Here is a 576716-nt window from a genome sequence, read left to right as displayed (position 1 = left end):
TGTTTCCTCTGCCTGGAGTGCCCTTCTCCATAACTCTGAACGCCTACTCTCTACCCATCTTTTTTTTTTTCTTTCTTTCAGTTTAAATGACCCCAAATTTCCTTGATCTTCTAGCTAGATAGAGCCTCTCCCTCTGCTGAAGCCCCATAGCATTTTCTCTCTCTGTGCTTCTCTTGTGGCACTTTTAACTTTCCCCATCCTAATTATTTTTATTTGTCAGTTCTCTTATCTCTCCTGCTTGACTCTGAATTCCCTGAAAGTATGGACCATGGATTAGTTTTCCTTCTGTCCCTACACTTGCTTGTGAACTAGGTGCTCAGCCAATATCAGATAAATGAGTGAATGAATGAATGAAACGTGGCAAAGGCAACCTCTTATTGAGTTTCACCACTTATTATGTTGTTATTTAATACTCCTTTAGTGCAACATACTATGTATATTATACAGCTTCATTGTACAGTGTGGCAACCACTAGCCACATGTGGTTATTGAGTGCTTGAAATGTGGTGTAAGTCCGTGCAGGGACTTGTACTCGGCTAGCCATGGTTGCAGACCCCAAATTGCAATTATCTGCTGATTCTGCATAAACCCATCTTTGCTAGAGAAATATCTTGTAGTCTGTTTGTTTCGGGTCAACATGTCTATGGCTACTTTCATACTACAATGGCAGAGTTGTATAGAAAGAGATAGTTGAAATAGAGACCATATGGTCTGCAAAGCTTGAAACAGTTACTATCTGGCCCTTAGCAGAAAAAGTTGGCCAATCCCTGGTTTGCACTTAAGAAAGTGATAGAGACAATGTAAATAATCCAGATTAAACTTTTTAAATGTGTCATATGTTCGGTCATTGCATTGTGAATAGTATAAAAAACTGAAGAACTATTCTTCCAGTACTCAAAGTCATTGACAAACAAGTGAGTTCCAACATACATCTTTCTTGTTTTACATAATCTTATTCATTGACTTAAATGAAAATATCTACCAACATTCAGGTAAGAGCTATATCCATTTCTCAACTGCAACTATAGATCGGCCATGGATGCAAGAGTTTGGCAAAAATCAACAAAAGTATTCTATAAGAATCATTTAATCATTTAGCTATATGGGATATAGAGTGAAGAGTATTATATATTCTATTATTATATATTCATAAATTGTGTGCTACATATTCTTTACATTTGTACAATTTATAATAAATATATGTGTGTGTGTATATATATATATATATATAGGCATCCTCCCCGGGAACCAGTTGTGAAACATTTAGCACATCACTGGCTAAATTCCTTTCCTCACCTCGTCATGTTCTTACCTCCCCTAGGAAATGAGAAACTCCCAGTTGATCCAGTGAGACGTTGACCATTTCTTCTGTAGCAGTATCATCCTGGTATTCTACAATGTACAATGACAGCAACTCAGAGATCTAGGGACAGGATGAGTCTAAAATAAAGATTGGGTCAGGGCTCCTCTGAGAGTTTTTTCCTGAAGACTGGGCTTTAAAACAGCCTATTATTCATACTTTAAACAGCATTTCTGAACTGTACCCTTGGCTTCTCATCAGAGTTTTTGGCTTAGATTATTTTCTCTTGGAATCCTTTTTTTCTTTCCACATTCTCCTTTCTCTAAATTGGCCTGGAATCCTGTCTTTCAGGACTCCTAAAACATAGAACTATCTCTCGTGATAGTCCCTGTTACAAGAAAAATTAACAAGCCGCAAACAGAATCCTTTGTTCCCAGGGACAGCACACCAAGACTTCGTTGCAGTTTCAGCCTCTTTCGAGATTATGACCTTTATACTCAATCAATCGGAAATTTTGATTAGCACTAATGAGGTAGTCTGCAAGGTAAGACCACTTACATTTCCTCCCCTCCAAGATGTCCAGGCTTAAAATAATTCTCTTTTCTTTGCTAACTTCCTTGCCCCACCCTCCTTCTGCCTCTGAAAGCCTCTCACTCTGTACAACTCCTGGGAGTCTCTCTCTACTTGCTAGATGGGATGCTCCCCGATTCATGAATCACTGAATAAACCCAATTAGATCTTCAAATTTATTTTACTCTCTGTTGAAGTTTTGTGTTCTAACATCTCGCAGGTGACTTAAAGCTTAGACATCTCCTAAACCTGCCTGGTGGAATGCTTCTTCCTTCTTTCCTTAACCTCAATCAAAGTTACATACACTGAGACCGCTGGAGCCATCACTCAAATTAAACCTAGCCTCTGGGCAAACAGTAGGTAAAAGACAACTAAAAGGATTACAAGCACTTCTTGCTCTCAGCCAAGTTTTTCTAACCAGGCAGTGAAAGCAGGACCTGTTCAAGGCCATTCAATGCAGAACTTGGGTGTTAATGCTTTCATCATTTCTTCTTCTGAAGCTGAGGTCGTTAAGGTCACTCACAGAAAATACTATTTTTTTCCTTAAGGCACAGCTAATCCATCATCAGAAACTAAGTGATACTATATTACCATGAAGGCAAATGCATCAAAGCTTTGAATGCATAGGAGACTGTATTCTCTCATTATTTTCTAAAGTGAGGGAAATGTAAGCTGTTTATTTAAAAACTGCTCACTTCACCTGAGCAAATGTGTTTTAGGCACCAATCAATGCTTTTATGTAATCATTTCAAAATTGGAGAGCCAGTTTAAATTACAACTATAATAAAAATTAATACTGTGGCTTTTTTGCAACATTAGGTGTCTGAAAAAAATCATCACTCGACTTTACCATGAGACTGTGTTACCCACTGATTTTAAAACTACCCTGACCATCTCCTGGTTAGCTCAGGCTGTCATTGACTAACAGGTCACAGCCCACCTTTCATCAGCTGACTATGCTCTTACCAAAACAATGTGAAGTCAAATCTGCTTATATTTTCTCAAACCAAGGAAATACAGAGAGTGTAATGTTTTCAATTAAGCAGGGTTGTTATTCTCTTAAGGATAGAAGAGCTTAAAAATAGTTGTACCAATCTAAAGAGCCCTGATTCGTGTATTTCACATATTAAAGTAGCACTAAATATTTTATTACATTCTTTTGGAAGTTTGGAAGTTAAGCAATTACTATGTTTTCCTTCTCATGATGACTTGCAAAAATAGCAAAAACTGTTTTTCCAATACATCGTCCAAAGCGATAAGATTTCTAATATGGAAGGAAAAGATAGATTGATTATGTTTAGTTAATGAATTGTTGCCTTGAAATGCTCCCCTAAGCTTATGAAATTCCTCCTTAAAACTGTTTATTAGAATGGAGCTCCATTTAGTAAATGGCTAATGGTCACGTCATTCAGTGCGTTGTATACAATAGCTATTGCTTGACGATGGGTTATGATTATGACTTTTATTATCTCATAGTAAGCATTTTGAATAATGTATTAATATTAATAACACTGATTAAATAAGAAGATGGGCTTGTATATCAAGGCTTTGCTATACAGGATGGAAATTTCTAATTCCAGAAAACAAAGACATATGTACATATACCTCCATATATGCATGTATATCTCTGTATATTTATAGATATGCATTCATATGTATAATCTGCAGTGACTTTGATTTGCTCAAGTATAATTCACTTTTCTTGAATTAGACAAAAAGCCAAAACAACAGCAGCAACAAAGACAATCATAGCCTCCTCCAATTGTTTAGAGTCTTGAGTTTCACGCTACCTGACATTTTCATCTTCTGGCAGCCCCATTTTCAGTTCCTCCCTCCTTTTTGGCCAGAAATGAAACCTTGACAACATGCCACATTCCCCTGAAATCTGATTATAAATCTCATCTGTGTGTTTGCTCAGCAGCAGGCAGGAGCTTTATATTGGGATGCAGAAATCTACACAGCTGGAGCTAAACTGTGATTTTATTCAAACACTGCATGAGAATTGGAGAATTATAGGCGTAGCTAATAAATAGATCTCTAGGAGAAGAGATAAAAGACAAAAGGGGGTCAAACAGAACGAAGAAACACAGGCAGAGGGATACGGTGTGATCTCTGTGGCAAATGTTGTACAGGAGACTGCTTCCTATCAAAATTCGTATCAGGGTGCCATCCTTGAGTTAAGGTTAACAAACATTGACTGTGCTTACTATGTGCTGGCAATGATCTAGCTCTGGTGATACCAAGACAAATGAGACGTGGTCCCAGTCCTGAGGGAGCTTAGAGTTTAGGAGATTTATACACAGTGTGGTGAGCTAGTGATGTACAGAATGCAACTAGGAAGGAGCGGTGGGACATGTGGCCAGAAATGCCATGGGAGAGAGAATGCATCTTGAAGGAGATGAAGCCTGAGCTGCGTCTAAAATCTCTCACGCTGATGCATAATGGGAACACTGCTGGACTTGGAACCAGAAGAAGATGGTTTGAGTCCCAGTTCTAACGTAATCGCACATTAGCTGTGGGATCTCTGGCAGGAATCACAGTAACTAATGGCTACCGCCTCTTACTGTGTGCAGGCAGCCACTATGCTATAGACGTCAGGTGTATCATCTACCTTGTGGGCGAGACCCAATTATTTTCATTACTGTTTACAGATAAGAAAACTGCATCCCAGAGGCATTAAGTTATTTGCTTGTGGTTAAGGAATGAGTGAAGTGAATGGGTTTGAGCCACTGCTGTCAACTACCATTGCAGACTTAACTCTAAACTTGCCAAGACTTGGGTTAGTTTTCTGTAAAATGGGGCTAATAATGCCTGTCCTATTTATGCTCGCAAAATCTTGTGAGGATCAAATGAGATGGCGTAGTTGAAAGTGATTTGAAAAGTGTATATACAATAAAAATGCAAGATAGTAATTCTTTTTCCAGCCAGTGTAGCATTGAATTCTCAGGCACTGTCACCCCGTTAACACATGCAGTGGCTAGTCTCTCCAGCCCAGAGCTACAAAAGCTCTGCGTGATAGGTCAGCATGTTTAACGGTCAGAGAATGTACTAATTGCTGATGCCTCCAACCACTGCACATGTATCTGTGGACACAAACCATTCTTGCCTAGATCCTCCGCTCTCACTATTGCAAATACTGTAACACCTGGGGCTCATAGTAGTTACAGGGCGCACCACGAGGTGTTGCTCAAGGAGAAGGCTTGCTGGAGGATTCCATCTGAGGCCTATCCATCCGCCCACCCCCTTAGACCCAAGCGCAGGGCTGCTCCAGGAGAAGGAGCCATGAGAGCTCCTGGATCCTGAGCTTGAGCTTTCCATAGTTTGTGGAGTTCCTTTCTCATTAAGCATCCTAGGTTGAAGTAGGGGGGCAGTCGAGTATATAGTACCATGATACGGCCAGATCTGGGATGCTTGGCTTCTTGAGTTAACGAGAGAGAGGAACGGAAGGAGGAGGGAAAAGCTTTGAGGGCCTCCCCCCATAAGCAAAGGCCTCACCCATCGTCTTCTTCTGCTACGTGGTTGTGGGATGAACATTTCAGAGCACAGGAATGATCATTATCTAGAGACTAAATGCTGACTTTTCTGTACATTCTCAGAGTTATACTGCCACATAGAGGTCATTAAGTGGTCAAAAGAGAGTGGGAGGGTGGCAGTTGCCTCCGTCTTCAAGTTCAGTGTTTGTTCCAGACGCAGGATGGAGAATCAAATAGAATATTACTTTTTAAAAATCCCACCTTAAATGTATATAAATCTTGGCTCACTGTTTATTTCTAGCAGATATGTAATGATGAGGTCTAGAGTTGACGGCAACTCTTAGAGCAAAGAAGTTGAATGCATTTATCACATCTTGTAGAGTCTAGTCTGCAAACAACAGACTAAACTCTTACATTTCTGAGTTAGGTGCTGTAGGGCAGTGCCTTTCAAACTTTAGTGTGCATGTGAATCACCTGGGTGTCTTATTAAAATTCAGGTTTAGATTCAGTAAATCCACGGTGGGATCCAAGGTCGTCCATCTCTAACAGGCTCCCCAGATGCTGCTGCTGTTGCTGACCCATGGACCACACTTTGAGCAGCAAAACAGTAGGGGATGCAAAAATCAATAAAATAGCATTTCTGCTCTTAAGGAGCTGGTATTTTCCCACAAGATGGACTATTCTTATATTCATGCTTAAAAACACCAGTGTGAAACTTCTCAGATTATATTTTTTAAATTGTGGAAAAATATATATAACATAAAATTTACCATCTTAACCACATTTAAGTGTACAGCTCAGTAGCGTTAAGTATATTTATATTGTTGCGCAACCCATCTCTAGAACCTTTTCATCTTGCAGAACTGAAGCTCTATATCTGTTAAACAACAACTCCCCCATTTCCCCTTACCAAGCCCCTGGCAACTCCTATTCTACTTTCTGTTTCTATGAATGTGACGACGCTAGATACTTCACAGAAGCGGAATCATACAGTATTTGTCTTCATGTGATGGGCTTATTTCATAACCTTAGCGTAATATCCTCAAGGTTAATCCGTGTTGTATCATGTGTCAGAGTTTCCTTTCTTTTTAAGGCTGAATAATATTCCATTGTATGTATGTACTACATTTTCTTTATCCATTCATTCAATATTTGTCAATGGACAGATAATTTTAAGAATCTTTGAATAATTTTCAAAACACAATGCCCGAAGGATTCTCCTATATATAATACTTATATTTACCTTGGGGTCTCAATTCCTCTCAAAAAGCCAGTGCCAAAGGGGTATAAATTTTTAGCATTCTATACTGTCAGACGTTAGTAATCATAACTTTAGTTTCTCCTGAATGTGATAATATAATAGAATCACTAAAAGCCTAAGAACATCTCAGACATTTTTAAGTATTCCAGAAATCCCTCTTGTGTCAATATTTAATATATAGTCAGTCACTATCTTGGTGATTTGCATTAATGGCATTTAACAGCTTACCCCCAGGGGACCCAAGGAAGACAGCTGTTGCTTGCCTGGGTGACCCCTCCTCTGTCTGGGTACCAGGGCAACAGCTATAATATCAATTGCATCTAAGCAGTTAGGAATCTTCCTTAATATAATCTGAAGGATTCTTTAAGTTCAGAACACTGAAATAATTGTATAAGACTATGAAAGAATTATACAAAATTTACTAACAGATAATTTAAACATATCTGTACAAATCAAATTATAAATAACATAGAAATTAAAATGTAGATCAGCTTGGGTAAACATTAATCCTTTTTCCCTAGGACAGCATTTCTGATCCATGTTCTTTGAAACATTAGTGTCCTTTTATTTATTTTTTTTAAAGTTGTTTTTTTTTTTTAATTAATTAATTTATTTATATTTGGCTGTGTTGGGTCCTCCTTTCTGTGAGGGCCTTCTCCAGTTGCGGCAAGCGGGGGCCACTCTTCATCGCGGTGCGCGGGCCTCTCACTATCGCGGCCTCTCTTGTTGCGGAGCACAGGCTCCAGACGCGCAGGCTCAGTAGTTGTGGCTCACGGGCCCAGTTGCTCCGCGGCATGTGGGATCTTCCCAGACCAGGGCTCGAACCCGTGTGCCCTGCATTAGCAGGCAGATTCTCAACCACTGCGCCACCAGGGAAGCCCCCATTAGTGTCCTTTTAAACACTGACAAGTTTGTGTAAAGAACATTTTCTCTAGTCAAGTACATTTGGGAAATACCGTTTATTCCTACCTCTTAGGCTTCTGGGTGAGTCTGGGGCCTCCCCAAAACAGACATCAAGACAGGAGTAGATGTGCAAGAAATTTATTGGGGGAACACACCACCTATGAGATAAAAAGGGGAGGAACTGGAGGAGGAAGGGAGAGCCTTCAGATCATGATGCTGGCCCGACCCCTGTGAAGGAGAGAAGGGAGAAAGGAGGGTTGCATATGAAGAGGCCCTGACTATGGTACGGTGCTAAGAAAGTGTTCAGAAGAGTGTTTAGGAGACTTCTCTTGTGAATCCTCTAAGGCAGATGGAGGAATATGTAAAGACAGCAGAGCCCTGGATGTGCCTCTCAGAACAGCCACTGTGTTCCCCATTCTCATCTAAGACATGCCTTTTGTTTCAAGACCCTAATGACAGTTTTCCTTTATCATCTGGTTTCTTATACTAAAATGAATGTAAGAATTATGAAGAGAGTGAACTTTGTACAATACATGGATACCATATACTCTTACCTCCAATTGCGATTTTTTCCTTTTAAACTCATTTTATCCAAATGTACTTTGAAAAGCTTTAAGCTTCCCAGCAATATCACTTTAGATTTGATTAAACTGAGGGCTAGTGATTGCCTATAAAAGGTATAATCCATTCATTCATTCAACAAAATATTATTGAATCTCTAGGCTGAAGCCAGATGCTAGGAGGACAGGGATGAAATGTGTGCTCTAGGAGGGGAGACAAGACAAGTAGCAGCCAGTTATCGTGAGAGACATTTACCCTGAGGCTGATGGGGTTGTGAGGCCAAAGACTAGATCTAAAGAATCACCTCGGAGGTTGCCAAGCAGTAAAGGGAAGTGGGAAATATTTAGAGAGAGAGATCAGCGTGTGGGAGGGAGTAAAGGAAGGCGGGACAAGGCGATCAGGGAACTAGAAGGGACTCGACACGGGTTAACTAAAGCAGAAGCTGTTAGATCGGAGTGGGCAGGGTCTGGCTCATTCAAGAGCCTGCATGCCCCCTATCTTATCCCGGTGGTGATGCGGCATTGAAGAATTAGACGCAGGAAAGAGATGCCATCAACTTCATTTCAGAAAACCCTGGAAACAGGGAAAAGGAAACTGAAGAGCCATCAGGAGGTTGCTACCGTGAGGGGTGCATATGAGAAATGACGGGAACTAAGCCAAGGCAGTGACAGCCGGAGCACGAGGACAGAGATGGATTCAGGCATCGGGAAAATAACCCCTATTACGTTTTATTTCTGTGAGACAGTCTACTTTGACGTATCATCTCAACGTTCTGCATCTTTCCCAGCCCTTCTCTAGCCCTAAATGTCAGAACTGCCACAGCAAATTATCCACTCCAAACAGATACGTCAATCTTCCCACTTCCCTGGCTCTTGCTTTCAGTGCTCGCCGGGGAGGAAAAGAGAGGAAAAATAAGGCTGAAATGAGATGCTATGCCATTATTTTAAAGGCCTAAATCCACATCATCCCTTTCTTCGAGGCAGAACACACACCGCCAGAAGGCCAGTGTGCCTCCAGGGCCTACCGATCCAGGACTACTAATCTGGAGATTAACAAAATTTCTATTCAATCCCCAGCAGCACCACTCTCCCTCAAGGCCAAGTCTACTCTTGACTTGCCTACCAATCTTTAAAAGAAAGTTGAAACAGTGTGTTTTTGCTTCAGTTTTCCTCATCTTGTGTACTATGTCAGTGCTGCTGAAAGGAGCCATATATGAATGTGTAGTGAGTTGAACTGTAGGATCGTGAATAATTTGAGTTTGAGCTGCGTTTAGCGTGGATATCTCCCAAGGGACGAATATGAGAGATTAGCTTAATTATTCTGAGGTCCCATCCTCTGGTAAAATTTTCTTTTTCTACCTCTCTGACCATCCTCTAGGGCTAAAATATATGCTTGATGGGTGACTAAATCAAAACTGGACGTTGACATAATGGTATCCCTTTACAAAGTAAGCATCATTTCCCTGACTTAGAATTAAATGTAAATTACCCCTCAGAGTTACCTGACCAATTCAGTCCTCAACCCACTGTCTTTACTGCCTAGGGTCCAGTAGGGAAACTAGAATAGACCGTGCTTGTCTACATCCTTTCACTAATCTGTTTAGGCTTGGAGTTCATCCCTTGCCAATTTATGGAGAGCTACATGAGGAGTAAAAAGACAGGAAGGAAAGAGTCTCAGAGTAGCTATTTACCACACATGAAAGTCTCTGGATTCCTCAGAACACTTCATCTTAATAGCATGCCAGATTTATAAAACCAACACAGAAGCATTCTTGAAATAAAGATGACATTTGTAATACTCTCAACTAAAATTCCAGGCAAGTGTGTCAGCCATGGTAATCAGTAAATAAGCCTAACACGTGGTCAGAAGGCAAGTTGTTTATTCTTTAGGAAGTTTAGACTATATTACAAGCTACCAATGTCTAAGAGAACCTCAATACATTTACATTCTAAAAAATATGTCATCTATATCATAGCAACACTAGTTTGACCCAACCTGCAGAAACCTATAAAAATCAAGACCAATTCTGTTGATCTGGAGATTAAGTTCTGAAAGCGCTTCGGTTCTGAAACTTATCGTAGAGGAAGGACTGCAGGTGGTTCCACGAGAGACACGTGCATGTACCTGAAATGAGACCCAAAGCAAGTTCAGCTCAAGCCAAGGACTTTGGTTTCATAAAATCTCATGTGGGCCACAGAAAACTTTCTAGTAGTTTTAACAGAAGGGAAGGAGCTAGCTGACTAGATGTACTACACGCTGACAAATTATAAATCTAGGCCCCTCCAAACTGATTTTCTTGATTTGACATGAAACCTTACTTTTCCATCCTAGCACCAGATATACAATTTGTTCTATTTTTAATTCTGAAATTACTATCACTCGTTAAAGCTTTAAATGGTGAGCCTAGATAAGAGAATTTCAGGAGCTTACTTTGAAGCCTTGTACTTCTCCCTAATCGCTTGCTGAGGTCGATGGGGTATACCCAGGCACACTTTATGCAGCTCACTCAGGCAAGGCACAATTTCACTTAATGAATAGCCTGTAAACGTAGCAAGGGTTTCTGGCTAATCAAAACAAAAGACAAAAGAAAATTGCATCATATAGCTTTATAAGATATCAGAAATCTGAAATCTTAGTAAGTATCCATGTTCATCTCAAAAGAAACTGTAATCCTTCCCTCAGAGACTTTAGAAATAAGATATTAGGAAAAACAGAGTTCTAAATTTGCTCATATTGTACAATTATAATGCTCAATTTGGGCACAGTTTATTCTCTCATGAGCAGGATTTTTTACCTGCCTCTAAAGAGCCTCTACTTACCTGTACACTTTATTTAAATAGAATATGAATGAGTCTTAGCCAAATTCAGAATAAAAAATAAGAATTCTAGAAAAATAAAAGTAGATGCCCCACTCTTGTAGCACAAAGTGAGCCTTCAGAACCAAATCTTAGGGGCCCATCTCTAATCTTGCCAACCGTCACAAGCCAAGAAGCAATGCTAACTGCCCTGTTCCTTTGAAAGCCTGATACAACCTCTGACCATCCTAATTGGACCCAGGTTATTTTACACAGAGGGGAAAAGTCAGCATCTTTTGCCTTGAAGTGGTCAATGCTTACACTACAACAGCCCTCCTTGCATAAAGGTGTGTGTTGAGGTTTCCAGACCTGCTTCCATTCAATGAGCATGCCACCACCATCCCCTTGACTTTCTGCAACCTCTGCTCCCCAGTGAGCTACGCCACTGAGTCCAAGCCATGAAGACTGACCTGCAGTACTCAGCAGCACGTTGTAGTCTGCTGGCAAGGCAACCAGTTCCTTATTAAGCTAACTAACTCTCCTTCATAAGAGGCCAGCCCATTCTAAGCCTTCAGGGTTACTGAGCAGACTTTAGATAGGCCTTGAGGTTCATCTAGAAAGAAGCAACTAGAATCTTACCCAGAAGTGCCTGTTCACAGTATAGTTTGCCAGGCAATAAGCAGCTGCAGCAATCAGTGAAGGAAGGTATTTCAAGAACGGGTCAGCTTCAAGGAGACTCAGTTCTGCTACATACTAAGCACAAGAGAGAAAATCCCATTGGAATTAGGAATTTGACTAAGGTTACAAGCAAACCTAGAAATGTCAAGGGGACAAACTGTCATCTTTGTTCAGTGTGCATCTAGTGATGAGTGCAGAAATAGATGCTCAAAATTATTCACTGGGTTAATAATTGCTATGCCTGTCCATAACCAGAATAACATTTACATTGTAATAAATTTCAAGTAAATTTCAAAATGGATAGGCAAGTATTTGGCCTAACCGTACAGTATACGTGAGGGTTATTTATACTAGTGGTGCAGGTTTATGCTGGTCAAGTAGCATTGCTCTGGCCACTGGAGCGGACTAGAGCCTTCATCCAAAGGCAAAAATATGTCCATGTTAAAGCTATTAATTTATCAGGCAAATACATGCAGTTCAGAGGCTAGAACAGTACCAGTGGGAACTTATCAAATTAAAAGAAACATATTGGGAAATTTATAGAGACATCCTTATTACTCTTTGCATAGCATATAAATACCAGATATATTAGATCATTATGGACGGAAACCAAGTTTTCCAAACCAATACTTTAGTGCCTTCAATTAAAGTTCTAGAACTCCAAATGACCAAATAGTGCTTCATTACTTAACAAGTTAGGATGAGATTAGAGCCAAATAGAGCCATATTTATCTTGTTCCCATTCTGTAAACCTAAGAGGTATTGCTTGCATGTGGTCTGTATATAACAAGAGAACAGTTTCCAAGCTTAAATTTTTTCTAAGACCTGGGTGATTAGACAACCCATGTCTGCCAAACACGATTACTAGTAATGTCTCGTAAGCAGAAGTCATGTTCTTAGAATTAGTTCTCTTCCAGTTGCCAAAAAGCTTTTCTGGGCCCAAGGCAAAGAACTGAAAAGGAAGGAAGAACTGAAGGAGGCTGCTTTTTTTATCCAGTTGGCACTGAAGTTCTTGGAAGTCACGTGGCCTACCTTGGCCAGGTTCTCAGTCCTGACACACACCCCTTGCCTCCTTAAGTACTGAAGGAGAAACTGGTTGGTGGTTGGCACTGTCAGGTCAAAAGCCAGGACCTTCAGGAGCAGGTGTTCCATTCTCAGCAGTTGTCGTTTTGTGTAGGTATCATCAGTTATATAGACAAACTCATCTACTTCAGGTGGATATATTTCTTCATATTTCCTACAAAAGGGAAAGAGTTTGGGGAAGTAAAGCTTTGACCCTGTGCTCTCCCTCTTGTGCTGTCACAACCATGCCTGTCACATGGCCCTTGCAGACTTAAGTATCACTTACAAATCACGAAATGGTACAGGTGTGAAAAGAGGAGGAGCTCGTTTCCAGAACAAGAACACGAGTATGACAAGGCTGTGTCGTACTTGCTGCTACGGGATAGTAAAGAAACAATTTCCAACTGGGAATTTTAGGTTTTGGCTTCTGATATGCTGAAAGATTCTGAATGACAGACATGTGGGTAAATTCCTCTTAATTCTATAGACTTCAAATCATCTTGTGGAAAAGAATGTTATGTTGAACACAATTGGTAGGAAAAAACTCCTTCAGTCTGGATTTTTTGAAAGATCATGTTCAGTTTTCTCTATTGAATTAGCAAAAGATGCTATGTATCTAAGAGATAGATGATGATACAATTTCACTGTTTATCAATTCTTTGGTTTTTTTTTTTTGTTTCTCCTTTCTGTAGGGAAATTTTTGCAAAATTTAAGGCATTAATAAGTATAATGTCTGAGGACCAGAAGAATAGAAAGGAAACTACATTCCGTAGCAGGTCACTTATATTTAAAAGAAGATTAGCCGCAACTAGCCCTTTCTACCCAATTAGATATTGTTATGAATGATTGATAGTAACAGGAACCAGCTAAAATAGTTTATTCACTATAACCAAATAAAACTGTGTTATTATGAGTCACTTGCTAGACCATGAAGAAGGGTTTTATATAACCAAAATCTCTTTAATAGGACATTTATCATACTAGACTACCAGCCAAAGACTACACCACAAATAGTTAATGGCCTCCTGAATTTGAGCTGATGGCTGCCTTAGTCATGATATTGAACTTCTTGTTAAGAGGATCTTAAACATCCAAATGGAAGATTGCACGAGTGAACATGTGGTAAGATTCAGATTCTCAGTAAACACTATAAAAATGATGACATTCTATCAAAGGAGGCATGGATAAGTTTACTTATCAAGCACTGCATTTCTCCAATAAATGGGAACGGAAATCAAGTGTTTTGACAGGCTGCAAGTTTCACATTATTTGGCTGAAGAACACTTACGAAGCCAGGAGAAGAGCTGCTGTCCTACAGCCTGCAGTTTCCCTCTCAGAACAGACATGCAGGAAAGAAAACTGTCCAGGAAGTTGACGGCCAGGTAGAGAGTCTCTGCCCGAAAGTTATATCTTCTCCCACCTCAACCAGCCAGTCTACCAGAATCGGTTCGCATGCCTTCTGTGATGTCTGGTTGTTTCCTCAGTAGTGCACTTGGGCCTGTGTCTTATCTGTTTGGGGAAAGAGTTTTGATATTCAAATAGTTGCTATGTTAGAAAGATTCGCCACAGAACAGTTGCTATTTTTAAAAATCTCATGAGCAAAGGTTAGCAGGAAACTCAGTCAAGAGCCAGATACATCTTACCATGGTATGGAAGAGAAAAGGTGAATTCTGGTTCTGTAATGCAATTAGTTAACAGATGACTTAAAAGGAGGGGGAAGGAAAATGGCAATAATCGTTATCCCCAAGAGTGAAATACTTAACATACAAACCCTTTGAGTCAAAGAGAAATAGTCCAAATAACTGCTACTCACCTCACAACTATTATTTTTCATAAATGTTCTCATGTTTAGATGTCACAAGAATGCCATTCACTAGTGGTTATGGCCAAGAGTGTATAACTATCTTAATATGAAGTGTTTGGGGTGCTGGAAATTGAAGGAGAAGTTGGGAAAACTCACTTCAGCTTCTCTAAGGTACTGATGAATTTCTTCAGCATATTCAGTCACATTTATCACATCTGTACCAAAATCTGATGCATCTTCAGACTGGGAGTGGAGAGATGGATCTACCAGCATAGGGGAAACTGCAGGGGGTTCAACATTATCAGGTAAGAACATTTAATTTAAAAACTAGTTCCATCCACTAACCCTCTACAGGCAGTTGTGAAAATAGTTACTACTTCAGGGTGTTCTCTTGCTAGTTATATGCTACTAAATGCTGCAGATGATTACAAAGACAGGGTACCATCAGCCACAGGTGAGTCCCATTACCTGTGTTAAAATCCAGCAGGAAGTGAAGGTCTGACTTGAGTGTGCTGGTGTGTACTTCATAGGCATCCTCAAATGCCATCCCCTCTCGCCCTGTGCAGCTGTCTCTGTCCCCTTGCTCAGGCTCGTCCATGTACATGTCAAATCCTTGCTTGGCTGGCACCTGAACCCTGCTGTCAGACAGCGCTTCCTTTCCAGCTGGAGGGAAGACATTTTCTGACCCAGAGAAACACCTGAGTGTTGTGATCCCCTAGAAAAGGGTTAAGTTTTTTGTTAGAGGCCCCCCCACCCCCGTAGCCCTCATAGGTGCTAAGAACCCATGTGACTCAAACCAGCAGGCTGGAAAGAGGAGAGGAATCTTAAATTGAAATATCTATGTCTGCAATTGAATTTCAGAAAATGAAGCTTCCAAAGGATGACTTTGCCCTTATCCTTGTCTACATTTGACATTTGGGAAAGGAGCTACCTAAAATTTGTCATCTTCCTCACGTATTTATCAAAGGGAACTCAAGATTATAGAAAAAAAGAAAAACTATAGCTCTCCTCCAAAGTGAACTAGGTACCACATGTGGGTGGAAAATTGTAAATCAGTTTTTGTGCTTGTAGCATGACAGGCTTTTATACCAACCCAGCAAGGTTCTTGACACACAGTTACTGAGTTCCTATTGTCCTCCTTAAATAGTTAACTTTTAGTCAACAGGCTCCTGTAAAGGTCCCATTTAAACCTAGTTACTTAGAAACATGATGATTTTAGAAATGCATACTACGCATAAATTCTCCTATAAGATGTAGAACCTTATTATATGACATAATGAGAATAATAAATGAGGTTCTAGACATTTTTAAAATACAGCCAATAGTATTTTCTCAGCAAATTAGATGTGAGGTGGAAGAAAAAGAAGGGTCAAGGATGACGAAGGTTTTGGGGTTGAATAACAGGAAGGATGGATATTCCGTTTACTGAGATGAGGAAGACTTTAGGAAGAGCAGTCTGGGGCCAGGGTTGGTGTTTGGTTTCGTCTAAGTTTGAGATGCCTACTGCATGATCCAAGTGGAGACATCAAGTAGGCAGCTCACCATGTGAGCCTGCAACATAGCTGAGAGGTCCAGACTGGAGATAGAAGGAGAAGTCATCAACAGATAGATGGTATTTAATGCCAGGAGACTTGAAGAGATTGCCAAGGGAGTGCGTGCAGATTCAGATCAAATACTAAGCCCTGGCACACTCTAGCTTTTAGATATTGGATGAGGAAGAACCAAGATATTGAGGAGGTGTGGCCAGTGAGCTAGGTGGGAAACCAGGAGAGAGCCGTGTTTTCCAGGCTGAGTGAGAAGAAACTATTTCAAGGAATAAAGAGTGATCAATAGTGTCAAATGCTGCCAATCAGTCACATAAGGAAAGGATTAAGAATTGAGTCAAAGACAACAAGAGAAGAATTTGAGACAGAGTATTCATTCAACAAACATTTGCATGCTACCCTGGCCAGGCACTATTCTAAACACTGGGAATACAGCAGAAAACCTGATGTCCAAAATCCTCATCCTGATGGAGTTTACAGTAGACAAACTCTCAAGAAACACTGCCATAAATGGGACAGTTGCTGCCAAGAGCTTTGTAGCTGAAAGGTTTTTAAGACTGAAAAAAAAAAAAATCACAATATATTTACATGCTTCTGGATTTAACCCAGTAGAGAAGAGAAGACTGAGAAAGAAGAGCTGATGGAATGATATCCTTGAAGAGGCAAGAGGGCATCAGGTGTGCTGCACACATGGGGGTTCACATTACATAAGAGCAGGGACACATGGGCCATGAAGCAGGAGGGGGATGGCAGAGTATATGATACATGGGAGCATGTGGAAATTCTCTTCTGATTGCATCTATATTTCTAGGAAAATAGGATATAAAGTTATTAGCTGAGAGGAAGGATGGAGATAGAGGCTTTGGAGGATAAAGAGAGACGGGAAAGTATAAAATAGAAGGTTTCTATAAGAAGGTTGTAGAGGAATAGAACCGGGAAATGTAGAGGTAGTGCCTGGCAACATAGAGGTTAGCTAATGGTTATGAATTTAAAGTGAGCATGGGAGTAACTACCAATTCATGAGAGGTTTTAGACTTCAAGTTTAAAGAAGTAAACATCGCTAAGCAAATTAAGTTTGCTAAAACCACCTTTTCTCAGTTTTTTCCAAAGCTTGTAACAGATTACTTTGGGTAATTTTCTCCCATAACCAGATGCCACCAAAACACAGATGCCTTGAACAGTCAGTAGATGAGTCAGTAGATGAGGCTTCTGATCTGGCCTCCGTCATGACTTTTTTTGGGGGGGGGGGAGGGTTCTTAAACCTCTCAAATTTTCTCACCTATACAATGGAAAGAATACCTGCCCACCTATTCCACTGTACTATTGCCAACTTCATTCCACTATAGATGTGCAGTACAGGCTTAAGGCACAGTTATGAGAAGGTTGTCTAATAACATACTTGAGGAATATTTTTTTTAATTTCAAAATTTATTCTTAAGGATCCAAACTCCTCATTCGCATTTTAAGTGTCTGAATTTGTTTACAGTCTGTTAAGGGAGGTACCTATGATCAGTTAAGCACAAGCAACTGATATCAGATGGCCCATGATCCGTTTGCCTAACTGTCCTTTGTCCTGAGGAGAAGTCGACTTTTGAAGCATGCATTTGGAAGTAATCTAGTATAGCCGGATCCAATCCTGATTCTAACACCATCACCAATGAGCTTAACAAAGGTTATCCAGGATGCTTCAGGCACAGCCTAGATCAATCTGAATACCACTCCAATCTGGAAGATCCCCAGTTCCATAGTTTATTTTGGGGCATTCACATTCCCTTTTAGCCCAGAACTTAACTGACTTTACATATACTTGACCTAAACAGTATGTGTTATTTCCTTGATATTGGCAAAATAACAAAGAAAATTATTCATGTTTCTAGTTGGAAAAGGGACCTGACAATGTGATCTTTAAAAAAAAAAAAAAAAAAAGTCAATGTCCCTATAGTCCAGATTCCATGGCTGAATACTCAAGAAGAGTTTGGAGGTAAAATTTCAAGAGAAACCCACCTCCCACCAAGACATGAGAGCCCTTCTCAACGAGTAGCCTTCCCGGCTCTTCTCAGGCATTACCTGGCCACAGGTCCTCCTGTACTGCCCATTCTCAGTTAGCACCCCTAGTACTGTTCTTTGTGGCGGATCCTGGCCAAGCTGGGCTCTGGTTATCATCTGACAGGCATCAGGACCTCGGGACACTGGAGCCAGCACTACTCCGCTCTTGGAGCTGCTGAGATGCATAGCCTCAGTCTCCACAGGCTACTGCTAGCAAGGAAGGAGAAACAGACAAGCCGGTTAGTCAACCTCTTCCACGAGGGGCTCCAGGAATGCAGCGAATCTCCAGAAGAGAGAGCACTGTGAGATATCTTCCCTGCAATTATTAGGGCTGAAAGGGCCTAAGTCACAGTGCAAGCGATCAAAGCTGCTTTGAACCAAAACAGTGATGTGAATCGCTCCAGGCTTTCTTCCAAGATCTGGTTGACGGCTGGAAGGAGAGAGAGAGAGAGAGAGAGACATCTGACAAACCTCCAAGCCGAGACACTAAGCCCCACGTTAATTGGGAGTCCAAACCTACAAGCCCGTGTCTTTCCGGGCTATGATGCTTATCCGTCACCCCACCACCCCGCTGCCTGCAAACAAATGACCCAGGATACATCACTGTGGGAAAGTACGTCCCTTTCCCAAGTGATAAGCAGGGTGCTCTTCCACGGCCCTCCTCCCACAAGACAGAAGGCCCCAAAACCTGCTTGGAACCCACAGCGGGCCTCGCTCTTCACCGTCTTATATCTTTATACATCTGTCTCCAACAATTAGCAAGTGCACACGAACACTGGGAATGAGGAGCCGCCGAAGGGGGCGGGGCGGAAGGAGACCGAGATGTTAATAGATTCCAGTCGGGGCGCCGAAGTCCCAGCTTTGGTGGCCCAGCGCTCAGAGCTATTTACTTTCAAGACCCGCTCCCGGCGTCTGTTAAATCGGCCAATCAGCGGAGCTCCCGGGCCTCGCGGGGGCCGTTTCCATGCCAACCGCAGGGGGCGTGCGCGCTCTGAGGCCGCATCGCTATGGCGTCCCCTCACCTGGCATGCTCCGGGTGGACGCACGCGACCCCTGCGCGTTCAGGGCCTGGTGGGGCCAACCGGCGACGGACCCCGGCTCCTCCTACCCGGACCTGCTCGGGCGTGCCCGGGCGGGCGGTCGCCGTGGGTACCCGCGCTTCTTGTGGCAGATGTCTGGAAGGGAGGAAGGAGGCCCGCCCCGCGATGGCCGGGGTTTGGAAGGGACTGTTTCCTTGAACCTGTTCTCCCAACAGCCGCTAACTCCTCCCGCTAACGTCTTTTCCGCGGCCCGCTCCTGAGAACCTTGGCTCGGGAGAGCGACGCAGGGCCCTCGGGGCTGCGCAGGCCGCGGCGCCTTGACGGCGCCCGCCGGAGAGCGCGGCTCGCTCCCTTTCCCCGGTTCACACACCTACACCTCCTCCCAGAGAGAGGCCAAGTAGCAGCGAGTTGGCACCTGGTTTGCTCCGGGGCCCCTTAATTCGTGGTGGCGGCGTGTCCTCGGTCATTTTGGGCCCTTGCGCACCAGAGGCCGCGCCTGGCTGGCCCGGGTTCTGGTGCATGTAACCCGGCAGGGCGGGAGAGGAGATCTGGGGTTTTAGGGTCGCACGTGGTGCTCGCAGTCCCCACGAGAGGTTTTCCCCGACGGGTTCGGCAGCCACAGCGTGAAGCTGGTCCAGGAACGCGGAGATAGTGGCCCAGGAAGAGGAAGGAACGCGGGTGGCAGCAATGGGGCCTGGGACGTTGAGGGGAACAGTGGTGAGCCTCGGAAGTAGGGGCGGGGGGGGGGGGGGGGGGGGAGGCGCCTGGCCACGGGGGGGGGGAATCCTTGGATCGGGGTCCATGGCAAGGGGGGGAGGAAGCAGGGGACATAATTTGGGGTAGAGATGAGGGTAGGGAGAAGGGACCCTGGCCAGTCAGGAAGGGAAGAGAGGTCCTTGGAAACTAGGGAGGCCTGGCACCTGCAGAGGTAACTGGCAAGACAGGTAGAAGAATCTTTATTTTTTGAAAATATTCGTGTGTGCATGCGCGCGTGCACACACACATATTACATATGTTACTGCTTTTGTCTGTTTTTATTTTTTTAAACACTCATCCCAAAGTTTCTAAAGCAGACCACTAAAACCATTCAAATGGCCGTTTTAAGAACTGGTTAGTTATCACCTTATTTTGAATGGAAATGATTGTTAATCTTACCAAAAATTTTTTCTTAAGTATTTATTAACGTGTTCACCCAGTGAGCTGGGTATGCATTAATTTAATGGGAGAATTGAAGTATTCTACAGAAAGTGAGGATGAAAGCGTTTGTTCGAGTCAGATGTTAAGGGGCAGTTGGGAAGCATCTTGGAAATCAGTGCTGGATGCAGGAGGAGAGCAGAAATGGATTTTGTTTAATATGAAACTAACTTCTATACGTTTATCACCAACTTTCATTCATTGCGAAGCAGCGATCCAATCCCTGTGCACCCTGCAATTCCTGTGCCTCTGAATATGAAGGCAACACAGGAGCTCTGGTAACATCTTGTTTGGGACAACAGATGTAGGCAGGCACCAAGTGCTGGGCTTTGCAAAAAGGTACTGCTCTCTGGGGGAGGAAAAGAGCCTTTCTGCTCCCTTCCCGCCTAGCGCCGCTTTTGAAAGTCTTCTTGGGACCCCTCCTCCATCTGACGACACTGTTGTGATTTCTGGGGACACTGAAGGCCTCAGTGGTGGGGATTCACTTTGGACTCAGGAACAAGTTTTGCCAAGAGCCGGGGTTGCTTTGGCAGGACTAGAGTTCGTGCACTCAACGTGACCTGACCCTCTGTACATCCCTTTTGATCTGATTTCCTTGACAAAAGTGACCGAGAACCTCATGCTCTGCCTTTCTTCCAAAACAAAGGAGCCAGTGCAATGTTTGTTCCTGGAGCCTGTTGTCTTGATCCTCTTTTCTGAGATTGAAGCTCAAGCAAGGAAAGGGTAGCGCTGGCCTCCTGGAGACGCAGCTCTTTGAAGCTGGGTGTCCTGACTCAAATCTGGTCAGGACCAGAAGAGGAGGCTACTAAGGTGTCTGGAGCCTCTCAGCTGTCTTTAGTCTGAAAAATACCTTTTAAAAAGAAAATAACTCTTAACCAGATGGGACCCTCGATTATTTCATACCTGTTTTCCCCTACCCTCTCTCATGTGAATAGCTGCAGCCTAATCCGGTCTTAATGAATATGAAATATTATTATTATCATTACATGTTACCATCTTTCTTCTTTCCTCCATCCACTTTGTTAAACTTGGCAAGCGAAATGATATGTGGCTTATGAGTTTATTGTTGTGCTGCCTTAGAATTCAGTATTAAATCATCAGTCCTCTGCTCAGCTCTTAAATTGGAGAGTAATTCAGGTGAACTTTTATGTATTTTTTTATATGTGCATACATATAAATTCAGATATTATATAACTGGAACTTGTGCAATACTTATGGATTTCCAGAGTTTTTTTAAAAAATCGTCACTAAATATTTGAACAAGTAATGATTGATGGCATAAAAACAAACTCACCTAATAGGTGCACAATTTTTATAAAAAATTTAAATGCAAAACTTGGCCTTATAATTAGGAAAAATAGGAGCAGAGAGAAAGAAAGGACTTTCTCACAAATTATGCAGTTTTAGTGAGATTCATAATTATATCAATAATTTTGCTATTAGTGTAACAAAATCAGGATTAGGACTCAAAGTCAAGTAGATTTTCAATGTCTGCGTAATTACATAAACTATTTGTTAATATATTGAGAAGTGAACAATACATTTTGTTATAAATACATCTTTAATGTCTAAAGTATTTGATATAACTTATATACTAATATAACAATTTCTTAGTTTAAAAATTTACTTGGTCAGCACTTCCTGCCTGATATTCAGTGCTCAGCTAGTTTTGATGCTAGGATTAATTTCCAGATATGATAGGATGACAGCTGAATTCTTTACTAGGGATTTTTAAATCCCCAAAGTCCTATTAAAACTGATTCCTCCCCCCTCCAAATTTCAATTCAAAGACAGTGTTTTCTGTTTGCCAGCAATTACCTGGCAGTTGAGAAGCTGTTATTACTTCTCTTCAATTTGCTCATTGTAGCTAGTAATTAACCTTCTGTTCAAACATTTCAGTTTTCATTCATTTGTATGAAATCAAGTTGATTTTCAGCATAGGGATGAAAAAGAGATGAAAAAGTAGAAGAGCTATTTTTTTTTAAGGACCTCTGTCCCTTTTAGGGACTTATTTTGCCTGTTCATGGTCATGCCTCTGCCATTCTCAATATACATTTAAATTTAGAACATAACTATGTGGTAAGATGAGGGACAGATGCTGGGGATGGCAGGCGATTTGTGACATTTTAGCCCACTTGACCAAAGGATCCAGTGAGTCCAGTTTGAGAAGCAGCCAAAAAATTTACCTCCTTAGGAAGCTTATATCCTTGGGTGGTGCAAAGTGGATCCCTTAATACGTAACAGGTGAAGTTAGTTTTCACTGAAGTTTGTAAAGTCACTTTCTCTGAATGAAAATAGTTTGAATACATACATGATAGTAGCCAAAGTCTACTATTCATTCACTCATTTTACAAATATTTTTTTGAGCATCCATCTTATACCAGGCAGTAGCTGGATATGGGACAATTAAAAAGGATCCCTGCTCTCAAGGAGCTTTTTGTTCAGACAAGGAGAAAGTAAATAGATTGTTATATGAGGTGCAGCAGAATTAGTGTTTATTTCATCATGGGTACACAGATGTATGAACAGAGAGCAGTAAGAACCTAGCAAAAAGGAAGAATGCATGTTGCTGTGGAGATTTGGAAGCAGTATCCAGATCTGATAATGAAGATGATTAGAGTAAACAATTTTTTTTTGCAGGACAGATGGTATAGTCTACATTTATTCTAGAAAGGGGAAACCCAAAGGACAAGAATTTTCAGCAGTGTTTATCCACTGTCTCCCAAGGGAAAGCAATAAACTGTGGTGTCTCAAAATACCCCTCAAGACTGTCTCTCCTGGTTCTGGGGCAGACTCCACAGCAACTATCTCATGAAGAAGTCCACTTCCCAGCAACTTGGGTGAGAGGAAGCTGGTTCTGGTGACTTTAGTAACCGTGAGTCAGCCCCCAGTAATGTGCTCACCTAGGGGTGCACTATTAAAATTAGATACCCATCACTGCAGACTTGAGGCCTCTGGCAGTAGCCTCCCCAAAACTCTGTACCAAGGGGAAAATAAGTTTCAGTGGGACGATGGAACCATTGTGGTTTAAATAATTTGAAAAGTTTTCAGTTGCCAGATCTTTACTGAAAATCAGTTTATTATTAGAGGAAGTCAAGAACCTGGATTTTACCCAACCTTTCCTAGATCTAAAATTCATCTGATGACCCATATGTTGTTATGAGGCCATTGCATCATTAAAGTTAGCTGTCATTTATTGGCTATATCTTTTTAATTTATAGTACTGCTTATACCAGTTTTTCTGTGAAAATCAATTATTTTACCATCAGTTCTATGACACAGTTAATTCTATAAAATAGATTTCCTGTGTTTTACATTTATCTCCAATTCTCTGAATCTCTAATTGAAAACGTTATGGAATCTTCACATCACCTGTCTGTGACTTTGTCTGGATGAATACCATATCTGAAAACAGGCTCATGTCCTGTTCACTACAGTAATCATTTATTAATATTTTCTGCATATTAATATTTTTGTTAATTAAATCCTCCTGCCAGTAAATCACAGAATATTTGTAAAATTTGTTTTGCATTACCTCAGTCCTTTTATTGCTCATCTGTAAATTAATATCAACAGTGGTCGCAACAAATGAGATTGGTTCCCATTCTGAACTTAGATTTTTAGCAAAACAAAATTTTTCATGCTAAAGACCAAAAAAATCAAAATCTTGTTGCAGGCTTCTTATGCCTTTTTTGTTACTATCAGGACTATCTAGCCTAAAGAGTTCATATAGTCCTCACTATATGAAAATTCTATCTGGATAAAAAATCTCAATCACATATAACTTTTCCTTATAGCAATGAGTCATAAAGCTGACTGCGTGTATATGTGTTCTTTCTTAGGCATCTAATATATTTTGACTAACTGAGGCAGCTTAGTGTTTTTGTCCATATTACCAGAATTAATTTTTATCATTAATGAACCTTTTGCCTAGTCAACAGTCAGTCAAAACCACTGTGTCCATATGAAGTGCATTGTGTTCTATAATGAAGAGTGCAACACATTTTAATTGTTGTGATAGACATAGGGGAGACATGGGGTTACATAAGTGAATAATAGACTTGCTCAAAGTTCAGTCTTACAGAGGAAGAAAACAAATACACAAATGATTACCCACAAGGTAGAGTGAGGCTGTTGTCTAAGAAGTCCAGAGAAAGTTCTGGTTAAGGTCCAGGTGAGTTTTCAGTTAATTAAGAAAATCAGGAAAGGTTTCCTGAAGATGGCGCTTTTGTGTTTAGCCTTGAAATTTAGATCCGGTTTTGATAAGCAGGGTTTGGGGTGATTGTTTTGGGAAGAAAATATTGCATGAGTAAAGACACTGAGAAAGAAATTGCAAAACAAGTTCTGGGGAATGCTGGTGCTTTGTGGCGCCTGAGTTTATAATATAGAATACAGGTTGGTGATAGTAGACAATCAGAATCTTTGGGATCATCATGTAGGGTCCTAAGTGCCAGAGTGAGGAGTTTGCTGTGAGACTTTTGGACAGAGGAATGACAACATTAGAACTATATTTATAGGAAAACAATCTGAGATCAATGAATAGCCCAGGATTTGGGAGTAGGAGATGCGTTAGGAAACAATTGCTGGAGGAAATGAACACCTGAACCAGGACCATGCTGTGGGCACAGAAAGGAAAAGAGGCTCAATAAAGTCACCATGAGTGTGGAATCCACATGACTTAGCAACTGACTGTATGTTTGTTTTGAAGGAGAAGATGGAGGCAAACATAATTTTGCAATTTCTAGGTCAGGTTGATGGAGCAATAGTAAGGTTGACAGAAGTAGGAATGCCAGATTAACTGGTTTCAGAGGAAAAAGGAAGTGAAGAACAAGTTTAATTTTGTACATCATAATGATAGAAGTCTTTCCTAATACTTGTCCAGGACCCTCCATCTCCATCCCTATGTATATATGAATTATGATAATATTGAATTGCACCTGTTTTCAGGGGGTGATGATGGGGATGAAGGTAATGGAGATTGTAACACATTTTTCAAGTGTTTGTCTAGTATCCCCACTGTAATTAGCAGTTACATGATTATACCAGGAAAACCCATGAAGAATAAAAGATCCACAGCTTCCCATTTGCTGTTTCAGGGTACCACTCTTCCGTTCAAGAGGCCCTCTTCCAGGACAATAAGCCCCCTGAGGTCAAGGACTGCATCTTATTCAACTTTGTAGGCTCTCCTGGCACAGTGCCCAGAACAGAGTAGGCATTTAATGTTTGCAGATTAAATGACTGAATAATAAGATGTAATTTACACTTGTTACGTAAATGAGCCAAAGATGGCCTGTGTATGTTGGCCCAATGTTGTTAACTTGTTCACAGCAGGCCAGGACCATTAGCTCAAAAGCCGGCCAGTCCTAAACTCAAATTCTGGCACATCCAATTGTTTTAAATATACCCCCAATAAGCATAGGTTTTAGTCATTTAGAGCCTGCCTGCTTTGCGTGTCCTATGAAACTGTACCCAGCATCTGTTAGCCTTAGATAAACAAACCCTGGGACTTTATTTTTTTTATTTATTTTTTTAAAAAACATTTTATTATAGAAAACAATAAAAACAATAAAATATAACCCTGGGACTTTAAAAGCCCCCAAGTCCCTGCTGCCCTTTGGAGCTCTCTGCCCCATCGTGCTGCAGAGTGACACCACTGGACATGTGACTTCCCTCTCCGTTTCCTCTCTCTCCCAGGAATGCCCTTGCTCTCTTTTTCTTTTGGGTGGTGACCCCACACCATTGTTTCCTGAAGGTCTCATGGTTGGTGGAACTTCCCATCTACCCCTCCACGCCCCCCATGCAAACCTCTCAAAGCAGCACCGAAATAAAGCTCATTGTGTGCTACTGCCACCCTGTGGTCATATCTTTTCCCTGCTCTCCCAAATCCCTGAACTCATGTAATACTGTAGGTGTCCAAGAGAGAAAACACACTGATTTCTTAAATTTGCTTTCTCAAGCCTATGTGTTTGTTTCTTTTTTCCTTTTTAGTAACTTCAGATTTTAGCACTCATTGAAAACATTCTTAGACTTGGAAAGCTGGAAGGGGATGGAAGTTATTTCATTAAATCTTGTTTTACACAGATGAGGACACTTGGGTTCAGACTTCTCTCTCTTTCAAAATTCAGCTCCTGAAAGTGAAGTTTCAGAAATAAATTAACGCACATGACTTCTAATTCCAGGATTTACCTAAGAAAGTGATCATAAATAAAAGATAGCAGAGATATCACAAAGATAGCAGTAGTCTGAATAACTATTATGCAGCCATGTAAAATAATGTAGATTTTTAAAATAACATACAGAAATGTTCATAATTTTAGGAGATATAAAAGTATAAAAACAGTGTTTAGTATGCTGCATTTAAAAAAAATTTTATATGCTTAGAAAAAGCACCAACAATAAATACCAAGTATTTAGTAGTTATCTGTGCATCATAGGATTAGCTGATTATAAGTAAATTCATTTGGCATATCTATAGTTTTTGAATTTCCTATAATAAACAATATTAATTGCTGAATAAGAAAAAAATCATTATTAATGAAGTAAATTATCCGGGTGAGTTACAGGATCAGACCAACAGCACTGTCCAGTAGAACTTTCTGCAATGACGGAAATGTTCTATATCCTCACTGTCCAATATAATAATGAGTGGCCAAGTATAGCGACTGAGCATTGAAATGTAGCCAGTTCAACTGAAGAACTGAATTTTTACCTTAATTTACATAGTTATGTCTAGCTAGCAGCTACCATATTGGTCAATGCAGGATTAGAATATTTGATGGTTGAGAACAGTCACAGAGCACTGAGGCATCATGGACAGTCTAATTCTACTGTATATGCAAATGTGAAAGTTTATCTTGTCTAGCTTCCTCCTAAGTTATTCTTATACCATAATTTGGGATAAAGTGCACAAATAAATATTGACACAAAACCATCTATTCAGTGTAGGCTCTATGAGAAGTATTGACTTCACCATGTGATTCATAAAGAAGACCCATTTATAAATGAACAAGGAAAATTCATCCAGAAATTGCATTTTTCCTTGTTAAAATGAAAAGTTCCTCCTTTTCCCCGATCAGGCAATAATCCAGAGATAGAACCAGCACAACTGAAAGATCAAGTTGGATTCTGTTCACCTGGTGAATTAAACCTTCGCCATTTCATTTTTTTTTTTTTTTAATTTACTTATTTATTTGTTTATTTTTGGCTGTGTTGGGTCTTCGTTTCTGTGCGAGGGCTTTCTCTAGTTGTGGTGAGCGGGGGCCACTCTTCATCGCGGTGCGCGGGCCTCTCACTATCGTGGCCTCTCTTGTTGGGAGCACAGGCTCCAGACGCGCAGGCTCAGCAGTTGTGGCTCACGGGCCCAGTTGCTCCGCGGCATGTGGAATCTTCCCAGACCAGGGCTCGAACCCATGTCCCCTGCATTGGCAGGCAGACTCTCAACCACTGCACCACCAGGGAAGCCCTCGCCATTTCATTTTATAGCTGTAACTATTTACTTGGATTTGCTGAATGCTGGACTTACATAATCGTTTATATAAATTTCAGCTTAAGTTTTATTTTTGTTACTAAAATTGTATGTTGAATTTTGTGACCAAATTCATACCCTCCTTCCTTGATTTGAGAACTCACCTCTCACCACTGGTACCAGTGTTTGTGAAATCTTCATCTCTCTACCAGTATTTCATCAGCACCCAAGATCCGTCCTTCTTTGGGATCTATTGTTTTGTTTCCTGCTTCCTGACGGAAGGAAGCACTTGATCTGTAGGAACGACCTTCTGCTTTCCAGAAGAAGAGTTAATTTATGCAGCAGTGTGCTCACAGTTCTGCTTCTTGATATTATGGGAAACAAATCATTTCTCTCTGTAGTCTCCTTAATTGAGTAGGATTATTTTTTAATAGATTCCATAGCGTTTTCCTTTGTATATTAATTTACTTGATAAAGCAAGAACACTCTGGTGATTAAAAATTCTAGAGATGTGCTGGGAATAACATTAGGAACATTATTAAGATGATAGGTTTTTCAAGTAGAAATTTTCTGGGAGAAATCTTTACAATTTCAATGAATATAGATGATATATAGCTAGAGTTATGAGCTATTTTTGCCTTTCAAACCCAAGAGAATTCATTTAGAACAAACTACAAATTTTTACTGAAGGTGGCAGAAACAGGTGCTAAAAAGAGAGAAATGGAGAGTTTGTAATTCAGGCTGGAGGGAGAGACAGGAAGCTGGGGAGTTAGAGAGATCGGTCTAACCAAGTGTCGCTATGCCAGCCCTTTGGGAAAATAACCAGGAAATTTATTTACCCAGTTAATGAAAACAAGTTCAAATAAACAGTGATGACGTAATGTGTACTTTATAAGTGGGATTTGGAAATAATACTCTGACCAATATCTGAGGAGATGAAAATAGTAGATATTTTCTTTGTTTCTTTTTGTTTACTTTGAATCCACAGTCAGTATTCTACCCCACTAGAACTGAACCATTTTTAAGTTGTCTGCGTTTTGTAGGAAGCTGGCTTTGTATCCTTTTACTGAAAAAATACAGAAAAAAACAAATTTCTTGTGTTGCTAAGACAAGAGGAATAAGCAAAATGAAAACTTCTGACCTTCAGATTAAAGTTTCTGTTGATTTCAAGCAGAGACCAAAGCAGTTGTGAGGAAGGAACACTTAAAAAGAATTGAATCCCACTGAGAGAAATAAAGGAGAAAAGCTTCTGAAGCTGGAGGAACAGGGCTGGGCATGTTCCCCAGATATGTTGGGGTGTAATGTTCCTCTTTCCTTCTAATAAACTGCAATCTGTTGAGGATTGACCATCTGTCAGCTCAACAATAGCAGTGATTTCTATGTGATAAATAAAATGCAAATTCTAACCCATTTGAATAAATTAATAATCTGTAGCAAAGTATTCTAAGGGTTTTTCAGGGTGGAACTGATTTAAACATATCCATTCAAATTTTGATTTAAGTCATTAATCAAAAAGACTGTTTAATCATTTTTTCCTATGAGCTGCTCTCTTCATTTTCCACTTTGAAAGTGCACTTTTGGGGAGAGATAGGGATCTGAATTATGTAAAAACAAAATTGCACACCAATTTTTTTTCTGAACATTCTTATGTTCTTTTGGGACAAAAAAAAATACACTGCATGTTACCTTTGGAAAAAGCTTATAATTTAAGAACTGAAATTCATTATATTTTACATATAATAAATAGGAATTATTTTACTATTATGAAATACTGTTTCTCAGAACAGAAATAGGCATAACTCCAAACTTCTGATTTCCTTAGTAGCTTTCTAGATATGCCTCTAAAATACTCTCAAATCCAGCCCTTACTGCTACCTTTGATTTAACATATTCGTAGAACTTTTAAAAAGTTTGAATGAATATATTCTTTCATATAATACCTTACCATGATCAGTTTGACTTGTAATTTATCAATTGATTATATTTTTGCAGTTGCTAGGATGTTTCACAAAATAATAAGTATTACCAAACATTTTAGTTTATGTTTTTATATCTGATTTCTAAAAATTAACCTGATATTTATCCATGCTGGGTGTCTATATAAGTATTTTTTAGAACGTATTTAGAATGAAAGTGAAATAGTGATTGCTATTTTCTCTCTAACAATCTTGCAGTCTTCTCCTACTGTTAAGCTGTAAACAGGCAGAATTTGGATTCATGGGAAGGCTCTCAGCTGAGAATCCGAACTGTACATAAAACTATAAAGCTTTATTGTCCCTTCCTGTTTCTGTATTCATCCCATCTATTTTCCAGCAAACATTTATTGGGCACCTACTCTGTGGCAGGAACTTTCTTAGGTATTGGGAAGCCAACAGTACACAAGAGAGACATGGGTTCCTGTCCTCAGAATTTATAATCTACTCCCTACTTTTCTAATAGTGGCTGTGAATCGATCCTACCAATTGTTTTAAATTCTGTATTAAACTCTAGATTTAAAACAGTGACATTTTCAAATACCCTCTCTTGCACAAGGGCCCAAGCTCCTCCCTCTGGAGCACAGGTCACCGGCTATGACTCTCAGTGTCACTGATAGATTCAGTGCTGACAGTTCTATTTAATGCTGTGTTATTGCTCAACCAGTGTCTAAGGATTTCAGGACCTTTATGAAAATTATATATTTATCTTTCAAGCTCTAGATGGCTGACTCTTTACCTTATGGGAACATGCACTCCTCAACAATGAAAATATTGAAAAGGTGATTAAGGTTTAATTAAGCTGCCAAGTCAATGAGATTGATATCTTTAGAGATAATTTCCCTTGCCAGATTTTAGAAATGATATAAAATTCATTTTCAGGGCTTCCCTGGTGGCGCAGTGGTTGAGAGTCTGCCTGCCGGTGCAGGGGACACGGGTTCGAGCCCTGGTCTGGGAGGATCCCGCATGCCGCGGAGCGGCTGGGCCCGTGAGCCACAACTGCTGAGCCTGCGCGTCTGGAGCCTGTGCTCCGCAACGGGAGAGGCCACGGTGGTGAGAGGCCCGCGCACCGCGATGAAGAGTGGCCCCCGCTTGCCACAGCTAGAGAAGGCCCTCGCACAGAGGCGAAGACCCAACACAGCCATAAATAAATAAATAAATAAAAATTTAAAAAAAAAAAAAATTTTCATTTTCAAACATTTATCCGCAAAGCTTTTCAGATTTACTTACACTACAGAGATTTCACAGAAGCTCTAGGAAAAATAGAGTATTTAGAGACATCAGAGATTTTTGTTGTTGTTGTTGTTATTTGTTTGCTAAGACAAAGAAAACAACTCCAGAAAAAGACCAAGTTACAAATGGCAATGCATTATCTAAAGTTACTTTGGAAAGAAAATTAAAAGGGCTGTTTTGACATTATTTCTCTTACTTATTTTGTTTTCTTGAAATTCCAAAGTCAAACACCGAACAAAAAGGTCAGCTGAGAAAACACATATATTTGGGATAAACTACTGCTCAGTAATGAACCTGATAGAATCTCTCTCAGTTTTGTTTTTAACAGTGATCTGACAGATGTGCTTATTATTGCATTTAACAAAAACTTGACAGTTACCTACTAAGAATCAAAAATAAAGGATACAAGATGGCTGGGATAGTCTGCTTCTGGCAAGAGGGTAGACAGGTGTTTTTAAATCCTCCTGCAGCAGAACACCTAGATGCCAGATAAATTTCACAAAAATTATTTAAAATGGGCTTCCCTGGTGGCGCAGTGGTTGAGAATCCGCCTGCCAACGCAGGGGACACGGGTTCCAGCCCTGGTCTGGGAAGATCCCACATGCTGCGGAGCAACTAAGCCTGTGCACCACAACTACTGAGCCCGGAGCAACTAAGCCTGTGCACCATAACTACTGAAGCCCGTGTGCCACAACTACTGAAGCCCGTGTGCCACAACTACTGAAGCCAGCGCGCCTAGAGCCCATGCTCCGCAACAAAAGAAGCCACGGCAATGAGAAGCCCGCTTAGCGCAACGAAGAGTAACCCCCACTCGCCACAACTAGAGAAAAGCCCGTGTGCAGCAAAGGAGACCCAACGCAGCCAAAAATAAATAAATTAATTGTTAAAAATTATTTAAAATATATACCCGAGGAACTTCCTGGTGATCCAGTGGTTAAGACTCCATGCTTCCAATGCAGGGGGTGCAAGTTCAATCCCTGGTCGGGGAACTAAGATCCCACATGCCACGTGGCGCAGCCAAAAGATAAGGAAAAAAAAAAAAAAGACTGTCTCCTGGGTTATAATCCTCAGGTTGGCAAGAATAAAATGTATACCCGAGAACATACAAAATAAGAGAATACCTAGGGATCTTACATAAAGAAGGGACTAATATATGAAAGCTAATCTAGCCACGAGGCCTCAGCTGACCTCAAGATGATCTGAACAGCAGGGAACTAGAGCCTTGTTTCTTTAATCATCATCATCATCATCATTATTATTATTCCGTTGCGTTCATTTATTAATAAGCACCCTAACAATCTACATGTGTTTCAGCTTTCATGTTTACAGAGAAGGAACTTTCCCCCAGGTTGTGTGAGGATTCCCCCGTAACTCCCTGGTGAGTTCTACAAATACTGAAATAGAGAAGCTGGCTCCTGAGTCTGTCTGTTCCCAGCTTCCCTTTGGCTCAATATGAATGAGTTAGTGGTTCCCCAGAGTAAATCTAAACTAGATATCTTTAAGAGATGTTCTGGTTAATCTACCGCTGGACTAGAAACTGATGGAGAGCTCCTAGAATATTAACATGAAAAGTGGCTGGTTTTCCTCCATTTAATAACAATCTGCAAAAAGTAAGTGTCAAAATCTAAAAAGTAGCATACCTTCACCGATCTGTTGGTAAGAGTGGAATTTCTATGAAACACCACAAATTTGATATTAGATGGAACTTGTACTAAATGACCTTTAAGGGACAGCTGGCTCCTTTTTAGTGGAATTCTTTTCAAGGAAGATATATGTTAGCTTCACATGGTTTAAACTAACAGTTCTACTGTGAACTACTCTCAGTGTATACATACATACTCATGGATCAAAGCCAATTTCCTTTAACAATATATAAAAAGATACATTTTTGGGGTGCTAAACCTAAAAACCTGAACACCTCAACCGAGTAATGATATTCATTAGTAAGTACCAAATTGCACTAGTAGTCTTGTGGCTATCATGTTAGAATAAACATAATATCTGTATTATCCTAAAATACAATTCTTCTCAGAATTTCATTACATACATCATCTTTTGTCATATATCAACTAGCTGATATTTTTGTTCTTTATCAAAAAATGCTAATTATTACCAGACTTTATGTGGTTCTTAAGTCATAATTCCTGATTTCTTTACATATTTAATATGAAATGGTCCAGGAGGTATGTCCACTGTCAAAGACTGTAGTTCCTTTCAGTGATATAGCACATACTGCAAAATTAACTACTCCCCTACAAAAACATCTCAAATATAGTAAAAAGAACCTTGGGTTTTAATGATTGTTCGGGAATAAGAATGAAGGCCTTAGACCTGAGCAAAGCAGAGTTAGAATTCAGGCCCCAGAAGACACTAGTGAACTCAAAAGACTTCCCCCTCATTAAAATGGTGAACTAGAAAAAAAAAAAATTTTTTTTTTTGCCCCTGGGAAAAGGGAGAAAAACAGGAAACTTTGTATTCTGACTCCTGCTCTGGGTAAAAAAGTAATATAAAACCCAGGAATTCTCACCTGAGAATTTTTAACTTTGGCCCTTTCACTTGGATTTGTGTTTCAAATCATACTACCTACAACACCCAGGAAGCACCAAACATTTAAAGGTTGGCAGTGTCTTGGAGCACCTGGCAGAAGCAAATACAGGCCTTCTATGGAGATATATACCCTCAGCTCAGAACTTAGGGTTCCCCAAATCAGCCAAATGTGACCTCCCAATGTTACCAGCCCTCCCAAGTCGGCCCCCAGCAAGGGTCCTCCTGCCCAGTGTTGTTGGAGCCAATAGAACGAGACTGATTTAGGTTCAGAAGCAAAGGAAGGCTTTAGTCTTTGATCAAAGAACGGAGAGGTGTGAGCTCTGGCTCTGGAGGACATGGTGTCCCGACAATCCGTGGGCAGGCTGCTTTACAGGGATCTCGGGGAGGGGGTGGGGTTCTTGGGGGGCTGGGGGCAGCTGCGCTACTCAGGCTCCAGATCACAGTGCTGGGTGGGCACAGCGCCTCTGCACACGCCCCACCGCCATCTTGGATTGAGTGTCATAGCTGCGCTTCTGCCCACGGAGCCGAGGTGCCTGCGCAGTCTTTGGCACCAGGACCTCGGGTCTGATGTGCCAGGTTCAAGGCTCAGCACCTATGAGCAAGTGAAACTAGACTAAGCACAAAGGAAAGGAAGGTTAGACTTTATTTTATTACCCAGATTCTATTTTTATTCCCCAGGAATTGTTAATGGGCTTTGCTGGTGACACCAACATAAAATGGCAAAAAAAAAAAAAACATGAGGAAATAAGTCACCATGAGCAAAAAGTCATGGCTGAATAAGATACCAAAGGATATATTATATATATATAAATTAGATATATATATAATATAAATATAATATAAATAAAATAATTATATATTTATAAATATATAAAAATAATTTAATATATATAATTTATAATATAATATAAATAAAAATTTTATATATATATTATTATAAAGTTATATAAATAACTTCCAAAAATTAAAAATATTGTCATTGATGAAAGCAACCTACATGTCCATGGATAGATAAATGGATAAAGAAGATGTGTACACACATATATATGTGTGTGTGTGTGTGTAATGGAGTGTTATTCAGCCATAAAAAAGAAGGAGGTCTTGCCATTTGTAACAACATGGAACTTGAGGGCATTATGCTAAGTGAAATCAGTCAGGCAGAGAAAGACAAATATTGTATAATCTTACTTATATGTGGAATCTTTAAAAAAAAAACAAAAAACTCAGATACAGAGAATAGATTGGTTGTTGCCAGAATGGGGGAGGGGGGTAAGTGAAGTGGGTAAAGGGGGTCAAAAGGTACAAACTTCCAGTTATAAAATAAATAAGTCGTGGGGGTGTAATATACAGCATGGGGACTATAGTTAATAATACTGTATTGCATATTTGAAAGTTGCTAAGAAAGTAGATCTTAAAATTTCTCATCACAAGAAAAAATATTATCTACAGCAGAATAGTCACAGCTGAAGAGACATTGAAGTCAAAGATGGAACTAAAGAAATTACACATGATATAGCACAGAGAGAGAAAATAAAAGAGAGATCAGAATCATAGATGATAGAATAAAAATATTGAAGATAGGGCTTCCCTGGTGGTGCAGTGGTTAAGAATCGTCCTGCCACTGCAGGGGACATGGGTTTGAGCCCTGGTCTGGGAAGATCCCACATACCCCGGAGCAACTAAGCCCGTGGGCCACAACTACTGAGCCTGCGCTCTAGAGCCTGCGAGCCACAACTACTGAGCCCATGTGCCACAACTACTGAAGCCTGCGTGCCTAGAGCCCATGCTCCTCAACAAGAGAAGCCACTGCAATGAGAAGCCCGCACACCGCAGCAAAGAGTAGCCCCTGCTCGCTACAACTAAAGAAAGCCCATGTGCGCAGCAACAAGGACCCAATGCAGCCAAAAATAAATAAATTAAAAAAAAAAAATTTGAAGATAACTTGGAGTTCCTGAAAGAGAATAAACAGAATAGGGCAGAGACAATATTCTAAAATATGAGTTAGGGCACTAAATCGTTCACTTTCAAATAGTTAATTTTGCTACATGAATTTCATCTCAATAAATTATTTTAATATGTACTTCTTAACATACATATAATTTCTTATATGTATAAGAAATTTAATATGTATGATACATAGTTTAACATATATATGTATGTGTATATATATCAGATTCAGAAAGCACGCTATATCCCAAGTAGGATAAGTAAAAAGAAATGTACAATTGGAGAAAAAAACAGATTATCTCTGAAACATTGACAATCAGCTGACCTCTTAAAATAATAATGGAAGTCAGAATAGGGTGAAAAGTATAATATCCTCAAGATGCTGAGAGACAGTAACATCAAAGTAGAGTACTTTACCTAGCTAAAATGTGACTCAAGAATGTGAACAAAAGAAAGACATTTTCCTTACTTCAGAAAGAAGTAAAATTATTCCACAAGGAAGAACTGAGATAAAAGAAGGAATAGTAAACAAAGAACTTTGCAAATATGGATAAATCTATATAAATATTATAACATCATAATTTAGGGGATAAAATTTGGCAGGGTTATCAAAGCATTTAATCTCCTTCATAAATTTCTCCTCCATCACATTACTTTCTCCTGTCATGGGAATCATCCTATATGTGAGCAGTCCTTGACTTCATCCTTCAAAGATTTTAACATGTGGCCTCCCTCTTTCTCCCCCCCCCCTTTTTTTTTTTTTTTGTCTCTTTCAGTACTGTAGGCTGCAAATTCATAAATTTAAGACTTTTATTCATGTTTTAAGCAAACATTGATTACTTGCTTTGCGCCAGGGTTTGTGCCAGACACTGGAGATACAAAACGGCTTGCTGTCTGGACAGATATATGAATAAGTACAGGAAGCACGATGTTAGAGATGCTGTGATTGAAATAGTCTAGACACTTAGGAGAACAAAGGAGGGAGTGATTGATTCTGAAACCCAAGGAGAATGGAGAAGACTTCATAGAAAAAGTATTTCCAAGCCAGCAGGGGAATCAAGGGCTTGCTAGAGGGAAGGATGCATGTGTGTGCAGAGAGGATCCATGTGAAATCATATAACATGTTAGAGGAACCGCAAAAAAGTTTCACATGGCCTTAGCATGAAAAAGTGGGGCTGGGGCCACTGCTAAAGACAGGGCTTGAGAGAAAGGCACGGGTCAGCTCAGGAAGCACTTGGTCAGGCATGCTAAGTTGTTTAGGCTTTAGTACATGGACAGCAGGAAATTACTGAAGTGTTTTTAAGCTGGGCAGTCACATGGTTAGATTTGCCTTTTAGATATATCTTGTGCCATCTATGTGGCAGATTAATCATAAGATGGGATTTCCACTTGAAGACGAAGATACAATTGAACACCAGTCTGTAGAGCAGTACAAGAAAACATCTAAAAAATTAGGGATAATATCAGAAAATATGGCCATCCAACATGAAAAACGTGGAGAACTAACAAAGTGCTAAAGAGATCAGCCAACCTCAAAATATTTTAAATATATATCATCAGCCAAATGAGCTTACTAGAGATGTAATGTACATGTACTGTGGAGACCAGACAGCCCTTTAGCTACCTAAGATAACAGCAGATCGATGAAAAGGAGCCAGTATCTGGATAAATGTGTCTCCAGTGTTGCAAAGAGCATTCATTGTTGGTCAACCCCTCATTCCCTTTATTCCACCTCTGCATTCAGCCTCGTATTTTCTCCTCTGAGCGGATTTCAGGACAGAGTACCCTTAACCAATGGCAGGTACCAAATTATCCTGCCTGTTATTGCTCCCATTGTAAATTAATACCTTAATTTTTAGGTTTATGAGTCTCCCTTTTGGCTAGAATAAATCAACCCCCTAGAATTCCATCAACTTCAAACCCACTGGTTATATTTATTTTTCTCAGCCTAACAAAGATGAGGACTATGGAGTCATCCAAGATAATTCTCACCTGCCAGCAATATTTCTCCTTGGCAATATTTCTATTGCAATAATAGGTATGATTATCTAATGTCCTAAGAAACATCCATCCTGCTCTGAGATCCTCCAGGCTATGTCCAACTCTGCAGCATAAAGAAAAGCATGAAGTGGTAGATCTCTGAATTTCTGTTCCTAAAGTACTGTGCTCAAATTTTGATTGGTTGAACAGCTAGGTGCCTTTTATGCAAGGAACCCTTGCTGACATTTTATAACACATTGGGAGATTTTTACAGATGCATGTTTTGGATCTGTGGGCTTTGGATCTGAGGGCTTTAAAGCCATAGAATGCTAAAATACATTAGCATTCCACAGATTTTAATAAAATATTTATGAGGCAGTTTTAGAATTTCCATTAACTTTAAACATTTTAATATTACTTTTAAATTTCCTCAAATTTGTCATATAACAAAAAACAGATTTTAAAATAATTGGAAGCATTTCAAATTGGCATTTCAAATACCAATCTCTCAAAAGAAGTTGCAAGTGTAATTACATTTCTATAGCTAAATCCACATTTCTTTTTAGTTATGTTACAAGATATTTATAGTATCAGTTATCAGCTTCGGACTGTACTTGAATCATGTCACTTTTTAAAGTTGTTAATGAGCATGATTTTGTGTAAAAAACAATGCTTAAAACAAATAATTATCATACTAGTAATTATTCTAGTAATAATTTCATGCTGAAATAATCACTAACTTGATATCACATTTTTTACTTCTTTTCTTATTTCACAGCTATCGTATTAATTAGCAAATAGCAGCTGCATAGTTGATCAATACCTCATTGTCCTTTAATTCCTTCTCCAGCCCACATACCATTTTCAATACTCACTCCCCTACCTACATGTCCTTTTGTCCCATTCTGTTACATCCACCCTCATATTTCCAAACTGGGTCAAGTGCTATTGATTTTAGAACAGTTGGCATATTGCAAAGGTGAGAACAAAATTTTTCTGGGATATCTAAGCATGTTGTGGTTTAAGTAGAAGTGAAAGGATATTTTTCCTGCTCCAACCACATCTTATAATCTTAGTGATTTCTTACCCCTGATACCTTGACTCCCCCATAGGACAGGGCTTAGTTGTAGACAAGCAGAAGATGATGTAAGAGCAAGTGGTATGAAATTCCATTCAACTGCAAGCCTCCTTCTCTGTGCAGCTTGTCCTGTCATTCTGGGCAGTGAGATGCTAGCTTATCTTTTTAAGATCAAGCACAGGCCCACACCCACCCCAACTCACTTCCTTGGTTATAACTGGTAAGAGTGTCAGGAGACTCTCCAGCTGAGAAGGAGTTGCTGTACAAGCAATACCTGCCATTTGCAACAACATGAATGAATCTAGAGGGCATTAGGCTAAGTGAAACTAGCCAGGCAGAGAAATACAAATACCGTATGACCTCACTTATATGTGGAATCTTAAAAAAAAAAGTCGAACTCACAGAAACAGACAGTAGGATGGTGGTTACTTGTTGCTGAGGAGTTGGGGAGATGGGGAAATGCTGGTCAAAGGTACAAGCCTTCAACTGTGAGAGGCTGAACTGTGAGAGGATAAATGTGTGCTATTTCAAGCCACACAATTTGTGGTAATTTGTTATAGTAGCAACAAGATAACTAATATACTTAGGAAATCTTCCTGTGTGGTATTTCCAGTGCCAGGGTAGGATTGATATGCCTGTTACTCAGCGCTTTATGGAGCTTGTACTGTTATCATCTTGCTGAAAAATCTCAAAGTTTTTACATCATCAGGTAGATGTCAAGTCCCAGTCTTTTCCTGAAGAGAATGCAAGACATCTTTGCAAACTAAATGGTTTAGAAATTTTCTTTCCTAATTCATAGCCACAAAGGGAAATTTCTCCTTTTTCAGTTGCTGAATAGGCAATCTCTTTGGGCTTGGACAAATTTTTAATTACTCCTTGACAACTTAGCATTCCTGTATTAATGATGATTAGAATTTCATAAAAATTATTTTTTTAAAAACCTCAAGTGGGATGAACTCGATAGATCCTGAAATTATCCTGCTTCTGTAAAATTTTATTTCCAGGAGGGATGATCTTGTTTTACACAGTTTCACCGAAAGTATAAACAACCAAAATATAGTCTCTGTTGTAGTTTCTTACTAATGCTCCTAATTTGATAATGATAGATTTGCCTTTTGCTAAAATCCCTTCAGCCAATTTCCAATTTATACAGCTGAGACCAAAAGAAGATTGATTTTTTTTCTGCAAGGAAGATTGTAAAGCTAATATCTCTAATGCTTTATGAGTCACATAAGCCAAAGTTAAAAATATTAAATTAAATATTAAATTTGAATATATTCAAATTTCAGAATTCTAGTGATTACTTAGGTTTCCTGATAGAGTTTCAGAAAGTGAAAAGAGCAGCCAATTCTATTTTAGGGGGCAGACACTTTGTGTTACAGTTTAAAGAAGGTGATTTTTTTTTCACAGGACTTTACCTATGGACATTGTTCAGGATGGATGTGGGACATTGTCTCAGGAGTCAGAGAAACCTCCTAAGAAAGAGAAATAGGGCTGTTTGGACTGAGAGTGGAGGAGGTTCCATTGTGTCTGGCCTTGGTGGCCATCCTCAAACAACTTCCAGAAAATTAAAGTTTTTGGAGAGCCTGGGGTCAAAAAGAACTCAAATGAAGATCAAATATAAACTCCAAGAACAGAAAGGAAAGGAAGAGAACCTCACACTTACCCTCATATGTTTGTCACTATACCCATAGGTCCTAGAACAGTGCTTGACCGGTGGTAGACACTTAGGAGTGTTTGTGGAACGCATGCACAAGTGCATGGGTGCATGAATACGAAAGGGGTTGCTTCCCTGAATAGTTTTCTAATAACTAATGACATGTCCAAATGGCACCAAGCTTATTTACTCCTTGTGGAGTCACAATCACTCTAAAAACACGTTTGAGATGTCAGGATGTATTATCAAGTCACGAATACTTTCATTATCAAAAGATTTTCCTCTCAAAGCAATGCCTTCTCCAGCTGAGCATATAATAATTTGTTGTTCTTTAGTAATGAAGAGTCACATTATGGCTTGGTATGTTTCATAATAACCAGTTATTTTTCAGACTGCATTGCAGACTCAATGGTCTAGGAGGAGAAAGAGGAGAATATCTGGATCCAGCAGTTTCCTTGCAGTAGAGATGTGTCACCACAATGGGGATATAGTTATTTCCAGCCAACATATGTCATGTAGTGTTCTTTATCATAAATGAGTTGAGATTTTTAATTAGCATTTGGTATAGATGAAGAATATGGTAAATATATAACTTCCTTCTAAATTTTAAGTATCAATATTTCTATAAAAGTCTCAATCTGTTGAAAAAAGGAGAATGCTATTTCAAGCACCACCCCAGCCAGACTTCACAGATGTAACAAATGTGTGCTGGGATCTGGGGATAGTAATGAGGCAGAGGATGTGTGTTGCACTCGCATCTGTTCTGTCAGCCCTCACTGTTGATGGTGAACAAACAGGGCAGCAAAGTTGAGGCCCTATAGGAAGGAGAGCTAAGCCAGGGGGAGAGAATAGAGCATGACATACAATCCCCCAACCACAAGCAGAGGAAAAGTTAGGGACATAAATGGAGGGTGCAAGTATTAGGCAAGGTACCATTTCAGGCACTTAGATGAAGCCAGATTAAAAGGGAGGGAGCCTGATGGTCAGGCCGTTAACGGCTCAAGCATGATTCTGGCTCATGCATGGTCAGATGGGTATGTAGAGTTCAAAACAGAGGCAAAGAAATTGACAACAAATATCAGAAAGGACATTTTAGGTGTGGAAATGGCAAGCTGATCTATAGAAAGACACACTCAAGGTTAATCTTGGTTTGTGATTTTTTTTTGTTGTGGTAAAACAGGCATAACATAAAATTTACTATTTGAACTATTTTCAGTACATAATTCAGTGGCATTAAGATCATTCACAATGATTTGACACCCAAAACAAAGGCAACAAAAACAAAAATAAGCCAGTGGGACTACATCAAACTAAAAAGCTTTGGCACAGCAAAGGAAGCCATCAACAAAATCAAAAGGCAACCTGCAAAATGGGAGAAAATATATGCAGATCATGTATCTGATAAAGGGTTACTATCCAAAATATGTTAAAAAAAACCCTCATACAACTCAATAGCAAAACAAATGTGATTAAAAAATGGGCAGAAGGTCTGAATAGACAGTTTTCCAAAGTAGACTCATAAATGGCCAATAGGTAGATGAAAAGGTGTTCGACATCACTAATCTTCAGGTAAATACAAATCAAAACCACATGAAAGATATAACCTCACACATGTTAGAGTAGCTAGTACCAAAAAGATAAGAAATGACAAGTGTTGGCGAGGACGTGGAGAAAGGGAAGGCTTGGCGGGAATATAAAGTTGTGCAGCCACTACGGAAAACACCTTTTTCATAACTATTGTTAGCACAACGTTGCATATAAGATTCGGAATGATTAAGAGATTGCCCAAGATCCTGGTATAGCTAATGAGTTCTAGAGGGGAGCTCTATTCTGTTTCTCCAGAAGCCCAGTGAAAAGTTCTTTCTAGACCACAGCAGCCTGTCTGGAACTGAGAGTTTGTGCTGCACCAGAAACACAGGAAGTCAAATAGTCGTTCTTAAGTCAAGCTTCTTCTTACAGAAGAGTAACTCATTTTAGTTTGTTCCTTGAACAATGTCATGCTGAGAGTAAGGACAGTAAAATATGATTTTGTATTATCTTCCAGATTTATACAGAGTTAAAGTTTCCCCAATTTAAATTCCGTATGTGTAGTCCAGTGTTCTGGACTATAGACCAGTGTTCTTCATCAAGAAAAATATCTCTAAGCTGTTATTTGGTGCACAGCGTGGACCTGGAACCATGCCACAGGGCTCTGTGCATAGTCAAATACTTGAAATAAAGTAGAAGCTACAAGCAATGGGATGGGAGAACAGAATTGTTGACTCTTTGATATTAGGCACCTTCTTCAATACAATGGGCATAAAAATGCAGTAGGTACAATGAGAGTAGCAGAAGATGAAATGTTTCTGCTTATGAAATACCTTCTTCAATCACACACCATCAACCACAAGTTCCCACCTGGAACACAGAATGCTTTGCCTGCTAGAAGCTCAGAGTCTGAGCAAAGCCTGACATTTGGAGCAAAGTGAGGCATCCTATGATGAATTATAAAAGAAAAAAGAACATGAATTTAAAGTAGATCTGCTCAAGAGAATGGTAGAGCTGTTGAATCTTGAGCTTTCATACCAGTTGTCTAGTAAGAGAGAATCCACATGCACCTTCAGAAAAAAAAGAGGTACTTCTTTATAGAAAATGCATGAATTGACATATGAGCACAGAAAGCTATTTTATATACTCTGATAAGTCTCCCTTCCAAACATCACACTTTCATGAAAGTTATAAAGAGCAGAATTGCTATTAAAAAGAAAAAAAAGAGAACATTTTCCTCTGAAGATACAGCCCTCAGGAAGGCTGTTTTACCACCAGCAAAAAAGGTGATTTGGGGCAGCAGAGTGAGCCTGGCTTTAAGTGTATCTTTCCTGCCTTCCTAACAATGCCACCATTCAGTTTAGCTTAGGGTCTCCATTTCCCTTGGAGAGTGAGGCTTTGAGATTTGACACAAATACCCCAAGAGAAGTCACACTTGAAATGATACCAATCTTTTATACTAGGATGACTATCCGAGTGGCCAGGTGGACCAGGGAAAGCTAGAGTCTGACATCAGAGGAAAGGGCCTCAAGGCAGGCTGAGGTCAGACTTCGCTAATTTACCACTTTGCTTGGGGCTGGCACTAGGAGTCTTGGAGGTAAACAAGCCCACAGTGCCCCCTGCAGGGCAGGAGAGCAGGGATTTGGGGTTTTGTTTTTTTGTTGGGTTTTTTGTTTGTTTTTGTTAGGCTTTGCTACCTTCAAGCATATTTTGGTAGAAACAGGAATTGTCTAAATCCACCAAAATAATGGGAGTTTTGCTTTGCCAGCTTGAATTGGAATTTGGAAAGCTTGTAGTCAGCAGAATCAGTACAATCCCAGGAATGACACTCTTTCTTTCAAACGACAAACAAAAGTCATATAAAGTTTAAATCGTCTTAGAGAAAAATATAACCCTTTTCCCTTCCCCTTAATAGACATATTTTGCAACTTTATGACTTATATGAATTTTAATTCTGTGCATGCTTAGTTTTTTTTTTTCTGCATCTTTCTTTTTTTTAATTAATTAATTAATTTATTTATTTATTCATTTATGGCTGTGTTGGGTCTTCGTTTCTGTGCGAGGGCTTTCTCCAGTTGTGGCGAGTGGGGGCCACTCTTCATCGTGGTGCGCGGGCCTCTCACTATCGCGGCCTCTCTTGTTGCGGAGCACAGGCTCCAGACGCGCAGGTTCAGTAGTTGTGGCTCACGGGCCCAGCTGCTCCGCGGCATGTGGAATCCTCCCAGACCAGGGCTCGAACCCCTGTTCCCTGCATTGGCAGGCAGACTCCCAACCACTGCGCCACCAGGGAAGCCCGCGTGCTTAGTTTTAAATGGTTATAATTGTATGTATTATAAACATCATTTAATTTTTTTTATCAATCATTATTTTGTAAGTTTCAAAGGCTACATAGGTCTGTTAGGTTGCTGGATAATGATTTACTTAATCATAGTTTTGTACCTTGACACCTTGACCAGCATTTAATCTAAATGACATACATGAATGATTTGTTTCCGTTTGAATTAATTCTTTAAGATAACAGGCATAGTGACTAGTGACAGATGCACAAAATTTGGAGGAGGAAATGTTTGAATTCAGATCTTGACTTACCTGCATTTAGGCAATGTGCTCTGGGAATATTAATTACCCTTTCAAAACCTCAGACGTCTCTTCTTTGTAACGGGGCTAGTAAAACTTAAATGATAAAACACAAATACAGCATCTGACACGTGGTTGCATTGTGGTAATAGCATAATCAAAAGTGGCTATTGTGCTGCAGCAAAAATTATCAACTATCAAAATTATTAAGTAGGATGCCTTTCCTGGTCCTCAACTTCCAAAACTAAATCCAGGAATCCAGTAAAAACAATGCCTGCCCAGGCGTCCCCTTCTCTCTTCTCCTTAAAGACCTTTTTTTTCTCTTTTTTTTTTGGATTGCTCGAATAGAAGCCAAGGTACCTACCACAACAAGAGCAGGAAAGAAGAAAAAAAAGTTCAATGTAAGGCAGAGCTGGAGGGACAGTTTTAGAGCACTGACATAGGAGAGATCCTGGAACACAGGAAAATTGGAGGGTGGAGGAAGGGGCTTTTTTTTTTTTTTAATTTATTTATTTTTGGTTGTGTTGGGTCTTTGTTGCTGCATGTGGGCTTTCTCTAGTTGCAGCGGAGCGGAGGCTACTCTTCTTTGCAGTGCGCGGGCTTCTCATTGCGGTGGCTTCTCTTGTTGAGGAGCACGGGCTCTAGGCGGTGGGCTTCAGTAGTTGTGGCACACAGGCTCGGTAGTTGTGGCGCATGGGCTTAGTTTCTCCGTGGCATGTGGGATCTTCCCAGACCCGGACTCAAACCCATGTCCCCTGCATTGGCAGGTGGATTCTTAACCACTGCGCCACCAGGGAAGTCCCGGAAGGGGCTTTTAAACGGTGCTATCCCGTGTTATAAATCATATCCATCTAATGTTCTTCAATGTATAAAAGCAAAGAACATAATCACTTTTTAAAATTTCCTTGCTGTTGATTCACTTTGTTATAGAGCAGAAACTAACACACCATTGTAAAGCAATTATACTCCAATAAAGATGTTAAAGAAAAAAAAAAATTTCCTTGCTGCTAAGTTCTGCCACTGGAATGTGTCTTTGTTCTGAAAATAGCAATGTGGATCCCTAGATATATAGGAATTAAGTTATCATCACCATCCTCATCACTATTATCAGTATTTATTTGTAGACTTGAGATTACAGGATGAAGGGGTAAAATCACTTTCATGACTAATAACATTTTTCTGTTTAGAAAGACTGCTCTGGTTTACATTGGTTTGGCTCCTTTTCAAAAGAATCAGTCTTCTTATGTGCCAGGGCCTACAGCTGTTTGAGGTACATTGGTCATCAAGCATCAGTCTCTGCAAACCTGAGTATGTGTCAGGGCTTTCCGGTGATGAGACTCACAGAATCTTTGGGGAGAAGGGAGGCAACAGGAGAAGGCTATAGTTTTTCACGAGCAGCAAAGGCAAACCAAGCCCTTGACAGCTGTTCTCTCCCCAGCCCCCTTCCTGGCCCTCTGGTAGTCATATCGTAGAGGCCAATCCTTTATGTTCACTGTCTCAGCAACTCCTCAGTATGTGTACACAACTACATCACAAATCACGAAAAAATCAAATCTAGATCAAAAAATCAAATCTAACTGATGAGAACAGCAGCTTCAGCCTTGAAGAGATACAATTCTTAGAAACTCCTCAGAGGAGCTCTGCTTTCACACAGAGTTCAAACAAACAGGAGATCTGTTATCTTCTTGACCTGAATACCTAATGAAAAGCTAAAAACAAACGACATCTGTATTAGCTCAAGGTTGCAATTAAATGGAAAGCAAAATTTAGAACAACAGCAAACCCTGATACAGATCAGTTCACAAGAGTCATGTAACATTATCAGCTCTATAAATAAATAATGCCTCTGGCCGGAGTAAATCAATAGGAAACATCTATCTTTGCATTATAAATGGCAATAGAAATGAGGATATTCACACTTACAAAAGGAGTGGCCACTCTAGTACTTCATTCTAATTAAAGAATAAAATAAAATATAAGAAATATAGAAAAATAAATGTTTTGGTCAATCTATACTGATAAAAGTCATGGAGACATACTATACCTTCTGACCACAGTAATAATTCACAACACAGCCACTAGAGCCAAGGCAATGTGTTGAATAAGTTTTGTGTGACATTGGAATCTCTTTAGTAAGATACGATAAATGTTTCTGGACATGTGAAATGTCAAGGATGTCATGAAGTGAGTGGCTTTAAAAAAAAATTATTTGACATATTTAAGTCATTTTAAAGGGAGGCTTGAAGTTCTGTTGACTAGATTAAATTTGACAGAAAGTTCTAATTCAGAAGCATTAGAGGAAAAGAATTTTGGAAGCCTAAGACAGAGGGCAACAGAAGATAGTGAATCCTGAAGCATAGTCACCCTTACCCGGACACACCACCACCACCACCACCACTACCACGTACTGCGAACATACATGCAGGTTTTTAAATATGTCATAGACAACCATGAGTGGGAGAGAAATGTTTTAGCGCCTGGGAGACCCACTGGGTGGCCTGAACTTGGAAAGCCTGTGATGAGTGGCTGGCTTCAGCAAGCTTGTTTGCAAATAAAGCTTGGCTCTTTTTAGACCTAGGGTGAAATCGTCCCAGCCCATGCAATCAGCACCAGCGGCCCCCTGCCCTCTCTGTTCCCATTGGCCTCCTCCTGAGTCACTCCTCTTCCTGCCAAATGCCAAGACCCTCTTATGGGCAGGAAGGGAAGTGGGGAAAGGGGCATACAACAGAGGAGTGGACCTTGCTTTATCATCTTGAAAGAGGGCTGCTAAATAAGCCTCTAGAATTGTCTTGTTTCATTTTGTTGAAATGCTTGCGCTCTAACGAGTCATCAGCCTTGATTCCTTATATTGGCAGATGAAAAGAGAATAGGATATGTACCCATATCTCTAGCATACAGTATCAGCTTTTTAAGAAATTAAGTCATCTAAGTACTTTTTAAAAAAATTATGGGTTTTATTTCATGCAAATAAGCACCCCTTCTTCCTCCTTCTGTGCCATACCACAAACTTCCCAGGGTAATTTATTCTCTAGATCCCTCTTAGAAGACAGGAACTGAGAACATTCATTACAAAGAAGGATTAATTGAAGAGCATTTCCTTTAGTTAGTCCTGTAGGTATAAAACTGCTTCCATGTTAGTAAGGACTATCTACCCAAATACCACAAAATAAATTTTTTAAACAGAATCCTTCCTTCTACAATCTTGGGCTCCTATCCTGCTTAAAGCAAAGATGGAAACTTGATACAAGAGACACTGTGCCTCTAGGAACATGAACTAAATGCGCTACAAACACTCTGCCTCACTACCCTGGCTTGAGTGTCCTCTCATCCTTCCATTTATTTCCTGTTCTGGGAAGCACAGGAGTTAAAAGTTTGGGACCACGATGGCTGAGGGATTAAAAACGGATATGCTTGCTAGTGGTAGTTCTTAATCTGCTGCAAAAACAAAAAAAAAAAACAAAAAAAACCAAAGGGAAAGTTTCATGCTAGATATTAAAATGCGAGCTTTACAGTGACTTGAAATCCTTTCAAGGAAATACTCAAGGGAACAGAGAAATCAGCCCGCAATCAATTAGGAATAGGTGGAAAGTGCTTTGACATGAAAAAAAACAAAAACAAAAACACCATCGTCCTCAGGACTCACTGACAATTGACAAATAGAGGGGAGAAACGATTGCCTGAGATACATCATGACTTTAAGAGATTTGAAGAGAACAGACACTGGGACTGTGTCTCCAAGGGAATTGTGCTAAATAGCAGTGGTTCTCAAAGTGTGGTCCCAGACCAGCAGCATCAGTATCACCTGGAACTTCTTAGAAACATTCATTCTAGGGCTCTGCTTTACCTACCTAGGTAGATGATTCTAATACTTGCTAAAGTTTGAGAAACACTGGAGTTACGTTCTGGTAGGGCTTTCATTTCCATATTGTATCACCCATAGTGTGTGTGTGTGTGTGTGTGTGTGTGTGTTTAAAACTTTAGAAGAGGATATTAACCTTTAAATTTTTGCTTGTTTTAATCCAGGGATGCCAGTGGAGGGAGTAATAAACTCAAAAGTGGGATCAATAAATAACAATAAGTACCTTAAAATGATAGAAAAAAGGTCAGTAGAGAAATATGCAAACTGCTTTTTTTATATTCATTTTCTTAACAGTCAATTGTGAGTCCCTTGAAATTCTGTTGATTTAAAAATCATATTTATTTTCATTTGGAAAGAACCTTAGGAACATCTGTTACCTTCTCATTTTACAGCTGAGGAACCTGATGGGGTAAGGAGTTGCTGACACGCTTGTTAAACAGAAATTCACAATCCAGGCTCTGAGGAAGAGATACAGCAGGTAAAAGTTTAAATTGAGTAGACATTCTTGACTTGGAAGAAAAATAAAATATTTACCCTCGTTCTATGAAATTAAGTGGTTCATTTAACTGTCTTCCCCACCTCCTGGCTGCTGCCAGAGGCTGGTGGCTAAGGCTGAGATCTTCAGAGGAACACATGCTCTCTCGGGAGGCCACGGGTCAGCAGAGCAGACCGTGGCCCCAGTTGCAGCGCTGCCTTTGCCAAGGGAATGGAAGAGCCTTTTCACTCCCTGCTTCTTCCCTCCTCCATGACAGGCGTAGCACTAGCAACAGCCCTCAACCTTCCTTCTGTAAATGTACGCTTCAAATCCGGAAGGAAATCTCAAGGAACTTGCCCAGAGAGGATTGCTCTTGAGTGAGTAAAGGAATAAACTTTATTATAATTATTAACCACTATTATTTTATTTATGCACGATATCCCTCCTTCTTTCATAAGGTATTTAAGGGGGGACTTGGTTTTTAAGGGCTGGGTATCTGTCCCATCCGCTACCAGACCTCAACATCTTCACAAACCAAGGGGATGGAGAGTCAGACCTGGACCCATGTCTCAGTCCTTCCTACAGTGATGAGTTCACTGCCTTGCACAGAATAAGGGATCCATGAATATTTGGTGAATTACTGAGTGAATGTGAGAGAGGAATGAGGTAATTTGGCAATGGAAAGCATACGGAAATTTTCCCATTTGTCAGATGAGAGGGATAGTTCCTAAGAGTTGAATCCTTTGTTTTTTACCTTTAGGAGTAAAGATAATAAGAGTATATAAAGTCAGGTTAGGATCACCCTGAAGTAAAGCATGACAAACCAGATCCTTATGTGTCTCTGCATCTGGGTGAAGAGATCTTCCACATTTTCAGGGAGGAAGGTACCTTGGGTTTGGAAATGTTCCAAGCCAGAGTCCATGCAATCTTCACAATTGGGATGAGTTATGGTTCCAATTGAAAATGAAAACTCAGAGCTAACAAAAAAAACAATGGTGAGATCACAATAAGATTTGGAGACAAATTATGTTATATGCCATCATATAACATATAAGGCATCTGCTAATAGTATGAAAGCTCAATACCTATTATCCTGAGGAGTATAAAACTCAAGTGTCAGATAAACTCTCCATTGCAGTACTCCTAATAATTCTGTTATTTTCCTACTACAACTTCTGTGATAGCTTTCAAGTGACTAAATGAATTAATATAAATTTTTTTTTCATTCTGCCTGGGCCTCTTGCTATTTAAAGTCTTAATAAACAGTGAAGTAGACAAGATGCTGATCGTTGGGAGAAAAAAAGATGGGAGGCAAATGACTTTGGAAGCAAATCAATAGCTGATTTAATTTAGAAAAAAAATAGAACTATTTAAAGAAAAAATTCTGCAATTTATTTTTTTAATCATTATATTTGTGCTCAAAAAACTTACAGTGCAATATATTAAGATTTTATATGTTAGCTTCAGTAATAACCGATTGGAAAATGTAAAACAAATATCTTTAATATATTAATAGCTTGGACTTCTCTAAATATTACATGTGACACATAGTAACCAACTGATTATCTTGACAAGATGTTTTAAGTTCTAACACTTTGGTTTGCAAATCTATTAGGAAAGCCATATAAATGACATTAGAAATAACTTCCTGTGGGCAAATTTTTTAAAGTAAGGACAAATAAAAATATCTTGGCTGAGAATCATGGAGATTGTGGGGAAGTAATATTCTTGAAACTGAGTCCTCCTAAAACTGAGTTCTCTTACAGAGTTTATGAGTAACCCCTTAATCCAAAACTGTATTCTCTTTCTTGTCCTGCCCTCGTTCCCCTCAGGACTGAAGTATCAAAGGATGGGGGCAGGGGGGATTGAAACCAAGCAGGACCCTCTGGGGCTTTCCCAGTAAAAAGCTTCTCCATGTCCCCCGTTTCCTGTTTGTAGAAAAAAGTCTTTAGTTTCCTAGGCCTTCCCCTAGTTGCAAAGAGCAGACTCACACAGTTAATGACTAGAAAAACAGAGTCACAAGAGGTCCTAGTTTGTCCTAAAGGGATATAGATAACAATCTGATGCATACTTTGAGTTGTTCTGGAGAAACTAAGACCCCCATCCAGGTGGAGGACGGTGGTGACTACATGCTGGTCACAAACATGTAGACCCCAGACTGGCTGGAACCAGAAGGTTGATGATTGAGATTCCGGAAACATGACGCTGTTACCAACCAATCAGAAGAGGGTCCATGAGCTGGTCACACATCCTACAACCCTCTCCCCTATCACTGTCTTTAAAAACCCTTGCCTGAAAGCCATAGGGGAGTTTGGGTCTTTTGAACATGAGTTGCCTGTTCTCCTTGCTTGACACCCTGCAAATAAACCCTTACTTTGCTGCAAACACCCACTGTCAGAGTTTGGCTTTCTTCACCGTGGGCACACGAGCCCTTGCTTGGTAGCATTCTGTTTCAGGCAGGGATTGATAAACCTGATCTGAATGCTGAAATTCTCTCTGTTCCTTTTTCTGATGGCCCTTCTTCCTCTTTGATTTCCAGATTGGTTTTTGTTTATTTGGAAGATCATATAAGCCCAGTGAGGGCAGGGGACATGTCTGTGTTGTTTATTCCTGTATCCTCAGCAGCTAATGTAGTTCCTGATGCATGTCGGTACAATGCAAGTTGGAGAAAGAAAGGGATAAAAGAAAGAATACTTTCTGTTGACATGTTTAAAATATCCTTGACTGGTCATTTCCTTGAAAGAAAAGCAATAAGCCTTAAAGATTTACAGCCACAGTCATTGACTAGTGGTCAGGGTTTATGAATAGTAATATATGTATAATATATTGAATCTTTTTCTTGTTTATGATATTTAAACCTAAACCATGTTGCAACAAGAATAGGGAATGCACTAACAAATTATGCACTGTAAATTTACAGAGGCATATGATTATTCATCCTTATTCAGAGAATGTATTTTTTTTTCTTTAATGTTCTGTTGGGCTTTTTTTTTTTTTTTTTTTTTTTTTTTTAATTTATTTATTTTTGGCTGTGTTGGGTCTTCGTTTCTGTGTGAGGGCTTTCTCCAGTTGCGGCAAGCGGGGGCCACTCTTCATCGCGGCGTGCGGGCCTCTCACTATCGCGGCCTCTCTTGTTGCGGAGCACAGGCTCCAGATGCGCAGGCTCAGTAGTTGTGGCTCACGGGCCCAGTTGCTCCGCGGCATGTGGGATCCTCCCAGACCAGGGCTCGAACCCCTGTCCCCTGCATTGGCAGGCGGACTCTCAACCACTGCACCACCAGGGAAGCCCTCTATTTTTTTTTAATCTTAAAATAATTTTTATATTTGTGTCTATTGTTGTGTTTGGACCAAAAATTCTTTAGTATATATTTAATTGGAATAGACCGCTGCACCTGATGACTGTACCATCACACTGTGAGTGAGAAGATGTCACCAGGGAACCAGAAGCTTCTCCTTTGCCTGCTTAGCTAACAAGGCTGAGCAAACACTGACATCTAACTCCCCCTTTGCTCTCAGATCCCATGATCTAAGAGGAACTCAAATTACACTATTTTAAAACAACAACAACAAAAAGTGCATGTAAGTTTTCAGCCTTTTATAAATAATATATTTTCAGAACTCAGCTGCGTTCAAAATTTCAGCTGGAAACTGAGTTGTGTATCATAAATGGAGTCAGTACTTTACACATAACAGATACTCAAATATTTGACTGATGCTTTAACATTGCTGATCCAGAATTCCTATGCAGGCAGAAAGTTGGATTGAGAAGAGAAATATAAAATTATCTTTGAAATAATGAAGAAGTGTAGAGGCTTCCAGGGTGGTGCATAAGACAAAGGTGTTAGTGGCGGTGGTAGTCCTGATGGTTGTGATAGTAGTGTGATAAATTTGTTGAAGGGATAGGATGAGCTCCCATGGTACTTGTGGCATTTGAAATAGATCTAAGAAGCAAAGAACTGTGGAATGCAGAGTCTGTTCCAGAACAGCTGCAAGTGTGGTGTGGCTGGAGCACACATGTAAAGAGAGAGAAGGAAGAGGGCTGAGGCTGAGTTGGAAAGTCAGACCACATTTTATGGAAGGTCTTGCGTGTCTTTGTCAAGAGTTTAGATTTATTCTCCAGGCAGTATTAAAGGTTTTAAGCAGGAGAGTGAAATGAACAAATTGCGTTTTAGAAAACTCTGATCGTAGCTAGAGAAAGAATTAGGTTAGAGGGACCGGAGAGAGGAGGCTATTGCAGAAATCCTGGTAAGAAATGACAACAGTCTGAACTAGGGCAGCAGTTGAGGGAGGTTTAAAGACATTTCAAAGGTAGAATTCACAGGATCTGGCTGTTGGATCTGTGCAAGGAGTAAGGAAATCAGAGGATGAGACCTTACCCCCAACACACTGGGCACTCGAAAGCAAGGTGATGTGTCTTTAGTGCACTCATTCATTCCACAAATATTCATCAACCACCTATTCTATTGCAGGCATTGTACTAGATTCTGGTACTGCAGAGATAAAAAGTAGGTAGATATTAACAGGCAATTCTCAGGAGAAGAAATACGTGAAGAGATGCTTGGCTTTCTTAGTGATCAATGAGATGTCCATTAAAACAACAACAAAAACATTTGGGGGGAGAGTCTGGCAGATTGATAAAAATAGAAAAGAATAATAATACCACAGTAACATATCCCAGTTTTATAGACGAGTGCACACACGTACACACACACACACACACACACACACTCAAACACACACTAACGTGTAGGAAATATGAAAAGTGTGTACACTACACTTGTTTATAGTGGTTCTTCTCAGATAATGAGGTTATGGTCTGGTGGCTTTTATTTAATTCCTTGTGCTTTTTTGGTACTGTATAATTTTATTTATTTTTTTAAATTTCGTTAAATTTTTTTTAATTAAAAAAAATTTTTTTTTTTTTGGCTGCGTTGGGTCTTCGTTGCTGGCTTTCTCTAGTTGTGGTGAGCAGGGGCTACTCTTCATCGTGGTGAGCGGGCTTCTCATCGCAGTGGCTTCTCTTGTTGCGGAGCACAGGATCTAGGCGCGTGGGCTTCAGTAGTTGTGGCACGCGGGCTCAGTAGTTGTGGCTCATGGGCTCTAGAGCGCAGGCTCAGTAGTTGTGGCGCTCGGGCTTAGTTGCTCCGTGGCATGTGGGATCTTCCAGGACCAGGGCTCAAACCCATGTCCCCTGCATTGGCAGGAGGATTCTTAACCACTGCGCCACCAGGGAAGTCCCTGTACTGTATAATTTAAAAATTTTTTAACTATGTATTACTCCTATAGGCTAAAAATAACTAATAATGCTATTATTTCTACTTTGGAAAAAATGATAAAGAGATAGTAGAGGGCATGGGAGAGGGAAGGGCAAATGGAAAGGAGTTGGAAGCATGGAGTGTAGAGCGAGTCACTATCCGTTCAGCATCACAAAACACCAAGTGCTAGAGACAGCCCGGAAGAGTTTAGCACTAATCCTAAAGGTAATAGGGAACTAGGTACAGCTTCCAGTCAGGAGAGAGACCTGGACCCATGCACAGATCCATTTAGGGTCAGCATGGAAAATGCACTGAAGGGGCTTGGTTAGTGGCTGGGAGATCACTTAGGAGGCCAAGAGGTGATGGGACCTCCCACGACATGAGGATCCTGGTCAAGTTAAGTGTGCAGCCTTTCTGTGCCTCAGTTTTTGTCTGTAAAATGCCAATAATAATAGTAACTGCCTCAAAGGGGGATTCATCATGCAACAACTAATGAAGGTCAGTTTTCAGGACCCCTCACTTGCACCAGTCCAAGTATTTACTTTGTAAGTACTAATTTTGGTATTTGTAATTTTCTTTCTTGTTTTTAAATTTTATTTTCTTGTGGTAAGAGCACTTAACATGAGATCTATCCTCTTAACAAAATTTTAAGTGTACAATACAGTACTGTTAACCATAGGCACAATGTTCTACAGCAGATCTTTAGAATTTACTCATCTTGCATAATTGAAACTTTATACCTGTTGATTAGCAACTCCCCATTTCTCCCTCCTGCCAGCCCCTTGTAACCGTCATTCTACTCTCTGATTCTATGAGTTTGACTATTTCAGATATCGCATATAAGTGGAATCATGCAGTATTTGTCCTTCTGTGACTGGCTTATTTCACTTAGCATAATAATGTCTTTCTTCAAGGTTCATCCATGTTGTACCATATTGCAGGGTTTCTTGGTACTTATACTTTTTTGTCCTTTTTCTTTACAAGAACCCCTAAAACCATACAAGTTTCAGGCCTCAGGAAGCTTGGAGCCATTTCTGACAAGGCTTAGGATTGCTCTCAGGATGAAATAAGCTAATCAGTTTTGGTTGGTACCTGCCATAGGAGTGTCAACTGCTTTTATTATGTGGAGGTGGAACATGGATAATGGATGCATCTAGGATGATCCCTGGGTATCCTGGCTTGGGCTACAGGGTGCTATTCACCCATATAGGGACTATTTCATTTTAAAATGAAGGAATACTGGTTCAGTTTTGGATATGTTGAAGTTTAAAGCGCAGATAAAATATTGAGTGACAGCCCAGAAGTAGGCCATGAAATGGTTGGGTAGAGAGCTCAAGAGAGAGGTTAGGGTTATCAATTTGAAAATTATCCAAATACAAAAGACAGTTAACGTCACAATTATGGATGAGAAGGTCCAGGGAGCATGGGAAAAATGAAAACTGGAAAGGGCTCGGAACAAAATTCTGGGGGATACCAATATTTAACAATGAGTCAGATTGTGATGGTGGTTACATGAATCTATATAATTTCATAGTACTGTACACTGCCCTTCCCCCCATAAGAGTGCATGTAAAAACTGGTGAAATCCGAGTAAGGTCTGTAGTTGAGTTAATAGTACTGTACTGGTATAAATTTCATTTTTGATAAAGTACTATGGTTATGTAAGATGTTATTCTGGGCGAAAGCTGGGTGAAGAGTCCACGAACCACTATTTTTGCATCTTCTTTGTCTTTATTTCAAAATAAAAAACTTTTTTATTTTTTAAAAACGAGGCTGCAGCAGAATCACTGTGGATAGCCTTGGACATGCCCATTTAGATAGGGCTGATCCAAAGTTGCTGGATTACTTGGAGTAAGATATTGTGTGCTGATATTTTATGGTTCTCTTGAGCAGCGATCTAATTTCAGGCTAATTTCAAAAGAATGCAACCAACTGCACAAGCTAAAACAAATGTGACATTCCTGCTACAGTCTGTCTCCAGCCAATAACAACCCTAAATCTTTATAGGAACAAAGAAAAGAATCAGGCAGAGGCAGAGAAGACTAGAAGGGAAAATTCTAGAAGGGGGTGAAACAAGAGGAAGTAGCCCCTGCATTTCTCTGTGGCTCTGAGTATCTAAGAGAGAAACACCTGTTCAACCCAACACCTGGTTTATTCCCAGACACTAGGAAAAAGAATTCTATTTCATTCAGACACTTCCATAGAAAAATTAACAAAGGAAAAGTAAAATCAGCTAGTTTTTCTTTTTGGTTGTTGTTGCTTTCAGAAAACATAAAAATCATTAATAATCTTTAGAGGTAGCCTAGTCTCATAGATCCTTCAGGATATAAGGATCGTTTGAAGTGATTTAGTGCCGTGCTAAATGTGGTCTGTGGACCAGAACCATTGGCATTCCCTGGGGGCTTTTGCCAGAAATGCAGAATCTCAGGCCCCACCCCAGACCTATGGAATCTGAATCTGTTTTTTAAAGCCTTCAGAGGACGTGTATGCACGTTGAAGATTGCAGAGCCCCGGTCCAGCCAATCCTGCCCTTCCACCACCTTCCTAATCATCAACAGAAGATTAATAAAGAGGTCACTTCGTGCCAGCACATGGGAAAATAACCTCCCATACACAAAAAGAGTAGTGGGAATAAAATTAATTTTTAAATTCCCCAGAAACAAAATCGCATTTTCAAAAAAAGTCTTCCTCTTCCACATTATGGTCTGCTTTCCTGCTGCTGATTTCGGGTTAGAAGCTGAGAGGCAGCAGGCCCTGGAGCTTTGTCAGGCACCAGGCAACCCCTGTGGGTGAGGGAAGGGCTCACCCTGTGGCCCCTGCAGCTTCCACCTGGCCATGGCCATGAGCCTCCTCTTCGCTTTGGTGGGGAAGCTGCCCGAAGGGGGCTGGAGCACAGAAAGAGCCCAGAGGGGAGAGAGGAGTCAGGGATTCTACATCCTGGGATGTGTCCTGTCTGACAGCAGTGCCTCCTTCAGACTGTGGTATTGGAATCCATTTTTTTCCCCCAATAACTGAGTCACTGCTGGACAGGTTGTTTAACAGAGAAGTAGCAAATATATTGCACTCAGGAGCTATGACTCCTGAGATCTGGGTTAGCCAAGCCCCTTCATGGCAGGTCACCTCACTGAGCCTCTGTTTCCTCTTCCATAAGATGTGGGTAGTATTTGCCACGTGTCTGGTGTGAGGGCTGGAGTGATAATAACAGCCACCTAAAATGAAGGGTCGTAGGGACCGCACAAGGTGATATCTGCCCAAGCATGCTGACACCCGTGAAGCATCACACAGCATAAAATATATTTATTATTGATATTCATGATATCAAGAATTGATCTTAAAATCAAAGAACAAATATATTGATTGTAAATATATCTATTGTAATCAGTATAGCTTGATTATAAGAATATCGTAATATAATTTAAAAAGTAAATAGTAGCAATAAATACTTAGTAAAGTTTAGAAAGCTTTCAGTTTTGGTTTTCCATCAGAATGAAAGAGGACTTTTGAAGGATGCAAGGATTTAAAAAATAACTATGGTAGTTAATGTTCCCTGAGATTTATGAACTATACTCTTTATGATCTATTAGGTGGAACCATATGAAAGTGCTTGTATCAGCGCTTCATGTGGTTCTACCTAATATTTGCACTATAGTAAATTTTTAAAACGAATGACAATTTCCTCTAGTGGTGCTTTTGTTTGAAAACATCAAGGGTTCTGATTCAGGACGTCTTTTTTGTTAGAAAGTTAAGAAGTATCACCCTTAAAAAGACAAATTCTTTTTACCATTTGAGGTTCTGCTTACTTTAATGCATTTTGTTCCCAAATGTTTGAGGTAATGCAGATGGCATGCATTATTCAGAAGACTGGAGTAGAAACATATATTTTGATTTGCTTTCAGCTGGAACCAATTACATTATATTAATGTTGAAATTGATACAGGTAACATTACTAAGTGAATGTGCAATATTATTACACGGTGAATTTTAGCTCCATGTTAGTATATCTGTGCCTAAAGCAAGTATTAGAGAAATACAGCAACTCCCATGACATTTCTGGGCAAAGTAATCTAACTACAGATTTCCAAGTTATTACTGAAGTTTTATAGCCTGCATCACATCTCAAAAGTTTCTTTGTCTATGGAGGTATTAAATAAAGGACTACAGGGATAATAGGAAAGGGTCGCTTTGGGTTTCAGTAGTGACTATTCCAACACAACAAAATAAATATAGATGTGAAATTTCAGAACTTAAGGGCAGGGGAGGAGGTCGGGGGGTGGTGGGGGGGGATTCTTACCACTTTACGTAAAAAACTCTTTCATTTGACAAGTTGATTCACTTGCCTATATGGCACAACACACTTCTTCAAAGATTTTCACAGATCTATAAAATGGAGAGAGTAATACCCATAGGGTGATGCTGAGTGTGAAATGGTGCAATATGTATACAAAGTGCCTAGCACGATGCTCGGCACCTGGGAGACACTAAGCAGTTGTTCGTTCTCTTATGTGCAGTCCTTCTCCAGTGTCTCCCATCTCAGTAAACAGCACTTAGAGGAACAATCAGTTGCTTAACCCCAAATCTGAAAAATATGCTTAATCCCTTCCTCTCCACCTCTCCTCCCCACTCCCCAACTCCAGGGAAATTATTAAAGTAGCTACAAGACTAATCATTCTGGGGCTGCTGGTTTAGTTTTACATGTTCCTTTAATGGCAATAAAGGAATCTTCTCCAAAGATCAAAAATGTTAATTCCAGTTTAATATATATATTAAATATATAATATATGTAATATTATAATATGTATTATATATATTGTAACATCTTTAAATTTGTTTTTTCTAATATTTATTTATTTATTTATTTTTGGCTGCATTGGGTCTCAGTTGCGGCACGCGGCATCTTTGTTGTGGCACGAGGGATCTTTCACTGCGGTGTGCGGGCTTCTCTCTCTAGTAGTGGCTCGGGCTCTCTAGTTGTGGCTCGCATGCTCAGTAGTTGTGGCACACAGGCTTATTTGCCTTGCAGCATGTGGGATCTTAGTTCCCCGACCAGGGATCGAGCCCAAGTCCCCTGCATTAGAAGGCAGATTCTTAACCACTGGACCACCAGGGAAGTCCCATTATAATATTTTATATATATATATAATATTTAAATCACCCAAGTAACTGCAAAGTAGCTACTCTGCATCTACATATACAGCATCTACTATGTTCAAAGTATTTTTAAAATTTAACAATGTCTTAAGTAGTGCTTACAATATGCCAGGCACATTTAATTTAATGGAACAATTTTTTCCTAAGCACTTTACACATACTAACCCATGAAGTAGTTATTATCATTACCTCGTTTTACCAGTGAGGAAATGGTGATACAGATGGGTAAAGTAAATTTGCCTAAGATCACAGAGCCGACATGACAGACTCAGAACTTGAACTCAGGCAGCTGGTTTTAGGGTCTCTGCTCTTAACCACTCCAAACTTCTGCCTCTTTGTAGGGTACAGAGTGTTGTGTACATTATCTTATTTAATAGCTAGCACAGTCCTCCAAAGTAGTTATTGTTATCCCAATTATATAAAGGTGAGAACTGAAGCTTTGAGGGTAAATTACCCAAGTTTATGCAGGTAGTAGGTAATACTGGTAAGGATTCTAACATGAGCCCATTTGAGAGTTCATGATTCAAGTATATGTTTATTTTTGGAGCTAAATCGAAGAAACCACCAAATTTCTAGTCTTGGTAAAATTTTCTTTAGTAGGATGTTTCAGATTCTTCCAAAGGATGTCACCTCTTGGGAACTAGATAACCAACAAGACACTGTGTTATAGTAGGAAATGCTGACGTTTTAAAGTCAAAGATTCCAGTTTAAATTATAGCTCTACCACTTACTAGCCATGAGATTTTGATCACGTTACTGAATGTAAATAAATGTCATTCCATATGGTTTTTGGAGGAATTCAAAGATATATGGAAACTACTCATACTGGACATACAGTAGTAGTTATTCAACAAAATGTTAATTTCAACAAAATAATTCTGAAAACAATCTTTGGGAATCTTGGCTTTGTCAGATAATTGCTGTATGGTTTAGAATATATTACATAAACCTTCTGAGCTTCCATTTCTTCATCTGACAATTGCCTCCTTATTGATTCATGGTTGGGGAGGTGGGGTTGAAATAAAATGGCCAGTAGAGGACCTTCCACAGAGTTGGGCTTCACAAAAATGATATTTATTACTATCACCCCAAATTTATTTTTTCAAAAAATTTAATACAAACTGTTTTTATCTAAAAGAATTAAACAAATTCCAAAAGTCCTTACTTAACTTACTCTGATGGAGTTATTTATAGACTCTGAGAGTAGGCTTAATATATACACAGTTTTCTGTGGGCTGTTCTAAACTTGATTTTGTTAGCATTTTAATTTCTGTCACTTCAGAACTGCATAAGAAGCACCCCACTGTTACAATCAAGCCTTGCGACTAAATAAAGTTCAGTGATGCTTAGTTATGCTGTGATCTGACACCATGGGACTTGTCTATATGTAAATTAAACTAAAGAAATTTTTTGGATGGCAGAACTGGCTCTTTTAAAAGAAATAGGCATTCTCAAGGTCTACTTCTGTCCTGAATGTGATTTTTTTAATAGCCAATAACTTTTTTTGTTGGTAATAACAATACTAAAGTGTTCCAGACAAACTGGGACTCTAGGAAAAAAATAAATTCAAATTTATTTGATTTCTCATCTTCATATATTAGTTATGGCACCAAGTATTTGCAGCTCTATTAGGAAGATAATAGTGCTTAAAGTTTGTATTACTTTAGGAAAAGAGACTTTATTTTTAAAGCAACATCATCAGTTAGCAATCCAAACATGCAAAAAAGACTAAGAAACACAGACTGTTCAGGAAGTAAATATGACTGAACAACAAAGAAAGAATTTCTGGATAGAATTGTTTGAAATTTTTGACTGTAAAATGTAACCCTTGGTGTATTTTTGTAAAGTTTCATAAAATAGCAGACTTTTCCTTTTTTTCCATGAATAGCATCTCTGCTTTTGAACTCTCTATGAACTGATGCATTCAGATCTGTGTCAAGTATTGTGTCATCTGCTGTAACATCAGTTTTGGGGACCATCAGGCTGGGATGCGTCAGCCCCAAGTACTGAGAGTGCTGAGGATGGAATTTCTGGACCTAGATCTTTCTATCCAAATTGCCTGAATATGCCAGAAAAGAATTAGCTGCTCTGGAAGGGGAATCCCCCCAAGACAATCGAGGCTGTCCAACAATGAATTCCTGGTGTTCAGTGGATTTTACCAGCAATTCATCACACATTTTTCTTCTTAGCTTCCCCATAGGTGATATACTCAAGAAGGGGAAGGGAGCCACGTCTAACTAGCCAACCAGCACTAAAGATACCCTCTTCCCTTGATGCTTGTAATCCCTAATTACACAGAACTTGGAAAACCTTTACAAGTATACATGGAATACTTAAATATAATCACCATTTTAATAATGCAGAAAATGAAACTGCTTTGCTGTTTTATCAAGGGGTTCTTTCACATTCCACTTACAGGTTTCTCCTACAAAAAGTCAAGCAGTGTTGAAACAGAAGTTCAAACTTCAGGTGTATTCTTGCTAGTCTTTGACTGAAGGGCATTGACATTTTCTTTGAGTCTCCATCTCCACCTCTTGTAGAAAATCTGATGCTCTCATCCAAATGTCCAGACATTCCCAAGGGGGTTACAGTCTTAAGGACACCCTGTTTCTGAGCCTTTGCTTTTCCTAATTTAGTTCAGTTCAGCGTCTTTCGCATATTTGTCTTCTTCTGGACCATGTAAGCAAGTCATACTGAGGCTCTTTCCAAAATTTCTAGCCAAAATTAAACAAAAACAAAGCACAATGCATTTTTTGGCAAACTGCACTAAAGGATTCAGGAAATTTAGGCTTCGTACATCACAATAGCAAACACAGCTTCAAATGCAAAAGGAGGCAACTTTTTTCTTCTGAGTTTTTTGTCAATCTGCCAGGTTGCCTGTCTTCTCCTCTCTTCTCACTGTGCACTGCTTTTCATTCCTCACTCCACTTGTTGCCAATCTCTGCTCATTTCTAATACAGTAACAGTATTACAAAATGCTGTGAGTGTTCTTTCATTTATTCGTCTCATTTGCCTGTGTCCTCTGGGACTCACCTTGACTATAAGTGGCTTATGTTTCCTGAAGCCAGGCAGAATAAGAAGAACTTTGGTGTCTGGTGTTAAACTCCACCTATTATGCCTACAAGTATATAGGAAATAAGGTCGTTTACTGAGCAAGTCATTAGCCTCTTTATAATATAAAAAGTATCAATTTGACCAGAACAAAGCCAAATCAGGTTAGTAAGAAATATTAAAGGAATTGTTTTCCATAGCTTAACTAATAGATTTTTTTAAAGAATATTTATGTATTTGCTAAAGAACAGACTGTATACTTTATATGGAAATATGGAATTTACAAAGACTACATATGTATCTCTAACTCTATGGGTAAGAAATTAGTTTTATCTACTTATTATTCAATTTTTATAATGCTGCATTTGTCCATCACCCACTATTTGGTCTGCAAGAGGAAAATTATACTGTACTAAGAACATCACAGTTATTGATCTTTTATCAAATGCATGCTTTTCATAGATGAACAGTTTAACAAAGGAAAATATAATATCATAGACCTAGCCTCATGTAGAACTTTTAGAATATTATCACATTAGTCCTCAACATATAATGCACTTACCAGGAGTTTTATTTTATACTGAGTCATCCTATTGATTTCAACATGAGCTTGGACCAATTAGGTTATATCACCAGTGATAAGCTAGATCAGTTCATGAGAGGGATGCACTAATAACTAACTCACTTCATGTCTAGAGTAATTTGGACACTTTTCCTTTTAATGATATTCATAATTATGTGATACACTCTCTGGGTTTTCTAACCCCCTTGACAATATCATATAACAGATGAAGAGAAAAATACAACATATTTTCAGCATGTGGATAAAACAAGCTGGACCACCTGGATGAAATTGAATCTATTATAATTTATAAAACTTTTAGCACATTCATCTAACTAAAATGCTGGCTTCTACTTAAGTCTTTTACATTATCACCCAGGAATTGTAATTATAGTGGCTATGACATGCCTAAATACTTAAATAGGCATATATCATTCCTAAAATTCACTAACAAGTATCGATAGATTTTCCTTCTGAGAACACTTGTGTTATCAAAATAATTCTATGTAATATTATTGTTTTTATTAGTGGCACTGTGACAGAGTTAAAATAGTATTCACATGTGCTTTTTTTTTTAGAATTTATACCTAAGTGATTTTCCTAACATTCTATTTATTCTTTCCTCCTTTCCAACCCCTACCTTCCCCTGATCCCTATTCTCCCTCTTTTCCTTCCCTGCCTCTCTTTCCCGCCAGGTCTTCCTTCCTTCCTTCCTTCCCTCCTTCCTTCCTTTCTTCCTTCCTTCCTTCCTTCCTTCCTTCCTTCCTTCCTTCCCTCTGAAGTAAATTCTTGATTGGAAGAAAATAACTTCATCACTCTTAATGAAGATAAAATTACATTTAAAAAATTATTCAGATTTGCTTAGGACAAAACCACTCTTGGCTAATCATTAAAGAATTTTGTAAGAGAAGAATATCAAATGTCATTATTAATATTTATTGAGCACCAACTATAAATAAGTTATTTCAGTTACTTTAGATAACTACCCTCTGAGGTAGGTCCTATTATCAAAGCTCCATATTACAGATGAGAAAACAGGCTCAGAGTGATTAAGTAATAGCAACTGTGAGATGAAGGTTGCTTCCAACCCAGGCACTCGGATTCCAGAACTAGTGGTCCTAGGCACTCAGCTACAAGTATGTGATATGTATTAACATCTTTAAAGTGGGGCAGGCACACCACTCGAGGCACACAAAGACTTTACAAGGATAAAGGAGTCTCCAGATAATCAATTTCCAGATTTTAATTTCTTATGTGTTATTTCCTAACATCTCTTTTCCTTTCATATCAAACTTTCATATTAAAACTTCTCAGCAAAACAAAACAAACTCCTCCCACTTTGCATAAAAAAACGCACAGCTCTCACCTCCCCAGATCTTATCCTGGCGCATTGCCCAGGGTGTAAAAATCTCAAGAGTGCCAAATAAAAGGACAAGTCAAAATACTATTTGAGGAGAAATCGCCTTTAAACCATCCTAAACCAACCTTAGGGCTTCTCGTCTTTCCCTGTCTTAGACATCCATATTTCAGGTAAAGGCCTTAGAAAAGGAGGAGTATTTGGCGGGGGCGGGGGGGGGGGATGTTATTAAATCAGATATAGTGTAGAGTGTGAGAAAAAAATGGTAGTTTCATTTAAAAACCTCACCTGCCTCTTCCATTTCTTCACTATTGTTAGAGAATGAATGACTTTTTTTTTAACATTTATTTATTTATTTTGGTTGTGCTGGGTCTTAGTTGTGACAGGTGGGCTCCTTAGTTGTGGCACGCAAACTCTTAGCTGCGACATGAGAACTCTCGGTAGCAGCATGCCTGTGGGATCTAGTTCCCTGACCAGGAATCAAACCCGGGCCCCCTGCATCGGGAGCACGGAGTCTTAACCACTGCACCACCAGGGAAATCCCCCGAGAATGCATGACTTTTGAGAAGAATCTGGTGAGAACAAAAGACAGGGGAAATCAATTGGAAGTTACGTATTAGCAGCTGGTCTACAACCAGTTGTTGCTAACTTTGGATGCTCAGGTGAAAATGACCAAATCAAATCATGCAAACATGCTAATTGGGCCAAGGTATACAGTGGTGCAAAGACAGTGGAGAGTCCCGTCTATGAAATGGTATGTGCAGATGGTTTAAGGTAAGTAAACCTGGAATTTATGGCTGTCCATGGAATGGCCCACTGGGCAATGTCAGTGTCAGCCATATAATTATCTAAGTATAAACTGGAGATAGTTCATAATGGAAATAGTTCCCTTTATGTGATACCTGGCATACCTTACTTGGTGACCTCAAAGGGTAGATCTGGGCCCCAGGGTGTGTTCCTAGGTGATGTGGGAAAACCCGGGGAACTGGGTTGGTGGTTTCAGAAATCTCCATTATTTGCTTGTGTCTCATAGTCACTTGTATTCTTTTAAATTATTATAATAGTAAAGTTTAATACTAGCTAAAAGCTCTGATTCTCATCAGTCTGTTTTGACTCTCTGACCTTTTTTATTTTTATCTCAGCAAGATATAATAAAATAAAAACAATTATTTTCTGCTAATCTCAAGTACCTCTTCAGCCTTAGGAGCAGGGGAAGATCCAGTTATGTGGTGCTTGCTGTTTTTATAATTTGGGTGGACTTCTGTAAGAAAAAACAAAATTAGGAACAAAAGTGAATATTTATTAAGAATATGAAAAATAAATCACCGAAGTTACAAGTTTTACACCAAAATTACGAATTTGAAAAAGGTGACAAATAGTCCAGACATCACAAAATCCAGAAAAATAACATAAATCTTTTATTAAGTACTTAACATATCCCGTGATTCTTTTTTTCTTACTTTTCTTGGCTCTATACTCATTACTTCTTCATATGAAAATGACTTTGTAATACGTTCCATAGAAAAAATAGAGAATTCGTTTTTTTCCTGTAGCATGGTTTATTAGGATAAGTTTTAAAAATATAGTAAAGGAAAGTTTATTTCATCTTCACAATTCAATATTGATACTGTCATAAATTTTTACAATTGTCAAGTTTATAAGAACCACTAATATAGTTTTTTGACTAGGCATTGATGAGAACGAAATTATTTGCTTATACTTTTACAAGTCTGATGACTGGAATAATTTTAAATAGATTAGCTTCTAACCCCATGTATTTCAAACATTGTTTCTCCTCCACCAGTCTTTTGATGCAGTGTGCTGTAGGATACATTCACAGAGCAATATGACCCTGAGCTGGCATCTTTATGTTAGGGCAACAGGTAAGCCAGCAGAGCAGGAATTTTCCTGGAAGTCAGTACTACAACAGGATGGCTAGCGATAACTTAATCATACACAGAATTGACTATAAACATATCTCATAATTAAATGTACAACCAACTCAACTTCTCCTTACCCACATCCCAGAAGTGCTACAGCCGTCAACACCAAGGACAGGAAGGGAGTTCAAGTGTAAAGAGTCAGCGGTCTTAACTGATTGTTAAAATCTTTTTTCTTTCTGTGAGTTTTACTAAAACATAGAAGTGAGCACATTTCAAGGGCTGCCTTGGAAGGAGCCTATGCAAGTCAAGGAGCCTGACAATTAACCAAGTAACGCACATTATGGTGATCATTTAAAATACAGGGGTAATGTTTTCCAGGGGGTGCCAAATTAATCAAGTTATATAGGATAAAACACAGAGATGAAAACTTCAACATGATTTTAGATTTTTGTGCATTTTCAGTAAGACGATTAAAACAGCTTATTGAGAGTTCCAATTCTGGCATAACAGCATGACGCGCTCTGCAGACCACTCCTCAAAAGATGTAAAACTCCGTAAGAACAGTGAGAGTCTGTGGTATTTGAATCAAGAGCCATTCCCTCCCTCTACCCTCCCAGCTCAGCAAGGCAGAAACTCCCCTCCAGACTGGTACAGCACAGAGCACAGGGCTCCCTTGCGCCACAGCTAGCAGTGGGAGGGCTGTCTGCCTGGGAGGGGCAGGGCACCAGCATATCTCCTCCTGCCCCCAGCGACCTATTGCTGAAGCTACGTGCTGGGTGTGTGGCAGAGAGGTGGAGGCTCCCTTCTTGTGCCCAGCCACCACTAGTGGGATGCAGTCACTACCTGGAGTGTGGCACCACTAAGGATACTGGGGCCTCAGTGGTACCAGATGGTCAATCTTAGTAAAGTCTTTTTGGTGTTCTTCCCAGAAACTGAGGAAGTGAATAACTATACCCACTTGGTGACAGATATTTTTGCAGTCAAGTGATTTCCAATTTTTTAATTTAAAAAAAATGGAAGAAGGATCTATTGGATTAAAAAACAAATTTGAATGATATATTGTAAAGTGATTCAGGGCATATGATTTGGAAGTAGTTCAAAGAATTGAGTGACAATGCAGTTATAAAATTCCTTCTGTTAATTCTGTTTTTTTTTTTAATGTGGACAGAGTTCCTCAGGCTTTACATTTTTAAATATTAAAAGGAGAATAGAATTGATGCTGAATTCTGTCCCATTCTAGAAATAAATGATAATCATCTGCAAACAGATGAACTAATTGAAAAAAAGAGTCGATTTCACCTCATCAAGATATATTTCCAATAAATATATACTCTTTGTTCAATAAATATTTATCCAAATGTAGAATACATATAATATAAATAATTATCATAGTCAATGCAGGAGATATTTTTTAAACTGTTTAAAATATAATTTATATATCATAAAATGCACTCATTTTAAGTGTGCAATTCAATGAATTTTATTATGCTTACAGAGCTGTACAACCATCATCACAATCTAATTTTAGAACATTTTCATCACCCTAAAAAGAAAACCTTGTGCCCATTTACAGTCGATTCCATTACTAACTCCAGCCCTAGGCAACCAATAATCTACTTTCTCTTTCAAAAAAAAATCATTGAAACAGAAATATATGTCTTTGTCTGGCTTCTTTCACTGAGCATAGTGTTTTTTGAGGTTCATCCATGTTGTGGTATATATCACTATTTCATTCATTTTGGGGATAGAACAATATTCCATTGTATGGATATACCACATTTTCAAAGATCCGTTCATTGGTTGATTGATATTTGGATTGTTTTCACTTTTTGGCTGTTTTAAATAATGTTGCTATGAACATTTCTATCAAGTACACTTGTGCACTTTGTGTATACAATTATTTGTATTATTGTTTGTATTATATGTACTCTATTTACAGAACAAGACAGAATTCAGCATCCATTCCATTTCAATTTTAATATTTATAGATGTGAAAACTGAGAAACTCTATCCACCTAAACAAACTAAATAAATAGGAGTGAAAAGAGTTTTATAACAGCATCATCACTTGATGTTTTGAACTAAATAAAATGGAAACATATGTCTACACAATTCCACCTATGAGAGGAGTTGCTAGGTCATATAGTAAGTCTATGTATAACTTTCCAAGAAACAAATTGTTTATCAAAAAGTGACTGCATCATTTTACTTTGCTACCAGTAATGCATGAGGGTTTGAATTTCTCCACATCTTTGTACACCACCAGTTAATATCTATCTTGTTTATTACAAACATTCTAGTGGGTAAGTAATGACATCTCACTGTGTTTTTGATTTGCATTTCCCTAAAGACCAATGACACTGAGAATCTTTTCATGTGCTTTCTGGACATTTGTATGTCTTCGGAGAATTGCCTATTCAAATCTTTTGCCCACTTAAAATTATATTACTTATCTTGTTAATTATTAGGTTATAAGAGTTCTTTGTATGTTTGAAATACAAGTAAAATATGATGATTTGAAAATATATTCTCATAGTCTATAGGTTGTATTTTCAGTTTCTTGATGGTGTCTCTTGAAGAGCAAATGGTTTTAATTCTGATGATGTACAATTTACCATTTTTTTTCTTTTATTGATTATATTTTGGGGGTCGTATCTAACCAGAATAAATAAATATTGGGATAAAATTTCATCAAGTGATATGGAGATATGAGTTTAAGAAGAAAAGGAATGATGTAAAATTTCCTATTAAAGAAAAGCTTGTTAATATAGTTTTAAAAACTGATGATGGATATAAAATTATCTGGTATTTAGGTTCCACTGGCTACAAGTCAAAGTTATGTAACTGTTTCATTTTAGAATGTCAATTTACAATAAAACAATTTGCATCCCTTGCAACTCTCTAAGTGAGATGAAAAATTTTGATGCTCAGTCTAAAAATGAGGGAGAAGGTACAGAGTCACAGTTTTTCAGAATTATTTTTAAGGTGTATAAGAGCAAAATCATCTAAAACCACTGTGTTAATGTATACACCCCTAAGAGGTTTTTCTCTTTGGAATGGCTGGCTGTTATCTTTCTGAGATTCCAGAGAACTACCAAGTGGAACTACCAGATTTTAAATTTAAAAGGCTCCCCCCCAGTAGTCATCCAATATTCCCCATCATTAATTAATTTTGATTGAGGGGAGTAACAATTCATCTGGAATTAAGTCTCTGCCATCCTTAAACAAGTCACTTAGTCTTAAGAGCTCAGGGCACATCATATATATGTATGTATATATATGTATATAGTTTTTTAAGGCAGGCCTATTCAAGAGTGTAAAATCTGACATCTGTTGACTGAAGAAAAACGTACAACCTAAAAGTTTCAAGATTAAGTTTTATTCGGGGCTCTTACTAAGGACAGTTGCCTGGGACACAGCCTCTCAGATAACTCTGAGGAACTGCTCTGAAGAGGTAAGGGAGGAACCAGGATATGTAGGAGTTCTGTGGGGTTTTCTGGTTTCGGGGGTTTTTTTGTTTTTTGTTTTTTTTGCTTTAAAAAAAGTGGTAGAACATCAAAAGATTACCGCTAATCACAAAGAACAGACATCTAAAGTTCATGATCTTAGTGCTTGTCTCTCTATGGGAAGATGCAAGAGTCTGGGCTCATTATTCCATAGATATGCATCTTTACTATCTAGGGCCAGTATCCAAAGCATAGACCGCTTTCGATTTTTCTCCATCCTAAACTCCCCTCAGGGCTCCTGGGCGGGGGGCAGGGGCTGTTGCTTTGGCTTGATCCTTGTAGGACCGGAAAAGCAGGTAGCATTCCCTGTCCACACAGCTATGCTATCTTACTAATTTTAAAGAACTTCTGAAGAAAAGTAGAGTATGTTTACTCGGATTTTCCCCTGTTAGCTTTCCATAATCATAAATGGTATCGGCACACTTGCTATTTAACCTTAGGAATCAGGAATTTAACATTTTTTGCCCTGCTGCTACAGACTTCTGGCGCACACGGCTCCCCCTAGCCGTCAGAGCCCTCACGGCCCACCGCTCTCGCCCACTCCCTCCAGCCGCCTGGGGTCCGCGGAGAGCAAGAGACTGCGCAAGCGCGGGGCCGTCGACGTGGCCGGGGGACCCTGGTTGGGGGTCCGCGCTGAGCCGCTGGCTCAAGTGGTTGTCTTCGGGCCTTCCGCCCTCCATCCTTTTCTCGCCCTAGAGTTTTACGGTGACTGGGGTTCGAAGTGGACTGACGTCTCCCCAGAGACCATTTAGAAGGTCAGAGTGGACAGAATTTAGGCTGGGCAGGCGGGGACGAGTCCCCCGGGCAAAAGCCCGAGTGGGCCTCCCGTGAAAGCCGAGTTGCGCGGGCTGCGCGCTCGCGCTTGGGTCACGCGGGAGCCGGGCTGGCGGGCCGGGCGGCGCGGCCGCGTGACGTGGTGCGCTCTGTGGCGCGCGGCTCCGGGGGTTTTGTCAGTTCCGGCGTGCGGGCGCGAGCGTGCGGGGCGCCGGGAACCGCGGGCTGGTCCCGGCTGAGCGCTCGGCGGCGGCTGCGCCGCGTCTGAGGGAGCGGGCCTTGGGCTGCGGCCGCCGGGCGGGGAGCTCTTCGGCCGGTGCCGAAGCGCCCGAGGTCTGGAAGGCACAGGTGGGGCTGCGGCCGGCGGCGGGAGGGAGTCGCCCCTGCGCGGGCCCCCAAGGCGGGTGGGTTTGTGTGAGCGCCCCGAGCCCGCGGGCTGGCCGGGCGGGAAGGGTCGAGAAGGCCGCGGCCCCCAATCCAAATCTCGGAGATGAAACTTTCCTGGAAGGGAGCAATTTCGGGAGAGAATAGTCTGAGAAGTTGTTCTTAGTTAACCCCCATCGCATAGGTTTATGGCACCTTCGAGCTCCCTACTCCCCCTCCTCTATTTACTGTTAGTGTTGCAGAGCGCCGCCTTTCTCCCTTCGGTCGCGGTCCTCCCGACGCATCTCTATTGACCAGCTTTTGCTGCCCCACCCCCGCTGTTTACGTTGGCTCTGAAAATCGATTATTCACCCTCACCCAGCGCTTACAGCTTCGTGAAAGTTCGATAGTCTTTCTTTCCAAAAAGGTCAACATTAGGAACGGATAGCTCGCGATTTTGCTCCTTCGAATACGATTGTTCGTGTTTATTAGGGATTGAGCACTGCAGAAGGTCCCTCCGATTTCATTTCTGTGTCTGCAAGAAGTTTCTCTTGGAATGCGCAGTTTCGTGACACGGCATTATTGCGTTCCTGTAGGGCTGGCCCAGTTCTGCACTCTCTAACTGTAATGAACTGCTTTACCCTGTCTCTTGAGAATGCTCGAGATTTGTTTTAGTGTATTGTAATTTAACGGATTTGCCTTCAAGATTGTTGTTGCCTGTGAAATTACGTTGCCTTAAATATTTAGGGATTCAGCAGTTTTCTTTGAAATTTCCAAAAGCAAGCCAAAAAAAGGTAATATAAGAATGCCCCTCCCCCAATTATAAATGGAGCTATTTTTTGATTCGCCCTCGTTCACATTAAAGGACCTCATCTGGTGACTTTATATGAAACGTGTTGGAAATAGGAAGCTTTTACGTGTGTCGTCTCTTACCCTATGGGGCTTTCTGAAACGTCATTGTGTGTAGTTCCTCTTGCAAGCCAGAGTAGGGTGGGATGCTACAGGAGGCAGTTACAGACAGGTCTTTGCAAGAAGTTCCCGCTCCTTTTTTTGTTTTGTTTTGTTTTGTTTTGTAAAGGGCCAGATGGGCGGGCATTAGAGCAACTTCTGCTCCTCCTTCTAGGGAGATGAGTGGTTGTATTATTAAAGACTACTAGTGATGTTGACCGTTAGCATGATTGTTACTACTTTCAGTGTTTATAGGATTGAACTAGGTCCAAGGGTTTGTTGGTTCAGAATTTAACCTTTGCTCCTCAGTATTTTTTTTAAAGCGCGCGCGCACACACGGTTATATTTGAAACAAATATATTTTAGTTCTTTTATTAGAACGTTTAAAAAATAACTTAAATGTGCCATTGGTATCTGGAGCCAGCTTTTGGTTGTGAGTGAAGATGGTAATAGTGGTGTAGGTACTGTTTTATTTAATACTGCAGATTGACATTTCAAAGGCTTTTTCTGTCCCCAACTTTAAAAATTCAAGCGTCAAATCATGTAATAGTAGTTTTTATCTTTTCAAGACACTTGGTGAGCACTTAACTATGGTTAAGGATATGATAGACATTGTTTTTTCTAAAGTCACCATCGTATAGTCCTGTTCCTGTGAAGTGCATTTTCTCAGAGGCTACTGAGAATAAAGCAAATCCCAGAACAACGACAAAATAGAAATATAATATTTTAGTACAAACTTTTTTCCTTCTGTGTTGAGATTTGCAACTGCACTTCACCGGAAAGATACACAGGCTCTTCTCCCTGCTAAATTTTTTTCTCTTCAGAGTGGAGATGCCCAGCAAGGAAGGCTGTTCAGCAGCAGCTGACCCATGGAATCACACCGCCCCCACCCCCATGCACACACGTGTGTGCACACACACGCCTGTCTTCCCTTTGAATAGCTCTCCCATTTCCTTCAGTGACACATTATTTAAGAAATCCTTCAGCACACTATGTGAAATAAGCTTTGAAATAAAGATATATGCAAGGTCATATTGCTTCTGCTTAGGGTTCCTTTATCGTGCCTTCTTTCTGCCTTTAAATGTTATCTGTTTTTTTAAGGCTTAAGACCTAAGTCTAGCATGAAACGCTCCGAGTACCCTTCACACCTCCCTCACTGTGCTAACTTGTAAGCACAGCAGGAGGTTTAGCTTTGGAATCAGACATTTCATTTCGTTTTCTTGACAAATATCTTTTGAGCCTGACTCTTTGAATCTGTCTCTTCCATTTACTAGTTCATTTACTAGTTCTTGAACAAGCTGCTCAATATTTGTAAAAGATTTTCTAAATCAGATCAGACCTCCAAGGATATGAGGAGTAAATGGAGCGTAGAACAGTGCCAAGCACATCCAAAGAGCTTAATAAGAGGTAGTAAATTATGGTGCTTCTAAGCGTCACAGACCATGTGTGTTTTGTGTTTGCAATATAATAGTGAGTGGTTTTAGAACAATGTTTTTAATTTGCTTGTGAACCCCCAAAATAATTTTTGTAAAACTATCCCCCTTGCACACTTTAGGTTGTTTTATAATGTTTTACATCATACTTTCAGGTAGTTGGAAAGGATGCAGTTTCCCACGTGGTATAGATACTGACATTTTAATATAAAATTGGTATATCCCTCTTAACTATATCTCAAGGAGTATCATATTGCACTTTTATAGCCATCACCATCAATTTTAAAAATACATGGTATTTTACACAGTTCCTTTTTCTTGAAATTGTACTTTGATTTTTACCCACCCCCACTGAATATTATCTTGTAATTTATTTATGCTTGAAAGCTTTTTGTTCTGTCATACATGTCTTTAATAAAAATATTTGTGTAAGTTGAAACTAAGTTTTAAAAATTTCCTTTAACTGTAACTCCAGGAGTTATTTTTCTTCTGGACTGAATTATTACAAGTAGTAATAGTTGGTCAGAACAGTATAATACCTGATGGATTTTGACAAAGAATAAGTAAATATGAAAAATGGAAGTTTAGTGGAAATTTATATCTTAACGTGATTGATAGTTGGAGTCGTGCCTCAATTGAAATTGACACCTCTGATTTTTTGGGGCTGTTTCATAGTACCATGCCTTTCCATTCTGGGGAATACACCATAGTAAAAATAGGAATGAGTGAGAGGTATTTTTGGTAAAGTTTTGTAAAGTGGGAAGATTGAAAGGAGCTTGGAAGAGGAAGAACAGCATGATAGCTGAACTGCAGGCATATTCCCAGGGAGGTCAGTTTTAGTGAGGAGTACTAAATGGAAGTACAGGGATCTGGAAGCCTTTTCCTTAACATTATATATGTTGTTGCAACGTGTTCCTTGACAAATCTTCATGTGCCCTAGGGGTACACATTCCCTAATTTAAAGACCATTTGAGCAGTGGTTATCAACGGGGGATGATTTTGCTGCCAGGGTACATTTGGCAATGTCTGGAGACATTTTTGATCTGTCCAAGGGGTTGGGGGGAGGGTGTGCTGCTTCTGGCATCTAGTAGATAGAGATCAGAGTGCGGTTAAACATCCTACAGTGATCAGGACAGCCTCCCATAACAAAGAATTTTCCAGCCCAAAATGTCAATCAAACCGAGGTTGAGAAACCCTGGTTTAGAGGATTAGTTTTGGAGTCAGGCTATTTAACTTTATAACCTAGGGCAGTGGGTTAGTAAACTTTCTTTGTAAAGTGCCAGACAGTAGATAGTAAAATATTTTAGGCTTGTGGGACACATATGATCTCTGTTGCATATCCTTGTTTTTATAACCCTTTAAAAATGTGAAAATAATTATTAGCTCCAAGGTCTTTCAGAAACATGTGATCTAAGGGAGTTACTGCCTTCAAACTCAATTATTTTTCCCTCTGCAAAGTACTAGTGATAGTAACAATGCCTCAGGAGTTGTTTGTAAGGATTAAATGAGGTAAACATCTAGCATAGTCTCCAGCACACATTAAACGCTCTGTAAATTGTGCGTTGGTAGTAGTGGTGTCCTGTAGCAAGTAGCAAAAAAGTGGGTGCCAGGTCACAGTGTTGTTCAAGACCCTATTCAAGTCAATTGGACAAACTTAAAAATGCTGGTTAACTTCCCAGATCAGCTCACAAAAGCCTATTTAACCTCTGCTGTCTTTGCTTTCTGAACTCTGAGCCTCCTTGTACCCTAAGGGGTGTGGAGTGCAGAATTCCTGTCCCATGGTTTCTGAGGGAAGATCTACTGACATTCTATTCTAAAGACAGAATTCCAGGGAAAGGAAATTTCATTTTGATAGGGGATTCAAGGTAGGGCAAGTGAGGTCTGATTATGGTCAACTGTATATGATGTTTTCTAAATTGGGGACTGAATATATACATTCTCTCAACTACCATGAAGTCACTGCATGATATGGCTGACCAATGGTTTGTTTCTTTTTCAGGTTAGAAAGTATGGTTAGGCCAGTTTTGGTGATGCCTTTATAATGTAAATTGTTGCAAAAACAGCCTTATCCTGTTGTTATAATTTTTAATGAGATTACAGGAAGACAGTCTCTAAAACTGCAGTATCCACAGTAGGCACATGTGGGTATTGAGCGCTTGAGATGAAGGTACTTGGAATTGAGATCCGCTTCAAGCGTAAAATACACACTAAGTTTCAAAGACTTAACGCCAAAAAATAAGTTAAACTATCTCATTAATAATTTGCATATGGGGTACATGGTGAAAAAATATTTTGGCTGTATTTGGATAAATAAATAGTATCACTGAGATTTCTTTTTACTTTTAAATGTGGCTATTAGAAAATTTAAAATTACATATGTAGTTAACATCATAATTCTGTTAGACAATCTGCTCTAAAGCTTCAGTTTACTTTTTAAAAATTAGTAATTAATTTTTTTATCCTGTACATATTATTAAGAATTAGATATTTTTATAAGACTTGCAGTGAAAATCAGAGGTCCCACCCTCCCAGCCTCATCCCTTACTCCCAAAGGCAGCATGTATCAATTTTCTTACCAATTCTTTTGGTCTTTCTGTCTAAATCTGTAAACAGGGTGCTTATATTGCTACTTTATTTTATTTTTCAGTTTTAGGCATTGTCCATTAATTTCCTAGTAGGAAAGATGAAATTTTAGATCTTCCATCCTATACCACAGGCACAGAAACTTCCTATCCATCCATCTTCCCATCTTCTCAATATGGTTGTATTATAATTTTGCTTGTATCAAGATTCATTATTTACATTATTATGACATTAATCAAAACTGAGGCAGACGGCCCTTGCAGCATGGCCGCCGGCGCTGCCGCCGCCTTGGCCTTTCTGAGTCAGGAGAGCCGAGCCCGGGCCGGGGGGATCGGCGGTCTGCGAGTCCCTACCCCAGTCACTATGGACAGTTTTTTCTTCGGCTGTGAGCTCTCAGGCCACACCCACTCTTTCACCTTCAAGGTAGAGGAAGAGGATGATGTGGAGCACGTGCTGGCTTTGACCATGCTCTGCCTCACCGAGGGGGCCAAAGATGAGTGTAATGTGGTAGAAGTCGTGGCCCGGAATCATGACCACCAGGAGATCGCAGTCCCTGTGGCCAACCTCAAGTTGTCCTGCCAACCCATGCTCAGTTTGGATGACTTCCAGCTCCAACCACCTGTAACCTTCCGCCTGAAGTCAGGTTCTGGCCCTGTGCGGATCACTGGGCGGCACCAGATTGTTACTATAAGCAATGATGTTTCTGAGGAAGAGAGCGAAGAAGAGGGCAATGAGGAGGAGGAAGCTGAGTTGTGCCCCATCCTGCCTGCCAAGAAGCAGGGGGGCAGGTTCTAACCCTCCCTGGTCAGCTAGCTGCCTGCCACATGCACATGCACCAGGTTCCTGTACAAGTTTCAAGAATTTTGTGTCTTCTCCATTGAAGAGGATGGGTAGTGGTGGGGTGGGGTGGGTGGGGTTTGGTCTGGTGCTAGGAGAGAGGGAGTCCCAGTCTCCATAGTGCCCTGGTGTTCTAATCCTGTACCACACCCGGAGCTTCCCTTTTCTTCAGGAGTGGGAGGAACTCTGAACTTCCATCCTGACCCTCTCTCCCCACTTGCTTATGAGGTTGGAGGTCAGCATCTGATGCTCAGGACTACACATTTTTAACATTTTTTTACATTTTTGGATAAAGGTTGAAATAAAGTGGTGTGGAGTTTTTCTGCAAAAAAAAAAAAAAAAAAAAAAACTGAAACATGCAGTACATGATTACTTTTCTTTCTAGCTCAGCACCTTGTTTTCCCTGGAGTTAATAATTGTCTTGATTTTTATTTCCTTAGTTTACCATGTACTTAGCACTGATTAAACCCTGAGTCCTCCCACAGTTATTTATTGGGTTGGCCAAAAGGTTAGTTTGGTTTTTTCCGTAAGATGGCTCTAGTAGCACTTAGTTGTCTTTAACTTCCTTCAAAACAATTTTGTTAGATTGTATGTGACAGCTGTCATATCAGCGTGCATTTAAAAAAAGACTTATCAAAATTGGTGAATTTTAATATTGAAGATGGGAGAAAAAAAGCAACGTTTTTGGCATATTATGGTTATTATTTTAAGGAAGGTAAAAACACAATGGAAACACACAAAAAGATTTGTGCAGTGTATGGAGAAGGTGCTGTGACTGATCGAACGTGTCAAAAGTGGTTTGCGAAGTTTCGTGCTGGAGATTTCTCGCTGGACAACACTCCACAGTCTGGTAGACGAGTTGAAGTTCATAACGATCAAATCGAGACATTAATTGAGAACAATCAATGTTATACCACACAGGAGATAGCCGACATACTCAAAATATCCAAATCAAGCATTGAAAATCATTTGTACCAGCTAGGTTATGTTCCTCGTTTTGATGTTTGGGTTCCACATAAGTTAAGCGAAAAAAACCTTGTTGATCGTATTTCCGCATGAGATTCTCTACTGAAACGTAATGAAAACGTTCCTTTTTATTTTATTTTATTTATTTATTTATTTATTTTTATTTTATTTATTTATGGCTGTGTTGGGTCTTCGTTTCTGTGTGAGGGCTTTCTCCAGTTGCGGCAAGCGGGGGCCACTCTTCATCGCGGTGTGCGGGCCTCTCACTATTGCAGCCTCTCTTGTTGCGGAGCACAGGCTCCAGACGCGCAGGCTCAGTAGTCGTGGCTCATGGGCCCAGCCGCTCCACGGCATGTGGGATCTTCCCAGACCAGGGCTCGAACCCGTGTCCCCTGCATTGGCAGGCAGACTCTCCACCACTGCGCCACCAGGCAAGCCCAAACGTTCCTTTTTAAAAACAAATTGTGAAGGGCGATGAAAAGTGGATACAGTACAACAATGTGGAATGGAAGAGATCGTGGGGCAAGCGAAATGAACCACCACCACCCACACCAAAGGCTGGTCTTCATCCAAAGAAGGTGATGTTGTGTATATGGTGGGATTGGAAGGGAGTTCTCTATTATGAGCTCCTTCTGGAAAACCAAACGATTAATTCCAACAAGTACCGCTCCTAATTACACCAACTGAAAGCAGCACTCGAAGAAAAGTGTCCAGAATTAGTCAACAGAAAACACATAATCTTCTATCAGGATAACGCAAGACCGCTTGTTTCTTTGATGACCAGGCAAAAACTGTCACAGCTTGGCTGGGAAGTTCTGATTCATCTGCCATATTCACCAGACGTTGCACCTTCGGATTTCCATTCATTTCAGTCTTTATCTCTTAATGGAAAAAAATTCAATTCCCTGGAAGACTGTAAAAGACACCTGGAACAGTTCTTTGCTCAAAAGGATAAAAAGTTTTGGGAAGATGTAATTACGAAGTTGCCTGAAAAATGGCAGAAGGTAGTGGAACAAAAGGGTGAATACGTTGTTCAATAAAGTTCTTGGTGAAAATGAAAAATGTGTGTTTTATTTTTACTTAAAAACCAGAGGCATTTTTTGGCCAACCTAATAGATCTCTTCTCAAAACTTAAGAACACATTAGGTATTCTATCAATTTTAGTTGCTTGAAGACATCTCTGGAGTTCAGTCTTCTACTCCAGTAAGAACTGGTTGCATAATTGTCATCTGTGAACTGCTGTCATCAGCCTTGTGATTCCTTTCATCAAACATGGAATCCAAGAAAAAGAAGGTAATATCTGAGCAATCACTTGGCTGGGTTTGGAAGTTATTTTCACTCAGAGTCATGAATTAATTATACTATTTTCTTCTAACTTCTGTTGGGTTTAAAAAGTTCCTTAGCAATCTTATTTCTCTTTTTATTTATTTATTTATTTATTTTTATGGATAAGCCCTTTTAAGATGGTCCCTTTGAGCCTAATGTTCTGAAATTTCATGGTTGGGGGGTTTTTTTTCATCCTTTGTTCATTGGTCTTTCTAATCTGGGATTTCGTGCTTTCCAATTCTGGGAAATTCTTTGAATTGTTTCTTCAGCTCTTCTATCCCTGATATGTTTTTTTATCTAGTCTCTATTTCTGGAAGTTTTGTTATTCAGATGTCAGACCTTCTAGACTGAGTTCTGTCTAATTTTCTTGTCTGTTCTTTCCTATTTTTCATCTCTTTGTCTTTTTGCTCTGCTTTGCAGAAATTTTCTATAATTTTTTAACCTTATCTTCTCATCCCTCTATTGAATTTTTCTTTCCAGCTGATTTATATATAATTTTTAAAAGCTCCTTTAGTTCTTTGTCCTTTTTTGTATGTGTATATTCTGTTTTTATTTCATGGATGCAGTGTTTTTTTTTCTTTATGTTGATAGAAAGGTTTTTTGGAAGTGTTCTACTCCCTGCATAGTATCCATTTTAACCAAATTGCATTGTTCTTATTTTTTTTTCTTTCATACTAGATGTTTTCCTCACCAGTTTTCTGATTCTCAGGTCTCTGCTTATGTATAAGATTGGGGCACTAAAAAGTTAATTGGAGACTCTCTGGGGTAGAACCTATCAACCATGGCTTCTCTGAAGAGTTAGTTGCTTGGACAGTTCCTGGGGGAACTCTCAGTGCCACTTTCTTTAGGTTTTTCCTCTTGGTGGTGGTCAGATTTCTCAGAGAAGACACTATAATCTTTTTTCTGGAGTGGTACCTATCTGCCTGGACTCCAAGACGCAAGTTGGGGAGAAAAGGTTGACGGTCTCAGTATTCAGTATCTAATTTTTCATTGTCCTGCTTTTGATATTTACCCTTAATCATGTCTGATAGTTCCCTGTCCTGAGACATTTTATTTTATGCTCTTTTGAATTAAAATATCCAATCTTCTTTCAGGGCTGGAGAGAAATAGTGTTTTTGGGTGCTTGGTATAGGAGAGATCTCAAGGTCTACTTTGTAAATTAGCTTTGAATCAGTCCTTTTTTCAGCTCTACCTCTACTCCCTCTTCCAGAGGAAGATTGAATCCCATCAGTTCCTGTGCCTTTTGGAGGTTCTGTGATGAGATATAATTGGGGCTGCTTCTCTGGTTTCCCGATTGATAGTGTAGGCTTCAGCTTTCTCAAATCTGTTTTGTGAGTTACTACTTGTCTTCCTCCTTTTTCAGAAACAAAGCCCTGTTGACTCTTCATCCTCCCTCTTTGTGAGTTATGGCTTTGTTACTTGTTTTATTAAAGGTTATAATGTGCAATATAGTGCACTAATCTTAAATTTACAGATTTTTTATGTATGTATACACCCATGTAATCACCACTCAGATCAAGATAGCATTTCCATATGCTGTAAGGTCTCCTTGTGTCCCTTCCAAGTCTATACCAACACCTGTAATCATTATTTTTGTTTCTATCATAATAGACTAGTTTTGCCTGTTCCTCGACTTTACCTGTAAAATCATATAGTATAGTATAGTAGTCTCAATATGAAGTCTTTTTTATGTGGCTTCTTTTGTGCAATTGGTGAGATTCATCAGCGTTACAGGCATCAATTTTTAAAAAAAAATTCCTGCATATTACTGCATAATATAAATATGCCACTATTTATCCCTTCTCCTGTGGGTGGGCATTTGGGTTGTTTAGATTTTTTGGCTTTTGTGAATAAAGCTGCTGTGAATATTATTGTACATGTTTTTGGTATGTATATTCATTCATGTCTCTTGGTTATATACCTCTAAATGGAATTGCTGGGTCATAGAGTGGGTGAATGTAGCTTTGGTAGAAATGCCAAATTTCCATAGTGGCTGTAGCATTTTTCACTTCCACCAGCAAAGTATATGAGAGTTCCAGTTGCTGTCTTCTCTAACACTTGTCAGTCTTCAGTTTCAGCCACCTGATAAGTATATATAGCCGACCCTTGAACAACAGGGGATTAGGGGCGCCAGCCCCCCCACGATCAGAAGTCCCTCTACTGCTGTCTCTGCCTCAAACACAAAGGAATCGGTAAATGACTCATCCAAGGGCAGGAAGCTGAAACAGTTTGGATAGAATCAGCACGCAGACCCTAGTTCTTTTGATTCCACGTAATGTGATCTCTAATCAAACACAAACTCTCCTCCATACTTAATTAATTTAAAGAGCTGTAAAATGAAAATACAATACTGTATTTACTGAAAAAATCCTTGTATAAGTGGATCCCCTACTGTTCAAGGGTCAGCTGTAGTCATATTATGGATTTTAGTTTCATTTCCCTGAGGGAATCATGTGTTGAACACCTTTTCACATGTCATTTAAATATCCTCTTTTGTGAAGTACCTGTTCATGCCTTTTTCTCATTGACAAGAATGATTATGCTTTTTTAATAATCTTGTAAGTCATTTTAATGGAGTTTTGGGAGGGAACAGGGCTAACTGCGTGTGAGTAACCTGCCACCTTTAAGTGGAAGTTGGGTAACTTTAAAGCTTCATTCAGATCATTTTTTTTCTCATTTCTGTCCTCTCCAATGTATGATTCAACCTCTTTTTTAATTAGCTACTATAATCTGGAATTATAATGAATTTTAGAGTAAGACTTTTTTGTTCTGACCTTAAAGATACAGGAAACTTTTATTTCTTATAAGAAACTGGAACAAGAAAATTATTCAACAGATGTGTTCTGGCTTATTCTCTTATGTTTTTTTTAATTAAAAAGATATTTATCAGAAACTAACATACCATGGTAAAGCAATTATACTCCAATAAAGATGTTAAAAAAAAAAGATATTTAGGACCAAGAGTATTATTTATTTATCCATTCAACAAATACATATTGAGTGCTTTCTCTACGTCAGATCTAATAATAGGCTTAGGGAATACATCAGTGAACAGGACAGACAAGCAAGGTTCCAGTCCTCTGAAATATATTCAGGTAGGAGAAACTGATAATAAATAAGTAAACAAAGAGCTAAATAAGGTAATTAAAGATGTATTTCCTATTTTGCAGAAATGGAACAAGAGCCACAAGATGGAGAACCTGCTGAAATTAAGATCATCAAGGAAGCATACAAGAAGGCCTTTTTATTTGTTAATAAAGGACTGAATACAGATGAATTAGGTCAGAAAGAAGAAGCAAAGAACTACTATAAGCAAGGAATAGGGCACTTGCTCAGAGGAATCAGCATTTCATCAGCAGATCCCGAACACATAGGTCCTGGGTGGGAATCTGCTAGACAGATGCAACAGAAAATGAAAGAAACACTACAGAATGTACGTACCAGGCTGGAAATTCTAGAGAAGGGTCTTGCCACTTCTCTACGGAATGATCTTCAGGAGGTGCCCAAGTTATATCCAGAATTTCCGCCTAAAGATATGTCCGAAAAGTCACTGGAGCCTCAGTCCTTTAATTCACTTCCTCAGCACCATGAAGTAAATGGAAACACTTCAACTACAAGTACAGAATCAGTTTCTACACCTCGTACTTTTTCCTTACCATCTCAAAGTCATCCATCAGAAGCACCTCCTGCATATACTCCTCAGGCTGCTGAGGGTCACTACACTGTATCCTATGGAACAGAATCTGGGGAGTTCTCATCAGTTGGGGAAAACTTTTATAGGAATCATTCTCAGCCACCTCCTCTTGAGACCTTAGGGCTAGATGCAGATGAGTTGATTCTGATACCAAATGGAGTACAGATTTTTTTTGTAAATCCTGCAGGGGAGGTTAGTGCACCTTCATATCCTGGGTACCTTCGAATCGTGAGGTTCTTGGATAATTCTCTTGATACAGTTCTAAACCGTCCTCCTGGGTTTCTTCAGGTAAGCCAAAGAAAAATGTAAACATAATTTGAAATATGTGTAGAATATATTATTTTTATTTGTAAATATTTATAATGTGTCCAAGACAGTAAGTGCAAAAAGATTATTATAAATTCTAGTTCCTTTTTAAATATATTTCATGAAATTTATGAGCCTTGAGCATCTATGTTTGTGTTTGATAGCCTTTCTTTTTCCTTTTCTTTAGATGTAAACTCTTGTTTTAGTACTAAATTTGTGAATACAGAACCTGAGGGAGATCAGAATATTCATCCTTAACTTGTAATTTTTTATCTGAGGAAGAAACGTAATAACTTTGATTTCAAAAGGGATTTATGTAACTCATGTGTGAATGTATAACTGTAAATTTCTATACATGTCAAGCCCCAGCTGAGGGGCTGAACTGGGCTAGATCCAGTGTCTGGAATAGTGGTTCTCAACTAGTAAGAATACCCCCCACCCCCAGTCTCCTCACCCTGAGGTATTTTGGCAGTAGTTGGGGACATTTTTGGTTGTCACAGCTGGGACTGGGGAGTGTGCTACTGCTACTGGCATGTATAGTGGGTAGAGGCCAGGTGTACTGCCAAACATCTAAACAGGAGAGTTCTCCTCAGTAAAACAATTAACTGAAAATTTCAGTCATGCCAAGGTTGAGAAACCCTGGTCTACAAGTAGAGACTGTGACGATCATCTAAGATGCGGTCCTAACTTTCCAAGCACATAAATTTACCAGGATGCCCTTGGTCCAAGAACAAAGACTGGTGCTAAATAAAGGTTGTTGTTAGGAAACTGTTGTGGAATTAGTAAGGTATTCTGAAGGTGATGGTCCAATATCAATCTGTTTTTAAAAGAGTGGACATTGGTACAGGGAGATGGGGTTCTAGAAGTAAGGATTCAGTATACATTGGGTGTAACAAAAGGGTTTGCATGTAAGGGAGATGACTATTTGAGCAAGGCAGGTGCTTTTATCCAGAGTCCAGATGATGTGGTTTAGTTACAGTACTAGTTACCCAGATTTATTTTCTCTCTTGGTATATTCTATTTTCAATTCTTATGCAGCTTGTACATGGAGGCAACTTGGAGCTTGTTTAAAGATAGTTGGAGACTTACTGGGGATGTATAAAGGAGATATTTTGGGGCATTGTTGAAAGGAAAACTTCATTAATGGGCAGGAAGAATAGTGTGAATCTCGTAAGTTATTTTAAAAAAGAAGCCTTGAGGTTAAAAAGAGTAGGCTTTTTGATTGGGATCGGGAGGGGGCTGATAAAAGATATAATACTTTCTGCTGATCTGTAATAGAGTAAAAGTGGAATGTAAAAAACCTTTGGGGCCTGGGCTACTGGAGGTGCGGGGAATGAACGTCAGGAACATTCTACATGTAGAATGAGCTCATGAGCTCAACCATTAAAATGACTTGTTCTCTAGTAAAAATTTGTTCTGTCTTAGTTCTTTTAATTTTGTTTTTAACCTTTCCAACATCTCCTATTTTGAGTCCTAAATAAAAAGTAAAGTTGTACCCAAAGTTTGAGTCTTTTTTTTTTTTTTTTTTTTTTTATTTATTTATTTATTTATTTATGGCTGTGTTGGGTCTTCGTTTCTGTGCGAGGACTTTCTCTAGTTGCGGCGAGCGGGGGCCACTCCTTGCCGCGGTGCGCGGACCTCTCACTGTCGCGGCCTCTCCTGTTGCGGAGCACAGGCTCCAGACGCGCAGGCTCAGTAATTGTGGCTCACGGGCCCAGTTGCTCCGCGGCATGTGGGATTCTCCCAGACCAGGGCTCGAACCCGTGTCCCCTGCATTGGCAGGCGGACTCCCAACCACTGCGCCACCAGGGAAGCCCCCAAAGTTTGAGTCTTTTTAACGGGCTCTCATTTACATGTATTCGGATATTTGTAGCAGTGTCCTTAAAGAGAGTTACCAGGCGTTCACTGAATTTTTTTGTTCTAAAAAACAAACATTGAAACAACTAAGTATTAGAAGTTAGATGTAATTTCTTATGCTGCAAAAAAAATCACTATTGCTTTATTTAGGAAATTAGAAATTAATTTGGTTTTAAATAGGCAGACTAGAATTCTATGGCTTCTAAAAACTATTTTTCTCTTCACTTTAGTTTTAATATACTTTTTAAACCTGTTAAATTTATAGTCAGTTCATAGGGAACTTGGACATGAGATTGCCCTCTGATAGTGAAACTGGGAGAAGTCAGCCTATGGTGGATGAGCTCACCAATCTGTGATAATCTACCCTAAGAAAGGTCTATAAAGTTTTATTTGAGAAGATTTGAGGATACTCCATTTCAATCAAGGTGACCAGAATGTAGTTAATCTTAGAGAAATCATGCCATAGTAAAAGAAACCTTTCCCAAACTTTAGTCATTTAAGTACAACCATTATGATTTTTTTTTGTTAAATCCAACACTTGTTATTCATATTTTTATTTAAATGTCTAATTTGTTAATTTTTTCCTAAACAATAACAACTGTGAAATTGAGGGAAAGAGACTGTATTTTTCCCTAATACATGTTAAAATATGTTGCTACTCAACTTTAGTTTGTATATTACTTGAAGTCATTTCATATACCACAGATGGTTATATATCATACTTCAGAAAATACAGTAATCAGTTTTATTGTAACTTGTCTGAAGTTTGACTTTTATAAAAGTTGGAGAGTGGCTTTTGAGATGACTAAAAAAGAGAGAATCCATTAAAAAAAAGAATTTGAAAATGTTTGTTAAGCACTTTCTAGGAAAGAGTCAGACTTGAGTGCTTGATCCCTGCACATTTGCATTTTGTTGGTCAGAGATGATGATAGTATACCAGAATTTTCCATCGTTTATATGAAATATTTAATCCCTTTGACTCATGTTTATCACACAGTATTTTGATAATCTATTGTTCTCCCAAGTTTCTTAATATTAGGAAGAGAGTGTCCTGGGTGAGGGGCGAAGTTATATTCTGGTCACTCAAAGAATAATGGAAATGCATAATTAGGGTATTCTGATTTAAACTTAGTTTCTTCTGAATTTAGATCGCTAAGAGGTGAGCTTAATTAAGTCCTATTGTGATAATCTGACGTCCCCAGATGACGTTGCAGGGCAGCATCATTGCCCTGCAACGTTGTGTCATTTTGATTTAACTTCACAATAGATAGTGAACCCATAAATGTAACTTAATCTTCTTGCTCTGTCAGATCAGGTTGGGTTTAGTTAAAAGAAAATTCAACATTTTGAATGCTGGGTTTCTAATTAAAATAATTGTTTAGTTTCTCCGGTGGCAGATAGGATGTGCTTAAACCCTAGCCCCACTTCTTGGTGTTGACTCTGAGCAACTTAACCTCTCTGTGCCTCAGTTTTCTTGTAGTTAAAATGACAGCACTAACCAAGAGGATTAAATCAGTAAATACGTGGAGTGCTCGGAAACAGTTTGATTTCATTTATTTCCACAAAGGGGTGTCTAATTTGAATAATAAAGAAAACCTTAATTTACTTTGACCATTTATTTAAAGCTAGACTCGTTGGTTAACAGTGGGCTGTTTAAGGGCACCAGCTTTAAGACTATATAATTAGTGGAGCAATAACATTTTTAGCACAGTTCCTGTGAGTGTTTTGCAGGGAGATCAGACTAGCAAATGGCTGATTTTTATTGGGGGCTTGTCGATGCTGATGGTTCTAGAAAGCCTTGTAAAATGCATTTCAAACTTTAAAATGTGTGCTTGCTAGTATAACAATATTTAAAACCTCGGTGAAAACCTAATTCTATTAATTGATTTGTTTTAAATTAACCTTTTCAGGTTTGTGACTGGTTGTATCCTCTAGTTCCTGATAGATCTCCAGTTCTTAAATGTACTGTAGGAGCCTACATGTTTCCTGATACAATGTTACAAGCATCAGGATGCTTTGTGGGGGTCGTCTTGTCTTCTGAATTACCAGAAGATGATAGAGAACTCTTTGAGGATCTATTAAGACAAATGTCTGACCTTCGGCTCCAGGTAACTTATGCAATCACCTTCAGGATGTAAACCTACTTTAACAAAAGCACTTCTGCTTTTAAAGAAACTGTAATAAGCTCTAATGTGATCATAGTTAGGAAAGTGAGAGTATATAATTTGCCTGCGTATTCACAAATACAAGCTGGGAATTGGCTGTAAATAGTGATTAAGATTGTGGTCTCTGGAGTCAGATTGCCTCTGTTGAATTTGAACTCTTCCACTTAATAGCTGTTTAACTCAAGCTGTTGATCTTCTCTATAGTTTAGTTTCTTTATCATAAAATCAGGATAATGATAACATCCACTTCATTGGGCTGTGATGAAGATTAAAAGTTAATACATTAAGGCACTTACATCAGTGCTAGCAAGTAGTAATGTTCTGTGAATATTTGCTTTTGTTATGACCACTGTCTTATTTCTCAGTTGGGAAAGTGGGCCAATGGGACTAAATGGTGAAATGAAGGTAATTTCAGCATTAGCATCTGGGTAATATTGGACATTTTAGGGGTATGACTTGAGGAACAGGTTTTGTTTGAGGGAATTGTCTTTGTTCTCATGATGAACGAAGGCAAAATAAAATGTGATTTAAAATGCGGTTGGTCATCCTGTGAACTTGCCTTATTTAGCCCATTTCCTCTGCCCACATGCTGATCTGTTATAGGGAGTTGAAATAGAGTATAATGGAGATATTTTCTTTAGGTGTTCTTGCCCATCCTAACGTAGGACAAGAGGGGAAAAATATGTTTGATTGTGAATACTGACAGTTATCTGAGGTTGAAGGAGATTGACAGCTTGGTAGTGTAATCTTTTATTTTCTCTTTCATTCAGCAGATACTTAGAATTCATTATTTAACCTGGTTCTATGTTAAATGATGGGATGGGAAGAAAGAACAGAGGAGGCTATAAAGATACATATATAACAGCTCCTATTCTTGAGCACCTTACAGTCTGTTGAATAACCACAGTACAGTATGATAGGTGATGGAAAGAAAAGTGAAAGGAGGTCAGGGAGGATTTCAAAAAATAGTTTCCTTTGAGTTCAGTCATGAAAAATTTGTTCCTTTTTTCTGAGGAAGTAGAATACACTTTTAATCCATACCTGTATTAAAAATTTAAGATCAAAGGTGGTGGGAGCAGATCACCAGCTAAGTGAAAGGTCAGAGAGTCATCTCAGCATTACGCAGTAAGAACTATATATGAGAATGACCTGGTGATCAACATGTTCTTAAAAACTAGATACTTAAGCTGTGTTAACAAAACCCACGGCCCCCATACAGAAGTGTGTGTAGCCTCGATGTGCTTAGGAGAGGAGTTTACAAAGGCAGCAACATGGTCAAATGGATATGGGTTTAAGTCTAATAAGCTTTGCTGTTTACTAGCTGAATGAAGTGGCATTCCTTAAGTATTCCAGACCTTTTATGGAGCTGTTTCTCCCTTTACCCCTACATTCATTTGGCCTATGTTACTGGGCTCTAGGAAAGAAATTAAACTGACGTTTAGGTTATATGTTTACTTCCTCTGTTCAGTTTTATTTTTTGGTTGAATGTTATTTTTAGTTTTCTGTATTGTCCTAGAACTCCAACAGTAAACAAAAGCTAGTTACTAGCTATACTTTTGATTTGCCTTTACTCTTAAGCATTCATTCAGCAAAGTGTATGCAAGCAGATTACATTTAGTGCTGAGTGCAAAAATGGAAAAACAAAATCAACCTTCCAACAATGCAGAGTAGTTAAACTGGATGTGAGGTTTGTTAATTGCCTTTATTTATTTATTTTTGAAATTTTGAATTTATTTTTTTATACAGCAGGTTCTTATTAGTTATCCATTTTATACATATTAGTATATATATGTCAATCCCAATCTCCCAATTGTTAATTGCCTTTAAACTCATTTAGTCTTGTATGTGTTTCCTAAAACTTATAATTTATTATTTAACTAAATTCAAATGTAGCTGCATCTAATTTAATGATCACTTGTACCAATTACTGCTGTAAGTTTATCTCTTGTACTTGTTTTTTTGAAATTTGCTTTAGGCTATATCCTATGAGCCAAAGAATTGAAAGGTCTGAGGTTTGGTGATGAGATAAAAGTATAGAGAAAGACTAGTAAAAGTAGTTGTAAAACACTGTCATTTGAATAGGTGTATTATTGGAGCATAGTGTACCGTAGCTTAGAGGAAATTTGAATTTGAGCTAAGCTTAGGCCTTTACTCCCTAGGCCAACTGGGACCGGGCAGAAGGAGAAAATGAATTCCAAATCCCTGGAAGATCAAGGTGCCCCTCTAACCAATTGAAGGAAGCCAGTGGCACTGATGTGAGACAGTTGGACCCAGGCAGTAAGGATGTGCGTCATAAGGGAAAACGGGGGAAGAAGGTAAGTAGAGTAAGTGAAAGATCAACAAGGTATGAGTGTGTGTTCTATTCTAATGGTACCTTTCACCAGTTTAAATTATTTATAAGATCCCCATTTACTGAAGCAGAGCAACTTGCAGATTCACAAAGTGATCACTGGTAAAATAATTATAATCAGCTTTAATATTCCCTTTCCAAGTATTTGTTATTTAAACTGTTTTAAAAGATAATCTATGTTTGGGGGGATAGTTTTTTGCAACTATTTGAAAGATTTTTATAATTACGTTAATGATGTGTATGCTTTTTTGTTTTGTGTTATTCTCCACCTTCCTATATACACCAAGATCTTGGGGCTAGGTATGCTTTTCCTTACACTACCATTCTTATTCAGTTCCTTATTTCTTCATGAGTAGTCGACAGAACAGAGAAAATGGGCTTTTAAAAAATACATTTAGTAGTTTCTTCTTTCATTTCTTAGATTTTGTGATATGTTCCAAATGGTAAATTTGGATTAGAGTTTAGGAAATATTTATTGAGTGCTAGAAAGCTGAGCATAGTGGGAAAAATTTTAAATTTCTCATCTCAGAATATTTCCCATCTAGTGGGGAGGACAGATTAGCAAAGAGATAATTTCTACCCAATGTGATCATTAGATGAAAGTACATAAGTTGTATAGAACGCTAGGTTGTACCTTCTACATAGATGAGTGGTGTGGGAAGCAGTTAAGGAGGCTCCTCCTGGAAGGCACTATGGCTAAGATGAGCCCCGAAGGTGAAATAAGCAAACCTATGGTGAAAGAAAGTAGCATTGTGTGAGCATTGAATTATAAACAGTTTGGTACTGTTCTTTGTTGTATTCCATACAATAAGTGCTCAGTAATTGTCTTTGGAATTAATGAATATCACATGAATATTCTACTTTTACTTGCCAACTGTCACTGTGGGTTATGTTGAGCATCTTAGACCAGCTTTATGAGGACATTGGGAGTCCAAAATGGAAGTTAGAACTTCATTTTTAAAAATTTAATTCCTTGGTTAAAAAAAAATCTAATTATATTAAAATATATATATACCTTTGGAAAGCTTTACTCCCATCTTTGTCCCTGTCTACACCATTCCTCCTGCCACTGTCGGTAATTACTTTTATTAGGATCTTGTGTTTCTTTCCTGGGTTTTTTGAGGCAGATAAAAGCAAACAAAATCTGTAATTATTTCTCTCCCTTTCTTATACATAAGGGAACATCATATAGAGTGTCCTATATATATATATTTTTTTTTGATAATGAAGTCTGGGGTAAATAGAGAACTTCCTCAGTCTTTTTTACCTCATATTTCATTGTATGAATATATCATAGTTTCTTTAATCAGTCTCTTATTGAGGGGTGTTTGGTGTGATTGTTTGGTATTACAAGCAGTGCTTCAATGAATAACTTTGTGGAGCCATTTATTCATACATCTGCAGGTAATTCATCAAATAAATTCTTAGAGATGGGGTTACTGTGTCAACCGGTAAATGCATTTGTAATTTTGATAGATTTTGCTACATTGCCCTCCCTAAGGAGCATACTGTTCACTGTGCCAGTAGTTGTTTGGGCATACCTGTCTCCCCACAGCCTGCTCAGCAGAGTGGGCGGTCTGTTTTTTGCCAATCCAATGATGAGAGAAATATATTGGAATATATTAATTTGCATCAATTTTATTATGAGTGAAGTTGAGCAAATGCATAAGGGTAACTTTAATTTTGTTTTCTGTGTGATGTCTAGTTATGTCCTTTGTCCATTTTTATTACTGGGTTGTTAGTCCTTTTCTTCACAATTTCTAGGAGCTCTTTATATATTAGGGACATTGGCACATTGTCAAAGATAGAAGTTGCAAATTACAATGAGGTCTGAGTTAGCCTACTCCTAAGTTTTTAGAATGAAAACAAATTTAGCTTTAGATTTTGAGTGTTGGCCCTAACTGTTAAATTAGCAAAGTACAAGTATTTCTGTGTTTCCCATTTCCATTTAAATGGATTGGTAGATTCTGTGTTTATATACTTTTATTTGCTTTTACTTGATTTCTGTCAGAACCAGTTTATTTGGATACATTCTTCCTTACTGACTGAGTCATTTAACAGAAATCTTTTAACCTTACTGAGTACTGTATGCATACATACGAATATCTAGGGGGGTGATAGCTCTATGAAGGAACTCAGAGTGGTCAAAGAAAGAAAAAAGTTAATCAATTTAAATATAATTTGATACATGCTGTATTGGAGGTATGTTGGTATTTAAATCTTACTTACCAATGGTACCTAACATAAGACCAGAACAGTTTTCACCTTCATGGTGGTTATGGTATTGCACTTTATGTAATAAAATGTACTTATAACTAGGCTGGCTGGAAATATTTTCATTAATTAGTATTTGTTGGCTTAATATTTTATTACAAAATGCTTATGATTTTTCCTCCTCTTAGTATTTATTTCACATTTTGAAATATTTTTACTGTTTAGACCAAAGGTACTTCAAGTGAAGAAGTTAATCTGAGTCACATTGTACCTTATGAGCCAGTTTCAGAAGAAAAAGCAAAGGAATTACCTGAATGGAGTGAGAAAGTGGCTCAAAACATTTTGTCAGGTATTATAGTAATGTTAACTTTTTTGCCTGTATAATGTGAAACCTTTGACTCCCATTAGAGAATACTTGGAAAGATACTATTTTATGTTTTGGTTTTAAATGATCAGTTTATAAATATTTAAAAATAGAAGGAACTAGTCTCTTTGAATGTCACATATTGTCATATTGGTGTAAGTTCTTCTTGGTCTATTATTCTCTGTTTTACTCTTGGGAAAATTGGTAGTGAAAAGCTTCAAGAATCTCCAAACTTTCAGAATAGCTCTGAACATAAAATTAGTTATTTTCCTTTCCCCTTTGAAATTCCCCCTTAATCTTTTTTTCTCCCCTCTCCTTCCTCCTTCTCCAGCAAAAAAATGACATTCATCCGTCTTTGGAAGCAAAGTAGCACTCCCCTAAACTTATAGCAATACAGGCATGAGGAGACCTGAGAATTACAGCCAAGCTGTTTGGGAAGTAGACCCTACTATTTAATTATGGTTAGAAAGGGCTTCAGATCATTTATTTTAAAAACAAAATAATCATTACTGACACATATGTTTATACTTTAATTGGTTAACAATTTAACTGCAGTAGCTCTCAGATTGAGACCTTCTATTTTGTTTTTTAGAAAACATTGCCAGTCACTGTTATTCAGTAAGTCAAATTCATGACCCAGTAAGGGGATCTTGACTAGTTATTTAAAAGACTATCAGTATAGGTTTCCATCTCTGGTTTATAGGTTTAAACTCATTAAAATAACGAAGGTGTCTAAAGCAGAGGAAATCTTTAACATGAAAAACCAGCAAACTAAAATAAGTGAAAAATGATTAAGTAGTTAGGAGCAAACAAAATATTTTGCCCAGTGTCAAAGAGCTGCTTGAGACAAGTAGAAAAGATAAAGCCAAATTTTCAAATATATGTGTAACAGTTAAAATTTAACCTTGAAAGAGATTTTTAAAGAAGTTGTAAAGGGACTTCCCTGGTGGTCCAGTGGTTAAGACTTCACCTTCCAATGCAGGTGGTGCAGGTTCAATCCCTGGTTGGAGAGCTAAGATCCCACATGCCTCCCAGCCAAAAAAAAAGTAAAATGTAAAACAGAAGCAATATTGTAACAAATTCAATAAAGACTTTAAAAATGGTGCACATCAAAAAAAAAAAGGTTGTAAAGAAAAACCTTCACTCTTACTACCTTGCCCCCTAGCTTTACAGGCTGCTAAGTTGTTTATTAGGTCAGTATTCAGAAAATTAGCCCTTATCCACACATATGTACATAACTAAATTCAAAGGTAATTAAGTTTTCGAGTTTATACTGCTATAAGACTGTATAGTATCCATGTGTAACAAACCATCCCAAACTTAATGATGTGAAACAACTACTTGTTTATGCTTAGGAATTCTGTGGGCCAGGTATTCCAAAAGGTCATATCAGGGATGGCTTGTATCTGCTTCATGATGTCAGGGCCTCAGCTAGGAAGACTCAAAGGCCGACTAGTGACTCAGTAGCTGGGGGCTGGAATCATCTGCAGACTCCTTCAGTCACACTGAAGTTGGCATCTGGGTTAGGAGAGCTCAAGATCTAGGACTGCCTACACATGACCTCTCCATGCCTCTTGACTTCCTCACAGCATGGCAGCCTTAAGCTCATCTGGCATCTGCGTGGTAGCTCAGGGTTCAAGTGTGAATGGTCCACCAAACAGGCAGAAGCTGCATTACCATTTCTGACATACTCTTGGAAATTTCCAGCATCATTAGTTATAAGCAAGTAACAAGCCTGCCCCGATTCAAGGGAATGTGACATAGACCCCACTTCTCAATGGGAAGAATGTCAAGGTCATGTTGAAAGAAGATGTGGAATAGGAGGTACTGTTTTTGACCATCTTTGGAAAATACCACATGCCACAAAATCTTAGGCCTCCTAGGCACCATACAGATTCCACACACTGGTTCTGTTCAAAGAAGTAGATCATCCTGAGAGCCAGCTAACCCTGAGGAGAGATCTCTTCAGAGATTTCAGAAGAACTGTTAGCAGTGCATCATTTGAAAATGAGCCAAAACTACCTTCTGGTAACACTTAGAGACCTTCTTTACTACTTGGGACTTCAGTGTCTTCAGGCTTGTAACTCTCTTCCTTTTCATCCTGTATCCTCAGGGCTAGAGTTCTAGCAATAGCCCTAATAGTAACATTAAAACTATTTAACTGCCAATCAGAATACCTGTCTCCTTATATACCTCCTTTTAATAGGTAGCATGAAAAACAACTAGCTCACTGACTACTTAAGGTACAAGTAACAGAGAAAGGTGTAAGAAATATCCATGATTTACTCCAGAAAAAATTATCTGATCTGTCAAGAAACTATTTCTACCTGACTCATGTAGGTTCTGTACAAATATGAGTAACCAGGGATCTAAATTGAGCTCATTCACCTTAGCCCAATGATGAGTAAAGATCAATAAAAGCTATAGTCTTATACTTTATGAATGTAAGAGGTGAAAAAAAAAAAACTGCTTAAAATTTACACTTGTAGAAAATTGGCTTGAGAAGCCTAGACTTAACACTTTAAGAAGGCAGCCGCCAAACATTTTAGATGGAGTAGAGTCTAATAAGCTACTTTGGGAGGAGGTAGAAGATTGGTGGCAATAGACTGAATAGAGTCCCCACTGGGTTAGGTTTGAATTAGGTCATTTTATGTCATCTGCCAACCTCTCATTTATTCAGCATTCATTCATTGCCTGCTATATCTCAGCATTAACTGGGTGTGTAGGATGCAGACATGGATAGAATAAATCTATATCTGGCATTACACATGCCATTTAAAAGGTCTTAATAGCTACCAATGAAATACTGTATTTCCATAGCTTCCATTGCAGCCTCTACAGTTTTAATTATCTCTTCCATGGTGATATCTTGTTTATAATTAACATCTAGTTTTTCTCTTTATTAGTCCTGTGACTTTTCATTTATCTCACTTCCACTTATTTTTCTGAAAGTCATCGATGGACTCCATCCCCCTTGTTTTTTTTTTTTTAAAGATTTAGTATCTTTTTTTTTTTTTAATTTATTATTTTTATTTTTGGCTGTGTTGGGTCTTCGTTTCTGTGTGAGGGCTTTCTCCAGTTGCGGCGAGTGGGGGCCACTCTTCATCGCGGCGCGCGGGCCTCTCACTATCGCGGCCTCTCTTGTTGCGGAGCAGAGGCTCCAGACGCTCAGGCTCAGTAGTTGTGGCTCACGGGCCCAGTTGCTCCGTGGCATGTGGGATCTTCCCAGACCAGGGCTTGAACCTGTGTCCCCTGCATTCGCAGGCAGATTCTCAACCACTGCTCCACCAGGGAAGCCCCTCCCCTTGTTTGATATAGTTTCTTTGTAGGATTATAGTCTACTTGAGCTCACCTTTGTTCATTGTCATTTATTTTATGATTTATTAGTTTTCCTTGAACTTCAAGCTGTTTTTCACCTAACACTTTTCAATCTATCAGTTAACTCTAAAAACACATAATTTTTTCTTGACTAGACATCTTCAGTCCCTTTATTGTTATGTGAACTCCTGGCTGGAACCTGTTTGCCTGGGTTTGAGCCCTGATCCTCCGCCAAGGGTAGGACAGTGGGGATAGGGTTGGAGCCAGAGGTGGACATGTTGTCTGAAACAGGAAGAGAAACACATCAATTTTTCCAATCAGTTACTACTTAGTACTTTTCATTCACATTTTAAAATAAACGGGTATGATTTTCACATTATCATTGGATGCCTGCTTACTAATGGGCTGAAGTAATTATGTAAAAACCATGGCACAGATCTTGGAAAACATACATAAGTATTTTTAAAGGCTCATTGTTTCAGGGTATAGCCAAAAAGGAGATATTTAAAATTGTAACTCTCCCCAGGGGAGGGTAACACTTTCCTCCCCCTCTTAGGGAAAACTGTTCTCCTTGTGTTTGTTTTCTTGGTTCTCCCATCTCCTTCCCACATCTCCTTTTCCCACATGCTGTCTGGCTCAAGGCCTTTTCTCTTCACTAGAGAAGTCTCTGTCACCCTGCTTTCTCTCGGACAATCTCTGCTTTCATTCTTGCTGCAAGAAGCATGAACAAGGCAAAAGGCTAGGGCCTAGTCTCATGAGAAATAGTTAGAAATAGCTCAATCTTCCTTTCTTTTAGAGTTTTTCTTCTCCTGAATTTTTTGGGAGTTCTCATGTCTTTGTCATTCAGGTTTAAAGTGCAAATTAAAAGGTGCTAAGATCAAGGGATTTGGGATTGAGGAAGGAGCAGGACCCCCTGCCTTATGTCCTTAGCCGAAAGCAAACAAGCAAAAGTTCTGCCTTGGTGTCTGAGATACAGATTGTTGGTGTATCTGTCTCCTTCAAGGCTTTGTGGGGGAAAAGTGGTGCCTGCACGAAGGCAAAAAGAACAAGGATACTGGGTCTTCTAGCCAAATACCCTCGTAATGGCACCAAAACCCAAAATTAGCCCCTAACAATAGTATACTGTGGTAAGTAATATATAGAGATGCCTACAAGTTGTAGTGACAGCACAGAGTAATACAGAACTGTTGTTGAGTGATATATGGCCTAAGTATTGAAAGACGAATTTACTTAGAAAAGGTATATATTCCAGGCAGAACACTGCAGGTACAAAGTTGGCTTGAAAATTTATGGCATGTTTGGGATTTGAATATTGAACTCCTTGGTTTTTTTTCCTGTTGATCAGTTATTTGTTAAAGGGCTTAAAGGTATAATCAGTCCTAATTTTGTGCAATTCAAAATTTTCCTTTAAAAAGGTGCTTCCTGGGTGAGTTGGGGTTTGGTCAAAGGTGCTGAGTTTACTGGCAAAGCCATCCAGAAAGGCGCTTCTAAACTCCGAGAACGGATTCAACCAGAAGAAAAACCAGTGGAAGTTAGTCCAGCTGTGACCAAGGGACTTTATATAGCAAAGCAGGCTACTGGAGGAGCAGCGAAAGTCAGTCAGTTCCTGGGTAAAGTAACTTTAGATTCCTTTACTTTTTTTCAGTTAAATTAAAAGTAATCTCTTAGTCCAGGTTAAATCTCATTTAGATGGTTTAAATTTAAGAGTAAAGAATTAGGACAAAGCAGTTTTGCCTTTCTACTCATGGTAGAATCAGTAGACCAGCAACATCAACCTGAGAGCCTTAGAAATATTTCAGGCACTTGACACACCTACTGATTCAATATCTCCATTTTTATAAGATCTCTAGGTGATTCTTATTTGCATATTAAAGTTTGAGAAACACTGGTTAGGGGTTGTTTTGATGTGTTGGAGAGGGGAGTGTCTGCATTTGAAAAGGAATGTATTTGCTATCCTTGAATATGACATATTCTTTTAAGGACAACTCACTTCCTAAGCAGTTGAGAGTCAAGAGTGAGGGATGTATTGTCTTGAGTAAAGCTGACTTAGTGATTCTGGTGTCAGCCTTCCCTAGTAATATGCCTCTAAACCCCTCTCCTTTGAGGATCACAGCTCTAAAGTTTGGTATTTTAAGATGGTCATATAGCTCCTTAGTGGATTGTCATAAAATTTAGTAAGATTATCTTTTTGGTATTTGGTATTCTTCGGAGTCAGATTTTTGGTTTGTTTACTTTTACATAGACTTAAATACTTCATTACTATTTCAGTGAGTATTTGCTGATAGGGAGGAAAAGTATGAATACACTTAGCTGGAAAACATGAAAGTTGGACATACCAGTCTTGCACTGCAGATAGAAAAGGTGGATGGTTCTCTTCTAAGCAAATTGCCAAAAAGAACATTATATTTAAGAGTCAGTAAGCTCTGCAAACACATCCTAAACTAAGAAATAACCTTTGTTTAAAAAGTAACCAGCCTTGTTTTCATTCTTTTTTAAATAGGAATGGTAACATTATACAGTAAAACAACTTTAGATGCTTATGGAAGAATTTTGCTAAGTGAGAGTGGTAAAATCAAGGGAAGAATACATTTTTTGCTAAGTTTTTTTGTTTTTGTTTTTTTATGGTTATATTAGTTGACGGAGTTTGTACTGTAGCAAATTGTGTTGGAAAGGAATTAGCTCCACATGTCAAGAAGCATGGAAGCAAACTTGTTCCAGAATCTCTTAAAAAAGACAAAAATGGGAAGTCTCCCCTGGATGGTGCTATGGTTGTAGCAGCAAGCAGTGTTCAAGGTAACATAAAGGTCTAAAAATTTAGGAAGATCTATTTGCTGAGGGCTGGTTTTACTTACTTTTAAATGTATTTGCAGGATTTTCAACTGTCTGGCAAGGATTGGAATGTGCAGCTAAATGCATTGTTAATAATGTTTCAGTAGAAACTGTACAAACTGTCAGATACAAGTAAGTTGAATTTTATCATTTTAATGATGAAATCTCTTGTAGCATTTGTAAAACTCTAGGACAGTTAAAATGATTGTATAGTTATTTTTATTAAGTATCTGATAAAACAATTTTTTTTCACTTGCTATTTTTAAGTAGGGAGAAGAATAAAGTTTTAGCAAATTAATAGTATTACTGTGACTTTGCCTTATGTTACTAATTGTTATAAATACTTGTTCATCATAAATGGAAAGAATAGGTTTAAGTTTTTTTTTTAATGCCTGGAATTTCTGTATGCCTTATTAACTGCATGTTCTTGATGGGTGATGTTTGCCTATAGTTTTGATGGGGAAAACTTGAATTATAATTAAACTATTATACTTTGTTAATACTAGCCCCTTCTATATACAAAGAATGTTAAATTTTCACACCTTATGAATCTACCACTGTGCATCTCTATTGGAATAGATAGATGGTATGAGAAGACATACCATTAAGAAATAGACAAACATAGAAATGAATGATTTATTCAAGTTTATCTGATAAGTGGTATTAAAGATAAGACTTAAGAAAAGGATTTTCTGATTTTAGCTCTTTATTCTGTCTTTATAAGTACTAGAGGGCTAAACTTAAGTTTAGTATGAAGGACCTGAGTTGCTTTCTTAGCTTTGAATTAGTTTAGATCTTAATATTTAATTTTATTTAGAAGAAAAAAAATAATGGTGTTCTCAACTCTTGGTTATTTGTGTTAATTATTTACTCACTGACAGCATTTGAGTTCATACTTATATATCAGACATTGTGTTCAGTGCTTTCCATGTGTATTATTTAATCTTTAATAACGCTATTATCTCCATTTTACAGATGAAGAAACCAAAAGCATAGAGCCTTAAATATCTTGTTCAGAATTGTACCCCTAGTAAGTGGTAGAGATGAGCTGTAATCCAGGTCCCTCTGTCATGCAGTGTCAGAGAACAGTGCTGGGCCAACACTGCCCTTAATGGGATATCTGTGCAAGTTTAGTATCTAGAGTTATTTTCTACCACTACCTAGCATGTGTTTAGACTCCCTCCTAACACAATAAATTACCTTTGGTTTAGGAAATACTAACTTAATTTCCAGCCTAAGTTGATTTTATCTGCTCAGTCTGGGGCATGCATACCTTAGAATCAAAGCAACACAGCCATATCATCTTGGAGTGCCAGTTTTACCAAAGGGTTTGGAAAAGAAAATGCAGAGTAGATCTGAAATTTTGGTGGAGATGTAAAGCTCAAGTCTCCCAGCTCACTTCCTGCTACTTGTGGCATTGACCTCTAACACTCTTTTTGTTATGCCTTTCAGGTTACTTTGATGGATGAGTCATAATTAGGAAAATAGTTTCTTCTTTTGTTGCAAGAGCAGGAGAAAGTCAGAAGTGTGTTTTAGACCAAAAGTGGGTTATTTTTAGATTATCATATGTTAGCACAGATAAATAGGCAGTCATATGATTAAGTAGGAAGTGCTTTATTGGGTTTGTCCATTTCCTACTTTAATGAAAAAAAAATGCTTACCTAAGTACAGTTAAGTGGAGCCCTGTTAAAAGGTTTGAGATTCACATAATGAGGAAGTACAGGTTTTGATGTAGATTTTGTATTTCTTGTCCTTAGTGAGGAGAACTTAATATGATAAATAGGGTATTTTAACAGTGGTTCTGAGCTAATTTATTTCTGTTATGGTGTACATTGCTAGTTTTATCCTTTCCTCCAAAGATTCATGGAGTGAAAAAAAGGTGAGAATTTAGTTAAGTAGGTTTGTATTTCCAGTTATAAGGGTACTTTAGTCTTAGCAGTAACTTAATTAGGAAACTTGGAAAGATGGGAGGGACAGTGGGGAATAACAGGTTTTGTCCAAGTAATACTGTTTTCTCACTTATGAATAATCTGGCTCAGAAGTAGAAATTGCTTTTTAGGAGAAGAAACTGCAAGTATTAAACCAGTAATAACTCAGTGATATTTGTCACTCAAGAATTGGAAAAGCTAGTTGTTCTTTAATTTAGTTCTCAATAATTTACATAAATTTATATCTATTTACATTTATGAATTTACATTTATTTACACTGTGAAAATTATTTGATAGAGTGAGCATTTGTGATTTTCTGCTCTCATCCAACTGACGGTTGTATAGTAAAGAAAACTTATTATTTTTGGAAAATGTGTATTCTTACTGTCTGTGAGAAATTATTCCCCCAAGTAGTCATGTAACATTTTATGGAAAAACTCGAACGAACTTCTTGGCCAACCCAATATTATATAAACGTCTTCATCTGATTTCTGGTAGTATAAGCCAATACAGAGGATTATTTTTTTAATTTAGGCTATTTAAAGGCAGTTTGTATTAGAGAATTATATTCTCCATGCCTTTTATGGTTTTGATTATGATTCAGGGCTGTGTTCATTGATTATGAATAACTTACCTAAAGATCTATATAATTAATTACACTCCTAAATTTTTAAGGTAAATGTATAAGAAATATTTATTAAGACTTTATTTTTTTGGTTACATTAATACTTTTGTCCTATTTTAGATTTAGGAACATGAAGACCTACAGGAACAATGAAAAGCAATTAAGTAACTTTAAACCTGCTATATTTAATTGCAGTATACTATCTATTAAATAATTCATCACTCTTCTACATAGCTTCTAAAGTTCACCTTTAAGCTCCTTTTTTTCCACTTTAAATTGTTTAGAGGAAAATAATATAACTTCAGTAAGTTAGGTGCATTTTTCTTTTCCCCTCAGTAATATTTTATGTTAGAACACATTTGTGAAGAATAAGCTTAGTAAAAATATTTTCCTATAAGAATTTACTCTTATAAGGTATAGTATTTTATTGGATTATTTAGTGAATTTTAAGTAAAATTCCCCTTAAATTTGCACTGGGTGAAGGGGCAAATTCAAATCCATTTGAGGGTATCTCCTTTGGCAGATGTCATGTTACCCAAAATGAATTCTATATAACATCTACTCAGGAGTTATATAGGATCAATCTTCTCTTTTCAATATGGTAACTATACAAACATTTAAGCACAATCATTATGTCTTCTGCTTATTTTTTCTTCTCTACTAAATACTCCCAGTTTAACAATTCCATATATAGTTTGAATTCCAGAACCTTCTTCCTTCATCAGTGTTGTTCTCAAAATATGGAACCCAGAATTGAATCTAATATTCCAAAAGTCTTATAACCAGATTAAATACAGTAGGGTTGCCTCCCTTGTTTTGGTCATATTTAGCATGTGATAAGCGTGGCACAGAAGACAAAGAGTATATCTTTATAGTAGCTGTTACTTTATTGGCCCATATCAAACTTGGGTTTGTTTTTTTTTTTTCTTTTTTTTTTGACTTTTATTTTATTTATTTTTATACAGCAGGTTCTTATTAGTTATCCTTTTTTTTTTAATTTTTATTTATTTATTTATGACTGTGTTGGGTCTTTGTTTCTCTGCGAGGGCTTTCTCCAGTTGTGGCAAGTGGGGGCCACTCTTCATCACGGTGCGTGGGCCTCTCACTATCGCGGCCTCTCTTGTTGCGGAGCACAGGCTTCAGATGCGCAGGCTCAGTAATTGTGGCTCACGGGCCCAGCGGCTCCGCGGCATGTGGGATCTTCCCAGACCAGGGCTCGAACTCGTGTCCCCTGCATTGGCAGGCAGATTCTTAACCACTGCACCACCAGGGAAGTCCTAGTTATCCATTTTATACATATTAGTGTATATATGTCAATCCCAATCACCCAATTCATCACACCACCACCACCACCCACCCCCTGTGGCTTTCCCCCTTTGGTGTCCATACGTTTGTTCTCTACATCTGTGTCTCAATATCTGCCCTGCAGACTGGTTCGTCTGTACCATTTTTCTAGGTTCCACATATATGCGTTAATATACAATATTTGTGGGCTTCCCTGGTGGCGCAGTGGTTGAGAATCTGCCTGCCAATGTAGGGGACACGGGTTCGAGCCCTGGTCTGGGAGGATCCCACATGCCGCGGAGCAACTAGGCCCATGAGCCACAATTACTGAGCCTGCGCGTCTGGAGCCTGTGCTCCGCAACAAGAGAGGCCGCGATAGTGAGAGGCCCACGCACCGTGATGAAGAGTGGCCTCCGCTTGCCACAACTAGAGAAAGCCCTCGCAGAGAAACGAAGACCCAACACAGCCATAAATAAAATTTAAAAAAAAAAAATTCTTCTAAAAAAAAAAATATATATATATATACACACAATATTTGTTTTTCTCTTTCTGACTTACTTCAGTCTGTATGACAGTCGCTAGATCCATCCATGTCTCAACAAATGACCCAATTTCGTTCCTTTTTATGGCTGAGTAATATTCCATTGTATATATGTACCACATCTTCTTTATGCATTCATCTGTCGATGGACATTTAGGTTGCTTCCATGACTGGCTATTGTAAATACTGCTGCAATGAACACTGGGGTGCATGTGTCTTTTTGAATTATGGTTTTCTCTGGGTATATGCCCAGTAGTGGGATTGCTGGATCATATGATAATTCTATTTTTAGTTTTTTAAGGAACCTCCATACTGTTCTCCATAGTGACTGTATCAATTTACATTCCCACCAAAAGTGCAAGAGGGTTCCCTTTTCTCCACACCCTCTCCAGCATTTGTTGTTTGTAGATTTTCTGATGATGTCCATTCTAACTGGTGTGAGGTGATACCTCATTGTAGTTTTGATTTGCATTTCTCTAATAATTAGTGATGTTGAGCAGCTTTTCATGTGCTTCTTGGCCATCTGTATGTCTTCTTTGGAGAAATGTCTGTTTAGTTCTTCTGCCCATTTTTGGATTGGGTTGTTTGTTTTTTTGATATTGAGCTGCATGAGCTGTTTATATATTTTGGAGATTAATCCTTTGTCCATTGATTCATTTGCAAATATTTTCTCCCATTCTGAGGGTTGTCTTTTTTGTCTTGTTTATGGTTTCCTTTACTGTGCGAAAGCTTTTAAGTTTCATTAGGTCCCATTTGTTTATTTTTGTTTTTATTTCCATTACTCTAGGAGGTGGATCAAAAAAGATCTTGCTGTGATTTATGTCAAAGAGTGTTCTTCCTATGTTTTCCTCTAAGAGTTTTATAGTGTCCGGTCTTATATTTAGGTCTCTAATCCATTTTGAGTTTATTTTTGTGTATGGTGTTAGGGAGTGTTCTAATTTCATTCTTTTACATGTAGCTATCCAGTTTTCCCAGCACCATTTATTGAAGAGACTGTCTTTTCTCCATTGTACATCCTTGCCTCCTTTGTCATAGATTAGTTGACCATAGGTGCGTGGGTTTATCTCTGGGCTTTCTATACTGTTCCATTGATCTATATTTCTGTTTTTGTGCCACTACCATACTGTCTTGATTACTGTAGCTTTGTAGTATAGTCTGAAGTCAGGGAGTCTGATTCCTCCAGCTCCATTTTTTTGCCTCAAGACTGCTTTGGCTATTCGGGGTCTTTTGTGTCTCCATACAAATTTTAAGATTTTTTGTTCTAGTTCCGTAAAAAAATGCCATTGGTAATTTGATAGGGATTGCATTGAATCTGTAGATTGCTTTGGGTAGTACAGTCATTTTCACAATATTGATTCTTCCAATCCAAGAACATGGTATATGTCTCCATCTGTTGGTATCATCTTTAATTTCTTTCATCACTGTCTTATAGTTTTCTGCATACAGTTCGTTTGTCTCCCTAGGTAGGTTTATTCCTAGGTATTCTTTTGTTGCAATGGTAAATGGGAGCGTTTCCTTAATTTCTCTTTCAGATTTTTCATCATTAGTGTATAGGATTGCAAGAGATTTCTGTGCATTAATTTTGTATCCTGCAACTTTACCAGATTCATTGATTAGCTCTAGTTGTTTTCTGGTGGCATCTTTAGGATTCTCTATGTATAGTATCATGTCATCTGCAAACAGTGACAGTTTTACTTCTTCTTTTCCAGGTTGTATTCCTTTTATTTCTTTTTCTTCTCTGATTGCCGTGACTAGGACTTCCAAAACTATGTTGAGTGATACTGGCGAGAGTGGACATCCTTGTCTTGTTCCTGATCTTAGAAGAAATGCTTTCAGTTTCTTACCATTGAGAATGATGTTTGCTGTGGGTTTGTCATATATGGCCTTATTATGTTGAGATAGGTTCCCTCTATGCCCACTTTCTGGAGAGTTTTTATCATAAATGGGTGTTGAATTTTGTCAAAAGCTTTTTCTGCATCTATTGAAATGATCATATGGTTTTTCTCCTTCAATTTGTTAATGTGGTGTATCACATTGTTTGATTTGCATATATTGAAGAATCCTTGCATCCCTGGGATTAATCCCACTTGATCATGGTGTATGATCCTTTTAATGTGTTGTTGGATTCTGTTTGCTAGTATTTTGTTGAGGATTTTTGCATCTATATTCATCAGTGATATTGGTCTGTAATTTTCTTTTTTTGTAGTGTGTTTTTCTGGTTTTGGTATCAGGATGATTGTGGCCTCATAGAATGAGTTTGGGAGTGTTCCTTCCTCTGCAGTTTTTTGGAAGAGTTTGAGAAGGAAGGGTGTTAGCTCTTCTCTAAATGTTTGATAGAATTCACCTGTGAAGCCATCTGGTCCTGGACTTTTGTTTGTTGGAAGATTTTTAATCACAGTTTCAGTTTCATTACTTGTGATTGGTCTGTTCATATTTTCTATTTCTTCCTGGTTCAGTCTTGGAAGGTTATAACTTTCTAAGAATTTGTCCATTTCTTCCAGGTTGTCCATTTTATTGGCATAGAGTTGCTTGTAGTAGTCTCTTAGGATGCTTTGTATTTCTGTGGTGTCTGTTGTAACTTCTCCTTTTTCGTTTCTAATTTTATTGATTTGAGTCCTCTCCCTCTTTTTCTTGATGAGTCTGGCTAATGGTTTGTCAATTTTGTTTATCTTCTCAAAGAACCAGCTTTTAGTTTTATTGATCTTTGCTATTGTTTTCTTTGTTTCTATTTCATTTATTTCTGCTCTCATCTTTATGCTTTGTTTCCTTCTGCTAACTTTGGGTTTTGTTTGTTCTTCTTTCTCTAGTTCCTTTAGGTGTAAAGTTAGATTGTTTGAGATTTTCTTGTTTCTTGAGGTAGGCTTGTATAGCTATAAACTTCCCTCTGAGAACTGCTTTTGCTGCATCCTGTAGGTTTTGGATCATCGTGTTTTAATTGTCATTTGTCTCTAGGTATTTTTTTATTTCCTCTTTGATTTCGTCAATGATCTCTTGGTTATTTAGTAACGTATTGTTTAGCCTCCATGTGTTTGTGCTTTTTATGTTTTTTTCCTTGTAATTCATTTCTAATCTCATAGCGTTGTGGTCAGAAAAGACGCTTGATATGATTTCAATTTTCTTAAATTTACTGAGGCTTGATTTGTGACCCAAGATGTGATCTATCCTGGAGAATGTTCCATGCGCACTTGAGAAGAAAGTGTAATCTGCTCTTTTTGGATGGAATGTCCTATATAAATATCAGTAAAATCTATCTGGTCTATGGTGTCATTTAAAGCTTCTGTTTCTTTATTTATTTTCATTTTGGATGATCTGTCCATTGGTGTAAGTGAGGTGTTAAAGTCCCCCGCTATTACTGTGTTACTGTCTATTTCCTCTTTTATAGCTGTTAGCAGTTGCCTTATGTATTGAGGTGCTCCTATGTTGGGTGCATATATATTTATAATTGTTATATCTTCTTCTTGGATTGATCCCTTGATCATTATATAGTGTCCCTCCTTCTCTCTTGTAACATTCTTTATTTTCAAGTCTATGTTATCTGATACGAGTATTGCTACTCCAGCTTTCTTTTGATTTCCATTTGCATGGAATATCTTTTTCCATCCCCTCACTTTCAGTCTGTATGTGTCCCTAGGTCTGAAGCGTGTCTCTTGTAGACAGCATATATGTGGGTCTTGTTTTTGTATCCATTCAGCAAGCCTGTGTCTTTTGGTTGGAGCATTTAATCCATTCACGTTTAAGGTAATTATCGATATGTATGTTCCTATGACCATTTTCTTAATTGTTTTGGGTTTGTTTTTGTAGGTCCTTTTCTTCTCTTGTGTTTCCCACTTAGAGAAGTTCCTTTAGCATTTGTTGTAGAGCTGATTTGGTGGTGCTGAATTCTCAGCTTTTGCTTGTCTGTAAAGCTTTTGATATCTCCATCAAATATGAATGAGATCCTTGCCGGGTAGAGTAATCTTGGTTGTAGGTTCTTCCCTTTCATCACTTTAAGTATATCATGCCACTCCCTTCTGGCTTGTAGAGTTTCTGCTGAGAAATCAGCTGTTAACCTTATGGGAGTTCCCTTGTATGTTATTTGTCATTTTTTCCTTGCTGCTTTCAATAATTTTTCTTTGTCTTTAATTTTTGCCAATTTTGATTACTATGTGTCTCGGCGTGTTTCTCCTTGGGTTTATCCTGTATGGGACTCTCTGTGCTTCCTGGACTTGGGTGGCTATTTCCTTTCCCATTTTAGGGGAGTTTTCAACTACAATCTCTTCAAATATTTTCTTGGGTCCTTTCTCTTTTCTCCTTCTGGGACCCCTCTAATACGAATGTTCTTGCGTTTAATGTTGTCCTAGAGGTCTCTTAGGCTGTCTTCATTTCTTTTCATTCTTTTTTCTTTATTCTGTTTTGCAGCAGTGAATTCCACCATTCTGTCTTCCAGGTCACTTATCTGTTCTTCTGCCTCAGTTATTCTGCTATTGATTCCTTCCAGTGTAGTTTTCTTTTCAGTTATTGTATTGTTCATCTCTGTTTGTTTGTTCTTTAATTCTTCTAGGTCTTTGTTAAACATTTCTTGCATCTTCTCGATCTTTGCCTCAATTCTTTTTTCCGAGGTCCTGGATCATCTTCACTATCATTATTCTGAATTCTTTTTCTGGAAGGTTGCCTATCTGCACTTCATTTAGTTGTTTTTCTGGGGTTTTATTTTGTTCCTTCATCTGGTACATAGCCCTCTGCCTTTTCATCTTGTCTGTCTTTCTGTGAATGTGGTTTTTGTTTCAGAGGCTGCAGGATTGTAGTTCTTCTTGCTTCTGCTGTCTGCCCTCTGGTGGATGAGGCTATCTAAGAGGCTTGTGCAAGTTTCATGATGGGAGGGACTGGTGGTGTGTAGAGCTGACTGTTTCTCTGGTGGGCAGAGCTCAGTAAAACTTTAATCTGCTTGACTGCTGATGCATGGGGCTGGGTTCCCTCCCTGTTGGTTGTTTGGCCTGAGGCAACCCAGCACTGGAGCCTACCTGGGCTCTTTGGTGGGGCTAATGGCAGACTCTGGGAGGGCTCACGCCAAGGAGTACTTCCCAGAACTTCTGCTGCCAGTGTCCTTGTCCCCAGAGTGAGCCACAGCCACCCCCCGTCTCTGCAGGAGACCCTCCAACACTAGCAGGTAGGTCTGCTTCAGTCTCCCCTGGGATCACTGCTTCTTCTCCTGCGTCCCGATGTGCACACTACTTTGTGTGTGCCCTCCAAGAGTGGAGTCTCTGTTTCCCCCAGTCCTGTCGAAGTCCTGCAGTCAAATCCCTCTAGCCTTCAAAGTCTGATTCTCTAGGAATTCCTCCTCCCATTGCCGGACCCCCAGGTTGGGAAGTCTGACATGGGGCTCAGAACCTTCACTCCAGTGGGTGGACTTCTCTGGTATAAGTGTTCTCCAATCTGTGAGTCACCCACCCAGCTGTTACGGGATTTGATTTTACTGTGATTGCGCCCCTCCTACCATCTCATTGTGGCTTCTCCTTTGTCTTTGGACGTGGGGTATCTTTTTTGGTGAGTTCCAGTGTCTTCCTGTCGATGATTGTCCAGCAGCTAGTTGTGATTCTGGTGTTCTCGCAAGAGGTAGTGAGAGCACATCCTTCTACTCCACCATCTAGGTTCAGGACCTCTGTCCAAACTTGGGTTTTTTTTAAATGAACCTTTTATTTAAAATCTGGACCTTTGTCTTATTTTTGGACAATTGATATTTGTACCTAAATAAAAAGTTTACATTTATTCTTGCTTAATTGCACTTTGTTGAATTTGACCATCATTAAATCTATAATTTTGGCTTCAGATTTTGATGTATGTCATATTAGCCTTCCATTTTGTGTTACCTGTAGATTTGAAAGACATGTCTTCTCTACATCTTAGATATTTTCCACAATTTTTTTGTGGATGAAATCTAATCACATGCTTACTGTAGCCTTTCCTCCTGACTGATCTTTCTCCAAGGTTTAATGCTTAGTGAGATTGGTGGGTCAACTGTCTACAAATCTCCTAACAGTATTGTCATTTCTCACCTTTCAGTTTTGTCTGATTAGATACTTCTTACAGTAGTTGTCTTCCACACCCATTCATTAAATATTGGTTCTGTCTAAGGTTTTACTCTATACTCCCTTTTCTACTCTTTGTGGATATCATCTATATCTGTGGCTACAATTACCACCTGTATTTCAGCAACTCTCAAATCTATGTTTCCTCTTAAGTTTTAATCTTCAGGCTCATACATCTCAACTACATACCACTACAGCCATTCAGTCCCTGAGTCTTGTTGTTTTTTATATTCATCCCTTTTGCTCCAGCCTCATTAGCACTACCTTAGAATAGATTTTCATCGTTTTTCATCCAGCTCACAACTTGTTTCCTAACTGGTTCCTCAGTCTTAAACCCTTACAGTTCACAGTGCAACCTGTATTAGATCTTTCTAAAACAAAAATTTGGTCATGCCACTCCCATTGATTTCAAGATAAAGTTTAAACTCCTTAGCTTCACCTACAAGGTCCTTCATAACCCATCTGCCTTTGATGGATAGGCTAATAAGAAGCTATGTCTATTTTAAATATTTAAGGTTAATATTTCTAAGAATAGTTTTGAAGGTTGCATGTAAATTGAATTTTAGGCAGATTTATTAGAAAGTTGTGACTGAAACTTTGCTATAATTAGTGAAATCTGGAATCACTGCCAGTGTGCTGTTTTGCTATACATTACTGAATGCACTGGAGAAATTTCAGAAAAGTCTCATTCAAATTGAAAATTGAATCCCATTGACTTATTTAGAGCATTCTTTATATTCATTTTTTATTCTTAAATTGGTAGTGTTACTCAGTATATAAAATCTAATTTAATAAGCTCTAATTATAGTTAACTTTTTTAAAAGTAAGAATAAAAAATAAGCTTTATTGTTTTTAATTTTTGCTAGAGATAGGCTTTCTCGGAGTCTTTAACTGTGTAGTTTGAATCTGAATAAAGAAAAGAACTGAACAGTTATTTATCAAGCAAGAGAAGAGAGTAGGTGCCTGCCAGGAATCCTGGTTCCAGGGCATATTGGGAAGCAGAGGTAATAAGTGAGGATGTATTTAAAAAATAAACACAACTGCTGAAAAACTATTGTATAGGGTCTTTAAAGATAACTGTATGTTTAGTACTATGGAATTTTCAAAGTGCTTTAACATATACATTTCATTTTATAAGATAAAGGAGAGGAAATTGATGAGATGCAAAGAAGGCTGAGACTTCGCCAGGGTCACACAGCTGGTTGTTGGCATGGTCAGTATTAGAATCTAGTTTTCTGGCTCCCAGTTTGGTACTTTTCTCCAGATTAACAGGAGTTGCTACTAAAGTGGAGACAGCATGGAAGAAAAAGAAAAATCATCAGGGGACCAACACAGACTTCTTTTTCAGTATATTATTTTTTTAAAAATTCAGTCTTTAGAATTGTATTGCATATAGAAATATCGTAAGTGCAGTTTGAGGTATCAAACTGCATCAGTAGAATAGGGAACATTCGAAATACTCAGAAGTGGAAGTTTATGAGTCTGGAGGATTTCCTGTGCTCAAAAACACTAGGCCACATTCTTAAGTTATCATTGTCACTTCATTGTAGCTAACACAGGCCTGGAGAGAGAAGCCCTGAGAGAAACCTGCTCAACCAGGAGTTATGGGCACACTTCCAGTGCTGAAACTGCTGCCGCCCCTTTCTCCTCATTGAGCCTGAGCATTGCCACCTGACAGTAGCTTTTGTGACTGGGGCTTGGTTGACCGTGAGAAGGCCCAATGTCTTCTGCAACATCAGCAGTCCTGTGGAGTGCTGAGGGGTTGCAAAGCAACAGGGACAGGCAGAAAGCAGTCAGAAGCTTTTCTGTTGGGTAACTGTTGAAATAGCCCCAATCAAGAGTGGTACAGACATAAGGTTTGACAGATGTAGGCTTTGCTGTGCCCTGGCTCTGATTAACATTAGGCAAAGGACAGAATGAGATATCATTCAGAAGCATAATAAGTTTATTTCATATTTCTACACTGAAGTTGAAAAAAAAGACAAGCATGAATAAACCAATAGGATCACAAGCCACTGTTTTAGGCCAGGCTAATAGTAATAGAGTACTTGTTAATTCAGAGGACAGATCCAGTGTTAGAAAAAATGTCCAGATATTGGGGCTCGAAGCATCTAGGAAACTTCAGTGTGTCCTGGAGAAAACTGTAAAATTTTGCCTCTTCGTTCTTGTATGTTGTTTAAGCAGTCCTCTACTTGGGGAAATGTATGGACAAGAAAAGCTTTAAAAGCCTGGTACTTAAAAAAAGGTAAAGAGTAAAACAAGAAGTAGGATGAGTTTTAGTGTCCTTGTGTAAGACCTCAAGTTGTATTATTTTCTTATGGAAATGGTATTAAACACCATCATCGGTATTGATTATGGTCAGGAATAACTACTTTTGTGTAATGCTTTGTAATTTCCCAAGCCCTTTGCTATACATATGAACGCAAGAAACTCTTAGATGGATAGGGCAGGACTTCCTCATTTAATTCACTCGACAAATATTAGATGTCAGGCACTGTTCTAAGTACTTAAGATACAAGAGATCTTTCTCTAATGGGGTTTATATTCTAGTGAGACAAACAATAAGCCAAACAAAAAATATTCTAGTGAGACGAACAATAAGCAAATCAAAAACAATGGGTGCAAAAAAGTTCTATAGTACGTAGCAGACATTAAGTTATAGAAGAAAGAGCAGTTTAAGGGGGGGATTGATTGGCCGTGGGGTGGGGCATGTGAGATAAGGCAATTAAAATAGGTTAAATACTGAGAGGATAATAGCTGACTTGAAGAAGGTGAGGCAGTTAGCCACGTGCCTACCTGGGGTGAGAGTAGTCTAGGCAGATACCAGCCAGTACGAAGGTCATAGGGCGGCGCGTGTGTGTTTGGTGGGTTCAAAGAACAGCAAGAAGGCCAGTGAGTCTGCAGTGGGGTGGAGTGGAGTGAGGAAGAGTGTTGTAGAATCTCTGCTTAGAGACAAACTCAGATTCCAGTAGTTTGAAAGACTTAACCAAAAGTCTAGTTAAGGTAGAACTCAAAACTATTTATAGTGACCTATAGTTGTTTCAGTTAGAATTCTCTTATATTTACAGAAGAAGATAAAAAAGGAAATATTGACTGATTAACAACCTTTATTATAATTTATATTTTATTCTTCAACATAAACAGTCTTTATTACATTAATCTTAGCCTCAGCTTATTTTCACAGTGATTTTGCTAAAGGAGAAAATAACAGCCTTGGCACAGTGTGATTTTATTCTTTACTGTGTTTTAAGTTATTAATTAAATTGAAACCTAACTTTCGATTTTGCTTTCGGATAACATGCTAATCATGTGACCTATTTAATACTAATTCAGAAGATCTTAATTTATATTTGTAATTTCATTGTATTTTCTCTAATCTTTCTTTTAAAGATATGGGCATACCGCAGGAGAAGCTACGCATAACGCAGTAGATTCTGCCATCAATGTTGGTGTAACTGCCTATAATATTGACAACGTTGGCATCAAAGCAATGGTGAAGAAAACTGCAAAACAAACGGGACACACACTGCTTGAGGACTATAAAATTGTTGATAATTCTAAGGGGGAAAATCAAGGAGGAGGAGCAAGTGTAAACATGAAAGGGGAGAAAGATGAACAGAGAGAGGAACTAGAGAAGGATGGGGCAAAGAAGAAAGATAAATGATGGAAGTGCTATGAATTGTCTATACCAAAGTCTTACAGATGGATGCAATTTTGTTAAATGGCAAATGTGGAATTCCCCACAGATTAACCAGGATCTTTAAAATGTATTCATTCCTACAAAGTGACTATTTCATAAGCTTTATGGCATGTATTCTACTTCTAAGGAAAAGAATCATTATTCTTGCATCTGGCCTTTAGAAATACAGTTACATTCTCTGTGAGTTGGTTTTTTTCTAAATGTGGCTAAAATATTTTTGCAGTTAAAATACGACTAATAATAGATGTGCTATAAATCTCATTAAACCTAACATTAAACTATTTTTGTATTTGCTGTCTTTCAGAAAGCAAAGTAGGAAATTATATATTTACATAAAATTTGGCATTTAGTAACCTTAGTTCTGTTTGTACTGGGAAGGAATGCTTTAAACATTGTTTCCTCTTTTTGCACTAATTGTGGATTTTTTTTTTAGGTGCTTGTGAGAATTTTCAGTGTGTAAGCTAAACGAAAACTGTAACCCTAAATGAAAAGAATTCTTGTATAACATTTAAAAGACTCTTTCAAAACAAGGAGTAGACTAATCATGAAAAATGAAATGAGGTTCTGTAAAATCATTTGGTAGCTTATCTCTTTGTTAGGAAATGGAATGGTCTTTTTGATTTTAAATGAATACAAATAGATTTTTAAGTCTTCTAGGTTTAGACTGTTATTGATCTATTAGGAGCCTAGGAAATTTGGGGATGTGGTTGGTATTGTATCAGAATTCAAAGTGATTATTATCAGCTTAATTGGACAAAAATGTAATCACTTTTACCATGTCTACTTCTGTAAGTTTGCCAAAAGGCTGAAATTTAGTAAAAACTAAAATATAAACAGTTGAGTTTATGTATGATAAATAATTTTTATTTTGGGATTCAGTCATTGGAATTTTATATATTAAAAAGCCAATAAATTAAATTATTAGAAAGGTTTTACTCATAATTAAGGTAAAGAATGTGAAGACTTTAGGCTTTAATCCATGGTGGCTAGGCATAACAGTGTCCACTTTGGCAGAAGACAGGATATTCACAGACCTATAAGCTACACATATGTAAGTAAAATAGCTAATGACATTTTATTTTTGTTTAATGATTTTAAAAGATTGGTATTGGTTTTCTTAGTATAGTCCATTTTAATATTTCTGAAACTCCAATTGCTATTTAGTTTATTAGGCTTTATTTGAAACTATATAAAGAATGCACTTTGTGAATAAACTGTCTTTGATTTACTTGGCCTCAAATGTATTCATGGGTTTGTATTTCAGGGACACAGAATTGGTGGAGCCTTTCCCTAGGGCCAAGGATAATGTACTAGTTTAAATGGAAATAAAATTGAATTGGTAAATAGCTTCCAGTCGGTCTCTGCCTTATTTAAGTTTAAGAAATGGAATGACACATAGTGGAGCCTAAAGTTTAAAAAATTACCTTAGAGCAGAGGTCAGCAAAATTGGACTGGTCAACGGGAACCTAGTTGTCCATTTCACTTCATTCTACTCTGTTCACTTGTTTGTGGGTTGCTTTTTCAGATCAACAGCTAGACAGAATTTTGGTAAGTATAGCTTCTATATTCCAGTTTTCCAGAGAAACAGAACCAATATGTATTATAAGGAATTGGCTCGTGCAACTATGGAGGCTGAGAAGCCCCAGATCTGCAGTCAGTGAGCTGGGTACCCAGGAGAGTTGATGTGCTGTATCGGTCCAAGTCTGAAAGCCTGAGAATCAGGAGCACCAATGGTGTATATTCCAGTCTGAAAGCTGGGAGGCCTGAGACCCTAAAGTGCTCATGTTTCAGTCTGAGTCTGAAGGCCAGAAAAGACCAATATACCAATGAAAGCTGTCAAACAGGAAGAGTTCCCTCTTATTCAGCCCTTTTGTTCTATTCAGGTCTTCAATTGATTCGGTGATGTCCACCCATCTTTTAAGGAGGGCAATCTGCTTTACTCAATCTACCAATTGAAATGTTAATCTCACCCAGAAACACCCTCACAGACACACCCCGAATGATATTTGGCCAAATGTCTGGACACCCCGTTGCTCAGTTAAGCTGACAAAATTAACCATCACAGCTTCTTAGCCTGGTTTTTATTTTCTAGAGGTCTTTCTCCTAGGTTTTCTTGGCTTTTTGAGATGCAACAGATCTAGTGTCTGACAAACAGTTCTCAGTATCTACTGCTACCAGGGTTTTTCCTCACTTTGCCTCTACAGACTGTCATTCCCCCATGCTGTACTGAGTAGTTTTCTGGCATTGCCTCTAGGAACCTACTAGCTATAAAAATAATGATAGCTAATGTTTAGGTAGTGTTAATATGTTCTAAGTGCTGTTACACAGACTAACTCATTTTAACCTTCTTATGAGGTGTATACCATTGCAGTCTTCATTTTACAGAATAGGACACTGAGGAATAGAGAGGTGAAGTAACCTTCCGAAGGTGTAAGGGAACAGTATGAGAGAAGAGGTCACACACATGCTTCAAAAAGGAGGGCCTGTTAGGCCAGGCATCTTGTCTTTCTTAAACAGAGGTAGATGGGGAAAGACAAATGGTCTTATTTCCTCTGATTACAGCTGCTTATCAAATTAATTTTTTATTATAATTCCATTGGCTTAATAGTTGGTAGAAAATTTCTTGAGATATTAGCAAAATAGATCATCAGCCCTAGATTAGCAAAATAGATCATCACTATCTAGGTGAGAGTGTGAGTTTTTGTCTTTTTCTCTGTCTTCATAGGTATTTTAGGGTAAGCTAAGAAAAGCCAGACTTATTAGGTAAGTCTGTAATGCTGTGCTCAAACAGAAATTAGTTCTCTGGTCTGTTCTTGCCAGAATCAAGACTAAGTGTTTTTAAACAGACTTCCTAATGGATTTTGCTATTTTGTGTTTACTTTAGCAATAGAATTGCTTAAAAGAGAATATTTTGTTGATTTCTGAATAGCTTTTCTTCAAAAACATTTTTTCTATTTACAGTATATTTTAAAGATCCAGAAGGATGAATAAAAAAGTTTTTTAAGACCACAGGTCACATGAAAAATAGAAACCTGAAATAATGTCTTTAAATGTATTCTATGCAAAAAGTTGTCATATGTGAAGAAACAGTTTGATCAACCTGGAGGCTATTCATTGGAGGAAAAAATGACTAGTCGGGAAAGTGTTCTCTCTCCAACCCCGCATCCCACCCAATCTGTTCTGTTCAAATTTAGTTAGCCAGCTGAAAAGCAACTTGCTAGAGTGCTACCAAGAAGCAAGATTACTGAGATAAGGGATAGGATCCCAGCATTTGCATGTTCAAGAAGCCCCACAGATAACATGTCTAGTTGAAACGTTGCTATTTAGGGAGTAACTGAGCTGGGAGCAGAAAAAGAGGCTTTGGTATACAGCAGTTTTTAAATTTAAGGCTTTTGAACTAAAGCCACACTGATGACAGGGTTCAGCATATAGCTGTGGGCGTGGAGTGGAGATAAAGTGATGCGAGTTGCAAATTGAAGGGCGAGGTTGTAAACAAGACCTATGGTGGAAAGACTACTTTTTTTGTCCAAGTCAGTAGACAGGTTGTGACTATTAAGTCTCTGGGTGAAGCAAGGAGAAGTAGATGGTGTCACACCCAGATGGCATAAGGAGTGGGTTTTTACAGGAGGACGGAAGAGTAGAAATCCAGGAAGCAGCATTAGAGGTGGAGAGGATTCCTGACCCTCCTGACCCAAAGGAGCAGGGGTTCTACAGAGAAACTAGAGAACAAAACCATCAGCTCTTAGCTTTTGGTATTTCAAAAGCTATGGTTTAGGTGTGAACCAGAAAGATTTGGGAGAATATAAAATGCATGACTATCTCTCTGCCATGGAGGTCCCTCTCATCCCCACCTCCCCAGTCTATCAGAGAATTAGGAACGCTGGCTGAGGACGAATGAAGGGAGCCACCAAGACAGAATAGACACCGGTGAGTGTCTAAGGGGTGACCAGCACCTTGCTCCCCCCAGCTTGCCTCAGGCTGGGCACAGAAGTTGGGAGTACAAGATTTGCCACACCACGTGACTATTGACATACTGACAAGAGATCTCCTTCACTTTTCAGTTAAACCGTAGGTTCTTTGAAAGCAGTGAACGCACTTGGCATCTCTTAACACATCACTCTGTATAAAATAAACCCTCGATTGCTATTAACTGAACTTATTTCTCAAAATGCTTCACATTATCTCTTGCCCACAAATTTGGGTGGTTCTTTTGGACATTAGTCTGTCAGTCTAACGTGCTACTACATTACGTTCTAGTTAATTCAATTCCAAACTTCCCAGTACAGAGCCCTCTTCTTGTGTGAGCGGCCCTGGGCGGCCCAGTCTGGCCCCGCCCCCGGGCGCCGCCCAGTGACGTCACCGGAAGGCGCCAGGCCGCCACCGTGAGGCAGTTCGACCCGACTACGGCTGACAGGGCCTACCCTCTCCCAGCTCCTGGGGTCCCCTCAGGTCTCGTGTTCTAAGCCATTTGAGGGAAGGGCGTGAGTGGCCTCTGATCTGACACGGTGGAGGAAGGAAGAGGCGACACCTTCGACGGTATGAGCACCGACCGCGTTAAACTGGAGTTACTGGAAGAAAGGCACCTGAAGTGAGTCGGAGGGCGGCGCGCGCTCCCGCCGGGGTGGGATTCACGTCGGCGCCGCCACGCCGAGGGCCTGCCCCTGTGGGAGCCCCGCGGCTCAAGGCCGAAGCCCCTGAGGCCGAGGTGACTCCTGCAGTGCCATTAATCCCCGGGCAGAACTGGTGACATCTGAAAACAGTGTTTTATAGGAAAGATTCATTTAGCTCTTGCGTTTGGTGTTATAAATAGGCAGGTTTTGAGGTTCTGCCTTAAGGAGCAAGTCCGGTGGAGTGTACTGTGTGCACAGACTCTAATGCTGAAACACGTGTTTGCTTGTGATGTTCCACTAAGTTCGGGGTTTCTGTTTCAAATTCCAGAGGTTTCGTTTAGTTATGCTTCTCTTTCATCCCTTTAGAAGAGCTTAAGAATTGGTGACACTTGGTAAAATTGAAGCCCCTACTATATATACTTCTTAAAGTACTCAGTATCAGTACTTCTTACTAAGTCTTTGGAACATTTTAAGTATCTTTGTAGATACCCCTACCCCCACCCCCACCGCAGGCCACAGGAGGGCTAGACTCTCCTGGGTGTCCCTGTAGCTTCCTGCGCTTTCCTCTGTCGTAGCTCCAACCACACTCTTAATTGCTCAGTTATTTCTTGGTCTGGTACTAAGCTATAAGCACTCTGAGGACAGGTTCTGTATTTCCGGAAGCAGTAGCGTGTAGGAGCCAGTCCTTTAGAGGAATCCTGCACAAATTCAAATCCCAGCTCTTATCACTAACTCAGCAAGTACATGATCTTGGGCAAGTTAATGAACCTCTGAAGCCTCCGTTTTCTCAAGTCTAAGACTGGCGTAGAAATCAGTATCTCACACATCATGTGGTTGGTACCAGGACTGAATGAAATGTATGTAAAGCACTTAGCGTTGGCTTGTAATAAACATCCAGTGGAAGTTAGCTGCTACAATTGCTGTTCTGTTCACTTACAGCAGTATCTTCAGCACTTAGCACAATGCCTTTAACATAATAGGCATTCAGAAATATAAATGATTCTGTCATCGTATTTTGATAACTACTATGCCACTTGCTGATGTGCTAAATAGATAATCTCTGGAATGCTATGTGTGTGTGTGTATTTTTTTTTTATTAGTGTTTCTTTTTTTTCCTTTTTATTTCAGGTTGTCAGTTGTTACCTGTTGCCCTAGCTGTTCCTTTCTGTAGTAATTTGCAGCTCCTTTGCTGGGCTTTGAGAAACCAGATAACCAAAATTGTCAGACTTCTTGAGGCCAACTTTAAGAATAAAGGGTTTTAAGTGGTTACATGGGGAGCTTCGAGCTTTAGTGCATTGTAGTGTCCTTCTGGACCTGGGTAATCGGAAGCTTGCGTTTACCTGATTACTAATTCTCAACCAGGCCTTCAATAAGTGATGTTTCGTAATAGGTTGTTCCTGAAGTAGTGGTAGGTTACTGTGTATTATTTTTCTCATGTTATTTTTAAGTGAATCATAATTAACAAAATGTGTTTAATAATAGGGATATAGTGCAACTCTCAGTGCTTGAAATAAGACACAAGATAGCGGAACTGGAAGCCAAACTCAATAGTGACGATGAAGGTATATAAGTAAATATTTTTATTTATGACTCCTGTATAGCTATTGTTCATTTTACCAAGATACCTATAGTACATTAAATTACATATTTGGAATAATAGTGTCAAGATTTCAGTATTGCTTTTTGGCAGCATTAATAATAATTTAATATAGAGGCTTTAAAAACGTATTTCAGAGTGTCAAACCTGTTACTTTATAATTATCTACTTACGAGTTCAAAACGTTCATTCTTCAGTTAGCAAAAGCTTTGTTACGTGAGATAAATACATTATTTCCTTAGTAATAAAATATCACACGTTTTCTATATAGCTCAAGTAATAACCTTTATATCTTAACTGCTAGATTTGGGATATAACCTTAAAATCCTTATCTAGCTTTTGGCTATTTGTTTGTGTTGAAAGAATGAGGGAGGGGCAGGCGAGTGTTGCACACACACACTCATCACACACACACACACAGGAACGTACCCATATATCCTTAAAATTTATAATGTCTGTAAGATGTTAATTTATGACACAAATATTGAGATCCTGCCATATGTCAACACTTTGAATGGAAGACCTTTCTTTTCCCTTTTCTAAAGAGTTTCACTGACTACTGGGAGAAAGTGTCAAACTAAAATATGAGCAGGAGAAGTAATATAAGTTCTGCATGAGGAGAAATGGCAACTCAGGTAAGGGGAACCCAACACACCTTGCATGAGGGCAGAGGAGGCAGTGTTGAACCGACTACTAAAGAACAGTAGGAGTTTATTAGGGTTATGGGGGTGGGCTTTGCTTCTTAAACCCATTCATACTTTTCTTCTATTGGGGAAGCCATGAACAAAATGGATTAGTAACCATAAGACAAATATAATGCTACTTTTCATAATACCCAATGCTCTGTTAAAGCTTGCTTGGAGAACACTGCTTTGTCCCAAGGCCAAAGTAGCTTCCTACGTCTCCATGTCTATATCCTTAATAAAACTGGCTCTGTGGGGGCAGACTGTGAGTACACTTACCAAGTAGTTGCATGGGCAAGGCTGGCTGGGATTTCCTCATCCATCTAACTGCAGATGAAACAGGTCATGCTCACAGATACACACACAATGCAGTAACTATGCCCACAAGTAAAATGTAAGCCCAGCAAGTCGTATTATCAACAACTCTTCTCATGGGGAGGAGCTGGAATATGGGTATAAAGAGAAAAGGTAAAATGGTAGGCGAGAAAGTTCTTTCCTCAGTGGGCCAAGCTAAAACCTAAGGTGAAGGGCAGAAACCTTCATCCCTTCTTCAGAATCAACTAACGCCAGGAACTGTGTCAGGTGAGGTGTTTATTATTATTCCCATTTATGGAAAAATGAAGTTCAGGAATTTAAGTAACTTGCTAAGATCACAGAGCCAGGGGGTGGCAGAGCCATGATTTTAGCCTAAATCACCTGTCTGCCACCACCACTACTACCATGACAACTGCTGTCTCCCCACATTGGCACACAGTAGTTCTGGTTACCTACTGCTGCATAGCCAACCAGCCTATCGTTTAGGGTTCTAAAGACCATATGTCTCTCACAAGCCTGTGGATTGACTGGGTTTATCTGGGAAGTTCTTAATTGGGGTCTCTCATGTGATTGCAGTCAGATGTAGTCTGGCGCTCAGTCATCTAAAGGTTCAGCTGGGCTGGACATTTCAAAATGACTCACCCATATGGCTGGTAACTCATCCTGGGTGTTGGCTGGGAGCCCAGCTGGGACCACCCATCAGAAGTACCTACACATGGCTTTGTAGCTTTTGCTTCTCACAGCATGGTGCCTGGGTTCCAAGAGGCTGTATCCCAAGAGCAAGCGTTGCAAAAGGCACCGTGACAGAAACTGCCAGTCCAGTTAAGGGCTGCTCCCGGAGCTGGCAGCGTCATTTCCATTATATTCTATTGGTCAAAACAGCCACAGATTTGAGGGAATGGAGAAAATCTACTTGTCAAGGTCACGTTGCAGAAGAACATGTGGGATGGGATGGATTCTTGCAGTCATCTTTGGCAAATAGTCTGCCACAGGGAGTATTAAACATAATGCCTCTTGAGGAGAACTCTTAAGTAGCTGATAAGGGTGGAACATGGATTGTAACGAGAATGTGACAGGAGATGAGATAAAAGTTTATGAAGAAGACGAAGAGTAGTCTTCAATATGATGCTGATGAATTTGTATTTATCCTGAAGGCAATGGGGTAATATTAAAGGAGTTTTTAAAATAAATTTATTGTTGTTTAACATTATAAAAGAAATAAATGCACAAGTGATAACCATGGATACATCTGTTTAGGTAATTCTTTCACACTTTCCACCCTCTACTCAAATCTCACTACCCCTCTCTCCATTCTCACTCTCAGCGAATGAGCTTACCCTCCTCTTTCAAAGAGAACCAAGAAGCAATCAGAAGAGAATTTCCACATGTTTCTACCAAGAAAGCTACCCACCTAAATACCTGCATCTTTGCACATCCTCTTACTTCCCTCTTGTTCCTCTGCATATTCTGTGTTACTCTTATTTAATATCAATCCCTCCACTTGTACAACAGATGCCATTACTCTCACCTCCTCCAGGATATCACTCCAGCGATTGATTGTCCTGTCTCTTTGCTGCGCCATTTTCCCTGCTCTACTGAATCATCCCCAACAGCACACAAACATGCCGAGTTTATTATATCTAAAAAACAGATAGCAACCCTTCTTTGGCCCCACGTTTCCCCTTCTACCGTTATCCCCTTTCACCTTTCACTGCTCTGTGTACAGCAAAACATTTCAATACAATCGTTTTTTTATTTGCACTCTTACCTGTTTATTCGTATTTAATCTACCTGTTTTGTAACAGGATTAATTTTTAGGCAAAGCAGCAAGCAGAACAAACTTCAAAGGGCTTCACATTGGCATAGTGGCCTTTTGAAGCCCTTTAGGATTCATAGGAAACTATATTCAAAAAGAGTGGTTTATGTTTTAAGTAAATCTGAATTTCACCATCTTAAAGCTTGGCCACGAGACAAAGAACAAGAAAGAAAATGTCCAGGAGACTTAAAAAAGTAAGAAGAGTCAGTATTGGTGTAGGGGTTTAAGTGCATTTTAAAAAATTGAAACCTCACCACTACCCTTTGAAAACAGTATCACCTCATTTTATAGATGAAAAACTGAGATTCAGGGATTCTAAATGTCTTTCTCAAGGCTATAGAGGAGGGGAGGGATAGATCTGGAATTGGGATCCAGGCATTTTGCCATCAGATCCCAAACTCAGCCTCTACTTCTTTCCACTTAAGTCTCTTAAGTTTGCTTCTCAAGTTTGTTCTTCTGGAGAAGAGAGCCTTGATTTACTGAGGCTCTGGGACATTGCTCATCTAGGCATAGAAACGGGCTGGATTTGCCCAGCACAAGCACGATTGTCTTATTCTCTCTTGGACTCAATCCAATCAGAAGTTTCACCTCTAATCAACTGAAATTGCTCTTATCAAGGTCACCAGTGACTTTCAATTTGCAAACAACTGACAAAGGATTGATCTCCAAAATTTACAAGCAGCTCATGCAGCTCAATATCAAAGAAACAAACAACCCAATCCAAAAATGGGCAGAAGACCTAAATAGACATTTCTCCAAAGAAGATATACAGATTGCTAACAAACACATGAAAGAATGCTCAACATCACTAATAATTAGAGAAATGCAAATCAAAACTACAATGAGGTATCACCTCACACTGGTGTGAATGGCCATCATCAAAAAATCTACAAACAGTATATGCTGGAGAGGGTGTGGAGAAAAGGGAACCCTCTTGCACTGTTGGTGGGAATGTACATTGATACAGCCACTATGGAGAACAGTATGGAGGTTCCTTAAAAAGCTAAAAATACAACTACCATATGACCCAGCAATCCCACTCCTGGGCATATACCCTGAGAAAACCATAATTCAAAAAGAGTCATGTACCAAAATGTTCATTGCAGCTCTATTTACAATAGCCAGGACATGGAAGCAACCTAAGTGTCCACTGACAGATGAATGGATAAAGAAGATGTGGCACATATATACAAGGGAATATTACCCAGTCATCAAAAGGAACTAAATTGAGTTATTTGTAGTGAGGTGGATGGACCTAGAGTCTGTCATACAGAGTGAAGTAAGTCAAAAAGAGAAAAACAAATACTGTATGCTAACACATATATATGGAATCTAAAAAAAAAAAAAAGGTCATGAAGAACCTAGGGGCAAGACGGGAATAAAGACGCAGACCTACTAGAGAATGGACTTGAGGATACGGGGAGGGGGAAGGGTAAGCTGGGATAAAGTGAGAGAGTGGCATGGACATATATACACTACCAAATGTAAAATAGATAGCTAATGGGAAGCAGCCGCATAGCACAGGGAGATCAGCTCGGTGCTTTGTGACCACCTAGAGGGGCGGGATAGGGCGGGTAGGAGGGAGGGAGACGCAAGAGGGAAGAGATATGGGGATATATGTATATGTATAACTGATTCACTTTGTTATAAAGCAGAAACTAACACACCATTGTAAAGCAATTATACTCCAATAAAGATGTTAAAAAAAAAAAAAGAATTCTCACCTTATTCAACATAAGGGATTTCATACTGGAGAGAAACCCTAAAGTGAAATGAAATTGGGAAATTTATTATTAAGGTTTTATAAGGGGGACATAGACTTTTCCTATATAGGAGAATTGGGTGTTACAAATGTGCTTATTCTTTTCAAATTAATTTATTGATATGTAATTCTTATTAAAACACAGCTGTTTTTTCTTAACTTCAATAACTGACTCTAAAGTTAACTAGATGAATAAATAGACAGAGATAACTGATAAGAAATTTTGGGGGGTTGACAGGACTCCTACAATGTATAATAAAGCTATAATCATTAAAACTGAAAACAAATCAATAAAACAGAATAGATAGTGTATTAGTTTGCTAGAGCTTCCATAACAAAGTACCACAGACAGGCTGAGTTGAACCACAGAAACTTATTTTCTCACACTTCTGGAGACTACAAGTCCAAGATTGAGATGTTCACAGGGTTGGTTTCTTCTCAGGGCTTTCTTTCTGTGTCTTCACGTGGTCTTCCCTCTGTACCTGTTTGTGTCCTAATCTCTTCTTCTTATAATGAGATCAGTCATATTGGATTAGGGCTAACCATATGACCTCATTTAACCTTAATGAGCTCTTTAAATGTCCTATCTCTAAATACAGTCACATCTGAGTACTGGGAGCTTAGGAGTTCAACATATGAATTTGGGGAGAGGAAGGAGACACAGTTCAGCCCATAACAGAAAGAGATTCTAATTTATTAAAACGTTGTACTACTGTGAAATTCAGGGCCAGGTTACTAAGTTAATTAAAACACTGTTTTCAGTTATCTACGAAAAAAAGGAGAAAACCATTTTCATTTATGAGACTTGCGGGAAATAGATTATTACAAAAACTGCACCATACATTGAAATAGGAAAGTAACAAATGATCATTGTTTTAGTCTGCTCGGGCTGTCATAACAAAGTACCATAGACTGTGTGGCTTAAACAACAGAAATTTATTTTCTTGTAGTTCTAGATCCTGGGAAGTCCAAGATCAAGGTGCCAGCCGATTTGGTTTCTAGTGCGGACCTACTTCCTGCCTTGCAGATGACCACCTTCTCATTGTATTCTCACATGGCAGACAGAACAAGCTATGGTGCCTCTTCCTTTTTTCATAAGGGCAGCAACCCTGTTGGATTATGGCCCCACCCTTATGATCTCATTTAACTTTTATCACTTTCTCACAGACCCCACCTCCAGCTAAAGTCACATGGGGTTAGGGCTTCAACATATGAATTTTAGAGGGACACAAACATTCCATAAAAATCATGAAGCTCTCACTTTCTAATTACTGTCTTCCCCTTCCCACCATCAAGAAAGAACAACTTTAGCCTGCCTGCCCAAGTTTGGGAAAGGGCTTCTGGGCAGAGACCTGGAACCAAGGAGCCAATTACCAGTAATGTTTTATTGGAATCTGTGTCACCACACAGAGCTTTAAAAGAGCTAAAAGAGGGGCTTCCCTGGCAGTCCAGTGGTTGAGACTCTGTGCTTCCAATGCAGGGGGCACGGGTTTGATCCCTGGTCGGGGAACTAGGATTCTGCATGCTGCATGGCACTGCCAAAAAAAAGAAAAAAAAAAAAAATGAGCTTCTTTTAAAGTGATGAATTATTCAATAAATTCCATTTGGAAAATTGGTATAATATTTAGAAAAATAATCCCTTTAGATCTTCACTGTATACTTAATTCTCAAAACTTCTGGGGGGACTTCCCTGGTGGTCCAGTGGCTAAGACTCCATGCTCCTAATGCAGGGGGCCCAGGTTCCATCCCTGGTCAGGGAACCAGAGCCCACATGCCACAGCTAAGAGTTCACATGCCGCAACTATGACCCGGGTCAGCCAAATAAATAAAAAATTACTCTAAAATAAAATAAAACCTTCCAGATGGATTTAATATTTAAATATTTAAAATTATTAAATATTTAAAATTTAAAGATTTAAATATTTTTAAATGAAACAAAATATAGATGAATGTGTATTTGTTTATGGATAAAGAAGGCCTTTCTTAAAGAACAGTAAATCACTGAGGAAAACATACTTAGGTTTGACTTCAGAGAAAGTAGCTTCCCTTGACTTAAAGGAAAAAAGACCAATATGAGAAGTCAAACAGTAATCTGGTAAAGACATTGGTAGCCAAAATGATGGACAAAAGGTCTATATTTTCACCACATCTATGTCCTCTGCAATTCATTTAGAAAACACTAAGTTCCCTGTAGATAAATATGAGTAGGAGATAGAGATAACTCGTGAATATGGGAAAATATCCAACTTGCTTTTAAGTCGAAGAAATTTGTTGCCTATAAAAGAAGTAGAGATTTTTTTTATAAGTGAAATAGGAACTTTATACATTACTGATAGCAGTGTAGTACTACCGTTTGGGGAAACAATTTTGCAGTAAATTTCTTATGATGATAAAAATGATAACAACAACAAAAACAACTAACTTTTATAGCAATTTCTGTGTGCCCTGCACTGCTTTAAGCACTTCACATGTTTTAATTAATCCTGTCAATATCCTATAGTGTAGGAACTTTAATTATCCTTATTTTACAGTTGAGAAATTGAGGCACAGGAAATGTAACTTGCTCAGGATCACAGAAATAAACTGGTGGAGACATGGCTCAAACCCACTAGTCCTACTTTGGGGATGTTTTTCCTCATGGAGTCTTCTGAAAATATGCTGGAGGGCAGCTTTACTCAAAGAGATAGTCTTTGCACCGTGCCCCCTTTTTTGTACATGTTGGTATTTTTGTTCATGCAGTTCTTGCTGTTTGAATGTTCTTTTTCACCCTCTCTGGCTTAGAACAGGTGTCATTCCCCCCAAGAAGCATTTTCTGTCCCTCTTCAATCTTGACCTCCCCATTTCTCATTTCCTTCTGCCACCTTCCAGATTGGATATCTTTCTTTGGGTACCATTACAACCAATTAACCAAAAAATTTCTTAAATCTTCTAGCTATATGTTTCTGTACTCCCCACCCCTCCCAACTTCTCCTACTGCTGATTGACAGCAGGGATTGTGTCTATTTTATTTTTGAATCCCTAGTGCCTCGTACAGTGCCACGTAGTAGGCTCTTTCCTTTCCTTGTTAACATTTTCTTATTTTACAAAGTCTTTTCAAGTTAATATAACTCCATCACTGTAATCATAAATATAGTGAACAACACAAACATGAATGTCCATGTAGGGCCATGTTTCAGTCAGTTCAAGTGTGTTCTTCTTAACAATTTAAAAATTATTATTTGGCGTTGTTGTTTAGTTGGGCTTTGTTTGTTTTGTTTTTGTTAATGTGCTATCTCTCTTTGGGAAAAAAATGTCCATATCTGAAAGATAGGCCTCCACCTAATATTCTCTTGCTTTATGAACTTCCTCTTTTAAGGTCAATTTTGACCATGAATCAAATTTCTAGAATTTTTCAATTTTTGGTTTGATTTTACTTTTCACTGTAGTGATTCTAGCCAAGATCCCTCTTTGAGGCTACAAAGCAATTTAATTTTTCCCTTCAAAGGTACAGTGCTTGTCTTTTGTTTGTTTTTAGAACTACTGCAAAAGCAGTGGTTTCATGGAGTTACTGCTCAGGGTATTTTTTCTCCCAAGAGACACAAATGTTTCTGCTAAATTTTTATCCTCACAGTCTGTATTTTGATAATGACTTATTATTAAGTACATCTTAGGCCTTGATAGGTTGGCTGCTGTTGTGCTCAAGGTCAAGGATCATCTTTTTTAGGGTCACATTTATTGTGACCATCTAATGAGAGCACCACATCTCTTACCTGGGCTGATTTTAGATGGCTCTGGACATTCCTTAGTATCAAGATTATTCCAGAAACTTGCTATTTTGAATTGCTAATCTTATTCCCAGTTGAAAGCATAATTTAAACATTATTGCATTTTAAAGACAGGTGAAAAATTATTTTTCAAAAATTTTGGGACTTCCCTGGTGGTGCAGTGGTTAAGAATCCGCCTGCCAATGCAGGGGACATGGGTTCGAGCCCTGGGCTGGGAAGATCCCACATGCCATGGAGCAACTAAGCCCGTGCGCCACAACTACTGAGCCTGCGCTCTGGAGCCCACAAGCCACAACTGCTGAGCCCACGTGCCACAACTACTGAAGCCCGTGCCCCTAGAGCCTGTGCTCCGCAACAAGAGAAGCCACCGCAATGAGAAGCCCACGCACCGCAACGAAGACCCAACGCAGCCAAAAATAAATAAAATAAAATAAATTTATAAAAAAAAATAACTTTTGTAAAAATTACAAACCTCAGTATGAAATCAGTACTTCTGGCTTATCACAGAACAAAGTGTGGCAGGGAAAGTCAAACTCAGTGTGGTCCTTTTTCAGAAAAAGAAAACAGTTGACAGCAGGAAGCTGACCAAATTTGTGGGGGTCAATGCTGGTATGTGAAAAGAAAGCAAAAATTTTATCAATCCCCAGTTTTGTGGGCCTCCATCCACTTGTTAAGCATTTGGATTAACGACTTTGGACTTCGGTTTGTAAGGGCGTTCCTGCCCTTCTCTTTGGTAGACCACATCTGATTAGAGATGAGAGTGAGGGCAGGGTTGTGTTAAGGTTGAGGAGGTTGGCAGTGGTGTGAGCTAATAAGTCTTTCTGCTTAGACTCCTCCATCAACTATTATGTAGCAGAAGTTGCCCCATGTATGCAAAGAGCATTTAAAGTTGAGAAACGCCATTTTTTCTCTCTACGAAGTGTGACTTTCAAGACTCAAAAAAAAAAAAAAAAGGAAAAAATTAGCTTTGGGCCTTGGAGCCGAAAAGGAGGTTTTAATTCTAGGCTGCATCCTCCTCCTCCTCCCAGAGCAATAAGACAAATGTTTTGGCCTCAATAGCCAAAGGGATTTAGTGAAAGAAAACAGCTTACGGATAAGAGAAGATACCTGAATAGGTAGCCGAAGGTAAACAGTGTTACCATAGCACAGCGGTTAAGAGGACACATTTTCAAGTCAAAACAAACTGGTTGAAACCCCAGTTCCCCATTTTTACTTTGTCATCTTAATACTGTTATTTGACATCTCTGAACCTTGTTTTCCTCATCTGTAAAATGGGTAACTAAGTTTTTGTAAATGAGGATTAAATTAGTTTATATATGTAAGGTATTGTGTGCTTTTAACACAGCAAACACATAATTAGTAGTTGTTGAACGGACTTCAGAACTCTTTTGCAAAGGAAAAAAATTAATATGACATTGGACGGGAGGCTAGTACTCCTTAGGCTGTAATATATGGATATTTCAAGTTCCAAGGAAAGAAGCATGTTCCTGATATTTCCTCTAATAGAATTCCTTATAAGGATACACAAGGAACTAAAGACAATAGCGGGTGGAGAGTAAGAAGACCAGGAATCAATAGTGACAGTGAGGCTGCTGGGTGGGAATCGGTGAGTCTGGTGTCTGCACAGATACTGTGTAACGGAGAACGCACACTTAGACATGAGTTCCCTCCAGTGCATCTGTGTTACTAATAAAGTCCAGTATAGTAATGGAGTAGGACTGAGCTAATTAATGTTGTTTTACTGAATAAATGAGAGGTGGTGAGGTGATCTTGATCATCCCCACCTCTTCACTCAGGTGGTGAATGGAAAACCTGTTATGAGACGCAACTTGAATGACCAACTAGAAAAGCAGATTGTTTCTCTCAAAGAGAAAATGGAAAAAAATCCGTGGAAATCCTTCAGGTACAGAAGCACCTATATATATGTTTTATAAGTTGAGTTAAAATTGATAAAACATCAATTGCTCATATTTGCTTTATTGTAGACAGACTGTCTTCTATTCGTATCTATGAACAGATGCCAGTGGTGAGTAAAAGATGGTTAAACAAAAGGAATAATTGAAGGAAATTATGTGTATTTTTCCCCAGACAGATTTCAAACAAAAGTTTAAAGACTGTGACAAGGTCCAAATAAAATATTTTGTTCAGTGGAGCTTTCCTGTGAGGTAAAGAATCTTATAAACAAGGCCTTCAGCTTGGCCTCTCCCGTAAAAAGCTGGGCAGGGATTCTGTTGCAGGTACAAACAAAATGGAAGTGAAAGGATCTCAGTGGTCAGGCCGGGGGGGAAACCTGAGTGTGTCTATTCCTTACAACCTGAAAGAGCCTGTTTAACTCAGAAATACCTCTCTCATACCCATCTAAAACAGTTCAATTCTAGTTCCTCTGGAATACACACACACACACACACACACACACACACACAGAGTATGTTTAAAATCTAACAACTGAGAACCCATAAAATTACCCTGTAACCTCACTGGGCTGCTTCACCGACTTTTTCTTTTGGTTGCCCTAGTGACATCTTTCTTCTTTTGAGAGGTAATTTTAATCCCCGATAAATGAATTTATGTTTTCTACTTTACAAAGAGTATTCGTTTGTTTTTCATTCATTCAAATATTTGTTAATATTTTTTTAAAATGTAGAGGAGGCCCAAAGCGTGACTTATGTTGAACTCTTGCTGAATTTTTATTTCAAGAATACTCAGAAAAACATGGAAATCTTGTAAATAAATCAAGGGTAATTTGCATGAAAATGAAAATACAATACTCAGCTAAATTGGCAGGATTTAATATTACAGTAATAATAATAACTTGTCCTAAACTAAACATATGTAATATGCAAATTAACTTATGTACATTATTTCAGTCTTGCAACAAACCCCATGACATAAAATTTTATATTGTTATTTTAATACATGTGATTCTAAGCTTAAAGAGATTGAATGGTTTACACAGTTTCACACAGTCTGGAAATGTGGAGTCAGAGTCTCTCCCTCTTAAACCTCTGCCATTTAACTCTGCTATACCAACAGCCCTTTGATACTGCTGATCAGAAATAATGTGTTTCTTAGTAGCTGTAGGTAGAGCACTAAGCTGCCTGCTGCATTCACAGAAGTCCTGGGCATTTATGGAGAGTGCTCTTTGAATAACTGCAAACCTTTAGTGAAAGACATAGAAAAATCTTGTATTTTTGTTAATGAATTGAGGGAGAAATTAACTTTTTGGTAGACCTCTCTGTTATTTACAACCCAGAAATACCCTTATGTCTGTGTGTTGGAAAGTCAGGAAAATAACGTGTGTTTTTTTGCTGTTGGAAAAGTGGTGAAGTTTTTTCCTCTGCCATGGAGTCATATCTCCATCTTGTGGTATTTAGAAATTGCTGCAAGGGCTGTTTTAAGCTTAGTGTTTCTTAACTGTAGGTAGAATTTTATTACTACCTACAGAATATAAAATATCAAATTCTACCTACAGAATATAATATATTCTGGCTTCCTGCTTCTTGACAGCCTACCCCCAGTCATAGCTCAAGAAACGGGGTATCTAGCCTCATGGAGGGTAGCAACAAGTGCTGGTGTGACATGGGAGAAGACTCTATAGCATATCTAAGAAGCATTTAATCAGTTTTCTCACTGCTACCTGAGACTCTGTAATATATTCATGTTCACAAAAATACACTTATTTCCCTTGATGAATTTGTGTTATTCTTGAAGAAAATGTCTTTCTCTAAGAGGTTTAGATCTGGAGGCAGAGAATTACATTTCTCTTCAGTAAAGAACAAAAGAAATGTTAGAAGAACCAAGAGTGGGGCCACATACTAAGCAGAAAGGAGAGAGAATGAAAGTTCAGGCTCTTAAGGAGCTGGTCCTCTCTATTCTCTGGGCAGATGCCCTGAGTACCTGGGTTTTCTTACACAGTGGAATCCAGGGGGCGTTTGTGTGAAGAGCAGGGATCAGGAATCTAACCAGGGAGTTGGTGATGGAAGTAGCCAACTACTGAGCAAAAAGCATTGGGGATCCAAAAATCCTATATCCAGTGTAGGAAAGAAATCTCTCTTTTCCGAGGACAAAAGAGATAGTCTTATTCTTTATATCAGAAACAATATTTGTGAGATTCAGACATGTACCATGTGTGTAATACAAACATTTTTAGTTTTCTATTAGGTTGATAATCAGAGAAAAGGGCCTAAATTAGTTGTTTTGTGGGACAGAGTATGACTTCAAACGCTATTTATAAATTTACTGACTCTCTATCCTTGTTGTAGATTGCTTAGTCTTTAGGAGTAACCTGAACCCGCATACTTAAGAAACTGATGTCAGTTAGTTTGAATACTGATTTTGAGTAACTTCAAAGTGCAGCTTTGCTTATGAGCAACAAAAGGATGAACACTGGTTTTTGACCTGTGTATGTCTAATTTCTTTAAATGTTATCATTAGAAAAAGAAATATGAAACGTCCAATAAGTTATTTTCAAACTGGACCACTAAAGTGGACTTGATTTTAATATTTTAGAAAAAAGTATTTACTTAAGTGAGAGTGGGGTTCTAGTCCTTGTTCGGATACAGATTAGCTTCAAGCCTTCAACCTTTCTGAAGATTACTTTTCTCATCTGAAGGTAGTATGATTAGGTAAACTTTAAAGTGCCTTACAATGGTATAATTTGTTAAACTTTAATTTTAGCAAGATGTCTCAGTTAAGGGTTATGTTTGGCTGCATATAGGAGAAAGGCTTAAACAAGTAAGGTATTTTGGAGCTTTTCCTCATGTAACAGGAAAGGTTGAAGGTGTGCAGTCCAGGGTTGGTGCAGTGGCTCTATAATGCCTTCAGGAATCCAGACTCCTCCTGACTTTCCACTCTGCCGCCCTTTAATCAGTGGCTTTGTCCCCATGCTCACAAGATGGCTTCTCACTTGCTTCACAGTCTCATTCAAGGAAAGAAGTAGGATAAGGAAAAAGGGAATGGTGAAAGCCAGTCAAGTCAGCTTCCTCTTAACGAGCTGCACCCATCAGTTTCGCTGTACATCTCATTGGTTAGAACTTTATCACCTGGCCACCCATGTTTGCAAGGAAGGCTGAGATTTGTAGTGTTTTAACTGAGCAGAGTAGGACGAAGGGGAAGATGGACATTGGGTGTGCAGTCAGTTCCATCTGCCACGCCCAAGCTCTATCACCACATTTCATTTTAAGGTAATATGTATTTATTTAATATTATTCAGAAAATAAAAGAGAAGAACAGTATTAAGTTAAACACATCTACTGTTGTCTTCTTAGTAATTTTTGGTATGTATTTATATTGATTAAAAGGAACAACTCAATAGATAAGACAACCAAAAGGGAAAAAAAGGAATAAAAAAAAGGACTGCACTTTTAAAAACTATGTAATTGTAACCTTACTTCATGGACAATTTTGTATTCTATTGCTGTGTTCACCATGGGCAATTAAATCAATTATTTCTTATGTTTTCTTCATGTACATTTTTAAGGGCTACATTATATTCCATTGCATTGGATTATTAATATTCAATTACTTTCCCCTATAGTTCAATAGTTTAGGGTATTTCTGGCTTCAATTTTAAATACAACAAAACCCACAGAGGACAATATGGCAAAAAATATATAGTAGTATTTGCAAATCTTTGGATTTTTGTCACTTTTTGACCTCAGCTTTTTTAATGAAAATACTTTATAGAGTCGAGGCAAGATGATCGTGGATTTGGTATATGCCATTCCAGTTTATTTTTAAATACCTTTCTACATATATTGTGTCTAAACATTCATATAAAAAATATCATGCTGTATGTGGCATTCTTCTATATTTTTTTATTCTATCCATGTTAATACATAAAGATCTAGTAAATTTTATCTGCTGTATAGTATTCCATTAGATGTATATATCCTAATTTATGTATTCCTCTATTTCAGTACATTGAAGATTTTTCAAAATCTCACTATGACGAACGTTGCCAAGGTGAACATCCTTATAAATGTCTCCGAGTACAGAGTGTTCCTCTGGACTTTGCTAACTTTTCTGCAAAGGCTAGAGAGTAAATATTTTCAGCTTTACAGGTCACCCCATCTCCCTTGCAACTACACATTTTCACTGCTGTGTTCTAACACATCTTCCTTTACAAAAACAGGCTGCAGCCAGATTTGGTGTCCAGGCTGTAATTTGCTGGACCTTGATTTAGGGCAGTGGTCCTCAAACTTCCGTAGTAACAGAATCACCTGGAGAACTTCATAAAAATATAAAGTTCAGCCCCATTCTTTATCCAGCTTGCTACCTCTACAGTCTTTATTAGTTCTCCAGCTAACTCGAATACATACCAAAGTTTGAGAACCGCTGCTCTAGCACACTTATAGTGGAGTTTTTAGATCATGAGATATGCACATATTCAAATTTTCAAATAAAGATAACATCCCTCTGGATCGATCTATCTAAAGACACCCCAGGTCTACAGTTAGCTCAGCATGTCAGGAATAAATAAGAGAGGTGATGGGAGATGAGCTTGGAAATACATTCAAGGACTACATAATAAAGGATTTTGTATCCATGTTAGGGAGTGTGAACTTTTTATATGTGATGGGAAGCTACTGAAGTATTTTGTATACAGTTTTAAAGTCATCTCCTATCCCACCCCCCAGGATTCCCCAGGGATGGGTGAGACTTGAGGCAGGAAAACCAGTTAGGATGCTGTTGTAATAATCTAAGTAAGGGAAGGTGTTTTTCAGCTTGGACAGTAGTATATGGGGATGGAGCAGAGGTGACAGATTGAAGAGATGTTGAGGAATGTGGATTTTATAAGTATCTGGATACTGGGGTGAGAGTGGGAGAGGATTTGAGGATGATTAAGCTTGAATAACTTTGTGGATTACAATGAGCAGGGCTCTAGAAATCAGAACTAGTGGGGATAATAGGAAATGACTTAGGTTTGTGTGTATTACACAGATACCAGTGGTCAGTCAGCAACTGGAAATAGTTTTAGACTGCAGAATGTTGTCTCTCTGAAAATAGAGGCCATGGAGTCATCAGTGTCACTTGAAGTCATGAAAGTTTAAGAGATTGCTCAGGCAAAAATATATAGTCTGACAAATAGGATTGAGGATTGAACCCTGGGAAATACTAACATTTAAGGTAATTCAGTGAAGATCAATGAGAAGGAAAAATATTGAAAAAGGATGAAGGGGAGAACTGGGCAAGAGTGGCATCCCAGAAGCCAAGGGGGGAGAAGGTTTATGAATGATCGGCAGAAGGATGTTCTCCAAGAAACTCTGGTGCCAGGTAGGATAGAGCACATGGTCCACAGTTTGGGCAAGTTATTCAGAGGCAAAGGGTGTAAGCAAGTGCTAACCAGAAGAGAGGGATGGGGAAAAAAAGTGGTGCAGAGGAAAGTAGGGGTGAGAAAATGGAGTGAGTGTAAGCCGTGGAAACATGGCTTCTGGAATTAGACTGTTCCGGTTCAAATTCAAACTATGGGACACTAAGGAAGTTATTTCATCTCTGTGAGGCTTAATTTCCTCATCTGTAAAATAGAGTTAATTAAACTCTCTTGCAAGGTTGTCGTGAAGACTACTAGAGATATGTAAAGCCAAAAGCATAGTGGCTGACACAGTGAGCAGCGTGATAGTCCTCTTCCTTCCTTCCCGTGATAAAGGAGAAGTAGAATTTCATTAAAACAAGTCTGTTGTGAGATTAACCTTAATCTGTTTGGAAGGAATAAGGGCAAGGGTAAGGCCCAGAGATGTGCAATCTGTTTGATTTATTTAGCTCTGCTGTTACACAGTTGTGAATCTTCTGGTACCTTCCTAAAGCTTTCGCAGAATTTTGTGGTTCTTTGTACCTGCCCAGAAAGCAGGGGCTTCTGCAGGGAGTTAAAGCTTCTAATAAAAAGCACAGAACCTTTACTTCCCTTGGGCTAGCTGGGTGTACATTTTCTAGCCCCTTCTGTTTGTGTCCACCAGAAAAAGAATGTAGAGCCTCCCTAATGTTTCAGGAATTTCCAGGTGTGTCCTGCAAAGATCTGTAGCCTTTCTGGAAGGCTAGAATCTGTTTTAAGCATACCAAATAACTAAAAGTTAAGGCTAATCCGGCTGTTTCACCTCTGATGAGCAATAGCTATTTCTCAGGTTCTGACCTGGCCCTCCAGGCCTCTTCATTAATCTCTAGTTAGGTAGTTAGGTTACAGAGCTAAGGATGCACTGCGCTTTGTATCAGAGCTTGATGGCTCGCACCATGCAGCCCTGCAGAGGGTTCCCCAGCAATAAATTGAGTAATCTTTCAGTGCTTTACTGTCACTACTAACATTTGGCAGTGCATGTCTTGTTTCCTAGATTAGCTTGTTTAGGCCAAGTCAAGCTTAGTACCTCTGATACTGTGCCACAAACAGGAAAGAGGGTTGGCTTCTCTACTTCCCAACTTCCCTTTACTGCCCAGCACTGCTGCATCCTTAGCTGCTGGTCAGTCTTTCGAGTAGTGGTTCTTTAATTTTCAAACTCTATAAGAATCACATGGATAATTTATTGAAAGTATACATTCTGGGCATTACTCCCAGAGATACTCATTTCGTAGGTCTAGGGTAAGCCCTGAACATTGGTCTTTTTAGCAGGCATTTCAATAGGTTCTATTACAGAGCACAATTTGGGAAAAAGAAACAAACCAATTTAAGGAATTTATATCCCTCAGAGAAAGATGTGCAAGACAGCGTGTCTTCCGACAAGAGTTACTATAAAGTCTTTATCACCAAGGTCCACCATTTCCCTGTGGTCAACTCTATGACAGTGGAAGTCTTGGTCCTTGACTCACCTGGAATCAAAATCAGTGACACCTTATCTCAGTCTGTTTGGGCTGCTAAAAAAAATACCACAGACTGGGTGGTTTGTAAGCAACAGAAGTTTGTCACAGTTCTGGAGGCTGAGCAGTCCAGGATTAAGACACCAGCAGATTCAGTGCTTGGTACGGGCTCGCTTTCTGTTCATAGACAACGCCTTCTTCCTGTGTCCTCACATGGTGGAAGGGGTGAGGGAGCTCTGGGGGATCTATTTTATAAGAGCATTAGTCCTATTCATGAGGGCTCAAACCTCATAACCTAAGCATCTCCCAAAGGCACCACCTCCTGATACCATCACATCAGGCGTTGGGATTTTAATATGTGAATTTGGGGGGGCACAAACATTCAGACCATAGCACCCCTATTTCTCTCTGCTTCTAATTTTTCCATCAGTATACTCTCCTTTGTTTTCCACTACATCCAGACAACTTGGACCCTTCAAGGAAACCTCTTACCAGCACACATGCTCTGTCAATCAGATGGTTAGAACACAGGAGATCCTGCTCCTAAAGCCAACAAGACGGCCTGGTGACGGGAGGCACGAGGGAGGACGTGTGGAAACAGAGAAACATTCTTTAGGAAGATATTTAGTCTCACCTCAAATGTTCTCTGCAGGACTCTTGGTCAATTTGTAGAAAATCAATTCATAGAAAGCCAATTTGCCGAAATTCAAATCCTTACTACGTCCTTATAAATATAATCTTAAGGCATTTAAAGAAAGGTTCAATTAGCTAGAAACTAAGTCTGTAGAATCAATATGAGGTATTATGTTATAGGCATCACCAGATTCGTGTTCTCCCCAAAGATCAGAATGGTTAATTTGGAGACAGGTGTAGCCTCAAATCAGAAAAGTTACAGATTTTATATTTAAATCTAATAGCAGTGTTGTCCACCAGGGGGCGCTTGGCATTTAAGCATGCAGAACGCCGTGCTCATTCATTGTTGCAACTGCTTTCACTGAGAGGTACAGATATCTAGGAGTTGTGATTAATTGTATTCTCAGGTTTTTCTCTTGTGAGCATTCAATAGAGTGATTTTTTTAAACTTGTAGTTTTTATGTGTTCCTCTGTATAGTAATTGCAATTGTTTTAAAAAAATAAGTGGCTAATAGAGCTTCTTTTCCACTTGGTATAGATGAAAGGGACTTAAAAAAAAAACTAAGTATATATGATTTCAGGTATGTGAATAGTATCCTGAAATTTCTTATTCTTTCCCTGTTGTTTCAATCTCCTGTTGGAAGGTGACTTTTTCTTTTTTTTTAATTTTTATTTATTTATTTATTTATGGCTGTATTGGGTCTTCGTTTCTGTGCGAGGGCTTTCTCTAGTTGCGGCAGGTGGGGGCCACTCTTCATCGCGGTGCGCGGGCCTCTCACTATCGCGGCCTCTCTTGTTGTGGAGCACAGGCTCCAGACGCGCAGGCTCAGCAATTGTGGCTCGCGGGCCTAGTTGCTCCGCGGCATGTGGGATCTTCCCAGACCAAGGCTCGAACCCATGTCCCCTGCATTGGCAGGCAGATTCTCAACCACTGCGCCACCAGGGAAGCCCTGGAAGGTGACTTTTTACAAGCAAATTAAGACATGAATATAGGTGAAGTATGATACTGTTTGGAATGCTAAGATATGTTTAGTTTCAAAAACAAAACAGAACAGCTTTTCCATGATAGTAGAAGAATTAATTTTGTGTGTGCGTGATTTGGGGTGGGGTTGGTAGTTTCTAGCGGAGTCTTCAATTTAGCTGTAGCTTTAGGATGTCTTTTTAGGCTGCAGTTTTCTAGTACATGATGACTGATTATGTAATCAGATAAAATCAGCTCCTTGGGAAGACCAAGAACTTTAAGTTGTGGGTCTTCCAATGAACTGGAAGTGATGGGATGAGAGACTATGTGCCTATGATAAAATCGTTTTTAAATACTAGTTTATTTTGAAGTCAGTAAAATAAAGAATCAAAATCCAGAATGAGCCTTAAAGTTATTGTAGTATGATTTTATAATTTTTCAAGGATTTCTGATGTGTATAATAATTTTATAATTGGAATCACAAATGTATTGCTTTTAATGGTCCAAGGTATTTAATGACTAATGTAGCTCTGCAAAATCCAAAATGTGTTCTCATTTTCTCTCTAGGCAATTTTTAAAATTATTTACTTACATAACATTTTATTTTTTAGAGCGGTTTTAGGTTCACAACAAAATTGGGAGGAAGGTACGGAGATTTCCCGTATACCCTTTACCCCACACATGCATAGCCGTTCCCCTTATCAACGTCACTCATCAGAATGAACCTAAATTGACCCATCATAATCACCCGAAGTCCATAGTTTACCCTAGGGTTTACTTTTGGTGTTGTACATTCTATGCATTTGGACAAACGTATTAACGAATTTTGGAAGACCCTCAGTTGAAGGAATAGTCATTGACTTAGAGTTGAGGAAGCAACAGCAAAGTGCCTGCCGAGAGGAATATCAGTGAAATTAGAGCAGTCACTCTTTAGACCCACTTAGTGCCTTAGAACTTGGCAGCACCATGTGCTGAAGAAGGTGGAGGTGAGGAAGGAGCTGGAAACTGAGAGATTAATGGAACATATATACGTACATGGAGCAGTTAGTTACTGGGACCCCTCTGCCACCCCATGTAGCCAGGATACTCTCCTTCAGTCAGTCGTCTATTTTCTGGAAAAAAATTAAGCTTCAGTAGCTTTGGACTTTGGGCCTTCAGGCACAGATGAGGATGAGAGTGAGATACAGGTCTAAAATGATGGAATTAAATGAAAATATGCGATCTGGATAATGGAACTCTCAGCTCTCCCCACCTTGCCCTACTCCCAGAAAACCAGCAGCTAGGATTAACCCTCAAAGAGTAGGAGATTGGAGGATTCTTCATTTGAAAAACTGAAATGCCCTTAAGAAAAGCAGTCAGTCTGTCCACCCAGAGAATGCACCTGACAGACTTCCCAGGACAGGAAGGTTAACTGACTGAGGACCCTTGGTGTTCGGCTCGAAATCCATCACTACTTTGCATCAAGACCGCACCTCCCACAGGCTGTTCCAGGCCCATGGTCAGGTGCAGTGGGGATACCAAGGCAGACCTATTCCTAGGGAACATGGGACCCCACTGTCAGTGACTTTGGCTTAAGGATTCCCTGCTGGCTTTGCCAGACTTTCCTGAGGCTGCATGCCAGCCTGGGATGCTTCCACTTCCAGGACCTTCTCTCCCTCTCCCCTTCACTGGGCGTCAGACTTGCATTACAGTTGACTACTTTACCAGCCCTCTCCTGTTACTTGCCTGTTTCCTTTCACACAGACATTTCTAATAATAGAATCTTTTCATATTTAACCCCATCGTGGTATCTGCTTCTCAGAAGACCACATCTACAACTAGAGGTACTGGGAGTGATGTGAGAAAACAGGAGGTTAGATGGGATTTGGCACTGGCTCACTATGTAGCAGGCAGTAGGGGCTGTCCTGATTAGTAGATGTGGCACCAATAGATCCTGGCTCAGTGTGGCCGTTCAGTTGCTAAAGATTTCACTGATGGTGACCTTGGAAAATGTTCTCATGGAGGGAAATACTGTGGAAGAAGCCATGATGCAGGCATTTGGAAAATATGGGATTATTGCCAAATTGTATTGTCATCCTTCATAAGGATAATGAGAGGCTGAGAATAGTTAGCAAGCACTTAATATCTAAGAGTGAAAAGCAGAGAGCCTTGGTGGTAGCCTGTAAAGAGGCCGTCTACACCAGTAGTGAAAGGGCAGCCACGATAGAACAGCGAGGCTGAAGACCCGATTGTGAGGGCTGCAGAGCTCCAGAGGCATTTGAATGCCCAGTCCAAGCAGGCCTGTTATGTGAAGGGCAGGGCCCTGATGGGGATAACCAGGGATCCTAAAACTGTGACAGGACAGCTGGATGGATGCTCGTGATGATGTCAACTCTACAGCTCCACCTGGACCCTCTGGATGGGCAGAGGTGGCCCACCTCTAGCTCTAGTAAGGGCTAGAGCACTCACTGTCCTGGAAGCTGCTCGACAGGCCTCTCTCCAGCAAGGCAGCCAGTCCCCCCCCGCCTCAGGAGCTGCCCTCGCCTCCAATCCTGGCTGCCAAGCCAACTCATGATGGTGCTGTTCAACAGCTATAATTTTAAAAAGTTAAGCATGGAGAAGCAGAGGCTGAGGACAGTTAACCCAATAGAAAACATAGTTCTTTGCTCATTTCCCATACCTGAACCAATTTTCAGATCCAGAAATCATTGACCAAAGAAGTGGCTGGGTTCCTAAAAGGAAGGACCCCACAACATCAGTCCAAGTACATATCATGACAGTATCTCCAGGCTTCCCCTGAAGAGACCTCTGACCACTTTTATAGGTGACTGTACACTGTGGGAAAGGAAATAACCAGACATTTTGAGGTCTGAGTTGACATTTATCCCCAGAATGGCAATCTATGCTTGAAGTCCAAATCACACTGGGCCCAATGTGCCCACGGACTCCCCTACTCCCACAGTGATAATTTTTCCAGTCCCTGAGTACATAATTGAAGTAGATATACTTGGCAGTTGAAGTTAACCCCCCATTGGGCCCTCATCTCTGAAGTAAAAGCTATCATGGTGCAGAAAACCTAATGGAAATGTGGGAAATTGTGCCTTCCCCACCCAGGGCCAAAATTGTAAAACAAGAACAATTTGTTATCCCAGGGAAGAGGGCCTAACATAGCTCTGTTTAATTTGCCAGTCTGACCCCTGTAAAAACTAGGTGTATCTTGGAGAAAGACTGTAGGCTACTGCAGACTTAACCAATTAGTAGCACCAACTGTTTTGCCAGATGTGGTATCACTGCTAGAGCAGACTAACAAGTCTTCAATATAAGGGTATGCAGCCACTGATTTGGAGAATGCACTCTTTCCATTCCAGTTAGAAAAAAGGATCAAGACGTTTGTGACTTCTGGTTTCAGCTCCAATATGTATAGTGCTTGGGAGTCATCAATCTTGTCATAACAACACAAAAAGGTGGATAACCTGAAAATCAATGACTCTTCTTGACTCCTTAGAAATCTGAATTTGCAGGAAAAATTCCCATCCAAAAATCTGTATGAATAGACAAATCCAGACAGTCACCGAGATCTGCTTAACCTGGAACAGAAGCTGCTGCAAACACAAACTGATAGGAGCACTTATATGGTAAATGTGATGAATTACTGGAGGAAGAATAGGCAAATCCATTATTAAAGTTGGAGACGTAACACCTCCTGTCAGCAATTGATAGATCAAGAAGGCAGAAAAATCAATGAAGATATAGCTGAACTGAACATCACTATCAATCAACTCAATCTATTGACATTTATAGAATATTCCATCCGACAACAGCAGAATACAGATTCTTCTCAAGCTTACATGTAACATTCACCAATGTAAACCACATTGGTGGTTTAATAGGCACCCTATTAGACTCTGAGCTTCATGCGGATAGGTCCTGGGTTTGTTATTCTCACTGTGGTATCCCTACCACAATGCCTGACACATAGGAGGTGCTTGATGAATATTTTTTAATAAATAAATGAATTGTAAAATTAGGAGACAAGACAAGGAATCCAGTCTGCATGGGAAGAGCAGCAAGATATATTCTAACACAGAGAAAGCATATTAAAAATGCTTAAACCTCAAAGGTTAAAACGGCACATCCGCACTAACAAGTAACAGAAATCATCCTTTTGTCATAGAAACTGCCACTCGATTAATATTCCTAAACCCCTGCTTTCATCATGTCACTTCTTTAATAACTTTCAATAGCTCCCAGTGTGTAGACTCCTGAAACTAGCATACCAAGCCTTCGCTAACCAAGACCTTCCCTAGTTATCTTACCTTGCCTCTTATTTATTGCTCAAATACTTTGCTTCAGCTCTTGAATTTATGTCTTTCCTATCTACATTTCTTGTATGAGCTTCTAGAGTTTTGGACCATATCTCATTCAGTTTTGGACCATATCTCATTAATATAAAAATAATTTTATTCCAGTTGTTTATTTGTAAATTAATTCCTTTTAGAATTTGGAGTGCATTTTCCCATTGACTCAATATTAAAAATGGTTAGATCCTATTTTACGTCTCTAAAAGTGTATTTAACAAACGATGTAAGTGAAGCATATTACTATGGAAAGCTAAGCTTGGAATCCTTGGAGAAAGGGTCTATGCAGCAAAATTTTGAACTACATCCATCACTCCCTGATTGTCCCTTCAAAAACTGTCATCCTTGAGCACTGGTTTATTTCATAAGGGTTTGATTTTCTATAGCGAACTCAGTCGGTTTATCCTCTTGTATTTACAGGGCTTTCATTGATTTTCCTCTGGAGCAAGTTTGTATTTGGGGGAGGGGAATTGAAAACCATTCAGGACGCCAGTGCATAATTTTTGAAGCCAAATAATGCCTGCCTGAGAAATATCACTGATCATGTTTTAACAGGGATGTTAAGCAAATATGCATAGTGGAGAATTGTCACTTCCAAAGGATTTGTTTTATCACTGCTATTATTTTTAGAGACTAGAAATTGCCCTGTTTCAGCTGACCTAATTATTCCTATTAATACAATTTTTACACTTCTAATAGTTACTAACAAGTATCTAAGAGAGAATAAGCAAATTTTTTCGAGAATGAGCTGTGTTTCAGGAGAAGGGTATGCGCTCTAAAATAGCTTGCAGTTTGCTCTGTGGAGACTTAAATCGGCAGCTTCCATTTTTATTTGAATGCTTCTTTTAATAAATTCAGTGACCTAGATCATGACCAACAAGAGTTGTGTAGAATTTGACTTGGTGATTTTAATATCTAACATGTAAGAATATGGGAAATAATTGGAGTTACTGGAAAAGATCAGTTATTAGTTTAGGAATTAAAATTTTAAACCAAATCAGTGTAGTGCATTATTGCTCTGTCACTTGGCTAACCTTCTTCTCTACTCGGCGTCAGCTATTTGTGATGAGGGGTATTTGTGATGGATTGATGTCTTAGTTTCCAGAACTGTCCTACTCTACAATATCTTCACAATTCCCCTCATTATCAACCTTATCGCCTGTTCTAACACTCTGCTTTTGTTACCCTGGTAACAATCTTATGAATACACATACAATAATTGTTAGTGTGTGTTGTCTTTGGAGTCAGATTACCTGGATTCTAATTCCAGCTCTACCATTTATTAGCTCTGTGCCTTTGGGCAAGTTATTTAACCTCTAGCAGTTTTCTCAACAATAAAATGGAAATAAATATATTAGCCATCTCCATGGCTATAATAAGAATTAAATGAAATAATCTATGGAAAGCACTTAGCACATGGCATATTGCTAGGGTTCAATGAATATTGTAATCATTACTATTACTATTACTGAAAAGGTACATATTAAAGACTTCTGAAATCACAGACTGATACAGAGTAGAAGGAATTTGCCAATGAAGAAATTGGTGGTCATATCTATTGTTATTTAGAATGTGAGCACATGTAAAAATTTACTGTTTATACTTTCAGGAAGCCTTAAATACATTGCTTAAACAACTAGAGAAAGAAAAAAGGAGTCTTGAAAATCGAGTGAAAGACTCTGCACTGAGACTGGAACAAGAGTCAAAGGTTTGTTTTTATTCTATACTAAGACGTCCCTTTGGAACTGCCATGATTTTTAGTATGTTATCTACAAACCTACTATATAATTCTCACAATATACTTACAAAAGTATTTTGTACACCACTTTAAAAAAGCATAGCGACATAAACTTAACTTAGCAGTAGTCTCGCTAGTATTGTAAATCTTCTCTGATGCTGGATTCTTTACTTCTGTATCTTTCACCTAGTGTTACCACAAGACCAGCCGTGAGCACTGTACATACCTTGCCGAAAGGTCTCAGGTAACTTTTGTTTTTTTTACTTCCAAGTTCTAAGAGTTTCCTCTTAATGTAAATTATGTTTTTTACTTTTCTAGTTTTTGATTGGTAGGGAAACAGCTGTTGGAATTATGGGAAACAAAGGTACCAAGTTTCTGTATATGGAGGGTGAAAAGGAAAATATATAATTTTTATAAAAAGGTAAAAATGAGATATAAGTTTCCCATATTAAGAGTGTATTTTGCATATTTGCTTCCTTAGCTGTTCTTTTAGTTTGATTTGTAATTGCTAGAATTCAAACAAATAAGTGGTTATCCCTCTGCTGTCATGAAATTTAAGGCATTTTACCTCATAGTTATGCATGGTGAAGTCTAAGATAGACCCAACATTGCTATTGCCAGAAAGTGTGTACTTACAAATGGCAGGACAGGAAAGTGATCAGTGAATTATGAAAGACATTGCACATATTTTCCAGTTTTTCATTTGCTTTTTCATTTTATTTATGATGTTGTTGTACATAGAGTTTGTTTTGATGTTGTCAGACCTATCTTTTATTTATGGCTTCTTATGTCATAGTTTAAAAGACTGTCTTCACCTCAGTGTTTCATAACATTCATCACATCTCTTTAGTACTTATATGGCTTAATATTTGACATTTAAATATTTAATGTTTATTAACTTTATTTTGGTATATGTTTTAAGTTTAGGATATGAATTCAATTTTCAGTGTGCATTATACAAATGGAAGTGTCCAAAGAGCAGTTGGATATATGAATCTCAGAAAAAAAAAAAAACAGATCAGGATTGAAGATATGGATTTAGAACTTATTAGCACAGAGATGGTAAATGACACCATGTGAATGAATGAAATGCATCAGGGAGAATACACAGGGTGAAAAGAAGAGATAGTCTGAGATATAGCTCTGAAGAGTTTCAACAGAGATAGTCAAGGGAAGAAGAGCCAGAAAGAGGGCTGGAGTCGTCAGGACATAGCTACGTGAGGCAAGCAGGTAGAGGACCTTGAGGGCTGGTTTTGCCATAAAGGTAATCGGCTAATCACTGATCTGGAGTCTCCAGAGGTTCAATGAAAGGACTGAGAGGAAAGGAGTTAGCACTGGGGATTGGAGCCGACAAGGGGATGCATAGAGCAACTTGAGAATGAGAGTCAGGGCAATAGGGGATAACGGGAGGCTTGGACTTCTAGTGCCAATGAAAGTAAGCAGGAAATTGAGACGAAATAGCATCACTCACAGTAGTCTTTTATCCACAAAATGGACAATCACTTCAAACTTTATGGTTCTGGATGCTTGGCTGGAAGCCCTGCAGCACTGGCACCCACATGCCTTTCCTCAGACCATGTTCTCTACTTGGAGTACGTTGTTTCTTACACTCCAGTTCTGCTTCCTTCAAGGTGTAGCAAAATGCCACCTCCCTTATGAGGCCGTGATATGATGAAAGACCACAGACTCTGGAGTCACTGCAGATTTGGATTTGAATATCAGATTTGTACCTAACTGTGGTTCAATCTTTTGGGGCCTCAATTTCTTTCTTCCTCTGTAGAAGGGAAGCAGTGGTACTGTAGTTATCTTGCAGGGGATTTGTGAGGGTTTAGAGATATAATGTAAGTGAAGTGCTGAGTGAAATGCTTGGCACATAATTGGTTCTAAATTCCAGTAAATGGTGAATATTATTTTCCTGTGTTTCTTTCCCGATCTCCCTAGCCCCTCTCTCTGCGACAGAGGCATCAGAATTTCTACTTGCATTAGCCATCCTCCTTTAGCTTTGTTTATCTGAAAAAATCATTTGGGTGGAATAGTTCCTACTTTGATTATACAGGATCACTGAACATACAATCAAAGCCTATTTTAACAGCTTCCCAGGAAGATGTTAATCCTGTTTCTCTGTATAAATGTTAATAAGGATTTTCACTCTAGAGTGAATTGTTAATCTTTATAGTCAAAATGGTTCTGACCATGTGGATACTATGGTGACTGGAAAGGTCAATGAATGATTTGCAGTTCTTCCCATGCTGAATACATAAATAATTGATTCTTTAGTAGATAACTAGAGCTTTTTGCTGAGTCTGCTGTTTATATTTCTGCTGGCTTCACTGTTTTGACTGAAACTGAGTTTCCACATCTCAGGATTCTTCTAAGTTACACCGTGTATAAGACATTGCTTTTTAAGAATATACAAGCAATATAGCCAATATTTTATAATAACTATAAATGGAGTATAACCTTTAAAAATTGTCAGTCTCTATATTATATGCCTGTAACTTACAGAATATTGTACATCAATTATATTTCAGTTTTTAAAAATGAAAGATTAAAAAAAGGATATATAGGCATACCTCAGAGATATTGCAGGTTTGATTCCAGACCACCACAATAAAACAAATATTACAGTTAAGCAAATCACGGGAATTTTTTGGTTGCTAGTGCATATTAAATTTATGTTTACACTATACTGTAGTGCAAGAGCATTATGTCTAAAAAAACAATATCCATACCTTAATTTTAAAATACTTTATTGCTAAAAAAGTGCTAACCGTCATCTGAGCCTCCAGCAGGTCAGAATCTTTTTGCTGGTGGAGGGTCTTGCCCGGATGTTGATGGCTGCTGACCGACCAGGGTGGTGGGTGCTGAAGGTGGGGCGGCCGTGGCAGTTTCTTGAAATAAGACCACAGTGAAGTTTGCCACAGGGATTGACGCTGCCTTTCACAAACGATTTCTCTGTGGAATGCAACGGTGTTTGACAGCATTTTACCCACAGTAGAGCCTCTTTCAAAATCGGACTCAATCCTCTCAGTCCCTGACACTGTTATCAACTAAATCTGTGTACCATTCTAAATCCTTTGTTGTCATTTCAGCAGTCTTCCCAGCGTCTTCACCAGGAGTAGATGCTATCTCAAGAAACCACTTTCTTTGCTCATCTACATGAAGCAACTCCTTATCCGTGAAAGTTTTATCATGAGATTGTAGCAATTCAGTCACATGTTCAGGCTCCACTTCTAATTCTAGTTCTCTCATTACTTCCATCAGATGGAAGTTACTTCCTTTACTGAAGTCTTGAACCTGTCAAAGTCATGCACGAGGATTGGAATTAGCTTCTTCCAAACTCCTCTTAATGTTGATATTTTGACCTCTTCCCATGAATCATGAATGTTCTTAATGGTATCTAAATGGTGAATCCTTTCCGGAAGGTTTTCCATTTACTTTACCGAAATCCACGAGAGGAATCACTATCTATGGCAGCCCATAGCCTTACGAAATGCATTTAAGTAGTAAGAGTTGAAAGTCAAAATAACTCCTTGATCCATGGGCTGCAGAATGGAGGTTGTGTTAGTAGACATGAAAACCAATCGTTGTCTGTCTCCATCGGAGCTCTGGGGTGACCAGGTGCATTGTCAATGAGCAGTAATATTTTGAAAGGAATCTTTTCTCAGATTATATAATAATAATAATGAAAAAGATTGAAACATTGCAAGAATTACCAAAATGTGACACAGAGACATGAAGTGAGCAAGTGCTATTGGAAAAACGGTGCAGATAGACTTGCTCAGTGCTGGGTTGCCACAAAACCTCGAATTTGTAGAAAAATTTCTACAGATTTATTTGCGAAGTGCAATAAAGCAAGGTGCAGTAAAGCGAGGTATGCCTGTACAGTGCACTGTATACTTCACAGTCAGGCAGAAAGACTGACTAGAGCTTGTTGAAACACACAAAACTTAACTTCTATTCCCACAAACAGAGAATTCTAGCAATGCATCTGAGAGTTTTTGAATATAATGCTTTGGTTTCCAGATAAGGCACCTGAGGTAGCTCTGTTTGATTGTAAGGCAATTCTAATTTTTAGGCTTGTTAAAGCATCAACTCCTTATTTTTCTTCCTTGAAACTTCTGCTCCTTCTTCTTTTTCTTTGAGACTTCCTTAAAACCCGTTGCTTTTAGTTCCATCCTCTGAAGAGGAAGTCTACGCTCTTTCTATTCGACAGCTTTTCAAAGATTTGAAAACAGCTCTGCGTCTTCTCATAGCTTTTTTTACCCCCTAAGCTAAAATATTAAGTTACATCAGCCATTCCGCATGACATAGGTTCTAGACTAACCAGCTGTTTCGTTGCCTTTTTGGACAACTCTATCTTGTTATTGTTCATTTGAAAATAGAGCTCCCAGGTTTAAATGTAGACTTGAGATATAATCTCAACAGCATAGCTGTTAGTCTTGTCCTCACCATACTCATTTTTCTTCTCTGCTCTCTGAGCAATCATTCTCAAATACAGGTGAGGGTTGTTCCTGGTATAAAACTTCAGTGACTTTGCATTGTCCAAAGGATCTCAGCAAAGCTGCTCAGTGTGTTTTACAAGGTCCTGTCTGACACGCAGCGCCTGCCTCTCCAGCTATGTCCTTACTTAGCCCTGTACTGCAGCCAGACCAATGATATATGTGATTCCTGCGTCTATCATCTGCTTTATACCTTGACGCCTGTGCTGCCCCCTCTGTCTGGAATGTCCCTTCCCTAGTTCTTAATTGGCTACTATTCCATGTGGATCCCCCTAAAGCCAGAATTAGTTGCATCTGTTGTATGCTTACAAAGCACCTATGCAAACCTCTGCTAAGGCAGCAAATTGTACAATCTATTTAGTTTGCTGTTTCCCCAATAGATTGTAAGAACCAAAATTTGTCCTTGTACCCCAGTGCCTAATGTAGTGGTGGCACATAGAAGATGCTCAATAACGTCTGCTGAGTGAATAAATGAATCAATTCCATCTTCTGGTCCAAAGTTGACACTTTTAGAAAATTAGTTAACATTTTGCTTCACAAAGCAAAGAGTTCATCAGGTGTGAAATCCAACTGTCTTCCCTCTTGCCTTCAAATGTATTCACATCTTTATCCATCTTTCCTGTTCCTCCTTCTGCCTTAAAGAAAAAGGATTCCATACTTCTTCCCAAGTCTATCTGCTGCCTCTAGGACTCATTTCATAATTATTTTCTCATATTTTCCATCTCTCCTCCACTGACTGTGGTGTGTCCTTTGTCTGCAGCATGCTCATCTCTTCCACCAAAATACAACAAAAACAAACTTCTATTTTGCCCTATCCTCATAAAACTACTACCTTAGCTTTCTTTTTCTCAGCTAAACTTCATGAAAGAGTGGATACACTCACTGCCTTTGCTATTCACTCCTCGACCTCTTTCAGCTGCCTTCTGCCCCCAACAGTTTATCTCTCTGACACAGTTTATCTCTCAATAGCCAAATACAATACAATGACTCCTTTTCAAGCCTCCTGGTAGCAGACATGTCTGAGGCATTTCATACTGCTAACTGTGCTCACTTTTTAAAACTATCACCCACCCCCCTTGACTTCCATGACAGGATATTTTCCTGGGTTTTCCTGTTGTTTAAATGATGGCCCTATCTTTAGTGATTCTCCTATCCCTTAAAAGTTGCTTTTCCAAGTGTATATCACCAACTCTCTTACCTCTCTGTGTGCTCTTAACAAACGATCTCATTTACTCATGGCTTCAGTTACCATCTCTAAGGTCATCAGCCTCAATTTTTCCTGAATTGCAGATTATATTTACACCACCCACAAGACGTGTCCACTTTTGTATCCTGGAGGAATTTAAAAATAGACAATAAATGAAAATCTGATCTTGTCTTTCCATTTCAAGATACCTACAGTTCCTATTGTCTTATCAACCCTAACGGCAGAGTACATATATTATTTATATTTAGTGTCTGTAAAAACTTTTAATGGTCTTTACCAAATGGATGATATGATTTTCGTAATTCACTCTATATTTATTTTAAAAATTGCATGGACTATGGGGTTGAGATAGAGGGGTTTCCAGAATCTTTAGAAGCCTGATAATACTGGAGAAGGCCAGAATTTCCCATTATTCTTCAGCTTCTCTTAGTCATGCTACAAAAGGACCTGGCTAGGAAAGAGTTAATTGGGAATTGACCGTTCCTCTTATCTCTGAAAGCAATCATGAAATAAGAGGATAAATGCTCAACTATTTGCATTTCAGGTCTCTGGCTCATACCAAGTTTCTAAAAGGCAACAGATGAGATGCAAGAGGGAAGAGATATGGGGACAGATGTATATGTATAGCTGATTCACTTTGTTATACAGCAGAAACTAACACACCATTGTAAAGCAATTATACTCCAATAAAGATGTTAAAAAAAAAAACACACAACAATAAGGCGTTCCTGGGGTATTGATAATGTACTATTTCTTAATCTGGATGCTACTTACATGGAAGTGTTGAGTTTATGAAAATTTAACAAGCTGTACATTTATTATATGTGTACTTTTGTGTTTGTAGACTATACTTCAATTACATTTTTTTAATCCCTTTAAAAAATAAAAAAATAAAAATAAATAAAAGGCAACAGATGGATCAACTGCCTAGAATGAAAGAGAATCCAGTGAAAACTCAAGTCTAACTATATCTTTCCTTTCTAATTAATTATATTCACATGTGAATGGTACTCACAAAACAGGTGTCCATTGTATTTTTGGAAGTTGAACGTCCAGATTTTATAGCAACAATGTAAAATAGCAGATGATAAGAGAACTTAAAGAAGTTTGTTCTCTCCATTCGCCATTTATATATATTTTGTAGGTTCCAGGAATGCTTTTCATCCTCAAACATGCTAAGATCTTGTTTTCCAAGCTAGAATAATACTGTTCCCAAGTAGAGCGTACAACTACACCATTAACAATGATATAAATCCAATTAAATTATCAGTCTTAACCTTTTTAGTGAGGAAATATGGACACTGAAATAAATGTAGATGCCAGTGCAGTTTAAACTATGTTTTCCTATGTGAACAAAAATAATTAAGAATGAATAAAGAACAGAGGAATATTTTATGAGTTTAGGAGGTTATATCTACACATGATTTTTCCTGGTCCTGTACTAAGTACAGAAGAATTACTCAGGCAATCCTTGTCTTTTATAACCTTACCTCACATAGGGAATATATTCATATATAACTTAACGATATAAAAATTGTAAATGAAGATATAAATTAGCTATAGATCAGAATCCTTTTCAAATACAGGCATTCAAGGTGCATGCCATAAAGCAAGTTTCTTTGGTGAAAATTCATGGGAAAGCAACATTTTGTTCGATATTTGGCTAGATTGATAAGTATTCTTCCTTGAGTAGTCATAAATACTTTAAATTATAATTCATTATCTTTGTACATTTTCATCAATGGAAATACAGTGTAGTTAAAACATTAAAGTAAATTCTGGAAAAGGACTTCCCTCTGGAAACTACTATACTTCTGCGTTGGGAGGGCCCCAAGACCCCTCCCGTGCGTGATTCGCTAGAACAACTCACAGGACTCAGCATCTATTTGCGCACGCAGCTAAGATTTATTACAGCGAAAGGATACAAAGCAAAATCATCAAAGGAAAAGGGTGTATGAGGTGAAGTTTGGAGGAAACCAGGCACAAGCGTCTAAAAGTTCCCCAGTGGAGTCATATAGGAACAGACTTAGTTCCTCCAGCAATGAGTCGTGACAACATGTAAAGTTTTGTATTCCAGGGACCCTCGTTAGATACTTAGTGCCCATGCATTTGCTGGCCATTTGTGTATTATCTTTGGAGAAATATCTGTTCAAGTCCTTTGCCCATTTTTCAATTATTGATAAGTTGTTTGTCTTAATTTTGTTGTGTTGTAAGAGTTCTTTATATATTCTGGTTACTAGACCTTATCAGATATATGATTTGCAAATAATTTCTCCAATTTTGGGGTTTTTTTTCTTTTTTGATGATGTTCTTTGAAGACTGAAAGTTTTGATGATGATGAAGTCCAATTGATATTGGCTTCCTAGGATCACTTTAGTGGTTGCTTGTGCTTTAGGTATCGTATCTAAGAAATCATTGCCTAATTCAAGAACATAAGGATTTATACAGGTTTCCTTCCAAGAGTTTGATAGTTTTAGCTCCTTTCTGATCCATTTTGAGTTAATTTTTATATATGGTGTGAAATAAGGGTCCAATTTCAGTCTTTTGCATGTGTCTATTCAGTTGTCCTAGCACCATTTGCTGAAAAGACTATTCTTCCTCAGTTGAATTGCCTTGGCACCCTTTTAAAAAATTAACCATAAACATATGTTTATTTCTAGACTCTCAGTTCTATTCCATTGATCTCTAAGTCTGTCCTTACGCCAGTACCATGCTGTCTTGATGACTCTAGCTTTTCAGAAAGTTTTGAAATCAGTGAGTCTGAGTCCTTCAACTTTATTCTTCTTTTTCAAGATTGTTTTGGTTGTTCGGAGTCCCTTTATTTTCCATATGAATTTTAGGATTAGTTTGTCAATTTCTTCACAGCAATACCACAGAGCTGAGGATAGCAGGGTAGGGCAAGTTAAAATATTACAAAGCTCAGTGTTCTTGCTGAGTTTCAGGTGTGTGTGTGTGTGTGTGTGTGTGTTTATTAAATTCTCCAGGATTGCTGCAAGCCTTTGGTTAATTTTTAGACTTCTGAAAAAGTTGCTTCTGACCATTTTTGCCGATTTTCTCATTGCTTTTATGGAGGAAATAATTTTTGGAGGTCTCTATTCCGTCATTTTTGCTGACATCACTCCCTGAGAAAAATATTTTTTAAAGCACCTTGCAGGGAATTGAAGCTGGCTCTTACTACATCAAGTGAGCATACGGGGAAGTTGGCTTTATAAAGATATATAAGTCAATAAGGGAAAGGTGATCCCATGGAAATCCAAGAACAGGAATTCCAATATAACTGGGCCCACAGATATTAGAATTAGAATTCAGGGAAGCTTTAAAGACCTTAGCAGATGTTCATGGTTCATCACTTTAGTGACTTGCCATATAGAATGGAAATTAAAGGCACAGACTTTGAACTCTGACTTCCTGAATTCAAATTACAGATCTACTTACTAACTATATAACTTTGTTTCTTTCTTCTATCTAACAGGGCTAATGATAATGTCTACACCATAGGGATTTTGTGAAGTTGATAGGAGTAAATAAATAAATAAATAAATAAATAAATAAATAAAATTTAGAACTGTCCCTGACACAGATTACGAGCTATAAAAATGGTGTTATTATTATTTGTAGTATAATAGGCCCCTAGTTTATCCTCCACTTCATTTTTCTTCTCATTACCAACTGCTATCTTCACTTTCTATATCACTTTTATATCACAGACCTTGGTATATATCATAGTTTCAATTTTATTGTAATTTTAGGTCACATATCTTTGGTTTACTCATGGATCCTTATCTCCATCTTGTCCCTTCTCTACTTCATGGCCTCTCTCTATGTATTTTCCTAGCTTTAATTTACGTTTCCAGAAGCAAGTATCAGAATGGTCCATCTCATCCCTCTTTGGACAAAGCTCTCCACATTAGGCCACCTCATGGGCTGCTTCCAAGCCTTTGGATTATCTGCTCTTGAGCTAGTTGCCTCTCTAGCTTGACGAGATGATATGGTGTAACATATGGCTGTTTAGGATTATACAGTAAGCAGAAAATCTGCGTAGGGAAATTTCTTTATGAAGGACTGTGAGCTGGGTCAACTAGGTGAAATATACAGTCCTCCCCACGTGACATACAATGTTTTTGTTGTACACAACGGTGACTGAAAAGTCACGATTAACACTTATTTTATTTCAGGGGAAGATGTAATTCAGTTAATCAGAAGACAATGGATGCCATGAGACGACCAGTAAAAAAGATTTCAAGATCAAACCATCTTCCAAAACTCAATCTGTGATTCCAGAACTGGGTGGTTTACTATTTCTTCCCTCTTTTCATCTGTCATATTCAACTTGTGGAGTTAGCGTTCCACACACTTTTCAGGGATTGGAATAGATAAGAAAGAGCTATCAAACTTCTCTGTAGCTCTTCTTCCAGAAGTTTGTTCCTTTGTCTGCATGAAAGTAATTTTCTCAAGTGACCCTATACCATCTAATAGCATTCTTATGATTTTAAAAATATCCTAGAAAGCCTTAAGGTTGACATCATTACACTTGCTTTTAATAATATACCCATGATTTGCTCTGATAGTAACATAGCTATTTTATTTGTATTCTAGTTGGCTGTTAGCTAAAAATGTGAGTTCATCAAAACTTTTTGCTATTTTACGCTGTATCATGTTCAGCTCTTTAAAACTCAAGGTTTAAACAAAGCTGCAAATCAGATGCATTTTCAACTTTGATTTGAACTATCATGGTATTGTGGAAACAGGAATCAGCTTGGGTATAGTTCCCACCCTGCTGTGAACTTAGGACATTTGGGGCAAGTTCTTTCACCTCATCTTCATTTCCCACATCTGTAAAATGACTGAGGCAAACTATACAATTGCTAAAGTTTCTTACTATTCTAGAAAACCAGTACTTACTCAACTGCAAGGTCCTGCCACTTAGCACATGGTAATTTAAGTCATTTTATGATGTTTATTAATTTATAGTGATGGCCTAGTGATGTTTATTAATTTATAGTGATGGCTCTTTGGACCAAACTTTGCCAAGTGTTCATGATACTCAAGTCTAGAGTGGAAATAGAATGAGGGTACAAGAAGTGTTCTTTTAAGGTATTAAAAATTTTATTCAATTCTCCTATTTGTGTTTAGATTGTTTTGTTACTGTCACCTAGGTCTGGAAGATACATATGATTTTTTCCCCTAACTTAATAAGTGAAATTATTGGACTTTAACTTTACAGAAATCACTCAGAGGTAAGTATAGTTTCTGGCACCAAAACCTAAATTCTATTCAGTATCACCAGTAATGGATGCCAAATGTATTTCTATAACTACTTATAGATACTCACTTTTTTTCTTTAAGGAAGAATGCATGCATTTCATATAGACAATTCTTTTATGTGACTTTAAAAAGTAATGCAGCGAAATATAAAGTAACTTCCTATAAATTATTCCAAATGGAAACTGTTTGGAAATATTTTCCCCTGTTCTTTTTTTTTTTTTTTTAATATTTATTTATTTTGGCTGCGCCAGGTCTTAGTTGCAGCACGCAGGACCTTCATTGCAGTGTGCGGGATCTTTAATTGCAGCATGTGGACTTCCTGGTTGCAGCATGCATACGGGATCTAGTGCCCTAACCAGGGATCGAACCCAGGCCCCCTCCATTGGGAGCGTGGAGTCTTACCCACTGCACCACCAGGGAAGTCCCTCTCCCCCGTTCTTAAGCTAACTATAGATATCAGGTACCATGACTCATTTTATTAAATAATTACTAGATACTACATATGTATTTGTTTACTTCTTTATACCCTATTTTCTCTCTAAAAAGGATTGTGTTACCTTTTACTAAATATAGAGATATAAAAACAAGACTCATAAGATAAAAGATAAAAATAAAAGTTAAAGTTTTGCAAGATTCCCAACTAAGAAAAAGCTCTATCTTTAAGCTTTCTAGTAATCAGCACAAAGAAAGAGTGAGTTACACAGCTCTCATTTTTTTGTATAAGGAAATATACAAGTGGAGAAACAGCTGTCCCTAATACTAAGCTCTGAAGGTAATTTGTCATGTAAAGCTTTATGAGGACTTGCAATTATTTATTGAAATAATCAGTGCAAAAATGATAGTTTGGGGTCTCTGTTTTGTTTAATATTGAAATATGTATTAATATCAGTATTTGGTTTTTTTGAAGAGTTCAGAATTCATAAAGCAAAATATCAGTAAACAATATTTAATATATTTAAAAAATTTTAATGTCTAAATATATTACAAAATATTAAAAAGTACCATTTATAAAAACAAATGTTATGATAATAAAAAAGACAGATATTAATGAATAATAATGATGATGTGGGGCTTCCCTGGTGGCGCAGTGGTTGAGAATCTGCCTGCCAATGCAGGGGACACGGGTTCGAGCCCTGGTCTGGGAGGATCCCACATGCCGCGGAGCTACTAGGCCCGTGAGCCACAACTACTGAGCCTGCGCGTCTGGAGCCTGTGCCCCGCAACGGGAGAGGCCACGACAGTGAGAGGCCCGCGCACCGCGATGAGGAGTGGCCCCCGCTTGCCGCAACTAGAGAAAGCCCTCGCACAGAAACGAAGACCCAACACAGCCAAAAATAAATAAATTAATTAATTAAATTAAAAAAAAAAGGAAAAAGAATCACTCTCACAGAAAACAAACAAAAAAATAATAATAATAATGATGATGTGGAGAAATTGGAACCCTCTTACACTGCTGGTGGGGTTGTAAAGTAGCACCATCACTCTGAAAACACTCTGCTGGTTCCTCAAAAGGTTAAACATAGAGTTACCATGTGACCCAGCAATTCCACTCCTCTGTGTACAGCCCTAAGAAATGAAAACCTATGTGCACATAAAAATGTGTGCACAAATGTTTATAGCAACATTATTCATAATACCTAAAAAGTGGAAACAACCCAAATGTCCATCAACTGATGAATGGATAAACAAATTGTGGTATATCCAAACAATGGAATATTATTCAGCAGTAAAAAGGAATGAAGTACTGACATATGCTACAACATGGATGGACCTTGAAAACATTATTCTGAGTGAAAGAAGCCAGTCACAAGAGATCACATATTGTATGATTCCATTTATATGAAATGTCGAGAGTAGACAAATCCATATGGACAGAAAGTAGGTTAATAGTAGTAGCTGAAGGCTGGCAGGGCCGGGGGAAGGGTGGGTGATAGAGAATGACTGCTAATATGTATAGGGTTTCTTGGGGGGTGATGAAAATGTTCTAAAATTAATCATGGTGATAGTTGTACAACTTCATGAATGAACCAAAAACATGGAAAGCACCTTACATGGGTTAATTGCATGTTATGTGATTTATACCTCAATAAAGCTGTTATAAAAAAAAGTTAAACATATGTTAACCTTTTAATATAAACTAGCAGATAAATTTTAATGGAATATTATTTGATCTTAGAAAATATGATCTTAAACATCAAAATGCATTGTCATTAGTGCCATTGTTGAGTCAAGAGTATATTATTAGCATAATTTTCCAACTAAGAAGCTCTTTCAGATACTACGCTAGTCAAAAGAACAATGAAGCTTATATGCTACTTCCCAGTATTTCCTTGACTTCTTTTGAATAATCCCATCTCTTGTTTAATAACCTTGTAGAGATATTTATAAAGCACCTTTTGACTTTTGACTAGGATTAGGTTTTTTTTCTAATTTATAGAGAGCTATATAGTTTTTGTTTCAAAAAATGTTTCTAGTTTTCATCATCTTCATTAGTTTTATCATGTATAGCTGGAAACTACAGTGCAGAGTTACTTATATCAATTTTAGTACTTTGATAGTCGTATTCTACTGGACCAGAAACTTTATTCTGGACTAAGAATTATTTCTTGTAATAATTGGTTTCTTTTTGCTGTGTGCCCAAGTGAGAGCCTGTCTAGACCACATATTATATGTGATTTTTAAAGTAAATTGAGTAATTGAATTATAGTTATTTCAAGATGTAAATAATTTAGATTTTTTATTTTTTTAATACCAGAATAACAGAATTATGACAACAGTGATGCTAGGATTTTGGGCACTTAAAGAGAGGTAAGCATACCAGAATACTAAAAACTGCTATTAAAATCACTAAATGTGATTGAGGTATGAAAGTATCTTTAAAATAATAAAGCACTATTTAAATGCAAGATCATATCATTTTGACAGTAGGGCACTATTTTCAAAACAAGTTAACATCAGATTAATCTGACCTATGAATTAGAAAAATCTTGAATTTATAGAGCATCCTTTTAACTTTATAAAGCAATTTCATATTTCTATCTCAGTTACAGAGAGAGTATTATCATCCAGAGAACTACCCAACAGTGAGATTATCATCACTGGAATTGTTCAGGCAGTGGCTAGGTGTCCCTTTGTCAGGGATGTTACAGAAGGACTCCTGCAGTGGGTGGAAGTTGGATTCAATGACTGCCAGTATCCCTTCTGATGCTAAGATACTGTGATTCCCTGCCCGTTTATCAGATAGGGAAACTAGAGCCAAAAATAACTTCCTAAAATATATGTTGATTGCATCATATAGGCTGTGTGTATATAGGCTGTAAATATGGACTTTCAAAACTGGACTGCTTTACCACTAGCCAAAACTAGCAAAATCAGGTGTAATAGTATTAATGTCCATTTGTTAAATGTAAACTGAAATTAGATACCATTTTTCACCTATAAAATAAACAGTGGTTTTCAAAAAGATAATTTTCAATGCTAATAGATATGAAGTTAAGAAGTTCTAATACACTGCAGGTGGGAGTACAAATTCATATAATTCTTTTGGAAGACAATTTTATTATATTCTTGAATAGCCTTAATGTTAATATGTTGACTTAATATTTGTACTTCTGGTAATCTATTGTAATGAAAAATCCTGCATATAGAAAACATACAAGGACAATCACTTTATCAGTATTATTTATAATACCCACAAAGGGGTACTCTCTCAATGCACAATTATAGGGAAATGCTTGTGGACTGTGTTTCATCCACATGGTTAAACATTATGCAGCAGTTAGCATTTGCCGTCTTACACTAAAATTCTTTCTTCTCATGTATTTCTTGCATCCTGAAGTACTTCAGTGTAATTTATCTCCAGCAGTTTAATGTAATGAACACTCTTATTCATCATTTGTCACCAGCTAGTTTAGTACCTAGCATACGACAGGCATTTAATATATTTTGTTTAACTTAAATGGATGTTTGCAAAAGAGTTTATAGGATCGTGGGAGGACTTAATGTTAGAATGTTAATACAATGTCACACATAAAATACGATTTTAACGATTTAAAAATATAAGAGAGCCTACAAAAAGAGGGCTTTAGTCTACTGATAGTGCCAAAAATGTGTTCTGTTACACAAATTTCCTGTCCAGCTCTACAGGGGAAGATGAGGTAGGCTCCAAGTGATGATTCAGAGATAGGTGGAGAGGGAGAGAGACTTGTGGAGTACCAGAAGGGAACATGTTTTAACAAGCTAATTAACTTAGGGACGTTTACTTAACTTTCCTGTCTTAAGTTTCTACTCTGTAGAATGAAGATAGAACTAATTGATTTCAAAGGTACCTTTATGTGTATGTGATAGGGAAGGGGAGGGGGCTGGAAAACCCTTTTATTTGAAACAATTCTGATATCTTTTTTTAAAAAAAGTATATTTGCTTTATTTTTTAAAAATTTTTATTGGAGTACAGTTGATTTACAATGTTGTGTTTCAGGTGTACAGCAAAGTGAATCAGTTATACATACACATATATACACTCTTTTTTAGATTCTTTTCCCACATAGGTCATTACAGAGTATTGAGTAGAGTTCCTTGTGCTATACAGTAGGTCCTTATGAGTTATCTATTTTATATATAGTAGTGTGTATATGTCAATCCCAATCTCCTCCCAGTTTATCCCTCTCCGCCCTTACCCCCTGGTAACCATGTTTGTTTTCAATTCTGATATCTTAATGTGATAAAAATAAGTACTAAAATCACATATAGCAAATCCATTTCTCTTACCTTGCTAGCCCTCATTTGATCGTGGTGTATGTGAAAAGTAAATCCTTTTTGTGTGTGAGTGAGTGTGTGTGTGTGTGTGTGTGAAGTTACTGAGATCTGGATTTTACTTGTTGAAGCAGCCTATGCTCACTAATATAGTATCAAACAATATTTTTAGTAAGGCTTACAAGTCTGGATATTGTTTTCAGTAGATAATGCTATCTTTCTTTGCAACTACATAGAGATAAATTCAGCCATTCATTGACAGCAATGGCCCCTGGCCTGCCTGCATCAGTGAGTCAGAATCTAGAATTTCAATTGATATTTTTAAAGTGATTCTAACTCAGTGTATTTTCCAGTCTGCTGAACATAACCAGAATAATTTTTTCTTTTTTTTTTTTTTTTACTAAATAGAATCTCTTGCTCTTTCATCAGTTTGTTTCTAGGATACTGCTCTTTAAAGCCTTGTACAAATGCTGCACAGTCTAAGCCAAATAGAGGCTGGGCCCAAACAACCGTGTAACGTACCAATCCATGTCTGAGGGGAAGATACCCTTAATCACTTTCACTCAGAAAAGGAAGAAGGCACAGCATCACTGATCCAAAGCATTTATGGAATCCTGTTGGGCAGACATGGTGAAAGCCCTCTTCCCTGCGAATGGGGTAGGTTCCTTGACCAGGCTCTGATTCTGCTTCCTGGTAGGAATGTTCTTCTCCATTTTTCTTAATGACCTCTAACTCTACTCCTTGGGAGTTTCTTTCATTTCAGTCTTCTTGTTCATATTTGAAGTGGGCAGTGGAGGTTAGACCCTCATTTAGAGATGCACAGCTTTTAGAGCTCATTTTCTGTTAGAACAAACTTGGGTTCCCATGGGTGGTGGCGTCATAGTTCACGTAGTCAAAAGCTTTTCAGTCTAAGTTTATGGTTTCTTGGATAATATAGCTCCATCAAAATAGTAGTCAATTCCATGTATAATAATGATAATTTTAGAGCATGATTTGTTTCTTTGGCCTCTCTCTCTCTCTACCTAATGGCAGCTACCTTGCAGCTATTTGAAATAATAGGTTAGGATATAAAGTTAACACCCATAATCTGATCTTTGCCACAGGCTGTCTTAGTGGCCTCTTGTTGCTCAAAACCCTTCTCGGTCTTATCTCTTGCTTTTTGGGTCTCAGAGTTGTTGGCCTTTCCAGCCCCTTATGCTCTTTGATGCCGCAAATTTCTAGATTCTCCCTGAGACTCTCTCTATTCCCTTTTCCTTGCAAAGTGGCTGATTATATCCCAAGCTCATTTTTTTCTTCTGCCTTGTCAAAGGCAGCCAGTAACATCAAGCACACATCATCTTCATCATCATCATTATTATTATTAAGCACTTGTTCTGCTGTGACATAATAGGGACTTCCAGGCTTCCACTGTCACATTGTGTCCCTGCCTCCCACTGCAGACCTGCTAAGTTAACACCATGCCACTTGTTTTAGTATTTTGTTAATGCAGCACCTAAATTCAAGTTATCAATATCTGCATTATGACTATAAGAAACAACAGACCTCAGAGGCTTCACACAGAGGTTTATTCTCTCTCACAATACAATCCATTCAGGTTTCAGCAGTTAAAAGAAAAGGATAAATCATATTTATACCTTGAAAGAGAAAGGAGACTGGGAATAGGAGAGAAAAAGATTTCAAAATTATTGATAGTGTCTTAGGCTGGGTGGTAGGTACATATACACTCATACTTTACATTGTACATCTATCATGTATGTACTCTTGGATATGTATGAAATTTTTCATAATAAAAAAATAAAAATTCCTCCAGCTGACTTTAAATCATGTTAGGATACGTGTAAGTATTTACAAGGAAAGTGTGAACATCATTTTTTCTCCTTCACCTTATCCCCACCTTCACATACCACAGACTTCTCTCCTTTATGAGTGTCTGGCTTGTGTGTGATGTAGAAATTCCACAGGACTTCAAGTCAGCAGTCTTTGTGGCTAAAGGAGAATGAGTGACTTTGTAACTACTGATCCCTCAGGCAATAGAGCAGTAGTAACCAATGACTTCAGGGGAGCTGCTTCTAATGGTGCTGTTGTGTGGTTACCTGGGAGGATGCCTAGAAAATTAATCAACGTGGCAGTGCCTAGCCTCACTCTGGACCTTGAGTGACACAGCCTCCCTCATCCATAGTTATAATGTCACTTTGGTTTAGCTCCACATTTCCTAGTAAAGACTTTTGGTTAAAATGAGGCAGATCTGCCTCATCTTAATTCAGTAGAACTAAACCCTGTGGTTGAAAGTGAATTGGTGTATTGGATGATGAGAAAACTGTCGCATCTTAGTGTAATTGGCTGCAGGGCATCATTAGAAGTTGGTACTATTCTTTGACCTTCATCACTGCCTAAGGGCAATGGTTCCTAACTCACTGGGAAAACATATTTATGTTTAATATATATTTAATATATAATCATATATTTATGATCTTTATGATCATCCTCTATGTCCTGGCTACTAGGATACAAGGTGTAGTAAAATAACCTCTGCCTTATCACGCTACTTAAAATGAATTCTAATTGTTGAAGCAGAGATGTGAGATGGAGTTGGAAATGCCTTGGGAATTTTCCTGTTGTCTTCTCAAATTAACCACAAAAGGAAAGTGCATGTCAGAGGGTAGTGTGGGAGAGACCCCAAGCCAGGATGAAGGAGAATGTTCAGGGGTGAGTGTGCTAAACCTTACACCATGCAGTCACCAGAGCTGAACGTTCAGCTTAGGAGAACTGAGCCAGAGTCAGAAAGGAGGCATGTGAACAGGAGGGGTCCTAGCCTCTTTGATACAGGGATAACAGGGAAAGTTTTTAGGTTGAAATCGGAACCAAAGAAGACCAAGGGATAAATGAGTTAGCAGCTGGGGAGGATCAGAGGAAATATCTGGGGCAGTTTCCAAATTAGTGAACTGTGCTCACAGGGGGCAGCTGGCCAATGCTGTCTTATCCTTTGAAGGTCGTTCAGGGCTTCTCCAGGCTTTAGGTGATTCATCCCTACAGCACTATGGTCTCAGGAAAGAGGTTACTCTGTCTGGTTGTGGGGATCTTACACTGGGGAGAATGCCAGGACACTATCTGGGAATCTTGTCGACTTTATCTAGTTCAATCTAGTTGACTTGATTAAAAGCTGAACCTAGAAAGCCAGATAAGGGCAAGATAATGTGGGCCCTGCTGCCACACTGAGGAATGAGAACTTAATTTGATAAGCAGAGGAGCCTTGCACACGTTAAATGGGGAAGGGATGAGATTAAAACTGACCTTTCCATCTTTTCTGTGCCCCCTCCCCCACCCAACATAATGGACACTATTCCAACTTTGAGATACCAAGCTTGTCATTTTGGTGCCTGCAATATTTTTTCCTTTCCTCCAAACCTCTTTTTCTTTCCATGATGAAATTAGTGGCATTATGAAATAAAGGACAGAATGTAGACTTGGAGGCAGAAAGACCAGAATCCCAAGTCTGCATACACCAATCAACTACTGAAATGACTTTCATTCATTCATTCAAATATTTTAGTGCCTGCTACGAGCCAGGCACTTTTCTAGGCCAAGGTGGTAGTAGTGGATAATACAGACAAATTTTCTCTTCTAGAGAGGCGAGAAGGACAAATAAAAACAAATACATATGCTGTATAACATTAGAAAAATGATGTAAAGAAAAAGAGAGTGAGGGGTTAGATTCTGATAGGAGTATCCAAGAAAGTGACATAACAGAAATCTACATGAAATGGAGAAATCTGGGGAAGAGCATTCCAAGCAGAAGGAAGAACAAGGGCAAAGTATTCTAGCTTTGTACTTACCTGGTATTTTAGGAAGAAGAAGGCAGTGTGATGAGAGGTCATGAAAGGTCATAACAATGGCAAGAGGTAAAGTTGATGAAGTCAGATGGTATAAAGCCTTGTTAGACATGGAAAATAATTTGGATTTTTTTCTGACAGGAGGGTTTTGAGAAAGGGAGTTAATATTCTGACATATTTTAAAAGATTATTCTGGTTATTCTACGATGAATTGCCTGAAAGGAGATTGGGGAAGATGGCAAAAGTGGAAGCAAAAATCACCTTCCTCAGTTAACATTATGAAAATATCTTTGTTTATAATTGTATAATGGAACTTAATGGTTAGTCAAGTTATGGTAGACTCTTGGATTTAATACTCCAAAAATATTGCAAGCACAGTGTTTGAAAGTATATGCATTTTAAAAGTGAGTTCAGTGCATTAGTTAATGTAAGAAATTATCAGTAAAAATGATTGAAATTAGTTAATTCTCTGGCTTTCAACTTCCGTAGTTACAGTCCTACCTACTTATGAGAACATTCTTTGGGCCTCAGCATCTTTGAAAGGAAAGGACAATTAGGTAATCTCTAGGTTCTTATTGAGTTCTAAATTTCTGTGATTCTGAGAACAAGCCAGGTAAGCAACAATACTGGACATAGCTTATATAGAACAGTTCCTATAAAATAGCTGGATGAAAAATTTCCAAACTTTTTAAGCATAGGTTCTTCATGAGTTCATCTGAAGAGACCATGTGTACTGTATTACTTACAAATCTATTTGTAATTTGCATATTGTGAAAAGTATACAATTATAATTTAGTTTTGGGGGAAATAATGTAATGCATATGCTATGAATGCTAATAATTTTAAGTGATTGGAAAACCATTTTCTAAGAGGCAGTTTGAATTGTTAATTTTGAATGCAAATTTTAAAATATATTTCTCTATGTAGAATTATTCTTGTTATATTTTATGATTCTTGGTATTCAGTTTTCCATCAAGAATATAAGTAGCATATTGCTACTCTAGGGAACCACAGAAAGAGTCCATCTACCCATTCGTCTCAAATAATAAAAATGAGTATGATTCAAGAATGTTAAACGTGATAAAGAAATTAAATGGTTTATAATTCTATGCTATAATTCAGAAGGTTTATAGTAGAGCCTCTCAGCCTCAGTGCTAATGACATTTGGGGCCAGATAATTAATCCTCTGTTCTGGGAGGCTGTCCCGTGCATTGTATGATGTTTAGCAGCATCCTTGGCCTCTACCCACTAGATGCCTGTTGTGACAATGAAAAAATGTGCCTTGGGAGACAAAAATCGCCCCCAGCGAGAGTCATTGTTTATGATGTAGATGCCTGCTCATTTACAAAGTAAGCTTCTTTTTCTTTCTTTTAAGAGATTGGAAACTATTCAAATATCTAATCTGGTTCTTATGGAGCTTGGATCTTATATTCTTGATGCTGAAGAGCTTTATTATCTTTCTGCTTCCTCCAACACAGGAATGATTACTTCCTCTCACATAAGCTTAGGGGCATCTTCCGCTCAAATTTAAAAGCAATGAGTCTGTGTCAGTTTCCACAATGTCTTTGTCACTTTTAGCATCAGACTTGGTAATCTAGACCTTTAGGTCAAGGCAAAACTGATTACCAGACTGGGGGAAGCGCTCAAAGCTGCCTCAATTCACCCCTACCCCAATGCCTGGGCATGATTTCACCTCTGCTGTTATTGTTGGGCAAACTAACTGCTTCACAGATGGTTAGCGAGACACTCAGTTCCTGATTAGTTAGAAAAGCAATCAAGAACCAAAATTCGTATCTATTAAAATGTGTACATTTACTTCCAAAAATAGTGCAGAATGATCCCATCAGAAATTTATCTGTACTTTTCTTCCCATGAAAATCGTAGACAACCACTATATTTTTGCATGCTGTCATGATCTAAATCAGAACACACCGCCACCTGCTCAGGAAACAGGAGGCTTGCCCAGAGATCAGAAATGGTGGTTCAAGTGGAGCATGTGCGTATTACATGTTCAAGTAAGGTCAAGAGTCTAGGCAAATCCAGAGTGAAAAACACCGTAAGATACCATCACCCCCTCACCCCCACCGACTTTCAGCAGTGGGAACAGTAGTAAAGGCAAGAGGAAGGATCCCCTACAGGTCCTGGCACTCGGTGGATCTCAATAAAATGTCTAGCAAGGCCGAACAAAGCGGATTACATAGCCGCCACCACCTGGAGATTTCTCACTTGAGAAAATGAGGACAATATTTGTTGACTCACAGGACAACATGAAATGCTTCTAAAATTTTTAGCTTCTTAGTAGTTTAGAAAGAAAGCACCATAACAGTCCTCAACCTTCCCTGTCCTCTCATATGTTTGTCTTGGAAAAAGAAAATAATCCAGTTTGCTAGTTCCTAATATTTAAACATGAAAGCGTTCCCATAAGACACTCTGAAGACTTTTAGACAAGCCCTTGCGCCCCGCCACCCGCCCCAAGGCGGGCAGTGGCAGTTCCACCGGAGGCCTGAGCTGTGTGATGTCCCGGGGGCACGTGGAATGGAACTTTGGGTGGGCAGCGCGCCAATGACGGTGTCTCCGTAGGACCTGCAGGGCACTTTGGGGCCGCCCATCCCCGTCCCCCGGGTACCCCCACCCCCGGAAGCCCTCCCCCGACCCCGGTCCGGCCGGGACCCTCGGAGCAGCGGCGGGCGGCAGGGCCACTTTAAGGGCGGGCCGGGGGCGGGCGCCCCGCAGCTGCGGGCACGAAGCCATTGGCGCGCGGCGGGCGACGGACGCGACGGGCTGGCTGCGAGCTCCTCCTGTGGCGAGGCTGCCCCAGGACCCGCACGTGGGCAACGGGCCATGGCGGACTCAATTATCGGCCCGGAGCTCGGCCAAACCCCTGAGATGGTAAGAGGCGGAGGAGGAGGAAGGGGAGGCAGCTGCGTTTAAAACCGCGCGCGGGCCGGCGCGGCGACCCAGTCGGGCGGCACAGCCACGCCGGGCGCAGGCCAGTACGTCTGGGGACGGCCCGGGGACCACAGCGGGGCGCGAGCCAGTCCCGGCCGCTTCCCCGGGCGTCCCGGCTCGCTCCTGGGGCCCCACGGCGGGCGCCTGCCCACCTCGAGGACGGAGCGGAGGCCCGAAGAGGGAGGGCGACTGGACTGTGTCACAGAGTCACCCCCTCGAGCTCTTGACTCTCGCCAACCCAAACCCATCTTCCCGGCCCCAGACCGTTGGTGGGGCGACGCGGGAGCAAGATGTCGTAGGGTAGATATTCGGGCTGGTGGCCGGATAAAACGGGAATGACAACTTTGGTTTCAGCCTGAATATAGGAAAGTTGATTTCACACTTTTAAGTTTGAGTGTAGGAAAGTTTATTCAACATATTGAATATGGAAAAGTTGATCTTCAGCTCTCTTGTCTGCACAGCTCGAGGTGCCTTTTTTCGCTTTGCTCACTGCCGTGGCGTCCAGAGTGTCCTTGTACTGCCCTCTCCGCGCTGACCCCCAAACAGGCAGACGTGTGTAGAGACCGTGCCGTTGGCGGAAAGACGCGTCTGCCCTCTTCACACAGCTGCCCACCCTCCCTGGAAGTGAAAAGGCCCCCTGGCCTCTTTTGGACGCACCTTATTTATCATCCCCTCGGCAGACGCACAGAATCATTTTGGTGACTGTTTTCGATAAAAATGAAAGGTGATTAGCAGCCCACTAGGAAGGAAGCATAAACAAAACCCCACCGACCCCAGAAAACAAGGTGACCTGGTGTTGGCTTTCTTCTGAGTATTTCACGTCTTGATAAATATGAGAGGGAAACCTTTTGTGCTGCTTAAGTTTCGTTACCCCTGAGAATGTTCTGCATACTTAAATCTCCTCACTCCTTAAGAACAAGCGTTCTGAACGGAATCACTACCACTTGGAGTGGACCGAGTTTAAGAGGTTTTTCTTAATTATTTAAAAATGGAGGCACCTATTTAAACTCAGAGGAAAAACAGTATTTTGGGGGTGCAGGATTAGGCAAAGCTGCACAAAATGGAACTCTGAATAAAATATCTGATTATCGAGTGGTACATAAATAACTGTGGCTTCCCACCCTTAAGAGTCTGAAGCCCCAACTGAACCTTTTGTTTGCATTGGGAGAGAAGCTCACTCAGTTTCTCCGGATAGAGCTGCTTAAATCCCTTGACTCCTGGGGAAACTGGAGGCCAACAATTGCCCCGTGAGGGCATTAGCCCTGCAGCTGCTGCTAGTTGTCAGTGCTGCTCCCAGTGATAAGAGTGACATAAATAACAGCTCACTAAAATGTAGGAGTGATTTGCTTTAAGCACTTCAGCACCTGCTGTTACTAATTAAGGGTTTAGCCTGCCACAGATTGGAAATGGAAATCCAGTGTTTTAAAAATGGCAGAGACTGGAGTGCCCTGCGTCTTCCCCTGATCTCAGAAATCAGAGTGGATGAAGAGCACTGGTGACGATGATGTCGCATTGTAAAAACTGCCCACACTTAACAGATCTACAGCAAGGTGTAGTAGTGTTTATCCCTGAGTGCTGGACTTCGATGCTTTTTATTTTCTCTTTAGACTGTTTTGAATTTTCCAACCTTCCACAATGAATATGTATTGCTTTTGTTAAAAGAGTGCAGTAAGCAATTCAAACAGGAAAAAATTTCCACCAAATGAGGCCTAGCATTGGTTCAAGTCGTGGTGCTCACAGGTGAAAATCTTAGAGGTACTAAAGGCAGTTTTCCAGACCCTAATGTACTAGAACGTTTTATTCATTTTCCTTTTTTTTTTTTTAAATTAGTTAATTAATTAATTTTTGGCTGTGTTGGGTCTTCGTTTCTGTGCGAGGGCTTTCTCTAGTTGCGGCGAGCGGGCCTCTCACTATCGCGGCCTCTCTTGTTGCGGAGCACGGGCTCCAGATAAGCAGGCTCAGTAGTTGTGGCTCACGGGCCCAGTTGCTCCGCGGCATGTGGGATCTTCCCAGACCAGGGCTCGAACCCATGTCCCCTGCATTGGCAGGCAGATTCTAAACCACTGCGCCACCAGGGAAGCCCTATTCATTTTCCTTTTATTCTTATCTGTGGATCCTTCTCCATCACCTGTGCTCATATTACACCATCAACAAGATATTTTTAACTATATAAATATTCAAATTGAAGTTGATTAGAAGCTATTCAGTTAATTTGGGTTACTTGGGGATAGTGGACTAGGGCAGTGTCCCGATTTGTCTGATTAGGAACTTCCTAGTGTGATGGTTTTGTGGGGCAGGGAAGGAAGCCTTGGGCAGGAGGGCAAATCAGTTCTTTCCAGAGCTGCTTTATTTCCTGCCCCTCTGTGTCCTGCTGCCAGGCACTGCAAAAGCTTAGATTCCGGCACAGAAGGACCGGTGAGTGATACTTGGCTTCCCCATCCCTTTCCATATCTCTTTCCGCCTCTCCTCAGTTTCTCCCCAGTACCTGGGTTCTGCCCTTCAAAGCTTGCTCTAGACTTTTCTCCACAAAACTAGCTGAGCGACTCTGGAGAATTTGGGAACTGGGCCTCTGAGGGGAATGTGGTCAGAAGCGCTAGGTGCTATCCAGGAAAGGGCTCAAGTTAGCAGCTGATGCCTGTTGTTCAAAACTTACCTTTGCTTCTCAGTTGGCCCTGTGTCCCGAGCCCTATGGCTCAGGTAATGCAGAGAGCAGTTTGGTTTTAGGGCTGTTTTCACTGCCTGACATAGATAAATTTTCCTTTTAATTCTCTCTCTCCATCTCCCCTTCCCCATCAGGTTGATTTGATGGGTTCTGTGCTCGGGTTTGGTATTACCTGAGAACACATGGCAATAACTACCACCTACAGGGCATTGTACAAACATTACTCCGTATAACAGTCTTGTGATGTAAGTATTATTGCCCCCCAGATGAGGATCGCATAAGTGTCTTACTCAGAGCTGCTAGTTAGTGGCTGAACAGGCGGCAGACGCTGTTCTGCGTACCTCGAAAGCCTTTGCCCTCTTCCCACTGCATCAAACTGTTAAAAAAGGATCAATAATAGCTTTGGTAGAACTGAGGCTCATCCACTGTTTTCCCTGTGTTCCAAGGACTGAAAGCCATACTTTCTTATCAGCAGGAAAAAAAAAAAGACTCCTGGAATGTAAGCCCCATGAGGGCAGAGAGCTTGTCTGTTTGTTCACCTTGAATTCCCAGCACAGCATCTGCCCTGTCGTAGGGGCTTAATAAATATCTATGGCAAGACTACGTAGACATCAAACACATTTACGCAGATGCATAAAAGTGGCAGGAGGTCCTAAAGGAAAAAGAAAATAAACTTTTCTAATAGAAAGGTTTACAAGTGATTCATAGCCCGGGATATCCTGGTTTTTATGGGGGTTTTTTTTTAGTGTAATTATTAATACACTACACTAATACTAATACTAATACTACACTAATACAATTGTCTACAATTGACAAGGGTGAAAGGAAAGGCAGCTCTGCCCAGGAGGGAAATAAACCAAAGTGATTGGTTTTCAGAGTAAAGCCTGCCTATATTTTGACAAATAGCTGGTCCCTGCCGCTTTGCTCTCCAGCCTTTCTTCCATCATCCCTACCATTCACACCAAACCCACAGTTTAGAAGAAACAGTGACTGGGGAAACAGACCACCCCAACTGCAGGGGAAACTGCTCATACATGTCAGCTGAGTCCTTGAGTCATATTTATGTTTGGATAACCAAGGATCACCAGACAACTATTCCAGAGGCAGATTATAAAGGGGATAGAAAAAAATTAAAATTTCTAATTTCTATGTTCACAGGGGATATTATGTCCTAAAAATAGCGGGTTATGATAAATTATCAAAAGAGAGAAAAATCTTAGAAATGAGCAATTCATGTTAAATTAACTGAAATTGTAAGTCTTTAGAAGGACTAAAGCCTGAGCTGGTGATATGAACAATAAACTTAAGAAAGTCTTGCAGAAGTTGAGACTTGAAGGATCAATTTAGGATGTCCAGCATCTAATAGAAGGTTTCCAAGGATAGACAAAGGCAACAGAAGAGGAAATAATCAAAGAAATAATAGAAGGAAATTTCCAGAGCCAAAGATCCACTGAGTGCCAAGTGGACTGAGTAAGGTCCATCCCCAGACACATCCTAGGAAATGATCAGAATCCACAGCATAAGAGAAAAGCACTAAAAGAAAAACAAGGCAGCTTTTTCTTTTCATCAGCAACTCTGGTTGTGAGAAGAAAATGGCCCAGTATCTTCAAAGGTCAGAGACAAACAGATTTTGACTTGGAGGAGTATTTTGACTATAAAGCTAGCACTGAATTGTGAGCCCTAATGCCATTTAAAGAACATAAATAAGGAGTTTAACTCCCAAAGTATTGTAGGAGCAGCAGGAGGGAAAAAGGAAAATTTGATCAGCCTAACAAAGTGTGGGAAAAAAGAAACAAAATTACAGTAAATGGGAAACTTGAAATAACAAATGAAGGGAATAAGACCATTTCATGTTAAGTTATGAATGTTTCACAATTAATTACATTACATTGATTATCTTAGTTAATTAATGTTCATTAGCTAGTGCCATTAATGTAAGTAATTACTTATTAAAAACAATTACTTATATTAAAAACTGAAATCTCAGATTGGAAAAAACCTAAAAAAGTCAAATATATTTTATTTAAAAAATTCATACAAAATCAAAATGATACAGAAAGCCTCAAAATAAAGGTATAAAAAACTAAGTGCTGTATATCAGAAAAAAAATTTCAGGTGAAAAGCATTAAAAAGGACAAAGATATATTTTATATATAGTTTTTTCTCTATAATTATATTTATATGTTAATATATACTACATAAACATTGTAGATCATTATATAGTATATATTAAGTATTATTGTTATATATTTATATGAGTATATATAATTGTTATGAACCTTTATGTACCTAATCCATAGTTTATTTATAGAGTCTATAGTTAGAGAAATCGATAAATTGACAAACCGTAATAAGAGAGGGCAGGTTTTATATATCTACCTCATAAACTGAATGATCAAGTAGACCTAAAATAAGAAAGCAACGAGCAAGTTCAGTCTGAAAGCCATGTAGAGGCTGTATGCCTAACAGAAAATACACATTGTTTTCAAGTATCCATGGAACATTAAAAATTGTGTATTAAGTCACAGAGAAAATATCGACCAATTCTAAAAAGTAGAAGTCATATAGTGTGCATCCACTGTTGACAATGCACTGAAATAAGAAATGAGTCAATAGCCAAAAAAAATTTTAAAAACCAAAACACTATCCACTTGAAAATTAACATCTTCATATAGGAGTTTAATATAACTCTTAGGTTAAAATGGAAATATAAACTGAAATTATATAAACTAGCAATGAATGATCATGACCACAATATATCAAAATTTGTAGGGTACAACAAAGTGCCACTTGGATGACGGCGTCATTCAATAGAACTTTCTGCAATGATGAAACTATAATTATGCTGAAATGGTAGTCACTTGCCATATGTGGTTATTGAGCACTTGAAATGTGGCTAGTGTAACTGAACTGATTTCACACTTTCATTGTAATTAACACAAATTTAAATAACCACATATTGGACCACGTAGTTCTACAGTCTCTAATAAAGCATTACCAGAAAAAGAAGATAGAAAAAATTTTAATTATATATTAATCTCTAGTTGGGGCTTCCCTGGTGGCGCAGTGGTTAAGAATCCGCCTGCCAATGCAGGGAACACGGGTTCGAGCCCTGGTCCGGGAAGATCCCACATGCCGCGGAGCAACTAAGCCCGTGCGCCACAACTATTGAGCCTGCGCTCTAGAGCCCGCGAGCCACAACTACTGAAGCCCACGTGCCTAGAGCCCGTGCTCCGCAACAAGAGAAGCCACCGCAATGAGAAGCCCGCGCACGGCAACAAAGAGTAGCCCCCGCTCACCGCTACTAGAGAAAGCCGGCGCGCAGCAACGAAGACCCAACGCAACCAAAAATAAATAAATAAAATAAATAAATTTAATGTCTAGTTGGAAAGCAAGCAAGATGAACTCAACGTAAGTAATAAATGTTATATAAATTTAAAAATTAATACATTTGAAAAGAAATGAAGTGGATTTTTAAAAATATATGTGAATAAAATTCACTTAAAGGCGGAACACTTATTTTACTAGTAAGCATTAAGGAACTGTAAAAGGTAGTCTAAAACCTACCTTTGTAAATGACTTCAGGCTCAGATTTCACAGACAAGTTTTACCTAAACTTCAAGAAGCCAATAATTTATATGTTTTATAAAATATTCAAGACCGTAGAATAATTTCGAAGCTTTCTATTGCTTCAAGGCTGGCATAACCTTGACACCCAAACCAGATAAGTCAGTACAATAAAACAAAATTTTATCCAGTTTTACTTATGAACATAGATGCAAAAATCTAAAATAATATGAATGAATTGAATCTATTTGCAATAAGTATGGGTTTATCCCAGTAATGCAATGATGGCTTGACATTAGGAAATCTATTAATGTAATTCACTACCTAATAGATGAAAGGAGAAAAAAAAATGTGATCATGTTGATACAGAAAAAGCATTTGGTAAATTTTAACTCCCATTTCTGATTTAAAATTCTTAGCCTCCAAATAGGAAGAAACTTCTTTAACTTGATAAAGGGTATTGACCTTCATTATCATGTAGTAGTAAAAACATTTGAAATATTCCCACTAAAGTCAGGAACAAGGCAAGAATGCCCACTTCACTCCTGCTATTTACCATTGTTTTGAATGTCCTAGCCAGTGCTTTAAGGTTAATAAGTAAAAGGCATAAATTCTGGAGACGGGGACAAAAATGTCATTTTTGAAAACCATATGATTACCTATCTAGGAAACTCAGAAGAATCAACTAAAAAGTACTGGAACTAAATGGAGAGTACCAAAAAGTACTTTCAGCAAATTCCTTATACAGAAATCAGTACATTTTCTCTATGTCAGCTATAATCAATCAGAAAATGTAGTGAGAAACTATATCCCCTTCACAATGACTCTGAAATCTTGAAAAATCTAGGAATCAATGTGTGAAGACACTTGCAAAATCTATATGAAGGTAACTATAAAACTGAAGGAGATAAGAAAAGATCTGATTTCTCTGAGTCATACTTCCTAAATAGGGAAACGTAATACATAATGATATTCCCTAATTAATCTTTAAAATAAATGCAACTGTAATCAAAATTTTAACAGGGTTCCTTATGGAACCTGACAAGCTGTTGATAAAATTCTGTGGGAAGAGACATTGTGGGAAAATATCTAAGAACCAAACTGAAAAATAGCAAGGAGGGAACCATATGCTCTAGCAAATATGAAACATAAAGAGCTAGTAATTAGACTGTGTGCTGTTAACCAGGAATAGGCAAATAAATCAATGGATCAGAATGAAGCTCCCCAAAACTTACATCCATCAATCCATACATATATATGGCATTTGAAACTACGAAGAGAAGTTTGGCATATTCAGTAATGCTGTTCTTTGTCATTTTAAGTGGATTGTGTTTAATATCTGTACAGAATAAAACATGGAGAAATAAAAGATGAAGATGGAAATTATATTTTTTCTAATCGAATGTGCTTGAAAATATCCCCAAATGGAAATAAAGAGCCTCTTCGGTTCCTAATGTTCGGATTTGAATAGCATGTATATTCCATTCAAAGAAAGGACTTGATTTGAGTATTTCTTAGGATCAGGGAATTTAAATCTTTCTCTGTTCTCTGGAATGTGTTTCATCAAAATAAATCATGTGGGAGAGTCACCAGCTTGGTTCTCATTAGTAAACAGGTTTTCCAGCAGGATGGGCGATTGGGAAACTGGGCCTATAGAAAGAAACCTATCTATTGTTAATAGGATGAGAAAGAAACTTGTAGGAAAACCACAGTAGAATAGTATTTGTAGGCAAAACTTTAAAAAATAGCATGACTTTCAGATCCATTCACTACCCTAGGTTCTAAGGACATGAGATGAATAGTTCCTGCCCTTGAGGTATGCTTATAGTTGACCATTCAGTATAGCTGAGTAGTCAGTCATTGGCTATTTGTAACCTTTATTTATCTTCTCATACATGACGGCATGTTCTCTATGCCCAGACATTAATTGTGTGATGCTTCTGCTTTTTTCCTTCTCTTTCAGGCAAAAATAGACCTCTTATTAGTTGGCGATGTCACTGTTCAGTACCTGGCTGATATTGTACAGAAATTCTTTTCAAATTTAGCAAAAGTCACCGTCACCATTAGTGATGCGAAGAAGGCAGCAGCACTTGTGGATGATAGCACGTTCAACATGGTTTTTCTGAAGTTGACTTCTTTACCAACTGCCGAGGAGCTGAAAGCTGTCAGATTAATTAGGTAAACTCCAAAATCTTGACTCTATTATCTTTAGAATAGTTCTTTTTTTTTAAAGATTTTTTTTTGATGTGGATCATTTTTTAAGTCTTTGTTACAATATTGCTTCTGTTTTATGTTTTGGTTTTTTGGCCATGAGGCATAGGGGACCTTAGCTCCCCAACCAGGGATTGAACCTGCACCCCCTGCACTGGAAGGCGAAGTCTTAACCACTGGACCGCCAGGGAAGTCCCTAGAATAGTTTTTATTAAAACCTGCTTCTATAAAAATTCTTAAAAGATGATACAATTCTACTTTAATTTTTAAGATGAGGGATATTTTCAAGGGCAGAATCTCTATATATGTTTTTGTTCTTACTGCCAGTTTGACCTACTATTATAAGAATTAGCATTTTAACTTAAAAGTAATAGGTGTGGGTGAGGATATAAGAATTAATTGGTCATAGAAATTTATTTGGTATATAATGCTTCCCTTAATTCAGTAGGTACTCCTTTTTAATAACTATGTCATTAACATGGCATATTGTTTCAGAGTTCATTAATTCTTATAGTAGACACTAAAGCAGGTGAGCACTTGTATCTCTGGGTCATGATAGCTCTGGGCTGAAGGTGTCTCTTTCAAGAGATGTCCTAATGTGAAAGAGCCATGAAGCTCTGGATCCACTGAGTCCCGGTCAATACCACGTCCATTATTCTTTTCTTTTCTTTTTTTTTAATTTAATTTAATTTAATTTATTTATTTATTTTTGGCTGCATTGGGTCTTCGCTGCTACACACAGGCTTTCTGTAATTGCAATGAGTGGGGGCTTCTCTTGTTGCAGAGCACAGGCTCTAGGTGCATGGGCTTCAGTGGTTGTGGCTCACGGGCTCAGCAGTTGTGGCTCACGGGCTGTAGAGCGCAGGCTCAGTAGTTGTGGCGCATGGGCTTAGTTGCTCCGTGGCATGTGGGATCTTCCCATACCAGGGCTCGAACCCACGTCCCCTTCATTGGCAGGCAGATTCTTAACCACTGCACCACCAGGGAAGCCCACATCCATTATTCTTGTTTCACCTGGTAGTTCCATAGAAGTTATGCTGCTGTTTGACCCACTCAACTCTGGAGATCTGGAGTCTAGAGGTGAAAGATTTTGGTTCTTCCTTGCCTGTTTACGTAGGATTTTGAGCCGTTTAGGATGTTTTTAAACAGGGTTAGGTGAGGTTGAATGTGTTTCCCTTCTGTGAGAAGACTTGATGAAGTGTAATTGTAGATACTATTGGAATATGTAAGTACTTCTCATAATTAGAGGAGAGGTCTTTCTAGACCCAAGGAGAAAGTTCAGAGAAATATTTTGATTCCAGAATAAAGAGGACCAAACATATTATGTTAGGGGAAATGACAGGTGGGACTGGGAAGAAGCCAGAGACACTGGGTTACTTGTTAAAGACAGACAGAAAGACACTGCTCCTGGGGTTTCTTAGAACGGTTGGTCTTCTGCATTTCTTTGGCCTTCTACTGGGAATATGAACTCTAGACAAACTAGGCAAATTACCTCAAAGAGGATTTCACTTCCAAAACATGTTGTGAATGATCTTCCTTCTGAAGGTATGCCTATTTTATTAATACACCTTTTCAAAAAATCTATCTAGAGTACCTCTGATTGGAGGCTTATAGTAATATCTCATTTATATAGTATTAATATTTAAAAAAATTTTACAACACCTTTATGAGGGAGGTAAGGCAAGGCTTCATCTTTCCTACTTGGCAGGTTAGAGACCTGAGGCTGAAGTGACTTGCCTGAGACCACATGGCTTGTTTTCACAAAACTCAGACTAGAACTCTTAACTCTTCCCTTCATGTTCTTTCTAAAAGTCTGTAATAATTTGGCTTCTGTATTGAAGTCCCTTTTACAATTCGGACATGCCATAGATGCCAGACGTACTTTAACCTAAACATACCATTTTGGAGGAGCAGTGGACAAGCTGCTGTGGCTGATGTCTCTCCGTTCCAGGAGCAGGAGTTGGGCCGTGCCTCTCCAGATGTGCTAAAGGCTTGGTGTTTGCTCATCATTGAGGCTACATGTTGAACAGGATAAGATTAAAGTTCTGCTTAAGAACAAGCTTTATGTCTAGTCACACTTGTTAACAGCTGGGAGGGTAGAGGAGAGAACCTCTGTCTGATACTCCCCTCTGTGGATTCTCCCCACGGCTGCTTTCTTTGTCTGAATAACATAGCTTAAGATGTGTTAGCAGAGAGAAGAGGTAGATGAAGGAAATAAATGTACAGACAGGCATATGGTAATTTTTTTGTTTTGCTGTAAAGGCATTTCTTTGAAAAGAAAAAGAGAATAATTTGTGGAATACACCTGGTTTTCTTTTTTGGTCTCATTATGCTAGTCCCAATATCCGGTATACGTCTTGACTAATAGCAGGTATTTAGTACTTTGCTCTAGGTGTGAGTGGGTGACCATGCTGTTCTAGGGCAGACCATGAGTTCTAGTTTTTGCGTTCCTCTCTGAAAAAGGGACAGAGCTTTCTTTGTGAAAGCTTTGCCTTTCCTGATACTGGACTTAAAGGCTAGCAATGTCTCTGAAATTCCCTTTCTTGCCCTCAGAATTGTTATGAGTTAATGGCTTATGAATTATTTAAACCCTTATGGAGCATATTTATATTTTGAGGCTATAGTTTTTCTTAGGATAATGAGTCTCATGAACATCTTGCCCTATTTATAAGGCATTTAAACCTTTGTCTTTCCTACAGCACTCTATCTTTTGAGGTTTGGCTAATATTTAATGACTAAGCCAAGATGAAGAGTTTTGGCTTAGCTTTTTAATGCTGTATTTTAGATTTATTTCCCCCTTAGAGCTTTGTTGTTGTTTTGTTATATCTCAAAATCTGGATAGGTTCAGGAAAATATACAAGTATTTACCTTACTCCTCTCCAGGCCCTTTTTATGCCCTGCCAGTGAGTGAAGAACTTAACTATAGAATAAAAGTGGTCCACGTTGATTTTCAGTATCAGAGCACATGATCACAAATCTATGTATATCTATAAGACATACGGATTTTTACTGAAACTAAGAATGAAGTATAGTGTGTCAGCTATCATACTAAGCTTCTTTTAGGATAAAATGCAAGCAGGCTCCTTAAAAAGATTTTAAAATTTATTCTTGTACAAGAACTGGGGTTTCAGCTTGGAGCTAATCATTAATCAGTTTTAATCATTCGTAAAAATAATGGTACTTTATAGCCAGACATCCTCAAGAATTACGGCACATCTCAATTATAGGTTGACATTCCTGGTAGTACTCCCTAATTTGATTTCATTTCATGAACACATTTTTATTGAGCCAGATGAACTCAGACACCACCCAGTGGTAAAATGTTTTAAGATGGTCTCAGGATTCATGTGCTTGGTTCCAGCATTTCAGGAGTATTTGACCCTTCTTTCAGGTCAGTTCTCAAAACTGAACCACATTCAAAGTGTAGGTACTTGGTAATTCAGATGCATGCTGGCACTACCTTACAAAGGCCAGTACAGAACATTAGAGTATGTTTCAAACTCACCCACAGTGTATGGATCCTGTTTGGCATTGTGACTTTCTGGTCCATGAACTGTCTCTGCAGTTCCTCAAACCCTGTGATTCTCGTGAGCTCAGAGCAGTGCAGCGATAGGAAAGGAACGCAGAGCGTGGTTCCATCTACTCAGTCGGCACATCAAGTTTGAATCTGATTTTATTTTTTCCCACGTAGATTCGGTTGTCTGATCAGTTAACTTATTACGTCACCAAGAAAACCCAATCTTGTGAGCCACAGGGGTCTAACAAGTTGTCCTGCTATGTCCCCAATTCCAGAACATCCTTGACTTGACCGTGCTACTCAGTAAATCTGATCAGCCAGTTTGCATGACCTGAATACTTGACATAAACACTATAACAACAAAACATCTAAGTAGTTTTACTGAAAACATTATTCTATAAATAGGAACTGAGGAACATTCTAGATGTTTATTGTTTCTAGTATCATGTCATGTGGTGAACCTGACTTAGAAGGGTCACAGCAGAAACTCTTCTGACAAAAAGCCTAGTAGGGATCGGGCACACCAACCTTCACTATTGACCAGAATCAACTTAGAACTTCACTGCATTTTATCGCAGGTGCCCTGTTAGTAGCAAGTGAACTCGGTGTTTTCATATTTACAGTAAAACTCGTAATTTTCTCACTGAAAATGGTTGTTTTAATTCATTAAGTAATTAATAAAGAATACTATTTGTTACAAGTCCCGAATAGACCACACCAGGTTAATTTGGCTGCTTTGGGCCCACAGGTTGCATAATGGATAACCGTACTCAAGAAGGATGCAACCCAAAAATGACACTGGCTTTTGTCCTTTGACGTCCCTGTGTCTATAAAGGAAGTGCCTTTAGAGATTTCCCCCGGCTTCATAGGGACTTATAAGAACATTTTGGTCCTCCTATTAGATGACAGATTTCAGCGGCCAGCCAGATCTTTCCTGAGGTTCTTTGATCATCAGAGTGTACAATTCAGTTCAAAACACTTTCATATGATTTTTTTTCCAGCTACCAGACTTAGGGATGGGGACAAGGCTGGGAATGGCCACTGCTGCAGTTTGAGCTTATGGCGGCCTCCAGTTCCAGGGAGTACTGGGCATAGGCTAGCAGTGGACGCTAGAACATCAATATCCGATCTCGTGTGTGGAGTGTGGGCTCAGGATCCATCATGTCATTTAAACAGTGTATGCTGTGAAACATGAGGGTAAATAAACTGCCCCCCAGCAAACTGCAGATTTTTAAAACTCTGGAGACCTCAGTTGAGAAGGTGCTTCTAAGGCCTCAGAACCTGCAATTTAGTTTTGGTATATGAAAGAAGTGGTATTAGTTGGGGTGGAGAAAGGAGATTTTTGTTGTGTTTCGGTGTTGCTTAATTTTAAGGAACATTCATTCATTGGAAAGAGGACCTTTTTTGGTGATCCTGGAAACTAGAAACTCTGCTAGCTTATTAATTTGTACAGAATGTGAATGAGAAGCTGAGCTCTGGACCAGAGTGTTGGATTCTGGGAACTCTATTGATTGCTGGGGTTCCTGCACAATTAGGGCTTCACTGACAGAGGAAGTGTTTGGGTTGGTAATCGATTCTGTGCTAATGACAAAAGTCCAGGAATTCCAACTCTGTCTGATGTGAAGCTTGAAATTTGAAAGTCATTGGGGTATAAAAATCCATATATCCAAATCTAACCTATTTTCCTGTTAGTAAGATCAATTTTTTAAAAAAATAGACACAGGATTATTTCCAAAAGCAAAGAATCTGTTCTTTAAAAAATTCTCTAATTCTAGAATATTTTAACTTATGATAATTTGTTGTTTTCGTGAATCCACAAAGTATTTTTTATTTCAAAAGCTGGACTAAACTACCCAATATGTTTCTATCTGTTCAGTCTGTTTGTCCCTCCCACCTCATCCCATTATTCATATCCCTGTTATACCGCACGCTTTTTCATCCCTCACAAAGTAGATGGGAAAGGTTCACACTGTGGCCACTGTGACACACAGGCGTCGTTCTCTGCTCCGCACTTCCATGGTCCACACCCCACCCTGTGCTAAGGGGCCTTCCTTACTGCCACTTCAGTCTGCCTGTCGGATCCCATCCTCCCTCCTACTCGTGCCTATTTTGACGGCAGTACTTCTGCCTGAGCTTCTCATTTCCTCATGGAAACCGTGTTCTTTCCTCTCTTCTCTTTTAGCCCAAATTCTCTTTCAGAATTCATAGAACACAATCAAGCCTGAATAGAGCTCAGTTGGGTGATTGTCCCATTTTAGCAATATCCTATTGATACTTGTTTGACATAATTAACTTAGTAAATATTCTGAGTTATGTATTTTTTTGAAAATAAATTTATTTATTTATTTATTTATGGCTGCATTGGGTCTTCGTTGCTGCACACGGGCTTTCTCTAGTTGCGGCGAGCTGGAGCTACTCTTCGTTGCAGTGCGTGGGCTTCTCATTGCAGTGGCTTCTCTTGCTGCAGAGCACGGGCTCTAGGCATGAGGGCTTCAGTAGTTGTGGTACATGGGCTCAGTAGTTGTGGCTCATGGGCTCTAGAGCGCAGGCTCAGTAGTTGTGGCGCACGGGCTTGGTTGCTCCACGGCATGTGGGATCTTCCCGGACCAGGGCTCGAACCCGTGTCCCCTGCATTGGCAGGTGGATTCTTAACCACTGTGCCACCAGGGAAGCCCGGGTCATTTGTTTTATAAAATTTCCCACATTCTGATTTCATCCCCATAGCATTGAAAAAAAAATTTTCCTCTTTTCCTTAAATTTCTTGAAACTGGTCGTTAGATCAAGAATCTGGATAAGATTTTGGCTCATTTAAAGCAAGAATAAAAGTGGTCCGTCTTACATTCTACCTAATACCTGAACAGTATTCTCAAAACTGTCAAGATCACCAGAAACAAAGTCAGCAAAAAAGTGTCACAATGTAGAGTAGCCTAAGAGAGATATAATGACTGAATGTAATGTAGGATCCTGGATTGGATCCTGGCATAGGAAAATAAAGTACATTAAGAAAAACTAAGGAAATAAGAATAAAGAGTGAACAAATTAATAATAATGTATCAATATTGGCTCATTAATTTGGAGTATTTGGAAATATTCCAAACTAACGTACGATGTTAGCAGTACGGGAAACTGTGTTTGGGATATATGGGAACTCTACTATGTTCATATTTTTCCTGTAGATACAAAATTATTCTAAAATTAAAGTTTATTTTTAAAAAGTCACTTATTCTCTCACTTACCCCTTTCCCAGTTGTGGAGAGCCAGGCATTTGTGGTTGCCATAGAAATGAACCATAAAAAGACTGTTCTTATTAACAGACTGCACTCCTGCTCAGAGAAGCCAGGGGTATGTTTGACTGAAGACTCAAATTTTGGATTTTCTTGCCATTAAAAGGAAATAATAAGCTAAAGCATCTATTATAAATAAAGCTTCAAACACAGCAAGCGTCAGTTTCGGGAGAATGTTCCCCTCCCTCGTATTTTTCAAATAATCTGTAATTGTACTGTCCATCCCAGCCACACACTTCAGAAGCCTCTTCGTGCAACTGCAAGAAATAAAAACACAATCTATTCTTTTATGAACTGTAAAAAAAAAAAAAAAAAGTCCATCTTTTCCCTCACTGATTTGAGATGGTACTGTCACTAAACTTCCATATTAATGCCACCATTTTAAATTCTAATGAAATAAAGTTAGTCTAGTGTAGTTCGTTCCTAATGAGCTAAATGTTTGAATCCCAATTTTTTGAGCGATGATTTTGCTTCATTTTAAACTTTTTTTTTCCCTTTCAGATCTGGCAAGAAAAAAAATACACATTTGCTCTTTGTTTTTATAATCCCTGAGAACTTTAAAGGTATGTGCCTGTTGGATATATTATCTGCTTTTTCCCCAAATAGAAATCATAAGGTCAATATTTAATACAAAGATTCTTAGGTTGTATTTCAGGTCACGGAGCTGATATTACTTTAACTGAACCACTGACAGTGGAAAAAATGAGTGTTGTGATAAAATACTGGAAAACACGTTTCTCAAATACTGGTGAGTGAAAAGCAGGTTTCCAAGGGTTAGAAAAATTCTAACTAAGATTCTACAAAAATTGTATTTATACATTTTAAAGTTGGTTTTCCACTTATGCCTTTTATTTGTTAAGGATTAACTGTATGCTATATACTATAAGGAACATGTAATCCTTGTTAAACATAGTCTGAAGAAAACAAGTGTGAATAAAATAAAGGGAAACATACGTTCTATACCTGTGAAGAAAAAGCTTGTCCTCAAAGGTTTAAAATGTGCACAAGGGACAAATGCCCTGTTGTGGTTAAGCACAGGTTTTTTTTGTTTTTGGGGGGTGTTTTTTGTTAGCCTAGCTTCTTAGTCATTTGAATGGAATTATTCATGCTTTGTGCTGTGTGATTGTCTAAAAGCCAGAGCCATTAACCTTGAGTCTTTGTGCTTTGCAAAACACTTGCATATAAATTATTTCACTTCTTTAAGTTAATGGGTGGTTATCCTTTCTATTTTAGATTTTTAGACACAGATAATTAGTGTCAGTGTTTCAATGAGACCTCACATTTCTAAACTCTTCACCTGTATTGTATTATGTGTATTGCCAGCATCTAAACACTTAAGATAATTAAATTGCTTTAATTTGGCTTGTAAAAGGACAGACTCCAATTCCTGAAGTTAAATTCTACTGGAATCATTGTTTGTCAGTGGCTATTTATGATTTTTCTAGACCCGGGTTACTAGTAGGAAATCTTTTAAAATTAAGGTATTTTTCTTAAAATGGACCTGAAAGACGCTTTCAGGATTATCACGGATAAGCTCATACTCCAGATGATACAAGATCAGTACACCCCTCCTTTTTTTTTTAATGTTCTTCTTCAGTATCTAGGCAAGATGAGTGAGTCTGTTTTGTAACATTCCAGTGGCTCCCAGCCCCTGCAGGTGTCAGAGTTCTTCCTGGAAATGAAATGTGGAACCGTCTGGGACCAGAGTCCTTTTGCAGCCTCTTCTCATTTTGGTTCTCAGTGGAAATAGAGCAGCTGCTCATCACCACCTGTCTAGCACCCTTCCTACTGGTCCTAGCCACGTCTCATCCAGTCACCTCAGCTCTGCTCTGAGGATGAGCAGCTGCAAAACAAACAACAACAACAACAAAAAGCAAAAAAACCCAAAAAAACCCCCAAACCAAAAACCAACACAACCATCAGATGCTTTGACAATGCAGCTACTTACTGAAGACTCATATGCATTTTCTGTCTCTGACATTTACCTGTAAATAATAAGTAAACTCAGTGGAATGCATTTTTAAGCACACCTAGCACAGAGTTAGTAGAACCTGGCTGAAAGAGGGCGCCGTGGAGTAACGTGTATGTAGTGTTTTCATTTTGCTTTCTCACCTGGGTAGTTTCATGCTTCACAGATTGAAATCTATAAAAATTGCCTTTCATTTTAAAAATACTGCTTTGTAAAATCTATTGAGTGAAACATGACAGCTATTTTTGATTAGGGTTTATATGTGTGATTAACATCATCCCCACCAGTGATTTTATAATTGAAACGTTTCCTCTTTTAAAACTTGCAGTTAAGAATGAAATTTCTGTGAAGCCTGAAGAACCTGAACTGCCCCTGCAGAAGTCCTGCAGTGAACACCTGAGATATTTTTCTACTGATCTATTTGCTTGGTTAGTTTTTTTCACTTTTTCCTAGTAGCAATTTTTACTGTGTACATTTCATTAAAAAACATTTCTGGAGGACTTATTGATTGTGCAACAGCAGCTCAAGTGCTGGGGGTGATGCAAAAGAAAGTAGCTATTTTGTGGAAGAGGGATGCAACCTGTATTGTATTTCAGAATCCTGAGCTGGCACTGTGGGGACACATTACAGAAGTATCCAACTAAATATAAGGAAGCACTTCATAACCACAGGGGAGCAGGTTGAATTGTAAGGTAGTAAGTTACCCATCACTGGGCATGTTAAAGTAGAGACTGGGTTAAATAAAAGCAGTGATGTTCAAACTTTTAAAACAATGGAATCCTAAGCTGTTATCCATCTGCCAATAAGCTTCTCCCTAATGTCTTTTTTTGAACTCATGAACCTACCCCACCAATTACTGAAAATAACCCTTGAAGATGGTCTCTCTGTCTCTATCTCTTTGAGATATTAGAACTAGTATTTAAACCTGCATTGAACTGGGGGTCATTCAAACCCTTTCAATTCTAACACTGTATGCTTATAAAAATTCTATTTTAGTGAATTTCTTTGTTTCACTTGAAGCTGATTTCCAAGGAGATTTTAAATAGAGCATAGGGCTATAAAGAATGGACAGAAGTGTTGAGAACATGGATGATGGTGGTGAGAATTTTGAGTTAGTCACTTCCGGAATTTGTAGAATGTGACCATCAACTATTTTGAACAGGGAAGAGACTTGGCAACCAATAAGCGTGGTTAAACCAAAGATGCACTTACTTAAGTAGTACAGAGATAGCAACAGCTTCCTTTATCTTATTTAGCATTTCAATCTCAAAGAAGTTTACCGTATTAAACTTTTTCTGGGATATGGGGTTGGGAAGGGTTTTGGAAGGCCTTGTGATTTTCTTGTATTACTTACAACTGCTTTTTGAGCCCTACTCATCTTGTGTCTTTGCTCTTCCTCAGAATCCTACTACTATAAATAAAAGTCAGTTTTCAAATCAAGTTATGTCCCTTGTGATAAAGGAGATAATATTAGTTTGTAAGTTTTTTAGGGAAATTAAAAAAAAAAAAAATCAAATCAATGAAAATGCCTGGAGAAGTTCTAGAAAAATGGTAGAGCCAGAAAGTGTCCATTAAATGACAATTTTTTTACATGGAGGGAACCTGCCGGTTGCTGATCAAGCTGCAATAGTGTATCTTGGCCCTCTAATCCTTTGTGCTTTTCCTGTAATGTACCTTTAGATACAGTCATGTAATTTGGAATACTCATACTCAGTGAGGTTAGAATATTTTAGTCCTGCTTGTATCTGTTACTCTTTATCAGTATATTTTAGAATCTTGATCAGTCATTGAATTTATGGTGACCTTGACAATAAATTCTTTTGAAATTTTGAAATAAACTATTGTGCACCAGATACATAAGATAAAATGCTTTGATATTTACTGCACCTTTGTATAAGGCTAGGGACTTAGAGAAGCATCCTTTGATTAGTGTATTGGTGCTTATTGTTTACGATTGCCTGACAATTTTCCTCTTAAATATATGGTATGATTTTCTCTTGTTTCTAGCTCTGAATCTCTAAGAAATGATATTGGGCTTGAATTAAAGATTCCGTTGTCAAATTTCGAGAAAAACAAAAAGATTTCTCTTCTTCACTCAAGCAAGGAAAAGCTGAGAAGGTGAATTTTGATACAGCCCCCTTTTTAGCATCATTCCTTTGTGGGAAGAAATTGCTTCCATGAATTTCATAATTTTTTATCATATTGTCAAAAGTTGGTGTGAAACTAGTAAATCTGGCAGCTGGGGAAGATCTGGAACTGGTCCCTGCAATACGCGCTACTCACTCCTTCATTCATTTAGTCATTCAGCAAGTAGCTGTGAGTGTCTCATATGCCAGAATATGATTCGAGAACTGAGGTAAAAAATAAATTGTTGCCTTCAAGGAGGTCTTAGTCTAGTGCTTAGACAGACTTCTAAATAGGCTCTTAAATAGGAAATTATGTTTTAATAAGTATCATGATAGAAAAGAACACACAGTAGGACACTAGGAAAGTTACCTAAGACAGAATGAGGAGGCACGAAGGCTTTCTTGAGAAGACGATAGCTAAATTGAGTTTAAACAAAAGTTGGTTTAGTTTGGTTTAGAAATCAGTGAAGGATGTTTCATGTGGCAGGAGTAGCAGGTACAGAGGCTGGCAGTGTAAGAAAGTACAGTGAATTTGTGGAAGTGCAGGTATTTTCATAGAGCTGGCCATAAGGGTGCGAGTGGGAAGGGGCAAGAGATGAGAGGTAGTAGGTAAGGGCTGGGTATGTCCTGTTAAGGAATTTGAATTTCATCCTGAACTGTTCATCCTGCACTAAAGGATTTTAGCAAACGTGTGATATGATAAGATCTGTACCTTAGAATGAACACTTGAGCAGGATGTTAGGGAGTGAGTTGAATCTGGAGGCCAGGGGAGTCTGTAATAAGAAATGATGGAATCCTGAACTGCGGTGTTAGAAATGGGATAGTGAGAAGTAAGCCAATTCTAAGTAAATGAAGTAGGTAGAATGAGCGTGAGTGTGGCTGAAGGAGAAGTCAGGTGTAACTTCCAAGCTGATGGTGGAGCCATCGACTGACTGGGAAGTACAGTGGAGTGCAGGCTGGGAGTGGGAGGTGATTTTTGCTCTTGCTGAGTTTACATGGAGCTTCCCAGTAAGGAATTGGCCCTTAGGTTCTAGAGACGATCCAGGCTAGAAACAGGGATTTGAGAGCTATCAGGATACAGCATCTGTTTGAAGCGGTGGATGCAGGATGGATATAATGACTTTGAAAAGCATGTAGGGAAGAGACAAGTGGGGAAGAGGACCTTAGGTAAAACCTCAATATTTAAGGTCCAGGCAGCCGAGAAGAGATCAGGGGAAAAAGAGTTTCTAGGAAGATAAGACCAGGAGGGAGTGGTATTGAGGAGAACAGGGGAGGAGAGTTTCCTAAAGGAGTGAGTGTTCAGGAATATCGCATGACACAGAGATCAAGTAAGGGAAGAACTGACAGTTGACTGTGTTTAGCAAAACCTAAATGTCACTGACCTTGGCAAAAATAATTCCCTTGGCATAGTTAGGGAAGAAGTGCCGTTGCAGAAAGGTGGAGGATGAAAGGTGGGAATGCAGATGAAAGGAAGGAGAAAAGGAAGGTGTGTGGTCTATAAAAGGGAATTTAGGGGAAAATGAGAAATCTTGATAAGGCTGGGCCAGACTTGAATATGTTCATATTTATCTTCCAAAAGAAGATAGCTGGAAGAGAGACAGAGGTCTTAAATATACTCGTGTTTTGGTTATCTGTGACTGCTTAAAAAATGAAACTGAAGTTTATTGGCTTGATACGTGGTTTTATGGGTTAGCAATTTGAGCAGGACTCAGCTAGGCAATTCTTCTGCCTATGTGACATTAACTGGGGTTACTTGGTAGCCTTCAGCTGGAGGATGGTCTAGTCAGGAGGGTCTGGGGCCTTTGCAGGGATGGCTGGAAGGCTGAACGCAGCTGGGGCTCCCCAGCCTGGTAGTCTCAGGGTTGTCAGACTTCTTCCATGGCAGCCCAGGGCTCCTAGAGAGAGTGTTCCAGGGGGCAGGAAGAGGAAGCTGCCGCTCTCACAAGGCCTGGGACCAGAAACTGGCCCAGAGCCACTTGTACCATGTGCTCTTGGTCAGAGCAGTCACAGAGCCTACCCGGGCCTAAGGGAAGGGTATATAGACCCCACCTCTCAATGGGAGGAATGTCAAAGAATTTTAGTCCCTTTCAAGCAGTGAGGGCCACTGGCGATGGATTTACATCCCTGAGGAGGCAGAAGGCTTTGGAATCTAGAACCAGGTAGAAGAACACCTCTTCTACCGAAAATGGAGAGAAGGAGTTAAAGCTAAGTGTGGATAAAGATGAGTCTTTTTGTTTGTTTTTTTCGTGCCCTGTGTTCTCTGCCTTCCCCAGCCGTCCCCTTCTGGAGTGTTTGTGTTTTCCCAGCTGGTGCCTGGCCTGGACGTTCTTTTTTTTTTTTTTTTTTTTAACATCTCTATTGGAGTATGATTGCTTTACAATGGTGTGTTAGTTTCTGCTTTATAACAAAGTGAGTCAGCCATACCTATACGTATATGACACAAGAGGGAAAAGATGAGTCTTTTGATGGGGCCAGAAAGGAGGAGGAAGTTGATCAAGTTCTGCTGAATGGCCTCCATCATCTGCTGAAGATTAGTGGGAAAATGGTGTGGTTTTGGGCTTGATGAGATGGGCTAGTAGATGGGCTAGTCTGGTCCAAAAGGCTTCACTCATATGTCTGATGCTTTAGCCAAGAGAAGACTTAGGGCCTGCTGGCCAGGCTATCCTGTAGAGTTCACTAATCTGCAGTGAGATGAGAAAAATACAGTGCAATGAGTATTTTTTTTTTTTTTTTTTTTTGCAATGAGTATTTTTAAAGCTATATTTTATATAACATATTCTAAGATTGTGTTTTCCATACTTTATTTGGTGTTAAAATCATGGTGATATTAGTAAATGGTTACAACAAATGTTATTGGGAGATGGTACCTTTCTTTCATTATTTTTCATGTCTGAATCGAATGTTGGCAATCCTTTATTGGTCCTCCAAAGTTCTGTGTTGTTTTTCTTTTTTAATTTTAGTGGTTGATGAAAACTAAAATCTGAGAAGCACTAGTCTAGAGGACTACAAAGATGCTTTGGGGGGTGTCCACCCCTGTTGCATTATTTAAAGGGCTAGAAATCTTTGTTTCCCAGAAAGAAAAGCTGTAGCCAGGAACTGACCCCTCCACTTAGAGATTTGCTTGGGAGATACCAGAAAGTAACAATCCGTCCCTAATTACTTTATGCCATTTCCTCTTCTTAACCCTTCTGATTATTCCTGTGAATCTTAAAATAGATGCTTCCAGTCTATTTCTCTTCCTTTTTCTCCTCCTCCTCCCAATCAGCTGCTTTACTTATGGTTTTGTCTTTTTTGCTTTGTTTTGCTCTTTTTTGTTTTTAAGCAGCATAGGTAACATGATATTCGCTAATGTTGAGGAAATAATGATCCCAGCTGATGGTTTTGAATATTTGCATTTGGGAATTTCTTTTTTAAACAACTCTACCATCTCTGTTTTTTTTTTATTAGAACAGATTAATAAAAATTAGCTAATTCTAATATTCTTGATGAAATCCCTTTCATTACACGTTTTAAATATATAAATATGTCTTTATCTTGGTAAGGTGTATACTTTGCAGTGTGATACCCTCATTTTGTTTGTGTATCTGTGAGTCCAAAATGGTGGTGGTTTAATCATTTTCAGGATGTCACTCACTTGAAGTGAAAGTGAGTTTTGCTGTAGTTTCTCACAAATGAAGGCTTTTCCAGGGCTGGTCAAGTCTTAGAAATTTTAGGAAGGTAGAATAGGAAGTTCTCAGAGGGTCTTAAGTCATATGTGACCAAGAGACCTCTCTCTGTGAGTCTTGATTGCTCGAGACACATTTGTACAGAGGAGAGACCAAGGATGTAGTTTGGACCAAGACCTTTGGCTTTAAATGCCATTCAGCCTCTTAGAATCACTTTTAGCTGGTTCTTTCCCTGATTTATTTGGACTGGGTCATAACCAAGCTGGCTTCTGTGGTAGATGACAAAAACAAAACACATTTTTGCCTGTTGTTGCCTATTGCTGCTTCCATACACAAAGGAAAAAGAAAACAGCAGGACCCTATGGGGCCCCTGAGCTGGGTATCCTACTTTTTTGAGCCAACATTAACATCCTTCACAAAGGTTCTCTAACACCATATACAAAAATAAACTCAAAATGGTTTAAAGGCCTAAATGTAAGACTGGCTACTACAAAACTCCTAGAGGAAAACAAAGGCAGAACACTCTTTGGCATAAATCACAGCATTAGTTTTTTGGGATCCGTCTCCTAGAGTAATGGAAATAAAAACAAAAATAAACAATGGGACCTAAATAAACTTAAAAGCTTTTGCACAGCAAAGGAAACCATAAACAAAATGAATAGACCACCTATGGACTGAGAGAAAATATTTGCAAATGATGCTACCGACAAGGGGTTAGTTTCCAAAATATACAAGCAGCTCATACAGCTTAATATCAAAAAAACAAGCAACCCAATCAAAAAATGGACAGAAGATCTAAATAGACATTTCTCCAAAGAAGACATAACAGATGGCCAGTGGGCACATGAAAAGATGCTCAACATCCCTAATTATTAGAGAAATGCAGATCAAAACTACCATGAGGTATCACCTCACACCAGTCAGAATGGCCATCATTAAAAAGTTTACAAATAATAAGTGCTGGAGAGGGCGTGGAGAAAAAAGAAACCCTCCTACACTGTTGGTGGGAATGTAAGTTGGTGCAGCCACTATGGAGAACAGTGTGGAGGAGGTTCCAGCAATCCCATTCCTGGGCATATATCTGGAGAAAATTCTACTTTGAAAATATACATGCACCCCAGTGTTCGTAGCAGCAGTATATACAATAGCCAAGACATGCAAGCAGCCTAAATTTCCATCAGCAGATGAATGGATAAAGAAGATGTGGGGTGTGTGTGTGTGTGTGTGTGTGTGTGTATGGTGGAATATTACTCAGCTATAAAAAAGAGTGAAATAATGCCATTTGCAGCAATGTGGATGGACCTAGAGATTATCATATTAAGTGAAGTAAATCAGATAAAGACAGATATGATATCACTTATATGTGGAATCTAAAATAATGATACAAATGAACTTATTTACAAATCAGAAATAGACTCACAGGCTTAGAAAAGAAACTTATGGTTACCAAAGGGGATAGTGGAGAGGGGGAGAGATAATTTAGGAGCTTGGGATTAACAAACTGTGTCTTCTTTTAGTCTAAAATTAGATGACAATATCAGATTAAAATATCTGCAACTGTTGGTTCTTTTAACTCAAATTTTAGGGTTTTTTTTTGGGGGGGGAGTAAAACAGGCTCTTCACTGTTTACAAAGTTATTTATGAGTTGCAAAAATTCTCTATGTTTTTCTCTGTATTACCATGTTTTTCTCCTGTACTCTTCCATTCATCTTGACTGCCACAGTCAGACAGAAAGTACAAGAACACTTTGCTTTTGCACCTGTAGTGAAAACCTTAGCAGCAGACATAATCATTCCAGGTCTGTCAGATAAATGCATACTTTTGGTATTTAAAATGTTCAACTGATGTAATAATCACAAGTAGCAAGTGATTATGTATTTGAAGCAAAAATTCACAAAATTAAAGGGACAGATATTGACAAGCATTTGTTGGAGATTTCACATCCCTGTCTCAGCAATTGATACAACAGCTGGACACCAAAAATCAGTCAGATATAGAAGGTGTGAGCCCTATTAACCAGCTTGATCTGGTAGATGTTTGTAAAACACCGTACCCAGCACGGCAGCGGAATACCCATTCTTTTCAAAGGCGTATGGTACATTCACTTAGATAAACTGTATGCCGGGGGATATAGTACATTTCAATACATTTAAAAAAGTTGAATTCACAAGGAGTGTGTTCCTTGACCACAATTAAGTTAAATTAGAAGCCAATAAGAATTTGATATAAAGAAAAACCTCAAACATCTGGAAATTTAAGAACACACTCCTAAATAATCCATGGGTAAAAGAAAATAATCACAAGAAAAATTAGAAAATATTGCAAATTGAATGATTATGATAATAGAATATTTCAAAATTTGTGAGATGCAGTTAAAGCTTATGGCAAACATTATGGCTTTCTTTCTTTATTTTTTTAAAGTCTGTATTGATTTTGTTACAATATTGCTTCTGTCTTATGTTTGGTTTTTCGGCTGCAAGGCATGTGGGGTCTTAGCTCCCCGACCAGGGATTGAACCCGCACCCCCTGCTTTGGAAGTCGAAGTCTTAACCACTGGACTGCCAGGGAATTCCCAACACTAGGGCTTTAAATGCTTCTAGTAGGAAAGGCAAAAGATCTAAAAATCAGTGACCTAAGGGTCCATTTTAAGGGGCTAGAAAAAGTAAAATGAAGTAAATCCAAAGTAAACAGAAAGGGGAGGGAGGCAGGCAGGTGAGGAGAGAGACAAAACATTTTACCAATATCATGAATGACAGAGGAATTACCTCTACATATCCAATAAACATATAATATAAAAGGGTGTATTTTAAATAATTTTATGCCAATAAGTTCAACAACTTAGGTGAAATGGACAAATTTTTGAAAAACGCAATTTACCAAAACTGATACTATATGAAGCAGAAGATCTGAATAGCCCTAGATATTAAAGAAATTGGACTTACTAAAAAACAAAAAAGTACCAAAGAGAAAACGCCAAACTCAGGTGGTTTTACTGATGAATTCTGTTAAAAATCTAAAGAAGAGGTAATACCAGTCTTAAATTTTATAGAAAATGGAGGGAGAACAGTTCCTAACCCATTTCATGATGCCAACATAACCCTAAACCTGATAAAGATATTATAAAAAAAGAAAATTACAGACCAGTATCTCTCATGAACAGAGACATAAAAATACTTAACATAATGTTAACAAATTGAATGAAGTAATAGATAAAGATATAATGTGTCGTGACCACACTGGGTTTATCCTAGAAAAGCAAGACTGATGTAACATTCAAAAATCGATCAGTATAATTCACCACATTAAACACAATGAAGGAGAAAACAATAGATTAACAGATTCTGAAAACTTATTTGACAACATAAGATTAAAAGACAAATAAAAAGCAACCTTTCAGCAAAATGGATATGGAAGAGAACTTCCTGAATCTGTTAAAGGGCATCTATGAAAAACCTATAGCTAACATTGTACTTAATGATGAGATTTTGACCATTTGTTCCTTAAAAAGATCTGGAACAAAGTAAGGTTGCCTATTCTTAGAAAGGAAGAAACAAAACTCTCTTATTTATAGATGGCATGATTGTTTATGTATAAAGTCCTAAGATACCTACAAAATAACTACTAGAACCAAAAGATGAATATAGCAAGGTCATAGGATATAAGGTCAGTATACAAAAATCAACTGTATTTTTCTATATTAGCAGTGAACAATTGGAAAATGAAAAATAATAATTATATTGAAAAATAGAGTTAAAAAGCCTTAGAATACTTAGGAACAAAAATATATAAAAGACAATATCTGTGCAGTGGTCACTCAAAATATTGCAGTGATAAACTAAAGAAAAACTAAATCATGCATTATACATAATTATGAATTAAAAGATTTATATTGTTAAGATGTCAGTTCTTAGGAATTCCCTGGTGGCGCAGTGGTTAAGAATCTGCCTGCCAATGCATGGGACAGGTTTGATCCCTGGTCCGGGGAGATCCTGCATGCCGTGGAGCAACTAAGCCCGTGCGCCACAACTACTGAGCCTGTGTTGTAGAGCCCGCTAGCCGCAACTACTGAGCCCGCACGCCTAGAGCCCATGCTCCGCAACAAGAGAAGCCATCGCAATGAGAAGCATGTGCACCGCAACGAAGAGTAGCCCCTGCTTGCCGAAACTAGAGAAAGCCTGTGTGCAGCAAAGACCCAACGCAGCCAAAAAATAAATAAAATAAATAAATTTACTTAAAAAAAATAAAAAAGATGTCAGCTCTCGCTAAATTGAAATATAACTTTATTTAAATCTAAATAATAATTCAAATAGACTCTTCTGGGTAAAAATTGACAGTCTAATTCAAAACTGTGTGGAAAGGACTGTGAATATAAAAGGACTTAGAATAAAGCAATCCTGAAAAAGTACAACGAAGTTGGAGCACTTGAGCTATCTGACTTCAAGACTTAGCATACAGCTACATTAATCAGCATATTATCTACTGGTCAACTGACATGAAGGTTGACCAGTAGATAATAAAACACAATAGCCCACACGTTATGGTCACTTGATTTTCAGCAAATCACCAGGGCAAACAACTTGGGAAACAAAAGTCTTTTCTATAAATGGTGCTGGAACAACAGGATATCCATATGAAAAAACAATGAAACTTGACCCCTTCCTCATACCATATAAAAATTAATTCAACATGAAGTATAGACAGGGCTATCGTATAAAGCTAAAACTATAAAGCTTCTAGAATAGGACTGTTCAGTAGAACTTTCTGCAGTGTTAGAAATGGCCTATATCTGCTGTCCAGTAAGGTAGCTGCTAGTCATTATTGAGTATTTGAAATGTGGGTATTGTGACTTAGGAAATGAATTCAAATTTTTGTTTAATTTTTAATTAATTTATATTTAAATAGACTTATGTGGCTTATGGCTACTGTACTGAACACTACAGTTCTAGAAGAAAGCATAGGAGAATGTTTTTGCTAGCTGAGGGTAAGCGGCTGTTCCTTATGACACAGAAAGCAATAACCATAACAGAAAGAGTAGATGAATTAGACTCATCAAAATTTACAGCTTTTGCTTTCATAAGACACCACTAAGAAAATAAATAGGCAAACTACAGACTGGGAGAAAATATTTGCAAAACACATATATTGACAAAATACTGATATTAGGATATACAAAGAACTCCTAAAGTTCAATAATAGAGAGACCTACAGTCCAATTAAAATGGAGGTGAAGTATTCGAACAGACACTTCACAAAGGAAGGTAATACACAAGCCCGATAAGCAGCAGAAAAAATGCTCAACGTACTTTGTTGTCATGGAAATGCAGATTAAAGCATGAAATACTACCACATATACCTCTGAAAGGCCAATATTTTAAAATTAAAACTGACAGTATTAAATGCTATCCAAGATGTGGAACAACAGGAATTCTCATACATTGATGGTGGGAGGGTAAATTGGTACTATTTGGGGGAAAGTTCTGCTAGTTTCTTCTAAATTTGTGAAATAACCCTTCAATTCTATTCCTAGACATTTACCTAAGAGAAATAAAAACGTACGTTCACAAAAAGATGTACAGAAGATCTTGCAGTTTTATTCATAATGATAAAAATAAGAAACAGCCAAAGTGCTGATCGATAAGAGAATGGATAAATAAGCTGTGGCATATTTATACTATGGAATACTATTACTCAATAAAAAGGAACAAAGCAGCCCCATGGATAAATCTCAAAAACATTATGCAAGTGAAAGAAACCTTGCATAAAAGGACATGTGCTGTGAGATTTGATTTATACATAGTTTAAGGAGAGACAAAAGTAATGTGAGATAGAAAAATATCAGAAATGTGGTTGCCTCTTACGGGGGATGAGACTGACTAAGAAGGACATAAGGAACTTTCTGGGGTTATGAGACTGTTGATTAGGTAGTTTGTGTCACATAGTTTTGTACGTTTGTCAGAACTCATAGAATGGTACCCTTAAGATTGGTGCATTTTATTTTACGTAACTTTTACCCAAAAATAAAGTAATTTGAACTGTAGCTATACGTTTAGGGGTTTGGTGTACTGAAGTCTACAACTTACTTTGAAATGCTTCAGTGCAATAAAATAGGTTGATGTATATGGCCAGTGGGATGATTCATATACGACAAAGCATGGACAGTAAGTGTTCACCAGACTCTAGGTAGTGGGTATATAAGTGTTCCCTGTACAAATTCTTAATTCTTTCAACTTTTAAGAATTAAGAAATCTTAATTCTGTCGATCTTCCTGTATGTTTGAACATTTTCCTAATGAATATTAGAAAAATGTTTAATATGATCTTTCATTATAAAAGTGATATATGCCCCACAAAGATATTTGGAAAATGTAGAAAATTAAAGGAAGAAATAATATTTTCTATAGCCCAACTATCCAGAAATAATGATTACTTGACGCTTTTGCTTTGTCTTGTTTTTTGCCTTATTTTTTCCTTAATGGCTATGATCATATTTTGTATGCTGTCGTATATCTTATACTTGTCTCCTATAGAAATACCCTATTTTTTCCCCAGTAAGCTTTATAACATATTTCCACTGCCAGATAATATTCTACTGAGCTTTCTTAAGCATCCACTTATTTTGTGTGTTTAAATTGTTTTTCCTGTTTTACTGATAGACTAATGGATGTCATTTTACAGAAAGTTTGTTCTGTGTTTGAGATCCTTGTAAGTGAAAGTATCATGTGGAAGGGTATATGAAGTTTCAGAGCCCATCATACACATGTCAAATTGTTGACTCTTCCATCCCTTTTACAGAGTGATGCCTGAGACATCTACGCAGAACCCCTAAAGCTCCTCAAAGCCCAATTAAAATACCAACCACTGATCTGGAATATTTGAGTTATTCACTGGCTATGTGACAAAGTGGATTTTTAAAAATCCATTTATTTTTGTCCTTCTAAGGTTCAGAGAGGTTTAGTAACTTGCCAGAGGTCCCAGCTAGTAAAGGGCAGAGCCACCCTTTGATCCCGTACATGTCAAGGCAGTATTCAGCGCAAAACATGCTTAAGAATGCTTATTAACTGAACACACGGATAACTGAAGGTCACAAAGGCTGAGATCAGTTTAGAGTTACATTTCCTATGTATTTCCCTTCAGAACTGTGAAAGACTTAGGTTAGTTTCTTTCTGATACGAGCCTGGATGACGTTCTCATTTGCATATTGGTTTATTTGTTCTGTCCGTCTACCTACCTCATGTAAAGGAAGCAGGCTTCTGATTTTCCTTTGGCTCAGAACACAGGTGAAGCCCATGTATTCTAAGATGCTGATTGTGTATTGTTGGAAACGTGGCCCAGGTCCGAGTGACATGAATATCCTGAGGACTCTTGGCCTTCCAGGCTTCTAGGGTGAATCACAGAAGGATTTATGTGTGTGCTGTGTGATCGTCTCCTCTGAGGGCTGTACCTGTAGGTCTCCATTGGCAGCAGGGGTGTTCTCTGGTGTCCTCAGTGTCTGGGCACCCTGCACACTGTGTGATCGTCTCCTCTGAGGGCTGTACCTGTAGGTCTCCATAGGCAGCAGGGGTGTTCTCTGGTGTCCTCAGTGTCTGGGCGTCCTGCACGCTGTATGATCGTCTCCTCTGAGGGCTGTACCTGTAGGTCTCCATAGGCAGCAGGGGTGTTTTCTGGTGTCCTCAGTGTCTGGGCGTCCTGCACACTCGCGGGGACGAGTGCGCTGGGCTGCCATCGGCACAGACACTGTACTCGGCAGCAGTGTGAGCCGTGCCCCAGAAAGCTGTGATTCCAGGGGCTGTGGAGACTGCTGGCTCGTGGGGACATGGCCCTCCTCTAAAACGGAGACTAGAAAGGCAGGGGCCGGTTCCTTTATAAACAAATCCAGAAAGAGGGATTGGTTGTCCTTGTGTACAAGGAAGAAAACAGACTAATTATTCCTTATTTATTACACTTCTCTGCTCAGAGAACGAATCAAGTATTGCTGTGAGCAGCTGCGTACCCTGTTGCCGTATGTGAAGGGGAGAAAGAATGATGCAGCTTCGATTCTCGAGGCAACAGTTGACTACGTGAAGTATGTCCGGGAGAAAATCCCTCCAGCCATCATGGGCCAGGTAGTCAACTCTCAAGCCCTTGAATTTTATCCTCGCAGACAGTGCTTTAATGCTACAGTTTTATTTCTTTTATTTTTTATAGTTAGAAATGTGTGTGTGTGTGTATATTTGAAAAAAATCTATAGCTATAGCTATCTAAGTAGATCTCAATCTCTCTCTTTCTTCATTTCTTAGATTACAGAAGTACTTCAGAGCAATAGGAGATTTTGTAAGAAACAACAAATGCCCATCCAGCTACCCGCCCCTGGCATGTTTATGGCACAAAGGTATGATCATCTGAATCTTGTGAATCTGAGGTCGCCTTGTTATTTTCCTCTGGTACTAATGCTAGAAATGAGACAGGCACTGAACCCACCCATAATGAGAACTAAATGGGACTGATGAACCTAGTTGCAGGGCAGGAATAAAGAGGTAGACATAGAGAATGGACTTGATGACGTGGGCTGGGAGGGCGGAGCTGGGGCAAAGTGAGAGTAGCATCGACGTATATACACTACCGAATGTAAAGGAGTTGGCGGGTGGGAAGCAGCAGCATAGCACAGGGAGATCAGCTCGGTGCTTTGCGATGACCTAGAGGGGTGGGATAGGGAGGAGGGGAGGGAGGCTCAAGAGGGAGGGGATATGGGGACATATGTATGCATGTGGCTGATTCGCTTTGGTGTACAACAGAAACTAACACAGTATTGTGAAGCAATTATGCTCCAATAACGATCTATTAAAAAAAAAAAAGAATCAGTAAACTTTTCCCATTGCTGATGTATATCATTTAATTACAGTGATAAAATATGTAATATTCTCAGGCCCATGATCCTTTCATCATTTGACTCACTCTTTCTTCTTTTGTTGTTTCTTAAAATGGGGCTTTACGAGTAGTGCCTGTGGTGATTGACAATGCAGTCAGGACGGGATAGATTCTAGCATTCCTCTGTCACCAGGGCAGTCCAGCCCCATTTTCAGGTGGGAGTCCTTAAAGACATTTCTAGTATAACAGGTGACGTGCCAAATGAATGCTTCCTTATTTAAATTGATTAGAATGTGTACACCAAGAAAAACTCTAAAGGAAAAGTAAACCGTTCCTCCATATCCTAAAGAACCATCATGAGTCCTCTTCTACAGTTTGTTCTTATATTTAATCCAGAGCTTAGGCTCTGTCTGTGCTTTTTAGAACTTGAATGTAAGAAGAGCAGTTCAACTCAGCAATGTTCATATCATCTTCCTTGAGAAATGCCTAAAGAATGTTTTGTTTTTTTAAGAGAAAACAGTGTGTTGACAAGCACTTATTCACCTGTGAGAGGGATCAGATTCCTGGCTAATAAGCGCTTGAACGTGTACTCTGTTCCTGCCTCCGGGGCTCCCTTGGATGCAGCTGTGAGAGGTGAGCTCCGCCCACCGTCCTGTGTGGCCGTAGTGTGCACGGGCCCGCGTGTGCGTCCTGCTCACCCTGGGCCTTCTGTGCAGGCACTGCCGTAACCAGGGGATGGAGCGTAGCTGGAAGATTACACCCTGAGTCCTTTGGTGCTGTCTGCTTGAAAGACACAGCTGACCACTGGCATTTAAATAGTGTTACCCCAGAAAGTGGGCTGAAAATTGACTCTTATTACCAGAAATCTCATCTGAATGATACATGATGAGCACACTCATGACTATGTGTATTATTGAATAGAATCTAAAGGGAGGGAAGTATTCATATTAATTCAGTGCTAGCAGTGTACAGGCAGACCTCAGAAACATTGTGAGTCCTGTTCCAGACCACTGCAATAAAGCGAATATCGCAATAGAGTCACACGTTTTTTGGTTTCTCAGTGCATATAAAAGTTATGTTTATACTCTATCGTAGTCTATTAAGTATGCAATGCATATGTCTCAAATATTAGTGTACATGCCTTAATTTTAAAATATGTTATTGCTTTAAAATGCTAGCCATCATCTGAGCCTCCAGCAAGTAGTAGTTGTAACATCAAAGATCACTGATCACAGATCACCATAACAAATACGCTAATAATGAAAAGGTTTAAGATATTGTGGGAATTACCAACATGTGACACAGAGACATAAAGGGAGCAAATGCTGTTGGAAAAACGGCACCAATAGACTTACTTGATGTAGGGTTACCACACACCTTCAATTTGTAAAAAACAGAGTGTCTGCAAAGTGCAGTAAAACAGGGTCTGCCTGTACTGAGCATTTAACGTATTAATTGATTTACCTCCTTCGTGTCTTTGCTTACTTGTCACCTTCTCAGTGAGTCTTTCTCGACCACCCCGTTAAAACCGCACACTCCTTCCCAGCATCACATGATACACGGGACTCCTTATCCGCTCTCTCTGCTGTATTTTTCTTCATAGCACTGTTCTCCTTCTAATGTTCTTTTCTTGCCTGTTTTTTTATTGCCTGTCTTCTGCCACTAGAATATCAACTCCACAAGGACAGGGATTTTTTTTTTTTTTTTTTGCCTCTTTTGTTCATTGCTATATTTCTAGTACCTAGAACAATGACCAGCTCACAGTAGGTGATCAAGAAACATTCATTATATGAATCCTCCATTGTGAATATTCAGTGTTTACCCACTGGGAGGCATTTTTGTTATTTGTATTATAAAGTCTAGGCATGCCCATGTGCTTGTACAAATAAGAAGATGGAAAAAAAGCAGAGCCAGAGTAAAAGGACACAGCTGCCAGTTTGTGACTTTTAGTACATATTCCCGAAGGTTATTCTTCACTGAGAAGCCAGTAAGTTATGGAGCATGTAACCTGCGTGTTAGGTGCTGATGACCAGAGGCCCTACCATCTCCTCCCCCTGCCTGAGTCTGAGGTCACCTTTCTACTGGTTTCCTCGAAGGGATTCCACTGCCTCATGTCAGCACCTCCCTGTGCTGGGAATGCCCTTTCCCACGCTCTGCCTGGCTCACCCCCAGTCATCACTTAGTTCTCAGCTTAAATGTTTCTGCCTCAAAGATGGGGACACGAGGACAGACATGGTGCAGTTCTTGTTCTTAGGGAGCTCGCAGATTAGCAGCAGACAGGGTCATAAAGCAAAATATGATTCGTGTGTTATTTTAAGTGCTGTCTTCAAGGTACCATGCACATTATGGGGACATGGTGGAAACAACGGGAACAAACGAGGTTTCCGGGGATGGTGTCTAAAGTCAAAAGAGAAAGGGTCTCCAAATAGGACATTGCCCTCCTTGTTCATGTAATCAACCTCAGGGTGTTTATTCGTCAATTTAGACTTTTTTCCTGACTTAGGGGAGAGGGAAGGAGAATAGAAAAAAAGTAGCCATGAGCCATGGTTAATCTACTTAAAATAGCTATGGCTGAATGTCACAAAGAATGATTAAATCAGCCCAGATTAAATCAGATAGGGGTCAGGCCACAGGTGTATGCCTGTCGGTGTTACTTCTTGTACACACAGTACTTACTTCTGCATTTTCACTATACATATCCTGCAAAAACTCTGAAACACTCTTGTGATGGTAGTGAGTTCAGGCCTTCCTGTGCCCCAGGATCTCTTGGTTTTGCATCACCTAAAATGACTGTTCTTGGGAAGAAACAAATCCACTAGGACCATAGGCTTATGTCAGGTTCAGACTGGACAAGACCTTGAAGGTCACTGAGTCAAAACCCCTACTTCGATTTTATTTATATACATTTTTCCATTTGAAAAGCAGTATTAGTCCTTTACTAAAACCCAGCTAAGATAATAACTCTGTTCATTTTTAAACGTATTCCCTTCAAGTCTTTTTCTATATATATTTTTCTATGGTAACACTACAGTAGTAATCATATTGGAGCTCCAATTTTGTCTCTGGCTTTTTTACTTAACATTGTGTCCTGTACACTTGAACTTTGTATTATGCAGCCCTCAGCACCATTGTAATGGTTTTAGTAGTTTATCAAACGATTTATAGAATAGTTTTCTTAGTCATCCTCCTGTCGCTACATTTAGTGTTTCCAGTTTTGTGGGGAGAGTGATTTTATGCGTAATATGATAGTAAATATTTCCCTATATATAGCTTTTTCTATACTTTGGACTTTTCCTTGGCCTGGATACCTGGAAGTGAGTGACGAGTGAGTTAGAGAACGTGAGCACATGCACAGCTGGTCATGCATGTTGCCAAATGGTTTTTGAAAGAGGACTGGAACAGTTGAAATCAGTTAAGCCTTTCAGATTTCACTTTCACCACCTAGGCCAGTAAATTGACAGCTGGAGAAGTTAAATGGCCACCTGAAGTCCCCTGGTTTCTGTGCTAAATCTGACCTGTAACCCAGAAGTGCTGATGCCGGTCAACATTAGACTTCATTAGGCTGCCTTTACTTGTCCTTTTCCACAAATCTCTGTACACTTTTGCCGAAATGATTTTTCACAGATATTCCAGATACATTTGTATTTAAAGTAGACATAAAGTTATGTTCCTTTACCTTTATTACTGTCAGTATCCAGAAGAAAATAAATAGGTGTTCAGGGAATTCACTGGCGGTCCAGTGGTTTGGACTCCGTGCTTCCACTGCAGGGGGCATGAGCTTGATCCCTGGTCAGGGAGATCCCTCAAGCCACACAGTGGGGCCAAAAATTAAAAAAAAAAAAAAAAAGGTATTCCCAATATTGAGATTACATTGTTAACATTCATTATATATTAAAAAATTTTTTCTGCCTTCTAGTTACTGTACAGAATATAGCTGTATAACAATATAACCCACTTCACTGATAGAAAATCAATGACCAAACTTTATTTGCGGCTGAATGGAGTTCTTCTTTCCAACATTCTCCCTTGCTTCATAGGGATGGTCACAGTCTTTATGATGGCGAGACATGCGCACGCATACACAATGGCATAGAGATATGATGCTTCTCTAAAATCTGTCTTTTAATGACATGTGAACACTAATTTATAGTGTGTGTATCGCACTAAATGCCACTACCAGAAAGTTCACTTTGTTTTTACATCAGCATTTGAGTATAGCAGTAGTCTAAGTTTGTACCATGAGGAAATGAAATAGAGGACAATGTATTTCAAATCTAGTAGTTCAGGGTTACTGATTTGAATCTACTGATGGATATTTGCTTTCTTTTTATTAAAGGTCAGTCGAGCTCTGCGTCAGAGAACACTATTGGCGCTGTGTATAAAACCCGAATCCCCAGCACAGCTCTCTCTCTTAATTCCTTCCATGCTGTCAGATACTATTCTAAAGTCGTCCCTTCCTATGATGCCGCTGCCGTAACAAATCACAACATTTTGGTGCATTTTCCAACAGCTGTGCCCAAAGTCTCGAAGTTTCTTCCTCAGCACTGCAATTCTGTGTTGAGCCAGGCGTGCACAGCACACCCCAACTGTCTGGTAAGTCTTCTGGGGTCTGTGGGTCAGGCTGGGCTCTTTCATCCCAGCCAGCAGGGGCCCCTGGCCTGCGTTTTGTTGTTCGTGCTCTGGTTGGTAAACCTCATCGCCTGGCGCCGGGGGCGTCAGCCCAGGCTCTGGCTCCCCATGTCGCCCCACTGCTCTCTCCAGATCCAGACTTGGCTCCGCTGCTATGACTGGAAGTGACCAGGCGGAACCTAATCTCCTCTAGAGCCCCTCCTCGCCCCACCCCCCAGCCCAACCCCACTTTCTGCGATGCCGCCTCCCATCCCAGCAGCTGCACCCTCTGCTGGCACCGTGGCTCGCTGCTGACTTATCTCTTCGGCCGGCACCGGCCACTCACACTCTGTGACAGCCTGTCCTTGTAACACCAGCCAGGCCGATTTCAGATCCCAGGTGTCCTCATGGCACAGATACTTACAGAGCACCCACTGTGTTCTAGCACTGTGCTAACCACCGGGAACGTAGTATCTAAAGATGGACCACAGTCCCTGCCCTCATGAAGTCTGAGCCTCACAGGGAAGCGGGCATAGAAGCAGACAGTCGTGATGCGCATTGGAGCGCACAGGAGGAGACCCCCGTGTCTATAGGGTAATACAGATGTGGGCGCGGATTGGGACTGCTTACCCCTGGAGGAAGTACTGTGTAAGCTGAGATCCAGAGAGTAAGAATTAGCCCAGTGGGGAGGTTAGGAGTTGGGAGTGAGGAAGGGAAAAGCATTCCAGGCGGATGGATCAGCATAGAGAAACAGTGGTATCTTCATGTTTGGGAAGAATTGTCCAATTCTAGAGGAAGACCTGAACTCGACTGACCTGATTAAAATGGACTCTGATAGCCTTAATATAATTATTGATACTTTTGCATATTAATAATAGTTACCATGTTTTGAGCACTCAATAAGTAATGTGCCAGATACCCTACGTACTTAATGTGGGTGATCTAATGAATCTAATGACACAGTCATTCAGGTAGGGACCATTATTTCCATATGACATCTATGAAGTGGGAATAATAGTGACTTTCCCAAAAAACATTTGTGAGAAAAATGTTTGAAAGAGCATTAGAAAGAAATTTTAAAATATGAAGTATCTACAGATATAATACTGTTACTAATGGTCTTTAGTATACCAGCAGGAAAACCAGAGTAAATGAAAAAAAAAAAGATTGCAATATTATTTTTTTAATTGTGACCTACACTTACTGTATGTAGTTTTTTTGGAGAATTGTTACAACAATATATAATTACTTTTAGTAACTATGAATAATACCTATTTTAAAACCTGTAGTGTATTCACCTGAAGAGTTCATGGTTTTACAAATTATTTCCTATTGCTTGAGGACATAGAAAATGTATTGTATTTGTGACATTATGAGTGAGAACAGGCCAGGATTCAATTAATGTGTTGTTTTTTTTTTTTCACCTTTGCAGCAACAGTTTTGGGCGTATTAATAGTACATGTTTGAAATTCACACTCTAGACCACCTATTGGGTGCCGTTTGACAATACGGGAAGAATGGAACAAAGAATGATCTTGAAAGCTACACCCAGAGACCTAACATCAAAAGGGTTTGCATTGTATGGCTTCTGATAAATGTGCTAAAAGCTTCTGCAGTCAGAAAGGCAGCAAAAGTGCTAGCCATAGGTTTTTACTTATCTTCACACATACTTGGATCTCCCACATCCCAGGTGCTACAAGAACAAACGGCCTAGGTGACCTAGACTCTTTTTTTTTTTTTCCTCAAAAAATATTCCACAATTTATGCAAAAGGTACACGATAAAGAAGATCCACGTAGACTGGGTAAAGTGCATTGATGTCACTAAGTACAGATATTGCAACTTGGTTCTTATTTTTAGTATCACTGTGAATTACTGTCACTTATTTCTAGGTGGTATCTTTTCCAGATTTGACATTTTAGAGAGCTTCCTTCGTTATTCACTATTCAAACTCAGATACCATAGTTCAAGAGAGGTGTTTACCTCCTCACTTGACAACTAATGAATAAATTGACATGTTTGTTTTTGCATTTCACCGTCCCTGGAGTGAAATGATAGCTAATAGGTAAATTTTTCTTTCTGGATCTTTAGTTACAGGCTAGCAGGTCTTTCTTTGTTTTTCATCTCCTTCTCCCTATGGGTATCAGAAAAGATTGTTGAAAATAAGGGGAGAAAAATGTTTGTTTTATATTTCACTAAAATGTTCTTATGCATAATATAAGTATTATTGTTAAAGAAAATATTCAGTTCTGACCCTCAAAACGGTAACCCATTTTTGTTCTGTTTAATAAATATGTGTTTCCTCTTTTAGTAGTACTGTGTAGGGACTTTAATTTTACTAGATTTTTGAGAAGTTGGAAAATTACTTTTGGCATAGCCTAATTTTCATGTTAAATTGTATAACTTTTCTTTGAGGATGGCATGGTGATGGAATTTGTAGATGTTTGATAAACTTGATAAAGGAACTAGAAGTTTCCAACTAAGGTTCTATGCTTATTATTATAAATGTGTGCTCGACTCTTGCCTTTGGGGGTAGTAATGGCTTTGACATTGTAGGAGAACCCGGTGAGGTATTTTGAGCACTAGGATGACATCATAGGTTCACAGCTGGTCTTAATTTCTACTGGGACTTTTTCTTTGCATCAGCGTTTTCCTAAATTCACACGTGGACCGTGAGACACAGCCTGTGGCTGGGAATTCTACCTAGAGAGGTGACCCACAAATCCTGTCTACCTGCTGTTATCAATCCCCTTTTTCCTTTCAACATGAAGAGGAGACTACCAGATCCGTCTTTTTTTTCAACGCTGGTTCCCATGATCCTGAACTTCATGCAAATGTCCAAATTCATTTTTAATACCAGAATTTTATTCTTAATAAATTATGCTCTTCCAAGTAAGTTCAACTCTCAGCCGGGGAGGAAAGGTTAGTTGGGCCTCAGCCTGTAAAGAAGAACACACTTTTCCTTTGTAAAATCAGGTTGACCAGTCATGAGACAGTTGCAGTGTTGTTTTCACAACGAAAAGGTGCAAAGAGTTTGTCTAGAAAAGTTGGCGGCTTGCAGGTTTCACATGGGTGGTTATAGCACTCCCTGTCCCTATCCAAACAGGGAGCAGGGGCAGAAGCAAATATTTATTGAGCCCTTTCTGTGGCTTAGGCAAATTGTGAGACATATCCTTGAGGGAGAGGGACTTGGCCTTACTTGTTTCTAGACCCTCATTGTCAGCCATCTTGCTGGCTGGCTGGAAGGATGTACACGTGCTTGGATGGGTACCTGGGGGAATGAGGAGCCAAGAGGAAGGAGGCATCTGAACATGGGTGATGATTATGAGAAAGGAAAGAGGGAGATGTGGTCAAGCACTTAGGGACCCATTTGAAGTCAAGAGGGAAGGAAGAGTGGAAGTGGATATTTGGCCATCCATCACTATAGTTTTTGTTGAGAGTGTATCACTACTCTGTTTACACTTATTTCCTACCCCTCACCATACTTTTCTAATATATGAGTTGTATGGTCTCCCAGCATAGCAGAAATGGCAGTAATTGGTAGTGTTTGTTTATAAACAAACTGTTGTGTGTTCAGTGGAGAACATGCAAATGTTGAACACCTCAAAAATCATTCAGTTATTTATTAATTTGTTCAGTAACTATTTACTTGGCAGGCATTGTCTTAAATGCTGGGAAAACAACTGTATGTATGACATCGTCTTTTTTACTTTTTTTGTCTAGGAGCTTAAAGTTTACTGGGAGAGACAGGTAGGCTGGAACTGCAGTAGAGTTTGGTGAGTGCTATGCGGGGGGAGAATATGAAGTACTAAAAAGCAACACCCACACCATTCTGGGGATTCATGGGAGGTTTTAGGGGTAGTGACGTCTGTGCTATCCTCATTTCTGAAACTGATGGTAACAGTACCTGCCTCTTAAGGTTGTTGTGAAGATTAAATGAGATAATATATGTGAAAGCTCTTAGAACAGTGTCTGGCGCATAGGAAGCATTTAATACACGTTATTATCATTATCATCATCATATCATCATCACCACCACAATTATAACAATGATTAAGCTGAGATTTTAAGGACCAGTAGGCATAAACTAAGCCAAGAGGTGGAGATTTGGGGTCTGGTTAGGGAGATAAGTTTTCAGGTAGAGAGAACTGTATTTGCAAAGGAACGAAGGAAAGGACAGCATAACACGTTTGGAGAAGTGAAGGTAATTCCACGTGGCTGTGCAGAGAGTTCAGGTGTGGGATGGAGGAGGAATGGAGCAGGGAGGTAGGCGGGAGCAGAGAGAGGCAAGGGCCACATGACGCTGCCCTCTTTGAACTTTAAACAGTTATTTCGTTGCTGTCATGGTATTGACATCATCAGATATGCATTTTAGGATGAGCACTCTGGCTTTGGTGAGTTAAAGGCAGAATGAATCAAAGGGGGCTTAAAGCACCTCGGGGGGAAGGGAGTGGCCGTTCCAGTAATTCAGACAAGAGATGGCCTGAAATACGTCATTGGCTGTGGGGATGAAGAGAAGAGGCAAATCTGGTCGATATTAAGGGGGCAGAATTAGCAAGAGTAGGTAGATGATCCGATACAGGGGTGGTGAATAAGGGCAAAGTAGTAAGGATGACACCCGGGTTTCTGGCTTCCGTTGCTGGACAGATCATATCGACGCTCACTGGGGGAGCACAAGGAAAAGAGCATTTGGAGGGATGGCGCTGGATGATGACAGTTTCACCTGGGAATGTGCTGCATTGGGTGCGTGGGGGGTAGCCTAGTGGAAGCAGCTAGGATACACGCGGATCCGTGCAGCACAGGCGGGGGCTCTAGGTGAGAGATGACGCAGTTTAGGGCGTCATCAGCCAGGGGCGGGGGAATGTTGAAGTGGGGGATTCATTAAATGCTGGGATGATCCACAGGGGCCTTCTGACCCTGCAATTCTGTTATCATTCATCATAAGAAGTCACTGGGTCAGGCCCCCAATGTCACATGACACTGCAAGTCACAAGAGATTTGAGACACATGGGTAGAGCCCTCTAAGGCAGAGGGTACAACTTGCCCATGGCACCTGTGTTTGTTTACTGTTGTTTTTGTAAAATTTATTTTTCCTTCCAGCTTTATTGAGGTATAATTGACATACAGCACTGTATAGGTTTAAGGTGTGCCGCATCATGACTTGACTTACGTATGTCATGGAACGATGACCACAGGAAGTTCAGTGAATGCTCATCAACTCAGACAGATACAAAATCAAAGAAAAAATATTCTTCCTTGTGATGACAACTCTTAGGATTTGCTCTTTTAACAACTTTCATATATAACATACAGCAGGGTTAATTATATTAATCATGCTGTGCATTATATCCCTAGTAGTATAATTATAACCAGAAGTTTGTACCTTTGGAAACCACCTTCATCCAATTCCCCCTCTCCCCAACCCTTGTGAGAAATTAAATTTCTCTGAATTTCTAGCTTCTGAAAAATTCAAAACATCAGCAATACTGGCTCTATTTCTGCTTTGGCAAAACAGCAACACATTAATCAGGTAAGTCATACCTGGCCCTATGTATGGGGTGTCAGGTTCCCTCTGGTCACATCCCACCCAGCTTGCCTCCTTCATTGAAATGACTTGCCTGGTCCGTATAGGTATTCCAGTTTGTCCCCTACAAAGAGAATCGCTTGGGGGATGTAGAGTGGCAGCACGTTAAAATGCACATTCCCAGGCCATGCCCCACAGGGTCAGATGGGTAGGTTTGGTTGAGCTGGTACCTGGGAATCCACATTTTAACAGACACTGCCTGAGGTGTTGCAGGCATCTGATTATCCTGCTTAAAAACCCCCAGTGCATATAAATGGATGCAGATATCCAGAGGAGACACGAAACAGAATGGGTACAAACTAAAACCATGTGTCATTGACTTCCAAACCTGAAGCCCTTGTAGATTTATGAAAACCATGCATTTGGGAGCGCCTGTCTCAGGGAGATTCTGATTCTCTCATTCTAGAATGGGGCCCAGTAATCTGCATAGAGTGATTCTGATGTGCAGCCAGGTTTTGGAGCCACTGTTAGATTCGTAGCATGCTAATCACGTATATGTTGAGAGCGGATGTCAGGAGATGAAGCAGGGGGAGCACATCCTCCCAGATCTCCACAGGTCACAGGAGAGGATCATTGCTGCCCCACTGGGTGACGGAGAAAGGTTTTGCTGAGGAGGTGAGTTTCAGAAACTGCTTTGGTAAGTTAGATGATTAGGTAAAAACACTCCATACCCAGAGTATAGCTGTGGGGAAATTCAAAGGTGGGAAAGGACCCAGGGAGTTTTCAGCAGGAATAACTGAAAAGAGTGAAAACCGTGAAAATGAGGTCTGTTTCACTCACTTTCTTTTGTCTATATGGCAGTAAAAACTTGTATGAAGGGAGTTGCTTTCTCACGTTTATTAAATTTTCATGTTTGTAAAATTACAGGGGTTGTTAAAAGCAGAAAGCCACTTTTGCAATATAACAAACTACAGAAAATATGTCATTTCTCTGAATACTTGGCATTGACCTATCATCACAGGATTCCTCAGACCAAACCTAAGCCTCCCACGCTTTTCTTTCTGACTTTCTAGCCTGCTGTTGTTTGCCCCTTTCCCTTTGCCTGTCTCCCTATTACACTGAATGAGGAAGCAGGAAGCCCAGGGATCACCTTGGTTAATCAGGTATCAAGAGCTGCTTTCATCACCATGGAAACATGACACCCCTATGGAAGACAGAGAAACCCCTTATCTCTCTATTTTTCCAGGTGGATTTTACATCCCAGAATAATATCCTTTCTGAAAACAAGAAAACAGGAAGATGCAAACACACGCATAAAATTACATTACGTAGTATGCTGGATGCTGCTGAATTTTACTCATCTGACCCTAGAAAAAAGTATTTTTCATTTTTGCTCAAAGCAAACATTTCTAGAAGTCAGATTGTAAACTAGGTGGGCTTGAGTACGGCTGGGAAATAGGCTTCTAAAGTGCACAAACTTGTTCTGAAACGGAGTCTGCTAAACCGTCTTTGCAGACAGATATTCCTTTCCACTTCTTTCTTCCCCAGATCGGCTATGTGAGGGTGTTGGGAGTGGTGTATTTTCTAAAACACTGAATTCCTCCTCCTGTATCCTGTCTCAGGCTATTTTCTTGTGTTCTTCAAAATAATAGCCAAATTCTAAAAAGTTCTGTGACTTAGGACTTACAAGACTCCACGCCATTTTTAAACCCCCGATAACAGGTGTCAACTTTGCAAACACTGTGAAAACTCCTTCCAGGTTATTTTCCCCATAGACCTAAAGTGGATCTCAGTGTTGAAATTATTGGGAAGTAGAAAATCTCTCTCATGCTTATGTGTATGTTAGGATAGGTGCACAGAAACAAGAGTAAACTCATTTTTTTTCCCTACTGCTTTGGACTAATACTAGTTCTCTCAAGTTGTGGTATTCTAATACCCCTGAATCTGTTGTTTTTAAAGCATTCAGTTAAGAGTGTGGAGAAACCCATCAGATTCACTTCCCTGTGGGATTACTTGTTTTCTTTAGTATTTTTAAATTTTATTTACTATCATAAAAAAGAAGGCCATGGTGGTTGAAGCATTGATTTTTGTCTCCTACTGGAGCACTATTACTGAACTACCCTTTATGACATGTAACTAGTAAAATAATGATTTAAAATATCTTGCTAAAGGAGACACTCCAGACTCCTTTTTTTCCCAGTGTAACAAGAAGTTAAACTCTTCAACTGGGTTAGTGAGTCAGGACCTGGACAAAAATGCCTCTGAGCCTTTGATAGAGTTAAGGGAAAGGGAAAGAGGTGAGATGTCAATTAAGTAATCTGTTTTCTTTAGAAGCAAAAAACAGAGTTTTGAAAAACTTGAATATGAACGTATTGTCTTGGCATAAAAACACTTTAAAGGGTTAATCCTAATCTTAGGCAACCGAGAAACTACTGCAGGATTTACTCTGAGCTCCAGATACTCCCCTGCTTTCTCCAGATATGTGAGAAGAATTGTATATGGGGAGAGGAATTCCTTTCTTGACCATCAGTGCCCTCACCCTGTGAAGCAAGAGCTGAGTTTCAATATAAATGTTATTGCTGGCCAGGTCCTTTTTAAAAACCTAGCCACAGAATCTGACTGGCAGAGAATGTGTTTATTCTTAGTCTCGCTATCAATTCTCCCTAAAATGGAAAACGTACAACAAAGGATGCAGTAAAATGCTGCTCAGGGGCGGGATCGTGTCAGCCCAAGAGGCAGTTCCAGGGAGATCATGTGAAGGGATTTGCACTTACACCCTTGGCCCTGGTCCAGCCAAGGCTGGGAAAAGACTCCCACTTCTCCAGCCCAGCAGCCAATGATGTAAATTAACTCTACAAGGAGCCACAGCCTCTGGACTGGTTTCGGGGAGGTGAATGTGAGGGTGATTGCATAAATGGTTTGCTTATTGCACAAAATACTTTGCAAAAAGGAGATGCTTAACTGCCTTAGAGAAATTGGGTTAAATTGTTAACTCTCAGCTACTAGGATTGGCTTTGTGTCATTTGGGTATTTCCGTCACATGCTAATGAAAGTTCAAGAATACTAATCAGATCCCATTGGCCAGGCCAAGCCAGGCACGGCAGGCTTCCAGCTGAAAATTATTTTTCACTGTCTACACATGGATATTCTGCTCCCACTTAAACAAAGGCAAGGCAGAGCCCTGGGTGATTGCGATCTTCCCGTGGCCCGTCCAGGCCTCCTGCAACACGGCCCTAACGCTGCTCGCTCTCTGCCATCTGCCTGGCCCTTACCTCCTCTTCCTCCATGCCTGATGCTCCGGGCACTGAGGACCTTACACAGGGGCCCCTAAGCCACCCAGAGAGGCAGCCCGGCGTCTTGGAAAGAGCATGAGCTTAGTCCGAATGGTGCGGTCCTAGCTCAGTTCCGCCTCTTACTAGCTGCACATGTTTACGTAAATTATTTACCTCCTTACACCTGCTTCCTCTTCCCTAAAATGGAGGTAACAATATTCCTGTACTTAACTGAGCTTCTGAGGATTGAAGATAATGTTTACAAGGTTCCTGGCCCACTGCAGAGCTCCCCAAAGGTAGCTGCTATTATGTTGCCGCTGCCCCTTGCTGTAGCCTCCGTTCACCAGGCTGCCACGGACAGGAGGAGAGAGAATCTCCGTTCTCCTTGTCATCTCATGGCACTCCTCCCAGCTGTGGACGATCCTAAACAGTGAGGGTGCTGGGCTTCCGGCGAGCTGCTGGGATTCTGTAGCCCCTGACGGTGACACGTGAAGTCCTGGCGCTCCACCCGGCAGGGCCGAACACTTACCTTGAGCATCCTCTTCCCAGCGGCCTCAGGCGAAGCATTTTTGGAGCAGGGAGGGAACAAGAGTTTGTGTGGCTTCTCCACATGCTGCCAGGGTTGCTAAGGAGCCTACTCCCGGGTTGGTGATCTCCAGACCGGGGTTTCCCTTCTGCCACCACACCCCAGCCGGAGGGGCTCATCTGTGTGAGAGGCAACAGTTGATTTGAACCCCGCACCAATGCTTCTGGGCTTTACTCGGGGCTCTTGAGAAATAAAATCAGTTTCTCTGACCCTCATTTTTCTCATCTAAGGAGCTAATACCTAACTAGCAAATTTGTTCTGAGGATTCAAGAAAATGCACACGACCTGTCATTAAGGATAGCACCTTTCCTATGGTAGGAGTAAATAAAATACATTGCTCATCATCCTTGCTTATTCTTTGTGCACAAGCTTTACTCTGTCCCTTCGTTGCTGAAAGCAGGCAGCGTCCCACTGTTCATCTTTCCCCCCTAACTTTTGCTTTCCTGACTCTTCCACAGACACCACCAACAAACATTAATCATTGGTATCTTTTGAATCTTTTGAAAGATACTTTAATTTGGAATATAAAAGTAATATGGGCTTATAAAATTTAAACAAAACAAAACTGTATAAAATAGAGTAAAAATCTCTCTCCCTTCCCTTGAAATCCTGCTGTTTTGTGGTAACCACTCTTAACAACTTGAGTGAGTTTCCTTCTAGATTTATGCACATAAGAACATAAGCTATGCACATGGAGAGACATTTAGATTTCTTACAAGATGGGAATCATATTCTCTTGTTCTGCACTCATTTCCCCCCTGGCCCTTAACTCATTTGTGGATATTTTCTATATTTGGATGTCAAGACTTTCATCCTTTTTTATTTTTATTTTTATTATTATTATTATTTTTAACATCTTTATTGGAGTATAATTGCTTTACAATGGTGTGTTAGTTTCTGCTTTACAACAAAGTGAATCAGTTATACATATACATATATCCCCATATCTCTTCCCTCTTGCATCTCCCTCCCTCCCACCCTCCCTAGCCCACCCCTCTAGATGGTCACAAAGCACCAAGCTGATCTCCCTGTGCTATGCGGCTGCTTCCCACTATCTATTTTACATTTGGTAGTGTATATAAGTCCATGCCACGCTCTCACTTTGTCCCAGCTTACCCTTCCCCCTCCCTGTGTCCTCAAGTCCATCCTCTAGTAGGTCTGCGTCTTTATTCCCGTCTTGCCCCTAGGTTCTTCATGAACTTTTTCTTTTTTTTTTTTGAGATTCCATATATATATGTTAACATACGGTATTTGTTTTTCTCTTTCTGACTTACTTCACTCTGTATGACAGACTCTAGGTCCATCCACCTCACTACAAATAACTCAATTTCATTTCTTTTTATGGCTGAGTAATATTCCATTGTATATATGTACCACATCTTCTTTATCCATTCGTCTGTCGATGGACACTTAGGTTGCTTCCATGTCCTGGCTATTGTAAATAGAGCTGCAATGAACATTGTGGTACATGACTCTTTTTGAATTATGGTTTTCTCAGGGTATATGCCCAGTAGTGGGATTGCTGGGTCGTATGGTAGTTCTATTTTCAGTTTTTTAAGGAACCTCCATACTGTTCTCCATAGTGGCTGTATCAATTTCCATTCCCACCAACAGTGCAAGAGGGTTCCCTTTTCTCCACACCCTCTCCAGCATTTATTGTTTGTAGATTTTTTGATGATGGCCATTCTGACTGGTGTGAGATGATATCTCATTGTAGTTTTGATTTGCATTTCTCTAATGATTAATGATGTTGAGCATCCTTTCATGTGTTTGTTGGCTATCTGTATATCTTCTTTGGAGAAATGTCTATTTAGGTCTTCTGCCCATTTTTGGATTGGGTTGTTTGTTTTTTTTGATATTGAGCTGCATGAGCTGCTTGTATATTTTGAAGATTAATCCTTTGTCAGTTGCTTCATTTGCAAATATTTTCTCCCATCTGAGGGTTGTCTTTTGGTCTTGTTTATGGTTTCCTTTGCTGTGCAAAAGCTTCTAAGTTTCATTAGGTCCCATTTGTTTATTTTTGTTTTTATTTCCATTTGTCTAGGAGGTGGGTCAAAAAGGATCTTGCTGTGATTTATGTCATAGAGTGTTCTGCCTATGTTTTCCTCTAAGAGTTTGATAGTGTCTGGCCTTATATTTAGGTCTTTAATCCATTTTGAGTTTATTTTTGTGTATGGTGTTAGGGAGTGTTCTAATTTCATTCTTTTACATGTAGCTGTCCAGTTTTCCCAGCACCACTTATTGAAGAGGCTGTCTTTTCTCCATTGTATATTCTTACCTCCTTTATCAAAGATAAGGTGACCACATGTGTGTGGGTTTATCTCTGGGCTTTCTATCCTGTTCCATTGATCTATATTTCTGTTTTTGTGCCAGTACCATGCTGTCTTGATTACTGTAGCTTTGTAGTATAGTCTGAAGTCAGGGAGCCTGATTCCTCCAGCTCCGTTTTTCTTTCTCAAGATTGCTTTGGCTATTCGGGGTCTTTTGTGTTTCCATACAAATTGTGAAACTTCTTGTTCTAGTTCTGTGAAAAATGCCAGTGGTAGTTTGATAAGGATTGCACTGAATCTGTAGATTGCTTTGGGTAGTATAGTCATTTTCACAATGTTGATTCTTCCAATCCAAGAACATGGTATATCTCTCCATCTATTTGTATCATCTTTAATTTCTTTCATCAGTGTCTTATAATTTTCTGCATACAGGTATTTTGTCTCCTTAGGTAGGTTTATTCCTAGGTATTTTATTCTTTTTGTTGCAATGGTAAATGGGAGTGTTTTCTTAATTTCACTTTCAGATTTTTCATCATTAGTGTATAGGAATGCAAGAGATTTCTGTGCATTAATTTTGTATCCTGCTACTTTACCAAATTCATTGATTAGCTCTAGTAGTTTTCTGGTAGCATCTTTAGGATTCTCTATGTATAGTATCGTATCATCTGCAAACAGTGACAGCTTTACTTCTTCTTTTCCGATTTGGATTCCTTTTATTTCTTTTTCTTCTCTGATTGCTGTGGCTAAAACTTCCAAAACTATGTTGAATAATAGTGATGAGAGTGGGCAAACTTGTCTTGTTCCTGATCTTGGTGGAAATGGTTTCAGTTTTTCATCCTTTTTTTTTTTTTTTTAATAAGTGATATTGTGTTCTATTTTAAGACTACCTTAAAATATATTTGACTAATTTCCCAATGACAGGGATTTAGGGGTTTTTTTCTCCATGTTTAATTTTTTATTTTTACAAACAATATTACAGTAAATGTCAATTGTGTCTGCAGAATTATGAAATATATCTGCATGATACATTCAGCCAACAAATATTTATTGAGTACCCTCTATGCAACAGACACTGTTCTAGCAAACTCCCTAACTTCAAGGAGCTTAGGTTCTAGGGGTGCGGGGGCGGAAATACATAAAATAAATAAATATAAAATGCCATGTCAGCTAGCCATAAGCTGTGATGAATACCTGAAGGAAGGAAGGAAGCAGGGGCAGGGTAGAGTTAAGATGCTATTTTAGGCAGGGAGGTCAGGGGAGATTCTCTAAGAAGTTGGCATTTGGAAGAAACTTAACTAAAATAAGAGCAAGCCATTTGGTGACCTGGGAAGAGACTGTTCCAGGTAAAAAGCACAAGGACTGCAAAGGCTCTGGGTGGGAGTGAGCTTGGTGTATGTGAAGAGCACAGGGAGGTCAGTGAGGCTGGCATGGATTGAAGGAGGGGAGGATGGGGAGCAACATGATGTTGGTCCTCAAAAGCCACTGTTAGGACTTCGGTTTCTTCCCGATGGAGGAGAGAACAGAGGAGGCACGGGACCTGATGTGGATTTTGAAAGGACCAGTCTGAGTGCTGCTGGGCAGAGCAGAGACTGGGAACAAGCGCAGAAGATGGGAGAAGATGGAGCGACAGCAAGAACAGACAGCTCTTATTGGAGTTTTGCTCCACAGGGTGGGTTGAGGGCTGGAGCAGTTGCCAGGGGGCATATGGAGTTAGAATAGGATGTTTTTAAGACAGGGGAAATTTCTGCATGACTGTATGCTGGTAACAATGATCCTGTAAAAGAGGAAAGATTTACACTGCAAAGAGATAATGGGTAATTGCTGGAGCAAATGTTCCTGAGTAGCCAGAGGGTTGTTCAGATGAGAGGGGTGCAGCCCGTGGTGGGTAACGGGGGAGAGGCAGCACGTGGGGCTCAGGGGCAGGAGTGGTGACAGGTGATGGTGGGAGTTATGGAAGGTTGGAGAAGAGGAGGGAGTTTGAAATGATTTGCTAGGAGAGCAGGAGAGGGAATAAACCCTGCAGTGTGGGGCCGTTGTGCACATGAGAGCTCGCTTGAAGAACACAGTCAAGAATCTGAAGTGATAGCAGTCAGCATGTGTTTGTGTATTTTTTCTGAACCTGCCTGGAGGCCGGCTTGAGTAGCAGAGATTTAAGTGGAGTTTCACTGAGCACTTTCAACAGAGAAGTAGGGGCTGGGGAGTCAAGGGAATGAATGTGCAAGAGTCACTATGACAAAGAACCAGAGAACCAGAAAATCTTGGCTGCAAAGGAGGGCGAGGAGGGCACTGTAAAGGGGATCCGTGGATCGAGGTCTTGGTCCTGTGTGGTTAAAAAATCATTGGCATCCAAGCACCAGATTGGAGAGGGTGCTGTTATTGGTGTAATGACGAGAGTGCTTTCTCGTTTGCGGAAAAGTGAAGTGTGATCATGCAGGGTTATAGAGAGAATACGTACACCAACAACTACAGCAAGGCCTCAGTTATCCAGCTTTGTCAGCAATTGAGAATCCCATTCATATGAACCTTCCAGAAAATGAAACGAAAGTCATACATTTTATTTTAATAATTTTGATAGGATTTTTTCTAATGGCCAGTTAGCTGAGTAGCTTCAGTCATGTTGCTAAGGGAGATTGTACTTGAATAGAATACATGCGCGGAGAGAGACCATGAGAAAAAGAATGTGTGAGCACTTTAAGGAAGAATTTATCACCAGCCAATATTTTCAAAGATCAGCCATTTCCAGAGAGTTAACAAAGTCTTCCTAAGGTAATAAATTTCTATTTTAATAACAAATGTAGGAAGGAGACTCAATTATTCGCTAATCTTGTTTATTTCCAGTCAATAGCAATAAGCAGAAATTAATGTCTGAAAGGCACAGAAACACAGTAAGAGACTCATATTAATGTAACCCCAGATTCAGAGTTCAGAGCCGTGGAGTCAGTGCCAAGTACTCCATGTGCCGAGAAGGAGGAAGGGAAGTCCTTGGATTGATAGCCTGTGACTGGATCCAGATGAGCCTCCTCTAGAGCTAAGTGGTGAGTGCTTTCGAAACTGGGGAGGATAAAGTTGGCATTTCAAGTATGTTAAGGGAACACAGATTATCCCAGAAACAATGATGGGACCACTGCTAGCTATTTGGGAGAAAAAACAGCAGTTAAGCTGCATTCCTACTTCAGTCAACAGAATTAATTCCTGATATACTAAAGATTTAGGAATTTAAAAACCCAAAAACTCATTAAAGAAAACAGATAAATATTTCTATAAACTTGAAGTGATGGCTTCTTTTAAAGAGTGACAGTGAGGTCCAGACACATGTGACTAAACACACACACACACACACACACACACACACACATACTGTATTTTCAATTATTGTGACTGGCAAATGGCTTGTTTCCTTAATATGCAAAGAGCTCTTTAAATCAGTAAGGAAAAGACAAATAGCCAGAGAGAGAAATGGGCAAAGGTCATGAACAATATTTCATAAAGAAGAAATAGAAGGGAAGTGAATATATGAAAAGATGTTTTCAATAATCATTGATAAAACAATGAGCTATTTTTCACCTAGTGGATTTGGCAAAGATTATAAACATTAACACAGTGCTGGCAAGGGGGTGGGGGAAAACTCATATGTGGAAAGGAGTTTGAATTTGCATTACCTCTTTGGCAATATCCATCAAAATGTCAAATGTACATAACTTTAATTCCACAATTCTGTATCTAGGAATTTATTGTAAGTTCAAGACTTTCTCCTCCTCCAGAGGGGCCATATGGGCCATAAGAGGGGCACTGTGTTTTCTTCCTCTTACCACAAAAAGCCCCTCCTCTATAAATTGAAACCAACCCTCAAAAGAGGTTATAATTAGAAGTGATTGCCCATCTTCCCCTAAAAGGCCACAGAGACTAATAATCCCATCACGCCTTTCCACGCCTTTTAATACAGTTGCTACCAGAAATCTAAGCTTCTCGTGTTACTTTTCCACCATTATAGCTCTTTGACATCTCCTATTTGGACCCAGCCACTCCCCAACCCTGAACCCAAGCTCTTCTTATAGAATTCAGCCATTATGAGCAGGATCCTTTGTACCCTGCTACTTTCCAGGCCCACCCTTTACTCCAGTCTGGGGTCTCATCCCCTCTTGACTACTCAAGGAAGTTCCTCTAGCAGTTGCCCCTCTCCCTCTTGAACCCTGGATAGTCCTTTACGCAGAAAAGGCCCCATAGCAAAGTAAACATGCTTTAATGTCTCTCATTTAAAAAAAAAAAAACAAACCAAATAAAAACCTTCCTTTGACCTGACCTCACTTTCAGTTACTGCTCCATTTCTCTGTTCTCTATTAGAGTAAAGCTTCTTAAAAGAACTGTTCCGTGCTTTCCATCTTTACTTCCTTACCTCCTACTCTCTCTCTGGCCAGTGTTTTTACTGAAGTATAATTAACCTACTGGGAGGTGCACACATAGGAGGTATACGCCTCAGTGAATTATCCTAAAGTGGAAAAACTGCACGCCGACCCCCAGGTCAGGAGGTGGAGAGCGCTGTCCACACCCCAGAAGTCTTGCTTCTTTCTCTACTTGCTGCCATTCCCTCCTCCTCCAACGTATCGACCATTATTGCTTTTAACACATTCTTTTGCCTGTTTTTAAAAAGTGTTTTGGAATAACGCCGTATGTATTTCTTTGTTGTGTTTTCTTTTGCCCAACATTATATTTGTGAGATTCACTCAAGCTGTGGTATGGAGCAGAGGTTAGATCACATAGGTCCTAAGAAGTCCAGGTAAGGATTTTTTTCTTTTTTTTTCTGAGTGAAGTGAAGCCCTTGGAAGGTTTTAACAGAGGAGTGACGTGACATGATTTTTGCACTAAAAGGTTCACTTGGCTGCTACCCTGAGAACAGACTGTGGGCTGGAGGGTGAACATGAAACCAGAGAGACTGGTTAGGAAGCTATTGCAACAATCCAATCAACGCTATTAAATTTTTCAGCTTTAAAAATAAAAGGCATTTTAGGTCAGTCCCTCAGTGGACCTAACTCAAAGCAATAATAAACCGAGTTCAGTGTTGGTACTGCAATAATTAGGCCAGCTACCACAATTTAGGCCCAGAAAATAATTAACACCTTCACAACAACAAATAGCCTTTGGAAGCAACTGTAATTTTCAAAATTAAAATAAGGTAATTTATGGCTGAGAATAAATAGAAGCGTCAATATTTTGAAACTGTGGGTCTTAAAAGTAATATTTCATCAAACATAGAAAGCAAACTCAAGGCCAGAAAATCAATGTAAGTCAGCTCCAAGGGGGAAGGACAGGATAGTAATGACGCATCAAAAGCTGATTGATAGGCAGTGTTAAAGCTATGGATTGCCTGAACATACATAATTGGGGATATAGTGAAACACTATCCAGCTGTAAGGTTTTGCATATTATTTATAGGGTTGGCCCAAAAGTTCGTTCAGGTTTTCCCATAAAATGTTACGGAAAATCCCGAGCGAACTTTTTGGCCAACCCAATACATTTATTCTTGCTATTCTTAGTACTTATGGTATCACAAAGATTTGCTTTCTAGGTGACAGATGTTTTTAAACGACTTAGTTGAAACCAAGGATTACCTCTGATTGGGTTTTCAGCTATAACTGCACATTTTTTCTTGGTCCTGAGAATCCTCAGCTTTTGAAATGGAAGTTTTAACATTTTTACTTAGATCCAAATATTTGGTTCTGTGTTGGTTTTCACAGCACTCTGGGCAGAAAATGGGGCTGGTCTTGGTCGATTTTAAATCTAGGAACATGACAGACCCCTATCTTAAACCATGCACCAAAATCTACCCAAAATGCATTAGTGACTTGAACCTAAGACCTGAAACTGTAAAAGTGCTAGAAGAATACTTAGGGGGTAAGTGCCTCAACAGTGGTCTTTGCAACGAGTGTTTGGATTTGACCCAAAAGCAAAGGCAACAAAAGCAAAAATAAACATGCAGGACTACATCAAACTAAAAAGCTCTGCACAGCAAAGGAAACCATCAACAAAATGAAAAGGCAACCTATAGAATGGGAGAAAATATTTGCAAACCATATCTGATCAGGGGTAATGTCCAAAATATACAAGGAACTCATATAACTCAATAGCAAATAAACTAATACCCCAATTAAAAGATGGGCAAAGTATCTGGATAGACCTTTTCCCAAAGAAGATATACAAATGGCCAACGGGTCCATGAAAAGGTGCTCCACATCACTAATCATCAGGGAAATGCAAACCAAACCACAACGAGATATATACTTACACCTGCTAGGAGACCTATTATCAAAAGACAGGAACTAACAAATGTTGGCAAGGATGTGGAGAAAAGGGAATCCATGTGCATTGCTGGTGGGAATGGAAACTGGTGCAGCCGCTATGGAAAACAGTACAGGGGTTCCTCAAAAACGTAAAAATGGAACTACCATATGATCCAGCAATACGACTTCTAGGTATATATCCAAAGGAAATCATTATCTGAAAGAGATATCTGTATTCCCATGTTCCTTTCAGCATTATTTACAATGGCCAAGGTATGGAAACAGCCTAAGTGTCTAAGTGTCTGTCAACAGTGAATGGGTAAAGAAAATGTGAGATATCTATCTCTATATCTAACAACTATGATCTGAACAACCTAGGTATGTTTCCATATCTTGGCTATATCTGTGAGATATATATATATATATATATATATATATAGATATAGATATAGATATAGATATATATATATATATATAATCACCGTATCGCATAATTGAAATTTGCTAAGAGAGAACTTAAAAGTTATCATCAAAAAAGGTAAATATGTAAAAATAAGTAAATCTAGGAACATAGTAGATAATACTAGACCATTTCTCTGTCCAATTTGGTAATTTGCCTAGGGTAGTGGCACTGATGCATATTTTTGTGGGGAAGCCTGGATGCCTGCCTCATATATTATCAACATTAAAGATTAGAGTTGTATCAAATATAATCTTCTCACTTATCTACCAGTTAAAGACTTCCTGCTAATGCATATGTCTGGGCATTTTGTTTTGCTTACTTTACTCTCAGCTTCTACCACCTGTGAGGAAATGCTCCCCTTTGGGGCAAAAGTCTTCAGAAAGGTTTTTTTTTTTTTTTTTAATTTTATTTATTTATTTTTGGCTGTGTTGGGTCTTCGTTTCTGTGCGAGGGCTCTCTCCAGTTGCGGCAAGCGGGGGCCACCCTTCATCGCCGTGCGCGGGCCTCTCACCATCGTGGCCTCTCCTGTTGCGGAGCACAGGCTCCAGACGCACAGGCTCAGTAATTGTGGCTCACGAGCCCAGCTGCTCCATGGCATGTGGGATCCTCCCAGACCAGGGCTCGAACCCGCGTCCCCTGCATTGGCAGGCAGATTCTCAACCACTGCGCCACCAGGGAGGCCCAGAAAGGTTTTTTTTTTGTCTCAAATTCTTCTCGTTAATTCTCTCTTAAACCCACTTCTACAAGCTTTTGCCCCCAGTGTGGTCTTGTCAAGGTAACCAAAAGCCTGGGTGGTGTTGTCTCTACACCAACTGCTCAGAATGTTTATTTTTTCTGCCATCCTACTGAAGAGAGTTCCTTTGCCTGTATCTTCTGACCAAAAACAGTGATTCATTCCAAAGAGAGTCTGAAGCCAGGTTGCACTTGAAGTCCAACCTCCATCATTTACCAGTGGGTGACTATGAACAGATTTACCCTACCCCCTCTATGCCTTGGTTCCCTCATCTGTGTAAATGAGGAGTTCATAGAAGCTACCTGTCAAGGTTGTGGTAAAATTAAATGAGAGGATGGGCCTGGCACCCAGGAACCATGCACTGTGTGTTAGCTGTATTATTATTGTTGGTGGTGAGGATGCTGTTGTTGTTCCCATCGAGGCCAGCGGGGGCGAATGAGATCTGTGCCAACAGACTCCGCCCCACAAATCCTACTAGCTAAGCCACTGCCACTGCTTCTTTCTCAGGCTGCTTTGTGATTCCTTGCCCGCTCGGGGCACCAGTCAATAACTTCGGTGATCTCTGCTGCTCCTGTGTGTGCGATGAAGCAGGGGAAGGAGGCTGTAAGACAGGGGGGGTCATCACTGAAAAAGTAACGGCGGGTCTGTAAAACCCAGCACCCCACGACGTAGGAAATGCTAGCATTAGATTGGCCTTTGTGTCTTTATATTTGGAGTCTTTAATAACATTTTAAGCGTTGCAAAGACAGGGAGGGTGCCCTGTATTTCTTCTGAGTCCCTCCCCACTTTTTCGAAACATAGGTAGGTGCAATGTTATGTGGAGTTGGGAAAGTCATAGCTTATTTTGACAGTTTGAACTCCCAGAGCTATTTATTTACGAGGCTTTGGGCATTTTGTATTCACCTACTTGAATCACGTGGTGAAAATGATGCGCGGGTGTGAATTCCTGCATGGAATATGCATCCCCTTCTTGCGCTCACACAGACATTTTGCATCTCAAGGGGGAGGAGCAGCTGTTGTGGAGGCTGATGAACCCAGTTTCCAGTGAGAAGGGGCCTTGAAGAGGCCCTGGTGGGGATGGAGGGAGGGCACGGAGGCCATTTCCATGTGGGGAGCCTGGGGGAGAGCGCAGCACGTGGTCAGTACAGCGCCTCCCACCAGCTGGGGTGTTGCTCCCCGAGGCCGCCCCGGTGGCAATGCTCAGTGCTGGGCGGGGCTGGGGAGGAGTCGCGTGACCCGGCTGCACCACTGCTGACACTGAAAGCTCCCTCCTGCTCTGGGGAGACCCTGTCGTGACCTCTGTCCTTGGGCCTGACAGCCAGGCTCCCAGACCTCCCCCCTCCAACCTCTGCTGTCATGGGCAGGTGGCCAGTGATTCGTAACAGGGTTCATCATCCACATGGGAGGCACGCAGCCCAGCTCGAAAAGCAGGCTGTGAGCAGACTGGAGACTCCCTTCACAGTCTACTTTTGCATCTAGAAACCAACAGTTACTAAAGTCATATGTTCAATTCCTGCCCCTGGGCCTGGGTAGAGTGTTCTAGCTCAGTAAACCACTGCTCCAGGCAAGAATTCTTTCTTTCTGTGCCACCTGGGCTGTAGTGTCATTCTCTCTGTTCTTTTTGTTTTCCTGACCAAGTAGACAATGACAGAAGTACGGCTGTAGTGGCCCATTACAGCCAGATTGGGGAGACAGCCGCACTGGTTACTACTAACAGGCTGAATGCCCTGGACCAGTAAGCCTCAACTGTAAGTAAAGCATTTAAATGAGTTTAAATTTGAGTCCCTTTCTGAACATCCACCAGACTAAAAATTGAGGAAGTTTCTCAGACTGAGATCAGTAGCAATTCCATCTGCCATTTCCACATGGCAATGTCCTGTTCAATGTCAGGGAAAATTAGCTGTGATCAATTTGTCAGGTATCTATTTCAGTAAAATTTTTACCATCTTTTTTTTTTTTTCTGTTAAATATTTTCCATGCATATTCTCATGTAATGCATACAACAGCTGTGTGAGAAATATTATCATTTTCATTTTACAAATGAGAAAAAACAAGATTCCTAGAAGTTGCTTAAATTTTTTACTACCAGTAAGTCTGGGATTTGAACACATTATACGTGTAATTGACACTGGACAGGTTTAATTCTCATTCAAGATCAGAATTTGTTATCTGAAATTTGAATGCTGCTGCTGATCAATACTTAGTCAATCTTTGGACTTTTATTCACATCTCAGTTTGAATATTATTTAACAGAACCAAAGGCCTGTTTCAAAAAGTCAGCTTCATGATGGATCATATAGTCTATTCCTGGAACCCAGTTGGAGACTGAGGCGTAACATAGCGACCTGATCTCAGCTCAATGATTAGGACTCTAGGAACAAAATCAGGCCACATTATGTCAAGGTCTCCTCTGAAGGACTCTTATTAGCCTGCCAGAGAGAACACATGTCCCACCAGCCACATGTAGGAAGTTAGGGGTGAGTGTGAGGTACTCAGCCAGGCCAAGAATGAGATAATAAATGTAAGAGAAACAAGACACATCAACACCTTACCTCCTACCAACATTAAAGAAAGTGCACTTCACTCTACAGACAGAGAAGAGCTAGAAACCTTATCCAGAAAGTGCCTAGGAATAGGAAAACATCAAATCAACTCCATACAAAACTTCTGTAAAAAGAAAATTAAAAATTCAAGATAAAACATTTCAGCTAATGAGTATTCTTCCTCAAAAACTAACAACAAAGCAGAAGAAAACTGTAACACAACACTCCAAACTGAACTAAATATTCTTTAATAAGCATTCTGAGATATTAAAAATATTCACAATAAAAAATTCTAAAACTAAAAATGGACAAAACAAACAAACAATAAAAAGAAATGCAATAAAATGTGATTAAACTCAGAAAGAATTTGAGAATAAATTATTAGAGGCCAAGAAAGAGCAAAGTTAAACAGTAATATAATAATGGACATTAGGCAGGAAAACAACAAAGAATATGAAAATGAGACAGAAAGAATTAAAAAACTGTTAGAGGAAAAGAGATAGGAGTGAACAACAGGCAAAGAAGATCCAATACATAAATAATAGAGTCTCTAAAAAAGAAAAGCAAAATAATGAAACAGAAGTAATATTTAAAGCTGTAATATAAGAAATCTTTCTGCAAATAAAACTTGTCTACTTATTGGAAGGGCTGACCAAGTACCTGGAACTTGACCTGAAAGGATTAGCTGTGATACATACCCTAGTAAATCAAAGAAAAATCCTCAGGGCCTCCAAGCAAATAGACCACATTACCTGTATAAAAGTAAGAAAATTAGGCTAGCATCAGATTTTCAAGAGCAACAGACAAAGGAAGGAAATGGTGGAGTAACATTTTCAGGAAACTCAAGGAAATAAAGTATGAGCCAAGGAGTTTTGTATTCTGCCAAGATGTTCTTCAAGTAGCAAGACCATTTAAATAGACAAAAACAAAAACAGTTTTGAACATGCAAAACTCAGAGAATACTGTACACACAAGTACTTTCTGAGGAATCTGCTAAGGATGAGAATATCCAGCCCACAGATAATTGGGGAAACTTGGCAAAAGATGATGAGAATTTAATATATTTTAAGCGTAAAGCTAATATTAAAGCATAGTTGGGGACATGGGGGAAGAATAATATGTAAAGGCAATATGATCTGACACAGTAGAAAGAATGTAACTGAAAATGAGATGAGAGAAAAGAATAAGATCATTGACTCTTACAGGTAGTTGGTGGGTATCGAAGGATACCATTTTAAACTGACAGACAAAATACTAAAAAGGTTAACTAAGATAAAAAGTTTTTTTTTTCTTATAGTTGATTTCTAGTCTCATGGTGCTGTGGTTGGGAAAGGTGCTTGGTATGATTTCAGTCTTCTTATATTTATTGAGATTTGCTTTATGGTGTAGCATGTGAGATATCCTGGTGAATGTTCCATGTGCACTTGAAAAGAATGTGTATTCTGCTGCTTTTGGATGGAATTTCTATGTATACCTATTAAGTCCATCTAATCTAATGTGTCACTTAAAGCCAGTGTTCCCTTATTGATTTTCTGTTTGGATGATCTGTCCATCGATGTAAGTGGGATGTTAAAGTCCCCTACTATTATTGGGTTACTGTCAATTTCTCCCTTTATGTCTGTTAATATTTGCTTTCTGTATTCAGGTGCTCCTATTTATAATTCTTTTGTCTTCTTCTTGGATCAATCCTTTTATGATTATGTAATGTCCTTCTTTGTCTCTTGTCATAATCTTTTATTATTTATAATAATTTTCACTAATAATTAAATGTGTTTATTTAATTTTAGCTTGTTTGTTGCTAGTATATATGGAAATGCAAGTGATTTTTGTGCATTGATCTCCTAAACTAATTTATTAATAGCTTCTTTGTAGATTTCATCAAATTCTCTACATCTTGTTGTGTGTGAATAGAGGCCATTTTACTTCTTCCTTTCCAATCTGGATAACTTGTTTCTTTTTATTGCCTTATGCCAGTTAACTAAACATCTAGAACAATGTTAAATAAAAGTTATGAGAAGTGACATCCTTATTTTGTTCCTGATCTTAGGGGGAAAGCATTCAGTCTTTCACCATTAAATATAACTGTAGGTTTTGTGTAGGTGTCCTTTTCCATATTGAAGAGGTTCACATCTATTCCCAGTATGGTGAGAAACAGCATGGATCAATGGGTGTTGGATTTTGTCAGATGTTTTTCCTGGGTCTATTTAAACGATTATATGGTTTTAATTTTTTTCTAATAGGGTGCATTACATTGTTGATTGGTAAATGTTAAATCAACCTTGTGTTCTTGTTTAAGTCCCACTTGGTCATGAGATATTATTCTATTTATATATTGTTGGACTTGATTTCCTTAAATTTCATTTAGAAACTTTGCATGCATGTTCATGAGGAATATTGGTGAAAGATTTTTTTTTTTTTCCCTGAGTCTTTGTCAAAAATTGGTATAGAGTAATGTTGGTCTTTAGATTGAGTTGGGAATTATTCCTTTCTCTTCACTTTTCTGGGAGAGTTTCTATAGAATTGGTTTTATTTCTTCTTTAATTATTTGGTATAATCTACCAGTGAAGCTGTCTAGGCCTGGAGTTTCTTTGTGGGAAGGTTTTTAAAGTATAAATTCCATTTACGTAAAGGGCTATTTAAGTAATCTATTTCTTCTTGACAAAACTTTGGTAGTTTGTGTCTTTTAAAGAATTTGTGATATATGTATACATATAGCTGATTCACTTCATTGTACAGCAGAAGCTAACACAACATTGCAAAGCAATTATACTCCAATTAAAAAAAAGGATTTGTCATTCTCTTCTAAATTGTGGGATTTGTGGGCATAAAATTGTTAGCAATAGTCCCTTAGTTTTACTTTAGTACCTGTAAAATCCGTATTGATGTCACCTTTTGCATTCCTGATACTGGCAATTTGTATTGTCTCTCTTTTTTTCTCGTGTGTTTCTTTAGAGGTTTATCATTTTATTGTTCTTCTCAAAGAACTAGCTTTTGGTTTCATTGATTTTCTCTATTGTTTTTATGTTTTCTATTTTACTGAAAATAAATAAACTTTATTTGTATTTTATTTATTTTCTAATCTTTATTATTTCCTTCCTTAGGTGTTATTTTGGGAAACTAGTTAGAAAGACCAATGGTATCTTATGTGGAATATGTAATGAAAATTAATTCCTTTTGTGTATATGGTTTTAGGAATAACATTGACTTCTTGGAGAAGAACAAGGCTATTTGCTACTTTATTAATTGCTATGTTGAGAAGAAATGACAAGAAGAAGCATAGAATTGCAGTTTGTACAGCTTGTTCTAGAGTTGTATAAAGGCTGTGCACAAGTTCCAAATTTAGCATTCTGAGTCTTTAGATCTACCTTTTACCAATGTGATGAATCATATAATTTTAACAATAGACAACATTAAGAAAAAAGGAAATAAAGAACAACCTGCTTTCTGGGCTTTGGTAATTTCTTTGCAAATACAATAACCATTGTAGGACAAATTCTTTTGACATGTTGACATATTTGTTCTATTCCAGCTGTGAGTTGCATTATGTTACTCTACACTTGAGAACATTTCTTTTTTGTTTTTCCTACGAACTTGCTTTTTATTCATCTTTCCTGAAATGCATTTGCTTTCTAAGTATTTTCTAGGCTTAATGGTATAGTAGAAGGAGCTCTGACTTTTGAAAGAGATTTGCTCCCAAATCCTTAATCTGCCACCTTATAATTATGAGAACTTTGGAAAGTTACTTTATTTCATAGTGAGCCTAATTCTTAATAAGTAAAAATGGAGCTAAAAAGCTTATGTCAAAGAGTTGTTGTGAGGATTAAATGAGAGAACACATACTAAGTGGCTGTCATATAGTAGATCCTCAGTAAATGTAATTCTCTTTTTCATTGTGTAATAATGAAAATACATTAATACAATATTTTGATCTGAAGCTATGATACAATAGATTTAGAAGGTTAGATCTAATTCTTTTAAAATAACTGTTATTTCGATCATTAAATTTCAGTGCTTTTGTTAATTTCAATCTCTTTTAAACTGGTAATACACACCTTAAAGGTGAACTCCTGAGATGGGTCCTCATACTTGTTGTAAATATAGAATTTAATGTATAAGTAGATTGATTTGGAGCCAACACAGTTCACTCTGTTGGTGAATTATGCCTTCCTAATTATATTTGTACAATTATATTGAATATGAAAAAACATAAAGGGGAAACATGACATTTACTTTTGTATTATATGTTCCATAATTGGGACGTAGGGTGGAAATAGAACATATTCTTCTGCCAGTCCTTCACTCCTGCTTCCTGGGATCACTTCCCCAATAACTTTAAATCTAAATTCAAGATGATTGCATCATTCCAGGTGTCTTCATCCATCATTTATTGAACATCCGAATTGGACACCCAAGCCACTAGAAATCTTCTGTCTACCATCTCTTATTGTAGCTATTTTGCTGACAGTCAGTTACAAGCTCACTGGTTTTGGCAGAACATTTCCTGTGGTTACATGAAGTCCGTATTTTCTTGCTAGCTGGTGACTGGGGACCACTCTCAGCCTTTAAAAGCCAAACACAGTTCTTTGCCATGTGGGTCCATAGGCAGTTCACAACATGGCTATTTGCTTTGTTCCAGCCCAGTAGGAGAGTCCTGCTGAAGCTCTGGATCTCTTTGACTTCTGTCTACGACCTCTACATACTCTTTTAAAGGGGCTAACCTGATTAGGTCAAGCCAACCCACACTCAACAAGTGAGGATTATATTGCGTGTGCACACAAAGAGGCAGAAATCTTGAGAGGCATCTTAGAATTTTTCCTACCAGAAGTCCTTTTTTTTAAAAAAATTATTTATTTTTTATTTTATTTATGTTTAGCTGCGTTGGGTCTTTGTTGCTGCGCGCAGACTTTCTCTAGTTGCAGCTAGTGGGGGCTACTCTTCGTTGCGGTGCGCGGGCGTCTCATTGCGGTGGCTTCTCTTGTTGCGGAGCATGGGCTTTAGGTGCGCGGGCTTCAGTAGTCGTGGTGCACGGGCTCAGCAGTTGTGGCTCGTGGGCTCTAGAGCGCAGGCTCAGTAGTTGTGGCGCACATGCTTAGTTGCTCTGCGTCATGTGGGATCTTCCTGGACCAAGGCTGAACCTGTGTCCCCTGCATTGGCAGGCAGATTCTTAACCACTGCGCCACCAGGGAAGTTCCCAAGAAGTTCTTGTATTTACCTTTTAAAAAACTTATGTCGGTTTTATTTTGTTGTTTTCTTTTTAACTTCTGGTATTAGATGTTTAGCTCATTGGTTTTCTAATGTGTTTTCTAAACTCCATTATAATTTCTTCTTTGGACAATGTATTATTGAAAGTATATTTGAAAATTTTTAAAAAGTATGGGTTTTTAAATTAATTTCCCTTTAATTACTCATTTCTTTCTTAAATGCATTGTAGAAGAGAATATTGACTGTATGATATCAATACTTGGCAATTTGTGATTTTTTCCATTTTCTTATTATAATTCTGTCAATTCTTGCCTTATATTATTGAGATCATGTTATTTTGTTTATACCAACTCACAACCAATTATGTTCTTGATCAATTAAATCTTCTATCACTATGTAAGACCTCTTCATCACTAGAAAATTTTAACTAAAACATTTCCATCAGTGATCAATATATAACCTTATTTTATATGTGTTTCTGTTAAAATATACCTTATTTAATACATACTGTTGAAGCATTAACATTGAATTCAAGCCAACAGCACTGTAACCCGTGACTGAATGAAGCTTACTGAACACATGGGTCTTCTCCAAAGGCACGTCACAGCCTTCTTGCACTTGGGGACACTAGACAGCACTTAAGCACTATGCTCGGGGGACATTTTCAACAGCAAAATCACCAACAAAAAGCACAGAAATGAGGAAAATGTGGTACTATCAATAAACAGACTGTGAAAAGGACACATGTTTACACTATGAGAGCTGAAATTAGACAGAGGGTCACTCTACTTGACTTCAGCTGGGAACATGTGTGCAGAAACTCAAATATTTTGCCACTCTGTGCAGGTCCACAAATGACCATGAAAGTGCTGCAGATATTGATTTTGGGTTACAAACAAATTTTAGCAAATAGGCGAATTTGCAAATACGAATTCTTGAACATCGGGGATCAGCTGTAATTGGTCTTTTTTTCTTTTAAAATCTTATTCTTCAGTTTTGGTGCTCTGAAGTTTCACTGTAGCAGTTTATGTGTGGATTTCATTTATTTATGTTTTTGACACCTTTGGCTTCATAAATCTGGGCTTAATACCTCTAATCAGTTCTTTAAAAAGCTAAGCCATATCTTCTTCAAATATTCCCTTTCCCATTCTCTGAGACTCTATTTAGATGTATTTTAAAAAACTTTTTACTAAATTATTATTTATAACTCAACTATTACTTAGTATCTTTCATCTCTTCATTTCTCTATGTTGCATTGTGGGTTAATTCTTTGGATCTAATTTCTAGTTTGTTAAATCTTTTTGTAGTTGTACAAATTTGCTGAACAAGCTATTGCTCTGGGTTTTTAAAAATATTTATTTATTTATTATTTATTTAGGCTGTGCTCGGTCTTAGTTGTGGCACATGGGATCTTCGTTGCGGCGTGCGGGCTCTTTAGTTGCAGCATGTGGGTTCCTAGTTGTGGCATGTGGACTCTTAGTTGCCGCTTGCGTGTGGGATCTAGTTCCCTGACCGGGGATCGAACCTGGGCCACCTGCACTGGGAGCACAGAGTCTTACCCGCTGGTCCACCAGGGAAGTCCCTACTCAGATTTTAATTTCAGTTATTTTATTTATAATTTTCATAACTTATTCTTGTTACTTTTCTTTGAAATATTCTCGGTTCTTTTAAAATAATACCCTACTCTTTGTTTGCAACCTGTATCCTTTCTTCCATACATAAATATTTTTTTATAGCCCATGTTAGATAACTCCATTGTCAGAAATCATTTTGATTCTGATTCTTTTCTTCTTCTTTTTCTAGTTTATACTCATGATGCCTCCCTTACTGATATATTTTGTGATTTTTTTTTTTTTTTTAACCATAAGCCTATATTCTTTGGAAGTTTATCACTGGCGATCTTTTGAGGCCTAGGTTAAAGATGGGTTTCTCTAATGAGGATTTAGTTTACTTCTCCTAAGTTCCTGGGGACAACATTTAAGAGAATTGAGAACTTGAAGGCTTTTGGGGCCCCCAGGAAGTATGACTTTAGGCTGCAAACCTACATGAGGCCTAGCTTGCGTATCTAAATTCTTAGAGAATAATTTCCTCCTCTGTCCTCGGACCATCTCCTGCTCCTTGAACAAGCTGCTTCCCACTCAGTCTTCATAAGGCTATTTCTTCTGCTTGGAATCACACTCTTCCACCCTGCTGCTGGGTAGCTTCAGGTCTCTTCTTAAATGTTACTTCCTTAGGGAAGGCAAGCTGTCTCTGAAGCTCTTTGTTCTTTTCCTTCACGGTACTTAGTGGTACTGGGATTAAGTAATTATTTGTGTACATTTCATTTACCATCCTACTCCCTACAGACTGTCAATGCCACGGGCAGAGGATATTTGCAATTCTACCTCATGGTTGTATTGTTCCCTTCTAGCACAGTGCCCGGCACATTGGAGACACTCGAAAATTATTTATTGGATGAATGGATGAAAGAATGAAAACTTGAAAGTGATCTATCAGTATAAATATACCTATGACCTCGAAATAGCAACAAAGTCAAGGATATAATTCTAGATGTAAAAAGGTGAATTTCAGCCATCACTGGATCTCTAGATATTTATTTGCCATTAGAGAACTTGTTTTTTATTTGCTGTAGCTAACATGGCCTGCTGTGACCACGTTCTATCGAAAGCTTTTATCCACAATCAAGATGAGGATGAGGGTGTGGTGTTAATCAGACTGACAGGAGGCTGGAGGGATCGCTCTCGCGTAGTGGTGACATAACGTGTCTGAGAGGATCCCACTCAGCAGGTTAGAAAGGTGGATCAAATAACAACACACAATTTAACAAGGAAAATACAGAGCACTGAACTTAGGCCCCTGACATCTAATTGAACAAATACAGAAGAAGGGGCCTTAAGAGCCAAACATGTGAAAGGCATGGAGATTTTAATTGACTGGATGAGTCAATAGTGCAGCATGCCTGCCGGGGGTGCCGATGTGATGTTCGGTTCCTTTAACAGAAGCAGTGTGTTGAGGACAGTTGAAGTCGTGGAGTTTCCCCAGTGAGACCACCGTTGCCACCCGGGTCCAGTTCTGAGAGGCAGATATTGAGGGAGGTTTTGACAGCTGCGCACCACTGACATTTCCAAGCTGTGTCATATGAGAAGCAGCTGAAGGGCTGTGGGTTCCTAGGAAATGTGGAGTAGAATTTGGTAGAATACAATAGGGCTGTCAAGGAGATGGCAGGGCCATTCGATTTGTCCCCTGTAGATCCACACAGAAGAGCCAGAACCACCAGGCAAGTTTGAGGGAAGTGGCTCTGGGTTTAATTTGCAGCGCTGCCTGGCAGGGAACTGGGTTGTGCTGAGTCCCTCTCTACTAAAGGAAATCACACTTAGGAAAAGGAGAAATGAGCTTTGGGAAGCTCTCTGTCAGCTTAGGGAGGGTCCCTTGGGGTGGTAGAGTCCCTTGCTCCTTTGCGTAGGTCCGTAGCCTTATGTAGTGTGGACCCTCATCATGTCTGGAGCGCCAAGCCAGAGAGAAATGGCCAGTTAAAAATTAAAAATTAAAAGAATTAAAATTTCGTTCACTATTTCTAGGATCCCCTGATCTAGCCTAACTCTCAGAGGATAATCTCATTTCTCTTCACTGTGTCACATGTGCCACCTACAGAAGCAGCAGAGTGGAGGCTGAAAGGCCACTTGTGGTGGCGGGATTCACACACGGGGTGAAAACTGGACAGGCTGCTGCAAGGGCCCTCATCAGGGAGTTTCTTTCATTCTGAAGAAGGCAGAGGTGTTCTGTAATTAGAGGCAATTAGGAAACGCTGTGGGAAATGCCATAAGGCGCCTTTACCATACGGGAAGAAATACAAAGGAAAATTGAAATGACGATCATATTCTATAAAACTGTTTCTCACAGTTGTGGTGGGCACTAAATATGCTTGGTACTCCAGCCCAGGAGCACTGCATGCCCTTGGTCCCGGAGGAGGACTGAAGAGAGATGATGAACGGGACACAGTAAATTCCCCCTCCTAGAGGGAAAAACAGGAAGTGCATCTCTTACTGCTAACATCCCTTATTCTGTAATTCTCTTTGAATCTGCATAATTGAGTACATTTTCTATGAAGAAGCCAATAAAGGTACCTGAAAAGAGGTATGTGGTCAACTAAAAATTATTATTCTTTTCTTTTTAAGAATTAAAAAAAATTATTTTTAAATTTTTGTCCACGCGGCATGTGGGATCTTACTTCCCCAACCAGGGATCGAACCTGCACCCCCTGGTTGGAAGTGCAGAGCCTTAACCACTGGACCACCAGAGAAGTCCCTAAAAATTATTATTCTTTAGTTTTCTTTATCTTCCCTGGCTTTATCTGAAAACTTAGTTTCAGGAAAAAAAATAAACCTTTAGATAACATTGTCCATCAACTTTGTGAACGAGCATGAAGTGCAAATGTTCTCATGAAAAAGTTTAGCTCAGAGCAGACACGCCTGATGGTACCCATCACTATGGGAAGCAGCGTTCACAACAGCAAGAGTTGTTCTCGCTCTGTTATGAAATAATAAATCCATTGGTTAAAAGGCTGCATTTTTTCAAAAGAGATTACACTTCACATTAGAATTTGGTATTACTTTATAAACATATGGGCATAGCAATTGGAAAAGTGACTTGAATTTTAAAACACAGGAATTTAAAAAAATGGAGTTGGGCTCGAGATTTATTAGCTACATGACTATGGGCAAATGAGGTAACCTCCCTCTGCCTAAATTCCTTCATCTGTTAGGTGAGGATAGTAATGCCTACCTTGAATGGTTCTTATAAGGATGAAATAAGAAAATGTACAAAAGCCCCCAGCACAGCAAAAAGCAAGCGCTCAGTTAACAGGAGCCACTGACAGAACAGTGTCCAAGCCATTGTCGTCTTGTGGGATGCAGAGCTGCGGCTGCTTCGAGCAGCAACTGGGGTACACAGCTTAAAAAGAGTTAGCTTTGGGGAGTTAGAGTGAGACCTCTGTTGCCTTCAGATTTTCATGGAGAAAAGGGTCAGTCACTTCTCTGGTCAGTATCCTTGTGATGTATTGGAAGTAACGTCAGTTTTTGAAAATTATTTGTACTAGGAGTTTCCTGATTAAATTTCACTTCAATTAGGAATTATTACTGAATAGCAGTTAGATTTGCCAAAGACTGCCCTGGAAATAATTTAGGCACTTCTGTAGTTACTTCTGTCTGGTCACTGGGTACCATTTGTTACCATCCTCCTGTCCTGGCTAAATGATATGACCAGGGTATATTGGCTGGTGGGTACTATTCAGTGTGCCCACCTAGTTATCAGTTGCCCTTTGGTGAACTGAAAGGGTTAATGATGCCCAACTATTTCTAGTGAGAGCACATTGCAACTGGGAGAATCAAACTCAGAGGTGCTTCTTTAGACAGTATCTGCATATCCCAGAGAGAAGACCTAGGAAAGAGGTAAGATACAGTTGAGCTACTTAAGGTGCTTAAGAAATGACCCCGGCAGAATATCCATAGGGGCAAGGAGATGGGATATATTTCTTGGTTTAGCATTTTGGCAGAAATCAGTTGGCATCTGTCACAGGAAAGATAAACAGAAGCTTTGATTTCCCTTCTCAAAATACACTTGGCTTCTTTCTCTGCACTTACCCCTTGGCCCTCATTCTGATTAGAATTTGAAGGAACAGGCTCAGTACTTTGCAATTAGTTAATTTGGTGAGTCCATTGTACTCTCATCCCTGGGCTATTCAGTAGTTCAAAAATAAATATTGCAGCACTTGTTGAATATGTACCGTGCATCTCTTTTGAGCTGCCTTTTATAACAAAGGGTAGTTAGTATTTACATAATACTTTGAAAGTATTTCAGAATAGCTCTTATTAATAATTAGTCAAATACATAATGGCTCAGCTGACAAGAGAAAAAAATTTGATTTTCTATTGAAAAATGTAAGCTCAGGAAGAGATGCACGTGTATTTGTGTATGTACAGTATTTGGGACAAATACAAGTCTCAAGGGACAGTCAGGAGATTAACTGGACCAAAATTCAGGGTGCCCACTGAACCAGGCTAAGGTTTCCCAGAAGTCTGCGACCTGATTCTTAGACTTCCGTGCAAAAACTGGAGGAAGCTGTGAGCAGCCTGAGCTTTGAGAACATTTCTGCCCCCCGGGGTGTGTGTGTGGCGGAGGCTTATGTGAGCTCATGGGGCTTTCCAGCGCTGACCGCCAGCCTTGGCAGCCACGAGGGGTCCAGTAGCGAAACTTGGCCTTTAAGTTTTTAAGGGCCTGTTGTGACACATATTCATTCAGCTGCAAGCAAAGATCACTGTTTCAAGGGTGACTCAAGTCTGGGGGTCAAGTGGAGATGATGGGTGGGATCTATGCACAGATCTGGCCCTTCCCAATTAGGGGGCCTGAGGGTGACACTAGTGCGGGTAGGTTGGGAGGGTCTGGGGATGGTCCTCCCAGGAGGGGCTGCATGGATGTGTCCTGGATGAGAAGTGATGACAGGGCCATCACGTTGGCTTTCATGATCCTGGGAAAGGTGTCAAACCATGAGGTCACATCGAAGTGTGTGTACGGTGGAGGGGGAGGAACTGTTTCCCTTGCCTCCCCTGAGGGAGGGGGTCTCACGGCTCGGCCACACCTCACGTCTCCGCCTTGCACGTTTCCTGGTTCAGACCCGGTCCACGTTCTCTCCGCCTGTCCCCAGGTCCACCACCGACCGGCCCCAATCTCCAGACAACCACTCCCGGGGCCTGGGGAGGTTAGGGGGTTTGCTCCAGCCAGATGCACTGAGGTCGCGGCGGCGGGAGAGGGCGAGAGGAGGAGAAGGCCCGAGGCGCAGCCGTGGTGGGCGCGCTCTGCCCAGAGGGGCGGGGGCGCCGAGCGCGCACGCGGAGGAGGAGGAGGGGGCGGGGGGAGCGAGTGCGCCGCTAGATCAGGGAGCGCGCCCGCCGCCGCCGCCGCCGCCGCCGCCCTCCTCCGGAGAGAGGCAGGAGTGAGGCTGTGCGAAGCGCCGCATTTCGATGAGGAGCGGCCGAGGCGCGTCCCTCCGCTAGCGGCTGCAGCCCAGACGCCCGCGGTCCAGCAGCGGCCGCCGCCCAGCCCCGGCCCCGCCGCCGCCGCCCCGCAGCCCCGCGGCCAGGCCGCGCCCAGCCCCGCGAAGACAGCACCAGGAGGCGGCCCCGAGCGCGGCCACAAAGACCCCCGGCGGCGTCTCTCCGCGGACCGGTGCGTGGTTTGCTTTCGCCGGGGAAGGGAGCCGAGGGGCGGGCCGGCCGGGGGGCCCCTCCGGGGGCCCGGCAGCGCCCCCTCCTCCCGCAACCGTGGGGTCCGGGGGAGCTCGGGCGCGGAGGGCAGGCCGGCGCCCCCTCGGCCGCCGCCGCCGCCGCCCTTCCCGCCGTTCCTCGAAAGGAGCTGCCCGGCCGCGGCCGGGGGCAGTGTGTGCAGGCGGCCCTGGGGCTGCTGGCACCTGCCTCTTTTGTCTGGTGCCACCGGGCTGAAAACGGGGAGTCGGGCGAGCGGGGCCCCCATTCTTTCGGCCGCCTTGTTAGTGGAGATGGAGAGCTAGGGCGGAGGAGCTGGGCCAGGTGTTTATCATTGTCAGAACTGGCCGCGGAGCGAGGACCAAGCGTGCGCGCAGAAGGAGTGGTCGGGCCGGGCCTCTTATTGTGTGCGTGCTTCCCCGTGGGCCCGGGAGGGTGGTGTGTGCTTGAGGACGGGGCGATGTGTGCGCGGGGGGTAACTGCAGTGTGGGTGCTGCAAGCACGTTTGCGGGGCCTCGAGTTCCCTCGGGGACGGCGGGGCTGCCCCGTGTACAAATTAGTACCTGCAGTGCTAAAAGCCTGCGGAGAGGAAATGGCATTTCCCTCCTAGCGGGAAACGCACGCACAGCCCCGCACGGCCCCCCACAAAAGAGGCCGCTGCTGAAAACCGGGTCTGCTCGGAATCCCTGCTGCATTGGGCCAGGAGAGGCTTGCAGGAGATGGAGCGGTTGAAAGGTTTCATTCAGGCCGGCTTGCTCTCCCCGCTTCTGTGAATGTGTGTCCAGATTCTGGTGCACACGCGTTCAGCGGCCACACGGCAGGGTGTTCCATGAATACGTTTTATGAATGTTCCTAAATATATCTCTTTTCGCCGGGAAAGTAGGACAGCCTTTTAAGTATGAAATGTCACATGAATGCGGGTCAGAAGGATTTTAAGACAGGTTATATGTAGGAACAGTGTAAAAGGTATGCACACATCCTGTGATATCTGTGTCCAGCGTGGTGCATGCACACTGAAGGTGTGTGTGCCTCTTCGTGCGTGCCTGTCCTTCCACCTACATCCTAATCCCACTGGCAAAATGTGCCTTGGGACCTCCAGATCTAGCAACTATTTAGATGTGGTAGCGTTTATGCCAAATTATTTGTTGGGGTGTGTGTAATCTCCAAAACAGGAACTCGTGTGCTCATCTAGAGAAGGATGAACACACAGTTTCTTCAAAATGGTGAGAAATCCCATAGAGAGCCGTCGAAGAAGCTGATTTCTTGACCTGGCAGTGTTTATAGGAAAATCTCTCATAAGACCCAGGCCGGGTCTTCCCTACCCAAGCCTCTGTGAGCTCTGTGGCTTAGGTGGTGCGGTTACCTTCTCGGTCCCAGGACACATGGGTGTCCAGGCCCTTAGCCATCTATGGTCTGTGAACGCGTGGCTGTGCCCTTTAGCCAGCTTCCTTGCAGAAAGTGGGGACCTGTGGAAGCCCAGTGAATCTTCTTCAGGGGCTCTTGATTCGCATATATGACTAAGCCAATGGAATTGCTGAGCCAGCCAAGCAAGGGAAAGAATACCTATTCTGAAGCCGCACATACTATCTGGAACACGAGGATGTCTAGTGTGGTTTTTGACATGCATTTAGTGGTAGCTGTAGCCTTGAGAATGGTTTCACTTGGAGTGTGGTTTTTCTTTGTCACCAACATCGTTGCCTACTCTGGGGCAGACTCAGTGAAGGGAAGTAAAAGATGTGGGCCCTGCTGTGGTTGAACACATGATCCAGTTTGGAGAAATATACAAATAAAATCAACTTTTCTCTGTTTTAAATTGATCTTTTTTTTTTTTTTTTTTTTCCATTTGGTGTGGAATTCTTGGTTCTAGAAGCCTGTTCCCTCAAGGGAATTCCAACAATTGCTAAATTATTTGACCTTTGCAGATTGCGAATCAACAAGAGCCCCTTGGAATTAGATTGGCACTCTGGTGACACAATTGTGCCATCCTTTCCGCATGTCCTGCATGTTTTCTTTTGGTTTATTTGGATTTGGGAGGAAATGCCTAGGGTTGGAAGAATGATCACTGCCTTTAAAAAATAAAACAGAACCTTCAACAGCCAGTCTGACCTTTATGCTTTACGAAGTTTGCAGAGTCTAGTGAGGTGGCATGGGTTTTTGAGTACTGGCAGCCTCATCCCCCCAACACACACGTCCCTTTTGGAAGACAAAAGAACTCCTTTTAAAAACGAATAATTAAAAAGAGTAGGAGCAGTTATGATATCATGGGCAAAATATTGGCTCTGTTAGTAGCTGTCTGAAAGATTGGATATCAACTAATAATTGTTCTGAAGTTATCTAACTTCAAAATCAATGCACCCAGTTCATACCTACCTCTATATGGTATATTTTTTCTGGAAAATGCAAATTTAGACTGTTAAAAGTTAAGTTATTGAGTGGCATGCGGCAGTTTTCCTATTTGGAGGAAAAAAATACACAGAACTAATAACCACTCCAGATTGAACCCCAGGCCACTGCTCCCTCCCCCCGTAAGGGTCAGCAGTAGAATCACGAGCAGGTGAAAACGTTGGTGGCCTGGTGACCACGCTGCCTGGTCTCTGTGCACACAAGGACGTCCTTGGCAGTTAAGTGGCCGGCCTGAGGTCACAGAGCGAGTGAGGAGTGAGGGCTTTAAACGCCCTGCTTTACATGTGATGATGGGCCAATGCCAGGGGCTTTAGGCCTCTGGGACAGAGTGCACAGGTCTGAAAGGAGGGAGTGCCAGCTTCAGAGGCAGTTGGAGTGAATCTGGGTTCAAGTCCCAAGGCCCTCAGTTCTGTCTTTGGGACCCTGGATGCATCCTGTGCTCATCCTTAGTCACAGTAATATCCCCTCCCTCATTGGACTGGCAGGAGGTTTTAGCATATTACACAGCAATTGATCGCCACGTAATAGTGTCAGGCACGTCATAGACATTCGATAAATGTGAGCTTTTTCCACTCCACTCATTTCAGGAGTGCACAATCTCTAGCAGTGCATGAAGCTTTTGAGCATGAATTTGTAGCCGTTCTGAATGGATCAGAGGTCAGTTTACTGAGGGTGAAGGAAAGGTCAGGGAGGCTTGGCAGTACTTTGGGTTGGTTTGGACTGACCTTCGGAAAGGTGACATCGTCTGTGTGGTGGGATTTGGGGAGCACTTGTAAGGTTCTTGCCCCCAGTTTTCCATTGCCCTTAAACTCTATTTCAATATGCCTGAAACTTTGTCATTAAAACTTCTTTCCTTTGAATGTTGAGGTTTTCCCACTTTCCAGATTGCCCTGTTTAAAACACGGATCCCCTGTGAGGGGCAACAGCACGAGCCCTTATCAGCTAACCCCTGAGCAAGGATGAATGGATCCCACGGGCAGCTGCCGATGACAGGCCTCCATGGAAAGTCAAATGGGGACCGTAGGGGCACAGGTGTACCTTTCAGAAGGTCATGAGATGGAACTCCGTGGCGGGGGCGGGGGGTGGGGGAGTGAAGCTCACCTGGAGCCTCCCTTACCGGAGGGGGAGATTCTCTTCTTACTAGTTCTTTTTGTGACAAAGTCAGGAACAGAAAGGCAGATTTTATTAATAAAAATATTAATACTTATCACAGGATACACATTACCCTAAGTGCTGTATGTGTTTTAACTTATTTAATAGCTGATGTTAACTATGAGGTAGGTACTGTTATCTTTTCCACCTGTGATTCAGGAAATCGAGGCTTAAAGTTGTTTAACAAGTAGATTTCTCAAGGTTACGCAGCTCCTTCCGGGGTCAAGTCTCGGTCAACATCTTCAAATCTCGATTTCCTCAACCACAAAGACAGAGAGAGCCTTAGTGGAAGGAAAGGCCAAGTGCCCCAAAGAAGTAACTTCCATCCCTTCTTGTTCTCCTTGTTGCTGTGCTGCTTCTCCTTTTCCTTCTCCTTCTTTTCTGCCCCTGCCTCCTTCCCTTTCTCCTCCCTCCCCCGCCTTCCTTTTTCTTCTTCTTTTTTTTTTTTAATCCACCTTATCTGAAGCATTAAATATAAGTAAATGAGTTATGGTGAGTCCACTTTTTAAGTAAATTTCAATTGAATATGTGAATATGTTGGAAAATCTCTTTTAAGTTGGTAGAATCTATAGATTTTTTGCTCTTGGTCTAGCCATGGAGAGTACAAACACTAGGTAAAATGTTTACAGTCTGACTCTTAAATGCTACCTGCCCTCTTTTGATTCCTGGTCCACCACCACTACTGTATCTTGTATCTTTAGCCCTGTAGTGAAATGAAAGCTCATTTCCTACCTACCTTTGAAGTCAGGCAAACCTGGGGCAGAGTTCTTGATTCAGGCATTTCTCAACTGTATTACTTGGAGAAATTTAGGAGAAATTTTTCTGTGCCTCAGTTTCTTCATCTGTAAATCGGGTTAATAATACTTTGAAAGGTTTGTTGTGACTGTTGGAAATAATAGCTGTTCAAAGCCTGACGTGCTAGGCGGTCAGTGCATACAGCCGTATTCTAACAAAACTGGGGTTGATTAATAAGCTGTTTCCACTGGGTCTGCCTCTTCTATTTCTTTGTCTTTTCTCTCCCAACTTGAGAATTCATATTAAACATATCATCGATTATAGCAATATCTCCATCAGCTGCTCTCAAGCTGAGCCTTTCAAATCAGGGTGCTAAAATAACATCATTGTGTGGCTGTTTGTGTTTCTGTGCCTCCCAGGTTCAACTTTAACTCCGTCATGTCCTTCGGCAGAGACATGGAGCTGGAGCACTTCGATGAAAGGGATAAGGCGCAGAGATACAGCCGAGGGTCGCGGGTGAACGGGCTGCCCAGCCCCACGCACAGCGCCCACTGCAGTTTCTACCGAACCCGCACGCTGCAGACCCTCAGCTCTGAGAAGAAGGCCAAGAAAGTTCGTTTCTATCGAAACGGAGATCGATACTTCAAAGGGATTGTGTATGCCATCTCCCCAGACCGGTTCCGATCTTTTGAGGCCCTGCTGGCTGATTTGACCCGAACTCTGTCGGATAACGTGAATTTGCCCCAGGGGGTGAGAACAATCTACACCATTGATGGGCTCAAGAAGATTTCCAGCCTGGACCAGCTGCTGGAAGGTGAGAGCTGGGAGATACCTCCCAAGTGGCCCTAGGGCATATGGCCTCGGTTCCCTCAGGTCCATATTATTCTCACCGTCTTCTGCTTGATCTCTAAGAGACAGCATTCAGCCGTGTGGCTGTGATCCTTTCTATTCCACATGGTGGAGAGTTCACTTGTCTGTACAGTAGTGTAAACAGAAAAAAACCCAACAAACCTAATGGTATTCGATCAGGTAGCTTATAGTAATGGGCTGAGGGAAAAAGTATCTTAATTCTACAGCATCCTCTCTATTTTTTCTCACATCCATGCTATGTTAGTTTTAAAAGTCCATTTTTATATCTTTAATTACATAGTTCTAATTTATTTCTAGCTGCAAATTGAACTTTTGCTACCCCATGTCTGAAAGTACTTGAACTGCAAATAACTAATGGATCATGAAATTTTTGAGTTTTAAGGAATCTTAGATAGGTATCAAACCTATTAATTTTTATCACTGGAGACGGAGGCCCCCAAATTCAAGTGACATATGTCTGTGGTTACATGGTAAGATAGTGTTGATGCTGGACCAAAAATTAGATTTGCTGGCTATTCTTTCCAATATGATACATTTAAATTTTAAAATTATTTTAAGGTTTGACTAATTTTAAGTTTAAAAGGATTGTTGTCTTTCTGTGGTATTTGAGGAGTTAATCTGCTCAGTTTATTTTTGTTAAGTTTAACGTAGGTTAACAGTGATTACCTATTTTAGACATTTCATGTGGAAATAGGACTATTTGGGTCCACGGATGAGGCCTGGTGTCTTGTGCAGGCAGAGTAGGTTGCCTCCTCTGGAATATACGTGTCTCAGGACTGGCTCTGTTTGAACAGGGCATGAGGTCTCTAATCACCTTAGAAATCATAAATGAAGTGAAATAACTTGGGAGAAAAATAACCGGGATTAAATTCATGCTGAGATGTAAATGAGGGTAGCCGATCCTCTTTGGAGAGTCGATTTTTCTAAGTTGAGGTCTCAAGGTCCTGAGGAAATATTAGTGCAAAGCAACACGGGAAAGGAAGTTGGGAACGTGGGGAGAGCTTGATTTCACCCCGAGTTCATCTTTACTCCAGATGTATTTGCCCAGGCCCTGTAGTCTCTCTGTGTCCTGGACGAATGCCATGCCCTGGCTGCAAACAGGCAAGCAGTCTGGTCTTCCTTTGGAGTCAGAGTTTGTATGTGATTCAGGGCTGAGGGCTTCTCTGTCTTTCTCCCATTTCTCTTCCCTTGACCCCTTGGCAGGGATGCCAGCCCAGTCACAGTATGACTGCACTTGAGAGGGTGTGGAGGAGCTGGGTTTGGTTATGTTTATTTTGTGGGAATTCACATCTCTTTTCGATGACTCATCACCCTGCCAAGATGCCTGTAGACTTGGCCTTTTTCCTTCTCAGATGCTGGAACTTCCAGTAAATTAAAGGGGAAGAATGAACATAAAATCTTTGTGTATCAGCTTTGATTTTTGTGCCTTGTCTCTTCATGGCCTTGGAAAATACAGGATAAATAATTTGGTGAGATATTCCAAAGGATCTGGATAAAGATCAAGTACAAAGTCAGGTGTATGAGCAGTCACCAAGCCATCCCTTTGAGGGCTGATGGTCTTGTAGGGAAAATATGCCAAGATCTCAGAGCACCTTCTGAGACATCCTGGGCTTGGCATTCTCTGGTCTAGAGTCACTTGTGCAACATCTGTGAGGGGGAAGGGTTACTTCAGTCAGTTTCTCACCCAGGATTGATCTTCACTCAGAAGTGGCAGAGATATTCCCATGATTCCCATCCACCAAGGAGAAGGTGTGAGAGGTGGGAAATGACAGTACTTTATATCCAGGGACCAGCAAAATCATGGCATGCTCGCCACCATCTTCTTTGTCGGTTTTTTTAGCACAAAAGAACACCTGCCCTGAGAGGCTACTGTCCTGAGTGATGATGATAATGATAGCTCACAGGTATTGAGCGTGTGTCTTGCACGTATGAACATTTTCCATTCTCACAGTGATCCTGGGAGGTAGGTGCTGTTATCATCCTCATAGTAAGATGAGAAAAGTGAGGCACAGTGTGGTCAAGTGATCTGCCAGAGTCGCACAGCAAGAAGTAGTAGAGTTAGGATCTGAACCCAGGAGGGCTGGTACCAGCACTTGAGCTCATAACTGCCACTAAGAAGATACTGAGTGGGGTATTCTTAGTGGCTTTTTAAAATTGAAGTATAGTTGATTTACAGTATTGTGTTAATTTCTGGTGTACAGCAAAGTGATTAAGATGTATATATATATATATTCTTAGTGGCTTTTAAATGAAATCTTATTGTATTAGCTTCTTCTTGAAAACAAATGTTTTTAACCTTGACTTAATTCCAGGAATGACAGATACTGCTCCCAGAAACACTTTACTATTTTCATTTGCCTCCAAACACCTTTCTCCCTGATCAATAAGAAGTTAACTGCAGATTGAATATTCTGATGTTAAAAAATTCCTTTTTGGAAAAAAATACCTTTTTCTGATTAAATAAATGGTAACTTCAGTAAAGTAGGTAAGTTCACTTATTGGCTGCATTTAAAAAAGTTTTTCAGTTTAAACAGATTTTTTTTTTTTTTTCATTTATAACACTGACAATTAGCCTGCAGCTGCACTTAGTGTTGAAATAGCTGGAAATTCATTTAGATTTGCCTCTTTGTCAATTATGTTTTTTGCTTAGTCTGATAAAATGCAAACCGTTGCTTCATATTCATCACTAGGTTCATAGCTCCCACTTTACATACTAATTTTATGTAAACGTCAGTGCATGCTATTAGCTTCTCATTTCCCCTTCCAATATGATAATGTTTGCGTTTTAAGTTAAATCCTTTTAGTGAGTGCTGTGACAAGTATATCTGACTTGTAATGGTTTTTTGTGAGTTTGTTCATTCTCACTTATCTCAGACTAGAAATTCTGACAATGACGTATGTGAGTTTCTTTATTTATAACGGTCTGATGGTCACTTTCACTGTTGTATTATTATTATGCCTAAATTTGGCTTAAAAATGTTGATAAAGCTAGCTCTTGGCCTAGAGTATAACTGTATGAGTGGGGCGTGTGTGTGTGTGTGTGTGAGTGTGGGTATATGCTTGATTGTGTGTCTATCTGTGCATGTATGTTTACATACACACACATGTTCACGCATGCACTTCAGAGTAGACCATGGATGACACTCCTAATTGTTTGCTTTCAAAATGGCCTTTATATGTTTAAAAAAACCCGTGATGCTCAATAAGGAAAGTTGAATTGCAGGCCAATTTCTGCAAGCGATTCACCTTGAGACATGGCCTCATTTTCCCAATATTGCCTCTTTTTACCCAGTTTTACACCATTTGTATTCCACTGTAGCTATGCAGATGTTGTGAGGATAAATGAAGGAGTAACATTTAAAACCTTTGAACCCTTAGGAGAAAGCTGTAATATACATCCCAAGCAGCAACTGATTGATTGGTTTTTCTCTATGGGTTGCTCAGGTGTTAGTGATGTGTGTGGAGGAATAGGCATTCCCCTTCCCCACACTTTTAAACAGACTTTTCTTCTTAGTGCAGTTTTAGGTTGGCAGAAAGATTGAGCAGAAAATGCAGAGGTTTCCCATATCCCCCTGCTCCCACACGTGGACACCCTCTCCCACTATCACCAGAGGGGTACGCTTGTTACAGTCAGTGAGCCTGCACCGACACGTCATTTGTCACCCCAAGTCCGTAGTTTACACGGGGGCTCACTCTTGGTGTTGTACCTTCTGTGGGTTTGGACGGAGTTATAATGACATGTATCCATGACTGTGGTATCACACAGAATAGTTTCACTGCCCTGAAAATCCCCTGTGTTCTGCGTCTTCATCCCACCCTGCCCCTAACCCCTGGCGTCCATTGATCTTTTTACTGTCTCAGTAACATTTTTTAACATCTTGTGTGAATGTAGGTCTGAAAGGGCCAGAGCGTTCCCTTTAAGCATTAGGATAAAAACGATGCAAGGATGCTATCTTCCGGATATAAGTAAGTTAATTGGTACATGAGCTCTGCATGTATTAGAGACAAGTCCCTCTCTTCCTCGGCTCGCACGCATGCTGTGACCCCCCCCCCCCCGGCCCACCCCTGCCCCACCATGGACACTGCCTGACTCCCGAGCCCCAGCATAAGGGCTTTTCCCAAGTCCCCATCAGAATTAACCTCTCAGGAATAAACCCAGACTTCACCCCACGGTCAGGGAATCTCTCTCCAACCATGATTTCCAGGGCCCCCAGCTCTCTTGGCAATTTTCCTTTCCCTTGACGTGGTGTCATCTAGTTTTTTTCTCTAATTCACTAGCTTACTCTGTGCCTCTCCCTGCTGCATTGAGTTGTTTTTTTTTTAAATTAAGTTTTGAAAAGCTATAAAACATGCCTCTCTAAAATTCCCCTGTGGCCAACAGTCTACTAGTAGTTTTTTGAGTATCCATCTCCTCAGAGATACCAGTGCTCGTTAAGAAGATACATATCAGTTGCCTGTAAGTTAACATACTGTGCTCACAGTTTGGCACCTTGCTTTGTGCACTTAACAATATAGCATAACACAAGTCTAGAACCACTGTGATCTTCTTCCTGACTTCAGAGTAACCCCTTTTACAAATGTACCATTTTTTATTTAACCAGTCTTTTATTGATGGGCCTTTAGGTTGTGTCCAATCCTTTGTTATTAGAAACAGTTTTGCAGGGAATATCCTTGGATGTTAAGTTTTCCACTCATGTAGGAGAATATGCATAGGATCAATTCCTAGAAGTAATATTGCTGGATAGAGAGGTACAAGCATTAAATTTTTAAGAGCCATTGCAAAATTTCCCTTCATAGAAGTGGTACCAGTTTGTACTCCCCATTAGTAATATATGAGAGTGGCTATTTTTCTACAAGACAATGTTTTACCAAATGTTTTGTCATTTGCCAATCTGTTAAGGAAAGAAAAACATGTATCCTCTTACAGTTTTAATTTTCATGTTCCCATATGTATTGTCTTTTCATAGCTTTTGACCATTTTTCTACCAGGTTGGGGTCTTTTTTGGTTGACTTCTAGGATTTTTTTTTTTTCTTTTAAATATATTAGCCCTTTGTGATACTAATTGCAAGTATTTTTTTCCACATTGTCCTTAGTGATTTTGTTTATTGTGGGTTTTTTTTTTTGCCAGATTTAACAAAATTATATAATCAAATGAATCAGTCTTTTCATTTATGGCTTGATTTTCATGCCCCTTGGGTCCTCTGTACTCTGAGATTATAAAATTGTTGCTCTTATTTTCTTCTAGTGTTTTTATGTTTTTATTAAAAAATATTCTAATGAAAGTCATATTAGTATAATATTTGAGGAAAGGATTCAGTTCTGTTTTTTTCCAGGCTACCTGCCTCATTTTTAAAAGTTTTTATTTTGAAATTAATTTGTACTTAATAGAAGTGTCACAAAGATAGAAAGTTCCCATATACTCTTTTTTAATTCGTTTTTTTTGTTTTTTTTGTTTTTTAAACTTTGGGTTTATTTATTTATTTTTGGCTGTGTTGGGTCTTCGTTTCTGTGCGAGGGCTTTCTCTAGTTGCGGCAAGTGGGGGCCACTCTTCATCACGGTGCGCGGGCCTCTCATTATCACGGCCTCTCTTGTTGCGGAGCACAGGCTCCAGACACGCAGGCTCAGTGATTGTGGCTCATGGGCCTAGTTGCTCTGCGGCATGTGGGATCTTCCCAGACCAGGGCTCAAACCCATGTCCCCTGCATTGGTAAGCAGATTCTCAACCACTGCGCCACCAGGGAAGCCCCCATATACTCTTGACACAGATTCCCATGAGGGAATGACTTACACAGCCATGGTATTAATTATTAAAAGTAAAAACTAACTTGAGAACAATACTAGCAACTAAACTATGGCTTTATTTTGCTTTCACCAGTTTCTCCACCAGTGGCCTTTTTTCTGTTCCAGAATCACACATTGCATTTAGCTATCCTGTCTCCTTCATCTCCTCCAAGCTGTGACAGTTCTTGAGTCTCTCTTTGTCTTTAATGACTTGACAGTTGGAAGAGTGCTGGTCAGTTATTTTGTAGCATGTCCCTCAACTTGGTTTAACCCGGTGATTAGGTTGAAGTTACGCATTTGTGGCAAGGATTCCACAGAAGCGAGGTTGCATCCTTCTCAGGGCATCATTTCAGGTGTATGTGCTGTTGCCATGTCTTGTTGCTTGTGAGGTTAACTATGACCCGTTTAACCAAGGAGGTGTCTGCCAGTTGTCTTCACTCTAAAGTTACTCTTTCCCCCTGTGTAATTAATAAATATTTTGAGGAGGAACTTTGCGGCTGTGTAAATAACTTTCACCCATGAATTTTGGCATTTCTTGCTGGATTTTGCCTGTACCAGTGATTAGGAAGGTGTTCAAAGGGTGATTTTCTGTTTTCCTCGTTACTTGCCTCACCTTTATACACAGGTCCCTTCACTTTCCTGTCTTTGGATCATCTGCTGTGACATCATCAACTCCATTATTTTAACCACTCTTTTAAGACCAATTAGTCCCAGATCAGACCCTTCTTCAGCGCTCCAGCCACCTGGATATATTCACCCTATACTCTAATCCTGAGTCATTTCATCTCAACGTGTATAGATGTGAACCCATTCTCCTAGGTTATCCCGAATTTAATCCTCTTCTTATCTTCTGGATCTTGTTAAATGGTGTCACCATCTAATTCAACATCACTGTTGGCTTCTCCTTCTCTTCATCCCGCAAATCCAAGCTGTCACAACTTACTGTTGATTCTGCTTAAGACATTTCTTCAGTTTGTTTGCTCCTTTTCACCACCATTATTATAGTTTTCAAGTCCTCAATACTGTTTTAAAAGTATTACTTTTTTTATTAACCATTTATTAATGGAAGTATATTAATTTACAGTGTTGTGTTACTTTCAGGCACAGCAAAGTGATTCAGTTATACATACATATATATCTATTCTTTTTCAGATTCTTTTCCATTATAGGTTACTATAAGAAATTGAATATAGTTCCCCATGCTATACAGCAGGTCCTTGTTAGTTATATCTATTTAATATATACTAGTGTGTATATGTTAATTCCAAACTCCTGATTTTATCTCTTCCCCCCCACCTCCCACTATCCCTTTTGGTAACCATAAGTTTATTTTCTATGTCTGTGAGTCTATTTCTGTTTTGCAAATAAGTTCCTTTGTGTCATTTTTTTAGATTCTACGTATAAGAGATATCATATGATATTTGTCTTTCTCTGTCTGACTTACTTCACTTAGTATGATCATCTCTAGGTCCATCCATGTTGCTGCAGATGGCATTATTTCATTCTTTTTTATGGCTGAGTATGTATATTCCATTGTGTATATGTACCACATCATCTTTATCCATTTTTTTTTAGCTGAAGGAGTGGCACGTTTTTATACAGTGAGCATTATAGAAAATTTTGAAAGATGCAGAAACGTTTAAAAAAATTAAATAATGACTCTTCATATTCCTGCCCCTTGACCCTTGTCATCGCCTCCCTGTACTGTTGTAATAGTCTCCTAAGCTGAAACTATATATCTTAGTTTTCCTTTTTCAGCTTGTTTTCTCTTTTCCTTTTATAGAACCTGTATTTGCCCCTGCTTCCCATTCCCATTACAGCCTCTCTCAGATGAGGTCCTTTAGGACACCTGTCCTGTGCAGTGAGTGGGCTTCAAACCAGTTTTCCTGCACAGAAACCAGGCCGCCGACAAAGCGTGGCATACCGCACTTTTGCTTCACAGCGGCTCTCCGCTAACATAGAGGACACAGCCCTCAGTCTTTATCGTGTTTCTCTCAGTGGTCCTGCTCCTGCCCCTTCCTTGTGTTCTGGCTGGTCTCCCGTTACCCGTTGATACTGGGCTCAGCTGCTGTCTTTCCTTGGGTTTCCCCACCTCTGGGCCTCCTTGTCTCTGGGAGGAGGGTACGATGGGCGTTCTCCTGAGGGGGCACGATGGCGTCATGCTGCAGTCCTGGCTCCGCAGGCCGACCAGCCGCAACTGAATGCTGCTTCCACCTCTCCTGGCTGGGTGGCGCTGAGCAAGCTGCCTAGCTCCTCGTGGGTCAGCGTGCTCTGGGAGAAGAGGTCTGTTAGTTCTTAGCTCACAGTATCGTGGTGAGGATTACAGGTAGCATGGCATGGGTTACAACAAGATCTACTGATGGCAAACATTAAGTTAACCTGTTCTGCCAATAGCATCTGCAGTCTCATCCCTTCAACCTACAGAACAAGTCTCCCACAATCTAAACAGTTCTCGCCTTTGTCTTGCTTACCTCTCAACCCAGAGCTCTTCTACCGTGAGAAATACCTGCATTTGCTGTCTCTACTTCCTCAGCTTCCAATCATACATCAGCCCCTTGATTAGCATCATTACACTGTAATATACTTGCTTATTTTATCTCAGTGTCTCTGGAAGTCAGGAGCCATTGAAGTCCTCACTGTCTGTCATGGTAGTAGCAAGGACTCAGTAGATATCACTGGAAGAAAGAGGAAAGACAGAATGAATGGATAAATGAACGAACGACAGCAGTCTGACATCGTTATCCAACTGAAGTGGCTGTTACGAGGCTGCATGTGGCCTCCTAATGGCCAGGCCAGTGATTTCTTAGGAAACCTTACCTTTGCTGCTGTTCCTGGAGCCTCGGATGGTGATGTCTGGGTCTTTCCCAGCCATGTACTCACCACCCCTTGGTTTCCATGGCTCCAGGTACCTGATTTCTCTCAGTTCCCTTCAGTGGCACTTCCATCTCTGGGCACTCTCTCAGTACTGCTGTTGCCCTGGATTTCATCCTGTCCAGCTGGGTCGGGTCTCTCTGAGCATTTTCTTCCGTTCGCATAGCTGCAGCTAGCCCATGCATCTCCTTCCCATACCCCAGACCCATATTTTCTAACTGCTTGCTGGAAAATCTCCAACTGCTTGGCTCCTAGGAACTTCAAATTCATTATGTGCACAACCATATTCATTTTCTTCCTTACCATCTAATCCAAACATGTTTCCCTTCTCATTTGTTCTATCGTGGTATGTGGGAAGTTGGCCAAAATAGGTTTCAATGCCATCACTTCAGTGTTGTCATTGACTCTATTGCCATGAGCACTGCATCCAATCAATTGCCAATTCTTCAGTCTAGTCAGTTGATTCTGTTAAGGACTCCTCAGAGCAACCGTTTCTCTCTGTTCCTAATGCGGAGGTGTGAACTTTAGTTCCTGGTCTATTAGAATAGCTTTCTAAGTAGCTTCTTGACCTCTGTCTCCCCATGTCCTACCTTCAGCCCTGCCTTCACACTACAGCCAGTGTGGTCTTTCTAAAACCTGGGTCTGATCATGCATAAACACTTTGACCTTGTTGCCTACTGCAGTCTTACTCTTAACTTGTTTGTTCCTGGAACCATTTTTATTTTTTGAGAAAGACATTAATATCAATCAGAGTATCCCTTTACTGTACTGTTCAGTAGAGTATATTAGTATTTTATTTTTATCTGAAATGCTGTTCTCTTTTCTGCTAATGAAAATCTGACCCTCACTTCCAGGGCCAGCATGAATTCCATTTTTTCTTCATTGATCACGCAGTGGGAAGTGGGAAATGACTTTTTTTTTCTCTTCTGAATTAGGATTGCTGGGACCACTTACTTACCAATTATCACTTATCTTGTGGTGGAATCTTTTCATAAACACATCTTGCTTTCTAAGTTCTTTGAAGACACGGTCAAAGGATTAGGATTAGGATTAGTATTCTTTTCAGGTGTTATACCCGTTACTGAGAATTTAGGAGGTTGCTTAAAATTTTTAGATTTCATGGCTAATTATGTTTGTACTTGTTGCAATGTTGTTATTTGTTGCTCTGTTATTTACTTAGGAAACATTTTTAGCAATGAGAATAAACATTTTCCTGGCTCCAAATACAGTTTGCCATGTTGCTTTCCAAAAGGGTTGATAGCAATGTATAGTAACTCTAGTGGCATTTTCTATTTCTATTTTATTTTGTTTTTATCCTTTGTCACATATTTTAGTCCCTTGTATTTTTGTAAATTATAGTAGGCTTTGCACATTATATTAATAATAATTATAATATTATATTGTTGTATTATAGGTCGTCAGTTTGTTTTCCCCTTCTTATTTTAGTTTCTCTAGTTTTCAATTATATCAGTTTTAAATTAAAAAAAAAATTGGATCCCTCAATTTTTTCTTTATGTTATTTTTCTGTTGCTTTAAACTTGAGAAGTTGACATTTTCCATAGACCTGAAATACACATTCACATTTTATTTTCAGTAAGCTTATTTTTATGTACTATTATATAATGAAAGACTCCCATGGAAGAATGATCCATAAGTGCCTTTGGGAATCTTTTTTTCTTGCCTTTGATAGCACTATCAAAATCGTCTTCTTAAACCAGCACCTTCCAGGTAGATTATGAAATGTTGCTGTGTATACTGAGATAGGCTCATAAAATATAATATCCAGAAGGCAGTTTATGACATTTTATTCCATAAATAATATCTTTCATGTAATTTAACTCAGTTCAGCTTCAGAGATTTAAATATATATTTGAATCTTTCCCAGCTTTTACTGTAACTCACAGTAGTGAATTTTAATTTCCAGAGTTTTCAATAAGAAAGTCTTTACTCTGGAAAAATGAGATATATTACACAAAGCCCTCACTTAAGACACTTTTGAATATGCCACATTTGAAACTTAAAGGAATCCTATAGGTGGTGGGCAAGCAGCTTTAATAATGTGAAGAATGGAGATTAGGTCATTTTCAGACCGAGGTCAAGTGATGTCACCGCTGGAATTTACATGTCTCAACCCTTAGCCAATGAAAAACCTCTAGCAATGAGGAAAAACAGGGCAGACTTCTAGTATCTCCTAATATGAGATCTCGTGGAGGAATACCTTCCTAGCTGACTCCACAGGCCTGGTCACCCAGGGAGCTGGTACCATTTTACTGGAAGTTGTCCAGAGTGACTAAGAGAATTTCTTTTATGTGCAAATTCTTTAATTTCTTAATGGGAGCCTGTGGCCAAGTAACATTAACTTTGCAGATTTTTTACTAATAAACTTTGTTAGAGAAAATTTATTTCCATACTTTAAAGAATAACAAAAAATCTAATAACTTAAAAATGCATGTGATATTTTGGAAAAAAAACAAGGACTCTTCGGTACCTCTAAAATAATCTAATATGCTTACACAGAAATTATTATGTTTTCCAAAGTCCCCCAAATACTTAAGCCTTTCAGGGAAAAGTTAACTATATTCTGATATTTTGGGAGGTATTGATTGGATCCAGACATAATTTCATGCTTCATTTTCTTACCTTCTTTTTTGTTTGTTTGCTTGTTTTTGTTTTGTTTTAACTGTTGTTTTCTTTCTCTCTTTGCTTCACAGCAAGTATTAGTTTTTTGGCTTTTGTAAATGCCACAGCAATTCAGACAGATGCTGCTTCTGCAGTTCCTGCTATTTGTTGGGGTGTCTTAGGTACCTAGAGTATTACATTTCAAATTAAGGGTCAATCTTAACATAAAAATTTTTGGCTCTAATAAACTAGAACAAAACTGACAGCATGATAACCAATGAGTAAGTCATTATGTTTAGTGATTTCCAGCTCCACCTCCAAATAGATTTTTATGCCATTTCCTTTAAACCATCTATGATCTTTGCCATCTTGCCATCCTTGTCTAATTTCACCTATAGTAAATAATCCAAAAGTTTCAAAGCACATTTTGGGCTATTTTGCTCAAATATACTTTGATTTAGATAAATTAACTTTTATTTCACTGTGGTAGTAGAAATTATACCGAGAAACTCTGGGATGGCTTAGTGTGTAGAGGAAGCATGTTATGGTAATGAGAAGTTTTACTTTACCTTGCTATTTAATTTAATTAAATTAATTTATTTTTTTAAATTGAAATATAGTTGATTTACAATTTTGTGTTTCAGGTGTACAGCAAAGTGATTCAGTTATACATACATATATATCTATTCTTTTTCAGATTCTTTTCCCTTATAGGCTATTACAGAATATTGAGTATAGTTTTCTGTGCTATACAGTAGGTCCTTGTTGGTTATCTATTTTATATATAGCAGTGCTTATATGTTAATCTCAAACTCCTAATTTATCCCTCCCAACCCCTATCCCCTTTGGTAACCATAGGCTTGTTTTTTATGTCTGTGGGTTTATTTCTGTTTTGTATATAAGTTCATGCATATAATTTTTTTTTCAGATTCCACATATGTGATATCATATTTGTCTTTGTCTGGCTTACTTGCTATGATAATCTCTAGGCCCATCCATGTTGCTACAAATGACATTATCATTCTTTTTTATGGCTGAGTAATATTCCATTACGCAAATATACCACATCTTCTTTATCCATTCCTCTGTTGTTGGACATTTAGGTTGCTTCCATGTCTTGGCAATTCTAATTAGTGCTGCAGTGAACATTGGGGTGTATGCATCCCACTCCTGGGCATATATCTGGGGAAAACCATAATTCGAAAAGATACATACACCCCAATATCTTGTTATTTTTGAATGGCCTTTAACACACATACCTCATGTCAGGTCTTGAACAAAACCTATTGATGATTCTCTAATCAAGAATATAACCTATCTCTTAATTCTCTGCCCAGTTAAGGAAGAGATTAAACCCTGGCTATCCAGAGCCATTTGACCAAATCAAGGCTATGTATTTTTCCCATTCAGAACAATTACATTTGTTAATTTACAATTATCAGTGATATTAACACATTAATCAAAAAGCTAATTTTTACAAGATCAGAAAACACAATCAACTTTAACTGCATTTTGACAGAGGCTGCGTCTCTTGTGATGGGAAGAAGTTCGGAATTATGATTAAAATAAAAGTCAAAATGAGGGTCAAGTAGATTTAATGTAAATATATTTGTACAACTTAACAGAAGCTTATTAACATATGGAAACCCATCTTGGCTTTTCCTGAATTCCTGAGTAATGTAATAGATTCTAAATGACAGCACTGGATGGTGTGTGATCTTGGATTTGGTGGGCCACTCCTTTCTCTCACTTTAGTGTCACTTTCCTCTTAACACAGTATCATCTTTGTTGGGAGTCTCACACCCTTCCCCAAGATTTTTTCCAGTCTTTGAATTCGATAAATGAGGCAGAGAAGTTTCAAAGTGAAAGCACTGATAAAACAGAAGTTTCCTCTCACTGCTGTTGCTTGAACCAAGCCCGTATTATCTTCTCAAAGTTGTCATGCTTTCAGAAATTTTCAGTGTGCTTTGTCTAAGAAGATGTAAAAAAAAAAAGTGTTTATTTTCTCTTTCAACAAACCCATTCCATACTGTTATGTGAATACTTGAAAATTCCTCCCTTTTAAAATTATTTTTTATTCATAAAGTTAAAAATTTTCCTTTTTGAAGTGTAAACCACTCCGTGTTTTTATTTTGATTTAAGTTATTATCTTAGTATATAAACTTCCAAATAATCAGACACTGGCATATCTCCAATGATCACAGAATTCTGACAAAGACTGGTTTTGTCAGCTAAGGCCTGTGTATCTTGTTGCGGGGAGCTTGGGGCATCCTCACATTGTGATGGATCCCAAGTTGAGTGGATCTGTGGTCTACTGGTAACCATAGAAACAGTGAACACTTTACAGTGTAATACCTGTTTACTGCACAATTAGTGCAATGCATCCTCTGGTGATTTTCACTTGTGTAGCAGTTTTGCATTTGAGATCACTTTGACCTTTTCTATCTAATTTGATGGTCACAAAAAACTGGTGAGATGAAAGTGGCCACTGGCATAGCCTTCATCTGACGGGTGAATAAACTACCACTGAGAAGAGTAGGGGACGTGCCCAAGTCACACGCTGAGAGGCCAGGTCTTGAGCCCAGAGTTCCAGTTCCCTTCCCACCGTGACATTCACACTGTCTCTCCACCAAGCCTTCCGAAACACCGCTCTTGTTGCAGCCCCCATGGATGTGTTGTTGATATGCACATAGATCTTGAGAAAAGCATAGTTGGGACCAGTAGTAACCGCTAAGTGACTAGAAAGGGGGTTTACTAAACTGGTAAACGTCCCCTAGTCTTACTATTTGTACCACTTCTAGTGAGACATAATGCAAAAACACACATTGGAATATGTTTTAAAAACATGGGCAAAGTAAATGTTTGATAACATGTATAATTTTGCTTTTCTATTTTTGAAACCCTGGTTCAGTTATTTTTATGTGAATACCTATTCCATGGCCTTAGACATTTGCACTATTAATTTAAAAATAGGACAAGGATTTAGATAAAAGTAAATGGGCTGTGTAGGATTAATCCTAGGTTGCTTTACCTGCAATTATGAAGGCTTTTTAGCATTTTTACCTATTCCCAGTTACAAAGACTTACTAACACAGAAAAAAAGCCATTATGAGATCTTTAATTTCAAAATGCTTTGACCTAAGTTTATGAAATGTGTATGCAGGATTAATAATTTTATAATGACTAATGGTACATGTGTTACGTTCTTTTTTATGTGATCCATATCTATTTAATAGTCTGAGTATCCGTAATTCTTTTATTCATTCGACAAACATTGGGTACCCCGAGGTGCCAGGCACTGGTCTGTCCTGTGTGCTGGGCATATATCAGAGAACAAGGCAGTAGAAGACCCTGCAAAAAAAAATAGTTTGTGTATCTTCATTAAATGATTCTCTGTTAAGGAATCATTTTTAATAAAAAATTTAATTTTGTATATTTATTTTCTTTTTTTTCAGCTTTATTGGATTATAATTGACAAATAAAATTGTAAGATATATAAAGTGTACCTTATGACGATTCTACATATATATATGAAGGGTTCCTCCTATCTAGTTGACACATTCGTCAACTCAAATATTTTTCTTTTTTTTCCTTTTCTTCTTTAGTGAGAACATTCAAGTTCTATTCTCTTAGCGAATTTCAATTATACTATGTTGAAATATATATCAAATATACAGTGTTATCAACTGTAGTCACCATGCTGTACATTAGATCCTCAGCTCTTTTTCATCTTATAGAATTATATTTATTTTAAAGTCAGTTTATGAAGTTTGTAAGTTGGCGACTCTCAAAACTTTTTGTCTATAAACAAGTATGACGTGTGTGTGGATCACTGTGCTTGGCCCTGTGAAGACGGAAGAAAAGGAAAGGAGTTATTCTGCTTATTTTTGGAATTTTACTTGACTTTACAAAATGTTAAGCAAACACTCCCATCAAAAATGAATTACACAGCTATTTTTAGAAGCTGTTTTCTGATCCATTTTCAGTTTTTAAATTATCTCAGGTGGCAAATGTAGGTGCCTCCGATTTTGAAGTTTTCTGCAAATATAAATATGACTAAATCCCCCCAAATAGTTTCTATTTTGAATTCAATTTCCTATCTCTCTGAGGGCTCTTCAATATTGGGATTTCTATCACCAAACTGAAGATGAGGAAAGGGAAGAACGATGATTTTTTTTTTCCCCCCCAGGATACCAATCTGTTGCTGACAGAACCAGATTAGAAGTCAAAAGTCTGGAAATCAACTGTACTCCAATAGAAATTTTTTGAAAAAGAAGGCAAAATTCTTTTTCATTAATCATTAATCATACCCCCATTGTTTCAAAAGTCACAAGTAGCGCTTGCTTCTAAGTAGAAAAGGAGAATTCAGAGAGTAGGAAAAAGGAATTGAATTTACCTGAGTGTAAATTTAAACACGCTTCTCTCCTCCTTAGGAGAGAGTTATGTGTGTGGCTCAGTAGAGCCCTTCAAGAAGCTGGAGTACACCAAGAACGTGAACCCCAACTGGTCCGTGAACGTCAAGACCACCTCTGCTTCGCGGGCGGTGTCCTCACTGGCCACCGCCAAAGGGAGCCCTTCGGAGGTGCGGGAGAATAAGGATTTCATTCGGCCCAAGCTGGTCACCATCATCAGAAGTGGAGTGAAGCCGCGGAAAGCTGTCAGGATTCTGCTGAACAAGAAGACGGCTCACTCCTTTGAACAGGTTCTCACTGACATCACTGACGCCATCAAGCTGGACTCGGGAGTGGTGAAGCGCCTCTACACCCTGGATGGGAAGCAGGTAAGGGAGGTATCGTGCTGTGAGCTTGACTTTACAGGCAGGAACCAGGGAGTTGGGGGATTTGTGCGGCATATGGGGGGGACCTGAAACATATATTTTACTGATGTTGAGGGACTTGGGTCATTTAGTCAATGCATACATAGCTGTTGCCCTCAAACCAGTTCAAGGGTAGAGTTAGCACAGGATTAACCACTGAAATCAAGTACAAATATAGACCTGTGAAGCTTAAATGATTACTCAGAGATTTCTACTTTTCCAGTCGTTAATTGCTTAACATAATGGTGCTTTTTTCAGCCATCTGTTTTCAATTTGTTTATATAGTAATGTCTTATCACCTTGAGCAGGACCGAGGTATAGAGGTAGACTCTGACCAGTAGAGAAAAATCTGAGTCCTTTCTTTGACCTAAATAATATTTCATAGTTTTATGTCTCAGTAATGTTCACTAGTGAGGTTTATTTACATTTTATAGATTTTTAATTACATATCCGAGGAATGAAATATTTCCATCTGGGTGGCTTTTAAGAGGCATATTTCTAGAATATTATACATCTTATATCGAAAACATAATTTCAGAATTACAATGAAAAGGTTTTCCTTTGCTGTGGAATGTACATCAGTCAGTTTGGGTGAGTGGACACTTTAATGTGCATTGCTCAGATGAACTGAAAGGAAGTCTTGTGTGGACTTTTGCAAAGATTTGACAGAACCCTGATGGTGAGCTGAATAAAAGAACACTGATGTATGGACAGAGAAATTTGCTGGTCATTCAGAGTTTACCAGTGCCTTTTTGTTTCAGATTATAGTTTTTAGTACACTATCTTTGCTTGAAATTTAGTTTTTAACATGGATCTGTTGTCCACTTGCTTTTTAGAAATTATTTTGAGGGATAATTTGAATGATTTGTATATAGAGTACATATTAAAAATCAAAACTAGATTCATAAATTAAAAGATTGATCTTGTTAAATAGAAGACTCAGCCAAGTTCTTGAAGGCTAACACATGCAAACTTTATGAATTAGAAATAGATGCAAATACTAGAGTGTGTTAGTAATGAAAAAAATAGGGATGAATTCCTCCCCTAGGGATCCATTCAAATGCTCTAAATTATAAAATTCATTAGGAGAAAAAGGAAGATCTGCCAGTTCGTTTATATTCACCTACCTTCTGCTTGTCTCATAAAACTTCCCCTAAGTGTCACGTGGATAAGTATTCTTAGTGAGGAAATTTCCAGTCTTCTATATCTAAGAGGGTGTAGCCTGAATGTCACCAATATATCAGTGATGAAAAAGTCCACGGCTGCCTTGTGAATTATAGCAGCAGTAAGATGGCAAGGTTCACATTTAAACACTTAAGCCCTTCAGTGGTTCCCTTTGTAATGAACTACTCAACCATCTTGTAGTTCTGCATTTTTGTGATTTTTCTCAAGATGGGATTTTAAGTGTTTTCATGAAAGGTAAAATTTACAACAAAGAATATGCATTGATAAATGTTCCTCCTCCCACCTCGCTTCAGAATTTTGGGGTTCCAAATTGCTACACACTGAATAAAAAAATCGGCTTTAATTACGTAAGCTAAATTGCCATCAACTGATCATTTGTTTATTCCAAGAATGAATTCTTAGAACAGATATTATGATGCTGTCAATGGTTTTCGTCTTTTCAGGAATTTATCTAGTGTCTGTATTTTATAATGGCTGTTTTTGTTAGTGAACCAAATTTAGGTCCAATCGCCTGATGTGAAGCAAAGCCAATCTACTGACGTTAGGTTGTGGTGAAGGAAGGTGTAGCACTTATTGCAGGGCCAAGCAAGGAGAACGGGCAGCTCATGCTCAAAAGACCTGAACTCTCCCCCATGGCTTTTAGGGAAATGTTTTTAAAGGCAAGGTGAGGGAGAAGGTCTCAGGGTGCATGATCAGCTCATGTACATCCCTCTAATTGGTTGGTGGTGAGGTAACAGGGTGGTATTTTGGGAACTAACATCAACAACCTTCTGGTTCCAACTGGTCTGGGGTCTGTGTGCTGGTGGTCAGCATGCAGTTAACTTCTTCAACCTGGTGGAGGTTTTAGTATCTGCAAAACAACTCAAGGATATGGCTCAGGTCATTATCTATAGCCCTTGAGGAGGGACTAAAGGTCCGTGACATTGTTTTCTGGCTAAATTATTGTTATTTTGTTGTTATTTTGTCTTGCTTGGTTGTCTTCCTTTGTTTCTGCGTTTTCTCACTTCTCTGATTAAATTCCCTTTGGAACTTGCAGAAGGCCTAGAAGGCTAAAGCTTTTCTAAAAACAAGAGGCAGGGGACACAGGGGCCTGTCCCCAAAAGGCCCTGCAGTGTCCTTCTTGGTTTCATTTTTGCTGTGGTCTACATGTAAATAATGCAGAGTAATGGAAAAGCATCTGAGGTTTAATGTCAAAAGACCAGGATTCAAATCTTGACTCAGCTGCAGGTTTTTTACATTTTTAGCAAATCACTTAACTGAGTCTCACTGTACTCATAAGAAAAACATGGATGAAATGATCACCACTATTTCACTGGGTGCTTGTGGGAGCAATTCTGGTAAATAAGTGAAAGCAGTTTGGAACTATAATAATAACGACCGTAGCTTTATTGAGCATTATTCTAAATGTTTTGCATGTAGTAGCTTGTTTAACCCTAACAGCTCAGTTATTATCCCCACTTAAGAGATGAGGATATTAAGACACAGAACTTGTTAATAACAAAACATGTCCAAGGCCACACAGATATAAACGGCAGAGTTGGAATTTGAACCAGTCTCTCTCCAGAGCTTGTGGTCATGACCACTGTACACAGCTGATTATAGTAAAACACCAAAGAGATGCAAATGTACGGAAAAAGAATTTTCGAGTCAGTAATTTGTACAAGGAATATCATCTGAAGGTTTTCTGCCATGAGTTTTTCCCCTGCAGTCATCCCGCTGACTATTGTATTCAGCTGTTTTCTCGTGGAGCTGATTCAGGTCGCCTTCGTGGCATTGCCTCCATTGTGGCATATTCTCTTCATAGCAGGAGTGGTGAAAAGCTCCAGAGGAACTGGATGGTAAAGTGGAAAGAATATAAAGACTTTCTGCTTGAGTTGCCAGTAGGAGCAAAGATTCCTTCCTCATGGACCCCGGGAGTCTTTAGAATCATTTCTGTTCAAAAGAGAAATCTGCCCCCATAAGCCATTTGTGAGAGGGATTCTTTGACAGCCTGGGCTGTGACCAAGGCTTGCTAAGCCTCTGAGAAAAAAATCACTTCCCTCCAAGCCCTCCTGTTACGTGATGCTCTGCCATAGGAGGGTGGCACCCTGTGCTGCCACCATCTTACCCAGCCCATTGTGGCATTAGGGTCCACGTGCGGTCCACAGGACATCACCCTTAATAAGATCACTTGCCTGCCCCTTTTTTTTTTTTAATAGTATAACTGAGCCCTTGTATTAAAATCCAAAGTCCAATAAAGTTTTTAAAGGGAATTTTTTGTATTGAGGAAATAGAATTGTTTAATTAATAGTTTGAGTGCTTTGGATGAATGGGTAGAGGGGAAGCTATACAAGCAGGAATGGCTTTTCAGATTGCCTTTGGGCAGCCTGCAGACGAATCCATGGGAAGGAAACTGGTGACTCTGGGATTTCTGACAGTGGAACAGTGCAAGCCTGTGCCGGCTGTTACACATGGTACCCAGAGATGGGCGCTGGAGGACGTGGACCACATGCCCTTATCACTCGTCCTCCTTGCCCATCGGCCTCTTGGCTTTGCTTTAAGCCCTAACCTATGAGGTCATTATACAGCGCTTTTCTGAGGTGTTTTGACCGAGATGAGGAAATCAACATACTGGAAGTGCTGCACCACATAGAAGACATTTTGCAGGAACGTGCAGTTTCCCTGGATGGCCGCTGTGGTTCATGAGCAGGCTGTTTGGGAGTGAACCTTTTCTAATTATTTCAACTCCATTCTTTATCCAGCGGCATTGAAGCTTCGGTTAAAGGTTCTCGCATCCTTGCTGCCCCCTCCTCACACCTGTCGGGGGCCTCTGCTCACCAGGTGATCAGGCACTTTTGCCGGCATGCTTAGCAGGTCAAGGCTCTTGCCGCGTCTTATTTTCAGTGATGCATTATTTATCTGGGCCCTGATTAAGGGCCCCCAAAGACGGACAGAGGGCATTTTCTAGTTGAAGGTTAAAATCATATCCCCTTTCTCCGTGCTCAGGGGTGGCTCTGCAGGGTGTGAGAGTCTTTTCCTCTTGTCCCGGTCCAGGCTCTGGGTGTTGGAATTTTTCTGTGGGTTATTCACTCACCCTACTAGGAAGCTACTCCCAGAGGCCATTTGGAGTGTGACTCATTTTTAAATGATTAAAATAAGCCCGAAAGGTACAAGATTTGCTGAACAGATACACTTGCGTATCTCCTGATTCCTTTTTTGGAACAGCTAATCAGGCTGTCTTGAACTGCTTAGTCTTTAGCATCTGTGATTACTGGATCCTTGCTTAGAAACATAAACAACAGCAAGTCTTAGAACACTTAGTGCCTAAGCAGGCAATTTATACTGTGCAGATCATAGATAAGGCACTTCCCAACGATCCCCTATTTCCCAACTGAGGTATAAGTCATGAGAAACCAGATTGCTCTTTAAGTAGAAGATGTATGCACATCCCACCTTATCTACTCTTTGACGTTGAAGACCTATATAAAATAACAGTAGAATCAGAGGAAAAACTCACTCAGGGGTATTGTATTTTTATCTTATAGACGTTTCACATAGGTCATGCACTTTGTAAAATCCACCACTGCTGCAAGCTAGTGTGAGCAAACAACTTATTGTCTTTGTAGTATGGAAAAACACTGGGACTAACTCAGCTAAAGTAAAGGTACTCATAAACTGATTTAGATGGTAAACTGAGAACAGGCATCATAGCTGCCCTCTTAGTCCATTAGGGCTGTAATAACAAAATACCACAGACTGGGTGGCTTATATACAAAATAAATTTATTTCTTCCAGTCCTGCAGGCTGGAAGTCCAGTATCAAGATGCCAGCATATTTGGTCTGATGAGAGCCCACTTTCTGGTTTTGCAGTGTTCTCACATGGCAGAAGGGGCTAGGGAGCTTTGTGGGGTCTCTTTTATAAGGGCACTAATCCCATTCATGAGAGCTTCACCCACATGACCTAATCACCTCCCAAAGCACTCTTCCTCCTAATACGGTCACCTTGGGGGTTAGGTTTCAACGTATGAGGTTTTGGGGGACACAAACATTCTGACTAAAGCAGCTGCTTTGTAAAGGAAATCCCAGTTGCTGTCAATATATTAGTCGATTAATATGTCTTCTCAGTATCTTTTGTTCATTGGTCCCCTCACCTGTTACAAACATAAAGCTCAAAAGATGCTTATAAATGAGTCATAATAATTGCAGCCGTTTATTTTAGGTAGTTTATGAGTTTATTGGAATGCAGGAAATGGTGATACCATCCATAGGAATTTATCAATCAGAGGTAACAAAATGGCCTTTGGTTTTTTTCCTTTTGGTTTTTAATACCTAATTCTAATCTGAAGTAAAAATAATTTGGTTCACGCTTGAGTTTAGAGAGCTTAGAATAGTTCTCCACGCAAGTTAAAGAAGTGGTACATATTACTACCACATCTGACCTTGGCTGTAGCAATTAATGAGTGTAGAAAATGTGAAAACCAAAGGTTTCCGAATGAAAAAGAAGGAATTTAGGATGTGAAAGGGTTTGGTTGGACTGGAAAAGGATTTTTCTGTAGCTGTTGGTAACAATGATGTGTGTGTGTGTGTGTGTGTGTTTAAATTAAAACTTCTGTGACAGTTCTAAGTTCTTTAAACATATTTAAAACTTTTATTCTTGGTATCAGATTTTTACTATTACGATTTGGTATATTTATGTTGTGAAAGTGCATGTAACACCTCTTAGTTTTGTTTGCAACTGATGTAAAAAACAGTTGATACAAATAATTTAGCTTTCATTTTAAAATGTCAAATTAAAATTTCCTGCAGACGCTCAGAGCACATGTTCAGCCATTCTCACGATTTGCCAGAGCTCAGAATTGCTGGAAAATCTTAGCTGTTTTCAGAGAAAAAGGAGCTTAAGAATCATTATGATACTTCACTTCGGGAATTAAAGTGCCCAGAATGGAGTGTGTTATTTTACATTATATAGCTTTGGTTGATACTCAGGATTTATCAGCTACACCTGTCCTTAGGTAGCTTTTAATTCCCCCAAATCGGGAAAAGTTAAGTCCTTGTCTTCCAGCCTTAGCGCCTCTGACAGTGTAATTAATTATGGGTGCCTGCAGTGGTGTATATTTTAAGGCTTCGATTGGTCTCAGCAAAAGTCAGTTTTCTGGAAATTGAATTCTAATTTGCTGTCAAATGAATTCTGAGTTCCCCAGTGGCCCCCTGTTGAACTGAAGATGTGCTGAAACCCTCCCTCTGCTGGGCTGAGGGTGCTGGGGCACTGTCACCAGTCGGGGGCTTTGGGATCATCTCCTAGTTCTGACTTCTGCTTTTACAAAGGCTGGGAGCCTGATTTGGCCTGTGAGCTTCCTCTGCCCTGAGGGAGCACGTTGGAATGAGGAACAAACTTGGACTTTCACGTCAGCTGGGCCTGAGCTCAGATTTCAGTCTGAAAAATCTAGCTTGATCCAGTTTCTCACTCAGGCCTGGAAACCTTAGTTCCCCACTTAAGTGATGAAGTTTAAAAATCCTATATATTGAATTTACTTGTAATGAGGAAATTTACTTACATCTGTTGTAATGTAAGCATAGGTATTGATATATGCAGTGATATAGTACAGAAGAGAAACACTAGTTTTTATAGATGAGTTTCAAACACATGGTTTTAAACTGATAGACTTGGGGTCAAGTCTGTCCTCTCCCCCTGGTCACAGTGAAATCTGCCCTCCCACTGGGAAGTTTAATTCTCTGATACTCCTTCATTTTCTCATATGTGTAATGGGACTGATAATAATGCTTGCTTTATACGTTGTCATGAGGATTAAATGAAACAATCTGTGTGACAAATTTAGCTCTGTGGTAGGCACTTAACTATTGGTAGTTCTTATACCTGAAAAGCTAAGGGTAAATTGTTTTTTGTTTTTGAAAAACAATCATATTTTAAATGTGTTGAGGAAACTCACTATTTAAAACTACCCTTTAATAATTACTAATCATATCTACCTTTTTAAATGTGCCTTTTCACATGAAAATGCTCCGTGGTATAATGAAAGAGCGTGGAAATTGAAATGAGATGCTTGTAAGATCAAATCCTGACTTTATCGCGCATTAGCTGTGTGGCCTTTGGCAAGTCAGACTCTCTGAATCTCAGTTTTCTCTTTAAAATGGCAATAAAAAAGCATACCTCATAGTGTTGGTGGGATGATTAATTGAGAAGATATGTACATAAAGGCCCTGGCTTGATATATGGTAGGTTCTCTATAACTATTAGTCCTTCTCCCTGCTGTCTTCAAGTTCCAGGCTTTCCTAAAAGTACAGGACACGTAGTTGTAGAATACTGTCAACGTAGAATTGGTCATTTTGCATTGTTTCCATTGTCTGTATTGTAGCTAAACGACTAATGATTATATTTATGTCATTCCATTTATTGTCAATCAGTTGTGAATGTAGCCTAGGTATTATTTTCTTCACTTTCTTCTTTAATTGTACCAGTCATTTCTTAAGGGTAACTTTTTTACAAACCACTACACTAATATAGTAATATTAACATTATTATTACTATGATTGGTTGAACACCTTCTCTGTGCCCGGTGCCGTGGGCTAGTTGCCACGTGTCTATCCATCTCACTGAATCATCACCACAGCTCTGCACAGCAAGAACCTGATTCTTTCTCAAGATTAATTCAAAGGTGGCCTCTCTGTGAAACATTTCCTGACTTCCCCGTGTAGAACTGACAGCCCCCGCTCCTGGGGCTCTGTTCAGTCCTTTGTAGATGACCCCACAATTCTTCATTATGCTGGCCTATTGACAGATGATGTGCCTGCCTCCCCCTTCAGAATTCATAGGATGAGGCTAGGGAAGGTGTCCTACTGGCCTCTGAATCTCTAGGGCCTGACCTGGTAAATGCTGGTTCAAGAAATGATTGAATGACTAAATGACTGGACCTTTGACCAGTGTGCATGACCTACACCTTTGCTATTAACACATTGCTTCCAGTGTTCTGCAAAGCACAGGTCAAGGCCGTTTAGGAGCTGATGGGTCACCCTGGGCTGTGCTTGTGTGTAGCCCTCAATGCTAGTGGTGCTCTCCGCCCTGAAACCGCAGATTGTAAGCGGCTCATTATGGCACTTGTTTTCTAGCTCAGACACCTGCTTCATTAAAGGCTCTAGGATAATTAAACAAAAACTCATCTGCTAATTTTAGAGCAGTTCCTCAATTGAAAGAACTTTTATCCCGTGCGGAAACAATAGATATTATGCTAGAGAATTTTCACCATCTGAGTCAGGAGAATTGCTCAAAATCTTCCTGACATTTCCTCTGCCATCCAGTGCATAAAGAGGAGAGCTAATTAATACATTTTATGGATTTAAAAATTGGTGATAGGCAAATAAGAGATTGGCATGAAGAGCATCTGGCCCAACTGTTGCACAGACACAAACCTGCAGTGTCAAGGGCGTTTGTGATGCCGAGTACAGTATGTTGCAGCACATTTTTCTGATGAGTTTAAATCCTTGAAACTAAATTAAATGAAAGAAGGCAGTTTCAGAAATTAAATGGAAATTTTAAAATCCAATTTCAAACCTGAACTATGTTGTAAACAACATGCCATAGAAACAAAAGGACAGATGGGAGATTTATGTTCTAATTGGCTTTTTCCACGGTAAGATTAATGTATAATTGTTGTAAAGAATTCTGGAGCAAATGAGAAAATATTAAGATAAATTAAAATGACCTGCAGTCTCATTGACAAGATGGCTCTTGTTAATATTTTGGCCTGTTTTTTGCTTTTTTCTTTAAAAAACAATTCAGATCCTACTCTGAATCCAATTTGGTTTCTTGCTTGTAATCTCATATGCTACTGTGTACATTCATGTGGGAAATGTCTTGAAATTATAAAGCCATTCCTTCTCTAATTGTGTTATTTTATTGCCCAGTGTAAGATCTTTGGAAGGCAAGTTGTCCAGCATGCTTTCTTCTCTAGTAACTCATCAGCAGACCATCTCCTGGCTGAGTTCTGACTTATGGCTGCGTTATAGAGTTCTAAAGGCAGATTGAGAGGCAGACATCATGTGGAGTAGTGACTCGAGATGTTATTCAATGTAGTCGGTTATTGGAGGTTAAAAGTGTCTCAGAATTCATTTGCTCTGCTGGGAATCTTCATGGAAAAAAATTATTATCGCATTTCAAAACCTGTCTGATTAAATAAGTCTAGTATTGTTTCATAAATACCAGATAATTTAGGCTTTTTAGGTCAGTTGGAGCTCAATCACCATGATGCTTTACAAGTCTCTCCCTGAGGGAAAAACATCAGGTAATTCTCTTTCTGTGCCTAATCACGTCTGCTTGTGTTATAACTGTTTGTGAACTTGTGTAAGACCAGAACGTCCTGGAGAAAGAAGACAGTGCTATACGGACTTCTATATTCTTGGCCACACGTATTAGGTGCTTAATATTTATTAAATGATGTTTCTTGATTTTAACTTGTGGCTCAGATTCTGATAAGTAGAATCACATAAATGTAGGACTAGGAGGGTCTCTTTGAGATATCTTTCTACTCTTTCTTTTTCTCTACTTGGAAAACCATAAACTAAACTTATCTTGGCAGGTAGTAAGATAAAATCAATATTTTATTTTAAAACAATCTCCTAGGAAGAAAACAATTCAAGGTAAGCATTATCTTGAAAAAAAAAAAAAAGAGAGAGACATTTTACCCCTGATGCTTTTTCATAGTAATACTATGGGAACTGGTAACTAGTTATACAGCAAAACAAGTTGTAGAAAGTCCTGTATGCTCAGGTATATATTCCAGCCGTGTTCTTTAAAACCTTGTTACCAAGAGGAGTCGGAAGACAGCAGCAGTAATGCCACTGGAGAGCTTGTAGAAATGCAGATGCTCAGGCCCCACCCTAGACCTACTACTGAATCAGAACCTGCGTTTTAACAAGATCCTGACACGATCCACATTCGTATTAAAGTTGGGGAAGCACAGATCAGGTGACTGGACAGTATGAATGGAGCATCGGAATCCAAAGACCTAAAGATGATAAACCCAGGCTGTCACTCAGTAGATGGACTTAAACGTTAATTTTAGCTGACTTAGCAGTTTTATTTGCATCTTCTCAACGTCAGTATTAACATCAGACGGCAAGGTACGATTGCCATCAACAAAGTTCTGGATAGCAGCCAGTCCATTAGCATGAAGAGTGTGCCCCCTGCGATCTGGCCTCAGTGGGCCGCCTGTGTGTGGACGATGGATGACTTCCTGTAACGATGGATGACTTCCTGTTTCGATGGATGACTTCCTGTTTGGAGAATAAATGAAAATTAAGAGATGCAGGGAAGGCTGAAGGATAACCATGGAAATGCTGATCCTGATGAAGGGCTTAATGTACATGGTTGCCTCAGGGTCCATATGCATGCTGTTGGAAGTTATCTGCATGCTCCCCTCGATGGGCCATACAAATTTAATATTTTCCTCATGGTCCTTCTGGATATCTTCCATGGGGAGGATTGAAAGTCACTAAGCGAGAGCTGGTTTTAGATCTCCAGCCGTTGTCAGGCAGAGTCCCTATGCATGAGAAAATTCTCAACATGGAAGATGTCCAGAAAAACACGGGGAAATTTTTAATGCGTGCAGGAAGTGGAGGGGCAACTTTTGAAAATAATTTCTAGCTAATATATCTAGGAATTTAGTGGCCAAGAGTCTTATGTATCACAGACTCAGCTGTTGAGAACTACAGTGGAGGGGTAAACTGGTGTGCAGTGATCACCTAGTAATCAGAACTGGAGTGGTTCTCTTACAGTGCGGCCTGGGAGGCTAAGAGACTGGGGAGATGTAGCTTGCTGAATTCATCTGTCTGCTGCCCATGGCTGCACACCACGTAGGGCAGACGTGACTTTGCAAACAGCCACACAGTGCCCGGGAGCTCATCATCAGGGGCTTTTTTAATCTCTGGGATCATAGCTCCAAATTGGGAAAGAAAATAATAAGCTCTAGAAATAAGTGGCATACGGAGAAGCAATAGAATGTTCATTTTTGTCACTGGTTGATGATATAGCCCTGGGAAAAAATAAAATTATGTATTTCTCAGGCCTTTTCTGGGATTGGTGTGCTGGGAAAGGAATAAAGGGCATGTTGGCCATTTCTTGGTTGGGAACATCATTTTCTTTTATAGCAAGAATTCCTTTTCTCCTTTGTTTAAATTTCATGGCGAATTGGTAGACTTAGCCACTGTGTGTTTAAAAAGTATGTCTATTTATTAAACTTTTTTTTTTTTTTTTTTCCTTTGGCAACAGTTATTAAACCGTATAGGAAAAGAAAGGACCTAAGAATATCGTGTATTGAAGCCTCTGGTATACTTTCAGGTGGAGGAAATTGAACCTAATCCCATTATTTTATTGTTCGGTGCCCATTGTTGACCGTTGTCATAGAAACAAAGACCTGTGCCAGTGTCTGTCAGCTGAGCAGGCTATCCACAGATTCGCCTTTGATTTTGCCAAATTGGATCAGAAATTTCACGTGGGTTCTATTGAGATGGTCCTGCTTTAGCTGTTTAATTCACATGCCCTCTAATATTGAGAATATGCATGTTCTCATAGATTGTTAGATCAGTAGACATCTATGGAGCATGGGCTTGTGCCAGGAGTTGGGAATATCTCAGTATTCCTCCATTGGGTAGGGGGAGGACTTGGAAGAATTCCTCACAATGGAATCCTAAGCAGAGGAGTCCCTTTAGGACCCCGTAGATTCACTGCTAGGGAAATTTGCATTCTCATATTTGTATGTTCAAAACGTAGGAGGTGATTGGTATAGGTAACCTTGCTTGAGGATATCCTTGCACTGTTTGGAAATGTGACTGTCAAGACACTCTTAAGCAATAATACCTTTACATTTTAAATAGCTAAAAAATATGTTCTACTTTATAGTTTAATTAATAACACTTCTGGCACATTCAGAATATGAATAACGTTGAAAACCTATTTCTGTGTACCAGCATGCTAGTAAATAGCTTTACATTTAAATTAGTCCCTGTCCTCAAAACTCGTGGCATATTGTAGAAGGCTTGAAAATAAATAGTAAATGAACTAGCCCTCAGTTTCACTAGCCTGCACTTTCCCAGGGAGGTATGTTGGCAGTCAGATCCTGTAAAATCATCATTCCTTTCCTTGCATCAGTTGAAGTGAGAGGGAAGTTATTTTCAAGATTTTACAAGAATATCAAAATATATGAGAACTGATTTTGGCTATTTTTACCCCCCCATATGTACATTTTTGGGCACAAGAGAATGAGGGGAAGGACTAGAGGAAATGTTGATATGGTTTTGAGGGTCAGCAACAGTAATAAATGTTTTTTTTTTCAAGGTTTTAAAATTACTTTTTTCAAAGGGAAAAATGAAGCCTTACCCTGTGTGTTTAAATTATTGCATGTCTCTATTTTGGATGCTTCGTTCCTCTGGAAGGACCTTACTGTAAGTGACTCCATTGTAAATGGATTCTGCTCATTTGACTTTTTCTTTGTCCTATTTGCCTAATAATTTAGTTTAACACAGTCTGAAGAAAGTGTGTCAGACCAGTTCGGGGTGTAGCACCAGCTCTGTGCCCGCGTATGAATGATAACACACTGTGTAATGAATCAAAAGTTGGAAGATACTTTCTATTGCAATAGCTGGAAACGGTTGGCATGAGCATTGCTGAGTAATTGAGTTTTCAGGAAGGTAAAGACCTGGAGCTGTCCCTGGGTGTGAGGCTTTGTAGAAAAGAGAATAAAATCATCTGTATATGGAACCTAACTCAGAGATAATAACATCAATAAGAACACAACAGCAGCTAGCGTTTCTTGAATGTTTACCATATGCCAGACACTAACTAAAGAGTTCTTTTTTACCACATCAGTAGTATTATGTGGTAGATATTATTGTTATCTCCATTTCACAGAGGCAGAAACAAGGGAAATAACTGGTTGACCCAATTGATTAGTATATGATCGAGGCAGACTGACATTCTTAACCACAGTGCCATACTTGGCTTTATATGGTGTTTTGATGTTTTGAGTATATAAAATTCACATGCATCTTTTTTTTTTGTAAGAATGTTCATGATTCATTGCTGTGGTTTATCTACTTTACCCACTGGAGTTTAAAAATACTTTTCTTCTGAAATTATCAAATTCTGGGGATCTGTCAATATTATAGTTTGACTGGGTTGCCAAAAGAGAAGGTTGTTGTTGAGAAGGTTACTACTGAAATGTCTTGCTTTGATTTCTTCTAACTTTTCCTTGCTGTTTTGACTGTTAGTTATGAAATTAATTTATTTTGAGTAATTTTAAAAAGCACTTAAGAATCTTTTTAAAAAATTGTCATAAAGATTTCCATCCCTAACAGTGGAAAAATAACATTCTTAATGGAATCCATTACCCAGAAATGCAGCCATTTTATAGAAAGGGAATATTGTTGAATTTTAAAACACGTCAACTTAAAAAAAGCTTTGTAGCTTTATTAAGGCATAATTTACATACATAAATTTTACCCGTTTTAAGTGTACTAGTCAGTGATTTCATACATTTATAGAGCTGTGCAGCCATCGCCACAATCCAGTGTTAGGGCACTTGCACCACGGAAAGTTCCCCACTCTTGCCCCGAGACCGGCAATCACTGATCTACTTTTTTTGTTGTTAATTAATTAATTTATTTTTGGCTACGTTGGGTCTTTGTTGCTGTGCGCAGGCTTTCTCTAGTTGCGGCGAGCGGGGGCTGCTCTTCATTGCGGTGCGCGGGCTTCTCATCGCGGTAGCTTCTCTTGTTGCGGAGCACGGGCTCTAGGCGCGCGGGCTTCAGTAGTTGTGGCGCACAGGCTTAGTTGCTCCGCGGCATGTGGGATCTTCCTAGAGCAGGGCTCGAACCCATATCACCTGCATTGGCAGGTGGATTCTTAACTGCACCACCAGGGAAGTCCCACTGATCTGCTTTTTAATTGCATCAATTTTTAAATGCTGACCCCATCCTTCTATATGCATTTATAGGAAAGACTTTTTTTCTACCTTTGAAGTCATTTGTATAATATGGGTTTACTAAGTATATCCTTCTTTAACCTTTACTGTGATCTTCGTCCTCTCCAGCTGAATAGCACTGGGGCTCACTTGGGTTTTATAAGTAACTTGGAGCAGAGAAGGTGATGCAGCATTTCAGTGCAGTGAACCACTTGTGGTCTTTGCACTCTTTGCACATATGGTATTTCTGGATTAATTCCAAACCTAGACAACTAAGAGGAAAAACATTTAACGTTCACGGCAGGATGGAATAACAATTACTGTCCTCTAATGCCCCAGGGGGGCTCCCCAGACATATATTCTTTACTCCTGCCTTCTCCGTGCTCCATTTGGAGATACTTTCTTTGTTACAGTCCAAAAATACCACTTATAGGCTGATTAGATTTCAAATTATATTAACATATTTCAAGCTGTGTATCTTTTTGCTTTTTCTTAACTAAAATATGCTTTCCATGTGCTTTGTCTGTTTCTTGGGTGAGATCCAATTATTTTGTAATCTCTCTCTCCCCTTCTTCAGGGCAGTTTTCCCACTTGTCGTTTCATCACTTTACTCTTCAAGATCTTTGAGGACTTTTTTTTATTACCCGTTTCTCTCTTCTCAAGGAAAAAAGACTTCGTTGTGATTTCCAATATCCTGCCGTACAGTTCAGCTGCACCTGGGGAAATTCTTTTCATTGAACCATCATTGAATGCCTTCGTAATTCAGTGTTCAGATGCTGCTGGCTTTTGGATTCCGGAGAAATTTGTGTATTCATTATCTATACCTATGTTTGTATCTATTTATGTCTATGTATCCTTTTTCTTTATGTTCAAGGCCATCTCTAAACCCAAAACAAGGCTTAGTCGCCTGTGTAAGGCTTCTTACAGGGTGAGGAAGTGAAGCTGGTGCCTGGCCAAGATCCGTCCAAAGGCTGTGGGCTTCTTTCTAGGCACAGTGCTGAGGTTGATGAGATGCTGAGATTGCTATTGATTCTCACTTTCTTATCTCCTTGGTGATCTACCCATCCACAGAACCAAGGATTTATGACAGTGGGTGGCTGCGTTGGAGAGAATCATTATAGAAGACCCTTTTCAAAACCAGTAGAACTGGTTGACAGTTTTTAAAGCTCCCCCTTTTTGGCTGTTCTCTTACATACTAAGGCGTATGGTCTTTATTATGATTCCATTTTGCTAAAGCTGACAACCGAGAATAACAATAAGAAAATGGAAAAAATGTTGATTCCAATGATTTAAAGCAAATGAAAACCCTATGTCTTTAACTGAGGTTTTCTTGTTTTATCTACAACAGTGGCTCTTAAATTTGGGGGATCATATTCTCCTTTGAGACTCTTAGGAGTGCTGTGATCTGGGGATGTTATCCCCAGGAAGGTTACACTTTCACATGTGAGCTAATGTTTGCTTTTTCTATTATGTGCTTATCAGTGTTCCATCTTTTATTCTCGTATCCTTTTAGAGGGAATTTATATGTCTTTGATATTTACTCATCAAGTGACAGAATTGAAATCTTAAGATCCCTTTTAATTTCCTTGCATTTAGTAGTGATTTTCTTGAGGCAACCAGGAGGCTGAGCCCAGAAAGAGAGATTCGAGGGTAAATTCTGCCACCTGTGTTCTTTCATGCCTTTGATTACCAAAAGAAATTTCTGGCTCTTGACAAAACATTTCCTGTTCATAATTCTTCAGTTCAGTCGGGCATGGGTTTGCTTTCTTTCACTTGTTTCTTTATCAGAACAAAAGTCTGGTGCTTCTGTTCAAAGGAAGACACAAACATATGGTCCTTCTTCATATCATCCGTGCTTCCTTTTTTCTCCTCCTTGTTTCCTTTACACCTTGATTTTTTTTCCCCTCTCATTTGAGCCTTTAGTTTGTGTGAGGTAATTTCATTTTTCTTCTTATCTAGTTTTTTCACTCATAGAAAATCATATTCCTGGCTTTAAATTCTCCTTTCTTTTACAACAGATGCTTTCCAGGGCTCTTCTTCATGTTGTCCTGGGCAATACCTTCAGAATGGTAGAGTGCTTCTCAGCTGAAGGTTCTGGAGCCCCTAGGGTACCCATGCATGTGTCCCAGTGATGACATTTGTCTTAATATCTTTAAAAAACTACAAATATGATTGTTGCTTAAATTTTTTTTCCCTTATAAAGGAATCAATTTTAGAGCCCTAAGTGTGTATCAAGGAGCCGTGCATGGCAGTTAGTGGAGATCAGGCCCCATGACCTGTTTCTCAGCTGGTTTATCACTTGGTGGAACACCACAAGCTATACCATGGTTTTGATTATTACGTACCTTTAAATTGGTTTTGTTCTTAGCCATATATGGTTAAATTTATATTCATAATGAGCTATTGGTTACATATAGGCAGTTAATAAGGAGCAGAATACAAAGGAATGATACTGCCACTTTTTATATAGTGTGTTAGGCTGTTTCTAGTACTTAAGAAAATATTATGCTAATTCTATCAAATTTAGTTTTTAATTACTGAGATTAAAACTCTCTACTCAGACTGTTATTAAACAAGATGGAATTTTTGGTGCAAGATGTGCCTCACGTCACAAAAAGCAATTATTTTTTTATATTAAAACATGTATTTTGTCTACATTTTAACATAGATTTGATACAAATACCACATAATATATAGTCATTTAAAATTTTTTATGATCCATCTTGTATTTGCCTTATAAATTAAAATTACTTGATAATATATAACACAGGTTGATTGGGAAGAACAGACTTTGTCTTTATACTTCGTAAGTGTTAGCCAAGTTCTATTAATGTCATTTCCAAATTAAATTGAAACATTTTATTTAAAATAACTATCATTCAAAATGTAAAATTTATTAAAAAATTCCTTATGGTGTTCAAGAGGTTGGATAGTTCTATGAAGAGATTCTTGGGGAAGAAAAAGGATTGGGAACCTAGGTACCTGGATTATAAAGGAGTGATTGAAGGTCGGGGAGCCGACAGTACCTTTGGGAATATCTTGGACCTCAGTGTCCCTAATAACATGGTACTTGAATTTTATCAGGTGCTTGGTAAATGTTTGTTCATTTAAGGAGTTTACATTTAATATATGGTACTTTACTCATGTAGTGTTGCTTTCATTTAAAAAATGGAAGTTCTACTACAATATATGGAAACTTAACCAGATGACTTCTAGCCACTATGGAACCCTCCCCTGGGAGATTCTTTATAGCAAAATAGCCCTTCCCCGATCCTGGAACCTAGTATTACTGATGAAGTGTTGGTTTTACCCACATGGTGACTTCTGTCAATCTAATTGAAAAAATGCCTATGTTATTATTCCAGGAACCTTCTTAAATAATTTGCCAATCGGTTCCAAATAAGGTACACTGCCAACTTTAAAAGTCAGTTGTGAGCACTCCTTCCTCCATTGTTTTCAAGTAGTAGGTGATATATAAACCAGTTACATATTTAAGGTCTGATATAGAAGTGAGAATTTCAAGAACATCTCAATGACCCATTATGTTAGTAGTTTGAAGTACCGTTATTGCTCCTGTCTCTTATTTATTTATTTATTTATTTATTTATTTATTTATTTATTTATTTATTTATTTATTTATTTATTTATTTATTTATTTATGGCTGTGTTGGGTCTTCGTTTCTGAGCGAGGGCTTTCTCTAGTTGTGGCGAGTGGGGGCCACTCTTCATCGCGGTGCGCGGGCCTCTCACTGTCACGGCCTCTCTTGTTGCGGAGCACAGGCTCCAGACGCGCAGGCTCAGTAGTTGTGGCTCACGGGCCCAGTTGCTCCGTGGCATGTGGGATCTTCCCAGACCAGGGCTCGAACCCGTGTCCCCTGCATTGGCAGGCAGATTCTCAGCCACTGAGCCACCAGGGAATCCCCCTGTCTCTTATTGAGACCCAATTATCAATGATGTGACCAGTGCCTTCCTCTCTGAAGCCACTTTTTTCCTTGACTTGTCTTATTTTCAGAGTCTCTTTTATTTAGTTCAGACTGTTTTGTGTGGTCTGAACTCTTGATCAGTGTGCATGGGATATTTAGACGGTAGAATGTATAGAATTTAGTGTCTGATTGGACGTGGGAAGGAGAGGGAAAAGTGAAGAAAATGAAGAAGAAAGAAAAGGCATCTCAGATGAATGAGGGATGTGTTTGGGCAGTAAGGTGGGGAGTGGTGCCGTTAAATGTTAAACAATCAATATGCATAATGACTGCAGACACGTACTCAGCAACTGTTATATATTAACCACTTTATATGCATTTTAAAATTTATTCTTCACACCAACCCTTTGAGGTAAGTTCTATTTTTTCTCTTTTACAGATGAGGAAACTGAGATGTAGAGGGATTGTATAATATGTTCAAAATAACACAGCTAGAAAATAATGCATAGGCCAGAACTCTTATACACTATTGTCTTCCAGTGGGAAAAATGAAGCAGATTTGGGAGTTGTGTATAGTCAACAGTATCAGATGCTACTAATCACATCACACTATTTTCTTCATCTGCCTTGACTCATATATATTTATATCTCTGGGGTGTTATAACTAAAAGACATTTTGTGGACTAACTTTGTAAACATATAGAGAAGCAAAGAGATGATGCTTCTCTGAAGTTTGGGTTGTCGTTTTCCGTTTGTGGCCAAGTGTAGATTAAAAGTTGAAGGTCAGGCGTTGTCGCATAACAAGACATCATGTGCCAGCCATTGAAGATACAAAGATGAGTCAGGACCTGCACCTGCCCCGAGACACTTGCAGTACAGGGCAGGAGACAGGCATTTCAAGAAAGGGTTGCAGTGCCATGTGCTAAGTGCTGAGTCCTGTGACAGCAGAAGAGGGGGCCGGCCATTGGCATGGGGTAACGAGCAGGCTGGGGAGCAAGGCACATATGATCACAAGGTCATTACTGCCCTCCTCTTCTGTTGCTGAGTTTCCACTTGCCTCACGAGAGACCTGAGCATCATCTGGACATCCTTCCTTTCCCTGCACTGTCCCCATAGCCAGTGGGTCCCTCAGTGAGTCGCCTAGTGTGCCCCAAGGATGCTTTGGGAATCCAGTTCCCGTTCTCTGTGCTCTCACTCTTGGCCTGGACTGCCGCAGAAGCTCGCTAGCTGGTCTCGGCCTCCTGCCTGTGTCCCCTCCACCCGGGCCTCCATGCTGCCTCCAGAGGATGCTCACTGAGACAGCTGATTTTGTCCCAGCGTGGCACAGCCTTCAAGATATGGGCCCCTGCTCCCCGTCCGCCCTCATTTCTTGCCATTTCCCCAGGCACACCCTCAGTCCCAGTTCTCCAGACAGCTTGCTGTTTTTAACCTCCAGTGACATTGTAGTCCCATCCCCTCTGCGTGAAATGCCCTCCGTCTGGTCTTCCTGGGAGCTCCTTTCTAAGACACCTTCTCTGGAGCGTTTAGACATCTTCCCTGTTAATGGAGAATGAGCAGCCCCATCAGGCCATAGGTTCAGCATCTCAATGCTGTGAGAATTTTCATCCAGAAAGCCCTGAATATCCACACCCCAAGATAAGTATTTTCCTTTTTGTCTTTATCCTTCACCAGACCAAGAAACGTTGAATAATTTTCCTTACCACATCAGTAAACCTACAACTGTTACGTCACCCCATTCTGAAATAAAGCCTGCTTTATAGTGTGTTGTAGGGCATCTCACACTTTACAAAGGTAAAGTGCAATACATTTTAAAAATAGTAATAGATTGTCAACCCAGTGCTTATTCCTACCAAGCATGTGGCACACCTGGGCACTCTGGTAGTCAAACACACGCAGTCTGGATTTCTAACATTTGCTAATCCTCCCCAGTGGACCTCGGTCGTGACTGGTCACCAGCAGAGTAAAAAGCTTTGGTTCTCTCATGCCGCCAAGTGGGGATCAAAGTGTCGTCAGCCTTTCCCGGGAGGTATTGCTGGAGTCACTCTCATACCAGAGGAAACAAGATTTTGTCTTGTGTCATATTTGCAGTGTGGAGAGAAGACATCAAGCTGGGCTGAACGTTATTGGTGTGGGGCAAGAGTCAGTGCCTCCGAAACAAAGAAGGGAGTTAGGGAAATTCAGTGAGCAGAGCTACCTGTTGTAGGTTTCTTTGTACAGAGAACAAAAAAATAAAAAAATAAAATAAAATTTAAAAAAAGGAAAAGAAAAAGAAAAAAGAAGATGTCTCCGCCAGAGAGTTGAGGTGGAAAGAGGAGGAGGGGGATGGGGAACTTGGGGCAAATAGGAACCTTTCACAAATGGACAGTGTGGGCTTCCTGTTGGAAAACAGTCCTGTGGAGAAGGTCACGAGGGTGGGGAAGCATTGAGATTTACCGGGAAGAAACACATACCGACTGACTTGGAACAAGATTCTTTCCAAAAGTAGTTAGACTTCCATGAATTGCGCAAAGCACACTGGGGAAAGGCCTGTGTTTCTACTAGGGCTGGCAGGCCCCCTGGGTCCCCAGGCACTGGGCCTGTCCTGCTGGGTCACCTAGCTGTTTATAATGTGAGGTGTTCTTGTCAAGCAGGGAAGAGCTTACACGTTATTCATAAATGTATGAGATGACACAAAGGAGGAGCGATTTGAAGTGGGCCAGAAATCAGGCCTATTGAAGATACTAAACAGGAAAATTAAAACCTGCTCCTGAAAGCAGAGGAATGATTCTGGTAAAAGCCATTTTAAGATGATTTCCGACTTTTCTCCCTCAAACTTGCTTACATAAATAGCACCAATGATGGTAAGCAGATTGAGAGTGTTCTTTAAAAATATAGAATGAAAACGTATTTCTTTTACTGGTTATTGATTTTTTAAAAAAATATTTATTTATTTTTGGCTGCATTGGGTCTTCGTTGTTGTGTGCAGGCTTTGTCCAGTTGCAGCGAGCAGGGGCTACTCTTTGTTGCAGTGCGTGGGCTTCTCATTGCGGTGGCTTCTCTTGTCGCGGAGCACGGGCTCTAGGTGTGTGGGCTTCAGTAGTTGTGGCTCGTAGGCTCAGTAGTTGTGGCTCGCGGGCTCAGTAGTTGTGGCTCGCGGGCTCTAGAGCACAGGCTCAGTAGTTGTGGCGCACGGGCTTAGTTACTCTGCGGCATGTGGGATCTTCCCCGACCAGGGCTCGAACCCGTGTCCCCTGCATTGGCAGGCAGATTCTCAACCACTGCGCCACCAGGGAAGCCCCTGGTTATTGATATTTCATCAATTTTTTACTGGTTGTTGATATTTCATCTATTTTTAAAAGTATTCGTAAACATTCCAATCCATAGGAACCTTGAAATAGAGAGTAGAGGTGGGAGAGGAGTGTAACAAGCTGAGCAAATGGTTGCACTAGAAGAAAGCGAGGCTAAGAATAGTGATCCGTCTCGAGCTGTTATGAGCTAAGACATAAATGGAAATGTGGTTGTCATGGGGCTTCTTAACAGTCGAATAAAGTATTTGGCTTTGTCAAGAGGTACAGATACTTTCCTAGCAGTGACGTTAAGATTCTGCTCCCTCAGAATCTCCAGGTGCCTCTGGGAGGCCCCGCCCGCCCGGCAGCCCCACCTGGCTGACTGTCCCGCCTCAGCTGGGCTGCTGGGGCCGAGGCTGCCTGGCCCCCCTGCAGGGCACGCTTCACCGTGTTACCACCTGTTTCCCAGGCTGTGGCTCCCTGCCTTGCACCACTTCTCCTTCAACGTGGAAAAGGGCTGGCCTTTCATTCCCCACAGCAGAGCTAAGGCCAAAGGTGATATTTAACAAAACTTTCCAGAAGCTTTTTACATTAAAAAAAAAAAAAAACTACAGGAAAAGCCTTCAGCCTGGACTGCTCTTGAAGGCCAGGGTCAAGTTCCTCTCTGGCGCCGTGGCAGCGGCCAGCTCACCTGCCCACAGCGGGGTGCTCGTCTTCTTGTCTGCTCGTTCCCTCCTGGGCTCAGGCCTCAGCCCCCAGAGCCAACTCTCTAAGTAGAAAGGATCAGTCTGCAAAGGTGAATTTGAGTCTTCAGTTATGAAGAAACAGGAAAGCCACTGGAACTTTACCATTTTCCCACATCATGTTTTTAAACATGTTGTTTGGACCCAGCCAAAGCATCCTTTATACGTGGGCACTCCGGTACTGCCCAAAGGCTACCTACATTTTGTGCTAAAAACCAAAAACACAGGTTTTGTGCCTCTTGCTCCCTGGTCTCTGACCACATTCGTTTTCCTCTCCTTGTTTCCTGGGGGAACTTGGTCATCAGCCCTGACAGAGCCGTGGGAGAAGGTGTGTCCACAGCAGGACGGGTGTCCCTAGTATTAAGGGTCCAATTTACCCTTGCCTCCCCCAACCCAGCCCTTCCCTGTTAGAAGGGAGTGAGGAGGAGACAGAGGCAAATGTCCAGGGGGCTCCTTGATGGGAAAAAGGCATAGTATCCTTGGACACCCACTGTGTGCCCACGTCTACATGGCTTTGTCTTCCAGCCCCATCTTTACACGTCTGTATCTGCCATTAAGCTACAAGTTTTCTTAAAATCCGAGGATGGGTCTTATCATGTTTCTGTGCCCACCAATGCTTGTCTCTACGAGATGCTTAGAATTGATTAGCAATGGAATACGTAACACCTCCTAACTCTGTTAATTGCGCCATGGGTGAAGAGATCACAGGTCCCTTTACAAAGGCTTATTTTCCTTGTAGCAACACCCATGCCGAAGATCAATGCCGTCTTTTGTTGCAAACTTTGCATCCCACTTGCAAAGACTTGCAAACACTCTCTGTCACTGTGGGTGTTTCAGAAGCTGAAGTGGGAGGCATTCAGGTCGTCCTATGCAGACGTCTCTGGGGACTGATCCTCTCTCCCCATGTACTTTGTCCAGACACCTGAGTTCAGGTGAGGTGTTCTGGAGCCCAGGGGATTCCAGATTGTACAGAAGTGCACTCCAGAGGGCCAGTGCACGGAGTGTTTTAAGGCAGAGAAGCAGTTCCTGACATTGACTTGGTCTGTTCAAGGAACTAATTAAGTAATGCTGATAACTGGCAAACAGTGATGTCAGATGGATAAACAGTGACACTGGCTGCTGAGTTGAATGGGGAAGAGGATCTAATTGTAGCTGATGAAGGGTGAGCGTTTAATATCTAGAGCAACAGTAGAATATTTTATTAAAAGCATCTCACCTGGGACTTCCCTGGTGGCACAGTGATTAAGAATCCACCTGCCAATGCAGGGGACACAGGTTGGATCCCTGGTCCGGGAAGATCCCACATGCTGCGGAGCAACTAAGCCCGTGCGCCACGACTACTGAGTCCGAGAGCCACAACTACTGAAGCCTGCGCGCCTAGAGCCCGTGCTCTGCAACAAGAGAAGCCACCGCAATGAGAAACCCGCGCACCACAACGAAGAGTAGCCCCCGCTTGCCGCAACTAGAGGAAGCCCACGGGCAGCAATGAAGACCCAACGCAGCCAAAAATAAATAAATTATAAATAAATAAATAAATAAATAAAAGCATCCAACCTTGTGCCGAGCGCCACAAGATTTGGTTTGGGTAGAGATTTTTTCTTGAAGTATTTCTTCACACAAGTAATGTATTTTATTACTGGAAAGCTAATTGAAAATACACAATATGCAAATGAAATATTCTATTTTGGGTTCCTATCTGTCTATTCAAAGCTGCGCAAACACCAGGATAATAGGAGTCCAAAGAAAGAATGAAGGGAAGGACAGCTTCAGGAGTTCGGGCCGTGGTGCCCTTGAGATGCCCATCGTGTCTGTCTCTCTTTGGGTTTGCCCTTTTCAAATCTTCTCTAGCAGCTGGCAGGCTTACTGTGCTTAATGGCAGATTGTAGCTTTCTTGGTTTATCCCAACTGTAATTTCACTTGATAACATCAGGATATTGGTGGTTGTTTCCTCAGTTTTAAAGGATAATGTGTAGTAATTTAGGGGGTTGATTTCTGATAAACAATGTTAGGGTGAATTATAGCAAATGTAAGCAGTCATGGGAACTTTATGGTTGAAGCTTTAAAGATAATTATAGATGGACTCTTGTCTCTTTGGGGCACTAGTACAGAGCTGGCTCCTGGCCTTTGTTTATCCTTAGTAATTTTTTCCTTTACTAAAGCAATTTGCAAAATATGTGCAGTATGGTTTCCTTCATAGTAAAAAGCAAAACGAAACAAAAACAACCTATAGATTATATATATTAAGGAAAAAGGTTTAGAAAATACCACAACAAACTGATGAGATGGTACATTTGAGAAAGACGGCAGGATTGGACTCTATAAAGGGTTCATTTCCTTTGTACCATTTGATTTGTTCACAGTTTAAGTCTATTTTAAGTATAAAGATAATAGGTAAAAGTATCCAAAGACAGCTTTTAGAAAGTGTAGGCTTCTGTTTCAAGCTCCTCCTGGGGGTGGATATCAGTATAATTTATTTATATAATTTTGAGATCAAAGCATTATTTTAAAATATTGATAAAAATATTTCTTTGGGAGTCCTCAGGCATATTTATAGTATCTAAGTTTATCTCAAAGTGGATGCTTAAAGAAAACATCAGTCATTAAGAATTTAGCTTTGGCAGTAAGGTGTTGCAAGACATTAGTTTTCCTCCACAGATGATATCTATTTGTAGGTTTGTTTTGTTTTCAAAGACTCATCTTTTTTTTTTTGAACTTTTTATTTTATATTGGAGTATAGCCGATTAACAATGTTGTGATAGTTTCAGGTGCACAGCAAAACAACTCAGCTATACATATACATGTATCCATTCTCCCCCAGACTCCCTTCCCATCCAGACTGCCACATAATATTGAGCAGAGTTCCCTGTGCTATACGGTTGGTCCTTGTTGGTAATCCTTTTTAAATATAGCAGTATGTACATGTCAATCCCAAACTCCCCAACTATCCCTTCCCTCCACCCTTCCCCCACTGGTAACCATAAGTTCATTCTCTAAGTCTGTGGGGTTTTTTTTTTGGTAAATATTTATTTATTTATTTGGCTGCGTCGGGTCTTAGTTGCAGCATGTGCGATCTAGTTCCCTGACCAGGGATTGAACCTGGTCAATTCCTGCACTGAGAGCACAGAGTCTTAGCCACTGGACCACCAGGGAAGTCCCACAAAGGCTCATCTTGATTTATATAGTCATGTGAGGTTTTTGAAAATGGAATGATAATTTAATTTTTGATGGGAAAGCTGTTTATGTAAGTCTATCCCAGGAGTAGATTTTAAAAAACAGAAATAGATGCCATGTACCAGTAGTAGCAAAGACCATTTTGCATTGGCTTGTTGTTACTCTCACATCAGTTTTTACACCTTGTTGGGTTTTCACTTTTCTTAATGTAACTTACTGATGCTTGTAGGTAGTCTTTCTAATAGGGATTTAGTGGGAACATAGATAATAGCAGAATGATTGTAGCTTTCACAAGTGTAATTAACTTCTTATAAAATACAGTTCTGCAGGACAGATCTGGAAATAGGGTAACTAACCTAGAATAGAATAGAATAACTAATAGAATAACTATTTCCAGATCTGGGCTTTTATCCCCCGCCTTTATAAGTTCCTTCCACTTCTGTGCTCTCAGCTTAGTGATTCTTCTAGAAGACTTCCAAAACTTCAAGTTTGTCTCGTGTCTCTCCTTTTTAGCCATAACTTTCAGCAGACTATGCATGAGAATTTTTGAAAGATTTCTGCAAGATTTGACCCCTGTGCCCAGTGAAGCATATCAGTCATCAGAAAAATCAGATATCCAGCTGTTGTCCCTTGTGGTCCAGTTTCTAAACCAAGAATCATTAACTGTCTGGGGAGAAAGGCAGTGGAAGAAGGTGAATCTAGCAACTGTCTGGTGACCCTTACAATCCTGTCTTTCTCCTCACTGTTTTCATTCTGCCAGAGAAAAAGCATTCGTGGATGCTTACTGACATTTCTGCATATGTTTTTATGCCTCAGGAATTGAGTTTTCCTTTGTGATAGTATAACCCTACATATCCATCTGCCCTGGTCTATTTTTAATGCCAAGAGACAAATAAATTTCATTTTCTTCCTTTTGATAAAAACAGTTGTTTGAGAAAGGGAAGTCTCAGTTGGACCCATCTCTATGCTTTTCTGGCACATTCTAATTATGTTACAAAAATAACAACAACAAAGAAATTTAGAAATATCCAAGAGGAAATGAACCTGTTGACTTGGAGACATATATATATATATGTATGTTACATATATATTCACTTACATATATATATATATAATATATATTCACTAATCTTGTGCTTTATAGAATGACCAGAGTAGCTTATAGAAACAAGTTTCCCAACCCCACCTTAGAGGATCAAGGGAAGGGATAAGAAGTACCACAGGAGATGGCGCACAGTGGGTTCTTAATAAATATTTGTTGAATTTTAAAAAAATGAACGAGGAAACTCAAGGGAAAATATTGTTTCTGGAGGAGTTCTGTATATCATTTATTTGTTATATGGTGATCTTTGAGATTGGTTGGGATGTGAACAATACAATTATATGTTTCTTAGAATCTATTCCATGTTTGATCTTGGAGAGCCACATTCATAATGTTTATAGCATCCATGTTTTGATGATTGCATGGGCATTAATTGACAGCCTAGGCAGTGGATATTTTATTACCATTTACATTTTCATTATCATCATCTGGATGGTGAATGCCACCACCACAGCCTGATCTGCCAGACACGGGACTGGAGTTGAGCTAACGAGGGACCCCACAGAGTAATTAATCATAAAATGGAAGAGAAGTTACAGAGACTCGAACCCAGGGGTCAGTTAAAAACAAACTAGAGGGTTTCCCTGGTGGCGCAGTGGTTGAGAGTCTGCCTGCTAATGCAGGAGACACGGGTTCGAGCCCTGGTCTGGGAAGATCTCACATGCCGCGGAGCGACTAGGCCCGTGAGCCACAATTACTGAGCCTGAGCGTCTGGAGCCTGTGCTCCGCAACAAGAGAGGCCGCGATAGTGAGAGGCCCGCGCACCGCGATGAAGAGTGGCCCCCGCTTGCCGCAACTAGAGAAAGACCTCGCACAGAAACGAAGACCCAACACAGCCAAAAATAAATAAATAAATAAATAAATTTAAAAAAACAAAAACAAAAAAACAAACTAGAAATTTCCAGTATATTTTAGAGAACTTCCTAGACCTTTGACATCACTAATCAAGGGCTGAAAGGCTCTGACAGAGACCATTTAGGGCTTGAGGCCACCATCTTGATCTGTTAAGATAACCTAGCCTTTTCCTCCTTAAATAAGATGCTTTCTTCTTATGGCCTAATGAAGAATGGAATCTTTACTCTTCGAAGTGCCCTTCCACAAGGACTTTTAAAATATCAGTTTGGAATGTGTAAGTCCATTGTTTAACACTGAATGGGTGGTTGGGGAATTCAACTGAGATTTTAGAGATTCTTGTGCTCAGAGGGTTTTTAAAGAAAATTTTGTGGTCAGAGCCTATTCCTTGTAACCATAACTTTGACTCATCAGACACTGAGTTTCTGAGGCAACTCTTGCCTTTTTCTGATGGTGGCCATTTGCTTATATTCCCTGTCTACAGGGGAGCAAGGAAGCAAAGTGAGGGATGCGGAAGAGAAAATGCTAGATGGGTAACTGGGGTTCATCTGGCTCAGGTGTTTGTCTAATCCAGTGCATGGGTTTGGCTCTTTTTTTATATGAAAATATTTAAGCGACTTTAGTGCTTTCTTCCAACTTCCGTTTCAGTGAGGTTTGGAAACCACGCTCTCACAGGGGGTCTAACCAAGGACTGTAGCTCTTCCACTGATGTTTCAGGAGAGGAGGCGCTTGGAGGGTCCATCAGGCCTTCTTGATGCGGTGCGTCTGGGAAAATGGCTCCTTTGTACACATTTTTTTGAGCGTTTAAGTGACAAATGACATGCCCCAGTGATTGCTACAGTAGCGATGCTGGAGATCTCAGGAGGGCAGGTTGCACGCTCTCCATCCTCCTTAGGTAATGCTTAGCCAGTGCCCACTGTTGGTGGGATGCTAGCAGTTCTCCAAATCATTTTGATCTGAAAGCATTGCTGTTCCTTCCTCCAGTCGACTAGAGCAAATGGAATGTTAAAGGGAAATAAAGTTTTCACTAAAGAACGCCTACGTAAATCAACTTTCTACTTAAGTTGAGTACATGTTGTGATTTTTCCTGGAAGAAGTGAGAGAGCATATTCTAGCCATGGCTCGATGCAGTCCTCTGTTAATGATGAGGCTTTGTGTGCCTGCGAGGTTGGAGTGGACTCAGGAGGTGGAGATGGTGGTTGGTCTCCAGTGCTTTCTACCCAGGCACACAGGGTATAATTCAAGTTTCTAAACAATGAAACTTTCCAAGAATGCCACTTCTGTGAAGTGAGTACCTGCCGTTTAAGACCCCATTTTCTGCATATGACTTTTAAATTGGAACTACGACAGTCTGCATTTGAAAGCCACCCATTAACCGCCCTCTATTCTTTTGAACTGTGGATGGTCGTCTTAAGTTATATTTAAGCACACTTAATTTTTTTTGATATGTGATTTTGAATTTTTTTTCTGCTTCATTAGATCTTTTTATAATCTGACCAACATGTTATTTAATAATGCACCAAGTAATGTGATTGTGTCTTCAAAATTCACATTATTTTTGTAAAGCTTTATGATATTAGACTATATTAATGAGGTGTTAGGAAAAGGAATAATTTGGGGGAAAATATACTTACATCAAATTGAGTTCTTAGCGTCATTATGTTAATAATTATTTAATTCTAACATTCTTTCTCTTAAAAGTTGCTTTCATTTTAACCTTTTAATTAATGTTGCAGTAAATTTCCATATGCATTGAAATGGTTATTTTGTGATGAGTGAGGTAAAACTTCTATCAAAAGTCTGTAATTATTTAAAGTACTGTTTCTCAACGCTGCACTATTGACATTTGGGGCCAGATAAGTCTTTGTTGAAGGGAGGATTCCTGTGCATTGTAGGATGATTGACAGCATTCATAACCTCTACCTACTAGATACCAGTAGAACCGCCACTACCCCACTCACTGCCCCAGTTATGGCAATCCACAATTTCTCCAGACATTATCAAATCATCCCTGGTTGAGAACCACTGATTTAAAGCCTACATCCTTTCTTCCCAGTAATAGAAAGGGACTCCTTATCTTAGAAAAAGAGAATGAAAGTAAAATCAGTGTGTGGGCAAAAGTACCTGTGGAAATCTCACTGGACATGATATTATAGACCAATGTCTGAGGTTAAGTAAAAATCAAAAGTCAAGCTAAATATTCAAATAATACAAGAATCAATAAACTTTTTATTTCTTCATAGAGTATTTCTAGACCTAGATTGATATAAACTAAAGTACTATATGGAGTACCATCTGGAAAAGCTGGTTGAATCCTAGGTGATAAAAGGAAACTCACATATCAGATTCGAAATGCTATTGACCTTGAAGACTATTTCCTGAATGTTTATAGTATCCCAGACCTACATAAGAGAATCCAGATAGACTGAAGCTTCTCGTTTAGTTCCTATCCAATTCCTGTATTTCTGTTTTTTTACATTAACAGATATTTTTTCATCTTGATTTTCCTTGTACTTTGATCTTCCATGATGTCATTTTCTCTTGGTTTTCATGCTGTTGCTTTGATCTTTTTGTTTTCCTCTCTTATGCCTCTCCACCCTGCCACTGGTTATCTCCCATGGGCTCTTTAGTCCTGGCCCTACTCGTCTTCATTCCTTCTTCATTAACTCTCAGTCACCTTCAGTACAGCCCCACAGTACTTTTCCTGCTATTCCCAATCCCCAAAAGCTATAGAAACAAACTTTTTCATTACTCATTAGTTAGCAAAACCTGACCCCACTGATGCAAGCCTACTTTATAGTCACAGTTATCTCACCTAATGTGGACAGATATACATGTCACTACAGAATTGTTAATGTGCTGATCACGGAAACTGCTTCAGATGCCTCTGCAGGGATAAGAAATGTGTGATATATATACTGGACTATTTTTCTAAGATCTGAAAAATTCAGAATTCCCAAACATATTTGGCTCCCCATGTATTGGATAAGGTATGCCTGTGTTACCTTTGTGTGGAACATCACAAATCAGTAGCTTTTGATGATTAAAAAAAATTTTTTTTTGCATACCAGGCTCTCACTAAACTAATTTTGGCGAGTATCCTTTGAATGAGTATAAAGGAAAATTTGGTTAATAGGTCCTTTAATAAATGTGTATTAGACAGTATGAAAGAGTACCAGATGAGCAATTTACTAGAGATGTGTGACTCATTTAAATTATTAAGAATTGATATTCACAAAATGAGGAAAGTTATTTTATTTACCAAGGAGTAGGAGTGCAAGTCAAAGCTTACCAAAAGCATCTTTCACCTGAAAAGCTAAGTAAGACATCCTTCCGATAAATGTAGGCTTGCTTTATATTCTAGAACCGGATAAGTTCTTTTTTAACTGACTCCTTTCTTCAAATTTACTTAAACTTGTGCCCTATTTTATATAAATTTAGTATCTGAAAATCCAAATATGCTCATAAGAAAAATTAGTGTTTATTTTACAAAAGAATTCATACTAAGCTCCCTTTAAATAGCAGGATTCTCTAGTGTATTTATTTATTTATTTATTTATTTTATTTTTGGCTGTGTTGGGTCTTCGTTTCTGTGCGAGGGCTTTCTCTAGTTGTGGCAAGCGGGGGCCACTCTTCATCGCGGTGCGCGGGCCTCTCACTATCGCGGCCTCTCGTTGTGGAGCACAGGCTCCAGTCGCGCAGGCTCAGTAGTTGTGGCTCACGGGCCCAGTTGCTCCGCGGCATGTGGGATCTTCCCAGACCAGGGCTCGAACCTGTGTCCCCTGCATTGGCAGGCAGACTCTCAACCACTGCGCCACCAGGGAAGCCCCTCTAGTGTATTTTTTAAATTGAAATATAATTGACTCATAACGTATTAGTCTTAGGGGTACAAACATATTGATTTTATATATGTATATATTGTGAAATGGTTACCACCATAAGTTTAGTTAACATCTGTCACCACATATAGTTACAATTTTTCTTTCCCTCGTGATGAGAACTTTTAAGGTCTACTCTCTTAGAACCTTTCAAATATGCAATACAGTTTTGTTAACTCTAGTCACCATGCTATACATTAATCCCCAGGACTTACTTATATTATAACTGGAAGTGTGTACCTTTTGACTCCCTTCACACATGTTTACCGTCTCCCCCCATTAATCATCTCCTAATTGCTTTCCTTTTGTGTATCTCCAGCTATTGATGGAACATTCTTTCGGTGCTTAAAAAAATTTGTTTAAAGTTACGGCAATTCATTTTCCTTCCTTTGGGAGAAACAGAATATTCCTAATAGTCTCATTGGGTATTGAGTACTCCAGTCTTTAAAACTTGAAGTTGGCCTGATGTCTCCTTTTCTCTACTTCCCCTTAAATTCCTAAGGTTTTCTAGGTCTTCATGCACATGCACACTGCCAGGAATATTCCGTGACCACTACCGGTGCTATCAGTCTTGATGCTGCATCAGTCTCCATGCTGCAGAGCTCATGTATCATTTCCTCTCTCAAGGACCTACTGCAACTCTGCAGAGTAACATTCTGGGCATTTCCACAACTGCCCTCACATGGCCTCATCTCTGCCTGTGGATTTTGTTAACCAGAATGGGCTTTTCTGCTCTAGTGAGGCACATAGGCCGCTTAATGTCATGTGTTTTGATACCATGTCCTGTTTCTTTGTTTACTTTCTCTCCCTAAGTGCCCCTTTTCTCAGAATCGGTGTCCATCGTTGTCTGCAGTTTCATCTTTTCCATACAGCCTTCCCGAAGTGCGAGCCACATTTTATAGAAGGGATACCGTCCTGAAGACCTAGTAAAAATGCAAAATTCACGAAATTCAAGCCTGATTTTTCTCACAGGAAATGATTCACATTATATAAAGTTGTATGCATAAAGTGACAACCTTATTAATGTTTTATACCACAGTATATCACATAAAGTAAGGCCATTTGTAGTGTTTTACCATCCACTTGCTCCAGTACGGAGATATTTTATGGATAGCTCATCTTCCCGAACACCCTGCAGATTTTTCAGTGTATCCAACTTGTAGGCCACTTTTATTGATAATTTGATTTAAAAGATCATGGTTTTCTTGTGGCTGAGATGAAAGACTAGTGAGATTTTTCTACACAGTTGAAGAACTCCAACCAACTAGTGCGGATAACAGATCACTGCCAAGTTGGAGGGCTTCAGTTGCATACACCAAGTCTCAGTCCTGTGAGCATTGTTTAGAGGCTCTTAACACACCTTGGTCTGTGTGTTAGAAGAAGACATAAGTGGTAGGCTTAATGTCTTGGTCAGTTTGGGCTGCTGTAACAAAATACCATAGACTGGGTGGCTTCAACAGCAAACATTTATTTCTTACAGTTCTGGAGGCTGGGAAGTCCAAGATCAAGGTGCTGGCAGATTGGTGTCTGGTGGGAGCCTGCTTCATGTCTCACAGACGTACACCTTCTCACTATACCCTCACCTGGCAGAGTGAGGAAGCTCTGGGGTCTCTTTCTCTTCTTATAAGGGCACTAATCACCTGGGACTTCCTAGGCAGTCCAGTGGTTAAGACTTCACCTTCTAATGCAGGGGGTGTGGTTTCAATTCCTGGTCGGGAAGCTAAGATCCCACATGCCTCATGGCCAAAAAAACCTAAAAACAGAAGCAATATTGTAACAAATTCAATAAGACTTTAAAAATGGTCCACATCAAAAAAATCTAAAAAAAAAAAAAAAAAGGACACTAATCCCATCATGGGGACTTCTCCCCTCATCTAAACCTGATTACCTCCCAAAAGCTCTTCCTCCAAATACGATCACATTGGGGATTAGGGATTCAACGTATGAATTTTGGGGAGATACAACATTCAATCCATAGAACTTATCTTACTAATGTACTAGTTGGTGAGAGAATCAGATGATTATGACTCACCGAAACCATTGGTCACAGCTCACACAAGCATATTAGTGTTTGTGGCATTGCAAGTTCTCTATTTTTGTTCCCAATATCAGTTATGTAATTATTGGCTCGGGCAGTAGCTTGACATTATTAATTCATGAGAAGGTGACATGGATTTTTGTTAACCAGAATGAGCCAACCATGTATTAGGACTTGTTAAGGCAAACATAGAGCAGGGACATGTGCAACAAGATGTGCGGTCCTTGTGGCAGGGGTATGGGGGGTGGGAGGGGTGGGGGAAGAGCGGGGGTGTAAGAGGGGTCTTGCTGCATTCCTCCAAGGGACCAGTCCGTGTTTGCAATGCTGACCCCATCTGGCCCTCTTTCCACTTTCTTCCATTGTACCTTGCTTGTGCCTTTAGCATAGTAATCTTTTTATTATTATTTTTCTATTTATGTGTCTTTTCTGCTAATAGACTTTTAGCTGCCAGAGGACAAGTGCTGTCTGCTCATCTCCACTCTCTCCAGTACTAGCACAGTAGTTTATATTTAACATCCTATCAGTAAACAGCTATTGAACTGTCTCAGTGACCCATTTCTAGGGGGATGTTGGCAAGCCAGCATGCATCCAGAGGAGGACAAGTAGATTGCTGAGGATTCTTGAATCCATTTTACATAAGGAGTAATTGATGGAACTGGGATTGTTTAGGCTGGAAAACAGTTACGTCTGCATTATGTGATCCAGTTTGAGGAACACAGAGTAAGAGATTATTTAAAAGATAAAGCATAGTGGTTAACAGTTAAAAGCAGTGCGACCTTTGGAAGGTCTAGGTGTATCTGTTCGTAAATTAGAACAGGGTGCGTCCCTCATTGGCTAGTTGAGAAGCAGTTAGCACTTGGAGAAGTGCTGCTACTAAGTGTTCAGTAAGCGGCACCGCTCTCTCTACTCCTCTGGCTACTTTTCCTTCTTCCTCTCTCTCCACCCCTCTTGCCTCCTGCCCTCCATAGGAGGATTATTATATCTATCTTATAGCCAAGGAAGATAAGTTTAGAGGGTTAAGTGATTTGTTTGAGATTTCTTAGCAAGACGTGAAAGAAGGAACTGTATAATCTGGGTGTCAGTCTGTTATTCTTTCTTGGACAGGATAACCATCTTCAGACGTTTGAGAGGGTGTCATGTAGAAGGGGGGAGGTGACTCAGAGTGTTGCCTCACGGTGTAAAACTAGGGCCGATGGGTAGACATACAGGCAGCAGGTGCGATCTGAACTTGTAACGCTGGAGCTGCTGCTGGAATCAGGAATTTCCCATACGTGTTCCTGCAGAAGCTGGGTCAGGAGAATAGCAGCCAGTGGGGTTGGAACGAAGGGATTTCCCCACTGGGAGAGACAATTGTACGAGATGTCTCTAAGTCCCTTCCAAATTTAAAATTATGCTATTCTCGTGTCTCTCTCCTTCCTTGGCATTTGGAATGGCACAGTGCAGATCACAAGGAGTCAGCAAATCACTGAATTAATATAATTTCACTACTGGAATTACAAGAACAGGAGTCTTTATATCCGGCCAAGGAGAACCAGGCTTGAAAAGTCGTTCTTCCGCTGGAATACATAGAAGAGGCGTTATGTTAGGATGACATAATCAAAATGGTGCCCGAGTGTAGAGATGGAAGGAGAACTCGGATGCAATCAGAGCTTTTTCAGGATTCAGCAAATGACGGTTTGCGTTAACTTGCAGACTGTGTTTGAGAATTGGGCAGTCAGCAGTTTTCAGGAACTGGTTTCATTCAGTAGTGCAGACTAGGGAGGTAAAGATGATATTTGCAGTTAAGGTATGTGACAGTTGTGCCTGTGCCCATGATTGCTAGTGTAAGTTCTGCCTATTCCAAGGAGACAAGAGAAATACGATGTCTTTTACATTCTTAACTTTCTGAATTAACTTTCTGAATTGGTATACTTACCTCATTCAGCACTTCTTTGTGTAAATTTTGAACCATAATTTTCTCTTTGTTAAAGATTTTGTTTTCCTATACAACGATTTCTGTTTATTCAATTTACTCTTAAGAAAAAGAAAGTAGTCTTACAGATTAAAAAAAAAGTGTGATGAGGATAGGGAATACAAGACATATTGAAGGGAGGGGTCAGTAAGACAGACCTCGCATTTAGTTAGTGCCTGAGTTGTGCTTCGACCGTGATTCATGCAGTCTCATTTAATTCCTATTAATTTCATCCATATTTTATGTAAAAGGACTTGAAGTTCACAGGTTAAATAACTCACCCAAGGCTCTGCAGTGAGGAAATGATCTATCTTAAAAGGCAGACGATAGAGAGAAATTTTTTGTAGAAATGGTTCATTCACTCTCCTCTAAAATTGTTTGGGAGCTCTAAATTATAAGGCAGTTGGTGGCGTATGGCATATGCTTGATTTCCCAGTAGAGTCAGTCAGATGTAGCTTATAAGTAATCCCTATGTTTTATTGGTTCTATCCTCATTCGTATTTTCCATTCAATTTGGGCTCCCATCAATTACCCCCTACATGAGAAAAATGTGCTATTCAGGAAGCCATAGTAATAGTATATAAGAACTAATGGAAATGAACCTGGCAAATACATCTACTTGTTTTATACAGGAATAAAGTCAATAGAATTCTCCTTGTGAATTGGAAGGAATTTACACTTTGCAGGTGATTCTAAAGATAATCTTCACCTTCAAGAACGATCTATTTTTTAAAAACGTTAAGTTTTTGATGCTATTCCTTATTTGAACCTGAAAAAATGCACTTGCCACCCTTTTGCAGAACGATGCAAAGGACAGGGGGTAAGGTGGTATACTTTAAAAATTAGATTTTTTCCTTGAACATTTAAAATAAAATATTTGCACCACTTTGCTGTCAGGAATTCAGTAGCAAGGATAAGAATAGAGTCACCTTCTGTGTCTAACGTTGCCTTTACAGTTGCTTTGCTTCATAGTTTTATAAATTGGGCTTTCTGGTTTCCTTGGCAACCCAATTGTCGACATTGGTTGCTAAGGAGCAGCCTTGGCTACACAAAGCAGGAGCTGAGTCTGCTATCGGGTGACTTCATTCCTGGCAGTGACAGGCGGTGGGGATCTTAGTACTTGTTCAAGTGATGCCTCCATCTTGATTTTAAGCCTGAAGGATTCTGATGGATTTTTCTGACTTGTATTATCCTGACACTTACACTGAGGTATAGGCGCTGATGGGAACTGACAATTGTGTAGCATTTCAGAGCATCTGTTTCATCAATCACCTGATGTCAGTGACTTATTCAACAAAAGAGAATCTATTGCTATAGTTACAAGATACCACATAAGCTGTCCTATCTTTTTTTCTTAAATGTAGCAGGGGACACTCAAGAAAGGAAGCCAACTATTCATCTTTGCAAATCAGTGTGTGCGCAGGACACTGATGTTGGATTCCAGTTAGAGAAAGTAGAGATTTTCGTGAACTTGTACCACAACCAAATGGTCAGTCCAATTAAAAAATAACCCCCAAATTGTAACCAACCTTTTCTGTATTGACAGGTAACAGATATTGCAGTTCATATAGAAATACATTCTTAATTTGGTTTGTGCATATCTTGAACGTGACTTTATAAGCTGTGATAAGCATAGTAATTTGGTGCAGATCTGTTTGTCGTGGTCCATGTCCTTGTTTTGGGGGCATATTGCACGAGGACGTCAGTGATACATGAGTCTTTGAGGTAAGAGGTAGAAGGTCCTTGTTTTCAAAATAGGTGCTAAGGACACGTGTAAACTCCACTTCCATAGCTCAGGTGTGGGCTCGACAGTCATCCTCTGCAGCTATCGAGCCTGGAGGGCTGCTTTGGGTTATGGAGGGTGTTGATGGAATGATGGAGGACCATTCCTCCTCCTTGCCTTGGTTTTGGATGGTGGCGTTCTACAAGTTCATCATCTTGTATTGATTATCCTTTGGAGATCATCAGATGCAGACAGTTTATTTTTGGAAGCCCACATAACTAAGTAGGCTGGTGTTCCTCCTTGGGCAGGTTATTTACCCTCTCTGAGCCTCATGTTCATTATCTATAAAGTGGGCAAGTAATAATACCTCATATGGTTGTTGTAGGACTAAGTGAGATAACGTATGTGAAATATTTAGTTAGGTATCTAGGCCCTAAGAGGCCCTTACAAATAGAATCTGTTTTCTAGACAAAGCAAATCTATGAAGATAGATATAGATTAGTGGTTGCCTGGAGCTAGAGGTGGGGCTGGAGAATAACTGGCACGAGGGATCTTTCTGCGTGATGAACGTGTTCTAAAACTGGCTTGGACTGATGGTTGTGCACTCTGTATATATTTACTAAAAATCATTGTACACTTGAAATGGGTGAACTTTGTCATATAAATTATACCTCAATAAAGCTGTTTTTTAAAAATTTAATTTAATTTAATTTTTTTAACATCTTTATTGGAGTATAATTGCTTTACAATGGTGTGTTAATTTCTGCTTTATAACAAAGTGAATCAGTTATACATATACATATGTTCCCATATCTCTTCCCTCTTGCATCTCCCTCCCTCCCACCCTCCCTATCCCACAGGGAGATCAGCTCTGTGCTTTGTGACCACCTAGAGGGGTAGAATAAAGCTGTTTTTAAAAGTAGTAGCTATAAGTAGCAGCACGTGTGTGTTTTCCCTTTCCTTTTCTCATCAAATTGTTTGTTGCTTAATTTGAATTGTTTTATTGTAATTTAAGGGGAGATGGTATGTACCTTAATTTCTGAATGAATTTTAATGCGTACCTATAACAGTGAATTTGAGTATGTTTGTATTTCTCCAAATATGTCAATCCTGTAGCGAGAACAATTAAAGTATTTCAAGTTGAGCTAATGTTTATTAACCTTTAAAATAAGTCACCTTGATAGGACAAAATATGTCATGGTGTGAATGGATAATAAGTAGGTGTGTCTGTGTAAATGATATTCTCTCACAGTGGAATTTCTTCACGGAGCCATAATTGAAAATTAAACCTTGCTTCTCATAGGCTATCTTTGATGTACTAGTAATATCTTAGAGCATGTTGTTCAAGCCAGGATATCCCGGAATCCATGTAATGACGAGCATGAATTATAATGAGATCCTATTGTGTGTTTATATATTATGATACAACCGAATATAATTACTCTTTGTGATTATCTGATATTATATGACTTCCAGTTCTGTAGCAACCTTGAATGTTTATGACTGTAACGGTAGCAAAATCATTTGTGGTTTTATACCTGACTCAGACCAAACCCTTTTAAAGAAGTTAGAGCTGGTTCTTGGAGCAGATATCACTGTGATTCTGCTTTTGAGACTCACGTTCATCTGACTGGGCTGTATCTGTTTATTCAGCTCAGCCGTTTTATTGAGCACCTAATATGTGTTAGTGACTTTTCTGGATGTTGGGAGTAGATGTGTGAAGAATATAGGAGATCAGTTTTAGGCGTGCTAAGCGTGAGGTCTCTGTTAGTCATACAGGTGGAAATGCTGACAAGGCAGTTGATTCAAGTCTGGAATTCAGATGAGAAATCTGGGCTGAAGATATAAATTAGGAGGACATTTGCATAGATAGATAGTATTTAAAGCCGTGAAACTGGATGAACTCAGCAAGGAAATGAGTGTCAGTAGAGAAGAGTTCCCTGGACCGACCTCAATTTTGGGGTGCTCCAAAAAGAACAGATCAAGGAAAAGAAAAGTTAGTGTGTCGAGGACTGAGAAAGAATGACTGGCTAGGTGGGGAAAATCAGCAGCGTGGGGCACCCTGGAAGCCAGAAGAAGGCAGAGCCAGAACAGAGGGGGCCTGTGCTAATGGCTAAGGTAAGACGCCCTGAGAACTGATGGAATGGAATAACCTAGAGGCCATAGACAATCTTGACAGGAGCAGCATGGTGGAAAAGTGGTGCCAAAGCCTGATGTAGGTGAGGGCTTTAGGAAAATATGAGAGGGGAGAAATTGGAACAAACATAGACAACTCTTTCGGGAAGAAATGGGGAGGAAGCTGGTGAAGGAAGTAGGATAATAAGGATAGCTTTCATCAGATATTTGAATCTATTAAACATTGAGCATTTGGTCTATATGGATAGATTTAGATTTTAGTTTCTTTGCTGTGCCTGTCTTGATAGCCCATAATCATTAGTATTTTTTGAGTTTTGATTTGCAGGTTGTCAGTTTCTGTAACAAAATTAAGTTGTGTTGTACATGGATTAATTAACATAACTATTTCCCCTGCAACCCCAAAGCAGTGTAGTCTAGTGGTTAAGACCATGCCCTTTATGTCATTCAGATGAGGTCTCAGTTCTGCTCCTTCTTAGCCGTGTGAGCTGGGAAAAGTTTTTAGTTTTCCTGAGCCTTGGTTTCCTCATCTAGAAAATAGGGGTGGTAGCAATCAATTCTCACTTCGTAAGTTGTTGTGAGTCTTAAATGAAATAATACAGTTTAAACTCTGAGGCCAGTGCTAAGACCTGTGCAAACTCCCAGTAAAGTTTAGCTGTTATTGTAGCTATTAATTTATATTTTGACATGAAGTAACATAGTGTAGTAGAAAGAATATGGGATTGGGAATTGGCCATACTTGGGTTTCTACTCCATTTCGACACTCACTATCTATACATCTTACTTAACACTGCTGAATTTGTTTCCTTATATCTCAAATGAAGATAGTAGTAATTCTTAACACAAAGAGGATTAAATGATGTATTTATAAAATCACATTGTATCTTACAAAGTGCCACACAAATATTCATTTCATTTATTTAAAGTGAGATTTTTCTTTTAAATATATTTGATCTCTTCCATTAGATTTATGTACTAAGAAAGAAGAAATCTTAGTACACCTTTGCAGTTTTAACTGTTTAATTTCATGGGGAGTTTGGGTTCCAAGGAGAATGAAGCTATCCAATGGCAATGTGAGAAGATCTGTTAACATTATTATTTTTGGTAAAAATTTTTGAAGTGTTAAAGATGCTACAAAATAGAAGAACAGAAACTTCTCATTGCAGTGGCTTCTCATGTGGAGCATGGGCTCTAGGCACGCGGGCTTTGGTAGTTTTGGCACGTGGGCTCAGTGGTTGTGGCTCGCGGGCTCTAGAGCGCAGGCTCAGTAGTTGTGACTCAAGGGCTCAGTTGCTCCGCGGCATGTGGGATCTTCCCGGACCAGGGCTCCCACCTGTGTCCCCTGCATTGGCAGGCAGATTCTCAACCACTGCGCCACCAGGGAAGTCCCAAGAATTGACATCTTAACAATATAAATCTTTTAATTCATAATTATATATAATGCATGATTTAGTTTGTCTTTAGTTTATCACTGCAGTATTTTGAGTGACCACTGTACAGATATTATGTCTTTTATATATTTTTGTTCCTGAGTATTCTAAGGTGTTTTAACTGCGCCACCAGGGAAGTCCAGTAGTATTCTTGATTTCTTCATTTCTTATCTTTATTTCTGTTGCATGTTGGCAAAGCTAGTTAGCTTAATTTGAACTTAATCTAATATTTGGATTCAGGAAGAGGAATCAAGGTCCTCTTAAAAGAATCAAGATCAAAAAAAAAAAAAAAGAATCAAGATCTCTTGAAGCTTTTTCCTCCATTTAAAATATAGTCCAAAGTAATATTTCCCAAGCATTATTTTCTGGACTCCACTTTTCCAACAGAACCTTGTGCGTGGTTTCTTTCTCCTCAGCTCAATTCCTACCGTATCCTCAGTTTCCTCTTCTGGCAACTGGAAATTAATACTAAGTATATTATGTGGTTTTACTCTGAAGATTTAATTACTGTGATGTAATGTGAACACTGTGTACACTGAAAGATGCTTTAGACTACCCCAACGTGATATTATATTCTTAAATATAAGACTCTATAACTTATATTTGACTAAAGGCATAGCTTTTATATGATTACTATATTTGGAAATTGTAACATGCATTTTATTATTAAGTTTTCCTTTTGTCTTGGCTTATCTTCACATTATCCTGGAGTTTTCAGTTCATCCAGATTAGTCTAGTGTGTTTTGAAAAACCAGGTACTTTATAGCATTCATCACTCATGCTCTTGGAAAGAAGATTTGAAATACCCTATTTTGAAACTAGTCAAATGAATTATGGATTTTTTCCCTGCATCTTTTAAAAAGCATTTTAGAAGGTTGTTATGTTATTTAATTTGAATTACTGTGTCTTAGGACCTGTCACAAGAAGTTTCTTTTAAAGCTTTCTTTGTTGATCAAGTAAACTAATTATTAAATATTGGAGGTTTCTTTGTAAAAGAATTATGAAAATTTGTATGAGAGACTGTGCTCTACCAAGATGCAGACAAATAAAAAGAGAAATAATAAGAGTAAAATAAATAATAAAAGTAAAATTTTAAAAATCTGAGGATTTAATTTTTGGCCTGTAAAAACTGTATTATATGGGTTTTACATAGAAGTCATTCAAAGCTGACTTTAAGATTTATTTAGAGAGGCTTATATTCACTGAATATCAAGCAGTTCTTTTTATTGTGGTTTTGTTTAAAGAGTTTAGGATTGATTTACATGGCCTCTTATTTATAACCTGAGACCAAGACAGTGTAGCCAGCCAAAACGATGTACAGTGTCAAAAGCGTTTTAACTAAACACAGAGAAATTAATCTTTGTTGCCCAGCATGAGACTAGCCAGGTCATCTACTGCCAAAATAATAGGAACAGCATGCTTTTACAGGTTTAGCACATTTGGCTTTGTTTTTTTGTAACCATAAATTTTCAAGAATCACAATATAAAATGCTGGAATTCAGAGTTGGTAGTGTGAACTTTAAAACTGTTAATCACTTTGGTCATATTTCCTAATTGTGCTCTGAATACTTAATTTTTTTCTTCCTATACTTTAAAAATATGAATACTTTTATATATATAAGCAGTTCTTTTTGGCTCCTTAATGTCTAGACTGGAAAACTTTTTGTTTTCTACATAAAGCAGATGTCCAGCGCCCCGGCAAAACATCTGGCTAAAGAACACAACTGATTTGTTTTCTTTGGTGGGAAGGAGTGCTTTCCATTAATATAGCGGTTTTGGAGGCGGTGGCAGGGAACACTCCATGTCCTGTCAACTCCGAGGGCAAAGGGATGGCATTAGAGAAGCAGATAGGAAGCCTCGTGGAAGGACAGGGTCTTGGCATTTTAGTTGCCCCGTGACTGTCCTGAAGGATGTGGTGTGGTACCAGGACCCACATTCCTCAAAGCTGTTTAGTGCATTAATTTCTGAAATATGATGCCAAAAAAAAAAAAAGAAAGATAAAAGGAAGAGAGGAGGGAGAGAGAAAGGGAGGAAAAAAGAAGGAAGGGAGGAACAAAAGAGAGGATGGAAGGAAGGAAAATTTTGAAAAAGAATGAAAGAAGAAGGATGGAAGGAAAGGAAGCAAGGAAGGAACAAAAGAATGAAGGAAGGAAGATAGAAAATAATAACAGATATCTTTATTATTGGCACAGATTCTTTCTAGATCCCTGAGTTTATGATGGAAGAGGATGTAGGTGCCTGATTTATTTGGGCCATGCTCAGTTCATTACAGCACCTCTAAGCAAAATGAAAACTTCCCAGAGGAATGTACTAGTTGTTACTCCAAAGGCTAGCATGGTATCTTGTTTCTTATTTTGACAGGATCTGTTTGGGAAAGTAGTGTCATTTAGACTCATTTTACAGCCCAGGAAAACAGTGTTGTTCCCAGTGATTAACAAGGCAGCTGCTGCCGTAAATCCTCCAATTCCAGATCCTGTCTGGTCTGGAAGGCCCTCCTGGGAAGAACTGTGCCCTGGGTGGGAGAGCCCTGGGTTGACCTCAGGTGCCTCCCATTACCCCCCCACATTTTTGTGGAAAAGAACTTGACCTTTCCAAACTTCAGGTGCTTGGTCTGACAGGAATGTCTTGTGTTCAACACGTTTCATGAAGTTATTTGAGGTGCAGATGACGCCATGTATATTATAACCCTTGGCAAATTGTAAAATGCTGTTCAAATTAGAGGTGGTGAATCTGTTGTTATTCTGATATCTGGGATTTACCTTTTATATTGTGTTTTTCTTCCCTGTGCAAATGCAGCATTTGCTGCAAAGAGGAAAATTAAAAAATCACCCATAATTGCACATCTCGGACCTTTACTATTGCTGTTAGCATTTTGATACATTCATATATAAATGATCAAGAATGCACATGGATATTCTTCTGTATATTCAATCTGGCGTCCTGTGTTCCTTTTCCATAATATAATGGTATATGTATTTTTCCATTTTACAACGTAATTTCAGTGGTTATTTAATTGTTGGCAGTTTAGATTTTGCAGAATTTTTAAAGGATGTATCAAATTATTCAGCTGAGTCTTTGCTCTGCCTAATTGTCTTAAGTCTTATAGATAGGTTCTTAGAAGCTGAGGGGCCTTGAGTTTCCACATCAGTCACTGAAAAGTTGTCTTTCCAAAGCATCCTTCCCTTCCTGTTTTTCATCCTTATATAGGGAAGAACAACCCAAATTCCAGATTGTAGGAATACTAGCTAACATTTATTGAGAGCTTATTCTGTGCTCAGTACGTGTTCAACATCTAATATCTGTAATTGTCAGATTGTAATTGTAATTGTAACCTAAGGTAAGTGCTGTTATTATTCCCATTATATAGGTGAGTAAACAGGCACACAGAGGTTAAGTAACTTAGTTAAGATCACATAGTGAGTGAGGAAGCTGGGTTTCACACTTGGCCAATTTCTCGGGAAGGTCCTAGGCATTACATGATACAGGTAGCTGAGAAACCATTCGTTAGCCTGTCATGATCTGTATATTTTGTTCAACTATTATCAATACATATTTACACTCTGTCTAAAGTCAAGAATTCCAGAGAATGACTTTTTTAGAGAAGAGGGAGTGTTTGAAGAACGTTTCCAGCGTTATTTAGGAATCTCATGTATCGTTAGCGCGCTAATGCCTTTCCTTATGTAATCATGTGTGGGAGAAGAGAATGAACTCAGAGTAATGGCACTGCAATCCTGTTTCTACTTGAGAATAAAATTCTGATGAAAGGAGACTGATACCATTATTATGGGATAAATATGAAGATGTTATATGGAATTGTCACATTTCATTTCTATCATTTTTTTCTGATATAATAGACCCTGATATGCCCTGTAAAGAGCAAAGATGAAGTTACTCCTTTCCTTCTTTGTCTCCTACATTCTTATAAACTTAAATTCAATGGAGCTTCATCTTATCTGCAGCTGAGTGGCATCAGGGTTGAAGAAGAGCACATATATGATTAACAATTTGCTATACATATTTCCTCCTGGCCACTTGCTCTGCTGCAGTATACTCCATGATACTTAGAGCTTTGTGGGTTTTCAGATTAGTGGATGCATCTTTCTGCCTTATTTGTTAAACCCAGTGACTGCCTCTAGTCTGAGTCTTGTTCATGTGGCAGGAACGTGATGTATGAATGGTATTCATCAAATTTGGCAGGACTCTTCCCAGTGTCCTCTTACTTATTTTTTTTTTTTTTGTGAGAGCTGTTTGGAATACATTTATGACTTTTCGTTTTACTTGATTATTACAGATTATTTATAGCTGTCAATGTGCCCAAATCTACCCTGCAAGTCATGCTTTAAAAATGTAATCATTTGTTTAATGGATTTATGAAACTCTTTGAGGGAATTGCTTGTCTCAACAACAACTCATCATTTCACTTATTCATGCAGTAACTATTTACTGCCTGTATTTTATGTGCCAAGCTGAGTGCTGGGAACTGGGTGTATGTTAATGAGCAAGTCTGTGATTTGAAAGCCTTTTTAAACGGCTCTGATGTCCTGCTAGCCATCTTTTTTTTTTTTAATTTATTTTATTTATGGCTGTGTTGGGTCTTCGTTTCTGTGCGAGGGCTTTCTCCAGTTGTGGCAAGCGGGGGCCACTCTTCATCGCGGTGCGCGGGCCTCTCACTATCGCGGCCTCTCCTGTTGCGGAGCACAGGCTCCAGACGCGCAGGCTCAGCAATTGTGGCTCACGGGCCCAGCCGCTCCGCGGCATGTGGGATCTTCCCAGACCAGGGCTCGAACCCGTGTCGAACCCGTGTCCCCTGCATTGGCAGGCGGATTCTCAACCACTGCGCCACCAGGGAAGCCCTGAAAGCCTTTTTAAAAGGTTGAATTCCTAAGTAGATACTCTGAAAAATCCACTATATATTATCGTTTAATAAGAGAACAGTTCCGTTTGGCTCTTTCCACAGTTCAATGAGAGAACAGTTCTACGAGGTTCTGTTAATCTTTCTTAGAAGGGGTACCCACGACCTTTCCTCTTAAGGGGAAAAGCAACAAATTCCCTTACATTGACACTGTTTCCCTAATCTCCGTCTAGCAGGAGGTGGGTGCTGTGGCTGGCGTAATAACTTCTGAAATACTGGGCATGCCTGTACTCTTCTTAGGCCTCCTTGCCCCTTTCCCAAGTCACTAATGCCACAGTTCCTCCAAAAATAAGAATCTGAGGGCATTGAAGTTTCTGGGAAGCAAAGTAACTGTGCATATTTTTTCTTCATATATTTTGAAAATGGTCAGAGTCTAACTGAAGCCATGATCTAATGACCTAACTTTGTAATGAGGCAGAGAAATCATTTGAAGGACAGCAGATACTGAATCCCCTCTGGTTTCTCCTTCCTCTTCTATCCTTTGGAATGTCCCTGGGACATCTGGTGGCATTGGGTCTCTAGCTTGAGAAGGTGACATCTAGAACCTTCCAGCGTATCTAAGAGTCAAATCCAAAGGCACTTCACAGTATCCTAGTGACACTTGAAGGACCTTTCTGTTAAAAGTTAATAATTTTTATCATAGCTTAGATGATGGAAATCACGATCAATATCAAAATCATTTTGTTTCCATGTGCACATGGTAATGTATTAGCTCCAGGCAAGTCAGATTAAACAGACGTGGGCCCTGTTCTCATGAGGCCTCGGGTAGCATTGCTCCAGACAGGCAACTGAAGGACATCAGATGCAGACATCAGCCAACAAGTGCATTGAAGGCCTTGCATTATTTGTGGTCATTGGAGGAAATATCCTCATTAAGTTTGCAAATGACAGCTGGGTCAAGGTCACTGACCTTTTGATATTAGATGTCAGTGTGACCTGAACATATGAAATTGGAATATCAAATTTGAATGACAGTTTATATCCTCAACTTTTATTTAAGATAGATCAAGACTAGTCTCAAAGAAGTTTACGTGTTGACTCCTACCTGTGGTCAGTTCTCTCCTCTGTTCTTTTTTTAAAATTAGTTAATTAATTAATTAATTTATTTATTTATTTTTGGCTACGTTGGGTCTTCGTTGCTGCATGCGGGCTTTCTCTAGTTGCGGCGAGCGGGGGCTACTCTTTCATTGTGGTGCGCAGGCTTCTCATTGCGGTGGCTTCTCTTGTTGCTGAGCACGGGCTCTAGGCACGTGGGCTTCAGTAGTTGTGGCACGTGGGCTCAGTAGTTGTGGCACGTGGGCTCTAGAGCGCAGGCTCAGTAGTTGTGGCACACGGGCTCAGCTGCTCCGCGGCATGTGGGATCTTCCCAGACCAGGGCTCGAACCCGTGTCCCCTGCATTGGCAGGCGGATTCTTAACCATTGTGCCACCAGGGAAGCCCTCTGTTATGTTTTTAAAAAATCTGTATCACCAGAGTTTGCGTTCGTCATTCATCACTATCAACATCAGCATCCTCATAACTGTTCTTTGGGTATATTTATGTGTCAGGCAGGCACTTTATATAATTATCTCTAATTCTTACAGAAGCTCTGCTGTCAGGTCTTATTATTTCCATTTTAAGAATCAACCAATAGGGCTTCCCTGGTGGCGCAGTGGTTGAGAGTCTGCCTGCCAATGCAGGGGACACGGGTTCGAGCCCTGGTCTGGGAAGATCCCACATGCCGCGGAGCAACTGGGCCCGTGAGCCACAATTACTGAGCCTGTGCGTCTGGAGCCTGTGCTCCGCAACAAGAGAGGCCGCGATGGTGAGAGGCCCACGCACCGCGATGAAGAGTGGCCCCCACTTGCCGCAACTAGAGAAAGCCCTCGCACAGAAACGGAGACCCAACACAGCCATAAATAAATAAATAAACAAATAAGACTTTCTCTCTATTTAAAAAAAAAAAAAAAAAAAGAATCAACCAATAGTTTTAACTTACGTATTAAGTAAAGCTGAGACTCAAAATGTGTGGTCTCAGCACCCATGCCCCTGTCACTCTAGCACAGACAGGGCTCCCTCGTGCCTCCCTGTATTTCTCTCCACTTGGTTGGTTGTGAACCCTGGCCACTCGTCTGGGAGGTAGCGGTGATCCATTTATTTATTCATTTAGCAGCGATTACCTGGGCCTTGTTCTCAGCACTGGCAAGAGAACCATAACCAAGACAGAAAGTCCCTGACCCCATTATGGTTATGCACATTCCAGTGGATCCTAGGCCACATCTGGTAAGCCTTTGGAAGGCTCAGGGAAGGGGATGTGATTTAGGGTTGTCTCAGTCTTTCTAAACAAATCATTGATGAGTGAAATCCAAAAACAATTCTGTAATCTTTGGGCTTCTCAGAATTAAGTACAGTGTTTCTTAAACATCAAAGTCACTATATAAATAATGAGGGGTGAAAGAACTGGGGTGTTCCCAGACAAGAATGACATTTTATAATGATAGGGAGCTCAGCTGAAGTGTGAATCACAACCAGAACGCCAACAGAATTGTACCTGACAGAAGCGTTCCAAATTTACACAGTTCTCAGCTGCTTCATAGATGAAACGTCTGAAAAATAGGACTTTGGGGCTTCCAAGGTGCTGACTTAAATGGTATTTTATGAAAGGTGACACATTTGTGGAGGATATTGAAAGTTACTACAGTCTGATTCAGTGCCAGAAAAATGTCTGTCTGTCGCTTAGTTTTGAGTAGATGAAAGTAACTCTATTAAATGTTTGGTTGTTTGGAATATTGATGTGTTACGATCTCCGTCAGGCACTGAATTGAGCCAGCATACATTCACACATCGTCACTTCACTTCTATCTGGGTTGTGGTATTTTAGCAAGAAACCATTTCTGCCAGTTTTTCTAGATATAATATTATTCTTATTAAGCATCCTGTGGACTGGTATACCCTACTAGAAATATTTGTGAGTCACTCTATGTGGAAGGAGAGACAGTAGTTAAAATAAAATAAAATTTAAAAAAATCGAAGTGGAGATTTGTGGAGAAATGAATGTTTTGGTTATAGTTTTAGTGCTCTGTTAGTTACCAGAAGTGAAGATGTATGTGGTATGAACAACCACCTATCTACTCTCCTAATGTCACAGAAGGGAGTAAGCATTTGTCTTTAGATGTCTCTTGACTTATTATAACAAAAGACATGTATAACAGGGTACTTGTTTTTTAATGTGCAAGGACTTATTTCAAGACTGGATCTTGCAACTGGCCATAGATGAGAAGAAATTTCGGTTCTCAGTTTAAGAAAGTCAGGGTGGGATTAGTTAGTTCTCCGCTGCTCTGAATTTGCTGTTGCTATGTGCTGGTGACCTCAGTTTTAAGAGTTCTGTCCAGCCCCGTTGCTTCATATCCTCTCTGTCAACACCACCACGATTACCACCCTCACAGGCTTTCTCTTGGTCTTCTGAAAGATTTCTTATCTGAAATGTTGATTGTGTTATAATCAATCCAACATGCTTTCTCCCTCATGTGACCTTGTGCAGTCTTATACACGTCATTCCTAAGCAGATGTTGCATTCATCGCCACTGGCATAATGATTGCTTCCTTATCTAGCCTATGGACCATTTCTGCCAGTTCCTGCAGTCACTGCATCCTGGTGTTTTGGGGCACAGAATAAGCACTCTGTGCACCTTCCTTCCTGCATTCTTGACTGCCTGAGCTGTGGCTGCAGATGCATAGTTCTTTGATTAAAGTCCTATCTTTACCAGTTGATGTTACTAACTTTGGGAGAAAGGAATGTTTGTTGCCGTCTAGTTTTAAACCAGACATCTTTTAAATTCTCTCATTATTAACTATGTTTTGGTGATTTTGTTGCTCCATGCACTTGCTGAGTGTAAACTTCAGTATAAAATAACAGGATTTTTAGAAGTCTGTGCCAGTCAACACACACACACACCCATAGTAGTATGTAATTCACAATTAATGATTACATGTATACCCGCCAAGTAAAACGTGGAGTGCCTGTGTTTGATGAACATCTAGAAGTCTTTATTTGCATACTCAAGGAGGGCACAATGATTAACTGTTGTGATTATGAAGATGATATGACAGGAAAAAGCATACTTTCTGGTCATTGCACCACTGAAAGTGGGAATTTGGTACAGTCAATTGTAGGGCTATGACAGAGTAATCTGATATGGAGTAAATAGGAAATGGTTGAATGAATTGTTGATTAATAGGCATTTTATTATATTAAAAATAGAATTCACCTGAAACACATGTTAATGTACAGACTCCTCATGTGAATTGAATATTGATATTCTACCTTTAGAGAGAATTTTGAAAAAAAATTTTATTAAGGAGTAGTTGATTTATGATACTATACAGATTTCAGGTGTACAACATAGTGATTCACAATTTCTAAAGGTTATACTCCATTTATAGTTATTATAAATATTGGGTCTATTCCCTGTGCTGTATAATCTATCCTTGTAGCTTGTTTTATACATAGTAGTTTGTACCTTTTAATCCCCTACTCCCAATTTTTAAGGCATCTTTATTATGGAAAACGTTATGTGCTCATGTGGAGTACTTCTTCAGGATGTGTGGTGTTCTAAAATTCAGAAGGGGGCAGCTGGTCTAGAACAATGGAAGTAGGATAGTTTCCCCCTTATTCTAACTTGCAGTCCGTCTATTAACTGCGACCTATGGTGAGTGTAGTTAAGGATTTCACTGGTTAACCTGTCAGAACCCACCTATGGTTCTCCCTCCCCATTTGCTGTTATTCAAGCTCTCTGTATTCTAGTGTTAAATCCTTCAAAGATGAGTGGCTGTTTTTTGTGTTTCGATTTCTTTCCCCTGAAGCTGGCAGCTGGCCACTGGGGTCTAGTGGAGAAAACAGTTGCCTGGAGGAACAAAGACCTTGATTTTATTTCCAGGCCCACTGAGATGATTTCACAGAATGCTGCCTTATAAACTGCTGTTGACTTCTTGGGAGAAAGGTATTATTTAAATGCCAAGTTTCTAACATTAAGATTTCTCTGTGCAGGAATAAAGGGTATGTTTGTATTATTGTGTGAAGTGAGAGCGAATGAGAAAGGGGTGCAGTGCTATTGGGAATTGGAAGGAGAGAGGGTTCCTAGCTTTCATCTTCGTCTGACCTAAAGAATATTTCTGTGCAGATGAGCTCAAGCATACAATGGTATGGTCTATGGGCGTAGCCCCTAATTGTATTTGGTTTCTCATCAGCAAACAAAGCTGAATGGCCATACCTTCATGACTGATGGAGTTTGATGATGGGTTTGCAAAACGTGATTTGCCATCTCATTTGGAGAGGTCAGTCCAACCGTTCTAAATCCACAGGGTGGTCGTCCTATGAAGGCAGAGATTTAGCGGTGGAAATTTTTTTAGAAAAGTAGTGGAATCGAATATTACCTTATTACCCGCTTTGGCCCTGGGTGCTAATTGAGAAATCTAGATTTCCTAATCATGAATAACCTATTCCTGAGAATAACAAGGGAGACTGGACCTTATTCCTGATCTCTCCAGAGAGTTATAGCCCTGCATCTTTGATTGACTGAATTAAATGTTGGCCTGAAGGTCAAGTTCAACATAAACAAAATCGAAGCCTCAATCATCAGTCAGGTTCTCTGAGTGGCCTTCCCTGTCGGTGGGGCTCTCATTCTTCTAAGCCTTAAGTCCTTGAAATGATTCTTGCTTCTTCTTTTTCTCCGAATAGTCACTCAAATACTAAAATCTCTGTCTAATTTTATGCTCTTAAGAAGCCGCTCCTGGCTGCCATAATCTTACACCCGTGGACCTCTGACATTCTCACCTTGTTCTCCGCTTATGTCTAGAATTGCTTCGCCCTTCCTCAATTAGTGCTTCACCCCAGACTAATCTTGGACGTTAGCTTCACATTTCTTAATTTGCCTCTAGTTGTATCTCCCTCTCAGCCTTCAGTTTTGATACTGCCTTTGGCACTGATCTCAGGTTTCATCTCCTGCTAAAATTCATTCTTGCTCCTCACACAGCCCTGCCCTTGGTTACTTTGGGAAAAGTTCCCTTTCTCAGTCCATCAGGCTCCCAGAACCTTGTCCTGGCTCAGACACTTGTAGCCAGTATTACAAGGAGTTTGGCTCTGTCCAGTGAAGGGAACTGGGCTCTGTTCTCCTCCACAGAGATGCTGCCACCCCATGTGTGCTTGTCTAAATTCCATATTTCTTTTAAACCTGGTTCAAATCCCACCTGCGCCTTTAAGTTTCTCGGCACCACCGGCCCACAGATTTCCTCTCTCTTCTGAATACTTTCTAGAGCACTTATGAACTGTCCTATTCTCTTCATATTTACTGTTATTGTTTAGGATATGTCTAAGCACAAATGACTATTTATATATAGCTTGTCTTACCCCTCCCCCCGAATCTATAATCATCTGAAGGACGGAAACCATATTATGCATTTTATCACAGGGCTGTACATTTAGCAGAGAGGTATTCATGACTGGCTGACTTTCTGAACCCTTCTCAAAGCCAGGTGGTCATAGGAAGAAAGATAAACTCACCCTGAATACAGAGCTTTGAAATCCCTTCCCTCCTCCTCCTCACCCATACCAGCTTTATTCTGCCAACTAAAAGCCCATGCTGGCCGAAGAGCATGACTTTAATCCATTGCATGAATTCAATATCCTGAATCTGGTCCTCATCTGAACTCTGCATGGGCTAAAAGTACAAATAATTTTTTCATGGGTGCATCACATAAAGCAAGGCTTGAACAAAGATTTAGATCTCTTTAAAGCAGAAAATATTGCAGCACATTTTCCCTGTCCCACAGACTTTACAGTGGAATTTCTATTCCTTTCTTGCCAACCTGATTTAATAATTGATGGCTGCCTTATATATTGCTCATTCCCCATGTTATAGTATACATACATAAATGTGTGGTATACACACATTCGAGTAAGCAATTGCTCATATTTCAGGATTTGTCAGGATTCAGCCCTTTGGAGGTTTTAAAACTTTACCTATGCCTATGCCTGCTGGGTTTTGTTTTTTAGGAAAGCAGAGATTGGAGTGAAGTTATTTGTTTGGAAGATTAAATCCTTTTGAAGTGAAGGAAAAGGGGCGGGAAAAGTCATGTTGCTGTCCATGGTTCTGATATATGTTGCTGCAAGAAAAGACAGATTTATTTGGCAAACACACCACTGATTGTGGTTTACAGAGGGATCGTGATGATGATGATAAAATATAACAAGAGAGAACTACTTTAAACAATATTAAATTTTTAAATATTGACGAAATTTCACATGTATTTGAGTGTGTGTGTTTTTGTGTATGTGTTTGTGCACATGCAAGTACATGTTTCTACCTAGAAAGAGCGAGTCCATGGAAGTTGTTCTAAAGTAGCATGTTTTGATCCTCAGGGATCAAAGGATAATATGCCTCCAGGGCAATATGCTTCCATTTATGTAGAAAAGGAGAATATAGGCACACAGTTATGCATACGTACATATACATGTATGTAAGCATATATACACATACTTTTATTGCATACTTTTGAGTACATTTTGGTGTTTGAATGATATAAGTTTATTACCTATTCTACAGTTAATTTTTTAAAGTTCATACTTTGTTTTTAATATTCCCTATTTTAAAAATTCTGCAAGAAACTAGAACTGTTTTAAAATAGAAATAAAAGACCTCTTACCTGACCTTAAAACCCCATTGTGATCTGGGAAGCTCTAAAGAAGTTAGAATGAAGTTAGGTGGTCCTACAGTTCATACAAAGGGATAAGATGTGACATGGATTTATGACAGTATGGTGTCTGAATTTGTTATACCTAATATAAGTAGACAAGATAAATTGAATACCAGTGTGTTGGTATTCTTTAGAAAGCCATTGAGAAAGAAGCACTGGGAAAATGATGGACTTTGCCCCTTATTATTATTTAGTTCAAAAAAGAAAGAAAAATATGAAATCTATTAAGAAAAAAATAGACGCTGAGTTCACACCTTAGTTCATTAAGAGAAAGGATGCCGGCTGATTAGGATCAACCAGCATGAGATGGTTAATTCTCTTCTGCTGGTTTTCTAATAGGGTCCAGTGGCTGGGATACAGTTAGAGTTTGAAGAAGATAAAAGTAGCATTAGAGGGCAGAGGAGCGAAGTCCATGATATCTCAAACCTGAGATGACATTTCAAAGCCACTTCTGCTAATGCATCAAGCTTACTGTACAGAAGCCCAATCATTATTTCTCCATTTACCTGTCCTCCCTCCAGCCTGGCCCTCTTCCTTGATCCCCTGCTTCTGGTAACAGTTGTTCTCCTGGCCATCCAAGGCTTCAGTTTCTTTCTAACCTCTTTCTCTGTCTTTCCAGTGAACCCAGTGGCCAGTTTTGTGAAACCTGTCTCTCATTTTCTTTGGTTTCTGCCCCATCTCTTAACTCCACCTGCATTCCCCGTGATTCTGGCCCTTATTACCTCTTACAGAGATGGGTAGCCTCTCACCTGGTCACCACACCAGGTAGTATAGTGTGGCAGTAGGAATGCTGGGGCTGCAGTCAGATTCCTGGGTCCGTATCTCTACCCCACTACTCATTAGTGAGGACGAAGATCTCAGTAAGATGGACTCTCTCTAGCTTCAGTGTCCTCAGCTCTTAAATAGACATAGTAATAGTAGTCACCTCATTTTTTTTTCTGGTCTTGCTTACGTTCACGTCCTCAGAGAGGTTTTCCCTGACTACCCTGTCTACAATAGCATCCATATCACTCTGTCCTTTTACCTTGCTTTATTTTTCTTTAAAACATTTATGACCACCTGACATTCTATCAACTATTTGGTTGGTTGTCTGTATTCCCCCCCCAACCCTAGAATGTGAGTTCCATGGACACAGGAACCTTGCCTGTGATTTTGTTCGTGGTTGCACCTCAGTGCCTAAAGAATTCTTGGAAGATAGTTGGTGCTCCATAATTACATGTTGAATGAATGAATAAATAAAAATACAGTCTCCTGTGAGAATTAAATGAGATCATGTATCAAAGTGCCTGCCCAGAAAGTGTGAGCTTTCACAGTCTCCATCACCATTTTCTCCTCTAGTTGATCCTAAGCCACCCTGATAATTTTATCTTACCAAACATTGCTCTGCTTAAAACCGATCACTGACTTCCTGTTGCCCCTCTCAAGTTGGATGAAAGTTTCTCAGCTCAGTGTCCGGCTCTCACTATGATAAGGACCCAGCTATGCTGTGGGATTCTGAGATTTTCCTGTACTTACCGCCAATCTTATAAGAGGGCTGCTACCAAATCCTTGTCTCAGAGAGAGAGATTCCATTTATTATCTGGATCCTGAAGCAAATCTGCCCTCTACCTCATTAGAGACATCACCTTTATTGTCCAAGGCTATTTTGCTCTACACTCACCTTTGCAAGGATAGTTTAGGACACATGCTGTCACCAGGCAAGTAGAAATGTCGTGGAGAATTGCACCCTAATTCTGTCTTTCTATACTTATCTTCTATGACTCTTAGATTTATCCTGTATTACCCCAAACTGCAGCACATGCCAGTTTCCTCTGTATCATGTAATTTCCTTGCTTTATGCCTCACAGATGCTTTTCCTTCTAAGCTCTCCCAGGTAAAACCTAATCTTATCTTTAAGATCCGTCTTTTCCTCTAGATATCTGCATAGTCTCCCCATTTGCTTCCTTGGGGTCTGTGCTCCCTTATTAGTGAGGTCTTTCTCTGATCTAAAATAGAAGCCTGGCCCCGCCCAGCAATGCCACTCTCTTTATCATTATCACTCTATGACATATGTTTACTTGTTTATGGTCTGTCTTCCCCTTCTAGAATCTAAGCTCCTTGGAAGTAAAGACTTTGAATGTTTGATATTCTGCTACAGCCTCAGTCCCCCAAACAGTACCTGGCACATAGTAGATGGTACATAACTGTTGGTTGATTTTGTGAGTTAGTTTTGAATTTCACTTTCTCCATGGCTCTTTCCAGGTTTGCTAAGAGGGATGTGATCGCCACATCTGCTGAACCTTAATTCTACTTTACTTGTCCTCTGTGATGGTGATCCTGTTCTGCCTCTTATTATAGATGTTTATTTTTCATTAGACTGTGAGTTTATTGAGGACAGAGGCTTTCTCTTATTCTAATAGCTTTTTAGTACCTCACACACTTGCTTTAATGTAGTAGACACTTAATATACATGCACGGTATTTCATGGTAAGTGAAGAGACCAAGTAGCCTGAAATACTGCACTCCTTTTGATACTGGTTTACTTAGCTCTGCATCTTGGGTAATTGGAATGTACTCTCCATCAGAATTTGGAGGAAATAACCAGTGCCAATTGGTAGAAACTGAGGGAAAAGTGATTTTGGCTAAATATAAGGGCAAACAAATGGAATTTTACAAAGGCATTGACTGCCTCAGAGATAGTAAGCACCATATCCCTGAATAAGCTCAGGCACAGAACTCAGGCTGGGTGATTACTTAGCAGAAGGTAAGCAGCAGATTCAAGTACAGATGGGATGTGGGAGTGTGTATGGTTTGACTAGGGGTTCAAGGAAGTCCCTTCTACAATATAGATTCTGTGACTTTTATGTACATATAATTTACCCATCAATCACGTAATGACCTGGAGCAGCACATGTTGAGCCTAAAGGTACGGTTTCCTTTCCATCCTTTAGGGTAGGACTTCAAGTCTTTTGTTTTTTAAATCCTACAACATTTTGAAAATATCTCTTACACGTCTCTCCTTTTATTTCAGTATTGGCTTACATGTCTGTCTTTCTAGGAAACTATGTACCCATTAAGAATAAATACCATGTCTTATTTAGATTCCTATTCCCAGTAGCTGACCTAGAGTCTTAGTTGAAGTTCATTGGATTTTTATAGAATGAATGAATAATCAACCTGAGGTTGGTCTTTTCTATATTATTGATACTCAAGTTGTTTGGCTCCGTTTTTGCTATCTGTACCCTTCTGAGTGACCCAGAAATATTGCCTTTCTTTCCCAAATGTTATCGCCACTATTTTGCTCCTTCTAAAACAAATTCATCCTTAAATCCCTATAGGATGATGATGATGTTTTGCTGTTGCTAATAGTAACACCCTTCTAAGAGAAGGACAGTTCTGTTCTCAGAACAAGCAAGGACATTCAAAAAGTCGATGGTGGGGGGATATTTTAAAAATTAAGTAGCAGTTACACTGACTATCTCTAAAGTGATAGGAATGGAATACCAGGTAGAATTGTATTTTAAATCACCGGGAGGCTCAGGCTTCCTGAGAATGTCAACCTTTAATTCTGTGGAGATAATGAAACTTTCATTAAAGGTCTTTTCCCTCTTATGTAGGATGGAGTCTCTTTTTGAACAGATTAATTCCCTTCTAAGGTTCTTTTTTTTTTTTTTTTTATTAATCAGTAAGCATAGCTCTTTAGATGGCTATCACTATAATAAGGAAAGTATTGAAATTCAGAAAGCTGCTTTTGAGAAAAAAGGGGACATTGTGCTTTTAGTCTCAAGAAACATGAAGGTGAACAGTACCTTAGTGTTGTTCATTTGCAACGAAACTTGATTTTTCACTTTGTCTAAAGCAAGCTACTTTTCTTCTGCTTGAATCTGAGCAATTTCAGAGGAAAAACCAGTGTCGTGTGCTGGATGAGATTTAGTGAATGAATGAACAGAATTAAAAGAACAGTGAATTCAGGAAATTGTCATGATTACTAACAAATGAGAGTGCACATGGGGTTAGAGATGGAGATGAATAGCCTGTACAGAGGCTTTTATCATCTAAACTGGCAGGAATCAAGTGAGACAAATGTCGTGAAAGAAAAAACATTAACTTGTCCATGAAGGGAAATAATCCTTTGCTACTTGAAGGTGTGAATATGGTTGAGCAGTAAGGTGATCTGAGGCTAGTTATTCAATTGGGATGATTGGTGAGTTTGGCAATTGAGGATTCATTGGTGCTTTTCTTTCTGGTGTGTTGAAGAACTGAGGATTCTCCAGAGACGTTGATGACCAGATAGGTCAAAAACAAAATCTTTGCTCAAAGATTATGCAAACATGAGCTGGAAGGATTAGTAGATAAGGAAACGATATTATCTTTTCTCCATTTTCTCAATTTCTGAAATAGCTAGTTATTTATTTTATAGTAAAGAATATGGAAGGAAATAGCTTGACTGTCTCATTAAGCACATTGAGCTTTTTGGTGGAGTGAAATGTGTTTCTGCTGCTAGAGCATCATCCCGAGTTGACTGAAGTGTCGTGGTTGTGGACACCTTGTGAAGTGTCACTGTGCCGAGTCTGGAGTTCTAACATTTTGTTTTTTACGTGATCCTACTGGCACTCCTCTTTCTAACGGGCTGGGCTCTTACGTGATCCACTAGACTTCCAGAGAGAGGGGTATCTGTCCCCAGTCACCTTTGAATCTTCAGGGATTCACATAGTTCCTGACAGGCAGAAGACACTCAGTAAATGTAGAAATGAGCTGAATCGGTTTAATCACAAGGGACGGTGGTCAAGATGGTGTGCACCAGTGCAAATCCCATAATTTGAAGGAAAACGCAAACCTCATGCATAATGGAGGAAGGGATTAACTTAATCCTTGGATGGAAAGGGAAAGCACATTTAAAAAACAAATGAAATAACGGGGTCTAATCCTCACATGTCAGTACTGCCTGAATGGGTAGATTTCATGGCAGATAAAGGAATTGCCATTGGGATTTTTAAAGGTTGTGAACCAGGTTATTATTTTGTCATCTTCTGAGGTTGGTCAGTCAGTACTCAGTACTGACTAACCAGGGTTAGAAGCAGTGTTAAAATTAAAATCAATTTTTCTTGATTTTCACTGTTGAGTTTAATTTCTGCTACATCATTGTCGGTATCTAAGTCCACCAAGAATGTGATGTCCATCAGTGAACATCAGACTTGGGACACTCTTCTGTTCCTGGATGTGCTTATTTAACTCATGTCTGCTCTGAGATAGCTTTGTAGTAAATCAAGATATTTGAGGTTGACTAAGAAATCCTATTTTTCTCTACTCCATAGATGTAATTATTTTAAAGAGATTATTAAAGAATCAACTATTAATGGGCCAAAGGAGTCTAATGATGACACCAGAGATGTAGTAAATTTATATTCAATTATACAATGAAAGTTTAACAATATTTTAAACATAGTAAATACCAATTATGTGCTGGAGCTGGCTTGAACCAGCTTGTTAGAGCTGATTGTTAAAATGTCAAGAATTTTCTGAGCCAGTTGTTAAACAGTTGGTAGCTTGAAATTGGTCATAAATATCATGGTGGGAGTATTTACACCACAGAAATCAGCAGTTGCTAGAAATCAAGACTTCCACACAATCCCCACCCTGAAAGTCAGTTGTTAAACATTTACCAGCTCTCCAATGACAGTAAGTCCTATTTTTATTAAATGATTTTTAAATCAAGTATGTTAGAGTGGTTGTTTTTTATTTTCATCATGACAAATTTATGATTATTGCCACTTTTGCTGTCTTTCCATAACCGGTTTCTTCAGGGTTACGACTTACACAAGTTTTGAAAAATACTTTTTAAAAACCACAAATAATATTTTAAGGAAAATTAAATAAATTGTAGAAACTGAATAATTTAGCAGATTTTTTTTGCTATCTTTAACTTTAAAGTTTTCATGAAATGAAATCTGTTATACACAAAAATAATATAAAAGGTTAATAGATGGTTAAGATAGGAAAACATGAATTTTCTTTTAATTTCTAAAATAGTAACTGGCACAGAGTTCTGTTAGACCACATGGGATAGCCAGGGAGCTGTGTTAAAGGACTTGGAGCATTAAAAAGTAGAATGGACAAAGAATTGGAAAGTTTATTTTAGAAAGTAATACTTTAATGGAAGGGGTCTAGCAATAGCTAGGTTATCACAGTGGGAATGTGAGATGCCTCCTGAAAGTTTGCTAGATGCTTTCAGATAAGCATCTACTAGGTCAGGTCATTAGGGTTTGGAGATGGATCGGCGAATTCTTAGAAAATAATCATAATATGCTCATGTTTCTTAAGCAACCGTACTTGCCTGAAACGGTCCGGTGCAGTACAAAACAATTGAAAATAATGTGCAGCCTCTTCAAGCCAGCATCTTGTAATCAGCCAGTCCAGACAACAATGGCTCCCTTTTTCTGCAGTGTTTTGTTACATTTTCTCCGGCTTGCTCTTGTCTTTGGAAAGTAGTGTGCAGGAGGATAAGATGGAAAGTGCATGGAAGTTATGAGATAGAGTTGAAAGGGAGAGGGAAGAAGCAGAACGGGGTAAGAGGAGATAGCGTAAATAACTTGGGGTAGGAAACAATACACGAAAGTGCTCCCACCCCCCCCCTACTTCCAACCCGATGATCCTACTGAATAGATTTGTGAAGCCAGGGCTATTTCCCCAGCGGAAGGAGGCAGAGAACTGAGTTCTGAGAACTTTGAAGTGATTGCGCACTGGTACTGTGACCCCTGGCTTACAAATGCTCAAGAATAATACAGTCGTAAATTCGAACGCTGTGAGGGCTTTTGACCATCACAGACAAGGAAAGAGAGTTGATTTTCCCAAGAGCACACGGCTCATTCCTAGCAAAGCTGAAACGAAAGTCTCATATTTCCCAACTTAGTGCTACTTATAGTGTCTTGTGCTTGTACATCACTGAATTGAATGTACAGCCTCATTTGTTTTAAGTCTATAAATGCCCTGGAAATTATTATTGAGTTGAGTAAGACATTCTGCCAAATGGCTGTTATGGGCTCAGAACCCCACTCCTGTGAGGGAGACACAAGACTGAGAACATATAGTGTTTATCAGCAGGGGAATATTCTGAGATCAGATAGTCAAAATGTGATCTATATTCCATAAACATGCAAAGGGAAATATAAGCAGAATTACTCCACGTTATTGACAGATACACACTACTGTATAGAAAATAGATAACTAATAAAGACCTACTGTATAGCACAGGGAACTCCATACTCTGTAATGGCCTATATGGGGAAAGAATCTAAAAAAGAGTGAATATATGTATATGTATAACTGATTCACTTTGCTGTACACCTGAAACTAACAAAACATTGTAAATCAACTGTACACCAATAAAAATTAAAAAAAAAATTACTACACGTAAAGTAAAATAATATTGTCTTCAAGTACATATTAAGATGTGTAATAGTTGTTGGCTCCCCAAGCAATATAAAAAGAATATTTTATAATTTTTTAGTTGTTTATTTCTTGGACTAAAATGTAAAAGGGTCTCAAGAACTTTATCCATAAAGGCTTCCTCTCTGGTTAATCGTTCCCAGTTTTAGCCCATATCCAGTGCTGAATATATCAGTTGGCTCCATCTCGGCTTCCACGGAATATTTAGCCAGAGAAAACCATGAGTTTAGCAGTGGAGCGGGGGGTATAGCTGTCTGTGCAGAAATGTCTGTGGTTCTGGCAGTCCCCTTCGTGGGTAGATGCAGCTGTCTTTTCGTTCTGACAGCTGATTTCCATGCATGTGAACTTTGTGCTTTACTCACTTTACCACCATTGCTGGCCTTTCGGTGTCATATTTATGGGTTTGGAGTTTCCAGTTTCAACTTCATTCTGATGGTCTGGTCTCATTAGTCCCAGTCCTTCTCCCTGAAGCTAGTTATTTCATATATTTTAAGTCAGGAGTTACTAAAAATAGGACGTGAAAAATCATTAACTTGAAAGGAATGGGGTTATCACGCACTCCCCCACGGGCTCTGAGCCTTGAATTTCTCCGTTAAGAAAATTTGATGCAGCCACTTTGTAGAAATGTCCCACTTAATTTTCTTTGCCATCACCTGTTCCTCATGTGCTCTATGCTGGCACGGCCATCAGATTTCGAAGCAAAGGGTTAATGAAGTTTCAAACTACTGATTTACTTTGTGGCTTCTTTGAGGATGTGATTTATGGATCTGGGCATTGCCACAAAGTCATGGAAGTATTTTAAGAAATGTGCTAGATTTAGCATTGTCTGTTAAACCACAGTCATAAAATTATCACCGTTCAGGCACTCTGGCTGCGTATGTTATAATTTGCATTAATTTAGATGCTGTTGAATGATTAAAGAACCATAAAGTGCCATTAAAATTACTTAGCAATTTGCATTGTGACATTCAAGTTAGTCACATGTATCTAGCTAAATGTTAGGCCACAAAAAAGTATGCGTTTGCTTCTGCAAGCATACCATGCAAGGAGGGAAAATTGTTGGAAAAGAAAGTAAATGTTCATGCCAATCGGTTCTGATAACTTCTTTTATCAAACCAACCTTTAGGTTTTTGTAATAATGCTTGAGGAATCTTATTATTTAATTATAAACTTAGGGTTTATTTAAAAACGCCACACTGCAAAATGGAAGCTAATCATCTCTTTTAGAACCTAAACTGTGCTAAGAAAGTAGAAATTTCCATTTACTTTAATGTACATTTACTAGCCTCCTTTATTGAGCACTGAACTCGACTCTGAGGAACATTTATTTGATGAGAAAAGTTTTAGAACTGAAATATGCAAAGTCAAATTTTGACTGAGAAGATTTGTACTTTATTGAAATCTTGTTAACTTGTATTTTATTCATTAATTTGCTTGACTTTTTTATTTCTTTAAAAATTTTTTTCTAAAACATGTATGTGTATACTAAAGTACTTATACTGGTATCTGCAGTCTACTTTGAAATGCATCAGAAAAGAAGATGGATCTTGGGTAGACAGAACAACGGATAGGTGGATAGATATTCAGGAGACCAGGATGGTGAAATGTCAATGGCAGAATCTCAGTGTTGAGTAGATGGCTGTTCACTGTAAAAATTCTTTCAACTTTACTGGGTATTTGAAATTTTCCAAAATACAATTTTGGAAAAATCATTAATACCCCTACTCAGCTTAAGAAATAGAATATCAGGACTTCCCTGATAGCACAGTGGTTAAGAATCCGCTTGCCAATGCAGGGGGCACGGGTTCGAGCCCTGGTCCAGGAAGATAGCACATGCCGCGGAGCAACTAAGCCCGTGCGCCACAACTACTGAGCCTGCACTCTAGAGCCCGCGAGCCACAGCTACTGAGCCCGCATGCCTAGAGCCCATGGTCCACAACAAGAGAAGCCACCGCAAGGAGAAGCCTGCACACTGCAACAAAGAGTAGCCCCTACTCGCTGCAACTAGAGAAAGCCTGCACGCAGCAACGAAGACCCAACGCAGCCAAAAATAAATAAATAAATAAATTTAAAAAAAGAAATAGAATATTATCCCTGCTTCTGAAACCAATTGAATTTTAATGTGAGGAATATATTTTATTTGTAACAAAGTAATAAATACATGTACTTAGAAATCAAATAGTACTATAATATTTATTACAAAGCAGAGGGTTTGTTTGTCCCACCTTTCCATTCAAGTCCTGTTCCCTAGATGTTTATTTTTTAAAAGCTATTTTCCTCCATAAACTTTAAAAATATGCTTATTCTTCCATTTCTTGACTTATCTTCCTTATATTTTCCTCAATTTTCTCCCTCATCTTGAGACATCCTTATCACAAATGTTTATTAAGTCAGTAGTTAGCATGTAAATTTGATTGCTGAATCAAGTCATATACTATTATTGTTTCATTTGTTCCACAATTTGCTGTTTTTGCTTAGAGTTATTAATTCTTCATTTTAAAAAATTTGCTTAGTTTACTAGGTACCTATCCAAATACTTCTGAGATATGTTCAACACTAATCAAATGATTTTCCATATGTCTATAAATACATCAGAGTATCTACTAATTCCGTTTCTTTTGGAAACCTTTCTTAGAAACCTCCATTCTCCTACTCATTAGATTGTGCTGAACTATTAGCCTTCTACACAACCATCATTCCCTTCACAATTTCCTTGGGACCCTCCTTCTGACCTTTTAACTGCTCTGGAATGCAAATGGGATGTAAAACAAACTTAACTACCTAAATATTACGTGTGGGATGTTACTCCATCTGATTTTTACATTGACCGCAATTTAATCTGAATTACCAAAATATGCTTTTACAGAAGAAAGTGAATAATAACTAATCTTAGTAATTGAATATTAGATGTATATTAAATGTTTTTGAATGTTTTCTCACCAGAACTGATTTACCTCATTTACAGAAAAAGCTAATGAAAATGGAATAGTATAAACAGAACATTTCTTTTGACTTCATGCTTTGACTTTATTTAAAGTGAATGTCTCTTAGTTTCATTATGATCTCTTTTGCTTCTTCATGATGCAGAACACATGAAGCACAGCTTATATTAGAGGCTTCTTTAGATGCCTGCTTGAGGCCCCTTTCATGAGGGAATTCATGCCTCTTTCACGAGGGGAGCCTCTGGCTTGGCAATGTAGTCCTTAACATTTAGTTGTGTTTTATGGATTCGTGGCTGTTTACGCCCTTTGGTAAACCCTGATCACAGCATTGTTATTTGAACATTCTCTCTCCTCAGTGCTTTAGAGTCACCCTAACTGGCATTTCTTGTCAAAGGTAAGTTCATGCACAGAAGAACAATGGCTAGCACTTGGTTGGGAGGTAGAGAGAGGTCATTGAGGCTAGGTGATTTTGATTTTCTAAGGCTAAGTAGTGGTTACAGATCTGGCCACTAGTTTCTAAGCCAAGTTAATAAGCAGATACCCTTTCTTTAAATCAGGTTGCAATAAAAAGAAAGGAAACATGAAAATTGTTTTATCCATTCTTTATTTTGTGAGACATATACAAGTTTCCCCTGCTATCTGGAAGCAGAGGGTTCCTATGAAACCTTTTGTAAGCCAAAGCGGAGTAAAGTGAAGAAGAAATTGCCTTAGGGCACATCTGCTAATGGGTGCACAAAATAAATCAAGATAAAGCACAGGTGCTCACAGATACAGTTCAAAGCTATGGCAGCTTGATGCTAAGTGTAGTTCCCAGGGAAGGAGCTTGGCAGGGCCACTATCACTACCCAGGGCGTGCACTGCGTCTGTAAGGGTTCGCGGCAAAACAAATGCCAAAGGCTACTTTCGCTCTTAGCCTTTCTTCATAAAAGCGAAAATCCTCTTTGGCTTTCTTTCTGTTAGTGAAAACAGGTACTGATGTCGATCTTTCATAAAAGCAAAGTGGCATACAGTGAACTTTTGAAAAGCAGGGCATACCTGTATAGACAGACATAATTTAACATCTGTGCTTGAGAAATTTTGGATATGCTTGGAAATAGCTTGTGACACTGTCATACAATCTGTCTTCAATAAGTGTATACAACTGGGACAGAATGCCAAATGTCCCACCATGTGTGGCCCATGCTTCTTTTGTATGTCACCATCCCTTTGGGAACTGAAGACCTGAGCCACTGAAACAAAGCTCTGGCTTTACACTTTGTTCACAGCCCCTGTCTGTCCAGTGCTCAATTTGAATTGTCCCAGTAATGGAAGAAGCAGAGTAGCCAAGACGATATTTCCCTTGCTTCTATTTTAAGAAGTGAGGAAACAAGAGGAGAGGCAATAATTAAAATTCTTATAGTTGGAGTCATCTCTGAGAGAGTACATTTATATTCTTATATTCTTTCTAATGCATAATACTTTACTTAAAGCTGCACTTTATCCTACTAGAAGCTAAACTATGAAATGTTTCCACAGGTGGATTTATATAAAAGTTCATTATAGTGAATGGATTTAAGTATGGGTGTGTGCCGGGGGAGAGCAGGGTAAGCACCATGAAAAAAACTCAGTGGCCATAGAGATTAACATAGTGTTCAAAATACTTGGGTACCTAGAATAAAATATAATTCTATTTTAAGTATTCTGGAATTTAGAATAAGATAACACAGCTTAATACATTTAATTTCCTTTTCTTTTTAAAGTACAATGGATGTGACAAAACAATCTAACTATGTTACACATAAAACAACCTCACTGAAGGAGATGGGGGGAAACAGCGCTGCCCTAAGTGACTTAGGAAATGAGTGGAGTCTGTACGATTGAAGGCAAAGGAAACTGTACATAAGCACTGTCCTGTAGTTGATAAAGTTGTTTGCCATGGTGATGTGGGTTAACAAATCTGATACCTATAGAGCAGAACTGAACAATTAGGCGAATGGATGGCAAATGATGGGAGCCAGCTTCCTCACTGTTGGACTAGAATTTTACAGATAAACAAGGGGAGAAGGCTAAAATGACCCAGATGGTTATAGATTAGAGTTGGAGACATCAGTATAACTCATGTTGAGTTTAGTATAGATGCAGATGGTTACATGTAGATCTATTTATAGATATGTATATATACATAGGTTAGCATACACACACAGATTTCCTTACTGTATCAGCGGAGAAGGCTAGAAGCAACAACGACCCAGAAGCAATGATACATCTAGTGCTCAGATCTTGTCTTTAAATACCATCCTCTGATAAAAGGAAACAAGGATCCTTGGAGAACTGGCTGATTCTAAGACTAGAGCAGGAAGTATATATGATGAGCCTGGAGCACCTTGTAGTGCCAGAAAGTAAGGAAGTGCTCAAAAAACAAAACAAAACAAAACAAAACAATCCCACAATGATGGAGGTATGTCAGAGGAACACAGGAGCCAGCTGAAAGAACTCCCAATGGCCAAGTTAGATCAATTTGAGCAACACATTAAATAAAGTGGTGTTGGATTATTATTATTATTATTTTTTAAAAGAAATTAGATTTTTTTTTTTTAAAGATCAAATTTATAGAGAGAATGTTTTGCTTATCTCTTTTAAATTTTATTTATTTATTTATTTATGGCTGTGTTCGGTCTTCGTTTCTGTGCGAGGGCTTTCTCCAGTTGTGGCAAGTGGGGGCCACTCTTCATCGCAGTGCGCGGGCCTCTCACTATCGCGGCCTCTCTTGTTGTGGAGCACAGGCTCCAGATGCGCAGGCTCAGTAATTGTGGCTCACGGGCCCAGCTGCTCCGCGGCATGTGGGATCTTCCGGGACCAGGGCTCGAACCCGTGTCCCCTGCATTGGCAGGCGGATTCTTAACCACTGCGCCACCAGGGAAGCCCCGTGGTGTTGGATTATAATCCAAGGTACAAAATGAATGAGTCCACAGTGATACAAATAATTCATTGAATAGATAAATAATGGGGGAGAAGAGACAAATCTTCCGTGCAAAAGAATTCTGAAAAATTTATGTAGGTATTCTGCCCCCAAAGAGATGGAGCATAAGTCCCCAGTCCTTCAGAGTGAGCTGCATGTGTGACTTCCTTCCACAGGGGACAGCATGGGAAGGAGAGTAAAAGCTTAATTTTATGGTTGAGAAACCTGACAAAAGCCAGCTCATCCAGATGATCAAGGTCAACATCAACAGTGATAAGTCACATTGATAGTATGCACTCTTGATATGATGTGATGAGAATGGCACTTTACCTCTGTGGTCTTCCTCCCCAAAACCCAGAGTCCCAGTCTACTGAAACATCAGACAAATCCCAATTGAGGGACATCCTACAAATATCTGGCCAGTATTCATCAAAACTGTCAAGGTCATCAAAAACAAGGAAAGTCTAAGGAGCTACCATAGCCAAGAGATACAAAGGAGATACAAAGATTAAATATAATGTGGTATCATGGATGAGATCTTGGAAGAGAAACAATTAGTTAAACTTAAAAAAAAAGTTAAAGAAATCTGAATAAAGTATGAACTTGAGTTAAAAATATTGGCTTATTCATTGTAATATGATTCAAGGCATAATACTAATACTAATGTAAGATATTAATACCAGGGCAAGCTGGCAGTGGAGTATATAGGAACGCTGTGTACTATCTTTGCATTATTTTCTGTAAATCTAAAACTGTTCTAAAAATGAAGTTTATTTTCTGAAAAAGATAGGTGATTGGATATTCATAGCAAAAATCAATCAATAATGGATATACACAGTTTACATCTGAGACTCATTTAAAACTAGAAAAGCTGTGAATATTGGGGAATATTCAAGGTAACAATAATAAACAAGAATATTGGGAAAATCCCACCTAGAAAATCCCATAGATTCCAACAGATGGAAATCCATTCTGGATACCTAATTGATATGATAAACTTAGAAGTTATTTGTGTTATATAAATGTCTGCTACTTAGTGGGACCATTTCAATTTTAAATTTAGAGCAAGTAATGTATGCATTATTAGACACTGAGTTCAGAAGACACTGAGTATATGATTCAGTCCATGCAGCAGTATATTTATGGCTCTTAGTCATACCTTCAAGATTTTGTGATAAAATTAGGTCTTTGTTTAACTGAGTCAAAAGATCATTTTTTGGCTTTGTAACTTGTTTTGAAGCTAGAAGGGCAGTGTATTTGTGTGTGTACATATGTGTGTATACACATACATGCTAAACTTGACTATACAACACTGTAAACAAAACATTTCACCAAGAAAATTGACAGAAATTTAAATTAAAAAGGAATTTTTAAAAGACAGTGTTTCCCTCCCTGGTTTAGCTTTAGAAGAAAGCAGTGCTAAAAAAAAAATCACCAATGTTCACACATTTTGAAGAGTGTGAATTTTATTCACCAGTTTGCTTTTTATACCAGAGCCCAGCTGCTGCCTTTTGGAAGAGTGAAACATTTCCACTAGAATTGTCTGCAGCTCAGTATAGCTATAATGCCAGAAGAAATCCTACCAGATTATGTCCTTTGATTTTCACAGATTTTCTTCAGAAGATCTGGCAATGGTTGCATTTTCACACTTCAGAAATACACGGTTGGCCAGGAGTTATTTCTGGAGTTTTCTTTTAAAGCCTTATATGTTTTTGAGATTCTCTGTGTTCCTAAATCAATTCCCTAGTCATTCCTTACCCAAAGTGAGAAATTTATATCCTTTTTAATGAAGTCACTTTTAAAGTTGAAAACTGCATTTTCTAGAACATCTGAAAAAGTTCTCTGTTCTGGGCATCTTGACTAATGACTGCTGAGTCATGTAAACTACCTTCTTCCTTCATAGAATATGGGGCTGCGAATCATAAGATGTTAGACATAAATTCGGCCCCTGGGGGGTTACTTCCTAAAACAGATGACCGAGGTTTTTGGCTCTGGGGCCAGGGCCACTTCATTCAAGCCTCAAACCTGCCACATCCTGACTATGTGAACTTGGGCATCTTCCCCTTAACTTCCTCCACCTCAGCTTCCTTAACTGCAGAGCGAAAAGAAAAAAAATAGCAACTAACGCATAGAGTTGTTTTTAGTATTAAGCAATGTAACTTTGTACCGTGTTTGTCATAGCACATAGTAAAAATTAAGTAAATATCAGCTATGTTCATTATCATGACGTTTATAGAAAACATGCCAGGAACTACCTGAATAGTCCCGCCAAGTATATGACTTCTGAACAATCAACTGTGCATCAGTTGCTTAGGAACGCATATGAGAAAAGCCTCCGAGAGTATCTGTTTGATTAAAAGAAAAAAATGTGTGTGCCAGGAAATGCCAGTGCTTCTTTGGATCATGACTAACAAGAAAGTTCTGTCCCATAGGCCCTCAGTATTTCCTGACCAGAGCTCGGCTCTAGAGCTCTTGTCACTGGATTTGGATCTTGGGATTCTCTGCCTCATTCCTTTGACCACTTAGCACACAGTTTGGGAGACTCAACCATCCCATGGCCCCGGAACCAGCCTCGGGGAGCAGGGGTGAAGCCATGGCATGCTGCCCGCCTCCTTGGATCTTGCCCCTCCGCACACAGAAGCTCTCCTCTGCCTCTCCACACCTGTCACTAAGGGCCTCCAGCTCAGCAAGCAAGGTCACCTCGGGCAAGCACTGAGCTTTTCTGGCACAGGGCTTCCTCCTTTGTAAGGTGAGAAAGCTGCAAGAGAGGATATGATGGTCTCTTCCTTCTCCATCATTCTCTCAGACTCAGTTAATTATTGGACTTACTTTAAGTAAAAATAAAGGTCAACTACCTTCAAGACTTTTTTTCTCCATGAAACTGTCCTTTCTCTGCTACCTCAGGCTATAGGTCACTCTATCTTATAACTCTTAGTGTATCTGTGATACACAATTTTGTGCTTTCAGTGTATATTTCAGTTCTCTAGTTGTTTCATGAGTGTAAGTCGTAGTTTCTCATCAACATTGGATGTTCTTTAAGAGTGTGGATAATACTCTTTTTTACCTCCCTAAGAAACCTTACCAAAAATTACATTCAAAATAAACTTACTATTCACTAAAATTATCATTCTGTAGTATGTAATGTTTAACATCTATGAAATCTGGTAGCTTAACATGTAAATGAAATATGATTTTATACACATATATACAAACACACACACCCTTTTTGGTTCAAAAGCACATAAAATATCAGGAGTCATTATTATAATTGGTAGCAGAGGGTGGGGTAATGTTATGGAGAAAGTCAAGAAATTATTAGATTTTCCATTCAGGAATTCTAAGAAACAACATATCATACCCAGGGAAATAGTATCTATTTGGATAATGTTATTATCTTCATAAGTGTCAGCATGTGGCCAAGGAGAGAGGTGATCCACATTTTTTTCTATACCACTTTTATGTAGTACCTGACTCAGATTTCCCTGAAATCCATGTTGAGTATAATCAACCACTGCTTTTCTAGGAATTAAAAGGGTGCATAAAAATAGTGAGTGTTTCGTGTTTGGTAATTGCAATCATTGTTGCTTTTGTTGTGGTCATCCAAAAAAAAAAAAAAATAGTGGCATAGGTACCTAATTTCCTTTAGCAACCAAATTATAAAAGCACAGATTGAATATTTGATAAACAATTAGATTCAATCTTTAAATTATTTGGATCCCCAATACTACTTAATAGCCATATCAATGGAAAACACTGAGAGAAAAAGAGCAGGATAATTAAGAAGAAGCTGGTTTAAAGAGTTTCATGTATGGTTACGGTGTGGGTAATAAGACTAAGGTTTCTGTTCTAAGTTAAATTCTCATTCTTGGGAGGTCAAGAGAGACCCAAGAAGATTGCTGAAAATATGACTCTAAAAACATTGTCAAGGAGATGTTAATAGAAAAGAAGTGAGGGGCCAGAGATATGGGGGTATGTGGGTAGAAAGACAGGAAAGAAAGGACAGAAGCTGAGAGAGACAGACAGGGACAGAGAAACAGAGACAGAGACCAAGAGACAGAGAGAGGTAGAAGGGGAGAGGAGAGAGAGCCAAAGGTGGACGGAGAGAGAAAGGAGTGAATATGGACAGATGGATGGGGAAAGAGCAAAAGAGAGGGAAGGAGCTAGATTCACACAGGGAAGAGTACAGTGATGGACCAAGAGGCAGAGAAGTGGTGGGCAGACGTGGTTGAAGGTGGCAGGGTTTTGCACTGCCCCTTGACATTTGGCTGATATTTTCATGGTCAAAAAAGAGAGGAGGGGGCCTCAGCAAAAGATGAAGCCACAGTGATTTGAGGCCCAGCTCAAAATATGCTGCAGGTGGGATGTTCCTCATGTGTCTGGGCTTTTTTTTGCTTTTATAACTAGCTCCTTCCCTGTGTCCCTCTTCCTGCCCATGTATCTTACCAACACCTTTCAGTTCAAATGGTAAGTGGCAGTGCTATGCTGGGATTCACTCTCCCTGGCTCATGGTAAATATGCAGAAATTTTGCAAGCTGATCATTAAACTGTTGGTAGCTTGAAGTCAGCCATAATGGGAATATTTACACCTTGGAAATTGGCAAATGAGAGCTTTTTTTTTTCTCCTGGACAGGGCTTGGCTGGATAAAATTTGCATAAAATTCATTTTGTTTTCCTACTCATTTATATGTGTAATTGATGTCATGACTTAGATCCTTCAAAATTTAGGGAATAGAATTGATCATTGGGCCAATTGTACAATTTAAAACAGTATGTAAATCCAAGACCCAAACATCCGCATTTAGTATTTAACATTAAAGGCATACTTACCGTCACTTCCAGGAGATCACCTCAAGGAAAACTGGATAAACTGAGAACTAACTTTTGTTATTTCAGAGATAAAAACTAAGGTGTAAGAAAAGTACATTGTATGAGAGTTATTCATATGTATTTGGATGTGCAGGTATGTTTAGTATCTTGGTTGTGGCGATGGTATCACAGGTGTACGCATATATTCAAACTTATCAAGATGTATATGTTAAATGTGTGCAATTTTTTGTATATCAGTTATACCTCAAAGCAAAAAAAGGAGTTATTCTTATTTATATCAAACTCAAAATGCAAATTTTAATAGACAGTAACTTAAAAATTCTGATTTAATTACTGTCGATTCAACTTTGGGCAAAAACAACCGAGAAATTTCTATTATTCTTCATTTGTTTGTTTTCATTCTTAAAATTACATTGATATACATGACACTTCTTTTTAGACTGGAGTTCGATTAGTTTTAAGCTTTTGTATTCATGACTTCATCATAAAATTCTGAGTTGGTTTTAAACTATCTTGTTCACTAGTGGCCATGTCTGGATCAATACCTTCACCTCCTGGCTCTCTGCTTTTTCTGTCATGTCTCACAGAGATTTAAAAGATAGCCAGTTGCCCATTTTATTAAGCTTATATTATTTTCAGGAAATGTTCAAAATACTTTGTATTTGATAGATGTTCATATTTTAAAATAGAACTTACAGTAATGGAGTACCAACTCTAATAAGCTCTGGCCTACACTTTATATACTTTGTTTTTCTAAAACTTCGCAGCAGTCCCATATGGTGGGTATTATTTATGCCCCTCTCCCAGTCCCTGAAAAGTTAAGTTACTTGATCAGGTTACACCAATAGTAAGTGTAAGTGGTCTGAACTGTTTGATTCCAAAGCTTAAGTTCTTTTCACTACACCAGGCTGCCTACCATACATTATGTGGTTTTAACCTTCTTCTTACCTTGAGAAGAATGCAAAGCAGGTGTTATCACTGCTTTACAGGTTATGTTCTATAAAGGACTTAGGGGCCACAAGTGACTTAAAATCAGATAGCTAGAAAGGTCTTCTGACTCCAGATGGCCAAAATTATAAGTACAATAACAACATTAAAATGAGGTCATCATATCTGACTTAATGTGAAACTTTAATAGGACATTATTTCAAGCTTATAAAAGCTTCTTCTGGATTGAGTACAAACGGCGTATAAATGTTTTTAAGTGGTTCATATTTCAAAAGCAAGAGTGTAGGCCAAGAAAAAAATCTTCAGTTGCTGTTTGCCTGCTTCAGTCAGAATGTGTTTGGCACAGAGTGTGTTCTGTTCATCAGTCCTGCTGTTTCTGGGGGATACCCAGATCTCAGCCATCCACCCTCCCATTCCTGGGCCCCAGCCTCAGGAAAAAGGTGACAGTGCATTTTTGTTGGTTCATTTGTTTTTATTACAAGGAATTACTTTTAGCGACTTAAAAAGAATTCTCTGTCACCCAAGGAACTTTTAGTCACCCAAGTTTACACCTTGCATTTGCAATGAAAGGAAGTAGGAAAGTGGAAAAGGGACAAAATGCAAAAGGCACTGAAAGAGCATCTGGGGAGAGGGTGTCCCGCCCAGTGGAGCTGAATTGCAAGGAGCCCCCCGCCCCACTTCCCTTGCCTGGTGTGCTTCAAGGGATCACTGGAAAAGGGGACTGTCCCTCCCTGGGAGCATGACAAGGCCAAGTTGCAGTCCATTTGGCCTTTATCCTTCAGAACTGCCCAGCTGATGGAAGGGTTTGTATGAGCAGTTATGAGAGTTACAGCTGAATGTCATGCTCTGAGTCTTCAGATTTTTTTTCTGATTATGAAAGTAGCAGTGAATGCTTGGGCTTAAAAGAAAAGCTGAGTTTTAGAAACATAGCACCTCGTTTCCAGTTGACAACCCAATGCGGGCTTCTGAGCCACCCAGAGCAGCAGGAGAAAGTTTAATTAGTGGCGTAGAAGGGGCCTGCCCCCACAGACTTGTCCCCTTTCTTTTGTTCTCTCCTGCGTCTGCCTCTCCTGCTGAGCTGTACATCCAGCCTCCTGACCCTCAGCTTCTCACCCTTCAAGCCTAACAGGTGGGCCCAGCAGGGAGCCGTGGGTTGGTTCTGTCAGCAGGGAGGCAGCACCCAGGCTATGCAGAAGCCGTATGCAAAGCCGTTCATCACCCCCATCGAGGTGACAGTCACATATTTGGACAACAACAAAAGATTGCCAGGGAACCAACAGTTCATGCTCTGCAGTTTCACACTACGCAGTAACCAGCACCTCCCCATTAAATGATCATCTATTTGTGTTGTTATAAATGAGGCCTTGGTGACAAAAATCATCTGTACAACTTACCAAATTGACACTCTTAACTGTCTAATAAGAGTAAAGAGCCTCTTTATATTATCAGATTTATTACCAAGAAATAATTTAGGGCCTAGTAGCAATTCAATCATGGGACTGATCTCTTAAGGAAAAACAAATTTGGTGAGATATATATATATATATATAAAATACATATTTTGTATACATGCAATTCATATATATGTGTACATATACACCTACATATATATGTGTTTTTTCTTGGCAATTGTATTATTTTATTATCTTCATAAAATGTAAGTTTTTAAAAAATAAACTAATGGCGACTCGTGAAGTAACACTAGATGGCCAGATAGAAAAGTTAGGAAAGGTAAAAGATTTGGGTCTTTACTGACATTTATCTTCTTTAGAGTCTCTTAGAACATTTAGAATAAAGATCATCAAATCAAAAGGCATCAGAGCCAGATAGATAAGGAAATGAGAAAAGCATGCAAGTAGAGTATTAGGGAGGTGAAGGGACCAGGGCCCTGTGTACAAGGGCAGCTACTGTTTAGCTCCAGATTACTGTTGTCACGCAGGAATATAGTACAAATACTTATAGATATTCTAAATTTTCAGAAAAGATGAATATTTTCATTTAATTGTTATTACCCAATTTAGAAATGTTGGCCCAATTTTAACAACAACAAAGACATAGCATTTGCCAAATAAAACATCTTTATAACAATCTGGGTTTGTGGGCCTCTAATTTTCAAACTCTTATGCAAAGATGGATTCGTCTTATTAAATAAGTAAACAATCATATATTAAGTTTTTCTCAAAGTTAGTCTTGCTTCTTGTGAAGAGAGGTGATATCTGTTAACTGAATTTAGTGTGCTCATTATTTTGCAATATACACATAGATTAAATCATTATGTTGTACACCTTAAACTTGTACAATATTATACGTCAACTATACCTTAACAGAAGTGGAAAAAAAGACATCGAATCAAAAACAAAGTTAGTCTTGCTTCCCATCACAGTTACATTCTTTTCAGGTGCAGGGAACTGGTCTTAAAACTACTGCATCTGCCACGCTAATAGGTGGAAACTACATATATATTTCAGTGAGCCCTGATCCCTTTGAAACTGTCAGCACTGCAGAGTTCAAGCTTCTTGCAGCCACATTGTAGGGAAACAAACTCTTTCTGAAGCTCCTCCTTTTTGGTGGTTGATATTGGAGCCAGTCCCTGAGCCTCACAAGAAAATTACTCTTCTGTGTTTTTATCTTTTAGCCTAAATGGAATTATCCAGTTCAGTCACACATATTATTTGCTAATTCGATTGTGGCTAATTTCCAAAGTCAAATCCAGATTCAAATGATGATGACTCACCACTATTTAGGATCTTGAGGAAATTATCCTGGGCTGTGAAGGCCTAAGACTCCAGAGATGAGGTTTGAGCATTCATGGTGGCCTTGGGGAAAGTGTGGTGCTGAGTGTTTTGTACAGAGCATGGCATGTTTGTGCTCAAAAGTTGTTTAGAAATAAGTCCTATGGCTTTTGCAGAACACAGAGTAACATTTGGTCTTCTACTAAGGGAACAGCACCTCCAAAGAGACACCGAGGTCTGAAATAACAAGGCACTGGCTGGTGTTCTAAGAAGTTTGGTGTGGTGAGATCGCATGAATGAATGAATAGGACGAGCTGATTAGGTGGTGAGGTGCCCTGGGACCTGCTACAAGCAGAAAGTCTGAGAAAAGAGGCATAAAGATTGTCACTAAAGATGGTAATCTGACTTTGTATAATTCTGACCTACAGCAGACTGGCTGCCTGGGCTGTTTACTGCAGGTAAGGACTTGGTTTCCTGGGCAGGTTGCTGCAGGTTGTGGATCAGAATTCTATTTATATAGGGCTTCCCTGGTGGCGCAGTGGTTGAGAATCCGTCTGCCAATGCAGGGGACATGGATTCGATCCCTGGTCTGGGAAGATCCCGCATGCTGCAGAGCAGCTAAGCCCGTGCGCCACAACTGCTGAAGCTCGCGCTCTCTAGGGCTCACGTGCCGCAACTACTGAGCCCATGTGCTGCAACTACTGAAGCCCGTGCGCTTAGAACCTGTGCTCCACAACAAGACAAGCCACTGCAATGAGAAGCCCGCATGCCGCAACGAAGAGTAGCCCCCGCTCGCCTCAACTAGAGAAAGCCCACTTGCAGCAGCAAAAACCCAATGCAGCCAAAAAAAAAAATTTTTTTTTAATTAATTAATTAATTAATTAAAAAAAATAATTCTATTTATATATACGGTCTGGCCATTGTCTGTATAGTCAGTCTTTCACTGGGACTATCTTACTTTTTCCCTTTTATTTTCCGGTGTCTTGCCCTGAACCAGGCAATATTTGTTGAATGAATACGTGTATTCATTCACGTATTGTCCCATTACCTTAAAAATTTTATCAGCATTATGCCAAGGTAAATTAAATGCTCTTTTAATGTAAATGTTAGATTCTACTAAAAAAGAAACTGCATATTACTTTTATTTGAGATATAGGCAGAATCCAAATTATCTCAAAGAACCTGATTTTTTTAAAAATTATTTATTTATTTATTTATTTATTTATTTTTGGCTGTGTTGGGTCTTCGTTTCTGTGCGAGGGCTTTCTCCAGTTGCGGCAAGCGGGGGCCACTCTTCATCGCGGTGCGTGGGCCTCTCACTATCGCGGCCTCTCTTGTTGTGGAGCACAGGCTCCAGATGCGCAGGCTCAGTAGTTGTGGCTCACGGGCCTAGTTGCTCCGTGACATGTGGGAATCTTCCCAGACCAGGGCTCGAACCCATGTCCCCTGCATCGGCAGGCAGATTCTCAACCACTGCACCACCAGGGAAGCCCCAAAGAACCTGATTTTGAGACACAACCGTAACAGAAGGAAAAGTGTAAGATAATCATATTGAGAGAGAGCTATTAGCAGGCCCTGGCTCTATTTGGAGGCCACTATAGTTTGATTATAAGTTTATTTCCATTGTATAAACCAACAGAAGAACAAGAGTTGCTAGATAGAATTTGCATTTCAGATAACATTTTTAGACATTTGTGTGTTTAGTGGTAGCTACATTCCATTTTCTTACTGAGGAAGTATTGGCAGAACGCCCCCTCCATGCCGGCATTGTCATGTGCTTACACAAATTGTTAGATTTCCTGTTATCCCCACAGTAAGCTGGGAGATTAAAATAATTAACCTAATTTTACAGATGTGGTCCAGAAAGGTTAAGTAACTTGCCCAAGATAACACCGCTAGCACTCCATTGAACTAAGGCATTGACCCAGGTTTATAAATGCAGAGGCCAAGAATTCTTTCATTGAGTTATAGGTACTTGAAGATGGAATACATCCAAAGGAAGCGTCACGCATTCAAAAACTTGCAAATGTTGACCGAAGCAGAGAGTTAATCCCTAGATTTTCCATTATTTAGCATCTCGTCTAGGTCAAAAGAATGTACCTGTCTGAACCATAGTGTCACACTATATGAGTTCATATTCAAACATTTAAGAATTATTAAGTAACCCAAAGCTTTTGCTTTGTTTCTGTTTCCCGTTTCTTTCAAACGAACTGAATGGATAGTACTTAATCATAAGGGGATCAGCGTTTTCATATGTTTACATTTAGGAGAAAGTACCTCTTTAAAAGTAAATATTAAACTCCAAAGCTACCTTGTTCATCAGAGAAAAGCTTCCCTTTTTTCAACTCTAAAACTTTCCCATTCCTCAACCTGCCTTTGAGTTTCTGCCGAAACACAAGTGACCATGGCTGACTGCCTTTCTATATAGCAAACTCAGAATAAATCATACTTGCTTTCTCATTTGATGGTCTTCTAGTTCCACACCAGACTCTGCTGTCGTGGCGCTGACAGTTTCTTGGGGAAAACAGACATCCATTAAATAGTCATACAAATAAATGCATAACTATAACTGTGATGGTTGTTGTGAAGGAAATATATCTGGTGCTGTCAGAATAGGCAACAGAGATTTGTGACTCGGCTGGGGAGGTTGGGAAGTGATTCCTGAGCTGAGGACTGAAGAAAGGGTAGGTGTCCCCTGGGTGAAGAGAAGGTGAGCGTTTCCAGGCCGAGGGAGCAGCATGTACACAGGCAGGAGGAAGCCAGGCAAATGGAGGAACAGAGAAGTACAGTGTGGGTGGGGCAGGGTGAGCAGGTGGCCCCCGTGTGAAGCTGGAGAGCTTGGCAAAGATGGCACAGCAAGGGGCCCTGTGAAGGAGCAAAGGGAAACCACTGAGTGTTCAAGCCCACGAGTGATGTGGTAAGATCAGTATTTCAGAAGACCAAGCTGGAGTCTCTACTAGGACTATTTGGAGAATCAAAGCAAAGCATCTGTCTTTTTTTTTTTTTTTGCTGCCTTGGGTCTTCGTTGCTGCGTGCGGGCTTTCTCTAGTTGCGGCGAGCGGGGTCTGCTCTTCGTTGCGGTGCGCGGGCTTCTCATTGCGGTGGCTTCTCTTGTTGCGGAGCACAGGCTCTAGGCACGCGGGCTTCAGCAGTCGTGGCATGCGGGCTTCAGTAGTTGTGGCTCGCGGGCTTAGTTGCTTCACGGAATGTGGAATCTTCCCAGGCCAGGGATCGAACCTGTGTCCCCTGCATTGGCAGGTGGATTCTTAACCACTGCGCCACCAGGGAAGTCCCGAGGTATCTGTCTTGAACTTAACCAAGTGTTAAGTAATAATTTCATCATGCAGTTGGAGTTTAGATAAATCAAACCTGAATTGCATATGGTTTATCCATTACAAATAGCCACTGAGCTGCTACTTCTATGGTCAGTAGGTAAGTCCACAAGAAATATAAAGTACATCTGATAATAATTTAACAAAACTTGGAAAACTGAAAAGTGAGTCTTCAAAAACATCAACTTAACTTAAAAATCAAATATGAATCTGGATCATCACCATCATCAATAGGAAATAGGTAGTTGAATGGCCCAGCCATTGTACTAGGTAAAGAAATATTTTTCTTCACATATAGAAATTTGTGGCACTCTAAATACTTAACGCACCTGTTTTGCATGGACCCCAGAACTACAGTAATCATCTTGGAGGGTCAGTAGTTGACACATTCATTCCAAATAGGCACCTACTAAAGCTATAAAATGTATTCACTTATCCAAAACTCTGTAATATTTCCGAGGTCATGTCTTAACAATGCATGTCCAATTTCATTACATTTAATGTTATCACAGAAAGTAATGCTGCAGTGAAAATCTCACTATGTGAAAATAGTTTGAAGCCTTAGATATTTGCCTTTATTTTTAGTTAGTATTTCAAATTAGAAAGCCAGTAAAAATTTTTAATGCATTTTAAAGTTTTTTAATAACTATATTTTGTATTGTTATCCCAAGAATAGGTAAGTCTGTATATAAACATAACTTATTTGGGATCAGTGGAGCAAACTCATATATTTTCTGTTATATTAATATATTATAAGCAACATATTATTTCTAACAATCGAGTGAATTATCCTAGTTTATGATAATAGTGCCTGCGAAGCTGTTGACTAAGGATAGTCCTGCTCATATTGAGTTTTGAGCAGTTTTGTTTCCAAGGAAACCAGTTCATTGTCAGCAAAAGATGCACCCAAAGCAGTGCAAAAATATTTGCCAAAAAGAATCAAATCTTATAAAATTTGAATTCAAATGTCCCCCATAGCCGTAAAGCAGCAATCAGAAGAGGTTTACATTTCTTGCAGAAATGACTCAACTTGATAAACTCATCATAAAATGTATTTCAAACAAACATTGACGTGGTACAAAGTAAATGATTCACCTTTAGGATGTCTCCACAGTTTTGAAAGTTAACATCTTAGATGTAGTATGGATCTGCTAATGAAGAATTGATTAGACTTCGCTTTCTCTACAAATAAATATATAATTGTGTGTAGTGATATTTGTAGGTGGTAATTTGTAGGTGTTGTGTATAGTGAATTGGAGGTGGGTTGAGTTATAATTTATTGTTGCATAATCTATGAAGAAAGTCTTTGCTAATGTAAATCTCTTGACATATTTGAATACGTTTTTGTGTGGCTAGTAGTCAGTTTTTGCTGCTCTAGGCAAATTTTAAAAAAATAAAAAAAAAGAGTTGACAACTATCAGGTTATTTTCAACTTGAATAGTGCAGAACCAACACATTATTTCTTGCCCAATGTTAAAGTCATCAAACAAAACTCAAAATAGTACCTAGTTCACAAGCCCAATCCAATAGGCTTCATATTTTATCTGTAATCATATATGTATTATGAACAGATGTATAGGTAACATGATAGTTTAATTTAAAAGTGCTTAAATATAGGCAAACTTACCAATCAAATAGAATTGGTGGGAGTTTACAAAAGGAAAGCTGCATATTCCAATTCATTTCCTTCGCTCTCTCCTCTGCTGCCACCCTAGCAGATTCAGACCCAAATCATCTCCGACTTAGACTTTTTTTTAAAAAATTATTTATTTTTTATTTATTTTTCTCTGCGTTGGGTCTTTGTTGCTGCACGTGGACTTTCTCTAGTTGTGGGGAGCGTGAGCTACTCTTCGTTGCGGTGCGCGGGCTTCTCATTGCGGTGGCTTCTCTTGCTGCGGAGCATGGGCTCTAGGCACGCGGGCTTCAGTAGTTGTGGCACGCAGGCTCAGTAGTTGTGGCATGCGGGCTCAGTAGTTGTGGCTCACAGGCTTAGCTGCTCCGCAGCATGTGGGATCTTCCCGGACCAGGGCTCGAACCCGTGTCCCCTGCATTGGCAGGTAGATTCTTAGCCACTGCGCCATCAGGGGAGCCCCTAGACTTTTAAATTTTTACAATTTTCTCTGTTCTCCTCCACGTTGCTGCCAGAATGATATTTTGGAAACACAGATTAGATCACGTTAGTTTCGACTTTTTAAAAACATTTTAAAACTTTTAAATTCTTCAGAGTAACATAGAAAATCCTTAATTATGGTGTTTAAAGCTTGTCCCCACCTGTCTTTCCCATACCATTCTCTTTATCCTCCTAGGCATGGCCTTGCTCTAGCCTTAACCTTGACCAAACTTGCCAGACTTTTGCCTCTTCTGAGCATTTCATATAGATGAAACCAGGCCATAAGTGGCCTTTTGGGTTCTTTCACTTAGTGTAATATTTTCACAGTTTGTTCATGTTGTATTCTATATCTGTGCTTCATTCCTTTTTAAGGCTAAATAAGACTCCTTTGAATAAATTTATGTCATTTTGTTTATCCATTAATCACTTGATGGACATTTGGGTTGATTCCACCTTTCGGCTATTAGGAACTGTGCTACCATGAACATTCATGTATATGTTTTTGCATGGCCATAGGTTTTAGTTCTGTTGGGAATATACCTTCATTCTTTTGCATGTGGATGTCCAGTTGTCCCAGAACCATTTGTTGAAAAGATTGTTCTTTCCTCCATTGAATTGTCTCAGCAACCTTTTGAAAATCAACTGACCATAAATGTGTGTGTTTATTTCTTTACTCTCAATTCTATTCCATCGATCAGTATGTCTCTCCTATGCCTGTATTATACTGTCTTGATTGATGCAGCTTTGTAGTAAGTTTTGAAATTGAGAAGTTTGAGTCTCTACTTTTATTCTCATTTTTCAAGATTGTTTCGGCTATTCTAGGTTCCTTGCATTGCCGTAAGAATTTTAGAATTAGTTTGAAGTTTCTGCAAAATGAAAGATAACTTTATGGATATTGCATTGAGTCTGTAGATCAATTTGAGGGAGTATAGCCATCCTAACAATATTAAGTCTTCAAATCCATGAACACAAGATGTCTTTCCACTTATTTAGATCTGCTTTAATTTCGTTCAATAATGTTTTGTAGTAGTTTTCATTGTACAAGTCTTGCACTTCTTTGGTTAAATTTGTACCTAAGTATTTTATTCTTTTTCATGTTACTGTAAATGGAATTGTTTCCCTAAATTCATTTTTGGATTGTTTATTGCTAGTTTAGAGAAAGACAGCTGGTTTCTGATTTACAGTTTTATACAGAATATATAAAATCATGTCATCTACAAATAGAGATTGTTTTATTTCTTCCTTTCCAATCTGGATGCCCATCGTATGTTTTTGTTGCCTAATTGGCTGGTTAGAACCTCTAGTCCAACAGTAAATAGAAATGGCAAGAGCAGATAGATACCTTTGTCATGTTCCTAATCTTAGTGAGAAGGCTTTCAGCCTTTCACTGATAAGTATGATGTTCTCAGTGGTTTTTTGGTAGATGCTTTTTTATCAGGTTGTGGAAAAAAAACCTCTAGTCCTTTTTACTGTATTTATCATGAAAGAGTGTTGGATTTTGTCAAATGCTTTTTTTCCACATGTATTTTGAGATGGTCAGGTAGGTTTTTTTTCCTTTATCCTACTAATATGGTATTATTATTTATGGTATAATATGGTATTTATTGATATTTGGGCATTAAATCAGTCTTGCATTCCTTGGCATAATCCCAGTGGGTCATGGTGTATAATCTTTTTTATATGTTGCTGGATTTAGTTTGCTAGTATTTTCTTGAGTATTGTTATCTCTATATTCGCAAGGAATATTAGCCTGTAGTTTTCTTTTCTTGTGATATCTATGTCTTGCTTTCATATCAGGGTAATACTGACTTCATAGAATGAGTTGGGAAGTGCCCACTCCTTTTCTGTTTTTTTGAATGAGCTTGTGAAGTACTGGTGTTAATTCTTTAAATGTTAGGTAGAATTCACTAGTCACACCATCTGGTCCTAAGATTTCCTTGTGGAAAATTTTTGATTACTAACCCATGATCTTTACTTATTATAGGTCTAATCCGATTTTCTATTTCTTTGGTAGTTCGTGTTTTCAAGGAATTTGTGCACTTTATTTAGCTTATCTAATTTATTGGCATATAACTGTTCTCAGTATTCTGTTATAATGCTTTTATTTCTACAGAGTTGGAAGTGATGACCTCTCTTTCATTCCTGAATTTTAGAAATTTGAGACTTCTCTTTTTTTCCCTTGATATGTCGAGCTAGAAGTTTGTCAGTTGTATTGATCTTTTCAAAGAATCAACTTGGTTTTATTGTTTTTCTCCATTTGTTTAAATTCTCTATTTTATTTATGTCCACTCTGATTTATTGTTGCATCCCTTCTGCTTGCTTTGGGTTTAGTTTACTCTTTTTTTTCCATTTTCTTTAAGTGGGGTGTTAGGTTATTGATTTGAGATCTTTATTCTTTTTAAGTATACACTTTTACAGCTATGATTTTATTTCCCTTAAGTACTGATTTAGCTCCATCCTAAAGGTATGCATTGTGGTTTTTAATCTTCATTAATGTACTGAGTCTCTGTTATATGCTAACGGCTGGGAGTATATTGCTGAATGAAACAGACATCACTGGCCCATGGATCAGATACCGTCAAATAAAGAAGTGTGTGAGAGAGATAGAGAGATAGAGAGAGAGAGAGAGAGAGAGAGAGAATGAATAGCTGGACATTAGAATGTTGTGGGAAGAAATGATGTTTGAGCCAGGATCTGAAGGATGAGAAGCTGCTCACAAAACCATGTGATATTCTTCTGTGAGTTATTGAAAAGGGACAAGGTTGAAAACCTGTGAGTTTTACTTGAAAGAAGCATCCTGATGAGTCTGCAGTTTAAATTTAAACATCCATTTTCGGGCTTCCCTGGTGGCGCAGTGGTTAAGAATCTGCCTGCCAGTGCAGGGGTCACGGGTTCGAGCCCTGGTCTAGGAAGATCCCACATGCCGTGGAGCAACCAAGCCCATGCACCACAACTACCAAGCCTGCACTCTAGAGCCCGCGGGCCACAACTCCTGAAGCCCATGCGCCTAGAGCCTGTTCTTCGCAACAAGAGAATCCACCGCAATGAGAAGCCCACACACTGCAAGGAAAAGTAGGCCCCCTCGTTGCAACTGGAGAAAGCCTGCTCGCAGCAATGAAGACCCAATTCAGCCAAAAATAAATAAATAAAATAAATAAATTTATTAAAAACAATAAAAAAATAAACATCCATTTTCTTTTAAAATTATCAATAATCTAAACAAGCTATTATATTGAATAATTTGATTCTTTTTTCTCAATAATATTTGTTCTTTCAGGAAGACTAATTTTTTATTGCAGGATAGTAAAAAGATTGAGAATTATGATCAGTTTATTACCTGACTTACCTGCTGCTTTTATTTTTCTTCTAGCAACTCCAAGAGGATTGCAAGTGCTTTAATAACATTTCTCCTACAGATAAATTTTCTGAAAACAGTTTATCAGAATTAGGCCTTCATTTAGCCACTAGCCATTCACACATTGTTAGCTTACAGTCCTAGGTTACAAGCATTTCAGATGTGACAAAATTAAGGTAAACAGCTTATTTACTATTATAGCTGTAATTTAGAATTATAAATGTAGCAAAATAGTTGCTTTCTGAAATATTGCTCTGAAGAAGAGTGCAAAATAAGCTTTATTTGAATGGGGAAGTCTTGCAAATAGCAAATATTAAAGTTGTTCATTCTTGCAAACATGTATTTTTGTTTATATGATCTTCTGCTCTCTATAAATATTGGGGAGATGATTGATGTTAAAAATAGTATCCTGGGGAGGGGGGCCTTCAAGATGGTGGAGGAGTAAGACGTGGAGATCATCTTCCTCCCTACAAATACATTAAAAATACATCTACATGTGGAACAACTCCTACAGAACACCTACTGAACGCTGGCAGAAGACCTCAGACTCCCCAAAAGGCAAGAAACTGCCCACATACCTGGCTGTGTGGCTGACAGGGTCTTGGTGCTCCGGCTGGGTGTCAGGCCTGTGCCTCTGAGGTGGGAGAGCTGAGCTCAGGACATTGGTCCATCAGAGACCTCCCAGCCCCACGTAATATCAATTGGCGAGAGCTCTCCCAGAGATCTCCATCTCAACACTAAGACCCAGCTCCACTCAACGACAGCAAGCTACAGTGCTGGACACCCTATGCCAAACAACTAGCAAGACAGGAACACAGCCCCACCCATTAGCAGACAGACTGCCTAAAATCATAATAAGTTCACAGACACCCCAAAACACACCACCGGACGCAGTCCTGCCCACCAGAAAGACAAGATCCAGCCTCATCCACCAGAACACAGGCACCAGTCCGCTCCACCAGGAAGCCTACACAACCCACTGAATGAACCTTGCCCACTGGGGGCAGACACCAAAAACAACGGGAACTATGAACCTGCAGCCTGCGAAAAGGAGACCCCAAACACAGTAAGTTAAGCAAAATGAGAAGACAGAGAAATACACAGCAGATGATGAGCAAGGTAAAAACCCACCAGACCAAACAAATGAAATAGGCAGTCTACCTGAAAAAGAATTCAGAGTAATGATAGTAAAGATGATCCAAAATTTTGAAAATAGAATGGAGAAAATACAAGAAAAGTTTAACAAGGACCTAGAAGAACTAAAGAGCAAACAAACAATGATTAACAACAACATAAATGAAATTTAAAATTCTCTAGAAGGAATCAATAGCAGAATGACTGAGGCAGAAGAACAGATAAGTGACCTGGAAGATAAAATAGTGGAAATAACTACTGCAGAGAAAAATAAAGAAAAAATAATAGAAAGAATTGAGGACAGTCTCAGGGACCTCTGAGACAACATTAAACGCACCAATATTTGAATTATAGGGGTCCCAGAAGAAGAAGAGAAAAAAAAAAGGGACTGAGAAAATATTTGAAGAGATTATAGCTGAAAACTTCCCTAATATGGGAAAGGAAATAGTCAAGTCCAGGAAGCAAAGACAGTCCCATACAAGATAAATCCAAGGAGAAACATGCCAAGACACATATTAATCAAACTATCAAAAATTAAATACAAAGAAAAAATATTAAAAGCAACAAGAGGGGCTTCCCTGGTGGTGCAGTGGTTGAGAATCTGCCTGCCAATGCAGGGGACACGGGTTTGAGCCCTGGTCTGGGAAGATCCCATATGCCGCGGAGCAGCTGGGCCCGTGAGCTACAACTACTGAGCCTGCACGTCTGGAGCCTGTGCTCCACAACAAGAGAGGCCACGACAGTGAGAGGCCCACGCACCACGATGAAGAGTGGCCCCTGCACCGTGATGAAGAGTGGCCCCCGCTTGCCACAACTAGAGAAAGCCCTCGCACAGAAACGAAGACCCAACACAGCCAAAAATAAATAAATAAATAAATAAATGTATAAAAACTAGTTCCCATTTTAAAAAAAAAAAAGCAGCAAGAGAAAAACAACAAATAACATACAAGGGCATCCCCATAAGGTTAACAGCTGACCTTTCAGCAGAAAATCTGCAAGCCAGAAGGGACTGTCAGGACATATTTAAAGTGATAAAAGGGAAACACCTACAACCAAGATTACTCTACCCAGCAAGAATCTCATTCAGATTCGATGGAGAAATTAAAACCTTTACAGACCAGCAGAAGCTAAGAGAATTCAGCACCACCAAACCAACTTTACAACAAATGCTAAAGGAACTTCTCTAGGCAGGAAACACAAGAGAAGGAAAAGACCTACAATAACAAACCCAAAACAATTAAGAAAATGGTAATAGGAATATACATATCGATAATTACCTTAAATGTAAATGGGTTAAATGCTCCAACCAAAAGACAGGACTGGCTGAAATGGATACAAAAACAAGACCCGTATATATGCTGTCTACAAGAAACCCACTTCAGACCTAGGGACACATACAGACTGAAAGTGAGGGGACGGAAAAAGATATTCCATGCAAATGGAAATCAAAAGAAAGCTGGAGTAGCAATTCTCATATCAGACAAAATAGACTTTAAAATAAAGACTATTACAAGAAACAAAGAAGGACACTACATAATGATCAAGGCATCAATCCAAGAAAAAGATAGAACAATTGTAAAAGTTATGCACCCATCATAGGAGCACCTCAATACATAAGGTAAATGCTAACAGCCATAAAAGTGGAAATCGACAGTAACACAATAATAGTAGGGGACTTTAACACCCCACTTTCACCAATGGACAGATCATCCAAAATGAAAATAAATAAGGAAACACAAGCTTTAAATGACACATTAAACAAGATGCACTTAATTGATATTTATAGACCATTCCATCCAAAAACAACAGAATACACTTTCTTCTCAAGTGCTCATGGAACATTCTCCAGGATAGAGTATATCTTGGGTCACAAATCAAGCCTTGGTAAATTTAAGAAAATTGAATTCGTATGAAGTATCTTTTCCGACCACAACGCTATGAGACTAGATATCAATTACAGGAAAAAATCTGTAAAAAATACAAACACATCAAGGCTAAACAATACATTACTAAATAACCAAGAGATCCCTGAAGAAATCAAAGAGGAAATCAAAAAATACCTAGAAACAAATGACAATGAAAACATGAAGACCGAAAACCTATGGGATGCAGCAAAAGCAGTTGTAAGAGGGAAGTTTATAGCAATACCATCCTACCTCAGGAAACAAGAAACAACTCAAATAAACAACCTAACCTTACACCTAAAGCAGTTAGAGAAAGAAGAATGAAAAAACCCCAAAGTTAGCAGAAGGAAAGAAATCGTAAAGATCAGATCAGAAATAAATGAAGGAAATGATAGCAAACATCAATAAAACTGAAAGCTGGATCTTTGAGAAGATAAACAAAATTGATAAACCATTAGCTAGACTCATCAAGAAAAAAAGGGAGAAGACTCAAATCAGTAGAATTAGAAATGAAAAAGATATGACAACTGACACTGCAGAAATACAAAGGATAATGAGAGAGTATTACAGGCAACCATATGCCAATAAAATGGACAACCTGGAAGAAATGGACAAATTTTTAGAAAAGCACAACCTTGTGAGACTGAACCAGGAAGAAATAGAAAATATAAACAGACCAATCACAAGCACTGAAATTGAAACTGTGATTAAAGATCTTCCAACAAACAAAAGCCCAAGATCAGATGGCTTCACAGGCGAATTCAATCAAACATTTAGAGAAGAACTAACACCCATCCTTCTCAAACTCTTCCAAAATATAGCAGAGGGAGGAACACTCCCAAACTCATTCTACGAGGCCACCATCACCCTGATACCAAACCAGACAAAGATGTCACAAAGAAAGAAAACTACAGAAAGAAAACCATATCACCGATGAACACAGACGCAAAAATCCTCAACAAAATACTAGCAAACAGAATCCAACAGCACATTAAAACGATAATACACTATGATCAAGTGGGGTTTATCCTAGGAATGCAAGGATTCTTCAGTATACGCAAATCAATCTATGTGATAGACCTTATTAACAAATTGAAGGAGAAAAATGATATGATCATCTCAATAGATGCAGAAAAAGCTTTCAACAGAATTCACCAGTTTATGATAAAAACCCTCCAGAAAGTAGGCATAGAGGGAACCTACCTCAACATAATAAAGGCCATATATGACAAACCCACAGCCAACATCGTCCTCAGTGGTGGAAAACTGAAACCATTTCCACTAAGATCAGGAACAAGACAAGGTTGCCCACTCTCACCACTATTATTCAACATAGTTTTGGAAGTTTTAGCCACAGCAATCAGAGAAGAAAAAGAAATAAAAGAATCCAAATCGGAAAAGAAGAAGTAAAACTGTCACTGATGACATGATATTATACATAGAGAATCCTAAAGACGCTACCAGAAAACTACTAGAGCTAATCAATGAATTTGGTGAAGTAGCAGGATATAAAATTAATGCACAGAAATCTCTTGCATTCCTATACACTAATGATGAAAAATCTGAAAAAGAAATTAAGGAATCACTCCCATTTACCATTGCAACAAAAAGAACAAAATACTTAGGAATAAACCTACCTAAGGAGGCAAAAGACCTGTATGCAAAAAACTATAAGACACTGATGAAAGAAACTAAAGATGATACAAACAGATGGAGAGATATACCATGTTCTTAGATTGGAAGAATCAACATTGTGAAAATGGCTATACTACCCAAAGCAATCTACAGATTCAGTGCAATCCCTATCAAACTACCAATGGCATTTTTCACAGAACTAGAACAAAGAAATTCACAATTTGTATGGAAACACAAAAGATCCCAAATAGCCAAAGCAATCTTGAGAAAGAAAAATGGAGCTTGAAGAATCAGGCTCCCTGACTTCAGACTATACTACAAAGCTACAGTAATCAAAACAGTATGGTACTGGCACAAAAACCAAAATATAGATCAATGGAACAGGATAGAAAGCCCAGAGAAAAACTCATGCACATACGGTCAACTTATCTTTGATAAAGGAAGCAAGAATGTACAATGGAGAAAAGACAGCCTCTTCAGTAAGTGGTGCTGGAAAAACTGGACAGCTACATGTAAAAGAATGAAATTAGAACACTCCCTAACACCATACAGAAAAGTAAACTCAAAATGGATTAAAGATGTAAATGTAAGGCCAGACACTATAAAACTGTTAGAGGAAAACATAGGAAGAACACTCTTTGACATAAATCACAGCAAGATCCTTTTTGACCCAGCTTCTACAGAAAGGGAAATAAAAACAAAAATAAACAAATGGGACCTAATGGAACTTAAAAGCTTTTACACAGCAAAGGAAACCATAAACAAGACGAGAAGACAACCCTCATGATGGGAGAAAATATTTGCAAATGAAGCAACTGACAAAGGATTAATCTCCAAAATATACAAGCAGCTCATGCAGCCCAATATCAAAAAACAAACAACCCAATCCAGGAATGGGCAGAAGACCTAAATAGACATTTCTCCAAAGAAGATATATAGATGGCCAACAAACAAAAGGATGCTCAACATCCCTAATCATTAGAGAAATGCAAATCAAAACTACAATGAGGTATCACCTCACACCAGTCAGAATGGCCATCATCAAAAAGTCTACAAACAATAAATGCTGGAGAGGGTGTGGAGAAAAGGGAACCCTCTTGCACTGTTGGTGGGAATGTAAATTGATACAGCCGCTATGGAGAACAGTATGGAGGTTTCTTAAAAAACTAAAAATAGAACTACCATATGACCCAGCAATCCCACTACTGGGCATATACCCTGAGAAAACCATAATTCAAAAGGAGTCATGTACCACAATGTTGCAACTCTATTTACAATAGCCAGGACATGGAAGCATCCTAAGTGTCCATCGACAGATGAATGGATAAAGAAATGGATAAAGTGGCACATATATGCAGTGGAATATTAACCATAAAAAGAAATGAAATTGAGTTATTTGTAGTGAGGTGGATGGACCTAGAGTCTGTCATACAGAGTGAAGTAAGTCAGAAAGAGAAAAACCAATACCGTATGCTAACATATATATATGGAATCTAAAAAACAAAACAAAAAAATGGTTCTGAAGAACCTAGGGGCAGGACAGGAATAAAGACGCAGATATAGAGAATGAACTTGAGGACACGCTGAGGGGGAAGGGTAAGTTGGGACGAAGTGAGAGAGTGGCATGGACATATATACACTACCAAACGTAAAATAGATAGCTAGTGGGAAGCAGTCACATAGCACAGAGAGATCAGGTCGGTGCTTTGTGTCCACCTAGCCGGGTGGAATAGGGAGTGTGGGAGGGAGATGCAAGAGGGAGGAAATATGGGGATATATGTATACGTATAGCTGATTCACTTTGTTATACAGCAGAAACTAACACAGCGCTGTAAAGGAATTATACTCCAATAAAGATGTTAATTAAAAATAAGTAGTATCCTGTTATTAGGTGACTGGAATTGATCAAAATTGCAATTAAGTATAACTGGAAATATTTTAGTTGTCAGAAGGAACCTAAATATGTACATGGATTTTTACAAAATAATGATTTTATTACTCATGAAGGATTGCCTTTACAGTGTAGAAGATTCAGGGTTTATAAATGACACTCAGAATAATTATTCCTGATTTCTTGGAAGTCAAAGACAGACAAAAATACACTGAATATGACACAGTTAAATATTGTATTAGATTTTCTCTTATGCGAAGAGTGTTTGGATGCACATGGTATTCAGAACAAATCTATTTTATTAGTTATTTGAAGGTAGTAATTGCTTACAGTTTTAAGTTTCATTGGGTTTTTTGTTGTTGTTTTTTTCTCTTTTCAAGAGTTTCTTTACCCATGAATAGTGTGGATTTGGAAAATATTCTAAAGGAAACTTTATTTTAGAGAGTAGAATATATTCAGTACTCTTCCAGTATGGAATATATTCCAGTTCCCTTTGGGTAGCTCATCTGCCTTCACTGCTGCTCTTAAGACTATTTAGACCCTTCCAGTATCAATGTTCATCTCTACTCACAACCCCATTATGTTATGAGGATTCACAGAAGGAATATGGCTGGGATTGTGCTGGGAACATAGCTGGCTTGGATAGAGATTTTGCACATTCAAGACCAGATGATTCTGCCTTCAAATGTGTGTTAATACAGCCATGTAGCCCAGGAATCATACTCTAGAACATTGCAATTACATTTGCTGGCTGAAGCTTCTGCCTGTAAAATAATAAAAAGTCTCCATTAAGCTTTATTGATAAGAAAGCACTCTTGGCATTTATGGATTTGATAGTCATGATTTTAGTGTTTGGACCTGTTCCCAAAGGTTTGTGGTATATAGTAATGTGAAATTTCTTTGAGGCCCAACTGGAAAGGTGGGCAGTCAGTCGTGATTTTACTGGGCAGTGACATGCCACAGGGATGACACGTGACCCTTGCAGGGTACCAGGCATCACTGTCTTCTCAATTCTCAGGCATCCTTACTTTCCCTAAGTGGTAAAAACTTGATTTCTTTGTGTTAACTTTTCATCAAATCAAATAAATACCACTATGGAAGTTGAAAAGAATTGTTATGAATCTAAGCACAGGGAACAGCAATTCAGACATTTCCATATTCACAGATATTTAAATTCAAAAGGTACTGAAATACTGAAATTCAAAAGGTACTGTAGGTACTGTATATTCTTTCAAATATACACAATCTTATCTGATTCTCAAAGTATTATCATTATTCCACATCACAGGTGGAGAAACGTAACTCAGAGACTGTAAATTATTTAACTGGGGCCCCCTGGCTTTAAAATTTCTACTCTTATCTTCCGTAATTGCTCTTGGATCCAGGTCACTTCAGATAGAAGGTTCTTTGCCCAAGAGGTTGAAAGTCAATTTCTGAGACAACAAAGTGAAGTAATTTTTTTCTCTTCTAAGGCATCTGCTTTCAGGGCTCTGACCTTTCCTTTGCCCTCTCCTGGGAAGCCCTGACCTCCAGTGCCTTTTTCTTCATGGGAAGCTGCAAAGTGGTTTTTGCACAGCAGGCAAAACAGTTTCACTAGAGGGCCACGAATTGTTTAAAACATAAATGTAAATGTCGGTGCAGATATGCTAATGTCATGGTATAGTGTTTCTTGCTTTATTTGATATAGTCTCACATGTAGATGTGGCTTTTTTTTTTTTTTAACCTCTTTATTGGAGTATGATTGCTTTACAATGTTGTGTTCGTTTCTGCTGCACAACAAAGTGAATCAGCTATATGCATGCATAGATGTGGCTTTTGTGATCCTTCCTTGTTTCATTTCTCAGTTTAAACCAGAGCTCCCATAGGATTTCTCTAAACCGAGTGTCCGTCAGTCTGGCCCCCCTCATCACCCCCACCCCTGCCTTTACTGGGCTCCCGCTTCTTGTCACAGCTTCTGGGAGAATGTGCTTGCGTTTGTGCTTTCTTCCTTTTTCTTTAACCCATGATTTCTCTAAACGTTTCTGGATAATCCACACTTCCTTCCCCACCTCTAGCAACACAGGAATGTTGCTATGCCGTGGTCACTTCCGCTCTTTGCTATAACGCAGACTGTAACGGTTATACCTTTTGTTCTTGAATCGCGTATTTTCTTGCATCCTTTTATAACGTTTTCCAAAGGTACTTACAGAGTGTTAGTGGATATCTTTATAACAGCCCCTGGCCATCCTTTTTTTAATTGAGGGAACATTGGTTTATGACATTATATAAGTTTCATGTGTAAGCATTACATTTCGACTTTTGAATGTACTGCAGTGTGCTCACCACCCAAACTTTAATTTCCATCCATCACCATACAGTTGACCCCCCCTTACCCATCTTACCCCTGCGCCTTCCCCTCCGGTAACCACTACTCTGTTCTCGGTACCTACGTGTTTGTTAGCACTTTGACATCATCTTTAAAAGAGGCTTTGATCTTTGACATTTAAAAAGAAGTTAATAATAGTTTGACATATGCTTCTTGTGACGCATGGTTATGTATTGAGTTTCTTGTATGTGATCATCACTATGTCATTTTCTCCTGGCCTCTTGAAATGGGAGGGATAAGATGTGATACCTGCCTTTGGGAATTCTTTTCTTTTTGCACGTGAATTTGTATGTGTTATTCTTTACATTCAGAACAGATTTCCTTTATCATAATATTCAGTTACCCTTTCCCATACTTACTCTTAGCCAGTGCTTTTAAATTATCATCTGTTAAAGTTAGTAAGCATTCAGACTTCTTACATAGGTTTTATGACACATAGGAAAATTATCTTATTTAGAGTTTCTAAATAAATGTAGCTTTTGAAATGTGTATTCTGTTGTTCTATTGGAAGGATCATATATGGTGGTATTTCTCTTAAGTTGGGTTGGGTTTAACAGTCTCTTTGTACTAGTTTTATGCTGGTTTTCAGTATTTCAGTGCCACAGTTTTCATTTTCTATAAAGATATTAATACTTAAAGGAGTTGTTGTGACCATTATATTAGATAAAGTAAACACAGCATCTTGCATACAGTAGACAATAAACGGTAGCATTATTACTATTTAAAGTTTATGAACAATTTTGTTCCTCTCTGACTGTATTTTATGTTCTCTTTAAGAGAACAGGAAAATTTTTGGTTTTCTTGGTATATCTTACCTTCATCTCCTCTTTTTACCACATTACCCTTTATCCCTTCTTTTGTTCAACAAATATTATTGAGCCCCTACTATGTTCCAAATCCTGTTTTAGGATATGGAGATTCGCCAGTGAATGATAAAGCCCCTGCTTTCATAGAGCTAATATTTTAGAACCAGTGCGTGTAACTTTTTCATCTTTGTAATTTTTTAAAGTTTTTGTATAACATGCTAGGAGCTATATTGTTAGGTAGTCTATGGAAGCCCAAAGATAATGGAATAGTTTTGTGGCTGTGTGCTGAATTATTAGAAACAGTTCAGATAGTGATTTTACTTTTTAAAAGATTAGCTGATGCTGGGACTTCCCTGGCTGTCCAGTGGTTAAGATGCCGCACTTCCACTGGAGGGGGCATGGGTTCCATCCCTGGTCCAGGAACTAAGATCCCACATGCCACAGGGCATGACCAAAAAAAAAATAAATAAAAAATTTTTTAAAAAGATCATGTGATGCTGACTGCCTTGCCGTAATCAAAGAAGGACTCATTATTAAGACAAAGCATCGGGGAAACATTATTTTGTTGTTATTGTCAATTACATGATTTTCATAGTTAAACCTTGGGGGTTTTTTGCTTTTTTTTCAGAACCATTAATATCATTTTAAAAAACTTTATTGAGGAATAATTGAGAACTACTGGTTTTTCGAACAAACAAAACACTCTATGATAAAGTTAACACAAAGACATAAAATTTGATTACTCATTGCTTTATAATGAGAGAACTTTAATTTTTAATTGCAAAAGCAATTGTACTCTACTAGAAAAAAATTAGAAACATTGGAAACTGCAGATAATTAAATCTTAAAAATCATAACTATTTACATAAAATCTCTATTATATTCTATCAAACTTTTCAATGCACCCATATATCTTTTTTTAAAAAATGGAATAGTGTTCATATGGTTTTGTAACTTTTTCACTTATCAGGGTACTATGCAATTTTTTGTGCCAGCAATCAATATGCTTAACATAATTTTTACAGGCTTTATATTTTTTATATACATCTAATTTAATTGTTAGTACCTTATTATTACCTCTTTATTTCCACTTTTTCATTCTTATCAGCAATCTTGCCATGAATTCTAGTCTCCTCGCAAATGTTTTGTATATCCTCAAATATTTCCTTCTGACAAACTATTAGAAGTTAAATCGGATAAGCTTTTGTGGTTCTTGTTATGTATCATAAAATTGCTCTCTATAGAGATTCTAAAAATTTACATTTCTCCAGAAATGTATGAGAATATGTTTCTCCAAACCCTTAATAATTGGAGCAATGGCAAATACATATACACACACACAGAATTGGGAATGCAGTTCTCATCATCCCTTTCCTAGTCCTGGGATCCTTTCTTCACGGCTGTCTGTGACAGAGCGAAAGTCTTCAACGTCAGTTTCTCCTCCCTGGTCTCCAGGGTTTAGCTCCGGGAACTTTCAGAGCTTGGAAAATTGAGCTCATAGTCACCAAAGTCACATGGGATTGACTGGAATCAGTTTGGTATCAGAATGTTCATTCAATAGTTTATACAAGTGGCTTTCCAGTATCAGATGAGATCAGATTGTTTAGACAATCTGGGCAGATATCTGAGGACACAGTGCTAGCCTGCACTGGTTCCCTGGACCACATCCACCTGCTCTGGCCACGTCGTCACGTGGCCAGGAGAGGGTGAGGGAGCACAGGGCAGAGCGGGGGTCCGTCCTGGTGAAGCTTCCTCTGCCCCTCAGGATGCAGCTAGTACTTTCCTTAGACTTGGAATTGTTCCTTTTTTGATAAGAACTGTGGATCGTTTAGAATACATAATTTATTCAGTTCATTTTCCATAGGATTTAGAACAGTGGATGATGAAATCATGCAGTTAGTTGCTGCAAGGATGTTGGATTGTTGAGAGGAGCAGTAATCCTGAAAGAACACATATGCATGCACACACACATGTGCGCACAAACATACACATGCCTGCACACACACACACACACACACACATTTGCAAATGAGCCAAAATAAGGCATTTTCCTACTGACCTCAATATTTATTTTGTAATTCTTGATCCTCTAGGGAAGGATAAGTTTCCTTGTGTGCCCCAACAGAGAACTACACAGAAATTTTCTGTATTTGTTTATTGCTTAAAATGCTTCATTGGAAGAAACAAAAATTTAACGTGGCATTAGCACTTCAATAACTTTTCAGATCTTGAAAAAAATAATTTGCAATCTCTTTGAAAGAGTATGTTATTACTTTAAGAATAAGCTTAGCTCTACCGATTATTTTAGAATGTGTTTCAAACTCACTTAAGTTTCTTGCACATATTATTCTAGCAAATATTTTTTTTTACTAAAGAAGTCCTTTGACTTAAATTGGATGGTACCAAATTGAACTCAAAGCTATTTAAAACATTTAAAAGTTGTCAGTACATTTAATTGACTTACGTTGTACTTGTTTTGGAATATACATATTTGTCACCTCACTTGCTAAAGAAATGACACATCTTGAAAAGACCAAAAAGCCTATGTTTATATATTTTTGTTCTTGCCTAAACTAAGCTTTGAGCTGGCCATTGCCAGAATGAAAATTGGATATTTTTTTTTTCACACGTTACACTTTGCCTTGTGAGTACAGCTATTGTCTTTAAAGAGATTTTTTTCCCCTCCAACCTCATCATACTTCTTTCTAAAAGGGGATAAGGTAGATAATCAAAGCTAAACTGGTTATTTGTACAACAACAAAAAGGCAAGAGTGCATCCAAGCTTCATCTAGCTGACACTGAAAAGAAACCAAGCAAAGCTTCCAAGTAGCTTGGTTTATACAATGATGTGCTTTCTTTCCCAGTTAATTAAGAGGGTTTCAATAAGATCCAGACCATGGGTTCTGACCTTTCATCTTCCAAGAAAAAAAAAAAAAAAATTACTGCACCAAATCAAAACAAACTAAAAGGAAAGCTTTGTTTAGAGATCCTCCAGGGTGATGAGTCTTATATTTTTCATTTTGTTTTTCTTAAAACCGTTCTTCTCTGTCTCATAACTTGGGCATTTGTAGAGTACACAGAATTTTTCATGCCCCACATCTTTTCCATTTAAAACCCAAAGTCAATGAGATGTCTTCTAGCAAACAAGGGATGTTTGCTACAGGAGCCATATAACCTAGAATGTCAGAGATGCAGAGGACCAGATGAGGAGAGTGAGGCCCAGGGAAGTGAAATGACCAGCACAGGATCACGTAAACCGACAAGGTACTGGGACCTGATCTGATTCCTATTACAGCTAGTTCTTTCCATTAAACTCTGTTGCTTTGATGATGCTGGAAGAGTTCATTCTTTGCTATCAGATGTTTCTTTTAACATTGTGTTTTGTCCTCCTACTAAAGCATCACTCATGTATATCTATACTTTTATAGCAATGTGTAGAATACATACTTAACGTATTGAAAATATGGGTTATGTGAATAAAATTTGTATTCACTCATTCAGTTAACTAACGTGTACTGAATGTCAGCTTTGTACTGACTGCTGGGTAATTGTTAGTCTCACGTGGAGCAAGGTCTGTTACCTCTTCACTCCTAACCTTGACTACCATCCCTCCATTCGAACCATCTGGCCTGCCTCAGTTCTTCCATTTAATCCTCAAGGTGTACCTTAAACCACACACACTCCACACTCCAAACAATATCAAATCAAATAATGTATGATTCCCTACATTTATATGCAGGATAAGGTATTCAGGGTTTTTTTGTTTTGCTTTTGTTTTGTTTGTTTTCTATGAAAAACATAATTTGATTAACATGATGTAATTATTCTAGATGGCTTCATTTTATTTATGATATCTAAATTCCTCAGTAACATATTTCAGATGACCTTTTAAAGACTTTGACGTGAGATTACTTTCAGTAATTTTGGTAATGGTATATAATGGCGTATAAATGGAGTATAATGCCAATTTACATAATGATATTTAAAGATGAGTTCTTTTTAGATATCAAACTAGGGCATCTTTGTCTTAATGCAGCTTTGCAAATGAGAGGTCTTACAAGTCAAACAGCCATCAGGTTATGGAACCTGCAATGCTGCAATGCTGGTAGCTGCCAATGTCCGGCCTAGTCAGATCAAGCCAGACCAGAAGCCTGGATTTCTTCATCTCCATCCCTTGGACCACCATAAACTGGGATGTGCCAGAGTCTGTGCTAGGAGCTTGGGATCCAAAGAAAGCTGAGTTATTTCTGCCCTTAAGTTATGAAACTTCAGGACTCCCTGGCAAAAAGAAAAGTGATTGTAGAGAGTGCCCAAGGAGGGCTTTAGGAGGAGGGCGTCATCCCTGAGGTGGGGAGGGGTGGGATCCTTAATTGGGCCGTTTGGAGTGTGCGTGGTTTAAGGTTCACCTTGAGGATTAAATGGAAGAACTGAGGCAGGCCAGATGGTTCGAATGGAGGGATGGTAGTCAAGGTTAGGAGTGAAGCGGGAACAGACCTTGTTCCACGTAAGACTAACAATTACCTAGTTTCCTTCCTTTTCCATCCACTTCAGGTAACTCAACACTTTTCCCAGCATGCAAAAGCTTTGCTCCCTGGAGTTTAAGACATTTTGAGGTAGATTGGGAGATTTCAGCAGTTATTGTTTGTTATTTTTGTATAAAAGTCTGTAAAAGACTGTTGTTCTGTAAACAACAGTCTAGGACTAGCTGACTGGAGGCCCCGGCTCCCCAAGCATTATCATTCTAGGCCACCTCCCGAGAGGAGGGGTCTTCTTTTACCAATTTCCTCACAGAAGAGTTTGGTACCCGCGCATAATAACACACCAGGTATCCGTAACAAGGAGAAAGGAATGTAGCTTATTTTCATCCTACTATTTTTTACATTCCAGCCTCATATTGGCTTTCTGTTTATGACAAGACAAATAAAGCCAGAAAGAATGGAAGTCCAAGGCCTCAGGATAAAGCCTCCATCTCCCTGACAGCATGAGGGAGGCCTCGCTTGGTCAGGTGGAAGAAGGCAGTTTCATGCTGGGCCTGAGATGAAAGGGCAGTGTTTTTCTATTTCAAAATGTCCTTGAAGGGAGAGATGCAAAAGAGGAGAAGGGCAAAAGGCTGATGCCACTGATACCACCAATGACTTTTACTTCAAGAGCCATCGTTGGTGACATTTGGGAGACCTGGGAGGCCCGGGTGCAGCTCTCTGGTCAAGCCATGGTGACTCCATGGTGACAGCTGTGGTCACTAGGCCCTCGGTCGTGCTCAGTGAATGTGGTGTCCACCAGCAAGGCTAGTGGTGGTAGCTGAGATCTGTTGTGGGGATTTTTTTTTTTTTAATTTTATTTATTTATTTATTTATGGCTGTGTTGGGTCTTCGTTTCTGTGCGAGGGCTTTCTCTAGTTGTGGCAAGCGGGGGCCACTCTTCATCGCGGTGCGTGGGCCTCTCACTATCGCGGCCTCTCTTGTTGCGGAGCACAGGCTCCAGGCGCGCAGGCTCAGTAGTTGTGGCTCACGGGCCCAGCTGCTCCGCGGCATGTGGGATCTTCCCAGACCAGGGCTCGAACCTGTGTCCCCTGCATTGGCAGGCAGATTCTCAACCACTGCGCCACCAGGGAAGCCCCTGTTGTGGGGATTTAAAAATCATACCTGGAAATCAAAATCTTGTATCACCATTAAAATTACTACTTATCTCATTCCCATCTACTTTTGGATTTGCTGCCTAGAAAGTAGTGAATGTTCAATAAAACCTTGAGTGATTGCAGCTTCATTGACTGCACCTCTTTCTGCAGGACACATTTTCATTTCATCTGGAAATATTTTGTAGCGTACCTCTAAAAAATAAGGACACTTTTTCTTTTAAAGCATAACCACTATACCATTATCTTATGTAAAAATTTAATAGTAATCTCTCAGTTTGGGTACTGCACCTTTAATAAAAATATTAATGATTTAAGAAAAAACCTTATGAGAGATTTTCTTATAAAGCTAGTTTGATAACGTATCATTTATTCATTCATTTGTTCAGGTCCTGTTCTGTATGACTGGTGCAGGTGAGAAGCCCCTCACCGTATAATCACTGAGTTGTGATGAAGCACAGTGAATTTCTTAAACCCTCTATGATACTATTCTATCACCATTTTTTTAATACATCTATTAATATAGATGCTCCACAACGCTGAATATAATTGCTTCACAATGCTGTGCTAGATTCTGTTGTACAACAAAGTGAATCAGCCATATGTATACGTATATCCCCATATCCCCTCCCTCTTGAGCCTCCCTCCCACCCTCCCTATCCCACCCCTCTAGGTGGTCACACAGCGCCGAGCTGATCTCCCTGTGCTATGTGGCTGCTTCCCACTAGTTATCTATTTTACATTCGGTAGTGTATGTAAGTCCATGCCACTCTCACTCACCCCAGCTTCCCCCTCCCACCCTGTGTTCTCAAGTCCATTCTCTATGTCTGTATCTTTATTCCTGCCCTGCCACTAGGTTCATCAGAACCTTTTTTTTTTAGATTGCATATATATGCGTTAGCATATGGTATTTGTTTGTTTCTTTCTGACTTCACTCTGTATGACAGACTCTAGGTCCATCCACCTCACTACAAATAACTTAATTTCATTTCTTTTTATGGCTGAGTAATATTCCATTGTATATATGTGCCACATCTTCTTTATCCACTCATCTGTTGATGGACATTTAGGTTGCTTCCATGTCCTGGCTATTGTAAATAGTGCTGCAATGAACATTGGGGTGCATGTGTCTTTTTGAATTACAGTTTTCTCGGGGTATATGCCCAGTAGTGGGATTGCTGGGTCATATGGTAGTTCTATTTTTTAGTTTTTTAAGGAACCTCCATACTGTTCTCCATAGTGGCTGCACCAATTTACATTCCCACCAACAGTGCAGGAAGGTTCCCTTTTTGCCACACCCTCTCCAGCATTTATTGTTTCTAGATTTTTTAATAATGGCTGTTCTAACTGGTGTGAGATGATACCTCATTGTAGCTTTGATTTGCATTTTTCTAATAATTAGTGATGTTGAGCATCTTTTCCTGTGCCTCTTGGCCATCTGGATGTCTTCTTTGGTGAAATGTCTATTTAGGTCTTCTGCCCAGTTTTTAATTGGGTTGTTTGTTTTTTTGGTATTGAGCTCTATGAGTTGTTTGTATATTTTAGAGATTAATCCTTTGTCCGTTGTTTCATTTGCCAATATTTTCTCCCATTCTGAGCGCTGTCTTTTTGTTTTGTTTATGGTTTCCTTTGCTGTGCAAAAGCTTTTAAGTTTCATTAGGTCCCATTTGTTTATATTTGTTTTTATTTTCATTACTCTAGGAAGTGGGTCAAAAAAGATCTTGCAGTAGTTTATGTCAGAGAGTGTTTTTCCTATGTTTTCCTTTAAGAGTTTTATAGTGTCCCGTCTTACAGTTAGGTCTTTAATCCATTTGAAGTTTATTTTTGTATATGGTGTTAGGGAGTGTTCTAATTTCATTCTTTTACATGTAGCTGTCCAGTTTTCCCAGCACCACTTACTGAAGAGGCTGTCTTTTCTCCATTGTATGTTCTTTCCTCCTTTGTCATAGATTAGTTGACCATAGGTGTGTGGGTTTATCTCTGGGCTTTTTATCCTGTTCCATTGATCTATATTTCTGTTTTTGTGCCAGTACCATACTGTCTTGATTACTGTAGCTTTGTAGTATAGTTTGAAGTTGGGGAGCCTGATTTCTCCAGCTCCATTTTTCTTTCTCAAGATTGCTTTGGCTATTCAGGGTCTTTTGTGTTTCCATACAAATTGTAAAATTTTTTGTTCTACTCTGTGAAGAATGCCATTGGTAGTATCATCATTTTTTTTTTTTTTTTTTAATGAGAGGTTCTTTTTTTTTTTTTTTTTTTTTTTTTTTAATTTATTTATCAGTAATAGTGGCTCACGGGCTTAGTTGCTCCGTGGCATGTGGGATCTTCCCAGACCAGGGCCCGAACCCGTGTCTCCTGCATTGGCAGGCAGATTCTCAACCACTGCGCCACCAGGGAAGCCCAGTATCATCATTTTTAATGTTCATAATTTGATGTACACCCCACAGGATCCTTAATCCACATCCTAAAAATACACTTGTTACCACTTTAGTTCAGCAGATACTTATTGACTGTCTGCCATGTGTATGGTTGGTTTCTGTTGGGGAAAACGATAGCCTAAAGGATAAAGAGAGAAGGAAGAATTGTTTGTGGTTGTGGAAGATCAAGGAAGAGAAAGGAGGAGGAGGAGTCTTGAGGTGCCCCTTCCTTGACCCCCCAAATTATCAGTAAAATCTCTGATTATCACAGAATGCTGGTGAGAAGCAAGTCAAGGAGCAGGTACATCCCCTGCAGGTACCAGGAATGCTGAGGGAGGTGTGGGAAGAAGTGAGTCAGGGGGACGCTTTCCTTTGTCACATGGTGGGGAACTGGTTTCAGCCCCAGTGCAACTAGCTCCTTGGATATGAGGTTCCCAGCTGACAAAGGTGCAGAAAAAGTGGTGCGGAGGAAGCATATTTTCAGAGGTTGAGAGGTGGGATGTGGATGAGTGGAATGGACTGTGTGCTCTGCAGGTTTGGTGGGGAAATGGAAGGGAGCGTGAGGGGCAAGGCAGGTTGAGGGGAGAGTTCTTTTTTTGAGATAAGGGAGATGTAAGTGAGTTCACTGTCCAAGGGAGAAAGAAAAGAGCAAGAGGACTCCTGATGGGTAGACAAAGGGGCAGCTAGGATGCAGATGGAGGACTTCACCTTGGGAAGGTGAAGGATGTGCTGTTTTCCAAAACCAGAAGGAAGGAGAACAATTCCAGGAAATAAACAGCAACTCCAGGAAATTCTAGAGGGAGGGAAGGCAAAAGATTCGGCTGAATATTTACAGTGGTGTCATAAGTAGGTAATAGCTACTGAACAGTGATGTGTTGTCACCCAGGGACGAAGCCTACGGGGGCCCAGCTGAGATGCAGTTTGGTTCCCAGATGTGCAACAGAGAGCAGATCCAGTTTTGGCTTCTTCCAGGAAAAATGTTTCCAACCAAAATTTCAAGATGATGCCATTTACCTAGAGCTAGAGGTTATGAAAAAATTAAGTAGATGAGGGATTCTCTGGTTGCTATGGAAAATATGATTAAAACGGCCAATCATGGGGTGGATGGAAGCTGTGATGAAGCCATGATAAGGATGAAGGACCAGTGGGCAGGGCTGAAGGAGGAGGAAATATGGAAGCCTGTGGTCAGAGAGGATCTCAGAGTTCGGTATCTAATAAGTGTGATGATTCGGAGTGGTGGAAGTGGAGTGAAAGGAAGAGTGGTAGAGTTGAGGGGGCTGGAGAACTAGGACCTGAGGAGGTAGGAGAACCATCCATGTGGGGGTGATGGTGGACCACAGTCGTGTCAGGTGATGAGTGGGGAGGAGGACCAGCCACTTACTAAAGGGCCCCTTTGTTAAGGATGTTATCAATCATTCTGTTCAAAGCACTTTCACTTTAATGAATATTTATCAAAGTTTTTAGTATTTTATGATGGTAGGAGTATGTTGTGTCACATTTTTCTTTATCTTAAGGACATTTTTGCCAACTTTTTGTCTAAGACTCCTACAATTCATACAATTTTAAATTTTATTCAAATTTTATTTTACTTTTTTTTTTTTTAACTTTAAGGCACTTGAATGGATTAAAAAAATATCAAAAAGGGGGTCAGTAACTAAAGTTACCGAGGAAGGTAAGGGTGAGAGAACAGGATGTCAAAAGAAGAATTTATTGAGTGATGCTACCAGAACAAAGGTCTGAAACCGTGATTGGAACAAGAGAAACTGTTGACCATACTTAGCAGGAAAATAGACTGGTTGTATTTCAGATACATTTTCGGTAATAAAGCTCTCAATGCAAAAATGGTAAACTTCAGACCAAACTAACCAAAACACCTCAAACCTGTGCATCTGATTAGTTGAGGTGTTTCTGTATAATGGAACAAAGTGATTTGTAGTAATTAGTCCATGAGAAGCAAATTTTGTTTTTTGGTTTGTTTGTTTCGCCTCCTGATTTATAACCTTATGGAACTTTCTGGATTAGAAGGGATGTTTTTACTCCAAACCACTCGTTTTCAATCTAGTCAAAGAACCTAATCAGGCCAACACCACCTTGTGACCATTGGTATTAAAAACTACTGATAGATGTAAACATGTGATTGGCTGTTGAACTGTTTTCCTTTGTCAGAATGAAATCAGCCCTTGAAATTAGAGCCACGTGTGTTCTATTCACACTGGAGAGAGCCAGGACAGTGAAAATGTCCTTTGGCCCCAAAGCAAGTTTTCAACCTTCTGTTCTACTGTGATTTTCCACCCTCCACCCACCCCTTGCCTTTGAAATGGGAGATGAGAGAAGAGATTGGAGGTGATCATATCTGTCTAGGTTTTGGTTGGACTGGGGCCTGTCTTCATCAACAATGTGTCATATTTCCTCATCATGGAAAGGAACTTGATCCAGATAATATGTGCTCAAAGAGAGGATCATGAGATCATTGAAAATGGACTGTCCTTGGCTTTGCATTTGTATATGGATGAGTCTGATCTCAGAATTTATTTAAATTCACAGATTTTACATTTAAAAGCCCCAGGAGAGAGAAGCCACTCTGGAAACTGACTGGCATTTTCCATCCCACCTTTTACTCAAAGCTTCATTGAACTCCTTTCCTAGTGAGGGGGAGAACATTTTCCTTATGCAAATGCAGAGAAAAGTGGTTACAGGGCTTTAAAGGACTTAAATGCATGCAAAATATATAGCACAGGAATCAGTGTTAAAAAAAAAAAAAAGCTCAAAGTAAATGCCTGTTGTGGCCAAGAGATTAAATGCTTACTCTCAATATTAAATGTGCAGAAATAAAGTTCTATCCATATAGATGAAAGCAAGATGGGTACAGAGGATGATGCAGCGTGGGTAGTAACCCTACAGATAATCAGTGCATTAGTCAGGGTTCCCCAGAGAAACAGAACCAATAGGATGTGTATGTGTAAAGAGAAAGAGATTTATTTTAAGGAATTGGATCACAGGATTATGGAGGCTGATAAGTCTAACATCTTCAGGATGGGCCAGCAGGTTGGAAACCCAGGGAAGAGCCAATGCTGCAGTTCAAGTCTAAAAGCCATCTGCTGGCAGGATTCTCTCTTGCTCAGGGAAAGTCAGTCTTCTGTTCTGTTCATGTCTTCAGCTGATTGGATGAAGCCCACTTGCATTATGGAGGGCAATCTGTTTTATTCTAAGTTACTGATGTAAATGTTAATTCATCCAAAAACACCCTCACAGAAACATCTAGAAGAGTATTTGACCACATATCTGGATGCCATGGCCCAGCCAAGTTGACTCAAAAAATTAACCATAGCAGGTGGAACTAGATGGCATTGCCCAAGGTGCTGTTTGCAGTACTGGCACAATGGAGTGAATGCCAAGGAAAGGAAGTCTTCATCTGTTTCTTCTACTTAGAGCATTGACAACTTTTCTTAAAATCAGAGTAGATCAAAAATACTATTAGCCTTAAATTCAGAAAAGTCTAATTTAAAAGATATTTTGGGCAAAGTGTTTTAATCTGGTTGCTCGTGTTTGAAACATTTCTGCTAGGTTTGCATTTACAATACCAGCGAGGAAACAAAGATTTATGGAAAATATGTATGATCTCATATACCTAGGTTAATTGGTATTCTTCCAGGTTGTCCTTCATAGCCTGCCACTAAAAATAAGCAATCTTCTATTATTTGCCCACCTAGGATTTAGTCAGAAAAGCCGGTGTATTCTGTCTAATGATTTAGGAAGCGGAAACATTTTCATTCTGAATGATAATTTCCTGTTAATCATTGATGAACTTGAAGAGTCTTCCAGACTGTTCCTCAGTGTTTGAATTGGTCTCAGTAAAAATAAAGGAAGATAAAGGAACACTTATATACAAGTTAAAATGTTCTTATTCATTCTGGTTTTGCTAATAAAGTTACCAGAATTGGTTTCCTTCTCTTCATTCCCTGAATTCTTTTCATTATTTTATTATATTTCGGTGTGTGTCTGTCTCATTAAAATGGTCGTCCCATATTAACCAGGACATTAAAAATGTATAGCATCAGATTGAGTAACAAAATGAACTTCGTTCAGTCGAACATTGAGTTATTTCCCCCTTTGAGTCCTTTTAGACAAGGCACCTAGATTTCATCTTTTCAATATGATATTGGAAAAAATGAGGGAGTATTGGCAATTTGATGTGAAAAAGACAGTCCTTATAGTTATAATTAAATGTAGAAGCTCTGTTTTCTTGGTCTTATTCTTCTGGGGCGGAGGTTTAAGGAAGAAATCCTATCTCTTCCAAGCTACCTCTAAAAACACTTGGGGAAAAAAATTGCTCACAGCGTATGCTATTTGATAGAAAGTCACAAATTGCTCTTCGTAGCTTTCTGAATTTGTGGCTTATCTGCCTTTTCAAATTGAATGTGCTACAGGTATAACCTGTATGCTTTTGAACGGATCTTAAAGATGAGCCATTTCTTACTGCCATCCTCTTTGTCTTTCTTTGCTGATTTATGTTAATTGCTTTTTTTTTTTAAACATCTTTATTGGAGTATAATTGCTTTACAATGGTGTGTTAGCTTCTGCTTTAAAACAAAGTGAATCAGCTATACATATACATATATCCCAATATCTCCTCCTTCTTGCGTCTCCCTCCCACCCTCCCTATCCCACCCCTCTAGCTGCACTGGTTTGGGGCAGTGGATGAGATAGCAGTGCCGTCACACGTGGTTGCTTAATGATGCAACTGCTTGAACATTTTAGCTTCAGGTCAGGTTCAGAAGTTCAGGTACAGTGCCAGGCATTTGAAGACTGATTCAGAGCTTGAGCCCTGCCAAAATGATGCCACATTTGTCAGGCCTGGACTTGGGCAGAAGCTGCTGGAAGGCTCTTATTCATCTAAGCCAATCATTGGTAATGAAGCTCGAAGAAACGTGAAATACTTTTTCTAAAGAAACAGACAACTCCACCAGTTGGCTGCCTTCTTTTATTTTTAGTATAATTACCAGGGGCAAGCTGTCTTGCAAAATTGGTACCTTATATTAGCTGAGAATCTTTATCCTTGCGAGCTGACACAGGGGTGTTTTATTAGTTAAGACTATGTGGCTTGAGGTCAGTTGAGCACTATTCTTTCAAGATTTTTCTTGTGGGCTGTAATGTGATTGATGATCCTGCAGTATGGGAAGCTGGCAGAGAGAAAAGCAGCTTCAGAAGAACGACTTCCCTGCTTTCATGCTTGTATTTTATCTAATTTGCTTGATTCCTGCCTCAAATATCTATCTATCTATGCATAGATTTCTGCTACATGGAAAGTTCCAGAACAGCTGCGTAGCTGAAATACCTTAATCAAGCATGGAGGTGAAATTGTGAAATGTGGTTCATTCCAAAATCACCATACCCTCAATCTATCACCACTAAATGGCTTAGGCTTTGTTTTGGTTTGGTTTGGGTTTTTTTTTTTTTTTTTTTTTCGGAGGTGACATGCTACCCTCCTCCTCTTTCTTCTTTTCAAAGGACTCATAGTACTGGTTCCAATATCTCAAAAGGATGTTTTGCAGATGAGAGAAAAGGACTTGAAAGTAGTCTGAAATGCTGTAAGAACTAGACACATTAGCTGGTCCCCCGCCACCTTCTTCCTACCTTTCATACTCCACAGTCAGCTGTTAAAACACGTCAGCATTGAAAAGGGGGGGATGAAAAATATGGTGACCTGAAGTCTCACACATTGCCTGGCTCCTGTTTCTTGAGTATTCAGAGAAGGCAACTGAATTTGAGTCCTGTGATACCTGCCCAGGATGCAGTCAGCTCAGGTCCTCCTGCTGTGTCTCTGAAACGTCATGTGATATGTAGTTCTGATTAGATTGTGGCTAGATATCATTATTATTACCATTATCAAAAGTGTGGGTTAATTCTTCTTGCGTGTAGGACTTAGTAATTTATAACAGATTCATTTACCTGCTCCTCCCCACAACCTGGTCATGAAGACAAGGTGGGTGTCATCATCATCATCACCACCATCATCACCATCATACCCATTGTACAGATGTGGAAACTGAGGATGGCGGGCTCCACTCCTTTCCTGAGGTTTCAGTTAGTAAGCGACAAATCTGAGACAAACCGTGCTAGGTCCCATGCTTTTCCTGTATTTCATGTTGCCTCCTGCCTGCTGTGAGCAGACTTCGGTGGCTGTTGAGGAGAGAGAGAATTGTAAGATAAGGTCCCTGCTCTTGGTGAACAGAAGGTCACCTTGGAGAGACTGAATAGAGACATGAAATGACAAAGAAGACTGTCAGGTGGACCATGCGAGGTGCTAAGTGAGTGGTTCAGAGGACGCCTGCAGCAGGGATATCCTGTAGGAGAGGCGACTGAAGGCAGGGGACAGCAGAGGAAGCTTTAAGGAGGGAGTGGGACTTGAGCTGAGTCTTGAAAAGAGAATAGGTCTTAAATAAGAGACAGCAGGAGCTGCCTGAGAGAAGGGATCACAAAACCAGGTGCACGGGATGGGTGCAAAGCTGAGTGAGCAGTTCTGTGAGACTCACGTGCCATGTAAGGAAGTAATTGGGAACAAGGTTTGAAACACAGCATAAGGGCCAGAATGTGGAAGATCTTGAATGCCTGAATTTGCACTTTATCCGTTGCATAGTACAAAGACATTGAGGGTTTTAGAGCAGCAGATTCATGTGTATAATTGATTAGAGATTGGAGATCACAGATGGGGGTGTATGGTATCCTATCAGTGCAGTTGATAAAGATGGGGGAATTGAGATGAAGGAGTGAATGACTAAGTATCACAAAGGAAAAGGCAACAAGGTTTGGGTGGGGGGATGAAAATAGTGATCATGTAATTTATTGTCCAACCAGGAGCTCTTCCCAGGAAAAACACTAAACTGGTCGGGATGCTGACAAAACTGGCAAAAACTGGGACCATCCCTGGCCAACTGGACCTGTGATCATACTAGTTGAGAAAGAAGATGCTGAGGTTTTGAGACTGGGACAGTCATGGTGTCACTGGCAAGAGAAGGATTGCCAGCAAGGAAACTTAGTTTGGGTAAAGGATCATGATCTTGGCTCTTAAGCTTTGAGATGACAGTGTGATGTCAGGCTTAAACTTCCAGTGGAAAGTGAGAAATGCACAAAAGTTGTCTGTAAATCCTTTTGATTTCGCCTTTCATTCCTCCTTGACCCCAGACCTTTTAAAGGAGCATTTTCTCTTAAAGAAAGCAAGAGAGTAAGAAATGGGCCTTCTTCCTGGCGTTGCTGACATGTTGCCCTGAAATTCTGCATTTTAGAAACTTGAGCCTGGATGGACTGCCAGGAACTCATCATCAATGTGTCCTTGGCTTGCAGAAGCACGGCTGTGCACATTTTGCCCGCATCAAAGGGAATTCTTTGTCTCCTAAGTGGATTCAGACTGCTTTGAGTTTCAGAAAAGCAGAATTGCATGTTGGTTGTCACCTGTTAACCACTGAGGTTTTTAGGAGGAAGAAGTGTGGACTAGAAAAGTATGAGTGTGGGAACCAAATGATTATCTGTGATTTAGTTGTGAATTAGAAAGAATTTAGCTGTTTGTTATTGGTGGCCTTGAGGCTTCTCCGAGTGGCAATTTAACCAAAATAAACTCAAGCTAGTGAAATCCTAAAACATAATTTTCATGATTAGAGATGTCATTTGGGTTTTTTGGGTGATTTTTGTAGCACTTTGCGGGCATTTATAAAAGCTTTATCCGTGTTATGTTTAAGATCTTCCTAGATTTCATTCCAAATAGATGAAATAGCCTGTTACATGAAGTTAGAAGGGGGCAGGCAATTTCAAGCTCACAGAAGGTTCTTGAACCAGACCTGGATTTGCCAAGGAGAAGGCAATCCTCTCACCCCCTCAGGAACCTAGTTCATGAGGAAAACAGAGGCAGTCACTGCCCTTCACAGGAATTTGAAAATGTCCTTCTCCATAGTCAGCCTTTTATTCTCCAGGCCTACTTGGTAGACATGATGTAAAAGAGAAGCCGTCAGATTCTAAATAACTTGGTTGAAATATTCAGAAATACCTCCCTAAAACAGTTTCCCAGCATCGGTTACCTGTTTAAAAATCAACAAAAACCAGTAACATGTGAAGTCTTACTTGGAATTCAAAATGAGCTTGGAAACCATCTGCCCTGACTTAATCAGGGGTGGTCAGTGAGTGTAGACAGCTCCACCCAGGAGCTGGGAGGAATCCAGAGATTTCCAAGCCCGGCTTAAGGTAAAACACATTGACCTGAGGCTATAGATTCTGTGTCTAGGAGCTAGGTGGCAGGGGGGGGGGGGGGGGGGGGAGGGGAGGTGTCTATTACAGTGAGAGCTGCTGCCTCGGAGTGTAAGACCAGTTCCAACAAGGGCAGAATCACGTGGTGGGGAATGGCCAGGAAGGGCTTGGGGTGGAGACGGAACCTGGGGGCCTTGAGGCAGGTGGAAAGACAGACAGCGAGAGGCCCTCCAGGCAGAGCGGCGAGCAGGGGCCAAGGAGCCACATTCGATTGATGTTCAAGGGCACTGAAGAGTGTCCCGTCTGGGGCAGGCGATGTTTTCCGAAGTTCTAGGAAACATGGAGGCTTCATGAGGATGCTGGCAGCATTCCCACCTTGGCCAGGTGTGAAAGGTGCTTTCTCTCTCAGTAGGACAGGAGGCCCATTTCCTTTCCTACGTGTTGCCAAATATTTTCTGTTTCTTTCAGTACTTTTAAAGTATGTTGCTGAAGTCTAAACCCCTTTACTACCCAGAAATGGTCCCTAGCCTTGATTTATTGACAAAACTGCTGAGCTCTAGAAAATCTTAGCCTGCCCTTAAAAGCTGTGCAGCCTTTAGTACTCTCCAGGGCAGGATGTGGAAAGGATTGTTTCAAAATATAAAGAGTAGGGCCTGTGGGGCTCTGATGTTTCAAAATATAGGTAATGAATACATGCCATGATGTTTTAGTATCAGAAAATACGTTACACACAAATACTAGTTCTTAAAAAACTTGTATTTTGGTATTTAGTATTAGTACAGATTGTATTCTGATTTTAAATCTATTTTGATATCCTTGGGGACAATTAACACATGGTTTTAAAAGGGAGACATTGTTAGGACCTAGGACCATAAATGTATTTTCTACGCTTATTACAGTCTCTTTTTACAACAGTGCTGCCTTCGGATAGAATTTTCGTATTTTTATTAGACATATATAAAAGGACATAATTAAGATGGGCTACCCCAGAGTTGTGCTTTCTTTAAAAAAAAAAAAAAAAAGGTAATTTATGACTTAGGCATTCCCCTTTCCTATTGCAATGATTATATCTGGCATTTATTAACTCTCAGTTTATCATATATCAGCTATTTTTTTAAGATTAAAGATGATTTCCTTCAAAGGTGAAAAATGGGAAAAAGTCCTTATAAGGGTCACGATTTGAAATTCCCAAGTATGTATCTTTTACAAAAACTAAATTCACATAAACTTTTCCAGTACACACACATATCATAAGGGAGTTGTTACTGGGAGGGCCGGGGAAGTCACCTCAGAGGAGAGCAGCACTCAGTGGGCACTGGAGGGAGTGAAGATGGTATGGATGCTGTATCCTGTTATCCTCTAAATCGTGGGATAATTTGTAAAATTCCTAACTTATCATACGTTGAAAATTCAGATCTTCATTGTGGAAGATGTGCCCCCAGACAAGAGAGGGCTAGTATGGAATTTCCGAGGGCTCTCACTCCTGGAGTGGGCATCCCTCCCGGCCGTGCCCTGGTGATGCCCTGTGTGTGGTTCTGGGCAGCTGCGCTGGTGCAGGTCTTCTGAGATGTTCTGGGCTGCAGCCGTTTCCTCACTGCAGATGAATAATGAATGAGCGGTGGGTGAAAGCTAATGGTTCAGGATACAGTCAGAAGCTCCCTGCAACATGGGTAACCTTCCTTTGTCATCTCCATGGCAACTGCTATTTATCCAGACATGCTAGTACTTCAGAAGACAGTGAGGAGTAACCAGTTTCTGTAACTTTGGGTCAGCTGTTGAGAAATCCACAGACTGAGACAGAATGAGTAAAGAGAAGGCCATCTGCGTGTGGTGGAGAAGCTCTGTTAGGCCATTCTTTGGGATTTTCGTAGATGGTGAAATAAACAGTAAGCTGTGAGATGCGAATCAAAAGATGAGTTCATACTTTTTCCCCCCGAAACTCTGACTTGGCGCCTGGGTGGGCGGCGTGGTGAGGGAGTGCTCAGGAATCTTCCAGGTGGCTTTCCCGGGATGCAGTGGGAGGGCTGGCACTGGTGGTAGGAACACAGAGAGCAGCTGACTGCACAGCACTGGTACTAACGGGCTCCCCAGCCTCATGCGTGAGTGACACGGCTCACCTGCCGCCCGGGCGCCTTGTCCCCACTGCTGGCGCTGATGTCAGCCTGTGGCTCTCACACTCGGGGGCTGGTCCTCCGCTGCCACTCAGCCAGCGTGTAGGGCAGGCTGGTCTGCCTGAGCCCTGAGGACAGTGGTGCCCCAGTCATTGATAGATGGAGGGAGAAACACAGGGGCTGGCTGAGCTGGGAGGCGCCAGGAGAAAGAGAAGTGATGAGAAGAGGCAGGGAATGCCCAGAAGTGTGGCCTGGAAGTCGGTCCAGCAGAGGCTGGACCTCGCATCACCAGCACAGCCTGCAGTCAGCCGGGCCAGCCTGGGGACCCCTGAGGATGGGGGATGCCCTTGGCCCTAGTGGAGGAGAAGTGGGAAACACTGAGGAGACCATACCATGAAAGCTCTAGAAATATTCAGACATGGGAAATAAATTAGAAAAGTAACTCTCCACACAGTCAACTTTTGGCCTGGGAAGCATATAGTATTGGGTTACCTAAAATCTGAGGGAGAAGAAGCAAGTTTTATAGACTTGGATACCACCTTGGCCTCATCAACTCAGGGCCGGTGAGACGTCTCCTCTCAGCCTCTTTCCACTTCATCTCTAAGGAGGGGCAGTGATCCTCCTCAGGGTCATTTCTAATATGAAATGAGGCAACGTGCATAAAAAGATTAAGCCGAGTGCCTGGCATCTCACTGCTATGAATATGAAAGGAAAGCATTTCTCTTTGCTAAGACTGTCTCCTAAGTCTCCCCTCCCCAGAGAAGGGGGGCGAGGGATGAAACGTGTTTGCTGAAGGAGGTGGCTGGACCTAACAGATCCTGCAGGAACGCACTTTGCGGAGGAAGGGATGGTCATGGCGCTTTGGCGACTGCACAGCTGGGTTGGCCGTAGTCTCTGGATGACCTGCCCGAGTCCTTCTGGGCGTCTTGGCCCAGCTGCCTAGGGGCGCAGGCACCTGGAGATGTGTGTCTCCTCTGGTCGCGTGAGAGGCCATTGGTTGGCCATCTGTGGGCATGTCCCGCCTTATGGAGAAGTCACCGTCAGTATTTCATTCTGAGCCAGCCTCCAGCTCTGACTCGCCTCATTTTCCACCCCTTCCTCTGCTCAGTTAGTGAGAGCACAGGGAAGGGCAAGTGATTTTGAGATTTTTCTGTGCAAAATATCATTAGGAAAATGGAGCTTTCATAAAAACATTAAACCTTCTCTGTGCAAACATCAATGCCTTTTAAAAACTGATCATCCAGACTTCCTTGCGGCAACGGACCCTGCCTTCCTACCGTGTTTCCCTGTCTTCTGTAGGTGCCCCCCTCCACGTGTCCTGTGCTTGGACACATCAAACAAGCCGTCACTGCCTTGTTTACGTACTGGAAAACCAAGGGGTAGGTTACTTACCAGTGTAGCCTGCTGCTTACAGAAGGATCTTGCTCTACCTCTTAAGATCAGGAGGGTCCCAGCAGTGTCTGCATTTCTCCACCCACCCCTCCCAAGTCATTTACTTCCAGGAGGGTGGTAGGTGCAGAAAGCTGCCGGTGATTCACACAAGAAACCATCCCAAGAAGCAGTCTCCACCGAATGATGAAAATTGCAGTTTTTGTGAAAGTGGTGATCAATCCTGCATCTGTCCTCAGTATGTGCTTTTGACTTCAGCTGGTTAGTCAGATCTGATTAAAAGTGTGTATGAAGGCCAAAGTACAGTGAATACCCAACAGATAGCTATAAGAAGGTGGGGTGGGAGTAAAGCACACTAGAATTTAAGGGGTCACTTGCTAGGCTGAGTTCAGGACTAAATCCCCAACTTCCTGGCCCTCCCTTGCCTCTTATAAAATGGGGATAATGTACTTTATCCATTTTCTAAGTGCAGCTAGACCTTATGAACTCTTGATATCTTCTCTGATTGTGGTTATTTGGATTTCTTTACTTCTCCTTAAATCTGGGGATAAACAGGAATAGGGATACTGCTGTGCTGAGGGTGTGAATTTCTTCCCAATAAAATATCTATTTCTTCCATGAGAATACATTTTTATTTGGGGCAAGTATACATTTTAGAATGAGCCCTTAATGTTCTGCTAGTTGGCATTACCACCTGACCATAGGGGAGGAAGGTTCTGGAAAGGGAAGATTAGAGGCCCTGGAGAAGGCAACATGGGCACCGTGGTCCATCACCAGCCTATCCTCGGCCTACAGGCCCCCGAGCCTCTCTCTCCCAGGGGCCAGCTGCCCTCTCCTTGCAGTAACCGGTTCTAGTGCCTGGAGAGCTGTCAATTACCTTTTAGCCACTTACCCACTCTGCTAATTGCAAACTAAGCAGACTCTGCAGCCTGCTGTTTTTCCCAACTTCCTTTACTTTCCTGGTATTTATGTTTTAGCTCCTTTTGAATTACATTTCACTTACCGGTTTCTAAATACTCTTTCTTCTCCCACTTTGTATTTTATGTGTCCTAATTTTCTTTTGAAGCAGAGAACAAGAATCAGTGTCAGATATTCTAAAAGGACTGCCAGTGCCACACCTGCTATTTTTGATCCTCCTAACCTAAAAATCCCTAAGCATGGCTAATCCCCCTTGCAGGAGCCATTGTTTCCAGGGAGAACTGGCTTATTGGCTTTCCACACCTTGATGAGGAACTACGGTAGAGAAAGATGGGGTGACAGGGAAGTCATCTGGCAGCAGGGCTAAATGAATCCGTAGTCGGAAAGATTGCCAGATTTCCCTAATTGCTGTTTTTATTTGCAGAACTTCTATTTTAAGCGCGCACACACACGTGTGGATTGACAGGCACTAGTCATAGGAATGGCTGTGTCTGTCTGTAGTGCCTGCAAATACTCGTTTCCATGGTGATGGGAAGCACTGCAGAGACACGGTTATGGTGCTGCTGGGACCAGGGCGCTGACACACAGGAGGCTTCTCGAGTGTGCGTGCGTGCGTGTGTGTGCGCGTGCACGTGTGTGTGTGTGTGTGTGTGTTGGGGCGGGAGTGGGGACTGTCGAGAGCCACGGGAGGGAGGGGCTGGGAGGTAAGATAGGTGGGCAGGGCATTAACTGGGAGAGAGGCCTGGGGGAGACCAGAAAGGTCATACTTGGATCAGGGAGATTCTAGAAAATCATAGAGGAAGGTGAATATAGGTGGGAAAAGGAAGGGGCACATGGAGATTTTCTCTCTTTCCCTTGAAAGGTTTATGGTGGCAGGATTATCCCACACAGAGGGGAAAGGGAGAAATCGACTTCAGCAAGCAGAGGCGGACGGTGCAGGTGGTTTGAGTGTCAGGGTTTCTGCAACTCCAGAGTCAAGGGTTTGCTGTCCCCAGCCCCAGTGCGTCAGGAAGAGGAGGGAAATGCTCTCTCTCACCCCTGCAGGATTGGGGGACCCGTGAAGCCATGACTCGGTCTCCCCAGCGCTGTGGCGGAAACAGCCGCCGGGGTGGAGAGCACCCAGAGTGGCCTCATCCTAGTCGGCGTGAAGGATGCGAGGCAAAGGATGGCTTCATCCGGGTCTCACAAGGGCACACCCCTCCATCAGAGACCTCGAGGGGTCTCCAGAGAATCTGTAACGTTAGCATTTGTTTCGTGGACACTGACTGAACCCTCAGCTAAAAGGCAGACACCCACCCTTGGGGTCAGCGACCAAAAGGGAACTTTGGGGGATTATTCTGCTAGTCTCTGGTTGTAGAAATTGATGATTTTTGAGCATTTATTAACAACCAACAGTATGCCAGAAGTGGTGCCGAGATCTGCACCACTGTGGGCAGGTGGTATCCACCCCATTTTACAGTTGAGAATGTGGAGGCTCAAAGAGGTTGAGCCATTTGCCCACAGTCAAGGAGGTCAAGGCAAAAGCAGATTTCCAGATTGCAATTCACTGGTTTCCTGTATTGGCTAGTTCCTCTTGTATGCAAACCCTTAATTTCCTGATGGAAGGATTCAGGGCTGAGAAATCTCCATTGAACTTGGCTCCACTCATGGGCTTGTTCATGAAAGGTCAAGGGGTAGTGGAAGGACCAAGAGGTGGTAACCAGGCCCAGCATGAGTTTGACCATGGTTGGCTCCTTGGCAGAAGTGCGTTCCAGAGATTAACTCTCAACCAACCTTGGAAAAGAAGCTCTTGGAGATGTTCCTCTGTACCTCTTGACTTTTTAAGAGTTCTGGACCCTACAGGAAGCTTGGTAGATAAAGCAGATGAAAAAGCCATTCACCCTAATGAATAGATTTGGGAAACCAAACACTCTGGAATCATTTGTATCTCCCCCCAAGAATGTGATTTAAGCAAAATGCTTTTAGGTTTTTGAAAAATCGTATTCCAAATCTGAAGACTGACAGAAAAGCATTCGCTTGTGTTGAGTTATTTATAGTCATTTTTGTTTTGTTTTGTTGATCTTCACATTTGGGCTCTCATTGTGGGTTTAACAATTAGTGGAATTTTGAATTCTGACTTCACTAAGTTGGAATTCATTTAAATTGCTTGCCCTCACGTAGGCAGTCAGATTCCTGGTTCCTTCTTTCCCTTGAGAAAGGAGCTGACCAGATGGGGGCTGGGACCCCATACCGACACTCTTCCATTCTGACCCAGCATCCTCCCAGGTGGTGTGGTGGAATCCAGAGGCAGGAAGCGATTTAAATCTTAAATCTGTGAGGCATTCCTTTAACCCTAAGTACTACTGCAGTGTTATACAATTAGGGCTTTTTCATACAGTTTCAACCTTGGAAAGAGTTTTAAAAGGTTCACCTCACATCCACTAGGATAGCTACTATAAAAAAACATGCATACACACGCAAAACCCAACAACAGAAAATAACAAGGGTTGGCAAGAATTTGGAGAAATTGGAACCCTTGTGCACTGTTGGTGGGGATGTAAAATGGTGCAGCTGTTATGGAAAACAATATGGTAATTACTCAAAAAATTAAAAATAGATTTACCTTGTGAGTCAGCAATTCCACTTCTGAATGTATGCCCAAAAGCAGGGTTTCAAAGAAATATTTGTACACGCATGTTCATGGCAGCTTACTCACAGTAGCCAAAAGGTGGAAGCAACCCAAGTATCGATCAGCAGAAGAATAGATAAACAAAATTGGGCGTATACGTACAATGGAATATTCTTCAGCCTTGTAAAGGAAGGAAATTCTGACATATGCTGCAATATGGATGAACCATTATGCTAAGTGAAACAAGCCAGTCACAAAAAGACAACTACTTTTTTTCCCCACTTGTATGAAGTATCTACTGATAGAATATTATAATTCCTGGAGACAGTAGAATGATGGTTTCCAGGGGGAGGGGAGAACAGGGAGTTATTATTTAATGGGTCCAGGGTTTCAGTTTTTGCAAGACGGAAAGAATTTTGGAGATGGATGCATAATAATATGTACTTAACACTACCCAACTGTTCGCTTGAAAAAGGTTAAGATGGTAAATTTTATGTTAGTGTATTTTACCAGGGTTTAAAAAAATGCATGAAGGGGTTTCTCCAGTTAGTCCAACTGTTCAAGTGTATGAAATTTTCATTATATTTCCAATAGCAAACTTTCAGTTTTGATAGGGTTTAGCTAGCATGACAGAAGGACCAGTGTCTCCGATCCAGCTGACTTGATGCCAGAGTTGCTCAGAGAATCCTCCACGTCTCGGAGAAGGGGGACCAGCCGCCTGCATACGGTTGCCTGTATAGAGACAAAGGTTGTTTTCAGCCCTCCAGCAGGCTAACACATTGCAGAAACACGCTGCTCTCCAGCTGTTAAGATTTGAATGAGGTAAATGACCATGATTGGCCTTTCACCACCGGGATTTGTTCCTGATGAATCATCAGCATTTGACCGAGAAGCCAACTCAGCATCTTTTGAAAAGAAAAAAAAAAAAAAAATCCAGTCCGTTCCCTTTTAGCCCCAAATGCTGTGAGTCAGAGCTTTGGCAGGGGGAGTGGAAAGCAGTGAGAAATCGGTGGGCCTTTAGGGGTCTGGCGGGAAAGGCGAGCTCTGAGAACAGTGTCACTTGTGGGTTGGCTGTGAAACATCTGCAAAGCAAGGGCAGTGGCTCTCCACAAGCTTTCCGCCCCTCACCTGTGTGTAGGTTCTCTTTCTGGTTGTCTTAGCTCTGAACGCCCTGTGAGGACCCGCTGGTGTCCCCTGTCTTCCAGGAAGCCTCAGATCAGCCTCAGGTCTCCTGGTTCACAGGCTGTATTGTGTGGTCTTTAACAGTCGTTGGACAGCCAGTTGGCACTTAGTGTACAGCCTTTGGACTGCTGCCTTTCCATGGGTGAGGCCCATCTCCCAGCTGGACATTAGTCCTCCAGGCAGCTGTGTGGCTCCCCCTGCACTCCCTTTGGAGCCTAAGTCACTGGCGACAGCTTGGGATGTTACTAAACTCTGGAGGACTCAGATCCCTCACTTTAAACACAAACAGGTAGGGACTTCCCTGGTGGTGCAGTGGTTGAGACTCCACACTCCCAGTGCAGGGGGCCTGGGTTCGATCCCTGGTCGGGGAACTAGATCCCACATGCCGCAACTAAGAATGTGCATGCCACAACTAAGGAGACGGAGAGCTGCAACTAAGGAGCCCGCCGGCCGCAAGGAAGGAGCACACATGCCACAGCTAAGGAGCAGGCGAGCCACCTGCCACAACTAAGACCCAGCACAACCAAAAAAAAAAAAAAAAAAAAAGTGGTTTAAAAAACAAACAAACAGGTATAACTACCCTTCAAGTAGTTATAGGTAGTAGTCAAGGTAGTATTATAAGGCTTAGATGAGACAATATGTGTAAAACATTTAGCACTGTGCCTTGCCTTCAGTAAATGCTGGTTATTACTCTTACTAGTAGCTTGTGTCAATAGGTATGTATAGTGTTTGGGAGTTAACCTGAGTTTATCACCCTTTTAGAAAACAATCCCATTCTTCTTCTAATTCATGCCATTCTTATTTTGGAATATTTTTGCGTGAAATGGGGGCATTGAAAGAAAAAAAAAAAAAACAGGTATAGAAGTCTGATGTAATTGCTCAGGCTGAGTGTGGGACTTTCCTGGAGTTCTAGTGCCACCAAGTGGACAACTGTGTTATTACATCTTGGCTATTTTGAGTTTTCGCAGTCTATTGCGTTGTTAAAATGGCAAATTATTCTGTGTATCATTTCTCTGTTTTCCCCCTTAATTATAATTATTACTCTTGTTTCAAGGAGTAAGGTTAAATAATGGAAAACTGATTATAAAAGTAGTGCATGTAGACTTATTGAATAAAGGGAACACTGACTTACACAAAGCAGAAGGTCAATTCCTCTTAAATGGGCAAGTGTTTTCTTCATGTATTATTTATATCACGTCAATACAGTGATGCATTTGAAATCGACACCAATTTATAATGAATCATTAGTAACAAGATACTAAGATTTCATTAAGGGCCAGTGCCATTTTGCTTCATATTACCTACCCCAGTCTGTCAGTGGGGCTGGCATTTGAACATTCACAGAATCGCTACCAGGGTAATTGGTCCGCAGTGTAGAGTAGGTTAGTCCTGTTCCCAAAATCGTTTCTGAACTTTCCTCCCACCTTGGCTTTCCTCATGGAGAAAAGAATGCCTCTCCATCATTTTCTGCACCGCTGGGATGACATCTGGGTGTGGTTAGTTCTTGGGCATGAATTGTATACATGGGCTTATTATTACTTTAGCTGCTGGAGAGTGGATTAGTATTGGTGAGCTGGGATTTTCTAAACCCAGTCATTTGTTCTTCTCAGCCTCTTTCTCCGTGTCATGGCAACACCCATCTCTGGCTTCGTTCTGACCTCATAGGTGTGTCCTCACTCTTGTTATTCAAGGTGTCCTGGGGGAGTGGAAGAGACATGGGTCATCAAAAAAGCACACCTGGTGATCAGTATTAAATGCACACATTTCTATACCTTAATCAGCAAAATTTAATATTGGGACAACTTAGAACAATATGCTCCTCTGATGGGAAACTCGGGTGTGTCCCCTCACACACTGTGGGAAGATGTTGGCTTTGGATTGGAGGCTGGTGGTCCACTGCGAAGTTTCCAAATTATATTAAGGAAATGGCCCCTGACTTTGAGCGGGGACAGGGCTCCCTACCCTAGTGAGTTGACACAAGAAGGGCTGAGAAGGATTGGCCCAAACGACATTCAATATCAAGTTCGCACCAAGTCCTTATAGGAATCCTCAAGGTGATTTCAGGTGAGTTAGGACAGAGCCTTGAAGAAATCAAGAGAAAAAAACATAAGCAGTTCTGTATGATGCTCGAACTCAAGATTTTGAAAAGCTAACTCATCCTCTTGCTTAGGGGTTACAGACGTCCCTTGTTTTGCTTTGTTTTTGTTTGTTTCAGTTTCAGAACCATTTTATACAAAGTGACAGTGTCAAAATTCTGGTAGAAATCGGGGTCGGGATGGGAGTGACATTCCGCTCAGGAGGTGTCCCTGGCATCACCGTTGAACACGTGGATGAGGAGGCACCCTGGCGCTCCTTCATTTACTGCCTGGATTAGTCCAGAAAGGGTGAGAAGCCTCTTGATGTCATCTACCTGCGCCTCTGTGTTTCTGGCGTGGCAGGCTGGCGCCGTGACGAGCGGGCCGGCACAGCGCAGTGGGGTCTCCAGCCCCATGCAGGTCAGAGCCCCTCTCGCCTCTCAGTCAGCTCTGGCTCTCCACCGTGGCTCATGTGTTCCTACCTGCACACTCTGAGCCCTTACACCTGCGTCCTCTGCCTGGTCCACGCCACGAGCCCCACCTGCCTTCTCTGCTCTTGTCCCTGGCAGCTCGGTGATGCCAGAGAGACAGTTAGTGGTGGGGACCGATGCCTTTCAAAGCTGTGGTTTTCAATCACAGTTGGATTGAGATAAGCCCTTACCCAGTCTTTGAACATGGAGTACGTAGGATTTGGGCCTCTCAGGTCAGCCTGATGTGCTCATACGCAGCTGCTGTGTCCTCGGAGACATCACTTGGTCCCTGCAGACTGAGGACAGCCATGGCATCTGCCTCAAAGGGCTGTTGATTTAAATGAGATAATTGGGCTAAAGTTCTTAGCACCTTGCCTGGTGTATGAATGAGCTTGGGCAGCTGTAACAAAGTACCAGAGACTTGGAGGCTTAAGCAGCAGAGCTTTTTTGTCTCATAAGTCAGGAGGGGAGAAGTCCCAGATCAAGGTGTTGGCAGGGTTGGTTCTTTCTGAGGCCTCGCGTCTTGGCTGGTGGATGGCCGTCTTCTCCCTGTGTCTTCACGTGGTCTGTCTCTATGTGTCTGTCCAGATTTCCTCTTCTTAGGAGGACATCAGTCAGTGTGGAGTAGGGCCCACTATAATGACCTCTTTTTCACTTAGTTACCTCTGTAAATCTCTCTCTCCAAATACTTTGCTATTTGATATATGACCTTTCCTGCTCTTTTGAAAAATGAAGTACCAGGGCATAAACTTATTCAACCTTCAGACTGTTCCCCATTCTCCAACCCCCAAAAACCTTGCCTACGTCTCCTCCTTTCCTTCCAGTCTCAGAAGGTGAGTTTTCTCTCTCCCTCCACAAGCTCATTCCTACACTTAGGCCCCCTTGGACCCCTCTCCTCCTGGACCCCCAGCCGGCAATTGTTCTTCTCTTGTATCTTCCCCTCATGACGTCTTCCCCTTCACTGCAGCCCTTGAATGTGTTCCTCCTGATGTACACATGCTCCCTTGACCCTGCCTCCTTCTCTCTCTCCTCTGCTTCTCATCCAAGCTTTTGAGGGAGAGTCTGCATCCCACTTTCTCCTTTTCCTCATTCATTTATTTGCTCATGGGGCATCTTCCCTTTGTCAGACACTGGGCTGGGTTTCGGGGATACAAAGATGCCCTTCCACAGTCCCAAGACCGAGAAGGAAGCAGACCATCACAGTATCCTGAGGTACGTGCCCTGGGAGAGGAAAGCCCAGTGAGCCCATGGGGGGATGTGGGCACATCCAGCCCATCAGGGAGTGGCCAGAGGCGTTGGGGAGAGCTTTCCAGCAAGAGAAGCCCATGAGTCCTGAGGGGTTAGGCGGGCCATGAGCATGTGGGGAGGTCTTCCTTGTAAGTGAGAGGACCTGGGTTCCTCTGGTGAACAGAGTTTCTTGGCTCCCATTTACTGCTCAGCTTGCCATCCTCCGCGGGTGCCACTCCACTGAAAGGATTTTCATGGGGTCCCAGAGGATTGGTTGCATTTTTATCTGACTTGACCACCTCTCCTCCCGGCACTTCTTCTCCCTCGCTCCCACCCTCATCCGGTGGTCCTCATCCCTTTCCCAACTTTCTTTCTCTGTCTTCTTCACAGAAGCCCCTCTGCTGCGGCCCCCAGAATGTTCTGGGAGCTGACTCGGGCAGCTGGGTTAGTAGTGATGTCATGGAAAGACGGGAGGAAGAGCAGGCTTTGGAAGGTGGGAACCGTGATGCATTTGTTCAGCGTGGGGACTGTTAGTTTCGTGACTGGTGATGTTCAGGGGACAGAAGAGAGCAGAGGGGCGGGGCAGGGCTGCACCGGAAGGTGGAGGTTATCAGCTCTCTTTTCTTTGTCCCTCACACCTACTCAAGCACGGAGTTCTGTAGTTTTTACGCTCCGGCCGTCTTTCGGGTCTGCCTTCTCACGTCCGTCGTAGCTGCATTATTTATCGTCACAGTCTGCCCTCTGTATCCATGGGGTCCATCTCCACGGTTGGTTGAAACCTTGGATGCCTAACGTGCCGACGGGGAGGGCCGACGGCACTTCCTTCCCAGTCTGTGTCCAAGGTGTCCCCCAGCCCCAGCCCCGCCTTTCTAAAATGCCACCCACGCTGATCACTCCTTTGCGTTTGGCCACCTGCAGTGAGTTCACAGTCTGCACCGTATCGAGGCAGAATGCCTCTCCTGGGCTTTCGAGATCCTTCGTAATCTGGCCCCATCCTAATGATTAATTTGTAAATTCATCAGGAAATATGTATTGAGCACGATGTGTGTAGCTCCGAGGGTAAGGAGTTGGTCCCCCTCCCTCCCTGTCTCACTGCACACATGTGGGCTGAGCACTTAGTAGGCAGTCGGTATCGTATGGTTAATAGATTTGCATGATGGGGAATCTACAGGCGGGAAGAATTCACTACACGTTGTTTGGGAAGCACATAAAGATCCTAAGGGAAAGAAAGCAGAGAGGAATGTGTCCCAGGATGTGGGCAGGATAGGGTTAGGGCGCTTTGCTGTCGAACTAAATGGAGGGCAAAGGCTGAAGAAGTAATTGAGATGTGGGAAAGGGATAGGCGTCCAGGTCTGCCGTCAGCAATTTATGGACGAGAACTTTAATTCTGTGGTTACAAAAGGAGACGCTCCTGGGAGTGCAGTCAATGAAGGCCTGGAAGGGTTTAGTCTAGACGTAGAAAGGAAGTCCACAGGGGGATGATTATTAGTTGTTAGAAGGTAGGAGTCGGTGTACCTCCATCCCTGTCTTGCTGCCAAATGAAAACAAAATACAGGGATGGGATTTCATCCCAGAGTCATCTCATCGGCTCCAGAGCCCAGCACCGGGCCCCGGGAGGGTGCCTTTGTCACGGACTCTGTCCAAGCACCGTCTCCTGCCTCGAGCTACGTCAGCTCTGAGCCTCTGCTCCAGTTACATGGCTGTCAATCTATCTTTCTCTGCCCACCTCACTGCCAAGAAATATTCAAGAGATCATGGGACCTAGAGATTATCATACTAAGCAAAATACATCAGAAATAGAAAGACAAATACCGTATGGTTTCACTTATATGTAGAATCTAAAATATGACACAGGTGAACTTGTCTGTGAAACAGAAACAGACTCACAGACATAGAGAACAGACTTGTGGTTACCAAGGGGGAGGGGAGGTGGGGGAGGGAAGAACTGGAGTCTGAGATCAGCAGATGCAAACGATTATATATAAGATGGATAAACAACAAGGCCCTACTGTATAGCACAGGGAACTATATTCAATATCCTGGGATAAACCATAATACAAATGAATATGAAGTGAACCATATGAAAAAGAATATATGTATATGTATAACTGAGTCACTTTGCTCTACAGCAGAAATTAACACAACACTGTAAATCTACTATACTTCAATAAAATTTTTTGTTTTTTAAAAAAGACAATGGGCTGTGGATACAGCCCATCGCACTGTGGAGGAGCAGAAATCTCCTAACTTCGGTCCTTTGAGAGTCATGATGCTGCACAGCTGGATTTGACCCAATTTTGTTTTGAACTGACCTGGGTGTGTTCCTGGGGCGTTTGCTCTTCTTTATCAAGGATGTAACCTTCATAAGGAGGTGGCTTGTTTCCCTGTTCCTAGGAGGGCCCTTTCCTGTGGTATCATTTCCGTGGCCTCGGAGGTTCCTGTGCTGCCCAGTCTCAGTTCTATTCTTTCACTGCCCTGTGTGTAGACTGAGGCCTGACAGTGACATTTAGGGCACTGAAATGAGGCTACTCTTCCTGCTTTCCTACTCTGCTAATTCTCCCCTAGCCAAATTATCTATGAAATTAACTTTTTTTTTTTTTTTTGGCAGAATATTAGAAGTAGGATTGTCTAGGAAAATCTTACCTTTCAAAAAAAAATGCAAATACTATTAGAGGCCTGGTTCATCAAAGCAAAGTGAATGGTGTCACATGTGGGAGAGTGGGTTATTTTAATCTGATATAGCCCTCAACCGCTAATTTCTGGCTGGGGCCATGGGTGAAATTTTTTTAATGCCTAGGAAGGTTAGCAAAACCTAGGAACACTAATAAGCATCTTTAAAAAAAAAAAAAATGGTGAGGGGGTTGGTCTCCTGCAGGAAAGGAGGAAGGGGTCTTTAGATGGTGAGAGAATTAAACAGCTAAGTCACTATCAATTTTGCTCATTTCACAATCGAGTGAGTGTGTGTTCGGGGGAGGCAAGCACTTTTGCAGCTAAGAGGACCAGGTGAGGAGACGTGCAGTGTCTGGTGAGCATGATGTATTGGTTACCTAGGGCTGTTGCAATAAAGTGCCACAAACGTGGCTTAAAACAACGTGAATTTATTCTATAGATTCTGGAGGCCAGAAGTCTGAAATCAAGGTGTTGGTAGAGCCACACTTTCTCCAAAGGTTCTAGAAGAGAGTTTTCTTGACTCTTCCAGCTTCTGATGTCTCCAGGCATTCCTTGGCTTGTGCCCCCATCACTCCAATCTCTACCTCTGTCTTCATGTGGCCTTCTCCTCTCTGTTCCTCTTCTGTCTCCTGTACGGACACCTGTCACTGGATTTAGGGTGGATAATCCCAGTTAATCCAGGATGATCTTAAGACCCTTAACTTTTTAAAAACAGTGTCACATTCACAGTACCTGGGGTTAGGTTTTGGACATATCTTTTTGGGGGCCACCATTCAACCCACTACACACACCAATGGACTCATGACTTCAGACACTCAGATTATGTGTCCTGACTATTGGTTCCAAAGCTATACTCCTCATAGAAACAGGAGAAGTGAAATATCCCTGAGCACGGCAGGAATACTGTAGAAACTAGTCATTGCCGTCAGGGGCATCCTCATCTGGTTCCGGAAAGGGAAGCAAAGGGAGACACTGCTGGGGGAGGTGGTGGATGAAGGAACTCTTGCAGCGGGCTCGGGGCCCCAGGTCCCCCACTGGACTCCTGGGCTTCTGGTCCATCGAGCTTTGTCTCCACTTCTTGCCCTTGAAACTGACCCCTTCCAGACCAGCAGGGACACCACTATGGGAGCTGTGAGAGGTGTTCATCAAATGTCTTGCCTGATGGCTGAAAAGAAAGGACGCTTTCAATTTTGAGATTTAAATGAAAATGTTTCATTTCCCCACAACTATATTTTTTGAAAAACACACAAAACCTTAACAACATTTTTTTTTTTTTTTTTTTTTGGACGCACTGCTCAGCTTTGACTCTTGTTCTGGAATTGCTTTTGAGGTCAAGATTTTACATTATTGAGTTTTTACCTTGGAGTTTTATTGCCCAGATCTTACATGTTCCGTTGTCATCCACATTTCACGTGGTTTAGTACTTGTTCCAGTTATATTATTCAAATCCGTGTAAGCATCTGTTTTCTTTATTTTTCATACTTATTTTTTCATGTAAGACAACTGTTTCTCATGAGAACATGGAGAGGTGTAAACCAAGTTGCCACTTAGCCCCAGGCCTGGGCCAGAGGGTGTGTGGTTTCCAAGACACACGCTATGTGGGTACATAGACTTCTAGTTTTGTTTATTAGAGATCATAATTGAGAAAACTACTCAGACTATTATTCATATATGTTAATGATTTTGAAATAAAAGTATAGATTACAGATTCAAGATTGTGTACACTAAATTTTATGTTGTATGTGTCTCTGATGACAGGACTGGAATACAGCATGGCTAAAAATGAAACAAAACAATTTGGGAATTCCCTGGCGGTCCAGTGGTTAGGACTCCGTGCTTCCACCGTAGGGCGCACGGATTCGATCCCTGGTCCAGGGAACTAAGATCCCACAAGCCATGCAGTGTAGCCAAAAACAAACAAACAAACAAAAAACACGAAACAATTATATATGGGGGGGTGTGTGAGAGAGAGAGAGAGAGAAAATAGTGAGTAGTGAGTGCAGAGAGAGGGAGCGTGTGGAGGCATGAAGAAATTGTCTCCAAGTGGGTCCAAAACTTACGTCCAATATTCTAGCAGCTTCTGGCTGTCCTGCACTTTATACATCATGCTGAGAAGAAGACCCCGAGCCCACCCCAGGGCCAGTGGCTTTCCCTTCTGGAGTCTCTTCTGTGACCTGCGTGTAAAAAAAGGTCCCGACCTCAGAGCAGTGGTTGGTGTCCTTTATGCCTAAGACACGCCCCCAACACACACACACCTGGTCGACCCGCCCGTTCCCGGGCCCCACCCAGCAGGTGACTTGGTAGCACAGGGCACAGGGAGTGGACATTGTCCAGGGGTCCAGAAAACGTGATATGCGTTTTAGAGAATCTGTGGCAGGAAGGAGCGGTCCAGTTTCATGGCCCCGGGGAGCTGGTCTGGAGTGCACTGGAGGACAGCCAGAGCTCCCCACGTCACCTTGTTGCCTGGGAAGCTTTCACAGTGAAATATGTGCTTAGCTTAGTAACCTTCCTCTCCCCGAAGCGCTAACACCTGCGGGGCCTGGGGGGCAGAGCATCACGTTGAGGACGGATGCTCCCAGTCACCCCTCCTCCCTCCCTTCCTGACTGAGCCGTGCCCGAGGGGAGCCCTGGGGACATCACATGGCCAGGCCATCAGTGGGAGGGGTGCCGGGCGGACAGGCCCTGGAGGTGAGGAGGGGGCATCCGGGGGTTGGCAGAAGCCTACAAAGGACATGCTGTATCGGGTGCAAAGGTCAAAAAGCTCTGTAACCAGCCCCCCTCCCAGTTCCAGGAAACGTGGGAGACTCTGTGGGCCTCTGCCCTCCGGCCATCCAGGACTACTTCCTGGCCCAAGAGCAGGATCGGTGCTTGTGATGCATTCACAGACCTGGGGTCTAAGGGGCTTTGAGGTGACCCTGATGCCTGCACGAAACTTCGAGGTGAGCCGGGCTGCACCTCTGCTGAAGGTCATCACGGCACGCCTGGGACCCACCAGCTTGTCCAGTAGCCCGGGGTGGCCCGAGCAGGAACCTGCACACACCAGCTCCAGCCACGGGGAGCCGATGAAGCCGCAGAGAAGTCCCTGAGAACCTGGCTGTGGTGGCGGGTAGGCATCCCGGGACCGGTGTGGGAAGTGGTCGCAAACATCACGCTCCATGTTTTCTCTCCGCACCCCTCCCCCTTCTTCATCTCTTCCCAGCCTCATCCCCTCCCCTCCCCCCCCCTCCTGCCCAGTCTTTCCTCTCTCTCCGCACCCCTCCCCCTTCTTCATCTCTTCCCAGCCTCGTCCTGGGTCCCAGCTCTGCCCTTTATCGGTGTGTGACTCAGCAGACACGCTCAGTGTCTCTTTCTCTAATGAGCAGATGCTGACACGTGCATCAGAGGTTGCGGGAATTAAAGGCAACGTCACAGAGCCCTTGATCCCACTGATGGTCACCTGGCGATGCTTCCTTTCCTTCCTTTTCTCAAGACCTTCAGGGGAGGAAAGCCCAACAGTTGTTATAAGCATTTTATTAATTATGTTTATTTTAAAATTCACTTGCTGGTGACTGACCATCTAGGTTTGCCTGGGACTTGAGGGTTTCCTGGGGTAGGGGACTTTCAGTGCTTAGACCTATAACCTGCTCTCCAGGGCAAACCGGGGCAAGTGGGTCACTCTAGTACATACGCCATCTTAACAAACGTAATTTTCCAATTTTTTTTTTTTGCTTTTCTCAATGCGTAAATGAATCAATGAAACTTTTTCCTTATGTATATATTGCCGCTGGACTCAACCACTATTTCGTCTGACAGGTGGGTGTACCAGTGCTTTCTTGGAGACCAATTTTAGTTTTTTTTTTTTTTTAATTGTAAAATATAAATAACATAAAATTTACTATCTTAACCATTTTTAAGTTTACCGTTCAGTGGCATTAAATACTTTCACATTCTTGTGCATCCAACTTCAGAACTTTTTTCTTTTCCAGCTGAAACTCTGTACCCATTAAACAATAGCTTCCTTTTCCCCCCTCCCCGATCCCTTGGCAACACCATCCTACTTTCCATGTCTAAAAATTTGACTCTTCTAGGTACCTCATAAAAGTGGAATCATGCAATATTTGTTCTTTTGTAACTGGCTTCTTTCACTTAGCATAATGTCTTCATGGTTCATCCATGCTGTAGCACATGTCAGAATTTCCTTCCTTAAGGCCGAATAATATTCCATTGTATGTCTTGACCACGTTCGTTCATCCATTCTTTGACTGACACTTGGGTCGAGTCTGCCTTTTGGCTATTGTGAATAACGCTGCTGTGAACATGGGTGTACAAATACCTCTTCAAATCCTCACTGTCACTTCTTTTGAGTATATTCCCAGAAGTGGAATTATCATATGGTAATTCTATGTTTAATTTTTTGAGGAACCACCAAACTGTTCCCCACAATGACTGCACTATTTTATATTCCACCAGTGATGCAGAAGGCGTCCACGCTCCCTACATCTTTACCAACACTTGTTAGTTTCTGTTGTTTCTTTTAATAATAGCCACCCTAGTGAGTATGAACCAATTTCAGCTTTGTAATGAATTGTATTTCCAGAAAGTTCTTATATTCATTTTTAAATTGTCCCTTTACTTTGAGCTCTCTGTTTCTCACATATGTATTGACAAAAGCAAAGTTTTCCTTAACTTCTATGATACCATTTCAAACCTCTATTAATTTGCCCTATGGCCCCCTCTCTTTGGAATGAGAGGTTCAAATCTCATTGATTTATTGTCCTTGTTTTTTTTAATCTTTTGGTCATTCTTATTTTTATATGGCCCTGAAGAATATTTCTAAGGTCAGTGTCGACTGAAAAAAAATGCACAACCTAAAAGTTGAGAATTACGTTTTATTCTGTGGACTTTCTGAGGACTTAAGCCCGGAGGACAGCCGCTTAGAGAGCTCTGAGGCGCTGCTCTGAAGAGGTCAGGGAGGAACCAGGATGAATGAGAGTTTTTGCAACAAAAACTAGGCAGTCGGAGGCATCAAACACTGAAAGATTACTGTCAATTAAAGAAAAACCAGACAACTCAGGTTAATGAATTTAGCACTTTTTTATGTATGGGAAGATGCAAGAGTCTGGGCTCATTGAAATCATTCCTTTGATATGCACCTTAGCTACCTAGGGCCAGGATCCTGTTTTTCTCCATCCTGGATCCCTTCCAGGTGCACAGTCAGGGTGGCCGCAGTGGCTGATGGCTTGAGGGCCCCGACACCCCACGTTTACTGATATGGCAGGTGGCCTTCATGTCCACATCCGTCACAGTGCAGAAGACCCCAGTTTTAAAAAGAAAGAGAAAGGAAGGAAGGGAGGGAGGGAGGGAAAGAAAAGGAAAGAAGGAAAGGAAAGGAAAAAAGTAAAAGCAGGTGCTCTTCCTAACCCCCTGCCAGTGGAATGGGCCGTGGAAACAGAGGACTAAGTGTGGGTTAATTCTCAGTGACTTCTAGTCAGCCTTGGAAAAAGAGAGAGAGCAGTTGGTTTCTTAACTAGCCCTTAGTTGCTTTCAAAAGAACTTTCCTTCATGGTAGGACGTTTCTAGGTTTTACTGAGCAGAATTTTTCTCTTTCTGTGCTTTGCACAGCAGTGGGTAAACTGAGATCCCTTTATTTTATTTTATTTTATTTTTTAAGATTTTTTAATTTATTTATTTATTTATTTTTGGCTGTGTTGGGTCTTCGTTTCTGTGCGAGGGCTTTCTCTAGTTGTGGCAAGCGGGGGCCACTCTTCATCGCGGTGCGCGGGCCTCTCACTGTCGCGGCCTCTCTTGTTGGGAGCACAGGCTCCAGACGCGCAGACTCAGCAGTTGTGGCTCACGGGCCCAGTTGCTCCGCGGCATGTGGGATCCTCCCAGACCAGGGCTCGAACCCGTGTCCCCTGCATTGGCAGGCAGACTCTCAACCACTGTGCCACCAGGAAAGCCCCAAGATTGTATTTTGATGTGGACCATTTTTAAAGTCTTTATTGAATTAGTTACAATAGTGCTTCTGTTTTTTTTTTTTAATGTTTGGGTTTTTTGGCCACGAGGCATGTGGGATCTTAGCTCCCCAACCAGGGATCGAACCTTCACCCCCTGCATTGGAAGGCGAAGTGCAACCCCTTTAAAAAGTAAATATTTTTTAATGTGGAAACATCACTTACAACCAAATGAGTAAAGTTTGGCTAAAAAAGAGCATATCAGTATCACATGGAATGAGGGCTCTGTGTACACAGTACAGAAGCTCCTGACGCTGGTGTGAATTCAGTAGAGTTGGAGTCAGAGCATAGAATGGGTGGCGCTGGGCCTTTGGATGGACTGGTCATATGGATATAGTTGGTCAGTGCTCGCCTAGGTTGGACCATTGGTCTGAACAGAGTAGTGAGCTATTGGCATGCACAGGAATATTCCTATAATGCTTGTGGAGAGACAGTTGTGTGTATTTATTTTGAAAAATTATTAGCATCATTAACAACACATTTGTGAAGTACCTGTCCTGTGTTCAGGAGACTCTAGGTTTTGAAGGGTTAACAAACTGCACTGGTGACCTAGGAACTGTGTCTTCTACTGTGTGATGTAAAGGAACTTATTGATTTCATGTCAAAGCAACTTAAGTTAGGACTTAAATCAGAGATCGGCAAGCTTTTTCTGAAAAGGGTCAGAGAGAGAAAGTATTTTAGGCATGGTGGGCCCTACTGTCTCTGCCATTGTAGCGCTAAAGACACCGTAGACAATCCCCGAAACGTGTGAGCATGGCTGTGTTCCAATGAAACTTTATTCGTGGACACTGAAATTTGAATTTCATATCAGTTTCACCTGACACAAAATGTTATTCTCCTGAGTTTTCTTCAATCATTTTCAAATATGAAAGCCATTCTTAGCTCACGGACTGTGCAAAAACAGGCAGCAGGGCCAGATTTGACCCATGAGTCTCAGTTTATGAACCTAGTGGAAGTCAGAGCTTCCAGGAATGTTTATTATTATTTTTTCAGTGTTTTTAATATCCAGCTGTTTTTTTTTTTAATTTATTCTTTTTTATTTATTTATTTTTTGGCCACACCATGCAGCATGTGGGATCTTAGTTCCCCAGCCAGGGATTGAACCCGTGCCCCCTGCATTGGAAAGGTAGAGTCTTAACCACTGGACCACCAGGGAAGTCCCCGGGAATGTTTATTTTGATGCTGAGGTTTTCATATGTGTAGAAAAACTCAGATGCAAGCAAATTTAAAAGTATGTTCTATCAAGTTACTCATGAAGATTTGAATGTGAGAGATGAAAGTAAGTATTTCTGGCCACCTGCCTCAGTGTAATTTGGCTGGTTACATTTAATGGCTTCAAGAAGGCAGAGATTTAGGGAGCAAAGTGAGCCTGCCAAATAGGAGAGGATGATGGAGGGCTTTAAAACCCTGGCACGGTCTGAATTCTTAAGTCATGCATTCGTACAGTTTACACATTCATTTCCTCTTACAAAATGTGTATGTGTGTTTTTTTTTAATAGAGGTTACTCATCTTTTTATTTTATTTATTTATTTATTTATTTTTGGCTGTACAAACAACTGTCATACAATCAAGAATTGGTCATTGTGGCATAGGTGATAACTGGCATAAATGAGAAATGAGTAAAAATCATGTGTTGCCCTTTTTCAGGTTAGCACAACATCTATAATGTTTTAATAGAATGTCCTAGACTTCGGAGTTTCTGTCTAAAACCCTCTAGAGGGACTTCCCTGGTGGCGCAGTGGTTAAGAATCTGCCTGACAATGCAGGGGACATGGGTTCGAGCCCTGGTCCAAGAAGATCCCACATGCCATGGAGCAACTAAGCCTGTGCGCCACAACCACTGAGCCTGCGCTCTAGAGCCCACAAGCCACAACTACTGAAGCCCACATGCCCTATAGCCTGTGCACCACAACTACTGAGCCCATGCGCCACAACTACTGAAGCCCTCGCACCTAGAGCCCGTGCTCCGCAACAAGAGAAGCCACCGCAATGAGAAGCCTGCGCACAGTAACAAAGAGTAGCCCCTGCTCGCCAGAACTAGAGAAAGCAATAAAGACCCAACGCAGCCAAAAATAAATAAATAAATTTATAAAAAATAAAACCCTCTAGAACTCAAAGTTAATGGAAAAATGAAGCCACTAACAGCTGATGCTATGAAAAAAAAAAAACCGTCCAGGTTTAAGTTTAACAGTAATCTGGTATGTTTCAAGCCTTCCTCCTTCTACTTTTAAAGTGAGATTACTGTGTTTTGTGGAATATTTGTATGTTAGTCTCTATTTCTGTATGCATGAAAGATACACACCTGTACTGGTGTGCCAGAGCTGCAGTAACAAAGTATCATGACTGGGGGGTGTAAACAGCAGAAGTGAGTTGCTTCACAGTTCTGGAGGCCAGAAGTCTCAGTTGAAGGTGTCAGCAGGGTTGGTTCTTTCTGGGTTCTGTGAAGGAGAATCTGTCCCTTGCCTCTCTCCTAAGCTTCTGGTGGTTTGCTGGCAATTTTTGGCCTTCCTTATCTTATAGAAGCATCACCCTGACCTTTGCCTTCATCTTCACATGCCGTTCTTCCTGTGTGTGTGTGTCTGTGTCCACATTTCCCCTTCTTATAAGGCCAACCATTGTACTGGATTAGGGGCCCATTCTACTCTAACATGACCTCATCTTAACTAATTGCATCTGCAGTCACCCTGTTTCCAAACAAGGTCATACTCTGGGAATTAGTATTTCAGTGTATGAATCTTGTGGGGCAAAGTTGAAGCCATAGTCACACCCTTCACTGAGAGACTGCAAAAAATAACTATTTTGTTCACTGTAAAGGTTTATACAAAGACATTTCTTGAGTTTAAAAAAAATTTGGTTAACCGTTCATGTGTTTGAACACTGAAGGGCAGTATAACACTACAAGTAAGGCAAAAAGAAGTTTGTGGCTCAATTACTTAGAAATTGAATTATCATAATGGTTTTATTTAAATGCATTTTATAAGCATGGCTGTTGTGTCTGGTAGTTGTAACCTTATTTATATCTGATGAGACTGAATGTTAGAGGCAGAGACTGAATGTTGAAACTTGAGGTTGTCCAAATGAGAGGCAAGGAGAGAGCCTCAGTGTTGAGATTTACGGTGGATGGTTACGCCTTTTCTGTGGCTTTAAAGCTTTAAACGGCTGCTCCTTGTGGCAGCTCATGCTTCCGTCTCATTTCTTTTAACATCAAGGAAGTTATGATTGGCATGGACAAATGTTTCAGCATGGGGGGAAGGCTCACTCGTCTACTTGTCAGGTATTTCAAAAGAATGTGACTTTCAGGGGCTGTAAGGAGATAGCTTATATAGGTACTGCACTGTATTCTTCACATGTGGAAGAAAACTGGATAATATACAGACGGAAAGTAAATGTTATTTTCATGCGCTTTGGTTAGTGTTGATTGCAGTTCTAATGCCTTACAGTTGCCTAAAGCCTGACAGCCATTAGATGGAATAATTTTCAGTATGAAAACAGTACAAGGGAAAGACAAACTGGAAACTGCTGATTTATTTTGCCTTCTACGCCATGATCGTTGGCTTTTCTGAGAGTAATCTTGGAAGTTTATGCTTTACCAGGGCTGCATACAATTATTTCCCTTTTGCTAAACACTTGTTCTGTGCCTGACCCATGTCCATACATTATCTTATCAGATTCTTTCTACCATCTTGGGAGGTGGATGCAATAGTATGTTCATTCTCTCTATGAAGAAAAGGAGATTTCTAAATGTTGAGTAATTGGCCCAAGTCACCCAGCTAGTAATGAATGGAATTGAGTTTTAAACCAGATGTCCTCAGACTCCAGAGCTGCTCTTCAAAGCTTTTCAAAGCTACGACAGCCATCCAAAGCTACTGTTATATTCTGTCCTGTATTGGTGTTTCGTGAAATGAAAATTAGACCATAAACATGTGGAAACATAAACGTGTCCTCATCCAAACATTGAGAGTATCTCCCGGTCCTTGCTAGATGTTCCCTAGATAAATGCACTGACCCTGTATGTGCCATTAGGGACATTCAGAGCTAATCACGACAGAAGGCCATCAATACCATAAGACTAGTTTCTGAAAGAAAGAAGAATCATGTCAACTTACTTCTCACTAGTGAAATACCTAATAAATAAAAATCAACCATTAGAAATGATTTATGAAAAGCTTTGATTTTTATCCTCTCACTTTGATGTCTTAGGCCCCAAATCTATTTCCCCAGATGGCTGAGTTTTATTTACTCTGTTTCCTTCCAACTAGAGCTAACATTTATAATAGTTTTTAATGGCCCTGGTGATTTTCACATTTGGGCAGAGCAGATGTGACAAAAAAAAAAATACTGTGTATGATTGATTTTTATTTTTAAGAGAGACCTTTCCCTTGGAATGTGAAACTGGCAGCTTTTCAAACCATGATTAGCCCTTATAACCAGGGGATGACTTAAGGGGCGGGAAAGAGAGGCAGAATGTGCTTCTGGTCTTTATCGAAGGGGTTTAATTTTGTTCCATCTCTACTGAGCTGGTAATATTTGGTCTGAAATTTCCTCTTATAGATTCTCCATATCATCTGTTTCTCCCCTCTTTTCTCCCAGGAAGGGAGAAAAGAGAGTCATGATCAGGGATGGGGAAGAGAAGACGGACTCAAAAAATAATCTCAGTTGAGAAATCCACCCTTTCCCCAGCACACCAGAGTAAGCACACGAGGACGCTCACGCACACACACACAGAGACATACGGCATCAGCTGTATTGATTGTTCATGGGCTCCAGTTTCCAGAAGTGGTGGGTCTTGACTACAGGCTACCCTGCCTTTGGAGATTGCTAGAGTTGGGGTGTATCAGGAGGCCTGGGGGCCTCCCTTGGACCTTAGTTAGGTACAGCCACGGGGACCGGCCTTATGCACATGAACCATGGCTAATGACCACTTAGTATGGAATTCTCCCCCAGAGATTGGAAGCTGCCTGCCCATGGGTTGAATTCAGGATACCGGTGTGTTTTATTTGGAATGCACAATGGTTTTTTATAAAAAAAAAAAAAAAAAGAATTGCCAACTTTTAAGAATCGGGGACTTTCAAATAAAAACCTGATTTCACTTTCTCTGTGGAAATCAATGAATCTAGCAACACTGGGCTAAGCTTCCTGCAGGACAGGTGTGGAGGAGGTGGCCCTTTTAGGTGAGGGGAGGGTTTCGGTTTATTACAGCCCCACCAATTTCCTGTTGTCTGCCTGTGTTAAGTGCCAATTTCCACCCCATTTGCGCTGGGTTTTATGATGCTTGGCCCACTTCACTGTTTGTGTTACCCTCCAGGCCTCTGTAAGCATTTGAAGTCGTGATACTTTACACCTACAGCTCACACCTTGTGGGGAAGTGGCAACCAGCCCCATGTTATTTACCGAACTCTGTATGTAGATAAAAAGGATTATAGAAACTCTAATATACATACTATGGGATGAAGACAAAGAAGAAATATTGGCCTAGAGTGTTTTGGTCACCATATATAATTTTTTTAAAGGCCATTGAATAGGGAACATCTGCAAGTATGTGTTCATAGTTGTATACCCATATCAGCATTTATTTATAAAAACAATGTTTTGAAACCAAGCCTTCATTTTGGACTTCATAAAATTTTTTATCTTACTATTGCCATGTCTTTCAGCCTTTTGTCAGTTTTGCTTAGATCTCAATACAATTATGCAAAACAGTATTATCATTCAAACAACTCCAAACAATTCTAGAGAATGTTTTCATTAGCAATTTAAAAAACCGATTCTCAAATATATTTTTGGAAGAATAAGTATTTTTTTCTCCAATAATATTTTTGATGCTATATAAATGTTTGTCTTAGCTGCAAACGTTTGAGTTGGGGTACAATAAAAGTAATTTTTTCATATAATAATTTTAGAATGTAATTTTCGGTTGCATTTGGACTGAATACTACTGGAATCATTATGCTCAACTAGAAGTGGTTAAGCATGCACCAGCCAGAACACTGACCAATATGTTACATATAACACACAGGAGACAAAAGGCTGTATCCTCAGCTCATTTAAAAAATCCAGTGTTTTAGGAGCGCTCCCATTGTGGAGGTGTTGCTGGTGATGATGGTGGTACGAGTGGTGATGGTGGCCACGGTGTTGATGGTCATGGGGCAGTGGTGATGGTGGTAACAGTCCTTTTGGAGATCTCAGATTTATGGGAATGTCATCATTTGAAAAACATCTTTACTTGAGAAGACTAATTTGAATCGTATAAAAAAATCCCTTTTTTTTTTAACATCTTTATTGGAGTATAATTGCTTTACAATGGTGTGTTAGCTTCTGCTTTATAAAAAAAAAAAAATCCCTTTTAATGTCAAGCTGTAAAGTCAGACAAGTAGATTAGAAATAGAAATAGAAAGATTGAAAACAACCAACTCCATACTTTAATGTCAAGCAATTTACAAATTTTCCTGGAAGAAGCATGCTTCCATGGGTTTTTGAATATCATTTTTTGCCTGTAACCTCAAGTGACAAGCCAGTGCACAAGAACATAAAAAAGCAGAGTGTTTGTCTTTATATTTTTATCCCTCAAATAGATACCAATTCTTTGGATTGTGATTTTCTTGTAAACCTTTTTAAAAAATCAGGTTTTACTGAAGGGTACTTGTGAGGAATTAACATAATGTTAGTTAAGTCTCTCTTTGGGGCATGGCACATCATAGGCCTTTGCACTGGTCTTGGGCTCCTGAAACGTCAAGGGGGAAATAAGTCATGCACTGATTCACTGGTCATGTGCACATAGAGATAAGAGTCAATAAAATTGCAAGAGAGCTAAATGCTTTAAGTACATCTTTAACTCCTGATCAGAGAAACCATATCTGAGAGTGCTGCCTTGAGCAGGTTTTGTGGGCTGTGTTTGGCCCTCTGGGTTTGAAGCCCAACCTTTGTGATCCACGCTTCCTAATTCACCTGCACGCCAGGAACCCCGCCGCAGAGCACCTTAAGCCAGCTTTTCAGTGACTTCTTTCCTTTGTCCTAAGTTTAATTTGCCCCACACCTATTCTGTTCAGGGTATTTCCCAGGTTTACAAACATTTAGTGGAAGCATCTCAGAGCATCACTTTTTTGTCCTTCCTCTTGACATTGACAAACGATGACCCTGCTCCACCACAAATACAAGCAAGTAGAATAAACACGCATGAAAGAACACACTTTCGTAAATCTTTTTGGAAGGTGTAATTATTTTCGAGGAGCTTTATATGGATGTTTCTAGATCAAAAGTTGCGTGGACTGAATGCAGCACAGAAGAACCTTTTGTATGGATTTGTTTACGTGGTGTTGCAGATACATTTTTTTTAAGTTGGGGGATATTAAATTTGACAACAATTCTTATTTAAATATGAAGTCATAAAGTACTGCAGGGTGACACAGCACTTGGTGCTGCTGGCTTTAGACGTGGCATTTATTATCCTTTTTGCTACAGTCACCACTGATGTTTGCCTGGTCCTCCTCCCTCATCTGTGTTCTCTGCCAAGCCCAGGCTGGACCTGTGTTGTGACTTCCACCGAGGGCAGCCAGAGCACCTCTCGGCATTGGCAGTGAGAGCTTGAAGTATTTCTCGGACTTGTTTGAAGCTACCATTATGCCCAGCACCTCTGTTCAAATGTTAAGCAGACAGCTCAGTATTAACTCTCGGTGCCACATTTTCCCCTTGGGGATTGTTTTTCCTCATCTGCTCTGAAAAGCTCTGTATTCGTTGGCTTCATGTGTCTCATAATAGTTTTATGTCTTCTTTTTCCAGTGATCATAGTATCATGTTTCTGCCTAATTAGAAACTGAGTCGCAATCTCCACTACCTATTTACATGGATCTTTTAGAAGATCCTCTCAACAACAGCATGTAAGTTTAACTCTTTCTCTAGCCCTGAAAAGAATGACTTGAATCAGGCTTGTCAAATAACCCAGTTCTTGGGCGTGACAGTCCTCAGCTTGAACATCCATTGCCTTAGTCTGTTAGGGCTGCTGTAACTCAATACTGTAGGACTTCCCTGGTGGCGCAGTGGTTAAGAACCTGCTTGCCAATGCAGGGGACACGGGTTGGAGCTCTGGTCTGGGAAGATCCCACATCCCACGGAGCAACTAAGCCCGCGCGCTCTAGAGCCCGTGCTCCGCAACAAGAGAAGCCACCTCAGCCAAGAGTAGCCCCCGCTCGGTGCAACTAGAGAAAGCCCACACGCAGCAACGAAGACCCAACGCAGCCAAATAAATTAAATAAATAAATAAATAAATAAATAAAAATAAAAACAAAAAAAGTACTGTAGTCTGGGTGGGTCATAAACAACAGAAATTTATTTCTCACAGTCCTAGAGGCTCAGAAATCCAAGATTGAGTGTCTGGTAAGAGCCTGCTTCCTAGATGGCCATCTTTTTGCTGTAAACTCACCTGGCAGAAGGGGCAAAAGAACCCCCTCAGCCTTCTTTTATAAGGACCCTAATCCCATGACCTAATCACCTCCCAGAGGCCCTACTTTCCAGTACCATCACATTGGGGGCTAGATTTTCAGCGTATAGATCTGGGGGGACACATTCAGACCGTAGCATCCATCTTGAGGTAAGTGGTATGCGTTTGCTTCTGAGCTCAGATCAGAGATTATTTGTGCCCTCTTTAAAGGGACGACTTTGTGACTGCTTTCACGTTCTTGGACTATGGTTTAATTCCTTAAGTGAAGAGTGGCAGGTAGAGTAAGCGATTTCTTTTTAATAGATTTTATTTATGTATGTATGTATGGCTGCGTTGGGTCTTTGTTGCTGCGCGCGGGCTTTCTCCAGTTGTGGCGAGCGGGGGCTACTCTTCATTGTGGTGCGCGAGCTTCTCATTGCGGTGGCTTCTCTTGTTGCGGAGCATGGGCTCTAGGAGCGCAGGCTTCGGTAGTTGTGGCATGCGGGCTCAGTAGTTGTGGCTCGAGGGCTCTAGAGCGCAGGCTCAGTAGTTGTGGCTCGCAGGCTCAGTAGTTGTGGCGCACGGGCTTAGTTGCTCCACGGCATGTGGGATCTTCCCAGACTAGGGCTCCAGCTCGTGTCCCCCGCATTGGCAGGTGTATTCTTAACCACTGCGCCACCAGGGAAGCCCTTAGAGTAAGCTATTTTAAGGATGTGGTAGCCAACAGGAGGGAAGTCTCAGGAGAAAGCAAACACAGCAGTGGGATTGAGGTTACATTAACTTGTCAAGAGGGCAGAATTGGAGGCCTCTGAGGTCAGCTCTGTTCTCCACACTCCTCTTTCCCAGATGTTCAAAGCTTTTAGTATTCCGTTCTCAAATGATAGCCCCAGATTCCTCAGCATGATGCCTGGCCCAGAGACCTACCATGCCTGACCAGTGCCAGCACTAATAGTAGCAGCTGCCCATCCCCCTGTGCCTTCCCTTTGGGCCAGTAGTTACTGAGGGCTTTAACTACCTTCATTCATTGAATCCTCAAGGAACTCTGCACAATAAGCCCCATTTTACAGATGCAGAAACTGAGGTTGAGGACGTTTAATAGCTGCCCAAGGTCACATACCTATTAGGTGGCAGAGCCAATGCCCCCTGTCAGTATTTGGTAATAGAGTGTCACTTTACTCCTAAAAAAAAAAAAAGAAGAAGAAGAAGAAAAAGAGATGTTAGTATTTAAAAAGTAGGATAAGTAATGCAAGGTCAATCATTTAGAATAGGTTGCTGTCCCATGAAGGATGGTGACCCTGTATGAAGAGTGCATTGGTCCATCGGAGAGGGTGCTCCACGGCGGTCTTGCCTAGCTGATGTCCGTGTGAGCCAGCGGCTGAGAACACGCTCAAGGAATAGATGCACTTTCCATTCCATAATTGTTGGGATTTTTTTTTCTGGGTGACCCAGCAAATTAAATTGCTTGCATTTCAAAAGAGAACGTTTCTTTTTTCCATTTCTTTTAAGCACCAGCATGTTATTCCAGTGTTAGCTCCTAGCCAATTCTGAATTTCAACAATATTACCCACTTTTGCAAGAAAAGATCCTAGAGCTTCAAACTTGTAAAAAGCACTTTGAGGATCTTTCTTTTCTTCTCTCTGTTACTATTATTTTACTATTATTAGAATAATGTATTGCTTTTCTCACTGGTTATATCTTTTTCTGGGGAAGAACCAGAGTTTCTTGAAAATATTTTTCTTTATTAGAAATTTCTTTTTTTTTCATCTTTACTGGAGCATACTTGCTTTACAATGTTGTATTAGTTTCTGCTGTACAACAAAGTGAATCAACTATACGTATACATATATCCCCATATCCCCCCCCTCTTGCGCCTCCCTCCCACCCTCCCTATCCCACCCCTCTAGGTCGTCACAAAGCATCGAGCTGATCTCCCTGTGCTATGCAGCAGCTTCCCACTAGAATTTCTAGCTAGAAGAGCAATTGTAAAATAAACTACCATTTGCATAAGTTTGTCATCAAAGAAATGAAAAAGTGATAAAGGAACAATGGAGAATGTATTTTTGTGACAATAACATAACATATTCCTAATATTTGGCTATAAACTAATTGTAGACATATTTTAGAACCAGAAAGGTATGGAATTACATGATTATAGAACAGGAAAATTCACAATGGTTGACTTATAATATGTGTCATAACAACGCTCAATGCTAAGAGTTAAGAAATGAAGCCAAGTATGGAATGAAATTGGAAGAGAAATCTTCTCAAAATTAAGTTTTGACAGGAGGAGGGGCCCTATGTGTGCCAAGTTTTAACTGAGAGCTAATTATAATGGTCATATTATGAGTTGTGTAGAAAGGAGATTGTTGATTCTGGTGCCTTAGATACACAGGTGACTGGACTTATTTTCAAAGGTCTAAGTATTCCTTTTTGATAAAGATTATCTCATCAAAATGTAGACAACAGAACCTTTAAAGCTACCCTCTTTAACTGGTATCAAGAAGAATGAGAAATTATTATAATTAGTATTATATCCTTTTTTAAAAAAAGAAAATTGAAACAGAAAGGATAGGCATACTCAATGATTCCAATAAATGGACTGAATTTCTTGGCTTTTATTTTTTGTGGTGGTTTCTAATTTCACTTAAAATACATTAAATAGGTGACAGTGAAATATTTTAGCGTCTCTAACATACCAGGAGACACCTGATAAAGACACAGTGGCTGGTGTGGCTTCAAACATATGAGGCATGGCTGCAGAGATATCCCTAATTTCGTTGGTAGAGGCCACTCTTGTAAAGAAAATCTCATCATACAGGCGCTGCTGAGAACCTCACCCTGTTCCCTGATGTCAGCGTCACCATGGAGATCTCATTCCAGTGAGGGGGAATGGATTCCACAGTCCTGCTTTGGAAATGTGTAAATAGCAGATGCTTTTATAGCCTTTGTTTGAATCTGTGCCCTTGCAGAGCAACTCAAACCGGAAGCTCAGCAGAGGAAGTCCATATTTGTCTGCTGTGATTTTTTTTTTTTCCCCCCTCCATGTAAGCAGCTTGGTCCCCTGGGATGAGAGTGCATAAAGACAAGTTAATGGGAAAGCTATGAATTCAGATTTCACATAAAGAATGTCAGAAAACTGAATAATGTTTTCCTTGAGTCAAATAAATAATTCAAACTTGCTTTAATAATTTTTATTAGACACTTTTTATTATAAGCTATTAATGTACAATATATGGGATAACTAAATGGTTTTATCAACTGAAATTTATAATATAAAGTGGAAGGGTACATGTTTCTATGGATTTGAATAGACTTGTTTTCCTGAAACTTGGTAGTTAAGAGCCTGCATTTGAATTCTAACTGACCTGGTGTCAAATTCCTATTGATCTTCTGTTAAATCTGGCTAAGTTTTTTAAAATCTTAAAATAGGGAAAATAGTAGCATCTAACTATTGTTTAATAGTCTGTCTCCTTCATAGCAGAGAGGCTTAAATGTAATAATGTATATTGAAGATTAAGTATAGTAATATGTATAGAAATATTCTTGTTGCTGTATCACACCCAAAAGAGAATTTTCATCTTTTCTTTATATCTTCATCACACAATTACTGTGGTAAAACAGAACCATTACAGAAACTGATAAGCAAGAGAATTTAAGTAACTGGTCCAAGTGTGTACAATGACTATGGCAAATCTGTGCTCAGAACTTAGGTATCCTGATCCTCATTCAAAGGCTTTTTCCAGCACATCTGACAATTATAATCATCCATGTTTTTTCAGATACGGTGGTTATGGTATCATGCTAACCACCACCAGGGATAAAGTCGGATGCAATAAATGGAATGTTTATATTTGGGATTAGATTTTCACATAGTAACCAAAGTGTTAGGTAAGAACTGAAAATTAATTGATGGAATATTAAGCCTTGTGTACTATAAACTGATTACCTCTTTTATGAATTGTATACAGTACATACATAATTTCTTTTCTAGTGTAGGGACATTTCAACAGAGGACACTTTTCGCAGAGGAATACACATCTCCGGTTCCCACAAAACTAAAAGTTGGTGACAGACCCCGAGAGGCTCTGATTAAGATAATGGTTCATAGAGCTATATATACGTGTAGAAGCAGGTAAACATATTTACAGATGACTGTCACAGCATCATTTCAGTGGAAACTTGATGGAAATCAGAGGCATGAACCCAACTTCTTGTTAGCAACTTCTACCAGCTTTGCACCAATTCCCTGATACTAATTCAAAGTGTGCTTTGCACCAAAATAATTACACCAGTAGAACCCCTATTCTCAAAGTGAGAAGGGGCACTCATGTGCTACATTTGACCCAAATCTACTTAGCAAAGAAGGCTGTTTGTTGTGCCCAGGAGTTACATACTAAGTTTTTTAAAAAAATGTTTCATTTGTTTATATTAGGTATACATTTGATTCATACTTATTTGGAAGGAAAACTATATTTGGGCTAATAAAAATAGCTAAAATTTATTGAGGATTTATTCTCTTCAGATTCACAGTCGAATTCTTAAAACCACCAGTATGATCAACGGAGGCACAAAGAGATTAGCATCTACGGGGCAGAGCTGGGTGAATGCAGAACCCGGGCTTTGACGACAGGGCTGTGCTCTTGGGAAATGGTGCCAGGGCAGATGTTCCCGTTGTGACACAGAATCGCACTCAGGGAGGCACTGCCTCTGCCCTGAGTTTAGGATCTTTAGAAGCAGGGTTTCCGGACTTGCTCAAGTCAGTGGTAATGGCAGAGCACGACCTGCACCCCAGCTGCCTGCCTCCAGACCCACGACAAACCACTGGAAGGTATTGCAGGTTACTCTCTGCTGAATTACTAGTTCACCACGGCGTGTGAGGAGTGTCAGTCTGTGCACGTGTGTGCCGGAAATGAATAGGGGAAGGAGGAGGGCAGCCGTATTCTCAAGGCCTAGCACGGTGGCTGGCACGTAATAGGTGCCCAGTGAACATTTACTGAGTGAAGACTAGGTGTTCAGAGCAGGGGCGAGTCACTTTGGATTGGAGTGGATAGAGAAGGTAAGGCTTGGATCTTCAACTGAGCCTTGACTCATAGGAGAGATTTGAATTGGCAAAGAGTTAGTAGGAGGGGATACCTAATGGGGAAAAAAAGATCATACCAAAGCCACACACGTATAGGAAAGAAAAAGCCCTTTTCCAAGGAGAATAAGTAAAGCAGATAAACTGGAACATGTTTCAGGTTGGAGCATAGTACTTAGATTTATCTTTCCATCGATCCATCCCTCCATCCATCCATCCATCCCTCCATCCATCCCTCCATCCATCCCTCCGTCCCTCCATCCATCCCTCCATCCCTCCATCCCTCCATCCATCCATCCATCCCTCCATCCATCCCTCCATCCATCCATCCACCCATCCAATGCTTATTAAGTATCAGGCACCATGTCATGGGTAAACCTACCGTAGACTTGAAAGATAGGTTGGAACCAGATTTTGAGGAGTCTGGAATGCCAAGCTCAAAGATGAACTTTAATTTGATGATAAGCCATTGATGCTTTTCTGAGCCATGGAGGGAGATGGTGAAAGTTTTCTGAGGAGAAGGAGATTAAGAGAATTAAATAGGACCAGTGGGAGAGAAAGGAGATGGGAGTGAGAAAAACCATGAGAGGGAAATGCTAAGGTCCACAGGTGAGAGGCTAAGCTCTGGACTGATGTGGTGATGGGGGTGAAGAGGAGGGGCAGGAAAGGCCTGGGTTTGGGAGACGGTACAGAGGCAGCATCTGTGGCCATGGAGACAGTGGAGGTGGGTGTATGCTGACTATACCAACTCTTCTGGGGGCAGGAGAATGATGGTTAAACAGGAACAGGTTGGACTTTCTCTTCTCAAACTTCTTATCTCTGCCTTTGCATCTTCCCTGGATCTAATCTTGATGGATGATTCCAACATCTGATACCTACCAACCAGAAAGTTCATGAAAGAATAGGTCAACTCTCACTATCTTGTTGTAGCAAGGAGCATTTTGTTTTTAATCCATAAATGGAACTTATTTCTCAAAGCCGGTTACCATGCTGACTTTTGAGAACCTCAGACTTAAAAAGGAATAACAATGTCTAAATATATAAAATCAGATCATTATGCACAACATTGGTTTTACATTTCTCTATCTTTTCTAATCTTTTGATATCAGAATGTATGGTAATGCCTAAAGGAAAGTTCTCAAAGTATATTGGCCTAGAGAAAAGGGTTATAAATCTTCCTCTGTTATTCTTTATTGTTAGATGGAATACATTTACAGCTACCTCTATATCAGTGATAAAGAGTGAGACCGTGGATAATTGAACTGAAGGGCATAGATTATCCTGAATCCATATTTATTGTAACCTTGTGTTTAAGCCTCTGCTATCAACTGTTTTACCAAGGCTTCTAACGGGGAGCAGTTTTATAAATTTGAATTTGATCTACTGACCGTACCCACCTTCTCTGGTGGGAGGTTGTGAGCAGGGAAATGGCTAAATGGTGCCAGAGCAGAAAGCATAGAAAACATCACAGTTTCTGACAGTTGAACAAATTCTTGATTTTAGTCACTGAAAATTGAGACGTAAATGAATACATGTTGCTTGGCATTGAAAGGACTTTTCCCTTTTTTTGTGCTGAGCGATGACAGTTACTTTCCCTTAACCATCACTGCGTTCCTTTTACGTTCTTGGAATCCTGGAGTTGGAAACAACATCAAAAGTTCATCCTTTTTCAGTTCCCACTTGCCAACAGAATTATACCTAAACTGTCCAAGCTGCATCATTGTCTGTTCCGTTCTCTGAGCCTGAGTCTGGAAGGCTGGTCATGGGATTATGATGGGTGGGAGCTGGCTGGCAACCTGCTTCTAACACGCTATAGTTTTGATAGTTATTTGTCTGCTTAGCAGTGGCATAAAATAGGCACCAGTAGATGAATGTCTTCTCGTTGGCCATCTGATGCTCTAAAATGCAAATGATGGGACTGTGAGGAAAGAAAGGACAGTTTCTTTTGGAAAACAGTACTTTTCATCCATCAGAGCTTTGTCATCATAAAGTTGGGTGCAAAGCCTGGCACAGAGTAGGCCCAGCATAAATGTTTGAATGATTTAAAAATTTAGCCAATAAATATTTATCAGCTAGAGAAATATGGCTGCTCAGGAGTAGGGTAAGTAACTCTTATTTCCTTTGTGTGTTCTTTTCACTTATGGCTGTCAGCACAGTACCAAAGGGACCCTGGTCAAACACGAGTCCATACCAATGCGGGTGAGAAGAGTTCCAGAATCAAACAAGTCTGGGAAACACTATATTCTTCTATCATCTCCTCTTTGGAGTTGCAGTGTACATTAGCACACTAAGGGTTTTGAGAAGACCAGAAATAAAGAAACCTGTTTATACTGGTTAAATATTTCCCAAATCTCTTTGGCCATAGGACCATTTTGGGCACAAATGCTATTAATCATTCTCACTTTAGGAAATACTGCTTTTTTAGGGTTAATTCACATTTTGCCTGAAAAAGGCAGGGTTTCCCATTCTTACTCATTTTTGTATGCATGTGTGCTGTATGCTAATGGACATACAGTGGGCACAATTTGGACTTCTGCACGTAAAATGACAACGGCCTGTGTAGGGTTGGTTGGGATGATACCCACGCCGATAAAGAAAGCTGGGGTGAGGAGTGCTGTGTCATAAAGGTAAAAATGAACAGGGTCGTGGTTGGAATCTGACAGAAAGAGAGGAGTGAAATGGACAGTGGGTTCTGAATTCAAAGAGCCTGTTTTTAACCCAAGTAGACAGAGCTTCTGACACGAGTCTTAAGACCTTGGGTCCGTCTTCCTCGATGATTTCAAGGTCCCTCTTAAGTCACCTGTGTTTTCACAGCTTTTGCAGGCAGAATAAGCACTGACAACCATGAATGTCCCTCACTCATACTTAATGCTTACTATCAAACTGTTAGAGAAATATCATTCTTAAAACCTCAGCCAAGCGATTATTTGGAAATGAGAGATTATTTGAGAAAAACTATCTAAAGCCTCCACAGCATTGCATTTGAGACTCTAAAGTGTTCTCCCAACTTATTTCTGGAAGTCCTACAGCATCTTTGACTTGTCAGGGTCATGCTACAGGAACTGACAAGGAGCAGAACCCCACAGGTGCTCTGTGGATGAAGCTACCAACAGATAAGGGAGGGGCTCGTAGGAAACACAGACCAAAAATATCTCGCACATCAGACACAGGGAAGCTTGTCTCTTGTCCTTAAATATCCAAGGGAAAGTGCAATAGATAAATAAGAAAGTCTCTTTCATGCAGCTCTGAATAGTGCCTTCAATTGACCGCTTTACGATCTGCTCCAAGCAGTCAAAGAAAATTGAAAATAGATAGAAATCAGCAGTGTTTCCGGTGCCTTCTGCTGGCATTATACATACTGTGAACAAAAAAATATTACACCGCACGTCCACGTATCCACAGACAGAGAGCAATAAGCTCGAAATTATTCATCTGGACCACATTTACTCGGAAAGCGGCCTTTAGCTCTCAAAGTTCGTATTGGAGAAGAAATTGAATAAATATCAAAAAGTTGTTTAAAAACTTTCCCTTTGCGTGACTACAAGCTGGGGAGCCCACAGGAGTGTTAAAGTTTAGCTTAGCTTGAGTGCAGGGCATACAGTTCCTCCGTATCTAAATCTCAGAAATAACTGACTTTTTCTATTATTCCTTGTATGAAGGGTGCCATTTTTGTTTTAGCTAGAGGTAGAATGGGTCTCAAGGAGATTGTTATATTCTTGTTAGGATATAAATACTCTTCTCCAGTTGTTACCCCAATGATCATCGTGTGTATGGCAACTACGGCATCAGTTACTAGAAAATGTATTTGTGCTAAAATCAGATGCTGACTTTTATTGCTATCAAGGACTGTTACATTCGGAAGAGTGAAGGAGCGCTCCTTTTCCACATGTTGCTGCATCCTCTCTGTTATGAAAATAAAGGGTTCTTACCTCATATCCTATTGATATATCAAGTAATAAATGTGACAGTTACCGGTTCTGTTTTCCTTATCCCGTCTTCCTGCACCACTGAAACGGAACAAGTTTCTTACTAGTAACAGATGCTTGAAACCTTCTTTTGAAATTCCTCTGGAGAAGCTGCCCTGTTGATTCCATTAGATGGGAAGCGGCTTTATGCAGATGTCCACTTGCAGGGATGCATTGTTGTAATTGCTGTTCTGCTGACCCCTTGCTGAGTGCCATGCTTTTCTCTTGTAGGTGATGTGCCTTCAGGACTTTTTTGGTGACGATGACATTTTTATTGCATGTGGACCGGAGAAGTTCCGTTACCAGGATGATTTCTTGCTAGATGAAAGTGGTAAGGAAAAAAAAAAAAAGTTCAAAACCAGGGGAAATTTGAGGCAGCTTTCCAAAATGAGCTGCACCAGGCCAAGATTATGTCAACTCGAAAGCTACCAAATCAGTTTCAGATCCTCAACCAACATGGCTTTTCCATATCTTGAATTTCTTTGATTTTTTTTTTAATATAGAAAACAGATGAAATGATAATTGGAAAGGTTAAATCATTTAAAGGGTAAATTACCAGTGGCTAATTTACAACCATTTCATAACTAAATTGATGTTCTATAGAAAAATCATGGTGCAGATTTCTACATTTTTAATTATATATTTTTGTCAAAATGCATAGTTGAAAGATGTGTAACATAAAATTATTGAGTATATGTCTAGACTCAGCTTTCGCATGGCCTCCTTTATCCTTTAGGTCCTAACTGAGAAAGATGGTTTCGTGTCCTTTTCCTTTAAATACTTCAGAATTTGTATGTCATTAGAATCTATGAAGGATCAAAAGAGAGGAGGGAAGCTTCCTTCCATTTAAAATGGAATGTGATTTTTTTTTTTTTACATTTGACAGAGGGGGAACAGTTGATAAAGAGGGAAAGGTGCATCTTAGGAAATGAATGTGCAAGGTTGTAACTTCAGGGAAGATGTTCTTTGATACCATAAATCATCTCAGAATCTTAACAGCATCACAGGGAAGATTATTGCCCTGAGCAGAGAGACCTTTCCTTGATCATATTACTTCTGATTTAATTAGGGACATAGTACATATTTATTGACAATTCAAACTGTTGCTAGTTGGAAATACTTTTTGACGTGATAGTGAATTTCTTGCTTAGATGAATGCATATAAATCAGTGAGTTTTTGAGTAAGTGGATGGGAAATACTGGAGCTCCAATACAGCTGATGTACATTCACGTAGAGTATCTACGTATCACGTAGTTACATGCATTTAAACACACTACAATTATTTTGTCATTTTAACATGACTTAGGGTATATAGGGAGGGATAAGAATAAGAGAGATTGTCCCTTTATCATGAAAACTTTAAATGCCCAATAAAAGTTTATATAGATATATCCCTTGAAGAGATTTAAGTCATTTTGGTTGAAAGGGCTTAACTGGAAGAGTGGTTTGGTGTCTCTTTCCCTCTAAATACCTTCCATCTTTATCTCTGATAGACTATCCTTGGGGGCACAGATTTATGTACACCTATCACACATATAATGTCCTCTGGGAGGGCCTTCTTCAGGATGAGACAGCTTTGCCATTGTGCAAAACAGCTGAATGTTAGGAGTCAGGCAGAAGAGCCGGCAGCACAGTTTTGAGAAAAAATAAACTGCCTTGACTTTCGATTTAAAGAAAATAGCTGTTTCTGATGGAATGGTCTGAGAGACCAGATGCGTTCTGAAATGAGAGTTTCATTTGTTGCTTTGATACGGAAAGCAGCCTGTCAGACTCGAACTGGAATACAGCTCAGTTTCAAATCAGCAGAGTTGGCCTGGGGTTCCCTAGCCCTCCATCTCTACCCAGCCCCCAGGTAGACTTGGGGCTTCTCCCCGACCCTGCCTTGCTTGGTGTGGCCTTGGGGCTGGGCTTTCCCTCTTGACAACGGGCTCTTAACCTCAGAACGCTGCAGCCTACTTGTGTCCATCTGCGATGGTGGGCAGGCAGGCTTTCTGGAAAGTACAACAGAAAAATCCCTTGTACTCTCCCTTTAGAAACCTTTCTTATTAATAGGAATGCATATATATATATACACACATGCACACGTGTGCACGCACACACACGCATCAAAGGATATTGCCCATCACATATGGCTTGGCCATTTGAAGGACCACTTCAAACTATTTTAGTGAGAAAGTGAGAACTTCACATCCTTTCCCGGGATGAATATACCCTAAGCATTTCTTGGTGTGAAATACATTTGCTGAGTGACAGTGTTCCCCCCCCCCCACCCATCCCCAGAGAAACACGTGGATTGGGGGAGGGGGTAGAAAGAAGTCTAAATTGAGATTTTTACTTCCTTGGATGAACCTACCCTGAGACTAAATTCACATGTTGACAACTGCAATTTCCCTGTTGCTTGTACAGCATGTTCTGGTGCTAATGTATTAACATTTGAATCTTTTCTTAAGTGCTCTGAGCATGATTTAGCCCAGCTTATTTGTACCTGCTAAATGGTATTTGCACGTTGAGGCTTCATTTGGCCTCTTCCATAGTAGCTGCCTAAGAGGAGTGTCAGCAGGGGGCCCAGGAATCTACTGAATTAATACTGGCGCAGGGCTGTGCTTGATTTAATGGCGCCAAGAAGTGGTCCTTTGCCACAAGACAGCACTTTTATTTTACCTCTCAAAATTAACCCAGCTCCCAGTGTGTTCAGGATTAGCAATAATACATCCCCCCTAATCACTGCTGGGAAAGCTTCTGGAGATGGCTCGTGAGGTCTTTGCGGTGAGGCGTTCTGCCATTACAGACGTTTATTTCATGGGGCTACAGTAGAGCCAGATCAATATTAGAAACTGCAGGGGAGCCTCCTTCCTCCCCTGTTTTCGCATGGAAGAAAAAAAAAATGCCCTTCTTCTTCCAGCTCCAAATGTAACCATTTTAGCAATATCGTCATCAATCACTGGATTCTTAGCACCTTCTACCATGGTGGATGCAGCACTATATATAGAGGCAGAGAGGCCAACAGATCCTTCCCCTGCGTGGCTTGTGGTCTAATTTAGAAATGATGAAACATAGTCAAGGGAAATGCCAAATTGGAGACAGGAAGCTTCACATGGTTTTGCTTGTATATTGATGATAAACTGATGAATGTATGATTTGCTGCCATTAAAAAGTGAGCGGATTTTGTTGAGAAATGCCTGCCTCTTCCCTAGGAGGGATAAGTAACTCCTTGGTGAGGAGACTGTCACAGGCTGTCACCTTCTGTTCACCCCCCAGCCTCAAGCCAACACCCTCAAATGCACCTGACCAGTCTCTTCACCAACTTACTTCACCCCTGCCAGGCCTGACACCTGCTCGGGCATCTAAACCTCACCCGTCCTTTTTTTTTAAATTAAATTAAATATTTTTATTGAAGTATAGTTGATTTACAATGTTGTATTAATTTATGCTGTACAGCAAAGTGATTCAGTTATGTATATGTGTGTGTGTGTATACACATTCTTTTTTATATTCTTTTTCATGATGGTTTATCACAGGATATTGAAGATAGTTCCCTGTGCTATGCAGTAGGACCTTGGTGTTTATCCATTCTCTGTATACTAGTTTGCATCTGCTGATCCCAGACTCCCACTCCATCCCTCCCCCACCCCCTCCTTCCCCTTGGCAACCACAAGTCTGTTCTCTATGTCTGTGAGTCTGTTTCCGTTTCGTAGATCAGTTCATTTGTGTCATATTTTAGATTCCATATATAAGTGATATCATATGGTATATTTGTCCTTTCTGCTCATCCTCTCTGTTTACCAATTCCCGAGTGTCCTTGATTCCAGTGTTAATAAGCATGACTTCAAACTTACATGTTTTTGCTTAGGTGTTGTATTTGCTTTCTAGGGCTGCTGTAACAAAGAACCACAGTGGCTTAAAACAACAGAAATTGATTCTCTAACAGTTCTGAAGGCCAAAAGTCCAAGATCAAAGTATTGGAAGGGCTGTGCTCCTTCCGAAGGTTCTAGGGAAGAATCCTTCTGTGCCTCTTCCTAGTTGCGGATGGTTGCCATTAATCCTTGGTATCCCTGGCTTGTTGTAGCATCACTCCCGCCTCTGCCTCCATCCTCACTTGGGCTTCTCTGTGTGCCCAAATGTCCCTCTTCTTATCAGAACACCAGTTATTGGATTAGGGTTCACCCTAATCCAGTATGACCTCACCTTAACACGATTACATCTGCAGAGATTCTATTTCGAATAAGGTCACATTCACAGGTACCAGGGTTAGGTCTCTGACATATCTTTTTTTGGGGGGGGGGACAAATATTGTTTGGAGTTGTCCAGATTTTATTTGAACTTGAGTTACAAGTAAACTCATTTTCCCTTGTTTGTTTTGTCCTGCCTTTCGATTTGCACAGTTACAGCTTTATCGTAATTAGAATACATAAACAACAGAGCTGTGGTAAGGCTGTCTCTCCTCTTACCTTTCATAGGTAGGATCACTCACCAGGGGGACCAGAGGGATGGGCTGAGAATTTCAGCAATGCGCTTGACAGAGCCCCTCTTGAAATCCCTTCGACTAAGATGAAAATGTACAGTCTGAAGGATAGAGGTGGTTGTGTTTTTAATTGATTGAACTGCCTCGTCCAGAAAGTGTCAATACTGATTTATAGGTGGAATATGCTGGGAGCGATCTCTGTTAGAATTGGCCCCATAAGGTCTCTGAAGGGAGGGGCTGTTTGCTGGCGGAGAGTCACACCCCAAGGTTCTTCCTTGGATTCTGTATAGTTTAGCATCGTTAGCAATGCCCATTTGAGAAAGTTGATGGTGTGTGGGTGAAATCATCTGGGAGGGGAACTAATATGGTAGAAGACAGGTGAGGATCCACAGAATTTTAACAGGATGGATTGTATCTAGGAAGATAAAGTTGAATTGGCATAAACAGGAAGTAGAGCTCTTGGGATTTTTTTTTTTTTTTTTTTTTTAAGCCAGTGCTACAAGCTTGGTTAGGAGCAATGTATTTTAACAGTAGCACATGTGAAGATTACTTTTAGTGGACTGCAGGCTTCTTACGAGATGCGGCTCATTTGCTGTATTATTGTCGGCATATCACGTATTATTAAGCCATAGAGCCCCTCTGATTGAAGATGGCAAATGTTGACTGAAACAAAAATTAAAAGTGTTACTCAAAATTCACAAAATGAGTGTAGAAGTATAGTAAGTCTAGCATAAAAGTACAGAATAAAGGTAAATAACTAAGCTTTCACATGATGATTTTTGTTAAGTTTGTAGCGTTTATACTTTTGAAGTTATGAAAGTTTCAAACTGCACTAAGGCTTTGGGGAGACTGAGTGTGTGTGTCCACACACACCAGGTCCTGTCTCTGGGGAATGCCAGCCCAGCTTTTTCCTGCGATGGAAAGACCCACCTGGAGTGTAGTGTTCTTTCTGGGTATGTGATTCCAGAAGGGATATTTCCTCTCTTATGGACCCCCATGGTGTCAGGTACCCAGAATCCACTTGATAAATGTTTCTAGAAATATTCCATCCTGCCCACTTTCCAAGGACTCATGTCCTGAATGAGATGAAGCAGAAGCGCCCTGCACCGCTGATTGCTTTCCCCAACTCTGGGTGATAGGAAAATGGGGTTAGAACCTAGTGTAGTAGAAACAGTATTGGGACAGGGTTAGAACAGTGGTCCCCAACCTTTTTGGCCCCAGGGACTGGTTTCTTGGAAGACAGTTTTTCCACGGACAGGGGGCGGGGGGGATGGTTCAGGTGGTAATGTGAGCAGTGGGGAGCCATGGGGAGCGATGGGGAGCGACGGATGGCGCTTCCATTGCTTGCCCGCCGCTCACCTCCTGCTGTGCGACCCGGTTCCTAACAGGCCGCGGACCGCTACCGGTCCACGGCCCGGCGGTTGGGGACCCCTGGGTTAGAAGACAAAGGTCTAGTCCAAGCTCCGTGTCCTACTTGCTGTGTGGTCTCTACATCTCCAAGCCTGCTTCCTATTCTGTAAAACACCTTTTTTTTTTTCCCCCCTGGGTTGTAATGGACCTCAAATGAGATAATAAATGTCAAAGCACGTTCAAAACTGTGTTCCTTATTACTTAGTGAATAACGTTAGTGAATGACACCTCAGCTGAAATACACCTCCTGGTGCCCTGCAGCTGGACTCAGCCACGTAGATGCGTTGGCTGGGCTTAATTGGAGGCAGATGTCACCAAGATTTGCTGTTGGTGCTCTTTAGAACAAGAAAAGTGATTATCTGTTGCTTTTTCCCACTCTCAACTTTTATTCCTGTGATGGAGGTAAGGGGAATTTAAGAGACCTTTGAAGATATCCACTCTTTTCTGGAGGGAATCTCTGGAAGATTAAACCAAACCACATTTAGAACCAGTCAGACTTCTAAAACTGACAATGTTTAGGAGTCCCAGGCCTTAAGTCCACATTGATTTGGGTCAAAGGGATTTTAATGGCCCGGCTGCTCTGTCCTGGGGCTGGTGATGCTGAGAAACCACGAGGTCGTTGGGAACACCGGAAAGATGCTCCGTGTCTGGATTGACGAGACCTCCTCACAAAGTGGCTTTTGAGCTACTGCTAACAAAATTCATTCATTCTTTCATGCGTCCATTCATTTATCCAGTAAGCTAAACTAACTTACCACGTGGCAGGCAGTGCTCTAGGCACCAATAATTGTAGACAGTAACACTTCCGTGAAATAGGACCCTCATATGACTTTTAATATTGCTTATGTCTAAAGATGTCAAAGGATCTTAGGTGCTGAACTTTGACTCAGAATATTAATTGTTGCTTGTTGTTCTTGTGTATTTTATCTCTTTGGAGAAGTATTACGGTGAAATATCTGATGGGTCACAACAGACTGACAGTTCTTCATAGATTTGAATTTTAATTGTACAGTGTGGCTACTTTAAATTGAGTCTGTGGGCAGATTTCTTTGAGATGCTGACACCTGATGCTGGAATACTTTATTGTTTCGGTAGATGTTGACATTAGGAATGTAAAGTTCTTATTTAAAAAAATTTATAACTGTCTTGTTGAATAATTGCCAAGTTTCTGTGACATTTCATTTTCGAATAGAAAATCTAGTGTGTTTTTTATGAGTTCCAAACAGAGAGCCCATTGGCTAACATGCTTTGCTCTTGTCAGTAAGTTCCCATTTGCCTCTTAGCTGTGGAAAAACTAAAGGGGTTCTGGAGACTTCCTCCACCATGGCTACATTTTAGCTCATGCATAAATATAAAGTCTCCTGGAACATAGTGATGTTTTCTAATTTAACCCACTGCCAAGCTGTGGAGACATATAGATACTTTGGAGACATATAGAGACATACTTTGGAGACAGCATCTAACTCAAGTACAAACTAGTTCCTTTGCTACAAATAGATAATTTTCTCCTTAGGAAAGCAAGACATTGTATAACATATGCAGTCTTTTCTTTACACTTTCTCTTCGAGTTCTCATGGGCTTCTCTTTATTGTATTCAGTAACAGTGATACCTGACTTGTTCACATGGAAAAACCTACGAAATATAACACTGAGAATGAATCCTGCACATTAAGAGTCTTGGAGACCTGTGAGTTCACCCTCCCTCCTTAGAGTTGTTCATCCATCCCCAACTAGAACCCTCTGTTCTGGCAACTTACACCTTTATAAGAAGGCCAGCTCCACTGTCCAGGAGTGCAGATTTTTAATAAGTTCTTTCTTATATTGAGCCCAAATAAATCTCACTCTAGCTTGTGCAACAGTGGTCTTAATTTTGCCCTCCAGAGCAATAAAAACCACCCACTGCCTTCATTCTTAGAAGATGAGCTTTCCTCCTAGACCATCAGGATGTTCAAAGTCATTCACAGTAAACTATTTTAGTTTCCTTTCCTTCCAGACCAAAATGTCCCTAAATCTTCACTCATCTTCTCCTCTCCTTCTCCCATCTTTCAAAGGAAGGAAGAGTCTTCCTTTCTAATGGGGATATAGTGTTCTTGACTTGGCCTTTTCTCTTATTGATGACTTCGCCTTATCAACATTTCCTTTCTGTTGTTCTTGAAGATTTGTTGTTTTACCCTGGCTTTACAGTCTCTTTCTCCTCAACTCATGGCCATGCCTAAATTTCCCCTATCCTAAAAGAGCTGTCAGTCATCTCATCAAAGCACAATACTCTTTCTGTCTCTGCCAAACAGCTTAAAAAGTATCACTGTCCTTGAAGCGTCCATCGACTCCTCCTGACTCACTTTTTACACCTTTGGGTAAATGGTACACTGAAAACACAAGAATTATGTTTTTATTTTTTTATTTACAAAATTGTCCTCCACTATCTTTTAGATTTATATGGTGGTGAAAGTTCTTCTCTTGCCACTGAATGACACTTGGGCAAATCTCTCGAGGCTTTTCTGCTTCCTCCTAAGATAGTAAAAACTGTTAGGGACTCTTCTAGCTACAAATCACCATCTCAATGCAGAAGTGGAAATATCTAGTCCCACACAATAGTCACTCCACATTGGAGTTCTTTGTCCTTACCTATCTGGGGCCCAACGTAGTGAGTTCTTTCTCTGAAGGAAAAAAATTGGGGTTGATAACCTTCTCTTCTCTTTACTCTCCTCCTCCATGTTGTTATTGATCCTTCCAGGGTTGGAGTAGGGAAGGCGGCAGAAGAGCAGCGTGATGAGAAAGGGGTGGAGTGTCCTACATGGCTGTGCTGTGCTGTGACGGCTTGGACCCTCTGGGCCAGCAGATGCTGTACGAAGCCAACTTCTCTTATGGGTGTTTTCATGGGTTCTTCAGGGACTCTTACTGGGAACATTCAACTCTTCTTTGATGTGGTCAGTTCAGTTTCTTCCAGCTTTGGATATTTCTCCCTCAGTCCCCGTTTTCCCTGTTGGCCTCAGATGATCCTCTAGGGAAGAATTTAAATTATCTTCATGCCAGCCCACTCCCTCAGATCCATTGCAACACTCATATGTCTTTTGCCCCAACAGTAAGTAAGCCATTCACCGCAACCAGATCTCCTTTACTCTTCTGTCGGAGGTTCTCGGGGGAAAGCCAAACCCTCAGACACTGGTCTCCTGTTTCCCTCCATCCACAGATGCCGCTGACCAAGCTCTTCAGTCCTCCCAGTGAAGCCCCAGCTGAGGTGAAGGGAAGCATCTCCCCTCTTTTGGAATGAGGGTATTCACAGCACAGCTCTCTCTAAAGAAACCCGTCTCACAAATTCCCTTTCCCTCTAATAACTTAAGCCTTTTCTACCTTTGAAAGTGGGTAAGAAGACTAAGGCCTGTGATTGTTTGCTTACATCTGCTTTGACATTTCCAGAAGCTGATCCATCTCACAGTTCACGTCGGTATCTGATACACATCCCTCTGGAGTCTGGATGAAAATTCCATTCTGAATCCTGTTACATTCGTAACTGCCTCCACTCCACTTACATAATAGTTCACTAAACAAGGGTAGCCTTCACAGCACTAAATCCCATGTTCTCCATTTTTTTTTCCCTCCCCTGTTTTTTTTGAAGGATTTGATATTTTCGATGATTCCCCCCTTGTCCTTCACGGTCTGTCCTGGTCTTCTGCTCACCTCCATGACTATTCCTGAGCTTCTTTCAAGTCTGTTCTTCTGCCGTATATCCCTTAATAATTGTTTCCTAAGATTCATTCCTCAACTCTTTTTTTTTTTTTTCTACTTAATTACTCTCTATTCCTAGCCAAGTTCATCTACCTTAATGGTTTCAGCAATGATGGTTATGGTAAACAGTGACAGTGACAAATGGCAACCAGATGGTATGCAATAAGCAAAGCCTTTGAAGTATGTATAATTTTCCCAATTTTACAATTAAGGAAATTAAGGCTCTGGTGATAAGTAATTTGTCCGAGGCCACACAGCTTGTTAGTGTGAAAGGCAGAGTTCAAACCCAAGTTTGTTTGTGTTTGACAACACACTCCTTAAGTGTACCTCCTCTCAAGTCTACATCTCTAACCCCAACTCCTCTCATGAGCTCCCGAACCATATTTCCAACTATCATGAACATCCTTACGATTATTCCACAGCCACCTGAAATTCAACACAGCCCACAGGTGAACTCATCGTCTTCTTGGTCACCTTTATTCTCCTTCTGGGTTCCCTGTGCTAGTTCATGGCATCGGCATTCTCCTTAACCCCAAGGCTGTGAGTCATGGAGTTGTCTTTTACTTTCCCCTCACCTTCACTCCTCCTATCCAGCAGTTTGCCCCCCTGATTTCCAGTGTCATTGCCATTATCTTGGGTCAGTTCCTCATAATCTCTTGCTTAGACTTATAAAGATTCTTTAACTTGCTTTCCTGGCTCCAGACATGTTTGAACACAGATTGACCCTCCTAAATTCACTTGACTAACACTCCACTGCCCAGGTCCCCTTGGCATGTCGTTCTAGGGCCTTCATAAGTCAGCCGTGTTGTATCTTTCCAGCTGTTACCATCACTTTACTCTTCCTCTGTACTCCAGCCACAGTATTACTTTCTGGTCTCCCCAAAGAATTGTTTATTCTCAGTATCTCTGCCTTTGCTCATACTGTCCCTTCCACCTGGAATGCTTGTCTTCCTTTTCTCCCGTATCACCCAAAATTAACTCCCTCTTGTCCTTTGAGGTTCACTTTAAAAGTTGCCTTTTTTTGTAAAGCCTTCCCCCATCTACTCGGTTCCAATCAGTTACTGATTTCTCATTCTTTTTATCGATATTTATCTCATTTAATTGTCAGAAAAACTCTGTGGTGTAGCTCTGTGAATTAAAAATGCCGAGTTAAGGAAGATAAGAAACCGCTTAAAGTCACATACTTAGTGGGGAACAGAATTGGTATGAAAACCCCAGGGATCCCAGACTCTTTGCATTTCACCTTACTTAATTGCAAGTGCCTTCAGACTGGTCCTGTGTGTCATTAATTTCTATAACACAGCACCTATCACAGTGTCCTGAATATAGTAAGTGCCCAAGAAATGTTGGTTGAATCTGTGTAGGAATCTGCTCCACCTGTCAACCCCTCAGATACTTGAGGACTGAGACCCGATGCTTCCCCAAAGCTGTTTCTTCCAGGTTTCTTAGGCAAAGCTCTCTTAAGACCATGCTACCATCCTAGTTACATTTCTCTGGATACTTCATGGTCAGCAATATCCTCCTTAAAATAAACCCAGAACTGGACGCAGTAGTCCTTGGGGGCCTCAAACAGTGTAGAGAATATAAACTTACTTAATAGAGGCATCAAACTTGTTCAGATGCAGCCTAAGAGTGATGATGGTTTCCTTAAATAGTTGCCAGACAATGCAGGCTGATGGTTACCTTGTGGCCTGCTGAATTCCCTGGGGCTTCTGATGTGCTGTCAAGCCAGGTTCTCCTTCGCTAATTGCATACTTGAACCTCCATCCAGCACTTTAATTGTATTCATGCCAGCCAGCATCTTATTAATGTTAGTCATTAATTCTGGCCATTTAAGGGCCTTCAACATCCAAATTCTGCCTGCGGATAAAAAATGGCAGAGGACAGAGTTGAAATAAGGTCTTCCTGGTTTCCAGGCCCCTGCTCTTCCCAACTAAGTTATGCTGCTAGGGGCTTTTCTAGCTATAGACCACCAGTAGCATAGCTGCCTGCAAACTCTCAGACAAAAAAGAAAAAGAAATGAAAAGCTACAGTAACCTTCATATGTTTCCTCAGGGGTGGCAATGGCAGGCCAGCCTCAGATCCAGTGTCCAGCTTTGGCAGGGTCTCTCTCTCCCTGCAGCCGGGTAGCAGTCCCGCAGAGAAGGACAGCAGGTTCTTTTGTCCCCTGCACTGGACCCACGCATACCCCTGAGTACAGGAGGGTACAGTTAGGACTTTCCTCTTAACATGGGTCCACAGGGCATATGCACTCAGGCTTTTGTTCCTGTTTGAAATCTGCCAATTCAATTCCCACACCAAGAGTGTGTTAAGAGCCTTCTGTGGGTCAAGCATTCTTGGGGTTTCACCAGAGAAGGTTCTGGGAAGTTAAATATCTACTTACCAGAAAGCAGATGAAGTGAAAATTACTGTGGAAAAATACTTGATGTGAAGGTAATTCTAAAATCAAGTTTCAAGATTGGCTAATAATTTGATATGTGTGTGGGTATAGGTTGTCTTTACAGATTTTCACTATTGTAAGTGTTTGGAATAACTGAAATATAATAAGATCCTGATATTATATGATTCTTTGCTGCCTAAAGCTAGATTTTCTGTCTCAATGGATCTGGAAAATAAGCAAATGGATAAAGCTCTTAGTCAAATAAATGATTGTGTTTCAATCTTCATGTTTCAATAGACAGAGTCATTGTGAAATCAGGAGTCCCTCTTTTCTCGGAGACCTCAAACAGAGCTGAAGAAGAGTTTCTTTAAATTCGTAAGAATCTTGTCAAATCATGAGAACAAAGCCAAAAAAACTCAGCAACCTTGTCGAGAAATGCCAGCAATGGAGCCAAAAGAATCCACACCTCTAAGTGCAGGGAAGGGGGGAGTGTGTGAAGGAAAACCATTCGTTGTCAGACGGTCAGGGGGAAAACTAGCATCCTTTTGATCTAAGACAACATCAATCTCTACCTTTAGTTTAGTTATTAATGTACACCAGGGCCAGCTGGTTCAGTGATTGTCTCTTGTTCACTTGTGAAGCTTCCCACCAGTATGACAGCTGAGTCATTTCTCTGGTAGGACCACAGAACTCCCTGCCCAACTACTGAGAACTGAGGTTGTAAAGCTTTTGAGGTGATTATCTCTGGAAAATACAAAATGTCTTCTTTTGTAGGTTTGCCCCTCAACCTTAGCTAAATCTTTGTTTTTACAACTTTTTTGTTGTTCATTCATGCTTGATTGCCTTTCAACAGAATTATTCTGAGCATCCCATTGTAAGTCAGAAGATTAGTTCACATTATGATTAGCTTTAAAAACCTATGGAAAAATGAGTCCTGTTGTTTCTTCTTCCTCAAGCGAGATGTAAAATTTTTCTATATACAGTGGGTTTTCCAAATATGATATGTAGGATAGATGAATAAACTAAGCGTAGGAGGGTTTAGAGACAATTAATATGAATTCAATTTATTATGTCAAGGATCTCGATCTTTATAGTATATGTGTGTATGCATATAGGTATAGGTTCTACTGAATTTGACTAATATTTAGGGAATATCTACTATGTGCCAGGCCCCATTCTGAGCAGTAGATATATAGCAGTGAACTAAAGAGAGAAAAACTTTTGCCCACATGGAGTTTATATTCTGGGAGAGGAAGGTATTTATTGATAATAAGCAAAATCATAAGCGAATTGCATAGAATATCAGAAGATAAGTGCTGTGAAGAAGAATGAAGTAGGGAAGGGAAGGAAAGGAAGTGTGTGGGGTGCGTGGGAGGATGTGGATGGGGGCGCAACTGTAAATAATGTACAGTTGACCTTGAACAACACGGGGCTCAAGGGCACCAACCCCTACATGGTTGAAAATATGTGTACTGCTTTCTCTGCCTCAAAATCAAAGCAGTTGAAATTTGACTCACCCAAGGGCAGGACACCGAAACAGTTAGGTTAGAATCAGGGCTCAAACTCTAGTTCTTTTGATTCCACATATTGTGATCTCTAATCAAACACAAACTTTTCCCCACACTTAGTTAATTTAAAGATCTGTAAAGTGAAAATATAGGTACTGTGTTTATTGAAAAAAAAATCCACGTATAAGTGAACCCGCACAGTTCAAATCCGTGTTGTTCAAGGGTCAACTGTAGTTTGAGAATACTTCAGTGGGAAGGTGACATTTGAGCAGACTTGGAGGAGGTGGCAGAGCCAGGCATGAAGATCTGAGAGGAAGGATTCTCCACACTAGGGGGACAGTTAGTGCAAAGAGCCTGGGGTGGGCATGCGCATGATGGGTGCCCTGCAGAGCTCTGTAGCGGCAGGGGGGCTTCAGGACTGCACTGCAGTTCTGACCTTCACTACCTGGAGTTAGCACAGAATTCGCAGGTTAAGGGCACAGTCCCCAGAAAGGTCACCCTATCTTCAGATGCCAGCTGCCAATTCAGGGGTCCCCAGGCCACCCACACTTCCGACTAACTGACTACCAATTGAAGGGTTCTTAAATTGCCCACAGGTTCAGTAGTTTGGTGGAACGCACAGAACTCAGGGAAGTGCTGTACTTATGATTACAGTTTTATTACAAAGGATATAAATCAAGAACAGACAAATGAAGAGGCACATAGGGTGAGGTCTGGGAGGGTCCCACAGGTAGAGCTTCCACACCTTCTCCCTGTGGAATCAGGACATGTAACCTTCCCGGCACTTCTGTGTGTTCACCAACCAGGAAGCTCCACTGAGCTTGATATACAGAGTTTTTACCAGGGTTTCATTACGCAGACCTGGTTGGTTGCATCACTGGCCACGTGATTGAGCTCAGTGTGTAGCTCCCCCACTCCCGGGAGATCAGGAAGATATCACATGACTCAAAGTCCCCACCCTCAAATAACATGGTTGGTTGTCTTGGTGTGACCAACCCCCATCTTGTGTCATCTCATTAGCATAAACTCAGGTGTGATTCGAAGTGGGCAGGAGTGACAGGGACACTCCTATCACTTGGGAAATTCTTGGGGTTTAGAGACTCCCTCCCAGGAGCCCAGGAAGAAGACCAGATACATTTTCTTTTTGTTATACAACGTGAGCTCTGTCCAGATCCTGGGAAAAGATCCATATTAATTCTGTAACAGTAACAATACCAACCACTTATAATGAGGAGAAAACAGGCAGAGGAAGAAAAAAAAAACTTTATCAAAGACTTTGGTTCTTTGCAAACAGAGAAAGGCAAATTGACTAGCCCCCAACTCAGGAGAGGCAGGCTGGCTCCTGTCACTTGACACTCCCATCTTGAAATTTGATTTCTGCACAGGGGTCATAGAAATGTTTTAACAACTGTGTGGACAGTCAGCTCTTAGTGAACTGTACTAATGAGAGGGACCTGTGGCATGAATCACCTAACAACGCGTAGAATGCAAAATCCCTTCCGTCTGCTTGTTGAGTGTACTTCGTATTTCACACCACGTACCTTCCCATCAGACAGATCATTTGGGAACGAGACTACTTTTACTCAGTGAAATTCCTAATTGTTGGAGTTGGAAGAACTTAGGGAATGTCTCGCTCAGTTCTTCGATTTTGTATGTGAGGAAGCCAAAGCCCAGGGGAATTAAGTTAACTGCCCGAAGTCAACCAGCAGGCGAGTGTTAGAGATGAGGCTTGAAGCCGGGTTGCTGATGTCCAGCCTGGGGCTCGTTCCCTTATGTGAGCTTGCAGTCAGTCTGGCAGTGCATCAGCATCAGCCTCAAAGTCACCCTCAGAAGAGCACCAGCCCTGGAGAAGGAGGGTCCTGGTTCCCACCAGCTCCTGCCCTTACCTGTGTGACCCTGCACAAAGTACTCACCCTCTCTGAGCCAGTGTCCGCTGGTCAGATGGAGACAGAAGTGGTACCAATCATGAAACATTGCCATGAAGATTAAATGAGAATGATGTGGGTGAAAATCATGTTGCAGAGTTGTAATGTAATAGACGAATATTATGATTTGATACTATTATTATTATTCGGGTACGTAGAAACCCTCATCTCTTGATTAAAGTGGAACAGGTTTTAGATCTTCATTTTGAACTGTTTCACAGACATTTATCTGAGCAATATGTGAATGAATATAGGAGATACTAATTTATGATGAAAAATTTTGCCACCAGCAACTCACAGAAAGAGGCCATCCATGGTAGGCAGCAGTGCTTAATCAACTCAGATTGGAAAATGGTATGAGGGCCACATGGCAACCCAAAGAGGAAGGCTCAGAAGTTTCAGCGTGTCATGGTGCCCTGCTGAGTAGAATAAGGCTCCTGAGGGTCCCTGACATGAAAGCCGCCGCATAGCACAGGGAGATCGGCTCCGTGCTTTGCGATGGCCTAGAGGGGTGGGATAGGGAGGGTGGGAGGGAGGCTCAAGAGGGAGGGGATATGGGGACATGTGTGTGCATATATGCTGATACGCTTTGTTGTGCAACAGAAACTAACACAGTATAGTGAAGCTTATACTCCAATAAAGATCTATTAAAAAAAGAAAAAAAAAAGATTGGATTTGCAAATATTTCTCCCCCTCCGGGCAAGAAAGAGCCTCTGACTTTGTGCAGCTCTGTCCTAACTCCACACACCTAGCTTCCCATACAAAGTGCAGGTTTAGGTAAGGCATGTAGTTCTTGGGGTTTCAAGCATGGAAGACACTAACGGAATAAGGCTGCGTGACTTGAGGCTCACGTGTGGTCATATTTATATGGCGTCTGCTTCCTTTGTGCTCAGTGCGTGTGTTAAAGTCCGTATACATAACGCGATCTGCCAGCAAACAGATCAGCGTGATGAGAGCTATCCAGAACGACAACCAAAAATACACAGGAAAGATTCTTGACTTAAAGATAATAAAATTAAGATAAAAATGCATTGAAGGGGCTTCCCTGGTGGCGCAGTGGTTGAGAATCTGCCTGCCAATGCAGGGGACACGGGTTCGAGCCCTGGTCTGGGAAGATCCCACATGCCGCGGAGCAACTGGGCCCGTGAGCCACAACTACTGAGCCTGCGTGTCTGGAGCTTATGCTCCGCCACAAGAGAGGCCGCGACAGTGAGAGGCCCGCGCACCGCGATGAAGAGTGGTCCGCGCTCGCAGCAACTAGAGAAAGCCCTCGCACAGAAACGAAGACCCAACACAGCCAAAAAATAAATAAATAAATTTATAAAAAAAAAAAAATGCATTGAAAATGGAAATATGCAGCTTAAAACACATTAAAACGGAGTAAGACTTTTTCTTAATCTGAGGCCCAAGAAAAGTTTTCTGTCAGACTCACTGACAGTATTATATTAGAAAATACCCTTAGGATGTTTCTCTTTGTTTGGACTGATCTTATAGGCCAGTTAATAGATGGCATCGTTTCTGCAGTTTGGCCTTAACGTGGTGAGAGCATTAGCATATTTTATATAGTCCTTTAAATGCACTGCGGCTAATTATATAATTTCTCATCTTTGGTTTGTAGCCAGCAGCAGGACTCTGTCTTTGAATTATTTAGAGTGATGATTATTCTCTTGCTTAACTGTCTCTTCTCTAGCAGTTTGCAAAGGAAGCTTGGCCCAGGCCGCCCGTGGCAGGGTCCCCTTGGAAGAATTCTTGCTCGCCTTGCTCTTGGCCACTCCTCTGCCTAGTAGGCCTCTAAGGGGAACAGGAGGGCCCGGCTATAGCACATCAACTAGTCTATGAACTTGCTAATCAGGGCAGGGAAACTTTGATTCTATTTGCTCACCTTTGGATTTGGATGGTAAATTATTCTCAAGCAACTGCCCAAGTGTAGCGGATGATTCTAAAAATATTGTCTAATTGGGGGATCAGCACCTTTTTCTATAAAGAGGCAGATGGTAAATATCTTAGGTTTAACAAGCCATATGGTCTTTGTTGCAACCCCTCAGCTCTACTGTTGTTGTGTGGAAGCAGCCGCAGACAATACGGAAATACACAAGTGGGGCTGTGTTCTAATAAAACTTTATTTGTAAGATCAGGCTGTGGCCAGCTGGAGCTTGCAGGCTTCAGTTTGCTGAGCCCTGGTCTGAATCACTGATTTTTAATCTTCTGGGGAATATGCTCCTTCATGAGAACTTAATGAGAGGTATGGACGCTACTCCAGAAAAATAAACATTTTCATGCACAGGTATGTATACACCTGCATGCACGCATGTGTGTGCGTGCGTGTGGGTGCACACACACACACACACACACACACACACACACACACACACACGAGCCTTCAGTTTCAAGAAGTTATATATCCTCAAAACTCATCCATGGATCCAGGTTAAGAACTCTTGGTTTGGGTGGTGTTTTCCTGACAGAGAGCTTTTGTAGTGATGTGCTGGATACCCTGGGACAGCCATTCTTTAAAAAGAAGAAAAAGAAAAGAAAAAAAGAGATGATTTTGGTCCTACTTACTTCACATCAGAAACTACAGACTCAGACTCTGCAGTTTATATGGAGACACAGAAGGCTTGCACTAGAGGGGACGTCAAGGGGCTTTAAAAGGAAACAGCCACGGACACGTTGTAAAGGCAGAGAAGCAGACTTTGGGAAGAGATGGCAGTCGGTGGCAGGTTGCTTGTGACACTTAAGTAACAGTGGGTGACTTGGGTACAGGCCTATAATTTTGAACATGGCTGCAGTCCCGCCTCCTTAAGACCCCTCTTAGACTATCCTGGCCCACAGCGCCCTCTCTTTTTGCTAGAATGGGGTCTAGAATCACATCTACATGTGTTCTGCTTTCTATCTTTCTCTTATTGTCTCATGGGTATTAGTGTCAGGAGTTCCTGAATTTATTGTGATATTGTTGAAGACAGCGGTTAGTATTCTATACACTCTTTCCACTCCCCAGTGCCCGACACTACTACTCTGCGCCTTGCTTCCCCTCCCCGAGACTCCCCTCTGCACCCAGCTTCCCAGACACACCTGACCCTCGTTCTGCAGGGGATCCTGTCCCCTCACCCGTGCAGCTCACTTGGCTCCCCTCTCCCCCTCCACCTGGGGGACTCTTGGTCATCCTTTGAGAGCCAGGGCACTGTCACCACCTCTGAGGAATCTCCTGGGACCACCCCACCCCGACCCTGAGGTAGGGCTCATGGCTGTTTCTTGTGTTACTACGGCACTCTCTGCTCCAAGGGTGTGGTCTGATCACATGGGATTGTATTGTTCTCACTGCTGTGGGTCCCCTTTAGGAGGCCACCAGCAGCAACACAGCCCAGGCACTGTTAGTAGAGCAAATGGCTGGCCAGACAAATGGTGGGCATTTCAATTTCTGGGGCGTTATAAGGAGAAATGTGCTGAACTGAGGTGCATGCGGTGAGGCTGTGCTACCCTATTGAATAGGTGTCTGGGACAGTATCTCCCCACACAAGGACCCCTGTGTCGTGGCCAACCTGGTGATGCTCTCCTCTATAAGACAAAGTGGTGCAGCTCCCTGAGGGAGACAGGAGGTGAGATTTGGGAGTCAGTGTCCCAGATGGAATGGCTGTGGGGTGGTGATTGTGTGCACGTCCTGTGGCAGGTAGCCCAAGCTCTGGCAGGATGGGGACCCGACTGGCTGTGCTGGGGTTCCCTGCTTGAGTCTGCTTGACCTCAGAGGAATGGAAAGCAGCTCAAATGCTGTTCTGGCATCCAGATGACCTGAGTACCACCAGGATCAGATGGACATAGAGTCTCGAGAGCTTATTGCCCCTCTGTCACCCAGTGTCTGTGACAAACAGGTAGGCTTGCGTGTGTATCTTCATACTACAAGCTTTTCTCCCTGGTCAGAAGCTAGTAGAATAGTGCAGCAGCTAAGCACGTGGGCTTGGGGTTGCTTGGTTTCAATCCCAGCTCCGACCCGTCCTAGCTCTGAGACTGACTAGCTCCTTGCCTCTGTTTCCCCTCTATAAGCTATGGCTAACAATAGTCTGTATCTCATAGGTTTACTGTGAGGCTTAAATAGACTGTGTAAAGAGTAGCGTCAAGTCAAAGTAAGACTCAGTCGATGCTTCCTTGTTATTCTTAGTCCTGTGTAAATTTGCACTTGGTACCTCTGGAGTTCTGTTTCTTCGCAGAGCTCCATCATCACAAATGGAGAGGGCAGGGGTGCACGGCTAACAGCGTACTCCAGCTCTAACTGCCCGGCTGCTTATTCTAGAAGGAGGTGAACCCCAGACGCACTGAGACCTTCATGAACCTGAAGCAGTAGTAGACTCCTGGGTCTCTTCTTTCCTTCAAGGGTATTCTTCCTAGAACTGGTGCCCTTCTGGGACGGGTATGGGAGACTTCTGTCTAATACACTGATGCCTTGTAACCCAGCAATTGCAACATATAAAAATATACAGCATGGAGATATCATGGCTTCCTCTACGACTCATCATCAAATTGCTGTTGTCCTTTATTGACTGAATATTGTGTAGGCAGTATGTATTCATTTATTTACAGTATCTCTAATTTTCTCAAGAAGAATAGGAATAAGGAAGTGGAGGGTCAGAGAGACAAGACAGCCTCCCCAAGATCCCAGAGTTAGTACAGAGCAGAACTGGAATATGAACCAGATCTGCCTGCTCTCGCCCCCTACCCCCCAAGGCTTTAATCTTTACCTTGAGGTCATCTCTTGTTGGGGCCAGTACAGCTCTCAGTGATTTAAAAATTGGCATATATATATATATGGCATGGCTTTTAATTAACGTAAAAGTCTGGCCTGTATTTAATGATCATTGGCGGTGGTTGCTCTATTCTGCTCTGACGATAAAACGGAACACAGCGACCTTCTGAAAGTATAGCTCCCTGGCCTTTTCTGAAACGCAATTCGAGGCTGTGCTTCCTGCTCACAGACTCTGACTCACTGGTGAATCAGGGAGGCTGAGCCAGCCCGTGTCCTTTGTGTTTAGTACCACCAGCTTTGTCATTTGTCCTGTAGCCTCTCTGCCCGCCACTGCTCCCTCATAAGCCTCCCAACACCCCCAGGATCGATGGTGTCCTCCTTCACAGTGTTTCTCAGGCCCAGGGCAGCCCACCAAGTCTCGGCCTTCTTCCCGGTGACTCACATACCCTTTGCACAGCTCAGGGGAAAGGTGGTGAGGTAGTGAAGCTTGGGGGCATCTGGGATGCAGCTCCAGAGTTGCGGGAGGAGTCTGGGTTCTCTGCTGAGCCAGGGGAGAGTGTGACCTCAGGCAGGGCATCTAGTGCCTCCCCCAAGAGTCCCGAGACCCTGGTTTCTAAGGTTCCTTTCGGCTGTCCTCATCTGTTTCTTCCTTATCTGAAGGCAGAATCTGGGGGAGATCTTCCAAGCTGCCTTCCTTTCTTAGGCTCTTTTTCATTCTTTCACTGGTTAATTTACTGGCTGATCGACTTCTTCACTTTCCTTCAGTCCCTGATTCACAGCGGTTATTCCGGTTCTTTAAAGTGCGGAAGCCCAGTCATTGTCTGGAACAGAGAAAAGAGGACCGGGCTTTCCATTTCAAGAGGTGTGGTTTTCAAGCTCTGTTTCTGTGCATTGGTTCCAGGAAGCAGCTCTCTGGGCCTCTGCTTCTCTAGGTCTAGAGCAAATGGTGCCCTGACCGGAGCTATGCGGCACCCCAAGGGGATGACACTGGGCTTTGAGGTCAGACATCCGTTTGGGCACCAGTTGGGCCACTTGAAGCTGGGTGACTCTGGGGGAGTGTCTCACAGCTCAGAGCCTGTTTCTTCATAGGGTTTTCGTGAGGACAAGAAAAGATAACACGTGCCAGGGGTTCGGCTCACTCCTTGACCTGGGTTGATGCCCGGTATATGTCAGTTTCCTTCCATCCCCCTTCCAGTGCCGAAGTTCCAAACTGTCTTCATAATGATGGAAAGCATCCAGTTCTGTGTTCTGTACAGCTTGCAAAGTGCTTTTGTGTGCGCTGTTTCCTCCAATCCTCACAGTCACCTTGTATAGACATAGAGGCTCTGAGTGACGTGGTACAGCTGAAGACACGGATTCAGAACCCGGATCTGCCTTTCCGTTAATGCTGCATTCTGTATCTAACAGCCAGTCAATGAATATTTATTGTTCATCTGGTATGCGCTCAACTCCAAGCTGGGTGCTGCGCAGAGGGTTTGGAGGATGTGGTCCCTCTCTCCAAGGAAATCATAGGTGATGGGGCTGGGGGAGGTGTTAGGCAGAACATACCCAAAGCAAGATGCCATCACCCCGAGAAATATTTATTAGACACCAACTGTGTGCATGATTGTGAAATTATAGTGCCTATTATTTACTTTTAAAAATGCAGTCCAGTGTTTCAGTCACGTTTTCAGAACGAGCTTAAGAGAAACAGAGTTTGAAAGTGGTGCTTGATTCAGCTCATGTCATAATTTACAAAAACAGAAACAAGCCCTCAGCTGTGTGTTTCCAGGGCAGGGCAGGGCAGGGCTTCTAGCCTTGAAACATTTTTTGTTGGATAGAGTTCGTCTTCGTGAACAAGGTCACGTGGAACACTCGGAGTGGCGGGCACAATATTCCTCTCTTCATTTTTACCTCTGACCCAACATGTTAAATTCCAAAAACCAGCTTCTAAACTGGATACCTGGCTCTGTCATTGATACCATTTCTCCCAGCTCCTGAGGTGGCACCTTTATTCCTGCTTTGTCCTCCAGTCTGCCCTCTGCTTCACTAGCCCCTTCCCACAGCCATCAGCCCCATCCGTGTATCTTCCCAAATGTCTCCAAATCCTTCTTTCATTCTCTGAGTCACTGCAGGCACCCCTTAAGTGACCTTCTTCTTCTCTTCATTCATTCAACACGTATTTCACTCTGGCCAGGCACTGTTCTAGGTGTTCCTACCATATTACATGAAACAGACATGGTCCTTGCCTCATGGAACTTAAAGTCTAGTGTGAGGTACAGAGTGAATGAATAATTGAAGGAACGAGGTGTATTGTGAAAAGGAAGTATGGGGGCTATGAGACCATGCCTTGTGGACCACGTGTTCAGTAGGTTTAGGAAAGAGCTTCTCTGAGGATGTGGGGTTTAAGCTGAAACCCAAAGGGTTAGGAGGTGTCAGCCAGACCACCGAGGAGGGCTTGGATAAGTGAGTGTGTGGGTGCGGTGTGTCGTTGGCGGCCGCCAGGGGTGGGCTGGCAGCAGAGTGATTTCGTATAGAGAGACAGCGTGGTTCAGTGTCACAGTTGAGGAACTGAAAGAAATCCAGAAAGACTGGCGTGGAGGGACAGAGGAAAAGTGGCAGGAAATGAGCTTGGAGTCAGGCTGTGGTGAATCTTCTGAAACCATTTTAAGGCTTTGCGACATTTTGGGAACAATAGGAACCAGGGTGTGGCATGAACCAATTTACATTTTTTTTTTGGACCGCACCGTGTGGCGTGCGGGATCTAGTTCCCTAACCAGGGATCGAACCCGCGCCCCCTGCGTTGGGAGCGTGGAGTCTGACCCACTGGACCACCAGGGAGGTCCCCAACCTACATTTTTAAAATCTCTCTGGAAGCAGAGATGGGAATGGATGGAGAGACAGACTCAAGAGTGGATGCAGGATAAGTTAAGTGGCAGGTAAGCGGTCATTGTAGAGACGGTGACCTGGCTTCAGTAGCTGGCAGTGGGGATGGAGAGCAGTGAACAGAATTAAGAAACGTGTAAAAGCAGAGGTGAGAGGTCATGGTGACTTACGGAATGTGGGGGGCGAGGGAGAGAAGGGGTGAGGGACGACGGGCAGTCCTATTGCTTGGGCCCTTTCTCGGGTGTGTGCTGGTCACTGCCGCCAGCTGCGTGGGGGGAGCGTGTGGAAGGAAATACACTCAGCTTTGTGTGGGGACAGAGACATCGGGGAAAGATGCAGAGACACCGGGGAGAGATGCGAGACACCGGGGAGAGATGCCCTCAGAGCAGGTGTCCTTCCTCCTGTCTCTTCCCACCCCAGTTCCTTCTACACCTAGCCTGCCGATCAGTGGTCCTCAAATTCCATTTGGACCACATCCTCCCCTTTTTAGGATGCTTTCAGTGAACCACCGTGTGTGCAACCATGGTCATCCCTGCCCTCCGTGGTCTCAGCCTTCTCTCATCAGCCTCCCGCATAAAGTTCATTGGGTTCCTCCACAAGCCCATGCATTTTCCTCACCGTAGCTCATCTTCTTTCTAATCTTGTTTCAGCCTCCTCTCACCAACTCTCCCAGCCTGTTTACTTCAGGCTTTTGTTCTTGCTATTCATTTAGCACTTGGAACACAGCACCCGACCCTCTTGTGATTTTCTCCTTTTATGTATTCTGCTTCTCTGATTTATTTAGGACATCCAAATCAGGTATTTACTTAGGAAATCCAAATCAGGTATTTACTTAGGAAATCCAAATCACATACTTCATTGGCTAGACCCTTCCACAGTGCTCTGTGCATGGTTATGTTTCAAAGCTGTCAAGGCATGGACGTGTGAAGGGCAGGTCTGTGGAATGAAAATGAGGCAGGTGAGGTTGGAGAGTTTGATAGGAGATCTGCAGATGTGGATATAGTTATAGCTATTGATTGATATATATCTGTGCATACGCACACATATACATACTAGGATAAGGGGGTTATCATTTATTTGGTGTATAATAGCTGAGGGGAAGCCTTGTAAAGTTTAAAACAGGGAGATGACACATGGAATGCAGTCATTTATAAAAATTAATCTGGCTGTGCCACACGGGTGGATCAGAAGAGGAAAACAATTGTTAATGAATAATGAGCTCATCTTATCTGTCGGGCTTTGTGCTAAGCCCTTTACGTGGATGAATTTCTGTGATTCTCACGAACACCCTGGGAGAGTCAGCCTCTGCGTTTTGCAGAGCAGGATTGCGAGGTTAGAGGAGGCAAACTATTCATAGGTGGAACCAAGATGCAGGTCCAGCCTGCCTAACAGGAGAGCTCACCCTCTTAACCATTATGCTGTAGTGTGTTCTGGAAGAAGGAGAGGAGTCCAGGTGAGTGCTAGGACTAGAGAGTGATTTTCAAACTGATTCAGGGATCCCTCGGGTTCCAGGAAGAGCCTGAGAGCCCGCAGCCAAGAGGACCAGCCCTTCCCACAGCCAGAGCAGCCCCTCTGGCATCCGTCTGTACATTTGGGCTCTGCGTAAGATTTGAAGAAAGGATCCTCTGTTAAAAAAAACTCTGAAATCATGGGGTCCAAGGATTTCAGTTGTTTGGCTTGTTGAAGGTACTATAGAGCTAGTCCCAGGCACTGCTTAGATGCTTCGAGCCTAGAGAAGTCTTCCTGAGACAAAGGAAGGGATATTTATTATCCCCAAAGAAATGAGTCTGCTAGCTCCAGATTGAAAACAGAAAGAAAACATTTTTTTAATCTTAAATTAGTGACAAAATTTGTTTACTTGTTTTGAAACTCGGGGAGGAAGGTTTCTTTTTGGTCCTTTTGACAAATTATAAGTCAACTAATTAAATAGGAGAACTTGTATTATAATCTATCTTTTCCATTTTCAGAATGCTTTCATGAATGTGCTTATTTGAGCCTTACTACTGCCTGTGAGGTAGGTAAGGTTAGTCACCATTAGTGTCCATTTCACTGTGCCAGTAATAGATGCAGAAAGTCTAGGCAATTTGCTCAGGGTTGCTGCCTGTCTTGTTCACTGCTCTGTCTGCAGTGCCCAGAGCATAGTAGTTGCTCAACTAATGTGTGTTGAATAAATTGAGTGATTGAATGTAGATAGTAAGTGATACAGTTGGAATCAAGCTCTTCAAAATCGGATCTAGTTTTATTATCCCTGTCTCCCTAAAATATGGCAAGAATCCAGTCCGCGGGAAACCACCACTGCAAGGAGGTATAAATACAACATTGGAAATCAAATTGACCTTTTGTGCTTCATCTATCAATTTAATGTTTGGAATGCTCTCTTCTGTTGCGTAAGCTTGAAGAATCTCTCCTCACACAGTTCACTCCTCCACATCTCAGGTTTGAACCTATGCCATCTCCTTGACAATGGATTGCCAGGTGTTAGCTGTCATTGCAGCCACCTATAACAGTCATATGTTCTTTTCATTATAAACCTTGATGTATAGAGTGAGTTGTTATCTTGGTTATTCCAAATCTATTATTTGATGCATTTGAGAAAGAAAAATAAAAACGTATAGTTCTATATGAGTTATGTGAGGCTATAGAATGGATTCATTCTTTTTGCCTGTCACTCGAAATGATCACACCTTTGTATGCCTATTAAGAGTAAGCATAGTGTTTGTAAGAATGTTTAGAGAAGAGCATAAAGATCAATGGCAGGGTTTTGGACGTGGTCTGTATTTGTTTTCTCATCTGTCTGGCTTTAAGGGGTGTGAGCTGGCAGGGTCTCTGGGCTGCCTCACCCTCTGGAAATCCATCGAACTTTGAAGTGGGTGTCGGGCCACTTGTGCAGTCTCCAGCCAGCTAGAGGATGCGTCCCACAGGAAATGCTGTGCTAATCTCTGCTGGAAATACTCGCAGGATAACTAATGACTTTAAAAATGCCGCGTTACCATGGTGCTTGAAGCATGTAGGTGGAGGGTCATGCAGTTGGGATTCAGACTGAGTATGTCTCCGGGTTGTTAACAAGCTTCCATTTTCTTTTTGTTTTCAGTTTGTGTTTAATTTGAAATGCAACGAGAAAACAATCATACCCAGTCTCAGCTGCCTTCCTTTTTGGCTTTTCTTTGTCTTTGCAACATTGCCCTCCACCTCCTAAATTCCTGCTGGCGCGTTTTGTTAAGAGGTGGGACCGGATCCTTTGAAAGCTTCCACCTGGGGTGTGGGCACATGAACAGGGAACCAAGGGCCACAACCATGGCAAACAAAGAAACCCAACAAAAACCCTGCCTCAATCCAGCATTGCTGTTTAGTTATATGCGATCCAGTGATCATGTTTTAAAGGTAGGGACGGACAGATACTCACCATCATTTATGTATATGACAGTGGACCCTTCAACAGCATGGGTTCAACTGCCCAGATCCACTTATATGTGGCTTTTTTTTCAATAAATAGAGGAAATCTTTTTGGAGATTTTCAACAATTTGAAAAAACTCGCAAACTGCATAGCCTAGAAACATCAAAAAATAAAATGGTATGTCTAGAATGCATAAAATATATGTAGCTATACGTATAACATACAAAATATGTGTTAATCGACTGTTTATGTTCTCAGTAAGGCTTCCAGTCAACAGTAGACTATTAGTAGTTAAGTTTTGGGGGAGTCGGAAGTTGTATGTGGATTTTCTACTGAGCGGGGCCAGTGCGCCTAATCCTCGCGTTGTTCAAGGGTCAAGTGTACATATAATTTAATTTTAGTTTTAAATTTTGACCAATTAAGGAAAGGATGTCTAGAGGGACATAGAGGGATAGAAAGAGGGAGGCATTGCTGAAGAAGAGAAGAAAGAGAGAAAAGAACAAGGAGAAGGGTAGGATGAGAGGATGAAAGATAAAATTTAAGGAGCATCTGCTCTGTGCCCTTGTTAAAGGTGAGGCTGGGCATCTTACACGGAGGAGGAAGGAAACCAGGACTAAGGGAGATAAACTGGGCCATTGGGGAGAAGGGAGAGTCTGAGAGGGGTAGAGAGCTGCCTGGAGAAGCAGAGATTGTGCCTGGAATTTCCAAGTGGTGTAATCCATGCTTTCTATCTGTTGTGTGTCAGGGCTCTGGATTTCATGAGGGCCCTTTGAAGTGCTCCTTGACGCTTTCTATGCTGGAAAGAAGCTGATCAATTTCTGTGTTCAAATGCAAAGGTTGTTCATGGTGTGTGTTTGTTATGGATGCTTTATTTTTCTTTTGCTCATGGGATTCTTAGGGCTTTGCTCCCTGGTGTTCTGGAAATTTAGTGCGGGCTTCTCCAGAGATGTCAGTTAATTTACAAACTGGGACCTGAAGTCTTTTTGGCAGGTGATGGGCACCTCACCTCCCAGAGCCTGAAGGTTAGATTTAGAGTAAAAAGCCCATTGACCTGCAGCTCCCCAGGGACTCCTGTCATTAAAATCAAATTCCCTTGATTTGCTCGCTTGGCTACTTGTTTTAAAACACTTTTTCTTATTCTTCCTTGCAATGTGTATGCCACACATATGCCTGGGGGTTTGAATTAGCTTTAAATAAAAGCTGCCCTCACTGTTTATTTGGTTGTAGCCTCCCTAGGTTAGTGAGAAATTAAAACATAAGTAAGACAATAATGTTTTCATGAACACATAGCTTACTTTCCTTTGAATTGCTCTTTAGCCTTTTTTTCAAACCAAACTTTCAGAATTTAGCTTTGAATGGCTAACCCCAGGAGTCAAAAATAGTAAATATTGATTGGGGATCTGCAGCCTTTGTGCTCGATAACATTAGGGATGCTGGGGTTAAAGGAACCTCAGTGGAAAAGCACTTACAAGTTATTTCCTTCAGCATGGTCTTACTGTTGACCTAGAACTATTGGATTTCTGTGACTTTGAAAAAAAATCCTTCTATTTCTTCAATCTGCAAAAAAGTGATACATTCCAAGGATTAACAAATTAATTGTTTTAAGTGCTTAGTATGATACTGTTATACTTAGGCTTAACTTATTTTTATGTTTTCTCAATCACTGAATAGAACACTTAACTTCCTCATGGGAAGTTTGGGGTACAATTAGTAGAGATTCCAAAGCATAATGCAACGATAAATGTTTCTTTTCAATATTTATTTGCTACTTAGTGCCTCATAAAACAATTCCTAAAATCATTGGCTGTCTCCAGTTATCTTCTTCTCATCTTTCAAGTAATCTCCTTCCTGTTTATTTGATTGAATTAAGAGATTTTACTGTTTGCCAGGCACAAAACTAGATGCTGGGCATGTAACAATGAATAAGCTGTGATTCTTGCCCTCAAAGAATTCTTGTTTTTTTGGTGAGATAACTCATAATCAACTCAGAATTTGGCAACCTCAGAAAATAATAGGCTAATACTTTCATTAACAGTTATTTTGCTAATGTGTCTTTCTGGTCTCTCAGTATTATTCCTTCCTCTTTCCTATACTGACAACACCAACTTGGAATAAAAATGATCCAGCCTAGAACTGAAGGAAAACGAATCATCTTTTCTGGTCAATGCCATGATCAGCTGTGTAGCCTCTGGTCACCTGCCAACTGCAAGTTGAGTTCAATGCTACAGAGTTCTCGCCAACATATTCTTATATTGTGCTATCCTTCTGTGACTTTATTTTTCTAGAAGCATGAGCCTTAACTTTTTCAACATTTCCAAAATTTTCACACACAGGGTTAGCTAGGTAAAACCACTTAGCAACAATTTATAACAAGAATTATCTTTATCCTGTTTCTGCTTCATATTGTGAAGGGAGTCTGGGCTGCCATAGTTTTAAGATAAGAAGAAAAAAGTGACTGAGTGGGCAAATTTAAACAGTGATAGGCAAGAGGCTGTGCATGTAACCTTTTTCTGTGTATCTCCATTAAAAATAATTTATTTGAGAAGAGGGGTAGGAAGAAAAAAAAAAACGAAACCAATATTTTAAAATTCTTTACCAAACAAAGGCATATAATAGATGGTGCCAAGTGATAAAGTGCTACAGCATTTGTGGTTGGACAGTTTCAGGAAAGTATTCATGAAGATGTGAAGTCAAGAGGAAATAACTTAGCACATGAATACTGTATCCTAAGGGAAAAATATATTTTATATAGGCCCTGGTGAAAGAATATACAGTTGTCGACTGAAGAAAAACACACAACCTAAAAGTTGCATGTTATCTTTTATTCGGGGACCTTACTGAGGACTGTAGATAGCCCAGGAGACAGCCTCTCAGAGAGCTCTGAGGAACTGCTCTAAAGAGGTAAGGGAGGAACCAGGATGTATAGGAGTTTTCTGCTGGAAAAAAAAAAAGCAAACACGTAGTCAAACATCAAAAGATTACTGCTAATCACAAAAACAGACATTTCTGCGTTGGCCCTGGAAAGTCAGGGCCGTTGAGTGACACACCTTCCCTTTCTCCCAGGTACAGGAGTTTATCTCGGAAAAGGTGGCTATTGCTGGCAAAATTGAGCAGTCTCTATAGATCTGTGGTCTAAGGTTTGAAACCACTGGGGGGTTGTTTCAAGAAGTTTGATTTGAAAAATTTCATCTCTTCTCGCATCCCTCTATTAGTAGATTATGAATCAGTGTCTTCTTATGTTAATTTCTAAAAATGATTAATTGCACAAGGAACAGAGATAGCATTTTTGTGTGAACTGTACTCTTCTTTTTTTGCCACCTCCCCTAATCAACCCACGCCCCCCCCCCGCCCCCGCAATCCAACAATTTCTGGCCTATTCCCTAGAGGTCTGCTCTTTGCCACTTTAGGGTCTTCCGTGCTCCTTCTGTGCCAGGAGGGTGCTACCATGGTGGCCCCCAGCAGGCCAGCACAGCCTTAGTTTTCTTTCTAATCTGTCCAAGAGAGACCTGCGAGATTGGAAAGGGATTTGTTCCTTCAAGAAATGGTCTGTTTTAAGGAACTCTGTGTATTAAGGAAGGCTTGTCAACCTCTCCTATTTCCAGCATGGAAGGAAAAAGAGGGAGAAAAAGGACAGAAATATTCAAATCATCTTGGGGATACTCTCTCATTTCTATTCGGCACAAAATCGATAATTCCCTTTCAAACAGTCACTGGCAGGACAAAAAAGTTGTATATCCTTGGGCTGAGTGTTATCTCTGTTTTTTATCAAATTCTTTTGTCTTCTCTTTCATGCATCTCCTGTAAAGAGGCAGATCCCAGATTGATTTAATTTTTACTTTTATTTTTAATTTTTTGGCCGAGTTACATAGCATGCGGGATCTTAGTTCCCTGACCAGGGATCGAACCCGCACCCCCTGCAGTGGAAGCGCAGAGTCTTGACCACTGGACCACCAGGGAGGTCCCCCAGATTGATTTTAAAGATGTAAAAGTGTCTCCTCAGTCTCTGCTGAATAACCTGTTATCATTGTGTCGGGTCTCAGTGCATTCCCGTCTATTAGTGAGGGCAGAGGGAGTGCCGGGGCTGGTTGCTGGAAGCTTCTCCCTGTGGACCAGTAGAGCAAGCTTGTTTCTGGCAGGAGTGACATGGCCTTATTCCCAGAGGAGATTTTGTTCTCTTTTTAGGAGTAATAAAGTCTAGGGTGGTTTGTGTCATTTCACTCTTCCCAGAAGTTAAGGAATAGACTAGTTCTTACCCAAAATGCTTCCTTGCTCTCCTTCACCCTTGATTTTAAGGTCCCTGCCAGGTGCCTCCCTAGGAAGCCTTGAGTATCTTTTTTCTTTGTGAAAATAATAACAATAGCAGTTAATAGCCAGAGTTTTGTGAGGGTTTAGAGTGTGCCAGGCATTGCCTCGTTACACGCATTATCTCATAAATCCCACCCCAGATGCTACAAGGTAGGTGTTATCCTGCTTCACAGATGAGGAAACCGCGGAGCGGCATATGTGTTGCTGCTTTGGGCCACAGAGTGGGGAGCCAGGATTCCCGGCAGGCCTGCGTGGCGCCAGGGCCCATGCTTTTAACTTGTGTGTGTGTGTAGGGCAGTGGTACAGGTGGGGAGGTTGATTTTCACACATATATACCGTCTTCAGTTTTATCTCAAATATTGATTTCTAACACCCTCTCTGGGGAGAGATGAGGTTGAGAGGAAGAAGTTGTAGGTATTTTTTTTTTTTAATTAATTGTTATTGGAGTAGAGTTGCTTTACAGTGTTGTGTTAGTTTCTGCTGTACAGCAAAGTGAATCAGCTATACGTATACATATATCCCCTCTTTTTTGGATTTCCTTCCCACTTAGGTCACCACAGAGCATTGAGTAGAGTTCCCTGTGCTATACCAGTAGGTTCTCATTATCTATTTTATACACAGTCGTGTATGCACGTCAATCCCAATCTCCCAATTCATCCCACCCCTTCTTCCCCGCCTTGGTATCCATACGTTTCTTCTCTACGTCTGTGTCTCTATTTCTGCTTTGCAAATAAGTTCATCTGTATCATTTTTCCAGATTCCACATATAAGTGATATTATGCGATATTTGCTTTTTTCCTTCTGACTTGAAGTTGTAGGTATTTAAAAAGGCCCGCTCATGTTCATGAATACATGGTCCAGGGCCCTGTCCAGGAGGCCAGTCTTGGAATGAGAGCTGGAGAGGGCCAGGCTGAGGCGACGCCAGCAGTTATGTTATCCATCCTGTAGCCTCATTTCTTTTTCTGCAGCCTGAATAGCTGCTTCTGTATGATATGGAGGACGTGGGCTGTATGGTGCCGACACAATAGGAACTTTCTTATGACAAGCGCTCCTGACGGCTCAGGAACCTGCCTCTGCTTCGAGTCACGCAAACTTCTGGGAACAGGTTTTCTGTTTCTTAATACTTTGTAGAGATATGTATTTTTATTGCAAAAGCTTTATGGTTTCTTGTGCAAGAAAATCTGTGCGTCTGAATACTATCTCTTAGCACAAAATTGTAAGGAAAAGAAGTGGGGTTTTTTTGTGTGCTAAATCAACAATAGGAGTTGATTACGTACATCATGACCCCACAAATTACACACCAGAAGGGGTGAATTGAGGAGCCTCTATTGTCTAACCTAGTTTAGAATCAGTATAATCCACCTACTTTTTCTTTGTCCTGAACCCAGCATTTTCTCCTACTTGATTTGAATAACAAAGACCTGTCCTGTTTGGATGATAAGAAATTTCTCATCTTCTATTGAGAAATGCTAGATAGTATTGGCTGAAATTTCCTGATTTCTATGCCTTATTCAAAATGTCTTAGATCTTTTATACTAATACCTATAAAACATTTTATTTCCTTCCATAATTTATCTGTTCTATGTTATCCATCTCCTACTAATTCAAACCTCATCAGGAAAGGAGAAACAAAGCTTACCCCAACCAATATTCCTTCCTGAGTTGTATTATAATGTCAGCACAGTCCTATTTTAAGATTCTAAGCTCAAAAGCTTATTTTTAGGGGCGTGAATCTGTCTAGACTAAAATCTCAAAGCAGTCCTAGAATATAGGGAAAAAAATATTATGTTCTTAGAAACGTTATTTTTAAACTTAGAGATAACTTATATAATAATACCAATTAGGAATTCCGATAGCCCCTACAATTTTGATTTTAGGCTGCTCTTTTTGGGGAAAAAATGTTTTTCCATAGAAATGCCAGTAGAGGTGATGGTTAGGGTCCTAGGCTCACAGAAGACTGTTTAACCTACACTGAATCCAAGTCCCAGTCTCCTCTGAGCCCTGGCCTGGCTGGGGATGAGAGTAGAGGGGAGTCAAACGCCTCGCTGGTGTCCACAAAACCTCCCCACCCATCCTAGTTTAGGTCTCTGTGACCTCTTCCTTGACCATTCTTCAGGCTACCACCAAATGCCAAATCGGTCTTTCCTACCACCCCACCCTGGCTCTGTCACTGTGTTGCTAAAAAGTCTTCACTGAGTTCCCAGAGACAATTGAACTGAGAGAGGTCTTCCGAGTCCTACACGGCCTGCTCCCATCTCTCTTTTCTAGACTTCATCAGTAGTTTCCTCCCTGCGTTCATACCCAACTGGGCCACCGCCAGTTCATCAGGTGTAGTTCACGGTTGCGTTCGTTCCCTTCATCTCTCTACCTGCTGCTCATTTCCATCCTTTCAGAATCCAGCACAAATGCAACCTCTGTGAAGTCTTGGAAAACCTTCAAGTCGGAGGTAATCATTCTCTTCTCCGCAACCTCACCAACCTTTAAATATATCTGTTATGCATTGTTTTCATTCAGTTTTGTACTCATTGAACTAACAGCACGAGACGTTGCTATAGTTCTCTTGTCCCTTGATTTCAAAAAGTGGGATTTTTGACCGACTAATAAAGTGAAAATTAGAAAACATCTACTTCCTAAATTTATTAGTGACTTCACTTCTTACAAATCCCATTATAAAGATGACGAAGGAGGGATGAATGCTGTGTAGTTGCCGGTTCTGTTTCCCTCTCTGGATTATTAGGTAATTGGGATGGATAGTGTGGTCCTGGAAACTAACGATGATGGTGGTTTAGGGAGGAAAAAACAGTGAAACGTTTGTATTAGTTTGTTTCCATTTTTAAGTAAAAATACTCTTTGGGAGAGTTTAACCTAATTTATATTGTGCTTTTTTGCAGTAAATCAAATGATACTTTGCTGGGATTTATCATGGGAAATGGGACTTCTGACGGGGATAGTTGGCAGTTAGGGAGGCCCACCTCTGGCAGGCCTCAAAGCAAGAGTCTGAATGAGTTCAGCAAAGTGGAATATCCAGAGGTGGCCCTCAGGTGGATTTGAGCCAGAGATTAACGGGGTCTCAGGGACGTGGCTTGATTTCTTTGAAATGCTCTTGACTGTGTCATCCTGTGTGTGCGCCAGCCTTGACCTCACGGGAGTGAGATGGCCACTGGGGGCTCCCATATTTCTTGGCTCCTGTGGAGGAAGGGGGAGGTGGGAACCTTCTCTTGCCCCAGCCATCGAACAAAGTTCCTGAGCTTCTCTCTGACTGCCCCAAATTATAACACGTCTGCCTCTACACTGTGCCAGGAGAAAACTGTGATTGGCTTCGTCCAATCAAGTCCTGCCTCTGGAGCTGGGGGTGATATTGATCCCACCCAGACAACACAGATATTGGCATGGCAAACAGTGTCCACCCCAGGCTAGGATGGAGGGTAGGGCTGATGGGAAGACTCTGACCAACCAGAGGACAACACAAGGTCATGGTACCTGTGAGTTGGGGAGAAGAGGCAGGGAGTAGGCAGGGGGTGCATTTATCTTTCATCAGCCTCTTATTGGTTACTGCTGTGTGCCAGGCATTAGTCCAGGTGCTAGGTTGTGAGGTGAACAACACAGACAAGGTCCCTGCCCTCATGAAACTTACAGTCAGTTGGGGAAGGAAAGGACAAGCAAACAAAGAATTCAGTGAACAAGATAATTTCAGATGGTGACAAGAGTTAGGAAGGAAATGGCAATGACTTGCAGAGATGGGAGGAGGGTACTTGAGAAAAGGTGACAAGATTTCAGAAAGAAAAAGAGGAGGGCAAAACCCCAAACTTTGCCCCTTTGCAGTTTTGCTGAGGGCATTGGCTGACTTGCCACCCAGAGGGGTTTGTCAGTGCCTGAGCTGAGGTGTCCAGACCAATCTGGAAAGTCACAAAGGGAGCTTCCCCCAATTCTGCTGGGTCTTCAAAGTCCCTGCTAACCCAGATCAGCCTTCCTGACCTTCCCAGTGCCTCCCCTTCTTGGTCCAGCCCTTCTTTTGGAAGCACAGAAACGAAGGAAGAAGAAGTAGAAGAAGAGCTGCAACCATAATCCCTCGTCCAGCCAGCACCTCCCCATTCCCCTTTTTTCTTGTCAGAGGGGCACGTGCAGTGCTCAGTAGAGATCCTTGCTGAACAGAACTTTTAGAAGATTTCCCTGCTAAAGGTACTGCTTATTGAAACTTCCACATTACTGGAAATGTTGCATGATGTTTTGAGCTGCCTGAAAGGCTGTTTTAATAGTGTTTGGTTTAGAATATCCATAGCTTTGTGATGCTTTCTGTACACTGAGCACATATACACGTAGCTTTAAACTTTTCAAAAATATGCATGATTGAGATCCCTTTTGTGGACTTATACCTAGCAATAAGTATATAAGACCCTGTTTGATCTTTGCTTTACTGGAAATGAAACTAACCGTATGATGAATTCTTAAGATCAAAATATTCTTTTATATATATATACATATACACACATATATATGTGTGTATATATATATATGTGTGTGTGTATGTATATATATATATATATATATATATATTATATATATATAAAATTCACTCAAGTACAGAGAAAAATTGATATTGGTAGGTCCGCTGATGAACTTGAGGGATGTTTTGTTGTTTTTGTTTTTGGCAAATGGAACACAAGTGATTTTATGCTTTTGAATAGAAATTATGTTGTCTGTGGTTTTAGTAGTGTGTTTCAAGAGCATATTCGAATTGTTGGTATTATTTTCTTAGGCTATTAATTAAAACTTGGCTTTGGAGGGGGTGGACAGTCTCCATTCTAGAACATTTGTGTGTGTGTGGATAGCCTTCAACATTTTTTAGATTGAACTTAGTTCTGAGAGCATTAACTACAATATCCTGTTACTTAGAAAATATTAAAGACTGTTTGGCTGACATTAGCCGTATGGTGCCAAATAGGATCATTGTATCTTGATTTTATAACTTAACCAAGACATTCATAAAGTGGATGGCAATGAAATGGGAAGAAACTAGCTGAAGATTTAAAAAAAAAAAAAAAGAAAGACCAATATGAAACATTAAATGCTAAATAATAGAAAACACATCTGTTTTGAGGTTAGGAAATGGTTCAACAAGTTACCTATTGAGGTTTCCATAAGCAGTATTCCTGCCTCTTAGTTATAACCAGACATTTTCCATGGTGTTCTGTTTAATTTGCCAAGTGTGCCTGACATAATAAAATGTAAGGCACATCATAGAGCTGATAGAAATCCTTGCATTTTTAATCTTATGCTGAAAGACAAATGATAGAAGCAGTTCATCCAGACTCCCTCTAAATAAAAACATCCTGTTGTGATTAAGCACGTAAGGTTTAATACTTAATTTAGTTTGTGAAGTTCTACAGAACTTGTTTATCATTCTCATTGAGAATTACAAGTTGCTGAAGAGTCATTTTCTTTTCCCCTCCTCCCATTTAAATGAACCTGGCACATAGGAATTCAGATTTTTATTATTTGGTGATTATTTGAATTATAGGAGAATCTTCTCGCCTTACAGAATGATTCACAGCAGTGTCCTTTGAATCAGGACTTTAGAATGTCCTTATTTCATCTCTCCTAAAACTGTTAGGCCAGTATCTTTTGGCCATGTAGCTCTAGGATCCACAGTTTCCATTGTTTGTGAGGCTGAGACCACCAGACCCGTTAGGAGGCCCTACTTTTTCCCGCTGAACAGCCTCCTTCAACTCTGACTGTGATGGCCTCCTCCCTCGTTGTGCATTTCACACGTCTAAAGTCTCATTCACAATATTACTTTCAGCTCTGCTGCTGCTCCCAGCTCCATTACTTCTGTTAATAGTGTCATCGTCCCCCTAGTCACCCAGACTTAGCTCCTTAGTCATTCTTAACGTACATGTATCCTTCCCCCCGCATCCCTGGATCTACTCCCACAGCTACCGAGTGACAGTGGTTCTGCCAGCAAAGCATCTCTACCCTATCTTCTTCCTTTCTGTTGGATGGGTACCTTGGTGCATTGCAGATACAGAAAAATTGATTCAGGGTAGCTCTCTGGAGCCCTTTCTTCAGAAGGATCCTGAGACCATGTCCAAGCTCTTGGTAGGAAATTGATTAGCAGTGCCTGCAGTGGTAAAGAAATGGAGAGAATGAGCACACAGGCCACAAATTTGTTGCAATTAGTGTAGTGGATTTTGGATTTTGGAATTAAGGAGACCAGTTTCATCCTTGGTTCCAAAACTTACTGACCATTTCATCATAGGCAAGTCATTTATCTTCACTGGGCTTTAGTTTCCTTATGACTGAAATAGATATCATAGGTTAACTTAAAATGAATTGAATCGAATTAAACTGAACTAGTATTTATTAAATATTTCCTGTGCATAACACAAATTTAAATTTGTTGTTGATTGTTATAAGGAACACATAGCAGGTATTACCCTTCAAAATATTATACACAATGTAATTGGTGCCATTGTGTTCAGTTTCTTCTGCCAGCGCCCTAACATAGGCTCTCATTACCTTTCTCTTGAACAGTTAGCTTCTTTACTATTTTCCACACACAAACGCTTCCTCACAAAAAATTGTTCCGTGTGCTAAAGCTGGTTGTTGATCCTGGCATTTCACCAGTTCCCAGCCTTCTGTGGATCATTGCTCCTTTCCTGGTAGTGATTCTTCCCTGCTTTCTAGTCTCTATCCCAACATCCTCCTTCACAGTCACAAGGGCAGCGGGTCCAGCCTTGGGAGGAAGATGCTGGCAGCCCGGGTTGAGGGATGCTGGGCTCAGGGTCTAAGAGGAGAGAGACTTGAGAGAAAGCCGAGAGGGAGGGCCAAGAGAAGCTCCACTTTTAACTACCAATTAGCCTGTCTCTCTTTCTTCTAAATGTTCTACCCCGTTTCCACCCCCACTGCCAACCCACCTCCGCCATCTTATATATTCTGTCTTTTCCTACTTATGTCTCCTCTGGTTTATCTTTCAGTTTTCATCTCCCTATTTCAACCATAATGCAGAACTGAAGTATATTTTTATAATCTGCTGTGTCTACTGAATTAATTTTATGTCCTCTGTTCTTAATTTTACAAGCAAGAGAGAACATTTCCTTATTTCTTGTTTCTTTCTCACTCTCTCAACACCTACCTTAAGAAAATAAAATAAAACACATTTTGCTGAGTTAATTTTTTGATGCGGCTTGATAATTCATATCAAAGAAAAAGTTCCCTATTCTCATTTAAAATAGGGAACTCGGCTGGTGCATTTAAACTATGACTGCATTAACAGAACTTTTAATTTCTGCACATCGTTCCACAGTTATAAAGCAGTAGTTCCCATCAGGGGTCAGTTTTGCCCCCCAGGGGACATTTGGCAATATGTGGAGACATTTTTGCTTGTCACTACTAGGGGTGGGAGGTAATGCTACTGGCATCCAGTGGGTAGAGGCCAAGGGTGCTGCTAAACATCCTACGATGCACAGGGCAGCCCCCACGATAAAGACTTGCCTGGCCCAGAATATCCGTAGTGCCAAGGTTAAGAAACCCTGCTATAAATTAGGGTGAATCTGTGCAATGCCCATATAGGAAACTTGGTGAATAATTTCTGTAAAATGTTGTTTTAGTTGAGCCTCAGGTCTCTTAAAGCTAAAGGAATTGGCTTATGCTCTCCCCTGTAACCACATTTCTTCAACCATATTCTGTTACCCCAGTTTTCTAGATATTTCCATTGATAGTATTCAGTGATTCTTTCTGTCTTATATTAATATTACTTTGTTTTAATTCTTGTGACATATTTTTCCACAATGTTGCATTCTGATTAATGAAGAAAAATACTTAGTGTGTTTATTACTATTTATTATAGAATAGGTATGATTTTAGAGAAAGCTGAGGGTATTTTTAATGGTTTTTAAATTTATATTTAAAAAAAATACCTGACAAATGTTTTTTAGGAATTTGATTATAAAATTTGCTAGATCTTTATTCCAATGGGTCCCTTTTCGCCAAACTATCAGTACATCTAAAATAAACTTCATGTAGGAGTAGCCTGTGATATAGAACAGTAAGTGTGTCTTTTACCAATAGCCTCCTTCTTGTTCTTATTTATATATGACATTTTTTCAAACTTATTATTTCACTATTCATTTGATTCCTTCCTCACTTTGTCATTTCTTAAAAGCTTCCACGATTTTAAGTTATGGTCCAATGACCATCCTAGAGGAGTGATAAATTATGAAGAAGTTATGAAAATTGACTGCACATTAACAAAGTTCAACCTTGCAGTTAAAATGAGCACAAGTTAATCAGACATGTAGTTCACGATTTACATATTCATCACTGCACTGCCTGGTAACTAGGCATGTGGTAAGCAGTTCAGAGAAGTTACTGTAATTAATATTCCTTCTACACAGCCAAACCACATTTTTATAAGGTTGTTTTTTGGGGTTTTCTTTCCCCGCTTCCTTAGTTTGCCAGTGTCTGTAATCAGTGATGGTTGACATTCTCTCTCGTATAGTACTATGTACACTTTAATTGTCTTTCTCTTTCATACATACACACACACACACACACACACCCCTACACACCTCTTTTTCTCATTCACACATAATTACAGGAAACACTAGCATACTTAAGCTGCTCCCTCTTGTATTATTATCCGGGGGCTTGGGAACATTAGGAATAAGGAAATGATTGGGAGATGACACTAGTATCTCTTCTTTTGATCATCATTTTGAGAATATGGTTGAAATCATTGTTCTTGTTTAGGAGAAAGTAGGCCATGAACTGGAACCGAAGGTATACCTCAGTGTCAGTCGTTGTATATGTGTGTCCCCCCATTAGCAGGGCATCATTTTCTGCCTGTAATTTAGGAAGTAAAACATCATGTTCTAAAGCACAAGAACTGTAACTAGCTAGGCTGCAGCACACAAACAAAATGGCACCAAGGGTCGTACCAACCAAGGACCGCCTTGTGCTTATCTTACCCTTTCACACTTGGACACGTTTTAAAATTATAATTCACAGTTTCTTTTAAACCAGCCAGGCTGTACGAGTTTTTTTTTCCTTCACTGTTCTTGCAAATAATAACACTACAGCCAATTTTTGATTCTCATTATTTACAAATGAAATCTTCGTCGTATAGGAAATGCTTCCTGGTAATGCTTCCTCTCACTCATTAGTAAGGGCAAGTTTTCCAGACATTTCTATGTACACGTATACTCACAAGACTTCTTCTCAAGAACTTGGGGTACTGAGAAATATGATTCATGTCTTTTGCAAAACTTTTCCCGGAAAACTAGTCAGGGACCACTATTCAGCTGACAGTTGAAGAGGTATCTTACTATAGCCAACTCTTATAGGATAAGACATTTATAGGCATTTTGTAGTTCCAGGAAATAATCTTGTACCTGTAATTGGAACTTACTTAAGCTTTCATAGGCTTTAAGTGTAGGTTCAGAATTGACCTTTGGAAGCAATAATGAAAGGGAAACAAAGAAAAACAAGCTAAAAGAAAAGAGTTAACCAGCCACATCTGGCCCGCCTTGGTGACTTGTCTTGTTACAGAGCATATATTTTCGAGCCAGTAATTTAATGTTTATGTATATATATATTTGAAGGCCTCTACCAAATTAATACTCTCGCCTATTGCTTTTGGAGATAATCTCTCAATTCGGAATGAAACTGAATTAATACAAACACAAAAAATAAGAGAAAAATTAAAATGTTTAGAATATAGTAAACAAATTCTCTAGGTTCTTGAACATCAAATGCAGTTTTATCAGTTCCACTCTCCTTTGTCAGATGTGTATGTTTTTATAGTATTTCCTGAGATCAAGTTGATTGTTGTTCTCAGTTTTGTTTTATTTTTAAGTGAGTGATTTGGAATTTTTATGTTTCGGTTACATGGGAAGGGAAGACGTAGTCCACTGCCTACCATCACCACCAATAAAATTCCCCAACTAACTATTGATAAAAGTTAGTTGATGTACTACCTTAAAAATGTGTCTAGTTCTCATTTTCCCCTCTCTGGTTTAATAGCCTTTGATAGGAAAAAAGTTCTCCTAGAATATGCATCATGGAGACTGCTTACCGCAGCTGGAGCAATGTGGTCCTATTCATCCTGCACATGGGTTCATTCATCCCTGATTTTGTGCTGTACTATGTAGATACTGAGCTATAAAGATTACTGTAAGATGGTTACATGTTCTCATAAAATAGCTGCTTTACTTGTGTTCTCCACAATCTTGACATAAAATAATTCATAGAGATAGCTAACCTCAAGCTATGAACGTGAAGATGTGACTAACCATCTTTGATACCATTTAAGGAAGACAGTTTACTCAAGGAAAGTGGGAATAAGGGTAGTATGTACATTAAGGACCCACTGTGCTTTAAAATAGATACAGCTTAGAAAAAATACACCTCTATGGTGACTTAAATGGGGCTGATCTAAAACTAAATGCTGTCCCAAAGAACCATGAAACGTCTAATCATAATTGGTCTTCTACTGTTATTATTTATAAAGGTATGTGAAGGATAATTCTGAATGATCAAAGCATATTTAAAAACCCTTCCAAAGAATTTTCATCTGAAGTTTTCCTTCCTATGAAAAAAATATGCATATCTTTAATCTTGAATATTATTGACTTTTGGAATCACGCTTTTTGTTCATCATCATTGCAGTGGTGAAATGTTTGAAAATGAGGGTGGTTGTCTGGGAGTGTTTGGAGATGAAACGCTGCTGAAATCTGAGTTCTTGGCCATCTTCTCTGTCCCGTGCTCCTCTTGCTCGCATATCCATGGCAGGCTTAGGAGGCAAGAAGAATCACAGAGGAAGAATCTGAGCGTATGAGTAATGTGGCACACAGGTTTTACACAGCATTCTTCTCAAGCTCTCTCATCTCCCCTAGACACTTATGTTCTGGTGTGGTCAGTGACCTGTGCACTTTTGTGCCTTTGTGTCTTCCCTCTTGTTGCTTCCTCTTTTTCTGGAGGAAACTCTTACTACTACTCGTAGGCCCAGCTCAAAGATGAGAATGTAGAGCAGAGGTAGGTGCTCTGTGCACAATGGCTTTCTTCTCCCCTTGCTGCCAGGCCTTCCCTTTCTGCTATGAGAGCCCTTTCCAGGGTAGGTTGATAGTTACACTGGGGCTTTGGCGTCAGACTGCACCAAGTTCAAGTCCTGGCTCTGCCACTGTGTGGCTGTATGGCCCTTGGTAGGTCCCTTGTCGTGATAAGCCTTGATTTCATCTGTATAAACAGTCGCACTTGGACCTAGCATGTAGCCTTGAATAAGATAGCACGTGTAAAGGAATTAGCATCCTGCCTGGCATTCAAGAAGTGCTCTGTGAATCGTAACTATTAATGACTTTGTCAAAGTTGTTAATGTGTTGGCCTTTCTTCTTTAAGGATAGAGATGGAGTTTTGATCTTTGAATAGCTACAGTGTCTGGCACATAGTAGATGCTCAAGAAATATTTGCCACGTGGATGAATTAATGAATAAGTTTGGAGCGGGGGTTGTGAGTGAACAGCAGGAATATTTCATATTCTTCTGGACAAGCTGCCTTCCCCTTTCACCTTTTTCTTTGCCTGCTGGAGTCCCGATGCCCCCCAGTTCAGACCCCTTGAAAGAAACTACCAGAATAGGGTTGATGTCCTTGTTTGGAGTCTCATTTATTCATTCAGTATTCATTAAACAAGTACTATTGGGCTCCTCCTATGTGTCCAGACACAACTTCCCATCTGAAAACAAAGTTCCACTTTTCCGCTGCTGAAAATGGATTGTGTTTTTATGTACGTAGCTGAGTCCGTGCACTTTCCTGTTTTAGCATATTTTAGTTATGCCTCTTTCTTCTTCTAAGATATCAGGGGCTTTTCATTTATCTTTTCAGCCAAGAAAAATTTCCTTGAATCATCCAAGGCTATTTACCCTATGCTAAAATCTCCAGCTGAACAGGCAGAGCTCCTGAGGTGTTTGGCAGGAGGGGCTACCAGACAGTGTCCTGTGTATGGAACAGGGAAATAAGATGTGGTTGAAGCAGCAGCTGCCGGTGTTAGTAAAATAGTTGACTGTCCCTTTACCATAGAACACCTTTATATGACAGTAAAATAGTTGACCGTCTCTTTACCATAGAACACCTTTATATGACAGTAAAATAGTTGACTGTCCCTTTACCATAGAACACCTTTATATGACAGTAAAATAGTTGACTGTCCCTTTCCCATAGAACACCTTTATATGACAAGGTAGACTAAAGCCATGATCGTGGATGATGTACTCCTTAAGGACACAAGCTGTGTCTGGGACCCTTTGTGGGGTTTCCAGAATACTTGATAAAATTTGTTTAATTGTCTGGTCACTTTCTGTTAGGTACTGACGTCTATCTGATTAACATTTTCCTAAGTCGAAGGCACCAGAAACCTCACAAATAACGTTAGTAAATGGAATCAAAAAGCTTGACAGTGTTTCCCAGTTATGTGTGTTAAGGATGATTCCATGGAATTAAATTAGTTTTAGAGATTTTTGCTCATCAGTGACTCATTGCAGATTTGTGCAAGAGAGAAAGGCCGTTTACCTTGATCTTGACTCATACTCTGGAGGTTCGGAATTTAATGATGAAGGTAACAGTCATCCAAAGCTACTGGAAATAATGTAATAATGCCTATGCTTTTATTCTCTGTATTGTATTTTAATGAAAGGCCTTAAAGAATAAAAATGCAAAAAGCAGGAAAAGTCTACCACTGAATAATCATCGTAGGTATTTGAGGAGAGAGGCGAAAGAGATTCTCTAAGAAACAGTGATTGTATAACTAATTGTTTAATGTGTTGGGTCACATTCCTCTCAGTAAGAGGAGAGCACATTAGAGCACGAAAGTCCCTTATGATGTTCCCCAGCTGTTACCAACCAAGCTGAATTTCCTTGAATCATCCAGGGTTACTTACCTTCTGCTAACCCACACTGTGGCATGTCAAGTTCTAGAGCATATACACTGAGGAAGAATGATAATCCCAAGGGTTAGAAGAATAACAAAAACATAGGAGAGAAGGTCAGAAAATGCCCCTCCATCTGCTCTGGCTCCTACCCCAGTCATGAGAATTTGAAAAGGGGAAGAGGGCAGATGAGAATAAACAATGAGGGAAGGGATCTCCAAAGGTGAGCCCACCGAAAACCAGTTTCCAAATGAAGTTGTGTCCTAGCTGGTACAGAGGATGCTGTGGGCAGTAAGGGGACAAAACACAGTAATTTATTTTGCACACAGCTCCACTCAAAACTCACCACATTTAATATTTCTTAGAAGCATCACTGAGACAGGATTCACATACCATACAATTTACCCACTTAGGGTGTACGATTCAGTGGCTTTTAGTGTGTTTGCAGAATTGTGTAAACAATTCTAACCATGACCATGATCAAGGTTAGAACATTTTCTTCACCCCAGAAATAAACCCGCTACCCCTGAACAGTCCCACAGTTCATTTTTATTCAAACAGAAAGAGAAGAATCCTGTATTTATAAACCTAGGTTTATAATATAGTCCTTTTGTGCGACAAAAGTAATGTTATAATTGGGGATAAAGCAACTATAATTGTTATAGCTCTTACAAGGAAATGGTAACTCAAAAGGTTGGAAGATTTTTCCAGCTTGGTTTTTTATAAACATTTTAATGATTTTTAAAAAATATTATAAACTTCAACATTTTGGGCTATTTCCTTGAGACAGAACTCCACTGTATAGTCTGTCTATGTTTATGTACATTTGTGGTCATTTCCAGAATCTATAATGCCACCCACCTAATGAAAATGTTCCTTGAAAACACTCTGTGACCTTTTGTTTAAATATCATATTGGATGGGTTCTTTACAATAATTAATTCCCAGAACCTATAAAAGAAAAGGTTCTCCAATTATAATGCAAAACAATTAATTCTGTATGGCAAAACACTATGAAAATTTAAAGTCAGGAGACAAATTAAAAAACACTACGTTTGTAAAACATACCCTATAAAGGACTAAATTTTGCAACACACAAAGAGTATTTATCAAGCAGTAAAGAAAAGGACAGGGCTTCCCTGGTGGCGCAGTGGTTAAGAATCTGCCTGCCAATGCAGGGGACACGGGTTCGAGCCCTGGTCTGGGAAGATCCCACATGCCACGGAGCAACTAAGCCCGTGAGCCACAACTACTGAGCCTGCGCGTCTGGAGCCTGTGCTCCGCAACAAGAGAGGCCACGATAGTGAGAGGCCTGTGCACCGCGATGAAGAGTGGCCCCCGCTTGCCACAACTGGAGAAAGCCCTCGCACAGAAACAAAGACCCAACACAGCCAAAAATAAATATTAAATTAATTAATTAATTAAAAAAAAAAGAACAGTGTTCTTCTGTTAAAAAAAAAAGAAAAGGACAAACAACAGAAAAATGGATGAAGAATATGGACAGGCAGTTCACAAGAGAGAAAATCCAAATGACTTACAAATATATGGGAGGTAAGCTTTCAATTCACTAAGTAGTAACGAACTGTAAATGAACACAACAGTGAAATCCCATTTTTACTTAACAGGTAAAGAAAGTGTTGTGAAAATATGAAGAAACACACTCTCATAAAAAAGAGAGTTGATCAGAGTGGAGAGTGCCAAATGGCACCAATCTGTAAAAAATGTAAAGGCACATCTGTCTTTGATCATTGATCTAGCACTGTGTCTCTAGAAAACTTTGTGCACAAGTGTACAAAAGTATATGTATAAAGTTTATTGCAGTTTATTTGTAACCACAAAAATCTAGAGAAAAAGGTAAATTCTATCAACAGAGGTCTGGCTAAAAAAATTATGATATATTCATTTATTGGGATACCATGCTGTCACTAATAAGAATTAGGCCAACCTAAATGAGCCAATATGGTAACTTGTCCAATATGTATTGTTAAGTGGGGGAAAAACATCAGAGTATCAATATTATGTATTATTTTCTATTGTAATACAAAAGAACACATACATACATATATGTACACAAATGCATATATATGTGCACACTTGTATATGCACTGATTTTTATGACAGACTCCCAAGAAATTGTTATCAGTGATTACCTCTGGGTGCTGAACTGAGAGAGGAAGAGGGAGAGAGACAGTTTTATTTCATGCCCTTCTTTACTGTTTGGATTCATTTATCAAAATTCACATTTTGTAAAGCTCCAGAACATCTTCACACGTAAAGAGCAACACTGTATAGTACAGAAAATTGGAAATGCAGAAAAATATAAAGAAAAAATTAAAGACCTAAATAGACATTTCTCCAAAGAAGACATACAGATGGCCAAGAAGCACATGAAAAGCTGCTCTACATCACTAATTATTAGAGAAATGCAAATCAAAACTACAATGAGGTATCACCTCACACCGGTCAGAATGGGCATCATCAGAAAATCTACAAACAACAAATGCTGGAGAGGGTGTGGAGAAAAGGGAACCCTCTTGCACTGTTGATGGGAATTTAAATTGATACAGCCACTATGGAGAACAGTATGGAGGTTCCTTAAAAAACTAAAAGTAGGATTACCATATGATCCAGCAATCCCACTCCTGGGCATATACCCAGAGAAAACCATAATTCAAAAGACACATGCACCCCAATGTTCATTGCAGCACTATTTACAATAGCCAGGTCATGGAAGCAACCTAAATGCCCATCGACAGACGAATGGATAAAGAAGATGTGGTACATATATACAATGGAATATTACTCAGCCATAAAAAGGAACGAAATTGGGTCATTTGTAGAGACGTGGATGGATCTAGAGACTGTCATACAGAGTGAAGTAAGTCAGAAAGAGAAAAAAAAATATCGTATTTTAACGCATATATATGGAACCTAGAAAAATGGTACAGATGAACCGGTACAGGGCAGAAATAGAGACACAGATGTAGAGAACAAACGTATGGACACCAAGGGGGGAAAGTGGTGGTGGTGTGATGAATTGGGAGATTGGGATTGACATATATACACTACCTGCTGTATAAAAAATAAATTAAAAAAGAAAAGTGGTTGCCAAGGAAAGACACAGAAAATTCTAGCATGGCAGAGCATGGCATAGCTTCTAACTCCTAGATTGGGATGATTTATTGCTTTCTTTTAACTTTTTTGCACTGTTGGAATTTTTATAATGGTTACAGGTCATCTTTATACAAAGAATAAATCCATTACAAAACATTTTTGGTAGATTATTTTCAAAGAAAAATTATGAAATTATGCATTAAGTGTTGAAATTTTTATGTATAATCATGTTTTCTCCATTAAGCAGGGCCCGGTAGACCTCTCTAGAGTCCTTTGGATGCTGAGAGACCATTGTGTTAGATATTGTCTCTTTTAGCCTAAATGATGTTTTTTTTTTTTTTTTTTTTAAATTTCTATTTATTTATTTATTTATGGCTGTGTTGGGTCTTCGTTTCTGTGCGAGGGCTTTCTCCAGTTGTGGCAAGCGGGGGCCACTCTTCATCGCGGTGCGCGGGCCTCTCACTATTGCGGCCTCTCTTGTTGCGGAGCACAGGCTCCAGACGCGCAGGCTCAGTAATTGTGGCTAACGGGCCCAGTTGCTCTGCGGCATGTGGGATCTTCCCAGACCAGGGCTCGAACCCGTGTGCCCTGCATTGGCAGGCAGACTCTCAACCACTGCGCCACCAGAGAAGCCCAGCCTAAATGATGTTTTAAGTTTCTTTAAAAATAAAAATTGGGACTTCCTTGATGGCGCAGTGGTTAAGGATCCGCCTGCCAATGCAGGGGACACGGGTTCAAGCCCCGGTCCGGGAAGATCCCACACGCCACGGAGCAACTAAGCCCATGCGTCACAACTACTGAAGCCCATGCATCACAACTACTGAAGCCCGTGCGCCTAGAGCCTGTGCTCCGCAACAAGAGAAGCTACCACACCACAACAGGAAGCCCACGCACCGCAACGAAGAGGAGCCCCTGCTCACCACAACTAGAGAAAGCCCGCGCGCAGCAACGAAGACCCAACGCAGCCAATAAATGAACAAACAAATAAATAAATAAATAAAAATAAAAATAAAAATTATCAGGTACATGTTGTGCCAGGAAGGATGGGGAGAACAAGATTACTCATCTGTTTTCTAACTCAGACAGACTTTTACAAATTATTTAAATACATTTCTGCTAATATTTTTGGGAAGGAAAACAAAATCCTCTCCATGTGAAATCAAATGTCTTTAAATACGGCTTGACACTTTCCTCTTTATTTTGGAAATAAAGAGCCAAATTTGCCGTAAAAATACAAGTTTACCTTAGCTCGACATTGCAATTTATTGGGTAAATATTTCAAAATGCTAAGTCTAGCCATATCTGCTGAAGTGATTCAGTGACCTCCTCGGCCAGAGATAACTATCTAGTAGATTGCAATAATGACTTATTCCTTTGATGGCTAAGGGCCAAATGCAGATAGAATTATCATCTGATTTCGGGCAGCTTTCCAGCAAGTCAACTCTAATGCCTCCCTTCTAACCAGGCCCTTTTACTTGAAAGACCACAATCCCTCCAAAATGCTATATACTGTCATATTAGATGGCTGCCTTCATATGACTACAATATTTATTAGCCTTGAAATACTATAGCCCAGGGACTTACGTAAGTACTGCACAGGGAATTCATTTCAAGCCACATCTGACCCCTTGTTTTAAAGGTGATCTTCAAATAGGTTTAAGGGGAATAAATCAAGTTTTCAACCCATAGTCTGCCTTCTCCTAGTAAAAAAGAAAAGAGGCTTTAAATGTTTCTAACCTTTTTCTTCTTTTCTTCACTTTGGAATAGAAGATTAATCACATCTACCCAGAGATGTAATTTAATGTCTGTCATTTGGAATAGAAGGGAAAATAGATAAATGGCTCATGAAGAGGGTACTTGAAAATTAAACTATACAACCAAGGATTTTACTAGGCAGTTAATGTGAAGGATACTTGTCATTAAAAGGAAAGTCAAGTAACAAGGAAACATGAGAAACAGGATAATAAATTTGACAGTTTTTGGCAAAAGTGAGGAAAGGAAATCTTAAGTTTTCAGAATAGGATACAGAGAATTACCCACAAGAATTAACTCACTCTTAAAATATCTCCCTCACGTTGCATGAATGTGAAAGAATTTAGAAAGAAGAAATTGTTCAGACATGTGTCTAGTCCAGGAAAACTCTGTCATTCATAACTTTACGTTCCCTATATATGTGTGGACATACTTCCCTTTGAAAATCCGTTCCTATCCTATTCATATTGCTATAACTCTGCCCTTAACAAATAACCTAGCTTCCAGACATAAGGGATTAAGTTGTGCTCATTGAGATCAGGTCCTAGATAATGGTCTTCCTCAGGTTTTCACAGAGTTAGAAACAGGGAATTTTTGTTTAAAACTGATATTAATATCTGCTCTTCCCAGATTCCATTTCCTTATCATTCTTTCCCATAGACTTTCTCCCTCATGGAAAAATGACTCAGGTGAAACAAGGTGAAAGGAAAGGGTTAAGAAGCGAATACAGCATCCTTTGTGGTCTGTGAGCAACCCAGATCACGCAGCCAGAAATCCACTGGGTCACAAAAACGATGGCAAATACTTTGTCTGATGGTGCACCGTTTTTTTAACTGTTTCATCCTGAACTGAAAGACCCATCTGAACTGCTTGAAAAGGCAGTGCGAGCAACAGCTAGGAAATTCACCAGGAATGCCCATTTCACATTGGTTCCGCCATTTTCAGGTGTTCCCCTCACTTCCTTGCCCACTCAAACAGGTCACTTGTGGAACTTGGACAACCTGTAATTTCCCCCAAGCTTTTAACATGCAGCCTTATTAGCTGTATTTGACAAGTGTGTCACCTAAGTGACTGCCAACTGTGGAAGAGCAGGATATATCTACTGAGGCGAACTCTTCAGTTTGTCAAAAATAGAAGCAACTCAGAACATTTCTTCTTTCGATTTGTATTGCCATCTGGCTGAAAACACAGTTGCCGTCTCAGCAAGGATTGCAGGACTGAAGAGGGAGTGGCCCTAGAGAAGCTTAGACTATATTAATGATCCTAGAAAGTGTAGCACCTAGAAATGTGTCTCTTATTTCTATTAAACCTGTGCAATTTTGTCTCTGGGCTTTAAATTTTTTTTTTAAACATCTTTATTGGAGTATAATTGCTTTACAATGGTGTGTTAGTTTCTGCTTTATGACAAAGTGAATCAGTTATACATATACATACGTTCCCATTATCTCTTCCCTCTTGCGTCTCCCTCCCTCCCACCCTCCCTATCCCACCCCTCTAGGTGGTCACAAAGCACGGAGCTGATCTCCCTGTGCTATGCGGCTGCTTCCCACTAGCTATCTATTTTACGTTTGGTAGTGTATATATGTCCATGCCACTCTCTCACTTTGTCACAGCTTACCCTTCCCCCTCCCCATATCCTCAAGTCCATCCTCTAGTAGGTCTGTGTCTTTATTCCCGTCTTGCCCCTAGGTTCTTCATGACCTTTTTTTTTTTTCTTAGATTCCATATATATGTGTTAGCATACAGTATTTGTTTTCTCTTTCTGACTTACTTCACTCTGTATGACAGACTCTAGGTCCATCCACCTCACTACAAATAACTCAATTTCGTTTCTTTTTATGGCTGAGTAATATTCCATTGTATATATGTGCCACATCTTCTTTATCCATTCATCTGTTGATGGACACTTAGGTTGCTTCCATGTCCTGGCTATTGTAAATAGAGCTACAATGAACATTTTGGTAAATGTCTCTTTTTGAATTATGGTTTTCTCAGGGTATATGCCCAGTAGTGGGATTGCTGGGTCGTATTGTAGTTCTATTTTTAGTTTTTTAAGGAACCTCCATACTGTTCTCCATAGTGGCTGTATCAATTTATTTTTTTTTATCCTATTTAATCTCTGAATGAAATAACCTGACTTTCTGTTTTCCCTGAAGCAGTATAACAGTTAGGAAAGCTATTGACAGACTGTAAAAGCTGTCCTATCGTGGGCATTGTCTGTTTTCTGTACTGATTGTGAAAAGAAGGAAAGAATGTATTTCATCCCTGTGTCCTGGGTTCTCTCACGCTGCTATCTTCAAAGAGTACCTTAGAAATCCACAGGCAGAACTGATTCCCAGAAAACTAATTTACATGCAGCACTTAATTTAATTTCTCCAGTGGATCTCCCTGGTGGCACTCTTAGAACATTCTTAAAAGCATTGCTTGTGTGGTACCAATGGGGGACTTTTACTAAGATTTTGTTTCTTCAGGGTAGGTACTTCCATAATACCCCAAGAAGTCATTCATTCTAAAACCTGCTGATATTTAGAACAATATCTAACCGCTTGTGGGAAAACGAATGGCTGCCATACTTTTAAGTATTTCCTTGGAAGAAATGAAAGCTTTCTTAAGAACCTAGTCAACCTTTATTATCTAGCAGCTTTCCTATGTCCTGATTTTTTTTCTGCTCTGCCAAATGCACACGTTTGTGTTACCTGTTTCTTCCCTGAAGCATCTGAGTTTTGTCAACCCCTGTGATTGTCCCTATTCCTTGAAGGCAAAACCTCTAAATTAAATTCTTTCCCAGTGAGACTTTGCTTAGAAGTAGATTTGCATCATTATTCTTGAGTATCACTCAATCCCTTTATACCATGTAACTTCAGCTTCTCATTTATCATGACAGTCATTCTGTCTGATTACTTTCTTCTTCACTAGAGTCTGAGTGTTTATTCCTGGTCTTATAGTTTAAGGTTTTTTTCCCCTTAGTTTCCCTATTGGGTTTTTTTGTTTGTTTGTTTGTTTGTTTTTAATTCTCCTTGAGATGACAGGGCAGAGTCAGAGGCTCAAACAAATTGGAGAATTATCTTCCCAAGCCTTGCCTTTACCTCAGGACATGAAAGCAGTGACCCCCAAATCTCATTTACCCCATATTGATGCAGGTTTGGGTGTCTTTTCTCAGGATGAGACTCAGCTGATTATTCCTCAAATGCAGTAACCTCTTGCTGGTGGAAAATCTCTGTTCCTAATCAGGCCTGAGATCCACTCCACAGAACATTTAGATGAGGGTATATGACTTTCTGGAAACTTCTTTTGTACACAAGCCCCTCTCCCCACCAAGAACCTGGTTCTTCTGCTTTAACCAACAGATGATGAGCTGTCCAGGACGGGATATTTTCCAGTACAGCAGTTCTCCTAAATCTCTTTAATTATCAGAACCACCCAAGGTACTTATTAAAAATATAGATTCCCAGACCCTCATCCCAGACCTACTGCATCAAAACATCTGGGGAAGGGGTTTGGGAAGTTGAATGTTCAACAATAACCCCCAAGTGATTCTTATCATAGGGAAAGCTAGAGACACTACTGTAAAATATTGCCCTCTCAAGAAGATGTTAGACTATGTCTGTTATTTAATGCCTTCCTAGAGTTACTAATTCCTACTTATTACCATCCATGGCCCTGTTTCTTAAATTATTCCTTGAGTGTCGGAATCATAATCAGCTGAGGTGCTTGTCCAAGATGCAGATGCCTGGCCTTTGAGGTCAGAATCTCTGGGGACTGGACCGAGGGACCTGTTCCCTCGACCTGGACCTGACCTTAGATCAGAGCCACTGATCTAAGGGCGTCCATCCATAGTTCTAGAGCAGTTCTTTTCAAGCTTTAATGTGAATACAAATGATTAGGAGCATTGGTAAAGTGCACATTCTGATTCAGTAGGTCTGGGGTGGGACCGGAGAGTCTGCAAGCTCTCAGGCAATGTTGAGGCCCATGGACCACATTAGCACAAGATGCTAGAGAACTTCCCTAAGCAAAATGCCCCAAACTATTGGACAGCACAGAGCCTGTGACTGTTTTGATGGGAGAAGAGTGGACCCCATCTAAGCTATGACTAGTCCTAATTTCATTAAGGGGGCACAGGATAATTCAGAACAGAGCCTTACCCATTGTGAATGACACACCTGGCATTCTCAGCATTCATCATGTGGGCTGCCCTGTAACTCCACACCTTTACCTTTCCTAGTGAGACCCTTCCAGACCTCCCGACTCCTGAACCACTTGGGCCTGGGCTGGACCCACTGGACCAAAGATGTACACTTATCCTTGTTTCTGCAAGATTGGGATAAAGTCAGGCATAAAAGTAGCCTTACTCCAGGAGAAAGCTGTCAAATTTTTTTCAGTTCATACTTGTATGATTTTTTTTGTTTGTTTGTTTCTTTTGTTTCTTTTTCCTTTCTCTAGGAGAAATTTGTACCCATTTTTTTCCTTTTGGTTCTTGGGTAATTTATCTGTTTCTTATCTATCTTTCAGATCATTTCCATCTTGTAGTTAATGAAAACCAGGTGGTCATGAGTTGTTAATAAATGTGAACTCTTGTTCTTCTTCCAGAGTCTGCTTTCGGCTGAGTCTCAGGATGACAGTTGGTTGTTTTTGAAAATTTGAGTTGGGACCAAATCTCAATAGGATGGATATTTGTTGTTTTTTCAAGACTGATTTATCTTGCTAATCTATCTCCTTAGGCTGTTAGTTTAATCCTTTGTTCCAAATGCCACATTGCACAATTACTTCAAATGCTGAGCCTCTGGATTTTCTTCAGTAATTTCCTTATCTATATACCAGAGAACGGCAAAAAGTTTCTGGTCTGTGGACACACCGTTGGGATCACCTGGGGATTTTTCTTAACGCTTCAGGTTCTACCTCCAGTGATTCTAATTCTGTTGGTCAAAAGAAGAACAAAGATTCTGCATTTTTAAAGAGTGGGAAAGTCTGTCCTTTACCCTGAAGGAAGACCATGGGCCTTGGTAAACTCTTGGTCTCTCCTGCCTTTGGTACCTGGAGCCACTACATTGTGTAGACCAGTCAGTAGGTCTCAGAAGTATACCTGACAAAGATCGTGTTAGCTGGGGCTGTCCTGCCCAGCCCTCCCCACCACCCCGCAGTCACCCTCAAGCTGTGTGGACTGGACCGCCACATCATATCTCCAGTCATGCTCGTCCATCCATTTCTATTACCTGCATCCTGGTCCAAGCCACCACCCTTCCTCTCCTAGATTCGCCCCAGAGTGATCTTTTAGACTCACAGATCAGAACACAGCAATGCCTTTGCTTAAAGCCCTTCTATAACTTCCCGTCTTGCTTAGAGTAAAACCCAGACCCCTCATTTGGTCTCCCCAACGCTGACTTGACCTGGCCCCCGCCTCCCTCTTTCCTGTAACCTACCCATGGCTGGCTCCTTCCTGTGTTCAGAGCTCACCTTTGATGTCCTCTACATCCAGAGACCTTCTCTGCCCACCACTATCGAGAAACCACTCACCCAGCCACTGTCACAGCCTCCTTTCACCCCTTGGCAAAGCACTTAGAAAATCAGCTCTTGTTCTCGTTTTTGTTTTTAAGGCCCATTTCAACTTCTACTGTGTAAACTCCATCAGAGTAGGTACCCTGTCTTCTGATATACTGCTGCATCCTGGCACTTAAACAGCAGGGACTTGGGAAATATTTGCAAAATGGATGAATTTAAGCTGAGCAGGGAAGTATGAGCTGAAGTGAGCCAGCACAAGGGCGGAATTGTTCCTTGTGCAGGGAAATTAATGTTCTAAAGCCCAGAGGCAGGAAGATACTTAGTGGTTGTCAGAAACTAAAATAATGTGTCCAGAGGAAGGAAGAGAGAGGAGCTGAGGTGGGCAGGGGCCTTAAAGGCTGCACTAAGGATGTTCTCAAAGGGCAGCAAGGAGTCATAGAAGGATTTCAAGCGGGGGAGTAACAACAGAATCCTGACAAAAGTTTTCAAGAAAGGCTTCTCCTAAAGTTGCGTCACACACACTGTGATAGGTTGAAAGGCCACAAGATGTCAACTTGTAAATGTTACCTTACTTGGAAAAAGCTTCTTTGCAGATATAATTAATTGAAGGATCTTGAGATGAGATTACCTTAGATCATCCAGTTGAGCCTGAAATGCCATCGCAAATATCCACCTAAGAAGGAGGCAAAAGAAGATAACACAGAAACACCTAGGGGAAGTCCATGTGAAGATGGAGGCAGAGATCTCCATGATGGGGCCACAAGCCAAGGAATGCCTGGAACCACCAGAAGGTGGAAGCGGCAAGAAAGAGATTCTCTAGAGCCTTCGAAGGGACTGTGGCCCTGCAACACCTTGATTTCAGATTTCTGGCCTCTAGAACTATGTGCGAATATATTTTGGTCATTGTAAGCCAACAAATTTTTGGTAATTTGTTGTGGCAGCCACAGGAAATCAATACATGCACTTTAGAAAAAAGACATTTGGATGATGTGCACCGTCATGCCTCAGTGAGCATAGGTCGTGAGATGGGAGATGTTCATGTGCTGTTTCCTCCTGTGGATGTTGTCATAAGTCTAATGGAGAAAGGTAAGCCTGTTTCATACAACCTGATGCTCAAGTCAAGTTAGTTACTTCATTTTATGGCCAGCTTAAGAGGGAGAGCCGTGCATGTTGTGGAAATAAAGAGCAACCAGTGAGAACCAGGGAAGGCTATTTACTGTGAGCTTGTTAAAGCAAAGGAGTCAGCCACCATCATTTGCATTTTGGCAGAGAGAGACCCAAAGGCAGGCAGAGGAGTGGGAACGCTTTATAGTGGAAAAGGGGAAGGCTTCAGGTGTGCCCTGATTGCTGGCCTGGGGAAGCCGGAAGAGGGATGGCTCCATTGTTTTGAGGCAGTGCTATCTGGCTTAATGAATAGGGTTGCAAATTTCCGTCTCAATAGGTAAGAACCGAAATCTCCTGCCTGGGTATTTGCACTCAACTAAAATGGCTTGGGTAGCACTATTTTGGGATTGGTTCCAAACGTGTCATTGCAGAGGTTAAGTGGTACCTGGAAGGGAGAGGACTGGACTGAGAGTGCATTGCATTACGGGCAATGCTCCTGGCCCTTCTGCAACCCTCGGATTTGCTCAGCACAACATGCAAGTCCTCTTTCTCTACACTGTGCCCCCATGACCTCCTCCATCTTCCAAACTCTCAACTGGGAAACCACCAGCGTTTCAAGACCCCATGTCACCATGTTCTCAGAGATGGCAAAAACAATGGTGCTGATCTGATTTTAACAGACAATTGGAAGGCTTTCAACACTGCCAGTCACATCATCTACACTGCAGTGGATGCACAGATGCCCGAAACTATCGATTCATGTTGGCCAAATCTACAGAAATAATGTGCAGAATGCATTGTTTAGGGCCCCAGGCAGGTGGTTGGTGATGGCTTCATTAACACCCTCAAGGAAGAATTTAAGAATTTATTGAAGACCATTGGAAAGATCACTAATGGAGACATCCAAAAGTGGTTCTTAACCAAGGGCTATTCCCCCCAGGGGACATTTGGCAACGTGTGGAGACATTTTTTGGTCTTTACAACTAGGGAGGTGGTACTGGCATCCAGTGGGTAGAGACCAGGGATTCAACTAGCAACTGGCACCGAGCAGTGCAGTTGTTGTGGGAAAAAGGAAAGAATGAGATCAGTGTCAAGAAATGAAGATCTGGTGGAACAGGCACAAAGCAGCTTTTCCTGTCTAATGTTTGGAAGCCTCCCTCTTTTCCCCAAGGGCTAAAACTTGGAGAATGCACGATGAGCCGGCTGGGACCATGTAGAGGAAGACAGTTAGGGGTGACAGACATAAGATAGCAGGAACCTGGGTTACCAGGCCATCTCCTAGAGCAAACCAGCTCCCACGTAACACTCAGCTCTTACATAGGGAAAATTAGCTTTTATTTGACTATCAGGAGAAAAGAAGGTATTTGGGGAAGAGAATCACTCGTGCTATTAAAACAGTAGATCTGAGTGGTGACTCTTGAGACGTCAGGACGGAACACCCCAGCACCAGAGAAGCTTCTGCAGAGGTTATGGAAAGGGTCAACGCTCAGCCAGCAAGTGCCTCCAGAGCTGGTGCGTGTTAGTTTCACAGCCAGCAGCCGTGCCACGTGGGAACACGTGTGTGCCATCTGGAGTCCTGAGCTGGGGGTTCTGAAAGTGGTGGGCCAGTCTAGGTGCTGGGTTTAGACGCGCGTGGCTATATTTTTAGAAGGTACTTAAAAAATCTCAGTTTCTGGGACTTTATTCTCCAGCTAAGCCACTCCAGCTGATGTCTTTGCTTCCAGCTCAATCTGCTACAGACTTTATTTTTAACAAACTATGGTTTAAAGTGTTTCGGTCTCCACTGCTTTTATTCCAGACCTGCTGCATTTGGAGCTTAGGAAAGTAACACTGGTTCCAAACCCCATTGCCAGTAGGGAAGGGAGTTTCACTGTAGTGTCAGGATTGGCTCTGAATCTAGGTGGTGCAGAAACAAGAGGATGGACCTCAGCCCTTATCAGAGCATTGCACCAGGGAGAGGCAGATCAACCCTTCCAGCATTTGAATTTTCCTGTAATACTGCCCTGAAGTTCAAGAATCATTATGTTTCTATAGGAAGTAAACTTTGGCCTAGGTCATACCAGGATTGGTCTTTCAGCTCACCCATGCTGACAAACTGGAGGCTAAGCAGGATGGGCAGAGCTTCAAAAACCTTGAGGCAGAAGGTGGTGAAGAAGAAGGCACTAGAGGTGATCAAGAAGAAGCTGGCCAGCCCCTTACCAAGACAGTAGGAGAGGATATTCATGAATTGAGGAGAGAGTTGATTGGGTAACCATTGACAACCTTGGAGGGTGCCTTCCAACCCAGAGCATATGAACATGTGAGAGCTACTCGGACAGTTAGAGAGCCAGAATTGCAGATTCTCTCTTTTGGTGACCAAGCTTGCGCCATATTTATAAAAAGTCTCTAGAACTAAATGGGCTCCCTGACTGTCTTTTGCACATAGCCACGGAGAGGAATATTGTTCCATTTGGAAGCTTCTTACCTTTGCCAAGTTAAGAGGAAGCTTGTCTTTGTAATCAGGATTCGGAAGAAAGCACAAAGCATCTACTGCTGATAATGGATGCTTCTAGATGAACTTGCCCATCTCCTGAATAGCTCAGAACAACTGAATTTAGAGTTGTGATCACTGAGAAGTCTCTGCCTGACAGTGATTTTATTCTGCTGGTTTTAAAAAGAGATTACAGGGCTTCCCTGGCAGTGAAGTGGTTGAGAATCTGCCTGCCAATGCAGGGGACACAGGTTCGATCCCTGGTCCAGGAAGATCCCACATGCCGCAGAGCAACTAAGCCCGTACACCACAACTATTGAGCCTGCGCTCTAGAGCCCGCAAACCACAACTACTGAGCCCGCATGCCACAACTACTGAAGCCTGCGCACCTAGAGCCCGTGCTCCGCAACAAGAGAAGCCACCACAGTGAGAAGCCCACACACTGCAATGAAGAGTAGCCCCTGCTCGTCGCAAGTAGAGAAAGCCCGCGTGCAGCAATGAAGACCCAACGCAGCCAAAAATAAATGAATAAAATAAATTTATATAAAAAAAAAAGGTATTACAGGAGTAAAAAATTCCTTGTTTAAAGGATATCCTCTAGCCAGCGTGCAAAATGTCACTAAAGCTGCCTAGGCATTTATGGGACATCACCTTTGTCTTTCAAGATTCTCCAGAAGATACTAGTGGGCTCCTTTGAATGCATGAACATCTCTGCTGTGTGAGCTCAGGTGAACTGCTGGTGCCGCCGGTAGAGTTCTATAATCATTTCTATTCTTTAGCACCTTTCGTTATACATCAGCCCACCTACCACCTGTTTCTGAGTCAGGGGAGAATCTGCATACGTGGAGGTTCTCATGCCACTGGGAACGTGGCCAAAGAATGTATTCCTTCTCCAGTTTCCTGCCTCTACATCCGCATCTGGGTTGTCTCTAAATCTGGCCATCACAGAAGGCCTGTTTCTTAAGTTGGGGTCCAGGGTGAAGGTGGGAAATGTCGTAACTTCTGTCTTACCAAATTCTGAGAACGTCTGTAAAGCTAACATTAGTACAGACCATATGGAGAATGGTACTTTCCCCCTCATAGAACTATGATTACAGGGACTTTCTGAAGCAGAGATTTAATCAGACCTTGCTTGCTTGCTTACTTGCTTGCTATGGGGGGTTTCAGTCATCAGAGACCCAGTTAATGTGCTTCATCTGATTTTCTGTACTTGGGTAGGCTGCGATCTTCAGTAGCAAGAGAAATTACTCTCCTGAAGCTTCCTTCAGTCTCATCCTCCTTAAGAAGTGTCCGTGTTGTCCAGTATCCCCACAGCCAAAGGAAGTGCAGCCCGCTTAATGTGAGAGTGCCAAAAATACCAGAAGGAAGGGATTGCCCTCAAAGGCAAATGACCCCAGAAGAGAGTGGAGGGTGCAGGGTGCTGTCTGCTTCCTTGCCAGACTCTCTGAAATGTCCTTCGTGAGAACAAATAAGGTTTTCTACTTTACTGGCCGTGTACATCATGTTACGCACAATGTTTCTAAATTGTGGTTTTAAGCTGACAAAGATTTTGGCATGCTCTCCAAAGGAATGAAGCATTTGTCCTTCACGGCATCTTTTACCACCATAAAATACCATTCCCATTTAAATTAATTAAAATACTTAAAATCTAAACTTTAATGGGAAAGGTGGTTGAAGTCTTTTGTTTTTTTTGTTTTTTTTTGTTTTTTTATAATTTATGGCTTGGCAGTGCAATTTTCTTCGATTGGTTTTATTTTGACCTTGGGAAAAAAAGCAGTTACTATCATTGTTTTGTTTCTGTTTTCCTGTATTCAGCCCTAGCCTTTCAGAATTATCCTAATCCCCTGTATGACTCATGAAGCTTCGCTCTTATACTGAAGGCAAGTGGTATGCGATTTGTAACACTTGTAATTATCTTTCAGACTCCATGATCCCCCAAGCGATCGCTTCACTATGATTCCACTTCTGAAAGAGAGTTCATTGTTTCTTTTTTGGGGGGATGCAGTAAGCATGTTGATTGAATTGCAGCTTTAGTATTTAAATTTTAATTTAACGTTGATATGAGAACTGGTTGTTTGCCGTCCTTCCCATTGTCCGCCATCACCCACTTGTCTGTCTTCGACCATGGGCACTGATAACAACTTTCCAGCCTTCAGCCATGGGCACTGATAACAGTTTTCCAGCCTTGATTCACAATGAAGCAGCCTGCTTAGGCCACCACATCAGATCCTGGGGTGGTGAGGGAGCCACTAAACCGAGAGACTTCGATTCTGATGCAAGTCACTTAGCCTTTCGGAGACTCAGTTTCCTTATCTGTAAAATGAGAGGTTGGATTACTCTAATGAATAGTAAGAGTTCACACAAGTAGTAACAAGATCAATAACAATGTGGGCCAATACTTATTGAGCAGCTCTTCCGTCCTTTTAAATATGCCAGGCCTAGGTGGTACCCAAGGGAGTAAGGAGTGGGGAGGCAGAGGAGTAAATGAATACTTTTGATAGATTAATAGTATGGTGAGAACTAAGCTCAAGAGAAGCTGTAGAAGCATGGCATGAGTCCACAAGGTTTTTTTCAATACTCTGAAAATCAAATAAAACGCCTACATTTGCTCTGGTAAGACTTAGCCACGTGACGAAAATACCGACTTTCTTTCTGGGAGCTGGAAAAATGTCGGCTTGGTGTGGTGAGATTGGTTCTATTACACTGATCCCGAGCCCTGGCGGGTAGGTGGGGCCCATAACTAGCAGCTCTGGCTCCTGTGGCAAACAGCCTGAGACAAACCCTAAAGTCAACTTTTTAACTCACGTTGCAGCTCACAGATGGGTGTTATTACCAGTGTGCGCCATCTGGTAGCTCTCTCTTTTAACCATTCATCCCTGCTAGCTAGATACCGAGCTTTTTAAATTATTATCTTAAATTTATGTGACCTCTAAACATTCGGGACCTAGGACCAAAAGTCTTGGTCATCTTGCCCTCGTTACAGTCCTGGTTTTCGTTTCAACTGAGAAATGTATTGTTACTTTATGCAATTTGTTTCATAAGCCAACATTTTTCAGACACGAGGTCCACAAAATAAAAATTAGCAGAAAAGAGCCCTCGCTGGTTAAAAGATTCCATGCTGGACTACCAGGTGGGCGGTGTTTCTAGTTCCCAAACCGTGTGTGTTCCCTGTCGTGCCTGCAGGGCTCAGCGCCTGGCATGGAGCGGACGCGTGGTAAAAATGTAATCGGAAGCACGCCAGCGGTCAGGCAGCATTCCAGCCGTCCGATTTGATTGCTAATGCACTTCCAAAAGGCCAGACCAACGTCCAAAGGCTGGGACAAACTCCAGGATGTGTTGTCAGTTGTGTGGACAGAGCCTTGAGCCAAGCGGATGTCCTCTTCACATGGTCCAAAGATCTGTTTTGGGAATTCAAACCTCCGTAGACACCCTCTCAGGCACTATTCACATGGTGGTTCTGATCGTGTCTTCTGATATCATTATGTTATGCTTCTTGCTTACTTCCCCCTTTTAATTTGTGCTGATACGTTCCTACGTGTAGTTTGTTCTTGTTCTTTTTTTTTAAAGAAATTGGCATCTCCTGCAGGTCCACCTGGGCGGGACCCGAGCAGCCAATGGCGGTGGTGGCTGGGGGTGTGTGGTCCCGAAACCAAATCCCCATGGATACAGAGGGACAACCGTATTTACTGTGATGTCTAAGATGCCCACTGTGCCCTTTCTGGTTTTTTTTTTTTTGGTTCTGTCGTCATAGACACATACTGGGCCGGCAGGAAGCACGTGTGACCGAGGATGGCTGTGTATTTCTGCTTCCAGGTTTATTGTACATTTCGAACGGTATGTGCGTGACCCTGTGATGATGTGTGGCCTTTCTTCTTTCCCCAGAATGTCGAGTGGTGAAGTCCACTTCTTACACCAAAATAGCTTCGTCATCCCGCAGGAGCACCACCAAGAGCCCAGGGCCTTCCCGGCGCAGCAAGTCTCCGGCATCAACCAGCTCAGGTAAAGCTGCAGAGGAGCCTGCAGCGACTGCCTTGTTTCTGACGCACAATGAGCAGAGGGTGTGTGAAGCCCAGAGCGTGAGATTGCAAGAGAGTGTAGATTCCGGTTTATAATTTTAGAACATGTTCAAGTGGTGGAACAGATTTGCCAGAGTCTAGCATGTTGGCTGTAAGAAAAAGCATCAGGTTCGGGAAAACTTAGTAAAGATTCAGAAAACCCAGACTTGCCCACAGATAGAAGTATGCTCCTGACTTGCATCATTTCTGCTGCAAAAGTTATTTTTTAGGCTAAAGGCCCCCAGCTCCAGAAATCTCTGTTAAAGCATTTGTTCTTCTTCGGACTGGCTGGTGAGCAGTTTACAGTTTGTATTTGCTGAGCCTTTGTCTGACACATTTTTTACTCTGGCCCCAGCATGGCCCTGGGACTAAAAGCCGTGAGGAGAGACTGGTGCTGGGGTAGCTGCAGTGACTCCGGGCCTGTGACCTGTCTGTCCTTGGGCTCTAGTGCTGGTGTTGGAGCAGGATGTGTACTTACAGGATGACGGCCTCAGCCCTACCTTTTCCTTCTTTGGTCTTAAATCTGACATCAGTTGGGACTTACCTGGCGGTCCAGTGGTTAAGACTTTGCCTTCCAGTGTAAGGGGTGCGGGTTCGATCCCTGGTCGGGGAGCTAAGATTCCACATGCCTCGCAGCCAAAAAACCGAAACATAAAACAGAAGCAATAGTGTAAGATTCAATAAAGACTTTAAAAATGGTCCACATCAAAAAAAAAAAAAAAAAAATCTTAAAAAAAAAACTGACATGAATCAGTTAGTTTGTTTGTTTGGGTCTTAGGTATAAGGTCTATTTCACGATGGAAGGGAATTATTTATTAAATGCTATAAACTGTTGAATGTGAATTATTAAATGATACATACATCAAAGTGATTGTCACCTGATTTTATGAAGGCAGGGAAGCTCTTATAAATAGGGACCAAGACCTATAGGGTCTATATTGAAACCTTCTTGTACTTGGCAGTGTGGTCCCAGAGGGATATGAAAAGCTCTCTAGGCTGGGGCTACAGGGCCTGCCTCTGGCACCACTGCCCAGTGTGAGTTATAACCTCTCTATTTAAAATTGGAGGTGCGGGCTTCCCTGGTGGCGCAGTGGTTGAGAATCTGCCTGCCAATGCAGGGCACACGGGTTTGAGACCTGGTCTGGGAAGATCCCACATGCCGCGGAGCAACTAGGCCCGTGAGCCACAACTACTGAGCCTGCGCGTCTGGAGCCTGTGCTCCGCAACAAGAGAGGCCGCGATAGTGAGAGGCCCGCGCACCGCGATGAAGAGTGGCCCCCGCTTGCCACAACTAGAGAAAGCCCTCGCACAGAAACGAAGACCCAACACAGCCAAAAATAAATAAATAAATAAATAAATAAATAAATAAAAAATTAAAATTGGAGGTGCTATAAACTATTTTTCCTAGTAAAAACTAAAATTGAAACCTCCAAAGTCAGTCTTGGAAGAAGGGACTCTTAGTTGGCTGGAGAGCTAGACCACCGGGCCCATGTTAGTTCTTTAAGAGTTGCCTTCCCCTGGGGGCGTTGCTAATTGCTGCTATTCCCTAGACAGGTCTGCAGAGACCTTCTCCTCACTCTGTGTTGGCACCGATGAACTGCCACTGTCCCTTTCTGGCTGTCTAATCATGGCAGCCAAGATTGAATGGAGGCCTACAGGAGGAAAAGATGGTAATACAGAGCAAAAAAAGGGAGAGAGAATTTTTGCAGCTCAGAAATAAATAACCTTGTAAATAGTGAAGAGCCTATTTTATTTCAAAAAGGAAGCTAAAATTTCAGTTAAGAAAAAAAGAATCATACATCTGACCTTAAAAAGGTAATAATGAATATAGGAAATTGTTTCACTTTGGAATTAATTGGTCACATAGTTACTAGTCAGCATCTCTTAAGATTATATAAATCTTATAAATGTATTTAATTATAATCTTATAAATATAGATGAATATATCATTTACCAAAAGTAATTCTGGAAACTCAGAAGAGGAGATAGGCAAATGTATTAAATGTATTTGTATTTGTCACCGCCAACGTTTGGAACCATTCCCTTTAGAAGTTTAAAATGCATAGGGTACATTACCTCAAAATTGATAGACTGATTCAAACAACCATTTCTATTTTCTGTTGTCTCCCTGCATCTCTTTTCCACCATAGTTAGAACCTGGCTGGTCTGACCGGCAATCACCTGGAGTGTGTGACAGGTATGCCACGCCAGGGAGTTACCGTTTCCGTGCAGAGAGCAGAATCCAGATCCGTTCTAAACCCAATGTGTTCTTGAAAAATTAACACTTCGGTCAAGGTATCTTTAGCTTTTAGGCCAAAATTAATTAAAGAGCACTGATCATGTTTTCTTTAATATAGGCCTTTTACGCACATCAAGTTTGCAACTTCTTGCGTTTTGATTTAGAAGATAATCATACAATCATTTCCTGGTTATATAAGAGCTTATAATACGTGATGCCTGTCTCTTGATTCTGACTTGCTATCAGATCTTCCCACCTTCCTCTGGATGATTCTGATTTAGAGAGGGTTTATAGAGCAGCAATACCCAGTCGCAAATGAGTGGATTACGCCAGGGATCCCAAGATCACTCCCTTTCCCCGGGACCTAAACGCAGGGTTTAGGAAGTCCAGTGGTGTTTACGTATCTTTCTGGGGCAAGTGCAGATGCTGGATGTCAGGGGATCACCTGCCTTGGCCCCCTCCACTGAACTAGCCTACGATTCTTGTCTCTACTCAGGTTTGTCTCTTGAAACCGTGGAAAGGAGCAGTGAATTATCTCTATATGGACTGTATCCGAATTTTCTGAAAATAACCTATTCAGTGTTTTCCATAAATCGTAGGACTGGAATGTGAACAATTTTCCTTTAATACTCCTTAAACATTGATGTTGTCCCAAGCCCCATTCCACCATGAACCTGACTTTTTAACATTAAGTAATCTTTGTTTTTCCCCCTTACACAAGAACCTAAAGTTTGAAATGATTTCTCCTTCAGTTTTAAAAGTTCTACTTCCAATATTCATCTTCCTGCATGATATGGAGATTGGAGCATCGTATAGAGTTAAGATTTGTAGGTTCCCATGTTGTTTCTGGTCATATTGTTGGCTTACATTTAAATGAAACGTCAAGAGTTTACATAGAACTTTTATCTCTTTGATCTATTTTGATCCTCCCAACAATCTCCCAACAACAAGCAAGACAAGACATTATTCTTTGTTATATAATCATATACTCTATTTTTTAAATGAAGCAGGCGTAGAGCTGGGGGAACTGCTTGGCCCAGAGTCACAGAGTTAATGGTGGCAACTCAGAGCTGGCACGTGGGGCTTCCAGTGCTCTGGATACAGCAGGCTGGCTGTTCTCGATACCTGCTTCTTCACGTCTGCTTATTAAAATTTTGATCTTAAGGAAATAACCGATGCAGTACCTAGTTTAAGATTGAAAGTTACAACATCATAACCCTTTGCAACAGAAGCCTAAGCCTTAGTCCCAGACACCAGCATTCTGGGGGGTGAAATGATTCACCCTGACTTCAGGATGTATGTCAGTGGTAGACAGAAACTTTCCTTTGTAAGTCAGTCTTAGAATAAGAATGAGAATCCTTGGTAAATCTTGTCTTTGCTCCTTACTCATTTCTCTTCTTGGGACTAGAAGAAGTTAGAGGTGTTTTATTAATGTAAGGTATTCATTTAGACATTCAGAAATATCCAGTTCAGGCCTGCTAGTGTCAGGCACTTGCTAGGCGCCAATAATGCAGAGATGAAAGAAACAGCCCCTTCGCTCAAGAAGCACACAGTTCAAGCCCCCTACATAATTTATAGATAACATAATTCACATAGCTGTTGAATTATTATTAGTCTCTGTAACAGAAAGGGTCCAAAGAAGGCAAATTGGAGCTAGAAGAAAAGAAACCAGAAGTCTTAATAACAAAAGAAGAATAAGGAGCCCCCAGACAATTGTGTGCGGAGACATTGAATGAGGTATCACTAAGAAATGGTGAAAACGGGTTTTAGCTTCTTAAAGGAGCAAGAATACATAAGAGCATCATAAAGAGAGTTTAATGTGGGTTGAATCTTTATTCATGTGTCTGTCTTTGGAACACAGACATCTCATAAAATGTGTAATTTAAAAGTGAATTTCTTTTCAACAAATTCCTTTATCTGCATAGGGAAGTTATAACAAAGTATCTCCCCAGATAAGAGTATTCTGTGCACTCATTCAATTTCAGTAAGAATGGATAAGGTTTCGTTTTACTTTATATTGTTTTCTTAATATTAAAAGCATAAGAAAACCACATTTACCTATCTTGAATTTTCATTACTGTAGTCCTCCTTAAAAACGTAGAGATTTCAAAATTTTGACCTCTTCTTGGATTCCTTAGAAAAACATGGGTTTGTTTGTTTGTTTTAGTTTTGTTCCCATTTAGATGGACAGCCAGTTTTTTTTTTTTTTGTAGAGTGACTCCTTCTGTTTAGAATCTCTATCTACATAAGCCATGACAAACATAACGGAGTGCCCCGTGGGTGCCTTATGTTCATCAATCCAAGCATGAGCTGATGCACTTTCTTGCCCTCCAGAAGCTTATAGTCTAAGGTAGAAACATTCATAGCAACAACCATTCATTCATTCAGTATGCATTGAGAACCCACCATGGACTAGAGATGTGAGAGTTGCAAGAGTGAACATTTGAAAGAGGGAAATCTGGATGCCTTAGTTAATGACCTTCTACCATGACAGAAGCATCATTCCGTATTTCCCAGGCTTAAAACTTACTTGTATGTAACTCTTGAAATCTTGAATTTTTTTTTTTATGCTAGTCAAATTTTACTTTTTTAACAGTTATATAAAAATATTTTATGCAACATATGCAGATAAGAATCAAAGCTGGGGAAGCAAAGAGAATTTTAATCAGCTTACTGGTCCAATTTGTCAATTGTTAAAATTTATATCAAACACCTTCAAAGGCAGATTGCTAGCTATTAATTTTTTAGCTCAATCTTTTTCCTTTAGTGTAGAGATTTCAGCCATGTATTTTCTATAGAGGATCTTTTCTGCTTTGGCATTCCAAGAGAATTGTTGAAAACAAAATGCACCAAGAAAATCAAGAGGGCTGATGATTCATTCCCTGTGTTCTTAGAATTTTTTGCTGCATATAATGCTGAATCCTCCTTCCATTCTCTTTCCCTGTACCCATCAACTGCCCCTAGCACTCAGTCTCAGCCGGTGAGTATTTCCAAAGATACTCTTTCAAACTTTGAACCGTTATCTTGACCCACCGTCTTTGTGGGGGCAGCACTCTGTGTCAACTCCTGTTGTAATGTCCTCACTGCTAATGCTCCATGTTAGTTAAATAAATATTTCCTGAGCATCTACTGTGTGCCAGGCTTGTATTAGTTTGTAAGGATACGAAGATGATTAAACCGCAGTTCTTGTCTTCAAGTTGGGAAACAAACATATATAACACTGTGATAGTGTCGTAAGGGCTATGACAGCCCAGAGAAAGAAGGGGCTAAATCTCATTAATAGGGTCAGAGAAAAAAGACTTATAAATCGGGACATGAAGGATCTTGCCAGGAGAAGGGCCAGGAGGACATCACCACCTGAGAAAACAATGAGAGTTAAGGCACAAAGGCATGGAAGTATATGGCATGTTTAAGGAGCAGTGGCTAGTCCAATAAAAATGAATGGTATAATTACAGGAAAGGGAGAAGATGGTGGTCGCCTAGTTGGTTGCGCTGAGATTGCACAGGGCCATGAAGGCATAATTTTGTTGTAGGTATTAGTGGGTGAAAAGGGATTTTTAGTAAGGCCATGATTTGATTTTTATCTGAATTTTGGAAACAATGGTACAGTGGTAGAGAGGCTGGCTACACGTGAAGAGCCAAGAGCCAGGAAGACTCCATGAAGTCATTCTGGAAAGAATTGTTAGGACAGAATTTAAACAACAATGCTTAAAATGGGGGAGACTTCAAAAGAGAAATGAAACCAGGAATTTCACCGGATATGAGGCCAGAGGAAGAGAGAGGCATCAGAGATGAGGAGCAGGTTTGCCAAGCGAGGAGGAGAGGTAGGGATGGGTCCCATTTTAGACCTGTCGCATGTGAGATGCTTCGGAAGCATCAGTGGGCAAGTAGTAAGGAATGCTGTGTAAGTCAGATGTGAGCTGACAATATGTATTTGAGAGACCCTGGCATATAGTAGTGACTTAAATAATAGAAATGTAAAATTCCTCTCCCCTCAACCCAAGGAGAGATTTGTAAGGATAAGGATGAAAATGGAACCACGGGGAACATCTGCAGTTATAAGAACACATCAGGAGGACCTTCAAGATGGCGGAGGAGTAAGACGTGGAGATCACCTTCCTCCCCACAAATACATCAGAAATACATCTACATGTGGAACAACTCCTACAGAACACCTACTGAATGCTGGCAGAAGACCTCAGTCTTCCCAAAAGGCAAGAAAATCCCCATGTACCTGGGTAGGGCAAAAAGAAAAAGAAAAAACAGACAAAAGAATAGGGACGGGACCTGCACCTCTGGGAGGGAGCTGTGAAGGAGGAAAAGTTTCCACACACTAGGAAGCCCCTTCACTGGTGGAGACGTGGGGTGGGCAGGGGGGAATGCTTCGGAGCCACGGAGGAGAGCGCAGCAACAGAGGTGCGGAGGGCAAAGCGGAGAGAGTCCCGTACAGAGGATCGGTGCCGACCAGCACTCACCAGCCCGAGAGGCTTGTCTGCTCACCCGCCGGGGCGGGCAGGGCTGGGAGCTGAGGCTCAGGCTTTGGAGGTCAGATCCCAGGGAGAGGACTGGGGTTGGCTGCCTGAATACAGCCTGAAGGGGGCTAGTGCGCCGCAGCTAGCCAGGAGAGAGTCCGGGAAAAAGTCTGGAACTGCCTAAGAGGCAAGAGACCATTGTTTCGGGATGCGCGAGGAGAGGGGATTCTTCCCCTGTCTGCCTGCAGAAGGCAGAGCACCACCTAAACGAGCTCCAGAGACGGGCGCCAGCCACAGCTATCAGCTCGGAACCCAGAGACGGGCATGAAATGCTAACGCTGCTGCTGCAGCCACCAAGAATCCTGTGTGCAAGCACAGGTCACTCTCCACATCCCCTGGGGAGCCTGTGCAACATGCCACTGCCAGGGTCCCATGATCCAAGGACAAGTTCCCTGGGAGAACACACGGCGCGCCTCAGGCTGAACACAAACTGGCCTCTGCCGCCACAGCCTCACCCAGCATTCCAATTATAACTACTGTACCCCCCTCCCCCGGCATGAGTGAGCCAGAGCCCCCTAATCAGCCGCTGCTTTAACCCCGTCCTGTCTGAGCAAAGAACAGACACCCTCAGGCGACCTACACGCAGAGACGGGGCCAAATCCAAAGCTGAACCCCGGGAGCTGTGCGAACAAAGAAAAGAAAGGGAAATCTCTCCCAGCAGCCTCAGGAGCAGCGGATTAAATCTCCACAATCAGCTTGATGTACCCTGCATCTCTGGGATACCTGAATAGACAACGAATCATCCTAAAATTGAGGAGGTGGACTTTGGGAGCAACTGTAGACTTGGGGTTTGCTGTCCGTGACTGATTTCTTTCTGATTTTTACGTTTATCTTAGTATAGTTTTTAGCACTTGTTATCCTTGGTGGCTTTGTTTATTGGTTTGGTTGCTATCTTCTTTCTTATTATTATTATTTTTTAAATTTTTTATTTTAATAATTTTTAAAATTTATTATTATTATTTTTTCTTTCTTTTTTTCTCCCTTTTCTTCTGAGCCGTGTGGCTGACAGGGTCTTGATGCTCTGGTCTGGTGTCAGTCCTGACCCTCTGAGGTGGGAGAGCTGAGTTCAGGACATTGGACCACCAGAGACCTCCTGGCCCCATGTAATATCAGTTGGTGAGAGCTCTCCCAGAGATCTCCATCTCAATGCTAAGACCCAGCTCCACCCAACGGCCAGCAAGCTCCAGTGCTGGATGCCCCATGCCAATCAACTAGCAAGACAGGAATACAACCCCACCCATTAGCAGAGAGACTGCCTAAAATCATACTAAGTTTACAGACACCCCAAAATACACCACCAGACACAGCCCTGCCCACTAGAAAGACAAAATCCAGCCCCACCCACCGGAACACAGGCACCAGTCCCCTCCACCAGGAAGCCTACACAAGCCACTGAACCAACCTCACCCATTGGGGGCAGACACCAAAAACAATGGGAACTACGCATCTGTATCCTGTGAAAAGGAGACCCCAAACACAGTAACTTAAACAAAATGAGAAGACAGAGAAATATGCAGCAGATGAAGAAGCAAGGTAAAAACCCACCAGGCCAAACAAATGAAGAGGAAATAGGCAGTCTACCTGAAAAAGAATTCAGAGTAATGGTAGTAAAGATGATCCAAAATCGTGGAAATAGAATGGAGAAAATACAAGAAACATTTAACAAGGACCTAAAAGAACCAAAGAGCAAACAAACAATGATGAATAACACAATAAATGAAATTTAAAATTCTCTAGAAGGAATCAATTACACAATAACTGAGGCAGAAGAATGGATAAGTGACCTGGAAGATAAAATAGTGGAAATAACTACCACAGAGCAGAATAAACAAAAAAGAATGAAAAGAATTCGGAACAGTCTCAGAGACCTTGGGTACAACATTAAATGCACCAACATTCGAATTATAGGGGTCCCAGAAGAAGAAGAGAAAAAGAAAGGGTCTGAGAAAATATTTGAAGAGATTATAGTTGAAAACGTCCCTAACATGGGAAAGGAAATAGTCAATCAAGTCCAGGAAACACAGAGACTCCCATACAGGATAAATCCAAGGAGAAACAGGCCAAGACACATATTAATCAAGCTAAATTAAATACAAATACAACCAAAAATTAAATACAAAGAAAAAATATTAAAAGCAGGAAGGGAAAAGTAACAAATAACATACAAGGGAATCCCCATAAGGTAAACAGCTGATCTTTCAGCAGAAACTCTGCAAGCCAGAAGGGAGTGGCAGGACATATTTAAAGTGATGAAGGGGAAAAACCTCCAACCAAGATTACTCTACCCAGCAAGGATCTCATTCAGATTCGACGGAGAAATTAAAACCTTTACAGACAAGCAAAAGTTAAGAGAATTCAGCACCACCAAACCAGCTTTACAACAAATGCTAAAGGAACTTCTCTAGGCAGGAATCACAAGAGAAGAAAAGGACCTACAAAAACAAACCCAGAACAATTAAGAAAATGGTAATAGGAACATACATATCGATAATAACCTTAAATGTGAATGGATTAAATGCTCCAACCAAAAGACACAGGCTTACTGAATGGATACAAAAACAAGATCCGTATATATGCTGTCTACAAGAAACCCACTTCAGACCTAGTGACACATACAGACTGAAAGTGATGGGATGGAAAAAGATATTCCATGCAAATGGAAATCAGAAGAAAGCTGGAGTAGCAATTCTCATATCAGACAAAATCCACGTTAAAATAAAGACTATTACAAGAGACAAAGAAGGACACTACATAATGATCAAGGGATCAATCCAAGAAGAAGATATAACAATTGTAAATATTTATGCACCCAACATAGGAGCACCTCAATACATAAGGCATATACTAACAGCCATAAAAGGGGAAATTGACAGTAACACAGTCATAGTAGGGGACTTTAACACCCCACTTTCACCAATGGACAGATCATCCACAATGAAAATAAATAAGGAAACACAAGCTTTAAATGATACATTAAACAAGATGGACTTAATTGATATTTTTAGGACATTCCATCCAAAAACAACAGAATACACTTTCTTCTCAAGTGCTCATGGAACATTCTCCAGGATAGATCATATCTTGGGGCACAAATCAAGCCTTGGTAAATTTAAGAAAATTGAAATCGTATCAGGCATCTTTTCTGACCACAAGGCTATGAGATTAGAAATCAATTACAGGGAAAAAAAAACATAAAAAACACAAACACATGGAGGCTAAACAATATGCTACTAAATAACCAAGATATCACTGAAGAAATCAAAGAGGACATTTGTCATTAGAAACAAATGACAATGAAAACATGATGACCCAAAACCTATAGGATGCAGCAAAAGCAGTTCTAAGACGGAAGTTTATAGCAATACAGTCCTACCTCAAGAAACAAGAAAAATCTCAAACAACCTAACCTTACACCTAAAGCAATTAGAGAAAGAAGAACAAAAAAAACCCAAAGTTAGCAGAAGGAAAGAAATCATAAAGATCAGATTAGAAATAAATAAAAAGAAATGAAGGGAACAGTAGCAAAGGTCAATAAAACTAAAAGCTGGTTCTTTGAGAAGATAAACAAAATTGATAAACCATTAGCCAGACTCATCGAGAAAAAGAGGGAGAAGACTTAAATCAACAGAATTAGAAATGAAAAAGTAGAAGTAACAACTGACACTGTAGAAATACAAAGGATCATGAGAGATTACTACAAGCAACTATATGCCAATAAAATGGACAACCTGGAAGACTGAACCAGGAAGAAATAGAAAATATGAACAGACCAATCACAAACACTGAAATTGAAACTGTGATTAAAAATCTTCCAACAAACAAAAGCCTAGGACCAGATGGCTTCACAGGCGAATTCTATCAAACATTTAGAGAATAGCTAACACCTATCCTTCTCAAACTCTTCCAAAATATAGCAGAGGGAGGAACACTCCCAAACGCATTCTATGAGGCGTCCATCACCCTGATACCAAAACCAGACAAAGATGTCACAAAGAAAAAAAACTGCAGGCCAATATCACTGATGAACATAGATGCAAAAATTCTCAACAAAATACTAGCAAACAGAATCCAACAGCACATTAAAAGGATTATACACCATGATCAAGTGGGGTTTTTCCCAGGAACGCAAGGATTCTTCAATATATGCAAATCAATCAATGTGATACACCATATTAACAAATTGAAGGAGAAAAAACATATGATCATCTCAATAGATGCAGAAAAAGCTTTCGACAAAATTCAACACCCATTTATGATAAAAACCCTCCAGAAAGTAGGAATAGAGGGAACTTACCTCAACATAATAAAGGCCATATATGACAAACCCACAGCCAACATGGTTCTCAGTGGTGAAAAACTGAAACCATTTCCTCTAAGATCAGGAACAAGACAAGGTTGTCCACTCTCACCACTAATATTCAACATAGTTTTGGAAGTTTTACCACAGCAATCAGAAAAGAAAAAAGGAATAAATGAATAAAATAAATAAATAAAAAATAAAAGGAATCCAAGTCGGAAAAGAAGCAGTAAAGCTGTCACTGTTTGCAGATGACATGATACCATACATAGAGAATCCTAAAGATGCTACCAGAAAACTACTGGAGCTAATCAATGAATTTGCTAAAGTAGCAGGATACAAAATTAATGCACAGAAATCTCTTGCATTCCTATACACTAATGATGAAAAATCTGAAAGAGAAATTAAGGAAACACTCCATTTACCATTGCAACAAAAAGAATAAAATACCTAGGAATAAACCTACCTAAGGGGACAAAAGATCTGTATGCATAAAACTATAAGACACTGATGAAAGAAATTAAAGACAACACAAATAGATGGAGAGATATACCATATCCTTGGATTGGAAGAATCAACTTTGTGAAAATGACTCTACTACCCAAAGCAATCTACAGATTCAGTGCAATCCCTATCAAACTACCAATGGCATTTTTTGCAGAAATAGAACAAAAATTTTCACAATTTGTAGGGAAACACAAAAGACCCCGAATAGCCAAAGCCATCTTGAGAAAGAAAAACGGAGCTGGAGGAATCAGGCTCCCTGACTTCAGACTATACTACAAAGCTACAGTAATGATAACAGTATGGTACTGGCACAAAAACAGAAATATAGATCAGTGGAACAGGATAGAAAGCCCAGAGATAAATCCACGCACATATGGTCACCTTATCTTTGATAAAGGAGGCAAGAGTATACAATGGAGAAAAGACAGCCTCTTCAATAAGTGGTGCTGGGAAAACTGTACAGCTACATGTAAAAGAATGAAATTAGAACAGTCCCTAACACTGTATACAAAAATAAACTCACAATGGCTTAAAGACCTAAATGTAAGGCCAGACACTATAAAACTCTTAGAGGAAAACGTAGGCTGAACACTCTATGACATAAATCACAGCAAGATCCTTTTTGACCCACCTCCTAGAGAAATGGAAATAAAAACACAAGTAAACAAATGGGACCTAATGAAACTTAAAAGCTTTTGCACAGCAAAGGAAACCATAAACACAACGAAAAGACAAGTCTCAGAATGGGAGAAAATATTTGCCAACAAAGCAACTGACTAAGGTTAATCTCCAAAATACACAAGCAGCTCAGGCAGCTCAATATTAAAAAAACAAAGAACCCAATCCAGAAATGGGCAGAAGACCTAAGTAGACATTTCTCCAAAGAAGATATACAGATTGCCAACAAACACATGAAAGGATGCTCAACATCACTAATCATTAGAGAAATGCAAATCAAAACTACAATGAGATATCATCTCACACTGGTCAGAATGGCCATCATCAAAAAATCTACAAACAATAAATGCTGGAGAGGGTGTGGAGAAAAGGGAACCCTCTTGCACTGTTGGTGGGAATGTAAATTGATACAGACACTATGGAGAACAGTATGGAGGTTCCTTAAAATACTAAAAATAGAACTACCATACGACCCAGCAATCCCACTCCTGGGCATATACCCTGAGAAAACCATAATTCAAAAAGAGTCATGTACCACAATGTTCATTGCAGCTCTATTTACAATAGCCAGGACGTGGAAGCAACCAAAGTGTCCATCGACAGATGAATGGATAAAGAAGATGTGGCACCTATATACAATGGAATATTACTCAGCCATAAAAAGAAACGAAATTGAGTTATTTGTAGTGAGGTGGATGGACCTCGAGTCTGTCATACAGAGTGAAGTAAGTCAGAAAGAGAAAAACAAATACCATATGCTAACACATACATATGAAATCTAAAAAATAAAAATAAAGGTTCTGAAGAACCTAGGGGCAGGACAGGAATAAAGATGCAGACGTAGAGAATGTACTTGAGGACAGGGGGAAGGGGAAGGGTAAGCTGGGACAAAGTGAGAGAGTGGCATGGACATATATACACTACCAAATGTAAAATAGATAGTGGGAAGCAGCTGCATAGCACAGGGAGATCAGCTCGGTGCTTTGTAACCACCTAGAGGGGTGGGATAGGGAGGGTGGGAGGTAGGGAGATGCAAGAGAGAGGGGATACGGGGATATATGTATACATATAGCTGATTTACTTTGTTATACATCAGAAAATAAGACAACATCGTAAAGCAATTATACTCCAATAAAGATGTAAAAAAAAAACTCATTCGTCTATCTTGCAAAAAAAAAAAAAAAAAAAAGCACATCAGCAGAGACAAGGGGACAATGAGAATGCAGTAACGGAAGTCAAAGGGGCAGAAAGTTTTGAGATGGAGGAAGAGGCCAGAAATGTTAAGAGGGCAAGTAGCATGAAAACTGAAGGGAGGTCATGAGAACTGGAGCTAGGTCATAGGATTTGGCAGCGAGGACACCACTGGTGACCTGTGGAAGGTCCATTTCAGGGGGCATGTTTTCCCAGGGGGTCATTATGGGACTGCCCGGGGCTGACTCCCAGGCTAAACTCCAAGGGGAGGCTGCCCTGCAATGAGTACCTGGTAGGGTGTGGGCAAAGTACCCAGAGCCCGTCAGTCCCAGGACCCTCATCCACCCTGATCCTTGGTTCCTTAAGTGCCTAATTCCCTCGTAATACCCACGGTGTATTCTGGGATCCCAGCTGACACATTTTCGTAATTTTAAATCAGAGGACTCCAGATGATTCTGTTTTATTGTTGAATTAGAGATCTCTTTCCTTTTACCCTGAAATCGTCTTTGACTCCTTTTCCCCCTCCTCTTCCACGTTTCGTTGGTCACCAGTCTTCGTGGCTCTTCCTCTGCTGTCCTAGGACTCCGCATTCTCACAGCTGCAGAAACCACTTGCTAGCTGGCCTCTTCCCTGTCTTTGTCCTCTGCCCCTTATATCTGCCTTGCGCACTGATGTCAGACTTGTTGCCGTTACTTACCGTCTGCTAAATAAAGTCCGAACTCTACTCTCAGATGAAGAACTGTCTTGATTTGTCCGCAGTCTTCCTTTCCAGCTGTATCTCCCATGTCTTCTCTGGACTTGTGCTCCAGCCTATAAACCAACTTAAATTTCCACCAGATACTCCTTGGACTTTTCCACCTCGTACCTTTATTCCTATCACTTTCTAGAAGCCTTCCTCTGTCACTTCTGGTCAAAAGCGCACACAACCAGGTTGGCCCCGCCGACCTCTCTGAGGGTCTTTCCCACCTCCCCAGACCCGTGACAGTTGATTTGGCTCCTGGGCTACAGGTGACATGCTGTATTACCCTCCCAAGTCGTAAGGTTTCTGAGGGCATGTGTTCTTTACACATCCTACAGTGCCTTCAAGTTCATGGTCACTACTAAGTAAATGTTGACCAGATGAGTGAATTGAGGAACAATAGGATGTTTTCAAGTTGCTTAGACTTCCTGAGGTTCAAGGGCCTTTTTGTAAATATTTATTAAATAATCAGTTCATAGAGTTCCTTTCTCCATCCCCACTGTTTTCTATTGACCTCCCCACTTGCCATTGTTCTCAATAGATAAGATAGTCCCTTTGAATTGGACCCATTGTCTCAGTTTAAGAGAATGCAGGGCTTCCCTGGTGGCGCAGTGGTTGAGAATCTGCCTGCTAATGCAGGGGACACGGGTTCGAGCCCTGGTCTGGGAAGATCCCACATGCCACGGAGCAGCTGGGCCCGTGAGCCACAACTACTGAGCCTGCGCGTCTGGAGCCTGTGCCCTGCAACGGGAGGGGCCGCGATAGTGAAAGGCCCGCGCACCGCGATGAAGAGCGGTCCCCGCACCGCGATGAAGAGTGGCCCCCACTTGCCGTTAACTAGAGAAAGCCCTCGCACGAACCGAAGACCCAACACAGCCAAAAATAAATAAATAAATAAATAAAGTAGCTAAAAAAAAAAAAAAAAAAAAAAAAAAAGAGAATGCAGACAAATGGAGAGAATTAGGGCTCCATCTCGCCTATGAGGTGAGCACCTATGAAGATAATTAGGAATAAAGCATTTATTCTCAAGAGTTCCCCCGCCCATTAGATGCTTGTCTATTTTCTCTTTGCCTCAGTTGACTCCATCTGCTTTTTTTCTTTTTTGTTTTCTTCTCAGTAATGTGGCAGGCAATGGACAAGGGCTGGGAAAACATACTTTAGAGTATCTACAGCCTCCTCCACGATCAGGGAGAGCGGGAAAGTCTAGGGCAAGCAGCCAGCTCTCCTGGGCAGCGTGCCTGAACCACCACCCCCCGAACACACAGACGGGTACACAGACCCACAGACGTGCAAACACGATCCCTCCTCCCCTGCCTGCAAGTGCAGTGGCATAAATCAATGAGCCATCTTAAGTGCAAAAAGCAGATAGGGAAACAGCAAGATCGGTTTTCAAGTCCAAAAGGTTAGTCACCTTGTAATGAGATAGCCTTGCGTAGAGGTTGTTCTAACTTTGGGACCAGTTTGAGGCATTTAAACATTTAGTTTTCACTTGCTGTCTGAGCCTGTTACCAACGAAACTGTAAAGGGAAGAAACCCTTTAAATTCACAAAGGGTTTGCTAACATAAGATACACATGAGCTTAGAGTCATTTAAAAGAAGCAATGAATTCTAACAAGGAAGCCAAGTATTTCCCAATTCTAGAATTTTTTTAGTAACTTTCATATTCAATTGTAAGTTTCGGGAGACAGGGAACGCTAGACAGAGTCAGGCACGTGGTAAGTTCACGCTGTGAGTGCTGACTGGTTGATTACAGAATCCTGAATTCACGGCTCCAATGAGTAGAGTAGGATCATCCATCTGAAATGATGAAGGATGAGGTGAGGTCGGATCTTTCATGGGGAGTGATGTGCTGTGACAGATTCAAGCTATAGTGTCCCTGATAGGCTTAGGTGCCCCTGAGAGGGGCATGGACTAAAGATGGTAGAAGTCAGCCCCACAGATTTCTTCCACAGCTCTTTGGTGGCTGGTTATATAATTGATCATCACGGGATATGAGAATAAGCCAGCCTAAAGTTTAGCGCTTCTCATTCAGGAGGTAGCAAGCAGAGCAAAGGATACAGGGTTTAAAATGTGCCCAGACAGATCTGAGCAAAGGGAACCAGAACTGGATATAAGGCAGTGGATCTGATGAGTACTTTAGTAATTCAGATGTTAGTGACTTCGATTGAGATAACTAATTGTTAGACCTGCTTGGCCACTTAAAAACAACCATATGAAGTTGAATTTTTCCCATTCAAAATAAAGAATTAGTTAACACAGGCCTCTGTAAAATAACACCATTGGTTAGTTGAATTTTAATGAGTTCTATTAAATAAGTGACAAAGCCCTTTTTTACTGGCACTCAGGGACTTCTGGTATTACAGGATTAAAACACAACTGAACTCAGTACATGTGTCAAACTTACTTATGAAATGAAATTAATTATTCCAGCAGTGATCCAACCATAAGGTGTGTGATGTTTTCTGGAGGTCAAGAACCATTTTAAGAAGTTGCCAAGAGGATGCTTTTTAGGTGGCCAAGAGGAAGAGTCTGAACAGAACTCTGACCTTAAGAGTGCAGTCGTTCCCAACTTAAAAGCAGATCGTGTTCGAAAAATGTTTGATCGTAGATGACTTTTTGGAACTCGAACTTCATTTCTCCAGAGAGATGGCAACACAAGTAGAAGCTGTGAGCCTAGTGGCTGTCAATAAAGGAGGTGGGTTCGAGTGCCCCAGTGAGAGAGAAACCTACACATCCTCAGCTCTCCAGACAGGGGCAAGAGTCCTTGACATTTCCTGAGGTGCCAGGACAGGCCACTCATAGGAAAAGTGTGCAGTTCTTTGAGTAAGATGCGAATGAGACTCAGTTCTAGCTCTGCTGCTTTTGAGCTGTTCGTCTTTGGGCAAGTTACCTCTCTGAACCTGTTTCCTCATCTCCAACAGGAAAAATGACACCAACCTACAACGCAAGTTTTCTCCCTCCCTCCCTCCCTCTCTCTGTCTTTCTCTCTCTCTTTCTCTCTTTCTTTCTCTCTTTCTTTCTGTCTCCCTCTCTTTCTTTCTTAAGGTACATACACCTTAATGCACCTCTAGCCTTAATCCTCTTCAATCAATCAATTAACCACATCTGACAGTTTTTACCTCTTAAATCTCTGTGGAATGTTTCCATTTCCCTCCACCTCCACTGCACTACCCTAGATGGGGCCACACCAGCTGTCTGACCACAGGACCTTTTAAATGTGCCCCTGTCTCTCCTACCTGGACATTCGGCTAAGGGGTGTCCCTGCTGCCATTATTGTTCCCCTCTCAACCATTCTTGACAGGGTAAGAGCTCTTCAGAGCTTTTTAAAATGCAGATCTGATCCCCTGGGTTCCAGCTTAAAATCATCCAATGGCTTCTCATTGCGCTTTGGATAAAACCCAAACTCCTTAACTTGAATTTCAAAACCCTGCGTTATGTGACCCCTGCCACCTCCTCCATCCTCATTCATAAGGTCCTTCCCTCCAACTCCACTTGGCTGCTATGCTAACTTGTTTAGGTCCCTGCAGAGCACCATATTCGCTCCCTCCTCCATGCCCAGCCATGAAACAGGTGGTCCTCTTGCCTTGGAACACTTTCCCTCACTGTGCCCTACCCTCCTTCCCCTGGCAAACTCCTCCTAATCCTTAGGATCTGGCTTCACTACCTCTTACCCTCTCTGTAGGGTGTAGGCCAGTCTTAACCCCATAGATTGTTAGGATTCCAACAGCAACATGCAGTACTTCCCCTCTCAGAATACTCTGTTGTGATTACTAGTTGAGTTGTGTGATTTCCCTCCAGGTTAGAAGGCCGGTGCAGTAGGGAAAGTGGTGGTGAAGAGTGCAGAGATTTCGGCCTCCACCCTGTATTCGCTGGTCAAGTTGCTAATCATCTTTATGCCTCCTCATGTATAAAATAATGCTGCTTGCCTCACAAAGTTATCCTGAAAGTTAAATGAGATAATATGTGTGTGTATATATGCATATATGTGTATATATTGGATTGGCCAAAAAGTTCATTCGGGTTTTCCTGTAAGATGTTACGGAAAACTCAAACGAACTTTTTGGCCAACCCATTATACCCATATAAAAGGTTTAAGTGCGTTAACTAGTCCATAGAAAATAAGTCTTCAGTAAACTGAGATGCATGCGTAATGAATACTTAGTAAATGCAAGCTTTTTGTTGTTGCTTTGTTTTGGTTTTTTTAAGCTGAGTATTGCTACGGCTGTTTTCCTGGGAGTGCACTTTCTCTTTTTCTTTATGTTCCATTGGCTTGGTAAGATTAGAGTCCCAAAAGTAAAACTGTGAGTACTGTGTTTGCTTTCCCATTTGCTCATTTTTTCCCAGTCTGCGTAGCCTGTAGGAGTGATGTGAAGACGTAAAGTGATGTAGAAAGTGGGCAAAGAAAATATCATGTTCACAAAGCCTGTTTTCCAGTCAACTCCTAGGGGATCCCATGCCTTATTAGCTGTGGATTCTGCCTCTGCCCACAGTTCTTTAGTCCTTGCCTGTTTCAGAGCCCTCCTATTAGAGGCACTGGCGGGGCAGGGCAGTGCCAGGAGGCCCAGGCATCAGGCTCATTCAACAAAGACAGGACCACAGAATGCAAGCAAATTAAAGCATTCTCAGTGCTTCCTACTTCAATGTGCCCCCCCTCCAAAAAAATAAGGGTGTGTGTGTTTTAGATGGAGTCGCCAAATACATTTCAAAGGCAACACACAAATTAGTGCAGCATGAGTTCTGTGACAGTTGGTAAAGGTCTTTGGAGAAGATGAGAAAACAAGGAGCTTCCCAGTTCCATGGCCCCTAAGGTTTGGTGCAAACACTGTGTGTGAAAAATCACCAAACATGTACCTCACCACTGAATTCTGTGAGGGTCGACTTATTACCCCTGTTACCTGGTAGTCTCCAGGCTTTAGAAGAGTTCTCGTCATTTTGATTTTTTAGATGAGTCACTGGGTTTGTTGCCCCCAGAGGCACTTCATTATGATTCAGTGTGAAGCCCTGAAAGGACTCGGCTTCCGGGAGTTAGGGGTAGGATGGGGGCCGCAGTGGTTCCGCGTTGGCATGAGGCTGAATTGACACCTTTGATGTAGCCTGAGACAGAAGCCGCACCTCCCACTGCTTCTCGGAAGACGTCAGCCTTACGCAGAAAAGGCATCTGCTGAGGAATCCTGCATCTCATTCAGCCTGCTCTGGGAGCAGCCTTAGCCGTCGTTAACTAATCCAACCGCTTCCCTCCTCCTCTGCGGTGCTGGGCTTAGTGCTAAGAAGGGATTTCGCCTCTTGCTCTTGTCAGGTTAGGCACTGAGACTGTGTCCATGTTAGAACTCATAGAAGGTAAGTTAAATGCATGATCCCTCTCCCTCATGGCAAGATGTTTATTTTGCGCCCTGGAGGACATTTGTGTCTCATTGCTAATCCTACTTCGTCGGCTGTGAATGTAAAACATGTAAAAATGTTGACATTTTTACAGGCAAAATAGTGGCGATCTGATACCTCTTTACAGAGTCATGTCTTTAAGTGTTTTATCAGTTCTTAGAGGTGCTGTTACTCAGAGAAAAGAATGGCTTGCGTGAGTTCTGTGGCTTTGATTCCTTTTAGGGATAATGTTTAAAAGTCTTGAGAGTCAGGTTGATTCTCGTGATGTAAACCTATTAAAAAGCAGCTTTTATTTTCGACAGCAGTACAGACTAACTGTGAGGAGTTCCTGAGTGTCTGTGCCGGTTACTTTGTCTTGCTGGAAGCAGGTCCTTCTGAGTTAGGCTGGGGGATGTACAGGGCGCAAGTGGATGTGGGAACTTCTAGAAGTGAGTTCTTGACTCTAAAAAGACAGTGATCTGTTTTCACATGTCACTGGGACTATCACTTGTGAGCTGTGCTAATATTTACTCTCACTGGGTTGTACTGGGAAGCTAAACTAAAGAAGGAAGCATGCAGCCCATTGAAAGTGTCTCAGAACCGCATGCCTAAAATCTCCGTGGGCACGGTTAAGAGCATCATTCATAAATTCATCAGGAAAGTTGTGCAAAGTACATTATTATTCTTTTTAATGTAACCTGCTGCTATATTCAACACCGGCTTAACAAAAGCAGTGAATTTCTGAAGAAGGTTTCTCCCAGAAGCTATTTTTCAGGACTATGGATAAAAAGGTATCTGGAATTTTAGCAAATGTCCCTCTTTAGTTGTGTGTTGTTCTGAGAAGATGATTTGTCGTGAGAATGCTTTAATAAGCCGCTTTTTCTCTCTGTGATTCTCTGTGCTTCTAGTTAATGGAACCCCTGGTAGTCAGCTCTCTACTCCGCGCTCGGGCAAGTCTCCAAGCCCATCACCCACCAGCCCTGGAAGCCTGCGGAAGCAGAGGGTAAGGAAATGAGCAAGCTCCTTGTTTAAGACCTGTCCATGTCTCGGTGCGGATGGCACAGGTGCCAGCAAATAGCCCTCTCATGATAGCGCTGCTTGTCTCTAAGGAAGAACCAGGTGAGGGCAGGAGGTGACCGACCTTGCGTCACTTATTATGGCTGTGGTTTCTCTTAGCTAGGACTCGGGGCTTTAAATTTCCCTGTAAACTTGTCCTGATCTTAATTCCAGGAAGAATAGACAGTTGCTGCTTCACTTTGAAATACCTCACTCTTTTTGTCTCGAGCGCACAAAGACGTTAATGGCACTGGATTGTAAGCTTCCTTAGCTGAAATGAGTTTCATTAGAGACATCATCACTGGTCACCAGCCTTCCTTAAGAAGGAAAAGGAAAAGTGCCTGGATTGGAGGTGGGCGGGCCCTGGTGGGAGTTGCTTTAGGGCAAAGGATGGTGGTCCAGAGCCCCTGAGGGTTTGTGCTGCAGAGATGGTTACATGTGACCTGTGTTTTTTGTGAATGAAACCCACATGGAGCACCTTCTCTTTCATCATGACCTGCATTTATCTTTGAGCTTCCTGTGTAATAATGGAGAAGTTGATTGAGCTTGGAGACCAAAGTCAAAAAAGTTACCGGAAACAGTGTTCGTTTCTCTATGCTGAGGAAGGGGGTGGCATTAGCTTTTCTTTCAGGATGGAAGGACTACTGTTTGGAACCCCTCACAACCTCTGCGGTTTGTCTTTTCCAGTAAGACCAAGGCAGGAATCAAAGGAGTGGGACGGGGAGGAGGGGCATGGTACAGTGGAGGCAACAGGAGGCCTTTCATTGTCCTGATTTCACAGGCCAGGTGCGGAGGGAGGTGCGCTCTAGGGGGTTTCAGGATGCTGCTCGCTGAACATTCTATGAAGCTAGGGCTCTTTGGCAGCTTTTGAACTCAAAGATTGGATTTATGAATTTCGTTTCTTGTACTATGTGCTTTAAAATGAGACTTTTATGTTCCATACATTTAAACCGCCTCCAAGAGGGAAGCTCCTCTTTGCAAGCCTCCTGCCGAGGTTGTGTCCACACACCCTCTAAGGAGCGGGGGGGGGGGGGGGGGGGGGGGGGGTGAATGAGTCAGCCGCCGGTCCCCTTTGGAGGCTGGCCCGCCACGTAGCAGGTCGCACTGCCCTGCTCCATGAACCGCCTGGCATCAGGTCCAGCTGGTTTTGATTATTGGATGAGGCCTGGAGCTGGGCACCAGCTCCTCCACTAAAGGGCTGTGTTATCTTAGATAAGTCTGTTATCCTCTCCCGGCTTCAGTCAAAACAAAACAAAATAAAAGGCTCTTTCCAGATAGAAAACCCCATAATGCGACTCCAGTTCCAGCTGAGTGTTTTCACTATGGCTTCTTCGTGGCCACAGTCTAATCTGGCATTTTAAAGCACAGGACTCATTAGTGAGCTACCAGAAGAATGGGCCAAGTTCATTTAATCTCCTCAATGTCTGTGGTCGAGTGGAGGAAGGGCTAGGGGAGTGAGTGATGCTTTTCTTATCAATGTTACCCAGTGAGGCCCCCATCTGTAGAGGCAGCCATTAGAAACAGGACAGACTGGGGACTTCCCTGGTGGTCCAGTGGTTAAGACTTTGCTTTCCTATGCAGGGGGTACGGGTTCGAGATCCCTGGTTGGGGAATTAAGGTCCCACATGCTGTGTGGCCAAAAAACCAAAACATAAAAGAGGCAATATTGTAACAAATTCAATAAAGACTTTAAAAAAAAAAGAAAAAGAAAAAGAAATAGGACAGATAGGGCCCTCTTGCATAGAATAGTCTCTCTTTTGAGGTGTATACTTTGGAGACTACACCTGGCATAGAAATCCCTCTTCATCCATCCATTAAATTAGATTCAGGATTTAGCTCATGCTTCGTCGTTGAGATTAGATTAGAATGAGTGAGACTCCCTGCTGCAGATCTGAGCTTCCCTCCTGCTGGCTTATGGTGGAGACTTCCATCTTGGGGATGTAAAGCTCTTGGCTCAACTGTCCCTTTGTTGGCAGAATGAGGCTAGAATTTGCTTCTTCTGCTCTCTGAATTCCCTACTTCACTATGACTTTGTCCAACTGAGGCAGAAAATTTCCATCCAGCTCCTAGCAGCTGTGTGGCCAATGGCTTATGTAATTAACACTGCCAGCGCTTGGGAAATGATTATAAGGGATGGTTCTCTTGTAGATTCCTCATTTTGTCATTTAAACTACCAGTGCAAGCTCCGTACTTGACAGGGAAAAACAATCTCGTTTGTTTTAAGGAGACAAAAGGTTTATCATCATCTGAAAACATTTATTAAGCACATGTTGTGAGCAGAGCACCAGATAGTTTAGAGCTGGTTCAGTTTCCAGGCTTTTGAATTGAGGCCGTAAATGAACATCCTCCGTCCATGTACCACGTCAATGAGTAGAAACATTCCCAGCTGCTTTAGTGAGAGGAGCTTTCATCTTGGTGTGGAGGCAACTGCATCAAATAATCCCTCCCAGTTAAAATGAGCCTAGAATATCCCTAAAAACTGATCCTGTTTCAAATTTGGTTAATATTCTTCTCAAATGGCTATACTCCTATGCAGGAAATACTGAAATAAGTGAAAGATGGCAAGTGCTAAAAGAAGACAATTCAAAGAATAAATTAACTCTTTTTATGGCAAATTGGAAAACAGTAGCTACTTCTCTTTTTCTTTCTGTGTTGCCTAGCAACGTGGCCAGGAAAACGAGTGGACTGTGTCTCCCTGCAACACACACGCACACTTCCTACCGCATTTTCAAACACAGGAATATAAGCTGCTTTTTTTTTTTTTAAGGACTATTGAGACATTTGACCGCTTCTTCACAAACAAGAAAGTCTATATTTTTATTTATGTTAATTATGATGGTTTAATCAGCTTTTTTCCTTCCCTTAATATTATATTTTTGTTACCTCTTTTGGTATTTTAGAATAGTCCTATACAATAGGAGTCTGCATGCCAGATATTTTTCTTCTTGAAAGCGCTGATGGCAAGTGTACCAAGCAACTGTCCTATTTTCCCAAAACACTGTTATTTAAATTGCTGTCTAGACGCGTTTGGTCACAGATGCAGATCCGGGAGGATCTTTTCCATCCATGAACCCCATTCTGGGGTCCCATTTCTTAATACATCAGGAAGAAAAGTGTTGTATTGTGTAGGTGGAATGAAGCTCCCCATGATACTCCCACATGGCTGACTTTTGTAGATTATCTGATCAGTCAGATGATGTGAAGAGTGGGTGGTTCAAAATAGAAAAGAAGCCAGGATTCTAGACACTCTCTGCAGATCTGAGCTGGTTGCCTGGTGACCAACAGAGGGATCTCATAGCAGAAAAGGGCGGAGGGAAGAAGAGGGAAGGTGATGGGTGAGCGGTTGGGGAACCAGGAAGAACATTGGGAAGGGAGCAGGGAGGTCAAGTTCGCATTCTTTCTGTCTTCCAAACATACCATTTTGAAAAGGCAATGTTTATTGGGTGTATGCGCGGTGCAAATGCAACCCTTGAGTTGCTACTCTGGGACCAGAATTTGCTGAATGCCAGCTGGGGCTCCTAATAAATTATTGCCTGAGGTAAGCACGTTCCTCTTCTACCCAGAATGGGAAGGAACCCGTTGGAGGAAGAATGGCCTAGATACATAGTAGCAGAGTTGGTGTTGACAGATCTCAGGGGCTATAGAACTCGACACAAAGGAAGGCAAAAGCTCATGAGCAGATCAAGCCAATAAAGCAGAATAAGCACCCTTTTCATCTATTTAGATGGTTTCATGATCTTTTCTCTTATCCAAATTTGACGACTCTAAAGGGTTCAATGACATCAGAAACCAAGGATGCCCATTCAGTGTTGTTCCACTCCTAAGAGAGCCACAGGGCACCTAAGAAAGCCAAGTAAACAAATCTATACTGCCCTTCATCTTACAGGACCTGTATCGCCCCCTCTCTTCGGATGATTTGGATTCAGTAGGAGACTCAGTGTAAAAGAGACAATGGAGCAGTGTATATGGTTTGTGGTTGGGTGAAGGTTTCACGTTTCCTAAGCAAAAGTCTAACAGCAAAATACACAAAAGAGTTTTGCATACCTTGAAATTATGAAGCCTAAATCATATAAAAGGAAATCTCCAGGCATTTTGTATTAATCCTTGAAAGAGATATTTTTTTATATCTCCTACGTTGATTTGACTGAGGGAGCTTGAACACAGACTGGCTCAGTGGGTGAGGTTTTTATGCCAGGCCTGGCTCTACATGAATTTCATTTATGGGCCCGATCTTAGTTTCAGAACATGCTAATGGTGTAGCAAGACAGTCATAATTTCTGTAGATGGGGTTTTCATTTTCATCATAAGTAAACATGTAGATACAAATTTTCTGTACAATTCTGTACAGATTTTCTGGCTAAGCAGATTAAAATGCCACTAGCAGACATTTTTTCTTAAAGTTATATTCTTCTTAAACTTTACACTGCTGATTTTAAAGGACTTTTATTGCAAAATAATCAAAATATTCAAGTAGGGTTCTTCTTCTTCCTAGACAGTATTCAGAGCTACTTGTTATTTTGTGGGTTAGTATAGGTGAGGAAAAACACCCATGTCAAAGACATATCTCATGAAGACTTTCTTGTTAAGCATAGGAACTTTCCTTAGTTTTGTTGTAAAAAGTAAATTTTACTCTTTAAACTTACCTTTCATTGAAAACAGCATAAGTATAGCTTAAACATGAAGAATTTGTTCAATGGCATTGCTATAAATTATATAATTCCTCCCTACAACCATATATATAATTTTTCAAATATCTAAATGCTGAAGCTAGGAAGCTTTTTTTATTAAACATACAGACCTAAAAAATTGTGTCTGGACTTATTCCAAAAAACCAATTTGAAAAGCAAAATTCTTTTAAATGGTGCTACATAAATCAGGCCCCAAATATCCAAATCTCTACTCTGATAAATCCTGGATCTTACTGGTGTTTTGGAAATTTTCATATGCAAAACTCCTTTGTGTTAAACTAAGTAAGTCTATGATTATAACCTATTGTTAAACATTAACCTACTAATTCTGCTTTCCTAGTCCTCTGTTTAAAAATTATAGTCAGCTTTGCTTAAACATAAAACAATTATTTTTAATCTGAATGTTAAGAACTAACTTAATGTGTATGGTCTATCGTATTTAAGCCATACCCTAGTGATCATTTAGTTTTACTAGTTCAAACACTAACAATTTAAGACTTGTGTAGCATGGTTTTGATATTTTACAGGCTTGACATATCTCAGTAGGTGATAAATTTAAGATGTATGATGCCACTTGGAGGCTTTTACTTGGGTTTTTTTTTTTCAAATTTTACTTGAAAATTGAATTTAAAAACAAAATGTTTGATTCAAAATGGAGAGAATTTCAGTTGTCATATACTGTTTTAAATGTTATCCATTTATCTCCTTGATAAATTGCTCAACTATCAAATTTTACCATCTGGTTTATAGTTACATATGTTACTATCTCACTTTCCAAGTGAATAAAATATTCCAACCATAAGAAGGAGAAGAAGAAAAAAAAACAGTACAGGCAACCTAACAGCATTTGAAAACTTAGCCTTATAAAAATTAGTGCCTCATTATCCTGTCTGTTGCAGAGAAAGACACTTCTCTGGCAGGTTATTTGAGAACCGCAAACTGAACCATTCCATCTTGAAAGAACAGTTCATAATACCTGTTCCAGACTTCAGATTTTAAAACTGTTTCCAATAGAAATGAACAGAGACTCCTGCTGAGATCAAAAGGCTGCTTTGTTTTAGCTGAAACAGTAAACATCTGTGAGGTTGCCTATGCTGGTGTCTGTTCTAGTTATGTCTTTGTAAAATGCATTACTTAATACAGTTGAGTCCATAAAAGATTAGTATGTATTTGACTGAACTGTCAAAAATGCAAAGAAAGCAGTGGAACAGTTAACCTAAATCTGGTGGGGTCAGATGGTCCAGAACAAAAAATAAATTCCAATAATTTTAACTTCCCTGAACTGTCAATCTTATGGACAACTACTGCTTAGAAAGGTCCAATAAACGCTATTTGTTCTGGATAAGTGGCAGATATTGCCAATTGATATGAAGCCCAGGGCTTTGTTTAGACATGGCAAAAAGAAACTGGACTTGTACTAATTGCCGATAGATATCATGGCCAACTTTCCATTCAAGCAGTTCCGAGGGAAATGCTATTCCACAGCATTTAATCCTTTGAACATATGACTTTTATTAAACGACTGTTCAGGGGCAATATATATCATTTACTTTTGAAACTAAAATTCCTCAGAGATTGAAACAGCACACCATTTATAGACTTTGAGATCTCTTCCTGTGCAGAGCATAATTCCATTATACTAAAGCAGAAATTAAAAAAAAAAAAATCCTTAGCAACAAACCAGAAGTTTTCAGTTTATTGGTGGAACCGAAATGATGATTTATAGGCACTTAAGATTTATTTACTTATAGAATTCTTTAAAAAAAAAAAATTAGACACTGAATTTTTAAATTGTTCTACTGGGCAGAAGAGACCTCCAGCAAAAGCAATGCATTTGTGTCCTTACGGTAGACCTTAAATGTTCTGTGAAGACATTGCACTCTAGGAAAAATTTGATCATTGGCACTTACATTTTCACCTTTAGACATCATAGAGAACGATACCATAAACATATCCCTGCTTTCAGCATTTTAGAAATGCAAAACCTAATTATATATCAAGTATAAACTTCAGTGTGAACTCAAAGACTGGTTCTGAAAGCTACGTGGTTTGTTTCTTCTTTGTCTTGCTTAATTACGTGGGGTGGGGCAGGAGTTCCCAATGTTTTCATACTGTCATAGACTTTTGAGACGTGTCAGGTCCACACCCATCTATACACATCCCTGTGTTCTTATATTGGCTCATCTAAATATTAGAAAAATCAAATACTATCTTCTAAAAACATTTTGAACCAGAATTCATGTGCCACATGTGTTCCCTATGTTAACCAGCAGGGGTATTTTGGTTGCATCCACTGCAGATCTGTACATGATTTTTTTTTTTTTTTCATTTAAAAATAATGAAATCTAAAAGCCACATTTCTTAATACAAATGAATGAATATACAGAATAATATCCTTAAAAAAATAATTCCATATAATTTAGCTATTGGACTACTAAATTTTTCATATGTGGCCATATATCTACCCAGGTGTGTAGGTGTTTATGTAAATTTGCAGGGCTCAGTGTGTATATGGGTGTGCTTATGTAAGTATTTGTGTATGTTTATAGACCATAAATAGTAGAGTATGGTATTTGTGACACAGCCTTATAAGTTACTGGCTCTTGTGGAATTGTATGTAAAACCTTTCATGTCATAAATCAGTACCCATGACATATTAATTGAGGCATATTTAACTTCAAAAGTAGTTTGCTAAACTAGTATGGCAAAATGGTTCCAAATAATAGGGAGATGTACTGATTTATTTTAAACAATTTGGAATCCAGTTAAACAAAAATCTCAAATTCAGATAAATCAATATTGTGTTAACTCTTAAATACAAGCATACATTAATGCTTATATTGTTATGTCCTGATATTCTATTATTAAAATGATTATATACTATCACTGATGTTTCTCTAATGTGTATGACATGTGGTGATTGTCAGTCAGTGTTCACTAAAAAAAGGAAGTATTGATTTATAGGGTTGTGAGTAGGTGAGTAATTATATTGAAACATAAATCGAAGAGAATCCAAACTGTGTTTGATTTGAAGTAAGTTGAATTGCAAAGCCAGATAACCTGTAAGGCAGTTTTGTATGTTCTTTCAAAACACGATTCTAAACTATTGATGTATTTTCAGTAGTAACCCTACTATACTTACTGTATGTGTGTATAACAAATATACACACTCCTGAAAATGTTAATTGAATGAATATATTGGGAATGAACTTTTTGGCCAACCCAATGCTATATATACATACATTTCCTACTTATGCATATTTGCATTAGCCTGGCTAGCATCTCTAATTGTGCATGTCAGTGACAACGATATCCCACAGAATTATAGTGTGAAAATTAGAGATATATTGAATTCGAAATACCAGTTGCCTGATGCAGTTTGTTATACTGTCAGCTGAAAAATATTTGTAACTTTGTGCCTGTAATGCATGTGGAAAAGATAGGAAATCTGAGGCCCTAGCTGTAATTTTTCAGGGTGCATGATATATAGTGTCTTTAAAATGTGGTTCATTTTAGTAAAGACGATGGATAAATTCCAAGATAGTATAAATGTTGCATGTAATACATGGGCGTTTGTATTATATATGGCCACAAAATGGTTTTGAAGCCAGGGTAGTAGGTATCTGAAAGGTCATAGGCAAAGAACTATGAAAGTTAATTTTCTTGTGATGTGTTTCTTTGAGTTTATATTCATCAACAAGCAAGGAATTAGGTTTATTTGTTCTAAGGTCATTTTACTTTGAAATATACTATGAATGTTGTAAATTTGGATAAAATTTTTGTAGAGAGGTTGACATATTTCCTGCTTACAGTTTGAGTTGCTCGGATGTGTATTCTCTTAAAAAAAGCATTTGGTGTTAAAATGTTTTAAACAGCAACATGTTTTAAAAACCCATCAGTTGAGGCCATCAGCAGAGTTTTACAGAGCAAAATGGTGAAATGTTTCATTGACCTACCCAATTTTGAAAGTTCCATCACTTTGTACTGTGGCTTCACTGTAAAATATTGTACGTTGTGTTTCACACTGGACCATGTTATTCCTCTCAAAGTTAATGTTGTGACACTTACCACCTTAAAAATAACTAATAAACAGGAAAAACCACCTATGTTGTTCAGTGAGTTTCTTTCAGAAAACTTGATAAGTAGACATTGAAATTGAAATGACTGTGTGGGGTAAGGGTTACATTCATAATCATATTTATGGTGTTTTATGATGTAATTAGCATCAGCAGATGATACCTGAGATACTGCAGAATGACATCGCACGACATCCAAAGTATAAAATACTGACAATAACAATGAAATAAGACTATTTGATGAAGAATTCTGTTTTAGTTGGTTATATTAAAATCATTAATACACTTTTCTCTCAGGGTTGCATTAATGGTGAATATGTCAAACAAATTGGCAACTGGTTGAAAAAAAGAAATTTTAACCATAGCAACTTCCTCCTGGGCATGAAGGCATTTTTCCCAAGGTCATCTAATTTGCAGGGGGAAAAAAATGTGCATGTGTATATAGGTGCATGTGTGTGTATGAAAGGTATTTTAAACGCGCTAAATAAATAAATATATCATAAAATAACTATAATAACAAAGTTGATTACCCAAGTTAATATAGAACAAAAATCCATAATCTGTTTCATTCTTAATATGGTATATAAGGGAGAATAGAAAATTCTACTGGCCTAGTTAGAAAAAAATTTTTTACATTAAAATTATTATGGAAGTCTAAAATTCTGGTTTTAAATCTAACATTTTTGCTAGGTTCATTTTAACCTTAAAATTATAGTTTGCTTTAATTGGTTCTCTTTATTATTTCCATGATAACCTAAATATAGTCAGTACTCAAAACAATAATGGCACAACTGGAAGGAATGTTTACAAATTTATAAAATTCCAAATTGTGCTTCTACTTTCTGAATGTAATAGACTTCAAAGTGAAATGGAGCAGGTGCCTGAAAGAGTAGTGCTGGGAATCCAAATTGAGGAGTAAGTCATGGAGGGAATTATTTTATTGAGAGGAGATTCCCCTTCCAAACTATGATTTCACAGCGAGGAACTCCTAAGGGGAGACCTGGTGCCCACCAAGACAAACGGTTGAGATTCTAAATGTACAGATCCTGGCTTTAAGTGAGCATAGTGACTTGACGGTAGCAGCAAGGCAGACTGCCCCATACAACAGAGTCATAACTAAACGTGTTTATTTTTGATATCTTGGCTCCGTGCTTTCACTAACATAGATTTAATGCCAGTATTCCCATTTTCATTTTCTCTTCCTCTAAGTAAACCTATTTTATGAATGATAGTTCTACAGTCCTTTTAAAACTTTGACCAAATGTTTATAACTTTTTACGCGTTTCAGTATTCATTCTGAGTTATGCACGTGTTTGCTATGCCGTAAACTTTAGGTTATGCATACTATGGAGAATGCAGACAAGGGAATTTGGAAAAAGGAATTACTTTTGTGCCTTGTTTCAAGTAATGGAGCCTTATTAGTTATTGTAGATTGATGGCGTCAACTTATTGTTCTCTACCCACTTGGAAAGTAAATGAGTATATGTTTTTTCTATATACACAGAGTCCCTTGGATTTCAAGCTCTCTACACAAAGGTTATGATTTAATTTTGTTATATGAGATTATCTTTAGACATTCTATAGGCCTCAAGTCAGGATCACCAAGACAATTATTTGAGTTTGTTAAATATTTGTTGGTTGTGTTTCCTTTATAAAATTGATCCAGTTGATTTCTAAATTCTTTTACTGCCATTTTCCAAAAAAAATGTTAACCAAGTAATAACTGCATGCCAAGACAGAATGTGAAGTGGAAACAATGTAATTATCCAGACAAAGCTAAAGTTATCTGGTGAGATTTTTTTACCTTGATTACATCAGTTGGATCAATCGGATATTTTTGTAGTCATTATTCGGTGTGGACCCCAGCTGAGTGCCATTAATACAAATGGCAGGAGGAACTCGTACCATTTATGTTTGAAATGAACTGTTTTTTTTACTACATAGTCATCAGATACATCTTGGTAAAATGTGGTTAGAACTGTTATGTCAGCTTTCTCACTTACTTCAAAAAAGTATGGTATGTTCTCCATCTGATACATGATCCAGAGCTAAATAGCTACACTTAGGATGTGTTCTTACTTAGGCCAGTGCTTTTATGAAGGTGTGCCATAAAAGCATCCAGGTGCCAGCAACCTGCCCACCTGGTTCCCATTAAATCTGCCTGGAAGCGATGACATTTCAAATGTCAGAATATCTCTTAGAGCAGCTAATTGCATTAAATTCTAAAATAACTGTATGTTTTGCACTGTACACCCATATGCCTTGGAATTCGCATACTGACTGAAGCAAACACAAAATCTTATCATCATGTATCCTATAAAATGGTTTATCTTCTCAGAAAAACCAAATGAGTAAATTGATTTCATTTATAAGCATGCAAAAATATAAGTGGGCCTTTTAGCTTCTGTAGGTCATAGATAAAGGCTGATTCATCTCATTGGGTTAATTCTAAACAACAAGAACCTACACATTTTCCCTTTAGTATTTTCAAAATCCTTCAATCAGACTTATGGGCAATAATCAAAATGTTCCCACACCGTCCAAGGTAGTATATTTAGGAGTAGTTACCAGGGTACTCAAAGGGCTGTGGTGATTACTGAATGACTTCAACTGGGAGAGACAGCAAAAATGTTAAGTGACAAAATCAGAATCCAAAATTAACGGGCTGGAAGGATATGAATGTAATAAATATGACATTAACATGAGTAAATGAGAAGCCTTAGACTTGATCCAAAACACCAACCTCTCAAATACAGAATAAGGATATCTAACATACTGTGAGCTCAGTGTAGGCTTAAAAGTTATGTTGTTACTGTTGAGCCAATATGATCTTAAAGTGCATTAATATTCTATTCACAAGGAAGAAAGCTCTACCCTTCTCTCTCTGTGCTGGTCAAGGTACACCTAGAATATTGCATTTGTTTTGGGCACCAGCATTAACCAGAGAAATCGACAACTGGAGGGTCAAGGGGTCATGGGGCCCTGTCTGATGACTGACAACCCAAAAAACTGGAATTATTGAAATTGAAAAAGAGAAGACACAGAAGGGACCAAGTATCTCTTTCCAAATATTGGAAACATTGTCCTCTTGGGAAATGCACTGTTCTGGGTGGCTCCAGAGGTGAGAGCTAAGAACAACAAATAGGAAATGTAGAGGGGCATCATTTGAACATAACTTAAGGAAGAACTTTCTTTGCCTCATTAACAATTAGGGGGCTGCCTTAGGAAGTAATGTGTTCAGTATTGGAGGTGTTTGGACGGAGGCCATTTGACCACATGCCTGGGATTTTTGTAGTGGGCATTTGGTCTCTCAGTGGAAGTAGGTTAGAACAGGTAACATTTAAGGTCCATTTCAGTCCCTGAAATTCGTTGAATCCATGAATGGTCATTGTCTTGGAAAAGTGTATAATGTTAACTATCTTACTTCTTTGGGGAAAAGAAGAGGTAACACCGTTAGAAATTTAATATATTTATTTTACGTAATTTGAGCATAGTAAATAAAATGAGAACTTTCCATTTTCAGAGTACCGTGTTTGTAATTAAATGTTTTTCTCTTACAATTGTCTGTTACCTTCAGACAGTATGAAATTTGAAATGGCTTGGAGTACGTTTTCAAACCTAAAGTTGAAAATAAGCAATTTTAAACATAAGCAGATTTGTGTTAACCCTACTTTTTTTTTTTTTTTTAACCAGAGCCTAAAAAACTTGAGGGGTTTTTTGTTCATAAGGCAGAGAAAAACACAGCTGGCACTATGGCCAGCTTTCAGGGCATCAGACATTTGGTGGCACTATTGAAAATGCAATTCATTAGTTGATAAGGCAGTTTAGTGAATAATATCCAGCAAGTTTATTAAACATTACAGTTTAAAAGATGTTTTCGTATTATTTGGGTCAGAATTCTGTATTGAGTATCTGATGTTCTTATTAAAAGAACAAGATTTTGGAATTGAGTCCATAAGTTGTGGACATCCTTGCTAGGAAACACGCTACTAGTCTATTAATTTGAATGCTTGATTCTGAAAGAATGTGTCTTTGTATTCTAAAATCTAAAACGCCATATGACAGGACAGCACCTGCCATCCCAAACCACAATGTGTCTGCATTATTAAACACCATTTGTGATGCTGCTGGAAGAAATTCAAGGACCGGAAGGCCCAGAAGAGAAAGTCTACATTTTAGACATTTCCTTACTGCTTTTCCGCTTGGAACACCGTTTGTCTACAGCACGAGCAATGACACAAGGGATAAAAGATCTCCCTGTTCTGGAAAACACACACCTTCCCCTCAAATGCGGTAGCGTTAATGTTTCTTTTCTCCAGACCTCGACATCGTAAATCTGCCTTGTCTCAGCCATGTATTCCAATATTATAAATACCAGGTTTTCACAAACAAACATCCGTAAAAGTCAGCAGAGCACACTTAGAGGCTCATGCATTTATAGTGCCTTCGACAGAGTTGGTTATGACCACACAGTGTCCCAGCAAGAAAAACTCTGTTTCAGGGTCTCAACCTGAGTCCTTTCTGGCCTGCCACAGGACAAATGCGTGCTTCTGGTCACAAAGGGAGTTTGAATGAGAGAGGATGGAAACAGCTCAAGTCACCAGGCTGATGGATTGGGGGATTATTACAATACTGGAAAATAAAAGGCACATCACACAGACTAGGTGACCTTCAGGCATGTGGCTTACTAGAGTAACCACAAAACTTCTAGAAAGTCCTATGAGGAAGCAGATGCATCAATGCCATGCATTTAACTTTTATTCCCATCGTGTCACCTGTCAACTTTGATGAACTCGTCCCATGGAACGTGGTCATCTTAGCGCACCCAGGAGAATGTGCTATGGCTGTTGACTCAAATGGCGCTGCAGTGACTGAAGTAGCATTTGCCCGATTATATTCATCCTTTGGGTGAAAACTAAAATCTTTGAATTTCCTGATATTGTTGGGCGTAATGGCAAGATACTGTTGGGCATAATGACAGTACGTAAAACTTCTCTTCCTACTTAACTTTGTGCTGGATGGAATGGGGAGGAGGTTGAAGGGAGACAGGTAAGCAGAGCAGAAGTAGGTCAACTTTGCTTCTCACCACCTCTTCATTATTAATTCAACTACAGATGCTCTCTCCCTTCTCTCTGCTCCACAGACAGCCGGCACCCTGAGCCAATGCCGCCCCCTCACCGCCTCCAGGCTCCCATCAGGCCAACCAAGTGGATAAACCCAGGGAAACAGAAGGAGGATCTTTTAGGACAAGCTGTGTTCACTGTTTAGAAATAACATTGAAATGTGCAAATTGTTTTCTCAAGGAATAGACAGAGGAATGGAAAGATTCGTTGTTAAAGTACTGCCTCCTGGCTGATCACAGTATTAAATATTTGGTATTGTTTCATCCTCTGAGCTTTGTAATATAGTTGCTAGGCTGTTTGCTCTCATGGGTCTTGGGTCCAGATACACCCAAAATTTACAAAGGAATCACAGGCTTAGGCTTTCAGTTCTATCTTTGCCTCAGGAATAAAAGTAATAATAAGTAAATATTTCCTGTTATGTAACATTTAACGTATCAATAACTTGCTTGGTGCTTATGCCTTTACCCCAAAGTGGAATTAACAAACCCACTCTTTAACCTTTCTCCAAGGATGTGGCAAAGCTGAATATTTTTTAAAGGCTATTCCATAAAAAACAAACTGAAGAAAATTTTTTTCTATGGTTAAGAATAGAAAAAAAAAAAAAAAGATCAGAATGACCCCTTATCTGAAGCCTGTTTGCAGATAAGAGTGTGGAAGAGTGAGGTGAGGTACCTCAAATCTGCCAAACCTAAGCAGTGAGCAAAAGGATGCTAATTTTGAGAAAAAGAAATAAAAAGTCATGGAACATCCAGAGGGACAATGATGAAACTGACTCAGTTAGCGCCGTCTCTTATTGGGGAATAGGATGGGGGGAGAGGTAGTCCTAACCGAATAGTCTAAGAACCTCCCTTCCCGAGTATTAAGACCAATTTCTCCCTGGTGGTGGGTACAGTTACCTCCCGAGATTCTGGGCTGGGCACAGCACCTGGAGACTTGGGTAGTGGGACCGAGGACTTTTATTCTCTGTTTCTGTTTCCCCCCAGAGCTCTCAGCATGGAGGTTCCTCCACTTCACTTGCATCCACCAAAGTCTGCAGCTCGATGGACGAGAACGACGGACCTGGAGAAGGTGGTGAGCTTTGGACTTGGTGTCTGAGGAGAAGGCTCAGCTTGTACTTGGGCAGAGGATGGGCTGGCTAAATTTACACCCACCGGGAGACTGTCACTTCTCCAGCAGAATGAGTCTGAAGCAGCTTCAGAGGCTCATAGCAAGGGGGTAGGATTGAACGTGGCTCCCACCAGGGATGGTATCTACTCTCGGGGGCCAGGAAGAGGGAGTTAGCCTAATGTGGAGACGTTTCCCATCCTCTGAAGGTATAAGCAACCTAACAAGGCCAGCTGTTGCCCACTTTGCAAATAAAAGGGGGTAATTGTTGCCTTTGTTGTTCCAAATTCTGTTCACTTTTTGGAACAAGAAAGACATCTTTACTCTTTTGCTTGACGGTGATAGCCCTGCAGAGGTACTCTAACTTAAGTGAAGTCAAAATGTGAAAATCTGGCTTTACAAAAAGAATGAATTGATGGCAGTTGCAAAAATACCCTTTGGACCTTAAGTGAATTCACTTTAGAAAGTGGTGAGATGACGTGGATTCCAGAATAGACTTTTTTGCTAACTCCTGGATTGTTTTAGATAAGCCTCTTCTGCTCTCCACATCTCAGTTTTTCTTCTATGAAATGGAGATTGTAATATATGCCTGTTTCCTCCCTGGGGGTTATTATCAGGCTCAAATCAATTACGAGAAATTATTTAGAAACTAAAGTATAAAACTGATATGATCAAGCCACTGTTACAGAATCAGCACCCCTTATTTGTTTTAAATAATATGATTTAATTTTCCAATAAAGTACCATTTGGGGGAAACACTTTTATTATGTTATGTGAGATACCTGACTTACCCAAGGATTATTTCCTGACTACCATGCAATATCAGACTTTTTTGGTATTTCCAGAAGTATGAAATTCAGCCATCCAGAAGGCTCTTTTGTTCCAATGTGTTTTATTTACTTAATGAAATGAAATGGTCCTTGATGGAGCCTTTTTGGCTAAGTCTTCTTAGCCAAAAGCCTAAAAGATACATTTTTATCAATAGTCAGGAAAAAAATCCCAAGCCATGTGCTCCAGATGGGTGCCCAGTGGAAGGAAGGATGGAAGTACCTCCCTACATTTCCCATCTGAAGCCAGGGTTGCCTCTGACAGCTAAGGATGGTTACTTTTACTATCTGCGTAGTAAAGAGCCTTAAGACCGCGTCATCCGAGAGATATTTTGTAAATTCGAGTGTTTTGCAGTGGATTTGAAACGTCTCCAACCATTTTCTGTAATAACCATGGGCTAGACAAAAATCCCCAGGCTGAATCCTTCAAACGGAGGCAAAATTGTGGCTTCTTTGGGGTGAGATGGAGGGGGTCGGGGGGAGTGGAGGTAAGTCTCCTCAGCTCTCGCTTTATTCCGGAGACCACTGAGATCGCTTCTAGTGGGTTAAACGTAAAATGTCACCTGTAAAGAGGTGAAGAGGTTGCACAAATGCCGAGGACAAAAGTAGCAGCAGCAAATGTCCTACATTTGTACACGCTTTCCAGAAATTTCCTCCACTCTAGAATCCAGAGTGGTGCAGATTGGAAATGATCACAAAACCAGAATAAGTAAGGGTCCTAAAGCAGATGTCTGCTGATTGTGAGTTTCCATTTCCCGTTCCCCAACCCTGCAGACTAAACTCAACGAGAACACGGAAATCACCAAGAAAGCCCATTTGCCACCTACGGTTTTAATTTTATTTTGAGAAGAAATGTTTAGTCTCAGTTTATGATTAAAGGTCAGAAAAGGAGCACATTTAGAAAGCACGCTAGGCTTCCATCACATTTTGTATTCAGGTTGCCTGAGGGAAAGCCAGGATTTATAACTTTAAAGCATGTAAATTTTAGAGCCCAGCTATAAAAGGCTTTTTATACCCCTAAGATGTTAAAGGTTATCCACTATATTTATGTGACCTAAGTGTGGCTTATTTAGTTTTATGGCCTTAGATATTTAAAGCATTATTAGGCATTTGTAAAATATTTCAAAATGCATTTTAAGGGGGAAAATGCGTTGTGTTAGTGGCACTAACATAATTGAAACTACAAAACTGTTCTGTTCACAGACATAATAGATATTGCAGTTTTAACTCAACATCTGCTGCTCAGGTTGCTGGTGAGAAATTTGTCTAAAATCTGCTCATTGATACTGGGGAGGGGTGGCAATCAGTGCTTTAGTTCATAAGGAATTTTACGGAGATCTCTATTTCAGGATGTAGTAAAGCAGAGTGTCCAGACAGCAGGCATTTTTCATGCTTGTACAATGTCAAGCGGCCCAGAGTCCCTTACGAACTGCATTTTCCTCCCTACCTAAGAATGTCATTTCTCTGGACACCATGGGTATGCAGTAAACGCTATTGATCAAATTGGCATGAAATGAAAAGTGAAACTTCCTCTGCAGAATCCCCACTGCAGCAGAAAGCATAAGTTGCTCTTACCTAGGTGGCAGTGGACCCCATACATTTTACGTTTCCTTTTAGTTTATCATTCGTCTTAGTAATAACGGTTGATGATGCAATGTCGGCAAGGAGGTGGGAGTCGGGGACTGCCCTCCCTATACAGAAGATGACATATTGACGCTGAATCAGTTCCAGTCTATTAGATGATACTTCTAAACGTCTCTTTTGTGCAACATCTGTGTTCCCTTTTCTACCAGTAAAAACCTACTAATGATTCTTTCAGAAGTGCTGGAGGAAGGCTTCCAGATTCCAGCCACAATAACAGAACGATATAAAGTCGGAAGGACAATAGGAGATGGAAATTTTGCTGTTGTCAAGGAATGTGTAGAAAGGTGAGAAGGATATCATTTGCATTGAGCTTTAAAGAAAGCACTTGGCATTATGTTTTCCAAGACAGTGTCTTTATTTGCGGTCTGTGGCACATATGGAATAGGTTAATGTCTCAACTCCAGATGTAAAAAATATTTAAAAGAAAGAAAAGCCCATCTAACAACAGATTTGAAAAATGTAGTGATTCCTGGGGACAATCTATAAATTAAGGACTTTGATTTTTCTTTTTAATGTAGTCAGCAAAACTTTGCCAGAGGTTTCAGGTAAGTCCTTTTATTTTGTTAAAAAAACAAACAAACAAACAGAAAGAACTATTAAATAGTTTTTCCGGCACTTTTTTGAGACGTTTTGTAAAGGTCAGAACATTCTTATATGGGGTGTATATCTCTAACATATAACTTTCATAAAATTAAATACAGTAACTTCAAAAAACTTCAAAATGTATCTGTTCTGATCCTGACAAATACAGCATTTAATACATTAAAATGTTTTGAAATGAATGATCTGGGCACTCTTGTGGGCCAAAGGGAAGGACGTAGAGTGAAAGGTTTATCCCTGGGACCTTGATACCTAATCAAGGACAGTAGCCGGGGCCACTAGTTGGAGAAGTGACAAGTAAGAGTCATAGCCCAGATCAAGACCGCCTCAAACCCTAAGCCCAGCGTGAGGTTTGGAGTTCGTTTCTTAAGGGGGACCCGGTCAGCCAGCAGCTTCCTCTCCAGGCTGCTGAGCAGAGTACTGGGAAGCGGGGGGCACCCACCTGCTTCCTTCAGGGAGTGTGTCCGCTGGCTTCCTGGGGGCTGGTCTGGGGTGAGCACCTTCCCCATTGCTCTTCTCTGCTCCCCTTCCCGCTACTCCCTGGGAGAGGGCCCTGTGCGCTGCCCGAGTTCTCAACACTGTATGGAAAGAATGCTCTAAGCTCCACCTCCACTCAGAGAGGACGTCTCAGACTAGAGGCTCTGTCTGCAAGACCCAGAACTTATCTTTCTCCAAGTCCTTTGACTTAGAAATGAAGATCCATGCAACGTTAGAGCTGGACGCCTGCCCAGGGCCTCAGACACCGTGAGGGTCCTGAGTTCGGCCAGTGTCCACTGATTTGCTTCCCTTCACCCTTTGCCCGACTAAGGTAGTGGAGCCCTCCTTAGGCCCCCCTGGAGCAGTGGGTCTCAGACTTTGCCCCGCTCAACATACCAGCTGGGCCCAGCCATTGCTGAGGACGGTGACAGCGACCCCCTAGAGCAGCTGCTCTGTATCGGGGACGGGCATGAGCGACAGGCAGCTTGAAAAATCCCTTTGCTGACCCTGCTCGCCCCGCTTTTCCCCTCTCCCCCTCATTCCCCCACTCCCACCATGAAGCTTGACCATTTGCTGCATGACTGCGAAATATAGAAATTTTCCCATTACTTTCCTGGGCCTCACACCTCCTCAAACAGGAGCAGCCACTGTTTACTGAGCATAAACTATATACAAGGCCCTTAACTTACGATACTTCATTTAATTATCATAATAATCCCATAGTTATGGGATTATTATATATAATCCCAAACTGTTTCCATTTTACATAAAGAACGCCCGGAGAAGCTAGATGCCCAAGTAAGTAAGTACTCAGCTAGTAAGTGCTTAGCAAGGTATGGATTCAAGTTCAGCTCCAAAACCCACGCCTTTGGACCACTCTGCACCAGTGCCTCCTGTCTCGGACCAGGGGTCTTCCGTAAGAAAGTGGCTTCGCTGAGCCAAAGTCACACACAACGCATTTGTCCCTGTACGAAGAAGACAGAAGTTAAATCGGGAAAGCCATCCCCAAAGTAATGGGTGGAAGTGTGTGTGCGTTTATATAATTTTATATTTCATTTATACTTTTACTGATAGTAAACCCAACCCTTTTAAACTTGATTTCCTCTGCAGCAGAAAACCCCGTGTCTAGCAGATCCCCGTGCCCTTCCCCCGCAGGCGCCTGCTTCCTTGCCAGGGTGCGTCATCTGTTGAGGCTGGCGTGGTGGCCATGTGCCCGTCCTCGGATCATGATAGCATCTCAGGGAAGCCCTGGTCTTCCCATGATAGAAATTTATCATTTCTCCATCCTGAATTAATTTTTTTCTTTCTGGTTTGGATTGTGTTCGTTTTGCATGAGTTCACATCTTGGGTTCTCATACGAATCGTCAGAGTCTCAACACCAGATTGCTCCCCAAAAGTGTTAGTATTCCACTCCCGCTGAACAAGGACATATGGCATCTGCCCTCTCTCCCCAGAGGTATCACGAAACAATCTTTTAATATTTTCCAGAGGTCCAGGAAAATAAAAGGGAACTAAGAATGTTTTGAATGGCACACATTGCTTGCGGGGGTACATTCTGTCATATTTTAAAGGAGGAATATGTATTAAAAAGACCAAGTACGCCTCTCCTCTGTTAATAATACGCTGTCACAGGGAAGGTTTTCCTGCAATAATGGATGCAGTAACATTGCTGCAGAGGCCGTCCCTCCCCTGGTCCCATGCCAGCGCATCCCGCCGTAGGGGATGCCAGGTCTGTTTCGATTTCTGCCTATCTCCCCATAGCAGTCTCCAGTGGCCTCAGGAGCCCTGAGGACATGCTAAAGGATGTTGGTGGACTTTTGAAGCTGTTTTGTGGAGCCTTTCGAAGCCCCAAAGAAAACTCAAGAAGCTGAAAAGCACTAAGAAGAGGTCCGAGCACGGGTAGAGGGCTCACAATGAGATGCCCTTCGTCCCTGGCTTCCTGGCTCTGTGTGGACTAATTACCGTTCAAGCCATGGGTACCAGTGATGCAGTCACGAGCAGGGACAGTGTCTCAGGTGGCTCCTGGCCCTCCTCCCCACCTGCACTGCTTGCATGTTTTGGCACCATAGGCGTCAGAACTGGATTAAAATTCTAGCTGCTCGTGATTCCCTCTTTCTGTCCTCCACCTGTGAACCCAAAGAACTACACAACGAAAGCGCTGGCAATGAAGGTAGGCAGGCCCAAACCCACCCGAACGAGCTGAGACTTTAGTGTCAGCAACATGGGTTGCATCCACCTAGAAAATCTTCAGAATTTTCAAGAACCGGGTACCTATAGTTGGAAAGCATTTCCTTCTGAAGTGGGATTTGGAGGATGCATCAGCATGAAGAACTTTAAGTATCTCTCAGCTACCTGACAGCGTTCTTTCCTCTTTCCTTCCTAAAGATGCTCTGGCACCTGATAGCCATAGGGCCCAAGTTCAAATTCAAAATATAACTCTACTCTGAAGAAGTTTGACAGGACACTCTGGGATGCCTCCGTTTTCTGCTTTACAGAGGAGGCTGAGATTTAGCTTTATTATGATCACTTGGTAAACAAAGGGTGCTGTTTACCAACCCCTCTTTCCTGGGGGAGGGGGTCTTTCTGTCACTGTCCTAACTGCCACCAGCCTCTGGAGTTTTCACAACTCCACCAACATGTTTGGAGCCCCTGCTAGTTCAGGCCTATGCTGGGCCATTTCCAGGGCTACAAAGAGAGTCAAGACGGGGCCCCTTTGCTTGAGAACCTGCCGCATAAGCAAAGGATTGCCTTGAAATTCAGTAAATGCTATGTCAGAGGAATGCCTGGGAAGCCACACTTCCTCTTCCACATGGTCTTTATAAAAATCTTCAAAACAGAGCAAACCACCAAAAGCACATTGGTCCAGAGCACCCTTTTCGTAAACATTCTGCTGCCCTCCAGGGCCGAGGGAAAGGGTGAGAAGACTGCCCCAGGGCTGAGAGTCATTAAGTTAAACAAGATGGCTTTCTCCAAACCATTTTTAGTACAAATCTGAAAAAGTAGATTTAGTTCAAGTTTGTAAAATTCAGACATTTCTCCCTAGTAGTTCGAGCTCTAGCCTTGGGTCAAACGTAATAGGAAAGTGACCTTACAAATTGAGTTCCTGTAGACAAGGAGGAAAACAAAGCTTGTTCTGCTGTTGCCGCTTTGGCTGTGGCATTTGAGGTTTCTGTAATTTCATAGAAGGTCAAGAATATAATTTCAGGAGCATACAAGCAAATGGCCTGATGTTCCACAGCAATCCAGGTGTCTTCTCTCCTTCTCGACACACGGAACTGTAGACTCCTTGAGGTCAAAGACCAGGTCTCCATCACCTCTGTAGCCACCAAAGAACCATGCTCGTTACTGCTTGCTGAATGATTACCTGGGGGCAGTGGTCCTCAGAGTTTAGGGTATGCAGGAAGGCAGATATTTTATTTGAGGTTTTATTTCTTGCCAAATGTTTTCATTTACCAACTTAAGGCAAGCAATGAAGTTTTTATTCTTATGGTGTACATGTAGTCCTAGCACCTGTTTTTAGTCTCATTTTCCAGATTCAGCTACTTTCCTATAAACATGCACTTCTAGTAATTAAGGATTTTATTGTGACTTTATAGTTCTGTTCTCAAGGAATCCAGAAAGAAACCTTTCAGTATTAATTTTGGTGGTCCTCCACAGGGTTCACTGTCTGATATAAAATATGGGTAAATCTAATTGAGTGTTTAATCCTATTTTGTAAGGTTTTGGGTAGTCAACCCACAAGGTCCTTTTTCCTAGTAAGCTCTAGGGCCACTGCAGCCCAGGTTTGCTTGCATTTTCCCCTCAGCTGTAGGCTTAGCATCTAACCTGATTGTTTGGTGTCCTAGAAGCCAATACACCCTCTTGTTCCCTGGGAATTCTGTTCCTTGTCTATCCGGCTGTAGAGGAGGATTTTCAGCCTTCCTGGGTGCCACACCAGCTCTTTGCTTTGAGTGTAGCAAAGCTGAAGTGTTACTCATTCTAGGGAAACAGAGGATCAATTGGTAACCATGGGGAGGACAAAGCCAAGAAATTCTTCTATCTTCTGACCAGCACCATCCCATCCATCCCCTTTGTGGAGGCACTGAATCCAAGTGTCGGCTCCATTCTAGCTCTCTGTCCCTGCCTGGGACTGCTGGCTTTTATCAAAGCTGTCAGACCAAGAGTCCAGATTCCCTGCCATCAAATGAAACATCTTAAACTAGATAGGAAATTGCTCATGTATTCCAGTCTTAGATTTGCTTTGTTATAATTTTTATTGATTCATGAAAAGCGGAATCCAGAAACACTTCAGCTTTTAGTTTTCCTCTTGATTAAATATGTTCAGATTTGCAAACAAACTCTTCAGAAGCCTCCTAAGAAGAGTTACTGAAAGGGACCCTGTGCTCCTTCTGTGATGCGAGGATTCCCCTCGTAGATGCGTAATTTCACGTTCTCATTTATCTGTTTGCACGTACATTTTAAATTTCTAATGGGAAGTATTTTGTTGGCCCTCTAACTGAAGTGCTTTTTCTCCACCCCCATCCCATAGTACATACACACACAGCCTTGCTGAAGGTCTGGCGTTTATGTGGGGTTATCTAGCACCCCAAGCCCTGACTCAGCCTTCCTCCATCATGTTCTCTGCCCACACGGGGGCCTGAAGAATCAACAGAGGCATACTTGGGGCTCTCAGTCCATTTCTTCACGAGGCTGAGGCAATTCGGGTTCCTCTGGGTACCCCGCACCCGGGCAGGGGAACCACCCTGAGGCAGAGGGGTTTACCTCCTCGCATCCGAACCACAGCGCTCTCTAGTGGAGAAAATCAGCGTCACAATGATTGTTTCAATCTAGTTTCATTCATCAGATACAATTGTAACAACTTGGTCAATGTTTATTGTTTTCCCGCAGGCTAGTGCCCTGAAGGTCCTGGAGGTATAGTGGAAGAAGTATTTTTAGAAGTAAATGACATGAATGGTTTCTAAGATGCCCTTGAAACACACTGTTAATATCTGGCCTCATGATTTGTTTGGAGGCTCTCACTCTCTTGCTCTTGCCATAATGTGCAACTAGGAAATTCTCCATACTGAAAATTTTAAAACCCTATTTTAAAATTTTGTTCTTGATCACCTTCACTCCCATTGTATTCATTTGGACCCCTAAAACTGGCCTTTATCTGTAGGTGAAAAGCTAGACTCTCTTGGTTTCCCCAGCAGATATGAAATGGCAGTGCTTGTGAAGTAGTGGCTTCTGATGATTATTAGGTAGGCGTTGTGTCCTTTGACGGTAGACCTGTCGTGGTTGGCACTACAGTGTCCTGGAAATGGAAACACAAATGAGGAAGCTGTCTAAAGCTGCAGTGTGACTCAGCCCTCCTTCCCACACCCACCACGGAGGAGGGGCAATGTTGGCTGGGCTGCATGCGAAGCAGAGACCCCAAGAGCTCAAAGTTGTGACCTTAGTGCTGCCGTGAGGCTTTGGCAAAGCGAGTTTATTTTCATTGTCACCTCCATTTCACTTCTATCAAATGAGACAGCGATGAAAGGCCCAAGAGGTCACGGGATGCTCAGTTAATGGCTGTATCCCTTTCTATGCTCCTTGAGCACCTCATCCGCTAGTTCTCCAGCGGAACACACAGGGGTGCAGACAGCCCAAGTCTAAAGAGTGTGAACTGCTTCTTGAGAGTTGTCAGGGTGGCCGTGAGAGCCATTCAGAAAACTGTCACAGCTACACTTCACTTCGTGGAGAGAGAACTTCAAGAGAGACTGGGAAGACGACGGGCAGAAACTCACGTCTGCTCCGTATCCTGACCGCACCGCTTCAGAGAGAGGGTCAGAGCACAGCCACCTTGCAGGGGGAGTTACGCATGGGAATGGCAATAGCAGTAGTTTTAGTACAAGTATGACAATGTTAGCAGCTTGTGAATGTTTCTATGCTGGCACGTTCGTTGTCCTTCCACCTGGTCAGCCCCTTAAAGTTCACTTATTTCTTTTAAAAAAGGAAAATAATTTTTTACAAAATAGTTACACCGCAATGCAAGATCAATGTGGTAAGAAATGAATCCTTAACAGGATGATCCAACAGATCTGAAATTAAGTTGTTTTTATTTTTTAAAAAAAAAAAACTTTCTCTTTGCAGGTCGACTGCTAGGGAGTATGCTCTGAAAATTATCAAGAAAAGCAAGTGTCGAGGCAAAGTATGTATAAGGTTTATTCTTATGAAAATACAGTGTTTTGGAGGCAGAAAGAAACACAAAGATGAGCTCCCGAATAAACATAAATTTACGCTTAGGAGTTGTGTTTCGGTGGAACAGAATGTTATATACGTATTAGGATATAACTTTATTCTATAAATATTCCTGGAATAAAAGTTAGTTGGAATGATTGGATGTTATTTCTGTTCCTTCTCTGTGTTTGCCTGTTTGCTTACTTCTTCTATTACTTTTGTGACTGAAGTTTCATTTCATCCTTCTATATGCAGTTATACTTAACATGGTAGGTTCTGAAATTACAAGCATCTTCTAAGGACCTTCAACATCTCTTGGCAATTCTAGGCTATGTGAATATCAGAATTTAAGATAGACTCCTTATATTTTACCCAAAATGCATCTCCCTTGATCTTCAAATAGTATAGTTCATTCGAGTGAGCTCCTCATGTATTTTGATGTGTATCTTGATTAAGGTAACTTTTGCCTTGAACAGGAGCACATGATCCAGAACGAGGTGTCTATTTTAAGAAGAGTGAAGCATCCCAATATCGTTCTTCTGATCGAAGAGATGGATGTACCAACTGAGCTGTATCTTGTCATGGAATTAGTAAAGGTGTGTATTTTGGAAAAAGAGATAAACCTGTACAAGGCACCCCACTCTTCTGTATAATAGAACTCTCTCCTTTATTTCCTCCCACCAACATCCAGTCTCTTATTTCTGTGCATTGGCATAATGGTTAAGAGTATTAGCACTAGAATTATACGCAATAGTTCAAGTCCCAGCCTTGACCTAAATAGCTCCCTGATCTTAGGCATACCTCTCTGTACCTCGGTTCTCTCCTATGTAAAATGAGAATAATAATCGCTAGGAATAAAAATGGCTAGGAATGTTATTGTGAGGGTAAGAGGAATGTCTTTCACCAGCTTCTGTGACACAGAAAGTATTAGATGCCAATACAGTTGTTGTTATTGTTGTAGTAGAAGTTGTTCACTTTTCCAGGAACTATATCCAGAAGTATCATTATTATAAGAACAAGCTTTAAACTTTCAGACACCACCATAATAGAAAAGTAGCACCATCTTAATAATAATGTGAATAGTCTACCACCTTTCGCTGAAGGTTACAATCTCATCCTGTCACATAAAATTAAGTTTTTATTCTACTCAATCATAGGATATGGGAATGGCCAAATGTTGACGATGGTTGAGTCTAGGTGAAAGGTAACCCCCTTGTTCCCTCTACTTCCATACTTGAAATTTTATTAATTAGAAGCTTTTAAAAATTGAATGTTTCATTTTCATGAAGTTGTAGTTTTCTCAAGCCTTTTCTATTATGTTACTCTAACTGAAGGGATAAATAATTTCTACTTTAGTTGTAAAGTGATATAAATTAGTCACATCATTTTCTCCATCAGCGGTGTGCCAGTGAGCAGCTAGGGCTCCAGGAACCCTGTTTAGAATCGCTCACCTGAGCTGGTGGTGGGAATCAGCACCCTGGAATGTGGGGTTTCCTTTTGTAAAGATTTAAGACCAGGCAAGCATTTAATCAACTAATCTGTTACTATATAGAAGAATGTTCGTTCTAGGGCCTGTAAACTTTCATTATTCAGACTTTCTTTGCTTTACATCTGTTGGCCTTTTTTAACTTAGTGGTTATTTATGTTTATAGATGAAGCCTGTTCTTTTTCTACTTCAAGTTAAGATTTGTTTCTCTGAGGGTCAGGGCTTTTTTGTTTGTAGTAACACAGGTTACTGTCATGTTTGAGAATAAGGGAGATAAAAATGCTAACCGTTTATTCCAACAAAGAAAGGTCAATTTCATTTATTCAGAAGATTTTCATGTTGGCACTTTATGACCAAATATAGTTTGGTAATTACCAACATTGTCCCTTAACAGCCTTTGTGAATTCTCTCTGGGTGACCAGGATAGCCTAACAAGGCCGGAGTGTGTCTGCATAGTGCAGCACTGGGACTCCTCAGTTGAGCCACTATATCGTACCCTTACATTTAGTCTGACCGAGAACCACCGTGAGGCCAGGCCTGAAAGCATCCCGAGAAGTGAAGGCCAACCCCAGGCTTGACCTGAAAGTCTCCCACGACATCCCCCCTGAGGAATTCGCTTGGCCTGTGCTTGTCAAACCCTGAGAGGCCAGCAGGATGCCCAGGAGGGCCTGAAGCTGTAGGATAAATGAGGTCTGTGCTCCAGAAAACAGTGAAGTGACAGTTCTTAAGAGTGAAATTCCATAATTACCAGGAATGGGACTTTAGACTTCTGGCTGCAGACGTAAACACGTGCACACTGCTTGTGTGTTCAGAGGAAGGGAGGCCTGTGGACGGGGTGGCCCTGGGGCCCGTTCCTGAGGGATCATTGGGAGTGAGAAAGACAAAGGGAGTAGAGGGGACACTCCGGGAAGCGGCTCTACTGAAGACGGGTGTGGAGTGAGGAGGGAGTTTGACCTGTTTGGGTAACCAGGGAAGACATACCCTACCTGGAGCATAAACGTAAGTGGTCTAGGTAGAGGCAGGAGATGAGGTTAAGCAAGTTGGAACGAAGGTTGGGGGCTGGGCGGGGAGAGCCGTGGGAAAGGAACGCTGATTTCATGACAAGAGAAGGAAACGTCGAGTGGGAAGGTGACAGTCCGTGCACACAGTGCTTTGGGTGAAGAGCCGGGGGATGGCCCGGAAGGCTGTGTCAGAGGCAGGCCTTAAAGGGAGGACTGGTAGATCTGTTGACTGATTTGCGGAGGGTGAAGAAGACATGAGACTACAGGCTGCCTGGAGCCTAGATGACCAGGGCGATGGCGGAGGCTTGGCAGGGTCACCTCATACAGCCCTACACAGGGTCCGGAGTGCTGTTCACGCGAACCACAGTGAAAACGCCACCTCCCGAGGTGGCATGGAAACAACTGCAAACCCGCACATAGCAGCCTTGCCTTTGCGAGAGACAGAATGTTGAGAGGGAAAGTGTCCATTTGGAAAAAAATGTATGTGCTTAGCTTGGGAACTGCTGCGGCTGAAGGGTCAGTGGGAGACACTCCCCTCCCCCGAGCAGAGGTTATGCAGAGTCACCGAGGACCAGGTCAAGATTTGAAAATGGTCAGCCTACAAGTGCTCTCTTTTGCGTTTGCTGTTTAAAAAGAAAAATTAAATCTCTTAGCCCGTCAGGTAACAGATGAACACAGCCAGCCACTGGGCTCGGCTCTTTGGGACCTCGTGTTCAAGAGGAATGCACACATTGTCAGTAAATCAGACCCAACTTCGCTGAAAGCGTTTCAAATAAATGGATCTAAAATTGGAGCCTAAAATCTTTGTTTCACCAAATAACGATAAATTAGCCAGGAACAATGGAAACAAAAGTTCAGATGAATAATGGCACTAGAAAACTTTCTTTGAAATTTCTCCACCCTCCTCCCTCTCTTTCATCTTTGGAGTGACAGTTTCTGGTCCTTTTCTCTGTTCTTACAAAGAAGCACATTATTGAAAAAGAAAACTACGCCCACTCCAAGAGACCTAAATCTAGAGAACGAAGAGAACTCTGTGTGTGTGTGTGTGTGTGTGTGTGTGTGTGTGTGTGTGTGTGTGTGCGTGTCTGTGTGTGGTGTTAATTTCACAAGGCAGCAGAACATTTTGTTAAGGGTGCAGTTTGCAGTGTTACCTGTTTCTCATTTTGGGAGATTTGCGATTATGAGTTTGACCTTCTGCTGGCAGTTGGCGTGAGGCAGGTAGCACATGCCACCAGGATTCCCAGGTGTCACAAGGCCTCTGCCCTGGAGACCTGGCTCCGCTTCCCCTCCCTGGCTGGGAGTTGAAAGGCAGAGAATCCTCTCTCTCTCTTTCCTTTGAGCTCTGGAGGAAATGTCACTGGCTCTCACAGTGGGGAGAGACATCACTATAAGGTCTCCGGGCCTTTGAGAGAGAGGTGGCAGGAAAAGCCCTCGGAACCCAGAGACCCTGAACGCGTCCTTCACTCCCTTTATAGCGTGTCAGGCGCCCCTCCAGGCAGCCCCATCGGACCAGCTGTTAATGTGCTTCTCCTCCTGCTGTCCTCTCTCAGGGAGGAGACCTCTTCGATGCCATCACTTCCACTAACAAGTACACGGAGCGAGACGCCAGTGGGATGCTGTACAACCTGGCCAGCGCCATCAAATACCTGCACAGCGCCAACATTGTCCACCGTGACATCAAGCCAGAGAATCTGCTGGTAAGAGGGATTCCAACTCCAGGACGTCTTGCGTTCCAAGCACTCATGAGTGAATATGAACATTTCTCTCTTTTTTTCTTTTCCATTTTCTTAAAAAAAAAAAATGACCGTAAAGGCTGGTTTCCAGCTGGCCTTCAGTAACTAGCTGGAAACTAGTCTGTTAAGTTGATCTGTCAGGGTTAGTGTACCGTTAGGAGCACGTAATTTATTAGCAAATAAAAACCCGAGGCAGGGGTACAGGAATGGAGCTCAAGGAGTCTAGGGCTATGGTTGAGACCATGGGCCAGGCCAGGCCAGTCATGAGGAGCATGTACACTTACATTATTTATCAACAGCACTTTTGTGTTAGAAAGCTTCTACTTGGGGAAAAAAAAAAAAAATGGAAGCCTTTTTAGACTTTGTCTTAGTCTCCCAATTTACATCCTAATAATCTGATCTAAGAGCTAAGAGAATAAATCATTGTGAGTTTTCAAGACACCAGCCCCTCAGCATAAAAATAACCATGATGAAGACGGATTTAAAGATCAGAGACATTTTGTCCTCCCTTTAGGCCTGTTTGGTTTGCTTTTCATGAACTTCGTATCTCTGGGGAAACATTGAGAGTTCTCCACGCAAGCAAAGGAGGATGTTCTCCTAATCCCATTGTTAAGGGGACAGTATTGAAAGAATTCAGGAGACAGGGGCTGGGCATTGGGGAGCTATAACTAGTGAATGTGGGAGTATCATAAATTTTGTTGGCTATTCAGGGTGGAATTTTAATGAAATATATTCAGTTTCTCACCCCCCACCCGAGATGCTAGTTCTTCTTTTACTTTCATTATCCAACCCCAAGAGTCATGTATTATATGACTGTTAGTTTGTCCATCTCTTCAGAAATCTGGGAAATGAGGATTCTCTTTCTAAAGCAGTGTTTCTCCAACGGTGGTCCAAAGACCCCCTGCATCAGAATTACTCCCAGATGCCTGTTAAAAAATGTCAATTTCTGAGCTTCCCTGCAGCCCCACCAAATCAGAATCTGGTGACTGGTGACGGGGTGCAGATCTGCATTGCAACCAGCTCCCCACGTGATCTGAATGAACACTCAAGTTTAACAGCAGATGAACAACCCAACTCCCACTACCAATAAAGGCTGTTAAGATCTGCTGTCCTGGAGAACCACCTCTGTGCTCACCCCATGCTAAAGACTTTACACTCGGTATTTCATTTCATCCTCACAACAGCCTTATGGGGTAAGGTCTATTATTGTCCCATTTCACAGGTGAGGAAACGGGGTGCCTAGAAGTTGAAAGACCCACTCAAGGTAATCACAGCTCTTAAGTGGAAGGGCCAAGGTCACAACCTATGTCCTATTCCAAAGCCCAAACTTTTAACCACTAGACTACATAAAGCCGTGAATTAGGGAGAGAGGTCTACTGTGTGCTTGCTCTGTGCCATGGACTGTGCCAGGGAACAGAGAGACATATGCCTTCACGGAGGGGCATTCAGGTAGGAAAAACAGGCATTCAAGAAATAAATACACAAGCAATTAGTTAATTGCAATTAAGTTAGTAATCTTGTAGCTACTGGCTAATGAAGGCGGTTGAGGTCAAATGATGGAGTTCTGACTTAATTGCCCCTCAAATTCCACATCTCCACAGTAGCCTAAACATTCTCTTCTGCATAGTGCCTTGTCTGCACTCATTCTTCCCTGTGTCCTGACTTACGTAGGATTGTCTCATGGGAACGGACTTACAACTGAGCCTTTGTTTAAAAACTTCTCTAAGCCCCGAAAATTCAGTGATTGAAAATTAAAGTTTCATTTTCCTTTCCGCTTTTGCAGTTCAGTTTTGTGTACCCGTTGTTCAACCTGCTTTTCACCAGAGCACTGTTTCTATAAATGCCATAAACGGTTACATAGCAGTGTGCTTTTACTAAAATGAAAATTTGCGGGATACTTTTTAAGTACTGTGCTCATTTGAACATATTTTACTTTAAATTACCCAAAAAGAAAAAAAGTTCTCTCCCTTTTCCCTTCCTTTTCTAATTTAAGAATGTGAAAAATGTATATATGCACATATATATATTTATATGTGTACACATATATATAGACAAACACAAACACACACACCATTGCAGTCATTCATAATGCAGGTTTAAAAAATATATATGAAAAAGTAAAGTAATTCTGCTTCTCCAGTATAGTAATTTCTTTCTATAGGAGAGTGGTAAGGATTGGTGAGGTTTGCAGGGATAAATCTACTATAGGATAAAATAGGTAGAAGAATAGAATAATTTTAACAAAATTAGAATGACATCACTAACTGCACTTGAGACTTCTATTAACGTCATATTCTGTTGACCTTTATGTGGAAATAAGAGAGAATTGTCATGGGAAGCACAAAATCACATACTCAGGATTTATAGTCAGATGGGCAAAAGTTCACAACCAAGGGCTTCACTCTTCCACTGTCTAGTCTTCTGACCTTGAACAAGATACTTAACTTCTTTGAGCCTCCTTTAAGGGGACTGTATGAAGATAAAGTGATACCATGGGACTATTAGTTCCCTTCTTTTTTATTACCCTTTTATTTGTAATAAAAATTAAATTACCCCTAAAAATAAAACTGTTTAACAGTACAATGTTACGTTATAACAATCATTTTTCATCTTTTTTGACACTGCTTTTAAAATGTTACTATCTTCCCAGGCATGGATTTGCCATCTCGTGGCAGAATGTAGAGCTAGAGACTATTTTTGGAAAAATGCTATAATAAATTTAATGCAGAGAGTTTCAATCCATTTTCTAACTACAGGGAAACTGAAAGAAATAAAAAAGGCCTCACTGCACACTTTGCATTACTGTTTTATTAAGAGACCTCAAAAAACCCCTGAATTGTTAGACTGCTGATAAATTTTTGCTAATTAAGTGTTTAATGTTTGTTATAAGTAGCAAAGAGTTATTTATAAATGTAGACATTTCAGCTATAGATTTCATTTTATATAGCATCATTGCATATGCAGAACTTTTAGAATTTTTTATTTTTAAGTCTTATAGAACAATGCACAAATATCGTAGCTTGGCTTTAAGGATCTATATTAATCATATGGATGATTTATTCAAGTCTTAAGTATTTGATCAAGTCAAAGCATTTTAATGAGAAAGTTTGACTTACAGTGATGTTTCCAGCTACATTTTAGGCAAAAACTGGGAACTGACCCAATAGGAATAGCTCTTATAATGGTATTATTGCATTGTTACTAAGGGTTTTTTTAAAAAAAATAAGTTAATCATGCCAGTGATTTTACGTGATTCTTTCTGCTTTAATCGTCAGGCCTGGTGCTTAGTGATCGTATGGATGAGTGACAGGTGAATGAGAGGGTGAATTAGATAAGAGAGTGAGTGAATGGTGATACTTCACATAATAGAGGACAGACCCACCGTGACAAGCCCTAGTCATTTCTCAATTCATCTATTACGTTGAGGACTTATGTTGGCCACAGACTAAAACTCTCTGAGTAGGGGGAGAGATTACAGTGCTTCCCCAGCTGCACTTATGCATGGAACCATTTTGTGTGTGTGTGTGTGTGTGGGTGAGAGTGCCATGATAGTTTATGACAAAAGGGAACCTTTTGCTTTAAAAAAAAAAAAACAAACCCCATAAATGGTCTGAGATCAACTGCTTTCAGTTTACATGAGTCACCACTAGATGGCAAGCTTGTACCCTCGGCAGCAAAAATCATCAGTGGCAGCCTGTTTTTTGCAGGGAGCTGGGAGGGTCTTTTTTAAAATGTATATGCAGATGCCTCCTTCTTAGGAAAATTAAAGTCTTTATGGCAAAAAATAACTTACATCACTAGTTTTTATTAGATTCCAGAAATAAACACAGTAATTTTCTTGAGATATAAAAATTTCTGTTCAAAAAACTTTTTGCTTCCAAACTCCTTAATACTGTCTGGGAGAAAGCAGTTTCTCAGGGTTACTGCTTCTCTTGGTCAGAAGTTTTCTTTTAGCAACTCTCTGTCGAGGTGTTCGTGCCTGTTCCTCGCTGCCCATCAAAATGGCATGTGCAGCTAATGACCCTCATTTTCATGAAATGGGTTGAATCTAGTAATAAATTATCTTGTTTTCCCCCAAGTGATGACCATAGGTTGGCTCCGGCTCTTCTTAGTTTCCACTTCAAGCCAACACTGAGCTCACCAGATCATGGATTTCCTTCTGTCTTAATCCCATGACCCTTAATCCCCAAATAAACCCATTTTGTGATAGGATCACTAACTACACTGGTAGATAAGGCCAGTGCCACAGATGGAGTGCTAGAGGTTGTAAAAAAAACACAGTTGAGTAGATTTGTAGTCAGTCCACTGCATGATGAACTTGAGCCACCAAGAGTGTTGATGAACGGGTTGGGGATCACCCTAAGGAGGGAGCTGTGGATCTCACAGGAGTCTGTCACTAGCCCCGCCCTAATCAGCATTGCCAGTGAGCCGAGATGAAGATGTATTCTATATATCAAATGACAGACTTGAGATCCAAAACTATCTTTGGCTCCATAAAGGCCCCAAATCAGTAAGATGAAATTTAACACGAGATAAACATAAATCTCTATAGACTAAGTTGGTTTTGGTATAGTTGTTTTAAGGACCATTGCAGAAAAACAGTGATGGGAAAATTTGGCCCAGTTTAAAGGCTATTCACTGACCATAAGTTCACTGTGAGTCTTAGTGTAACACAACTGCCAAAAATACCAATGTGCCCTTAGACTCCTTTCACTGAAAGAGTGTCGCCATCAAGAGAGTCCCTGCCCTGCTTATACCACGTGACAGCAGGTGGGAGGGACCCAAACACATCGCATCAGGGGCCTGGGTTCAGCCCAGAGAAGGGACGGTGAGAGTGGAACAGATTGGCCCTCATCGAAAGCTGCCAGATGTAAGACGGGAGAACGTTTTTGTGCTGTGTATGTGAGCACTAAACTCAAACTAAAGAGAAGACATTAATGACGGATTTGAGGTTGACATAAGGAAAAACTTTCTAACAATTACACCTGTTTGAAAAGTCAGTGGCTTTTATTCAGGTCACTTGTAGTCATTGAAAATGTCCAAGCAGAAACGGAATGATCGTTTTTCATAGGTGTTTAGAAAAAAATTCCTTCTCTCTGAATTTGGTTAAAAGTTGAGGGAAAATAGAAGAAAAAGAACATTTTCCCCAAACATGATTTAATAGACTAATTGCCAGTTACTGTACTAAGCATTCACTGAGGGCCCTTCTCCAAGGATCTGTGATTCCATCGGGGGAAGAAGACAGGAAGTAAAAGTGTAGTGTGTCCCCAGGGTTGATCAGCATCTGTCTGCTCCACTAGCCATTTCTTCTGTCATTTAGGACTTGAGTAGTATCATTCACTTCATTTTTTTTTTTTAACATCTTTATTGGAGTATAATTGCTTTACAATGGTGTGTTCATTCACTTCATTTTAAAATGACATGGCCTTACTGGACTAGCAAAGATTAATAATAATGATATACTGGGTTGGCAAATTTATGGGGATACCAATCACCTCATACGAATCAGTGCAAGATTAACTTGATGGAACCTTTCTGAAAGGTAGTTTGGTAATATGTAACTAAAGCCTTAAATAATGTGTACCCTGTGACCAAGTAATTCTACTTCTAAAAATGTAACCTAAAGAAAAAATATCAGGTATGTATACATACATAGGGATGGTCATCTCAGTGTTTTTTTGGTATGGAAAGAAAAAAATATATATTTAGAAACAACTCACGTCAGGGCACTGATTTTTTAAATAATGACATGATATGGAGGCAGGCGGACATCCTGGTTAGAATCATGGACTTGGACATGCCCGAGCTTAAGTTCTGGCTCTGCCACTTATTAGCTGTGTAACATTTGTCAAGCTACGTAACATCTCTGATCCTCAATTTTTTAATCTGCAAAATAGCAGTAATATTACTTAATTGTATTGTTGTGAAGATCAAATGGGATATTGAGCATGAAGTCCTCAACAGGAGGCCTGGCAGGGGCTCAATAAATGGCAGTGGTAGTAGTTTGGGGGATTATTATTATTATTATTATTATGGTGCATCCATACAATGGAATATCCAGCAGCCACTGAAAATCATGATGTAAATATATGCTTATTCACTTGGGCAAACGTTCAGGATATATTGTCCAGTGAAAAAGGAAAAACAGGAAAGAGAGAGAAAGAAAGCTCTTGGAAGTTTATACCCCAAAGGTTAACAATGGTTATTTTTAGGTGTCAAGATTATGGGTGAGTTTAATTCCTTTCTTTCTGTAATTATCTGTCTTTTCTAATTTTCCTACAGTGACATATTGGATATTACTTGTGTGACAAAAATGTAACAGTTTTTAAGAATTGCAGTGACATTGAGTTCCCACAATTTTAACAAAATCCTGGAATGTACAATTACTACAGAATCCAGAATGTGTGTGTTTTGTGCATCTCACTGCAGCTGCATAGAACTCCTTTCTAGATAGTTTCAAGACTGTTTTAAAGGAGGGATGAGAATCAGGTTTCCGGGAGTTTCTATTCACTTCTCCGTCTTCCCAGATATCTCTAGGGTAACACTTTGAAAAGCTATTTTATTTTTTCTTCTAATGTTGTTGCCCCTCTTCTGACTTCTGTACAGCTTTTATTATTTTTATTATTTCATTTAATTTTTTGTTTCATAAAGGTTTTACATGTGGGTATAAAATGAATTTGGTTCTTTTTTTTTTTTTTTTTTTGAATTTGGTTCTTTTAAGAGTTAATTTTTTTTCCAGGAGGTTTAATTCAAAGTATGGAGACTATAAAGTGCATTTTGCAAAATAATTCCCTGCATAAATGTTGTTACACTTCACTTCTTAAAGATTAAAGGTTAAATTTAATCCACTGGTTTTAGGAAACATCATAAAGGCCAAACACCTTGGCTAGAAGGAAATCAATGTCTTTTTTTAAAAGATACCATATTTGTTAAAAAAGTAAATTCACTTTTTTTTCATGGCTTTGTCAATGTCATGCCAGTTTTGTTAAATTCTATTTGGTGAAATAATTTTTAGTACCTCCTGAGATCCTCTGTGAAAACTATTTCAGTGGTTACTAACGATTCATTAGCCAGCATTTCAACAGGGTTTTCCTTGAATTCATACTATCATTGAGAATTGTGTTTGTTCCAACACATCTGTTATATTAGTCAGCTCTTAGTTCTCTATTATGGGAATCTCAGAAACCATTTGACTGGGTTCACGTTATCTGTGAATTTTCACATTATTTTATGGCCACCGGCTGCATTTTATGACTATATTAAATCTTTTATTTTTTCAAATAACTTTTTCAGATGGTCTCAGTTTCTCATCCGAGGGAAATCAGGCATCTGCCCAAACATCTACTGTTCAGCAAGTTACAGCCACTGCGAAACCCCAAATAAACGAAAAAGAAACAAAAATAAAACTCTTCTTTAAAAAAGAAAATTCCTGTGTGAAATACCAGTGTGCCAAAAACCTATGTACCTGACCTTTCACTAGATCTATTCTTGGTGTAGGACATGCCTTCAGCTTTTAATTGGAACCTTTTTCATAATTGTTGCCATTTAACACATTTAGTCTGTCAAATCATGGGATGTCTTTATAGCCATATAATAAACCCTAGAGAACAACTTTTCTGACTGTAGCCATCTGCAGTGATCACAAGAGTAGCTTACAAAATACTGACAGTCTTTATGGTAATAGGATACATATGGCAGCCCACAATTACGTGTAGCTGCATTCAATTAGTGTTGTACAATTACCCAGTTTTATTGCTTAGTTAAAACAGTGAAAGCACTACATACTGGGTAATTTGCACTAATCCCCGTCTCTTTAATAGCCCCTCGTTGTTTAAAACGTGGGGGGAGCATCTACAGTATTTAAAGGGCGTGGGATGAACATAAAATTATATCTCATGTTGTGAATACGCTTTGACTGGCAATTAACGTACCCCACCTCACGTGTGGCGCATGTGTTATGGAGGCTTTAAAATACAGTCACAGCAGAAAAGTTCTTCTTACACCAGAACCCCACTGGCCGGGTCGGCCTGTCCAAGCTTATACTTGCAGCCTGTTAAGGTTCTTTCTGAAAGAAGGTCAGGATGAGGAGACAAGCTAAGGAAGTCGATTCAGAGAGTGGGAGAAGGCAAAGGACTCTGTGTTTTGGATGCGAATGTGTTAGAAGCTTTTCCGACTCCTAACGTTTAATTAAAAACTTAGTTCAAAGTGAATTTATAGCTGCCATTTGGGAAAATACTTTCTGGAGACGGTTTTGTGAGTATGTGTGTGTGCGTTCACGCGCACGTTTGAAACACATATATTCAGCAATCTGTGATTTTTAACAAAGTTTTAATTACATTTTTAAATGGCCTCAATCCTGCCCCTCCGTAAATGGCTTGGGAAGAAATAAGAGTGAGCACGCTTGAGGCGGCAGCAGGCACTCTGGGGAGTCCAGTTGTGAGGTGGGCCCATGGCAGCACTTAGGAAAGGCGCTCTCCCAGGGGAGGAGAGGAAACACTACAATATATTCTTCTGTATCCTTCTCCCCAAGTGTTGACAGAGAAAAACCCAAAGCAACTTTGTTTCCTGCCCTGCCTGACGGTAAGTAAGTTAAACAGAATTCCAAATGAGGGGCCTGGGCATTTATTCACCTGCAAAAACATTTTGCTGAAGCATTTCAAATGTACTTGGGTCTAGAAATGTTTTCAATTATGTGGATTAGGCCTTTGTCTCTTAGCTCTTAACTGTCTCTCATAAGCATCACTTTAACCTCTTTATATGTTCATGAAAATTCTACTCTATGGTTTTCAAAGCAAAAAAAAAAAAAAAAGGGATATGTAGAAGTGATTAAAGAGAGATGAAAAGAACATTAAAATGATAGATTCTACATATTTCATTTAAATGATGCTGGTTTATTTTAAGAGAATTATTACTGTTAAATAATCTTCATTTTCTTTACTTTAGGTAAGTTTTTAGTGCTTTTTTTCTTAGTTATTGAAACTTTGAACTTTATTGCTCAGCTATATTAAATATAACTGGCATATGGCTATATGTAAGATGGAATTCCTATTAAAATGTAGATGCTTAAAAAGAAAGCCTTTGGTACATGGAGGAGAATTACGTGGTCATATTCTGAACTAAAATGTGACTTATGACTGCATCTGCCAATATGTGCTTTTATCCAACTTTGGAATAGAGTTGGGTGATTATGGATAGTATGTTTAGAAAAAAAGCCACAGAATCTCTGTATAAATGGAGCTGTGTAATTTGAAATCTGCACCACCTCACAAAACACGCACCATGAACGTTTGGACCTAACAGAACATCAAAGCAAGAGGTTATTCTGCATTTTAGAAAGGTTATTGGTAACAAAATGGAATTAGGGAAGTAAACAATTCTGCTCTGTCTGGGAAATAAACTAGATGATCTACTAGGTATTTCCAGCTCAGATTTCTTTTCATGAAAAACATTTGCTTGTCTTTTGAATGACCTGAATGGCTGACATGCTAAGACTACAATTTAGGGATTTCTTTTGCCTGAGAGCATTTAGACTGGGGAGGATATTGTGTTTTGTAGCTCTGAGGCCTCAAAGTCCATGACTCGAACTTGTTTATGCTGACCAGAGCTGGATGGCTGCTTTATTAAACTGGGGAGGACAGTGTCCATCTCAGAGGACAACTGGGCAAAGCCACATCTGGGGGGGACATACAGCTGTCCTTGCCCTAACAACCCAGGTGCAGGTGGCCCTGAAAGCCTCTGGATACCTGCCCGAGGGCAGCCCAGACTTGATCGTGGTTGAGCCCTCAGGGAGAGGACTCCATGTTCTGAATGTGGAGAAAATGTAAACAAATATTTTCTGCCCAGAAATGACACAGTCTCTCCAGAGAAGAGGATCTGACTGCCTTTTTTCTGCCAAAACAGTTAGATCCAAATGATCATTGCTGATACTGCAGCTTAGCTGGCCAAACATCTGCACTCGATGCTGCAGTGAACTGAAAAGTGAAATCTACTTTTTCCAAAGGAAGGCAGACATGGTGTGTGAACGGTAGCGGTGCTCCTAATGTGTGGAGATGTGCCTTGCTGTGCGTGAGGTTCAAACTGCTGTAGCAAGTACAGATGATCATAGCGCGATAACAGGAGAAAATGCAGGCCTCGACTGGCTGGCTGGATTATTTTGACGTACGTGGAAAACTTCTCCATTTCCTTGAGGCATCTCCTGGCGACTGCCTTTTACTGTGGCTCTCTTTTCTGTGTCTGTTGATTCCAGTGGAGGGCTCTGAATTAGAATTCTGAATGCCCTTTGATCTTTTCTTTGAAATAATAGACGTTGTTTGGCATACGTTTTAGAACAGATCCATTTGGTTTGATCGTGGGCTAGAATTAAAGCAGTTTAAATACTTGCCTATGGTCACATGCATCCTTTTCTTGATTTGTTGGGTGAAAGACTAGAGATTTTTACTGCCTTAATAAGGAAACCTGGACAGAATGCTGACTCTGCACCTGATAAATCTTCCCAAATTGCCACAGGTGAAATGAAATGTTAATATCCCTTTCAATTATTAATAAAAAAATGTAAATAGATCTTGTTGGAAAAGTGGGGCACTGAAAAGAAGGTATTTTAATAGACGTGTGGATTTTTTGTTCAATTTACTAAAGAATTGCATTTTTAAAGCTTCTGATATATTAAAATGAAGAGGTCATTATTTTCATAAATTGGAGATTTTACACTAGAAACTTGCTGTATTTCATTGTATTCTGCAAATCAATTTGAATTGTAGCAAACATCGAACACAGATAAGCAAAAGGAAGAAAAATCTCCTATAATCTTACTACCCAGAGACAGACACACCAATATGATGTTCTTCCAGACATTTTTCTTTGTACATATTTTTTTCTTTAATAGACATTTTATGCAAACCAGTCTGAAGTCTGTCCTCACTTCCCAAACTTGATTCATTTCAATAAATGTAAACCCACGTCACCATTGTAATGGTCATGTAGGCTCCCATTGTATGAACATACCGTAATTTATTTAACAAATTTCCATTTGCGGGTTCTTCACCATGTTTTCAATTCTGCAGTAATATAAAGATGTTCTTGTATGTATATCCTTGCATAATTGCCTGATTTTTTATTTTATAATAAATACAGGTAAAAAATTAATATACCAAAACCTCAATTAAATAGAGTCAGGAGACCAGAAGCGGCGTTCTCACTCCCTGAGATCATAGCAGAGCCCAACAGGAAGAAGAAAGACTCCTCTTCTTTCCTGGCAAGGACTCAACCCATGAAAAGCCATGGACTCCTTGTTTTCTACAACCCTCCCAACTTTCTTTTCCTCTTTGTAAATGCATCTCCCTCCCTTGCCATGTGGGGACTTGGACATGATTTGCCATGGGTGCAGACCCCGAATTGCAATTCTGTGCTGATCCCGAATAGACCCATCTCTGCTGGAGAAACATCTGGCAGTCTGTCTGTTTTAGATCAACATATATTAAATTTAAACCACAGTGTCCTTCATTTCTTCAGGAAAGAACTTTTGAGCTCTTGGTTTTAAGGCAATTTCACCTTTTACTTTTACTTTAGGTGTACGAACACCAAGACGGCAGCAAATCGCTGAAGCTGGGAGACTTTGGACTGGCCACCATTGTAGACGGCCCCCTGTACACCGTGTGTGGCACCCCGACATATGTGGCCCCTGAAATCATTGCAGAGACTGGGTAAACACTTCTTGTGTATTTACTGCAGTACTGTGCTTGCAAAATAGCTAGTTGGCTTCAAGGATGGAAGAAATAGGAGTGTTCTGTCCCATCCAGACAGAACTAGTTATCAGATATTTTTCACTTTTTTTTTTTTTTTTTTTTGACTTGAAAGTGGGAGCCATTTTCTCTGTTTTCCCCATCAAGTTGCCAGTTACTACAATGTTGTTTAAAGTTTCCTTTTGGCCTTTGTTAAAGGTAGAATGGCAGTTATTAACCCCTTAGTAAAAAATGTTTGGACTAACAGAGAAACATACAGTGATGGTAATTAACTAGCTATTGGTGAAAAAAGAAACAGACATCGCTGTGAGCAGTGAGTACAGTCTACTGCGGTTACTTCTCTCAGCTGTCCTTATTCTCCAGTTCCGGTCCCATTTTGGTCCTCTTGGCAGTCCACTGATTATCTGTGGAGTGCAGATACCCTCAGGCATCTGAGGGCCACTGGGAATTGGCTGGTTTCTGAGTGCAGCCGACACAGATGAATGAAAATCTCTAGAATGGGGGTAGATTGTGGGGTGGCCTAATGCTTACTAAGGACCTACTACTATATGCCAGGCTCCTTTACTTAATCCTTACTCTTCCAGTAGATGATATGATTCCCATTTTGCATCTGAATAAACTCAGTCTCTGATGATTGACTTACAAGCTCATGACTAGATAGTAGCTGAGTCAGCATTTGAACTCAGGTCTAGGTGAGTAAAAGGCTCTTTCAGTAAAGAGCCCCATTTCTTGCCAAGGATCATCAGCAGGGTTCTGAAGCACTGTCCTTAAACGAAGGTTGGGGGAAGGGTGGGCCAGCAAGGAGAGACAGCCTGACTATTTCTTCCCATTAGTGGCACCAACCCAAACCTAACAATCTAGGTAGTATCTTCCACTGTGACAGGTGGAGATAGTTTTTCTGCTTGTACCATAGACCAGAAAAGCAGAAATACAGAACAGATGAGAGGAGAAATCCCCAGAGTGAGATGAGAGGTAATGAGCACTTTTTTATTCATCAAATTTGAGTCAATTGCGATCCCACAATCTATGGCCATGCCTGACCTCCCTCGAGGCAGTGCCGTTATCTCTGGCGGGTGCTCTGATGGCCTGCTGCGAAGGAGTGGTGTGGGGTAGAAGGAGGATTTGGTTCGGCTCTTGAAAAACCTTGGCTGGAACTCAGCTGTGCCACTAATTGTGAGATCTTGAGCAAAATTATTTACCCTCCGAACCTTGGGCTTCTCTTCTTTAAAATAGGCAGTAATATTTATCCTGGACAAATTACAGAGTTGTCGGGAAAACAAAATCAGATAATGTATGTCAGTGCTTTATAAATTGGAAAATGTCTTATGTGTAATTATTATTTCTAAAATTCAGGAGTGAAATAGTCTCAGGGGTCCATCTCTATCTGAAAATTGATATGACTATAATAAACATTTTTGCTGAAACCCTTCACTTACTGATATTTAGGTAGGAAGGTAGGCATTTTTATTTTTAGTCATGTGCCTTAGATAGTCTTTTTTTTTTAATTCTTTTCTTGAATTCTGTTAAGCCAGTGGGTTGTAGTTTAGTGTTTGTTGTGGGTTTTTAAAATTTTTGTTTGGTTTGGGTTTTGGTTTATGATAGAAGAGTCATTTATTTTACCATGCCCCATAATTTGTCCTGACCTGACTTTGCTAACTCTGACATCACTTACTTCTTCAGATATGGCCTCAAGGTGGACATCTGGGCAGCTGGTGTGATCACTTACATCCTGCTCTGTGGATTCCCTCCATTCCGTGGGTATGGGCAGCGATCTTTTATTCAGCACCAACAAAGCATTTCTCCCTTCTCTGAATGATCCATTCGGCCTCCCCGCACAAAGGAGCCTACAGCTGGAAAAGAACATAAGAACTTATTTTTTCCATGTCGTGCACGCTAATTTACATGCCTTCCATAAATCTTCCTCATATAATTTAAAAACTCATTCTTTCTTAATTTGCCAAAACAGTTCCATACTGACATTTTGAATTGCTTAAAAACACACATTTTACACATTTGCGGGGAAAGGAGGGGCTTCAGTGCATAAGAATGAAAAGATACACCCCGAGCTGGCGTTTTCCTGCTGTTTATTCCTCGTTGTTGTCCTTCATCTAAACAGAAGCGGGGATGACCAGGAGGTGCTTTTTGATCAGATTTTGATGGGGCAAGTGGACTTCCCTTCTCCATACTGGGATAACGTTTCTGATTCTGCAAAGGTAGGTTTCCAGTGCCTTCCTCTTCCTTATAGCCTGTGTCTCAATGGAATTATTGATTCTGAATCAAAGAAACAAATGATATCGTAAATATGATTTCTGTATGCATTTTAGTCGTAATTACTAACTTTCCCAAGAGCTCACGTTCAAAAAGTCATCTGTCCATAGCCATCCCAACTCATCAACTGCTTCTGCTTCCCTGGCTTATCCCTCCCTGTGGTCACTCCAGCTGTATTGCTGTAGCCTCTAGTTATGCCCTGCCCACACCTGGCTTGAGCCCACCTCAGACTTCTGTATAGCTTATTGCTTCACCTCTCTCGGGTCTTGACTTAATGTCATCTTCTCAGTGAAGCTTTCCCAGACCCTGTTTCCAATTGCAGCTCTTAACCCCTACCTGGCTGACCTTATCGTCCTTTGCTTTATTTTTCTCCATAACACTTACACTCTATGTCCATCTGGTATACCATCTAACTACCTCTCTGTATCTGTCTACTTATCTAGATAGATATAGATAGGTGGATATATTGTATTTATGTAGTTTATTTTCTAACTCTCCTCACTAGGGTGTAATTTCTATCAAGACAAGGATTTTTGTCTATTGTATTCATTGCTGTATCATCAGTGCCTAAATAGTGACCGGCAACTAACTGATGCTCAACGTATATTGAATGAATGAATGAATAAATGAATGAGTGAATTAAACAGTTAATCAATTAAAGTGGAGAAAGCACAGCATGGGTTAAGATGATCAAGAAAGACATCATGGGGAAGCTATGATGTAATTTGGACCTTGAAAGACAGCCAGGATTTAGAGGCAGAGGGGAACAAAGCGTATGGTTTTTGTCCCATTAAACCAAAAGATCAATCTCTAAGAAAACTGTAAAAATCTCACACAGAGACATTAGTAGATCCTGAAATAAAAAATGAAAACTTTTAAATTGATCCCTTAAAACTGTGTCTCCAAGCATTGACTTAAATTTTTGGAAAACTGATGTCGAGAACTAATTATCTTTTGATTATTCAATATACATGCCTTTCCTTTTGCTGTGTCCTGAGTATGAGTTCAATTTAAAATCTGACTCCTTAGGCCTGGCCACTTTCCATGGAAAATGATGCATATTGGGCCCAAATCTCTCATTTTCTTCAACTGTCCAGGAATCTACCTCTAGCCATAGGAAAATGTGGGGAATTGAGAGAAGTGTCAGAGAAAAGCCACAAAGGTAAAAGGAGATGGGATGATATAGCCACAGAGGTGGGGCTGGAGGTGTTTTCACCTGTGAGCAGACAGTTCAGGAACCTGTCCCAAGTCTCAGTGCTGTCACTTCATAACTCAAGGGCTCGAAGTCACTGACAGATAGGACTATCTCCTGCACCGCCATGGTGCCTGCAGAGAGCATCACACATAGTAGCTGCTTTGATTGAGTCCTGGCCCAAGTTAGAAAGTGAAGGTAGAATCTCTACATCATTGGAAATAAATCTTCCCCGTCACGGAGTGGTACTTAGAGCCTACGCATATGAGGGACCAGGTAACACGCACCTAACCATTCTGTTACACGGGAACTTCTAATCCAAAGTAGACAAATGTCTGACGGACTCATCATTAAAGCCAAAGCCGTGCTTTTCTGGTGCAAATAAATTTGAGCTCATGGGGGAGATTAATTAATTTCAGAACCATTTAATCATTTGCTTCATAATGGTTCTATTTTACTTTTATTGATTGATCTGGAAATTTTTGAAGCATTTTTAACAGATGTCCTCTGAATTCTTCGGCTACTAAAGAATAGTTTCTATTTTACCAACTAGCTGTTGGCAATTCTGTATGTCTTTCCTCATTCCTTTCTTTCAAACCAAAATATGCCCTCTTGCAGTTAGGAGGAAAAAAATCCATTTTTCCTTTCAGCTGCCGAAGTGAAATTGTAAAGTGTTTTTAAAATGTGATTTCTATATTAAATAATTTGGAATCTGTCTTTAAAGTGCAAAATACTTTATTTCCTTTCTACTAAAAATATTTTTATGAAATTGACTTTAATATTAATTTATGTTTTTTTCTCTCAACTACAAGCTATATATTTATAATTCCAAAAATTCACCTTTCCTTTAAAAGGTGTTAGGTAGCTGTAGGTAAGTTGAGTTGATATATTCAAGGTTTAGAGCTTTTACAGATGTTTTCCAAACGAAAAGAGAACCTCTGCTCTTGAAAACGCCTGGATTTTTACCTTCAACGTTAGACACAAATGGCATTGAATGTTTCCTTTCACAGGAGCTCATTACCATGATGCTGTTGGTGGATGTAGATCAGCGATTTTCAGCCGTGCAGGTCCTCGAACATCCCTGGGTTAATGTAAGTAACTTCCTCCCTTCCCTGTATTTACTCCGAACATTCCTTTCTCAAATTGCAGCTTTCCTAATGATGTTGCCTCCTTTTTAAAGTGTTGTGTTTGTGTCTGTTCCTCCCTCTCAAACATGCCAGAACAGTTACAGGATCTCAGCCTTGTTCCACAAGGGCCTCTGATGTATCTGTGCTGACATGTGTTCTCATGGTCCCTTGCACAGAGCATTTCATTTGATTCAGACGGGACTGCCTTCTACCGTGGAGGGGCACATGGTTGCCACCCACGGCCCCACAAACTGCATCCTATGGTCTAGATTAAGGCTGCATCCATCAATAACACAGAGCAGATTTTCTGAGTCAGTGCTGCTTTTGCATCATTTCTACCAAATATACCAGTGACCCAAGGGTCCCCGCATCAGAGTTGGAGTTCTCCAGTGCAGCACTTCTCAGGCTTGCCTGTGCTCACAAGTCATCGGGGGTGGGGGAGGGGGGAGGCTTATTAAAATGCAGATTGTAATGTAGTAGATGTGAGGCTCTGAATTTCTAAAAGCTCCCAGATGCTGCTGCTGCTGCTATCTGAGTACAAGGTCTGTAGCTATGAAAGGATTCTCCAGAGCAGAGTCATTATTTTTTGACTCTCTCTCTCCCTCTCTCTATAACTGATTGAAAAGATTTGTTTTGAATAACAATAATAATAAATACTTACAGAGTGCTTAGCTTATAGTGTCTGCCCAGGACCATTTAAGTACCTCACATACATTAACTGATAACCCAGGGGCTGTTGGAACCCCTGCTGACATGTGTGGGAGTTCCATAGATGGGTCTAATGGTTCTTGCTACCAGAATAGAAGACAGACATAGATTTGGATATAGGTACAGACATGGACAGGTATAAAATCGTTAGCTCATTGATATGAATTTTGCCAGCTGCTTCGAGGGATCTGGCTGTAAGATGAAGGAGACAAAATGTTCCACTTCTCTGAATTATCACTTCGGTGATTAGTCAGTGTATTTTCCCAAGGTAACTAATGACTGAGGACGAAGTGTGATTAAAAGCACAGTGTTGAGACAGACTGCATCTGAGGTGACAAGAGCTTGGGATCTTGTTCATGTCTATATATATATATATATATATATATATATATATATATATATATATATATGACAGGAGAATATACAGGAATGCGAGCATGTATAGGTATACAGCTAAGGTTTGTTAAATATTTTTACATAGCAGAGCTTCCCAACTGGTGTACAGATGTGTGAAGATATTAATCCCCTCAGCCCTTGGGATAGTCAGGCAGGGCTGCCAGAGTCCAGGAGCTGTCACCTCCAGCCTTACAACCTTTGCATTTACCCCACGGTGCTGAACAAAAGTTATCCTTTTCTATGGAGTTGGAAAGGTTAGGAAGCATCTCATGTAAGCCTAATAATAAGCCTACCAGAGAGGCAGGGTGGGTATTATTGTACCCATTTTACAAATGGAAAGACTGAGGCTGTGATGGATGACTCTTCCAAAGTAGCTGTGCTTATGGTTGAGCCAGAATTTGCAGGCAGGTATCCTCACTTCAAGCCCATTTCCTCTAAAGTCCTGTGCACCACCCTGCATCACCCTCTCTCTGCTATACATGAAAGCACTGTGAATAGTGCAGAAGAGTGCACTGTATGTACACCAGCATCACTATAATGATTGTTCACACAAGGTCGCAGTCGTTCCAAAGTAACTTACCTGGGTCGTGGTGCCTCTCCCTTAGACGTGCAGGGGGGAAGAGGCACAGGCCAGCTGCAGGCTCTCCTAGTGGCAGCAGCTGGTTTGGACTGATCTACATGCTGATTAAAAGTCCATGGTCCACAAACTGTCAAATTGCATGTTAGCGCTGGAAACACTGAGAGTGTGACCACACAGAATACAGTGGAAAATCTGAATTTGAAACACGGCCTTTGAAGGCTCACAAAGAGCCGTGGAGGAGAGAGAGGACAAATAGCCATTTTAGATTTTGAAATACATTTTCATCAGAGGACCACCCCCTGTCGGGCCTGCTCTCCAGGAGCTCTGTCTGATACAACAGACAGTCACATGGCAGTTAGAGAAGAGCCACCCCAGCTGGCCTGTGTGGGGAGGGTGCCCTGGAAGGCTTCCCAGAGGAGGAGATGCCAGAGCTGCTTCCTGGAGGAGGCTGGGAAGAGATGTCCTGCAGAGCCAGCTCAGGCAGGATATGGATATTTGCTATAAGATAACTTTGTGAATGTGAGCACATTTGTCTATACATGTGAGGGGCCTGGGGTGTTACTGGAAACAAAATAATCCCTTACCCTGATTCCAGACCAAATGACCCTATATCAATATATTCCAACTCAGTTGGGTAGAGAAACAAAATTAAGAAGACTTCTGGCTGTTGCCTTTGAAAAATTAGGTTCGTTTTCCTAAGGCAGCGTATACATGTCTCAGCGGTAACTTTCTTCCTTCTCAACCTGCTCTGTGCACATGGTCCCACTTTGCTGACAATTAGGTTCCACAGCTCCCTCTGGACCTTGGACTTCTGCTGTCATTTTAGTTTTCCCTCTCAGATTTCCTAAAAACATTTTCTAAAAGCAAGGATAACATTTAAGGCATTGTCTAGGAGATTTAAAAATTTTAAATACCCTTTAATATAATTCTAACAGACCTTAGATTCTAAGGGGAAAAAAGATAGCGATTTTAGCAAAAAATTTAACATATAAAGTGATTGCTTAACTTTTGAAATTACATAGTAAATCACTAAGTTAGAAAATTGATTATTTTCTTTATCTCAAAATAACAAATGAAAAAAATATGTATATAAGCATTCACAACCAGCATTTAGTGTTTGTTGAGGTCTCCGAGTGCAATAAATGAACAACCCAGCAATCAAAATAAATAAATTAGGAACGTAAAAGGAAGCCCATTTAACAAGACATGTTGCATTTGGCGATCAAATTATATCTGATCACTGCAGAGGGTGCTACCTAGGGGGGGAAAAGTAATAATAATCGTATGAGCCCTAAGGAAGTCGTCAGAAAGCTCTTCCCACGTTCCTATTTGTCCTAATTTTCTCTGTCGCATAAACGATGCCCTTTTCACCTGGCGCACTTGGAATCGAAAAGGCAGTCTCATGAAACAGAGAGCAGAGCACAAGGGCAACAGAATAGAAAAATCTAGTCAGCAAAAGTCACTTGCTTTAACCTTACTCCAGGTGCTTCCTCTAGGCCCCCATTGATTTTGTATGCAGTCTCAGTGCTCTTTGGTATCCTGGACCTCTGCTCTGTCCTGGACCTCTGCTCTGTTATATATATGAATTTTACCTCTACTCTTTTATGGTGTCCTGGACCTCTGCTCTGTTATATATATGAATTTTACCTCTACTCTGTTATGGTGTCCTGGACCTCTGCTCTGTTATCAGAAGAGCCATGAGTGAGGCCTCTCAGTGGATGGTTCTAACCAGCCAGAAGGACAAAGGCAGCATCAGCGTGTAGCCAGGTGTCTGGGAGAGGGATGCAGACCCCCCAGAAGGAGCGCCAGCTCACCTTGGGTAACCTTGGGACAGTCATTTCACGCCTTTGAACCTGTTTTTCTGTCGGTGAAATGGGAGATAATAGAATCAACTTCTCAGGTTTTGAGGATGGAGAGAGGATTTTATATCTGAAAGTCCTGAGCAGACAGTCTTAAGTGCTCATACGCTGTAGGTACTTGGTAAATATTTGGTGAATTTGAGTCTGAGGGAGGCCGAAACTCCATCATCTGTGGCTACAAGCTGATGAAATGGAAACTGTGATCAACGCTGGCGTGTGAGAAACTTGATTAAGGTGGAAACCCCTCATCCAAAAAAATGATCCTGTTTGTGTGCTCCGAACTCCACGTAGATAATGTGATTATCAGCTTGTTGCGTTCTCCAGTGTCACAGCCATCTCTTAAGGTAGCTGCAAAGTACCGACAGGAATTGCCCTAGCTAAATTTATTTACCTTATTACTCATATAGTGGAGAACCATATGATTTAGGCACATATCATATGAGAGTGGAATAGGCAGTGATAATATATCTGGATCATTCCAGGGAATAGGGAGAAGGTTGAGTCACTTTGTCCCCAAATGATACTTTGTTGGTAGAAAATGCAGGTTAGTGATTAAGTTCATAAGCTTAAATAACAGTTCCAAAGTGTTTTTTTTTTTTTGATGTGTAATTAGGATTAAATTATCAGCAATCTATTTCAAATAGATTACTATTATTGGATTTTTATTTTCAAAGTTTTGACCTACCTTATCCCATTGTTATTCTCCTCATGCCATAGATTGAAGGTCCATCTCAATACTATAATTCTACAAATCTGTGTTTTACCTTCAGTTTTTTTCCTGATGAGGAAACTGAGGCTCAAAGAAGTCTCTAGCACGAAGCTCAGTGGGGTCTCTAGCACGAGGTCTGATGCCTGGGTTTTGCCTTTAGAGATTCTGATCCTGATGGGCACAGGCATCTGGGCATTGGGAATTTTAAAAGCTCCCAGGTGACTATAATGTGAGACCAATACAGAGAACCTCTGTCCTACTGGAAAGGACTGGTTTAAATAAGTCAAGTGTAGTTACTTAGCTGGTGCAAGACTTACTATCATCTTCTTGGCCTTTAAATTTTATTTTACCTCCTTTTTCTCACGTACCTACTCTTTTGAAAAGATACTGCTAAGCCAAGATATTCAACAAGAAAAAAAGAACCCAAGGAAGAAGAAAAAACAAGAGCCTAGATAATATGTTTTTTATTCTATGCTCATAAAAATCAGTGCTACCCATACAAAAATATATAAGCATTCCTCTAATTGCTGTTAGAAATTAAGAGAACCCCCAATGATACTGTAATAATAAATAAAACCACTTATCAGTATGTGCAACTTATAAATAAAGTTGTAAATGATGACATGGAATTCCACTTTCCATTTGGGCATCTTACCCTCTCCTTTCTCTAAGGTGGATCTTAATTTACTTTACACTTTCTCCCCGAGAGCAGAGTGAATTGTAGACATAAAGGATACATGGGGCCAAGCTAAGAGATTCAGAAATCCTGGGATGTTGCACAGCTGGGGAAGGTTAACAAGAGTCGAGGGGGCACACTCTGGCCTGTGAAATGGACCCGCTCCTGGAGAGTATGCTAATGTACCTGGGATTGTTTAAAACGAAGTCGGGATATTCTGGTAGTGAACTGCTCAAGACTGCCATGCTTCTCATAAATTTACAGCTATTATTAATACTAGAGTCTGGCACTGAGTAGACTGAAAACCAGATCCATGATTCAAAAACAAAACTCCATGAAGGGAGGAGGGTTTTCTAAAGCATGACCCCTGGAATGGTTTCCTGGAGGAAAGAGAGGCATTCACTCCGCTGAATGACTTCACAACCAAGCCCCCCAGCCCTCCTGACGGCTCGCTCCTCCCCAACATCCGCTAGCGGAGCGGAGACCAGGAGGCTAGGTCTCCTCCAGACAGCTGGGAGGGTTCATTTTCCATTTTGCAAACTAGTTTTGTTCTTGTCAGTTGCAACGCTCTGCCAAGGAGTGGATGGGGATTTCTAAATCAAAAACCGCCAACAAACCACAACCAGCCCGTGTCAAACTTCAGAAACTACTCCCGGAGACTACACACAAGAATGTATGGTAATAATACTAGAACTATTTGTAGCATACGGCCAGGTTTGTCACGTTTGGAAAATTCATAGCACATTTTTGGCACATAATCTATTCACAATAGTGGCGATGAAGATGTATATATAAAAATGTACGTTTTTAATGGCCCTATTTATTTTATTGATGCAAGATAGTAAGTTAGCTAAATCTCCATCATCAATCTGGATGCCTCAGGTACAGATTAGGGCCCTGCTAAGCCAGTTGCTTGTCTTTTAATCCAATTATGCTCAAAGCCTTCAAAATTGTTAGAGACTGCAGATTTTTTAGTTGCTGGGGTGTGTGTGTGTGTGTGTGTGTGTGTGTCTGTGTGTGCGTCTGTGTGTCTGTGTGTTTGTCTGTGTGTGTGTGCGCACTCGTGTATATGTGTTTTACCTTCTCTGGCGGAGGCACCTTAATTCATTGGGGAAAAAAATCCTGAAATGTTTTAAGATTTATGATGTCAAAAGCATCCCTGGCAACTTGTAAGGACTGTTTCACTACTTTCATTGCTTCAACATGAACTAATAACCCATGGAAGCTAAAACCTGCACTAGAATTTAAAGCTGGAGGCCTGAACCCCCAGGCCCCAGCATCTGAAAGAGTTGCTAGGAGTCTGACAGGAGATTAGGACCAGGACAGAGCTGGGAAATGGTAACAGAGTCCATTATGAGGTTGGTGAGAGAGCCAGCTTTTAGCTGGAAAACTGGCAGGAAAAAAAAAGAGCCAGGTAAAGGGAAATTTCTGGCAAAGATGGCAGTGGTGGGGATGTGAGGAGATGGGACTGCAGTAAGGGCTGATTCTCCCTCAGGAAGTTAAGTAGAGGCTGCTCCGATGGAGTCCCTACTGTTTGTTTCCTCCATATCTGCCCTCATTCAGTCACAGGCCCACACTGTGACCCAGGGCACCTTCCTGTCACCCTGTGTCAGCCAGGCCTTCTGGCACTGCCTGCTCCGCAGAGGATTCCAGAGCCCCGGCCCTCACGGGCCACATTCCCATATCCCAGATGAGTGGATGCCCAGCATCTCCTGGGCAGAGAAGTTTCTAATTTCTAACTACATTCCTGTGGGCCCCCTGAAGTGCTCAGCACCCCTTTTACTGACCTCTGTCCAAATGCTTCCCAGGCTCCATTAAAGCCCTGTCCAAATATTCTCTGTTTTTTTCAGCCCCAAATTCAATCGTCCTTACCATCGTGTGACTTTCATCATGGAAAAGATGATTCATTGCATCCTTCCATTTCACAATTCTGGACCTCTTTTAGTAACCAGTGCCTCTGATGCCCTTGACAATGCAATGCAGTGTGGTGGGAAGACCACAGAGTTCCAACCTGTTTCAGGCCTGACTCAGCCAGTTTCTAGCCCTGTGACCTTAAGCAAATTTTTTAACCTTGCAGAGCCTCAGTTTGCTCATCTTCAAAATGGGACTAACAATGCATGTTGTAGAAGGTAATCTGAGGACTAAGGAGATCATATATGTAAATTATTAGCCACATAATGGTTATCTCATGTCACCTTCCTCTCCGTGCCTTTGTCTTTTAACTCTGCTCCCCTCCTTACCCTTTTCTCTCCTTACTATTTTATAATCTAAAGCTCATACAAATTGCTTTGCCTTACGTAGCCTGGAGCTCTATTAAGAGATGACTAGAAGTACCTGTATAATTTGGGGAGTGAGGCCCAATGGGGCACCACTGTATCCGGCTGCCCCCTTTCCTTCAGGCAGAACCCCAAATTATGCCCGAGATATGACACTTGTAAGACTTTCAGTAAAGGCACATCATTTCATCCCTTGTCAAATGTTTAACTCCTCCCCAAAGTCTAATTTAGATTCCAAGGGTTGTTGTTTCATACACCATTAAAAAAAAAAAAAAAAGTGTTTTACATACACCATTGAATTCACCCTTGTGCTTAAAACTCTAGACTGTATAATCCTAATTCTCTGTGGTTATCCTGCGACTTCTCTTTCACTTGTAGAGTCAGGAAGTGAATAAAGGGAGGGTGGTCCTTCACACTTCCTGCACTTACACACCTCTTATTTTTTTAAATGTTTTAAATTTTTATTCATTTATTTATTTATTTATGGCTGTGTTGGGTCTTTGTTGCTGCGCGCAGGCTTTCTCTAGTAGCGGCGAGCAGGGCTACTCATTGTTGCGGTGCCCAGGCTTCTCACTGCGGTGGCTTCTCTTGTTGCGGAGCACGGGCTCTAGGCGCGTGGGCTTCAGTAGTTGTGGCTCGCAGGCCCTAGAGTGCAGGCTCAGTAGTTGTGGCGCACGGGCTTAGTTGCTCCGCGGCATGTGGGATCTTCCCGGACCAGGGAATGAACCTGTGTCCCCTGCATTGGCAGGCGGATTCTCAACCACTGCACTACCAGGGAAGCCCTACACCCCTCTTATTAAAGAGCACTGCTTTATTCCTAATTGAGACCAAGGCTTCCAGCTCCAGATGTTCTGGGGACTCATATGTGGCCAGTTCTCTCCTGCTCTTTCAGCTTTCTCGCCATCACTCTCCCATGGAAACTCTTAACTAGAGGTGGAATGGTTGACTCATTGTTTGGCAAACATGCCTTGTGGCTTCCCACTCAGGCACATCTGTGCGCCAACATCACCTCTCCCGTCTCTACCTGTCAGTACACTCCCACCATCAAGGACCTGCTGGAATTCCATATTCCTCGTGAAGTTTGCGCTAACTGAAAATACGTCCTGTCTCCTCTGAACTCCTGTGTTTCTAGCTGAGCCATGTGGCACACTGCCTGGTAACAGGTCTTTCTTCTCTTATTGGTCTGTTTTACTGTTTGACGTGGGGTGTGCAAACTTTGTCTCCCAGTTAGCCCGCGAGGGTCTGGCAGACAGCGATCACTTCTTCTCCCCACCCTGCCATCCCCAACGCAGCCCTGCATATAGTAGGTACTTCAGATGACCCTGTTTCCATTCCAAGTATCATCCCACTGGTACCCTAACTGACCTTCATTTTCTGTTTCCACAATACAGAATTTTTATTTTTTAAATTTTGAATACACTCTGCATCACTGGAAAGCCTCCTTCTTTTAGATTTGGTTTCAGATGTGACTCAATAAGCATAATAATTGTTCCTTCTTCTAGCCATTAATAAATCAGCCCAAGAATATCATAAATAAATCAGCCCAAGAATATCATAAATTGAGCATCCACTGTGTGCAGGGCACTGAGCCAAGTGCTTATATTAAAGATTACAGAAAACGTGGAAGATGTGGTACAAAAGGGCAAGAGTTCATTTATATATATATATATAAAAACATGTGTATAAGTTTTATATATATATATACACACAGACACACACACAATCACCTAACACCAAAAAGAATGTAAATAGTGCAAATATAAATAATGAGAAAAGGATTAGGAGTTTATGGAAGAACAATTTTAATGGATTGTGCTTAATAGGGGGAAAATGTTCTGGAACAGGTGATTTGGACCCAAGTTTTGAAGAGAAAGAGGGACCACAGGGTCCATAAGAGCAAAGCCCAGGAGTATTTTTGGCCACTATTATTTCCTCATCAGTTACTGTAGTGCCTGGTCCAGCCAAATGTTGAAAAAAAGAGTAAATCCCATATGGAGAGACCAGGTTATGTAAAAGAGCAAGCATGCTGTGCTTGGAAAGCAGCAAATTTATTTTCTTGGGTGGAGCCAAGAAATTCCATGCAAAATCATGGAGAGGAAGGAGAGAAAGAAAATGATGAATGGCATTGAAGTCTTGCCAGGAATTTTGGTTTAAATAGATAGTAACAAACACTTAATTATTCATTCATTCACTTACTCCACAAATATTTATTAAGCATCTACTATGTGCCAAAGTACATGCTAAGACCCGGGGATTCTGTAGTGAACAAAACACACTCTCTGTCTTCAAGGATGATGCAGTCTCTTCATCACACACTAGTGAGTGGGGCTGCATACTTATGACTCTGATTCTTGTTATTCTAACAGTATTTAGCAAAGGAGAGAAATCTGTCCGGTCTCCATCATAGATGGCTCAGGCAGAGAGCAGAAGCCTTAGTTAAAATGAGCTCCAATGCAGAATATGTCATAATAACAGATGATATGAAGGCAGCAAGGAAGATTTAAAACTTAAGGAAGAACTTTCCACCTGGAAGGTTGTCTGGGATTATAGAATGGATGATCGAGTAGCTGTGACACCAGCTTGAGTTTATTTATGGGCTCCTGCCTGAGCCCAGGTCCGTCAGTTTCCCTTGGCTTTGGGTCGGTATGATGGGCTAAGAGGATAAAACTCTCGGGTTAGAAAAAAAAATGTTTAGATTGATTTTTTTTTTTATTTTTTGGTTGTCCAGATTAACTTGCTCTTTGACATATGTCTCTAGAGTGATGGCTGAAATCAATTTTATTAGAAACCAAAAACAGAAATAAAATTTTTTATTTAGGGACAAAGTCAGAGGGTAAGAAGACACAGCAAATTAATTTTAGAGCAAATGTGGAAATGAAGGAGCCCTTGAAGCAGTACTTGCTATGACAGTGTTTAATGAGAGGACATTGGTTGGTTTCTTCCTGAAATGTTATGAATTTTAAGATTACTGCCTGTTACTGGAATATCTTGGCCTCATTTTCTATTTATCTCATTTTTTTCTTCTTCTCCTTTTTTTAAATTTCTTTTATTTTTTTTCCCAGGATGACGGCCTCCCAGAAAATGAACATCAGCTGTCAGTAGCAGGAAAGATAAAGAAGCATTTCAACACAGGCCCGAAACCGAATAGCACAGCAGCTGGAGTTTCTGTCATAGCAGTAAGCATCTGAAATATCCACCTATAACTTTTTCAAAGCACTCCACCTAAGAGATGGGCATTACTCAGGAGATTCCACCCAGAGACAGCAGAATGGGTCATTTCTTTAGACAGCTCGACCATTTAAAGCACTGGGGGAGGTCTGGGGCTTATATATATGATGTGTTTTTGCTGATCATTTCCCTGGGAGTCACATCATTATCCAACACCTCCAGGGTGCCTTGCAGTATATATTAATTTCATGATTTATTTGTTAAAGCAAAAAACCTCCCCCACATTGGACTCTGTGCCAATGCAAACTTCTGGGCTCTGAGAAAAAGAGTTCCTAGTGTCCTTTTGCCAGGACCTGGCAGGGGAGGGGAGGGGAGCTGAAAGAGAGGACATGGCAGAGAGAGACTGGAACACTATAGATCTTTGTACAAGATGTAAACGAAAGCCAAAAACATGGCAGAACGCTTACCCAGTGAGATTTTCAGTGAAACTGAATTGCTGTGAACACCCAAAGAAATCAGGATTTCTTGCGCCTTAGAAATTTCTGTTTTCAAAGCGGAGAGTCTTTTAACATTTACCATTTTGTTGATGTGGCTGCAGGAGGATTTTTTTTTTTTCTGTTCCATACATGCAGACATACACTACATGCAATTTGATAGCAGCTCTAGGCAAAGATTAAATTGGGCAGAGAAATAATGAAACCTCATACTTCCCAGTGTCATATTCTAGAGTAAATATATTCAAGTCCCAGATTACTTGAGTTTTTAATAATTTCCTCTTTTTTTCAGAGTACATACATTTTAACAGCATATTAAATGTGAAATCACTTGAGCTGATTTTCTTTTTTAAAACAAAGAACTTAGACACTATGATCTCGAATTTTTAAAAGTATTTATGCTACTAAACATACATCATGCTCGTCAGCAATACTGAATATTTAACTACTTCTACAGGTGTTTTTCTTTTCTTTCTCTTTTTCTTTTTTGGTGGTGCTAGAACTCCAGGTAAAGCAAAAGATAACTAAGTGACCTATTTGATACAACCAATCCCAGATCTGGGTTACTAAATATTTAATAGGAGTTTCCAGAATTTGCAGGTGGCACGAATGCATGCATATACTCCTGGACTAGTTGCGTTTCATGTTTTTTGATTGAACCCTTTCAGCAGGGAGTTACATGAGCATGAGTTACTGGTTCAGGAGTACACTGACGGCGCTAAATAGAATGCATACTCTCTCCCCATGCTCCTCAGCGCTACTGGGGATTTAACATTGCAAGTTGTTCTTCTGGCCCTCTCTCTCTCTTTAGTTCTTTCTAAGGAAATTCAGTGTAGAAGCGCAGTGTCCTTCCTGTCTTCATCGATCGTCAGCATTCTTTGTTATCAGCTAATATTCAATCAGTAATTTTTGAAAGTAACAATCTCATGGTGCTTCTCAGGGAAACCAGACATTCTATCCTCTGCTTTCATCATTCATGTAAGACACAAGTATATTCCAAAATGTTTGTTTCCACAATTTTCTTTGGGAATGGACTGCCAGCACACTTGTCCATGAAAAGAACTGCTTTTCTGCTCCTGCTGAGGGCTTACAACTGCTAGAGAGGGTGCTTTTCCCACCTCTGTCATTTTGGGTTTTGTTTCGTTTTTCCTGGTCTTTTATTTTGACTAGTCTTTGGTTAAGTTTGCCTTGGTTGCTCAAGAATGCTTTGTTCACAGTATTCTGGGAGTCTTGTAATGACTGAGAGCAGGAACTTCAGGGCAATTCTCCAATGTACAGACAACACAGATGGGAGGGGAAATCCTACTTTAATCAAACCTGGATAAATTTTGAAACCTAATCCATATGAGTTTATTAAAACATCATCTAAGTAGATCTCCAAAAAAAACTTCAGTTAGTATTTGAAGATTAAAGGTCCAACTGATTTTTTTTTTTTTTCTATGACTGGACCATTTTGAATGCAATTTAATATCAGTTTCTCAGTTCATCACTAACATGTTTCTATGGAGACTGTACCAACTGGTTAATATAAATTGTAAAATGGGCTGTGTGATGCTGAGTTGTGCATTAGTTGCAAGCTTATTTAATCTCTTTATTCACTACAAAGTTGTGAAAAAAATCATCAACTTAACTCAGGCTCAAAATAATTGACTTTTTGGAGAAATATCTGAAAAAGTGCCTTCTCAATTCTAAAGCGCAATTCACATGTTGACCACTCTCATTAATATTTCAAACATGAAAGAGAATATGGCTGTAAATTTCAGGGGGTATTTCAGGAGAAGCTGGCCGGCCATAATATATGCATTTATGCATCTTCTCCACAATGCTTTTCCCTCATAAATGTCCACACCCTCCATAAGAAACTGGGGTAGGTCACTAGGTGCAGGGCAGGGCTGGGAGTTAGAAACGAGCCAGGTTGGCTGCCTTTGTTATTAACTTTCAAAATAGCACCGGATAAGTCAATGTATACTCCATAACCATGTTCCCATTCTTAAAGTGCACAGAATTAGACTCAGGGGACCATCACAAGATAAAGGAGCCCTGGCATTAAATAATATCCCCAACTCAAGCTAAAGTATAATTGCAAAGGAACGATATTCTGCTGTGAGACAGAATGTAAGTGAGAGGTAGAAGGAATAGCTTTCATAAATGGTGCATTCTATAAAGATCATTTGACAATTTAATAATGGAATATAATTACTGATTCACCCACATGATAGAAATTTCTGTAATTAATATAATACCATTATGACTTCTATTTGATAAACACAGGAAAAAAACCTGATTTCAGCATAGATTTCATGCAGACAGAATTTTTTCCCATGGGCATGAATGCTTTCCCCAGAGGCTATCAAATGATGTATTTTATTTTAAACTGCCTCTATTATAGGACTGCTTTTTTGTAAATTATATACACCCTTTAAAATTAGAAAATATATATACTGTTCAGAACAGAGTATCTGCTTGTTTTTTTCAGAAAATCAGCAATTAAATCATTGGTCTTTAACCGGTAATTCTCTTGCCTTAGTTAGAAACCTCACTATCTGCTCATAAAGGAATTCATGACACTTTTTCTTTCTCGGAATGAAAAAGGAGAAAAGAGCATACTGTCATAACAAACAGACTCTAATCACAGGTGTAATTTATGACACGAGTGTAGTTTAACATGCATTCATGGTTCTGAACCTTAATGTTTTCTGTTCGTGTTGTCATTTTTTACTTCTCTTCCTCCCACCCCTTACATTATTAAGACCAAAGAGAGGACAAATGATAACTTTATATTAAGGTCCTCGAGTTGACTGGGAGAGTAATTACCAGCTGGAGGCTCACGGGCATCATAGAGCCCTTCTCGAAGGAAAAAAGGTATCTGACATTTAGGTCAGGTGACATGATTAGGTGGAAACCCATTGCTGTCCTTAGAACTACAACAGTCTGTGTCCATTGTTCCTCCACTGCCTTTCCCAGTGGTCGGGGGATTAAAACCAAACCAAACCAAACCAAAGAAACCCAGAACAGAACAGAGAAAGGGAAACAAAAGGTTATTAAAATGCAATTTATAGACATAAAATGGAATTAGAGATGACATTTTAACGGCGGACTTCTTGAGAGCCGAGGGATGGGAGGGAGGCGTTATTAGATTTGCTCAGCTTGATGAAGAACCGATGACTCAGATGTCACTTCCAATTTATTTTTCCTCATTTAATGCTGTTTATTATTTTAACCAACAATTTTCCTAATGCTTTCGAGCTCTTCTTTTGCATTTTGGTCATGCAAATAGAGCATTTCAGTCTAATTGAACAAATCCATACTAATCAATGTGCAAATAATTGTGATAGTGGGAAGCTTCCTTCTAAAGCGAGAGACCTCTGCACTGGGGCATTCCCAAATGCGGAGTTATGGGGCACTTTGCCTGTAGATGGCAATAAAGAGCCAGTTACTGAGTAGACATCCCTGGGCTGAAACAGAAATGCAGGTCTTCATCTTCCTAACAGCAAGTGTACTTCAATTTTTTTTTTCCTAAATAAAACGAACTGTACATTTTAAAAAAGATTAAAATCTCACATTGCTGTTCCGTGAACACTGGGATAGCCTAGTTTATAATCAGAATACCGAATCTTCTGAGCAGTTTTTAGTTTGAATGAGTGCCCCGGCATGTTTTTGAAATGCCTTTGTGAATTTTGTAGTAGAAACTGTCATCAGCATCATGCCAGTACCACACTTGAAAGCACTCATGAGCCTCTCCAGAAAGAAAGGTGGTCAACTTGCATCCTCTCATGGGCAGAATGGGGGAGTGGGCATACGGCATGATTATTGTTTCTCAAATCTGGGGATTGAATCTTTTATTCCTAGGTAGCCAAAGGCTAACAACTTATTCCAGGAGGAACAACTTTGAGAACTTATCCTGTCCTCTATTTATTGTACCTTTTGTTAATCATAAGCAATTTTTTAATATACAGCGAAAATTATTTTTCATTTTATTTTCTATATTTTCTTGGAGAAAAGTTACTGTTTTATACCATATCTTTTTAGTTCAGAAATGTAATTGATTCACCTGTAAGAGTAGCTCTGCTTTTGAAGATTAACTCTTAAGGAAAGAAATCCAAATTGCTGTGATTTATGGGGATTCAAAACTTGATTCATCTTTTATTTCATATTTATGAAGGCCTCAAACTTAAGCTTCATGGGGTAAGATTTGGTGGGGGGGGGCGTCCAATCTGCTTTCTCTTAGGTGGCTAAAGCTGATTTCAGCACTTTATTGTAAAGCATTTTCCATTGCTCTAGAATATGAAGACGTGTTTATATCTTTTGAAATTGAGAGGATATTATTAAATGTGCATTCAAAACCTTGTTTGACAAATTAGATCTTTTCTAGCAAATTGGCCTCCGAGATATTCATGGGGGATTAGTGTCTTTTCTCGCCTTTTTATTTTCAAGGTGCAGATTTAGGATATTAGCTAGTCACCCTGCAGAAGAGGCATCGTAACTCTATATACATATATAGTCAATGAAGAACAGCTTGGTCTGGAGTCTTAATACTTTAGCACAATGTCGATCCACTGAGTTGCCCCCATTTCTCTCTGCTCAGCTGGACCACGGGTTTACCATCAAGAGATCAGGGTCTTTGGACTACTACCAACAACCAGGAATGTATTGGATAAGGTATGAGATGGTGCAGCTCAAGTCAGTGTTTCCATGGCAACGTGCTGGCAGTCTCCATTAACCAGTTCCTTCAGTGGATAAACATGCTTTTGATTTGTTATCCAGTCCATATGCTGCTTTATCAGTTTCATTTTAATCTTGATTGAGATGCCACACCCCCTCATTCTTTTTTTTCACCCCATTATTCACACTGACATTTGCCAGCTTTCTTTCCATTGCACATGCTCAGTATCAATTTTCCTTACAGTTAAAAGGACAGTATATTTAGTGTTAATGTCAAAGCATTTGCCTGATGTTGCTAATTAAAACAATGATTTCTAGTGTTTTGTCCCTTAACAAATGGAAGAACAATAGTACCTTAGTATATGTTCTATAGAAGTATATACTGTCATTTTAAAATCATCAAGCCCGACCTTAACCTTAGTAGATGGATGAAACAATGCATTTACACCTTAGTCATAGAAGCTCCTCCGAGCACAGTGAGCTATAGAATGCATTGCGTGTGTTGGTAAGCTTGTGTTTTCAAATTCTCCACCTTTTTGTTTCATTTTGTTTTTGTTTTATTGTTACCTCTCTCCCCCTGGTACATCCCTTTATGTACTAGCTATTGCATGAATTTATTTTTCGATATTTTGTAACGGTCAGATTACTTAGCTGGCTTATCTGCTCAAGCAAAAGGGACTATGGGAGGTATCGATTTTTTTTTAACTGGGTTAAGAATTCTATCCAATCGTTTTCTATTCCAGTCAACTGCGCTGGCATTTCCTTCAAGGGGCATTGTTTGTGTCTCTTTAAGTTATCCACAGGCAGGATGAGTTTTGATGATATGAGGAATGAACGCTGAGAAGTCCTAGGCAACTTTTCTCCTCCATCTTAATGTTTCTGAAATGATCTCCAGGTAAAGCTCCACATCTTAGCGTTTGCTAAGAAAAAATTCCACTGGGTTTGGCATTTCCCCCAAATGATGGTGCCTTATGCTGTTCATGGAATAGACCAAGTTGTTAAAAAAAAAAAAAAAAAAGGGAAAGAAAAGAAAGAATAACGTATATAATATACAATTTAACCCCCAATTATTACTCTTAATTTTTTAATATCATTAGACGCTAGAATCAAAGGCATTAGAGATGCAGAAAAGGCTACCCTTTGACAAACTATCCAAATATCTGAGATTGTGATAATTTCTAAGCCTGCTGAAAGCAAGAAAATACCCAAACTTCAATAAATATCAAAGTCAGTTTTACATGGAAGGCTATTTGTATCTTCTAGACAGATCTGCATACAGGAGTTGCACACCCACCTTTTTATTTACCTAAATAAATAGCTTTATAGATACAGAAAGAACTTTTTTATTTTTAACCTTTTTTTTGGGGGGGGGGGTGAATCCATCATGATTTGCCTTTGTGCAGACTCTTTTTACATGGAAGATGATCCATCCATCTTTTACTTTTTCCTGAAAGATAATATACGTTTTGAAGAGTGCACATGAGTGCACATCTCAACGAATTTTCACCAAGTGAGCACACCACTGTAAGCAGCACCCAGGTCAGGCACAGAACGTTCCTAGCACCCCCAGAGGGCCCCCAGGGCCCTTCCAGGAGGGTCACGCAGCCAGCCCTAAGGGTAAACGCTGACCTGGAGTCTGTCCACATTAATTAGCTTTGCCTGGTTTTGTTCTTTCTATAAATCAAATCATGCTCCGTCCTTTTTTAATTGTATGTCTCCTAACCTCAGGCATGTTAACCAAACATATATGAGTACAGTTGATATACAATTAAAAATAGGCATCAAATATGTCTAATTACAGTTGTGCATATTTGTATAACACAAATTACACATATAAATTTCCCAAAAAAACCCTCTAGAAAATTATATTACTAAATTTGTGGGCTTAGGGGGTGGGTGCAAAACACCAAACAAACACAGTAATTAATAAACGTAGCCAAGTATAAAAAGGTCATTTGACTAAAATCCTAGCGATGGCTCCCATCAGCAGACAAAATGACACATCCCTGAATAATGGGCAGGAGCAGATGGAAGATAATCTCTTTTTTCTTTCACACATAAACTGCTCTGTTTTCCAGCTGGGGGCAGTAACAACAACGTTTATAGTTAATGCTGTACTAAACAGCGCACCCAGTATGTAAAGCTAAATTGGAGAAATGATGCTAAAGCTCTTGGGCATATATGCTTAATTAGGAGGTTTTATAATGTGCCGTTTAGCCCGGAACGAACACACTCTCCTCACTGACTGCACATGCTCGCCTTTTATCTCCACGGAAGTAGTGGGAGCATTTGTCTAACCATGGTGGCAGCCAACTTTCTAACATAAACAATCGTTGCAGGTGAAACATCCCCACTCCCAGTTGTTGTGTTTACAAGGGCTCCTGGCCGTCTTCACTGCTCTGAGCAGAACGCCTGGGAGGCGAGCTTGCATTTCGTAAGGCAGCTCACATCAGGGCAGAGGCTGGGGGAAGGCTCTTCGGGGTGCCCAGAATTCGGGCATGTCCCTCTTTTTTTTTTTTTTTTTTTAATTAATTATTTATTTTTGGCTGTGTTGGGTCTTCGTTTCTGTGCGAGGGCTTTCTCTAGTTGCGGCAAGCGGGAACCACTCTCCATCGCGGTGCGCGGGCCTCTCACCATCGCGGCCTCTCTTGTTGCGGAGCACAGGCTCCAGACGCGCAGGCTCAGTAGTTGTGGCTCACGGGCCCAGCTGCTCCGCGGCATGTGGGATCTTCCCAGACCAGGGCTCGAACCCGTGTCCCCTGCATTGGCAGGCAGACTCTCAACCACTGCGCCACCAGGGAAGCCCCGGGCGTGTCCCTCTTAGTAGGCTTTTGGGGGACTGGAGGAATGGTGGGGCCGTGCCTCCTCCTCGCAGTCCTTCTCCTGCCTGGAACAGAGGGAGGCTTCCGAGCGGCAGCCGGGGGAGCAGCACCCCGCATGGCTGCTTCTTCCGGGAGACCTTGCTGCTGTCCCCCAGGGTCCGGAGGTGAGCCTCTCCCAGGAATGAGCTGCCTGGGCCATGCCACCCTCTCACACACATTCCTGCCTCTCTCAAGTGAAGCTGGCCCTGTGGCAGGTGCTGTGCCAGCAACACATGGAGAAGAATTCCTGCATCTTCTACATGCAGAACAAGGCCACAGCCAGAACCTGATTAAATGAAACAAATATCAAAACAAGACATACGCTAAGAACGCCAAATAAGAGAAAACGCGGAGGTGAGCTAGGACAGAAGGGGGGTTGAGGTCAGGCCTGGCGTGACTCGTGTGCGTACTAGATTCAAGCACTGTCCTGAAACAGCGAGTAACGAGGCAGAGCAGCAGCAGCTGTACGCAGCCCTTGCAAGGCTATTAGATGCGGTCGTGCTCGGGTGTGAAAAGGAGTGGGGTCAGTTAAATGCATCTTGCTCGGCACAGGTTTGGAAGACCGGTTCCCACAAAAGCCAGAGAGGAACCCCCCACGTGGTGTGAAGAGGGTTCCAAAGGCACACAGCAAGTTGCAGGGCACAGGTTGCTTTAGGGACGGTTGCCTTGGCCTTGGCCTTGCTCTGCCGTGGAGAAAAGTCCCCCCATCCTCCATGAGTGTAGAAAGTGCTGCAGGAAGGACGGGCAGGGGCCTCTGTTCTAAGAAGGGATTAACCGCCCTCCGTACCCCAGCACTTAACACATAGAAGAGACATAGATTTAAACTTCAAAACCATCCAAACTGTGATTGCAGAGAAAAGTATAGGGGAGGTATGAGGTTTGGTATGGCAGCTGTACCGTGATGCTAAAAAGTGAGTTATTGGCCAGGAGGCTCAAAAGCTGGGCCACAGTACTTTGTATTATAGTTCCACAAATGGTCATTGAGAGAGACACAGGGCTAGTGAGACATCTGTGTTATTTTACCAAGTCAAACAGGTTGCTCGCTGTTTGAGATTTTATTTTGTTTTGTTTTACCTTCAGAGCTCCCTTAAGAGCAGATCCCAACAATATATATATTTGTCTTTTTAAAACTTAACGTACTTGCTATTAGAAATGAGAAATTTCCATGGCATTCCAAGACTTACTGATTGGGTGTAAACTGTATATGTTTTCCTGAGATTCCTGGTGATTGTCGGTATTGATGGAAAATTTTGTGGTATCGTATTTATTTATTTTCATCTTGCTTCAGAACCTCTTTCCCTCTTTATGATTTAAAAAGATGCCTACACTCTATATTCTATGTATTCTTTCCTGCCATACTTTGCCTCCGTATGTTCCTCAGTGATGTTCACTGATAGGATGTAGGTTTTATCAGGTATAAATGTGTAGGAAAGAATAATCATAAAGAACTTAATCGTAAGTATTGACACACTGTTGTTCTATTAAGAAAGAGTGTAAATATCCATATGCTGAAGTCAAACAATTCTCAAATACATGTCAAACACATGACACTTCTAGAAACTAAAAAGTCTTGAAAATTGAAATGAAACAAATTTGATTAAAGATTGGCAGCTCTGTGCATGGAGAGTTGCATGGAGAGTCTGTGGCTTTGGTGTCAGGAAGCCCTGGTTTTGGATCCAGCCTGTCCTACTTACTGTGTTGTGACCTTGGGCAAGGTACATGTTCCTCCTCCTCTGATTCTTAGTTTTCCCATCTATAAAAATGAGACGAGTATTATCAACCTTCCAAATGTGGGGTGAAGATGACATGAGTGGCCTGTGCAAAAGCGCCTTCATGGACCCAGCCCAAATGAGGAGCCCAGAAAAGACTGTTCCAAGAGAAAAATCATCCACTCCACACCACACGAGAGACAGATTTTCCTGGGAAAACTGATCTCTCTCCAGATCCAAGCATTTGTTATTAAAGTAGAACTGTGACCTTTTTTGATGTTCTGATTGGGATAAACTGTTGAATAACTTATATGTTAGATTATTCATGAATTGGGGGCATTAAATTTGAGTCTATAGCCCCTGATGAAGTATAAGTTTAAAAAGTTATCCTCTAGGGCAGGGATTGGCAAATTACAGCCAATGGGCCAAATCTAGCTCACTGCCTGGTTTTTAAATAAAGTTTTATTGGCACACAGCCACACCCATTCATTTATAAATTACCTATGGTTGCTTCTACTCTACAAGGGCAGAATTGAGTAGTTGTGTCAGAGAATCATATAGCCTACAAAGTCTAAAGTATTAACTCTTGGCCTTCCCAGAAAAAGTTTCTCAATCCCTGTTGTAGGGGAAAAATGTTCCTAAATTAAAAGGCATGGGGTTCCCTGGCGGTCCAGTGGTTAGAACTCGGCGCTTTCACTGCTGCAGCCCTGGTTCGATCCCTGGTCAGGGAACTAAGATCCCGCAAGCTGTGTGGTGTGGCCAAGTTAAAAAAAAAAAAAAAGCACCACCTGGCGGGCTTGTTAAAAACTGTATCACCACCAGCTAGTGGAATGCACAGCACATAGAAGGCACTTCAATAAATATTTGTTAAATTAATGAATGATTGAATTTTCCCATGAAGGGACCATTAATATAGAGAAACCTTGATTGTGAAGATAAATGTGTTTTTTTAAGAGTTTGGACAATCAAATCACATATGAGATGCTCTACAGTAGCATCCCACTGTAGCAACCCAAGAGTAATTCTTCGGCAAAGCTAAAAAAATTGTTTTTGTAATAAAAGCAGTTACCCCTTAATCTACCTGCTTAGTAAGTTCTAAATTTTCATAGATTTTCTTAAGATAAACTATGCCTACACCTGTCCTTTAGTTTAATAGCATGATGAAGGAAAAACGACATGGCAGCTCAGCTTAGCTTCTGCTGTGAGAAAATCAGGGGCCGTAGGGCAGAGGAAACACATGAATTTTGCCCTCTAGAAACCTGACCTCAGGTGGCTATCATTTTAACCCCCTGATGGGAGGCCACCAGCAACCCTCTGCAGAGTTGGACCAATGTGGGATTCTATTAAGAACCAGATCAGCGGGAGGAGCCTGTATTTATGAAGTGGTGGGGAAGCGTGGGACCGCCCTGCCCCAGGAAATGAGGAATCACATTTAAGAGACGGGTACCTAGAAAGGAGCTTTGAAGGCTGCTGGTTTCATGAAGCCTCCTTTTGCCATTTAAATGGTCACCTTCACTTTAGGGAAATACCGTGTCTTAGATCCAGATACTGTGCAAGTTCCTGGCGAGACCCCCAAAAGGATATTAAAGGAAAACGAAACAGAACCATAATAAGCATGACAGCAAGCCAAAACAAAAAATGAGAAGGGTGGATATATCAATCTAGGTGTCAGTTTAATTTTACTATTAAGCAAAACATTTCCAAAGTGGCAAGCAAATCGTAACTCAGTCCCTACAGAGTAAGGGCGAGCAAAGGAGAGAGCGTTCCTGAGATTAATGCCCCAACAGCTGCATCCTTGGCTCAGTCTCCTAGGTAGTATGAATAATGGATGGGCTCAAAGGCAACATGCACGATAATGTTCTTTTATTAATGAAAAGAAGACTGTTTGGGATGGCTGGCAATAAATTAAGAAAAGCGAAAAAGGAAAAACAGTCACCGTTCGCCTCTGAAAAATGCAGTTACTTAAATCCAATAATTACTGCCACGACAGAAAACATCGCCTCTGAACTTAAACGAGGTGCATCTCTTGTGGGTCCTGCACATAGTGCAGAACAGAAATATTTTTGATCCATAGACTGGAAGGCCTGTTGTTTGCTAAGAGAAAAACATAACCCATTTTAGTAGATTGATGGTGATATTAAGCATATTCAGGTATTTCATAGGTGGAAGTTTCCCTAGGAGGGAGGCACTGTACCTCAGCTCAGGCTGCGGACTGGGAAATGGCTTGATGTGGTTAGAAAACGTGTCCAAGGTCACATAATCAGCTGAGCTAGGACAAAAAGCTGGGTCTCCTGACTTCCCCCTGCTGCTGCTACCAAGGAGATTAAGCTAAGGCTACCAGACAAGGCAAGCATTACACAGATGTGGGTGACTCAGACTTGCAAAAACAAAGTAATGCTCCAATTCATATTCTCACTTCATTCCTGACCTTCCGCCTCCATGCTGTATTTTTCCTATAACATTGCAAAGATAGGCCAGATGGGTACCTCCTAGGTATTTATGCTGATTTCCAAATTTAATATCAGAAAGAAGGATTTAAAATATCTGAGTACTGTGTGGAGGATAGTGTTGTTTTATTGTAACAGAAAAGGCCAAAGATGTATCTATTGTTGGGATAAATTGTCTGGGTATTAGGCAAGCACCGTCTCTGATTCGTGCATGCTTGGTGTTAGGGCAGGCACCAAAACGTGATGGATATGAATTTCTCTAAGAGCTCCAACTGCTATGTGTGTCGCCCCCAGATTTGCTGAGGTAACTGGCATGATCTTACCATTCCTCGGTTTTCACACTTCATCTAGCATCTCCTAAGGACACTCTGATCACCAAGAGCTTGCAATCTGAGGTAGGGATATGCAGTGCTTCTTTCACGTAGAGCAGGTTTATATTAGTTTCTCCATATCATTTTATTTGGTCAGTTATTTGGTCTGTTTGTCAGGATCCCCCAGTCCACTGTTAGCTGGCTATAGCCCCGCACATGATGACATAGCCGTTGTTATTGGGTACATATTTTAAATAACTAGATTAGAGCTTCCTATTTGGTTACTACTGGTCAACTCCAGAATCTCAAGAGATTTCTTGCTCACCTCTAACCTGTGATACTTAGCACCAAAATGTGATAATGCAGGCTTCAGATTCTCTTATGAGCTTTTAATGAAGTGATAACTTACTGAGGAAACACTTGGGAATTCTACTGCAAGTCCATTCATGTCTGTTCCACAAAGCTGCAAACCATGAGCAAAATAACTAGTAAAATAATAAATCCGTTGGGAAGTCTTAAGTTTTAATGGAACATCAAGACTTAGGACCACCTTACCTTATGAAGATAGGCATTAGGGAGGAGAGACCCGATTTCCTTGGTATCTGGGAAATTTTTGTGATTGAGAAAGAGAAAAGCAGTCTTTCAGAAATGGTTGAAAGGGCCCTGAATTTAAATCTATGATACAGCACTTCAGAGGGAAAGTTATGTTTTGAATGTTTTCTGGGGAGAAAATTATCAGTTGGATAACATATATTTTTATAGCAATACTTTAAAAAATTATGTGTTGGCCTATTATTCTATTTCTTTGCTGAATTCATCTGTCTTGAACTACATGTCGGGCCACAGAGTTCAACTGTAAAATTTTAACTGTACAGATTTTAGAGGCAATTAATTTTACAGCCACACTTAAAATTCTAAAGATATCATATATAACAGTGCTTACTGTGATCAGGAATTGGACCAAAATATGTAGTTGTTGAGTAGATAAATATATGAGGTTATTAATGTTATCTAACGTAAGCATTTGATCATATCTAAAACAAATTGCACTCTTAAATATTGGACTCTTAATACCTTTAACTTCTTACTCTTTTGTATTATAGAGTTGTTTGGGGTTCTATTTTCTTTTGTCATTGCTATTTGGAAAGTATATAATCACCTAAAATAATCTAATTCTGTATTAACTAAGAAATATTTAATATGTCCCTTATATGTGTGTCACAGTTGGCTCGGCATTCTGGAAAATGCAAAGAAGTTTCAGATCCTACCCTAGAGCAGCTTGCATGGGATTTGGGAAATATGCAAAGGAAAGGTAATAGGCCTGTGTGCAGTAGGTGTCAAAAGTTTGGTCAAGACAATACTTGCCTGAGGAATTTAGAAAGAAAAAGTGTGATGCAGAAGGTAAAATTTGATCAAATCTTGGAAAATAGAGAAATGTGAGTGGGCAGGAAGTGGGAGAGGTGATGTCAGGTTGGTGAACACCATAAGCCAGGATGCAGAGGTGAGCGTGACTAAAGTACCTTCAGAGAGATATCAGTTTGGACTGTTTGGATTGCAAGGGAAGAAAACCCAAACCAAACTGGCTTTCAGCAAAAAGAAGAAGTATGATTTTATATAATCTGAAAGGTCCAAAGGTTGGGTCTGGCTTCAGTGATGTGTGGATTCAGCACTCAGTAGGGCTTGGTTTCTTTCCATCCCTCCACTCTGCCTCCCCGTGATGGCTTTAGTCTGGAACTTCCCGTGGTACCAGGATGTGGGAAGCAGCTCCAGGCTTGCCACCTCTCAGTTGGGATTCACTGTGAATGTGAAGTCTCAGTGAAAGTCTCCTCATGTCCCGTGAACTGGGTCGGGTGCCCATCCTGAACCAATCACGGGTATTGGCGAACACAGTCAGCACAGGCTTGCTTCTGGGTCACAAGCCCATCTGCACCCCACCCTGAGAGATGGAGGTAGGGTCCCCTTCACTGGAACCACAGATTACGCGAGCGGGGGATGGAACCAAAGGGAAACCGAGGCATGGTTAACCGTAAGCTAAGTGGATGCTGTGTCCACTAGCGGGGACATGAGGTCTGCTGATATCACAGGCTCATTCTGAGTAATAACAGGAACTAGACCCTGGAAATTTTTATTGTAAGCACATTGTGACTGTTAGGACAAGGAGTTCAACTTTATGAGGAATTGTAAACAAATCGGACCTGGGGATAATTGACCTGTCAGTCAGCTGTGTGCAGGATGGGCTGGGGGTTGGGTGCTCTAGAGGGAAATAATGTGAACTCTGTTGTGCTTTCTCATATTTCTAAAGCCACAGCATTTGGAGAGTATCTCCTGTGTGCTATGAGCTGTGGGGAACTCAGACAGGATTCCCAGACTTGATGTTGCCCTCCACACAGTCTACAACGTGGCAGGGAAGACAGTGCCTCAGAGTCAATTGCGTTGCAGGCAGGATGCACAGTGATAGCTGTACTGGGCTGCATGGGAACACAGAGAAGTTCTTAAAATGAACCACAGTCCATAGAGCCAGAAGCAGAATAAGCAGGAGCCCTGGGAGGAGAGGCCTGTGGACGGTGATGCCCTCTCAATCATCTTTGACAGCAAGTCTGTTGGGAGCACTAAGCATTGCTTGTGTAGCATTTGAGAATGTTGCGAGGACCTGGGTGGGTCAGGAACTGCCTGTCTATCATCAGACCCAGGTCTCCCTAGGAGTTTACAGACCCAGAATGGGATTGTACACGTGGTGGAGGCTGGCTTGCGGTCCCTGAGAGAGCTCTCGGGCCATCAGCCTGGGAAAGCCCTGGTCTTTTGGCCTCTGATGCTGCTCGTGCTATCATCTCCTCCCTGGCTCACCCTGGCTGGGATCGGAGGAGGGAACCACTGGAGTGCGGTGGCTCCTTTGAGTTCTGTTTCAATAGACTTTAAATGGGAAGAAATTGCCTGGGCCTCATGTGGGAGGAGAACTGAGTTCTATTCCTAGTCAGTGATGCGATACGGGCAAGTCTCTCCACATACCTGGGCCTCAGTTTCCCTGCCTGTAAAGGCAAAGCCCTGGGCAAAGAAAGAATGCTTTATAAATGCTCTTTCAATTCTAAGAGTCTATACATCCAACAGAAACAACCATCACACCCTTTTCCATGACCTGTGATCATGACATGCTATGTTTCCAAAAATAGCTGCTGTGAAGTTACTGGTGAATCAGCACAACTGAAAGCCCAGGAGCATTTGAGCATGAAGGCCCGTCAGCAAAGGCCAGCATTTAAAAGCTGCTAACTAGAGAAACTGGCAGGAGTGGCCAGAACTGACTGCTTAAATGGGCCAGAGCAAGGGCTGTCCAGGCAGAGGGACAAGTAAGGAAGAGAGTATGATTGACCTTATGAGCATCTGGAGAAATGCACATGAAAATAAGGGGGATGGGACCATCCAAGCCCATGAGTGCCACCAGTGTCTGCATAAACTGCGTTACAGTATTGGTGGAGAAATGGCCCATTTCAGTGCTGACAGCCAAGAGCGTGACTTGGAATAATTGAGTCAATTATGGGGAGATGAGGTAAATATGGAGAAGGTGCCAGTGAGAGTGGGCAGGGAGGGAAAGTACTCTGAGATAAGTTCTAATGTGAGCTTTGTTTTGCATTGTTTTCCTCTGACCTGCAGTTCCTTCATTTCAAAACAATATCTTACGTTGTGAAGAAAACAAAACAAAACAAAACACCACCTTCCATTTCTGGGAGTCTTCACCATTTTGAAAGCATTTGCACATCCATTTTTACACATAGCAACTGTGGAGGGTGGGAGGGCGTTATCCCTGCTCCTTATTTAACTGAGAACTAAGTGAACGGTTCCCACGGCCAGCAGTGGACGGAACAGGACTCAGAATTTCTGACTACAAACCCGATGTGCAGTTTCTCCCCGACGCCAGAGAACCTCAGTCCACTAGGCAGTATTAGTCCCATGCCAGTGACTGTTTTCTTTCTCAAGAAGGTAGAAATAAAAATATTTTTTATGACCAAGAGAAGCGTTTATATTACTCTTGGATTAACTACAGAGTGGTTTTTATGTGTCAGACTAAATAGACGCCTGTTTTTTTACATTCAACTCTACACAAACAGAGCATTTTCAGTTTGCTTTGAAAGCAAAATACCATGTGTTGTAACTTTACAATGTTTTAAATAAAGTTAGGAATTTGGATTTATGATGCTGAAAAATATCATAAAATCGGTGGGTATAAGACCAAGAACTATGTATGTGAGTTGAGGGTCCTTAAAAATTCGACACTTCGAAGAATCAAAGGTAGACATTTCAACACACCAGTTATTGAATCATTGTATTAACAATCTAGTGAAACAAGAAGTGAATTATTAAAGTTTATCTTCCTCATTGATTTGTAACACTGTTATTCAGTGTGTGGATAGTTTTTAAAGCAGAACAGTTCAGCCTCACGAAGCCATTTACTGTACTGGTTTCTATACACTGCCTCTCTTTCTTTATTACTTCATTCTGGAACTTTGATTGCCCCATTTTAGATCCGAGATTGCTCTAATGCTACACTGCAATTGTATGAGGGGCTTAGTTTTCACTTTGTTCTCAGAACCCGGCTGGCTATAAATTTATCTCTGTTCTTTGAAGAAGCTAACAGTAAATTTCCAAGAGGAAAAATGGTGGTATATATCCCTGTAGAGGAAAAGTAATCTCTTAAAAGCAGAATAACCTCCAGGCTACATCCTTTTAAAGAGGGACTTTCAAACAAGGATGCCTTCAACTTTTATATGTGTTCTGTATTTTTCTTCAGGCTTTGTACCTGCTCTTCTGCCCTCTGTGTAAGGTTTCTCTGTAATGATCTGTTCCTCCTCACACCCATTAAATCTGTAATGAAGTCATGCCCTTCCCAATCCTGATGTCATAATAACTTCCAGAGCTATGGCTGGAGAGCACATCCTGGAGATCATATGAGGTTTCCTCAGGAAAAGGAGGCATAGGGCCCAAGAGTTGGAATACCTACAACAAACATCGAACCTCAGTTTCATAAATGACCACACACTACAATGAAAATGAACTTTGTAAAGGAAAATCCATGGGAAGGTTTCCATCAGGTTTAATTGCATTCAAAGCAGTTTTCAATTTCAGGCATTGGGTTCATTCAAATTAAACCCATCCTTGCCAGAGAGAGATTGAGCCACACTTTCTCATCAACAGATAATAAGATCATTTAGAATGAGGAGGTGCTAAAATAACAGGACGAGCTTGTGGCTCTGTTTCCATGTCTGACAACTTCATCACCTCTCATCTTTATTAGACAGCTGCCTGGAGCTGAATGTTGATGAACGAGACATGCCTGGCGTTGTCACGTGTCAGATACACAGGCCCGAGGTTCCCATTTACCAGGGGGTCTCTGGCTAGGCTGGGAGCGACCGAGGGTATTATTAGACGTGGCGCTAGCGGAGGTCTGGGGAGGGCCAGGGAGCTGCTGAGCCCACGACATCATCCATCCTGCCTGTGCCTGCGATGTCATGACCAGGTGCCCTTAGGAGCTGCTTCCGGGGGAGCAGAGGGCACCCCAGCAGTGGTGACTGTGGTCACCAAAAGGGAGCCATCGTGGACAGGTTAACTTAGCCAGCATATTTTTCTGACCTCAGAAAGTTCCAGAAGTCATTCCTTTTGCCATTTCCTTCAGCCTAATTGTCCTCTTTCTCATTTTATGCCCCTGCTAGACCACCGCTCTTGATAAGGAGAGGCAGGTTTTCCGACGAAGACGCAACCCGGATGTGAGGAGCCGGTACAAGGCCCAGCCAGCTCCGCCCGAACTCAACTCGGAATCGGAAGACTACTCCCCGAGCTCCTCCGAGACTGTTCGCTCCCCAAACTCGCCCTTTTAATAAGACCCTTTCACTCGAAGTCCTAGCTTAACCCTTTGAGACTCTGAGATTTTTTTTTTTCCAAATTTATGTAAAACAGTTTCATCTGATCTACCTAGCACTCAATGCTTGAATGGCCGAGCAGAACAGTGTTTTCTGGTATCCTTGTAGCGATTTCCCTTTGCTGAATGAGACTGTGACTTGTCGTTGGTGGAGATGGCAACTTGCTGCTAATCGGGTCCTCAAAGGGTTAAGGCTATTTTGCAACTTTTTTAAACATAGAAGCAATGAATGTTTTCATCAGTCAGTCTAGGATCTGCAGTATGTAACATAGCACTTGTTAACCCTCTGAGTGCATAGGATTTTATGGGGAACCCTTGGGGGATTTTTCAGGCCTTTGGATTTATACACACGTTTCTTGATATTGCTGCAGATCAAGGGGTTGTTATTAGATGCTGAGATGTCCAGTCAAGAAGAGCGTCTAGAATAATATCTTGCGTGTCCTTTTTTGTGGGTTTAGAACATGGCAGGTTTATAACTTAAGCATCAGCACCCCTCTTTCCTCTTCACAATCCTATTAAGAAAGGGGCTTTTTTTGCATTGGAGGTCTAACTGTCAGCTGCCCTGAGTCCTGCATCCCGAGTGGAGGGACTTGGGCCTGTGACCAACAGCCTGACCCAGAATATAGATGGTGCCCTCACCCCCAAATTGCCTCCATATGAAGATGTGCTGATGACGCCCCAGAAATGCTGCTTCCACTTCAGCTGCTGCTACTGCCAGCGCAGACCCTCAGGAAGGCACCATACCTTGTCCTGTGTTTGGTAAGTGAGGGTCTGCCTGCTCAGTATGAGACCTCTACAGGAAAAAACAAACAAAACACACAACTGGTGGAAAAGAGCAATAAATTGCCAGGTGCTCTATAGGGCTGGAATGTCAAACAGAAAGAGGCAACAAGATCCTGTTCTTTTTCTCACCTGCTTTTTCATGCATTTCAGTCTTCAGTGTGCAATCCACATAGAGTATGGAATCCATACAGAGGAGGAGCACCGGGGCATAGGGGCCCAGAGGCAGGTGCTCTGCAAGATGGCCGAGGAGAAAGCAGAGTGGGCAAACCGTCTAGAATAGTCTCAAAATGGTTTTTAAAGAAATAAACCATTGGGAAGATAATTCCATGTGCATCTTTGGGTTACCTACATATAGTCTCTCAGGGAGAACAGGATGGGAGACCCAGAGGGTATTCCTGAGGATAAAACTTCCACTCCCTAAGATGACCTTTTTATACAGCACTGTCTTTAGCCGTCCAGAGGGAGATGCTGTTTTCTCTTCTTTGGGCCAAGTCCTGTCCGACACCTGTATTTTACTCCTGTTACCAAATCTTTCTCCCTAGCCCTGTGTCTCCCCAGGTGAGCTTCTACTGCAGTGTGTCACGTTCAGAATGGGGGCTGAGGCAGCCTGTAGTCACTGCGATGCTTAGGGGGGAGGCTGGCCATGGTGTTGGGAGGCAGGGGCCCGACTCGAATGTCCTCCTAAGGTTTGCTCAACTCTGGGGCCCGGGAGACAACCAGTGAGTGATGGCTCACGAAATCTGCATCTAGACGGCTGAACAGCACTCACTGTCTCGGCTCTGAAATATCCTTCAGTGCCTGAAAGTCTTGGAATTTGTGTGCAGCGCTTCCACAGTCAGTTCTTACTTTCAAATACAGACGGATCTTTGATGGCTGCTTTTTACTCTCCAGCTGATGAAGAAGGTACGGTCTATGTTACTCTGGATTTTAAAATCACAGCATGTCGTGACTTTTGCAAGATGGTTCCCCCAGTTTTTTGCTCTTTCACATTTAGGTTTATCTCTTCGGTCTGTGTTGTCTTGCCATGTATATATTAGATCATTTATTGAGATTCACCCCTGCCCCCCCCCCCCGCTCCCTTTTAGAGGGTCCTGAAAGCTTAATACACAACGTCACAAAGTAGCACAAATCAGCTGGGTTTTTTGGGGAGGAGGAGGAGGGCAGAACACGAGGAAGGGTGTGGCGTGTAGGTAGATTCCATATTAGTAAAGTACCCTGAACTGGTCAGAAACTACTGCTTTCTCTAGAACTCTAAAGCAAAGCACTATTCTAAGTAAGGCTAAGGAGTAGGTAAATAGCTTGGCCTCAACTCTAAATGTGGGAATATGAAAAAATCCTATGGGCAGAGACCTACCTACAGTAGATTGTGATTTTCCTTCCTTTCTCTGAATTACTGCGTTTCCCGTAGGCATTACATGTATTGCTCCAATATCTAGTGTACAGACCTTACAGTGCATGGCTCAGGCCTTTTTCCATCCAAGTCTTGAAGGACTGTGGACCGTGTGAAGCTGTGGCGTGTTTCCCAGAACACTGCAGAGGGGTAGCTCGGAAGAATGCAGGGCCATTCAGCATGGGGATCCCAGTGCATCGCTGTAGAATTTGAGTGATCTATGCTGAATAAACAGCGGAATGTGACCTGTCAAGTAGAAATATTGAGTAATCAGATGGAATGCAGTCTTTTCAGCACTAAGCTATTGAGATCCTGAATGTCAGAGATGTACTCAGAGGGTTAACAGACAAGCACAAGGCATGCTGATTACGTGGGTGTACCCAGACTGCTTTTGCTTTTAGCCAGTACTTTCTATTTTTTTTCCACAACATTCTTGGGATAGTTCAAGTTTGAAATAATTAAGTGGTGGTGTTCTTTAAGGAATTTCTATAACCAAATTGATCTTATTTTTTATTTCACTTTATTATAGAATAAACATGTACCATTATGGCAGTGTATCTATCTCTATAATTATCAATTTAATCATTGCCACAAGTGTCTCCATATTTTTTTTCCCTAAGTATTTAATATAGCTCTTATGGTGGTGGCCTGGTGATGGGGACTGTCTTTTCTTTATTGATACATGACCAACCATATGGTATTTTCAAGGGAATTTTAAGATTCATTTTGTTTCAGTTTGGTAGTAGACTTGTTAAGGAAAAAACTTTCATTACTTGCATCGTGTAAACCATCTCTGTAGATGAGAACTGTTCATATTGATGAACACTTTTTTTCTCGACATTGTAGCAGAAATCATTTTATTCGTCATAATCAATGAATATGTGATTTGCTCCAGATCGTTAGAAGGAAAAGTAAGATTTCAGTCATTGAAAATGTTTTTACTGTAGCCCTTATCTAACTTACACGTGGTGCATACTAAAATAAGCAGAGAAAAAATTGCAAATAAACTACTGAAAACGCTTGGTGTTCTGTGTTCAGTGAGACCTTCCTAGAACGTGCTCAGGACCCGCACGGGTGGTGGTTAACAGGCCCATCAGATATTGTTGAAAAAAAGCAATATATCCATGAATGAAGGCTAAAATTGCAATCCTTTACCCTTTGAGGTATATTTCAGTTGGAAAAAAAAAAAAGAAAAGAAAAATTGGCTTAGCTTAGAGGGTCACGGAGCTATCGTATGACTAAGGCTCATGCACATTAAATCATGGTTGTTTGCTGGCCAGCAGTGCCCATTGGACGACTCACTCTATCGCCTGTGCTGAAAGGCAATTGTGCTTGAGGGAGAGCTTTCTTAATATTATTGTGTTGCCTGCTAGCCTCTCTGGGTCAGGATCTGTCAGCATTTCCATGATAAACTTCTAATTTCAAAGGTTTTTAATTTGACCATAAAAAGGTGCCCCAGGCTGAAGTTTGCTATAGAGGGCCTGTTCCAAAGAGTGAAGGTTCGCTGCCTTCTTTTCTCTGCACAATTCTCCGGAGAAAAGAACCACCAAAAAATCAGGTATGTCCCCTCATTGTAAATTCAGAATTTTAGAAAGCACCAAGATCCAAGATGGTAGTTTAATGTAATTATTCATTTGGATGTGGGTTTAAAAAAATTTAATGAGTCACCTGGCATATATTGTAGATAACGTATCTTTTCTATAATTTGTAAATCGTTAATTTTTTAAACTGCTATATGATTTGGGGGTGGGGCAAGGGGGAATCCAATCAAAGATTTTTTTTAAATCTTGAAGTTGGTTAGTTCAAGGGTTAGCCTTTCCTGCGTGTTGTCTGCCATTTCCATTAAGAGTTCGGGAAAAATGCTCTCAGACAGACCCTTATTTTGAATGCAGTGATAGAGGGTCAGATTTCTGCTTCTTTGGGGGATACGGATTTCTTTATTTAATCAAGTTTCATGAAGCCATTCTGGTCTGTTGAGGAAAATAGTGACTAAAAGCACTTCCAAATTAACATTTTTGTCAATTCGGATATGATAAGCACGTAAATTAACACACTTCACACTTTCTTGGTTTAAAGACAAAAAAATCAGCGAAACTTGAGGACACATTTGATCACTGCAAATGTGCTTTAAAAATTGGCTCAATGGTGCTTATACATGAAACAGTAACAAATGGGGTCCCTAGGACTGTCTGTCAGAAGGAATCTTTCATTTGTGTGTAGTTACATACTTGAGGAGGTGGTGCTTTTAAGGCGGTCTTTTATTTTTTAATCATCTCAAATATGCAACCATCCATCCAGTAACATTAAGGGTCGTAAACTGGTGGGAAACAGGAAATTCAATGTAGAAGCTGAGAATGCCTCTGGGTGGGGTGGTTTTTATTTTTCCTTTGGTTTTTTTTTTGTTGTTGTTGTTGTCGTTCTCGGGCTTCAACGCTGAAGCTATGCGATCATTTTTCAGTGAGTGAGCCTCTAACTAACTGGCAGATGTTTTGATCATGAGGTTTGCAATCTCTTGCCCTTGGAGACAAGTGAGAGCTCTAGCTTCATACTTTTTCATAAAGGAAGAGCAATCTCTACAATTAAACCCTACCTGTAAATGTCCTCAACATTCTTTTTTGGTTAACTGATGTGAGACCCTTAATGTTGCTTCAGTGTAAAATTGTATATTTTTGTCTGTGATATACTTTATTAACTTAAAGTAAATAATAGTTCTAAAAGCCTTCACTGTCAGTATTAAGAGAAAGTAGGATTTTAAGAGTGATGATAAAGATGCTATAATGTCAATTCATTCCAGTCCAATCGAATGGGGTAAGAAAAAGACCTTGAATAGTTCTCTAGGGACAATTTCTCACTGACCATTGACATTAATCTTTGATATATTCTCAGAAAAAATAAAAAGAAATTGAAACTGGTCCAAGGTTAGAGTCACATCCTCGATAACTATTTTTTTTTAATTTTATTAGGAAATTAATAATGGTCTTTTTCAATCTGGCTGAAAGAAAATTATTAAAGGATTAGTTGAGTGTGAAATTAAATAGTATTTTGCTCATGCATACTGAAAAGGTGGGCTAGGAACCTGATGCATTTAAACAAGTTTCTGAAAGGTTTCAATTTGGTGCAAGAAAAAAAAAACAGTGTTTCCTTCGAAAATACTGGATTTATCAATTGCTGCATGGATCAGATGGCACAGGTTAATCTCTGATTTTCAGAATCTTAATGAAATAACTTCCAAACGATCTGTATCCATGATTAAAGCTGGAATGAGATCCGATTTTTTTCCTAATCTCTCAGTTTAAGCTAATAAATGTAGGTTAATGTGGATGAAATCATCTGGGATACATTATGTTCATTTATCAACTGAGCTTTTTTGATGTTGCCTGTTTTTATGTAAAACGTGTTCTTAAAAGTTAATAAAATAATAGTACTTGGTGTATGAACTACTATGTAATACCCGAGCTCCAGTGTCCACTCCTCAGTTCACTTTGCCATAATGGAGTAAAATTTCATTTTAGTTCAATTCATAATTGACACATTCAGTCCATGAAGGAATAACCCAGCTGTGTTCTTGAGGGGAATTCTCTCTATGCAAGGCTTTAAAAATTAGTCATGCGGTCAGAGTGTAGCTTTCCCACATGTCCTTCCTAGCAGAGTGTATATTTCATGAGCATAATTCAAAAACAGCTATTCTAAAAATGTCCCTTTTCATATATTACCTTCCTGCCTGGGCCAGTGACTTGGATAAACACAAAGAAATCAAATACCATTCAGGCCTATTTTATCCTTCCACCTAACAAGATCTCCAGAGGAGAGTGCTGTTTTATCTGCTAACCTGTAATTAGCTGCCATTTTTATAGCGATGTCCCATTAGGCATCCCATGTGCAATACTGACCTTAGAGAAAAATCGCCAAGCTGTACAAGGGAATAAATTTCTTTCTTACGTGAGTTGTTCAATGCTAGGAGATTGAAAAGTCGGCCAGCAAAAGTGACCGCAGGTCCCCTGGTGTCCTATGAAGGTGCCAGAATATCTCCGAGCACTTGTAAAATTAGCGGTCACCTTCCCGGCCATCTACATGCTGCTGCTGCTACCGCTGTTGCTGTTGTTTTGCCTTTTGCTCCTCTGCAGTGAAATTGCCGGGTCCTTTCTAGGATTTTGGGGCAACTGCTGTGAAACAATAGCTAAAGTGATTGCTTCCTAAGGACCATTACCTTGTTTTATGAGGCTGGCAGCTTTGCCAAAAACCTGCCATCAGAAAAAAACGTGTCCTGACACAGAAATATCAAACACCGGCAACTCTGGGATTGAGGATGATAAAACTGCCACATCAGGAAACTGGGAGAAAGGCCTTCCAGGACTCTGAAAGGTGGGACTTAATGTTCAGATAAGGAAGTTCTGCAAATGGTGGTAAATGGGTAAAATAAAACAGGAGAAGAAGCGTCCTAGGAAATTCCGTACACTACCTCCTTACACAGAAGGAAGGCTTTGCTCTATCTCAGAAGGTAGCCAGCTTCCCCAGCTCCAGAAGGGGCACCAAGGGAAGAGGGGGAGCCCCGCCCAGCCAGCTGGACCAGCCAAATCCATGCTGGCCGCCAGCTCTGTGACAGATGTCCTTGCCAGCTTGCCTGCACATCCAAATCATTCATTCAAATGTTTCTTGAGTAAGTGCCAGCACCATAGAGGGCACCCCATTTGGGCTTAGAAAAGAAAAGAGAAACTCCATTGTCCATTTTTTTTTTGCTATGGATTAGAAGACTTTAAAGATGAGAAAATGTGTTTCTAGCTGCAAGGTTTGCTATTTATCTCAGACTCCTGGTCCAGGGTTCAGATAACCCGGCCATCACATCCAATCAGGCTTTGTGGTTATGGCAACTTGGATTCTCTCACTTGAGGATGTGTTTACCATCTGCCTGTTCAGTGGTGCACACACCCTGTGCTACTCTTGGCTCCGCTCCTGGCCTCTGAGGTAGAAGGCTCCCAGAGTCTTCTCTGCCGTTTGTAATTAGCATGCGATTTACAACTGTCACAGACTAGCACACCTATTCAACAAGCATTCTCCAGGACCTACTGTGAGTGACGCACCACATGGAAGCTAAGATGAACAAGACACCATTCCTGTTCTTAAGAAGCTCACATCTAGTGAGAAATCGTCTCCTCTGGATGTCCATGGGTTGGGGCACCTGATTTATCACTCACAGATGGCCGAACAACAGTTTGTCGGGGGCGAGGCACCCCTACCAGCCCGAGACTGGCCCCCTCAGCATGCGTAGACTGTGCTCCTGTGAGCAAGCCAACCATCAGTCACATGCAAATACATCTGTGGCCTGCTCTGTTACAACAATTCATATATTCACGTGTCACCCTTAGAAAGCCCCTGGAAGGAGGCAAAGATGGGAAGGAAATAGGAGACGGAGAGAGGGAGGGAAGGAAGAAATGAAGGCTGCTGACACCAAAGTTGCCCCAGTCTTAAGACCTAGTGTGTTATTTGGGACTTTAAAGGGAAGGAAGAGTATTAATGTCCCACAGTGTGCTCCTCAGGCCCAGTCCAAGGACGTGCTCTGTGGGAATCATAGAACATACCTCAGTGTAGGTTTAACGTGGTCTCTTCCACACCCTTCATCCAGGGGAGTGCCCCCCACCCCCTGTGATAGGATGAATAATAAGACTCCACCGACAGAACCATCAACGCATTTCTTTAGGAAGCAGGGGGTGGGGTGTTTCCCAAAAATGTTCTCATTCTCACACTTCACTGTCCATTCTCTCCTTGACTTTCGAGATCCTCTTGGAGGACCCATTCCCTTGAACCTGGGAATTCCTAGTAACAGGAATTTCAACCTGGGGGGCCCCTCCGCCATCTGCCAACAGGGCACATCGTCTACTCCCATCTCCAGCAAGCTCCTATCAGGTGCCAGTCCCACTGCTGGATCCTGGGATCCATCCTGGCAGCACGAGATAGAAGACCTAGCCACTGCCTCCCCGACGACTGAGGTCCCGTGCAGGAAGCTAGTAAATAGAGAGACATCAACCAGCATGAGCAGGGCCATGAGAGGAGAGCATGGGGTACTTTGCAGGCACTTTGGAAGTTCATCTAACTGAGATAGAGGGGCGAGGGGATTCAGAGGAGGCTTCCCGGAGCAGGTGCCCCTGAGTGAGTGTCTGAAGGATAAGTAGGAATCAGCCAAGAGAACGAGGAACGTATTTTAAGCCATGGGAACATACTTAGAGAACATGGTGGAGCTCAGAATGGGTAAGAGGGAGGTTTAAGGGCGGTCCTAAGGAGGCCAGGGTACAGCCCAGGGAGCTGGGACCCTCAGACCCTCAGCTATCATGCAGGAGAACAGGCATGGAGATCAGCCCATCTCCTTGCTGTGTGTGCTCAGAATGTGGTGGGTGAACTTAAAAATGAAACAGCCCCAGATTCTGGGTCACCAGAGCTGGTTAAGGAGGAAGGGGAGCTGGGTGGATGACTCTTGGGGGGACATTAGAGACACTTCCCGAAATAACACGGATCCTAATGGATCCCTCACGGCAATTGCAGAGGGCAGCCTCCCTGTGCAAATGGAAAGGCTAGTCATGTGTCAATCCTTTCCTACAGGAGTAGAGTCTCCAACTCACAAAGCTTCTTAGCTCACAGGGGGAAAAAAATCACTTCCTTCTCGCCTATGTTGCTTCACTGCTGATAAAAAATGGAAAAGAGAAATCCACTGACCCTGAAAATAGCTCTCTCTCTCCTCCTTCTGGGACAAATCCACATCATCCCCTTTCCCTCCAGCAGGGTGATAATTAACGTTCCACCCGAGAGAGGTTTCGTTATTCCATCAGAATTACCTATTAATTTGCTGGATTCTTCCGATGAAGTGGTGAACTTGTCATGATGGGAACATTGTTCAGAATGTGAAATATCCTTTCATTTTCAACAGGTAAATCAAAGCCCAAACCAACCTAGACATGTTTAATTTCCTCTCTCGACATGGTCCCCTCTGTTCTCACTGTTGTGGATGTTTCATTTTTCAACAACATTTTCTAAGTTCTCTGCTCTTGTGCTGAGCAAACTGTTTGGGCTTCATCAATAGCTTCTATTGTTTCTAATTTCTCTGTAGAGGAAGGCTCACACTGGCTTCTTAAATTGGAAAACTGAACATTTCCTGCTCGGGATGGGAGGGAGGCCTCATTCCAACACTTGCATCTGCTGATTCTCTCATGGGACTTCTGCCCAGCGGTTTTGTGGGTTCTCCTGAATTGCCCGCACCTTGGTGTGCTTTTCTGTAAAAATGTTGTCGGCGCGTATGTGTGCCTCGATTCCGCTGCCTCTTGGGGCCTCTCACAACAGGGCCTTCCTCTCTCAACATGTCTGTACCAAAAATGTCTGATGAAAACACACCAAGAGCAGCCCTGGTGCAGAAAAGGAGGGAGGCAACTATCACCTAGGCAATCGGGTCTCTGGAATAAAAGAGCATGGAGACCCGCCAGCCTGGTTGACCAGGTGCCGGGAGGAGGTCTGATCACTGCTGAGCCTCGGATCTCTTTAGTGTCAGCCGACCAGAGCTTCCGTGAGCCCCTGTTAACCAGAGCCCAGGAGTTACAGTAGCAGAGGATGCCCTTGGACCTAAAGGGTCACTCCTATCTCTCATGATCAAGATTATCCAACTCAGCTCTGTCCCCAACTTGTCAGCAGGGTTTGCTCTAAAGGAGAGGAACTTTCTAGGTGAGACAGAGGCCAGGGGCTCTTGGGGCCAAGTCAGGCCTCCTCCCAGTGCCCAGCTCCACTCATCAGTGCTTCAGCAAAAACAGCCCCATAAACCCCACCATGGCCATGTTCAGTCCCCTCCCAAGAGGCACGTCTGCTGCCTGAAAACCATGCGGCCTCTCCACCATAAATGCCCAAGGTTTTGCTTCTCCTTAGTGTGGCCCTAAATCCAGACTGGCCTCTGGGCAAACTCTGGCCCCAGCCTCCATCATGCCTCTTCAAGTCTGGAGATTTGGGAATCATTTCCAAGAAAGTTAGCTTTCACAAGAGAGACCATGTGCCCCTATTCGAGGAACAGACACCATTTTGAGGAAGTCAAAGTACAGTGGCTGGGTAGGCTGTTTGCTGTTTCCTGCCCTGCGGGTCATGAACACGTCCTGAGAAATATCCCCGATACCGTAACTCATCCTGAAAGCCTCGCTAGCCAGGGAACACGTGACGCAGAGACAGAGCTTCTCCATTCTGTTGCATCAACATTTAGCTCTAAAAGCTCAGACCCAGAACCGCCGCTGCTTCTGTGCTGCTGGAGTCAGCAGGCTCCCTCCCCCACTCCGCAGCATCGGGCGGAGGTGGTGCCAGTACTGGAGTTCCTAGTGGTATCACTACCTAGTTATCCAAAACGTGTGTACGTGTGAGTGGTACGTGATGTGTGCGTATGCGTGTATGCATGTATGTGCTATGTGTGGTGTGTGTGTATGCGTGTATGTGCCTATGTGTATGGTGTGAATGTGATGTCTGTGGATGTGTGTATTTGTGTATGTGTATGTGTGTATGTGCTGTGTGTATGTATGTATGTATATGTTGGGGGGGGCATGGTGATTAAAAAATGTGAGTCCACATCACACAGCGCAGCAAGCTTCCTGCTGCAGGCAGCCTAACTGGCCCAAGTCTCTGCCATCTTATTATCCCCCAGAAAGATGATTCCCCCCACCCCCGCCCGTGTCAGGCTTAGTAGTCTTCTGTAACATGGGACCAGCTCCTGGCCACAGCCGGCCTCCTAGGGCTCTGTTTACTCTCCTACACTGTCATCCGCTTCACCACTAGCCACCAGTGTGGGAGACAGCTGCCGTGACTTTAGATTTGAGTGGTCAGCCTCAAAAGTCTTGCCGTAAATCAGGGAGGCACAACCTGGCACTTGGAAAATGAGGTGCCCTTTTCTCCAATCCAAGCTCCTATACTTTCAGTTCCAGGCAGGAGTGTCCTGTCTCCCCGCTTTCCCCCCACGCTGCTGCTCTTCACAGATATCCGATGTGAAAGGCTGCCTGCTGGCTACTGGCGTCTTAAAAATGTTTACGTGTGAAATCACCAGACCATTATCTTTCTTCCACCCGGGCCCAGCTCTAACAAACAATCAGCCGGTTGCCCTCCGATATTGACTTTCTTTCTTCCTGTTGGTTTGGCTGACAGTAGGATGCCTGCTGGGACACTGGCCGTGTCTCTGGAGAGTGAGGGTCACAGGAAGGACCCTTATCTGGTGATGGGGTCACAGGAAGGAAAGGGCCACATTTGTAAGTATAAGCGGGGACTCATTTTGTGCAGTGGATGAAAACTTCTGAGGGTGAGAGTCTGAAATTCCCCTTTTCCTGGGAAAGCATCTATTTTCCTCTATTTGGTTTCAGCCATACCTAAAAGCCAAGTATAAGCTAGGGTTTCCAAAAAAGAGAATTCTCAAGTTCATGAACCACAGCTAATTCAGTCCAATGTGTCCCTCCGGCCAGCAGCTCCCTGAGCAGAGATCTCTTCACAGGCGTCAAACCACTTGCTATAAACATTCTCTAAGGACTCCAAGCTAAGACCATAGGTCACCTATGAGGACGCAAGTGAGAGCATCATCAGAGCTTTGCCACCAGCTGGGGACATACTCACATCACTGCACAGGCTCAGGGATCTCAACAGCACAACCTGTCTGCTTAGGACATCAAGTTCCAAACCTTGCATGGCAGGAAATGTGGCTGGCGAGGACATCATGGGGACCTATGTGCCTTATGGAGCAATGACGAGGCATTGAAGGGTTTTAGGTAGGGTGTGGCATGCTGAGATGTATGCTTGTAAAAGATGACTGTCATGAGTAGAGGCTTGTTCGAAAGGGGACAAGCCTGGAGACTGGAAAACCCATTAGGGGACTGGTAATATTTTAGGACGAGATAGTGAAGTCCTAAAGTGGGCAGTGGTGATAGGAATGGAGAGGAGGAAAGGCACTAAGGACATGTTTAGGAGGCCAAATCTATCAGCAGAACCTATTTCTCATGGGTGATTTGGTGAGCGCCGTGTGACTAGCCGAGGAGGGAAGAGGACAGGGCGAGTGTGCTGGGGTGGTGGACCAGGCTGGTTTTGAAAATATTGAGTTTAGTGGACTGTGGAGCGTCTGGGAGGGGAGAACCCGCAGGAACAAGGCTGGGCTGCACACAGGGGTGTGGGAGTGGAGCAAAAAGCGATATTTGAAACTTTTAAGAGTGGATACCACCACCAAGGAGAGTTACGAACCTAAGCAGAGAGGAGGGGTAAGGAAGGCACCCTGGGCCCCTCTAGCACAGGAGACCCTGAAGGAAGCAAAGACATCACAGACATGAGGGACTGGGCATCAGAAGAGGGGCTTGGAGCCAAGGAAAGAGGTGATTTCCAGGAGGGAGTGATGAGGTGTGTTAAATGCAGCTGAATGAGTTCCTAGGATAAAAAGGGAAGGGTTATGGAAATAAAGATCAACCAAACAAGAAAAGCAAAGGCTATTTATTCTGGACTTGCTGTGGCAAGGGAGTCAGCCACCATCACTTGTGTTGCGCAGAGACCCAAAGGCAGGTGGAGGAGTGGGAACGCTTTAGGGTAGAAACGGGAAGGCTTCAGGTGTGCCCTGACTGGTGGCCACTGGCCTGGGGCAGCTGTCGGTGGACGAACTAGAAATGGGGCATACGATGGGATTGGTTAGGGGTGCATATTTGGGTTTCTCTGGTTGGTCCTAAGTTGGAAGCGGGGACAAAAATAGGGAAATTTCCAGTTATTAATCAAGTCCTGGCCATTTGGGGCTGATTGTTATAGAAGTTACTGTTTAGCTTCCTGAACTGTCACCAGCGATAGCCATCTAGAACTTCCTACAAGCTCCCTGACTTATAACAGGCTGGCTCCCTGGGTTGCCCATTGTATATGAAAGGATTGGTTTCCTAGGCTTGTTGCTGCAGGTTGTGGGCCAAAGTTCTCTTTTTATATATAGTCTGGCATTATCCATCTGCATATTCTGTCTCTCAGGGTGCAGATTTGGCTTCTGGGGCCCTTCCTGAAAGCAGTTTCAGAGATGCCAAGGGAGCAGAGAGTAGAAGGGTGAACAAGAGGTAAGCACACGTAGACAGAGCATGTGTCCCTTGCTCTTTCAAGAAGATTTTGTTAAGAGAAGGAGTAATTAAAGGGTGATAAGCCTCCAAGAAGTGTTCTGTTTTTAAAAGAATGAACTTGAACTTTGTTCACTGTCTGAGAAGAACTATTAACATCCCATGAAAAGGGCTGAAAATATCAGACTGCCTAGTAGATATCTCCCCAAGCATGACTCATACGGACCTCGAATTTCACCAGGTCCAAAACTGAGCTCACTCTCTCTTGCTGCAAATAAGTTCCATGCCCTATACACCCTGGGTTAGTTGGTCACTCCCCTCCAACCAGGCGGCTACATCACTGAGTCACTAAGTTCTATCGATTCTACCATCGTCATGCCCATCCCCTGCTCTTCAATACCACTGGTACTTCCTTGGTTTACGTTCTCATTATTTTTCAGTTGGACTATTTTGACAGGTTTCAAACTGGTCCTTTCAACCCCTGTCTGTCCTGTCTCAAAACTGCTGACTGAGCTTTCTTTTTAAAATGCAAATCATCTTACTTTTCTGTTTGTATTCTTTCAATGGAGCCCACAGGATAAACTGCCAACTTCTTATTACGGCACTCATTCATTCATTCCACAAACAGTCCTTAAGCATCTACAATGTACCAGGCATTCTGTTGGGTACTGAGTATATAATAGAAAATCAAATAAATCTATCCCCTGGTTCCTGAAGTTTGTGGTCTAGTGGTGGGTAAACATTAATCAAATAATTGCACAAAGAGCATTTCAACTGTGATGAGTATTATAAAAGGGAGATGCAGGGTACAATAAGAGTATCGGACAGAGGAATTTGATGGAAATAGGGAGGTCAGGGAAGGCTTCCTGAGCTGAGATTAGAAGCCTGAGTAAGAGTTAACTAGCAAAGAAGAGGGTAAAGAGCCTTGTGGGGAACAGTTTGTGCAAAGCCTCAGGGGTGGAAGGAAGCATGCTAGCCCAAGGGACTGAAATCTGGCCAGTGTGGAGGAAGAAAGGTGTGAGACTCCTGAGAGATAGACAGGCAGGTCTTACAGGGAGAACAGTGGTTCATCTTTATCCCTCAGAGGAATTGATGGGTTTTAAGTAAGAGGTGGGGGGGTGGTGATGGGATCAGATTTTCATTTCAAAAAGGTTACTCTGGCAGTAGTAGGAGCTTTAAGGGGGTGCGGCTGAGAAGATAGAGGTAGAAAGCAGTACAGATAAAGCTGACAGTAGATACACTCTGGTAGTGATAGTGGAGATGGGGATTATGGATATTTAGGAGCTATTCTTAACAGGACTTGACCATGAGGGGTTTGAGCAAGACTTGTCAGGGATGATTTTAGCTTTCTCGCTTACAGAGGGATAATGGTCCCTCCCAGTCCCTGAGTTAGGGAACTCTGGAAGAGAGCCAGCTGAAGGAGTAGAGGAAGATGCTAAACTTAATTTTAGACATGTTCTTTCTGAGGTGACTTTGACACATCCAAAAGACCTAGAGCATGCATTAGGATATACTAGTCTGGAACCCAGAGGAGACATACATCTTTAGTCGTCTATATACAGGAATTCACTGATGGATGAAAATCCCTGAGACGAGTGTGGACTAAGAGGAGTGGTCTTGGGCTGAGCCCTGAAGAACTTCAACCAATAGTGATTGGATAGAGAAGAAAATGCACAAGAGAAGAGACAGAGAAGCTGCTGGAGAAGTAGGCAGAACCCAGGAGAAGGCTGTATTGTGAAAGCCAAGGGTAGAGAGTGCATAGAAGACTTAAAAAAAAAAAAAAAAAAAGTCGGTAGAATTTAGCAATATGGAGGTTATTAGCTACCTTAGCAGCACCTCTCAAGCCTTTGTCATGGAAGAATGGAAAAGGATATCTGCATGATACCAAGGGAACCAGGCAAGCAATTCTACTAGGTATATACCCAAGAGAAGTGAAAACATGTGCACACAAAAACCTGTACACCAATGTTCATTATTCATAATAGACAAAAAGTGGAAACAATCCAAATGTGATCAACTTCTGAATGAATAAATACAATGTAGTTTATCCATACAATCAGAGAGTATTCCGCCATAATAGGACATGAAGTACTGATTCATGCTATAGCATGGATGAACCTTGGAAACATTACACCGAGTGAAAGAAGTTAGTTACCAAAGGCCACATATTGTATGATCTCATTTACATGAAATGTCCAAAATAGGCAAATCACAGAGCCAGAAAGTAGGTTGGTGGTGGGAAATATACACATAAACATAATAAGAAAATTATTCATTGTTTTTCATTGAACCTCAGACACCATCAATATCAATTATCTCTTCTTGCATAATAAAACACATCAAAAGGAAAGCCATTCTTTAGGTCACTATTCTGTAGGTCAATAATTTTGTCTGGGTT

At 40.5% G+C, this 576716-nt stretch overlaps 5 protein-coding genes across 18 annotated transcripts; 4 read left to right on the top strand and 1 right to left on the bottom strand.

The window, feature by feature from the left end:
• Window positions 1-9989: 9989 nt before the first annotated feature.
• Window positions 9990-18847, bottom strand: CCNA1 (cyclin A1). Its single transcript, XM_036831734.1, is given in 13 exon segments — window positions 9990-10192; window positions 10499-10632; window positions 11503-11616; window positions 12574-12778; window positions 13892-13913; window positions 13916-14014; window positions 14017-14047; window positions 14049-14091; window positions 14093-14112; window positions 14564-14688; window positions 14876-15122; window positions 18019-18204; window positions 18701-18847. Coding segments are annotated over 12 exon segments (1257 nt in total). The 5' UTR covers window positions 18184-18204; window positions 18701-18847; the 3' UTR covers window positions 9990-10140.
• A 50980-nt stretch (window positions 18848-69827) lies between these two features.
• Window positions 69828-113135, top strand: SPART (spartin). Of its 4 annotated transcripts, none has more exons than XM_036831692.1 (9): window positions 69828-70066; window positions 81712-82523; window positions 86309-86506; window positions 88723-88878; window positions 91353-91476; window positions 96225-96419; window positions 97444-97602; window positions 97680-97770; window positions 111473-113135. In XM_036831692.1, exons 2-9 carry the CDS (start codon window positions 81714-81716, stop codon window positions 111744-111746), a joined length of 2007 nt encoding a protein of 668 aa, XP_036687587.1. In that variant the 5' UTR covers window positions 69828-70066; window positions 81712-81713; the 3' UTR covers window positions 111747-113135. The 4 variants fall into 4 exon arrangements, with proteins under 4 accessions (XP_036687587.1, XP_036687588.1, XP_036687589.1 ...); XM_036831691.1 differs by lacking the exon at window positions 69828-70066 and adding an exon at window positions 70130-70433 and having other exon boundaries at window positions 111473-113128; XM_036831693.1 differs by lacking the exons at window positions 69828-70066; window positions 96225-96419 and adding an exon at window positions 70127-70433.
• LOC118884221 (nucleoplasmin-3-like) lies at window positions 75666-76297 on the top strand. Its single transcript, XM_036831695.1, has one exon. The coding sequence runs from the start codon at window positions 75677-75679 to the stop codon at window positions 76205-76207; it is 531 nt and encodes a 176-aa protein (XP_036687590.1). The 5' UTR covers window positions 75666-75676; the 3' UTR covers window positions 76208-76297.
• Window positions 113136-116176: 3041 nt separating the features above from the next.
• Window positions 116177-204218, top strand: SOHLH2 (spermatogenesis and oogenesis specific basic helix-loop-helix 2). 6 transcript variants are annotated; one of them, XM_036832013.1, is made up of 17 exons: window positions 116177-116370; window positions 117875-117954; window positions 118535-118624; window positions 128315-128355; window positions 132248-132293; window positions 142654-142752; window positions 142973-143026; window positions 173543-173694; window positions 181030-181091; window positions 181172-181276; window positions 182826-182925; window positions 184505-184615; window positions 196242-196389; window positions 196564-196655; window positions 197643-197764; window positions 201468-201724; window positions 203172-204197. In XM_036832013.1, exons 3-17 carry the CDS (start codon window positions 118613-118615, stop codon window positions 203190-203192), a joined length of 1422 nt encoding a protein of 473 aa, XP_036687908.1. In that variant the 5' UTR covers window positions 116177-116370; window positions 117875-117954; window positions 118535-118612; the 3' UTR covers window positions 203193-204197. The 6 variants fall into 6 exon arrangements, with proteins under 6 accessions (XP_036687908.1, XP_036687907.1, XP_036687909.1 ...); XM_036832012.1 differs by having other exon boundaries at window positions 173480-173694; XM_036832014.1 differs by lacking the exons at window positions 128315-128355; window positions 132248-132293 and having other exon boundaries at window positions 173480-173694.
• A 31347-nt stretch (window positions 204219-235565) lies between these two features.
• DCLK1 (doublecortin like kinase 1) lies at window positions 235566-564277 on the top strand. 6 transcript variants are annotated; one of them, XM_036831577.1, is made up of 18 exons: window positions 235699-235827; window positions 240572-240966; window positions 256729-257075; window positions 405055-405154; window positions 466267-466383; window positions 486889-486983; window positions 501907-501991; window positions 504674-504782; window positions 511690-511747; window positions 512253-512372; window positions 515814-515960; window positions 527562-527695; window positions 529415-529492; window positions 529851-529947; window positions 532205-532285; window positions 542588-542701; window positions 547773-547846; window positions 560877-561033. In XM_036831577.1, the coding sequence occupies exons 2-18, from the start codon at window positions 240591-240593 to the stop codon at window positions 560932-560934; spliced, it is 2190 nt and encodes a 729-aa protein (XP_036687472.1). In that variant the 5' UTR covers window positions 235699-235827; window positions 240572-240590; the 3' UTR covers window positions 560935-561033. The 6 variants fall into 6 exon arrangements, with proteins under 6 accessions (XP_036687474.1, XP_036687472.1, XP_036687471.1 ...); XM_036831576.1 differs by having other exon boundaries at window positions 501907-501994; XM_036831579.1 differs by lacking the exon at window positions 547773-547846 and having other exon boundaries at window positions 235566-235827; window positions 501907-501994; window positions 560877-564277.
• Window positions 564278-576716: the final 12439 nt, after the last annotated feature.

The sequence above is a fragment of the Balaenoptera musculus genome, chromosome 18 (genome assembly GCF_009873245.2).
Source record: "Balaenoptera musculus isolate JJ_BM4_2016_0621 chromosome 18, mBalMus1.pri.v3, whole genome shotgun sequence".
NCBI classification, from domain to species: Eukaryota; Metazoa; Chordata; class Mammalia; order Artiodactyla; family Balaenopteridae; genus Balaenoptera; species Balaenoptera musculus.
The sequence above is the reverse complement of the archived record's forward strand: the minus strand, read 5'-3'. Positions and strand labels throughout refer to the sequence as shown.

Coding starts and splice junctions, on each gene's coding strand:
- LOC118884221 (XM_036831695.1), top strand. CDS start 75,677: ATGGCCGCCGGCGCTGCCGCCGCCTTGGCCTTTCTGAGTCAGGAGAGC.
- SPART (XM_036831692.1), top strand. CDS start 81,714: ATGGAACAAGAGCCACAAGATGGAGAACCTGCTGAAATTAAGATCATC. Junction 86,507..88,722: donor TGTCTGACCTTCGGCTCCAG/GTAACTTATGCA, acceptor TTTACTCCCTAG/GCCAACTGGGACCGGGCAGA. Junction 88,879..91,352: donor AGGGAAAACGGGGGAAGAAG/GTAAGTAGAGTA, acceptor TTTACTGTTTAG/ACCAAAGGTACTTCAAGTGA.
- SOHLH2 (XM_036832012.1), top strand. Junction 142,753..142,972: donor GACTGGAACAAGAGTCAAAG/GTTTGTTTTTAT, acceptor TCTTTCACCTAG/TGTTACCACAAGACCAGCCG. Junction 197,765..201,467: donor CTTGGATGCAGCTGTGAGAG/GTGAGCTCCGCC, acceptor TTTTTATTAAAG/GTCAGTCGAGCTCTGCGTCA.
- DCLK1 (XM_036831579.1), top strand. CDS start 240,591: ATGTCCTTCGGCAGAGACATGGAGCTGGAGCACTTCGATGAAAGGGAT. Junction 527,696..529,414: donor GAAATCATTGCAGAGACTGG/GTAAACACTTCT, acceptor TTACTTCTTCAG/ATATGGCCTCAAGGTGGACA. Junction 532,286..542,587: donor TCGAACATCCCTGGGTTAAT/GTAAGTAACTTC, acceptor TTTTTTTCCCAG/GATGACGGCCTCCCAGAAAA.